A 462623-nucleotide genomic window follows, 5' to 3' on the forward strand; every position below is an offset into this window, starting at 1 on the left:
GCGTCCAGGCATGTCTGTTATAAATAAGAATAATTATTCCACATAAATATCAGTATGCAAGATAATACAGATAAATAATGATTTCACTAATTTACTTTGAACTAAAGGTGAGAATAAATAAATCCTTCACAGTGTTGGAAAACTGAAAGGTGTCTACAATCCTCACTTGAGCTCGCAATCACTTGGAAAGGATCTCTGTATACAAGTATATCTACTATAGGTAGGTACTATTGGTAGGTACCTGTAGATTCAAAGTTTCCAAACGAGGTCATCGTGAGATACTTGTTGCTTGCTCCCTTTTGCCTTTTCGTTACACAGTTTCAAGTCAGTAGCGCCCTCTACATACATCTGAAAAGGTTAGGCTAACTTTTTAGTTTCACGGTGGGGATTTTCAGCAATGTTCAGCGCACTCATTTGTCGAACGGTTTGTATTACATTTAACTAGATGGCACTGTTAAACAAAGCGTGAAAATAATAAAATTAGATGTTAGAATGATGGAATACAACATATTTTTATTCAAATGTCAAAATAATTTACCACTGGTTCGGAATGCCGTCTATTTACAAAATGATTAATAACTTTGTTTTACTTTTCCCATTTTTCCGATTGAGGAAATCACAAATTAATAACTTTTTCAGTTCTAAACTATTAATATTTATTACATGAAACGAAGTCATGACAAAATGAGAAGTATAATTACAGCAAAGTTTCAAAATCTTTGTTTCAGTTTTATGCTCGTCCTGTAAAATTTGATTTCATGCAATCGTGAAAATTAAATACAATCATAGTCCCATTTATCATCATCGTCATCAACCCATCACCGACCCACTACTGAGCACGGGTCTCCTTTGAGAATTAGAAGGGTTTTGGTCATAGCAAGTGGTGACTCACAGAACAAATGAATAATTCCTAGTTCCATGAGAGTTCACACACCTTTGAGAACATTATACAGAACTCTAAGACATGCAAGTTTCCTCACGATGCAATAAAATATAGACCATCACAATTCGCAATGCAACACACAGATCCTCCTAGTCACTTTCTACGCACGTTTTCACTTCAAAAACGGAGATTATTATTGACTCAATGCGATATGACTTTGCAAAATCTTGCTATTCTTTATTTTTATTCCTATTGCTTATATTTGCATGTCAACCCAGCTTTTGAATTTAAAATTTTGTGTTTTTATTTTAGGTACCTAAGTACCTACTGTAACCTACAATATTAACTTGTAATCAGGGCAGAACATCTCGCATTAACCTTACTATGTAAGGTCAATATTAAAAGTTTATTCGTGCCTTTTTTTGTCATGAAATTCATTAGAAAGTTCTAACGATTAAGAAATTTCGCGAGGTGACACGCGATTGTTAAAGGCCGCGGAACTAATTCATGATCTACGTCACGGGTATTTAGACCATTAGGAGTATGGCTTATGGACTAAGAGTCAGCGCGTACTAGACCTTCGTTATTTTATAAAAGCTGAAAGGTTATCTGCGTATTGTTCCCAACAAAGGGAGGAACGATCAGCGACTATTTTGGATCATGATGGCTTTGGGAAATAACAGGTAAGTAATAAAAGTGTAAAAAAGTTTACTCCATTCTCTAAGTATAATAATAATATTACGTTTGTGAGTAAAGCCAATATTGGCTGCCGATATAAATAGCTGAAATTGAAACCAAGCAAGAAATATCACACAAGCTAAAAGGTTAAGGTAGAAAGTACAGTCAGAACAATATATTATTTTTAAAACCTTTATAAGTTGATGTTATTGACGTCACAACCTGATGCACGATCTGTCGGTAGGCCAAAGCAGCGTTGGATAGATGGAGTTAACAAATGGAGCATACCCGGGCCCACAAAGGGCTGTAGTGCCAACGGTTATAAAGATGACTTTTTTATTTTACCTTTATAGAGAACTGGAAGCTCACGATTTTGTCCGCATGGATTGGGGTGCAGCACTTAACAAAAAGTTTTCCCATATTTATCGCCAAACTTGACTTCAAGAATAGCACAAGATGATGATGAATTGCCAAATTTTTGGAGCTTATTATAATGATATTTGGAATTGTCATAAAAATGAACTTTTTTACACGTTACTTACTCGTTTCTATAATAGAATCCTTCGCCCGCTCGGGATTAAAACTAGGCACTCGCAACAAAAATGAATTTTGCAATCTTGTTGAACAAATAACTATTTCCTTGTGAGTTTATTCTCGACGAGTGTACACCGCTTGGACCTTTTGGTATTACTTCGAACTGACAGAGCCCCTGTCTGCAATGTAAACGATCAGGCATCACTGACAGATTGAACTTTACAATTCTAGCTATAGCCTATAGGGTACCGCGCTACAACTGATATGAGATTGCATTATTAATTTGATTCCCTTTATAACACCAATCGACATTATATAGAACAATGGGCGTAGAGTTAGTTATTGTGAAATAAATAAACAAAGAAATTTTGGTGCATCCTGTTCTTCTTCTGTTTTGCTTTTAAGTGCCAAATGATCATATTTTAAGCTCTTCGCCAGTGCTACATCGGACGGGAGAGCTACAAAATGAGCTAAAGCGAGAGAGATTTAAAAGTTTATCTAAGTAATTAACAGCCTTGTTTTATTTTGTTATATTTTACATCTATAACTATAGGATAAACAACTAAAATATTTTGAATGGTTCCAACAATTTTTTTCTCGATATAACTACCTACCTATAATTTTCAGGATAGGTGGAACCGTAGATCCTATCCTAAATAAGTGTTTTAAAAAAAATATATCAATTGTCTTGAAATGAGTTACAAAAATTATAGAGTGAGCCGTCATAAATAAGAAAATATTTATCTACTCGCATGTTTTATATAACGACCATGATAAAATATATAATCGCCATCTATCACGAAACTAAACACCTAAAACAAACTATGTTTATGACCACCAATAAATAGGATTTTAGTGCCTTATTAACAGTTCCTGCTAACTTCACTTCCAACTTATTAAATATTATTGTTATATACCAACATTATTTTCGTGTGTTAAGTTAGCAGCAGTTACTTAGGAAGGTCGGCGGTTCAATCCCGGGCATTCAGATGTAACTTTACAGAGTTATCACTTGCTTTAGGTGACTACGGGGATAATTGCATGCCCGAGATGTAGAGTTCTTCATAGTGTCCTCAAAAGTGTGTGTAGTCTGTCAATCCACACTGGGCTAGTTCAGCGTCGTGAGCCAGTTCCTTAATCCTTCTCATCCGTGCTCAGTAGTGAGCCGGCGATCGGTGAACACTTGACGATTATAATGATACGTTCTTAAATGAATATTTTAAATCATTAACGTATGTTATAAATTAACTTATAAAATGAGCAAAGAGAATTGCATAGCAGTCATGTAGAGTCCAATCTTTTATCTGCCAATACAAGTTTAAAACGTCAATACAAATCCATCCAGTTATCATCCTACAGGCAAAGCCGTGCCGCAAAGCAATTAGCGTCCCGTTACAATGCCGTATAGAAACCAAGTTGGTATGAGTTTAATAAAAACTGCCATACCCCTTACATTCCAGGTTAGCCCGCTTCCATGCATTATCACTTACCACTTTCCAAGTTTCTTGCTGGTTCTTGGTAGGTACAGCATTCCAAACCAGTGCAGTGGTAAATTATTTTGCCGATTCAAAAGCACTTGCATAAATTTACTTGAAGACAAATATACTTATTCTATTCTATAATTCACTAGTGAGATTGCAGTCAAGGGCGAATTTGTGTCTGAATAACATAAAATATGAATCGAATCATACCTACCATGCGTGAGATGATTAGTTCGTGATGTAGAAGACGGTACGATACCGGCTGCGTGTCCCAAGGTCTTACCGTCACACTTAACTTAATGTCTGTTATTATTAATAGCGGCAAGCCAGTTTTTTTTTTGTTACAATCGAAACATGACTTGAGCACCCCTTTTATGAATTGTTTGTTTACTATAAGCACAGTATAAAGAGAGACAGACACACAGACAAAACTACGTAGGCCAGTTCGGATGGCTTCTTCGTCACACAATTAAGTACCGCACGATTACTCTGTTTAGATAGCTTTGTCAAACCTCTGATGTATTATAGTATGAAAGAGCCTTACCAGTCTTTTCTCTATACATTACAAAACACAAATTATTATGTTTTACTGAATTTTCGTACCTCTACAATTATTCTCTTCTTTTATTCATCCACACTATAGTATTATAAATGCGAATATGATAGAGAGATATCTCTGTAGATACCTAGTTTGCATCTCAGAGATCGGACAAAGACTTTTATCCCAGAATATCAAACAGTTTCCACGGGATTTCTAAAACCTACCACGCGAACGAAGTCATCGTAACATGTAGTTTCCTATAATTTTATTGTTGTTTTTTTGGTCACATTCGTGAGCTTTTGGAGCCAACTTATTTTTCCCTCCGACGCCAACACCACATCTACAAAAGCTTCCAATAGAAAAACCATTGGCGGTCCGGTTATCAATCCGTTTATTCCGTGGAATTGTGGTCAAATAAATAAATACACGTGGCAATAAAAAAAATGCGCAAATGCAAAAAATTAGCCGCCATTTCCTACAACACCAATTATACAATTTGCGTCATGCAATTACAAGAAAGTGCATTGTAAATTATATTTAGATTTACTTCACCTCCACACATGCACGCGAGGTGATACTTACACTGTTTTGCATAAACTATCAAGTATAATGCCGCAATACAGTAATTAGCAGTATGGCAAAGAAAATCATGAGGGATCGCAAGGTTACTGCACAATTATGAGGGCCTTACTAAAATTTTATGAGCCTCTTATACCTACTTAGTTTCCTTGTCATAATAAATAGATACTAGGAAATGCTCGTAACGTTGCTCCGCGCAGCTGTATCAAAATGAACTTGGCAACATTTTTTAAAGCTAATAAATTCAAAAATGTTATCAAGCTGAAACAAGAAAACCATTACCCAGTCCCAAATGAGCATCAAATTGCGGTGTTATTATTAAGACATAAATAAAAAACATATTTTAACAGGATTTCTAGGAATGCAATGACAGTTTGAAGGTGGTGGAAGAAGATGCACCTTCTAAAACTGTATGGTTCCATTTATCGAACCTAGCAAAGAACTTGGTCATAATTTTTGATATCAGTTCTTTTAATGGCCGAAACTTTTTGATATGTTTTTGTTTGAGATACAAGTTTTCAAAAAATTGTTAATTTTACGCATTTCAGAGCAATGATCATCAAATATTTCTGTATTATGAAATAACCTTTTAGACTTCTGAAAAAAATTGAAAGGAGGTATCGTAGAAAATTCAACCAGCAGAGTGAACTGGAAGTCTGAATTTTCACCGTGAAAATAAAACAACCATGAGTCGCATGAGAATGAAATAAATGAATAAATAAATAGAATCTGTAGTTTATATGAAAGTTGCCATGCCTATGCGCACGAAGTTGAGGCGACTGCATGCATACAGACTCGGCAACTTTCATACAAATCAAAGATTCTAACGGTCGCCGCCGACGGAGTTGCCGGGCAACTAGTCGACGGTGCGTAATGGGTCTTACTATAAATAATGTACGATCAACAATTTAATAATAATCAAATCTAGGCCTACTATTATAACCTTCATCAAATCTATATGTTTCCCTTTCATTATACCTTATTATTATTAACTCTTACCCACATAACTATGGATTTCTTAATACGTCCTACACACCAATATTAAAATAACTTCCTATCCTCCCTAACTCAAAATTGCCATGCGAGACCCCTATGTCACGGCATACTTACTTACCTACTCATTTATTGCCATGCCATATGGTATGAATCGATGTTTAAATTCCTAAGCGTAATAGTTGAAATCTGCTATATGTTATGCCTGCTACTTAATCTTTTTTATCTTATGTGGCCACTTTATCTTTTCTAAAAATCATTTCTACAGATTATGTCCACCATTACAGTCAAGAAACTCAGTGCCAACAATGTTGTTGTGGTTAGTGGGAGATTTTACGGTGGATGATGGATCTGACTAATTATGAGGTAGTTTTCCGTTTCCTTGCCGGTCGTGTCTTTCATAGCCTGCCAATGCCAATGCAAGTTTTTGTCGACTTTCGCTACCTTGCTATTTGGAACTCAAACGTAATGCATATAAGCTCCACGGTTAATGAACACGCTGAAATCCGAACGGTCTGTGGTTCAAACCTCACCTGTTGCACTGTTGTTTTACCTACTCCTGTAGTACGCGACAGCTCGAAATGCGATCGGGGTGGGGATGCTTGGGATTCAACATTTTGCAACTCCAAAATTCAATAGAAAGTTCAACATTTTGGATCTGAAGGTAGCATGCTTAATGTGACTGGATAAAATCATTCTTAATCCAATCTGATACGTAGCTTTATACAGGCACCTTGTAGGCTCAACCATAGGCTGCACCGCCATTTATCTGCTGCGATTGTAATCAAATATTTTTGAATAACATACTTACTACACAGTATTGTATAGATATCGGATGCAATCAGCGAGACGCTGGTGACGCGGCCGCGCCGGGATTCTGGCACAGACAGTTACACGCGGTTTATTTCGGCTCTTCGCACCCAACACACTAATAATTAAGTACATTTTTCAAATACCAGACGACACCAAGCAATTATTTCGATTGACCCGATTTTAAACTCCTGTGAATTATACGAAACTAGTGCTGGTAAGAAACGGATATTACACTGGAACTACTACTACATTTTACTCGAAGCAGTATCGAAATGAGGTGAAATAAAATTAATCTTATCACTATCTTTTCATAATAAACCTAACAATTTTCCAACATACACTAAACAATGCATATACCTAATATTGTTGCATCATAATATTGTCCGTAATAATGCCTAGCGGTTAGGACCTCTGGCTTCTAGTCTGGGGGTCCGAACTTCAACCCTGCGCACGCACCACTCATTTTCCGTAGTATATAAGCAATGTATACTTAAGTGCTTTAACGAAGGAAGGAAACATCGTGAGGAAACCTGTATGCCTGAGAATTCTCCTTAAGGTTAACAAAGGTGTGTAAAGTCTGCTAATCCGCACTTGGGCAGCGTGGTAGTCTATGTTCAAACCCTTCTCATTCTGAGAGGAGACCCGTACTCAGTAGAGAGCTGACGCTGGATTGATGATGAGATATTTTCTTATATGGAACATCTCTGATCGCGTCTTACCTGTGAGATACTTAAAAGTTGTACAATATCGGATCCTGAAACCTACAAGTAAGTATTTATACTTAATTGTAGGAAAATAGAAAGTAGGAATACTTTGTTATTTATCAATAACAAAAATCAAACCGAAAAAATATTTTTTGAACATAACATTTAACTACAAATCTTTTAGGATAACAACAAAAAAACTCTATTCAGTTTCATTTCTGAGACACTAGTTAGGAATTGAATTATAACAAGAGGTAAGCCGGTACATAATTTTCAACACCGATGAAAACTCGAAACTCAATTTTCTTTTAATTTCACTTTATGGTTTTTTTCGGCTACTTATTCAATTTATTGAGTCAATATAGGTCATCATAACCGTCACTAACGAAATTCGCCAAAAGGACAGTCGATAATTGGAGCCAGAAGAGCCACAATGCGGTGTATTAATAAATCCAACATTGACAAAGACCGCCAAAACAACTGGCCCACCGCCAAACTGAAAAAATCTCTACGCATGAACGTAGAACAATAATGATGACGTCTCCAAATGATTGGTCTGAGACCGCTCTAGACATAACAGAAATAGCTTACGGAAAGCGAAAGTGGGAGAATTCTGCGTTCAGAATGGGCAATTATTCTTGTTTTCTATGTTAACGATGCCTCGGGCTTGTGATCCTAAATTTAGTCGCTGTTCAGGCGACAAAATTTTCCAACAGCGGCCCGAATATAATTAGGTAGGGCGAGACATCTCTCTCACAGTTTTTCATCGACAAAGCGTTGCTAAAGCTGCAAGAGTTGGGTCCAACGCATTGCTCTTCGGCTACAGGCTAGGCTTAGATCAGCGATTTGAGTATCTCCTATTTTACATAATAGCTTATATAGGGCTCTATTATAAAAATGTTATGCTAAAAAATTTGGTGCTATAAAAATGGCTGAAACGGTCGCATGTCAATTTAGCAGGCTATTAATTACTCGTTAAAAACCAGGAACGTGTCAGTTCATGTAAGAAGTATTATAATATGGAAAAATTATGAAAACGAAGTGTGAATAGACAGCTCGACTGAAGCGCTCCACCTTATGCTGCATCATCAGCATTATTTGCAATCAAGCGTAAGCCTCTCTTTCTGCTTCGTGAGTAGTGACACCTTCCACCAAGGATACTTTTGTGAACGATGTCGTGTTATTTTCCTCGTTTCTTTGCGACATTTCCAATTTCCCACAATTTGCAAAAATTGCAATTGATATTAGTTTTTACAAAGGGAATTTAATTAAGAAGCCAGTCTGGAAGACAAGTTTTTATAATTTAAAATGTATTTGATCCCTAGAAACTTTTGATGTGTGTATTTTAAAAATATCTAAATCTACTATGGGAGACCCAAGTGACGTAGTAAACGTATCCCGAGCCAATCGACGGAACAACACTTCACGCACATGCAAAACAACGCTTGTACTTATTTATAGGACGCCTCTATCTGGCTCCCGAGCACCGACACAGTGGCATAATATTTACTTTTAAATAATCAAACTCACGCATAGCCCTTATTGTAAAACATTCAGGGGCTATTTTCGAACGCAACTGTTAGAACAGCGGCCTATAAAATGAGCAATTACGTACAGGTTTATAGTTACTTAATAGAAAATTTGTTTAGATCCACGATTGCTGGTTGTTTGATACGCAAACCAAACCATAAATCATTAATTGTAGTGTTATTTCATCAATAGTGATCGGGAGCATCTAAAGTTTACCCGAAGATAGCATCTACGATACAGAGAGGATAATGATACCGGCAAAAGTTCATTGAGGGTTGTTTCACTGTTCTAGATTAGCCTCAATAGCTCAACGGTTATAGGAGCGGACTGAAATTCGAAAGGTTGGCGGTTCAAACCCCACCCGTTGCACTATTATCATACCCACTCCTAGCACAAGCTTTACGCTTAGTTGGAGGGGAAAGTTAGTTGGAATGTTAGTCCTGATGAAAATGGCTAATATTCTTTAAAAAAAACTGTGCTCAATGGTCAGCCGGCGATGGGTTGAAGTGATGATGGATAACAATGATTCGCGTTTCTATAACGCGTCATTTAGTGACGCAAAATCGTCATAAGGCCGATTGAGAAAGCCAAGCAAACGGACTGCCGAGTCAGGCACAAACTATAGGGCATAGCTGCGTACCATTAGGAAAATGAACAAGATATCGTTGAAAACTAAAACCCGACTGCGATAGTCTTAATAAACGCTGAAATATTATAGTAAAAACTGTTTTTCCGTCGCTTGTTATATTTTAATGTTGTAGTACATTTTATATTCCTGAACTCAGAATTTTCTCCTCTTTCATTTGATATCCCACTCGATACAATAGCAAGGAAAATTTTTGGAGACCCCCACTTTTTTTGATGTAACATCCGGTAGGTCAATGTTTTTCGTATAAAATGTAGCCTATGTCACCCGGGCCTTTACAACGAATCAATGGACAGCTCATTCATCAAAATCAGTCCAATAGTTTATGCGCTATTGTGGAACACACAGAATCTGGATACAAACATACATACATTAAGATACATACCTACACAGACTGATATAATCGTAACCATTTCTTTTGGCTTTGCCTTGTCGGGTAAAAAAGAATGATAGGTAGGTTAAAAAATATTATTATTAGACGAAAAAAACAAAACCGACTAGATGTAGGTATAGCTAGTCAGTTTTTGACAAGATAGAGTATGTTTGATACAAACTAATACACTTGTGTACGTTACTGCGTATGCTACTCGTATTATTTACTCAGTATCGCAGCCCGCGGGTATAAAGTGAATCCCATGAAATGCTAGTTTAAATATACAACATGATATCCAGTTATTGTGTTGCGTAGGTTCTCACAGAGTTATTGACTACGTAGGCATGTAAGTAATTTAGAAGCCGATATCTCAAAATATACTACACTAATTTCAAACCAGTACTTTACCCCCTTAGGGATTGAATCAACAAAAATCCTTTCTTAGCGGAAGTCTGCGTCATAACAGCTATCTGCATGCCAAATTTCAGTTCGATCCGTCCAATATTTTAAGCTGTTCTTGGTAGATCAATCAGTCAGTCACCTTTTCTTTTTATACCTATATAAGTTAGCTGTATTTAAGCTGGCTAGCTGTAGCTAGGCGTAAGGTATTATCACACTATGCTATAGACAGATAGTATAATAATAAGAAGATCCTTATTACATACCAGGAATTTGATAAAACTTAAGTAGTTATTATAATTTATAAAACTTATGTATTTCAAATAACTTCAAGGTCGAAGTCTTTGAATTTGAGTGTGTTTTTGGTGCTATTGGTTAGGACATCCTCCTCATATTCGATAGGTCAGAGGTTAGATCCTCTACTTTTCAGAGTTATGTGCGTTTTAAGAAACCATCACTTGCTTTTGGTGAAAGAAAACATCGTGAGGAAATCTACACGCCTCAGAGTTCTCCATAGTGTTCTCAATGGTGTGTGACGTCTACCAACCCGTACTTGGTCAGCGTGGCGAACTATGGCCTAATAAGCCCTAAGCCCTTCTGAACATTATGAGAGGAGACCTGTGCCCAGTAGTAGGCCAGCGATGGGTTGTTGTTGATGGGTTTTTAATGTTTCCGAAAAGGGACCATCTCGTCTGACGTATGTTTAGAAGGTAAGTGGCTGTACTTAACTGTCAAGCAGTTTTGATATAAATATTATGAATAGCAGATATTATAAAAAATCTCTCATCGAGCTATTTTAAACATACCATAAATCCGAGATGATATTGCAGTTGTTCTATTTCAAAATAAATTATACATCGATGACTTATAGTTAATGCTCGTGACTACCTTAGATTTTCAAAAATCCCTTTTGAACTCTTTGATTTTACGGGATCGATTCCATTATCCATGTAAAAAAATCGGATAAATCTATTGCTCATTTGTGGCGTGATTGAAGGACAAACCAATGAACCAACGTACAAACACACTTTCGCATTTATAAAATGGGTGGTGATTGCTCGATGTTATTCGAAGTCAATTTGCAACTTCGATACAGTGGTTTTCCTAATACCTTCTCACTCCACTGTCGTGTTTGCTTTGTAGTTTGTACACGAGGTTTCGCGGGATTTTAGTAAAACTACGTCGCTCGCACGCAATACTAACCTCTGCGGATTTTTACCCCAATTTTAGTTCACCTGAAGAATTATTAGGCCTTTCCCTTTGTTACAATTCATTGTCCTTGAATTGGTTACCACAAATAAAAACAGAATGTAAGTTTCCATTTAAACCGGGTAGAGCTGTTCTCTACCGCTGAAGATGGAATGGAGCGTATATAGGTAGGTACTTGCTGTCTCGGTAAGTTTGTCACCTTAATCATAAATGATTGTATCTTTACTTGATAGTCTTTGTGTAACTATTTTATTCAGTAGAAATTCGCAAAGTTAAATTGGCTAACTACTGGGCACGGCAGCCGCGTCACGCGATCGCGACACGCTGTTCAGGTCTCCTGTCTGTCATTATAATGTTCCCACATTTTTCATAGTTACGAATTCTTCGGTTGAGCGTGTGTTACCAGTAATTACGATTCCGCCAAGGTTACGCACGTGCCGCTAACTTGATATAAATATAAGCAATTTTGATCGCATCACTTTCGAACGGTCACTCCCGCGGACGGCAGCTGCGTAGCGATTGCGTAGCATGTAGTTTTCTCGCGTCGCGTCGCATCACAGGGTGAGATCGCGCGGAAGCGAAGGTTGCGCCCGTGACCGCGCGCGCGCCCGCCCGCCGTCTGCCGCGCAAGTAGCGCAGTATCGCGCCGTGCTCGCCGCCCCTCGGACCTCGACCCGGGACCCGGTTCAGCTCGCGACTCGACCGATGTGATGTGCCTCGTGAGCTGATGATGTGCAGCCGAGTGTGTGTAGTGACGGAGTGCGCGAGCAGAGAGCGGCGGCGCCCCGCGCGCCCGTAGCGCGCCATGTGGACGCTCCTGCTGCCACTGCTGGTACTCCTCGCCCCTGACCCGCACGGAGTGGACGGTGGTGGATTTTCTTTAAGCCCGACCAAGGGTTTCTTTGAGTGTGCAAGGTTCGTTATCATAAAAATAAACTCCTCTAGAATCTCAAACTTTCAAAACGTTGAATTCGCGAGCTCAAACTATATTTAAAAACATTTTGCCGCCACTTTATTAAAAGCTCATTTTGGAGGTTAATACTTGACTAAGGCCGCGGGGACCTCGAATGAGCTACAAAAATAAAATTTGATGTGAAACAAGGTGAACGCTCGACACGAATGCGTTGGAGTTGGAGACATAGGTAATGAGTACAGACTACGGATGCCTAACAAGGAGTTATTTCGACCTAATATTTTGTATTTTTTATGAAAATGAACATAAAAAAATAACAAGTTAAGACTAATAGAACTTTTAAAAGCTTTTAAAGCAGATATTCATGGAGTCTGTTGCTAATGTAATATATCAATAAGATACAGAACACTAAAAAAAACACCTCTTTTAAAAACTTTAATGTGCATCGTAAAACGTGGACTTCAAATTCCATCGTACGTGACAGGCGGCGATGGGATCAGATGGTGCTACAAGTTCTACAACAGAGAAGTCTATTGACAAATGACCGAATACACGCTACAGTATTGGAAAGTTTTCATTATTAGGCACTAGCTTATACCCACAACCTAGTCCGTGTAGACTACACATGTTTTCAAACCCCTATTTTACATCTTGGGTTGAATTTTCAAAAATCCTTTCATAATCGATGTCTGCATCATAATAGCTATCGGCATGCCAAACAGCCTGATCCGTCCAGTAGTTGGAGCTGTGCGTTGATAGATCAGTCAGTCACTTTATATGTTAGATAGAAACTTACATCCGCATTTGTTATAAAAGTTATTTGAAGTAGCATATGAAAGGTCCGCCCCTTGAATAGTTGTAATCTAGTGGGAACACTGCCGATGGGAGTTGATTCCACTGTTTGCATGTGCGTGGAAAAAAAGTTCTAGCAAAATGCAACGGGCGGGCGGTCGAAGTGCAACGAGCCAGTTAGTAGACAGCTGTACTCGTATTAATATATTAAAAGACTTCATCTAAAGAGTAACAAGGTGAACATAAAACTAGTATTCTTGAGTAACAAAATTGTTTATCTGGCAAATGGCAAGTGAGGCAAAGATGTTGCCGGGGAATGAAGGGTGGGGCGTGTAGTTGGCAAGAGCAGTTGTTGACATAAACAGATTTTCGTCCCCACATAACGAACCTGACCGGCTGAGATTGGCCAGGTGCAACGATCCGACTGATTTAACAGACGTGTCCTACTTCGTCTGGCAAAATTAGATCCGCTCTGTCCTTCATTACTCAGGATCGAGATCACTCTTCTCAGTGGGTGGATTTTTCTTTTGCGCCTTTCTTTGTCAGACCAATTGGGTTGATGCATATCAAAAATAACTTATTTTTTATTGATTACTAGCTGATGCCCGCGACTTCGTTCGCGTGGATGTAGATATTTTTAAAATTCCCGTGGGAACTCTTTGATTTTCCGGGATAAAAAGTAGCCTATGTGCTAATCCAGGGTATAATCTACATCCATTCTAAATTTCAGCCCAATCCGTCCAGTAGTTTTTGCGTGAAGGAGTAACAAACATACACACACACACACACACACACACACACACACACACACACACATACAAACTTTCTCCTTTATAATATTAGTGTGATGTGATTATCAAATAGTGATGATAGCCTAGTGGTTAAGGTGTCGGAGTCGAGGGGTCCAAGGTTTGATCAACACCTCCAACTTTTCGGAGTTATCACTTACTTTAACCGTGATAAAACCTGCATATTTGAGAGTTCTCCATAATGTTCTCAACGGTGTGTGAAGTCTGTCCGCTATTGCCCATCGTGGTAGACTATGACCAAACCCATCTCATTCTGCGATGAAACCTGTGCTCAGTGGTCAGCTGGCCATGAGTTGAGATGATGATGGATAACAATGATTTCCAATTTCCATAACCACGTCATTCAGTGACGCAAAATCGTTGTAGTGAAGAGTGATGAGTGATGACAAACTAAAGCCGATCGAGAAAGCCAAACAAATGTACCTTCTTACTTATGTGTAATTTTAACTACAGCAAAAATTCACTATAGTTTTCATTCACTATAGGCACATGCTTGACCAAAATCACACTTAGATAATGGAAAGTGACAATATGGATGAAATGCAATTGGTTTGCCTAGAAGATGCCTACTAACACTTGTTTTAAAGATTCCCGGATTGTACCTAATTAATTCGTGGGGAAGACAGATAGTGAAAGTATTTTAAAAGCCTAGTTACTTAGCAATACTCTCTCATCTATATTAAAAACCGGTTAAAGTGCGAGTTGGACTCGCACACAAAGGATCCCGTACCATCATGACGTACCAAGATTATGTACTTTTAGTTTTTTTTAAATTTACATGGCGGCCATTTTAAAATTTTCATTATTTGTTCTTATAGGGCTTTAGAAATAAACAATCTGTGAAAATTTAAATTCTCCCACTTATTACACATGTTCATGAGATATACAGTACAGATGATTGTACAGGTTATGAGATAGGTACCTACATACGAGTACGTAGAACGCCAAGAGTAATTACTGAACGGGCGCCCTTCCGCGATTTGGCCCATAGATATAACCTCTCGGTTACATCTCGAGTTGGTTCCCCCAATGGGAGGTAGAGGATTGCCCTGGTTTATAAGATACAGCTCGCTTACATGACGGACGGACAGACGGACAACTTAGGAGGTATTTTAAAAAGTAAAGACAAATGCATATGCGTGTATAACATATACGCATAGCGACACAGACTACATAGATATTGGCGTAGTATTTACGTAGGCACCTTCTGGAACCTAAAAGGATGCTTCAAAGAATGGTAGCCCGTTACCAGGGTTGTAAATCACACAACCTATTATGAATGGCCTTGGAACTCAAAATATCATTTTACGAAGTTTTTAATGCCTCAGGTTATGAAAACAAATACGTTTCATCGTTTTTGTTAATGACTTTCAGGTGTGCCCATTGTACCTAGATCTTTTTTATATTTTCACATCTGAAAATAATAGCTAGTAAAATATTATAACTAGCAATGAAATAAGACTGTAATAAATAATTTGACTACTTCAATATGGGCGCAATAGTATAAATATTGGAAGAATAAAGACGAATGATTCACACTTCAATTCGATCGAAGTGCCTAACTACCACACAATATTTTGGTTTCGGTGAGCCAAAATAAATAGTAGGAAGTCTGAATTAAAAGTAGTAGGGTACTTAATTTCACAAAAAAAAAACTACAGGTTGTTGAAATGAGGTGCTACCGAAGAATGCTGCGAATATGTTGGGTTCAAAAACTAAGAAACTGAGTGGCTACCTACCTACCTCGTAGAGATATTATGGAGGTTCAGTTCCGATTCGGAAAATTCTCCAACATAATAAAGATTTGCCTTAGACAGGATGTCATATGACGAGAAGACAGCTAACGTCCAATAGGAAGAAGTATGAGAAGACGAAGTAAGTTCTTGTTATAATGTTTAAAAAAGGGAATAACCAGTTTTAACGACTTGGGTGAAATCGCTACCAACTAAACAAAATGAAGCAATTTGCCCTTATTATGAAAAGTCACCCGAAGAATCCAAAGATTGGCAACAATTTCTACTTGTTGCATGACATGATTTGGTTAAATAGATAATATTTCTTTTGTGATTTAAATAACTTTTCTCTAAGAATTAACGCTATCTTGAAGATAAATGGTACTGTCACGACACGAGTTCACTAATGTTATTTTAAGGTCCAGTTGTATAAAAGACGATTAAAGTTACGTTACGGTTACCGTTAAACTTTGGCCGTCAATAAAAGCAAGACTGGTTACAAAAGTCAGTGCTGTTACTTTTGAACTAAAATATGAGCTTAAAGGCCCCAAACATATATAAAAATTTAATCATAATTCAACCAATCACAGCAGTTCAAAACATAGACAATACCTACTAAGTAGGTACAAGTTGGTTCAATAAAAAAGGAAGCCATGTAAGCCACTGTTATGCCGCAGTTAAACACTAAAAACCGTTAAAACGCGAGTCGGACTAGCACACGAAGGGTTCCGTTACTTCCGTACTATTGTAGAACAAATAACACAATTTTTTTTGTGATGTGACCATAAACTCACGATTTTGGGATTTTTCCCTTCACTTGTGCTACCTGCCCTTTATGATTCTAGGTCAACTGGAAGTAGATATCCTATAGGTTTTGATTCTCTTAACGGGTCTTGAGTTTTGACAAACATGACAGATAGACAGACAGACAATGAAGTGAAGAGTTCCTTTTTTCTCTAGAAATACGAACCCTAAAAATCAAGATTATTAACAAAATGATAAAGTGCTATCAAACCACGACATAAATAACAACAGCCTTTCAATGGCGCCAAAATTATCTATCAAGATTAGAATGTGCGTCACTATCAGTACAAATATAACCAGTGGCGGGTCGGCTAACTGTGACAACAGAAATAAACCCTTGCTCTGAATACCTATCGTTGCAGCACGCGTCTGTCGTACGCGTAGATGCAATAACTAAAATGAAATCATGCGTGTTGCGAGCAAGCGCCATGAAGGGGTTTGTAAATGATAGAAGAACAAAATTGTCACAAACATAATAATGATAACAAATCCCATCCCAATCCAATCCATAAGCCTATATCCACAGCTGTGCAGAGTTATTGAAAGTGCGCCGTCAAACACAGTCTTCTCGTCTCTCGTCTTCTCTTCCTCATCTACTCGTTTCCCGTCACCTTCTGCCATTAGCTCAGAAGACTGGAGGTTGTCCCACACTGAGCTTACTAATACGCAATCTCCTTTCCAGCTGGAACTCGTCTACCCAACGGCCTGCCCACTGCCACTTTCAGCTTGCTTCCTTTGTAGAAGAACAACTCTACAAATTTTTTCTCTACAAATCTTAATAATTTTACAGATTACGATTTAACCAATAATACCTCATAGCTTTGGGCTAACAGGCTAAAATATAGTCAGTCAGTAATAATTTGCAAATAATAACGATTACCCCAAGAGAGATAGGTGAAGAGGAAAAAGTCATTCTCAAGTAATAGAAACCATAGATAGCAGGTACCTAGGTCACCGGCTTTCGTCAACGTTTACAAAGAACGAAAAATAAAATAATTTGCCATAGTTGCCATAAAATTAATCACTACCCATAACTCATAAGGGTCATAAGTATTATAAATGCGAAAGTATATTTGTTTGTTGGTTTGTTAGTTTGTCAAAGTGATTCTAGCAAGGATATAGGTAGTTAAATACCAGCTAGGTGATTCGGTAGCTCAGCGTCTAACACTGAATTTAATAGCCACCGAGGTTGGTTGGTTCTACATTGCCGCTTCACTGGGTGAATTACAATATTGTTTCGTAGAAAACCTTCAATGGATTAAAAAATGAGCTCGTTGGCTATCATTAATTGCTAGACACTGAACTGGCGAATCACATAGGCTACTTTTTATCCTGGAAAATCAATGTGTTCCCACGGGATTTACAATCCGCGAAGTCGCGGGCATCAGCTAGTAATTTATAATAACCACTAATAATAAAACCCGTCAAAACAATGTAGCTGTTTTACCTCTGGTTACACCGATCAGCATTAATCAGAGTAGACCGACTCCTCTGATGTGTCAAGATCTGCTCGAGCACGCGCAGACACATTGGCCCTTCGCCAGACGACCACATGCCGAAATGACATGCTATAGGACGCATTAATTCTATTACAATAAACGGCGAGTACAAAGACCGACATGGATACCTACAGATGTTTAAGAGTTAAAACCTTTGTATAGAAGCAGGCGTTAGTTTACGGAAGCCCATGATGTACCTACAAGGAACCAACAGCTTAATTTGCTATAATCCGCTAATCCAGACAAATATCTGTATGGTGCAACAGTATCACGCGATATGCACCGCCCGCCCTCCCATGCTAATAATTGTTACATATACCTAAGTTCAAAGTTCCGGTACATTTAGGTACAGCTCTCTATTGATTTAATGGTTGCAAGAAGCACGGAAATGAAATCATCCGATAAACCATCAGATACCTTTTGAACATCTGAAAAATTATGAAAAAAAAATTATAAAAAAATTATTAACGTGGATGAAGCGATACTCACTTCCTTCGCAGTCGCACCCACATCGTTAGGACATAATATGATAATATTATACTCTGTGGTATAGCGTTGTTCTTGTCAATGGTACATTGAATCTGTTCGCTTGTGTCGAGACTGTGACTAAACTTCTTTTTCTTTACATAACAAGTGTACTTAAATTAAAAATTTATAACAACCCCGACAAGTGAAGGTTACAGTAACTAGAAAAGAGCTGATAACTTTCAAACGGCTGAGCCGATTTTCTTGGATTATAGCTAAGAACACTCTCGATCAAGGTGGCTTGATCGAGAGTGTTTCAAACGAAAAAAAAACTAAATTTAAATCGGTTCATTATATTAGGAGCTACGATGCCACAGACAGATACACAGATACACATGTCAAACTTATAACACCCCTCTTTTTGGGTCGGGTGTTAAAAAGAACTCGTATCAAGACCGACCGTATCACCGATTGCGTTTTCTTTTTTAGGTACATACGTTATCATTATTCTACATATTCATCATTTACTTAAGTAAATACTTACAGCAGGTAAGTACCTACCTATAGCATTTTTAAAAGCAGATAAAGTACGACTCCAACAATTGGCCTCATCAATAACGTAAAACGTTCATACTTACCTACACATCGTAACGGAGTTTACGTCAATGAATTATATTTCTGTCTTGTAATGATCCCAAACAAATGAAAGCTTTTAATCTATTTCAGAGGGTTACTAAACTTGGAAAATAGAGGCATAAAATATCAGAGAAACATAAACGGACAGTTAAACGATCTAACAGCAAACATTGAAGTATATTCGGCAACCTAAAATTCTGTTTGGCCGTTCTTATGGGAAGGATGTAAATGACTGACTAAAAATAAACTACACACTAATAATGCTGTTAATTATTACAAGAACAGTTGCGTCTGCAGTCTGCACCTACTTAAAATTATTCGGTATAGACAATAGTAAAAGATAGATGACGAGTTGATTGGTAGGTACATTAAAAACAATGGTGTTTTCTTGCAATAGCTGTCTCCCAAAAATGATCATGTTTGGGTTATATTAGTGGATCGATTTGAACAGAGTTAAAGAAGGCTATGATTTTCTTATTATGCTTTCAAACTAAAGGTTTCATTTCAATCGATAGGTATCTAAATTGGAAATGCGTATGCGCGCGTATATAAAGAAACTATTACAATAATAGGTATTTAGATGATAAGAAGTAGAGATTTAAATAAAATATACTTACAATAAATTTTTTACCTAATAGCAGGGATGTAAAATATAAAAGTTAAATACTTCACCTAATAGCAGACAAGATTAATTAATGCGAATAATGAGACGTGAAAAATTATTGCGTCAACTATAACTTTGCGCAGTAATAACTTTTCCACCTAATGACACGAAATATAATGTGGTAGGTACTTATATATTATTATTGTGACAAAAATTCGCACACAGTTTAAATCACGGAACAGAAAAAACATCTGTTCCGTGGTTTAAATGTATACTTACATGGTTGCTAAGTGGTATATGAGCCTCATATTAAGTTGAATCAAATCAAAACAAGCTAGCTAGCATAAGTTTTATTGTAATAATTTCAATTAATCAAAGTCATTATAATCATAGGTATATTATACCTACCTACTGTACACTCTTTGATTGTCAATTGTTGAAAATTTGTAAGATAATTTGATGTGGTAATAATTAATTACGTAAACTTGAAAGTAAAACTAGTTAAATCCAAAGTTATTAAAATATTATAAATCACATTGCTCATGATAAGTCTTATCAACATGCTACTATAATAATGGCACCTTAAATAAAATACAGAAGGTTCGTCTTTCTCTGCATAATCGCAACCTTACATGACTCGAAGAGTTAACAAACTCAAATAGAAACAAAGCTTAATATTTTCTTTGTGAAAAGCTTAAACACTGGATGCCGTGTAATAATGCTTGTGAGCCAAATAACCCACGGTGAACATGAATATGTTTTTTAATTTAAATTAAACGCTGCACGTGCACGATGACCTAGTATGATTAAAGAAAATATTATCAAATTATGCTTCCAGTAAAAAAGAAAAATTAAGGGTCATTTACACCAAAACAACATAGTGCGACGTTGCGACAGACCACATGGTCCAATGTACTCGTAGCAAGAACCGTTACCGTTGGCATAGGTACTGTCGATATCATACTCCAAGTCCAGTCAAATAGACTGCTGCATGCTGCTCAAATTATTGTAGTATGCCTCACTGCCACATGCGTTGCTCCGGCGTAAAACAACCTTTATGAATAGAATTTCACCATCGCTGGCTCACTACTGAGAACGGGTCTCCTCTGAAAATGAGATCCTTCACTGTTAAAGGAAGTGATATTTAGATGGTTAAAAAATTTTCAAAAGAAAAATAAAACCGACTTCAAAAACCAAAAACACTAAAAAGTAGAAAATAATTTTTGTTTAGCTACACATGTAATGTACCTAGGTATGAAGTCGAGCGAGCATATTAAAACAAAATTAGAAATCCAAGAGTGAAGCTCGCCCGACTTCATACCTAGGTACATTACATGTGTAGCTAAACAAAAATTATTTTCTACTTTTAGTGTTTTTGGTTTTTGAAGTCGGTTTTATTTTTCTTTTGAAAATTTTTTATTTCACAATTTTTAGTGGCCCCACTGTACTATAATATGCTATGCCCAGTTAAAACCCTACTGTTTACTAAGCTATTACACTGATCGCGAGCAATTTGCTCTTATCCATTGAGGAGTTCTGGTCTCCATCTCCGAAGATATTCATCAGATCTTCACCAAATTTGTATGGGACCACCTGCACATTATACCCTTTCAAACAAAAAAAAAATTTCCAAATCGGTCCAGGGGTCTTTGAGTAATCGGGGAACATACATAAAAAATAAAAAAAATAAAAAAAGATCCCGACGAATTGAGAACCTCCTCCTTTTTTGGAACTCGGTTAAAAATGCACATAGCTCCGAAAAGTTAGGGGTGCATGCCCGAGATCGAATCCCTAACCCCACTGAATAGGAGGCCGACCTCTAAACCACTAGGCTATCACTGTTCGGTGCTACTTACTTACTTATCTACTACTAACTAAACAACCGTAATTTCTCGGATTTGGATACTGCCACATTTCATTTAATTTCATCTATTATACCTAATATGCCTACCTAGTAAAGTGCGGTGTTCTGCCAAAACGATAAACCAACGAACGCTATGATTGCATGCTGAAGTAACAGTTACCACACTGTCAGAGTATACTTATACATTGTTGTGCAAAAAACACAAAGCCCTTGAATGTTATTCCAATCTCTCGAGGCAGGTACATACAGTAGGTATATTTTTGCCTACACGTGTAAGAATTTTTCGAATAACTCTCCTCCACTACTACTAAGATAAAATTGTGTGTGATAACTGATAATACCCACAAAGTGAACGCATTGTCACGCGTAGACCGTTTGAGATGAAACTTGTAGTTCGATATCATCCAAGTCAATTATATCTGAAAATCACGCGAGCTTAAACGAGGAAAAAAATAGTTACAACCTACAATAATTATGACCCATATTATTAAACTGGTACAAAAGTGTGCTAATATTTTGTTAGTTTCTTAGTTTATTGGTTTCTTGGTTTGCCCTTCAATCACACCGCAGTCCGCAACTGAGCAACGGATTGGCATAATTTTTTGCAAATCGTCGATTTTGGAGCGCCACCCTTAAAGACCTGGAGAGTGACATAGGCTTCTTTTATCACAGAAAAGAGTTTAATAAAAACCTAAATCGAACGAAGTCACGGGCATCACCAAGTACATTGTAAACAATGTTAAGAGGGCTCCGTCCGTCCGTCACTTGTTTCATACAATCGTAGTTCCAATTTCATTTGAATATTAAGCAACCAAAGTTCATGAAATTTTGCAGACATATTCTAGAAACTAATATCTATGCCTGTGGTTTTCCAGATTTCTGTTAAAATACTCGGTTTCAAAGTTACGCGGTCTTAAAAATTTTCATACAAATCTTTGAGCCCCTGTAATTTTAAAACTACATATTTTTAGAAAAATCTAAAACACCACAGACACAGATATTAGTTTCTAGAATATGTCTGCAAAATTTCATGGACTTTGGTTGCTTAATATTCAAATGAAATTGGAACTACGATTGTATGAAACGAGTGACAGAGAGAGCCCTGTTAACCTTAACAAGAACTGGCATACTCCGATCGGCTTTAGTTACTTCAACGTAAGCGTACCTACGTCACAATTATAACAGGATTGTCGTTTCTTAATCCCAACTGCAATTGACTGGCTGAATGCAACACCTAACGTAGGTTAAGGTTGGCAGAAGGTAACCTATAGTTAACCTATGGGTTACCTACCCACCTTTAATGACTGAACGCATTGAGGGATAAGTTCAACAAAACTTTGAACGAAATAAAAGACATGGATTAACATTTATCTATGTGTCTACTTTCACATATAATATACAACAACTGAAAAGTGCACTAAATCAGATTCATCAATGCTAAAGAAAATCAAGTTTACCATATACAATAAACATGCAACGTAGACCGAATATGCTACGGGCTAAAACAGATTTTTGATAATTTATAGAAATTTTTTAAACTCCAAAAACTATTTGTTTTGAATCTGATAATAATCGAGTCGGGGATCAGAAAAGAGAATACCTATCTCAAAAGGTGAGGTTTTTAGGTTGAAATGTTGAAAAGTATTGCGATATCTCAGAAAACGGGTTTAGTGTCTGTTAGAACGAAGGCTTTCATATTGCAATAATGATCTTTACCAACGAATATTCTTCTTCTAAATAGCGAAATACGCCCACGCTTGCATGGTTCACTGAATACAATCATCCTGTCTAAGTACTAATAACCGGCTAAGCCCACGATTTATCATAAGCCGGAGATCGCAAACGCATCTCACTATTATATCAAACTAATATTGTCTTTGGAACATCCTTCGATAGATTATTTACTAAATGGATTACGTTGAAGGTCCTTCATCTATTTCGTCTTAAATTGTTCAATAAATAAAATTACGGTTTGGTTGGCAACTTTACATGACATGACTTGATACTTAAATATATTTTTTCTCCAACCCTATATCTTCCTATGCCCGCGATTACACCTGCAAGTTTTGCAAGTAGCTTACGTAATCAATTGACAACAAAATTAAGGTAGGTAACTACCTACTTAATAAGTGTGTTTACATTAGTTTTGTCGTAAGGCAATCATGTAAGCTACTTACGTAAGTAAAACTTACAGGTGTGTCCACGGCCTATTACCTACTGGCTATTAAAACATGCAAATCATCAGCGTTTTAAATGTCTTCCGTACCTACTCAGATTGTGCTCTTTTTCAACATAATATAATAAATAATAAATAATCGATCTATGAAAATGATTCCTTTTATGGAGGCCTTAGGGTATGAATGCATTTATAAATACGCCTTCGGTCTCTGTCGACCGAAGTAAACCATTTAAACTCTTTGGCGATAACTTATAAATAGAAAACAGAGCTTGTGAGAAAATAACTATGCTTAGTCGTTAGAAGCCATAACAAATGAACACAAAACAAACAACCGCCGCGTTTCATCTTGTAAAGTCGTAACAAGTGATCTTTACAGTGATGTTCAAAGTTACAAAACCATATCGCCCAATCGTCTGTAAATAAAAGGTAAATGATTAGTAAACAACTACAATGCAACTGCCTCCTGTCTATCGTGACATTTATTCTATGCTTTCTCAATAGGTTATTTTGATCACAGGCTATGGGATATAATTTATGAGATTTCAAGGTTTTGAACGAGCTTAGGTATGAAGGCCGTGTTTCTATATTATAAATGTTATATTTTTAAAGAGTACACAAATAAGAAAAATTACTGTAACATGTTATAATAAAAAATGAATTTGAATTGTTATTGACGTATAATATGACTATGACTAAGTAACGGTGCTATTCAGTTATTCAGATAGCTCTAAACTTAAGAGAAGTTTATTTGTATCACGTTTCAAACAAACATAAAGCTAAAAATGTAGTTTAGTTCTCATAATTTAGAGCATTAAACCAAACCTTCTTTGAAAAGAGCAACCGCCGAGTTTCTTGCTGGTTCTTCTCGGTAGTAAAGGCATTCCAAACCAGTGGTAGATGCTTTAGACGGTTCAAAAGAACTTGTAAAAGCCTAATTGAATAAAAATATTTTGAATTTGAATTTGAATCAAACTCAATTAAATTTTGAAGATACCTACGTTCCATAACAGGAAAAAATATACCGTAAAAAGTGTAGTTTCGAAGCAACACGAGCTTAAAAATTTACTAAATCTTTGAGCTCGTATGAATTTGAAAGTATACAAACACTCAAATGAGAACCAAACTACGTTTGTATGGAGAGTTAGCAGGGGAGCACGTAGGAAACTTCTCCTAACAACGGTTGAAAATAAGTTTCCTACAGAACAGGACGGCACAACGTTTAGATTAGACAGTCAGATATTATTTGTAAAACTGAATCTACAACGTTATTTGATATTTAAATTTTTTAACGTTTTTTTCAGCCAGATCCTGTACATGGACCAAGATGCATATCAACTGCCAACTAACTACAGTAGAAACATTCCACCCGGTACGTAGAACTTTTTTATTAAAATCTTAAAAGTCCTCATAAACTGAAAGAGAAAGATCACAATAAAATAACTACTATCTGAACTATAAGCTATAGAGGTCAACCTTGACCAACTCTTAAATCTTGAAAAAAAAAATTCCATACATACCAGAACCACCAAAATAATATACTTACCTAAGATCAATATCATTCGACAAAGAGTACCTTACTTGCCTACAAATGTTTTTGCTGTGAACTGATTTGATTTCATGATTTAAGGTTTGATTGTATAGTAAAAGTTGTTTATAACGAGGAGTAGAGTGACCTCCATTAGGGTTAGTAGTCTCTTTCTGTATAAACAAATATGAAGGAAAACCATTTAAAATAAAATTGCTTATATCGGTTTGAAAAATATCCTGTATCCATAGGATTTGCCTATAACACGCAAAAACCCTGTGTGCCTACAAGATGTTATAAAGGTCAGGGGTAGGGTAGGGTATGGCGTAGCAACACCCATTGTTTAAGCAAGCAAAGCCTCGCTATTTATATATCGTTTATATTTAGCTTTTCATTTTTCGCCGCAGGTGATGATACAGCTAAAGTAGACAGCTATCCACTTAAAGCCGGAGATGATTTAGCGAAAATGGCCGACGTTGGGCCAATCATTATTCAAGCGATAATTTTATGTTGACGTGACAGGTCGTGTAGGCGCTTGAAATTATAGTCCGTAACCCATTTATAATCATCCAAAATAAGCAATACATGTATCTCCATAAACACTTTACACCTACTCTGATGATGCCACTTGTGTTGTCCGATACTCCATCGAAGAAGATATGAGGAGGTATAGTCTGTACAAAATGTCTTCTCACGTGCCATTTTAACTCTATGGGTCAACTGGCATGTCAAAAGTACGGTTCACTTTAGGCCTCATTCGCACGAGAGCTTTTTTAATGTCCGTTAAAAAAGCGTTCATGGACATTATAAATAAAACGTAGGCACTAAGGTACTTAGTATTTGAAGTACCTACCTACATATCATTGGATTCACCGTTTGTGCCCAAAATGGTACAAGTGGATCGCGTTACAAAAGCGAAATAATAAACTTTCAATACAAGAATAAACTTATCGATTGTCCAATGGAAATATTGTCTGTTATCACGAAGAGGCATTTCGTTTTCCGGCTAGCTTTTTAACTGTTATAAACTGCTGTCTGCTGAGGACTAGAAAGTTTTCTTCCCAGTCAAAACGTTTTAAAACATCTTGCGCTTTTAATCTAAGCGACGAATAATGGATGAAGGTTTTCAAGGTGACGGTTATAATTTACTGTCTACTCTACCAAAATGTTTGAAAAAAGAACTCTTATGCCGCCCAATTAAGGTCTCTTATGATAAGGGTCTGCACCCGTACTTACGTACGAAATTCCATGGACAGCTACAAAGCAGAAAGTGATTTGCTTTCTAGTTTCTAATTCGAACTGCTACGATATAGAACGCCCTTTCGGCATCAGTTTTCCCGTCCACATGTAATCAACTCAAGAGAGAATAGGCATCTTCTAGGCAAGTGCACCTAATCCATCTTAAGCTGCATCATCACTTGCCAGCAGATCTGATTTCAGCCAAGAGTTATAATATAAAAAGTATCAACACATTGAAATCGGACATCATTTTTTTAAATTCCATTATTCATGAAGCAGGTAGCTCGTTATAATTTTATTACAGTGGAACGAGCTCGGGTAATGTAAAGCCGGGCATATCGGTGATATCGCCAAGGGGCGCCGCCAAACCACTGATAACTCCTACAACCTATGCAACAGTTTATAGCCCTTTAATGAAGCACAAATACAAGGTCTAATTGTAATTTCACTTTTGCAGATAAAAACACAACTGTTTACATTGGGATTAACGTGAACCGAGTGTCTGGAGTTGACGAAAATAGAGAGGTACCTATTTCCTTTTTTTTTAAGAAATCCTGATCCTTTTCTCTAGAAAAAACAGTCTGAATCCGTGATAATTTTTTTGGCTATTCTAAAGGGATCTAAAAAATTACTTGAATAATTCGCACCTACATAACCATCTTAGCAAAAAACTTTTAAGCCCATTGTCCCTGTTGACTGTATCCAAGTCCCGTGACGAGGATAAGGGTAAATCAGCAATAGGATAAAGTCTCGTTGTCCCCACCAGAGGGAACCGGCCTAAGGGGACAGCGGGTATATATAAATGTTGTAAACGTCGATGTCCCCTTTTATGTCTGTATTTGGTTGGATATGACCCAGATAAAAATCTGCCTGCAAGCCAGAAGTTTGCGAATGAATGGACGACGGAGAAATTTTGAAACTGTTCGGCCCTTCGTCAAGGAGATAATTTTTATTTAGATCTTTATTTCACTATATCCACTGGAACAGGACACAGAGGGATTTTTTTTAAATAATTTTATTCAATTGCTGCTGTCTTTGATAAACGAGGATACGACAACAGGGACAGGGAGCATACTTACAGGGCAAAAAAATATCAATTTTGTATTTGTTCACAAGCAAGTCGATATATAAGTATAGTTACAAATACCATGATTAACCTTATCAACGAATTAATACAATACAAATTCAATGTTTAGAAAGATTTAAGATAGCAGTTGGAATAATTTTAGCATTTTTTGTCCAAGGAGATCACGCTTGATGTTTTTCTCCAAGTATCATGGGAAGACATGAGACTGAATGTGCCTTTCAACAAATCATACATTGACCTGCCCTGGGAGTTCCGTCAACTCATCTGGATGCCCGACCTGTACATATGGCAGCTCCAAACAATGAAGATACTTTCCGTCCTACAAGAGATGGCGTCGCTCAGACTCTATGTCAACCACACCGTCTCAGTCAGTATTGGGTTCGTTTAATTTATATTCTTCCTTTGATTAAGATTTTTTACATAAGTAGCAAACAAACAAGCAGCCAGATACCCATTTAGTCAGTTTGTGCTATTTTCAATCAGCAAAGCATTCAATCTGTTAGAATGCACTGACCTGAAAAAGGCGGTACCTTTAGCAATTTCTTGTAATTGGCTTCTAAGTTCTGCACAAAAGGTACAATAATTGGAGCTGGCGAACAAGACGCTCACTTCACTTCATCAAAATACTTGGTTTTTTTAATCCGGTCGTTTAAGTCTCACTGAATGCAAATCAGAACTGTACTGAAATTGAGTCCAATGTGTCGATCACTGAATACAAAGAACTCATTTTTGAGTAAAACGGCCTAAAACTATGGCAAAATTGAGCCCAAAATTCATGATTTCAATCAAAACGTTACAATTACCTGTAGTAAAGTTTTAACAGCTTTAATTGAGTTTTTTGCTCTTCCTGCAAAACTTTATTACGTGCAATTATTGTACCTATAGATATCTACCGTTTTATTCACTGGCTCCTTAATTGTAACTTAAAGTGAATTGTTTCGTGATTTTATAACATAAAAAAGACAATGGGTCTAATAAATATTAAGACAGCGATAAACAATCTGATGCTCAATGCAAGAATTAATGATTACTTATCTACATTTATTTTACTAATTACTTTATTTTCTCACAACAAAAAGCTTAGCATAAATGTAGTACCGCGCAATATTAATCTTAGTGCAACAGACAAAAACCAAGAATCGAGTAAAGATTCATGAAATTATCTTTAACGTACTGCTGTGTTTAAATTTCAGTGCCACGATAACAATAAAATGTGAAATGGATTTCGTCTTGTATCCACTAGACGTACAAAACTGCGCTATTGATTTTAGCAGTTGTAAGTACACCGAGATTGATTAGAACTTAGCTTAAACTAATAACAATAAAGCAACATTCTCAGAGTTCATCCTACTAAGCACACGCATTCACTATTTGATCATATTATTAACTTTTTTTAATGTTTCTTGTATGTAGCGCAGTACCATTTTTAATTCATCCAGTAGGTAAACTCGTAATCATCCTAGTAGAGAATTACAAGTTATTCATTGGCATTCTTCGTTGTGCGTTTCAATGAATTTAAATTCCAATTAGCTCTAAAACATCCTTACATATTTACTTTTTGTGGAAAGAACCTTTTTAATCTTGACATTGGGTTGGATTTCAACATTTGTGTTATCTTGAAAATTTATTCAAATAAACTTGTTCCATTTTTTAATATTTACTTACATTAATTTTCAGCGTTAGGCACTACTTACAATTTGAGCAATGCGCATATTATAAGTATAATGTATACATACATCGTCGAGAAAAAGTCATATAATATTGAAAGAAACTACCAAAACTAAAAATCATATTTTAAGATCCACGAAATTCAATAGATAATAGGTATTATGCAACAACCTTCATCCATCTGATAACCACATGTTCATGAAACATAATACCTACATAAACCATCATGCCCTGTATAGGTCGCCTAATGAAATCAATTCAAAAAGGTAGAGTACGTAGCCGATTATTTTCGTTTTTTTCACCCCTAAAATGAACAAGAAAATGTGTTCCTAAAAAAAACTGTTCAAGAGGCCGGGTTGCCGCTTTTAAAGTTTGAATATTCCAGCATGTTATATAATATATTTATATATTCCACAAAATCTAATAGATAACGATATTAATTGCCCTGACCACACAACACACAACTTAGTGTGTGCGAGAGATACCTTACACCTAGTTATCGTCATTGCAATCTTCGACATATTAAGTGATTAATATACTTCATTATAGCGCTTGATAAATAGGTTGTTATTAAAAGTTAACATAGCCACTTTTGCACTATCATTGACTCATCCATCAGAAGTACGAGTAGGTGATTAAAAACATTATTGCTTTCAGGAATCAACTTTACTGAGACCTACTTCGTTTCAGTTCTATGTTCTTCATTTCTAGATTCTTCACATCCATCGATTTCATCCATCAGATGCTAGATTAATTCAATATATTTGTGTTTATTTTGTTATCATCCTTACCATTTTTTGGCTTCTCGTTTAACCTTTTAAGCTATTGACATAGTCACACTGATACGGCAATCATTGGATGTAATGTACCTATGTATTCTTGGCTCGTGCAAGGCCAGGCTTTGAGAGCGGGCATCATTTCCATTGAAGCACTTGAAAATACGTAGAGCAGAGTTCAAAGATATATAAGTATTAACAAAGTTCTGTTGTTCTCATAGACAAATACACAAGAGAGGACGTGCGCTTCGTGTGGCGAGAGGTGGCTCCGTGGTCCGGCATATCCGGTGAACAGCGCCGCGAGTTCCGGCTCCCAAAATACGTGGTCACATTTGTTACGGACAAAAGTAATCATATTCGAAATTTTGGTGAAGGTAAATGTACATTTATGGCTTTGCGCTTCAGTTTGCGCCTTCGTAGGTATTTATCCTGGGTCCTAAATCTTTGATGACATTGAAATCGTAACTGTGCCCGAAATTAATTCTGTGAGAATTTTGATGACCTGCCTGGCGCAGTGGTGAGCATTGTGGTTTTATAAGTTGGAGGTCCCGAGTTCGATTCCCGATTGGAGTAATTTGGGAATTTGTTGTTTCTAAATGATTTCTGATTAGGTCTGGTGGCAAGCTTCTACCGTGACTAGTCACTACGCTACCGGAAAAGTCGTACCACCAAGCGATTTAGCTCCCGGTAAGATGCTGCCATGTAGAAACCGATAAAGGGTTTAATAAAGCTGCCATACCCCTTCAAAGTTATTGCCCGCTTCCATCTTAAATTGCATCATCACTTAGGTACTACCACGGTAATAGATAATATTACCGTGGTACTACCTACCAGGCGAGATCGTAGTCAAGGGCTAACTTGTAATGAAATAAAAAAGTTTGTCATCAGATTCAAGTAAGATACGATTTGAACGTCATAGCGAATGGGACCCTGTAACTAATTTTATCTATTAATGCTATCGCAGTGCTGTATGCTTGCATGACGCTGATTGTGTGGGTCACGGATGAGAAACAATTCATAATCAAATGAATTCAAAAACACGACTGCCCTGCCAAAAAACGAACTTAAAAGTTATATCATTTGATAAGGCCGCATTAGATTTTTCAATAGAGCTAATGTCGCGCGGGATGATGTAAGGATTCTGACTATATCCTATATGTACCTACATCGTTTGTTTAGGCATTTAAAAGATATGGAATATAAGCACAATCACTCTATTGTCTCTATTTAAACCAACAACTCCTTCTACATTTTTTTTTACAATTTCAACTTGTAACGAATTTGTTCCTTTTTATCAGTATAATTAGGTACCAAAATTCTATTGAATTTTCTGTTCACTGATAAACGTTTTCGCATCAATTCTGTGGTTCCAAAAATTTTCAAAAGATCATCCTTGTCTCACACAAATTCCTTTCTATCTATTGTGTATGTTGCGTGTATTGTTTTGTGAGCATGTCCTTCTGCTTATGTTTATCTAAATGTTACATAAACTTCTACTGTTCTTAAAACATCATATCCAATAGAATTAATAAATTTATTGACTGGTAACCTCACAGAAACATAATATCCAAGGTAAGTGGTCAATATAAGTATTATTTTGTACTAAATCTAAATTTAAAATTGTATGATTAACTATAGCTATCTATGGGAACACTTAAGTGGATTTTTTCAAAGCAATCTATTTTACATTTTCGACGCTCCTTTGAAAACATGAAGAACTCTTGACGTGCGAGTTTCCTCGCGACACTTTCCTTCACCGCTCAATCAAATTACACATATTGATAAAGTGCGTGCCCGGGATTTAGACCTCAGACCCACCGAATAGGAGGTCAACGTCTTAACCAATAGGCCATCAGCGTTCTAAAAAAACATTATCAACTCAATATTAATAATTGACTGTAGACACGCCTGTATCGCGTGCAAATCATGCTGTTCTATTCCCAAGACTTCTGTTTTTTTTGTTGACACCAATAACATAAATTCAGCGAGCTGCGAACCGTAGGTAATACAATAGTTACTAGGTAGTTATAGGTAGGCAGCTAAAGCAAAAACCTATTATATCTATCAACAGATTTAACTGTTGATAATTATGACTATTTTACTATCTTAAATCACACTTCACACTAATATTATAAAGGCGAAAGTTTGTATGTGTGTGTGTGTGTGTGTGTGTGTGTGTATGTTTGTTACTCCTTCACGCAAAAACTACTGGACGGATTGGACTGAAATTTATAATGGAGATAGATTATACCCTGGATTAGCACATAGGCTACTTTTTATCCCGGAAAATCAAAGAGTTCCCACGGGATTTTTAAAAAACCTACATCCACGCGAACGAAGTCGCGGGCATCAGCTAGTGAGTTATAATTGTCTTGACCGCCGCTAGATACTTTAAGTTACCTAGATATTAATATAAAGTACCTATAGGTACGGTATGCTAGAATCTAGATGGAAGTAGGCACTTGCTTAGTGCCTTGCTTACCTACAGTACAGTAATAACTAGCTTACAGAGACACAGAAGCCAATAATAATATCTAATGACTTCAAAGTTAATTGAATTTGTTATTATGTAAGATAATCTAGATCGATGTGTAGGCACGTGTAAGTCCATAATTTTAACAGTGTTAACAAAATTGATCCAAATTCATATTCAAATATTTATTTTTACAAACTTTGTTGAATGATGATCAAATAACAAATGAATGAGGCAGAAAAAGGCCACATTTGAGAAAAAGTCCACAACAAACTTAATCACACTAATATTATAAAGTATGTGTGTAGGTATGTGTGTATGTTTGTTACTCTTTCACGCAAAAACTACTGGACGGATTTGGCTGAAAGGAATTGAAATAGATTATTATATTTTGGATTAACACATAGGCTACTTTTTATTCCGGAAAATCAATGAGTTTTCATGGGATTTTTAAAAAACCTATATCCACGCGAACGAAGTTACGGGCGTCAGTTAACCACAATATCGTTTAAAAGTAGATCAGAACCATGAGAGCTATCATAGCAACTCAATACCCCAATCTAAGCTTTCGTGACTTCTTGGACTAAGGGCCCATCAGTACCTACTTAGTTAATTGGTTTTGTCCCCAGGTGAACATTCAGCAGCAAGACTACAAATCAAGCTTTCCCGTGAACTACGAGGTTACCTCCTCGAAAGCTATTTGCCTTCATCTCTCTTCGTCATCATATCTTGGGGTAGCTTCTGCGTGATCCCTGAGATCGTGCCGGGTCGTATGGTCCTACTGGTGACTACTCTACTTTCACTCGTCACCATGTTCGATACTGTCAGGTTTGTATATTATATTTTCGACTTAAATTAGGGTTATAACTTGTGCTATGACGTAAATATAGTCCAATAGAGAAACTCCAAGCATTGCTCTTTCCATTGCCCGCTGAGTAACTCTGAGCTCACTTACACCCGTATTCACAAACGTTACTATGAGGTCTCATAGTGCGCTCGAACGCACAGTGTCCGTTCCACCAATCAGATGATTGTATCACGTCAATTTACAATGATCTGATTGGTGGAACCTACACTATGCGTTCGAGCTTACTGTGAGACCTCATAGTAACGTTTGTGAATGCGGCCGTTAATGTCTATGTTGGTTATTTTGTTTCAACTACGGATATTTTCATTAATGATCTGATCACGTAGAGAAATTCCAAGCATAGATCTCTCCATCGCCGACTGAGTCATTATGAGCTTTCTTATTTCTGTCGGTTACTCTGTTGATGTCGGATGTCCTCTTTGGATAAATTAATTCAACTGCGGATGTTCTCATTTCTGATTAGATCACATAGAGAAACAACTACCTAATACTACAACTTCTAAAATACTTTGTACAATATGTTATGTATTTATTTTCTGCTTAATTGGTTCCAGCTCGAACTCTCCAGACGCGTTGGAGCTTAAATGCATCGAGGTGTGGCTGATCTCATGCACGATATTCGTGTTCCTGGCTCTACTGGAGTACTTCGTGGTGCTATTCGGCATCCGATACGACAAGAGCTGGAGTCGCCGGCGGCAGGACCTGCGGCGAGCGGCCTCCGCGGCCCAGCTCGCTCCACCACTACATATCAATCATTCTCAGGTATAGTTGTTATACTCGTATCAAATACATTTTGCGCGCCAGTATCGATGTTTCTTTGCTGTTTGTTATTGTCATTATATTAATTAGCTGCATGCCTATATTATTAGCTATATAACTTTTTGATGACGTAAGATTTCTGAGTCGCTAAAATTTTTTGAATTCTATTTCCTAAAAATATAGACAGAAGATAAATTATTATAATTAACTAAGTATAGTTATTATGATTGTTTTACCAAATTGTTATTGTTGTTGTAGTAATTCTTACATTCTTCTTCTAGCATGTTCTAAGTATTAACTTGATCTAATTACAACTATATCAGCAAACTTGAATTTTATTCATCAACTAGGCTTAGCCAAAATTGAAACGGATGCCACAATAAAAATTATCTAAAAACCATACGTAGGTACCTACCTGAGTTAGGATAATATGGAGGCATTTACCTCATAATATTCATATTAATATAATTCAACTCTAATAACCTCAGTCATATCAAATTCGCAGAGGTTAAGTACACCGGCAACCGGGACGCCACAGGGTGGTGCTTTCTCGCCACAACTAAGCTTAGAAGATGAGGGGCTAAAACAACAATTCTCACATCAAACGATACAAAGGGTAAATATTTGAGTGTTTTCACAATTAAATTTCAAAGACACAATACACTAGTAGATTCAGACAGTAAGAATATTTAACGTTTGAATAATGGAAAAGGGAACTCCAGATTTAGGTATCTACCTACTCACATCGATTTACTTACTAAAATTAGCTGAAAACTATAGAAATATGTTGTGTTTGGGCATAATCAGTGTTTTTGTGTGCATTGTATGATTATTGCGCTGCATTATCACCACCACCACAAATAAATGTTGCTGTATCACGTAAGTAGATATAAAGAAGTGAAGTTTTAAAATAGGCAAAACATTTTTAGTTAACCTCTTCGGAGAGAAGGCTTCGAAGGGACAATAAAGTCGGATGTGAGACGAGAACAGTTAGTAAGGTAAAATTGCTGAGAGAACACAGCACTGTGTGTCACTACTCACGCTATTGTATAAGGAGTACCTGACACCTCGTAATTCAGTTGTCGAATAGTTTTCGAGAACAATTTGAACCCTCGTAGAACTCCAAAGTAAATATAGGCGGTACGATTATTGTTGTTGAACCCTATTGCTAGAAACACGTCCTTAGAAAAATCCCTAAAGTATTGTGCATCAGTTTGGTCTAATTGTTTAACAACACGAATTAGAGTATCGAGTAGAAGTATTATCGGAAAGAAGGCAAAGCGACTTTAAAGTTTATTAATCCTACAAAATGTGTGGTGGTTTTATGGCTGGTAAAAATTCCCTCAATTACCAATGGTGGCACTAAAGTTATCGATGTCCATAGCTATGGATATTATTATTTATAACTGCTTTCCGATTAGAAATTACTACACCAATGCTTTCATCGCATTGCACATGGTATGTTGTTCAAGCTAGTAGATGCTTGTGAATCTTTGATAGACTATCGGCATATAACTTCCAGAAAATTAATAGGTACAGAATGCCCAATGCTTGGTAATTTGAAGTGCGAAAATAATATTCTACGCATAATAGGAATTATGCTCAGTTTCTTAGGAATTATATGCCAATATCTCTTTGAAGTAGGACTTTAGGAGATGTACCTACCTAGTATGGTATTTTTTTGAAGTTTTTGTGAATAAATATTTGTTTTTAGGACTCGCCGATATTGGACATGCCAGGAGACGCGTCGGACAGTTTCTTGACAAGGTTCGCAGCAAAGGTTGACCATGGGGTCATGTTCTGTGGCGCCCAGCACGGGGCTCTGGACCGATATGCCCTAATGGTGTTCCCTTTATGTTTTCTTCTTTTCACAATAATCTACTGGACTACATATCTTAGTGAAGCGCATCGAGCAATGCACGATTGACTTTTGTGTTGTTTCACAGATAATTTTATTAGTTTCAATTGTATATAAGTAATATTATAGCTAAGTCGCTAGTTATATAAATAAAGTGTTAATTTTGTTTATTGATGCATAAATTTAATTATTAAGTTTAAATTATGATAATAATTAACTATAACGCGAAGTTGTTTTGTTAAGGAGTTTAAATGTTTATTAGTGTTAAAACTTTTTGAAAATACGACATATTATAAGTAGGATAGTTTATTTACAACGAATAAGGTATCTTAAGCTTTTTGTTATGTTTGAAGCCCTAAAGAAAAATTACTTAGGTAGGCACATGTCTTTTTCTTTTTTATGGCTCCAAAACATGGAATTTAAACAGTTATTTATAATATTATACTTAATGTAAATAATAATATGATAGTATGGCGTATCTAATTATTTTGTTAAAGTTCGGTTTACTAATTGCAAAGCGAAATATTTTGTAGAAAGATATCATTAATCATATCCTCATAGTGGCAATACCATAATAAATAATTAAGTACTTAAATATCTTTTTAACATTATATTTTATGGGTAGCCAAATTAAATTAAACTTTTTCCGTCCTCTTCTAATATCAAGTGTAGGCATAGATTAGATGACGAAACACGTAAGAATTATTTTGTAAAATAAACAAAAAATATGTATAGGTATAATTGAGATATTTATATCCGCAAACATAAGCAAGTCTATGAAAGTCATAAGGTCCTATCTACCTCTCCAGTATCTATCTAGGTAGATATTAATGGAGAACTCACAGGTATGTAGGTTTCCTCACGATGTTTTCCTTCACCATTAAAGCAAGTGATATTAATTGTGTAATTCTGTGGCCGGTTCCATGACAAATAAAACAAAATAACCGCTTAAAACGTACCTACTTTACTCGGAAAAGTTAGAGGTGCGTGGCCGGGATCGAACTCTCAACCTCCCGAACAAGAGGCGGACGTCTTAACCACTAAGCTATCAAGAGTGTTTGAAGTTGCTTTATGAAAAGAATTTTTACAAACTTGGTTCAATACGGTATTAGAACTTTTTTTTATTCAATGACAAATAATAATAGCCTTCGACTGCGATCTTGAATGATGAGATGGAAGCGGGCTAACCTGTGAGAGGTAGGATGATATTTTTGTTCAACTCGATACTACCTATTTTGTTTCTACGAGGCATCGTACCAGAACGCTAAACCGATAGGCGACACGGCACCTCTTTATAAGCAGTTCGTAAATTGCCTCAGCCGAGAGTAGAACCCGGGAACTCAGATTTATAAGACCAGTGTTCACCACTGTGCCAGGGTTCAAAAAGTGAAGGCCCAAAAATCGTAGGCGTTAGTAGTTAGGTATGTTATGCTTTTTGTAACCCTTGCTTGGCTTTGCGGCTGAAATTCACGGTCTAGTCTGCAAAACAACATTCTCTAAAGGTATGTCGTTTTGCTCGGGACTGTAATGGGATCAGACTTCAGTAGGTAACAAACACGCCTTTATTATTGTGCCTTATGCCACGTATTAATAGATAAAATTAAAAGGTTTTTGTGACTAGGCTAACTATAGTCTATCCACGGAAAGAAGTTAGCACAGGGCTCTCTGTTATGACGGATTTTCCTCGCGACAAAAAAAAAGGCTCTGTCTGTTAATCCCTTATAAAGGACAGTGACGAAAATTTCAGTGAATATAATATTATGTACAATTTTAACCTAACCTAAGATTTTCACCAAAGAGATCGTGCAATGACTATTTTATTAAAACAGATACAATGTAATAAAAAAGATAATTACAGAAGCTAAAATATATTATACTAAAAATATATATAGTTGAAGATTTAACTACATTTTTTCGAGGAACATTTATGTTGAAGCTTTCTTAAAATATAAAATGCAGGTGAGTTGCATAATCCGTTGCTGAGTTAGTAAAACTCAGTTGGACAAGTAATAATAATTGTGGTTCTCTACTTGACGCTTTTTGGAATATTTTGTTAGGGTCGTGAAAAAGACGAGTTAGCTTATTAAAAGCTTCATAAGTTTCCCGTTACATAGCTATAAATTTAGTTGGAACTACGACTGAAATTCAAAAACCGACTGGACTGTACAGTGGCCGGCAAGAAATATTGTACATTTAGAATGAGATTTCGGCTTTGTAGAGCGTTGTCTCTGTCACTCATACCCATGTGACGTTTTGTCGGTCTCAATGACAGAGACAACGCTCTACGCAACCGCTATCTCTTTCTAAAGGTCAGGTATTGTACAAGTATGTATTACATCGTTACAATAGTGCACTACTCCTACCATGGCTGCTACCTATAACGCCCAGACCTAACCTATAAGTGGAGCGGAGAGGGGATGTGTACAATGGACCAATCAGATTTTTGAAAGATGACGTAATAATTTTTCACGTCATCTACGTAGTAAGTACGTAACACATCCTCCGATCCGCTGAGGTCAAATCCGGACCTAATCTGTTAAATTAAGGTACTTAGCAACGTTGATATTTGTCAAAAATTATTTTCTTTGTGACCTCGATAAATAACAATGTTGCTAAGAAACTTATCGAGAGATAGATTGATTATTATATTAATTTCGGCTATAACTAAGTATAATGAAGATATGTTAAGTATTTAGACATGACTAGTTGTAAATTTTCTAGTCACTATTATAATTAGCAATAAATTAGAATAAGGTTCGATTTGTTATATTCATTGTTGCTTTATATTTGCTGTAGAACCAGTCATATTAAAGCACAAAAAGATATATGCACAAAATCAAAATTATTGAGATTTTTCTTGAAAGAATAAAATCATAAATTTTATATTGGCTCTGAATGTTATAGTCATGCCATTTTTTAATAAGTATTTTAAATATTTTTTTACGGCTTGAGATTCACGGGTACCACATGGCGTAAAAATATTATTTATTAACCACTTTATTGAAACATCTTGTGGTAAATCAAAAAAATGGATAGCTAAATAATCAATTTGTGCCTTTTTAATAAAACTATTGAATAAAACATGCCTTTTGATTGTACTTAAAATTATATTAAAATATTATAAGTATAACTTTTACAAAACTGTTATGGTCCAGTATTGAAATTTTGATTTTAATTTAATTAGTCAATACTTATAATAAATGTAAATATTTGAAATAAAAGACATTATTTTAAATAATTAAATACCTCTTTTATTGATACTATAATATTATACTTACTGCAATTAATATATAACTACATTTTAACAATACATACATATCTACATACTGTGACTATCTACAATAATATTTTCACACCTAATTCTAATAGCACTAACTTTGTCACATAGACCCAAAAACGTCTCATTTTTTTGATGGAGTCAACAATTACATCAAAATACTAAACTAAGACGCAATTTCGGACTCTCCTCGGATCAATCAAAATTACACTGGATGGAGCTATAACTTGTCCAAGCCAAACTGAATCTCAATGTTTGACTGAAGTCAATCAGAACGTTCTAGTTAGACACTGCATTGTTATTTAAGTTAAATATTAATAAATTTTATTAATCTGGTTAGATATTTGGGAATAACTGAAATATGTCATGTGTACAGAATGAACAGAGGCAGAAAATATCCAGAATCATCATTTCGTATGTTTTTAACAATTATCTTATCAATTTACAGACTTACATGTAACTAATATAGTTTTGTTATAATGTTATATTGATAAAAGTGATGTGTTGTATTTGCCATACTAAAAAATTGATTAACATTTTGAAGCTTTTACTCCATCCAGTATAATAATAGATCTGAGATTTATTTCACCCGTGGTTTGTTTTTTAAGTTTATACATATCCATAATATGAAGCTTCCCGGTATGCTCGGTCCATGTCTTCTGAATTTCTCCTTATTCGTCTCCCTATTGGTTCTAAGTCCTTGTAACACTTTGGAAAGACTTTCTCTATTATATCTACTGCTTCTATCTTGCCAATCTGACGCACAGCCAATACTGAGTACAAGGTTTTGGTTTTGACACAATCCTTAAACAAAAGGCATTAATTAGAGTGCGAGCAGGAAGGGAGCTATCAGAATAAATGTAAAATTACAAAAATACATTCTTGGTCTTTTTTTTAAAAAAAAAAAAAGAATATTAGCCGTGTTAAATGACTAATATTCCCCTTTCCTCTCCAATTAAGCATCAGGCTTGTGCTAGGAGTAGGTACGACAATAGTGCAACGGGCGGGGTTTGAACCGTCTACCTTTCGGTTTTCAGTCCACTCCTTTACGGGTTGAGCTTTTGTTTCATTAGTAATTTTTTTTATTGTAAATGTTACAATAACACTTAAAGAAGCCTTTTTTTATTCAGCTAAGAAAAGCTATGTTAAAAGTGGTGATAGGCTAGTGGTTAAAGTGGATAGTCTGGAGTCTGATCATTAAGTTTTCGGAGTTAGTATGTCAAGCTTTAATGAAGATGGAAATCATCTTGAGTTAAGCTCCATTGAGAGTTTTCTATAATGTTCTTGAAGATGTGTAAACCTTCTTGATCTGAGAAGAGATCCATCCTCAGTAGGGAGTAGCTCGATGATGGTATATACTTTGAAATGATGACGATTAGGGAAGAAAAGTAAATTATACTTGTGCAAAGCTAGGGTGCTTCAACTAGCCTAAATATTTAATATATAAAAGGAAAAGGCAACTGACTGACTGATCAATCACACCCAGCTCAAATTACTGGACGGATCAGGCTTTTTGCCATGCAGATAGCGATTATACAGTAGGCATCTGCTAAAAAAAGATTTTTGAATATACAACCCTTAAGGGGGTAAAATAGGGGGCTGAATTTTTTTTATGAACTAGCTTTTTTTTATAGACTAGCACTTAGCTGCAATCAGATCTGCTGGCAAGTGATAATGCAGCCTCTTGACTTAAAGTTACCCATATTAAAAGTGGAGGGGATAAAGAAATAAACATACTTGATGTGCTTGTTTAATCTTGGTCCAAGACGCATCCCCCTGTGACCAGGCGCTAGTGAATGAGCAATGAGTGAGGTTGGCAGCCCGAATCTCGGTACAAGCTAAATGCTCCATATTTTTGAAGTCTAGATTGTTGCGGCAGTAGTCGAACATGTGGATCATCTCGTGGGCTAGCACTCCTTGTACCATACCCTTTCTTGTTGATACATTTTGACAAACAACTATCTGAAATTTAAAATAAAATTTACTTCAACTGGGAAGACCTTCATACAATATTATAATATTATGAAGTAGCCAGTAACTTTGTCCAACATCATGGATTTAGGTTTATTAAAATCCTGCGGAAACTCTGAAATGCCAAGACAAAAAGAAGCCTATCTGTCCCTGAGGTACCAAATTCTGGACCAATCTATTAGAAATAAATAATAATAATAATTAGTATATTAGTATTTTTTTTTTAATTTCCATTTATAAATGTTTTCTAAGATCCTTTGTTCTTACATTCTAGGATTTCTAGCAGAAGTCAAGGAGATTACTAAGTTGTTTTTGTTCATATCCTTTCAATGTTTACAATTTATATTTTAGTTTTTAACTTGTTGGTGAAGGGATTCTCCCAATTGTGAAGTAAGTGGTAACGTAGATGATGTCTCACACTTGCTACTGGCATGTGTTCGGAATCACAATTTGAGAGAAACACTAATGTGTGAACTAAATTTAAATTTTAGGAATATTGTTATTTTCAACTGTATTTTAAACAAACCTTTGAGCGTTTCGGCAATGAAAGTTAATAAATTTGTTAGTGATTCTCTCAAATTGTTGTAGTTTTAGGTATATACCTAGTTTAATTTTAATTTAGATTGTACCAAGATTTTAGATTGTTGATGGAGCTGGCACACCATAGGACACCTATAAAAGGCCCTTTAAAATAAAAATAAAATTAATAATAAATAGAATAAAAAAAATAAAAATAAAAAGTTTTTGGTGCAAGTTTAATAATTAAATCTTTACCTGGTTCAACTGGGGATCATAACCTCCACTGACAGAATAATCACAGACCTCGCATGAGATATGTCTCCGAATATCAACAGGGCTGTAAAATAAATCTCATTAAACTTTTCATAAGCACCAGTACTAATATAAATAATAATTTCCATAAACTAACCAACCAGAGCTTCTGAGTGCAGCCATCATTACTTTAACTATTGAACCTGAAATGAAAAACAACCATGAAACATAATATAATAACCAAAGTATAATCTTATTCTACTGCCATCTGTCTGTTATCGTAATATTGTTTTAGACTTTCAGATAAAATATTGAACGGGAAGCTGGAAGAAATCTCTGTTTAGAGATAAGCATTTCTCAATCCAACTTAAATTTATTATTATTACCTTGTAAGTACAATTTTGGTACATGAGAAATAAAAATAAATAATAACTAAAAATTTGCCACAATAACATAAGAAAGGTATAAAACGTGTGTTTGTCTATCTATTTAAAACTATTTACATTTGTTACAATTAAATAGGTACTAACTACAAATTATTGTGATGAAATACACAGAGATTTTGTATACCTACTGGAAATAGGTAATTTATATGATGGAAAAACATTAGATTACACTAGCAAACCGGAATTCGAAAGGAAATGTCGCGGCTAACAGCTAGCTACCTAGTTAACAATAAAACAAGAGAAAAAATTCTGAATATATTTTTAATGCTAGATACTCACTATTTTTAACACAGTCATACACATGTTTCTCACATTTCGCTTTCTCTATACCTTCTTTGCCTTCCCTACCTAATAATATATTGGAAATTTTTGGTTTAAATATCCCTCTCCTTTCTGGATACAAATCATAACCCCAGGCTTCTGTATTTTCATTGGTACTTTGTTCATTTTTGGGTCCACTATTTTCTCCATTTTGCGGTTGAACATTAGGTTTATCGTCAGACATTAGGCCAGTTCCTAATTATTAACACAGTTATGTTAAAAAATATAAAATAAAACGTTTTATAATTTCGGTTTATTTCTAACCTCAGACCAGTACCTAAGTTTTGATTTCTAACCTAAGAATTTGTAATTGTGTCAATGTCAAATTAACTAACCATAGACAAAACTATTGCAATGGTAACAGATTAGTAAAAGATGTTAGGCCTGAAGCACATATAAGACATGACAGACCTCGAGCAATTCTATCATGAAAAGATAGTTATTAAAGGATAGAATAAAACAATATAGCCGCTAACCCACTTTAGAGAACAAATTATTTATCAAAATTACAATATTTTTTTCAAAACCAGAATAATATAATTAATGCATAAAAGAGTGAATGATCTGATTGACGCGAGTCGCGTAACACGACGCCCCATCCTAAATGGCTAGTAATAGTACCAAAGAGTATAAGTCATAGGTATAAGTTTAACCCATGTTTAACCTAGCTACGTCAACAATATTCAAATTTCAAATCTTCGAAAATCGAAAATGCATTTGTGATGCATTTCTCCCAAACTCCCGTAGTGATTACATACTCTTTGCAAACTCCTCTTTCCTCTCTTTTACAGCAGTGCCTAACCTAAAATCTCTAAAAATAATTTTAAACAATAATTTAACAAATAATAATAGTAAACTCATTTTTAAGTTTCATTTAAGTGTTTTATCACAAAATACGTCTATTACATTTTAAACATGATAGAAAATTACAATATTGATGATATGACATTTGAAACCCTAGTGAAATCATTTTTCAAAGGGTATCTGCCGGATCTTAAAGTAAGATAATTTCATCGATGTATAATTTATATAATAACTTAAATAATGTTTACTGTATAAATTGCTTTAAGATAATACTTTGGGAAATCAAAAAAAATAATATTTCATTTTACCTTCCTGCTTGGTAAGTCTACCTACCATATTTTTAAGTCTTTTTTTGTTTCAGGGAGAATATTGCAAAGCTATGACTTGGGAAATGCAAGAAAAGTTTCTGAAGCAGACAATTCATAGTTCTCTTTTTAAAAAATATCCTGGTAGTCCAAAATTTAGCAGATTATTTTTTAAAAAGTTAATAGAATATTTAGAGCCAGAACAAGAAGTGCATGATGATGTTTATGAATTTTTATGTTCCATAATGGAAAACAACGAAGATAGTTTCAGCTATCGTCATTACTTAATAGACAATAGTTTGGATAATATAGTGACAATAAGGGAAACAAAAAATATGGTCTTAAATGGTACTACTGGTTTGCGGACATGGGAGGTACTGGTATAGGTATCTTGCTTTTTAAATCTGATAGTTCTGATACACTTCACTACTTTTGCCATTGTTACTTTTACAAATTGAAGTAATAGGTATATAGCTCACACTGATTTTTTTTTCAGGCAGCATTTATGTTATCTGATTGGGCTCTGTGTAACAAAAAAATATTTTTAAATAAATCAGTACTTGAACTCGGTTCTGGTGTTGGCTTTACTGGTATAACCATAGCAAAGCACTGTGATGTGAAATCTCTGCTGATGTCAGACTTCCATGCTGATGTATTACAAACAATAAATAATAATATTCTAATAAATTTTCCTGAGTCAAGATCTGAGCACAACAATGAGCTAACCATTTATAAGAATAAACAAAAAGATATAGGTAGGTACTGCCATACTGCTAAAATTTATTAAAATCTGAATATACCTTGTAGTAACCATGGCAAAAAATAGACAATGATAGATGAACAATGCATAGAATACAATATTAAGTAGGTACACATATTTTATTTTATATTATAATATTTTCAGGTGTGATAAAACTAGATTGGAATGATACTGAAACTCTGCAGAACTTGAGACCAGACATTATCCTTGGGGCTGACATTGTGTATGATCCATCAATAATACAACCCTTGATATCAGTTTTTGATTATTTCCATAGCAGAAACAAATATGTTGATATATATATTGCGAGTGTGATACGAAATGCTGATACTTTTAATAGATTTTTGAAGATTTTAGGTAGGTACCTACATATTTTTTTAAAGTGAATTTGAACAAAGCAAATATTTAGCCAAAAGACCAAAATTAATCTAATGAAATAAATTATTATAATTTTATATTTTCTTTTCAGAAATCTCAAACTTCAAGCACACAGAGCTAACTTTCACAGGAAACGTAAACATAGAATGGGATGAAAATTTACTGTGGTGTTTGTTGAGGATTAATAAAGAATAATTATTTTACTATTATTATTGCATTTTTCTTAATCTTGAATAAAATTACTAATGTATCCATGTGTTGATACATTCAAAACCTATAAGCTACTTTTGACTTCTTATGCATGTAGGTAGATACTAACTTATACGGGTTTTCTGATAGGGTAAGGAATAAGGAACCCCACGGGAAGAAAACGAAATTCCACCTAGCAAAGCCAGAGTGGGTCGTCTAGTTTTATATTACAGTGTTTTTATGAGTTTCAAAAGGAAAAACGGAAACCCTTATATAAGAAAACATCGCGACAGCGCTTGTTTATAATTCAGAAATATGTACAGAAGGGCGAAGCCCGACTCGCCCTTAGCCGGTTTTTTAGGGACCGGTGACCAGTCATCGTTACTTGCACGAGGTCACGATGGTGGGCTAGGCTAGGTGTGGGACGTAGACAGAATAACAGTATTATGTATGTATGTCTCTGTCTACGGTGTGGGATTAAAAAATGATATTTCTTGTAAGGGTTCCGCCCTTCGTGTTTAAGTTAATCTATGTGTGCGAGTCTGACTCCACAGTCCACTTGTTGATGACCGGTTTTTTTTTTTTATGTAATCACTAGGACGCTATATTATGCTTCGAATGTATTCAATGTAAGTGTAAACCATGTAAACGCACCTTTAAAAAAATAACCACCTGATTTGACAGCATCAGCCATCAACGTTCAAACAAGTAGATACAACCTTGGACTTCGTCTGTGTTGGTGTTAGCTGGCGGGCGTGCTCTACTTTTTTGGAGAATTTTTTTTGTTAAAACTGACTGGAAAGCGCTCTAAAGGGGTGCCGTGCGTGTGTCGGCGAGCGCCGGCACAGACGGGGTCCGTTGTACTTGTATAGTTTCCCTAACTTGTTACAAATAACTACAAACTTGACATTGGCTAATCTTTGTAAAGCCAGACGAGAGAGAAAAAAAAACTGTCAAGTGTCAAATTATTTCAAAAATTCGACAACAAAACGAACTGTGTTGTTGCTTGTAGTGTATTTTAGATAATTTTTGCAGAAAATAAACATGGAAAAGCCAGAGAAAAAAACGAGGAAAAGAAAAATTGTAGAACTGAGTGATACCGACAAACCAGCGCCTAAACGAAGGCTTGCTATGAAATTAGTGGATTCAGGAGAGACATCTGGTACCCAGTCCAAACCTAAAAAGAATATAGTCAAAAAGAGCGAAACAAAAAAGAGAACAGTTAAAAAGGAACCAAAAACCGAATCCGAAAATGATTTGGAGAATTGTAATGCTGGGCAAGACACGCAAAATGATGAGTATAATAATTACTTGAATGAAGCAGACATGCTATCCTATTTTGAAAAAATACCGCCCTATCTAGCTCGAAAGTTTATTAGTCTACTGTCTGATGGCTGCACATTACCGTTTATAGCCAGATATAGGAAGGAAGCCGTGGATCATTTGATGCCTGATAGGTAAGTTTAAGTTATGCATCACAAAAGTCTTAAGTTATGCAGTTCAGTCTTTTAAAATATGTGATGAACATGGTATCAAAGTTATATTCAACTTGACAGGCATAGATAAGATTATTCTCTGAATTCTCCAAATAGCAATAGTACCTAAACTAATATAAAAGTGGCACCTTTATATTGGCATTCCAAAGCATTTGATGATTCAACAGCACTTGTAAAAATTTATTTGAATAAAAATATTTCTATTCTCTTTTAAAGAGGCAAGGAATAAGAGGTTGTAAAGAAATTGGAGAAAGGTCTACTCCAATGTGTACCCGATTTAGATTAAATTAAGACAAAAGACAAAACCAGGTCATGATGACATTGCCACAAGAGTAGATCAGACCACCGATTTTAAAAATAATGTTCATATAAATATATCTTGTTTCAGACTTCAAGAGCTATATGATAGCTACCAAAATGTCATCCAATTAAAAAAAAAAGTTAAATCTGTTCTGGAAACATTGAAGAAATCAAATAAGTTGACACCAGAAATTGAACAGAGTATTTTAAATGCAAAAAATTTATCAGAAGTGGATTTAGTGGTAAGTTGTCTTAGAATATTACTGTGTAAATTTTCATAGTTTGCTTGGCTCCCACATGGTTCCCATAAGTAGGTATTAATCTTTGAAAAAAAATCCCTGCTCCTGACTGACTGATCTTTCAACACACAGCTTAAACTGCCAAGGTTAAAAACCTAAAATTTTGAGAGTAGGCATCTTTTTGTAGGCATTCAATCTATTTAGTAGTATGTAGTGGACTTTTAGGAATTCCACCCCCAAGAGGGATAAATAGGTGTTGAAAGTTGGTATGGAAATCCCTCCTTTTTCAAATTATGTCTATAAAAATTGGAATTTGGGCCTCCAATTAAGAAAGATATGTCAAGAATAAAAATGAGAAATATGTCAGGATTTTTCGAAAATTCACAACCTTTCCAATTTTCAAAACTCTACTTGAGCTAAGCAGAGATGGATCAATTATTTAGTTGTTGATAACAAGCATTAAGCTGCTGCACATTGGCTTCCTCCTACTTTAGAAGTTGGTTAATGAAACTTAATAACTTCTATTTAAATATTTTTCCAGTACAGTCCATTAAAGTCTCACTCCTTATCATTGGCTGAGAGAGCCCGTAACTTAGGCTTAGAGCCTCATGCAATAAGTGCATTGAACGGAGGTTATGTGGACCTAAACAAACTATGTGATGGTACAGATGAGCTGTCCAGCTTTGATAAAGTTGAAACTCATGTGACACATATTGTAGCAGATATTATTTATAAGGACACAAGAGTCCTTCAACAAATGAGGACTTTGTAAGTAATTTATGTAACAGTGAAACATTTTGTGTTAGCGACTAATTTATGAGTATGTTATTATAATCAATGTTATTGTGAAAATATGGTTTATTTTCTTTCAGAAAAGAAGAAACCAGATTCATTCTACAAAGTAGCAGAACAAAAAGTTCTACAAAAGAAAAAAAAGAGAGTGATAATAAAAAACCTGATTCAAAAACAGATCCAGAAACTTACAAGTTGTATTTTGACTGGAAATGTCCAGTTAACTTTGTGAAATGTTATCAGACATTAGCTGTTAACAGGGGTGAAGATGAAAAGATACTTTCTGTGAAAGTTGTTATACCTGATTGGTTTTATAATAAACTTGAAAGGTAAAGTCCTATACTTAAAAAATCATATAATATTATTAATATTTCTAAAAAGGAAACTACTTAGTCATGTCACTTGTAAAAATTCCATCAATCGATTCAGCCAAGATAACTAGCTGAATTGCCCAGGCTTTATAAAAGTCCGGGCCTGAGTAAATTTTGATTGCAAAAATGGTAAAGCAATTATTATGGTTGACTTATATCCAAACTATGCTTAGTTACTATTAAATAGCAATGCCTCTTTTGGAGACAATTTACACTTTACGCTGGGGCACTTTTCTGTAAGCAATCATATTATTTTTATGATTCTGTACCTCAAAAAGAAAAAGAGAACCCTTTTAAGATCACTTCATTGTCTATCTGTCGTGTCTGTCAAGAAAAGGAACTCAAAACCTATATTATACTTCCCGTTGACCTAGAATCATGAAATTTGGCAGATAGGTAGGTCTTATAGCACATGTAAAGGAAAAATCCGTAAACCGAAAAATGTGCTCACGATAGTTAATTAGTTTACTAAATTACATGTAGATGGCGCTGTCCGTCACTAACCTGTAGTGTTGCATATAAAAGTGTTATATTATTTGGTACGAAACCTTTCATGTGCGATGAGTCTGACTCGCATTTGACCGATTTTTTATAGGTATTGCCTTACTCTTTGGAAAAGTGGTCACTGGGTACGTAAGGGTCTCGGTGACGCGTACAATCGCCTCATTAAACCCTGGCTGTCTAGAAAAGTCCGATCCGACCTAACTAATGCCGCTCAAAAGGAGGCAGTCAAAACATTTACTGCTAACTTGGAGAAATACTTGCTCACAGAACCAATAAAGAATAGAAAGATAGCCGGCTTGGATCCTGGATTCAAAGCTGGGTGTAAGGTATTATCTTTTATAAGCTTATCAATTATTTATTCATTTGAATAATTTCTTGGATGTGATTCCTCTTGAATTGAGAAAGCATTTTTTCATAAGTAAAACATGTAAAGACTTGTCCTGACTGTGTGACTGACTCGTAAACGCTAAGCTAAACTTAACCCTTGGATCTAGAAAGCAGAAATTTTCGACGGAGGTTCGCTTTACAATGTAGATACGAAATTAGGCTTAATTTATTGAACCACAGGAGCAAGCCGCAAGCATTTATTATTTTAATATTATTTTCTTTTAGATTGACATTTTATTGATTTTTTTAGAACAATTCTAATTATTTTCTCTTTGATTTTATTTATTATGAAGAAAAAACTTCATTTATAAGCAGAATTCATGTATTGAGATTGTTAAGAATAATCAGAATAATATGGTTTTTAGGTTGGTATTATAGACACTACTGGTGCAAAATTAGATGCCTGCAACATTTATCCAAACTTCCATAACAATAATGATCCTGCAGCTAGCCAATTGATTAATCTACTAATGAAACACAGGTATTTCTACTTGAAGTCTTGAACAAATATTATATCCTCATTGTGTTTGGTAAATCTACAAAAACTTCACAAGTTTTTTTTTTTTTCAATTTTGTCAGAGAAGTACCAATTTAATTAGCTTTTCTCTCAAAAGGAAAACTTACTTCCATAGAACTTATATAATTTTATATTTTTTGTTTCTTCAGAAGATAAGATATTTAAAGGTAAGATATTTTTATTAAAGTTTTAAAATGAATATATCAATTTTAGCATGAAGGCTGGGGGTGGCAAATCATTCCAAATACCTAACTATAAAAGAGCAAACTTAGTTTGTTTCAAAGCTTTTCCATTTTTCATATCTGTTCATCAATTTGTCATTTCTCTGGTCTGTCAGGTCTCTGTCGTTGAGACCGACGAAACGTCACATAGTTATGAATGACAGAGACGTCGACCTACGAAGCCGAAATCTCTTTCTAATGTTTGATGTATATTTCACCAAACGTTTTCTGTAAGAGATTGCTTTAAGGCCGATATTTGGATGTTATGATTATGTTTTCTTTAATGTGTGTGTACAATAAAGATTTCTAAATAAATTAATATTTCTTGCCTGGATACTGTACTTGTTTTGCGCGCACTATATTTAACTTAATAATTATTTATTAAAGAGGTACTTTACGAAGTATTCTATATGTCGTGTTTAGGGTGGAACTCATCGGCCTGGGCAACGGCACCGCGTGTCGACAAACTGAAACGTGGCTAAAGAAGCATCACATATCAGACAACATTCCAATCATTATCGTACCTGAACAGGGCGCGTCCATTTATTCTATTAGTAAAGAAGCTCAAAAGGTAAATACATACAAGAACACAGCCTCTCGATGAGATAGGGAGCTGACAGCAAAAAAAAAACAATTAATATGTACTTGTTTGAATCGTGATTCGATTTGGAGAGCCTAATATCTAAGAATCTATTGCAAAGTGTTTACATTTAATATGAGTTTACATCTCACTGACGTTGAAAGCAATTCTTTTATGAAACGCAAAACGTTAGCGTCACAGTAAAATGGTTATAAGACTACTTGATTTCAACTCAGTACCATTGATTTCAATTTCACAAGGTTTCCGCTTAGAGAGCTGGCTGTGTAGAGATGTATAATAGACGAACTTGAACTTCAAGACCATACATATAAGATCCATTTTACTTTAACGCTGAAGTGTTTTATTAAGTACACTGAGGGGTGTAACATCTTGGTTACCATGCTGTTGTCCAATACGTATCTCGTACATTTTCAAAGTTCATAATTATTATCAATATTATGACAAAAATGCCATTATCATAGGTTTTTATAATTAACTATATTTTTTACAGGAACATCCAAATATGGATCCTAATTTAATATCAGCTTTATCGATTGCCAGAAGAGTATTGGATCCTCTGGGAGAACTCATAAAGGTTAGTATTTTTAAATTACGTTTTCTTAAAACCAAATGTAAAAGAAAATGAATTAAAAATGGCAAATTGTGGACTGAATTTTTTTAATATACCTACTTACCTTGAACTTATACTACATTTTACTTTTCAACTTCAATTGCGTTTTAGGTAGATCCGAAAAATTTAGGCGTAGGCCTTTATCAACACGACATTCCGCCAAAAATGTTGGAAACCGCCCTTGATGGTACTGTGGAAAAAGTTGTCAGTCTAGTGGGAGTCGACCTTAACACAGCATCTCAGGCCATGTTAAGGTACATTTTGATACGATAATATATTATAGGCTCAGCTGCGATTTCGCCTTGTGATATTTGTATTATGAACAAGACTTTTGTATTATTTAGCGTAAATTATTCCAGAATAGTCGACCACTTCTGTCGTCTATTAAACTTTATTTAGTTAAGACGAACTTCAAATTGAGTTGTAAATGGTGTAGTATCTGATTTCTTTTTCAAACTTTTGGTGTGAATTAATGATGATTGATGACTTCTCGATTTCAATATGGTGGTACATAATATGGGTCTAAGTTTCTATAATTTGAGGTATTTTATAATGGGTACAAAATACTCTATATATTACATATTTTTTTATCAATTATGTTGATTTTTAGGCGGATATCAGGACTAAACGAAGGCAGAGCCAAGAAGATTATAGCGTATCGTCAAAACAATGGTGGGTTTAAGTCCAGAGCGGAGATATTGAAAGTGCCGGGCATAGGAAAGATCACGTATCAGCAATGCGCCGGCTTCCTCAAAGTGTTGGGCGGCTCCGAGCCTCTGGATACTACTATTATACATCCGGAGAGCTATGCTGTTGCTAAATCGTTAGTATTTATCATGGATACCTATGATTCTACCTTTTAAAGTCTATCAATGTTTATTGATCCAATTAGACGTATTTTCTGAATCCAATCCAATTACATATATACTTCTAGCTGATGCCCGCGACTTCGTTCCCGTGGATATAGGGATTAAAAAACCCGTGGGAACTCATTGATTTTCAGGAATAAAAAGTAACCTCTATGTGTTAATCCAGGGTATAATCTATCTCCATTCCAATTTTCACCCAAATCCGTCCAGTAGTTTTTGCGTGAAAGAGTAACAAACATCCATACATCCATCCATACATACAAATTTTCGCGTTTATAATATTAGTAGGATTCTTCATTTGCAGAATGGGTGTGGGAAATTGGAACATGAGATATTAATTAAGTTAATAAACATTAATTAATTAATTAAGTTAGTTAAACAGGAAGTTAATTTAAAATCGATTGCAAACTTTTTCGACAAACTGACTGACACGAAAAACTAACAAACAGGCAGACAAGAAAGCAGCAAGTTAATGTTGCATTGTCATCCAGTTCTAACCTGTTAGTGTATTTCAAGCTCTATCTCACCGAGACCTTAATTTAAAATCGATAACAAGATTTATTCCAGACAGATAAACAAACAAACAAACAACATAACATTGAGTTAATAAAAACGTGTTGAAATTGTAGCAGCCTTACAAAAAACCTTTTTCCTTTTAAGCTTCGCCAAAAAGATCGGCGTTAACATAAAAGAGTTGACGCAACCACATTTTCCTCAGCAAGTCGAAATGAAAACGTCAAATATCGACAATTTTTCTATGAGCAAGAATTTAGATACTGATGTCAGTACTGTAGAGCTAATAATAAACGCGTTCAAACAAAAAGCGTATGAAGATAACATGATTACCTTCTGTCGACCTGTCTACTCTATGACGGTGCAAGCTAGCGAGCAGTTGGAAAAGGGAATGTCATTGACAGGTAATTTTACCTTTTTTTTTGTATAAACTAGAAAATGCCCGCGATTTCGCCCGCGTTGAATGTGCACGTGCTAAAAACCGTGTTACTGAAAATCCACTTAAAATTTTGAGAGTTCTATGCAAATACACAGAAAAACGCGAATTGCGACGTAAATTTTCAGTTATTGGAAATTATACCGATTTTAATGAAATTTTAATTGGTACTACCTAGTTTTGAAGACAAATAGTCGTAATCCTAAAAAATGCACAAAAATTATACCAACTGCAATAAGTATTGGACGAGAAATGTAAAATGGGGGTGATCACAATAGATCGGCAACGGTCAAAGTGATACAGGGTCTGGAAAAGCCCTGCACTGCCTCGACAAACCAACATGAAGAAGTTGCATGGCAAATGTTCATTCAGTAACTTCTAAAAATTACGCTCTCTCACTGCAATTTTGATCATATCACAACAGAACTTTTCACATAAATTTTTTGAAGCTTAAATTTTCAAAACGTCTCCATTTTTAGGGTTCCGTATTTATGTGGGTTATCTCCACATAAAAAAGAAACACTTATAAGTTCACTTCATTGTCTGTCTGTCTATCTCGTCAAGGGGATCAAAACCTAAAGGGTATACCTACTTCACTTTGACCTAGAATCATGGGCAGATAGCAATGTCTTATAGCACAGGTAAAGGGATAAATCCGAAAACCGTGAATTTGTGGCACAAAAAAAAAAAGTGTTATTTTACCCCCTTCCGTACGGAACCCTAGTGTACGGAACCCGTTGTGTGCGAGTCCGACTCGCACTTAACCGGTTTTTTTATTTGAAGTCACTTCAAAATTGTAATTACTGTTTCAGGTGTTGTACGGAACGTAGTCCCATTCGGCTGTTTCGTCGATTGCGGCGTGGGCGACAACGGCCTCATACATACAAGCAATATGGGCAACGCTAATCTGAAGCTGGGCGATCGGGTCGCCGTTACTATCATTACCACACCTAGACCAAAGAAACTACAATTGAAACTGGACAAAATACTTAACTGATATTGTTATTGTGCTGTGATTTTGACTAGTAAGTGTAATTTTTTATGAAATTTTGTTGATTTTAGTGATATTAATTGATAAGTTATGGTTACCTTGACAATAAATGTGATTGGATAATTTTCTGTTTACTTAGAAACATGCAATATTCTAATCCTTGTATACTTCGGATTCATCAAGGATGAATGAAAAATACGTTTTAATATTCGCTAATAAAATAATTGTTCTTGCTCTATCTGTTGTAAGAACGTGTGCACAGATGTTGGATAGGATATGCTTGGATATATTTTAGAACCTTCGAGTTTTTGCTAGTTTTCTGAATTGAAAGGTCTTATTGAACCAGTGATCCATTTATCTGATTTTTAAAAAGCGCTTTTATAAGCATTATGTATACTACGTGACATCCATTTTGCCTCACAAAAGAAGAGTTATTATTTTCTATATATGAGCGTGGATAATTGAACAGGACTTATGAAATTCGAATTCACAAAAAAACTGCGAAAATGGTTTAATTTAACTTTATTTAAGTAATAACATTAATAATAATGAAAGAGTTATTAAAATAACAGTTATTCGGCCTCCAAAATGGTAAACTCGTGTCTGCAATTGAGGTTATAGACGCTGAACATAGCTTTATTGACAATGGCGTCACATATTCCGGACGTGACTCTAAATACAACCAAATAAATGATAAATTAGATGTAATAACTTTATTATTAAGAAGTTTAAAGACCCGCCACTACTCTAACTGCAATTTTTAAGTTTAACACATCCCAGAATTTCACGAGACATATCCCATAATATTATTATAAATGCGAAAGTGTGTCTGTCTGCTAGCTTTTCACGGTCCAACAATTTAACCGATTTTGATGAAAGATACAGAGTTAACTTACATCCCGGGGATGGACATAGGCAACTTTTTATCCAGGAAAATCGAAGAGCTCCCACGGGATTGTAAGACCCATCTGTTTAACTTATTCATATGAATTTTGGAACAGAAGTCGCTTGCGTTCCAGAAAGTGACATAGGCAACTTTTTATCCTGGATAGGAGAGTTCCCACGGAATTTTTTAAATACTCGCGGGTATCATCTAGTACAAAATATTTTTCATGATGCTGAGAGCATGAGTAAAGAACCGCGTGTTTTGAAAAGTATATTTTCACAATACTTTCATTTCCCGAAGAGCATAGGTACTTTACCAATTAAGATTATTCGGGATTGGAAGTTGGATTCTTCAATCCCATAGAGCGAGTCCCGTAAGGATAGCCTACTCACAAGTTCATAAGCTTACCGTTTGCTTAATTTCGACTTCATATCGCTCTCGATGGCTTTGACCAATTGATCATGTGTAGGGATATCTTCCTTCGCATAGTACTCTAAATGGAACTTGAACATCTTGCTATGCAACGCTTCCCTAAAATATACGACTGGTCACCTTTTCATATTTATCATTATTCATACAAAACTGTTATCATCCAAAAATTCTAGAGCAGTGTGATAGGTCCATACTATTACATATATTTTTATTTTTGCGATGAACAAGGACATTTATATAATATCTAAACCAATGCATTTAAATGCCCTAAAAAGTTCTGCCTAACATTCAAAGTTATTATCGTTAGCATTTCATAGATTTTAAAAAAAATGAGCCCTTCTTTAATTTGGTCAATTCCTCAACTTTTCTTGGCTACTTTCCAAAACAATAATACAATAAGATTTAATAGAGAAATTGTATCAAGTATACCACAGCAAAGCGTCTATAATCTGTGATACATCCATCGTCGTCATATTATTGCCCGAAGTGCCTTCTAGATTTCCGTAAACATCTGAAGATAAAAGGTCGTATGGGGGTGTCTGTAAATTAGAAAATCGACGATATAAATATATAGGAGATTTTTAAATAACTACATTCGTTTTTTTAAAGTATTATCGTACCGAAATATACATAGACTTTATTAGAGCCGTGGTAGGTAACTAGACTAGAAAATATTATTTCCCACCATAGCCAGAACCAAGCAATGGTGTAAATCCAAAGCTCTAGCAGAAGCCAGAGACCAAGCGCTTTGCGATACATTTGAGAAAAGTCATAGAAAAGGATTATAACCTGCTCCCACATTTGCTTCAACAGCATTCTGTTATATCCATCACGTTGACCCCTTGTTGATATTGCTACAGTCATTGCAAGATACGATGGTAGTGGTTTCTTTATATCCAAAACATATGGAGGACAGTCATTTATATCCTAAAAAAAATTATTAACAACAGTTCAAGCCCCGATTCTTTCACACAGATGGGAAATTTCGACCGTTAATGCTCTGGAGTCATTCCATGCTTTAACGAGATTCCAGTTTATAATTTTATAGCTTTGTTTTAAGATCTCATGCAACAGAAAAATGCTCTCTCATGCTCAGAAAAAAATTTACAGTTAGATAAATAATTTGGACCGAATTTCGCTCCCTGGATAGGCTTTTTCCTATCGTTTCTAAAACAATCTTTTTTTCTATGCGTTTTAAGTTGTCCAAAAGTATGGTCCACAAATGTTTTAGTACTTAAGTATTGTTACAAAGTACTCGTAGATACGTACAGGATGAAACAAGCCATCCTCCGTTATGATAAACTCTTGGTTGCATTTTTCAGTTTTAGCCCTCCTCAAAACTTCGTTTTTTTGATAACGCCTTCGTTCGGTCAAATCGAGAAGTTCACATGTCACAGTCGTCCTATAAAATATTTATAAGTGGACAAAAGTTGTAGGACTTGTTAGATACACAAAAAAGCTCCAGACATTTCACCGAAAAGTCGGTCAAATCAACACATACCATGGTGTCAAATCAAATCTTAGCAAGTATTTTCTATTGAGTAGAAACACGTGACCCGACATGCTGGTGTTGACCGTGTGGTTCTCGACTTGATTTAACTCAAAATACGTTTGAGTGGTATGTTGAAAGTGGCCTATAAAAATCGCGACAAATGCCTTCCGCGTAGCGTGATTATATAGATTTTTCAAACATAAGAAAGACTATTTTAAGATAGGCTAGCGCTTGACAACAATCATACTTAAAAAAGCAATAATGAGACCTAGGTTAGAGCTGCACGTTTGCCAAGAAGATGCCAATTCCTTTTGACTGCAGGTATTTAAGTAATACGTGGCAGGAAATATGGGCGTCGAAAGGGCGTCCCTCAGCTTAGCGATTCATCACACTAATCATCACACTAATATTATAAAGTGTGTGTATGTTTGTTACTCCTTCACGCAAAACTCTTGGACGGATTTGGCTGAAATTCGGAATGGAGATAGAAAATATCCTGGATTAGCACATAGGCTACTTTTTATCCCGGAAAACCAAAGAGTTCCCTCGGGATTTCGAAAAACCTAAATCCACGCGGATGAAGTCGCGGGCGTCAGCTAGTATCTAATACGTTAAGCAAAAACGTTTAAAACACGAACCGATAAACGTTCACGGTTTCGCGCTGTTTTGTGGTAGAATGGTGAAGAAGAAACAAGGTCGTGGAACTCCTGAGCACAATCCCACTTCCTGAGCATACCTTATTGGCAAAAAAAAACCAAACTTAAAAATATTGGTAGTCTCACGTAAAAGTAGCAGGTTCTTGTAAAGTATAAACGGTCATAGTGATCCATTCCGTACTTTTGGGCTGGATGACTCCCCACCATGGCGTCATCACTATGTTGATTAAGTTCGGGATTCTCTCACTAGAAAAGATAGGATTAAAGAAATTATCATGAAAACGATAGCTGAGCAAGAATAATCAAAGCAAAGCAAAATATTTTGATAGCCAAACTATTCTTATTGTATCGTTGAACAGAAATTCTGTCGATACCAACTATCGACAGAATTTCTGTTCGACGATACAATAAGAATTTTACTTTTAACGCACTAAGCAGACATCTTTTGGGCTAAGCAATAGATGATCAAGTCCGTCATCGTGTTATTGCCTGAGAAAGAAAGCCAACATCAAAGCACTATGCATCCGTCATAGTGTTGAAAGCTGAATAAGAAATGCAGAAAATTATTGAAAACTGTGCAAAATTAAATCTAATAAAAACAAGTCTTATTGATTTGCTGAGCAAGAAAAAGGTAGCAAATCTTGTTGATTTTATTGTGCAAAAATTGATAATTTTGATTGCAGCAATATTGTTATTAGCTAAGCAATAACAAATTAGAATTATTCGTTAAATCAAAAGTATTATTAATAGGCGTAAGCTGAGAAAAAATAATTTTCAAAGTATAGAATCATTTGGACCTAAATGTGTAAACACAATGTTACCATAGGGTGATTAAATAATCTAAAAATTAATAGAAAAATTGCACTTACGGTAGCCAAATAAATCTTATTACATGATCAGTGTCATTAGAAATAGCTATTATGTCTCTTGAAAGTGAATGCGTCAACATAATTGGTAAGGTCATGTGCTCCTTGGATAAAGAAACCTGATAGATAAATTGGAAAGTCAAAAATATTAAAAAGACAAAATAATAATGGCACTTTTTCAATTCAGTAGTCAAAATATTGAAATATCCATTCGTCGACTTCACCTTTTTTTTCTCCTTTCCATCAAAAAATCTTGAATCCTCTTTAATATTTGAAAAGGTGGAAGTGAAACTTACAACATTATGTCGATATGCAGCCCTGATGATTCTTTCTACATACAATGGTATGTCAAGCCTCGTTTCAATACAATTTGGGAGACCACCTTGCCCTTTTACGAGGATCTTGACTATGTCATATCCAAAAGAGCAATAGAAGACCACCTGAAATGTTCCGCATTTATTTCACTATTATTTTATTTTGAGAAATGCATTTTTTTGGCGCTGAAATCTGCGAAAATATTATTTTGGAAATTGCCAAATTTAATGGAAATCTCCCAAAAGGGGGAACAATATAAGTACCCAATCTATTCTCATGTTTGGTGGCTCCGTTAACTCCAAGAAACACATTTGATTCATCTCAATTCCCAAGTAATCAAACCCATGTTGGGGTAACGAAACCAAGAATTGCTTTTAAATTGTATCAGTAATCAAATGGAAGGACAATCTAGTGTGTATTTATTCACATGTTAATTAAACAATGGCTAACCTCGTAATCAATCATTTCCGTGGGCATAAAAGCGAATGGTATAGCCAATTTATCATTTGGTGGCACTTCCGCAAAGTATTGCAGGCATTTTATGACAGTGTCTGGTGTTATATTGTTGCCACGGAGAAGACGCCATGTTGTAAACACATCAGTAGGATTGTAGAGCCAGGTGATCTAGTAAATAATCTAATCTTAAAACATAGACATAGGCACTCATTATACGCACACAAGCACACATACAGCAACACGCACACACACACAAACACACACTCCTACCTAACATTTGTATTGGAAGGCACTGGCCCCTATGATAGGTACGGGTTGTCCTAGTTTAGGGGCCAGGACTCCATTAAACTCGCATGTAAAAGTTTTTTGATTCATAAATTTAAAAAAAAAAAATAGAAAATTTTACAACCCGTTCATCTTCTGACATAAGCATAAATTATCGCGTTATCACTTTAAGACCCTGCTTTATATGCTCGTTTTAACACAAGATTAAGGTCATAGCTCCATCATCCATTTTCTCGACAAACGTTTTTGGATGATATACATTCCTACATTCCTAGCATCCCTTATTTTTTTTTGTAGAACTTATCAACAATACCTACCATTTGTATCGTTGTCAGACTAACATGGTGAGGATGAAAAAGAATAATGTCAAACTTCTATTGGAAGGTGTATTAAAGACTGCACTTACCCGTATTACCGGATCGAGATTATTAATAGGCACTCTTCCACAATCCATCACTGTAAGATACTCATCTACACCCACTAGCCTGCGTAAGGGAACGAGGACGCCTTTCGAGTTTTCATGGGCGTAAATGTTAATGAAAACGTTCAGTGTCCGATGATTAGGCATTGTCATCACGAAGCAAAGAGTGGTTCGGCCCTCAAATGTGTACTTCAGTTTTAAGTGCAACAACACTGGATTTTCAGGCTAAAAAAACTCCAATGATTTCATTACCAAACTCTAAAATATCTTTTTGGTTACTTTTTCAGTCTTTTAAGCCCTAATTCGCACGAGCGTTAAAAAAGCGTTGCGTTAAAACCCGGCGTTGGCTGAAAATAAAACTGACGCCAAAAAAGCGCTCGTGCGAATGAGGCCTTACTTTTCCAAAGTTTATATTCTATCAACAAACAGTGAACCTATGGAATATAAATCTCGTCAATATATTGTCTAACAATGTCAGATGGCTTTATTCTTTTATCAGCTGCACCGTGTACTTACCTGTGTTATTGCCTTTACCTTACCTGAAATAATGGTCAGATCTATCAAAACTTACTGTAACTATTCCATTCATTGGAACCAATTCTACCAAAGGTCTGTGAATACAGTTGTGCCGCATCTCATAAGTTGAAATACCAGTTTGAACTTCAACCATTTCACAATCGCAGATCTTTTCTCTTCGAAAATTGAACGGAACTGGTAAAGCATAAATACACCCCAATATGAGTATCAGTTCTACGTCACTGTGTCGAACACAAAGGTCTGGGGTGTAGAGGTTGACATTCAAAGGCTTGTTGGGTCGACATTCTTCAAGGGCTTTATTGAACCTGGCAAAATCATATTGATAAAATTCCATTTCTTTAGAAAGTTCAAGAAATTGTTGAAAATTCTTACTTACTCTTCAACGTTAATCATATTCCAGACGCAATGATTACTTAAAATAATGGGGCAATTAACTGTTATCGTACGTTTCACCTGAAATACGAACAAAAATATTAACGCTTAAATCAAAACTTAACAAAGCTTATTATATAGTAGATCGGTAGTGATGGTAAGTATTATTAATGCGTTTTTAATGGGCACACGAATATTTTCACTACCTATTCTTTTCAGCGCTAAGAAAATTCAAAACAACATAATTTTGCACATGCAAACTGTCAAATCAACTCCCATCGGCGGTGTTTCCGCACTAGACTACAAAATGGGGTTATTCAAGGGGCGGACCAACAAATCAATCGGTAATCACTTAACATCAGGTGACCCGCCTGCTCGCCTGCTCGTATGTTCGCTATTGTATTAAAAAAAATTACGATCATCGTTTTCCTCATAACTCACTTTCGTTTATTACACCTTCAAATATCGACAGTACCTTAATCGTTGGGTATATCCCGTCATACCAGATGATGCATATAGTCTTCTTGATCGGCTGTATCTCTTCCACCACGTCGTATTCCGTACGAAAGAGTACCGTGTATTTGATGTCTATTTGACGTGAGCCCGCTCCTTCCGCCGTTACCGTCATATTCACTTCGCAGTGGTCAGATGGTTTCAAACTGTTCTGTTCAATTTTTTTTTTTAAACTAAACACCTAGGTATGCGCTTCACCACATCAAAGTAGGTGTACAGCCTAATGTAGCGCGCTTGCCTAGAAGGGGCCTATTCAGTCTTCTTTTGAAGGTCCCAATATTGTAATTGTGTTGAAAATGGAAGCTGGAAGAGAAAGCTAACCTCATCTCACCTCACCTCCTCTTGAGGAGGAACTCCCTCCCGAGGGAACCTCAGAAACAAGGAAGCGAATCGTTTAGTACGAGTCTGTGGAATTTCAACTTTTTAGGGTTTCGAATTTATTATATCGAATTTGTATGGTAATTTGCAGGAACTACACTGGTGTGTATTATTGCAGTAATTCTCATGAATGGGTCTTGAAATTTATAATCAAAGTGAAAACAAGAATTGGGTGCAATTTAACTGGGAACCTTAAACTTTCCTTTCTTTGTTTTTACTATAAGGTTTAGGAGTGCTTCATTGTTAGTTTACGAGTACTTACGACAGAGGAATCAATGTCAAATTTGTCACCACTAAAATCGTCTCCCATGCCATTAATAAGATGATACAATTTTGATGTGAAAAAACAGGATCCATAGTTGTAAAGTGTAACTGGAAATGTGACACTTTCACCCACTGCGGTGTCGTGAATGTTTAGTTTTATTGGCAATACCTGAAAATAATTAGGAAGAAAATGTAAATGTGTACCTGCCTATCTATCTGTACCTACAAAAATTACCTTCTAGAAGTAAAATGTGAATTTAAGTATAAATTGTACATTATTTACTAAAAAGCATTTTTTGAGAGATTTCTGCGAGTTTTATCCGACTTATAGATAGGTATCTACATAAGCTATATGAAAAATTACCTTCAAATTAGGCAGTTCGGAAAATCCAATTATATTAATAAATACTTCTGTAGGTTCTCCAACAGGTCTGAAAAATTCAGGTTACTTTAGACCAAAAGATTAAGTAGGTACCTAATATTTCATAGACGTAGGTATACGTACTAGGTACTATAGGCACATAGGAGCCGATATTGAAAAGAATTGGAATAGAAGATTTAATAAGGTAACTAAATAGATTCGCTTACTTTCCGTCAATCAAACAGATACATGAGCAAGTGACGGTGGTCTCATAAACTTTATCAGCTTCTCGAGGGAAGAACCACCAGTGAAATTTAACTATTTCCTTCGGCGGCAAAATTATGACCCCATTGTCATCAGCGCCAAGCCATGTCACATGACTTATGACTCTCATGCTGGAATTGTATGTTAAAAATTAAATCTAGCAATACATATTTATTCCTCAAACTTTATGATTTTTATAACTTAGGTTGAGATCTATAGCGCGCACTTTGACTTTGCTCAGACTTATAAGGCACTGTTAAAACGAGACAGCGTTAGACCGCCGACATAAGTCTATCTCGTTTTAACTGAAGCTTAAGTCTAAGCAAAGTACGGTTTATAGATCTAAGTCTAAGATATCCTAAAAAGTTATTTGCCAGAAAGAGCCTCGACTCCTCTAAGGTTTCCTGAGCTGACTTGTGGAGCAAGGGTTACGGACTACGGACTCAACAACGGTAATTGTCAATTTTTACAACTTTACCACTTTACTGCTTCTGGTGTTTGTGTTGGTGGTGAATAAGAATAAGAATAAGAAGTGTTTATTTGCTAAACACTTCAAGTATTCCCAGCGGGACCAATGCGAAGCTGTGACCATAATATTATTGGGACTCTTAAATCTGTTTCGGATTTGCTTACAAAAAGTTTAGAGTGACCTATAAATTATAATGCTTGAAGAAAAATACTAACTGTGTTTCCATCCTAGTGAGATTGTGCATATAAGCCGTGCAGTAGTTCGTGCAACCAGTGATGGTGGGCTGGAACTCGTACATGGCGTGTGCGCCCGGGTTGTACCCGTGCGACATCATCTCCACCTGGCTGATCTCCGCGTTGCCACAGAAGGTAATACGAACCTGAATGAATTGCCCGATTTGATTTTTATGTCATGTAGCATACTTATATTTTTAGAATATCAATTTTTTTATGTAATAACTAGAGGATGCTCGCGACTTCGTCCGCGTGGATTTAAGTTTTTAGAAATCCCGTGGGAACTCTTTGATTTTCCGGGATAAAAAGTAGCCTATGTCCGTCCCCGGGATATAAGCTAACTGTGTACCAAATTTCCTCAGAATCGGTTAAACTATTGGGCCGTGAAAAGGTAGCAGACAGACACACTTTTGCATTTATAATACATATTAGTATGTACAGTACAGTACTTTTTGCAAGTATTTCTCTAACTTACTTTTTGTGCTTTGTTAATAATAAGGTCCCAATTCTCGATATATTCTCCGAAAACTTTTGGCTCCAACGCTACAGTTATTATTTGCCATCCTCGCCCCGGAACTATGCCACACATGGGCATTACGACAAAATTCCTAAAACAGTAGAACATTACCTACAGTGAAAGTTGAAAAAAAAAAGAATGAAAGACAGAAAAGTCTCCAACGTAGCTTGCAAGTACGCATCCTTGTATTACAACTTATTTATTTATTTATTTATTTATTGTACTATTACTTATTTATTGTAACCTGTAAGCTTACTGTATGAAAAGGTTTCAGCTAAGTTGGTGTGAGGCTCTAGATGGGTCTAGATAGATATTACGCCATAAGCGATTTAAAATTTTTAGTTCTTACGTGTTGTATGGCGCTTGTAATTTGAAATGCATGGGTGTATCCAATTTATTGGATAACATGAAGTTTGTAAATGTTGTCCTAGCCGGTACAGTGGGTGGTAAAACAACCTGAAAATAATAATTCATTTTTGGACCTTCCCTGAAAAACCACCACGTCTTACAGAAGATAAAGTTTTTTAGGAAGATTGGGCCACACTTCAAAAACAACAAATCGAAAATTACTAGGTACAGAGTAGGAATATTTAAATATTTTGAGAACTTTTTAAAGGGAATCTCCTCTGTGCAAAATGCTGCTTTCTAGGCTGAGATTTTGTCAAGGGAAGGCAATGAGTCTAAGGGTTTAGACTGGACATTGATAAGTCAGAAAGTGACTTAGGATTCTATTTCTATACATATTTAGATATCATGCAAATATTTTGGTTTGGTTACCAAGTTACCAACTAAAAGTCATAGTTGTTCATTCTAAATCCGATTTAATATCATTAAAAAACATAAAAAGCATACTACGTATTCAAAATATTCTTGATCAAACCTCAGTTGGACAATCCCATTCCGTTTTCCATACAGAACAAGGTGGCCACGTGTTACCAACACAAGGAATCCTAAACCAAGTGTGCTTAATTTTTTGTACAAACTCATCATTTTCCTTGTCATATTTTTTGTACTGATAATCCCCGCATAGCAAGTAACCATAAACTTCGTTGTCAACTTTCGGCCTAGAATTCAGATATTACCTGTTTCTGCCTCCCTCTGCGTTTTACTCCTAATTACTAAAAAAAATCTATTAATTGATCATTGAAAAGAGAAATGGCACTATTCAAAAATTGGCAGTTCTGAGTTAGAAAGATACCCGTTACTGCCAGAAAAGATACGTCTGAGATCCTTGAAGTAATCTATGGATCCTTGTCTTGGAAACTTCTGCTGGTCGATTGCGGAAAAACACTTTTCGCAAGATTGCATTAGTGTCACTTTATATTTTGTTTTACATTTTAAACTCGATACAGACCGTTTTTTATAACTTGCCTCTTGCCGTCACGTTGGTACCATTGCAGTTCACACAATAATATGCCTTGACTTCAAAAGAATAAAGCAAACAAAGGAATGATGCCAACATGACGTTAAGGGCTAAGTTACAGTAAACGGTCTGTTATTTGAAAACGCAAATTTTTAAATCACCACTGAAAAAAATGAGATTTTTGGATAGGATATTCGCGAAATGATAACAACAGCTTCATTTACCTGAATCTGATAGTAAACAATCTGGATTCATTTGGAGGAATAACGCATGCAATAGGATCAATTATGAATACGTTATCAGCATCTGTTTAAATAAAAGTTTCTAAGTTTTATCCAAATCCATGCGATAGTTTTTATCTACCTATCTAAACTTTCTAACATTTTGGTCTCACGGCAAAATCAGTTTTTACTCCAACGTAAAAAATGCAGTTGGCACACTACGTTTGAAATATTTATCTTATAGGTAAGATAGACTTGGTGATGAAATATTGCCAGGTAAAAATATTATATTCTGAAAACTGTTAAGACGTATATTAGCACAGTATTAAGTAGTTGCATCGTCGAATGATAAAACTGGTATTTTAGCTTAGGTTATTTTCTATTTTACTGTGAAAAATCCGGTCAAGTGCGAGTCAAGATCGACAACGAGGGTCATATAAGATATACCTAACGCCTTTATATAGAACTGCAAGTTAATAATGGTGTGCGTCATCTCTATGTGATTTAGTGAATTGAATTTTTCGTGAACACATTTTAATTTTTTGTGTTATATAACCACAAATTCACGGTGTTCGGATTGTTTCCTTTACTCATGCTATAAGACCTACCTACCTGCCAAATTTCATGATTCTAGATCAACGGGAAGTACCCTACAGGTTTTTTTTGACAGACACGACAGACGGACAGACAGACAACAAAGTGATCCTATAACAATAAGGGTTTCGTTTTTTCTTTTTATGGTACGGAACCCTTAAAACTAACAAAACTAAAAGCAAAAAAAGCTAGCTATTAAGTTTCACCTGGTATCCATTGTATACACCCATCGTCCTTCTCGTGATTGGTGACGCACAAAGTCTGCGATATGTTCATCGTTACATCAGAAACGCTTCCCGTACCGAAGTCTAAATACCTTTCGAACACCGATGCAGAGGGTATGTTACTTAAACAGGTCAAACTGTTCTCCATCAGGTGAGCTGATCGGCTTTTAACTTTCCAATTCTTTTCGAACACATGATCCTGTATATTGTACATTGGATTTCCGGCCAGTACAACGGATGCGATTACGTTCAGATATAATGGTTCCTGTTATAAATGAGCTATTAAGTTACTGACACATATTTTGATCACTCAAAACTAATATCTAAAGATGCTTATTTAAAAGAAGAAATAAAAATACGAGCCAAAATAAAAGAATTGTATACTTTAGAAGAAAAAACTAGCAATCACCACTTTATTACTAGTATTATAAATATAAATGGGAGAGTGCAGTGTTTGCTTGCTGGTTGGTTCTTCGATCACGGCGCAACAGAGCCAAGGATTGATGTGATTTTTTGCACGGATATAAAGATCTGCTACTTTTTACCCTCGGAAATCAATTCTCACGGGATTTTTGAAAACCTAAATCCAAGCGGACAAATTCGCGGGCATCATTTAGTAAGGTTATAATACTAAAATTGTAAATGATTCGCACCTGATTCAGGACTAAACAAACTAGTTCTGCCGTATAAACCCCGAGCGCTATTCCGGAGAACGTGATTGTGGTGGTAATATTTTCAAATGCCCGAATCACACCACAGTTACCTTTGGATATCTATAAAACAGAACCAGGATGGCAAAATATACACTTCAGTGGCTAAATATGTACCTACTAAAAATACATAGACTGCTAAAATCATAACCTTCCTTTCGGTTTTGCCGTAGTCGGGTAAAAACAATTTGGCTTAGGTACGATAGCCTTGTGGTAAGGACGTTTGCTTCTTCTTCAAGGGGTCCAGGGTCAGATCTTGCGCATGCGGCTGTAGCTTTTCGGAGTTATGTGCCTTTTAACAACTAAATTAAATACTTTAACCGTGAAGAAAAATATCGTGAAAAAACATGCATGTCTCTGAGTTCTCCATAGGTAATATTTTCAAAGGTGTAAAATTCTGCCAATCCACACTTAGCCAGCGTAGCAGACTAGGTATAGCTTAATAAATCCTTATTCTGAGGGTAGATTCGTGCTCAATAGTGGTTCGACAATGGGTTGAGATGATGAGGATGATATAAACTAACTTGAAAAAATCCTTGTCCGCCAGTTGGAAGAAGCCACTGGTATGTAGCATCAACCCCTGATTTATTAATCATATTTATAACTTCCTTCCTTTTCTCGCTAACATTTTTGCAAATTCTGAATACGAGTTTCTTCTTATTCAAAGTTACATGGGGCCCTAAAATATTGTGCAAAAAATACCAAACTGAGTTAATTTTTCTACTGAGAAAGTAAATTCGAAAAAAACAGTGCCAGTCTTGGCTGAAGCGGCGTTATTAAAGTTGGACCTGAATAGCTATGTTGTGTAACATTATTTTCCTCCTTGGCGCTACATCCAATTGTTATCCTGATCAAGTAGGTATCTTCCTCCAACGCGACGTACGCGTTTGGTTTAAATCAATAATAATAATCGTTTTTGTGCCAATTAATAAATTCATCGTCCACGTCGTCGTCGTCAAACGATAGACGTCCACAGCTGTATATAAATCTCTTGTACTTTCACACGCCAGGGCCTTGCGTTGCCTCAATTCAGCAGCTCCCTGTGATACATGGATGCCTGTGACTCATTTAATGCCGTCCGTCAAGCTACAAAGACCCAGTGGGTCTGCCAAAACTGCGCTACCGGTGGGAGGGAGATTGTCATTCAAGCACTTTTTGGTACCCCTGCATCTATCGGTTCTTTGACTCTATGAGCCTCGCCCATTATTTGTTGCACGCACTATAACTACGGATACATTTACAGAGAGGAGCTCAATTCTCATTTCCAAGATAAGTTTTGGAAGGCAGAATTGAAGGAAAAAGGGCTCCACCAGGTCGCCAAAGACGCAAAAGATTGGATTATAATATAAGGAGGTGAGTGGGCTTAGTTAACCAAAGTTAAAAGAGGCGGCTTTAGATAGAGAAGCTTTTCGTATAGTGACCGTCAAACTTCGTTTCGAAGAGGACACGCGATGATGATGATGATGATCTATGGAAACCTAAAAATTAATAAAAGCACAAACAATACTACCGAAGCACTTTCCAGTAACGGTCAGCCTATAAACGTTACCAGCTGTATCATCAACCATGTAGTACTCCGTGTATGATTGACCGGCGACATTAGGTCGAAATATAATCTTCACTTCAGCCCAATCGAGAGATTTTACGGGAGTTGATGTGATTGACAGTTTGAACACATGGTCGATACTATTCAAAACGTATATTAGCGACACTCGATATGTAAGGTTACCCTGAGAAAAAAAATATAAGTCAGGTCTAAGTTTTAACGTAAACCGTGCGTAAATCTGACATTTACAAAGTATGGCCTGAAAAATGTTTTGGCTCTTTTCTACCCATACCTACTAAATGACAGATGAGGAACATTTACGGTTAATTTGAAAGTTATTAACTACACTAGGGCAGGCTCACTTGGTCACATGACCCGAGATATATATCTACCTGATGGCTTCACAATCACATCCCCTTTGATCAGCTATGAGAGCGAAATATGTAACTACATCTAGATTTTATGCGACATGAAATTGCGAGAGAGTTTGCGTGAGAGGCGTTTGCAGTAGTGCTGTGCGAGCTGATTTGCAGTATTGAGTCAGAACCAGAGTCGCCTGTGGAGTGAGCCTTCTGTGCCTGTAGTAAGGTAGGTATCTACTATAAATAAGTATTCTGTGCCTCTGTTATACTAATCATAATTATCAAAAAAATACTTCTTTTGCCGATCTCTGTGACTCAGTGTTGAGCGCTGTTGTATTATAAGTGGCAGGTCCCGGGTTTGATTCCCTTCTGAGTCAATTCTCACTCAGCTGACGATTGTCTGGATAAATTCCTTAATCATATTATATCAGGTGCTGGATAGTTTGCTTGATGCACAGCTAAGTAAAGTTATAAAGATACATGACGCGCAATTTGGTTTCAGACCTAATCTATCAACTGAGAGCGCTATACTGTGCCTCAAGCAAACTGTACGGTATTATACTGATAGAAAAACGCAGGTGTACGCCTGCTTTTTGGATCTGTCTAAAGCATTTGACTTGGTCTCATATGACGTTCTATGGCACAAACTCAAATACGAAACCGGGGCTAGGTCGGAACTGCTGTCCTTGTTAAAGTATTGGTACAGTAACCAATTAAATGTGGTTAAATGGGGTAACTCTTTTAGTGACCCATATGGGTTGAGTTGTGGAGTGAGGCAGGGGGGGCTGTCGTCACCGAGGCTGTTCAATCTCTATATGAACCAACTGATAGAGAGGCTCAGCAAGGCGGGTGTTGGCTGCTCAATAGATGGCGTAAGCATCAATAATATTAGTTATACAGATGACATGGTGTTGCTGAGCCCCTCAGTTAGTGGCCTCAGAAAGCTGTTACGTATTTGTGAGGAGTATGCAGAGGAGAACGGACTCAGCTACAACTCAAAAAAGAGTGAGTTTCTTGTCTTCAGAGGGAGGAACAAACCTATAACCTTTACTCCTAGCATATATCTGTGCGGTACCCCTCTGAAGCAAGTAGCTGAGTTCAAGTACCTCGGCCACGTGGTGACTGAGCGCCTCGATGACGACAAAGACATGGAACGGGAGCGCAGGGCGCTGTCGGTCCGCGGCAATATGTTGGCTCGCAGATTTGCACGCTGTACAACGCAGGTAAAACTGACCCTTTTCAGAGCCTACTGTCAATCTTTTTACACGTGCAGTCTGTGGACGAACTATACGCAGCGGTCCTACAGCGCCTTACGTGTTCAGTACAGCAATGTGCTGAGGGCGATGCTGGGAAAACCACGGCACTGCAGCGCGTCCGCAATGTTTGCGGATGTGCGCGTGGATGATTTCTACGCGATCATGCGCAAACGTGCGGCGTCTATGATAAGCAGAATCGTGACTAGTACCAACTCCCTCCTCAGCGCGTTGGCATGGAAGCTGGACGGCCCCCTCTGGAGGACCTGGAACGCTGCACATGTTGAAACAAGGGCGCCTAAAAGGTGGTTTTGAAATGTAGTTAATTTTATAGTTAGTAAGTACTAACATAGTTTTTAAGTTATTGTTACTAACACTTTGATTTAGGTTTAGCTACTAATATAGGATTAAGTAAATAATGTTACTAACACATAAATATGGACTATGTATATGTATGTCTGAAATAAACGTTATTATTATTATTATTATTATATTATATCGTACCATCAGTGCTAGACCTAAACTAAAATAAAATATAAGTAGGTATGGTGGCGCCATAACAAAAATACGTAGAGAGTTACTTACCTCCGACACATTTTGGATTGATATTCTTTTCTCAGCGACCGTATCAACAGGAATACAATCAAAAGAAACTATTTTATTTTCTGATATGCTTTCAACTGAAAAATTCTGCATTTTGATACTTCTTTGTCCTAGCAACCAGGCGAAGGTTAAAATCTCAAATTATTCACCAAGTGACAATTCAGTGTCAATATTTACTTAGTTACTATTAAAATACGCTACCTACTATGGCAACAATAACTTAACTCCTCCTTGGATATAAATATTTACTCAATAATTAAAGATTCGATTTGCAGTCTAGTTTTCAAGTAATTTTTAGATTTTACTTCAGCCGGAGCCGCAGCCAGATTTCAAATTTAACTGGCATTGTGGCATAGACAATAAAAGACGTTACAGATTAGATAGGTAGACGTTTAGGCCTGAAGCACATCTAGAACACAATAGTTGCGCTCGATGCGACCACGACTGTCGCAGACCATAAACATAGAAGAATAGCGACTGTCACAAAAACGAATGTTTGAGTGATGAATGAATGATTATTTAATTTTTCATATCTTTCATCTCTTTCAATCCCATTGATAAATGATTTGCTTTTGCACTTTGCAGATTTTATTTTTCATCTTCATTTTTGTGGCAACTGGCAGGCAGCAGTTTTGTGATAAAATGAATCTTGTGTTTGTTTTGTTGTGTGATGATATAAAAAATAAAATATCTCATTGGTTTTAAAATAGAAACATATGATTACGTTATATCATCGTTGAATGGTTGCGAATTACGAAATAATCCGAAGTTTTGTTGGTAACAACTTGCGCGCAGCTCTCATAATAGCAATTTCTACTTCCTGTATGAAATGTGGTTTCGGAGAAGATTTCTAGCTATTATATTCTTAAGCTGAGGATAATACGCATTATTTACAATGGATTCAAGCCCGGATTGGTTATATGAGATATTGCAAAATGTGCAACTTGAACAGTTTTATCTCCCTATCAGAGATCAACTTCAGGTAAATAAAACAATGCTTTTATACGCTTTTAATTAACAACAACTCAAAATCCTATGAGTATAAAATTGTTTGATTACCTAGACATAGCTACTAGAAAACAGATTAAAGGCATTAATGCCTGCAATTTATTATTAAATAAAATAATATGAGTACTTGCATACAAATAAAAATAAATTGGAAACCCCTCACAACAACCAGAAATAATATTCAGTAAGAACAATTTTAAATTATCTATATTTGATGTGATTTAACCTTGGCCTGATTGAAATTAAAATCAAACTGTTTCTCAGCTTTTAGTGAAACTAGGTATTTTGATCCAAGATGCAGCAGCATTTAAGTTTGACTATTAGGTACTTATGTGCCCTTGAACAAACATGCTATCTTTATTTTTTCTATTTATAATTTCACCATTAGGTAAATAATAATGCACTCTAGGTGGAAGTGGAATACTCTAACCCGTAATGGATATGGATGTTTTTATGAAACCTGTACCCCTCATTATTATTGGTTTTTATGCATCATCATACTTACTAGAATGTCAAATCAATTTGCTGCACAGCTTTATTGCTGGTTGTTAATTCCTAAAGTTCTAACTGAGGTTATAATCTAAAACGAAACTAATGTATTTATTGATGATTTCTCCAACTTCTCTCTAACCCAAAAATGTAGATTTTTACATTATTGTAATGAATTTTTATTATGCTTCAAAATCCTGAGACTATAGGAACGGGATCAAATTCTCTAATCACCATTAGATACCTGTTTCCCAAACACTTGGGATTACAGGGAATTGTTCTCATATATATATAGGACTAGGGTGCTCCTTTATAAGTATATACAATTATCTAGGTAAAGCTATAAGTTACAAATACAAAGAATTATGTAAGGAATTCTTTTTAGATAACAAGATTAGCACATTTCGACTATGTTCACACGGAAGACCTCGAAAAAATTGGCATTAGTAAGCCAGGCATTCGCAGATTACAAGATGCTGTGAGAAAAAAGAAGCTACAACTGTGGAATAGAAAGTTTTGGAACAAATTGTTTGGTACTTCAAGCTCAGTTGCACGAGAGAAGACTGAAGTAGTGAGGCCACAGGCACTGACAGACTCAAGAACAACTTGTATAATATTAGAAAAAGATGTTGTGTAAGTATTGATCCATCTCAGGACAGATGCAATAACTTTTAATATATGTACTAAAATGACTAACAAATGTGACTGGGCTAAATATGGTTCTCATGTTGCCAACTAAAAATCATCTTTTGTATAAAATGATATCTAATTAATAATTATTTTTCATAGGTTGCACAATGAGCTAGGCAATGGATCATTCGGAGTAGTTAAAAGGGGTGAATGGAGGGTGTCAGATCAAATGTTGGTACCGGTAGCTGTTAAGGTGTTAAAGGATGACGCATTCTCGCAACCAGGGGTCTACGAAGACTTCCAGAGAGAAGTAGAGGCTATGCATAGTTTGAAACATCCCAATTTAATCAAGTTACATGGAGTTGTATTCTATCCGTTGATGATGGTGTGTGAACTGGCACCTATGGGCGCATTATTGGATTATATTAGAGCACAAAATGGCAAAGTTTCCTTGAATTATATAACTAAATGGTCAGGACAAGTGGCAGCTGGGATGGCTCATTTGGAGAAGAATAGATTTTTACACAGGGACTTGGCGTGCAGGAATATTTTATTAACGAATCTGGAATTGGTAAGACATGCTTTTTTCATTATAATTTGGCAATGCCTTGTTTATAGGAAATAAGTAAATAAAGTCAATGCGAATTTATACTACGAAAATACACCAGCGAGCCATTTAACTCACTGTATAACAATAAATGAACTGACAAATCTACCATCCGATGTTTAAATGGTTCTTAACTACAAAAATAGTTTTTGAGTTACCTATCGCCAAAAAATGTGGGGGATTTTCAAAAACTAAGCCCTAATTCACACGAGCGTTAAAAAAGCGTTGCGTTAAAACCTGGTGTTGCGGTGGAAATAAAACAGTGCGCGATAAAAAAGTGTAGACCTGTGAACAGATACTTGGGAATGTATTTAATCTATTTGAACACTTTTTTAACGGACGTTAAAAAAGCTCTCGTACGAATGAGGCCTAATGTTTCTTAAAAAAGATGCTATGTAGTCTATGTACGGTTTTAAGTTCGGTCCTATCTATGTAGCAAACTTTTTAGAAACATCCGTTTTTCCTAATTCCCATATTTTTTGGCAATAACTCAAACAATTTTTTGCAGTAAACTGCTTTTAAGACGCAAGACAGTAAAATTATAATATAATGATTATACTCATTAGGTTAAGATTGGTGATTTCGGGCTGATGCGTGCTTTGCCTGACGCCGATGACTGCTACGTCATGAGCGAACGTCGCAAAGTGCCGTTTCCCTGGTGCGCGCCCGAGTCGCTGAGATCAAGGCAGTTCTCACACGCTTCCGATGTTTGGATGTTTGCTGTGGCCCTATGGGAGATGTATTCCTTTGGCGAAGACCCTTGGATGGGTATGTTATTTTTGATTAATTAGCAACAAACAATAAGCAATTTCAGGCACAAAGTATCATGAAAGGTCTGTCATTTCAATCTAGTCTAAGATAAAGGTGTGTGAAGTCTGCCAATCTGCACTGGGCCTGCCAGATTATGCTTTAAATCCTTCTCATTTTGAGAAGAGACCTGTGCCTAGTAGTGGACTGTTGATGAGTGGATCATGATGATGAATGTTATTTTTTTGCATTACTGGATATTGAGTTTTGAAATAATCTTTAGGTATGTGAAAAGTAATCAACTAAAATATCGTTAACTCTATTGGTTCATTTAAAACTTTGAGGTAATCATTAGGAAAATTGATGAGTAAGGTTTTTGCCATGCCATTGGATTAAAAAAAAAGGAGATCTAATTAAAAAAAAGGAAAAGTAAAATAATATTGCATTGTAGAGATAAACAGAAAGAGGCCTTTAACCTAGCTTTTCAAATAAACTGTAACACACTTTTGTAAATGTGTACAAATGTGTACAAAATGTATACCAAATGTATACCAAATGTATACAAGTGCTCGGAGTCAGGTACGTCCATTGTAACATTCCTTCACTTATGCCATTGAGCCATAAGTATCTATTGTGTAGTGACGCTTACTACTGATAACATGAGCTCTATCATCATAAAATGTTATACTTACTATTTAACCTTGACTTCACCTTAACTGCGTCAGTATGGGAGTGTTAAAATGGTGTTAAATATATTAGTATGAGTTGCACGTACAATTTGTTACGTTGTCCATGTTATACAAATACATAATAGTATGTTATCGCATGGGTGTGCCATGCGTTTCTCATGACTATACCAGCTATTCTGTTACAAATAATGTATGTATTTGCTCTTCAGTGTCAATAATTTTGTACATTACACAACATAGCTCAATTAATATTTCCTTATTTCAATTTTCAGGTATTAGGTATCAGTAATTTTTAGGTATTTGCTTTATTATGAATTGAGGCATGTTTCTGGTATGTACTATAGTACAATGATAATTTCACCGCAACCCAAAATGTTCAAAACGTAAAATGTATAATTTCACAAAAAGTTCAAACTGTAAAATGTTCAAAACTAAAAGGTATCCTTGCACAAATTAAAGTTAAAACTCTATTTTCGTCTTGCAAGAAGTTATTGGCTAGACACAAAAACCAAACCACGACCCACGCATCGGCTAGATTGGTTACACACATAGGTAGATACATACATGAACTCTGAAAACATTACCTACTCCTTTTTCGGCAGTTATGTAAATATGTAACAAATGAAATGTTAATAAAATGTTATATTTAAGTATATCTTCCTTTTTAGGGTTCAACGGGACCCTATTACTAAGTCTCCGCTTTCCGTCCGTCCGCTTTTTGCTTGCGAACGTACGACCCTTATTTTTCTACTATAATTTTAGGTTTAAACGGCTCAGAGATCCTGCGTCTCATAATGCGTGAAGGGCAACGCCTCTCCGCGCCCAACGCTTGTCCACCCGATGTGTATATGCTGATGATGCAGTGTTGGGACCTGAACCCAAAGGAACGACCTTCTTTTGAGGGCATACAGCGGTTTATGGAGACTAATAAGTTTGATACTGCTGTTGCTAATCTTAGGTAAGTTGAACCTATGATCGGACATTACATACAAAATAAATAGGGGCAATATTAGCTTCTAAAACTTTACTCTTGTCCACTTATTGCTGGAATTGCATTTTCTGAATCTGGAGCTAGATCACATTTGGCAAATAATATTATGGGATACATGACACACAGTTTATGTTTTTATTCATTGGACAGTAAAAATAATAAATGAATCTTTTAATTATTGAACAACTGATAACTTAAGATGCATTTATTTAAAAATTAGTAGATATATTTATATGAATTCACAGTGGAGCCATGCAGCTAATGTGGCTGCACCCTAAAACTGTACAAGTTTTTTTGCAGTATTTGTGTGTGATCAAAACTGAAAGTTTCGTCTCAATCGCACGCACAAATAAGTAAATTGGCACAAAATTACAATTTTATCAAAGTATAGTTCTGTTTAGGTAAGCAACACAGCCTGTCTGCCTTTGCTGAAAATCTCAATCCTTTCGTTGATTTCTTTGACTATTGTTAAAAATATCAAAATTACTTGTTTCAGCTATAGGAAACACGGACAGATGTCGATAGAAGCAGGTGATACGATTGTATGCATCGACAAGAGGCCAGAGCTACACTGGTGGAAGGGGCAGAACCAGCGAACGCTAGAAGTTGGCCTGTTCCCTAGGTAACTTCTTGATTTTATCGTTATAATATTTCAAGCGAGATATATAGAGCATTCATTGACGTTTTCAGATGTGACACAGAGTTAAAATGAGATAGATTTATGTAGAACTATAAATCCAACTCATTTTAATACTGTCTTAAGTCTAGGCTGAACCAGCGGACGCTTGAAGTTGGCCTGTTCCCTAAGTAACTCCTTGATTTTATTATTATAATATTTTAGGCGAGATGTATAGAGTGTTCTTTGACGTTGTCGGATATAAAACAAACTTAAAATGAGACTTTAGGTGGAAATATTAATCTGTCTCGTTTTATTACTCTTTTAAGTCTAGGCAGAACCAACAGACGCAAGAAGTTGGCCTGTTCCCTACATAACTCCTTGATTTTATCGTTGTAATATTTAACACGTTAAACGCCGATAGAAAAAAATAAAAATCGTAAAAATACTTTTGGTCGTAATTTGTTTATTATGTTACGATACGTATAGAAAATAAGTTTTATTCAATTCTGTACATGGGTTACATAGTTACAGTCAAATACATAGCTGAGGTCACCGGTGCACCCCATGGCGCACAAATACAGAAAATATATTTTCCGGTACCCGGCGCCGCGCCGGCCACCCCGCCGGCCACCCGTTACACTTTATTTTATTTTTCAGTAAAACTGATTTTTATGTTTGTATTTCATTAAAAAATAAAGACTGCTAATTTTCGTTTAAATAATAAAGACTAATTTGAATTATATATCCTGAATTTTTATTTTGGTTACTTTTTTCGCTATCTTTCATTTTTTCAATTCCTTACAAGGTATGTTTGTCCCACTGCGCAGTATAGTTCTACAGCGCCGTGCCGGTAACGGAGTACGAATAAAGTAACAGTCAGTATGGCCGGCGCGGCGGCGAGAAAAAGTAGTTTGAATATGACTATACGTTGAGGTCACCGGTGACCCCCATGGCGTTTAGCGTGTTAAAGCGAAATGTATAGAGCGTTCTTGTACTTTGTTGGATGCAAAATAGAGTTAAAATGAAACAGATTTATGTAAAAACAAGATGATACCCGTGACTTCGTCCGCATGGATAGTGATAGAGAGAATCGGCTTTAATAATCAGTTTTTGAACAAAAACAAAATTTGTTTAATTGTATAGTTACATTGCGACTTCCTGTCTTACAGTTCTATAAGTTTTTAAGTATGGGTTGCCCGGAAGAGATCACTTAGTGATAAAGTCGCCCTTTGTTTTTAAGTCTATCCTGGACTTTATTCTTTGTATGTTGTGTGTTGCATAGTATTAAGCAATAAAGTTGTTAAATATAATAGAATAAAATAAAGTAATTGTTCTTTCTTCTACAGTACGCTGGTGACAATAATGAAGAGTAAAAAGAGTTTAGACCTGGCAAAGAAATCTCAAACACTTTCGCCGGTCCGGAAAGGTATTTAATTCATCCTGACATCACCGTTATTATCCCAAGAAAACCACTAAGTGGTCACGATCCTCAGTAATGAGGAGTATGACCCCCAGGAAACTACCCTAAACTATTTTAGCTAGCTATTTTGGCTAGCGCTTGGCTCTAATCACACGAAATAGCTGGTGATGATGCAGCCTAAGATGGAACGCTTCTATCTGGAAGGTGCTTATTAAATCTTCTTTTGAAGGTTCCAATATTACAGCTATTTAATTGCTTAATTCGTCAAACTTATTCCTCATATAAAAGTTATTTAACGATTGAAAAATCGGCCATTAAATGCACATAACTCCGAAAAGTTAGATGTGCGTGTCTGGGATCGAAACCCCCGATCTTCCGAATAGGAGGCTGACGTCTTAACCACTCGGCTATTACGGCTCTTACTTCATTTAGTTTTAAAGTTTTGCTACCACAGTTTGAATTGGAGCCAATTACGAGTACGTTGTAGTACATTACGTTAGGTAAGAATTTTAAAAGGTATGTATTATGACGTATTATTTATTGACTCATGCATCCGTATTGGGTACTTCGTTCGATTGCCAACTAAGGTAAAGCCACGAGTATATAACATATCTACATACCTATCACTTTCATACAGACGAAACCGAAAGTCGCATTTATTACGCCCTATTTAAACATTTACTCATGTTTAGGTAGAAGCACTACCCATATTATAAATGGGAAAGTGTGTTTGTTTGTTGGTTTGTTCGTTTACGCCGCAACAGAACAACGAAGGTGGGTTTTTTGTATAGTTCAAAACTTGAAATAGGTCATTTTTAATTTTGCAAAATAGAGTTCCTACAAGATTATTAAAAACCAAAATCCACCCGAATAAAATCGCGGGCATCAGCTAGTAATAAAATATAGTTATGCCAAACTTGGTTAGTACACAATCTCTAAACTAAAATCTAGTGCTAAATGCTCTTCTCCAATGTTTACTGCGGAAAAGGACAGCACTAGATTTTGACCTGTCAATTTGATAAAGGTTGTGTAATAACTAATTGGCACAAGGTCGCTAAATTAAAAAAAAAAAAGTTAAATTAAAAAAAACACAAAATTTTTCAAACTTAATTAACTCATTTTTTTTTTCATCGAAAGCAATCAATGCTATTAAATAATACGTCGCAACTCACGATATTTCACATAGCATTGAAAATTGCTAATCTATGACTAAATGGGTATTATCGAGTGTGACCGCCCCGACATACATTATACCATGAATAGGTACTATGTGTATGCAGTGGGAAATTCACACCCATGCTACTATTATGCATTCATTTCAATAGATTACTATGAATTATTATAGGTTTGATGTTATTATCTGGTATCTTTATTTATCGTATTTGTCATTAGCTTTTGCCCGTATTTTCGTGCGTGTGGATACAATTTTCTTAAAATCCTCCTATCCTGTAATTTTTCAACAAAAAGTTGCCTATGCTCTAGCATGCAAGCCATTTCTTTACCAAATAAATGATGAATTCGTCCATTCCGTGAGAAAAAGTCTTATGTCTTACCCTTGTCCTTGTACTAAATTCTGTCGAAAATGGTTAAACAGATGGGCCATGAAAAGCTAGCAGACAGACTGCCAGACAGACAGACACACTTTCACTTTATAATATTAGTATGGATTTCTTGTATGGGTATTGTCATACATAAAGTATATCATCTACCTATTTTCTCACTGGTTGGAGCTATAATATTTTATGAAATGTTTATTAGTTTAGTTTATTATAAATAGTCTCTTGGAAGAGAATTTTTACCTGTTTGAAGCAGTTCATCTAGCTATGATATGTTTCCAGTTTCTCAACCAATAAATGGTATTCAAGAAGACCCAGAAGTGACACTGAGAAAGCGTCGAACGATCGAGTCGACGCAGCCGACCAGCACGCGAGCCGGGAACACGGCCAGCAAACATTTCAACTACAGCAAGCTTATCAACGACAGAACGCTCAACTTGCCCGACCGAATGACCCGGTCTGATAGGGATCAACACTCCAAAAGCTTGAATCAAGGTAAGGTTCATCAAACATCATAACTATCAACCGCATCATTATTGCGGCAAATCTGTATAACGTTAAATGTGTTAAAAAAAATATTTTCTTTAAATTTCAGTGAAGGAAGACTTGCTGATTGACATAGATTTGCCACCGAGTACCCTAAAAGCCACGCCCACCAAGAAACCAGCCAATCAGAACATCTCGCTTCTCGACGAGCCAATAGACGTGCCAGAAATAGGTAAAAAGTGTTAAGGCGGCTATACACGCGCCATTATAACTGATAGTCTATCTGCATGACACAGCCCAATCCGTCCTGTAGTTTGAGCTGTGCGTTGATAGATCAGTTAATCTTCTTTTCCTTTGATATACTTACATATTAAATCGTTTTTTATTTTGTTATTCACAGGCACAGAATCGGACTGGGGCCAGCAAAGCATAGAAAGCTTGCCAACCTACAGCACCGAACCGCAAAATCGAATCCACACGAATCTCTATGGTGCTAAGTCTTTGGATGGGTTGAATCATACCAACATGCTCACATACTCGACTCAACCTCTAGCATTTGACATTTCGCACTCTTTAGTTGTAGAAAACGAATCTCCAAAATTATTATTAGAATTAACCAATTCATACTTCGAAAGTCCACCTGCTTTAGCCACGAATAACGATTTACCAATCACTACTACAGAATCTAATCTGTACAATAATGTAACTCCAAGTATGAATAATTCATTTAACCGATCTCCATACGGAACCATGAATAACACATACTCAACTAGTGCTCTCTCATCAAACGAATCTAACGTAGTTAAGTCCATACAACAGATGTCTTTGGACGACAGAATTTCCGAATCCTTGAATCTCAGATCGAAGAATACTAATGAAAATATCTATGAAAATAGAACACAAGAGGTTGAACCGTCTACTTCGATATATAGTAACACACGGACTAACCAAAATGATATTCCAATATACAGCAATTTCGATACAAATCAACAGCAGTTTATATTGGAAACAAAGGATTATTATACAAAATTTTCAACACCATCAGGAAGTCAGACGAACTATGAAAAGAACATTTATGTACCAAAATATGAAGAAGAAGGTGAGAAGTTAAAGAACTTCAGTGAATCTCTAGAAAATTCTAAGAATTATTCGGCTCTAAAGTATCAAAATGTTGATTACACGTATGGTTATGGTGCATCGACGTCCCGCGCAGTCTACGATGAAGTGAATGATACAGCTAGTAATATTTATAGTGAGATTGGTGAAAATGACGTGTATTCTAGAGCTAACTATTCTCGGGGTGACGTGTATTCTAGTGCGAACTATTCTCAGAGTGATGTGTATTCTAGTGCGAATTATTCTACCACAAATCCGTGTTTGTATGACGAAGTGTATGAACCTGTGTCACGGCCGCATCGACCGGCGCCCCCTTGCCCGTACAAACCCAAGTAAAATAATAAAATTTTGCATATATATAATTTGTATTTTATAGTAAGGATTTGTTTGTATATTATTAGATTAATGTTTTAAGGTCGGACCCCATTACAGCGGCTCTGCGCCGCACAAAGCGTCAAAAAATTATTTAACTTGTCTCCTGCCGTCATGTTGGCACCAATGCTTTGCTTGCTTTATTCCTTAGATCTGAGGGTTTACTATTGTGTGATTTGCAATAGTGCCAACATAGCGTCAGGGGTCAAGTTATCTGTCATAGTGACAACCTGCTGAGAATATTTTGACGCGAAGCGACGCGCTGCGTAGTGTCGCTGTAATGCGGTTGGGCCTTTAGAATTCTCTTCTTGATGTATCCAATTTGGTAGTTCACTGTAAAGAAATGCTCAAATGGCGCAAACATAAACACAATAAAGGCGAATCGCAAAAGTCAAGAGGCTTGAAATATCTTTGTTATCAATAAAATAATGCTTAATTCTCAAGCTAGATCTCTTACCAAGTGTCTGTCTCAATATTTCCCGAGCTTTGCCGTTTTAAACCTAAATCCACGCAGATGAAGCCGCAGGCATCATCTAGTAAATCATAAAAATCAATGTGTGTGTCATTCTCAGGATTTCTCTAGATGCTGATTATGAAACCATTTTCAAATCTATGATTTTAATTTTTTTTAACATCAAAACTTTTAGCATAATATGGACCCACACATTTCAGTAACTCTTAATAATTATCTTAACTAAAAATACAGTTATCGGGATACGGCAAGTGATTCGAGTTTCGGCAAATCAACTGGCCACACTATTCGGGATACGGCGAAGGTTTTGTGTTTGGCGAATTTTTAGGCAATTTAAAGGCAATTCACCGTCCGGCAGACGCGATATTCTGTGACAGCGAATAGTCCGCCATATGGTGTATTAGATACATCCGAAAAAATAGTTCCCGTGGGATTTTAAAGAATGTATCCAATTATCCATGCTTTTATATTCAAGTTAGCGCAAATGTGCGGAACGATACGATTGACGCCAACCACACAATTCGCGATATCACGAATCCTTTGCAGAATTCCGAGAGTGGAGCTGTACCATAAGATAGAACTTTAACCTAAAATTAAGTTTTTTATACCTTTCTACTTAGTACTAATACTGTAACAGTCCAGTGTTGTAAATTATTTTGCGGTTACTACAATTTTTGTACAGTGACAATATTATCTACAAACGGAACGGAAAAACTAATAAATGTTGCCATATTGTATGCCTGTATAATCTGTGTTAGATATATTTGAGGATTCTGATAGCTTTAAATTATTATTACTCGCTTTATATGAATATTGATTGAGTCTGTTGTCCTGAGTTTTTCCTGAGACAATACTGTATGCGTGCAATCATCCTCATTTTATATTCGAAGAGATTGGACTGAAATTTATTTTGTCTAAAAGTATTAAGACTGTATTACATAATAATAACTAAATGCTTTAAAATTATAATTTGCAAACTTCAAACTATACTTTACCTACATTTTATAGTTGACCATAAAATTACTTTATCATACAACTTCCAAGAAATCAAAACATCACAAGCTCAAACTTTTATAAGCGTATGTATGTAGGTTTTGTAAGCAAAAATCTTGTAATGTTATGATGTGCAAACGACATTCAACCTTTAGCAATTGTCCGTCCGCCGACGATTAGCGAGAAACGAGTTGGCGAGCAACGAGTAGCAGATGTGTAGTTGGGGTAATTCTGACGCTGGGCCATAGAAAGTATGTGAGTGCGACGGACGAGTAATCGCTCGTCATACATGAATCAATTCCTGCTCAAACTGTGCTAGTGTTTTGGCGCCAAGAGAGCATCGCTGAGCGAGTTTTTCTTTGAGTGCTCTTATTGCAGCGACAAACTAGTGGAGAAAGAGTTCTCGCCAGCAGTGTGCATAAATCAAGTATTTACCTCTTATTGACTCTGAAATCATAGATGATTGTACATTTCTTGAGCCAGAAAATAGTCGATAGCTTGTCGCGTTCTCGTCGGCGGTGGGACGTTGATAAAACAATTTTATGGTCGATGTTACATTATATTAGAATAAATAAAAATAATATAATTTCATCTCAATGTCAACTAATAGGAATAAATTAAATATTTTATTGCCAAATAGGACCAATAAGTATTTTTATATAAAAGTGTCTGTATATTTTATTACGGTTTTGATCTAGCTGTTTCAAAAAGGTTTATTAGAAGACATGATTCAAAATATTTTAAATTAAGTGGTTTTATTTTATATAATAATAAGAAAATGTACCTGTTTGTAATTCTGTAATGTTTCGGACCTGAAATAGCATGTACCTACATATTGATATAATTCTCGAAACTCAAGATATGCTTACTTTGTGCGTATATTAAGTTTAACTTTTAGAGTGGAAGATTGATATATCTGTATAGTTTCATTTATATAAGTTTTATTGCCATTATGAAGCCAGTGGAAATTTTGTTTAATTTTATTCATTTTTGTCTTACTAATTTTATGTATGTCTGTTTCTTTCGACATTTAACTATTAATGATATATCAAAATGATTGATAGTATTTGCTTATAGAACCTACCTACAATAATAATGTTACTATATCTGTCCAATATTTTTGTATTCCAAAACAAAGGAAAATAATTGCTTTTAAAAATAAATAATAATATTGACTAATGCCCGGTGCTATCAATCCGATTTTTTGCGAAAGCATAATACATATGTCTATAAATGTATTGCACGAAAAACACTACAAAAATCCACTTCCAAACAATTTGAGCATAATTAAAAAAAACAATTATTAGCATAAATTATATGTGTATTCTTCAACAATCCTGTTATAACAAAAACTGCTTAGGCTCAACGCACACCGGCCGAGTGAAGTGGAGCTGAGGTCCTACCTTTACGCTGAGGACTTACCCTTATGTTTTAACTTTTTTTTAATTTTTGGCATAAAGACGACTGGTGGCGTGACTTCCACCAGACTTTCGTGGCCAGGCGTGGTGTATGTCCTTGGAGTCATATTTCAACTTGTATAAAGCTGAGCTTAGGTAAGGATTCCGTTTATCCACCCTAAGGTGTAGGTAGGTATACTTGGAAACGTGTGTCCGTTCTATCCTTCTCGGACGGTAATTTTATGTAATGGTATTAATTTTTAATTCGTGGTGGATAAACACAAGTTTCCGAGTATACACCCTAAGGTGGCTGTTTTTCGGTGGATAAACAGAATAAGCCGTAAAAACTCGTCTCTACTCCATCTGTGTGCGCTGACCTTAAGACATTGTAGTGTTTTTCTTATTGTCTACTCTGTCGATACTAAAATAATCGATAAGTAGCTATAGATTTTTTAGATTACTGATAAAATATTTTAATAAAGAAACTGTTAATACTCTATTAGCTAACTTTGTATTTGAATAGTTTTTACATTATAGACAAAACTATAGTTTACAAATTTCTTTGTACATGTGTTGTACAGCATAGATTTAAGTTATAGTTTAATGTATGATAACAGCTATTATCACAATAAAGACTTTGACCTGATTATTCCTGGGTTTTAATGTATGCCAAAATAAAACATCAACATTCAACATTCAACATACAGAAAATAACGCTTTCATGTATTAAGTAAAAATATGACTAGTTCATTAGCTTATTAAAAAACCGACCAAATGCGAGTCTAACTCGCGTACCAAGGGTTCCATACTCGGGTTTTTTCCCGACATTTTGCACGATAAATCAAAAACAAACAGATAAGGCCCTTTCATATGATATCCCACTTGGTATAGTTATCTTACTTTGAAAATTGAAAATACTGATTATTTGTTCATGAACACATTTTAACCTGTTTTGTGATGTAGGTAACCGCAGTCTACAAATTCACGGTTTTCGGATTTTTTCTTTTACTTGTGCTATAACTTATAAGCCTGCCAAATTTCATGATTCTAGGCCAAAAGTAAGTACCCTATAGGTTTGCTTGACAGACAGACAACAAAGTAATCCTATAAGAATTTCGTTTTTCCTTTTGAGGTACGGAACCCTTTGAAAACAAATCCACGCGAACAAAGTCGCGGGCATCAGCTAGTTATTAATATTAAAGTCGCCGTGAGTTCGGGTTTTATAAAATCCCGTGGGAACTGATTTTCTGGAATAAAAGTACCTATAGCCTATCTATAACCGTGCAGGATGAAAGCTATCTCTGTACCAAATACTCGTTAAGGCGATGCCCGCGAATTCGTCCACGTGGATTTAGGTTTTTGAAAAATTCCGTGGGGATTTCAGGGACCAAAAGTACCTCGTCCCCAAGATGCAAGCCATCTGTGTACCAAATTTCAAAATTGGTTAAGCAGATGGGATACCTATATGCATTCGCATTTATTGACCCAACCAGGAATCGAACCCAGGACCTCTCGGAAGATAGAAAAATTAGAGTAGGTAAGCAACGTTGCGCAAAAGATGTCGTCAGTAAAGTTAGCTAACCTATAGGAATTTTCCCGGTAGGTAACAAGCAGGATCTCTGTTCAAGGACTTCTGGTTACGAAGTTGACAAGTTAAAGCCCTTGGAATTTCCACAAACTATTATTATTATTATGACTACGGACAAGTAGGCGGACGTGGCTTAGGAACAGCTTTATTAAATCATTTTAAGCTTTCCACTTCGTTGAGTGTGGAAGTAAAAGGTGAAAATTCTTGAATCAAATAGGTACCTATCAAGATTCTTTGTGCATGCCTATTTCATGAGTTCTGTTGATATTTTAAGCCCCAATCGGAATTTTGATAATATAATGAGAATGTAGGTACGTAGGTAGCTATACTTACCAACAACTATCAATCTAGCAAAAATACTAGTTAGACATGGGATTTTTTGTTGTGAAAATAGGAAAACTGTAAATAGGAAGGTAGGTACCTTAATCTGGAGTTTTCCCAACCCCCGTGACTACGTAACGGTCCTGCTCTCTCCGGTTGTGTCGGATTTCCGTCTCATCGAGGTATGAGAGTGAGGGAATAGGGAGTGTATCTGTGTTTGCGCACACAAGTCTTGGGCACTATAATATCAACCCGCACAGATGACTACGAATGATGTCTACGGAGATAGTCTGCCGTGGCCTAAATTCGGGTACCAAAATAGTAGGTTACTTACCTTACGTACTGTAATTGGTGTTCCTGAAAAAAAATTTCAACATAAACCCTACTACAAAAAAGTTTGAAATAATATAAATGAAATTATACAGAGTGTAGTAGGTACAGGGAAGTATTGACTCCTGCTGTTATCGCCACAGCGTCATTAGTATGCAAAGCGATGTTCCATGATAACTTCCCACTGGGCGCCATTACAAACGTGTCTCCGATATACATTTCAGTACGTCTATTCTGTACCTATATTTCATTTGCCTGAAATATAGGTAGGTATACGAAGATATACGTATCGGTGCGGTTGTACGAGCTTTCCTCAAATGGACTTTCGTATTTACGGATCCAATTCGTGGGTCTCTTAACTCTGAGTGCTTTGAGTGTGGAAGCTTTGAGAACGGTTTCTAATATCACGTTATCTAATGATGATTGAAGTATAACATGTACTCGGACAGTGATGTTATGTAGGCGGCGAAGTGGTACCGTGTGAATGGACGGGCACAAGATCGATATAGCGGAGTGCGCAGGTCCGCCTCGCCACACAGCTGGTGGCTTTGCATCCTTCCGCGAGGACCGCTCTCAGCCGAGTATCAGTGCCTACCGGGGGACCCAAGTGATCTATTTTACCACGGAAATGTTCCGGACTTGTTGGCGGTTCTAAACGGTGCGTACTTACCTGCTTATAACTACACTTAGGCACCCATAACGCCAAAACTCTTATCACACCCATTACCCATATAACCTGAGATCGTCTAGTGTTAAGACTGTACCAAATGTCGCATCAATAAAATTTTATTACTTATTTGTTTGTAAACGCGTGCACCATGCACTCCTCAGTCCTAACAGCGAAAAGAAACGATGTCCTGTAAATTAAGACACGTTTTTGTTAAGTTATTTACTTAATTTTGCGGTGCCGATCCTGATAAAACAAACAGCATTGAATTGAAGTGATATGGAAAATCTTCTTAATCAAGTTAAGGGTAGGTGTGACATAATTAAACTTTTATTGAATTATCGTTACTGTTAAACAATAGATGTATTCCTATGTAGGTAGGTATATCCGGAACATAAACGGAGATAAAACAGATAAGTAGGATCGTTTGCGTGGGCCGCATGTACCTACCTAAAGGGCACGAACGCCTACGTCAGAAGCGAACATAGCAATTTATAGATTTACATGTGTCTACGTTGAGTTAACTTACATTTTGCCTTCTTGCCTAGCTTTTCATACGATCAAAGTAGGTTGTGCTTGACTCTACGTCTCTACTCGCCACTCATCTATTGGTAGGTAGGTACCTATCCCATGCATTCTAAAGAACCGAGATATAAGAGGCTGGTGAAGTTATTGATATTTTTGCGAACTTATCCCGGGACTGCAATGGTTATAAATAGATTTTACAGTTGGACTGAAATACTGCAAACTCTTAAAAGGCACGAGTCTGTAAGCCTTCAAAAGTAGCCGGGTAGGTTTCTAAGTCTGCAATTTCACCGTGGTTTCACTTTATGATTACCTATGATTTTACTTTTTCTGCTTATGTACCTACTATGTAGGTAATAGTATCTACTGCAAGGACAAGTACCTAGATTGATTTTTTTCTCTTTCAAAGATAACTATAATGATACCTACCCAGTACCCTAATGGCACCCTAATGGTTAGTAGTTAGGTCCTTATTTGTTTACAAAATCAAAATATATCTACGTATCACGGTTTTTTATATGATTCATTTCGGGTTTTATCTAGCCATTTGTACCTTCGTATTTCTAGAATTTTATCACATTTTGATAAATAACTACCTGTAATAGAAAGTCTTAGAACGAATAGACTTTTTCTAGGGCAAGCGCGCTCAGCCTTAGACTTTATCTTCATTCGTTAGGTACTGAATTACATTCAAGTGCACTTGTGAGATTATGTTGAAAAAAAAACCTTTAATTTTTCCGTGATGGAACCACAAAGTCAGGGTTTTCGGATTATAGTTTTTCTTGGCAGACAGATAGGTACAACGCAGTGATTCTATGAAAGAGTTCCTTTTTTAGGTATATTAGGGAACCCTTAAAAAGATGTGCATTGAAATTTGTATTCCGCCGTCCGAGTTTTATGAATGTACTGTGCTTCAACGATAATTTTATAATGATATGTTGAATAGTTTTTGAGACATGAGGGAACAGTGGGAACAGACAAACATAGATTTTTAAAGTGATTTCCTAATCGAATTTAAACTTAAGTATATTTTTTAAACTAGGTACTTTTGACCAACCAACTGTTGATCTTACGGATACAGCTTGCTTGAGGGTGGGAAAAGTGTTATAAACGTGGAAAGTGGCTGTAAATCCTTCTTCGTTTTATGGCTTAGTGGGTAACTTAGAACGTCAGGGAGTATTCAATTACTTAGGTACTTATTTAGATTTTATTTAGGTGAGTAGGTCAAAATACAAAGACAAATAATAGCAATACAAAGTATCATATTGCCATAATAGTATTATCATTGGGATTTAGGTAAGTAGGACTTACTCCACTTATTAGGTATGTGGCATAGAAAAATCTATAAATGAGTACCTAATAAAACCAAAAGCCATTCGTATTAATTCCTATAGCTAGTCGATAAGTATAAGTACGCGAGTGCGTCGCCTCACGCCAGCATATAGGTATCCAACGCGCTTCTCCATATAGGATACATACATGATAGGTACGTTCGTCTACTAGGTTAAACATAAGCCTTGTCTAGTGATACCTAGAGCCTACACAATAAAAAAAAATGGTTACTGATACCGTGGTCTCTACTCTAGTTTTTCGGTTCTGACTTCCGACGGTGATCCTCTCTACGACAAACATGGCTTCCCCACGGCCACTTCAGCTTGCCAATGGTTCGGGTTATCTCAATGACTTTAGTTCTCCTGTGAATTTCTTCGTTCCGGGCCTTATTCTTCAGGAAAACTTAGCCATATCCATAGCGACTTTGAATTTACTTATTAGGCAAGTTTATTACGAAAGCGTTACATTGCAAAGCGCGCGTAGGATAGCTGAGTCCTGCGACGGCTGCTCTCACGTGCCTTTAGCCTTTTGCTGTCACGCTATTCGGTGTGACGTGCTTTACAGTTTCTTATTTTTATTAGACATGTCTATGATTACACGGTACATCCCAAGTTTACCCAAATTAACTCATGATAGTAAGCTAAAATTAACGGCTTGCAATTCAATGGTAAAAAAAAATTCTTCTTTTAATTCAAAATTTGGTAATGCAAAGAGGCACTTTAGTTGTCATTTTTAATTTAGACTGTGACATACTCGTAAGTACTTATTTTTGACCGACTTTAAAAGGAGGAGGTTCTCAATTCGACTGTACCTATGGTTTTTTTTTTTGTAATTAGAAATTACTAACTAACCCGACCGAGGTAAAATGGCGTGATATGGAACGCTGAGAAATGGGTGTCGTCGTAGCGCTTACTTATTGGTACTACATAGGCAGCTATCTAACTGTGGACCGCAGGGGCATACGGGTTGAAATGACGGTGATGAAGTCAGAAGCCTAGTGCTTGTTTCAGATGTAATGGGCCGCATGTGCTGGCGGGAGGCACTGTGGGCGCTGGTGTTGTTCTGCACACTGGCGCCCTCGCATGCCGATGGGAACATAGGTAAGTAATATTTTGTAAGCATCATTCACCTTTCCGTAACTAATGGAGGTACTTACCTAGTTAAAATTTGTGCCATAATTAAGTAGGTTACCTAATACCTACTAAAGACCTACTATAAAATGTATAGATGGATTATTAATCTACGACCAAACTTTTCGAATATCAGTCCACACTCTAAGTACCTACCTCCCCGTCTCCACCTATGTACCTACCTTACTTACGTACCCACTAAATTAGGTAATAATAATTATAAAAAAGTCGGTTAAACAAAATATTAAGAAAACCAACATATTTCATTACATGTTTTATAACTTGTACTTACTTAAAAAAAATGAGTAGTAATTGAAAATAGTTTTTTTTAAGTTGTTGAAAACAGCAAAATATTTATGAAGTTTTAGTAAAGGTTGTAACCCACTTGTTAACACAGTGGCCCCCGGGCGCCATACATTTAGGTAGAAGTTTAAAAAGTATAGTGAGCAAAGGTTGTAACCCACTTGTTAGCACAGTGGCCCCCGGGCGCCATTTTAGGTATAATTTTGAAAAGTATAGTGAGCTTTTCGGGATTTTCATGTTGTTTTTTTTTCTGCAGGATGCTTGTTTAGCTCGTCTCTCTGCATAGAGGGAGTGGAGTGGTGCTATGATGGTAAGTGAAATAAAGCCTCAAAAAGAATAAACATAAAGTTATTTTGATGTAATCAAAGTAAGATTTCCATAACGACTACTTATTTTTTAGACTTTGCATTTGGAAAATGCATACCCGTCTACGACAGCGACCCTGAAGACGGGGCCCTTTACCAGTAAGTAGACAAATAGTTTACATATAATAATTCAAACCATTACTTCACTTCTTCATAACGATCACGTGGCCTAATGGCGAGATTTGGTTCCCTCTTTTATTTGTTGTCGAACTCACAGTCAGTCCAAGCATCAGATTAATGTTTCGAATTGAATGCCATTCAAAGACAATTAGGGTGAGCTTATTTAACTGTTGCGGTCAACTACTTTGTTGAGAAGAGGCACTCGTCTACCTAGTGTAGTTATAGATACAATAAAGTCGGAGCACAGAAACCTGAATTTAGTACTCTCAACCGTTAACGGTAGGATATAGATGTAGCTTTTAACAGCTAGCAGTTTCAGTGAATTCTCATCTTGTTTGAACAGATATGATATGAGCTCGTCCCAGCTGCAATGGTTTGAAAGGGAACTTCAGCAGCTGGCGACACGGGGCTACCGCTGGGAGCATGCGTATACGCAGTGCGTGCTCCAAAGCATGCTGTACGCACTCCGTCGAAACCTGTGAGTTATTTGTCACTTCTTTTCATTGCTGAAAATTGGCAATTATCCCTCATGAGTTCCAAGTTATGCCAGAAAATATAAAGATTCTACTAAGAATTATGATCGTGATCTGACCACTTAAATTCTCTATCTGTATATTCTATCCTATATGTGTTATTATGATATATCATAATGATGAGGTTTAGCAAAAAATTCCAAATTTAAGTCATCAAAATGTTTAATATGTTTATATGTAACATAATGCGTTACAATCATTGATTTTGGAGCGCCACTACAATGCACTCGCGTACCACCTATTGTTTAGAAACCCCACAAAACTGTACTTTTCATCGAAATCCAACTAACGGTATAGGAACACTTAAGGGACAAACAAACAAAGAAACTTTATTTTTTATATAAATACAATTTATTTGCCAGGAATCCAGCGAATGTGAACTCAAAATTGTGTGACCATTTCACTGATCCAAAGCTAAATACTGCACCTCCAGGTGACAGCGAAGAAAACCTTGAGGTAAGTATTAAGTAATATTTATTCATCATGTGATGTTCAGATTTCCTCACGATTTTTTTCCTTCACCAGATTTCCTCACGATTTTTTAGCACGTGATATTTAATTGCTTAAAACGCACTACCTCCGAAAAGTTGGAGGTGCGTGCCTGGCATTGAACCTCGACTTCCCAAATGGAAGGCGGACGTCTTAACTACTGGGCTATCGCAGCAATTCAAATATGTATTCAAATATTTATTCATATATTTTATATCTATTGCGAATAACAATTTCATATTAAATGAGTTATTTGCATTTAAGATTGAACCTGATGAGACAGCCTACGTACGATTCATGCCAAACTCACAGTTAGCAGACTCAGACTATGCAAATGAGGTATACAATCCTCCTTTTACACCAGATGAAGACCCATCAACATATTTAACGCAAGGTATTTTAAAAACTTTCAATTAAAAGGTAAGTTCATGTTATTCTATTAACAAACAATGTTTAAATCTTTATTTAACAGGACAAGTGCCAATCGTCACTGAAGATTTGGAATCGGAAGATACCCCAAGTGATAAACTACGAGATTTAATGTTAATGACGGGAATAGAAGAATCACCGGTCATCATGCCTTTTGAAGGCTTTAGAGAACGCATCCAAGCTGAAGAATTGGCAAGAGACCAAAATGCTAGAGGTTCAGTTCCTAATGAGTTTGTAGATAAAGAGAAAAAGTCTCTAGCAGAGACGAAGATAGAAAGACCTAGTAGTGATAATGATTTCAAAGACGAAGAACGCCTGGGAGCCCATTTTAGACAGTTTAAGACCAAGCTTCAACCAAACACGGCAGAATACCTTGTTAGTAATCAATTCTCACCTTTAGATGCTGAAGTACGATCAAATGCTTTGGAAAAATACAAACAAAGCTTCGCTGAAAAGAATTTTCCGTTCGAATATGAAAATCCAGGTGATATTCAAGAACCTAGAGTTTACTATGAGGAGGACGGTGCTGATGAGTTCCCTATTGATGCTGGCAGTGGCGAACTAGATTCTTATCATGGAAAAGGTTAAATAATGTATTTAATTTAACATTGTTATCGTATTTTATTTACTTATATTTGATGTGATATTACAGATTCTAATACTAAACTACGAAATCCTAAATATATGGAGTATTTGATGAACTATTGGCGTGAAATAACCGCAGCTAGATTAAATGCCAAGGAAAATATGTATGCTGAAGGTGGTCCTTTGAAACCCGATGAACTTCAAGGTACGCTAACCCAAATCCATCTAAAACAACCTTAATTTGTTTTTAATTTTTTTAATTTTATTTTCTTATAAGCACAATATTAGAACTGTATCGCTCTAAGAAAGCCCAAACTTGCTGACGAATACGAGTATAAACAGCTTTATAATATGTTAAATATGTTTTATTTTTATGATATTTTAGTTATTTCTTTTTCCTAATCACCTGAAAACTTAGACACTTGATCCGAGTAGCTCTGTCCGGGAAAGTAATTCCAATTATACTGAAACTGTTACAAATGCTGACAATGTTTCAGGTGAAAATACAAATTTTTATTTATCGGAAGATTTTCAAGATTTACTTAATAGAGAATGGGGCTTTAAACGTAGGGAAAGAGACGATGTTAAAAAGCCTGGGCCGCGCCTGGACGCAAAAACGTTAATGATATTATACAACAATAAATCAGTGACAGGTTAGTGTCACGGCGGCCTGAACTATCTGTTTTAGACTCTCGATGTGCCCTATAATAGATTCCAATTTGAGCTGGATTTGCGTCAAATGAACATTCCTTTTGATTTTCTAAATTGCACTGCCACGTCGTACCTAGAATGTCTGCACTAAGTGTTCCCTATGCCGCACACTTTTTATATAACACGATACGCATGAGACTCTATTGATCTCCTTTTCTTATTACGTGTTTTTTCTTTTATTATAATATTATTTCAAGTATCTGTCTTATGATTTACATATTCGTTAATATTGATATCCTAAATATTGAAACGCATAACACGTCTAAAATTTAAATATACCAAAAAATAATTTCAAATATTGGAAATGTCTACTTACACATTTTAATGCATAAATTAAGATAATTTGTTAAAATGTTACAAAAAATGTTACCATATTTTAGTATTGGTAACAATGTAACTTATTATATTTTCACGAACCCACTTCGCTATTTTAAAGAGGTCTTGTCCTGATATTCAACAGGAACAGCTAAACATGCATGACTTTTCTGTCGTTTGTATAAATGTGCTTAGCTAATTTTAATTATAATTCTAGTTATTTTTTACCTTTTCAGCACAAAAATCGACAAATCAACAGCATCTAAACAAGCCAAATCATAACCACAACGATTTTAATTATGACCCGTCGTTCGCTTTCGTCACTTTCCATAATAGGTATATTGTTTGTCACATAAAATTTTGTACCTAACTGTCGACTAAGCTTTTGATATCGCTTGCCTAAAATGCTGTTATTTTGCCCCAGGTTCCTTACTGACTGGGCAAAGGGCTTGTCTTTCATCGAAAGACTTGAACAGATGCTGGGCTTAGAGAAAGATACTTTTACCAACCCTCGGTAATTTTCTTCACTGTTGTTCGTTTTTGGCTGCATGTATTTGATATTTTAAGAATATTTTTACCACAAAATTTTGTTCCAGGGTCGATCCTTACGAAGTAACTTTTAAAGTGGAAAAAAATAGTAAGGGATACGATGCTGCGGAAGTTGGAAAAAGAATAGGTAATATTAAACTATGCCACATTGATTAAATCGGACTTAATTAAAATCTTAACATGAGTATGTGTGTATATTCCAGATGCTATTAAAGACCAAGTTCGAGTAGAAACAGGAGCACAAATTGACACTATTGGTATTGGAGACCGGGTGAGAACTCAAATTTTTGTTTAAGTTCGTATTATGAATTTATAATAACTCGTCGTTATTTTCAGAGTAAGCATCCCGTCATAAGTCACCCAATCGTACAAGAACCTAGATTCTTCGGGTTGTCAATGCCCGTTCTTTTTGCCCTTATTGGGAGCATGTCTGTACTGATCGTGGGCGCAGTGATCGTGGCAGTAATGCTGAGACATGACATTATGGGCTCCAAAAGGAAGATGCAAGGGCTTGCTTCAGCTGCTGAGATAGATGCTGAAGCCACCAGAGATTATCAGGTATTTATTTTTTGGAATTTATACGGCAACTGCCGAAGTTAAACTTTTTCCTTGAAACGATACTAATGATTGACGAAGGTCGTTATTTGGATAGTGATAAAAATATGGGTGCAAAAGTTCAAAGGTCTGAATTACAATCGGTTAAGTTTCAATTAAAAAATGTAAAATGACATGAATAATTAGGAACTTTGTCGTGCCCGAATGTCGGGCAAATGGACGGGTCAGCAGACCGCAGCAGTTGCTCCGCACCCAGCTGAGCCCTCGCAACGAATCACGTCGCTCTCCCGAGAACCTGATGGAAACTCTCCATCAACACGCTCCAGCACCTCATCATGGTGAGTTCTAATAAAAACTAGTAGGTATTTCGTTCTTTTGAGTAACGGGGGTAAAATTTTATTTGAGATTAATTTTCTCTTCAAGAAGCATTTCTCTTTCTTTTTCTTTTAGATAGCAGCATGCTGATAGGCTAACTCAGTGTTCGACGATGAATGATAGCTGCCGAGCTCATTTGACTTTACATTACTGCTTCACTCAACCTATTAAAATGATTTTTCATTAAAAAAACCTCCAATAAATTAAACATAAACATAATGATCGCCACCTAAGCTATCATTTATCGTTGGTCACTGAGTTAGCGAATCATCCCTCGCAGAACTAAACAATAATTATTTATTATAGATTCTCGTTAAAAATAGTTTGAGGGTTGATCCTAAGAAAGAAATGTCACTCCTATTCCTGCTACATAGTAACCTACGGACATTATCAAAAATAGCAAATCGCTACACAATATTTGTATCTATATCTACTTTAATATGTATCTAATTATTAAGTATGCTGTTTCGATTAAATGAATATTGATTGATAACAGGAGTGAAGAGCCAGCCCTTACCAACATGGACATATCAACTGGGCACATGGTTTTGGTATGTAAAATCGAATACGTTGACAACATTGCCTTTTCTTGTAAATTTCTATCGTTAACTTCATTTCATTGTTAGGCTTACATGGAAGACCATCTTCGCAACAAGGATCGCCTTGAGCAGGAATGGCGGGCTTTGTGCGCGTATGAAGCTGAACCTTGTGCTACGGCTGCTGCTTTGAAGCCAGAGAATAATGGGAAAAATCGCTATGCTGACTTATTGCCCTATGACCACTCCAGGGTCACACTTAATACGCTGTCCAATCATCTCGGATCTGATTATATAAATGCTTCTACGATCGTAAGTTATAATCACTTGTAAGTAGTTAGTATGAAGTTCTACGACATATAAATTGTAACCGTAGGTAACATGCAATTTGGAATGAGTAAAATGTCTTCTAAAATCTACAATTTACCATTGAATAGGAAAGTTGTCTTTTAAGAAGTGAGAAAAATCAAAAAGCCAGTTGGTAGGTATAGGTACCTAGTTGGTAGTTCAATCTTTTTGAAAACCTTTGAAATTTTGATATTAATTTAATCGCATATTATTCTGTAATATTTTTTCATTAGACCGACCACGATCCACGTAACCCTGCGTACATCGCCGCTGCTGGTCCCCTCGCTCACACCGCACCTGACTTCTGGCAAATGGTCTGGGAACAAGGCAGTGTCGTGATGGTCATGCTTACTCGTCTCACTGAGAACGGCCAACAACTTTGCCACAGATATTGGCCTGAAGAAGGATCTGAGCTGTACCATATCTATGAGGTATTTACTCTAAAAAATCCTAAAGATGATAGACAGATGGCTATACATATAAGGTAGAAATGGCTATACATATACCTGAAAACGATTGGTATGATGACGTATGAAATCGCTTTTGAAAAAAAAAACAACTGATATAGAATAGCATAGAAGAGCATTATCAGGTTTATAGGTTCAGAATGTTCAACCGAGAAGAACCCTCAAGAAACTCAGCGGTTGACAATGACTTGCGTGTTCAGCTTATAACTGATTGTGATTCATCTGTCACCCGTCGATTCTCTCCTCCACTTTCGAAAATTATTCTTCATAAGATATTTATTTCACTCAAAGGAGACCAACTAGACGACTCTTTCAAATGAAAAAGAACTACATCGTCAAAAATACTTGTCTAAAAATAGATGCATAAAGGTTATAATAGTTATCTAATTGGATATTTTATTATTTCAGGTGCATTTAGTCAGCGAGCACATCTGGTGTGACGACTACTTGGTACGCAGCTTCTACCTGAAGAACCAACGCACAGGCGAAACCCGAACTGTTACTCAATTCCACTTCTTATCCTGGCCAGAGAACGGAGTGCCATCTTCTACTAAGGCTTTGCTTGAATTTAGGAGGTACAAATGTACATTTTAAGCTAGCGAGCTGCAATTATTTATATGGCATGGGTGGGGTACATTGTTCAAAAACCAATAGACGTTGGGGGTTCAACGTGTTAGGATGCCAATTTTACACCAGAAAAAGTAACGTAGCAGACGCTCCAGTTCCACCAGTTGGGTAGACGACATCAATCATCGCAGATATATTCTGAATACAAACCACCCGAAACAGTAGCGTGTGGAAATTCCTACAAGGGAAATAAACTATATCCATCATTGCAAGTGTATCGGTTCCCGACGACGAAGCCGACGAAGTGATATTATGTGTGAAGTTAATACGTGTCAATACGTTCATGATATTACTATTTGGTACATTTGGTTACTACTACTTATATCAAATGAGAAAAAGATAAATTAAACTCAAGTAAAAAAACTTTATTTTTTCGTTGCAGAAAAGTGAATAAATCGTACCGTGGAAGATCTTGCCCAATAGTTGTCCATTGCAGGTAAGATTCTTCAGTTATGTTCAATGGTAGGGTTTTGTTAAATCTCTATAGTCTATATCAATTATTTTATATTAGCAAAAACAGTTGCTAGGTACTGATTTTACTAACAAACAAGCCCCACTTCTCACATAACAAACAAAAAAACATCGGCCTCGTCTGAATTCTCCCACCAACAATTTTTTTGTTCTAGCTACCTAGTTTATAACATCAATGTACATTTATAGTCAAGCTGCTACGGTCGAAATCCTCTTTAGATGGCAAGAATTTATAAATTATGAAATGAAAGCCATCGAAAAGTTCAAAACAAGATGTAGGTAATATTTATGGTCCCTGCGGGGACCAAAGTCCAAACCGAACAAGTGGGCGACGACCTTACACGAATAAAATTGATCATGTAATCTTTTTACTAAATACAATTTTATTTTATTTATGTAGGTTCCTATAGTACTTATTATTAGTTCAATGTAGTACTTATTGAATATTCGGTCGTAAGTCTACTTACTTAAGCTTAGGGCTTCAAAAAGTTTCCATTAGGTAGTAGATAGGTATACAGTCAGCAACAAAGCTAGGTTTGGACCCGTCCATAGGCGTTTGTACTGGCGGGTGCAAACTTGTTGCTGACTGTACTAGATATCTCAAAATGTTATTGTGCATTTCAGTGATGGCGCCGGCCGCACAGGCACGTACTGCCTAATCGACATGGTGTTGAACCGTATGGCCAAAGGTGCTAAAGAGATTGACATCGCGGCTACCCTGGAGCACATCCGCGACCAACGACCGCGCACCGTCGCTACCAAACAACAGTTCGAATTTGTCCTCATGGCTGTCGCTGAGGAGGTATTTATCTACTTCACCACTTTATATATCCATACAGTACCTACTATCATTGTACGGCCCTAAGTTGCCCCAACAAAGCCAAACCGCCTAGGGCCCATGAGTATCTGGTAAACGAATTTATGAAAATGGTAGTTGGTACCTAGGTACCTACTGTACTAATATTATAATGCGAAATGTCTGTTCTGTCTGCTACTCTTTCATGGCCCATCAGTTTAACTGATTCTGACAAAATTTGGTACAGAGTTATATATTATAGCTTATATCCCGGGGACGGCCATAAGCTACTTTTTATCCTGGAAAATCAAAGAATTACCACGGGATTCCTAAAGACCCATCCGCTCAACCGATTTCTATGAAATTTGGTACCGAGGTAGCTTGCGTCCGTGTTAAATTGACATGGACAACTTTTTATCGGACCTATTTAGCTCGGATAGCTTCTTGGAGATGGGTATAGACTAGTTTTTTTTAATCATAAATTCACGCGGACGAAGCGAGCAACGTCTATGGTATAATCATTTTTTTTTTAATTTAACAACGAAAAAATTTGACATCATTTCACGACTGTGACACACAGTCGTGTAAGTATAAAAGCATTTCTATTTTGTTACCTTTAATGTGCTTTTGTTATTCTCTTCTATAAGCTTTGTAAAATTGATTGTATAGGTATAGCTTTGTAAAAACTATTGAATTTACATAAAATTGTTACTGTTGTATAAACTCAATAAATGTGAAATTAAAATTGGTAAAATTTTTAAAAAGGTACACGCAATCCTGAAAGCTTTACCCGCGCATTTACAACAACTGCAAGAGAAAAAGGAAAAAGAAAAGGAGAAAGAAAAGGAAAAAGAAGGGACTGAAAAAGAGAAACCAAATTAAACGCACCGCTTTCGCAGACACGACCTAGTTACTTAGACAAAATTAGCGCCGGCTCTAGTAAAAACTACTTTCGCAAGTAAAAAAATATACGTATAAAAAAAATTACCCGTTGCTTCTCTTATTCATTTTTAATCATAAGAACTGCACACATTTATTTAAAATAAGTTATTCTAGGTATCATAATTTTGTACTCGTTATTGGAAAAGACTAACTAGGGCCGGACTCTAATTAAAAAGTACGTTAAATTAATCAAAATATTATTGTCGTTCTCATATTTTTACATGTTCCAGGTTGAGAATCATACCTACTTATAATTTTATTATACCTACTTACCTAATCAGTTAATTTCATTTACTGTAGATTTTTTTAATAGTTACAATAGCTCAGTGGTAAAAGCGTCGATTAAAATTTAAAATGTTCCAATAAAAACTATTGTTGGCATAAGATAAACTAGAACATGTACAAACTAACTTATTAAAGCTTTTATAGGTCTGAAGGTTCTCAACTTGGGCAAAATAATAATTTATCGAATTTTTGTACTTACTTATGTGTATTTCGCTTTAAGCTACAATTTTTTATTCACAAAACATTATATTCTATTGTTATACTTTGCTGATATACGCAAAAAAACAGCGAAACTAGGTACTTTAATGCTTATTACAATGTATTAATAATTAATTAATGCTGTTTTGTGAAATCTATTAGGTTATCCTAAAAGTAAATTATTTACATGATGTTTCTAAAGCCCTACAGAAATAAAATATTTTCATACGAAATTTCAGTCTACTATCTATATAGGTACTATTATCATACTGACCATGAAAATAACAAAATAATATTTAGGGATCATTCTAGTCAATTTATCAAAATATGTCAGAAAACGACTTATGTAGTTTTGATCTACAAGTTAAATTATCTTACTGGACTATTGTTACTTCAGTAGATTATTTTTAGCCATTGATATGATTGCAATTAAAGCAAAATTCAATGCTAAATTTAAAACAAAATGATGTATTCCTTAGGCCATACTAGATACCTAGAAATATATCAAGGAATACGTTTTTGTGTACAATGCGCTTCTACTGTAGATTCAAACTAGTCATTAAAGGAATACATTATTATAACTGTTACATGTATTATTATTGTTTACTTATCAATTTGTTATTATTAATGGAATAGATATACGATCTATACATAGGTCTGTTTGTAAAATGAACTCTAATTTTAAATCTATAAGATATCTTTTACCTACGTAGGTACGTATTTCTTAAGCATCTACATATTTGCTGTTATTTTTGTAAGAAATAAAAAATATATGGACTTAGCAGCTAATCAAAGAGGAAAAAACTAAAATAAACAAAGGCTATGCCGAATCATATCCCGAAAACGGTATACCTGATAAAAATTAATCAGATAAATGAGATAAAATAATATTTACAGACTAGCAGAAACAATAGAGATCGTAGTTAGCTGTGTACTATTTATATGAAGTTATTATATTTATTGCATACCTACTATGGGAAAAAATGTAAAAAAAAATATTACCACGAAAAATGATTGTAGTTTAGATATAAGAGAAAATATATTTAACCTGTATTTCTGTATGAAATTATATGTAGTTTTTATGTGAATGATGAATTGATGGATTTGATTGCCTATTAAAACATTTTAGGGAAAAACTGTCCTTGTTCCTCCCTTTTAATTTAATCCTATCTACGTGGAAACTATTTATGTAACAAGTTTTTTAACAGTTAATGGTTTGATTGCCATCACACCTCCAAAATAAAGTGAAGAAAAAAAATTAGCAACTGTTATTTCTTTTATTTGATGACAAGTGAGCTATTGACAGCGATCTTACCTGGTTGTGAGTGACGATGCAGTCTAAGATGATGAAAGCCCTCGTATATATCGTACCCCTTGGTGGCATACCTTTGTTGATAGAGTGGTGGTAGCCACGATCGTAGCCAGTGTCAAAATTTAGAAACTACAGATTACGAATTTGCCCCTGCAAGGAATAATTGAACTCACAACCTCCAACTTATAAAACCTAAACGTCCAAGAAGTGGTACCAAGAAGGTCACCACAATGCATAGAATAAAAATATTTACTAGTATTTTAAAATCACTTAATGATTATGAAAAAAAGGAAATGCAATTAAAATTATTTGAAATCAGCATCAAATAATACTGGCTATTGCTTTGCTATTGTTGCTACTATGTCATTGTTAATTGTTGGCGGTAGAGCCGAATAATAGAGGAGAGAATTGCGGCCAACTAGTGACTGAAGAGATAAATCATAATTAATCAGAAAAACATGCCAGCAATTTATTAAATCGAATGAAAAGACGCATCTAAGACGCATCAGCGAATTATATCCCAAATAATTAATACCTAATCAGAAACTAGACTTTAAACTCGGGCCAAGATCCATCATCCTGTCTTTGATCTTGAATTTCTGTCTGTGTCTGGCAACGTGATTCACAATTTTAGGTAAGTACCTATCTATTTAACGGTCTTATCATTTTTATCTGAATATCTATTAGTGCACGTGTAAGTGAAATCCATTTCACCACAGTCATATTACATTGCAGCATTACATCAAGCATTGAGATATTTTTCAATATTATGTTGACCAAAGTTTAGAACAGTGTGTCTCAAATCGCAATTCAAATTCAAAAACACCCCTGGGGGCCTATCGGCTAAAAATATATCAATCATTAAAGGACAGCATCAATGTCAAAACATCGTTTTTAGCCAATGGGATTGGCCAAAAACCAATGGGATTGGCCAAAAACCATGTTTTGACATTGATGCTGTCCTTTAATGATTGATATATTTTTAGCCGATAGGCCCCCTGAATTCCATTCGTTTTTGAACGCACAGACCTATTATATTGAACTTCTTTCGTGGTCTGTGTTGGCTAATCTTTGTAAAGCGAGACGAAAAAGAAAAAAATATCTATGGTTCTTTACGTTGACAACTCCAGTCAAGAATCTCGAACGAAATTATCATTGTCAAGTGATTGTCAACTTGACATTTGGAATGATTTGGAACAGTGATTTAGAAAGTGCCAGCAGTTCTAGTTTTAATTTGAAATTTAAATACCTAAGTTTAAAGAATCACTTTAAAGGTTGTTAAAAGTAATAGATATTAAAATTTAATTGGGTATCAAAAAGTTATAAAAACTTTAATCATGATAAATGGACGTGCATTGCATTTTGTTTTCAAAGTGGCTGATAGAACACTTACAGCCAAATTCTACCGAGAAGTACTGGGAATGAAGGTAAGATTAGAGATTTTAAGTTATTTTATACTTATACTTGTTATATTTCACAATATTTTTATAATTGTTTAGTCACGCGTAAAGTTCTTTCGTAAGCAATTGTCGGCGGTGTTCTTGTGGTGTATTGTAACGAGCAAGGTCATGCTAACATAATTACCGAGACGCCGGTTCACAAGAGCTCGTAATTTACTGGAAATAATGATACTTCGAGCATAAAACGTCATTCATTGTTTTGAATATTTTTCCTTTTTGTATAAAGTTTAGTATCCTTATTAATTAGTGGCTTCTCAAAAATTGGCAATTAATAGCCAAACCCTTCTCATTTTGAGAGGAGGGCCATGTTCAGTAGTGAGCTGGAGATGGGTTGATAATGATGATAATGATCCTTATCTGACTTTTTATTTCCATCTTATATTTTAATTTACTTCTCTGTTTAAGGTACTTCGTCATGAAGAATTCAGTGAAGGCTGTGAAGCCGCTTGCAATGGGTAGGTGTTCATAAATAAGCTATTGAATACTTTTAAATACCAAGCACTGTGATATTGTATTAGATTTTATTAAAATTGTATTCAATAAGTAAGTTGCAGAATCCTGTTCTCGTTTGAGAATGTTTCGAAGTTTATAATATTATGCTATGTTTAACTTGATTTTGTTACATATTTCATAAGTTGTATGTTGCTTAATTTAGTTATAACATTGACCATATTCTTATTCTGACTTTTCAAAACTTCTTTAATCTGTATCCATAAATTAATGAATGTGTATTAATTTAAAAAAAAGTAATTAACTAACACTCAATTCCATAAAATATAAATCGTCTAAGTGAAGACATTTGTTTTCAGTCCTTATGCAAACAGATGGAGCAAAACCATGATAGGCTACGGTCCAGAAGACACCCACTTTGTTGTTGAACTCACCTACAACTATGGGATCACACACTACGAGCAAGGAAATGATTTCCTTGGCTTGACTATACAGTCCAGTGAGAGTTTGAAGAGAGCAGCTGCGATGAACTGGCCTATCAAGGAACAGAACAGTTTAAAGTATGTTGAAGCACCAGGCGGTTACAAATTCTACATAATTGATAAACCACAACCCGTTGACAAGGGTGAGTAGCAAATATTAAATTATATTTTCTATTTTTGTGTTGGGATAAGACATTTATATCACATTTTTATTACTTAGCTATTAAGCTGTATATAGGTATTAGGCATAAAGATATTTGTGTGCATTAAAAATGTTTTGTATTCATTCATATATAATCATTAATTATGCATCTTCCTCTGCTTATTTTTCTACATCCTGCATGTAGCTACTAATATAAAATGAATTAAATATAATTACAGACTCTTACTTATATTTAATTAGATAAGACATAGTAAGTGTCTAACATTTATTGATATGATCTCTTGATTTTATCATGTGCTTATTGTCTTTTGTCATGTGACTGCCATTGTATTAGAATTGTTGTGAAATTTTTGCAAATTTGATTTATTATGTGTTTACTCAGACTAAAAGATAAAAATAGACTGTGTGAATTAAAAAAATATGAAGCTGGCCTTGACAAGCCAATGTTGTGTCCATTAAATTTAAGACAGCTAAAACATAAATTGCATTGTAGTAAGTGTAAAAGATACCATTTAGGTATGAGTTTAATTACATCAAATTAGTATTTTGATGAAGAGGCCTATTACTGTCCAATTAATGATAATGAGGTGTTGTTGGCTTAGTGTGTGATGTTTCATATTCATAAGCAATATGACATGACCAATTCAATATAGTGGGTATGATAAATAAAATCACCCCAAGAAAAAAATGGGGATGATTATTTATTATTGATATCAAATAATAGGTAGTTTTCAGATATATAAAATACTAGATGATACCTGTAACTTCGTTTGCATGGATTTTGGTTATTAAGCCCCTAGTGGAAACTCAGATTGTCTATTATAAAATAAAATATACGAGTATGCCAGTATCTGGGATTCAAGTTATCTCTGTATTCAATTTTATCAAAAGTAGTAAAATAAATGGGTGTGGAACTGTAATAGATCAAACAGAGAGTCATACTTTCGCATTTATAATATTAGTATAGAAGTATGGATGAATAAACTGTGTATATGTACGAATATTTTTAAATGCAGTAGTCAAGTTTTATCTTGTATATTTCAGATCCAGTAGTCAAAGTGTCATTGGCGAGTTCGAATCTAGCAAGATCCATTGCATACTGGAACGGTCTATTGACCCTTAAGATCTTTGAGAAGACAGACAAGTCTGTGCTTCTCGGATTCAGCGAAGATCAAGCCAAACTTGAATTAGTGGATATTGGTGAGTTACATTTCCTTAAAACTTATATTTTAGCATACTTGTCAAGAAAAATCAAGCTACCATACTAAACATTGGCATCCTCAATATTTATTCATTTCACGTAGGGCGATTAATTAATTATTATTGTCTCTTATTCTACATCTGTGACTCTGCTTTCAAAATACAGATTCGAAATTCAATCTACGTGTATGAAACCTTTTTCTCAACATTTCTGATACACAGGTTTTGTACGCTCTTATGGCGTCCGTATTTCCTGCCACGTTAAAATTCATTCCCCTAAACCCACGCGCACGGGCGGGCGCTAGTTAGTTTATAATATTAGTAAGACAGATGAGATGACAAATGAGATTGTTAACATTACAGGTGAACCAGTGAATCGGGCGAAGGCATACGGCCGAATCGCCTTCTCCTGCCCCTTCGACCAACAGCCAATCATCGACAAGAAAATTCAGGACGCGAAAGAAAAAATCCTTACACCCCTTATATCCCTGGACACCCCAGGCAAGGCCACAGTGCGCGTCATCATTCTGGCGGATCCCGACGATCATGAGATCTGCTTCGTTGACGACGAGAGCTTCCGTCAGCTGTCTCAAGTGGACCCCGCGAGTGACGCCGACTTAGATAAGTTTATCAAATCTGATAAGTCTCGCGCTTAAGCGCTTGTTCACGTTAGTTAGCGGGCGCGGTGGCGGGTGCGATCATGGCGATTTCAAACGTGTCAACTAAATAAAGATCTGTAGGCCTAGCATCAAGTTTAACAGTTACAGTGTGACAATCACCATCACTGTGGGTTAGTATGTAATATGTATACTGTATAGTTCCCCCAATTTCAGCCAGTTACAAGACACAGTCATGCTGAAGGTTCATATAATTAAATTGAAATTAAATCTTTTAGCGAAAATGTGAGAGGGATAGATTCATTCATTGTCGTGTGCCGATAAAGACATTACAAGATTAGGTTTTTAAAAACCCTGTGGGAAGTCTACAATTTTCCAGGAGAAAAAATGGGTGTCCCTGGGGTGTAAGCTATCTCTTTACGAAACGTGAAAATCGGTTAAACGGATGGGTTTTGAAAAGCTAACAGACAGACAGACAGACACACTTTCGCATTTATATTATAAAGCCGCCTTAAATGTTCCGTCGAGCTTTTAGTCTTTCCAAGCCTTAATTCACAATCATTCACGTACAAAGCCCGCGCATTTCAATACTAAAATGGTCGCACCCGCTACCGTGAGTTGTATGTGAACACGCAATACCATCAGATCTACATCTAGCTTATGATAGTATCGGAAAAATACCACAAAGTCGTTGCTGCGCATGCAAACTCCGCTATGTGGAAAATCACAAGTTTTCAGGAGAAACTATTATAGATACATACTTTAACAGGGCTCTCTCCGTCACTCGCTTTATACAATCGTAGTTCCAATTTCATTTGAATATTAAGCTACCAAAGTCCATGAAATTTTGCAGACATATTCTAGAAACTAATATCTGTGTCTGTGGTGTTTTAGGTTTTTCTAAAAATTTGTAGTTTTAAAATTACAGGGGCTCAAAGATTTGTATGTAAATTTTTAAGACCGCGTAACTTTGAAACCGAATATTTTAACAGAAATCTGGAAAACCACAGACATAGATATTAATTTCTAGAATATGTCTGCAAAATTTCATGGACTTTGGTTGCTTAATATTCAAATGAATTTGGACTACGTTTGTATGAAGTGAGTGACGGAGAGACCCCTCTTAATTTTTGGAAAAAATTTACTTCAGGTAAATCATCGAATCACAGAGCTTAAAATGTTATCTCTTGAATTAGCAGTTAGGAAACACAGTTAAGAATGGGTTTCTGCATGCACACATGCCTTTTAAAACTGAACAGAATGACATCAAAGATGAAAATTCTAAACAAAAGCGCATAGCGGATTTAGCATGCGCAGCGTCGCAATATTATTATATGGGAACACGTACAAAATCTTTGTTTACAGTAATGCCATTTTAATAGGCCACTTCTGCACATAAGTACCTACTAATTTGCTTTGAATGGGTGACCACTTGAATCACTAGTTATTATTGAAACATGACACGTCTTTAACAAAGAAACCCCACAGTATTTTATAGAAAGCTTCTTTCGATAAGTTAAAGATTTTAGAACTTTTGTTTCTTACATATCAGGTTAAATTTTTAAAAAACTGAATTGCACTACAATACTACTATTTTTGTTTAAAATCACTAGCTGACGATGCCTGCGACATCGTCTGCATGGATAGTTTTTACAAATCCCGCGGGAACTCTGATTTTCCGGGATAAAAATTAGTCTATATGTGTATAGTTTAGGATGTAAAATATCTCCGTTCAGAGCTAAATCGGTTCAGTCATTGGTGGCGTTAAGGACTAACAAACATTCAAAGTTTCACATTTATCATATTAGTAAGACTTAAAAGTGGTCTATTAAAATGGCTGTACAATAGTTTGTAATAACTTCATGTTTGTGATTAGTTGATTACAAAATAAAAACCGGCCAAGTGCGAGTCGGGTTTACTCTTTTAGGGTTCCGTACATAAACACATAAGTAAATCCGAAGAATATTGTATCAAAAAGTATTTTCTTGGTAAGTTTCTGATGAATAAAATTAGTGTCGACGAAAGTGATATAAGTATTGGGAGACGCTAAACAAGTCCTACCAATAAATATAGATAATATTTGAATAGTATTACTAGGGGGTTCTATGGTTAATAAAATTACGGTCAAAACGTACTTACGTTTAAATCTTTGTTTGATAAACACCTAACCATACTAAACTACTGGCAATTAATATGTATTTTATAAGAAAAATAACCATAAAATAATAACTAGTTTCCTTCGAAATATTTACTTAGTTATAATATAACATGATTGTGATATCCGCGGTGGAAGTTTAATTTAGCATTCCTGTAGTTAGGTACATTGTACAACGTTAGTTTTAGTATAAGCAAAAAAACACGTGTCGAATATTTTTACATATAGAATATAGAAACAAAATTTCAAAAACATTTAATGAAAATTTACGAAGTTATAAACTTCTGTATTTTTAGAAAAGTTCACAATATATTGCAAATAAAACATCTGACTGACGTTAGAGGTCAACGAACGTTCCGTAAATAGGTCACTCGAAGTCAATGCTATACAATGTGGGTGTGAAAAACTACTAAATCACTAAAATTACAAGATAAATCAAATGGTTATTGGCATTGGATTGTATTAAGGTAGTATAGTAATACTAAGTTTTTGCTAGAGTTCTGGTTACAGCCTCTATAATATAACACGCTGTTAAAATTATTGCAATCTATTCTGTTACTGATTCTGAATACTTTCAGGTTTTGCTTATACTAAAACTAACGTTGTACATAATATTAAGTAATTTTCTATCGTAATATGCATTATACGATAACATAGCATTATACGATAGCCTTATGGCCGATTTTTCAATCACCAATGTGTTTAACTGAGGAAAAGTTTCAAAAGTTTTTGTATTGGAAACACTGACCTCTACTAATAAAAGTACGCTGGACTTGCGATTGTCGATCTGTTTTGGAAGCAACTTGATTTTCGTGATTTTGGCTCTGATAGCAGCAGTGAGCCTCATGTGATGTCGAAATTAAATGTTAGTGATCAACCTAGTGTCTACAATTTTAATTCCTGCTACGCTCCGTGGGATGCGCGCTTCGAAAAACTGAACACATTGACACAAAACTCATTCTGTATGGCACTCCTCTTCCAGCGTATTCAAGTTTTATGTCCATTTCAGTGATTGCAAATCTGTTAAAACGATTTGCCGGTTAAATGTTATTTGGCGATTGAAAAATCAGCCCTAAACTTTAAGTTTTTTTTACTTTTGCTTTATCTACGCACCTTTTCACGTGTATTTTTGTGTATTCAAATTATAAATATAAACATTGTTTCCAATACTGATTGTGTTGTTCATTATGCGGAATTAAAAATAAATACTTATTTAAAAATTATTCAAAAAGGCGTTATAAAATAAAAATCGGTCAAGTGTGAGTCGTATGTGAGTACCATCGTATAAGAAATAACATTAAATACTTATTTTTTTAATTTCTATGGTGGCCATTTTGAAATTATTATTATTTATACCGACAATAGAAATACATATTCTGTGAAAATTTCAACTTTCAATCTATTATGGTTCACGAGATACATTCCGCTGACAGACAGACGGATGGGTGGACAGCGGAGGCTTGGTTAATTATTAGAGTCCCGTTGGCACCTTTCGGGTACGGACCAACAAATTCCTGAAAGGCCGGCAACGCATCGGCGTGGCGGTACCTCTGGTGCTGCAAATCTGGTTCATGGGCGGCGGTAATCACTTAACATCAGGTGACCCTCCTGCTCGTTTGCTCGCTATTCCTATCTGCGATATTAGTACACATGACGCTAAACTTCTTGATCACTCTGAAGTCGTAAATGTATGTCGAGATCCTCCCTGTACCTGTTCGATTTAGTGTAAATTTTACGTCCGAGACTAGATCCATTTTGAACGGGCCTTACCTATATCGTATACAGTAAGTAAGTAGGTAGGTACCTATCTATTCGCAACTTATTGAAAAGATTTCATATAAACCCATAATAAGTGATGAAGGTACCTAGATTTACTATAGCTTATTATGTAAAGCAAAAAGCTTTATAATAGGTAGAGAGATATAGATGCCACCACCCATAGATATCTATCATAGTAATATATCTTTATCGCAATGATTGGGCACAACTTGCGATGAATAAATAAAGTAACAAAGAAATCAATACTTTACCGTCGAACCAACGAACGGTAAAGCCTTTATTATGATAATACGAATTACGAACCTATTAAAAGTAGGTGTACCTATCTACTTATCTGTCGTGATTTTTATTAGTTCTTATCTTGTAGATTTAAAATAATAATAATATGAAAAAGGTTGTAGGTCATACTATATATATTTTTAATTTTTGTTCTAAAAAGTTTTATGTAAGTAGGTATAGAAAGAGTTAAGTAAAAAGGTTCCAATGAAATCGCAGCATCCGTGACTTGGTGAAATTGGTGGTCGCGGTATCTCGTCGATAATAATATATCGGCGAGCTATCATGTTCAGCATCGAGATTCCGGCTGATCAATTCCCGGCGGGCGGGCGGGCGCGTGCGCGGGCGGCGGGCCGGCGCGGCGCCGCGGCCGGGCCGGCAGTGCGCGAGTCGCCGCCGCCTGCCGCGCGCCATGGCCGCGCCGCGCCGCCGCTGACGAGCCGACCGCGCCCGAGCGCGACCAGCCCACCCTCGCCCCACGCCCGACCCTCGCTACGCCGCCGCTAGGTAACGTACCCTGGCCCTCCGACCCTCGTGCCCGCTCCCTCCCGCCCGACATATGTAGCTCACTAACAGTCGCCGCGGCCGTATCTGAACTATAAGTACTGGTGTTCGACGTCAGTGATCGTGCTCATCGTGTGTTCCACTCTCGACTGCTCTCATGCTCTATTGGTTAGTGCATTTAGTATACGCTCGCTAAAAGCCGCTACCGCTTCATTAATTCACTGAATTAAGCAGCTCTCTTTTGCCTTATACGCTTAGTTCTTGACGACGACGACGAGGTGTTACATAATGGGCGTTTTAGTCGAACACCTTTTCTCCTCTCGCTCAAAGCTCCACCGACCGTAGAGCGCAAGATTAAGTTGAAAGTATTATTGATATAATTTTTTCAGTAGTCATCCTTATACTTCAACTGGCACACGAAGGTAAATACGCAGAAGGCGATACGACTACAAGGTTCAATTTACTTTACCTAGGTACTTGTATCATTTTATCAATAACATTTTCATAGCTCTAAGTACACATCTTAAAGGATATTCTTCTAATCCTATGTTTGACCTTTCGATCGAGGTCATACGTAACAAAACACGTCGATATGAAACTGAGTATCCTACGCTACATCCTACCTCTATCTACCTACGTCGAAGGTAGATGATTTTGTATAGGCAGGTACTGATTTCATTATATGATGTATCGAATAATTTCATCACTTTAAAATTTATTTTACTTTCAATTTCTATTCTTCAAAAACTCACTTTATTCATATTATTATATAAACTCTATAGGTATGTACTTACTTATGTACCTAATATACCTACTTAAGGAGCTGGCGAACAAAACGGTGTAATTAGATTTCTGATCATAAAACTTTTTTCCGACTGGTTTTAATAATTGTGAACAAATTTCCAAGAAAAGCGGCCTTAAAAAAGCATGATTTCGATCACAGAATAAAAACTTGACTCATTTCCATGCAAAAGTGTGCTAAAATTGAGCGCAAAGTTCGAGATTGCGATCAAAACGGTATAATTGCAATACGGTTTCAGCTTTCATTCTGTTTCTTGCTCCTATTGTAAAATTTTATTTCGTGTAGTTACACCGTTTCGTTCGCCAGCTCCTTAATTTTGATTATTTATTCAAATGTAGACTTAGTTATGTGCTTGATGTGATGAGATCTACGTCATGGTCTCTACCTATGGTCTCTACATTCTCTGAATAAACTTTTACAAAGGGCAGTCAAAGCATATGTACGCATTAAACGAGCAACTGAAATTATTGAGAAGTTTAATATCATACCTAATTCCAAAAAAGCTATACCGATTTTGATGAAACTTAAATGCAGTTTTTGATAAAAGTCTCAGGTTCTCCAACCCCGTCTACCGAGGTTTATCCAAGTACTTAAACTCATTAAAAATAATGTAGAGAGCTAGAAAGAAAGAAATTAATTTAGCTATCGAAACGTAGCTTAGTTTAAGACGAAGCTAAAAATACCACATTTATTAAAATCTAATGAGTATTTTCTGTAATAACGAGGGTACCAATAACGAACATACATATACTCACAATCTTAACACTTAACTACTTAATCATGAAATTCATATTTAAAAAAAATACCCTTAGACAAAAACGGCAGATACCTAATGTACACGGACGAAGTCGTAGTTTATTTGTTAGTAACTAAGTACTGAAGTTAAGCAAGAATAAAATTGTCGTTCTTATGCATGATATACTTAAGAGGATGGGGTAGCCTCTTTTTGTCAGCGCTGAGAGGCACAATGGCTGAAAAGCCTAATGAGTTAAAGCACACTTGCAGTGGGAGCTGAAGTTCACAACAAAAGGACTCACTGAATACTAAGTCTCGAGTTTCATCTCCCAGACATGCCCCGTGTACGCCTGCCAAGTGCCAACGACTTCATTTCAGAATTCAGAGCTAGCTAGTGAAAATTTTGGGAACAAATCAACATAGAAAAATGTGGTTGTCTTTTAGTTCGTCTAAAACACTGGGCAAGGCAAGGCTTTTAACTAGAAGTAGCTTGTACTATGTAGGTAGGTAAAACGGGGTTTAACTATTATATCGACAAAGCGTAGGCGTGCTAAAAACCTATGTAAATGTCAAACTTAGGTAAGTATTGTAAATAAATGAATGCGAATCAAAGATGGAGTTGACGGCATTAACTTTTTTAGATGTTTCTTCCAGATGATCAAATAGAGGTCAATTGAAATTGATGCTAATTGACTTATTGACTTCAGTCCAACTGCAAGCTACACTAGGTAGGTAGGTATGTATCTACCTATGGTTTATCAGTATTGGTTAGGCAAGTATCAACTGTTAATGTTTTTGGATAGTGACCCAATGTAGAATAGGTACCTACTTACTTAGCATGATGATTGATGATTTCATTGCTGAGTTCGGTAACAGCGACTGAATCTCTGCTCATTTTCACTACCTATTGCCTAATAGGTAATTGCTTCGCTCATGTGACCTAATGAATGATGGAGTGAGGACATGATAGGGTAATTATAAGCTATAGGTATTGGAGGATGGTCTAGTTACTTTAAGTTGATCACGGTAAACATCAAAACAAATCTCCTTTTGTTTCCAAACTCTGTGATATTTTGCTGAACCAAGTGCCTCCATTTCCGTTTGTTCCTTGCTCCACAATCCTGAATCGTAGATCACGTATCGTCGATCCATAATGGATCGTCCGATGCATGTAGAGACAGTAGGCAATGCTTCAATGGGATCGTGCCGTTTTCCCGGTCACCCTGTAGAAATGATGATGCAATTCTACTGAACAATGATCCATCAACGCCGTAAAAGTGCATCGTACGTCATAATGTTTTCCTAACGTACCTAGACCTACAGTAAATGTAATCTAGACTATATTACGATCGTACCTATGTATCTTTATTAAACCCAGAACATACGCTTAAATCAAGTTGAAGACCTGGAGAGTGACATAGGCTACCTTTTATTCCGGGAAATCAAAGAGTTCCCACGGGATTTTTAAAAACCTAAGTCCACGCGGACGAATTCACGGTTAGTGAAATAAAGATTTTTGAATTTGAATACTCATACTTAAAGGTAACTAAACCTTTTCTTACTGTGAAAACCTATTATTAGCTCTAAGTTACTTAACTTTAAGATTATTTAGTTTGTTGATTGAGCTGTTGGTTTTGCAACAAAAATAAAAATAAAATAAAACTATACTATTATTTTGGGTAAGGTCTGACGAAATCACAAACACAATCTTTATGATAAATTATTATACTTTTATTTCCTATTTAAATTTATTAACTTTTACATTTGTGTCAAATAAATGTTGTTCCTCTTACGTTAGTATATTTTCGAATGTCGTCGTTTTAAAACCACTCTTACAGGTAACCTCTCCACGTTTATTAGCCACTCCCCTTTTTATCTTATCGTTATCGGCCAATCCAAATTGTACAATGAATAAACTTAGTGACTAATATACAAATCATCAAGCTCGTTTAACAAATCATCTAAGTAATAAAGATGTTTTCATCTTATATATTGATTACAAATATTATCCTTTATTATGCTACAATTTATCAACTAAAAACTATAAGAATTTTATATACAGTACGTTTATCGATCAGATGTTGAACAACTTCAGCCAATCAATGACGCCTTCTAATATGATGTTATGATTTGTTATGATTTGAGTGGCGCCAACTATTTAATCAGTAACTTCTACACGTTTTATAGATAATTAATATGGGCCAAGCTTACAGCTCGGCCATCCTGTTTTAAGCGAGTCTCATCGCTTTTAAAAAAAAATTAAAACTTAAGTAACATGTAAACTTCACAACCAAAATGACAAAGACTTAGTTCAACAAAACAAAAAAAAATTAAGATAGTAATTAATTAAATTAATATTCTTGCTAACCTTAACTAGAAGGAATATACAGTTTTATTGATACATTGGTATTGATTATGATTGCAACTTAATTTTAGAGCACTCGCAGCAACCCTTTCCATCCGATATAATTAGAAAATAGCAGATAAACTCAATTCAATTCCAAACTATTTACCCTCGCAACTTTACCTGCCAGTCTACAGTAGCACTCAAATTTAGCCTTTAATCTAAAATTCATTTTTCTGTTCTCTTCCGCTAATATTAAAATAAAAAGATGCAGACACTCTAAATTTATAAATAATTTTTCAAAAATCATAAAGATATCAAAAATTGCGAGACCAGTAGCAACTAAAGGAGGCCTCAATTTAATCAAAGAAGGTAGGTATATGCATAAAGTCCGAAGTATCAATTATAACTCACAAGCCAATATTTTACAGGAACACTCAATAGAGATTTGGGGATGAGCATGTAAAACTAATTACTAAAAACTACTTTAAAGGGTTTCAAGTATCTCAAAATAAATTGTTAAAAGTTCTGTTCCAACTAGACTCTCCTTCCCACTAAAGAATTATATAAGAAAACTGATGAACTAAATTATATAAGTCAATTATACAAATTCAAAATATGTCTATTTGTTAGGAAAATACTATTAAAGTCCGTACATACACGCATCACTTTAAAGCTAAATTTCATAAATATGGTACACAAAACGAACATACCTATTATGCTACAATTACATAAAGCTAGGACTAATTATGGTATGTAAACTACCTAGCTCTACTACATAATGTACTTGCCGAAACTCATACTGGAGGAGAAATCTTTTACAAAGTTTAAAGTTTAATCAAACAGTGTCAAACACCATAGATATCTTAGCTAGATGTAGGTATAGTTTGTTAACGAATATAACGTGTTTTGACTTTTTATATTATTGTATAGTCACCATACCTTTAAAGATTATGTTTTCTTCTATATTTATATTTAGAATCGGGAGCGATTCTTAATATGAATATGTGTAAGTGAACTTCTTGTCCTTTTGATAAAATAAACTCTCTAAACTTAAAGTTAATCGCCGCCAGTTCTCGATTTAAATCACAAAACATTTTCATACACTTTCAACGCAATAGTTTTACGCACATATTTTCTTCTTCCCTTCTTATTGGAAAATCGCGGATTCCGAGCCTTGGCGCGTCTCTCTTCTACCGGGATACATATATGATTGTCCTTATTTCCCTCCAGATGCAAATTTTTAATGACCCTTATCCTAGGGTCCTTTCCCTCCTGATCCAAATTTTTAATGACCCTTATCCTAGGGTCCACCTCCTTCCTCCTATAGGACTTTTTGTCCATAGCCCGTAACCTCGGGGCTTTTCCATCCTTTCCTTCCTTGGGACTTTGTGTCCCTGACCCATACCTAGTTTTGGGTCTTCCTTTCCCTCATTTGTTCATTTCCAACATCCTTGGATCCTGCAAACATAAAACACTTTGAGTAGACCGTTCATTTAATTTTGTTTCATAAGCATCCATCATAATACAATCCGACCTAAGAGAAATAATTTTACTTGGTAACCTAGAAAACCTATTATCATTATTATAATTTAGTTTTCTCCAGTTCCGTACCCCTCGAAGGGTGCCTACGAGACCCTATTTTCTAAACCTCTGCTCTCCGTCCGTCTGCACGTGCGTCACGGCCCGAACCGCGAACGGCGTATCGTGAACCGTGATAGATAGAGTTGAAAGGAACGTGATTACGGATGTATGAAAATCCTATGCCTGGTTGCTTCCAATTCAAACTTTTTCTTTTAATGCAGATTACGCTTCCCATATTTCTTACAATTACCTATTGTTTTTTTTTTCTAGCAAAATCCACATTCTGAAGTACTAATGGACAATGTTAAACAAACGCCAGGGTACAGTAGTTGCGTCACTTGTGCCTCTTAACCATATAATATCTACATGCAAAAAGAATCTTTGATTTATAATTTCACATGATACTTATATATTTTATTTTAGCCATAATATGCACCATATGGCGTACTTTGTCGTTTCGAGTAACATAAGCAGAACTACCAAATTCGACCCTGGGAACGACACAGTCGCGACTCGCCGCCGAATGATACCTATTAGTTTATCATTAATTCCTTTTCATAGAGAAAAGCGATATCAACATAATAGCAGGAAAAAAATGAAATAAATATTCCGTTCGATACATCTCTATTCTCTACGACATCAAGATCTCTATCACAAGCTGATCGATCATAAAGATTAGAAGAAAGTAGGTACCTTATACATTATTTTATATGTTAACCGTAATGACCCGCATCTGTTCGATTTTCCTTTATTCGTTTCGTAAAAGATTCATCCTCGTACGTCCATCATCATCATCATCGTCATCTACATCGTCATCATCATAAGGTCACTGTTGAACATAAACCTTCCCTAGTAAGCACCACACGTACTGTCCTCAGCCTTCCTCATTCAACCCCTGGTTCCTATTGATACAAACCACTAAACCCCCCCCCCCATCAAATGTCCTATACACATCCACTATCCACATCCCTCCCTATCTACATCCATCCATCATACCCAAATGCCGTGCTGGTTGATGTGATGAGCGACAAAGTGTTAACCTCTTCAATACGTCATGGAACTGTAGGAATAGCCATGGAAGACCTCCAAACCGAACGTTGATATTTTGTGTAAGTGGTCCCATGAGTCAAAAAAAATATTCTTGTCCATAAAGGAACAAGCCACGACATAGATTCTTCTATCGGAACTTAAATATTCCAATCACTGCATGTATTCCAACTAATCAGTTTGCTACTGTATATTTGAAGTTGATAATAAATAAAAATGTTAGCTTAATTAAATTCCTATGATAATTCGATTTTTGGTGCATCAACCAGCTTCACCTATTATGTAAAATTAAATATATATTTTTTTTTTTAAATTACCGGCTGTACATTTTAAACTAACCTAATCAAAATATACTTTCTTACTAATAACTTAATCTTAAAATTTTTCCAGAGGATCCTTCCGCCTCAAATTAACTCAATGATAAAAATGAACAGGAAACTTTAAATGTTGTAAAATCCAGCCAATGCTTCGTACCTTGCCTTATTAATCCAATAGGTACTTCTTTGGATTTTGTCAAAACAAAATACTTTTACTTGTTGAGTGTATAATAAATAAATAATGTAATAAATCAATTAACTGTTAAAGCTAATAACTTTTACAGAAAGCGAACCTCATGATATCTCTTATGAGTTTTAAGCGTAAAATTACCACGCCGAAAACAAAACATGAGCTGACAGTATTCTTATTTGATATACGTAATCCAGTAATACTATATCTATCTACATAATTCGTAAATATGTATGTATAGTTTGTAAGTTACTATTTCACTTTATGCTGTTTCAATGCTTTAAGTTATTATTTTTATCTTTGTCTCATTTTTTTAGTTTAGCCTCATTCTATTTTTAAACTTACTATTTCGCTATAATATTTACAAGTAACCTCATCGAAGACTACACGGTCTTCTGATAACCCAACAAGCATTTATCCAACAGCTATCGCTTTTACCCGAACGGAGGTTCCCTGAAATATACTGAGATAACAATACCTAGTTGACACATGGATGTACAAGAGCGGCAACAAGCTATGACCCCCTCTAGTCATAACTATATCTTTATGATTGTAACATTTCAAACAGTGAAAGTATGTATAAACGATTTCGTCCATAGGACATGCGCTCTAAAGAATGTTAATATAATTATCAGCAACTAAAAGCTTGAAGAAACTAATAGGTACAACTTGTCTTTGAAGTATGAAAATATGCACATTTATCAAGTATACCAGTTCATCAAACATTAAAGTACGCATTTATAAAATGATAACTCACTTATTAATCAAGATAACTACCTGTTTATCAAACCTACCCTACCAAATATAAATAACTACTCACCAAATGTAATACTTTATAATTTAAGTAAAAATATGAAACAAATGTGCATCAACCACATACATACACTCTTCAAATTCATCCATTTATCAAAATGTTATATAATATAACCATTCACCAAATCCATTATATACTTAGTTCATTAAATAGTTTAGTCAAACTTTACTCCACTTGCCACGATTGCAAATTTTCCAAAATAATCAGCCGCAAACATTGCAGCTCATCTCACTTGATAATGCATCCCTCCCTCAGAAAAACAGGCATTAGGAATGTCTTTCCAAGACGCGCGAGAGACAGCCACCGTGGCTTTTCGCGAGATTTAATCCAAATTGAACTAATGCCTAAATAAATGTTTTAATTAGAGGGCGATTGCTTTTGCAACCTCTAACCGTCCAATCAAACACCGAAAGTATTCAATAATCCGAGACGTAAATAAAAAACCCGTCAGAACACCGTATTTATAAAAACAGAGACAAGAAAAAGATTCCTCCTCGCAATGAGATCGCGTGACATCCAACAAGTGAATTATCGACTTTATTACACAACTTATCCTCAACATGTTTTACATCATTTCCTACAATTGAAATCTTTCTATTTTAAATACCCTAACTACAACTTCATAATCCAACCAAAAATCACACTAGATTTATCCCTCGGTCCCACATCTTTAATGCTTTTTTTTTTCTGTTTCGGTAACTAAAACAAAAAAATATATATATATACTCATGTTATAAAACGTTGTCAAAGCTTTCCTGAACGCTCTAAATAAGCAAAAACATAAAATCAGGCGAAATGCCAGACCAGCCGAAAAACCTTCAATGCTTAATCAGCCTAAAAAAAAAAAAATTATGATCACTATTCATATTATCATGAGATACTACCGGCGCTCCTAAGCGAAATTTATAAGGCACCGCATTTCGATTTTATCAAACAGACTGATCAATTTCGAGAGCACAACAAACGTGGTTTCCTGAGAGTTTCGTTAACTAAATGCATACCGAAACTGAACTATCGCGAAGCGAGTCAAGCGAGCGTGAAATTTTTTTTAAATATATTTCTGGGATAATGTCATGCCACAAACGCGAGCGTAGTGCAAAGATATTTGCCTTAAATTTCTTTCGTACAACAAAGAAAATAGTATTTTGGTAGTAGGTACTTATTATCGCGCCCTGCCCTAAGGGCAGTACTGTAGGTATATTACCATTAAAAAAAAAACTTACTCTAATTTTAATAGAACATCTGCCAGGAATTTAACCCGCCAAGCGATGTTAATCCAATAAAAACAAAATCATATTGCATTTAAATGCGGCAGTACACAGTTAATTGCGTGAATACAGGTAAACAAAAAAAAAAAAACCCCGCTGCCCATATACTATACCTACCTGCTACTCGTAGTACTCAAATTATTGTGCCAGTATTAAAAGTAAATTAGCTGTTATCTAGCGTGGTAGACTACGGCCTAAACCCTTCTCATTCTGTGAGGAGACACTTGTTGCTCAGTAGTGGGCCGGCCATGGGTTGTTCATGGTGAGCTGTTATCAGCAAAGTTATGTTTGAAACTCAAACATTACGCGTTTCAAGTGGTAAAAATAGATAAATGAAAACATTTCTCCTCACTTTTGTAAAAAAAAAAACACTTATTTATGCACCCCGTATTTAAAACTATCTGACTACCTACCTACCATAATTTTAAATTTAGTTAAAGAATAACCAGATAAGATAAACCTACTTTTACACCCATTTTAGGATTTATATTTCTCAAAATGCTCAATTTATTAACCCTGGTCACTATTACTTTATTACAACGGATCACCTTCATTTTTATCAATTAACATTTTATATCCCCAATCACTTAGTAACCATTACAAGTAGAGACGGATTATTTCACTGGCAGGCGTAAAACGAAAAGCTATTTCATGTAACTTTTTCTACCTTATCCCAAAGCGGTTTACAAAAAATAATAATTTCACAAAACAACATTCAAGATGCCCAACGAGTGCTGTGTGATAATATCGCGTCACTGTGTGCTAGAAAAAGGAAAACATCTATCTATACAATGAGTGCAGCAAACGATTGAACCTAAATCCAGAACCTACCTTCCGTAAAACAAAACCACTATGTGAAAATAAATCCCTATCGTAACTCTTAACCAAACTAATTCGGCACACGAATACAAGTGTGAAGATTGAAATACCACGTTCCGTGAGATATTCACCTGTGAAATCATTTAATGAGAAATAAAACCCCGGCAGGACATAGTAGATACATCCTGAAAACTATTTAAAAGTAACAATAACGCCCATCATTAAGTAAACCACACTTTTTATATTGTTTAACACTATGTTCACTATCTATTCCATTGTACCCACGATACAGGATAACCTAGTGCGGGTACCACCACACAGACACAGGAAAATTGTACAAGACTGTATTTTGTAAATAAACATTTTTCATTTTTCATTGTAAAATAAGCCTTCTAAATACCTCAATGTTATTTAAACCACAATTTGAAGGTCGATCGCATTTGTATAACCAATATACAAGATGAATTATAAACATGTGGGTAATTCTAGGTATCATAACGTTATATAATTTCCATTCCAACTCGGAGCAAAGCTTTTTAACAAAATGATAACTAAATGTAGAACAACCAAAACGAAAACCCACACAAATAAAAAAAAAAATTACCATTAATAGGTATCAATAAAAATAAAATCATGGAAAGATCCTACCCGTTTATCCAGAAATCCTTTGATGCCATGACTAGGTACTTTGATATATTGAGGCCCAAATATTGGCCTTGTGCTCCAAAATGTCTGTGGTCTACTAGACCTCCACTTCTTTCTCGTTCCTCTGTATATTTCCACTTGTTTCTCTGAGTCGTGAGCGTGACAAGAAAATATTATATTTTCTTGATGTCCCTCTTCTGACCTTTTGGGTAAGGTCTGACGAAATCACAAACACAATCTTTATGATAAATTATTATACTTTTATTTCCTATTTAAATTTATTAACTTTTACATTTGTGTCAAATAAATGTTGTTCCTCTTACGTTAGTATATTTTCGAATGTCGTCGTTTTAAAACCACTCTTACAGGTAACCTCTCCACGTTTATTAGCCACTCCCCTTTTTATCTTATCGTTATCGGCCAATCCAAATTGTACAATGAATAAACTTAGTGACTAATATACAAATCATCAAGCTCGTTTAACAAATCATCTAAGTAATAAAGATGTTTTCATCTTATATATTGATTACAAATATTATCCTTTATTATGCTACAATTTATCAACTAAAAACTATAAGAATTTTATATACAGTACGTTTATCGATCAGATGTTGAACAACTTCAGCCAATCAATGACGCCTTCTAATATGATGTTATGATTTGTTATGATTTGAGTGGCGCCAACTATTTAATCAGTAACTTCTACACGTTTTATAGATAATTAATATGGGCCAAGCTTACAATTAGTAAAAGTAAAAGTGGCAAGCACAACGCGTTTAAGAACTAGAATTACTCTTTCAAGTTTCTGGCAACCACTGAAAGAAGTTACCTAAATAAAAGGCCTAATAAAATAGATATCTTTCAACATCTCAGATTAATACTGCAACATAAATCTCTCACTAGTGCATTACTGTTATTTGTTAGATAGAATATGGCTTTTCTTGGGATCAATAACTGAGTAACGATGCATCCATTTTAATAATTTTTCTTTGCGCTTTTTAAGAATTTATGTTACAGTTAGTGGGTAAATATTATTTTACAAACAAGGTTATTAACTTATTAGACCTCCAAAACCACATTAGACATTATTTATAAGCAATGAGTAGGTACCTACATGTACATGACTTTAATTCTCGCATAGGTATTAGGTATATATGTACTATGTAGTTAGGTACCTATGCTTTAAAAGTTGAAACCTGCACTACTACAGCTATTGTACAAGTTACAAGTATGACTAACTGAATTCTTGGCAAATAAACAGAACACGTAAGATAGGTTTACGTAAATATTGTTGGTACCTACCTAGCTGCATACATTCCGGTCCTGGAGAATATCTAGTTATCAGACAGTTGAGCATTTGAATAAATACCTACCTACCATCAGTACGAGATTTCTGTCATATTAGTTGCTGGTTAAAGTAATGTGTGTTGTAAAAGTCGAAGGGCAACCCAGTGAGTACCTACCCAACTAGATATACTCGTATATAATCATTTATCACCTACACCTAAAGATTTTTAACCGACTTCAAAAAAAGGAGAAGGTTCTCAATTCGTCGGAATCTTTTTTTTATTTATTCCGCGATTACTCAAAGACCCCCGGACCGATTCGGATTTTTTTTTGTTTGAAAGGGTATACTGTGCAGGTGGTCCCATATAAATTTGGCGAAGGTCTGATGAATATCTTCGGAGATGGAGAACAGAACTCCTCAATGGATAAGAGGAAATTGCTGGCGATCAGTGTAAAAGCTTAGTAAACAGTAGGGTTTTAACTTGGCATAGCATATTATAGCACAGAGAGGCCACTAAAAATTGTGAAATAAAAAATTTTCAAAAGAAAAATACAACTGACTTAAAATTAACTTATTTTCTATGAATATTTTAAGACACTCGATTTAAATTTTTAAACTGTATAAACGTGCTACGTATTGAATTCTGATTAAACACATTTTAAAATTGTAACTAAAAATTATACCTACTATTGCTGAGGTGCGAGTAATGACGACATGTTCCATTTCTATTACCGTAATTGAATTCTGTGGTGCATAGACATCAAAATCAAGTCACTTTCATTCCACCAATGGATTAAACGCTTGCAAAGATTTTATCTACACATATTATTCAACACGATATCGTTTTATAGACGCGAATTGAATAGTCTCAGCTACACGGCAAGTTACGATAGTTAGTCATGAATATGCGATGCAGTAACAAGGTCGATCGACTTTATCCTCTTTGGGTGCCTCTAGAATCTAGATACTTTAGAGTCCACTTATCTCAATTATCTAAGGTGGTTAAGCTCCCAAATTCCCTCATAACTCTAAAATTTACGATACTAGAAGAGATTTTAAGCGTACTCTTATCTTTTATCAGATGAGATTGCGTGTTCGGGCGCGTTTGTCGTTCGTAACGAAAAATCGTTTCTCAAAAGAAATAAATAGGTAGGTACCTAATACCTTAATCCCCTTCACTAATAACAAATTGAATGCGTTTATGTGTAACTGCTCAAATAAGTATTTATAAATGTAAAGTTGGTTTGAAGTTTTAATGCTTTCGGTTTGATCAAAAATAATTACTTATGTTGAAGAAATTTTTACAAAAACCAAAAAGTCCAAAAACCCAGTGTGACCTTTTAGAAACACTGAGATGACAAATCATATTTAATTAGGAACATAGGTAGGTACTTATATTATGTAATGACTACTCTCTCATTACTTGAAAATGGCGCCTTTATAAAACTCGTATAACTATAATAGATAAACCTAAGAAGGCCTCAAGTTAAGATTTAATTTGTATTTATTCAAACATTTAACGTTTCTAAGCATATCCTCTAAGTACACAAAGACTTTTTAACACACTGGCTCTTAAAATACAGTGCTCCTAAAACGTTTATGAATGACGAACGTTTTTATACCACACGTAAATGTAACCAATTATAACATTAATTTTCTTCGGTAGGTATATAAAAACGTTACCACAATTTCCGATTTCGGTGTGTTCATAAAGTTTATAAAGTAAAAATTTATACAAAAAGGTGCAGTGAAATTGTGTGTGAAATTCGTACTTAATTAATAATCTCGTTATAACAATATTTCTCATTTCATGGCCAATAAGACGTTCTGGTATAATTGCCGATTATTATCCATACCTACTTACAATTATATTATAGGTAAATGCGAAAGTGTGTCTGTCTGTCTACGGGACTCTTAAGAATCTATCCGTTAAACCGATTTATATGAAATTTTAGACAGGGTTAGCTTACATCCCAGAGATTAAGTTCGGCAACTTTTAATCCTGGAAAAGCAAAGAGTTCCCACGGGATTTTTAAATATACCTAAATCCACGCGGACGGAGTCGCGGGCATCATCTAGTATTTTTATATTGGGTAGGACTTATTATAAGAATACACGACAAAAATGCACTAGCATGTAGCATAGCGTTATGTAGTTATAGTAGTGTGTGTGTAAGTGTTAGAAACACGTGTGACAGAAGGTGGAAAATACACTGTGCAGTGTCTGAGAAACTGAGAAACATTCGCGTGCGCGTGCCTCGAGCCATCTGCATCGGAATCAATGAGCTCTAACAAACTACGCTAATGCGCAATGGCATCTTAATCTGTTTAATTTTATACAAGAGGTTGGTAACATTTCTACCTATGAAACAGTATTCTATTTTTAGAGTTCCGTACCTCAAAAGGAAAAACGGAACCCTTATAGGATCACTTTGCTGTCTGTCTGTCCATCTGTCCTTTTATTCATTAATATGCCGTTTTTTTCATTTCACTTTACATTCCTCTATCTTCTCCGTTATAGGTATTCAGAGGAAATTTTTGTGTCCGGGACTTGAAAAGCCACCATTTACAGTTTGAATTAACTTTTCTAGTTCTACCAAAGCATACATACTATAGGGAAGGCCTATGTCCAACAGTGGATGTCCACAGGCTGATGATGATGATGATGGTGATGATGACACATATTATTTGATAAGTGCTGATAAATTTCACCTTCATGCTATACTTAGGTAGGTACTCAGGCTAGAAAAGCAAGTACATATTGTATTTTTTAGTTTTATATTTATTTCTTTCAGATAGTTACTTTCAAATGACCTCAGTAGATGAATTTGTGAATTCATCAGCATGGCTTGTAAAGGTAAAGAAAGGAGAATTTTTAATTTGTCTGTTTAGCGGGTGCTGGGGGTATTTTACTAACATATCTGTAAAGTGGTGATAGTAAAAAAAAAAGGAATACCCGGCTGAGTTTGTTGTGGGCTCTTCTCAGACTTGGACGCGTTTGGAACCCTCGTAGCTTTATCCTCCTCACGAGAACAAAAAAAAGGGTAGGTACCTATCTGTTTTCGATTTATTTCTATTGTGTACATAGTTAGGCTCTAAAAATAATAATCGGCGACATGTCGTGGTGTATGTCGGTATGAAATTGGTTCCAGTATATATAACATTTCAATAAACTCATTTAGAATTCTGTAGTTATTTAGGTGCCTAACTGAACCTCACGAATTTTATACTAAGTCCTAGACCCTGATTTTGTCCGCATTACCTACAAAATCTATAGCTGCATATCACTCGGGGATAATGTCAATCGACCAGTGAAAGAATTTTCAGAATCAGATCATTAGTTCCAGAGATTATCCCTTACATACATCGAAATAATTTTATCTCTCTTTGTAACGCCATCATCATTATCAACCCATTGCCGGCTCACTACAGAGCACGGGTGCCATTTCAGCTTGAGAAGGGTTTGCAAAAGTTCACCATTCTGGCCAAGTGCGGTTTGACAGACATACCTAAGATTTATTCCGCTATCAGTGTGTGACTGTTCTAGTAGTTTTATTCAGTTTCTACGATTGCCACATGTCGGATTGATAGTTTCCGTATAGCCGTCTGCATAGAGTAGGTACCTACCTACTTAGCTACCTATCTGTTTGGAAACATGTTTAGAGGCACTCATAAACATTGGCTTTACAACATAAATAAACTCGTAATAAAACGTGCTATTCGCTCAGTTTGCAAACATTGGCCACGCTAGTAGTAAAAGTGGATGTAATGCTTTGAAATTTTTCGTTTTATTTTTTAATTAGGGTATGGACTAGTCAGGTTGTAAAAAAGATGTAGAAATTTTCTAATTTTTTTTCCTTGAGATTAGTAGATACATATACCTATATTTTAATTACTTAGTCAGTACTATAAAAATAATTCCGTGCAAGTTACAGGTATTGCAGAATGGTGAAAAATAGATATACTTAGATAGACATATTAGGTAGATACCATTACTAGTGAATGCGCTCATGTAGAGCCAATACCCCTAGATACTCTTATCAATTTTAATAGATTCATCGGTCATTATATTTTGAGCCAATAAGCCTAACTATCGTGTTCGACGAGAAAACTGGTATTGTTTTGAATTATTTATCTCAGTACCGTTAGTGGCTATTCGATCAGTTCGTACGTTACTAATACGAAAACTGCTGCCTGCGTAAATCGATTGATGTCATTGACCTACCTTCGTCTACAATCGTCGATCTTTAAAGCGGTGGTTTCGCACTCATCCGATCCGAGTCCGTGAAAATACGGATAATATAAAGAAGTCGAACCGAACTCGGATATTGCTTACGCACTAATCCGATCTACAATAAATCCCAAGCTAATCAGTGGACATCTTTGATAATATATTACCTATATCTACGTCATAATGTCCGATTTGAATCCAAGGCACATCCGAAATATTCTCAAGAATGACGGAGAGAACTCGGATGATGGAAGTCGGAGCTAGAGCTACCATACAATAGTTCTATGACTACTTCGGAACGTATTTTCATGGATTCGGATCGGATGAGTGCGCAATCGCCCTTAGGCATTTAAGACCAAGGACACAAAGAAGGATGTAGATTGTAGGCACAGTTTTACTCTTGAAACTGTGATGTAGGTTCCTTTCTTCGATGAATAGTACAAGGCAACTGGTTATTGGTATTGGATTGTCTTTAGGTAACATAATAAAGAGTATGGATATGAAAATTTGTAGATACGATTGTTGGTATGTCGAAAAAAAAAAACAGATACATATTTCAAGGAACGACCGCAATGAAATTTCTTCTTAATAGTTTGTTTATGAGTCAAGAGGACATACCTACCCACTTAATACATAATCGTTATAAAATGAATCACGAAACGTTTAACCTGTGACACACGAGATGAATAGCATCAAATACTTTGTTTATATTAAACCTGTCCTTTTTCATCTAACCTTCGTGCTGTAAAGGCTTCTTACTTCTGTGATAATAGGCTGCTTCATTGACTAAACCTTATCGTATTTATCATGTCCATAGAATTGTTGTGCAGGAAAATTGGTACTATTTTCTTATCAGTAAGTCAAGTAACATTTTTTTTTAAATGAATATTACCCAAGGTCAAAAGAGCTCTTGCCAAAAAGTTATTTTTTAGGGTTCCGTACCCGAAGAACATACTAAGCCTCCTCTGTTTGTCCATCCTTCCGTTGGTCTGTCATTCTGTATTTCATGAACCATAATATGAAAAAACCGTAATTTTAATCAAACGATCGTTTGTCGGTGGCTATAGACACTTGCTTTGACGTATTTATGGTTGCCATCCTGGCAGCTCTGCCAGGAGCTGCTTTGATGGTGTTGAACACTGCTGAAGTGTGTGGTTGGTTCCAGGTGTCGGGGGCGCAGCGCGGGCGCGAGCGGCATGCGGCCCCTGCGGCAGACGCCCATGGAGGTCGGCTAGCGGCGCGCGTGCACCCCGCGCGCCCGCACCGCCCCGACGACAACATGGACCTCGCGTCAATGCCCCGCCACCGACCACTCGCCTTCGATAAGGTAACATATCAATTATATAATAAATCGAGGCATCATCATCAGCCTGTGGACATCCACTGTTGGACATAGGCCTTCCCTATAGAGCGCCACCGCACCCGGTCCTCAGCCTTCCTCATCCAGCCACTTCCCGCCAGCCGCTTTATATCGTTGGTCCATCGTGCTGGAGGGCGTCCCACGCTACGCTTGCTTAAACGCGGTCCCCACTCAAAGACTTTCCGGCTCCAATCGAGGCATAGTTCCTTTTAATTCTGATCGGCCCCTCATCCCCTTCTTCTCCTTCCTTCTTTCGCCTTTGCCTCGCGTCCCCAGAGCTCGAATCTTTCTGCCCCGGCCCCCGGCTCCAACCGATTTAAACGATTTATCCTATAGCGGTAATGGAACTACGCAAACAAGGGCATCGCGACAGTGCCCCGGCACCGACCACTCGCCCTCGATAAGGTAAGGATGTTGAATAATTATTGATTAAATAAAAATAATAATCAATAATTGCTTACCATATCTTTTGATTCTGATTGGCCCCTCAACGTCACCGCCTTCGCCTCACGTCCCCAGAGACCATTCTGCCCCGACCCCTAACCAATGTAAACAATTTAGTCTGCAGCGGTAGTGGTACGATGACGTAAACATGGACCTCGCGACAGTGCCCTAGCATCAACCAATCTCCTCCGTTAAGGCAATATCTCAATTATAGTATTCATTTCTTTAAACTAACTAGTTTAAAGAGGTCCCTCGACGCTCCTTTACCACTTCTAACCCCAATTCTGAATTCTGTGGTTCGAGCTATAGGTACTAGCACAAGCCTGCGGATTCGCTAACTCAGTGTCTAACACTGAATGATAGCCACCGTAATCATTTAACATTTAATAGAGAGCAAAAGATAACTAAGTACGCCAACCATATACCACAGATCGTCTCGTTCGAATTTCAACTCGTACTTTGCACGCTAGCGAGCAAAATTACCACTTTCTTACGCAGATTTCAAAGGGCAAAGGAATCGTTTCCGAGCGAGTGAGATGAAAAGAATATTTTCTTACTTTTCTTTACATTACTATATTACTAGATTAGGATACTGCATGTACGAGAGATCTTTGAACCTAGATTATACGCAAGCCCAACCGGAAAATGAGCTCGAATCTTCCCATTGAAGGTAACCCCAAAACCGCAGCGCCATGCCAGCTCGTGTTAGATAAGATCAAGATGTGGGTGACAATCGATATGCTACCTAGTTTTGATTATAGGTATAGTTCGATACATACACCTTGTATACCTAGCATTCTACAATTGGATGTAATACACCTCCCTACAAATCTACTAGGTAAACGAAACGTGTTACACTTACATGTGGAAACTACATTAATTACTTATTCATCTAGTTTTCACTAGTTTTTTGCACCTATATAGTAAGTACCTCCTTATAAATATAATTTGAATATTGCAATGATGTAAGGTCTAAGCAAGCATAAATTTTGCGGCATATCTTCGCAAAGCATGTAACTTTATTGGTAAATACAGTTCTGCTTTCCAACCGATATGTACGTATTTTCTTGAGAAAAATATTGAACAGACCGTATAGAGGGCAAATGACTGAGTGTACGTGAATATTTTTATTAGTGTCCCTATTCATGAAAAATACGTTACCTAACTTGGCAAGGAACATTCTATCACTGTCTATAGCCATGACTACAAAAGGCGCTAAAACAAGGAAACCCATTTTGTACAATTCAATCCTTACAAAGAGAAAATTTCAGCCGATCTCCGTAAGTGTGCAATTGTTTTACTTATCATTATAATCTTACGTAGTTACAAGTAGTCCTAGATCGCCTAGATCACAAAAAGGTTGTGTTCTAAATTAACCCGGTAGGGAAATATAAGAAAAAAAATATTGAACCAAAACAAATTTCTAGCTAAGACACCAAAACATGGCGGAAACTTAAAGCTTATTTTCATAATGTTTGTGATCAATTGATAAAAACTTTTTCTTTTCTTATAAGTCAGGAACAACAAGTAAAGTACCTCATTTTTTATTGCATTGGAAATACCGCAATGTTTTAGATACTAATCGTAACAGATAGGATCAGTTAATACGACCATAATAATCATTAACTTACCTACTCAATGCTTGATAAGCAACACTCACGTCATTTATATGCGTACAGTACTGTGTGCTTAGTATGAGATTTTACAGCACACCAACATTGGTAGAAGCGGAAAATTCGAGCGTCGAAAGTTGAAACACTTCAGCGTTAAAATAAAATGGACCTTGATGGTCTTGTTCTAAAGCTCAATTTCGTCCATATATCCACCGCCAGTGTTGAAAGTGGAAAAGTTGCAAAAAAACTGGTGGTAGACAGGTACTGAATTTATGACGTTTGGTCCCTTTTACTCTGATAATGTTTCGATCTCGAATTCTATCAACATTGGGTGAGATGTAAAAACTAAGCGCACTGAACCACTTAGTAATAAAGACCAAGGGTATGCGTCAACAATAGTATGAATGACCTTCTATCCTAATCCGTCTTGACGGTGATGGTATGAAGACATTGAGACGATGACGCTATGAACTTAATATGGCGGTACGCTCTACTGGTAATAATAATTATTTTATTTAATAGTGTTTTGTGATATTAGTGCTAAGTTAGTTGAACAATAAGCATAAGATGAAGCATAAATTGAAGGTGATCACGATTGATTTACCGGACCAGAAAGAATGGTTTGAAAAACCATGTTTTTTAGTTCTTTGAAAATATTTCTGATAATATTTTTTTCGTGAGGAAAATCCGTCATTGATACCATCGGCACGGGGGAGCACTGTGTATATGTCGGACTCCTAACGACTAAAAGCCTCACGAAGTTCTATCCCACCGCGGACGACGGAGCACAAGGGACCGACAACGCCTCGTTATTGAGTGTGGATTTCAAACTGTCATTGGTAGTATTGAACTACCCGCTTTCTTACTCTTTTCGCTGGAACTTCACAAGCTGAACCCTGATTAGGTATATTACGTTGTTAAACAACGAAATAAGCCTATATCTTATATATATCTTATAGTCTTTTATCTTTTTATTTTCTCTCCTTTTCATTTTTTTTTATTTACTTAAAAAACCAAGCTTTCTTTCAGCAAGAAATTAATCAACGCATACCTACTCCTTAATTGTTCCTTTCCCCTTTATTCCACGTTACGTATTGTACATGTTTTTTATTGGCATTGTACTCGGCACAACTCCTTTTGTTGTGTCGGCCGGGACATCGGCGATACAATGGGAACAATACATACACGCGTTGTGTATCCCGGGACCCCAGATTTATTGCTCGGGTTAGGTTGCTCAGCCTTGTATGTACATGTAGTATGTGTATTGATAATTCTAACTTTTGTTCACGGTTTCATTTTCCTGAAATTCGGGTCATGCAGTGTAGTTATATGCCCTACTAGCTGTGCCCGCGACTTCGTTCGCGTGGAATAGTGACTTTTCGCGCTTTATATAGCCACGGACGCTCAGGCGCGAGGCGCCGTGATTCTTTAAATTGACATAACTTTTTTATTTATGAACCGATTGACATGAAATAAACACTAAATGCTAAGTGAAGCTTACTACAATATATTAGTGAAAACCGTATCTAAATCGAATAAGCCGTTTCTGATATTAGCGTGCACAAACACACAGACAAACAGACAAACAGACAAACAGACAAAAAAAAAATTAATTACAGTTTCGGGTTCGGCATCGATATAATAACAACCCCTGGTACTTTTATTTTATATATTTCCATTGTACAGACACCACTTTTCTACAATTTTATTATATGTATAGATATACTGTATAGCCCGAACCTATCCTATACCACAGCTATACTATAGGGTTGGTAGTTGGTACCTACTACCTAGATACTTACTTCTCAACCGATTTCATTATAATTTTCACCGGGAAGAGAAGAAAATTATATGCCACTTCGCTTCCATTTTTCAGTAAAGCATCACACAGCTTCTGATTACAGAAGGTCATACCTAGTTCACATTCACTTATATTATTTTGTCCTTCTATAAAAAAAAAACATTAGGTACTTAAGATTCGCATTACCTAGTAACGCTTACTCCATAAAATTATTCTATTTGGCTATTACTTCACTACCCATATTATAAATGCAAAAGTGTGTTTGTTTATCGGTTTATTGATTTGTTGGTTTGTTCTTCGATCACGTCCCAACGGAGCAACAGATTGACGTAATCTTTCTTCTTTACCTCAAGCGATAAGTACTTTCAATTGTATACCTACTTTAGCTTTAACAGGCTTCCCGATCACATAATTGATGTAAACAATCTTCGGCAAGGATCTAATGAGACAACTGGCTCGGCTCGTAATCCGCTATTGATCAGCTTCGGACGTCACCGCCTTCGCCTCGTCTCCCCGGGGACCACTTTGCCCCGACCCATACAAATAATTTTACCCTGCAGCCTGCAGTGGAAAAGAAAGACTAAACTATAAACACAGGGAGTAACAAGAACGCTGGCAAAAAACCTTATGTTATTATTATACTACCAATGCCAGTAACTATTTACCTTATCTTGTAGTTTTAATGATTTAGTATTTTTCAAACCCGCATTGTATAGCGTTCAAAACTCGGGTCAATGCCACACCTACTACTTTGAGTGACCTATTTATGGAACGTTCGTTGACCTCTAGCGTCAGTCAGATTATTAATATGCAACATATTGTGAACTTTTAAAAATACAGGATTTTTTTTTAAATCGTAGTTTTTCTTATGGTAGGTATCTTATCAGTAATCATCTGTTCTGGTTACACCCTGTATATGCACCGATACGTTTTTTGATTTAAATACTTGAAGAGTTACCGGGAAGTCCGTATTCATCAATCACCATGGCTCTGGAATGCCACCGCATAAATAGGTTCAATCCATTCAATTTAAATTGCAAAAATGACAAGCTTTCGAATCACACCAATCAATGTAAACAAGCGTGTAAAGCAAAACAATCTTCGGTAAGGACCTAATGAGACAACTGGCTCGTAATCCGTTATTGATCGGCCCCTGACGTCACCGCCTTCGCCTCGTGTCCCCGGGGACCACTCTGCCCCGACCCATGCAAACTATTTACCCTGCAGCCTGCAGCGCTAATGGGACGTTGATTGAGTCAAAATATCGATAACTTTAACTAAACTATCAATCCAATAACTAATTAGTTGATATGTGAGAATGAACTAATTATGTCGCAGCGGAAATGAAAATATTATTAAAAATCGGTCAAGTGCGACTCGGATACGAAGGATTCCATACCGTACCATCGTACAAGATAATATTGCTAATGTATTTTTTTTAATTAAATTACATAACAGCCATTTTAAAATTTTAATCATTTGTTGTTATAGCGGCAACAGAAACGCACACTCTGTGAAAATTTCAACTCACTCTACCATACTACCATCAATCAAGTTTCATGAGATACAGATACAAGACGGATAAAAATTTTTTTTAGGACTACATAGTGCAAAAATAGAAATATACAAAGAAACAATAACACCAATTCAATGCATTTTTAACGAGGCATGCGCTTAACTACTACGACACAAGAGTAGATGATGCAGCCTAAGGAATCGCGCTTGACTAGAAGATGCCTATTCACTCTTGTTTTGAAGATCCTATTATGAGTGGCAGGGAAAACGGAAGCCAGAAAGGCATTCCATAATATTCTAGCAGTGCGTATTCAACCAAAAAAAACACTGACAAGATAGGAAGGTAATTCTAATTCTTAAGCTAATGATTGTAGATAGAGTCGTTCCCGTAATTGTTAAACTTGCCCTACCAGCGACAATATTATTATTGGTAGGGAATATAAGAGACAAGAATTACTGGAAACTGACGCACTTTAACTCTTACGATGCTGTAGATGCAATCAAAAAACAGGAGCCGAAGACCGTCGTTTACTGGAAAGAAAGAGTGGTGACTAATAATAATGAAAAGAAAAGAAAAATTCAAGTAGCACTCGATTCGTTCGGTCGTTGTTATATATTTTGGAGATGCCATGAAGGGACTGGCGGGTCTCAAAGACACCCCCTCGCGATACCAAGAGGCTCTCGAATATGAAGCATCTTTCACCGCAAGGAGGGGAGGACAATGATGCATTGCTCTTGGGCCTATTAATACTTGGAGAGCTGTCGTTTTTGTGCTTTTCAGCAATCAAGATCCTAAAAATATTTTCGGATGATACCTACAATTTCGCAATTTTTCGTATTGAACGAATCCAAAAATATAGGGATTATTACAGTATAGAATATTTCTTAACTTGCAATAAACGTACCTACCTATTTTATACTTATTACATCCAAAAAAGTTGGGGGTCTGTAAATTTTTTTTTTGCTATTATATCGAGTGGGATACCAACTGAAAGAGGAAAAAAATCCGAGTTCATAAATATAAATTCAGTATTTACAATTTTAAAATACACGAAGCGACAGAAAAACAATTTTAGTATATCTATTTATCGCTATCTATCGGAAGTTCGCGACTATTAGTCGGGTTTTCTAGTGCTGTTTAACTTCATCTTGTTTTAAAACTTTGATTCTAATAACGAAGGTATCCTCAGCTGGATGCTTGCCATAATTCTTTACAATAACCCTATGTGCAGGATTCCAGAAAACATAGGATTTTAAACTGGACGAAATACATCAATAATACAATTATTACAGAGGTGTTACTTATAAGAGATATATATATATATATATATATTAATTATTTTTCTTTCATTTCAGATGGAAGCTTTGATAAAAGAAATGCAAGATCCAGAGACCGGTGTACCAGTGCGGAGTCAAAAATTGTTTCTTAGCTTCATACCTTCTGCTTTTACGGGTAATTTTTTTACGATTTTTGGAATTGGGTATACTTAACTACCTACTTTTAATCATACGAGGATGTAGAGTGGATCCCGCGCTACAAGCATATTTTTTGAATCTTTTCCATTTTCACTCTCCATTCTTTCCAGTTCTAATTGTTTTTAATTGTCATAGATCTTCTTGGCCTTATTAAACAGTTTATTTTCGTTACCACGCATGTAGGAAATCCAATGTAAAAAGAAATTAATTAAATTAATTAGGTAGGTATTTATTCAAAATTTAGTACACTGCCCATCCATTTTTCTATACGAATGTATGTCTATTACCTTTTCACGGCCAACCACTGAGCTAATTTTGACGACATTTCGCACAGAAATTGCTTCCATCCTGGAGGGACAAGAATTTATTCCGAAATCAAAAAGTTTATAGGTAGTACATTTTTAAAAAACACGGATGAAATTGAATATCCAGGTTACGTAGGTAGTACTGAGATTTATGAGAATACCTTTCCGAGATAAAACTAGCCTACGCCACTCTCCAAGTCTGGAACTATACCTATCCATATCCATGCAAAAAATGACGTGCAAATCTGTTGCACCCCTGGCACCTACTTATCTGCCTTCTCCACTCCTGGCCCGCTGGAAAGTAGTAAATTTGGAAAAGAATAGGATTTTTGAAGCAGTGCGTAGGACTTTCGTGAATGGATAGATACTACGACCATGATACAGAGAATTGAAAAATTACAGTTTTGGGTTCAGTATCGACTATAGCGTGCCCTCCAAAAAATATCTAAATATCTTCAACTAGAGGATGCCCGCGACTTCGTCCGCGTGGATTTAGATTTTTAAAGATCCCGTGGGAACTGTTTGATTTTCCGGGCTATAAACATTTGCCTATGTCAATTACAGGGACGCAAGCTACCTCGATACCAACTTTCATACAAATCGATCAAGCGAATGAGTATTTAGGAATCCCGCGGGAACTGTTTGTTTTTCCGGGATAAAAAGTAGCCTATGTCCTTTCCCGGAATGTATCCTAAGTCTGTACAAATTTTCATTAAAATCGGTTCAGCGGTTGAGCCGTGAAAGCGTAGCAGACAGACAGACAGACAGACACACTTTCGCATTTATAATATTAAGTATGGATATGGATGTAAGAATTGTTACGGTTACAGTGGCAGTTTATTACAATATAGATCAGTTGTAGATATGCTAGGTATATCAAACCCTGTCTTTAGCCGCGGTTAGCTAGTAGCAAGCAGCGTCGCGTCTAATTGTAAAATCGATAGCGTACTGTACGACTACACCTTGTGATGGCAGTTCGCCGTTCTGTCGGGATTTCATACATTTTCGATTATAAATATAAATTACTAGCTGATGCCCGCAACTTCGTCCGCGTCGATTTACGTTTTTCAAAATCCCACGCGAACTCTTTGATTTTCCGGGATAAAAAGTTCCCTATGTGTTAATCCAAGGTATAACCTATCCAAAAATTTCGTTTCTATTATTATTTCAGAATATTAATTAGGTAGGTAGATATTTTACATGAAATTGGGTTCCGTGTGAATTATCGGGTGAAGGAAATCATCACCAGTAGGTACCTACCTACCTAACCAATGACCAATTTGTTTCAACTACTTTCTACATAAATCATATAGGTACCTAATCTGATGACAAATTATAACCTAAGTAGGTACAATAATTGTCTGAAGGTTCAAGTAGGAAAACGTGCATAGATGTAGGTAATAATGGAGAACCCCTTCTCGGTTTCGCATCTTTATCTTATCAACGCAATTCTTCTATAGATCCTTAATACATATCACCAATGTCTAATATGCTTAAATGCTATAGGTACATTTTTAATCTTTTGAACCCCGTCTTGATTGATTATCCGCGATTAAAAACGAATGCGTCTGCCTTCTAAATCGTAAAATCAATAGAGTAAACAACTATGTACTCGTAGGTACTTACATTCTGAAGGGGACTTTCACCGCTCTATTGTGATCCGTTATCGTTGATTGCTTTGATTGCGATGCGATAGGTATCTTCATGTCTACTTTCTTCGTCTTTGAGACCCTAATTATAATTTAAAATAGAAATTAATTCTAACAAAACTAATCAAAACATTTTATTGCAGTTTTGCACACTTTTACTAATTACCTATGTTAATCAACATTATTATTAGGTATACCCAGGCAACATAAAAATTATGAATATGAAATTAAATCTCAAGCTTTAAAGTCAAAGGCACTAAGTAGGTAGTAAATCATGCTCGCAAAAGATTTTTCAAATAAATAGATCGGCAAGTGAAAGTCATCGAGACGCACGGAGTGTGTCAGGGCAGTTCCATGGTTCCGGCCTAGCATGCATTGAATTTTCAGGATAATCCTAAACGTGAAAATATTTTTTAGATATTGACTGACATTGACTTATAATAGGTATATTGTCTTCATTTGTTTTAGTTAACAATCTATTAAACAATCATACAACATCACACACAAAAGGAAATTCCTAAAAATTAATTGATTGAAATAATAATACCTTGATAAACGGAAGAAAGCAAATTGTTAAAAATACAAGAACAAATAAATATCAAGCTATGTTTCTAATCTTAGAATAAGCCTTATATGCCAAAGCTATGTATTATGAACCTTGTTAATTTTTTTTCAGGCTACGATCTTGTCGAATGGCTAATGGAAAGGTTTAATTTAGATGAGACTACCAATGGTGAGTTACGTGGTGAGTACCACACTTTTTTACTGTTTAACTTTATTTTCACCTTTATGGCTTTACCTCTTCTCACTAATTTTTTTTTTAATTCTTTTAGCTAAATAATTATTTGAAATTGTCCTCTGAATAACTTTATTTTATTCCTTTTCAGTTGAAGCAATAAGTTTAGGCAATCAACTCTGCCAATATGGTTACTTCTTTCCTGTCAACGATTCGAAAAACCTTGTGTTAAAGGATGATTCTTCTCTTTATAGATTTCAAGTGAGTATATAAATGAGTTAAATCAAATGTACCTAAGGCTTGTAGAATAAATGCATGTTTATCCCAACAGTTCCCGACACTCGCACAATACAACCATTGTATACCTTTCTATCTAAGTACCTAGCATTTCATTTGATTTTGCATGCTGTTTAAATTTAAATAATATTTTATTGATCCTTTGCCTTTCTGACTGAATCTTTCATTGTGCTGATTTTCAGGATTTCAGGATATTTTTTGCGTTTTACCACAATCACGCTTAGTAAAAATCATAACCCTTCCTTTCGGCTTTGCCGTAGTCGGGTAAAAAGCAATGAGCAAGCAAATTTTGAACCTCGATAGCTCAAAGGTTGAGGAGCGGACTGAATTCCGTAAGGTCGGCGGTTCAAACCCCACTCCTGGCTCAAGCTTTACGCTTAATTAGGGGGGAAAGGGGAGTATTAGTCATGATTAGCAGCATGGCTAATATTCTTTAAAAAGCAAATATCTACGGGGACATCGCACGAGCTCCACTGGCCATCCTAAATCCGTGTTACACCGTGATAGGTGGTTGCCACAGTAGTCAAGTAGTGCAGTGCAGAGTTGTTGATCAAAGCTAATTAGAAACGGAATGGGTCTGTTGGTTTAATTGTCTCAATTGGTTACAATGTTTTGTCTTCCAGAGTCCTTACTACTGGCCATGGCAAGGGCCGCGCGTGGCCGGCGCAGGGTCCTGTGCGCCGACGGTGGGCCCCGACAACGTGGAATACGCCATCTACCTCGTGAAGCGCACGCTTCGCAACAAGCAACGTCACGGCCTAGAGGAGTACGAGCAGGAAGCCCTCGCCAATCTCAAAAAGAATCTCGCTGCGAAGTGGGACTTCATCACTATGCAAGCTGAAGAACAAGTGAGGGCTCGTTCCCACGGCAATATCTTGTTCTTTGCAGCAACGGTTTTTATACATTGGCATTTAGTGTAAACGTGTTTATTGAAACATTCGTATCACTAAATGCGATCCTCTATGAATGTAGCATTTTTCTATCTAATGACTTAGATTCATACGAGCATTTGAGATACAGCAAAAATTCCATACAGACGCATTTCGCTATTCGGTTTTGTCACGCGCTGAATCCCGCTGTCCCAAAAGCAAGGTTCATACGAGCACTCGCATACGGGTTTTAACACTCTACCGTTTCAAAATACGATCTAGAACATACCGCATGTGAACAACACTACTCAGTTATGTGTTAACTGGAAACCAGTAAAAAGCTGTTCCTGCAAATTGGACGGCCGTGAAAACGAGCCGTAAATTGAATAAGTATATAGAGCGATGTCATGATTTTTTCTAATCTTCGGCCATTTTATAGTTCGATGTGGTCATTGAATCAAACCTCTGCAATCTTATATTTACAATAAACTTTGTATCATTATAATATGGGTATCCTATAATTCTGCTTACCACGTTAAAAAAATATGCCATCAAAATTATATTGTGCTAACAACGATCGGCGGTTTTATTGATTCTAAATGATTTTGATTTTTATTAATGGTGATCGATTTAGTGTAGGTAAATATTTGTAAACTCAAAAAAATAATAGTAACTACAACAATCATCGTAGGAATGTTTTACAGCCTCATGGGATTTTTTCCTTTCCTAACTACTTAATGTCTTTTTAACAGGTACGGTTAGCGAAGGAGAGGAAAAAAGGTGACAAAATAGTGAGCGATAGTCAAGAACGGGCGTACTGGAGGGTTGCCCGACCACCTCCTGGCGTGCCGAGCGCGCTGGAACCGTGCCCTGTGCCCGTACGCACGAGACAACCTAAGCCTAAGAAACGTACGATAGAACAAGTTACTCGAGAGGTAAGTACCACAATTGAACCAAATCCTGCAACTCACAAAACCTTTCTATGATTAATGCAGAAATATATCGAACTACCTTACCTGGAATTTTGAGGAATTTAGTATACAATGACCAGAAATGGAAGCCTGAACCACTGAATACCTCTAAAGCTATTCGATCACCTAAAATTACCAACCAATACGAAGTTACATAATTAGATAAAGACTAGCTTATTCCCGCCACTTTGTCCGCGTGGATTGGCCATAGATAACGATATGGCAATTAGGTAGTAGGTACCAGTCTATAGAAGTTGTAATACTGGAAAAAAATCCCGACCATCTACGGCAAGCATAATGACCTTAAAATAACAGAGAAATTAAATGTAGGTACATTTTGTTGTTACAGATTGAACATCTAAAAGCGAGCCTGGACCGTACGAGAGTGAAGACTTCTATTGCCCTTGAGGCCCTTATGGCCTATTCGGAGACCTTCGCTCCGTACGATGCCTGGCTCACGCCGCCGCAACCTTCCAACCCTTGGATCACTGAAGACACTCTCTTCTGGCAGATTAATAGCCCAATGTAAACCCGTTTCAATTAATTGCCCGCCTAGCGCTCGAAATTAGTATTCAATCTATCTGTATCTGTTGATAAGCAACCATAGACCTATAACATGCCTATAACATTGTTTTTGTGGAAAAATTATACCATACAATTTTGATAAAGTAATATAATTGTTAGAATATGCCTTAAAATCACATGCTTATTCGATATTTAATCTACAAATAGAGTTTTCAACAGTATTAATCTATTATGGTTATATGTACAAAGTTACATCACAAATAGAACAAAGACAAAATGGAGTTTTTTGCCAACTAAATACATGAAAAGAGCTCATTTTCTCAGTTTGAATATTTAACAGCTTCCTTTCGATTTCTTATAGCGTGGAGGTACCAAGCGAAAAGCGTGTACAACGATGGGCTCTGTCAATAGAAGAACTGGTGTCTGACCCAACTGGCCTTCAAGAATTCACTAGTTTCCTTAGAAAAGAATATTCACACGAAAACATACGTTTCTGGCTTGCGGTTATGGATTTACGGCGAAGTAGTACTAAACAAATACCTAAGAAACTAGAGGATATTTACGAGTAAGTATATTAAGTAACCAAGATTATGAACTCGCTATAGGAATTGTCAATAATAATAAATTAATAATTAATTAATTCTTGAAACAAAAGACGATCAAACATCGTGAGGAAAGTGTACCTGAGAGTTGATTGATTGATTGAATGTTCTCAAATGTGTGTGATGTCTGCCAATCCGCACTCGGTCGGCATGGTAGAATATGGCCAAACTTTTCTCGTTTTGAGATAGGCCCGCGTTCAGTAGTGAACCTGAGAGCGATGCGTTGATGATAACGATGATGATGTTCCTCAGGGAGTTCCTAAAACCCGGTGCGCCGTGCGAGATAAACATCGACGGTGCGACCGCCGAGCGCGTGGCCGAGGGCATCCGGAGTGGCTCCCGGTACGCCCTGGACCACGCCGCGGACCACGTGTACGGCCTTCTGCTCAAGAAGGACTGCTACCCGCGGTTCATACGCTCCGACCACTTCCAGCGGCTACTCACTGAGGGACGGAACGTGTACCAGAAGAAAGCCAAGTGAGTAGTCAAAGTGTTGTAAGGATTTGTCGATTTAAGATTAAATACCTAAGTTTCTAGTCCAAATAAAATCGTTTATTAAGTCTATTATGAGGATTCTGCTGTCCTGCATCTAAATGAATGACTTCTATTGTTTATCAGCTTGCATCATTACCTAATCTCACGGTGACGATTTTATTGAGTTACAAGGGTTAGTAAACGAACATATACATAACATTACATCTGAATCTGAAGACTGTTGACCTCTGTGATCTTATATAATTCATTTTTATAGATTTTTCAATTTCGGCGGGCAAGTGAAGAAGAAGCCCGGTTCGACGAGCGGTAGTGGCGGCAGCGGCGGCGGCGTGGCGCTGTCGCGGCGCCGCGGTTCCGACCGCTCGCTGTCGGGCTCCGCGCACGAGCTGGCCGTGTGCGCCGCGCAGCCGCCGCGCGCGCCCGAGCCGCCGCCCCACAGCCACTCGCAGTCCAACCTTTGCGACATACCCTTTAGGTGAGCCGCTCGGACGATGACGAGCAGTACAAGTTCTTCACTCCACAAATCGAATGCCACGATTAATATTATTGAACGCTTTCAGGGATCCCCTCGATGATGACACGGCGGACGTACTTCCATGGGAGAGTTCGTCGAGGGAATGTCCGTATGGAGCTACGAGGAAGCGGCAAGATTCGACTGCCGATTCCGGAAGCTCGTCGTCGGACGTGAGCGCGGCGGTGGGCGCGAGCGAGCGCATCAAGCGCCTGCCGCAGCAGAGCACGCTCGACGGCGGGCTGCGCGGCGCGCCGCCGCCCCTGCGCCGCCTGTCGGCCGTGGAGCCGCGCCACCTGGCCCCGCTCGCCTCGCCGCCGCACTCGCCGCGCATGCCGCGCGTGGCGCCCGGCCCGCCCGCGCCTGCGCCGATACCGTCGTACCACCCCACACCCACCATCAGCGTTAGCTCTGCGCCGGACGAGGAGTCGGCGGGCTCGCCCTCGCGAACCGCTTCGCCGGAAGATCGTCGTTCCCTGGCGCACTCCGAAGAGCCCTCCTCGGTGTTCGCGTCGGCGGACGCCACGCCCACGGAACCGGCCCTCGCCTTCGGCGATCGGTGTACGATGGCCATCGACGCGGACGCTGCGACCGACATCGGTGGTTCGAAATCAGAAATTTCAGATGTAAAATTAAAAGCGATCTCGGATGACACGGCGACCCTGACCGCGTCTATCGGATCATGCGACGAATCGCGAACGGAATCGAAAGAAGAATCGCACGCGGACTCCAAGGAGGAGTCGGCAAGGTCTGGTGACGATGAACCTGCGTCCGTGCGTCTGCCGCCATCCCGGGAAGCGTCCGTATCTTTAGAGAGCAAGTCGACCCCGAGTAGGGAGGTCGGGGATGTTAAGAGAAAAGAAGACATAGCTAGTCGGATGGAAGGCGAACCCGCGAGTGTCGTGAGTAGTGCGGTTCCGGAGGCGACGGCCGCGCCGAGCGCTCCGCCGGCAGCGCTGCCGGTGGCGCCGCTCGCGGTCTGCGAAGACATCGGCGTCGACGACGACAACGCGGACAAAGTGCCTTCGCTGCCACCGCAGAGAGTCTCCGGAGATTCCAAGACGGCGTCCGAGTCTGACGCGTTGAAAAAAATTGCTCATAGAGACGAACTGTCGTCGGTTTCAGAATCTGATATAGTTAAGCGTGAAAGTAAAAGCGGAGTCAGTGAACGTAAGCAGCGAAACGACATTTGTCCCTGGGAGGACGAGTAAGTACTCCGAGATGGGCTTTCACAGATATACTTAGTAGTGTTGTAGTTTGTATTGAATGACTGGTTCCGTGTAGACGTCACGTAGTCGTTGTAGAGGTAGTTCAGTAGCCACTAGCTGTTCTTAATGTAAATGTTTTACTAATTCACATGACAATAAAACATTTTCCTCAAACGTACCTAGTACCTACACATTTTTGTTGGTAAATAAAATGAAGATTTCTATTTCGTCTATTAACTTTTAAGATTTTATTTTAAAAGTGTAGGTCCCCATCTACCTAAGTAAGGTAGGTAGGTACAAAATATTTTGAGTCAAAACAGAAATCAAACTTGTTCATTTGAAGATATTTTTCTTGCTATTTTATGTGGTTTTAGGTTTTAGTCAGTCTCACCCTCACATAGTTATTTGTATATTTTGTTTTGTAGTCACTTAACACTTTGTTTATTATTATTATTAGGACAATTTAAATTATTTTGTAATTATTTTAATTGATATCAGTCTACCTCTGATTTGGGCTACAACATAAAGTTAAAAACATCAATCAATATTATAATTTGATATGTTATATTGATGTTTTTAACTTTAAATAAATATTACATATAAAATATGAGCTGTATATAAAGTTTTTCTAATTCTTATTTTGTTTTTATTTTTTATGGCCTAAGTATAAGTATATAAACCCCGAAAAAGTGTAGGTATCACTTATTCGCCAGAAAAAAAACTTTTTTGGTTTAAGTATTTTGCATTGGTGTGCACTAACTTTGATTTACTTACACAAAAGCAGACTTATGATTTTCTTTGAGTTATCCTATAAATACGAGTATAATATCGATATCTACTTGGTGTCGCCCGTCTCAAATAAAATGGTTAAGTCAATATTTCATGTTAATTAGATATTACACTACTATGATAAAAGCGAAAGTTTGTGTGTATGTTTGTTACGCCTTCACGTAAAAACTACTGGATGGATTTGGCTGTGGAATGGAGATAGATTATACCCTGGATTAGCAAAAAGGCTACTTTTTATCCCGGAAAATCAAAGAGTTCCCACTGTTTTTTTTAAAAACCTACATCCACACGAACGAAGTCGCGGGCATCAGCTAGTATTAAATTAACCAATGGGTACCTAGGTACTTAGGTTGACATCTGTAGAGCGCACTTTGACTTTGCTTAGTCTGAGGTTTGCTGAAACTTAAGTCTGACCAAAGTCAAAGTTCACGCTATAGATTATAAAGAGCCGCATCCGTATTAGACCGTGAATGATCAATTTCCAGTGTCTTCCCCTTTAGTAAAATTCTTCGATTTTTCTCACTCATGACCACTTAAAAGTTTTAAAAAAAAATGAGGTACGATAACAACTGCGTTACTGACAAAACTGTGTTGCAGTTGTTAACGCCCACATTTCCTTCCTCACATTTCTGAGTATCTACCTACCCTGTAACTCTTGTGCCTACTTAATTGTGAAACGGTCGATCATTTAAATTTTGTATTAAATTACAGAGTTCCATGAATTTAATATATGTATAACTATTTTAAAAAGCCTAGTGAGAAACTGTAAGACTAACCGTAGAATTTGTTGTGCTGATCTCATTGATAAAAAGACGCTTTCTTTTCCAGGAGTTCCTGCGAGACCGACGCTCCCTTTGTTAAAACTTATGCAACGCTCGGTTATTTATAATATAATTTATGTAGGCGAATGTCGAGAATATTTTATGATGTCAGGGTTATAGACAAAAAATATTTAATTTTTTATCTTAGGCCCTATGTTTCGATTCTCACAGAGTTAGAGCATTATTGTGTAATTATATGAATATTTTGAAGTAAATGATCGTTAATTATTAGAATTATGTGTTTTATTGTATGCTAGTACTAAATAATAAAGCATCTTATTTGAAATCCATTTGACCTTGAAAACAGGAGGGCCCCGCTGGAAGTTCATACATATTTTCAAAAGGCGGCCTTAATCGCTTATTAGCAATTTCTGCTATCTTGACAATAAGGATGTACCTAAATAGGTACTTATTATTATACCCCTACTAGGTATGAAATATTTTAAAAAAACTAAAGTAATTACCTACTTGAAAATGATACCATTGTTTATTAAGAAACAATAAACACAACACACAATAATAATAATTAATTAAAAATAATTTAATCCAAACAAATAATACTGCTTAAATAGATTACACCGAATTTCAATCAGTGGGATGATTCGAATTTATGAGTTCCATACAAAATAATTGAGAAATTCTGATGAAAAGTAAACCTATAACTAAAGCCTTGAGGTCATACGTCTTTTAGAATACGTCGCGGCAAATTCCATCAGCGCCCATTTTCTGGCCTGGTGGGCAGTTCCCTGGTACTTGGATCATGTTCCTCAGTTGAATAGTGCTTGCTTCTATGGGAGGTTCTTCGATGGAGTTGGTCGTTGTTTCTTTGGTTTCTTCAGCAACTTTGGCCTTTGCGCCGTCAACTTCATCGGGGAAGACGATTCGGTCGTTTTCGGCCATTGCCCTGAAACTGATTTAAAAAAATATTTTTACGAAACAGCTTAGCGGCAAGCACAAGGTCACGAGTAGATATTATAGCCGTAGGCTGGCACTGGTAAGAAGTGGTAGACAACTATTTTTTCCAAATCGACAGAGGTTTATTCTACGAAACGTCGAATCAAAGAATAAGTAAAGTAGGTAGGTACCTATAGGTATGAACATTACTAGGGATTTCGTACTATATATCACATATCTTGTACCTACCATTTGTAAAAACAATTGAAAATATGCATAAGTAACAGAATTAGACAGCAATTCTTTGCTAAAAAAATGATTTTGAATCATTAGAACGTTAATTCTTTACATAGATTTACATCATTACCTACATACCTACTAGAAACTTAAATAACGAGAAACGAATCCAGTGTCCAAAAAGAAGGAAGTTCTAATTCGTTGACGATTAAAATGTTAGAGTAGGTAAGTATGTAAGTGTTTAAACTGTAAATGCAAGAGTTCTTTGAGTCTCTATTTTAACAACAGCGGAAGTTTTAAATTTACACAGAAACGCCCAAGGCTTGTTAAAACATTAGCATTGCTCTTGATTGAAAAAACAAGCAAAAACTATGCCAGATGTAAAAACCTCGTCAAACTGCGAATTTTTTCTCAGAACTAGATTCGTTTGGGCAAAAAGCCTTCGAAGTCACGAGTCTATTGAGAGCTAAGACGCAGATATGCGATCACACGGCAAACTTGTGCATGCCAGAGACTTTGTTCTCAAAGGTGGTGAAGTCTGGCAATCCGTATTTGGCCAGCGTGGCGGACTAAGCCCTTCTCATTCCAATAGGCAATCCGTGTTCAATAGTGGTTCAATAGTGGCGATGGGTCGATCATGATGATTATGATGATTCAGTAATTGGGGTAGGTACAAATTGCTGTTGAGATCATAAAGTCAATAAAAAACAACTTCTGCGGATACCTATAGATACTTATACGGGTAGAGTAATAAATTAAGTTGTAAGTGTACATAAATAATGTTATACACAATAACATTAGGTATCAATGTTATGTACTCCCACTCAAAGATAATAAACTTGCAATTTATTTTGTACTACCTAGGTACAATCAAAATGCAGTTCTATGTTATTTTAAACAGACACTAAAATTTTCCACATGAAACAAAGTAAGTAGGTATTATAAGTCTATATTATGATGAAACGATAGCAACTTATGTGTGGCATGTGCATCGTAAGATACAGTCTTGAGTCTTGTTTAACTGATATTTTGGTATTTATGGCAAATGATCCGGGTTCTTGGTCCTTGATCCTTCATAAAATGGCTAGGTAGGTAATGGTATGCCCTAACGATACTTACATAAACAAACTTTGAAAATATTAGTTCCCTTACTTTAATATATAAGGCAGGTTGATAAAAATTTATTAGGTAGGTAGGTACTTCGTAAATCCATGCAGATTAGTTCAATAGAATCAGTTGAACAAGTAAAAGATTAAAACAACAACCACTACTTGTAGCGCCCCTATTACAATTATTAAAGCATGTTATCTAAGAACTTTTTCTGCTGTGTAATGCAGGAAACCGCATCAAAATCGACCTAATAATTTTTCAGAAAAATGATAACAGTCAAAAAAATACGATTGCAGCTGCGTAGCCACGGGCCGGTGTTTGCAAGGGGAATTCGTATTTACACCTCCTGCGTTTGGATCGGCTCAGATATCAGTAGTTTTTCAGAGCAATATAACAAACAACGTAAAAAAAAAACAGAACATCTAACGCCAAACGCATAATATACCTACCTTTAGCTACCGGTTTCCATTTTGTCGTTTGTAATAAAAACGCACAAAACACAAAATGCAATAAAAAACATGCTTTGCACCAACCAACAAATTGTCGGTTAGCAAACAATACCGCTCATAATAATTATGCGTTCAAGTCGAAATTTGGCAGTTTCGACTTCCAACATTTAAAATTACTAAGTTTGCTAAATTAAAAACAATTTTTCAACTCTCCTGAAGAGTAGCAAAATATAACTTGTTATTGTTTGCTAACCGACGAAATCCGAATATAATCCCATTTAAGTTTTATCTCTGATCGATTTAATGATAACCAAAAAAAAATACCTTTACACAGTGTTATCATGAAAACAAATTACTAATGGTTGACGTCATATTTTTTTTTTTTTTGACAAAATGAGGATGATAACCAACAATAAAGTGCGACACTATTCACGAAAAATTACATACAATTGCCAAGATAATAATAAAAATATTGCACAGGCTGATAATTTTACACCCATCACTGCAACGTCTGTTTATAAAACAAAGGTAGAAAAGAAAGAGGGACTTACTTATTGTGAATTAATATAGATAAAGCGATACGATCGTCTTGAAACACTCCGTCGCCGTTCGCTCTCAAAGCTACGTATGGTGAATATTTCCTGTTGGCAGTCTGTTTATATCGAAAATCCAGACACCATATCTTAGAAAACTGTGCAAACGATTACAGCCAACGTCATACTTAGTCACTGAACACTCCTTCAATAAAATTACCTGGAGTTTTTATCACGCGTTATTTATTTTTCCTTTATGGATGACTATTTTTTATCAAGTTGTAAGACGCCCCAGTACACGTCTATTTATTCCTTACTGTCAATAATTGTATAACCACACCCGTTATTGGGATCGCCTTTATCCCTCAGTTCTGTTAGCTAATCACTTTAAGTGTACATAGTTAACTAACCTCGACTAAACAGATTTTGATGAAAATTTAATTTTACTTTTTATAAAGTCGAAATTCAATCAAATAATTCTCTAAAAAGCTCAGAAAAAACAAGAAGAATTATTAATAGGTATGTACCTACTCAGAAAATCTCTTGTACATTAACTAAGAAAACACTAGATATAATATTTTTTATATTTTGGTCTAGGTAGGAACCGAAATATTAATTAATGGTAATTTTACTAACGTATGTACAATGTACACTATCTATTTGTAACTCCGACCCAAAAAGAGGGGTGACGGTGTATCTGTGTATCTGTCTGTGGCATCGTAGCTCCTAAACTAATAAACCGATTTTAATTTAATTTTTTTGTTTTAAACTTGGCTTGATCGAGAGTGATCTTAGCTATAATCTAAGAAAATCGATTCAGCCGTTTGAAAGTTATCTCTTTTCTAGTTACTGTAACCTTCACTTATTGGGGGTGTTATAAATTTTTAATTCACACATTAGTAATATCAATTAGAATACAAAAATGACGCAACATATTCAATATTCAGGATAAATGTAATTCAGTGTTTATTTCATAGAAATGCCTGTAGCTTCAGCAGAAACTGGGTGTTTTCATATAATGTTATGCGTCACGTTAGCCACTTGAGACAATAATATAGGAAACTTACGAGTAGACACACCATGGCATACCTACTGCTGCAGTCAATGTCATGGCAACCTCTTGACCACAATCACACGTGATAGAAAGTGGTGATGTGGCCTAAGATGGCGCGCGTTTACCTAAAAGATGCCTATTTCCTCTTGGTTTAAAGATACCCGGATTGTAATTGGTAGAAAACACAGATTTAATGATAAACATGACTTACAAACAATATTTTATGTTTAGAATGTGTAGAGAATTAACCGAAGATAAGTACCTACCTCTGCCAATGTCTAAATAATGACCTATGTCCAACAGTGGATGTCCACACGCTGATGATGATGATGATGATGATGATGATGATGAAATACCTAGCTACTAAGAAAAGAAGTAAAATATGCAAGACCAGAAAAAAATGCTCGCAAAGGAAATAATAGTATTAATTAGTAATATAGCATAGGTAGTACCTAATCATAACATAAAAAACATTGATAAAAAAAGATATTGCATGTTAAAGATATTGCAAATATTTTAATGAGCCAATTAACACGTATATGAGAACTCATGTACTGCGTCAATAAAATGCAATTGCTAAAGAAATCGCCAAGATTATAGAAAATGCAAGCTACTGTGCATTACATTTTTTTTAACATAATATTGTAAAAAAAATTATGTAGTTAATGTAATAAAAGATTTTACGGGTGCGGGTATATTAAGTTAGTAATGCGATGTGCCTTTATATGAACCATAGACCTACGATTTTTCGCTATATGAACCTTTACCTTTTTATGAATTTAGCGATATTTTTGTAATAAAAACTTTCCAAATAATCCAAAATCCATTCCAAAATGTTGATCCAAAAAGTGGATTTATTAATTCAAGTAGATATTCAAAATGTTTTTAAAGTTGACAAAATTCCTGCGATATTCCAAAGGATTCTTATCATTCAACGATTTAACGATTAGTAAATAGATAAGCTTATAATACATATTATGTATATACAAAGTTATCCACACTGCGTTCTTGGGCCTCCTTTCTACGAATACATGACTGAACGGAAAATGAAACTTGTCCTGGTTATAGATATGAGAGAGTGCGTAAAATATTGTAACGTAGTCTGTACAAAATGACTTCTCACGAGCCATTTTAACTCTATTGGTCAACTGTCATGTAAAAAACGGTTCACATGCGGTTCACCTTTAAAATAAGGACTAAAATCGTACTTTTGACATGATATTTGACACATAAAATTAAAATGGTATGTAAAAATTCATTTTTTACGCATTATATCCTCTAGTACCATGGATATAATAGATAATAGATTCTGTGAGGTAGAGATTTTTAAAGATTTCCACAGGATTTTTTTTTTGTTGCATAGACATCAGTGCAACAGTGCAAACAAATCTTATTGCAGATTTGCAGAGCTTGTCACTGGTTGTCGTGGGTTTTGGAATATTTTTATGCTTGACAATCTACATCAAAAGACGTAAACAGCAACTATCAAAAATTTTGAAGGAGTTTTGGGCGTTTCTAAATACCGTAAAAACAATACTTTATGCAATATGCTCCATGTTTCTTTATTATTCGTTCAATGAATTTGAAATGTTAAAAAGTAACAGTCTGGAAAAAGTAAGTTAGGCTTAAGTTTGTTTCTTTAGAACTGAAAATTCATTCAATTCCATTTTAACTCTTACCTACTCTTCCATCTCTTACTTGGAACTCAAACTATTTCATGTAGCCCACTTGATGCATTAGGTACCTGAGCTTATGATAGGTCAAAGTTACCTACTCAAGACTATCGCCGGTTCGAAAAGCAGATCCTACTGAGGACAGCTGTCAAGGAACTCGGCAGTTCCTCTTTCCATTAACGCAACGTCTTACAGTAACTAACTCAACCAGCTGCATAGAGTATATTACTACGTAGTGACTATGTACGTACTTACATGGTACTTACGTAGTATAAGTACGTAGGTATCTATTGATATCAATCAATCAGCCTGTTTGCGTCCACAGCTGGGCATAGGCCTTCCCAAGACCGAGCCACCACACACGATCCTCCGTCTTCCTCGTCTGCCCACATCCCGTTATTCTCTTAAGGTCGTCAGTCCAGCGGGTCTGAGGTCGTCCCACATTGCGCTTGCTGATATGCGGTCTCCACTTCAGAATACGTCTGCTGCAGTGGCCATCAGTTCTGCGGCAGACGTGGCCTGCCCACTGCCACAGAACTGATGTCACTCAGCGTCTCCTACGGATTTCCTCGTTACGGATTTTGTCTCTCAAAGAGATTGATATTTCTATTGATTTTAGACTAATTACCTACTACATACCTAAATCACAAATATTTTTATTGAAAATAATTTAGCTTTCTTTTCAATAAGTATAGACTATGAATCATAATACTCATGAATATATTATAACGTATTCGTTATTGTACGTTCTATTGTCATTAAAATTTAATTTAAAATCCAGATAAATAGAAAACAAGAATCAGATGCATCAAACGAAACATTTATACATAACAACTCGGGGTAAGAAACTATAACTTCTTATTTATTTTAACTAGTTAGGTAAGTAGGTAGGTGTCTCGGAGAGTCGTTGGTCGAAGTTATTATCACTAACATTGGAAAGCAATACAAGAGTCAAATATCTCAATTGGCCTGAATGTGCAAGGATTTAGGAACCCATCGCTTTATCGGTCACGACGCAGAGAAAGAATATGACGTATGACGATATATTATATAGCTTTAATTTTTATCAGGCCCGACTACTCAAATTAGATTCGTGGATTTCTAAATTAATTCATATTCTGCGAAACCACGAAAATTTCCGACATCTTTTCTCTTTTCTTATGTCACCAGAGCTACAACTATGAGCCTTGCTGGTGACATGCGAAAGCTCTAAAGTATTCAACGGCTTAAAAATTAACTACTGGTAAGTATACCTACCTTATATCTAGATCACTAGTTAATTATTCATTAATTTCGTATTTGTATGTAACTTTTTGCAGTAGTAAGACAATAAAGAGAAGATCAAAAAGAACTTGCAAAAGTATTTTTGAACGGTATCATATTACTATTAAGCCTAAACTATATAAGAGCAATTCACTCTCCGATCTCTCTCCAAAATCAAGCGATATTTGTAAGTAATGATAATGTCCTCAAAACTTTTTGTACACTCAATATAGGTACATATTTCATCATATTCTAAAGATCCCTTATGTTTAATATATTTATAAGAAAAATTGCATGAGTATCAAAAAACAATTACAGCACTCGACTTTCTCAGGAGAACAGAAAATTATCTGTACGAAAGTAATTATAAAAATACGTTATATGACAAATCAGGAGACACATTAGAAAGATATTGGTCAAGACACTTAATAGAAGCACCATATATGTCGTGGAATTTGAAAGGAAAGTAAGTATCGTACGGATACTAATGTTTATCGAATTATTTTTTTGAAAGTATAAAATTGATTTAACTATCAACAGAAAATCGAAAAAAAAATGTCAATTGCCTGATACGTACGCATCCAAGTTTGCTTCTGAATATGTTAAAAATTATCAATATGTTACATCATCTGCAGATAATTCAAGGTAAATTTTTAATCGTAGGAAATATTTCAAAAACTACATACAGTAGGCATCATTCATTTTTACCGATTCTATTTTCAGTATGTATAGTGTTGATGAATTTAACACACAAAAAATGGCTTCATTTCCCTTTAAACCTACTCCCAGTGGTAATTTGAAAGTTCAATCGAACCAGGTGAGTAATTTATCACACAATTATTGTTCTTAGAAAACTTTATTAAAACTGTCTTCCTTTCTTTTCAAGGTAGTATTTCAATCATCCACAGTTGGCGTTCTTTTAGCAGACCCTACTCAAGCAAAGGTAAAAGTAAAATTTGAAGGAAAGGCAACAGGTGAACTCAAAAATGATGAGAATAACGTCAGTATTGAATTAGGAATTATTTTTGTAGTTATTAAAACAATCATCAATAATTGCTTCAAGTTGGTTTCTTATTCATAGGAGGATAACAATGATCCAGAACTGCGACTTCAATATGGGCCTAGAGAAACAAATGTCAATACACAAGTTAGGAAAACCTTTACAACTAATAAGAATACTAAGATTAAGCCACATAATTCAAAAGATGATAGCGGAGAATACTTGAGCAATCTTGGATACACATTGTCAGAACCTGTTGATTGGATGCGGGTTCAACTTCCTAAGAAAAAAGATTTATTTCAAGAGTTTTATCGAAGAATACATAACTTTATGTAGGGTACCTAGCTTTAAAAACTATGTAGTATAGTAAGTTATTATAAAAGCTTGTTTGTTTACGATATTGAATATATCTAAATATAACTTTAATAAAATACAATATAACTATTGTGAAGATATTTTAATAGGTCTATTCCTCAGAAATACAGATACGATTGTACATATTGGCCGAGAGGAATTTCATTGCCATCATGTGGTACTTGAAATTTATTCTTCGTTCTTTGAAATAAACACACAACGAGAAATAGAATTACCATGTGTAAGTAAATTTGGTTCTTCGAAGAAAGTTTGTATCTAAAGCAAACTAACAAAAATTATAAATTAAATATATTTCCAGACAAATGTAACTCCAGAATCATTCCACACAATTTATGAATGGATGATTTTTAGTGGTCCAGAAAGTAACAAAATACTGAAAAGGGATAATGTCCTGGATTTATTTTGTGCTGCTCAATATCTAGGCATAAAAGGTAAGTTAAAATCAACTATTTTATCTTGAGACAACGATTATTATTAACTGGCGTAATACAGACGAATTTTATGGTTAAATTAAATATAATATTAGCTTACGGTTTGAAAACAGATTTAGAAGATCAGTGCTGGTCATTTATAGCCAACGAAAATCTCTTTAACGAGGATTCTGCATTTGCTTTGTATAGAGAGGCTAGACTCAAAGGAATAACACCAGTGATGGATTTAATGGTAAATCTATTCGTCTTCATTGTAATCTAAGGTCGACATAAAAATATTGAAATGTTCTACTAATGCTTGTACAATTTAAGGTTCCCCGAGTAATGAGGTTCTTTTTACCACTTGTTGCTTCAAAAGATTTTTTGGACCTTGAACCTGAGGAAGTAATGACTTTCCTCAAGTCCAATTTTGTATGCGTTACAAGGTAAATCTATTTTATTTCTCAAAACTGTGAGTTATCTGAAACAAAAGAAAAGTAAATGGGTTCCTTAAAGACATTAGATAGATTTTGTCTGACCTAGTAAAGAAATTGTTGCTTTAGCAAGTTTTGCACAAAAGTGATAACATGAAAAAAATATTTTATTTATTTTAAAATTTAGTGAGATTGAAATTCTGATGGCTGGTGTAAGATGGCTGTATGGAGACTGGGCAAGCAGGAGTAGGCATGCAGTTGAGATGATGCAATGTGTCCGGTTCGGTCTGATCTCGCCATGGCAGTTGGTGGATATTAAGAGGAACCCAGAAAATGCTGAGATATTGGAGGTTGTCAACGAACCGGAAATACAACAAATGGTAGACGATGGACTGGCGTGAGTTCGATCATAACGATCGTAATTTTATAGATACCAGAAACAAAATATTTCTCATCATCATTATCATCATCAATCCATGAGCTGGCTCACTAGACACTAACCACTCTCACAATGAGAAGGTTTTGACAATAGTCCACCAAGTTGGCCAAGTGCGAATTTTCAGACTTCACACACCTTTGTGAAATCTTTTAGTTGAATGTCAGTCGTAGTAGCGTAAAAATTACAAATCATAATTTCATTGTGTTATGAGGGAAATTAGGAGATTAGAATAAACTAATAAGGAAAACGAAAAAGGATAACTACCGATGAAGGCGTAAATTACATGTAGGTAGGTACTGGCTGTTATAATAATATGACGAGCACTTATCCTCTTCAGATAGCATTTCCACTTATGCTTTATGTTCTTAGAAATACCTAATCGAATACCTAAGTAGTATCCCGATCTTCAATCAGGTCTGACTTGAAAAATGTCCAAACTTGTCCAGATTTTAATTAAAAAAAGAAAAGGGTCTATAAAAGACATGCTTTCTCATTAAGTAAGTATATGCTTGACCTGGAATTTAAATCCAGCAATTATAATATGCGCTGTAAATTATTCCTTTAAAAACAAACATGAATATGAATGATTTACTGAACAATAAACCTCAACATACCTTAGCAATACAATCCACAAACATCCACCAAGAACACCCAGACAAAAATAAAAGATTTAATCCTTAACTGACCCAACCTCAAACGATTCAAACCTGCTTGAATACCTGCCTGATACCTACTTGGAAATTATATTATGTTTATTTTTTAACAGATATGTAATAATCAAATATTGGTACGGCAACAACTCCAAGAACTATTATCACTGGATTGATGTTTTGGGTTTGACTGAACCAGCCGAAAGAAATTGGATAGGTGAAGAAAAGGTTATACTTTATAGCAGTTATATAAGCAGCTAGTTAATGCCTGCGAATTCCACGTGGATAAGTCTAGGTTTTTGGATTTTCGGGATAAAAAGTATCCTATGACCTACTCCAGAATGCAAGCTGTCTCTGTGCCTAATAGATGTCACCTGGAACTTCATCTACGCGTTTAAGTTTTTTAAGAATCCCGTGGGAATTCTTTAATTTTCTGTAATAAAAAATAGCCAAATATGTCCTTCCCAAGAAGCCAAGTATTACCTTGTATTACTTTTCGTCAAAATGGGTTAAACGTATGCGCTGTATAAACACTTTAAACTACATCTAGCAACGCACAGGCACGTCACAGCTCATCCTGTTGCAATGAACCAGAATTTGCTTAAATAACAATTCTCACAGTTCTCAGACAAATAGTTCCTCGAATAACATGTTCAAATAATATCTATCGCAGAACCACGTCACATACAAGGATTTTCTGAAATATCTTGAGGAATTCCAAGTACCAAAAGAGCAAATGTATCAACAAATGGCTATGATGCAACCGACGAGACGAACCGATGATAATCACGGTGAACAATTAAAAATTATTGTTATACTTACTATTTTGTGTACCTATACTTTGTGTATTTAATTATATTCCTTGTATTACAAAGAAGTTATATTTTAATTATTACATTCTAACACGCTTCCAATGCTTAGAAAAGACTTATGTCATTTACATAATTATAAATTTTCAAACTTGTCAAGTAGTACCTAAACTAGGCTACAACACGTATTTTGGGTATCGAATACATTAAATTAAATAGCAAAAATATAACACGATTGTATTATTTTACCTTCAGGCAATTTGCGAGGAATGGATGACAAAATGGAAACGCGAAGGCCTAAATTCGACTTTCCACTACCTGCAACCTTAAAGGGATTGACAGGAGATAAGTTTCCGACAGTGAGTGACGTTCTCGAAGGCAGAAAAAAGGTATGATAGAAACTTCTGCACATTACTCTATCAATCTTTTCCTGGATACAGGCCATGTTGTATTAAAAAAAATATACAAGTGATTTTCTATCAGGCAAACGAAGATGGTCCTTCACGTAGTATATCGCCGCCACCAAAGAATTCCTCCCCAGAATCCAAGAGAAGTCCAATGATGGAACAAAAACAGAAGGATTTAGAGGTGCCTGGTTTTTTACTAAAAGCAATTGTAGTATATACTGACAACTTATACAAATTCCTCATTAAAAGATACCAACTGTTATGCCAGGTTTTTATTTTATTCTCTTTTGCTTATTCTCTTTACCCTAAAACTGTTTGAGTACCTAGTCAAACAGTTTTAGGGTAAAGAGAATAAGTTACCTACCTAGGTAAGCAAAGTTTTTAAAAATTCATGAATGGATAGTATCTTTAATAAAGACATCTAGAGTTTAGACTCTATAAAAGTTTCAAGAATTTCATACTTGTTATTCTTTCTTTTTAGTTTATAATTCTCAGTTTATTTTTTCATCTACTTAATTTATATCTAGTTTCATGTTTGAACTAATTAATGTTTGTTTGCTTTTGTGTTGTTTAATTTTAAGCTAGCAGCTGTTATGTTTAGGTCTTGGAGATTGCTATTCCAATTTGCAGGAACCACACAATGTACGTCAGCCAGTAAAACACGAGTGCTGTAAACAAATACAGCAAATTCACGTGTGCAAATTGAAGCCGGAGAATGTAACTTCTGTTTTTATTATTTTTTTATTCTTATTTTGTAAGGAACGCGTGTCATCATTCATCATAGATATTTCATTTTCTTATTTCTCAAGATGACAGCGACAAAACGATTTTTAGAACTAAAAAACATTTGGAAAAATAACTGATTGGAATACGAGGCAGATTTTTTTTCGTATCTGAATAGTAAATCTACGCAGTGAAAACAAACTATAACTGTGCCTTTAGTATCTTGTTAAAATGCCAGTTAAATCCAGACGGACTGTAAGAAACAAGGGGTAATGATGGATTGTTGCCACTACGAAACCCTAAAAATATTTATAACTACCGTCATTCTAAAATATTCATAAATTTTATCTATTGACGCGATGAATTGGCAGGATTATTGAAATTTTAAATTAAAATTGAAGACAAAATAATAATAATTGAAAGAATTACATGTTTACCAAAAATAATTACTTCATTTTACAGATGCCTTATTCATCTCCCATTCACGGCCCACCAGTAAAAGACTCTGAAGATATGAACACAACTAGTGAAACTAGCAGCGAAGCTGTTGCCACGAGTACTACAGACAACGTACGGTTTTAAAATATCTAGATTCAATCAATTAACGCTTAATTTAAGATCAAAATAATTTAAATGAAGCACTTGTTGATTAGCTCTTTAATTATTTATGTTATGCAGTACGCCAGCCGGCACGGTGAGAGAAGACACAGCATTGCAGCTAGCTATCTGGCTGCTGCAACTGCTGCTTTATCGAGTAGCAAAAGGTACTGAACACAATAATCATTAACATACATCTCGTAGTAATTTTGTATAAAAAAATTTTCAAAAGAAAAATAAAACCGACTTCAAAAACGAAAAACACTAAAAAGTAAAAAATAACTTTTGTTTAGCTACACGTGTAATGCACCTAGGTATGAAGTCGAGCGAGCATATTAAAACAAAATTAGAAATCCAAGAGTGAAGCTCGCCCGACTTCATACCTAGGTGCATTACACGTGTAGCTAAACAAAAGTTATTTTTTACTTTTTAGTGTTTGTCGTTTTTGAAGTCGGTTTTATTTTTCTTTTGAAAATTTTTTATTTCACAATTTTTAGTGGCCCTACTGTACTATAATATGCTGTGCCCAGTTAAAACCCTACTGTTTACTAAGCTATTACACTGATCGCGAGCAATTTGCTCCTATCCATTGAGGAGTTCTGTTCTCCATCTCCGAAGATATTCATCAGATCTTCACCAAATTTATATGAGACCACCTGCACAGTATACCCTTTCAAACAAAAAAAAAATTTTCCAAATCGGTCCAGGGGTCTTTGAGTAATCGGGGAACATACATAAAAAATAAAAAAAAAAAATAAAAAAAAAAAAGATCCCGACGAATTGAGAACCTCCTCCTTTTTTGGAAGTCGGTTAAAAAAGTGCTTAGGTTCAGGGATCATGACTTAAGAGATTCCTTTAAACAATTCAAATTCAAATTCAAAATATTTTTATTCAATTAGACTTTTACAAGTTCTTTTGAATCGTCAAAAGCATCTACCATTGGTTCGGAATGCCCTTCCTACCGAGAAGAACCAGCAAGAAACTCGGCGGTTGCTCTGTTCAAAGATTTGATATACAATATTATGCCATGTTTAAAGGCAATAATGAGAAGATGTTTTTAGAGTTTTCTTATAAGTAATATATAAAAGTTTTCTTATAAGTAGTAAAGTAGTATAGTAATTTATTCAAAATTATTTAATATTCAGAGAATCTCAAATCACTGCACCGCGGGCCCAAACGACCACCGATGCTCGCATGGGGCAAAACCAAGCCAGCACATCTTCGCCCAACGAAGCTCGCAGCCCACAAACCTCAATGTTCAACCAGTCCAAGGAATCGCTTGCTAGAATAAACATGTAAATCTACTACTGTTTTTTTATAAACACAATATTTCTTGTTTTTGCACTTTAGACAAGTTTAACTATAAGTGTGTGCCTACTTGACGAATCTAGGATTCAATATTACCTAAATATATAAAAGGAAAAGCTGACTGACTGACTAATCTATCAACGCAAAGCTCAAATTACTAGACGGATCTAGCTGGAATTTGGCAAATAGCTACTAAGACGGAGATAGGTATATGCGCTAAGAAACGATTTTTGGAAATTCGACCCCTAAGGTGGTAAAATAGGGGTTTAAATTCGTGCAGTCCATGCGGACAAAGTCGCAGGCATAAGCTAGTCATTTCATAATATGTTCAATGTTGCGACATCACTGAATACCTTTAATATGATTGCATAATAACGCGATCTTACTATTTTTGTTGCAAGGACCACTAACTGTAATTCTATATTGTGCCATTGTATGTAACAATGTAGGTATGTACCTATTTCATTTACATAATATTTTCAGGAATAAGCTCTCCACTTCTATTCTCGGGCCCTCGAACAAAAACTATATCACTGATGGATCTTTATTCAACTGGGATAGAGAAACAGTTTTGGTATTCGGAGGTATTGATCCTCACACCTCTTATGGCGTTGCTGGAAACACTGGCAAAGATATTTTTAGGTATAAAATTTTATATAGCGTACATATTATTTTTTTATAAACGAATTTAATAAACATTCATGTCATATCTCGTGAAATCTTTAAAATTTTAGGTTTGATCCGGTCACCAATTCTTGGGATTTAGTTGGCGAACTCCCCGAACCTAGACATCATCATTCCGTTTCTTTTCTGCGTGGACGTGTGTTTCTTGTTGGTAAACTATCAAGATTAACTTATTTTTTTTGCTCCTTTTTTTTTGAGTAAGTTTAATAACTTAAAATGCTAATTCATAAGTTCAGGACACTTTCAAGAGGTAGAACTGGTTATGATTTTCTACCTTATTAGGCACAACATTTAGCTGATTTAATGTTTTTTGAACCCTCTATTATTTGTTGTTTTCTTTACAAAAGATCCACATTTTGAAATGTTTTACTGACCTTCATTCATTTATTTCTTGACGACATTCTGTGTACGGTAGGAGGTGCAGACCCTCGAGAGGACGACTTACGTGGCAAATCCGTAGTAGTTTCCACGGTGTGGAGCTTCGAGCCGGTCACGAGATCCTGGTACAGTGAATCTGGCCTCGCCGTACCGAGGAAGAATTTCGGCCTCGTGGTGCATCGCATGGCTCTGTATGCGATCGGGGGTCAGGATAAAAAGGGCAGGTAAACATTATGTTACCCAGAATGCTGAAAAGCTGTTACAACATACAACCATATTCATGCGTTGTACGAATTGTCCCAGAATGGAAATCGATCTTCGTGCGATCGATCGATCGATCTTAGAGGGTAACATGATAAGACGACATGATGATAAGATGGTGAATTCGTATTAGCCATGATCAAAATTTCATTGAGATATTATATAAACTAATCGCTAATAATGTAGGAAAATAGACAAAATTGGAACTCTACATGTTTAGCAGCAATTAGGAAAACTTAAAATTTTATACGACTTGCATTCATGACTCAACTCGTATAATAAAATCAATTCAATCAAATCAAATCAGTGGTCCAAGTGGTCCAATACTTCAGGAGAAATTCTAGATTGTACCTATAGTAGTCAATTTGGAAAGATAATCTTTTCCTTCTAACTACCTATTACCTAAATAAAAGGCTTTCTGATTGACAAACTGAGCGACAATGAAAACAGACTAAATCACTAGACATAAATACTATATTTACTTAAATTCTTAGGTACCCTAGAGTTGCACAAGGAGGCATTTTGAAATTCCAAGAGATCTTTTAAAATTAACATTTTCCACCTGGACCGAATCGTGGGAATAAGTTCTAATTTATTCCCACGTGAAATATTCTCATGTGAAAATAGTGACTTAGTAGGTATTATTACTGGAAAAATTAAATGTACCTACTAGCTTTTTCAGCTGCTAAAAAGACATCCTATCTCGATACTCACGAAATCCTAAATATGAAAGCACTTGTAAAAGTTTATTTGAATAAAAATATATTCTATTCTAATATATTCTATTCTATCATGCTTCACAGAGTGCTTCGTTCAGTAGAGAGGTTCGACCCAAGATCTGGGTCCTGGAGCGAAGTGCGCGCGATGTCAACGGCGCGCATGGCAGCAGCGGTGACCAAGTATCGCGACTACATCTGGGTAGCGGGTGGCATGACGGGCGAGAAGAGACGACCCGTTTGCAACATCGTCGAATGCTATAACTCTAAGACCAATGAGTTAGTAACACATGACATCCCTTTGACTACGCTATTGCCTATTCCACAGTCGTGATCGCCTAGTGGTGAAGATGTCTATTCGGAAGGGTCGGTGGTTCAAAGCCGGGGGCGCACCTCTAACTTTTCGGAGTTATGTGGGTTTTTGCTTTAATGGTAAAGGAAAACATCCTGAAGAAACACGCATGCCTGATAGTTCGCCATAACGTTCTCAAAGGTGTGTGAAGTCTGCCAATGCATCTAATGGTGAAGATTTCCGCCTCCTATTCGTGAGGTCGAGGGTTCGATCCCGGGCACGCACTTCTAACTTTACCGAGTTATGTGGCATTAAAATCACTTGCTTTAACGTTGAAGGAGAATATCATATGATAACCTGTATGCCTAAGAGTACTTCATAACGTTCTCAAAGGTTTGTTCACAAACCTTTGAGAACGTTATGAAGTACTACCAATCCGTACTTCGCCATCGTGGCGGATTAGTTCGCCCAAATCCTTCTCATTCTGAGAGTAGACCTACGCTCAGTAGTGGGTTTAAATCCTTACGAACAGTCAATGGAAAACACAAGTATAAAATAAAATTTTCTTTGAAGATGGACGGAGATACACAGTTTGCGGTTTCCAAGATGTTTTGCTACATTATTTTCGATGAACGATAAACTGTATATTATCGGAGGAGCAGGAAAAATGTCCGATAAGGTACTAAAGAAATGAAAGTTTTTATGTAGCTTGCTATGTTTATACCTACTTACCATATCGTTTTACAATCACGAGGAAGAAAAGAACGTGCGGTGCAAATGCCGTGTAAACGATTGCACCAAATAAAATTTTACAGGAGAAGCATAAAATTGAATAAAAGTTGGCGAAATTCTTTCGTTTTGATCGAAATCATGAATCTTTGAACTCAGTATAAACAAAACTAGTTTTAGATTGTTTTGGTAGGAAAAGAGTTCAGATTTTTATTAAATGGTTAAAAACGGATCGGATTAAGAAAAGTATTTTGATCAGCCGGGCGATTCAGAACACTCGATTCGGTAAATTATCGTTCGATAAGATGTATTTTTCAATTAAAAGTACACCTTATCGAATAACTCACCGAATCACTAATCACAGCTCCTTAATAATAATAAATTATTATTATCCTTTTGCAGGACAAAACGCCAAGCAGCGTGGGTGCTATAGACGTGTGGAACTGGAAAGAGCGCCAGTGGAAACTAGAGACAGAGATGTCCATACCAAGGCACGGGCACGCGCTGGCGTACCTCGGCACGCAACTCATTATTATTGGTAAGACATCTCTCTATAGTCGTATTCCTCATTTCATTACTGAGGGGCGTGACCCCTTTCCACTAATCCTATAATGGTAGGAGTTCTCTTTGGATAATAATGCGGTGGGTTCCCATAATATCCATATACCATAATAATCATCTACGACCAATGGAATATAGTCCTTGTAACTACTTACTTAATAAAGCCTAAGAATCGTTTGAACCGTGAAACGTTTTATATCTATTACCTATGTTTGCTGTGGGTTTCAAATGAGCCTATATTTTCATACACTTATTTAGAGGTACATTATTGACTTATTACGTTAAATACGAATAGAAATACATTAAATTAAATTTAAATCATATTTAAAGAGATTACAAAAGATAGATTTAGATTGTTGTAACACGCTTGATTGCTCAACAGCCAAAAAATGCAGATTTTCAATTCACTTGTTTATACTTTGCTACGGTTTCCTACCGATAAACGTGTTTTACTGCATATTGATATTTCTGAATAAGGTCGAAGCATGATATAAATAAAAACTTCCAATAAGTACAAGAAAATCAGCGAAAAATTTATATGAAAACAATTAGATTTCATGCAATCGATTAGTTATCTGCATATTAACCGACTTCAAAAAAAGGAGGAGGTTCTCAATTCGTCAGAATCATTTTTTTTTTAATGTATGTTCACCGATTACTCAAAGACCCCTGAACCGATTTGGTTTTTTTTTTGTTTGAAAGGGTGCTGTACTGTGCAGGTGCTCCCATATAAATTTGCTGAAGATCTGATGAATATCTTCGGAGATGGAGAACAGAACTCCTCAATGGATAGGAGCAAATTGCTCGCGATCAGTGTAATAGCTTAGCAAACAGTAAGGTTTTAACTGGGCATAGCATATTATAGTACAGTGGGGCCACAAAAAAATGTAAAAGAAAAATTTTTTAAAAGAAAAATAAAACCGACTTCAAAAACCACAAACACAAAAAAGTAAAAAATAATTTTTGTTTCTACTCGTGTATTTGTATGTATGAAGTCGGGCGAGCTTCACACTTGGATTTCTAGTTTCTTTAATTATGCTCGCTCGACTTCATACATACATTACCCATAACTCTAAAATTGTATTCGGGTGAAGTTCCTAGGGTAAAGTGATCTGTCAATTTACAGGAGGTGTCACCACAATCTACATGCGCGCTCTGAGCAATGTTGAATCCTTCTGCTGCGAGCGTGGTGCTTGGATCCGAGGAGTCGCTACCCTACCTACTCCATTGTCAGGCCATGGTGCGGTCACATTACCCCCAGCGTCCCTAATGTGAGGCGCCATCCTAACTGTGCGTCCACACACTGCTCTACTCGCGCAATCAATCCCGACGCGCCGAACTAGGTCGCTTGCCTTTGCAACGCGATGGTGCGCGCTATTACATACTTACCGACAAAATAGGGAGCGATGGTCATGAACGAGGAACACGCGAGTAACGCGGCCACACTACGTCTCTGCCTTCATTCCTCGCTTCTGCGCATGCCACACGGGCAGTGTGTGGACGGGGGGTAAGCTCTGTCTCCTAGGATAATATACTAGTGGCTACTATGTACAGCTCCTCTAAAAGGAGTGGGTTTCTGGCAATAACGTTTCTCTGAAACCACCGTTTCAATAGACAACGTTTCGTGATGTCATTCGTTCATATTGTGTAACAGCCACCTAGCCAAGACGGGGTATTGTGCTAGGCTTGTTGGTGATTGTGCCAGCTCGCTTGGCTTGTCAAGCATCTCTAAAAGCGGCATCGCCATAAAATGTAACGTATTATAGTATTAGTATCAATTTCGTCAATTTTTTTTATCGCTATGATAAATATAGTCAGTCTGTGGTTCTGTGTAAGTAAATGAGTTTATTTTTATAAGTTACTTATCTAATCTTGTAAAATGTGTAAAATAAATTATTGTTATTAAATTTTTGTGTGCAACGTCTATGCAGTTTTTTTTCTATGCCATTTGCAATTAGCTTTTCTAAGACTAAAACTAAGAAATAATTTTAACACATACTTAATTTTGACACATTTTTCTATTTACAAAAAATATCAAAACATCATTTTTCTTCAAACGATTGAAAAATTCCGCCCATATTCATGGACCTATTCGATTAAGCACTTGTTAAATAAAAATATTGGGTAAGTAGATAGGTAAGTATATTTTGCATTTAATTTGTCCAAAGAAATGGAATAATCCACTTCTAAGGAAATAAAAACAACTCTGGTAGACCATCGTTTTGTTCCACGGATAGAACTATTGCAAATCTAGGAAATTACTGGGATAAAAAATGGTAGTCAAATAAATAAATATTTATTTCATGAAATTTATAAAACTTTAATAAAACAAATTAATAGTGAATTGTAATGTAGATAGCTACCTTCCTATCACAAAGTAAACAAACAAAAATAAATCCGTAGATCTTGGTTGGGATTATACGTCGTCCTTACTCCTAACTAATTAATAAATATCACAATATTAGCTCATAACATAATAATCAAGACTTAAACTTAACTAAAAATGAACCACTTTACATTTCCTTACTTAATTTACTTATCATGTAAGAAATAACATAATACATATCACATACCTATTACAGTGCCTATAATATATTACAGAAATAACATATTGCAGTATTATAGTTTAGTATTTTTTTTTTGAAAAGCAGGTGGTTAAAATATATTGTCAAAACACATACCTATGGTCCAGCTACTTAAAATTGAGCTATTTATTCTTATTTGTAGGAGGTATGCTGAAGTACATCTCAGTTAGGTAGGTATATTTTTGATATTGATTATTATTTTTCTACTACAACCGATAACGAAGATCCTTTTTGTTCATATATTTTACCCCGAAGTAAGTAGCACTTAATCCCAAACTTCCCTGCATATTCCCAATATGTCCCTTTGGAATCCATCCTCACAAGGTTCAAGAGATTGAAAGAACTTTTCGACGTTCGGGGGGGCCAATCCAAACTGTTTCCGATTGTGGAAAATACCCTGAAAATAAGAAAGTTTCGTAATTAACAAGAATTTCATAATTTATTAGAAGAGTTGTTATTCCACACTAAGATTCATAAACATAAGTACATCAAGACCTCAGAATCTATACTAATAAATAAAATTGGAGTGTCTGTCTGTAATTTCGAAATAACTACCTCATATTAAGCTCATATGGTTATTTGAACGATACCAACACTGAATCACACGTTTTTAAAATTTTTGTCTGTCTGTCTGTCTGTCTGTCTGTCTGTCTGTCTGTCTGTCTGTCTGTCTGTCTGTCTGTCTGTCTGTCTGTCTGTCTGTTTGAAAAGGCTAATCTTCGGAACGGCTGAACCGGATCAGGGAGTAACATAGGCTACTTTTTTAACCGACTTTCAAAAAGGGAGTTGTGTTTTTCTTCCTATGTACACCGAAATCTCCGAGATTTCTGAACCGATTTGCGTAATTTTTTTTTAATCGATAGAGGAACTTTGTGACAACTTTTCCACGGGATTTCAGACCCTAAATCCACGCGGGCGAAGCTGCGGGCATCAGCTAGTATTGTAATAAAAATAACCGGCCACATGCAAGTAGGACTTGCGCATTGGCGTGCTTTAAGTTTGTAATCGCAAAAAATTCTTGTGTGCTAATATGTAAATTATTATAACTATAAATTATAAATTTTCGTTTTTTTTTTTCACTTGTGCTGTGAGACCTTGCTTCTTGCCAAACATGAGGTCCCGGAGTCGCATCCTAATCGTATGAAAATGAACTGTTCGTATGTTTTCAATTGGTGGAGAGATAATACTCATGTCTAACACGCCTAATGTACCAAAAACAAAATAATAAATATCTAGTGTTTCTATTGCTACATACTGTTGATTTTTACTACTTTAGTCTATCAACGATCCCTTTTCGATAACTTCTCGTAATAGATATTCTTACATTATTGGTCACTCATTACTCATTAAGTAGTTACAAGATATTATTTTCTACAGCTACCCTTACCTACTATAATAATTAAGGTTGCAAGGTTTACAATATCGAAACGAAATCACTGCCCAACTAAAGTCTCTTGTTGTAATTGGCTAAATTTACACTTTTATACTTTTCCGGCTGCAACTACTTGTTCGTATTTAAGCCTATTATAGGCTTTCAGCCATTACCAATAGTTACATAGATTCTGCCAAACAGATATTGCTATCATCTTGTCTCTCCTACACGTGTCTTGTAAAGTTGAGAGGTGCACAGTGCACTTGAGTTGTGGATATGAATGGTTTCAATTGAATTGTTTACTTATATCTTACACTAGGTAACATATTACATATTTTGATTCGTTTGCAAAATCAAATGAATATAATCGTAACTTAGAAAAACTTAACATGTATACTCAAACTATTTTAATTCAAATTAAAGTTCTGCTTTAAAGTGCAAAGTTACACTTACCATTGACATTTCTGGCTTCTCATTATTAATTTTTCCGAATAAAGTTTCATCCGGGTCAAAGTTACCGGGGTAAAGATGTCTCGCTTGGCAAACCACGCCAAATATCAGAAGGACGATCACTATAAGTTTCATGACTTATGTATTTGGCTAACTAGTATGAAGGTACTCGTATAAATGTATGGATAACGTCTTCCTATCGATAGTACAATTTCTTTACTGATAAGGACCGTTCGCGGTTTTTAAATATACGATGGTAGGTAGGTACTAGGTACGTACTTCGTACCTAGTTATCACCAGCTGCGTGGCCCACGTCATGTATAGTTTGTTTACTTGAGTCCTGGGGCCAAACAGTCTCTTTGTATCGCGCAGAGAGCTGTCATATTACTAGAGCAGCAATATCGCGCAAATAGATGGATACACCGGGCTATACTACAAATTCACTAGTAATATATGCTTTTTTGGGCTCCGTTACTAAAGGGTGCCAACGGGACCCTCATAACTAAGCGTCCGCTGTCCGTTAGTCTTTCCGTCTGTCCTTCTGTCGGTGGTGTCTGATGAACCGCAATTTGTAGAGACATGAAATTTTCACAGCGTGCGTGTGCCGCTATAACTGCAAATAATTAACATTTCCAATATGTGGCTGCATGCGAATCAATAAAAAAATTAAAACTATACATCTTGTATGATGGTAAGAAGTAAGAAATAAAGGTAATCATGTACGTCGCAGAACCGACGGCCAATGGGGCAAAGGTGTTCTGAAGTATAAGCCCCAGCCCGCTGGACCGATGACCTGAAGAAGGTGGTGGGAAACGGGTGGTTGAAGAAGGCGGAAGACCGTGTTTGGTGGAGCGCTCTTGCAATGTTATCCAGGAGCTATGTCGGCAGTAGACGCATACAGGCTGATGGATTAGATAATTATTGTGTTTGACGCGCTAAATTGCATCGCAACTTTCAGTATCTACGCCAACTACAGTACTTAGCTCATCAACTCAACGGTATCACATCCCGTTGCGTCATATTTTATGACGTAAGTAGTATGCACATGAACAGTTTGCACTGTACGACGAGGTAGGTACATAATAATATAAGGTTGTGTGTAAATATACATAGTTCCTGCCCAAGTATATTATAGCTTTCGCAAAAACTTTGTGGTATGAAGTTGACCACTGACGTGATTTCTAAGTCTCACGTCAAACAATGATTCCGGGAAATTCCGGAAAAGTAAACTTAAGTCTGAAAGTTTCCAGTCATAGGTCTCTATAAGGTTTATAATTTTATTATAAGGGGGTAGGCAATTAACAAATTTTAAAAAATCTTCATTATTTATTATATCTTTTGAAATGAAATTGCCTTTTGGAGTGAATTTACCATGATAAATTCTTTAGTCATCATAGTATTTCCATAATGTCTCATTGTATAAAGTAGTGCGACGTTGCATTATACACTGAAGATTTGTTCCCATAATTTGTCCAGGAGGGCATTCGTCTTTATCTGAAAGTTTGCAACACAGCACTTTATTTATATCAATGAAAGCGATTGCATATAGTGCGATCAAATTCTTCGAAGGAATTTCTCAAAAGGAAAGATTCTCCTTTCTTAAATCTTACATGCATCTTTCCTTGTTACATCTTAGCTGGAAAAATATATATTTTTCAGTCAATATATCTATAAAAATTAATGTTTGATAACTTGTCAATTTGTCTGTCTGTTCGACGTGTCATACCTACCAACACTTAGGTATTTACGAGACTGAAAGGAGTTGATGAAGGAATAAGAAGGAAGGATAATAAAAAATAATACACCAGCTGAAATATAGCATGCATAGTACATGCCACGATAATAATTTGCATGTTTATTATTTTATGAATAAAAGGTTCAGTTTCTTTATAAATAAAAATAAAAACCATTACAAAATATGTTTATATTATATTTATTGCCACGTGGTATCACTAAGAAATACAATAAATACATTTAATGTTTTTCGGCTACTTTGTCGTCACTAATATCGACGTGATCGTGAACTTTGCTATTTTCTAACTTTCTATACGCCTGGGCGTATGGAACAGGATTTTTCATATTCCCATACGTCATTTTCGGTGTGCAGCCTAGAAGAATTGGTAAAGCACAATCACTTGATCCGTGTGGAAAAGCAGCATATGAATATGGAACTTTTGCAGACTGTAGAATCGCATCGCGCGGCAAAGGAATAGACATCGTTGGCAAAATATTCTTCATAATAGAGTCGTATTCGAGCTGTTTCAATAAATCTTCGTCATTATTAGGCGTCCTTTGACGTCGAATCTGACTTGGGTACCATTCCTGTTCGATTGGCCACGATTTTCCATAAAGCCTTGCATACACTGGCGCTAGAGTCTTCACTGGATGAATATTGGAATATGGCACGGATGTATAAAAGCTTGGGTTCGTGTAAGGGTACCAAATATCATTGTAATTTAAACCTCTTCCTCTTCCCGAATCATTAACCGGGTCAACTTGATACATGTTCTTATAAGCATTATAAGCACTATAAGGATAGTAATGGCCTTTATGGAAGGTTGCACGGAGATAGGGGTCCGGATTAGGTGCTTGATAATTCAGTGAAGTAAATTCCGATGAAAGCTGATTTTCTGAAGTCGGGTTCTCCACAATGTTCTCACTTACTTGACATGTTTCTGAGGAATCTTCTGCTAAACCCTGGTCTCCTCTTTCGTCGCTGGTTACTGTATCATCGGTGGGAACTGCCTCTATGATTGCAGTTCCAGGCTGTTGAATGTGCTGGTTTTGACTGGCTAAGGAACTATGCAATGAGACTAATAATGTGAAAAGAAATAAAACGGAGTAGTGCGCCATGGCTAGTAGTTTGATAATAACTATTTGTTCATGAAAACTTCGTTATTTGTGTAATACGTTAGTCGTTTTACCTATGATCAAATTTCGCATTCATACAATATTTCGTTGTATCATATTACATGGTTAATACTTAGCACAAAAAATAATAAATGAAGTTCATTTAAACGTAAATTATAAAATTATCAGATAATGTAAAAAATTATCGATTCTTTGATCTATGTTTCTAGTTTCTTACTGCAATGCATGACGCTGCAGTTTTGCAGGTAAAGTAATATAAGGTAGGTAATTGACCAAGAATGAAACTCAATCCTATTACCTAACCATTTTTTTCAGGTAACAAATCCTATACCAGAGAAACCCTTCAACATAAGTACTTATATAGCTATTCGGCTTTTAAAAGTGCTATGTAAATTAATTAAAAGTTAACAGAAAATACCAACTTGAAGTATACACTTTGCTTTATTAAGACTTTTGTGATGTACAGTACATATCTTAATTACAATAAATAAATTAAAGAAATACTATTTCGGTAAACTATCGTTGTTCTGAACATAGATGTATTAATATCGTTATTGGGTTTTATCGAAAATCAATTCAGGTTTGTGAACAAAAGGTAACGTCGTCTTCTGGATCTTGAGCGCTGGTAATTCGTCAGTGTCCTTAGCATCTCGCTTCATATAATACATGAGGTCATCGCCGGATCTATAAGCTGGAGGTGTCAGTGTGCCAGGATGAGGCTGAGCTTTGGCCAAAGTGCCAGAAACAACGTTTGGAGAACAGCTCAACATCAACGGAATGCCACAGCTTCCTGTGTTTGCATTAGGAAATAGACCAATTGCTCCGGTACTGCCACTAGAAACGGGTAAGCCTGAACCGTACCGAGCCATGGCATGATGGTGGTGATTCCAGTGCATATCGTTATGTTCCATAGTTGGTTTCCCAATAGAGTCTCTCATACTCATCTGCATGCTCGGCTGCATTGAATTATCCATATCCGACACCATCGCATGTTTCATAATATGGAGATGCTCATGCATTCTTGGCCCAACTTGAGACATATCATGAACATTGGCTAAGTTATTAGCGAATCTATTTTGTGGTACAATTTCATGTAGATGTCCATTATGAAAATCGGATGTGGTTTTAAGATGGTCGTTTTGTTGCTTCTCTTGGGCCAATCGCATTAAGAGCTGGTCAAGATCAAATGAGTTATGATCATTAGATAATTGGTTTTGCATAGTCTGGTGTTGATCTGATTTCATGGTCTCATGAAATTCCGTGACAGTTTTAGCTACTTGTAGTGGAGTTTGCTGCTTTTCGTGAGCCCAATGGGTTGATACAGGATCTTGTTCGTGATTCTCACTCAAATGGTGCTCTGAGTTGTCATTTTGACTTAAACGCATGCTCGGGTGCATATCATGAGAATGTTGCCCATTATTAAACTCGCCCATTTTAGTAGGCATTGTGAGGTCTTCTGATAGCGATGTTGGTGATTCCTGAACTCTTTGTTGATTTTCATTTGCCCAACGCATTAAAAAGGCATGAAATTTTTGATCTTCAGTCATCCTCATATCAGTATTTGGATGTTCATTTAGTTTGTGCATTTCATTGGATTTGTGTTCCTGTGTATTTTGATCTTCAAATAACCTCATAGGATTGTCATTAAGATTTTGCTGCCCATTATTAAATCCTGTTTCTCTAATCGGTGTAGGTTCAGTGTGTTTTGTGTTAGCTGGTGTCGGTACTCCATTACTCATGCGCTCATGAACTTCGTGATTATGGTTTATAGATTTCACTTGTTCTTCTTTGTGATGTTCATCAACTTCGGGTACTGATTTCAATTTCAATGACTGATCTATTGGCTGCTCATCAGTTTGCGACATTTTTGTCACAACTGAGTCTCCTTTATGTGTAGATTTTTCCGATTCATTGTCGACACTATTTTTCATCTCCACTTGACTTTGGTGTGTACTAACATGACTGGCTTCCATTGGCATATCATGTTCATCGTGTTTTGTTGTTTGGTCAAAACTTTCCGTATGAGCAGATTTAGCCAAGTTTAGCATGTCATCAACAGATTCTTTCGTTAATGGAGTCATATCTTTCGTCTCCACGAAAGCATTTTTCTCTGTTTTCAATTTTGTGTCATGTGTATTGCTTTCTAAAGTTCCCACATTTTCATTTTTCAAGTTATTATTACTTGCATCCTTTGATTGATGGTTATGAACATGGTCAACAACTTCTTGAAGATTTTCGGATTTGACACCTTCTGTTTTTAAGGATCCATCTGACATTGGTTTAATTTCCGAATCTTTCATTGCTGGCACGTTTTCATTCGATTTTTCTATATTTAGTGTCTTAGTTTCATGATCACCCAAAGGTTCTTCAGTAATTTTTTCACTCCTTAAACTATCACTATGAAGTTTAACTTTCAATTCCTTTTGCTCTGTTGGAGCCGTAAACATGTCAACGTTAGAATTTTCTCTTTGCTTCATTAATGCAGCGGATTCATCTGATAGTAATTCTTTGTTGCTTAAACTGGCAGGAATCGATTTATGTTGTGAGTCAAGATTGGATTCCATATGCTCACTTTCTCTTGTTTTTGATGATTCGTCCATAAGTGTAGATTGTAAGTTTGTTTGCTCCGAATTAATTTTGAAGGCATCTTCTATATTTCTGGCGATTTCAAAATTTTTCTGAATATTATCGATCGCTTCTTTCCATTGCGCTAGTCTTTCTTCATCAGATGACTTTATTTGGAAATCTTCAGTTTTAGGAGAAGTTGCTTGTAAATTCAATGTATCAAGATGTCCAAAATTTCTATGAACATGTTCTAATGCCTTTCTCGCCGCTTCGATGTGTTCATGTACTGCCATATCGTCTTCCGTCTCTTTACCCTCTGTTTTTGTCAGTTTTGCTGAGTTATGTTCCATTTTATGAAAACCACGTTGCAAGTTTTCGACTGCTTCCTTTGCTGTTTTGATACTGTTTTCTATTTCTTTCCCCGAAATGTCTTCATTTAAACGTTCCGATACAACGCAATTTTCCTTGCTTTTTGGTGAACCAGGTTCGTCGTCACATAATTTCACCTTAACTTGCTCCCTGCAGTTTTCATGTGGATCAGCATGTGCCCTTTCTTCATCGGAGTCACGATAGAGGTGATAGCCGATCTTCTTTTTGACAATTATTGGTTTTTTAAAGCCAAGGCTTCTCCCTTCCACCGGAGATATCTTGGGCCCTGATTTTGAAGTAGACTGCGTGTGTAGGTCTTCGGTTCCAGCTTCGGTTGACAATCCAGCAGCATGGTGATCGTGCAGCGGTGATTTCCTTTCGCGTTGTATAGTGGCGGGAAGATGCTCAAGTGCAAGCTCTTGTTCCTGAAGAGTTTCGTGATGATTCGTCGGGACAGCCGTAGCTATAGTCGCCCAAGTGCAAAGAAGTATAATTGTCTTCATTGCGAAGCTGTGATGGATATGATGTCGTGACACAATCTTCGGAGCATTTATACAAAAATATATTGTACCCCTACGCAGCCGATGTTAAACGAAACGTGATATTGCTCACTAACTAAGGGAATGCTGAGGTGACGTTTTCCGCCTATCGGAAACAAATTCTTAAACTTTCTTGAGATCACGAAAATTATCAAGAATACATATTTTATAGCTAGATACCTTTATAATCAAAAATTAGCCTTTTTTCATGGTTTCCCTCACAATTTCTATTTATATATATTGATTAAGGTACCTATATAGTTAAGTAGGTGCTATAAACAAATAATATTAATGCACTGTTTTGTGCCAGTTACTTTATTTACTACTAGGATGCCCGCGACTTCGTACGCGTGAAAGGTTCTTAAAAATCTAATGAAAACTCCTTGATTTCCCGGGATAAAAATAGTCTATATACCTGTATCAAGGATGCAATGTACCAACGGTCGGTACCAACTAGATGATGCCCGAAATTTTATATTAGTTAGAAGTTCTGATGATAAGACCAATCAAAAATGGTAAGGTACAAAAGCACTAGTAAAAGTTTAATTGAATAAATACTTTGAATTTGAATTTGAATAGATAAACAGGCAGTTGGATGTACTAAGTGCTAATTCGCCCAAGTAGACATGGAATACCGCTTTGATCGGTGCTCAAAACTCAAAAAAGCCTTTCAAGGTATTAAACTCACGGTACATATCTATGCCCAACATTCCCGATAACTACTACCTCCGCCATGTCTTCACCTGGACGACACCACAGCAATAGGGGTGTACCTTCTTCTTCTCTCTAGGCTGGTTTCCGCACTTAAACGTTTCCGTCTGTTGTGCGTTAGGGGTGTACCTATGGCGTTACTAATAAATAGTATAAAACGACGAGTAGATTCTCTTTAGGTCATACCCCTCATTTCTAAAGGTTTAACCCCTACCTACCTACGTGTTTTCTTGGAATAGTAGGTACTTACCGCGCTGAGCTACCTGATCCTACGCATAGACACGACTAAAGCACTAAAGTGTAAAGATCAAAGGTTTATCCGGGACTGTTGGCCAAATTCGGACCTTTTCGGTCACCCATCCAGTTACTGGGTTAGGTCAACGTTTTTTAACCAGCACAATCAACTGATAGGTACCTAGATATGCGATCACGCAACAAGGCCCTCATAATATAATACCTAAGTACCTATTAATTTAATTTGAAATATAATAATCATTGCTTCATAATGCTCATAAAATTACCTAGCTTAGGTTAAAATTGTAATGCCTAGTTCATTCACCTGTTTTTGTGCGAGTACGCAAAAATGACTGGACTGATTGAAACTAAACTCACGCTTTTGGAAAGCCTAAATACCTATAGGTATTATTTCGAATTTCGAACAAAATCGCTCTACGTCTATCGAACCCGAGAAGTTTGCCCCATGTTTGTACCGGCCTTACTACCCTTTTTGAAGTGGACCAAAAAATCGTAGGCACTACCTACCTATCTACATACTACATATTACATATTATAATTTTGTTATAGAATGAAAACATTTTGTATAAATAACTGTGATAGCCTAGTGGTTAGAACGTCCGCCTCCTAATCGGAGGTCGGGAGCTTTAGGAATTATGTGCGTTTTAAGTAATTAAATATCACTTGCTTTAACGGTGAAGGAAAACATCGTGAGGAAACCTGCCTGTTGTCTGGAAGTCTGAAGACCTGGAAGTCTACCAATCCGCATTTGTCCAGCGTGGTAGACTATGGGCAAAACCCTTTTCACTTTGAGAGGAGACTCGTGCTCTGTAGTGAGCCAGCGATGGGTTGACCATGATGATGATATCAAATCAATACCTACCAACAATATTAATAAACAATTTGTAACAAGACGTGCAAATATTCAAATAATTCAGCTTTGCCTGCATGAAAAGTTAAACAAGCAGCAATATTAAGCAATACTAAATGATGCCTGTGACTTTGTCCGCATGAATTTAGGTTTTTGAAAAACCCCGTGGGGACCCTTTGTTTTTCCGGAATAAAAATAGACTAGTTATGCCGGATGATGTCCGCGATTTCGTCCAGGTGGATTCAGGTTTTTAAAAATTCAATGGAAATTCTTTGATTTTCCGGGACAAAAAATAACCTAGGTATGTCCCTTCCTGGGATGTAATCTACTTCTGTACAAAACAGGTGATACCCGCGAGTTTATCCAGATGAATTTAGGTTTATGATAAATCCTGTGGGAAGTCTTTCATTTTCCGGGATAAGAAATATCCTAAGTAGTGTAACCTAAGTCCCTAGGATGTAAGGTAACTCAGTACCGAATTCGATTTTGATGAAATTCGTTAGAATCAGTTTCAACCAACGAAACAATCATGGATGGGTTCATGGGTTGTGAAAAGCTAGCAAACAGACACTTTCGCATTTGTAATATTTATATTAGTACATTAAATTAGGAGTCAAAAAATTAGGGGGTCTTGTTCAAGTAGTTAGGTACCCACATCTATACACAGTTACTTTTATGGTCACTATGTGTAGTTGTATAGTGAACCGTTATAGCCTAGTAGTTAAGACATCCGCCTCATATTCGAGAGGTTCGTGGTTCGATCCCTGGCACGCACCTGTAACTTTTCGAAGTTATGTGCGTTTTAAGCAATTAAATATCACTTGCTTTGATGGTAAAAAAAAAAACATCGCGAGGAATCCTACAAGGTTGAGAGTTCTCCATAGTGTTCTCAAAGGTAGTCCGCCAATCCGCACTTGGCCAGCGTGGTGGACTATAACCTAAACCCTTCTCATTACGAGAAGAGACCTGTGCTCAGTAGTGGGCCGTCGATGGGTTGATCATGATGACGATAAAACGTCAATAATTCGTAAAATTCATCTGCATTTAGCTCCGAAATCGTTTACGTAAGTATTGCATTATTTCAGTCATTATTATAAACACATATTTGTGAGTTTCACTGAAAATGCTGATTTAACAAGATAGGTACCTACCTACCGCGCATGCATACCAACATCGGTATTTTGCTTCGTCGAAGCTACGTGCGACCTCATTATTAAATAAGTAGTCATTATTAAGTACTAGCTGATGCCCGCGACTTCGTCCGCGTGGATGTAATTTTTTTAACATCCCGTGGGAACTTTTTCATTTTCCGGGATAAAAAGTAGCCTATGTGTTAATCTGGGGTATAATCAAATTCAAAATTCAAATTCAAATTCAAATGTTTTATTCAAAGTAGGTACAAATGTACACTTTTTGAACGTCATAAATAAAATAATTCAATCATAAAACATAAAATATAAATTAATTGTACAATTTTAAGCTAGGTAAATAAATTTCAGTACGAATACAATGTCAATAGCTATAAAATTAACATATAACATAATTAACAATATTATTATCAATAATGATGAGATGTAACATTAGGTAAGTACTTCATTGTGTTAGAGGAGCTGTCCAAGCGTTCTTATCCGATATATAATCGTTTAAATTGTAATAACCTTTCTTGCACAGGTTTTTTTTAATGTACCGTTTAAACCTATCTATCTTTATTTAAACCTATCTCCATTCCCAGCAAAATCCGTCAGGAGTTTTTGCGTGATAGAGTAGCAAATATCCATCCATACATACATAAGTACAACTTTCGCTTAAATTGTCAAAGTAGCTGATCTGCCCCAACTTCGCTCGTGTCGTATTTCTGAAAACCTTTTCTTACGTTTATAATATGAGACAACCTACATGAAAAATCTCAAGTTTATAGAACAAGCAGGTGATCTGTACCTACCTACCGCCTGTACGTTCATCATCATCATGATTGTCAACTGATAGACGTCCACTGCTGTACATAGGTCTTTTGTAGGTCCTTTCACACGCCACGGTTTTACGCCGCGCCGCCAGAATTCAACGCCTGAGTTTAAATTGGGGATAAAATCCATACTTCACACTTAATATTATAAAGGCGAAAGTTTGTGTGTATGTGTGTGTATGTATGTTTGTTACTCTTTCACGCAATAACTACTGAACGGATTTGGCTGAAATTTGGAATGGAGATAGATAATATCCTGGATTAGATATAGGCTACTTTTTATCCCGGAAAATCAAAGAGTTCTTAAGGGATTTCGAAAACCTAAATCCACGCGGACGAAGCCGCAGGCGTCAGCTAGTAATATTATAAATGCGAAAGTGTGTCTGTCTGTCTCTCTGTCTGCTACCCTTTCACGGCCCAACAGTTTAACCGATTCTGACGAAAGCTACAGGATTAGCTTAAATCCCGGGGACGGACATAGGCTACTTTTAATCCCGGAAAATCAAAGAGTTCCCACGAGATTCCTAAAAACCCATACGCTAACCGATTTGTATGAAATTTGGTATCGAGGTAGCTTGCGTCCCTGTAATTGACATAGGCATTTTAATCCGGATAATCAAACAGTTCCCATGGGATCTTTAAAAACCTAAATCCACGCGGACGAAGTCGCGGGCATCAGTTTTTTTATAAAAGTCTATCATTTGTATATGGGTTTTCGACTAAAAAACCGGCCAAGTGCGAGTCAGACTCGCGCACCGAGGGTTCCGTCGGGTATCTTTGCAGACATTTTGCACGGTAAATCAAAAACTATTATGCATAAAAATAAATATTAAACTGTTTTAGAATGTAAGGTAAAGCCTTTTCATTGGTGTGCAGGTGTAAAGCCACACCACTTAGTATAGTTAGTAGTTACCTTACTTTAAAAATTAAAACCTTTTTTTTGTGATGGAACCAAAAATTCACGGTTTTATATTAGATTAGACCTACCTAGCTGCCTTTCATGATTCTAGGTCAACGAGAAGTACCCTATAGGTTTCTTGACAGACGCGACGGACAGACAGATAGACGACATAGTGATCCTATAAGGCTTCCGTTTTTCCTTTTGAGGTACGGAACCCTAAAAATGTATTACTTATTATTGATTGATTACTCTATCATTCATCATTTAATTCAATGACTTGTTCCTACTCTAACTCTAAACTCTATAGTGGCTACGGCGTTGTTTTAAACCAACCAGTCTACGGCTTAAGTTGTATGTTGATTATATCTCATTTGGTCAGTTTCTCCTTTTACATACTAGGTACATACATAAGTATGACACTTACATAGATCCTACTAAGTATATTATTATTTAGATTTCTGTTCTCGCATATTATTATAACCCACGTGACAAGGAACGCATTTTCCTGTAATTATACATTACTAGTAGGTATGTATCACCCATCCGGTTACCGACTTAGGCCTACTTTGCTTACCCAGCGTAATCGACCAAAATCCCTACAAATAGGTCACTCGCCCCTCAATTTTTAGTAGCGGAGCGTACAGTGCATAAAACTGCCAAAATTGCCTAATCACGACATCTGCAGTCGGCTCCTGCACTTTACAAAGATTGTAACAATTATTGTGAAAAAGATTTTAATCATTCAAAGCTTAATTTTGGGTTTTATTAGTTATTTTAAGTTTAAGGCATAATATTGTATATCAAATCTTTGAAAAGAGCAACCGTCGAGTTTCTTGCTGGTTCTTATCGGTAGGAAAGTCATTCCGATCCAGTGGTAGATGCTTTTGACGATTCAAAAGAACTTGTAAATGTCTAATTGATTAAAAATGTTTTGAATTTGAATTTGAGTTAGGGATAATAAAACCATTTTATAGGGAAATCTCATTAGTCAATACTTTATTAATAACCTAGCACACAAACTAAATAAAACAAAACATTTTAGGTAAATCATTCTTACATACAATACCAACATCACAATACCTACGATAACACATAGTAATTACAATGTTTTAAATAAAAATAGTACCTAAGTAATGTAGTATATGTAACTAAAATAAAACATTTATAAAATGTTGTTTTAGAATTAAAATTCGCAAGCCTTGACATCAAGCTCTAACTACGAATTTTATAGTACCACACAAAAAATCCAAACTACAATCTAAAAGTCTACAATCAATCATCTTTTCCGCAGAGAATTTCTAGTTTACACAATTTACGTGGCTTTTTCATTTGAATGAACAGCGGTAGCTTTAACTGGAGCTGAGTTTTCATACATAGCTTGTTCGTGATTGACATGGATTCGTTGAGCGTAATGTCCGTCCACGCCACTAGAATAACCATTAGAATGAGGGCCAGCGCTCGAGGAGTAAGTGGTTGGACTGCCATATATTTGTGTTTCTGGCTTTACCATCTGTCCTGTCACAACCGTGGGCGTACAACTAAAAAGAAGTGGCACGTTACAGTTCCCAACATTAGCATTAGGGAATACTCCATACGCTGCTGATGCCGATGATCCAGTATGCACATTGTATTGGCTATTTACGAGTCCAATGTTTGGTGTATTAAGAGGCGCGTAGGCAGATGGGGCCGACCTTAAAGTAAATCTTGCTGTCGGCATTTGTTCCAGAAAATTGGTGTCTGAGTATCTCAACATCTCCCTTGGGTCTTCTGCTCTGTACATGTTCCCTGCGTAGCCTGAATTAGCGTAATCGTATGCACTGGGAGCATAGTATCTTGCTTCTGGAGGTACAAAGTTTGCATATTCCATTTCTGGTGACCTCGCAACTGGCATGCTGGCGGCGGCGGCTGCTGCGCAAGGCGTTATAGTGTACACATTATTGTTTAATCTCTTCCCCCGCAGATAGTCTATGCCGCTGTCCGTATTCATGAACCCGGACTCCTGTTCCCCATCTTCGGCAACAGGGGCCGCAGATGATACAGTTAGTATAGAAACACAAATATACACCCAAATTCCAACCATTGTGATCTCAAGATGCTAATGAAGGCCGCGATCGTAATTTGGGCCATATTTATACATGTTTGTGCAACATTTTTTCGGTCAAACACATACAAACATCGATGAATGCAATTCAACAATAAATTATGAATCTTATTGGTAGCGACAATATTTGGTCGACATTACAACAAACTGCTGATACAAGGCATTTCAATATTCATGCAAGAAGTACACGATGTAAATTTTAAACTGTGTCAAGATAAAATGAGATTTTCTAGGCAAATTACAAAGAAAGTTCCATAGCGCAGAGGTACGAATGCCTGCCTTACAACAGAATGGTTTTGGGTTCTACCGGAAAAATGAAAAATGGAAAATGTTTTCTGGTGGATGGTTTCTTTTGGATTTCTGCAGCTGTCTTCTATCTCTATCTTATTGTAGGTACCTACCTAACTGTTTTAGAAGTTTATACCTAATAGATTAGAATGATATCCGCGATTTTGTCCGCGTGGATTTTTAAGCTTTTGAAAATTCCCGTGGGAACTCTTTGAGTTTTTAGATATCCTATCTCTGTAATAACTACCCGTCAAAATTGATAAGAATTTAGACGAACGGGCCTTAAAAAGCTAGCAGACATACAAATAGACACTTTCGTATTTATAATATTAGTATGGATATATAATATATTTTATAGATTGTTTTATGTTTAGTTGGCGTTTGACTAAGACGATTTTGATAAAACGCACTCCACACTCAAATTCAAATTATTATCGATTCCAATTTTCAAAATAGACGGATAACTGTTCTTTTTAGGGTTCCGTACATCAAAAGGAAAAATGGAACCTTTATAGGACCACTTTGTTGTCTGTCTGTCTGTCTGTCCGTCTGTCCGTCTCACCGTCGTTCGTGTCTGTCAAGAAAACCTATAGGTCCGTTGACCTAGAATTATTTTTGGCAGTCTTATAGCAGAAGTAAAGGAAAAAATCCGAAAACCGTGAATTTGTGGTTACATCACAAAAAAAAATTTTAAAATGTGTTCATGTATGTATAAATATTAATTATTTAGGTATTATTTAGATACATATACTAATTATACCAAGTGCGGTGTCAAATGAAAGGGGTTTTATCTGTCCATTCTAGAACAGATTTTTTGTTTTTTTTTTATGCATAACAGTTTTTGATTTATCGTGCGAAATGTTGGAAAAATACCCGAGTGTGGAGCCCTCGGTGCGCAAGTCTAACTTGCACTTGGGCTTTTTGCTTACCAGGGCAGTTGTGTATATAAACACAATCCTGACTGTACTCATCCCTGATGTACCCGGCGGAGCACCGGCACCCGACCCTGCACTCCCACCGGAGAGGGCAAAGGCGTTCACTCTTCGCCAGCAGCCTCAGATTAATACAAGTCGGAGGACATTTCCAACCGCAGAGAGAATATTCCTCGTTTTTACGCAAACAGGCTGAAGTTCGGAACACTAATACAACCCTTATCAAAATTGTTACGCAAAATATTATGTGAGCTAACATTGCAAATTGCACTTGCTAGATTTATGTGTTACTTTATCGATCAAGTGTAGGGTAGATTGTTGTAATAAAAAAAAATCAATTCACAATTTTTAGTGGCGCTACTGTACTATAATATGCTATGCCCAGTTAAAACCCTACTGTTTACTAAGCTTTACAATGATTGCTCTTATCCATTGAGGAGTTCTGTTCTCCATCTCCGAAGATATTCATCAGATCTTCACCTTTATATGGGACCACCTGAACAGTATACCCTTTCAAACAAAAAAAAAATATTTTCAAATCGGTTCAGGGGTCTTTGAGTAATCGGTGAACATACCTACATTAAAAAAAAAAGATTCCGACGAATAGAGAACCTCCTCCTTTTTTTGAAGTCGGTTAAAAATGCGATTTAACGGCGGCGGTGGCTTGAAATCCGTAGATTTGCAGATTCAAATCCATTTCAAATTCCATCCGCAGGACTTTTGTTGTAATGTCATGCACCCAGAAATGAGAACAATATTTAGTACCTATAATCTTATTTAGAGTTCCGTGGTCGCATATTACGTAGGTAATTTATTTCATACCTGCAACTTGCAAGTAGCACATCAAGAGTTTTTTAAATCAAATGAAACAAATACCTATAGGTACATTCACACAATATATTATAAGCTGTGATAGCCTAGTCGTTAGGACGTCTGCCTTCTAATCGGAGGTCTAGGGTTCGACCTCGGGCACGCACCTCTAACTTTCGGAGTATGTATGAAGGAAAACATCGTGACGAAACTGTAGGCCTAAGAGTTTTTCATAATGTTCGCAAAGGTGTGTGAAGTCTGTCAAGCCGCACTTGGCCAGCGTGGTAAACTGAGGCCTAAGCCTTTATTCTGAGAGGAGACCCGTGCTCTGTAGTGAGACAGCGATGGGTTGATCATAATGATGAAAATGAAAATGAAAAAATATTTAAATTTATGCAATTTGTCTTGTCCGATGATACCCACTACGAGTATGTAATCCTGTGTGGTGGGTACCTAATTCGCATTAACAATATACCGATAGCGTTTACAATAATGATGATGATGATGATAAAATCACACCGATAACATTATAGACATAGATAGATATAAGTACTATGCAGATACCTATTCAGTTATAATAAAGTATAATAATAATTATATTTATTTAAGTATCTAGGTTAGTAGGTAGATTTGAGTAAGAACAACTCAGGCATAGGGTATGCATCAGCAAATTGCATCCGTTACGAAAAAAACAGGTAGGTCATCCTTTATTGAAAGGTAGCTAAATATACCTACATAATATCATAAAATCATCTCGTAAATCTTATCTCATCATAACTCATTTGATAAACCTTATCAGATTATCTTTTATCTTATAACGTGATGATATTATCCAGTTCTGGAAAACGTGTGTTATACTTAATTTAAACAAAAATTAGTAAAAATTATCATCTCTAACCATGACTTATCCGTTTAAATGTTATCATAGATTTTACCTCTAGTTTTGTATATAAAGACTCGCTTAAAATCAACATTATCACTTGAGAAAAGTTTGTACCTACCTAATAAATAATGTATGAGACAGTTGAAGTCGTACTAATTTTCTCTCTGACACTTTCTTGTGTCCAGAGTCATGTAATGTGGGAAGCTCCCAATGAATTACATCCAGTTCATGGGCTATACGTGAAACCTTCAATGGACGGCACCACGGGAGATCTTTACGTGGCAGCCACTGAAGAAAACGGAAGGAAATCGGAATGGTTGACAGATCAGCCGGTCAACTTCCTCGCTCCAGCAGCGACCGTGCTCCAGCCGAAAACAGTTCCTTTGTCAGCAACCAAAACAACTCTACAAGAAGATAAAACCAACACCCAGAAAAGAGCTATAATCACGAGCCCTGCAATGAAATATGCTTACCCTCACGGAATAGATAAAACAGCTTACCCACAACCGATACCAGTTGCAGTCGAGGGAAATGTAGGTTTATACCCATATGCAGTCCCTACAATCGCACCATCCGAGGCGTCCATTCCACCTTGTTCTCCTAATATGCCTTCACAAATGGCTCAACCGTATCCGTTTCAATACTTTTACCCGCAAATGATGTCTGCTATCGCTAGCGCAATGAATGCCTGTAAAGGGAATGAAGATGGTGAGGAGAAAACTCCGATTGCTGCACCCACGCCATATTGGCCCCAAGCTTATGGATATCCCTATCAGTACGTATACGTAGACCCAAATACATGGGCCCAGACCCAAACTAGTGCAACGCCTTTAGAAGCACAAAGTTCTAGCAGTAGCGAAACTGCGTAAATAGAAGCACAGCTCAATTATTTTATAAAATTAAAATTATTATTCTATTAATTTATTAACACTAACTTATTAAAACCAAATCCAAATGTAAAAATAGTTTAAGACGAATTGGAAAAAATAAAGTTTTCTCAAAATATGATGTTTTACTTATTTTAATTTTTATTTACCTAGTCAAAATATAGTACTTTCGACAAATGACTTTACTCCAAACCAATCTCTCTCCACCACCAACCCTCTCTCTACCCCTACACCACTCTAAACCAATGAACAAAAATTAAAACTTACTTAAAAATGTTTGAAGTTGGCGCCAAACCATGGAGGGAAAAATGCCGATTTTACAGGCGCCGGCGCCGGCGCCGACTTCAAATCCTGTTAACAGTTTGAGTTTTAATTTTGTTCATCAGTTCAGAGTAAATTGATTTGAAAGTAAATTCTTTCTCTAAAAACTCTATTACTTATAATGATAGGAATTCAATATATAATAATTTTAAATTCATTGACAATATTGAACTCATTTTTAAAGTTTCCCACTTTTAGTGAAGATAGTTTACATAATTACCTGCTTTGACCAAAATAAATTTTGCCAATGGCAATACTAATGTTATGCCAATGTCAAAGTCACGTCATAATGCCGTTGTCAATGTCATTTCAAGATTGACATTTGACATTCTTTTATCTAAATTGCTACGCAGTATATGTAGTTAAAATTGGTTAGAATGTAAAATTTTAACTAAAATAATACATTTTAATCGCTTTAATAGGTACTTTGAGAATACTGAAATATCAGTGTTATTTATTAACAAAGACCCTTTCAATTTATAAAAATGGTGTCCAAGAAAAAAAAGAAGGTATGTTTTCTTAAAATAACCAAACTTTGATCACGTGTTTATCAACACTACTTTAAAATAAATGGTTTCATTGTCTTAGTATTCAACGGGCGAAGGAGCACAGTTCATAACAAGGAAAGCAGCGTTGAAAAAGCTTCAGTTATCTCTTAAAGACTTCAGGCGAATATGCATTCTCAAAGGCATATACCCGCGAGAACCACGAAACAGAAAGAGGGCCCAAAAAGGAGCCGGCGGCATCAAAACGCTTTATCACACGAAGGACATAAAGTTCCTGTTACATGAACCTATAATATGGAAACTGCGAGAGTTGAAAGTGAGTATTGCATTAATAACATCTACAACTGCAGACCTAGCATGATAATAGTGTTGTTATGGATATCCATATCCGTAACCGAAACTATCGGATATCCGAAATAAAAAAATATCGGTAACCGTAACTGAATCCATAATAAAAGTTTTGGATAGTTTCGGATAGGGCGGAGTCTAACTAAGTACTACACTCGTACGAATTAATTGTGCACTCCGCTGGAATGCGACACCTTCATCAGTTCACATTTTACAGTTCCTTAAAAAATTAATATCCGTAACCGAAACTATCGGATAATCCGAAATAATTTAATATCCATAACCGTAACCGAAACCGATATAATTTTTTACCAATATCCATATCCATATCCGGATCCGAAATTATATATCCATAACATCCCTACATGATAACATCTGCCAAGTTGCAGATTTTATTATTTTGATTCTAACATGTTTCCTATACAATTACTTAAGTGCCTGAAGATGCTCGATAGGCTATGTTGTTCACTTAATTTCACCAAATTTTTATTTTAGGTCTATCAACAAAAAATACGCAAAGCGCGCGCTCAACGAGAATATCGGAAGATGAGACAATACTTCCGTGACTATCCAGAGATAAATATAGACCACATCGTCAAAGAACGCTATCCTACATTCGTAGATGCTTTAAGAGATCTTGATGACTGTTTGACACTTTGTTTCCTATTCAGCACCTTCCCATCTTTGAAGAAAGTGCCCAGAGACCAGTCTCTACTCTGCAGACGCCTGACTGTTGAGTTTATGCATGCAGTGATTACTGCTAAAGCACTGCGCAAAGTCTTTGTTTCAGTTAAAGGTTACTACTATCAATGCGAACTAGAGGGGCAGACTATTACATGGATTGTGCCGCATCACTTTTCATTCCAAGTGAGTTTAGTTTTATTTCCCGTAAAATACCACATTAAATATGAATGCCTTAGAGAAGTTTGAGAGCTTATACAAGTAAGCTCTCAAACTTCTATAAGGCTGAGATCTATAGAGCCCACTTTCACTTTGTTCAGACTTTAGTTTGAGTTAAAATGAGACAAGTGATATAACAGTCTTATTTTAACAATGTCTAAGTCCCCTCTATAGATGTCAACCTAAGATATTCACATTTTAATAATAATTTAACTTTAAACCTATTCTTGCATACATTTCATAAGTTATTTTCTTTCAGCCTCAAAGCAAGGATGAAGTAGACTTCAAAATCATGTCTACATTTGTTGAGTTTTACATAATGATGCTGGGATTTGTTAACTTCAAACTATATCATTCTCTGAACCTTGTATATCCACCGAGACTGACAGCTGCATTCAATTCAGATACTGAAAAAGACCTTATTGATGAACATGCATATGTATCAGAGAGGATAGCTGCCATGAACTTATCTCTAGCCAAAGTAGCTGGGTCTAATGAGGCAGAAGAACTGCCCGAGATTGATATCTTTGACACAGAAGACAAAGATCCACAAAAGCTTGAAGAAGCTAAATTGGAAGCTGAAAAGGTTAAGAAACTGAAGACAATGTTCAAAGGCTTGAAATTCTTTATAAACAGAGAAGTGCCCAGAGAACCATTGGTCTTTATTATTCGGTGTTTTGGAGGTGAAGTCTCTTGGGACAGAGACCATTTTGTTGGTGCCACTTTTGATGAATCAGACGAGTCCATTGCCTACCAAATTGTTGACAGGCCAAGTATGGATAAACAGTACCTGTCCCGTTACTATGTCCAGCCTCAGTGGGTGTTTGATAGTGTGAACGCAAGGATGTTGCTACCAATTAACAAATACTTGATGGGAGCTACTCTGCCACCGCATCTGTCACCATTTGTTGATAAAATAAGAGATCAAGTTTACATGCCACCTGAGCAAAAGGCACTCAATGATCCCAACTTTAAGCCACTAAGTAAGCCATATTTTTTAAACCCAACATTTCATTTAATCATTAAATCAGCTTACAGATTAAGAGTCCTCTACAGGACAAAGCTACTTATTGCAAGAAAATGATTTTCTTCAATTTAACTTAGCACCAGTTTGGTGCTAATTTAGACTTGCAGAAACCCAATTTAGCACTATTTACTTATTTCTTTGTACTATAGTATCTTCATCATAGTATCTTATCTGAATATTTTTTCAAAATCTTGACTCACTGACTGACTCATCGGCGCCCAGCCCAAACCATTGAACATAGAAAGCTAAAATTTGCACAGAGGTTCACAGTATAATGTAGACAAGGAATAAAGTCTGATTTTTCAAAATTTCCAAGGATTTATATCAATGTTCGTCTTACCTGCAGTTTCTAGTTTAAGAATAATGATAGTATCAAAATAGTTTAATTTAATTTGACCTAATTTTGCAGATGATGATGATGATCCATCAGATGAAGACATTGAGGAAGCCAGTGATGAGGACAAGGAGGAACAGAGCGAACCAGAAGATGCTGAGCAGGCACTGACAAAGCAATACCAGCAAGAAGTAGAACAAGAAACATCTTCTGAGGATGATGACAATGATGATGACATAGATCCTGAAAAGAAGAAACTAGCAAAGGAAAAGGTAACATAATATTATACTGCAAGTTGGTTATTTCTACAAGCTGTTGTTCGATTCTATTAATTATGCTACTATACTACACTAATTAACACTAGGTAGCAAAACAAAACATGAATGTCTCAAAAACGTTTCAAATAAGTGAAGAATATAGAACAAAAGTAGTGGTATGCTATTCTTGACTTACTACTATTACTCTAGTTTCTTCAATTTCTCCTGAGGTCATTGGGTTTTCTTAGGTTTTCCTTCACTGAAACCAATCCCATAATCAATCTATCATAATTTAATATTTAATTCGCTGTTATATATGTGATGTTTTCTTACAAAACAAAATTTCTTTCAGAAAAAATCAATGGCAGTTAATCCAGGTGTGCCCCACAAGGAAAATCCTTACCAGAAGCAAATTGAAGATAAGCAAGCTTTCAGACTTCGAGAGAAACTCGTGCGAAAGAAGCACAGGAATTTATACAAGAGCATGAAAGCTGGTCAGGAACAAAGGAAAAAGGATATATGGCTGCTTAGGAAGAAAAGACGTCTTCATGACGAAAAAGTCAAGGAAGAGAAAAAGGCCGAGAAACGGAAACAGAAAACGCAAGCTTTGGAAGCGGCTTTAGCGTAAATGTGAAATAATAAACAAAATTTCTGTAAAATTATTGTTTTATTTCGCCTATTATAAAAATAAGCTTTCAATTTTTGGAATTTTTTTTTTATGGTAGGTACTCTCATTAATCCTATTATCAATAAATAATATTAATTACAAAATACAAGCATCTAACTGAAGAAATTGAAATAAAATATGAGCCAGCACTAAATTTGATTTAAAATACATTTTTATTAATTCCAGATAATTATTAACAAGTCAACATACACGTTTAAAAGCGTGAATTAGGAGAGAATCATTATAATACACTTATGAAACAACACCTACAGTACTAAGCAGGAAAGATTGCATATCAAACTTGATAAAGAAGTTTTGGCTTCTCAGAGCATTGCTCATGCCTATGTCGGTCTCAAAGATAGCGCTTCAGAAACCGTTATCTAAATATATGCATCTAAAGCTGATTGACTGACTGATCTATACACGCACATTGGGCTGTTTGGCATGCAGATAGCTATTATGACATAGACATCCGCTAAGAAAGTTTTTTTTTTAAATTCAACCCCTAAGGGGGTAAAATAGAGGTTTGTAATTTGGGTAGTCCACATAGACGAAGTCACGGGTATAAGCCAGTTTCTAAAGTTCATTGTGCAATCTTTCCTGCTGAGTACTTATTGTATATAGAAAATACTATAACAATCAAGTGTCTACAATAAAAAATTTAAAATTAATCAGAATCAGAGTCATTTTCTTCACCGTCACTGTCTTCAAGTTCTGGCATCGGGAAACGTAAAACGGCTGCTATGCCTGTTAGTTGGTCTAATTCTGTTACAATAGAAAAATTCAACATTAACAAAACTGATGCGCCCCCTGGTGGCCTATTTACTGTAAAACATGTATGTCACACCAATGAAACAAAATACCGCCATCATGATCGGTCCAATAGTTTGTGAGGCCTAAGCTGTCCTAGACTTGTGTAATAAGTAGGTACACCTTCTATCCCTATTGTACTTCTGTGCGCGCACTTTGCACTCACACTGGATGCGATTATCTGATGCCCGCGACTTCAACAACTCGTTTTTTAAAAATCCTGTAGGAACTTTGAATTTTCCGGGATAAAAAGGAGCCTGTTTGTTAATCCAGGGTATAATCTATCTCCATTCCAAATTTCAGCGAAATCCGTCCAGTAGTTTTTGCGTGAAAGAGTAACATACACACAAACTTTCGCCTTAATATTAGTGTGATAAAGTGTTATGTGATGTGATTGGCTCGTACCCTGGTTCTGTGTGAACACTTGAAGGATCGGGATAGTTCGTGAATGGATTGAAATAGCATACTGCCTTTGAGCTATCGTGAAAGTACATAAGTGCAAAACTGTGAGTGGAGCACTCAGAGTTGAACTCGGGCTTAATTTAATTCTTGCAGTAATAGATTTGGCATAAACTTATTACACTAAAGATATAATTTCAAAGAGACGCTGTTGGGTTAAATGAAATGATGAAATCATAATACTTACGTTCCCCAGAAACATGCATACTTGAGAAAATCCTTACATCACTTCCGTTTTCTCTTGCAGTGTCTACTATTCCTACATACTCCTTTCTCTGTGCTATATCTTGACACCTATGACAAATACATGTAATATTTCATATAATGAATAAATAAAAGTACAGGATAATTTAAATATTATGCAAGAAACGGAAAATAGGAATGTAGCAAAAAGTCTAAATTAAAATATAATTATGAATGTAATTAAAAAAGCAGGCATTTTCGTGTGATAATACTGCTATTTTTTATCTCTCTCTCGTCTGGCTTTTACAATGATTAACCCATGTAAGTTTGTAGTTATTTGTAACAAGTTAGCCAAACTAAAGTATGGACCCCGTCCGTGCCGGTCTCGCCGACATACGCACGGCACCCCCTTAGAGCGCTTTCCAGTCAGTTTTAACAAAAAAAAAACACTCCAAAAAGCCACCACGCGCGCCAGCAAACGCCACCACAGACGAAGTCAATACTGCTATTACTATAGCTTTCTTTGTCTCTATCACACACTCATTGTACACACTTGAATCGTTCCTCAAATAGAGTTCATATTGACGAAAATTAGTGTGTCAACACATATGTTACCAAACAAGACTCACAATGTATATTTTTAATGGTGTTAACGCTACTTACGATCAACTATAGCGGCAGTTTTGAACATTGCTCCAAAACCTTACCTGAACAATTTGTCAGAAATCATAAGGGTTTCAATAGCCATAGCTTCATTGGCTCTTTCAATATGTTTTTTCCCATAAAAAGCTTTGGCTGGCTCCAGTTGTAACATAGTATAGAAACTTTCCAACAATTTCACTTCACTTGCTGCTTTTGTGTCTGAGATTTTCGCTATTACTGCTGGCTCTTGCAAAACTTCTGTAAAAAGGAGATATAATGTATTATTAAGTATAGCATTATTTAATCATTAGGAATTTTTTACAATTTATGTTTTTGTTTCTTTTTAGTTTTCTGTATGGTCTTCTGCAAAAGCCTCCTCCATAGTTTTCCATTTTTGTCGGTTGATACCTAGCAACATTCATCCATCTGGTAAAGTTGTACCGCCAAGCAATTTAGCATTCCGGTATAATATAGTGTAGAAACAAAAGTGGTGTGGGTTTAATTAAAACTGCCATATGCTTTCGAGGTTAGCCTACTACCATCTTAGACTGCATCATCAGTTACCCCCATGTGAGATTGCAGTCAAGGGCTAACTCATATTTGAATGAAGATAAATTAAAATCCAATTTGAGTATATGTACCTTCACAGAACATAAAACATTTCAACTATGGGTATAATAAACAAGAAATATATCCCACATATCGTAGCAGATAAATTTTTAGATTTCTTTTAGAACTTTCTTTAATAATATTTTTTTTTCTATTCAATGGATTGTCAGACCTCACACACCTTTGAGAACATAATGGAGAACTCACGGGCATGCAGAATGTTTTCCTTCACTGCTAAAGCAAGTGATATTTAATTGCTTAAAATTAAAATGCACATAACTCCAAAAAAGAGTTGTGTATCTGGAATCGACCCCCCGATCTCCCGAAAAGGCCAACTTCTTAGCCACTGTATAATGTGAATATTAAATTACCTTTCAAAGAATGTTTAAACCCTGAAGAAGCTTTCACAAGCAAGAATTTGGACTTATTCTCAATGAGTAGCTTATTATCAGTCTTTATTGCCTGTTGCATCATGTAGTCAAAAAACTGATCTTTGACAAAACCCGGAGAAGCAAGGATCACACACTTCACAACATTAAAGTCAATATGCCTCAAAATTCCTTGCATGACTGCTTCATAAAATTTATTAAGGCCCTGAAAAGAATATAATTTCATTATGAATACACTTAAATTAGGTCTCAAAATGTAAATCGTGTTTTCGCGCAACTTCATCAACAGTACAAATTATGTATTTATAAACCCATGCTTCTGGATAAAGTAGCTTACTAACGGTGAAAGAATCATTCAGCCAATCAAATCAGTTCAGTCTTTTCAGAGTTAATTGATTACAGCCAAACAAAACTTTCCTGTTTATATTTTATGCAAGGCATAAGCACCCTGACGTCTGAATACTACCTAGTAGATTGAAACACCTATTGAATAGAATAGAATAGATTCATAAATTTGAATTAGATATAGTATATATAGTATTAGGTATAGTAGATACCTAAATCTTATGAGCTTGGCAAGTAAGTGAGTTTTAACATTAGTCACAAACATTTTGCTGGGATCGTGTTTGAAACTCACTAATAGGTTGCTATATATTTTCATAGCTTAGCTTTGGTGGTAAATCCAAGCTACAACTCAGTTACAGAATGATAATTGGTTTACACTCATCACTCACTGCAAATCCTAACATATTCTATTAATCTGTACCTGTATGCTCAGTGCAAGAAAACTCTAAAACAAACCTTTTCATGCTGCTGTACAAATCCTTTTCGCTTTCTTGGTATTGTCACATCTATCTTTGACCTCACCAGTGTCATGGATGGTGTAATGAGGCAGACATGAGCAAGGCCCTCCTGCATCACCACAGCTGCCACATCCGCAGAAGCTGCTGGGTCGCAGGCCATCTCCACTCGTTCCAATGCTACAGAGTCCCATAATATCTTTTGCAGGGTAAATTTCCTATTTAACTCTAAATCTAGAGTGTGATATGCTCCCATCTATAAAAATATACATTTTTCCTTAAGGGCATTTAATCAAATCAAAATATGTATTTACAAAAATGATGTTATAATAGTGGATTAGATCTGTTACATAGTGGCTTAGATCTGTTCAAATAATTGCTTAACTGTGACAATGTTCAAGATTTTATCAATCTATCTTTTCTTCATACTGTGAATTGCTATTTCAGTGTTGCTAATAGAGTAATACTTGATATACAAATTAGTTTTAAAGCAGTGATGCTCTAAATCTTAATCAGGTGGTTATGAGTTCAAACTCTGTCTAGGTATCTATAAGTTTTCATTGACTTGAATATATTTCTTCAAGTCTCCATAATATACCTACCTACTGGTACTGACTTAAACTGACATTTAAAAGTTAAACCTAAGCAGCCTGCTAAACCCCACTGGTGCTACATGGTAGGTAAGAGGATATCTGCTCTATGTACAATTCCTCTTCAAGTCAAATGATTGGTTGGTAATTGCACTATTACTTAAGCTAAGTACTTAATATAGACTAACTAGTCTAGCAAAAGCTAGTTTATCAAGTAACATAATAGTAGTACTAACCTTAACATACTGATTTTCAACGATATTGCGGCCTTTTAACCGCAACACACAAGCTTGAGTGTCAAAATCAATGGTCTCCACTCTTATGGTGAGCGTCGTACGCACTCTACTGCTGGAAGAAGACCCAGTTGAAGATTCCGTTTGCACTTTTCGTACCGTCGATGCCGTAACTGCATCCCCCTCGGCAATAAGGTTGTAAGCGTGCCACATGTCCTCCGGCTCCTCAGGCACCAGACCGATGCAGCTGTATATTCGAATAAGTTATGAAAAATACTATTAGTGTTTTAAAACTGCTTGTTCGGGACTTGTTTTTAAAGTAGAACATACCCGCTGCCATCCTTATCGATATTTTTAAATACAAGCTTCATTTTATAATGTATCAGGTCAAGCAACGAGTTATTTGATAACCATTTTCTTTTAATTCAAGAGGAAACTTTGTTTTAACAAAAATGAAATTGTGTTCGATTTTTCCATATTTTTCAAAGTACCATTTGACTTGACAGTTGACACCACAGGTTGACACCAGACACGATCAACATAGAGTAGGATTACGATCAAAGAGAATATAGGTAATCACTACGTTTGACACGATCACGATTGATCACGATTGCGGTTAGAATAACAGAAATGACAGCTCTACACTACAATGTCACGATGCAATCATCTCTGGGTCTGATGGTTGATGCTCGCTCACTATTGGCTACAAGGTATTGATGCAACAAGAATACCATCAATTTAACCAATCACAACGATTGCGATTGTAATAGTGATTGTAATGGTGGCTTTGACAGCACAATGCTACCAACGCCTTCTACGAAACGTTGTGAACTATGGAGTGTAATTTTATCAAATTGATCTATATATGTATACCTACGTAAAATCCCATTTATAGAATATTAGAAACTCCCAGAACTGCAAATAATTAAAAAAAAAATTTTAATAAAATTAAAGATATGATCCTGAGAAAGCAAGTTTCTGAACTGCCAACTGCCAAAGTACACATTAACGAGCAATGTAACGCAAATAGTAACATTTAATGACAGTCAATGACACAGTTATCAGAATTCTAAATATAGTTATAGAAATGGTATCTGTTAACTTTTGTTAATCTAGGGACCGCATCTCGCCAATTTTGAGCCACTTATTCAGACAAAGAAACAACGTAATTTAAACTGTAACAATATGCAAATGATTTTACTTTTGCATATGTAGTTATAGAAATAAAGGCGCAATATTATATGAGTCACTAGACTCACTGCCCAACACCCACAAGTGCGATGCGGCGAGTGACGACAATCTCACGCTTCTTTAACATCTCTATTGTTTATTCTGATTTCTGTGGCCAATGACTTTCGAACAACGAACGTTGCATGTGGCGTGATGTTAACCAGCAATGTACACAAAACTATCAAGCGTAATTTTTGTGCTGTGTGAGCACCTTTCGTGTTTTAGTTTTCTTGTTGATTGTAAATATTCCTCTTATTTCATGCTTCGCGTTTTACTGTAGTGCTATCGCGGTATATCGCGGTGATTCAATAGTACATAGATTTCGTTAACTGTGTTGATTTTGTGTTGTGTGAGTGTCTTGTGATAACTTTGTCAAGCTCAGCTGGTTTGCGGAGGCGAGCGGTAAAAATTTCGCGAGTTTTTCTTTAAGTCACGGATAGCACATTTTGTGCTCTATTTCCTCATCTAAGGTATGCAGTTATATTTTTCTCATCATTGATTTCCAAGAAGGCACAAGTCTGCGTTTTAATTGCTTTAAATACCAAAAGTACCTACGGGACCATCATCCAGGTACTTTACAAATATTAGCACGTGAATATTTTTATTGCCTTACTATAACAATTAGCGAAAATGTAAATATAATTTATTTACATTTACGCTTGCGTTATGGCCGTGATCCAGATTGCGTGTTCTGTTATTGCGCGGGAACTTGCGGTATTTTTAGTTTATTAGCCGTGAGAGTCTGAGACGCGTCGTTTTGTTTTCACTCTTGTTTTATTATTTTACTAGGCCCGTGAAACCGTAGCTCGATTTTAAGCAAAGTATGGGAACGTGACGTGACGTAATTTAAAAAAAAGTGTTAAAAGTTAAAAAAGTGCTAAAAGTGCTTGAAGATGAGTGAAAAATCGGAAGCCGCTGTTGAAGCTACAACGCATCCACCTGCACCGTCATCAACTTCATCAGACGCAGCTTCGGTCAGCACAACTGCATCCACAGTGCCCAGATCCGAAGCCACAAGACCTACAACCTTCCTGAAACCATCGGGACTCAAGCCACCCACCAAGATCGGAAGACTGTGTTCCAATGCTGCACCAAAACCTGCTGTGCCAATCTCTCCAAGAAGTGGTGAGTTCATTTATTTCATACTATCACACAAGTTGGTACATTCTGAAGTATCCTTTTGGGTTCTTACAACAGAATGCAGGACTTTTACATCCAAATAAAATTAATCATGTTAAGTAAGTAATACATAATTTAATTTAAAACAGTCCAAGTTTTAAGGGCCCAAAATAAAATATTTAACTAAGTATATTGTTTAACTATAAACAAAAAGTCATAAATAACATCTGTTACAGAAACTGAATATAAATTTTACAATGATGTGTGCAAACTGCAATTGACAGATTTCGTATCTAAAATTCATTGGTCATGCTGTTTGTTTTTTAGTATTTTTTAGATTGATTGTTAATTAGTTTCCAATGAATGGAGTTCAAATTGGCTAATCAATCCAACATCATTTGATGGATTCGACTTTACTCATTGTAGCTGTCAATCTCATTACATCCAATCAAACTCTGGTATTAGGTTAATATTAGAGTACAACTTCATTTAAGTCTAATTTAACAATTTATAAATCTCATCTTAGTACCTTACTTGAATTGAAATTCTAAATTAAACTTCTAGTAAGTCAAAGAAAGCACAAAAAGTCAAGATGTTTGAGTATTAACACAAAAAAATATTTTCTAGGTGAAACATAGCTAAGCAGTACTTAAATAACTTGGAATAATACATATATAGATCATTCCAGCTATACTCACATATTTACTTAATACTTATTATGGAAACTAAACTAGCGGCACGCTATGATGGCCGGTTTGACGTTTGTCCGCTCATGAAGTTCCGTATTAATTGATAACGACTTTGAAGGAAATAATTGTATTACTTTATTGACGATAGTGATGTGCAGAGATTCATAAATTTTATCGAATGTAGTTTTAGGTTTAGAACTCAAAATTTATTTATTAAATTGATTTCTTAAATGTATACAAGTGTAGAAAAATCAGTTTGCACCATTTAAGGGGTGAATGTACTTGTGAATATGAACAATTTTCACTATGTGGACAAACCTCTGAAATCGCAAAAAAATATCAATAAATTTTTAAAAATGGAATCTAATACGATCGTCACATAGGATCGCTGGCTAGCACAACTACTACCTCCGGCAAACTCGCGTCAATGCTCAATGCAAAACAAAGCAGTTTCGAATTGACGTTGCTTCGAAAAGTATAAACTGTCAGTGCAATGCGATTGTGATATAGTTTTGACCTGGCTTTGGATTTCAAATATTGATACTGCATTACTGTTGACCCTTGCTCGTTAATTTGGACTCTGTTCAAGCCCTTTGTTGTGGATTTCGTCGATATGACCGAACGTACGCAGAGAACTGTTCTAAATAGTTCGTAATACACCTTCGTAACTATTTCGATCGTGAAGCTCAAAATGGAGGGCCAATTTTACCTATAACGTCAGTGGTTGAACGCGTAGCTGATGCGCTTAATATTGGACAACGAACTGTTAGACGGATAACTAAAAAAAAATATGGCGAGACTGGCACAGAAGAAAATAAACTTCACACACCAAAAAAGAGAAAACGAGCAAAACCAGTCGTAGGCATCGATAGCTTTGATGCCGATGCTATCCGAAGACATGTTTACGGCTACTATTTACAGAAGGAGTATCCAACAAGAAAAAAGTTGGTGCATTCACTGAAGGAAGCTGGATTATTCTTCGGTGGGGAAAGTTCTTTAAGGAAGATTTTGAAGACCATTGGATTTCGATACAAAAAATGTAACAAACGCAAAATATTGATGGAAAGATTTGATATAGCGATGGCAAGGTATACTTTTTTACGGCAAGTGAAAGAAATCAAAAATTGGCAAAATGTTGTGTTCTTGGATGAAACATGGCTTAATGCTAACCATACTGTAGGCCGTTCTTGGAACGATGACACAGCAGCATCTACTTCCAAAGTTCCTGTAGGAAAAGGATCGCGACTTATAATTTGTCACGCCGGAACCATCAACGGGTTTGTCGAAGGTTCTCTCATGGCTTTTGCGTCAAAAACCACTGGAGACTATCATGAAGACATGAATGGAGAAAAGTTTACTGAATGGTTTACCTCAATGTTGTGTAGCCTCCCTGAACCATCTATTATAATTATGGACAACGCCCCATACCACTCGATGCAAATTGACAAGCCACCTGCCCAATCCCAAAAGAAAGCTGATATCGTCGCATGGCTTCGTAAAAATGGCGTAGATGCAAACATGAATATGTTAAAAGCGGAATTAGTACGTCTTTTAAAAGAAAACAAACCAACCAAGATCCGATACGTCATTGACGAAATAGCATTAGAACATGGGCACAGAGTTATACGGTTACCGCCTTACCATTGTGAGTATAATGCGATTGAGTTGGTGTGGGCTCAAATTAAGGGATATGCTGCAAGACACAATACAGAACCCCCATTTACCACAAAAAAAATGCTAAAATTATTAGAAGAAGCTTGTGAACATGTGACTAAAGGAGACTGGGAAAAGGTTGTGAATAGAACTGTTAAATTAATAAGGGAAGATTATGAAAGAGATGTGAAAATAGATAATATTATAGAAAACGAACATATAATTATTAATGTATGTGATGATAGCAGTGACGACAGTGAAAATAGTAGTATGGACGAATCTGATTAATTATGGCCTTTTGTGGCACCTTTTTTGGTATCTTTTGTATTCATATGTTTCTTGTGTGCATATAAAGTATGTATATTCATTTTCGTTCAAATATTCAGTTCGTTCAAATAAATTAAATAAACATATACATTTTTGTTTTATTAAACCTATTTAATCAGGTACAAAAACAAAACTTAATTGTTTTTTGTTCGAGAATAAATTGACATTCCACATCACTATTGTAATGTGTCAAACCGGCCATCATAGCGTGCCGCTAGTGTACAAACTATGTATCCTAATATTGGAAATCATAGGCATAGTTCAATGGAGCATACTTTTATTTTGCTTAGTGTATTAAGAATTAAAACAAGATAGATTTATGTCTGACACATAACTCTCTCTCTTTTAAAATGTGTCTTAAGTCTGAGCAAAGTCTAGTATGCTCTGTAGATCTTGTTTAGTCATTTTCCCTTTCCACAGAGAAAAACAGAGATTTGCCTAAAAGATTTTTATTTTATGGAGATTAATTTTTTGGACTTTACAGTCTTTTTGAAATATTTGTTCATTTAATAAGCTTGATACAAAATTCAATAATAAGTTCTTAACTACTTATGCGTATTAGAAAATATTATTTGTAAAACCACAATTGAAACATGCCCATTATTTATACCTTAACATTTAACATTCTATTACTATTACATGAATTAACTAATACTAGTTAATTAACTAATACTAGTTAATTAACTAATACTAGTTAATTCATGTTGCCATAAATACCTATAGGTACTAATGTATCAGATTGCATATTTGAGCCGTCATCCATAATATGTAATTATTGTGATCTGGGTAAAATGAAAAACGAAATGAAAGAAAATGCACCCAATTACATTTGTCACATTGCTTGTATCATATTATATGTCTAAGTGTGTAATACGTATACCTACTAGAAGAAGCCTGCGACTTTAGATTTTTATAATAGATTTTCTTTAATTCTGTGGGAATTCTTTGATATTCCAGAATAAAAATGTAGTCCATGTCTCCAGGCTTTCTCTGTACCATATACATGATAGGTATATGGTATTACCTATCTTGGGATATGGTGGTATCCACTGACCATGTGGATTTAGGTTTCCTAAAATTCTGTGGAAAATCTTTGATTTTCTGGGGCAAAAAGTAGAATACATCCATCCACAGAAAGTAAGCTAACTCTGTACCAGCCAAAAACGGTTAAATGCAGGCAGACACATACACTTTTGCATTAATATATTGATTTAGTAGTTGAATACAAAATATGAAGAGCTGAATAACGTTTTTAAACGCCACTTCTAATAATAATAATACCTTCTGTTTGCGTTAGGTCATCATCTTAGCTTATTTATAACTATGAGGTGCACGGCATGGGTGACCTCAGCTCATTAGACCTCGGATTTGTCGTTGGACGTAAATCTCATCAAAATACGACGGCAGGACTGTGATCTGACCGCCGATAAACCAGTTTTTGTTATAGCCAAAATTTATTGCATATTTAGTGCTAAAGTGGTTTAATTAACGTCTGATCGTTATGCGAAATATTAACGTTATATACCTATAGTTTAAATGGTAATTACCTACCTATTATTATATGGATACAAAGTAGGTAGTGCAATATCTTAGTTTTCCAAGAAGGATTTATTTGATAGATCTTAGTGCCTCGTTTGGGTGTTGATCTCTGTAAGGATTTTCCTGTTTTTCGTCTAGTAGGTATCATCATAATCAACTTGTCGCCGGCCCATTACTGAGCACGGGTCTCTCAGAATGAGGTTTTAGTTGTAGTGCTAACCCAGTGCATATTAGTAGTCTTCAAACACCTTTGAGAACCTATGAAGAATTCTCAGGTATGCAGGTTTCCTCACGATGTTTTTCTTCACCCTCAAAACGTAATATAATTCCGAAGAGGTGCGTGCCCGAGATCGAACCCCCCTGTCCTCCAGAATAGGAGGCCGACGCGACGTCTTAGTAACTAACTACTAGGCTATGAGCGCTTTGTATTTTAATTTTCTGTGAATTCGCAATACCTAAGCACTATGCCTGAGAAAGTATCAGGCTTTGATGTTGCCTTTAAACAACACCAGCGGCGATTGTTTTGACCAGGTCAGAGGTTTACGTGTTGTCGTAAGTCACATTTAATTGCCTTTTACACCGTGTACCATCGACATCGGACTTTCGCAACTAGTAGCAATAAAGGATAAACCATGCTGCAGTTTTCCACCTAAGTTTAACCACGTTTAACCATTGTGACTGCCTAACACATTCTTGGAGACAGAATGGGAAAGTTACGTTCTCAATCTCAAACAATATCTGTTTACCAACTTTGTGGTACTCGTAAATATTATCAGTAACATCATCCATCAAAATTATACATTGAGTACTCAAAGCAATTAGGCATTCTCTTCTCAAACCAAGAATGGGCACGTTTCTGAAGAGAAAGTGTTATAATGTCAATTTTTAACAATACAATAATCATGGTTCCCGTTGAGTTTCACCTGAAATTGACTTCAATTTGCTTCGGCGTGTAGGTACGCATCGATCGTCGACGTAGATTCGTGGCTAATCGACGATTTCTCTCCTACTTGCGTGATAGTGACAATAAAAACGCTTAGTGCAGTATGCGGGCGTCAACTCAAGGGTTTATAAGTTTGTTCACCTTTTGAAATTAGCATATTAAATTAGTCAGTCGTTTGGCTCCCCATTTGGCTCCTGATAATTCAACATCTACCTACAATGATACAAATGTTTAGACACCAGAATAACTTTAGAACGTTATTCTTAGAAGACATTCACTGCTCACACGGCATGAATGACTTCTAAATATAGGAACTCTGAAGGACAGGGACTGTTGTTAAACTTTCCAGCTGTTATATAAATAAATCTGCACTGTATGCACATTTATAAAAAGCGGGAGTTTGTCTTAAAACTCTGAGGTAAAGTAAAAATGGGCATGATTTTTTTGAGACCAGCACAGCGATGCACTTGACCGTTTTCTCGCCATGTTCGTACATGAAGATGTAATAAGTGGAACACAAGTCTTGTTATCTACAAGAATTGTTTCACCAATTTCATATTCTAGCCATTGCACAGACCGGTATCTTCGTTGCTATAAAAGTTCCAAAAAAGTTTCATAAAGAAAATTGGCCTTTCTTCCGTAAATGTTTTTTTTCGAGAATATAGTAGCTAGTTAAGTACCAGCACTTTGATAAATTCTTATCGCAATTGAGACTGCTTACAATTTTCTTTATTTTGTTCACTCTGTTTTGACATCACTTTTATTTTTATACGCCAAGATAGTGATCCAGTTTCAAATGAAAGTAACTAAATAGTTGCTGTTTACTGTTGTTTGCAGACCAGATTAACAGCAATGGCGCTGGTAAAAAATTACATCCTGTTATACCTAGTTACAGATATACCGGTTTTGCGAACCGACCTTCATCAGTAGATTTACATAATAATACCGTTACTTCATCTCAGCCCATAGGAAGCCAAAGATTGTTTAATTAAACAGCTATTATATTAATAAATTGAGCTATAATAATTGTAGATAATATTGTTATGTTTATTGATTTTAAATATTGATAGTTTCAGATTGTTGATTGTATATATTAACGCGATAATAAGTAAGAATATATTGTAATTATAATAAATTATATAATCTATACTAATATTATAAATGCGAAAGTGTCTTTGTATGTTTGTTTTACCTTCACGCCCTAACTAAGCAACCATCCGACTTTTTTTTTTGCATAGAGATAGTTGAAAGGACGGAGAGTAACATAGGCTACTTTTGATCCCGGAAAATCAATAAGTTTCCGCGGGATTTTTAAAAATCTAAATCCACGCGAATGAAATCACGGGCATCAGCTAGTAAATAATTATAATTTCAATGAGATGGAGTTTTAGTGTTCTATTAGATTGTTGGTTGGTACTGAGGTACATTATAATTCAGAAGTACAGGAACAAGTAAGTTGCCTAAAATAGCTCATAACATTACAAAAGTTTGAAAATCTTTAAAGATCTGCTTCGCAACGCTGAATTCCGTTTATCTCCTATTATTCGTACACTGGAGGCATAAATCACTTTCTACGCCATCTACCATGACGGTGACCATTTTGCAACTGACCAATAGTAAGAATGTGAAGATACTTTTACAATTGAGGAAATATTGCTGTGATGCCGGCAAAATCATCACCATCATCGTCGTCAACCGAGAGATGTCCACTGCTGGACATGGTCTTTGTAGGGACATCCACGCGATACGGCGTTGCGCTGTCTGAATCCAGTGACTCGTTTGTCCATCTAGAGAGGGTTTCCCATCGCTGCGCTTTCTAGTGCGAGGTCACCATTCCAGCACCTTGGGACCCCACCGTCTATCATTTTTCGACCTATGTGCTCTTTCGATTGCCACTTCAGCTCGCAATCCGTTGAGCTATGCCGGTTACTCAGATTCTCCTACGGATTTCTTCATTTCTGATTCGATCTCACTCGCCCGCTGAGTGATCTTAGCTTTCCTATGAATCGACCTTATCTCAAATCCATAACGCCATCATACACGATGCCGGGAACATGCTTTTTATTCGATAACAAGTTAGGACTTGGGGGTGATGATAAGTGACGATACAGTCTAAGATGGAAGCGGGCTATCCTGGAAGGAGTATGGCAGGAGTATTCTACCGGAACACTAAATCGCGTGATGCCTAGCGATTTAGGGTTCGCTGGTGGGGTGCAGCGTCACAGCAGAGTCCAGAATAGATTTGAGACAATTGGGAAATTATGTATAATTTTTCTAGCGATCGGCCCCGGCTTCGTACTGATGTTAATGTACATACTAATCATTAGTACCTAGTGTGGTTTCAGTCTGGTTATTTTGTTATTTTCAAAAGAATAAGACAATATTTTCTATGAACGGCTCTCATTCGGCTTGATTTCTTTCGACATCTTGAACAAATTATATTTCAACAAATTAACACAAAACCAATTAACCAATACATGAAACCTTCTCTTCAGTTACTTTCTATGATGAAACCCGCACTAAAATTCATTGCATAGTTTAATAGATCTAAGCGTACATATGGACAGACGGAAAGGGAAGCGGCTTTGTTTTATACTATGTAGAGAAGTAATAGGGAAGTAATATTTCAAAGAAAATACTACGATTTGATATGAATATGTAAATGTACGACGTGGTGTCGGACCTGCAGGGTAACAATTCGCTAACTCAGTGTCTAACACTGAATGATAGCCACCGAGCTCATTTGACATTGGTTGGTTCTACATTGTGTGATATCAAAATATTTTTTCGTAGAAAACCTTCAATGGATTAAAAATAAATGTCAAATGAGCTCGGTGGTTATCATTTAGTGTTAGACACTGAGTTAGCGAATCATCCCGCTGGTGGCGCAAGTGTACCGGGCCAAGCTGACATTCAAATGCAAGTTTTTATGCTCCATTGTTGTTAAGCAATCAGTAATGAGTTGTTTCTCATACAGGACGTCCTTATGCTTCCCGGATCCGCCCTCATCCGTGTTGTAATTTAGTTCTTCTATTTCAAGACAATTCAAGTTGCGTTGTTCACAATATGTTGGTGTGTATTGTCTTTACATTGAGGCCGGTCATTGATTCGGGAAATGTGTAGATAAGGAGAAAATTAAGTGCAAAATTAGTTGATCACTTTTTACCTCCACTATCCGTTCTTAAGCATTGATTCTAATCCACATACATTCTCTAGCTATTTCTAGAAATCTAAAGTGAGGATGGATCTTTTGGGATCAGTCGTCCCTTGGGAAGCTATGTTGTGGATGAAATGGAAAAAGCAAAGCGAATGCTTTGCACTGCACTCGGTACGCTTTTCCACAATATTCCAGTTGCTCTCCATAATGTCTCGAATGGATCAAACATACTTAATTATGGATGAAGCATATTTAGCTTTAAACATAGATGAGTAGGTGGTCCATGGCAAAGAACATGTCTCTTACGCATTAAAGATTATGATACATAGAGCGATGGGATAAAATACTTTAAAAATCATACGAATAAGGTAGGTAGATACGAATAGTTATTGAGAAATGTAGAAAGGACTGCTTTTCAAATTAAGTGAATTTAAGTGTTGAGGAAATGCTGTAGATAAAACACAAGCTCATTGTTGCGTTTTGTACAGGATGCGGTTATATTGATCCGGCTCGGCGCACACCTCGACGCTTTCCTCTGCGTCTTGTGTACCTACTTCGCAGCTCTGAATTAACGAGGTATATCGAGGTATGCTCAATAGAGGCAATTGTATCGTTAAAGAAATAGTGTCGCACTTTGCCAGTGTGCTAGACTTTGGCCAAAAATCGTTCTCACTCTGAGAGGAGACCCGTGCTCTGTAGTGAGCCGGCGATGAGTCGATCATGATGATCGAGAGATTACTGAATAATTGATTATTAATTTTGGCCGTTACATGACATCGGCATCTTTATAGTACGCGACAGGTCTAGAAGACAATAGGGATGATGACTACTAGTCAAATCAGCGACTATTTATCAAACGTCAAAACGCTCGCTTAGTAAGGGAGCTTGTATGAAATTCACAGATGTGACGTCATAACATTTCACGTAATTTAACGTACTTTTTAACCCCCGACCCAAAAAGAGGGGTGTTATAAGTTTGACGTGTGTATCTGTGTATCTGTGTATCTGTGTATCTGTCTGTGGCATCGTAGCGCCTAAACGAATGAACCGATTTTAATTTAGTTTTTTTTGTTTGAAAGGTGGCTTGATCGAGAGTGTTCTTAGCTATAATCTAAAAAAATTGGTTCAGCCGTTTAAGAGTTATCAGCTCTTTTCTAGTTTTCTTGTAGAAAAGAAGGTTAGATAACCGTTAGGTTCATAATATTCTGTCAATAGACAAATATCAAGCTGTCAAGATGGACGTTGCCTAAATACATAATTATTTATTTGAAAATGATGTTTTGGAAAACTCAAATACTTTGGATCGTCGGGGGTGTTATAAATTTTTAATTTACACTTGTTTAGTTAAATACTGGCTGCATTTCGGCGCTAGAGACGGGACAAAACGGCACTTTTTATTTTCTAGTTTAATTAAGACAAACAAAAGCGTAGATTGTACTTAATTGAGAATTTTGTCGTTTAGTAGAGATATTAGTGTTGCACTGCGCCTCGTGCAGGACGTCGTTATATTGATCCGGATCCGCCCAACCAGTGTTGTAATTCTAGTTCCTTTATTTCTCAAGTGGGCCGCGGCTTTGTGATATATATCCTGTTTCTTTCCTAGTTACAAAAGAAATAGGGATAAGTTTATATTCTTATAATAATTAAAGAGCAACCGTCGAGTTTCTTGCGTTGTTCTCGGGAGGAAAGGCATTCCGAACCCGTGCCGCTGGGTCTAAGAACCTGAGATTTTGCAGGTTTTCTATAATATGTAATATACTAACAACGTAGTATCGCACTGAGAAGATTTTCAAAAATTATGCTGTGTTGGGACAGCTATGATACCACAACTATCCTAAATAAATAGTTCTTTATCTGATTCTGGTCCCTTTATCTTTTCTGACACTCTACATCTATAAATGTCATAAACCAGTATCAATAGTGTGTCAAAGCTTGTTTACTTTCTTCAATATCAATTAACAACACGTAACAATATTATAATCAAACAAGCCAATGTAACGACAGACAGTGTGACTGACATTTAATAAAGTTATAAATTGTAATCAAATTGATAGACATGCAGTCATGCCAACAAAAGAACAGGCGACAGATTTAGAAAGCATGTTTGTGCAAATTACATGACAAAATGTCGCCAAAACGATATCTTTTAGGTTTGGCGGTTGCCCGGTTGTGCAACCCATTGTATTCAACCCTAAGTTCTAACTAGACCGTTCTCGTAATGAAATACTTGAAATACTTATATTATATGAATGAATAATTACCTAGTTGTATTTTTAATTTACATAAGTACCTATCTATGTTCTCTATCACAAATGATGCCCGCGAATTCGTGTGCGTAACTTTCGGTTTTCAAATATCGTTGGAATTCATTGGTTTGCCGGGTTAAAAGTAGCCTAATATTTGGTGTCACCTAGTCAAACAAAATATTCCAAAAATAGTTGTAGAATGTTGGGCTGAAATTCAGAGAGATTTCAAACACTGCGATTGAGTAAGTATAAATTAAACACTTACTTAGTTATTTCAGTCTTATGCTGAATTAGTTATACTTACGTAGTAATTACTTATATAATAATATTTAACTTTCAACAGCTAACTATTATTCTAATAAAAATAATACCCATAAATGCGAAAGTGTGTTTGTTTGTTGGTTTGTCCTTCAATCACGCCGCAACGGAGCAACGGATCGGCGTGATTACTTTTTATCCCGGAAAATCGAAGAGCCCCCACGGGATTTTTAAGTACTTAAATCCACGCGGACGAAGTCGCGCGCATCATTCAGTTATTAATTCATATGTATGACAAATTAAATTAATTAATCTTCTTAAAAGTTGAAGTAGACAGTTATTTATTAGCCAGACACTGTTTACTGAAAGCCCATAAGTAAACGACTGCTTATGTTTCATTCATTAAATGCTTAGGTTTCATTAATCAATGAGGTGGTACTGCGAATGTAATTGAATACAAATTGTACGCAATGAGGGCTATCAAAAATGGTTCAACCGACGCGACATCCGAGCGTACAAGTAAAGATTAGCATTAGGTTTCGTATTATATTTTCCAATGCCTATATTATAATTGCGAAGTGTTTATTTGTTGGTTTGTCCTTCAATCACGTCGCAACGGAGCAACGGATCGACGTGATTTTTGCTTGGATATATATAGTTGACGAACTCCAGAGACGAAAAGTGACATAGTTCCCACGGGATTTTTAAAAAGTTAAATCCACGCGGAAGAAATCGCGGACATCAGCTAGTCTATTTTAAGTAATAGCGACCCGCCCCGGTTTCGCCAGGGTGCAATTTACTAATGTATCGTATAGTATTTTCAAATACAAAAATTTTCAAAAGAAAAATAAAACCGACTTCAAAAACACTAAAAAGTAGAAAATAATTTGTGTTTAGGTAAACACATGTAATGTACCTAGGTATGAAGTCGAGCGAGCATATTAAAACAAAATTAGAAATCCAAGAGTGAAGCTCGCCCGACTTCATACCTAGGTACATTACATGTGTTTACCTAAACACAAATTATTTTCTACTTTTTAGTGTTTTTGGTTTTTGAAGTCGGTTTTATTTTTCTTTTGAAAATTTTTTATTTCACAATTTTTAGTGGCCCCACTGTACTATAATATGCTATGCCCAGTTAAAACCCTACTGTTTACTAAGCTATTACAGTGATCGCGAGCAATTTGCTCTTATCCATTGAGGAGTTCTGTTCTCCATCTCCGAAGATATTCATCAGATCTTCACCAAATTTATATGGGACCACCTGCACAGTATACCCTTATGGGACCACCTGCACAGTATACCCTTTCAAACAAAAAAAATATTTCCAAATCGGTCCAGGGGTCTTTGAGTAATCGGGGAAAGATCCCGACGAATTGAGAACCTCCTCCTTTTTTGGAAGTCGGTTAAAAATACCATCCTTCCAGCTTTTCTGTTGGATTTTCCATAATTTTTTTTCATACAAAACCTCGTCTAGTTATTAAGTATCTTCTTGAGAAAAAAAAACTGCCGAATCGGTTGCATTATGCTCGGAAAGATGATCTTGAAGCTTGAGATCTTGCATGTACATTTGTCTATATTCTATAACATGCGGTCTAGACTACAACTAAGAAAGGATTTTTAAAAACTCCACCCGAGACAGATCAGCTACTAATCAGCAAAATGAAGTACATAACGAAGTACCTACAGTCTTTTTTGTCATCAAAGATGAGTATAACTGAGACAGAGTAGTTAGCAAGTTGTTCTCACCTTGTTAACCCAAGTGATGTGCCTAATTTTTAGACACTTTAAGTATAAGAATAACAGAACGCGTTTCCATTAGCAATGGGCTGTACTTAACTACCCCAAATTGGGAAACACTGTTCTGTACAACCAGAATCCAGATAGACTTGTTAGAGTAACAACTTGTGTACAACACACTGCTTCCGGCTTTCTGCATGTCACTCATTCCTTCAATTTGTGACGTGGGTGGTGTTATCCAAACTGACAATAGCTACCTACTTTCTCGAGCATCCACATTTATGCAAATGACCAGCCTAAATTTTCAACGTACAGGCCTTCTATATAATCCCTGATAAAGCTTGTAAAGGCAAGTCTTTATAGAGATAACAGAAACAGTCTTCAACAACAAACAAGGAGTAAAATTTTAAAAAAATATATTAGTTCTGTCAAATGTAAAACAATCAGTGGCCTGGTAGAGTACTACCAACAGACAAACAGAGGTTTCAAAAGAGCTCGTAAAGTTAGTTGGTCTCCTTGAAAACAATTTTTCAAGTAGATACTTCGACTTTAAAAGTTACTTATTCCATTTATTTTACATCTGAATTTTATCTAAAGCTGTAAGAAGAATTGGGTAGTACTTATGTACATACTCGTATGTATATTTTATCCTAACCCGCGACTTAGGATCACATTATTTTCGCTAAAACCGAATGCAACGTACGCATATTAATTTTATATTGCAACAAGTTTACCTTGACGCCAAACTTTCTGCTAACCTTAAAGATTTTAGGTATGCCTGTGCTATAACTATAGGCGATCCCTCTTTGATATTTATAATGAGTTATAAAATATAGTTATGTCAAACATGATTACTTGTTGATACTCACCATGATGATTATTTGTAAACATTACGATTATATTAGCACAATGTATTCTCAACCCACAGCTAGCTAAATCTATGCATATATTGGCCTCGATAATACTAAAGGCATTATATAATTAATAATATGATTAATATTTATCTATTAAAACATGTGCAGAATTATCGAGAATTACCAACTAACTATCTGATGACCACGTTTTTTAACGGAAAAGCTCATATATTCTCTATATATATAAAAACTGTGTAGAAAGGAATATAAGGTTCATGGCCGTCATGTTGACTTTACGATTTGTTCTTCGTTTATGACTTTGTTTGTGAACAGATAAAACCATTTGCATACCTTGCTTTGCTTTTTTGTGGCGCTTTAGGTATTTGAACCATGTAAATATCATAATCCAGCGTCCATTTCATCTTTTACTACTTACATAAAATAAAGAGAAGGGGAATGTCCGCCTTTCAATAAGTATAAAGCAGCACACCTAAATAGCAGTACTATAGTAACGACAAAATATGATTGAGACTTACAAAAATTAGTCAAAGATTTCAAGACGTGAAAGCTCGCAAGCTGAAAAAAAATTATACCTTTCCTTTCAATTAATTTCTTGCTTTGTGGCTCTTAATAAAAGGATTTAAATATTCGTCATTCGATATACCAAGCTGCATGAAATCGTTAATTTGACAAGGAAAGCAATAAAAGTTAACGAGGCAGTTAGTGAATTTCTTAAGGTCGTTCGTACGACAAATTAATTGAAACGGTTCACTTGAGCGTCGTGACTGGATAGCATTGCCGTTCTTTTGTAATGGAATGCCTATTCCCAACGGTACTAGATTTGTTTAGATCGTGACATTCGATTTCAAAGTAACACCACAAACTAAAGCTAATCTCACAATCACAACGAATACGACCTTGTATTCACTTGTATGAAAACAAACATCGACATCAATATAATGCACACCTAATTTTGTATCTATTGAAATTGTGTTCTTGCTCATCTACGGCAATATGTTTCAATAAGCTATTACAGCTCAGTATCTAATTATTACAGTAATTACTTAACGACAACGTGAGGTATATTGTTCCATTCATGTTTCAGTGTTTAATTCATCCAAGACGGTGACCTATTTTGTTGTTAACGTTCTCTAAACTAAACTACTTTTTACAGGTCTACTCTACTAAATCTAGTGCTGTCCTTTTCCATAGGAATTATTAGTTGTTAGGTATACTTAGATTTGTTGTTTTTTTTAGTTAAGAGAATGTACAACAGAATTAGCCGCATTGTCACTATGTTACATTTAAAGGATAGCGATTTCTTCCTCACAGTTTCAAGATTGATCTGTGAGGTGTAATTGTACTCTTCCGGGTGAGGACGTCCTATCTAGCGACTGTCTTTTGTATCTGAATGCTATACAGGACTTTATGTTGTGGAATGCCTTAACTTAGTATCCATATATTTCTTTTTAATAAATCCGTGACATTCGTGACTACGACTCACGTGCGACTTAAAGGTGACGTCATTAAAATGCACAGCTATTGATTGGAAATCTAAAAAAAGATAATCTTTTATACTTATAATAGGTATACGAAATAATTGTTTCATAATAATTTATTCAATATGCGTGTTTCATACAGTTGCATCACGGATAGCCGGGGAAAGCCCAGTGGTTAATCACAAGGGACCGTTTCCATTTGCATTCGATATTATGACCTCGTTCTGTCATGCAATTATTTTATCTATCCAACATGAAACTCCACTGCTGACCAATACTGGTATTTTAAAATAAATTGTTGTCAAATCTTTCCACTTTGTGACTTATTTGTAAATAATTATCAAATTCACTACATTCCTTCACTACCGATCATTACCGACCTTAAAAACCAGTCTTAAAAGTAGGTCAAGTGCGAGCCGGACTCGCACACGAAGGGTTCCGTACCATCGTACGAGATATGGCACTTTTTGATTTTTTTAATTTTCGTGGCAGTCATTTTGAAATTCTTGTTATTTGTTGTTATAGCGGTAACAGAAATGCACATTCTGTGAAAATTTCAACTCTCTACCTTACGGTTCACAGACGACGAACGGACGAACGAACAGATGGACAGCGGAGTCTTAGTAATAGGGTGCCGCATGCCGTTGACACCCTTGGAGTACGAAACCCTAAAAGTGACATCTGAAAATTGAAATGTTTTGTTTGGATCTGGTGTTATACCGTCTATGCACGTAAGCCAATCTTGTCGGAATGTAGTAATTGAAAAAGTTACAAAACTCCTGATAAGTGTTATCTCTTTCCACTTATCACCAGGCATCAGTTAGAAGAAGTAAAACTAGAGAAGTTTTACAAATTACATCATATCCATTCTAAGATTTCGTTTAGGCGTTAAGTAATCTTTTTTATTTGTGAATACTTTAAATAAATATTTTTCTTAGCATGACCCAATTTTATGAATATAACTATCCTTTCAAAAAATTCGATAAGTACGTATTTTATTTTTCATTGTTTTCATCAGATGTACATAGATACAGTCACTAGTAAGTTTTGCATTACAATCAATGAAACAGGTATCTTTGCCAGTTTAGATATCATTTTGTAGCACCAAACATTATTGTGCAAGAAACTGCAAAAAAAACTTGAACTCTATAAATAATTTTTAACACCTTGTTTATTTAATTTTATATTACTTATTACTTACTAAGTATTACTGCTATTAGCTGATAACGGTTTTGCGTTTCAGTAGAATACTCGGAAAGGAGGTAAACCACAAAGAAAATTTTTGCGTCGCGAATACCAATTTCAAGGTTGGTATTGTTTTTCTTAATTCATTCATAGTGATATCATTTCAAGTACTTACCTAGTACCTACCGTAGTTATTATACTAGATATTATTCATAAAACATAATAATTATTTTGCCAAATCGCAAATTTTCTTCTTGTGTCATGTTATATTAAATGTTTTGGGTAATTACTTTATTTAACTGTAATTATTACGAATTGGGCCATTTAACTGTAATTATTACGAACGTAACTCAAAATAATGGTATGAAATATATTTTGTTGTTTGATGGGATTCATGGGAGACATTTCATTTATAAATGTTGGTTCTCACATTTTCCACATAGCTAACGTGGGAAAATTATATTAGTCAGTATGACTTGCAAATCGTATCTTAAATATTTTGTGACTTCCAAAATAACTTAGAAAAGAAGTGGTTTTCAAATTAGAAGTTTTAAAATGAAATTACAAGGTGACAAATTCACAGAACATAAAATAGTTATTATAGGTAGGTAATGCAACGAAAATAATATGTCTCTTTTTACGGCTGCATGATTCATTTAGCTAAAGCTTTTTGTGGTTACAGCGTTCGCAGTAAAGAATTTTCGCTGGCGGTGCAGCGCCAAACGTGGTATTTCAGTTATAAACACGAGGTCCCTACGTGCCTCCACACCCAGGCAGTATCGTTCCAGTCATACCCCAGTGCCCCGCAGTCAAAACAAAAGCCAACGTTGAATTTTGATCACACGGTCACATGATACCCTTAACTTTAGCGCTTACCATTTCAAACGACCAAATGACGCGATTGTTTTCGAACAATCGTGCGATGTCGTAACACGCGATGAAATAATAAAATGGTCATAATTCGCACATTTATAACCGAATGACTTACATTAAAGGTTGGAGAAATTTTGCGAAATTCCATTGTTCATTTAAGGAGAGAAAATTTAACGATTTAAACAAAATAAACCTACAACTAGGTACTTTCGTATTTTTTATCATTACATTGTAGGCTTCTGTTTGTCAGTTATTTTTATGAATTTTCGAATGGCCTAAACAGTTATTATGGAAATATATAAAAATGGAAGTTATGTGCAAAAACAGACATTCTTTCGGTGCATTGACACTTTAAAAACTGGTCTTCTATATTTGCAGCGGCAACGGCTAACCGTGTCGCCAAAACAGTATTAGTAGTTAGTTATCTTATAATCCAGATCTCAGCTATCTTTTTTATTTATAATATTTTAGTAATAAGTATGTGCGTCAAGCTTGTAATCACGGACCTAGTTAAGTTTGTGCAAAAATATACCTGTCATTCTATGCTACGTACTAACCTACTATAACCCTGTGTTATTTTAACCTACATTTAATATGCTTTTCAATTTTATTTGCCCAATGCAATGTCATCTAATTTCTACTATAAAGTATTACATGTACTCTTATAAAGCAAAACACCAAATAGAACCATTTATTACCTAAATAAAGATTACGATATAAGATATAGTAAACGGAAAGCCGTCATTTCCGTTTTCTTTGATTTACATAAGTCATAAGGAAGGTGATAAAATAAACTTTTGAGAGATAAACACGGCATAACGGATATCATGGAATAAATGAACAAATTTACTGTACACTAGCAGACAGACAGACACACTTTCGCATTCTTCTTGGGGCCTGTTTCACAACTGCCAGATTAACTTTATCTAACAAATATATTTGTAATTTTGACAGATTCCCAATACAAAAACTGTCATAACATCAAAATTCGTTAGATGAAGTTAATCTGGAAGTTGTGAATAGGCACTTATTCTTCTTATGTTTATTCTATAAAACTGAAAACATAAATAGAAAAGTGACACAACAGGGAATAAATTAACATAGAATGGAGCCAATAATGGACGGTTACATAAATAAAAGTAGGATCTCTTGTATATCACTACTTAGCATAACAGTTACGGGGATGTCATTACTAAAATATTTTTATGTATAATACGCATTGCGCTACTTGACCGCAATAAGTTTTATGAAATCGGCATTTCCTCCGAGACATAAATTAACCCTCACTCGAAGAGTTTAAAGCTTCAAACTGGTACACGTACGTGCCTTCCGCTGCAAACTCAAGGATTGTTTGAATTCCGATCCGTCGGTCACTGCTCCGGATTATGTCAATAATTATTCTAGAGATAATCTAATATTAGTTCTCTACTGCAATATATTTTTTGACCGCCTTCCAAAACAGGAGGTTCTCAATTCGGGCGTTTTTGCGTGCGGTTTTTATATACTTAGTAGGTATGCACACCGATTTTGGCGCCCGAAAGTTCTTAGAGGTATCTGAATTCGGGCCTGATTTGCATTATTTTTTAATAAATCTTTAGATTCCGTCAGTGATTTTATAGAGATGTCAAATTGCGATGTATAATGAATATACACCCTGCACATTCATACATATCGATAACAACATAATAAGAAACAAAATATTTTTTTCTAAAAAACTTATTAAAGACATCCTGAGTAAAAATGTAAAGCTTGTGAGCTTGTAAATGTAAATGAGCTTTAAAATAATGAGTCAGGATAAGTAAACAATATACCTAACTACGATGAATAAATTAGAGTGCTATTTACGAAACAACTAAAGAGAAAAGTGTCCTAACGTGTCGTAACGCAGGAGATGTTTCGTAATGTCCAAGAGAGTACTCGGAAAGTGTCTTTTAAGTCTCGACATATAAATCAGCTGATGACTCAGCTCCTTCAAGCATTTTCTTGAGAAACAATGTGAGAAAATCCGATTGCCAAAGCGATGTTGAAACTTTTAATCGACACTTTTTTGACTAAACGTTAGCTTAGAAATAAATAATTATGTTACATACACGAGAAAGCAAAGTCCTAATTCCAAACGGATAGCTGCAAATAAATAAATAATAAATTAGACTAGTTGGTGGCAATTGTAACATCGGACTTGATTCAAAATCCGTACTTTCAAATAAAATAATAACAAGTATAAATTGCATTATGTTCTTAGTAAGTTTATTCACTAGAATAGTCTGATGTATAAAACAAGGTTAACCGTTTTTTCTCAAATCAAACAAGTTGCAGTCTATTATCTCTGGCGTCTCTGCTAATAATGATCAGTTAATTATTTTTATAAAAAGGATACTGTAAATATTTTACTAGAGATATGGCTCAGTAAATTAAAAAATCTCGATTGTTATGACCACTCAATCTTACATGTAACAATATCAATAAAAATTTCGAAAGTAAAACTTCGTAACAAAAAGAACAGTATAAAAACAATACATCATTAATTTCCTAACCTCTCATCGAGCAACGTAGGCGCTCAAGTGAATGCAATTTTGATCTTATTGAAGTTTATTGCATAATAACAGCATAATAATGATTGTTCGCCATCTATCTCTCTTTTATGAACCTAATTAACTTTGTTAGACCAATAATAAAATTGTTAAGGCTAGTGAAAGCTTAAACAAGTGTAAATTAAAAATTTATAACACCCCCGACGATCCAAAGTATTTGAGTTTTCCAAAACATCATTTTCAAATAAATAATTATGTATTTAGGCAACGTCCATCTTGACAGCTTGACATTTGTCTATTGACATAATATTAAGAACCTAATGGTTATCTAACCTTCTTTTCTATAAGAAAACTAGAAAAGAGCTGATAACTCTTAAACGGCTGAACCAATTTTTTTAGATTATAGCTAAGAACACTCTCGATCAAGCCACCTTTCAAACAAAAAAAACTAAATTAAAATCGGTTCATTCGTTTAGGCGCTACGATGCCACAGACAGATACACAGATACACAGATACACAGACACACAGATACACAGATACACACGTCAAACTTATAACACCCCTCTTTTTGGGTCGGGGGTTAAAAATACTGATGAAAATGATTAATTTATCACCTTGATCAACAATAAGAATGGCACTAACATAAATGATGAGATCTAACGTTACGTTCAAAAATTTTCTAACCAACTACGTAGCTTTCTAACCTATTAGCCACGGTGTAAAGTTCAATAATTTCAAAATACTCCAGAACAAATTTTTATAATGCTTTATCACGCTATCATACTCGCACATTAAGCATAATGTATGTGTATTCGTGTTCTTCTTTTTGATGTTTAAAATGCGAAAGAATTTATAAAAATATTTTATGGTCATATTATTTTGTGACGGAGGTGGTGGTATAAAGAAATATTGGCAAACATGCAATCAAGAAATCTGATTAAAAAAAAAACCTATTTGTTATGCTGTGCATTTCCTTCAAAAAATTTCGGTTGTAGTCAAACCGAAAATTATAGTTTTATTCGTAGCCTGAATTACGTATATAAATAATAATATGCCATTGCTTTAAGTTTGCCTGGGATATAACTAATACCACATGCTTCAATAACTTGACACGAAACTTCTTAGATATAGATTGCTTTAGTTAGTATTAGATATTTGTATCCTTCCATCATTGCCCTTTGACCTACTTTATATACAAATGCCGTGTAAAATTTACAATAGTCAGTGAAAGGAATGTATTGTTCACTATATTATGGATCTGCGGAATGTTATCTGTGACCTATAATAATAATTCCTTATCACTAATATTTATGTTTAACGTTTTATCATTCATATAGAGTCGATTGAATTGTGTCTGTTTATTGATTTTTGATTACATTCTACTTGTAATACCCGTAAATAGATTTCTTAGAATGGTACGATTTCAAAGAAATTACGTAAGTACCTAATATTTAAACAAACTTAAAAAAAATATTTTTCGAATATATTATCATATACTTAATTAGTTACTTAAAAAACATAGATTTGAATAAAATTATAGATATTCTAAAAATATTTGAGTAAAGTATTAGTGAAAAATATTTTTGGAGTAATCCATATTAGCAGTAGTGTTAACTCAATCTCTACTTTTTTATTTGTGGTAGAAATATTGAATCAAATTTTGTATATTATATGGGTACGTTTCCTTTTTTAAATTCGGGGGAAAAGGTTAGCTCTGTTCCTATATTTCTCTGTTCCTGTAAATTCGGGGACTATATTTGCTGAAAATGTATAGTACACCCGTATCAGGGACGCAAAGCGGACGCGCGCACGTTGAACGGCTGACTGCCAGTGTACACTCGACAAGCGGGGGAAACACGCGTATCGACGACACTTACGCTTGACAGACTCCTGGGACCTTTACACAAACAAACCCTTATAATAACACCAGTCAAGAGTCAAGACAGACATTTTATGAAGGAGGACCTAAAAGCTTAACTTGCGGAATACAAATTCAAATATATAATACAAATAAATCTATTGGACCAAGATGCCGGTCGAAACGAAAATTAGCTTCTCCGGTAAGTTAATTTAGTGTTTCATTTTTACCTTATGTATTATATGCTTATGTATTATATGTTTTAAATGCTCTACGTTTACTCTAAAGTAGTGATATACATAATTAACTTTTAAATCCTCATGGTAATATTTCAAAAAAAGTCGTGATCTACGCAATCTGTGTGAGTAATCTCTTATCATTTCTAATCTTATTGGATTTTAATGCAGTTTTCATAATCATTTACAATAAAAATATAATTATAATCTCTGATACACTCACATTAAGTATTTGATCTAAAGAAAATTTAACTCCGCCCGTGGAAACCGGGGAGAGTCAGTTAAAATCTATAATTTCGATGAATTCGATTTGATCAAGACATGTTGGCTTTGTTGAAATAAACAAATGTATGTAATTTCATTTTATTAAAAAAATATTAAGTAAGTAGCTTAAGTACACGCTTTACCTCACAAGTCACAATAACATAGACTTATTTTAGTCTTGTGTTCGTTGCGTGTTAGCAAAATTAACAGTTCCAGTGTTAATTATTGTGAAATAGGAGCATAGTCAAGTAGTTTAGTATTATCATGTTAAAATGAAGGTGCTACAAGTGATTCATATAACGAGCATGTCTTTTATTGTATTAAATTCATACTGAATAAATAATTACTTGAGTAAATAGTAATTGAGGATACAGCTGTTATGATAGATGCAACATAAATTGAATTTTTATAGTAATTTTACCTATCATGTGGTTAATTTATAATTGTATAACATGGTTATTAATAAAAAATAGTCTCAATTCTTAAAATTTGCTTGTTTCAGACAAGCTTAATTGAAATTATTAAAATTGAAATTAAATTTAAAGTTTAATTGAATAAAAATATTTTGAAACAGCACACACTTACGCTGTAAGGGCAGCAGATTTAAAGAAACGAAACCTATTATTAGATTTATTTTAAAGTCAGTCTAAGTACTTATTGTCTTGCAATGAATCTTTGGCATTCACGACTAACATATTTACTAAATTTTTACCGACATCAGGACAAAAAGTTAAATAAAGGTATCAAAATACAAGAGCCTGGTTATTTTTTAAGCAATATTCCATAAGTGTTTTGAAATATTATGTTTTAAATTTTTGATTTCGTCAACTGCAAGTCGAATTACACCAGATAATAAATGGTAGATATTGAAATTGTACATTGAATTTTTTTTTTTCTTTTAAAATAACATTAATGGTGTATGTAATTTTTTTTTGTGGATCATATTAAATAAGTAAATACATAACACATAAATATAAAAGTAATAAGTAGGTATCATTTCAAAAGTTGTACGCTGACAAATTGGCTGGTGCTCATACTCTAGAACGAATTAACGACAATGTAGGAATCCCTTTTTTGTCACAGCTACAAAAAATTTAATCTCATTACATTTGGCTTACGGGTATACCGGTATACCATTACAACATTCGTATAAAAAGTCTGATTCGACAGCGTTCACGAAACGTTTTCAATTATAAAGCAATTTGACTCTTACTGCTTCGTCGTCCTTATACGTATAAACTTTATGATGAGTACCTATTCGGCAGGTATACGTTTACAACATTGAAAAAATATTTCATTATCTTTCTACCAGAACATTCTGTGACTGCTTCATGCATATTTTTTGTTTAAGCTTAAAGGCAAAACTCCATATCAACCTTTTCAACCCATAATCTGTTTTTTAAAGCCATTCAAAACGTTTTCATAAACGTAAATGCAAAGCCCGCATCGGAAAATCAATATAATGCTAATTTATAAATAATTCCTTGCTTTAGCTATGTTAATCAACGCGAGCGGCGTATAACATGCATATAATTATAGGCTGAAATGGTTCAGCTTGATTTAGGTGTGGCCGCGAGCTTCCACTGGGGTTCTCTCTCCTTGAACTTCGCCTTGGACCCCTTTTTCATTAAAACCTCTAGACGCCCTCTTGCTACTTGCTACTAACCTGTATATATTATTCGAGGGCGTCTATAAATAAAATATTTTATTTCGCTGTAGACAATTTGAGAAGAGGGTCTCTGTCCCTTATCTCTTAGGTTTAAAATTAAACGTTACTCTTTGCGACAAAGTGGACCCAATATTTTTTACTTTTTCTCGCAGCGTCTTTGTAATCTGTTAATAAAAGTCGATCTAAACACAATTTACTTATTCGGCGTACTAGTCTTACTTTACGGATAAATAGGAGTCCAACACAATGATTTTCTAGGAAGAAGAAAGATTTCTTTGTATGTTTAGTATTTACTAGTCAAATGTACTAAGCTCATGTAATTATGACATGGTTTGAGCTTTTTTGTTTTCCCATCGACCATCATTGTGAGACGATCGCCGTGACCGCTACGCTGGTATATTCATATTATAATACTTAATCGGCTTAGTTGTTTTTACTATTGCCGACATTAGTGATAGGTATTCGACTCACTTAACCTTGTTTGGATGATTGTCATGCAGCAGACCGTAAGTGTAACTGCATCTCAACCTTGTCGGACATAAAGAGAGGATAAACAATAAGGTGTGGCAAATTAGCGACTAGCAATTCACTTGTTCGCCAAAGCCAATGTTACTGTCAATCAATATTCTAGAATGTAGAGCATAGAGATATTATAAGTAGAGCTTATTATCGTTTTTCCTACCATATCAAATTAACGGATATTAATATATCATAAATATCTGGTTATAATGTATTATTTAATAGTATTAGTCAACATGTGTGTAATATAGTTAGAAAAGAGTTGTTATCTTCTACCGCATGAACAGAGCTTCTTACTTGTCTCTTTAAACAACGCCGAACCAAAATGTTTGTGCCATTTAATGGCACAAACATTTGACCAAAACATTAACAAACCGATCTTGACGTAATCAACAATGACCATAGAAATAGGTAGGATGTATTTGCTAACAATTACAATTTTGTTTTGCAAAAACATTGGCTCACGAAGCACAGCGAATTTAAGCGATAAAAATGTTTTATCATCAATATTGTGTTATGCCTATGACTTATGCACGATATCTATTATTTCAGTTAGTTTATCTGTGTCGCATGATAGCTTCGGAGCCAATTAGACAACACGCTATCGTATCCATTTTTAGTTTAGTTGGAAAAAGTTACCAAGCCATATTTTGTATAATTTTTTTCAGCTAGACGATTTAACGGTAGTTCTATACAGCGATAAGCTTCGTGGGTTAATACAATGAAAAGTTGGTTGAAATAAACTACATACCTACTGTGATAAAAATCAAACGACTCTTTTGAGGCCAAGTTTACAAAGGGGTAGGCTGTCCTTGACAATAATAGTCGAATTATTTTCAAGGACTTCTTGTATTCTAAATTGTTTTGGATTCTGTATCCCAGGGATCCGTCAATTGAAAAATTCTTGGGATTCATCTCTAAAACTAATTGAAACTAATTACAGCCATAGAGTTTTTGGACAAGCAAACATATTCATCATAATAATAGATTATAGGAATGTGAGCTTAGAAGATAGGTTACTCGGAAAAAGTAGAATTTGCTTGTTAGTTAGTTTTAATTAAAACAATTCACTATCAATAACGAATGTGATTGTGGGCAGCCATAACCAAGCCCTTTGTGTGGGAGTCCTCCCACTTGACTGGAGATCATTTCGTCAGCACATAAAAATTAATTAGTATATTTTTACGATTTAGCTTTATGCCCAAAATAACCTTCGTGGCTTCATAAAATGTTTAGGAAAATAAAAAACTGTCATCGTGATTTTCCGCTCTGAGGCTAGAATCCAAACATATGACTTCCTGTCTCTTAAACCTTTAGTACTGTATCCTTAAGACCTCAACGGAGATGCGCGGTTTGCGTCGAAATTGCTCGATTAAGCGAGCTAGAATCCGAAAAGATGACTTCCTGTGTCTTAAATCATTAGTCTGTATCCTTAAGACTTTAACGGAGATGCGAGTTTTGCGTCGAAATTGCCCGATTACGCGAGCATGGCATTGTTGTCGGTCAACCGTGGCGAAACTGCGGAGCAGGTGTAACCTGCGCGAACTACGTGACTTACTTGCTTGATGTAAACATTTATCATTAGTGCCATCAATCGTCTCATTATGTATGTGATACATAATAACGCGGTGGATCTTAGGGTTATAAGACCTCACCTCGAGCGGTGCTAGTTGGCGCTACAAGCTCATAAAATTATAGAGGATACTAAGGCACGTTTACAGATATAGTAATAGAATAATTTAGAAGATCATAAAAATCTAAAGTATATAAATAAACTGTTTACATTATATTGTTTTCATAATAATATAATTTGCAAAGAAGTAAGAACTGCCTTGGATTATGGTGTCAATTTCATTCAATCTAGCGATATCGATTCTCTTCAAGCGTATCGGACCAAACCAAATATGTCTCAGTGATCAAGCGCCAATCAACGTATCATTTTACATGTGAATTTAGTTACCAAACAAAAATATTTTCATATAATCCAACTAAGATATATGAGTATTTACCCAGGACCTGGAATTCTTGAATATGTAATCTTTAAATCAATCTATAATATTATAATATATTGTATCTATAATATTACTGGAGATAATATTATATTATTGTTAGATTAACGACAGCGTGAAACTGCTAAAGGTGTAGGTGTAGGCGATTCCAATTCAAGAGAAAAAAAATTATTCTAATTCGATTGCCAAATATAACACGGAAATTCACTTATATTATGTAATATGTAGATTATATTAGAAAGGGCACCAAATATTTTTAGTTTTAGAAAGCTACCTAATCTGTTTTACGACGATATAGAGGTGACAAAGCCAAGGATAAACACTCTCAGATTAACGATGGCAAAGAATTGGCTTTGCTAGTTTTCAGAGACTTCCAGGAGAAAGCGACCTTAATAGTTTAGTTCTATGGATTACAATAAGTACCTACACGCCCGCCATGCCATTACTTTTTCTCTCTGAAATTTTGTTCGTTTGTCCGAGCAAAGCAAACCATGCAAGATGGATAGTGAGATTAGCTTTCTTGTCCCGTCACTCGTTGGATAGACTATAGAAACCACGATGACAAAACATTTGATTGAGTGTGACTAATATTACAAGATAACAATCAATACTTTATGGATTTAATCTTAGTCATTGTATTATCGCTTATCACTTGTGAATATTCACTAATTGCAAGATACCATTTTATAAACGTTTTAAAATTTCTTTGTTATATTTAATCAACAACATCATAGCATAGCCCTATAGGCATATAACGAACACCTGTCTGTACGCTGGAATTGATCGAACTTGGTTCTGTCAATTTAAATTATTTACCTATTGAAGGCCATCGTGCAAGCAACATAATATAATCTTTTATACCTGTTTTCTTCGGAAAAAAATCCTGTGTGCTTCTCCACTTCAACCACATATCGGATTTATTGGTGCTTTCTAGAAATCTAAATCGCTTCAATTGGTGCTAACTGTGACGATCTTGCCTGAAAGGGTTTCATATTAGAAACGCAACTGCCTAATACAATGCTTCCTACCATAGCAGAGACAATACGTTCAATACAAAGAAAAATCACTAGATTTTAAAAATACAAACTTTCTTCAGTCTGCAAGAGATCGCGCAATAAATATAACTTATAGTGCAGTTAATGCCATAATGGTTCTTACTCATGTCCGTCCCATTACTCAACATTGCTATTGATTATATATACCACGTGCATAATTTTAGCATTTTTTGTACTCGGCGCCATGTGGAGTCGTTAAGAAACTTGTTTCTCTTGATTGGAAGTTGTCGTCTTAAATGGTAAAACAGCGGGCAGATTTTCCCATCCTATTCTCGTCATTTATGTGCATTACATGCAGCAATTACGTTTTTATTTGTCATTATCTAAAAAGGCACATTTATTTATTGAACGCTTAATTATACTTGATAATTATGATTTATTATGTGTAAGCGAAATTCGTTACTAAACTTTCTGTTTTAGATTTTTATCGCTTCTATTTAGAAGTACATGATAGCAATAATGATTCGTATCATAACATCAACAATTGCTTAACAATTTTTTTCTTGAATCATTACATGAATATCGCATTATGATGACAAGTAGTTTAGTATTTATGCCCGAAATAAGCTGGATTTCATGTTATGCAACGTCGTTGAAAAATGAATTCACCGCGGAGTTACATATACAATGCTTGACATTTAAATATCTCGGGAGTGGATTTTGTATTCACACACAATCCTTTGGGATGTTATTGTTACGTACTAGAAGTTTCTATATTAAGTTTTAAATCCATTATGCTATGCATCACAACTATTTCAATAATGATAGCTAGATTCTAGTAACTCCTGTAAGCTTATTTGTATATTATCTACATCCCTGCTATCATAATCTAAATCACGTTCTTTATTTTATTTGCCGTTTATTCACGTTTAACTTTAAACAGTTTTCAAGTAAACTAAGTGGCGATTAAATTTTGAGCTTGAAGTGAGCCTCTTTTGTTTATTTTCTGGAATAACGCCAAATATGTCGCTTAACGTCCTTTTGAGAGTGTATCCAACACTTGGTACAGTTTTATGCTATTTATATAACGGACTGCGTCGTCGCCGTTGTGTCTAGACTGGCATTATTGAATATTCCCTGTGACCCGCCCATCCACTGCATTTAGTTTCCGCGTTTATCGTGAGCCATACGTACTACAACTATGTAATTAGCTCACACTTCACCTTATCCATTACGTATTAATCTACTTTAATCTGCATGTCATTAAACTCTAATGCCTGTGTATCTGGGTTTATTTCTTTATTAGCACTTATTGCGTTATTATTAGTTTTATAGTCTACTGTAGATTTAAAATATATAAAACTTAAGGTGTGGTCATTGAACTTAGCTTAATCAAATTCATCATAAAATACATAATTCTGTGCAAACTATGACAAAAATATTGAACATCATTTAATCTAAAATAAATAAAATGTTACTCCAAAATAAACAATGCCAGTTTTTTAGGAAATTCTATATTTGTTTAGAACACTTAAGACAAAGTTAACATTTCAAAGAGCGGTAATAAATCACACATTGAAAGATGTATGTCAGGGTATTGCATAGTAGCTACTGGTCGCGGTGACTTTGTCTATGACTAATTTGATTGGTATACCTATAGTTCGCGACAGGTCGAGATGGCGATCGGGGTGAGGACGCCCCGCACACCCACACAGCCCCCGCGCTAACCCGGTGAGGAATAGCGTTGATGACTGGTGAGTGTGCAGGGTGACCCCCCGCCTCGTACCCCAATTGCCATCTCGACTTGTTATGTACTATAGGTACCATTTACACCTTTTTAGTTCACATACGACTTACAAGTACAATAACAAGACCTACTTATTTTAGAAGTACTCTACTTAACTACCAAAACCTTTTTTCTGTGAGGAAAATTCATCGTGGATACCACCGGCCACGGGGGAGCATATGGTTATGTCGGACTAACGTTGCTCTACCCCAGAACAACCAAGCCTGGTCCAATTCAAATAGACAGTTATTCATAGGTTTCTGATTTGAAACTAAAACTTAAAATCTCAACTATACCAGAGGTCATCAAAACCTTGCCCTTTTAGAAAGTCAGGACTTAGAAAATCGATACTATCTGATTTTCTGAACTGTTTACAACTACTTTATCGGATAAGCAATGTTCAATCGAGTTATCGAGATTGCCTATCAAATAACAGTTAGATTTGATTTATTACCTACTCTCTTTCAAGTTTCAGCCTTGCGATCCGATCTATCTAGGTCTAGACTCTGGGGGCTCAAACAGGAAATGGGCTTATTATGAGATGCTCACTATTGCGTCTGCGTGATAGTAGTTTTTGCTCTGACTGGGTTTGCACTGTTCACTGTTCATGTTCAGTAACAGGTGCAATACATATTCCAACTGAAACGTAAAATTTTCTGTTTGAAATTTTAATTTAAATATTGGTTAAGGTTGTCTGGAAGAGATCGCTATTTAGCGATAAGATCGCGTTTTATACCTACATTTTAAGTTTTCTTTTTTGTAACCTGTCATTTGTGTTTTGTGGTGCAATAAAGTATAAACTAAACATACATACATACATATTGGTCTCTCTGCACCAACTATTGCTATTTATTATTTGTTGTTACAAGCAATACAATCGATCCTTAAGTCGACTTGGTTGTAGTTGTACATAAAGTATGCATGTTAAAAACCGATTCGATGATAATAAATCCAGAAGAAGTGGTTAACTTCTTCGTTAAATTGAAAGTTCTTATTGAAGTCTTAAAGTTATGTTTTTAGTATCCTTTCCAACAATAACGAAGTTTGCTAGCATTCCGTAATTAATATGATAAATAACGATTGTACTTACTTAAACTCTAGACATTATGCTTAAAGGAAAAAAATTACGCTTAGGTACTTCGTGCTTTTAATTCGTGTAATCAATTATAGTATACCTATACTGTGGAAATTCGTTTATAACATGCTTGGCGTAGTTATTCATGGCATATAATGTATGCAACATTATTTCTAAATGTTATTATGTACTTGTACAACTCTCAATAGTAATATAGAAACCCTTCTATCAAAATTCTTCAGATTACCTATGTAGTAAGTCACGTACCTACATCAAAACGTTAGTTGCTTGATTTTCCTAGCAATTGTATTTTTAACCTAACCGCAGGCTGTTCTTTGCGGAGGTGTTAATAAAAAATATACACAGTACACACGTTCACCTTTATTATAAGAAACTGCTTCTAGAAGTAATATTCCGCCTTCGCATAGCATTATCTACTCGTATATCAACGATCAAAATATCTTTGACACGATTAGAAATTCCCTTTTTTAGCTACAGTTTCGTCATCTCAGTTCAACGTCCTATTTATTTTATCCAAAGTATTATTTATTCCATCACCTACACCATCCTCATAACCCGAGGACGTAATACGACAGAAACGGTAAAGGTGGCCCGAAATCCTCAAATTTGAATGTCTTAACAAATGAGATAGAATGTACATAATAGAAACCTCAGATGAATGCAAAACAAAAAAGGTATATCTATCTATCTATCAAATCTAGTTGCTCAATCTTGTTTATTTAAATATATCGTGGACTGCAAACCATAATGTAATGTAATTAAAATCTAAAGATATTAATTAGCTCTTCATCTTTTCACGTTTCATGACACACATCTTAAGATTCTCTTATTATCGTGAATAGTAGAGAATTGCTGCCTGTGGCCATGTAAGTAAGTAGTCTTTTATTACGAATCTAAAAAAATGTAATAGTTAGGTACTGTCGTCAGTGCCACAAAACTAAAGACGCTATTCATGAAACATAAATAGAAAATGATAGGATATTATCTTACGTTTAGCGAGTATATGCCGTGATATTGTTGTAGTTTATATTGTAAAAGGTCACGTACGTGACATTTAAATTTTTACACGTAGAAAATGACATGAAATCGGAAACATTCAAATCTCAAAATGTCAGGTACTTAAAATGTCCAAGAACCTAACTGTTAAATAAGCTAACTATTGCAACTAATGTTTTTGATTCTTTTTTGTTAATTTTTAGGAAATCAACAAAGAATAGACTGACTTGTTTAGCATAATTCAATGAAAATGAGCATACAAATCTCGATGAACCGGTTAAACGTCTGTCGATGTGATTTAAATTTCAATACGATAGAAGTCGGTATTTTATATTATTTAAACAACATTCTTAGAATTACAATAATAACTACAAAATGTCATGTAACGTACATGAACGGAGGCGTCTGTGTTCAGGTGTTGGTGTAAATTACTTTATTGACTAAACACTTACGTCATTGTCGCTTCGAGTCGTAGTTATCTACAAGTTCAAGGTGGCAGGCTGTTGGGGATTCTCCACATTTTTGTTATTCGGCAATTTTGATTTCAAATATTTTCACATCATTGATATGACTTTATTATTGCAAATCTAAAATCAACCATGGTATCTATGTAGATACCATGGTTGATTTACATACACAGCTACATATACATTTACACATACATAGTACAGCTCATTGTGCAATTTTGTACGTCTAGTATCCTATAAGTCACGAGTTGTGTAGCAGTGTTATGTCATCATGTCTTTATATGATCTATATGTACACATTCGTTCACACATACCCGCGTCTTTCCTATTTAAGCAATATATATCCCGTCGAGTATGAAGTAAGGGCTGAGTCACTGTGTCTATCTGCATAAGTAAACAAAAGAGACTTCGTGAACCGAGGTGATACCATGTAAACCTTAATAAAATAGTTAAACCATGACGCAAGGTAAATTTTAAGGTGTTGCTTAATATGACCTCAATATTTATCAGTCTTACTCAAATTGTCCAACGATCCTGAATTTCAGAAGACGGTACGGAAGGCCAATGAGCATAAGGTACAACACCGCAACAATCAGTATTTTTAACCCCCGACCCAAAAAGAGGGGTGTTATAAGTTTGACGTGTGTATCTGTGTATCTGTGTGTCTGTGTATCTGTGTATCTGTCTGTGGCATCGTAGCACCTGAACGAATGAACCGATTTTAATTTAGTTTTTTTTGTTTGAAAGGTGGCTTGATCGAGAGTGTTCTTAGCTATAATCTAAAAAAATTGGTTCAGCCGTTTAAGAGTTATCAGCTCTTTTCTAGTTTTCTTGTAGAAAAGAAGGTTAGATAACCGTTAGGTTCATAATATTATGTAATAGACAAACGTCAAGCTGTCAAGATGGACGTTGCCTAAATACATAATTATTTATTTCAAAATGATGTTTTGGAAAACTCAAATACTTTGGATCGTCGGGGGTGTTATAAATTTTTAATTTACACTTGTATAGTTTGACATTTGCTAATGCTGTTTGCCAATTGCTATGCTAAACAATGCTACATTTTATATGCCTGATCCAAATCAATTTTCGTATAATGTTTATATGCAGTAAGTCAAGGTTTAGCTCTAGTCTGACTGGAAGTTGGATGCATTTATCATTGCCTAAGATAACAATCTGAACTATAATTCGCAGGCGTGAGAATGAAACAAAGACAACTTGACGCTTATCTGCAAGTTCGTGACTGTAATAGTTCTAAGACTTTGTTATGTTCCATATATTGCTGTAGTTCAAGGAACACATTGATTAAATTCATCGAATGCTTACTATATGCATGATACATATGTAAAAGTAGAGTAACTGTAATCAGCTACCTTACATGTTAAGAGCAGATTTGTATCTCTTTCTCTCTCAACTCAACCTATCACCAGCCCACTACTGATAAAACAGGTCTCCTCTCCGAATGAGACGGTTTAGACTTTAGGCCATAGTCCACTTGCAGATTAGCTTTGGTGGATTTGGATTCCAATTTCTAACTGGAGTTTTCAAGACTCATTTTTTTTCATAACTAGTCTAGTACTGAATGGTTTCCTTTGGGAGATAAATAGATATTAAAATATAACGTAATTATCATATATGCCCTGGTTAAATAGGTTCCTCACCGAAAGGTTTTACTTTGTATCCGTTGGGACATGGGATAATATTATGAATCATGTATCAATGGTAATACTTTAAATGTGATTCGCCAATGCCCTCCAAAATTTGCTGTATATTTTTGAATATGTCACGTCCATTTGGCAAGCCTGAATTGAGGCCAGATCATTGTGAAATTTCGTGTTCAGATTCGGAATAGCATAAATTCCCGCATGAATCGGGTTCCTTGAGAATAACAAACAATTTCTAATATGCAATCCGATACCCTTAATCACTCGGGCGAAGAATTTCATTACGGCTGCTGATCTCTCCTTCACTTCCAGTTCCGTTTTCCTTGTTTTTCTACTTTCCCTATCGTTACGTTCTAATAAAACTTTTGTTTTTGATATTTCTGGATCCATTGTTAGTTCAGTGTTTTTTGATATTATTTCATTGTATGATTATTAGGATTTATTTGGAATGCTAGTATTTTATATTGTATATCAGCCTGCAAACGAAACGTTGGGGTACTTCGTAACTAAGGATGTTGAATATACCAAGCACCAACAACGTGAGCTGCGTTTGCGATTTGTACCTATTCAAACCAAATAATGCAGTTGTCGGCATTTCAATCAAACATGATGGTCTTGATTCACCGGAAATGGTTATCGGGATGGAACCGGAAATAGTCATGAACGGTCCAATCCTCGTCGAACCTGTAAAACTGAAGCGGATTTGCAACATCGAAACATTTTACTACCTACTACTAACAAAATAATCAATTATATTTATTTTTGACTCTCTTATAACATATTAATAAACTAATTGGCAGCACTTAACTTGAGTGGAAGTCCCCAATTAGTATGCCAGTCAGGCGTTATCGCGGCTCATTAGGTTCCATTATCGTAGCGGGAGCAATCGTGTTCTGATTGACAATCGCTATTCACTCCATGCTGTGGACCCTTAAGGGCGCAGTGGATTATGAATTGAATTATTCAAACGCTTCAATTATGTACTGTTAACCTCAATGATTTATGTCCCAGCAATTTGGCCTTAATCTTTGATACAGTTTATAAAATTAAATCAATCATTATAATTATTATGTTGATTGTTGACGCAATGTGAATAGCTTCGATACATAAAGTTTATTTATAGAAGTGGTATTGTATTTCTTTGCATTCTACTGATATTTATACTTACAATCTCTTTAGTAGGTATTTTTGTGTTATTTGCCGATTTCGTCAAGGGACTTGGATGTAAATTATAGCATCAGTCACTTTCCAGTTGTTTCTTATTCGCGAATATCCATTTTGACTTGTAAACATTGCATATATGGTTTTATGGGTGTTTATTATCGTCTGTAAGAGAATACGAATTATAGGATATTATTGTTTACCAGAAAAAGCTATAGTTGAGTGTTGTACTTATAACATTGTTTCCAAATTTATGATTCATTGCTATGAAAACCAATAAACATGCAGTAAGTACTTATATGTATACATCCAGTGAAATAAATATTTCATTGATGCTCAGTTATGGATGATCAATTTCTCACAAAAGTATGTATAATTTACGAATAGCCTCAATGTTATCAATTTCCGTAGGCAATTTATTCACGAATCGAGTTACCTTTGATAGGATCGCGGTAGTAACGTGGCCGCCAACTCGGTCAGATGTATTTTTGTTCACAGTTAGTAGGTCTGGAACTACTCGTAAATGATTAACTAGCAGTTACATAACACTGGATTCACCAATTCGTATTCTTTTTGCTTAGTAATAAGTTAAGCTAGCTGATGCCTAGTTTCATGGTTTTTAACAACTCGTTACATATATATATATATATATATATATATATATACTATGTAACTATAGCAATCTTTGGCACTTTGTAAGATTTTAGTCCAATGCTACATTATTGTCATTGAATAATTACTAGGAATTGTAATTACCATTGAGAATTGCATTTGCCGTAGGCAGCAGCTGCTAGGTAAACTGCATCAATTGCCGACAAGCCTACATTGATGACACGAGAACGAACCGCGTAATTGCCCTTAATTGACAAATTACCATCTGTACGCCGGGAAAGTGGCATATGATACATCAACAGCTTCAATTGATGTTAAAATTCGGCTGAACCTCGTAGAGCTAAATGCATGTTTCGTATTTTTCTCTTATCCTGTACACATAGACGCTGTGAATACAACCTTGAAAGTGGACTGAATACGACAATCTATCTCAAGTATTTACATTTTTTAAAGTTTGTATGTCTGTCTATATGACGTTAGCTTGGTGTTCTAGCAAATATTGGAACAACATTTGCATTTTCCACTGTCTAAGTTTCTATAGCAACTATATTTTCTTGTTTTAATAATTAAGCTTCTTTGTGCATATAATTGTCAAATCAGTAACGTGGTTCATCGCATTGGTTGTGAACTTGACCACAACATCAATGTCATTCAAATCGTGCTTAAATAATAATATAATGCCTGTTGTCAAGCACTCTTGTTAATGAAATGGACAAATAAAATACGCGCACCGGCATGGCAATTACATCATCTTCGTTCACCAGTATTTGGACAGTCAGATACAGAATATACTTAAAACACTATATTTACTGAACTCATATGAAGGCGCCCACCAGGTGTATTTACGAGTAGATAATAATCTAAGATGACTAATATCCTTCAAAACCTATTCCAATTTCCGATTCCCTGGCAGTAATTTCATGTAAAATATATTGAGCAAGCGTTGTCAGTAAATCAGCAATACGAATCAGTAAACGATACAACTTTTTCGTACGTTTTGTTCTTTGAAGATATATGCATATACGTAGGTTCTAAGTCTGACGTGTTACGTGATATTTATAATATTCAACTTTCAAGGACCTTCTCGATAGTCTCTGATTACTTATTCCGTAGGTATACTAACAACAGAATTTATTTTTATTCTTAAAAAAATTGCTACTAAGCACATAATATTCCGCTTATAGAATATACTGTTACAATATATTTGTTCACATCTGACTCATAAATTCTTTATGACGAACGTCCTATTTTCCATAACAATCCTACGTACATAATAATATATGAAAAATGCAGCATTGTGATGTAAATCCTGTTCTTTAAGAATTTGCAGTTATTATGGCAAAAAAGAATGGTCATTAAAATGCAGGTAACGCGTGTGTTCCCATAATAACTATATGAATTGAAGACGAACCGTTATACCTGTGAGAATACAATATGTAAGCGTTAGAACTGTTGATTGACTTATGTGTAACAGTTGAATGCAGTAATAATAATTCAAGACCATTTCAGGAATTAAAGTGTGGTGTGGTGTTCTTTAGAAGTAGGTAAAGTAACTAGATAAAAATCAAAAATTTTGAATTTAAAGAATAAAAGAAAATCAGATAGAATAAAATTGGCAATTGTAAAGACACATTTAATGAATTATGACAACAGTTACTTATTTAATGTCATATAAAAAGTAGCTTATATCCAAGATAACACATTATATGATTAGGTATATAATATTCATTCAACCTTGAACTTCAAGGAAAAACATCACATAGCTACGTTTGTAAAGGATTTACGTCATCATTATTTGCTTTAAGGTGCAATTTATCAACAACTTGTCTCTTAAATCGATAGGAATGGTCTAGAACATGTTAACGTACAGATATTAAATAATTGAATAAAATCATTTTTATTTATTAGAGACTAGCCCGGCGTGCGTTACTATGCAACCCATGCACCATATTGTATTGTGGTTTAGGATATTATTATATTCGAAATTTTCGCGATTGCCAACAACTTTTCAACTCAACCAGATGCGCGTACGCGTAGGAAACGAACAGACGTTAATGTTTACCTATTAAGAAAATAATATTTTTGTTTTAAATACAAATAGGTAAATCTAGACAGAAAGTGTGTTAAGGAAAAATGTTTTGATGTAATTATAATGATTGTAGAATGAAACATCCAATAAGAGATCGTTGGAGACATTGAATATAATATAAGTAGATGAAGATGCACACATTACGTATGAACAAAAGGTATGCTTAGTTTTCAGCAGACTACCTTCGTTACTGCAAATTAAAGTTTTCTAAGCTAAGTTCTTTACCTTTCTTCCGCATAACTGAAGTAAAGTGTAGGCGGAATAGGGTCTATGATGATTCTCAAAGCTTTACATAAGAATTATGATTATCGAACCCACGCGTTCTGACAAGGCCGGCCCGTTGCGCAGTTGTCGCAGATGATTAATCAGACTTCGGGCGATCAGTGCCGGACACACGTCTCAACTAGCCGGCTGGACCGTTACACCTCGTTTACTAATTTACACTTAAAACACACACTGTAAGTCTTATTATCTTTTCAATCTCATTTTCGTGTGGAGACCTCGGGGCCATGGAGCCTTAGTGCTAAAAAATTTTTACAAGACATTTCACTGCGGTTAATCGCCTCATCTGGTGACAGAAGCGCTGGCTCATTTTTTGCGCAAAGCATCAGCTTGGCTGTTCAGTGCGGAAAGGCATGATTTGTACAGTAATAAGATAAGGCTAGCGAGTATATTTCGATTGTAACATTTTCAATAAAAAAAAATCAATAACTTTATCTGCAACGTGTGACATAAACGGGAGTGAATCCTATAAATACCTTTAGCGTCATATTAAGTCTTATCAAGTTATCACTAACATCTAGAATATCGTATCATTTGAAAATATTCTAAAGTGTTTCTAAATTATTTCTTGAATCACCAAGTTAATCAAGCATCTTGACTTATTCTATACTGCTTTGTGTTTTTAATGAGTTTCTAGAGAGATTTTCAAAACTTCAGCAATTTTATCAAACTTAATTTTTTTTCATACAACATTCTACTTTTTACAAATAAAAATCTTTTAAGTGGTTTTAGGTAGTTTCCATTGTTATGTTTTGTAAAGTGTATTCATGTTGGATTAGACATAGTCCTTTGGAACATTTATTGTTTTATGTTTTGCATGAATTTTGTTTTCTTTGCTTTACGTGTATTTGTTTTTGTTGTCATAGACGGCAGTACACCGGACACAGTGCGAAAATTGAGTGAAGATTCATCTAGGAAATATTTATCGGGTGAGTTTCATTAAGTTTTGTAACCATTAGTTAAGAAATGAATGATTTTCTAGATATTATTAACATTGCATGAATACATGCCAAGCATGGATATGCTTTGTTTTTTATTTTGTTCGAGCGCATACAACATTGTTACGTCATTCCCTAGAGTCTTTTTATGTACATAGCATTTACGAGTTTCATTTTCATTATTATCATGCTTCTGCACGTCGATTGTGGGACAGATTTAATCGAAGCCGAAGAAGACGAAGTTAGCAGCAGTTTGCCGGACAGGCCGCGTTCACATCGCAAGGCATCTAGTAAGTTGTCCTATTAAATATACTAATTTGGTAGCAGTAGAACCATAGAAAGCCGGCGCAGTGTAAGGATAGTGAGCTATAGAATTCATACACCTGCATCACATCAGTAATAATACATATTTACTTAAAATCAAGGTGGAGGGATATTTCGTTGTAAGTAATAATAAAGGTTAAGGGAAAGAATAGCTTGTAACGTAATATAATTAACTACTACTATTAGCAGCACAGCACGAATAGTACACTCCAATATATAAAAGCATATAAACCTAATAGTGATAAAAAAAAATATACCTAATTGATATACCCAGGTGAATGAAGCATAAATTATAGATTATCTTGCATGAATAAATAATACGAATAATAACATAATTAAGTACAAGCCAGGCACGCGGTAAAAATCTGTAGTTAAGAAATTTAATATAATAAAAATAAATGCATATTCTAACTTCAAATTTAATTTTTACTCTAAACAATAACAGTAGACCGCCTACAGTACTTCGTCCCTACAAGATCTTTTGCTTCCAATTAACTCTATTGTGTTAAGAGTAGGTACAATAACACCGAATTTATCTTCCTCGTCTTTGTCTTTATTAAACGAAACGGTTGTAATCAATATTTACCGAGTCATTATCAGAATGAAACCTACTATTTGTGTAATTTTGAAGAAAATAAGCATATTTAGATCATGTATAGGCTTCTAGGCAAGCGTGTTCCCTTCTTCAACATAATATTGCTACTTTTCATCAAGCCCCTGATTCATTGCACGCGTAGTTTTCAATGTCTAACTAGAGTCTAGACATTGTGAGAACTTGACACCTCTTTAAACAAGAACTGTCAAGTTCGACGACGCAGAGTGAATTAACGAGTGTGTTACCATTTGAATAAATAAGAGTTCACGTGAGATTTTGGTCAAACGCATGCCTTTTTTGAATAAAAAAGTATGCAATGTGAAGCTTGGTAGTGTGCTGGTAGTAGTGGCTAATGCACGTGTGTGTCACTTGTGTGCGTCGCAGCCAGCAGCCGATCCAGTGTCACATCCATGGACGCCCTGTGGGAGAAACACCCGCGACGACTCAGTGAGGCCGGCTTGAGGCGTTCCTCAGGTAAGAGAACCACTACAAATTGTTGCATAACAAAACTATACAAACCTTGGAATAGAAAACATAATTTTAGCTGTAGAAATACTCAGATATCTCATGTACACATATTTTGTACTTAAGGAATAATTGGTCTATCTGGTACCTATACCTATCATAATTTTGAACACAAGTACATTTTTGTCCCTACATTCTGCATTATGGTTTCGCTGATTAATATTCAACAAAGCCTTATCAAAGTTACATTGCATGATGTAATGCCTAAATATTTTTGTTAATTGTTATGGAACAATTTGGTTATTCATTTAAATGTGTTCATTTTCACAATTATTTTTGCACTGTTTTCCATCGCAAATATTATGTACGCATTATGGGTGTTAAATGTAATGTTCAATGTACAGCTACTATGTAACGCATATTATGCAACAGGTATGTGCTTGGTGATTGCAATGCACTTATGTCATTTGAGCCCGCTGTCAGTAGATGGGTTCCTCAATGTCAAATGCAGTTTGTTACTTCAAATGATCACGACAGGCGAAAGTCCACAGGTGCACAAGTTGTGCTAAATCGTAGTCATATGCAAACAGGAATGCAAATAGTTCCGTAATGGCTGTTGCACTTACATTAGCAATATTCAAGTCATGTGTGCATCGTAAATGTGCGTGAAGAATGGAGAATGTGAGGGGTATCCATATTCAACTGACTATAAATTTCAGTCCTTGTAAAGAAAGCCACTTTCTTTTGAATATTTTCTCTTAATGGTGTATATCGTAAGATCTCGGGGATTTACATAATTGCTTGGAGTTACGTCTAATGTTTTGCAATACTGGAATTCCAGATCACAGTGTCGTGCTAACTGAGGACACGGACAGTTTTATAATCGGCGAACGAGTATGGGTGGGTGGCACCAAAGCCGGCCAGATCGCTTACATCGGTGAAACACAGTTCGCTCCGGGCGATTGGGCCGGCATCGTTCTCGATGATCCTATAGGTATGCGATTGCTTGAAACTGGTCAACCTAAAATACTAATTACAATAAATCAAAGTTTTGAATGTTTTTTTTAATGTTTCGGCTTTTTTCAGGTAAAAATGACGGTTCGGTAGCTGGGTTTCGTTATTTCCAATGCCCTGAAAAACGAGGTGTATTTTCTCGCCTCACTAGATTGACAAGAGAACCGATCATAAGTCACGCACCACACGATGCTTCCCCGATATCCGACGCCGGAAGCGTGTTCGAACGTCCACCTTCAGGCTCCGCGAGGCCCAGGCGGACGCTCTCACCGAACGGCAGTGTACGAAGCATCGTCAGCAGCAAGATGAGTATGTAGAGTTCTTACTCTCTAAATAAGTTAGCTGTTTTAACAGGATATTTCAAGTTTATACTTTTGTAGATGCTTCCATTTCGACCACCACTAACGCAGACCTTCGCCTTGGCGATCGAGTAATAGTATCGAGTAGCAGAGGCAGTAAGGCCGGTACTCTACGGTATGTGGGCGTCACCGAATTTGCGCCCGGCGTTTGGGGAGGTGTTGAATTGGATGACCCTCTAGGGAAAAACGATGGGTCCGTTGATGGCAAAAGGTAAAAATTGGCAAATATCTTAATTTCCAGATTTATTGTACCTATTTTTAAACTGTTATAAATAATATTCGTAAAATGTAAATCTGTTGCAGATACTTTGAGTGTGCTCCTCGTTTCGGTCTGTTCGCGCCGATTACGAAGGTGTCGCGGTCGCCGTCGAACCGCAAGCCCGGGGCCTGCGCTATCCACAGCAACGGTCGCGCGACTCCCCTGCGCCGTTCCAACTCGCGCGAATCGCTGACGTCGCTCGGAACTTCGATCGCGTCTTCCCGTGCGGGGGTGAGACTCGGGGTGACGTCGCTGGGTGCTCAGGTAGGCTAGCCCCGCGCGCGCTCCGCCGAGCCGCCCGCCCCGCGCTCGCCGCGACCGCCGCGCGCGCTCGCGCGACCCCACCGCAGCGCCCCCAGCCTGCTCGACAAGACGCTGCTCGTGAAGCACGTGGAGATGGACCGCTGCGCGCTCATCGCTCTGCCGCAGCCGCGCGTGTACTACGACGTGGTGTTCCGCGCCGCGGGCGGTGACGCGCTCGTCCCGCGCAGGCGGAACGAGTCGCTGCCCAAGTCGTGGCGCTGCTCGGAGAGCGTAGTGAGCGTGGAGCGCCAGGAGCGCTCGCGGCGCAGCGTGTCCAGCTCGAGCTCGGGGTCGGCGAGCTCGCGCGGCGGCGAGGTGGTGCGCTGGGGCGGGCGGCCGGGAGCCGTGACGAGGGCCAGCCGGGGCCCGGCTACGGACCTGTTCGTGGAGTTGCCGCCGTCGCGCACTCACTTCTCGGGCTTCGGAAAGAGCTACCATTTCTCTTGCGTGTCGCCCTTCCAGTTCACATATCCCTATGTCGTCTACATTTGAGCTTGCCGTTCCTATCAGTACCTAAGTATTTTATCGTTATTTATAATCGGCTGTGGTTATTCTCTATCATCCCTAGTATTTAACGCAAAGTACAAATATACACATTGTTACGATTTTCGTATTCCCTCACTTTTATTCATGGTGCGATCCAATGTTAAAATCAGTGTCCGTCCTACTCACAATTATTATTTTCCTACTACGCAAATGACAGCGACAGGTAAACATGCAAGAGTAATGGTAAGTAGAAGTAGCTTTCGTTTGCATGTTATAGTTTTAAATGTTTGGTCTGTAGCTGGCACTCCCTTGGTTTGGCCCTTGTGTTAATTTCTCTTAATTTATCATTTACGATTCCGTAATTCTTTGAAAATATAATTTTATTCATTGATTGAATCGCGAATGATGATTATTGTTATTATTTTAATTTCATGGTTTTTATTATTTCATAGTTCCTCATTTTATAGTTTTAAAGAAGCTTTTTAAAGGTGCTTGATAGCATTTAGTTTGATATCAACTTAATGAGACTGCAGTAGGACTCGTATGTTTATTATAATTTAACTGTGATATTACGAATAAGAGACTTCCCTATAAATGTGTTTTAAAAGTACTATTATGTTTTTCTATATATGTACTCGTATCGTATATAATTGCTAATTTATTAACATGTTTTATTTTGCTTAATAATAAAATTCGTATTTTATAATTTGGTATGACTTTTGACAATAACGTTAGCCAGAAAATTAAGTAGGTACGGTACATAATATATTCCGTACTTTGATCTACGATGACCATTGATACTTGATGACTATTTTTAAAAAAATACTACAGTTATTTCAAGAATCTTTAAAATTAGTATGTACATACTATTTATTGATAGACGCACTGAATAACTTTAATGGATTAATGGATATCCAGTCTTTCTTATTATACCATAATTATAATCATATCGAGTGAATATAAACCACTATAATTTTATTAAATTAATGATATCTTTCAGAAATTATATTTTGCATTATTTTTATATTAGAAAAAATATATATTTTTTCATTTTGTTTTCGAACCGCACAGTGTACTAAATTCATGTAGTGATTTTTGTTCTAACCCACGTTTTTATGTGTTCAATATTTATTAAACTTCTGATGGTCAAAAAAATTTGAAAACATTTTGATAGTCAAAAGTTTATTTTTACATGCAGTATTTTATAATAAGCGGTAAGAACTGAGTGCGCTAACGTGTGTTGTTTTTATGTTTTCCGCGCATGTGCACGATCACTAACGTCACGTCACGTCACGTTACGTCACGTCACGTCACGCGCGACAGCGGGCTGGTCCACGCGCGTCCTCTACCCCGGTGTCGGCGAAGAACGCGTTGCAGGTACAGTACGCTACTATTGTCGCGCGGTAAATCGGACGGTCGTGTGTCACTCTTCAAAAATATACGCCAATTATTCCTTAACAAAGTCAGCCAATTGATTAATAACAATGATTGGGATCCCTATACATATTCGGTGTAGTTCAGGAAATATTATTAATCAAACTCAAGACAACAATTTTGCTTTGTCAATCATTCTTTATTAATTTACTACAAAACAAGGTTTTGTTAAAGAGTTGGTGACAGGTTCATTATTGAAGAGGTACCTGGGATATTTCCATCATAATCGATCCTTATGTCTGACTTCACCAAATTATTTATTACAATGCGATATTTTCTAGTATTGTCATTAAACACGTTATTTTTAGAATCAAAATTTCTTCCTGACTATGTTTGGAGTAGATTTTATATGATTCCAACAAATTTGATAAAAGTCAAACTTATATATCTTATATAAAGACATATATAAAGTAGGCTGTTAAAATTACTTTTAGTCCTTCTTGTTTTGAAGAAGAATAATCAAAGGAATTACTTATTTGGCTGATTGTTGTTGAAGATTAATTTTGCTTTTAAGTTCTCTTTTTGAAGTTTAACACACGATTGGATACAAAGGCCACCGCACTTCAATAGTAGACTTCTATTAATTGATTGTACTGCATCTGCAGCACAATTTGAGAATCGAAGTTTTGTGATGATCAGTCAGCATGATGAAATGCATTTAGTTGGTAATCGACAGATTTTCTATGAAAACCCAACTTAAGCGATACACAATAAACTGTACGAAACTATCAAAAATATTGTCGATTATGACCGATGTGTTGATACACATAAAATAAAAATTACTCGAATATTCTCGATGAGAAGTTTTCGTACAAGATATAAAACGTAATAGAAAACCTGTATAACGCCAATATAATAAGATGTAAGCAATGGAAACGTACAACGATAAGATTTGTCTTTTGTTTTGAAGTGTTTTACTTACAAACTAAATATTAACATAATCATAATCCAGACTTTTTTACAGATGCCTTATTAGTTTTTAAATATAATATAACTTGACATTGTCAATTACTGCACAGTATAGTACAAAATATGTAAGCTTTTCCAATCATGTTCCAATCACCATTTTAACTTAGCGACAAAATGTATCGAAATGTGATCAATTTTTTCAAAGTAGGACGAAAATGCTTAGCTTTGCAATGCAACACTGTGATATTGTTTGGTTTTTGTAATAATTTTTTTTTTCTCAATATTATGTTGATCGCACATTTCGGACAAATTGCACGGCCTGTGCGACTTGTCCGGAGTGTGCAAAAACTGAACGCACCGCATTTTTAATACTGAAATTGTGTTTGATGTCAGTAACACGAGTCGCACCGCATCGTACACGCCAATTTCTGATGGCGTAATTAACATTCCCCGCATTAAGGATGCGATTCCACTGAATAGTAGAAGAGCGGCGTCAGTAGCAGATACCTCAGATAAACAAAATAAATTTGATTTCTTGGAGATGATTTGTCATTTGTCAGTAAAATCTGATTGGTTTATCCTTCACGTATATCCTAATTTGGTGTGCCGTTAAAGATAGTTGAAATCATTTGAATTTTGTTACTTACTGAAAAATGCGATGCGTTCTGAGCGTATGCGATAATGTGCGATCAACATTAACGGAAAATTTCGTACCATTTATTTTGGACTTTATTTATTTATTTATTTATTGTTATTTGTAATATTATATTTTAACAATTCTTACCAGTGCCTGTAAGTTTTGATAATATTCATAATCATTTATGGACTACTCACATTCTAAGAGCATTCCTTTATGTTAGAATAGTTTTTCTATTTAGTTTTATTTTATTTTATAAGATGACTACTTAATAATAATTATTGTGGTATGTTTAATAATATATTTTAGTGTAACATAGTCCTTAGTGATAGTTTGTAGCTCGTAACTTAATGGGAATGATGTTTAACTGAATGGATACACGTTTTAATAAAGTGTAACGGACATACTGTGTCTTATTAAATTCCTTCTTTCTTTTCTCCCTCTATTAGAGTGTAAATAATAAATATTTCCTAAACTAAACTGTGTCGTTTTATTATACTAATAGCTGTAAACTTGCTTGGTCGCATGTCTATGACGTATGTTTGTAAGTATTGAAAAGGGGCTTTGGTTTATATGATTGTATATAGCAAAGAAAATTCTAGATTTTCCTTTAAACACAACTCTGTCCAGCTGAAAACAAAAACCTATGTTAGTACAAACAAGTACTTCTATATTACGTAGGTACAGTAGCCTTTTTTGATGTTTTACACATCAAAAATATGGGTAAAATTCCAAAATTTAATCTCTTTTTAACCCCCGACCCAAAAAGAGGGGTGTTATAAGTTTGACGTGTGTATCTGTGTATCTGTGTGTCTGTGTATCTGTGTATCTGTGTATCTGTCTGTGGCATCGTAGCGCCTAAACGAATGAACCGATTTTAATTTAGTTTTTTTTGTTTGAAAGGTGGCTTGATCGAGAGTGTTCTTAGCTATAATCTAAAAAAATTGGTTCAGCCGTTTAAGAGTTATCAGCTCTTTTCTAGTTTTCTTGTAGAAAAGAAGGTTAGATAACCGTTAGGTTCATAATATTATGTCAATAGACAAATGTCAAGCTGTCAAGATGGACGTTGCCTAAATACATAATTATTTATTTGAAAATGATGTTTTGGAAAACTCAAATACTTTGGATCGTCGGGGGTGTTATAAATTTTTAATTTACACTTGTTATTTGAGAAATTTCAACTTACTGACGTTTGAAGACTTCGCTGTGTGTAGATCAGATTTTGAAATGGATACAGTACATTATAATCCGAAAGTACAGGGAGAATGTGCAGATTTATTTTTGACACGTTTTTCAATTGCCTTTGAAAAATCCGTTATAATGAAGTAGGTAATAAAACATTATTCAAGATAATTATTTTCCTAGAACTCGCAATAATAAGAGATTAAAATGTCGAGTCGAGGCTTAGTGACTTCTTTTTACATTTAATGACGTCCTTACTTGCAAGATAAATAGATAAAGAAAATAATTGTCTGTTCGTACTTGAAGAATTTATTCCTGCTTAGACACTTTGTTGTACAGGAAAAACTTATTCCCTTATTATAAATGCGAAAATGTGTTTGTTGGTTTGTCCTTCAATCACGCTGCACGGATAGACGTTATTTTTTGCATGGGTAATGGGTATAGTTGAGGACCTGGAAAGTGACATCGGTCTCTATTTATCCCGAAAAATGAAAGAATTTCCGCTTGATTTTTAAAACTATTTCCACGTGGACGAAGTCGCGTGTATCAACTAGTAATACAATAAATCAACCTTATCGTTTAACTATGTATAGGTAAATATTAGGTTTCTTAGCCTGTATGATGTATTAATACTTAGGTGATAACTGACAGAAAGTGTGGATTAGACTCTCAGGGTTGATTCACACTGACCCAGAGTCGATTCGAATCGAAGCGATAATCTAAAAATTTTGTGGGGAAAAAAAACGACGAAAAGATGTTTTCGTCGTATTTCCTCGGGTAAAAAATTAATAATAATAATTAGTGCTTCCTTGTGAATATAGAGGTCAAAAGGTATCATGTATAAAATTTGACTCATTCCGATTCGCTTTGACTCTGCGTCAGTGCGAATCGACCCTATCGCCAGAATGCATAAGGGCAAGAGGTACCGGGTTCAATTCCCGGTGGGTAATAAATAGGTACGATTTAATGAAAAATCTATGAGTTGATTATTTCGAAACCATTATAAGAATGAATGACAAAAATTACTTTAGTAAAATTGTACATCACAGTTAGGTATGTACATAAATATCAATTTCGTCTTAAGTGAGTAATTTAATTAATTTTATATCATTGATGCAGCATCAGTTGCATAATTTATCATCTGAATAGAGCCTTTTTAATTTGATAATAACTTAATAAGTTATCTGTTGACTAGGATCTCATCTGCTAATAAGTAACGATGTAGTCTTAGATGGAAGCGGACTAACTTCGAAGAGATATGCCAGTAATTAAAGTCCATATCCCTTCGGTTTCTAGGAATAGGGATGAGCGGCGATATCCTAGTACTGGGCCAGCGTCCCATCCTCCTCGTACTGCCTTACACGCCTACAGCCTTAAACACTTCTCATTCTGAGAGTAGACTCATGATCAGTAGTGGGCTGGCGACGGATTGATCATGATGATGAATCGGTTTCTACGCGGCATAGTACTGGAAAATGCTAAATGGCTCGGCTGAACAGCTGTGTAGGGTGGTAAAAATTAGCCACGGCCTTAGCTCCCCACCAGACCAGACTGAATTAAAAAGACGAAAGCCTATTCAAAATTCTTTTTAAAGGGGATTTCAACCCCTAACATCGATCGAATATAGCTCAAAGGTTATTATATAGATTCCAGACGGCGGCGGTTCGCTCCCTCTGTTGAATTTGGCAATCGCCCAACTGAGCCCGAAATTCAGTATTGCGTTCGTTCTAAGTTCATTGAAATGAAAATGCCGCTGCACCACACTGCATGCGCGCTGGATTTGTACCGCAAATCCCGTGATTAAAATGTTGGTACGTCATTTTTAAAAACTTATATAAAATAACTAGCTCTATCCGCGATTTGTTTCTTGAATCATTTCTTTTTCCGGGGATTAAAAGTAGATAGATATCCTACGTCCTTCTCCAAATATCAGTTTCATAACAACAAATCGATTGACGCCTTATTCATCAAACTCGGCTTAGAAGTTAAGCCGCTACGATGGAACACACCTAAATACAAACCTACATAATACATACATACCTATATAGACTGCAAAAATCATAACCCTTCCTTTTGGCTTTGCCGTAGTCGGGTAAAAACTACAAACTTAATAGGTATCCGGCCGTGCATTTCTTTTAGCTCGGGATTTCTTAAGAGCTGTAGATAAGATATCTAGGACATAATATCCTTTTTCATTCCCTCTAAAGATTTTCTTTTGCGCTCCTTATGGAGATCTGCGGCGCTTTCGCTTATGAATAGGTAGGGTACAGCTTTTGAGTACGTTTTTTTTTTTGATTCTTTTTCAATTTTCCAGCCTAGTATTTTTTACTCTTTTATAACACTCTTCCTGACTTACCTAATATTCTAATTGTTTCAAGAAGTCATTTGCCAATTCCTTTATTAGGTATCTTGCATTCTTTTTATTACCTAGGTCCTGTTAATGTTTATTATATTATCATAATGTCTAACAATCTATATATCTTTATTGAAACACTAAGAATAGGGTGTAGTCGTTAAGTACCTATACCTATCCAATACCTAAAGTATCGAAGTCCGATCTGGTTTATGGTGAACCAGTAGTTCATAATGTTTAATTAGTATATTAGATCTCTTTTCTGAAGTGATAGACCAAATCCGCAGTCCCAACTCACAAACCAGGCACTTTATTATCAGTACCTATCTAAGTTGTATAGCACAGAATATATAATAGTATAGGTAATCTTAGCCGTATATGTTTATATATACCTACCTTTACTACGGATTAATGATATAAAGTTAAACCCGACTGCCATCGTCTTAATAAACGTCATTCATCACAATCGGCCCAGTAGTTTAGGCGCTACGGTGGAACACACAGAATCTGGATACAAACATACATACATAGACTCAACATAGACTGCTAAAATTCCTCCCTTTTGGCTTTGCCGCAGTCGGGTAGAAACTATGTTATTGAAGTTTTTTACGTCCAAAAGATCTAATATTAGAGCTAAGTATGGCATGCTTACGTAATTCCGATCATTGGAATGAGCATAAAGATAGACATTACGTTGAAAATTACCTAGTGGCTAATACAAATATGACACGTAAACGTAGGCGGGTGGTAATGTGCGATCACAACTCCTGTAATAGATACGAGCGATCACGTTTCCATTCCATATTAGTGTTTAGGTAATATCTAACTGCCTACACGTAGTTTTTCACCTGTCTAATTGGTAATCACCATATTCATGACTACTTCATACTGTAGGTTCGTAACATCCACTCCTCACAAAATTAATGTCTTAAACTTTATAATTCGTAATGATTGCCTCTTTGTTTAGCAGAATCCGAACACCTAAGATTTATTTTAAGATTAAGAAAAAGTACCTACTAACAACGAAACCATAGGGGCGTATCCGCATTATATCATTACTCTTCAGGCTTTTCAGGCGATAGAAACTACTAAATAACTGACTAACAAACAGAAGTCAAAAAGTATTTCATTATTTTTTTAAAACCTACATAGTTCATTCAGGCTAGCTCTCGCTAGTATTGAAATTGAAAAGCCACAAGTGAAAAGCCAATTCGTCACTTTCAGTTATCCGAGTCCTTAGTCCGCCCTTATGGTTTGGAGCCCAGGATATGGTTTGCATACATACTACCGACCGCTCAATTTAACCTGATAGTAGAAATTATAATACGATATACAATATACATATTTAAAAAACTACGCTCTTGTTTAAAGAAGGTCCATGGTGTGTTTAATACCTTCACTCGAACCAGAAATCACTAACAGGGTATCAAAATATCAATAGCTTGAGGACATCGCAAAAGATTTCTCGCTGTTTGGTAGTACCATTTTCATTCGGCTTGTGGAGATCCCTACATGGAACATATGTCGAGCAATGTATAACAATAATGATACTTATAACCATAGTATGTAGTTATACCGTAACGCAGAATTAGCTAATTCTTAGACATTTTACGTAGTTTTTAATTAAATTATGATGTCCGCTGAAATACGCAAAAGGTCTGTTCGTACAGTCATAACTCATAACCATACCCATGTGGGTTAACTGATTTCAACTCTTACTCTACCATAGAAATAAATATGAATCCACCTGCTTACAGTTATTTTTGTACCGATTGCGAAACTTATTTTTAAAGTAGATAAGTATTAGGTACCTATCTATCCACCCTAATAACTTGCGAGGCATTTGTTACAGTGAGTTCGATTGGTTGTAAGTGGATTTCTTATGTAACAAGATCAAACGAGCACTAGATTGACTAATTGGCTATCTTGTTATTAGCTGCGCCACTGCAGTATAACAATGTACTGTGTAATTATTAAGCCTGAACATTATACCTAGCTACGTACCTACGTATGTTATGTCTAGATACTACAATGTAGAGAATAATGGACATAATCTTTATAGAAAAAAAAATTAAATTATTGTTATAATATATCACCTTAAGAGAAAAATACAAAAATGCTTTTAGGTGCTGATGAGTGGCAGAAATTAAAAAAATCTACTTATTGAGTTTTAATTCGTTTATCTTTAAGTCGTGGAGGTGTGGTAATACTAATGAAGCAACTTCGGAAGCAGCAACTGGATTGCCGAGATGGGAATTATACTTTGCTATGTGGAGCTCTAATGTTCATCTCGATACTGAATGTTGATTACCAAAATTTACCAAAGAAGTCATGGTTCAAGAATGCCCAGGAAGACCCCGAAGCCGACGTTTCTATGCTTTTGGATATAAATAATTGTAAGCTCTACAGTTTGCAGTGATGTAAAACTTCTATTATTCACACTCGTCTAAAACTATAATCTGTTGTGCCTAATCGTAATCATTATTCTTATCATAAGATGTATTTTCACAAAAACAAAGTGACTAATAGCTTGTGTTACTCATTTAAAGAAAGATTTTATGTACCTTGGCAGAATATTGAAAATAACGTTTTTGACATGTAAAAACCATAAAATACTCTAGGTAAAAATGTATTTATTATGGCGTAAGTAAGTATACTCGTACTTAATATCTGAAGACAATAATTTTATCACATTCATATAGGAAAATAACGAGCCGAATGATTAATAATGATGATTGGAATATGATTAATATTTATAGAATAAACCTAGTTAACGCTGTGTTATTTAATTGGTGCATTTACCATAATATTGCCATAAATAAAACAGGAGATTCTACGAGAGAAACAGCAGCATCTGGAGCGGTTGATGCGTGAGAGGGAACTGGATCGAACGGAGCTCACGAAAGCATCGCTACAAGTTGATCGCACAGAAACCGCGCTTGCTCAGATAAAGAAAGAAGCAACACAGGTATGTTGATATTTATAATTAGTACTTTAATAAAACAGGAGACTACGGGAGAAACAGCAGCATCTGGAACGGTTGATGCGTGAGAGGGAACTGGGTCGAACGGAGCTCACGAAAGCATCGCTACAAGTTGATCGCACAGAAACCGCGTTTACTCAGATAAAGAAAGAAGTAATACAGGTATGTTGATATTTACTATTAGTACTTTAATAAAACAGGAGATTCTACGAGAGAAACAGCAGCATCTGGAGCGGTTGATGCGTGAGAGGGAACTGGATCGAACGGAACTCGCATAAATACAGCTATATATAATTTTATGTATGTATAAAAACCCAGGTACAAACTTTTTATCGGAAAACGTAGGCAACTGTCGTCCGACTATTCGCCGAGGAGTAAATTAATTTGTATCTACAAACATAGGCACGCAATAACTACTCTAACCATTAGAACCTGCGTTGTCCCTGCCCAATAGGTACATCTAATTGCTGGGTTTCACATTTATTTAATTTTATCTAAACAAATGCGTTTATTGTACTACTAGTTACTATACAACAATTCAATATTATAGGTAGGTACTTATATTAACAAATAAAATATCGATAGTTAGCAATTAATTTTTATTACAAAATTATTGTACAGGCAAACAACGAAAATGCGAAACTCAAGGCCGAACTGGACAAGCTCAATAAGATGCTGGAAGACGAACGACAGAAAGTCGAGGATCTCATGTTCAGGAACGAAGAAGAAAATATTAATAAGGAAGACTACAATGTAAGTAGCTTGATTTAACTATTTTAAATCGATTATGAACGATTGACTGCTATCCGACTTGATGAAAATTGGTAAAATAAAAAGTAAAATGAATTAGATTTTTATATAATCCTGTGGAGATGATACTGCCATTGGCGCCATTAGAATGCCATAAGCCTACTTTGTCGTATTAGTTTACAAATTGCGAAGTATCAAATTAAATTTGAATTTCGCGGGCAGACCCGTGCCCTGCACCTTAAACCAGCGGTTGAAGTGGAAAAGTTGTGAAATTAATATCGGTACCTAGTACCTACTCAACTTCTGACTTTAATTAAGGATCTTCAGGTCCATTTTACACTGACGCTATTGTGTTTAAATTATCGAATTCTATCAACGTTGGTAAAATGTAAAATCTCATACTAAGCAAACAGAATATCCTATACCTTGGCGATACGTGTGTGCTATACTTTCCGCGAATCACGCACACTACTGCTCCAAGGAGGCACCAATCTAATCGATTGCTTTTCTTTTTCAGAAATATAAGGAAGCCATGGAGGTACGTATCAATACTTTAAAAATCTATATGTAAGGGTTGGACCCCGTCTAAGCGGATATAAATTTACCGACCCCTCTGAATCTTTTGTACTCGCCCCATTCTTGTTTTCTCTAAGATCACTTCAAATTGCCACTCATCTCTCTAATAGCTTGATTGTAGCCTTTGTTGAGTGTAGCATTTATGTGATATTGTAGCACAGAATTATGTACTTTGGTCTTGGAAATGCCACTTCAAGTAGGTAGATCGATTTGCGTTTTTATCAATAATTATTGTTGAGCTTATGTCAATTTTTTTCACTTTTTCAGTTTAATTTATTCATTTGCAAAAAGATCGCAAGTTGTAGTTTGTAGTTCTGTATCACTGTCCCTATCCATCATACTTAAATAAACTATTTATAAAACATTGTAGCAAGAGAAAGAAGCGCGAGAAAAACTAATACGAGATTTAGAAGCGGAAGTAGCGCTTCAAGCCGCCCGTGCAGAGACCACCGCTGCAGCGCTGCGAGCGCTTGAAGACCAGCGGAATTCGGAGATGAGTGCCTTAGCTGAACAACACAAGGAAGAACTGGTAGCTGCACAAAGTAAGTAAAACATTTTATGGTCATCCTTGTACATGATTAAAATGTTTATCGGTAATATAAACTTCTTGGTTTCAGCTTTGTCATCGGAACTACAAAAGCTGCTCGACGAAGCTTACGCTCTTCTTAAAGAGAAGGAAAGCGAAAAAGATTCTCTCGGTAAGAGCATGTCGGAAGAACTGAGCAAAGTAAAAGCAGAATCCGAAAAGGCTCTAAATGAAGCTAAATCCAAAATAGCGATCGCTCAAACTGAATTTGAAACGCAGCTTTCAGTGCTCACGGCTAAGTTGCAACTGGCCGAATCTAAATTAGAGACTGAGAAACAAAATGTAGAAAGGTTAAATAAGGAAAATAGTCAAATAATTGTAGATCTTAAAAGTAAATTAATTTCACTCCAGGCAGCTGTTGATGATAAGACTCTAGAATTAAATAAAGGTAAAAATAATGTTATGTTTGTCTTGTATTGCTTGATTTTGTTTGCTGTTTGACATAATAATTTCTCGATATATTTCATTTTCAGTAACGGGCACGAGTAAGGAGCACGAAGTTATTCTTAACAAGGAAATAACAAAATTAAAAATGGAACTTAGTGCTAAAGTATTGGACATAGAGCAGCTACAAGATGCCAAGAGAAAACAAGAGTCAACGTGCAACTCATTGCAGGAGGAAATTATTCGTGTCAAAGAAGAATTATCTAATAAGGTTAACGAATATGAAAGCTTTTTAAATGAAGCTTCTCAACAAGACGAAAAAAATAAACTAGAAATACTAAAATTGCAACAGAACCTTAGTGCCAAAACAAATGATTATGAAAAATTGCTTAGTGAAACGAATAATTCTTGCACCACAAACGAAAAACTTATCCATGAATATAAACAAACCATACACGAAAGAGATAAAGAGATAATAAAGCTGAAAGATGAGTTCGAACAAACGACTGCTAATTTCAATATCAAACACAGTAAAATAGCGGAAGAACATAAAAAAGAAATAGAGGATCGTAACTCTAAAATAGAGCAGCTAATAAAAGAAATTGAAACTCACAAGCAAGCTTTAGATCAAAGTAAAATAGAACTCGATACGTTGAATACACAATTTACATTAAATGCAGATGAACTGAACTTGTTGAGAGAAGAAAATAAAAAATTAAAACAATCTCTTTCAGAAGTTACAGAAGTAAATACCGAACTTAAGAAAAAGTTGTCTGAAATGGAATTAGAAATTGGTGAACTGAAACGTCAACTAAATAGTGCTTTAGAAAAGTGTGACGAAATACAAAAGTCGAAAGAAAAAGTAGAACAAGAATATCTAAATGTTACTGGACAAGCTACTGATTCTAATGACCAATTCAACCAACTTTCAAAACATCTAAAAGATACAGAAAAAGAGTTGCAAGAATTAAAGGATAAATATAGGGAAGCCACTAACAATTGTGGGCGAATCGAACAAGAATTTAAGCAAAAAATACTTAAGCTACAAGAAGACTTTTCCATAGAAAGAAGTCAGCTTATAGAATCGATAGATTTAAACATTGAAAAACTTAATATAGCTGAAAATAAGATTAGAGAGTTTGAAATTATTATTTCTGAAAATGAAAACCGTTTAAAAGAATTTGAAAGTCAGAATGATAAATTGCTAGATGAAAATACTATATTGAAAAATGAAATCGAGGCTCTAAAAGTTAAAGAGAATGAACTTAATAATGAATTTGATGCCATTCGAAAAAAACTTGAAGTAGATATTGACCGCTACAAAGAAGAAATATCGTTATTGAAAGCCGATGGAGCTACGTCTGAAGTAAAACTGATGGAAAAAGTTGACCAATTGACGGAAGCTCAAAATGACTTGAATAACAAACTCGAAGAAGCTCGAAAACATGAAGACTCCCTACAAAAAGTCTTGGATGATATGACTGCGCAATTAAACAACCAAAAAATGCATTACGAAAAAGAATTAAATCAGCTTCAAGTTCAACTGAATGCTGTAAATGAGGGTGTAAAAACTCAAAAGGACGAGGAGTGTAGATTAAAACAATTAATTGACGAGAAACAAAATTGTATAAAAGATTTAACACTGAAATTAGAAATGATAGAAATAGATATTAAATCTAGTGCAGAAATCGTATCTGAAAAAGATCGCCAGTTGTCTCAAGTGACTGACGAGCTTAACAAAGCAACTGAAATGAAAAATAAATTAGAAGAACAGTTAAATCAGTCAGTTCTGGAAACAACGTCCCTTAAGCAACAATATGAAGCTCTTTTAAATAATTCTTCTACAGAAGAATCTATTTTGAAAGAACAGTTGAGACAATTTGAAGCGATAAAAACAGAAAAGGCAACTTTGATTAATGATAAAACATTATTGGAAGCCAAATGTAATGACTCGATCAATGAAATTATAGCCCTTAAGAATCAACTTGAAGAGGGAAATTTAAGATTAAAAGAATGCCTTGAAAATATATCTTCTTTGAACAATGTAATCAATGAAAAAGATACCATCATCAGATCTCAGAATGAAAAAAATAATGCTGACTCAAATAAAAGCTTGTTATTAGGAGAAGAATTAACAAAACTTCAAGAAGAATTAAAAAATAAAAACAATTTATTGGAAGAAAAACAACTAGCGTTAAATAAATTAAATGAAGATGCAATTTTGAAAACGAGGCAAATGATGGATTCTATGGAGCTCTTAGAAAACGAAAACTCCGTATTAAAAGCAAAATATTCCAGCGAAATCGAATCTCTAAATGCCACAATTAAAACATTACAACTTAATTTAAAGAATCAAGAAAAAGATCTTCAGGAGCTAGAACTTTCTAAGGAAAGAGTTTTAGAGTTACAAAATTTAGTATCTAAATCTGACAACGATATAAAACAATTAAATAATATAAATGAGGCACAGAAATTGAACTACGAAGATCTAAATAAACAGTTACAAACCCAGTTCGATGAATATAGAAAGGAAAGCAAAACTATGCGACACGAACTAAGGAATAAAATTAACGATTATGAAAAACAGTTGCAGGATTCTAAAGATAAAATTGCGTCAGAAACAGAAAATCAAAACAAACTTCAAAATAAACTTACTGAAGCTGAAAAAGATGTATTAGAATTATCTCAAAAATTAGAATTATTAGCAGTACAACAAAACAGTGAAAGCAGTAAAGACGATAGATTAGAAAAACTGACTTTAGAATTACAAGCCACGAGGAAAACTTGCTCCGAGGCATTATCCAATGGTGAAAAAGTCATAAGTAAATTAAAAGCTGACGTAGAAAATAACATAAAAGAAATGAAATTCAAAGATGATTTAATTATGAAACTGCAAGAAGATCTCAAGGTACTTTTTATGAACTTGTAATTAAAGTTTTATGTATGTTTTTAAAGTATTAAGTGGCAAGCAAAATGTTTACAAATTTTGTTTTTTCACAGAGTCATAAAGCCAAAGTAGAAATAGCAGAAAGAGAAAAACTTATCCTACAGAAAGAAATTGGAAAGAAAGGCCAAGAAATACGCGACAAAAATGACAATAATGCCACGGGCCTTTTGGGAGAAGGTGATAATGCATCGCAAAAGTAAGCGATTAAAATTAATTTGGTCAAACTTTTTTAGGCGGCTTTTATACATTTAATCTGGTATTGACAATATAAATCTGCGATTGTGAAATGGTCAGTCGTGTTTAATGCATACATTTTGATTCCGCCATATTTGCTCATTGTCATGACAAAAGTAAGATTTACCATCATTACCATGATCATATTTTTGACATGACCGTTGACACAGTTCTCAATATGCATGCAGTAAGCACTATAAAATGGTGCATTCAGTCTGATTGATTGACTATCTAAAGTCATCTCACATTACGCTCGTATCGAATCGCTCGTAATGCGTGACAGCAGCACAAATCTGACGTAGCGACGCAGACGTGTTAAAGAAATTCGGATAGCGTTTTATCTGATCAGCTTAAATCATTGATTTCATTTGCATTTTCGGTACTGAAAAGAACATTTGGTACGATGTGTGCGACAGGATGAAAAATCAATTTTATGTTGGTTTAAAATACTGCTTTTCTTTTATAATACAACTTGTACAATTGATTTACTTACCAATCAATTTTCCTTTTTTACAGTTTAGAAGAAAAGGAGATGATAGACGGTCAAGTGAGCTTTTTGAACTCTGTGATAGTGGACATGCAGCGTAAGAACGAGCAGCTGATGGCGCGCGTGCAAGCTCTGGAGGGGTCGACCGTCCCTGCCGAGCCGCCGCTATTGTAAGTGCATTTACTTTCTTTATGGTAAACGCTCGGTGTACATGTAGAACTGGGATGGGGTGACTATATCAAAAATAAATTACATATTTCTTAGTAGTTATTGATTTATTAAATAATAACTCGGTATGCTTGCAGCAACGCCAAATCGCATACCGAGTCAGAGGTTAGAACATGTATTTGTTGAATTCTTCTAAGTCTTGGTGCTACTGCAAGCAATCAGGTTAGGTATTAAATAAAGGATCTTCTAAAATTCGTTAAAACCGCGTCCACCATTAAACCATTAATGGTTTTAAACCATTTTGAACTGTCCATTTAACGCCTCTGCGACTATTTATGAAATATTTCTCAAGGCTGTGGTGTTGTTTTATTCCAGCAATGGTCGCAAAGCCCGCGCCGCGGCGCCGCGGCTGTTCTGCGACATCTGCGACGTGTTCGACGCGCACGACACGGACGACTGTCCGCGACAGTCCGTCGAGCCCGACGCACCTCCTTCCGCGAAGAAAGTGCCGCCGCCGGCCAGACCTTACTGCGAAATCTGTGAAGGTACACTGATCGCAAAACACCATCATCAACCCATTGCCGCCCCACTACTGAGCACGGGTCTCTTCTCAGAGTGAGATAGGTTTAGGCCAAGGGATATTTAATTGCTTAAAAACGCACATAAGTGAAATTAGAGGTGCGTGCCCGGGATCGAACCCCCGACTTCCGATTAGGAGCCGCACGTTCTAACCACTAGGCTACCACAGCTTCTTACATAACAAGTAGTCCATCCAATCTAAAGTTGCAACTTGGCGGTTGGCGCAGGTCTTAAGCCTGAGATCAGCTATAAAGCGCACTTTGACTTTGCTCAGACTTAAAATGCTATTAAAAGGAGACACCGTTATTCCCTGATAAATCTGTCTCGTTTGAAATGAAACTTAAGTCTAAGGTCAAGACACAGTTATAGATCTCAGCCTTAAGCTCCGGCTACACGCTTTGTCTTACCTGAAAGCTTACCTGCACAAGCCAGTTTGCGAGCAAGCAAGCAAGTCACCTAGAATTATTACTTAGGTACTTAATTAGATTTTTTTTTAATTAAGTATTACTCTGATTTCACAATGATCACCAGAATATCCCAATGTTTTTCAGTTAAAATTATTTCTTTTGTTTTCAGTGTTTGGACACGCTACAGAGAACTGTGATGAAGAAGAAACTTTTTAAAACTATTTATTAACTTTAGTTCTAATGTTACCGTTGTTGATGTTACTCGTTTTCTGTATTTAGGTATTATTTATTGTTTACCATACAAATATGGTACATTGTTTTAATAACGAATAAAAATAGGAAAATATTTGTAAATAAGGAAAACGACTCCATAACTTATTATGTTTGCATGTTTTAAAGGTAATGGTGTTATATTTTTTCATATTCATTATCTGGATATAATGTTTATTGAGAAAACGTTTTTAGACACAAATTGATTTTCTTCTCAATCATGGTTTTAACATTTATCACACTGTATTATGTAAAGTAACAAACACCAAACGTATTACGATTTTGTAAAACAATAAATTGATTTTAAAATTATATTATAGTTTCATTAATTATGCAATGCATACCTACTGTTGAAAAATGTTCAAAGTTTTTGTTTCAACTTGTAAGTGTAGTGTTGCAACCTTTGGGAGAAACAGAAATAGTTAATATTTGGTTAAATATTGATCAATCTATCGCAACAAAAACAACCTTTTGTTTGGGACCATATAATATATTTATTTGTAAAAGCTAATTGATATCTTCTATAAAATTGTGCTATTTGGAGATTCTATTTTATTTTTCGTGTAATTACGAGTTTACAAGCTTCAGGGACTTAAAAATAAATGAAGATCTATTTTTGAATGTACAAGGGAAGGTCCTTTCATGAATTGATACCTCACTTAACAGGGCTCTCTCCGTCACTCGTTTCCACTCGTTTCATACAATCGTAGTTCCAATTTCATTTGAATATTAAGCAACCAAAGTCCATGAAATTTTGCAGACAAATTCTAGAAACTAATATCTGTGTCTGTGGTGTTTTAGATTTTTTTTAAAATATGTAGTTTTAAAATTTCAGGGGCTCCAAGATTTGTATGAAAATTTTTAAGACCGCGTAACTTTGAAACCGAATATTTTAACAGAAATCTGGCAAACCACAGACATAGATATTAGTTTCTAGAATATGTCTGCAAAATTTCATGGCCTTAGGTTGCTTAATATTCAAATGAAATTGGAACTACGATTGTATGAAACGAGTGGAAACGAGTGACGGAGAGAGCCCTCTTAATAATCTCACTTTGCTCCTATTTAATCCCTTTTACAATAATTATTGAAATAAAAAATAATTCTTTCATTTCCAGTAAAACTTAGGAAAGCATTATTCAAATTTTAAGCCTTAGCCATTAGGACTTACTACAATAGACAGCTGTGACAGACGAACAGATAGATGAAGTTATACGATGAGGTTTAAATAAGGGTTCCTTTTTAAGACTTTGGTAGAACCAAAATAAAATAAAGGTAGCCTTTATTCTTCTTCTTAAAAATAAAGGCTATTTTTAAGAACCAAAATTATGGCAGTTAAAATAAAACATTATTCTTATATGTTCTTACTTTAATTAATTATAGTATTAATCTAAATTACAATATTAGTCCAACATTAAAATATGATCTAGTCAAGTTATGTCCTATAAGTAGTAAATAGTAATTCTTTAATCTAAGCCATCTTTCTTCTCTTTGATTGCTTCCTGAAAAAAAAATTTTTAGGTATCAAATATCAATATGCCTTAAAGGTCATAAGCTCATTAGAGCTGCTTGGTGTTAGAGTCAGTGAGAGTAATCATGTAAACTTACAATGTTACTTTATTTTTTATTCTGATACAAGTTAGCCCTTTATTGTGATCTCACCTGATGGTAAGTGATGATGCAGTCTAAGATGGAAGTGGGCTAACTTGGAAGGGGTATGGCAGTTTCATTAAATCTTATACCCCTAATCGGTTTCTGCACAGCATCGTACCCGAAAGCTAAATCTCTTGGCGGCACGGTTTGCCAGTAGAGTAGTAACTAGCCACGGCAAAAGCCTTCCACCAGACAAGATCAGAGACAATCTAGAAAATAATACAGTAGCTGTTGCTGATGATACTCTTATTAGGGTGTTGCAGAATTTAACAAATCGTCAACCAATATAATGTAATAGCAAAAGAATTAATGTTTTACCCAAAACATACTTTGAATCTTTCCTCGAAAAGTGAAAGTTCTGATGTAAGGTCCGTGATAGCATTCATGAAGGCTTCCTGAGGAGTGTAGTCTGATGTGGTCTGAATGCGCAGCACAAACTTGTGCTCCAAAGGGTGGGGCACTTTGTACCCGGCAAACAACACCTTTGGGTCCTTGAGAAGTTGGCTGAAACATAAGATGTAATAATGATTTTCTGTACAGATACAGCTTTTCTCTAATCAACAAGCAGGTGACTAGCTGGCAGGTTGGTTACCCGATTAGTACCAGACTACATATATTTGTACTGATGAATTTACTTATAAAAAAAAACAGAATCTAATTTATCTAATCTAAATTCCAACGTCAATAATTATTATTGCAAGGAACATTGTTCAAATAATTGCACTTACTGTCGGATCATATTTCCCAGTGTATGGTCTTCTTTGTTTACTGTAAATATAGCGGCATTTGTAACTTTTGTGTCTTCTTCTTTTTGAACCCTGAAAGAAAAAACTGTTTGATACTTGTTGATCTACGAAAAACAAATTGACGCGCAATGTTTTGTAAACTTACTTCTTTTCTCCATCATATAAAAGAAATGATTCGAATGTTGGTGGTGCATTCATTGTGATATAGAATATCTAATTTATAAATGAAGCATATAATTACAAAGCAATAAAATCTTACGAGTTACGAAATGGAAACTAAGAAATATTTTTTCTGGTCCGTGAGTGAGAAATCAAAAATCACAATTCACAACACAAATTACACACAATACATTTTATTTATGTCAAGTGACAGTCAACAAGTGATGTCAAGCACATGTCATCGTCATGCTTGCCACAGACCACAAATATGCTTGCAAGCACCACAGACTAAGAATCCGGCATTTGTCAATAATGGTGTCAAAGTGTCAACGTCCAACGTCATCCTCGTTCTTTTTATGGCACCTCCACATGCTTGCGACAAAACAACATTACGCATGCATCGGCAAACACCACAGCTCCACAGCTATACACAGTGTTTGGCTTGCAGGCTGCAGACAACAGCAAGCGCTCCCAAGCGTACCTTTATCACTCTTCTGGACACACTTGCCAGTGCTTGTTGTTTGATACAAGCATGTGGCGCCGCCATTTATCTGTGTGATCTGGTTCTTTTCTTTTGTTATTTATCTGTCTATGGTATCATTGTCAGAGACTAGAAACAGAAACCGAATATTGGCGACTACACACGTTCCGGTTTCTACTACTTACAGTGGAAACGAGTAACATTGGTATAATCGTGGGAGTTTTTCAGAGGCTATTGTTTTTGCATATTATAAATTTTGTGAAATTAGATGTTATTTGCAATACCAAAGAAGACAATTAAAAAAAATTTCAAGCCACCTTAGTTGTGCGTCTTAAGCAATAATTAAATATCACTTTAACGGTGAAGGAAGACGTCTTGAGGTATCCTGTATGCCCTGAGAGTTCTCCGTAATATTCAAGTATCTGCCAATAATACGCACTAGGCCAGCGTGCCGGACTATGACTTAAACCTTTCCCATTGTGCCGATATGTTGTTCATGATGATGATCAAGCGTTCATTTATAACAGGTATTCAGCCGTGCCGCCTATTTTTTTCTATATGTAGCTACGTAATATCCTGTTAAATGTCAATTTACACTTTGTATAGGTACTTTACAGACTAGAGTCCGTTTGTGAATATTAGGTATGTACCTATAGGTCCTAGGATGATTGTAGTATACTTAGGTATATAAATTATTATTATTACAAACTCGGGTATCTACCCGAGTTTGTAATAATTCTTCATTCTCAAATTTCATTCTCAAATCAATATAAGTTAAAAAAAAAAAAAAACAATATAAGTTAGGTACCTAAATAGCTACCTTACATTGATACCAGAAAAGGTACCTATTAGTTAAATAAGGTAGAGAACATTATAGACCTCAGAAAAATGATAGTGTTGATGATACTTAATAAAAAGCCTTTCACAGCAGAAAACACCGTTTATTTTATAATTATGAGAAAATTTCAGATTGATAACCTACATACAGAATGACTATAAAACCAATCTAACTTGAATTTTACAATGTGTGTTCAGAACCTCACTTGTTAATAATTATTAATACTTTTTAACTGTAATTTATATTCCTTTACAAGATTACAAGAAATTTGTCATAAAGAGGAATATTGTATTTTATTTTTTATACACAATTATATAAATATATAAACACAAGAACTAAAACATTACTAAACTACATGTAAGTATTAACAATTTAGACTAAACTAAACATATATAATATAAAACAACATTATTTTGGTCAAACGCATATTTTCTACTATTGGATCCGATCGCGTAGCGGAAAAATTATTCAAAAGCCATCCCGAAAATATAATTTATGTACCTTTCGATCAGGAAAACCAACTTACGACCAAAATTAATAATAATAAATAATGAATCTATCTATCGAAAAGTGCTTACGGACAATTAATACCCAATCAATCCTCTCTTATAAGTTAGCAACGTGGTTACCTACCTAAAATTACCTGTTATATAAATAATACCTGTCTTTTTTGACAATAATTATGTGGCTATTGATAAATTACAAATAGATTGATTATAATTTTTGATTGAAATTGTTAATATTGTTAATGAAGACCATACGATTTTTGACAAATCATCTGTTAGCGACTACAACGTGTTATTTCTCAAATATAAAGTTCGTGCAATAACAGGTTGTAGTCGCAAACAGGCGAAATAATACATTGCTTTGTGACCTATCGATATATTACAGATAGGATTGATTAGTACTCGTACCTAAATAGTTCAGCCGATAAACTAACACGAATAGAAATCAAAATTTCTGTTTCAGCCACGCTATGCTAGATCCGCCATGTCGTTACCTATGCCTACTCACTAAAAATAAATTAAAAATAATTCTTATTAACATATTTTTTCGGTCTCGGCTTGGTGGTAAGTTGAAGCTGGGTAGATAGATATGTCTAAATATTGCGATGTTCAGATTGTCAGCTAGGGTCAGATCCAATGGTTCAAAATTTGCACCTAACCATAATTAGGTAGGTAGGTACCTATATAAAGTTTTAATTCTTTGAATGTTCGACGTAATATCATTTAATGCCTGTTTAATACCAAGCAACATCAATAGTTAAAAAAAAAGAAGCATATCATAACATGTTTGAATATTTGTAAAGATTTAACTACGAATTGAAGTCTAGCGACTCTACTTTTAGTAAATAAGGTTTCAAAACCGCGAGGTTCCACCTAACTCAAGTAGAGGAAATTCTAAATTCGCTTTTCGGAAAATATCAATTTTTCGAAAGTCTTGCTATGAGTAAGTATAGTAAGTAGGTAAGGTAGGTACATAATGACAATAAGCATCACCCACACCTGCGCAACTCAAAAGCACGGGACCAAAAGCGCGAAATAAATAGGTACTAGAGCACTGCCGCGCATATAGTGGTTATCTATCTATCTATCCTAATCTTTGTCGGCGGATATATGCAATATAAGGGTAAAACCGCCGCTAGCATTATCACGTAGGTGTGAGTAAAGCGTGACTTTTAAAATACGAGCATGAATAAAATCTTCCAAATCTGAATGGCAGAGTCGAAAGTCACACAAACTTAACGAACACTTTCCTCAAGAACAAGTCCAAAGTTTAGTTTCAAGTGAAATTGTTATTATCAATATGCTTATAAATATTTGGTTGTGTTCGTTGTCCCATAAATTCACAAAGCAAGAGTAATTAATTTTAGGAGAGATACGATTTCGGGGTTTTCGATACGGCTAACAATTTGAATTAGGTAAATACGATATCCATGAATATTATATTTCATCGTTACACAATTACAATGATAGCTTACTTTAAGGTGATCCAAAATTAAGCGTACTTTATCAAAATATATAGGTACATATTATATGATTTTATTATAAAATTAAATTAAACATAATCTATAAAGAAAGCTCGGATAAACAACATTGTTATTCGAATTACTTTTTAACACTTACTAGCTATTTTCAGTTTAATGTATAATGTAAGGTAATAAAACGCTATAAGAATTGACACATAAGTATATAAACTATACTAATTGTGTACTTAGGTATACAAAATTAGCAATCCAATAACAATATGCATACTATTGATTACGAAAATATCTATGCAATACGATATCAAGATTGATTAGAATGTACGAATCGAATCGCAGGCGCGCGGGAGCCGCGGAGACGGTCGCAGCGCGGAGCGACCGGCGACCGGCGACCGGCGACCGGGCGACTCCCGCCGCCGCCGCGTTGAACACGAGAACCTCACTTACGTTACGATATACACTAGGTAACAGAAGATATAACTGCAATTACGAGTAAGATTATCGGAATAGAGATCGATGAAAGCTGACTAGAATTTGTGTTACGCCTACTCTTAAATTATTTTACATCATCGTCGCCGGGCCCCGGGAGACTCGCTCCCTGGAACGACTTGTGCGAAAGTGCGCACCGCGCCACGCGAACCACTACTATCATTAATGTAAGATTGGTGTCAGGTACACAGCCTCGCTCCGAGGCCGTTGTTGTCTTAGCCTAGATACGATGAGTCGATGCACCTAGCTAGGCGAGGCGCCGGGAACGCCGCGGCAAGCGGACAATTGACTGGCGAAGAGACGTGCGACTGCCCACTGACCTCCCCGCTCTATGATAAAGCTACTGAGAAAAAGGTATCACCTAATTTCTCTACTATTACGAAGGCAACTAGATGAAATCCTACTCTTAAGGATAAAAATCTAATTACGCTATTAATGTTAAAATTAACATTGCTTAGTTTCCTTATAGTTAAACGCAACCGCATATAAGTCATGAGTCGATGCGAGGCGGAGACGGGAACAGGTCGCTTAGTGCCGTTGCAGTCCCCCGTCAGCCTCCGCGTAAACTTCAAGTATTAACAACATGACCCACAAATCTCACTATCAATATTTATAATATAATTATTTTATCCACGCAAAACATTATTATATTAGGAAAATGCTAATAAGTTTAATAATTTGGTGCTTAAAATGTCGAGCGTTTCTCTCTACCTCCCGGGTGTTCCGTCTCACAAAGGAAACCGCTCGATGTCTATCCACGTACTCTGGAGACTCGGTCACTTTAATTTATTAAAAAATTTACCCTAGCTAAAACGGCTACATTATGTTTTACTGTACAACGAAGACGATCTTAAATGTAAAAACTAAAAAGTTATGTACCATCCATTCACCTAAAAATTTGATCGTTTAAGCGCCGAAACTGACCGTCTTTCACTATACTTGAAAATCTTACTGTATTATAATATAAATGTTACACTCACAATAACAATTAATTTATAATTATTATTATAATATGTTAAAATTAACTAAACAACATCTGCATCTACTATCACACATTCGAAAGTTAAAAACAATTTTACAAATTGTATTCGATCATATTAATATTATTGCTAGGGCGACGGCACACGGCGCCAACTCTCGGCGGCGATTGACGCAGCACCACTTCGTCTACCGGCTACCATTGCTTCGACCGGCAGCACCGGCAGGCCATTCCATATCTCAATAGCTGAGTCATCTATAACTCGGTTGCGCTAAGTTTGCACCTCGCTGGAATGCGGCGCCTCTCCCACTTCCCCACTTTTCTCCCCGCGGTCGTCTTGTTGCGTCAGTACGGTTCGCATACCGTACCTAAGTGACAGTGTGACGTAAACAACGCGAGGTGCAAACTTAGCTTGACCGAGTAGTATATAGGTACACTTCAAGAAGTGTCCTACAAAATACGAATAACTGTCAAACTTCTAATTTGTTATTGACTTACTTCAGTAATGGGGAATTTACACGGGTCAAGTTGGGTGCCATCCGACTTTTGCCGTGCGGCGGCGAGCTGCATGCGGCGGGTGACTAAAATCGACCGTGTAAATGGTCAATTACAGGCGATCGCTCGCCGCATGAAGTACTTATGTTTTACGATTTGTTATTCCGCTAAAATACCATGGATGAAAACAATACTATACAGTTCTTGGAGTGCTATGAAAAGCATTCATGTTTATGGAACCCAAGAGGACCCGCTCTGTTCAGCATTTTCTTTGAAAATGAACAAGTCGCATGTTGCTTTTGTCGACCGGTGTAAATGGGGTGGCGATTCGATTTTTATAAGCGATGCGACGACGGGTGACTTGCCGCACGGCTAAAATCGACCCGTGTAAACCCCCTATAACCAAGATGGCACCGAGATGATCGCGACAAGGATGATATGGACACCGTAGCGGTATATTTCAGTTCCTTTAGTACACTACTAAATTACATAGCTACTGAGATTTAGCCTGCTGTATCACAACATCTGCGGTGCTGACTACACGCCCGACGCTCCACGCCAGGGCCACCGTACTACAATATTCTAAACGTTCTGCCACAACGCATTGGACCATTATATTGCAATGCATTCATGTTTTATTCTGGAGCCGACCCTCGCGGCCAACGATCTACATCAAATTACGCTGATAACGAATTCGTTGGACAATTACTCCTCAGTGACAAAATATCTAACTCAGTTCAGTTACCCGTCACATCATTCAAGACTTGCAGCACCATGTGATCTTAATTCTCAGACTTCCCATTCTACTTATGGTTTTATGGCATTGCAAGGCACTATTTTGGGGTTCTCATTCAGTCAGGTCGTTGATGGACAGCAGTCATAGGCTCGAAATTTCCCACCCTGCTAGGTGTTCTGCTTCCCCTATTGCCAAACTTTGATGGGATCAATGCGATCATCGACATTGAGACTAGCTGACTCTCTTCCACTATTGGCTAAAGATGCACAGTTTTAGCAAGAGTTAGTTTATTGCGATGGTCGCATTGTACCTATTAAACTCAACTTATGTAATACGGCAGTTGATATCAACTTGAACGACGGAACATTTGCCCGACAGTCCTTCCTCGTGCTAACGTAATCTCCCGTCGCCTATTCCGTCCATCACTCCACCCGCGTGCTCCCTGCCACCTCAGGTCTCACTACAGTAATTGTTTACACCTCCCCAGTACTTCCTCACGAGAGTCGCAATACTGCGAGCTTTTGAACATTGTCGGTTTGCGAACATGTTTCCAGCGAGACGATTTGTTGTGTTTGTATTTAGCAACGAGATCGCTACGTCTCTCTGCTGACTGCTCGTATGCACGAATACTTTTTTCACGGATATTACGGAATTCACGGATACACAGGAATTTTGTACGCGAGTACATAGTGTGTGATATTGCGACAAAGCAATGTCGTGGCTAACTGATTGCACGTTCGCAATAACTCGTTTCGATAGTATCATGATAGAACCATGGTAGCACGCTCGTAAACTGCAAGTGTATTAAGACCTTACGACCCTGGCGCCTACATGCGCTACGACACAATTCCCAAAATACTGATTTGTAAATTTTACTTTAATGATATTATTTTAATTAAGTAACTATAATGAAATATTATAATGTGTATTTTAAAAGATGTATCACAGGTATGGGCCGACATACCATGGCTGAACTTGATGTGAACCGAAGCTTTCATCATTTATAGCCAACATTGTACTTAATATAATATAATGTAATAAATATTACGTCTAATTCCACAGGCAATATGTAATGTTTCTTTCAAGGCAAGTAAACTAGGAGCCTGCAGTGTAAAATGATTTTTGGAATATTTATACCGTTATATGCAAGAACTACGTAAATATATTCTGTACGTACCTACTATGTAATATATTTATGGATATTTATGTATAATCGTTTTAGTAAAAAGTGCTCAGTTTTTGCAAACCTTTGAACTAAATAATTTAATAATTAGGTATATAGAAAATATAAATGGTACAACACATGGTTTTTTGTTAATTTTGTGGGGGCAACCTTTTATAACATTTAAAAACAAATTGGTTATTTATCGCTACTTTAAAGTTACAATAAGTATGAGAGTAACGAATAACCCGTTAAGTGTTGCAAAAATTGAGCGTTTCAAAATTAACGATTCAATTGGTAACTAACTAAGTACATTTCGTTAGAACGATCATTTACGGAATAAATAACGGTCAATGGTTATTTCGAGAGTGACCAAATTCAACAATTATAACAGCTAAACAATACCCCAAAGGGATGATAATATACTCAGACAATAATAATAAATATAACTTGAATATTACCGATAAAATCTAACGACAAATAATAAAAGCTTAGTTTACTGTTAATGATGAACTCGGCAGATAGATGTAGTTTGCCAGACGGGTTGCAGGCACCAATAATGCGCAAAAACAGATTCTTTGCTTCTCTGACCTGCGAAAATTTAAAAACAATTAAAGCTTACTATAGTACTAACTTTAATTAGTAATCAGTAGCGTGCATAGAGTTCGAAGCTAGAGTAGGCATTAGTTTCTTAGGTGATATTAGGATGAAAAATTACCATTGAGTTATTCCAACTTAAATAGGCACAATTTTTATACCTGCACGCCACTGTTAGTAATATTATAAATAATTAATCTAACGAAACTTAATATGCAAAACGTTCTAGTTTGTAAAGTACTATATCTATTCACTACTAAAAATATAGTTATTTCAATTTATCATTCAACGCATAAAATGCCGTTAAAGAACCTAGAAAATCTGATTGAACTTGTTTATGAATCTATTGTGCATCCTGTTTACAAACAGTAAATGTGAAATGTGTGAAATAAGTATATGTAGTAAGGATGCACTATAAGTACAATGAATAACATAATAAATACTTAAAGTTTCTTGTAAATAATGATCTAGTAAATGAATGTAGATTACTACTACAAGTTTCTAGTAAATAAATAATCGTTTAAACTATACATTTATCGTTAAGACATAGGACGTTTTGCATATTACGACTTAACTAAATAACTAAGATCTTAAGATTTAATAGAATTTCGTGTATACTGATTATTTTTCTTTATGTACCTATATGTCATGTTATTCTTGTTTAGAAGATTTCAAATAATTAAAACGATAATTTTGTAAAAAAATAATTAAGTTAGTAGGTAGGTATCAAACTAATCAATACGTTTTAATTAATTAAATTGATTACATACTGGTTACATTCAAATTACAAATTCTAGAAGTTAAATTATAAACTATTGTTCAAATAACTATATGAATTACTTTAACTATGTACCTACTTATATACTCATACCTTTTCTACTAATCCATTTACACATACAATTACTCATATATTTCCTAAACACTTTACTTAGTGCCTACTGTCTAGCTTATCTACTTTTTCCTCTAATGTTAAGTTGAGTTTGTCTAAGTTTAATGTAAAATGTTTGCTACCTACTCCATGTTTCGATAACTATTTGTTAGGTCCTATATTACCTTTGATCAATATTTATAAGTACTATATAATGTAGGTACCTACAGTCTTACATAATATATTACATTTTTCATTATAATATATTTTTCATAAATACTATCATTAGAAATATAATATGATTCATGCATATTGTCATGCCTAGATAATATATTTTTTTTACTATAATTAGCCGGTGCAGTGTAGAGTTGTAAAATATTTGCGTGGTTTGTTATGTGGATATACCTACAATATGTGAGAAAAGTTATAAAATATAATAAATATAATTAAGTATAAAAATACTATAGCAAATATATGTAAGTAATATGTATAATAACAAAATACGGCCACGCCAACGCTAACGTTTGGACACGATTCAATTTAGAACCAACACTGAACTAATCAAGTGACAAGCTTGAAGTACCGGACGGTTCGGTAAAAATGTGACGATAAAAACTTTCAACATTCAATATCTTCATAGCGACAATTCGACCACGAGAAGTAAACGTTTGTGTTCCAAATCGACAATACAAAGATCACAAAGGTCATAAAATCAGGTATAAAGCATAGGTAGCTTGAATATTAATGGTTTGGGGGTTGGTGATTCTGCCCAGCAATCTGCTTCAAAAAAATCGGTTTTAGAAATAATGATTTTTTGAAAAGTCTCCAATCATGACTAAACTTCCAGAGTTAAAGAAGTAGGTAAAGCTACTTTAAATAAATAGGAAAATCTATACTCCTTGACGAAGAGACGACAATGAGACACCGTAACTAGATTTCGGTAGACCTACTAAATATTAAAAGTTACGATGGCTCATAAATTGAAAGTCTTCCGAATAAATATAATTATATACAACCCACAAAATATATTTTATGATCATATAGGACATTGTCCTAGAACAAAAGGGCCCATTCTCTTCTATCGACTTATCGAGACGTTTTTGTGAATAGCATAAAAGCTCCTCCAAATGAATTCACATGCAAAGGTACCTACTGCAATTTTGATTAAATTATCGAACTATAGTTTTTCTCCGATGATTAAATTATGAAAACAAGATGCTTATACGCATGATATTAACATGCAAATTTGGTACCAATGATTGAGGTTGTCATCGAAATTTACTTTTTGCACCCAATAATGTGACTGCGAATGCGAAATATCGATTCATAAGAAGAAAGCGATAATGTCGTTACGCTATGATAGCGAATTAAGTAATCTATTCGATGACGATACAAAATTGCTAACTATGGATGCTGTCTATGTAATCGCAGAGATATAGCGCGTCAAACCTGCCCCTTGGAACCGTTTAGAAGAATGTGTTATACACGTAGCCGGTCGCAATGAGGCCCAGCACGAGCAGGCACAGCATAATCATAATCTTCTTCTGCACAATGGACAAACACAACAAATATTAGTGACTAGAATAGGTCGGCGAGCGGGCGATCTCGAGCCTTCCGGGCGGAGGGCGGAGCGCGCCGCTCGCTGCGAGGCGGTTTACCTTGGAGCGTTCGGCGGCCGGCGCGCGAAGCCCTTACACGAAGTAGCTGGACACGTAGCCGACGACCATGAGGCCGAGTATGAGCAGGCACAGTAGGATCATGATCTTCTTCTGTCGTGCCGAGTGGCGAGTGGCGGTGGCGAGCATGCAACAGTACTCTTTATACGCGTCCACGAGATCGGCGCCGCGTGGACGGATCGCTTCGTACACAGTTTATGAATAAAAGAAAAAAATAATAATGACGGACTTCAGGGATTTGGCTATTGGGTGCGTCATTTGCCTTTTCCTTAACATTAGTGGTTATGGTGGTGGTTATAAAAATAAAAAATGACGTTCGAAATAAAATAAATAAATGTAATTCTTTCAGTTTCGAAAACATATTAACATCATGTGTAAGTAATAATAACCTATTCTGAGAAATGAAACCAAAATATAAACAACTTTGTAATGGCCCTTTGTAAAAGGTATGTTTCAATGAACGTTAGTGAAAACGAATAATACGAAACGTATTTTATTTAGGAAAACTAATTAAGTAAATATTAATAATTATAATGATATTAAATAACGTTTTCCAGTCTTTTGATTATATAAATAAGTGCTGAAGCTAAGATTAGGTACATTGCACACACAGCACTATTGCATAGTACAATCGAAACGTTAACCAACTTGCACGATAGTTACACAATTTCAATCACAGTTAATTAATAATAATAAGTAATTAAATAAATTACAAATAGTAAGATTAATATTACAATATGAAGTGTGCGCTTTCTTTCTATTAAATCAGGTATATTACTAGTATGCAAAAGAAATGCTAATATTAAATGCACTTATCTTTATAATATGTGTATAAAGGTAAAAGGTAATTTTTCAAAACATTTTATAATTTTTTTTAAATGCAAAGTATAATACAGCTACAGTGCATAAAATATAACATGATCCCCAGTACAGCTGTCTTCTACATCTGATAGGCGTGATATTTCTGCCCTGTATTTGGTGAGGGTGTCATGTATGCAGTTGCAATGCAAGAAAATATATTTTATTGGCGGAAGAGCACAAATCGATAATTATGATCGATTCTCAACATCGCCTCAGTCCTAGGCTTTGACAGCTGTGTAGCGCAATCGAGCCCCTGGGAACCAAGCTTTATTTTATAAAAAAGTAAGCCATTTCACTGAACTGAAAACAAACGTAGGAGCGTACAAATTGTACGTAAATTGTAAGTAAGTACACAAATAACAGATCTGTAACATTACAGTGGCAGCCACGAAAATATTAAACTATGGAGCTGATTTATAATATGACAGTAAGAACTAATATTTTGTAAACGACAATAATCCAAAATAAGGGTGAGGCCTAACAAGCGTAATAACCTGTTGTGAGATTTGACAACTAATTTTGTGATCCAATAATGACCTGTCGAGTTATGTGCGACAGGTTATGAAATATTATGTTGCGTCGTATTGACTTCTTCTGTATAATTAATAAATATACATGCACCAACGTAAAGTCATTAGTTGTAGTAGGAACATGATAAAAGAAAAAGCTCTTTAAAGGTCTTCTGCACTACGATAACGTATTGCCGATGTTCCAAAGGCTTTCGTGTGTGTGGCTTTATCGATATCGATCATCTCCCGTATAGTCCGGATAGGACCCGGTCTGATTTTTCCCCCATTTGAAGCGTAATCTGAAGGACAATTTTAAGAATTGTAATTGTAATTTTAAAAAGAGTTTATCATCGTGTGTATTGTTGTCAAGACTCAATATGGTACATATAACTTTAATATTATGAAGTCGAGTCCAACTCGACTTACAGCTTACAAAATTACGCGTGTGTGGCCTCACTTAACATGTAAACTTCAGGAAAAGTATGCAACTGCTTTTTAAAGGCTGACGCCGACTTGAGGCACGCCGAATCATTCCGAAACGCATTGATTGTAATTGGTATTACAAACAATCTGATTTGGCGTGTCGACCCAGTTCTATAGTAAACGTATAGGTGGCGAATTATTGCAATTCGACTCGGCGCGATGAACCTAGTGGACGCCAGCCTTAAAACTGCACACTAAATTCCACGGTGCACGGCAGTTGATCACCATGTTCTAAACAAAAACGAATTATGTGAACCCTGATTCGGACCGTATTATTTGGGAACTAATAAATTTAATTAACAGAAACAATCACTTACATCTATGTGGAATACTGATTTTACAATGTGTAACAAGAAAATGCGCCGTTTTGGCTGTGTGAAAAAGGCAAAATTGTCTTAAATTCAAATAAGTATCAACTATCAATATTGACAAAAGAGGTTAGGATCACGAAAGCTCCACGGACTGAATCTTAAATGAAGGCAGGTCTAGTTCAGGACAGTGACAGGCGGTGGCGTAGCAGTTTGAAAGTGATTCTTAGGGTTCCGTTCCCGAAGGGTCGTCACGGGACCCTATTACTGAGCCTCCGCTGTCCATCAGTCCGTAGATCTGTCTATCTGTCAGCGTATCTCATGAACCATAATAGGTAGACATTGAGAAAGTTAAAATTTCACAATGAATATATCTATTGCCACTATAACTAATAACAAAAAATTCTAAATGGCCGTCATGAAAAGTGGGTACATTGTGATATATACTGTGGATGGTACGGAACCCTTCGTGTGCGAGTCCGACTCGCACTTGAATAGTTTTTATGCCAACGCATCCGCCGAAATTAATAGTCAATCTATTTTTTTAGTCTCTCGAAAACCGAAATTAATAGTCAATCTATTTTTTTAGTCTGTCGATAACCGAAATTAATAGTCAATCTATTTTCGTAATCTGTCGATAATCGAAATTGATAGGCAATCTATTTTTTTTAGTCTGTCGATAAATTCGTCGACAGTCTAGTAATTCTGTCGACGGACGGACGGACGGACGGACGGACAGACAGACGGACGGACAGACAGACAGACAGACAACAAAGTGATCCTATAAGGGTTCCGTTTTTCCTTTTGAGGTACAGAACCTTAAAAAGAAAAAAAAAAACAACATTTAATAAGTTCGATAACTTACGACACATTACTTATCTTATCGACGTTACAAATTAATCAAGTATATAATATTAATTTCTCCCGGTAATGTGACTAATTTTGTTGTACTCAACCTCTAAATAAAACTAAAATGGCAAGTCTAAATTTATGGCTATCGTTTTCAAAATGCTCCCCGCGCGCTAAAGGACAGCAGTAGATTTATACCTGTCAGTTTAGTTTAGATTGAGTTTTGTTTAGGGATTGTGTACAACTTAATAAACCCATCAGGCTCAAAATGTTGAATTCTCATAATGTTGAATTTGTAAAATGTTGAGTTGGTTCTAAAATGTTAATTTTACAAAATGTTGGATTTTGGAAATGCAAAATGTTGAATCAGTAATGAAATACGGTAGAAAATCACTTGCTAACGAAGGGACGCTAGTCACTGCGCCGATCTAAACCTGCCTTTTGAGTAATAAGTAATAAACATTAAAAATTAACATGTTTAATCCAGGTCATTTCAACTTAGACTTTTATTTTAATATATTATTGATAAATAAATAATTATAATTAAACAATTGTTCTCATGAGGAGGGATATTAAATTATATGATTATCTTATGGCAAAGCTCAAACATTATTATATCTCTTATAAACATTAATGTGATAATAATTCAGGAATTATATAATCCGATTACGACAAAAACTTAATCATTAACTAAGCAAAATATTATATTTTCAAAATTCCATAATATATTCTCTTTTTGTGATGTACGCTTGACTATGCGTTTATACATCTTGTGTAAAAATACGTACTATCTACCGAATGATAGACATAGTGCTAATTCAGATGTACACAATCTATAAAACAAATTGACAGATCTGAAGTAGTGCTTGCCGTCTGTTCCTTTCATAATGTTCACCATGGAAAGAGAAAGCACTTCTTTTAAACTGTCCATTTAGTTAAGAGAATAGTTTACATCTGAATAAGGATCTATTTGTTATATTTATCTCCCGACTATTATCAGAAAATCACTTTATTTTTAATGCAATTTTTGCAACAGAGATATATTTTTAGCCATTAACAGTATGTACAAAAAATTATAAAGACCAGTTACAACTTTACTGGTAATACCAGGTACACAATATTTACACAAAAGTACATGACCTATCCTAAAGCACAATCTTTTTATTGCACTTTTCACATATTGTCTTCTATCTACTATACCTAGTAGAATTTATATGTATTTATATAAATACTATATTGAATAAACGGCTGTGCTGCAAATCTTTTAAATAATGTAATTTTTATATATTTTACATTATTATACTTTGATGGATTAAATTAAATCGCCGGCTTAGAAGGAAAACATAGTAACTGCAATTTCAAAAGAAAATATAAGACGCATTTATATTTTTTGATACACACAACGCGAATATACAAAAAAAAACGTACACAATATGTATTTATGACTTCAAAATCTATAATGTGTATTGTCTTTTTAAATTCAAATAACTATTTCTGAGTTACCAGTTTCAAATCCTTAGCCCACGAAATGTACATAACTAACAAAATTGAGGGCAGTATTTTATTAGAATAATAATAATTAATACACATCTGGCCTCTATAGATATACAGAGAGATATCTAATCTAAATGGAAATAAATAATAATTAATTAATATTATAGAGTCATGAAAATTACAATCGCTAACAGCACAGCCAAATCTAAGAAAAGTTTTGTGACTCCATGCGCTCGTGACGGCATGCTTCCTTGTGCGATACAAAAGCCGGCAGGCATTACAAATCACTGTGTCATATACTCGCGTTCACTTATAACTAGTGATAAGTATATCACTTTTTGCACCATACATCGTATATGAGGCCCGATGACTTCACTGGCCTCGCCCGCGCCTTTTACTTCAGGACGACCGCGAGCACTATTATTAATATAACCAGTGTAACTGACAGGCATATTATGAGGAAGATTTTTTTCTGTAATGATAAAGAAAAACAAAAACAAAATAAAATCACTGCAATGACTAATATAAGTAATATGAATAAGTGAAGAAACACTACAAAAGTTTTATCGCCTACATGATATTTCTAATGATCTAACTAATTCGTCTGTCTAAAATCAGAACCTCATAAGTGCCAAAGTACTCCATAACTTTAATAAATGATTTTTCTTACCAAGCAAATTTTAGTTATATATTAATTTGCTACAGGGCAGTGGTGGTGTTATAAGTGCTTTAATTATCTTTTTTTTTGGTATCAGACAAATATATTTTTTTATAACAGACAAAGAATCACGAATGTAAACTATTTAATCGTCTCAACAAAATACGATTAAGCATGATTGAAATCATAATTAGTTATTATTTACTGGCTTTTTATCAGCAATATGTTTCTCCATACATATGTAAATATTTTAAAAGCAGTTACAAGGTTTTGACTTTGAACAGTCGTGATAAGATAGATGCTTGACAATCTACAAATACTTAATAATACTTCAAATAACATACGTAATTGCAATATCAAGGAGAGAATTTCAATATTATCACACTAATATTATAAAGGCGAAAGTTTGTATGTGTGTGTGTGTGTGTGTGAGTGTGTGTGTGTGTGTGTATGTTTGTTACTCCTTCACGCAAAAACTACTGGACGGATTTGGCTGAAATTTGGAATGGAGATAGATAATATCCTGGATTAGCACATAGGCTACTTTTTATCCCGGAAAATCAAAGAGTTCCCACGGGATTTCGAAAAACCTGAATCCACGCGGGCGAAGTCGCGGGCATCGGCTAGTGTCTCATAAAAGTTTAATAGTCAATATGACTGAATTGATTTATTGATTGATATGATATTTGGCTAGAAACAACGTATTTTTGTCTTTATGGTACGAATCGGTTTTTTAAACATACCTTATTACTTTAAGAAGTAGGCAATAGACAGTCTAAATCATTACTTTTTTATACCAAATTGTTTAAAACATTAATAAAAATTTTGGAGGATATTTTGTGATAAATTAATAACACATGCGATATGAATTTTCGATATAAGTAATAATTAGAAATAACTAATCGATATAAACATTCAATGAATAAATACAAACAGCTACCATATACCAAAAACACCGAAAGCTCAAAAGCAAGCACAGAACATTTATTTGTTGCTTATATCCCATTTACATTATGTTGCTATTATTACTCGCGCTATCAATAAAGGCCATTTTGCGCCAGGGAAACACAATGCGACATTAACGCATGCCACATGGCTGTAAGCTACAATAAAACTTAAATTTAATATTCTAATTCTCAAGAACTATGTGGTCACGGCATCAAAAAGAGTACTTGAAGAATGCTGCTAGCATGCGGCACTCTTTTTGATGTAGGATGTTGTATTGTCGCATTTTGTTGCTCCGGCGTAAGACAGTCTTAAGTGGTCTTAATTTCCTAAATACTTCTGCTGCAGTATTGTGGGAAGTGAGTGTTTATAATATAGGTACTCGTATTTCAGTTATATTAGATGGAATTTCCAGCAGCGAGGCAATATAAGTGGTATAATGTATACGATAAGTTCTGATCACTGAATTCCGTCAATCTTGAATGTCTTGAATTGAATGTAGAACCGCACTAGACGGTTCAACCACCGTAAAAGTTAATTTGAATAAAAAAAATTGGTTTTCTATTTTTCGTCCTAAATTCGGCTGAATGTAAATGTGGTATAATACTGCATAGTATGTATCATGCAATAATATTATTTATATCGTATACTAGAATACCGCAACATGCGGTACGGGGCATTAAACGAAAAAAAATAATAGTAGTAGCAGTTTTAAAAACAAATAAATATCAATAGTTTAAAAAAAATCTGTATTTAGAATAGTTGGTTCTAATCATTAATCATGCAAAAAGTGCAGACAGACATTTAGTCAAAAAAACTGTAAGAAGATCAAAGTTAGATATAATCAATAGAAAATTAATAGCATTCGATGAGGGTAATTAAATTATTCATCTTGTTAAATCCCGGTGCCAGAAACCTTGGTGACTTGGACCAATGTTTTGTGTTGGAACAAAGCTCCGTAAGAGTAGAGGAGGGATGAAAGGCATCTGTTTCGTTACCTTTCTCGCTTTGGTAGCCCATTTGTAAGCCGAGACGAGCTCGCTCTCGCCGCTCTCTACGTAGTCTTTAGCCGAGGTCACTTGGTGCTCGATGCGATCTATCAGTTCGCCCTGCTCGCGCTAAGGTCAGTGGCGCTGGGAGGAAATGGGACGCACGACCAAACTTTGCATACGGTCGATTGGTTCATACGGTTTATACGACCCAGTGAGTATGTTACAGGAACCGACCGAAGTACTAATCGGAAAGGTTAAAGAGTTAGAAATGAAAAGAGTAAAAAAGGCCCAAAAGATAAACAAATTACACACGTGATTCACAATATTACATTTAAATAACTTAATTAAATACAGATTTTGTTAGTCCACAGCGATCGTTACACTTGTTACATAATAACATGTTAAAATAAATACATAATAATATAGATATAACTATTGAGTGGAAGTTAGTTATTATATAACAAATAGCACCCATATACAGAAGGCAAATAACGCACACATCAAACGAAAGTCAAATTAGTGATACACAAAGTCAAATAATGAGATTAGATTAAGAAGCCCACTTCCATCGAGTTAGTCCGACTCACATGAACAGTTAGAAACACAACAGTGAAAGCCAATTTGTAAATGCATAATGTGTGTACAGGTTAAAATGAAAAACATAAGGTGTGAACCAATCACCGAATCGCCGACGCAAAACAAATGCATGGTTGGAAGTTGAACGTTCACAATGGCAGGAGGGACGGGGATGTGAGGACGGGCAGTGGGGGGCAGGAAAAGGACAAACAAAACAAAAAACGCATTAGAAACGAATGAACCGACACATGTGTAGGAAAAACTCACCCGTCGAGCTTTGCTCTGATATTTTAGGGCCTTCTTTGTGTCTTGTGTGGCAGTTTGGACATAGTCCACAGCGTGTTCTACATGATACTCAATGCGGTCGATCATCTCACCCTGTATCCATAGGGAGCTTGTTTAGATAACAGACTAGTAGAAAAAGTTGCACAAATCACGTAAAGTTAGGCTCCCAGACATCCTATATCGTTGGATGAACGCGCTACAAATAATCTTAAGATTATTATCTAGGTGAATATCTTGCTTGAAGAGTTTACATTATTATTAGTCTTCGAGACTTTTTTTTATTGCAAGATAGGCCTGCGCTTGACGACCAACCAAGCTTCAAAAAGCAGTGATGAGCTCTAGGTTGAAGCGCGCTTGCCTACAAGTTGCCTATTCACGTTTGCCTTGTAGGTACTTGAGAGTAACTATACTCAATGTAGAGTTTACCACAAAAAGAGGTCTGGTAGGTGGCTAAGACCGTAGCTAATTACCACCCTACTGGCAAAGCCGTGCAGCCAAGCGGTTCTGGACTTGGGTACGATACCGCGAAGAAACCGACTAGATGGGTTACCTGGGGAAACTATCATCACAATTTCCAGGTTAACCCACTTCCATCTTAGACTGTATCGTCCCTTACCAACCAATATTAAAGGAACTTGATAGCAAAAGCTTGGACGCGTAGAACGAACGCCTGGTAAGACAAAATGTATGGCGCTCTATGGAACGAAATATAACAAGTGCATGACGCGCGCCCGGTTCGATTCATAGAGCGACATCAATTTTGTCTTCACAGCGTCCCATCCGCATGTGATACACTTGCTATATCATGTCCCTTAGCCCTTGACTGTGATCTTATGTGGTAACCGACGATGCAGTGTGCGCCCGGCGCGCTTGCGATATCAAGTCTAGTAACTCGTCATGAAATGCAATAGTTTTAAAAATCTCAACAAAATAGAGTAAATAAGCAATGTATTTGACCTGACTTTCGACGAGCATCGCCATGTCCATGAACATGTCGTGCAGCTCGCGGATGGAGGTCTCCAGCTTGATGATGTCGGCGTGCCGCGCCTCGATGTCCGCCAGCGTTTGCTTCGCCTGCTGCGTCTCCATGATGATCTGGAAACATTTTGATATAACATAAAAACGACTGTAACGTTAATTTTTAGAATAACGCCAATCAAAGATAAACTCTTAGGCGCCATTTCCACATAGGGTTTGAACCGCCTTTCTAAACCTTTCGAAACTCAGTCCGCTCCTTAACCGTTAAACTATTGAGGATCATCATCCGATAGACGTCCACTGCAGGACATAGATCTCTTGTAGGGACTTCCACAAGCCACTCGCCTTAATACAGAAGCTCCTTGCGACTCCTTTGATGTCGTCTGTTCACCTAATGTGGGATCTGTCAACGTTGAGTTTTCCATTTATGGTCACATTGGAAACTCTGAGACATTGGCTCAATCCAGAATTTGTATACCTACCTTTCTAAATATTTACTGACTGCGAAGAGATCTAATTTTACACAAAATATTAGTATCTAGTAATTTTAGATGTCAAGTGTTAATTTTTAATTTGTCTATAGATACTCTTACTGAAAAATTAAGTTCCATTTTATTGATTTTGTTTTTCTTCTTTTGTTTCTTTCATATTTTAAAATTTGTAGGAAATTAATGTATTTCTTATGTATTAAGTATATCGAGATTAATTTGGATGTACATCAATTAAGTGATCTTGGAGTTTAGCTCAGTAACAGTTCGAGTTAAACTTCACAAAAGCAATCCACTCGCTTCGTGGTTGATCTTACTAGAAAATTGATGGGAGTTGTATTAGTTAACGAATAATGAAAAAGGCCTCTTACCCCCTGAGTGAATACAGCAGGATTATCTTGCTCCAACATAGCTTCCAGCTCATCATCGGTGGTCGCACGGCCCGTGATTTCAAGCTGTCGTAGTATTCTATTTTTGCACCGGTCTCGGTAGTCCGTCTGGGTGCGGTTGTACTCGGTCATCACTTCCACGAACTTGCGAGAAAGGGTCGAGTGCTGGGTTTTTCTTATCCTGAGATCCGCTGACGATTTGTTCGAGTGCTCCTCCTGTTCGATGTTTTGCTCTATGTCTGTGAAATTATTTTCATAAAACTGTTAAAAGAGAATTGATTGCTTTAGCGTTTAAACTAAAGTGAGTGATTCCCATTATAAATGTAGATGATCCCGGCTGTACTCACGTGGAAAAGTCGACGTAAGTCCGAGAAGTTACGAGCCCATCTGGTGTCCTTTTTCACAGGGACTCAGGCTGAGGTCCATTGAGCGCACTTTGACTTTGCTCAGACTTAAGACACTGTTAAAACGAGACAGCGTTAAACCGCTGGCATAAATCTGTCTCGTTTTAACTGAACTTAAGTTTAAGCAAAGTCAAAGGGCACTCAATAGATTTCAACCTTAGTGTCTCAACCGCGTTGCATCGCGAGCCGAGTCCCTGTGAAAAAGAACCCCGGATGGTTCGAAAATAGTCGGGCTTACGTCGACTAACCACGTAACTAGCCAGGAATTGATTGTTTTACTTCAATTATTTTTATCGTACAACCAATGGGTAAAAGTTATAAGATCTGTAAGATTCATATTATTATTTCGATCCATTTAAACTTATATAGGTACTCATATGTTCAGAATCAACAATTGGACAATTTATTTAGCAATAAATAACATTACATAAGTAATCGTGCGTTTTAAACTTACGTTTTAACTTTCCTCTTACTTTGTTGGCGGTTTTCTTAATGTCAGCCATGAGATCTTCTAATTCGTGCTTTGTTTCTGAAAATAATGAAATAATGTTGTAAAAAAGTTGGAAGTATTATGCATATCACGTTTTTTTTAACAATCATATTATATGTAGTTGTTTTAGAGACAGCAAATAGTCATCGTCGCTCTATCTTGTCACAATATACTATGCACACTTTCTATAACGTATTTGTATATTAGTATCGTATCGTAAAGTAATGATTTAAATTTGAACAATTAATTCCCGCTACAGTTTATACATATATTTTGATGTGTACGCTAATTGGGTTGATACACAAGATTTGAAATGTTAATTAAAACAGGACCCACGTAGGTAGCGTAATCACAGCGAGGTCTATGGGGTCGTTAGCGATATTAAAAAGCTAAGCCCTATTCAAAAACACGGTCAGTTCATTCGATTACATCTGAATGCGCCTTTTTGCGTACATTCGTTTCTTTCTAGAATTAAATTTGAGTTTATTTTATGAATAACATTTTATATTTGGCTTTTATTTCTCAGTTTTTCTCTAGATTTATCTGCATGGGTTACTAGGGAAATCATAATTTTATGGGCTTTTAGTGCTCATAAAAATATAATTTCGTTATGTATGTTTCGTAAGCCCTCTCCCTTATCTCTATCGCATTAAACCGTGAAAGAAAAACCCAAAAAATGTTTGTTTTGGTGACAGCTTACAAACTATTTTATAAATCGCAGTTTTCAGTATTTGTTGCTTAAATACAGCATATAGCACATAATATACCGAAATTTCATATTCCTCATTAGTTTAATTTGTAAGATAGCCCCCGTCACAAAAATGGTCTACAACTGATAACTTTGATGGCCCCCATTTCCTTATTTTTAAGATTTAAAAAAATAAAAAATATTCGTACTTTAAACTGTGGCTTTAAACAATGATGAAAAAAAAAGCTTTTTTCGGCTCCTTTTTCATGTAGGTATGGGAAGCCCCCTGAAAAAGAATTTATTTGATTTCTAATTCAATATTTCGTTTTCGGTCAACGTTTTACATCAAATACCAAAATTTCAGGTTTGTCACTAATTTAGTCTACGAGCTAGAGACCTGTGAGACGCGGACAGACAGACAGACAGCAGAGAAACATTAATAGGGCTCCGTTTTTACCTTTTGGGTACGGAACCCTAAAAAATGAGTTTGATTTGTGAAGATCAATACATCTAACTGGTAGCTTGCCAAATGTGGCTTGGAACAATAATCACGCTCTAGTAAAAGCACGAAAATGCAAGAAAGTTGAGAACTAATGTGACGTAAATGGTTTAACGTGATTTTTGGATACCACTTGATGGGCACCAACACGCCAAAGTGTATTTATCATTATCATGATCAACCCATCACCGGCTCAATACTGAGCAAGCGTCTCCTCTCACAATGAGATGGCTATAGTCGGCCGCGCTGGCCCATTGCAGAATGGCAAACTTCACACAGCTTTGAAAACATTTTGGAAATCTCTCAAGCATGCATATTTCCTCACCATCTTTTCCTTCAGCGATATTTAAATACTCCGAAAAGTTAGAGTAGCGTGCCCGGAATACAATCCGAATAGAAGGCCAACGATTTAACCACTAGGCTTGCACCGCTTCAAAGTGCATTAAAATAAACCAAATATTCAAGCGATTCTGTGAACTCTTCTGTGACGCACGTGCTTGATGCAGGTGTCACATTGTCATCCATAATATAAAGTATGAATACACATCTATGATATGATAAGTCTGATGAATTTTATGCAGACAAAAGTTAAATTATTTTATACCTACTAGCGACCCGCCCCGGTTCCACGGGTAGCTTATTATAATTTTCGTAGGGATCATTAGGTAATTTTTTGAAAATAAAATATAGCTTATGTCACTCAGGAATGATGTGGCTTTCTACTGGTGAAAAAGTTTTCAAAATCGGTTCAGTAGTTCCAGAGATTACTTCCTACAAACAAACTTACAAACTTTTACCTCTTTAAAATCTTAGTAAAGCTGATAGCGATGATACAGCGGAAATTCGGAAAAATATTACATATTTATTGTGTTTTTCTAAATAGGAGGAATAATAACTCCACTAAAGTACTCAATAACATTGTGTAAACACTCGAAGTAGCGTATCGTCGCCGTAACTACACCAAATATATCAAAGCTATTTGTCTAAATATTTCGTACCGTACGTGTCTAACATCCGAACGAGCAAACAGGGATTATCTGTTTAATATTTCATCATTCTATAGTAAGTTATGAAGTTATGTTATTTTCTCATAATAAAAACTGGCACACATCATAAAGAAAAGTCGTTCGGATTCCTGATAATTCTCATACTGTACTGGTATGCTTTACAATAAAACGGGTCTCCTCTCAGAATGAGAGGCTTTGGCCTGATAGATAGTCTATACCATGCTGGCCTAGTGTACCTCAACCCTCAAGTATGCAGGTTTCCTGGCGATGTTTTCCTTCACCGTTAAAGCAAAGATATTTAATTACTTAAAACGGGCATAACTTCGAAAAGTTAGAGGCCAAGATCAAACACCCGAACCTCCGAATAGGTTAAAAAAAACATACGAAGACGGAATTAGTATTTCATTGTAGTGACCACAAAACAAACGATTCTCGTTTAGAGCTCCATACCTAAAATGGGTAACTTGCCAAATCTGGATTTGTTGAATGATCTGACTCTAGTAAATACAGCAGCAAATATAAAGAAATCTTCAGGAACAAACGTTACGTAAAAGGAATGTTAAAACTATAAAGGTTTCATCTGGTCATACACGATCAAGTTTATTGTCAAGTTTTCAGTGGACTTGAAGCGGCGTCCAGTCGACTGATAGCTATACGCCGTCAAGTGTGCATGCCATCATGTACACTGTTAGCAATATACCGTCAAGTTGCTTGCCGATGCCGCTTCAAATCAGTCTTCAAACTTGACAAGTAAACTTGGTCGTGTATCGCCAGCAGCGTACAAGAATCATCGATCCAATTCATCGAATTATTCTGCACCGTACCTACGTGGCCAATACAACTAGACAGAAAGGACCATTGGTTCAATATTTCAGCACGCTACGGTTATTAAGGTGTTACTGCATAATAAAACACCCACATAAAGCAACGTTACCGGTATTCCAAATTGCTTGTCTGTTGCAATATTCTCGATTGCGATCAGTGTTTGCAAGTCTTTGGAATTTTGTTGTCGTGTTGCCGTAGAAATTGCTCGAAAACTACTGTTGAAATGTAATCCAATGTCGTTAGACCCATTAAATAAACTGAACTCTCCGGAGAGAATTCATCATCGATTTATGCATCGAGCTCGAATATTACTCTGCACGCATTTTGACAGATGAAACGCTGCAACCGAGCGTGATTAATGCTGCGAATAAATTGTGAACCACGACATAGCAGCAATATATTGAGGATATGCCAGCCATGTTGTCATTGGCACAACCCAAAATCCAGATCATTCTTTATAAAGGTCAATTCTGAAATTTACTTGAGTCAAGTATTTTACATCGACCATACATTGTACATATTAGGTAAGTAAATATTTAATTAGTTTTGGAAGCGCTGCAGCCGTAATATCGTAAATGCAAATGTGCGTCATACTCGATAGTTGACCTATGATGATATAAGTTGAGTCATTTGAACATAAGATGAAACCTGCTAATCTAGAGAAAAGCTGTTGAAACAAGTACCGACTGAAGAACGCTTAAATGACGTAAATAATATTATATCGGAATGATAATAATTATATCGTTTGGTCATCTTTATGACAATAAATAAAAGGTTTTGTCCTGAGTCACTGATAAACAACGTAAGCACAGTCAAAACCGCTGGAAGTAGAGACTTGATATTTGGAGTGTTTATAGAGAAGATTTGAGGCCAAAGGGTTCAAAAATGTGGTAAATTACTATTGGTAACAAACTACTATAACTTGCCCTTTGGCATGTATTTAAAATAACTTCAGACAAGAGTCAATAGGCATCTTCTAGGCAAGCACGCTCCAACCTACATCTCATCATTACTTTTTATTAAGCATGTTTGTCGCCAGGCGCAAGCCTATCTTGCAATAAAAAAAGTCTCTTTAATAATGACATTTGCTGATAAAAACAAAACCGGTAAAAATTCTCTAAACCTCACACCAAATCTACCACGCCAAGGGGATTGAATCGGCTAGTGTCAGTCGCAGAAGATCATTAGTGCCATATATCATTAAGCTAACCCAAATTCGTGACAAAAGTTTTGTTTGATGAGAGTGAAATGTTCACAGTGTTCAACGTATTGCTTAGCATAATATATCTACTTTGCAGCTGCAATTTTACACATACAGCGCTGTAATTAATTAATAGTGGAACTTAAATGTGACAGGAATTATATTATGTAAAATAATTAATGTATGTCACACATTGTTCTGCAATTTATATGCAAATAAGATCTAAAAATATTGTACGTATTATCTCAAGTAAATTAAAACCAACTTTTACCCGTACGTCCTTTAACTCTCTCGCAATCTTCAAATCAAATGATAAGAAGCACAATTTTTATTTCGACCGTCCGAATGTTGGGTGAAGAGCACAAGAAAATCTTAAGATAAAACTTTGCCGGGTCCGATCTCACATGATAGACCTCGTCCGAAGGAAAACTTGTCGAGGAAATCGCTGCGATAACAACGCTCATTCCTCCTTACGTAATGGCTGCTTGTAAAAGTTAGTAAGTACAAACTTACATGAACCTGACTATTTTTTTTTTTCAATCCTCTTAGTAAATTTTAATTGATACTCGTAAGCTACAGTATATAAATAACAACAAATTATTGGCATTGCAAGTTAGCGCTTCGATCGTATTTTTAGGAAATCGACTTTTCTTCGTTTCTGATCTTCTGATGGTGGGTTGATTTAATGTTTCACAAGAAAATACAGTTTTGATTCGCTGTAACCGCCAAAATAGACATTGTAACTTATCGCGACTGCAATCGTGCATTGTGAAATGTACATCTCCTCGATGTCGGAGTGAAACGGACGTTGACTTAAATTTTATGGTATTGTTTAGTAGTAGTGTAGCTTGCTTTTCATATTGCTTGCCTTTTCTGTATGTTTAGTAGCGGAGGGCAGATGGTGCGCACTGCACATCGCACGCTGCACGTTGTACTGTACAGATTTTTCTGTTTTGGCGGATTATAGCTTGTTGTTCCATTTGTATCATCGACATCCGCAAAGTAACGCCTACTTCTAACAAACATTACTCTTTCTAACCTTATAAAGTGTTTAATTCATCCAAGAAAAAAAAGTTATTATTGATAATCACATCGTCGTAAACAGAAATCGTTCATGTCAAAGGCTCACGCAATTCAGTTTAAGCATACATACAAATACGGAAAACAAATGACTTTCTCTCTTACGATGGAATATGAGTGGAATCGTTAAACTGATTGATATTTATTTATTAGAGGAATGTACAAGATAATGAATTCATAAATTATGGTTTAAAATGGTTTAGTTGAGTTAATTCAAAAAGGATTTAACGCTAAACACACTCCATGTTAAAAATAAAAACTGGAAATCAGCATTTTAGAAGCCAAGCTAAGAATTATTAGTCTACTTATTATATGGGATGTTTTGTCTAAAAATATTTTATTTATTACAACAGCTTTTTGTGACTCAATTGAAATAACACCGTAAATAATTTTCAATTGAAATATTTTTTCTGATAGGTATTATCTGAAAATGGCGATGATAATAATTCATCAAACAACCCCAATATTTTGCGAACAAAAATTTTATTGGCTTATTTTATTGGCTATATCCGCCAACACTGTTGCAGTATTGGCGGATAAATAAATTATTAAACCATTGGCTACGTTTAAAATTAATTTCAAAACGAGCTGCTATAAATCCACCATATTTAATTTAGATTTCAATGAAACCATCGTAGACGGCAAAAAAGAGGATCTCTAAGGCTGAGATCTATAGAGCGCACTTTGACTTTGCTCCGACTTAAGTAATTGTTAAAAAGAGACAGTGTTATACCATCGGCGTAAATCTGTCTCGTTTTAACTTAAACTTAAGTCTAAGCAAAGCCAAAGTGCACTCTATAGATTTCAACCTAAGACCCACTAGTCGCCCGGCAACTCGGTCGACGGCGACCGTTTAGAATCTATAATTTATATGGAAGTATTATTATTTATATGCACAAAGTTACGGCGACTGCATGCGTATACACACGGCGACTTCCATTTAATTTACAGATTCGTCGATCGTGCGTAATGGGTCTAATTCAGCAACGAATTCGATTTACAAGCTGAATACCGATTTAGTTTAAACAGTAAGCAGCATTGTTTACTAGTTATTACCCCAACCCCAAATCAGATATCTCTTGATTGCAGAGTTTGCCTTTGAGATACGCTCGTACACATGTATGTGTTCAAGTTGATTGCTTGTATCATAGATTTGTCGTCTGTTTAGAAACTTCGTGTTGAACTCCAAGTTAATTTATTTGATACCCGCATCATTTTCACACTAATTGATAGCCTTTTGATTTAATTTATGAACATTTTTAATTTTAAACCCCCGATTCAATGCAAAAAATTCGACGGGCCCCCTGCCGTCGTAAGCGCTGTAGTCTTATTAGTGGGAAGTCCCGGGTTCGATTCCCGACAGGGGGTTGGAATTGTATAATTTCTAAATTTCTGGTCTGGTCTTGTGGGAGGCTTCAGCCGTGGCTAGTTACCGCCCTAACGGCACAACCGTGCCACCAAGCGATTTAGCGTTCCGGTACGATGCCGTGTAGAAAGCAAAAGAGTATGGGTTTAATGAAAACTGCCATACCCCTTCCAGGTTAGCCCGCTTCCAACTTAGATTGCATCAGCACTTACCACCAGGTGAGATTGCAGTCAAAGGCTAACCTATATGTGAATAATAAAAAATACATAAAAAAACTATATTCTTTTAATATTTCATTATTTTCAACACGCTATGAGTTATTCATTATTCATATTCTTATTCACTACATAATAGAACATTCAAAACCAAGCTGCAGTATTCTCGGTCTGTTCTCGAGTTTTGCACAGAAATTGCTGTCTTTACGTTTTATTTATTGAAAGTTTATTTCATAGTGCTACTGGAATCCATTCCCCTTTATTTTACTTGAATTTTAAATACCACGTTAGACACAAAGAGTACAAATTACTCGTTTATACTCTTGAGATACATTTTCACGTAATTCAATGCGGCCTTAATTTTCGTTCCCAGGGGAATTCATGGAGTAGCTCCTGAATAATTAACTATTGCAAATTATCTGCGAACCGCAAGTGTTGTCTGGCTTATTAGATTAGTCGGTTGTGTATTATTAAGCGTTTTAGTATTCGCACAAGCTCATTTGTCCATTATGTACACACGAGAGAAGTTAATCCTGTTATAAACTAAGTCCATTTACTGATACTTTATAGTCGATGAAACATTCATGTCGGTATTATTTTCAACTAAAACTTTAAAATATAAAACCTCTGTGGGGGCATTAATTATGTACTGAGGCTGAACCCAGCTCACCGAAGCTGGGTCACTCATAACTCATAAATGGATTAATATTAAATAATTCAAACATCAAACAATGTCACTGTTCTACAACATGTACAAACATCGTTTTTAGTGAGTGTTACCTCAAGTAAGAAAGGTACAAAACTTGGATACTACAATTTTAACTTATTTTTAAGTATATTTTATTTATTTTTAGTTTTAAATTCTAACTTATTGTTACAACAGAGCTTTCTCATCTAAATATATAAAAGGAAAATTTGAATGACTGACTGATCTATCAACGCACAGCTCAAACTAATGGATGGATCGGGCTGAAAGGCGTGCAGATAGCTATAATGACGTAGATGCCCGCTAAAAATATTAAGACCCCTAATAGAGTAAAACAGGGGTTTGAAATATTATGTAGTCCACGCGGAAGAAGTCACAAGCATATGCTAGTTATTGATGAGAAGTAAAGACCAGTGAAGCGTAAAAGATTTGGTACCAAATAGAAGACAACGCAGAGATAACTTTACTCTTAATAAATTCTTATATTGTCCGTTTGGGAAAAGTGCGTCAATCTGAGAGAATTTCTCAAGATGAAACTTTAGTCTGTTCCATTACGATCTCGCATCACGGGATTCATCCGTCGGAAAACTTGTTAGGAGAAAATAATCGCTGTGATGACAACGCCCATTCCCCTGTGCTGAGCGCTCGAGAAAGTGATACAATTAGTACAAGTTACCTAATACACATACTTTGCCCCTACACGTATACTGCAATTATGTACACTTGTAGGTTCTTTCAACTTTATTTAAAAAAACAGTAATTATACATTGATTCTTTTATTCTGTTCCACTTAATTATTATTATCTTTGTTTGGTAACAGTGAACGGCATAGCGAGGGTATAAATACATTTTTAGAGGCAAAATGTAGTATACAAGTTAATTAAAAACTTTTGTTAAAAATATAATGAAGCTATTTTTAAGAAGTATAATTTGTTGAACCTACTTTATAAACCTATTTTATAAAATTTTGAGCGGAAGTGCATGAGGAAGACGGTCTGACGGCCTGCCTGGCGAAGTGGTAAGCGCTGTGGTCTTAGTAGTGGGAGGTTCCGGGTTCGATCCCCAGCAGGGATTGGAATTTAATAATTTCTAAATCACTGGTCTGGTCTGGTGGGAGGCTTCTACCTTCGGTAGTTACCGGCATAGCCGTGCTGCCAAGCGATTTAGCTAGGATTCCGGTAGGATACCGCACAGAAACTAAAGGGGTACGTATGGGTTTAATAAAAACTGCCATTGGCCATACCCTTTCCAGATTAGCCCGCTTCTATCTTAGACTGCATCATCAGTTACCAAGGACAACTTAACTTAAGGTTAGTCAAGGGCTAACTTGTATCTGAATAAATAAAATAAATAAAGACCGTGTATTGTGGTGCGCTCTCGAGAAGGCCTATGTCCAGCAGTGGATGTAACATAAAATGGATCCTGTAAAAAGACTACACAGACAGTCCTACAGCACAGAATAATATGTAATAGTATTACGTACCTAGAGATAACAGTGTTACTTCTTTTTACCCGACTACGGCAAAGCCGAAAGGAAGGGTTATGATTTTAGCAGTCTATTTATGTATGTATGTTTGTATCCAGATTCTGTGTGTTTCACCGTAGCGCCTAAACTACTGGGCCGATTTTGATGAATAAGGTGTCAATCTATTCGTTCAAAAGGCCCGGGTGACATAGGCTATATTTTATACGAAAAAAATCGGCCAGATGGATGTTGCATCAAATAAAGTGAGGGTTTAAAAAAAAAAAATTGCTATTGTGTCGAGTAAGATGTCCAATGAAAGAGGAGAAAATTTTGAGTTCATAAATATAAATATAGTTATTATTAAAACATACCAAGCGATAGAAAACCATTTTTTATTATAATTATTATTTCTTATACTTTTATCTTACTCAAGACGATGAAGACGATGATAGCACTAAGTACCTATCTTGTTTCTTTCTTTTTAGTTTATTTTACTTGTACCAAGTCGGGTTCAAGTTGTCTCATTTTTCCGTAGTCGGGTTATAGTTTTTTCAACTTTTTTTTTTTAATATACATGAACGTAACTATATAGAATTTTTCTTTAAAAGTTAATCGCTTTCAGACTCTCTCGTACAGGAAAGTAATCTAATTGGCCACGGTTTGCTCGCTATAATAATTAATTAGACAAACTAAATAAAACTTTTCAAAGTGGTTATAAATATGCTCTTGGATTTTGTATAAAGAATTTTATTTGTATTTAATTGCTTAAAACGCTCAAACTTCTAAAAGCTAGAGGTGCGTGAGCTCGGGATCGAACCCACGAGCCCCGGAATAGAAGGCCGATAACCTAACCACTAGGCTATAAGCTATTTAATTTGAATTTTTTTGTAATATTTTATTTACTACTTTATTGTTGTTTATTAGGGTTCCGTACCTCAAAAGAAGAAAGGAACCCTTATAGGATGACTTCGTTGACTCTCTGTCTTTCTTTCAAGAAAACTATAGAGTACTCCCCTTTGACCTAGAATCATGAAATTTGGCAGGTAGGTAGGGCTTATAGCACACAATATAAGGGGGGAAAAATCCGAAAACCTTGAATTTAATCTGAAAAGTTACATCTGAAAAAAATTAAAATGTGGTCATGAAAAATAATTAGTATTTTCAACTGTTAGTACGGAACCCTCGGTGAGAGAGTCTGACTCGCACTTGTTTTAAAATAGCTGTGGCAGAGCAAGGCAGACGGACAGATTCTTGGTACACTCCGAAACAAAACAGGCACTTAGCTACACGTATTCGCCATCAGTGTCATAAGCAATGCAGGTGTAGAGGTCACTGACTCAATTGAGCGGCAGTATTAAGTAACGTAGGTAATCTTGCGACATAATGCATTATCTCAGTAAGTATAAAATTATTTGTATGTATTCACTGTCCCTAAGAGCAAAAGCAGACGAGATATTTTACCTGCAAAATATTCATCAAATCTCTGTTTTTATATTAACACTCTGCACTGGACGAGATAATATTGATATAAAATTTTTAGGATCATTTTGTCTGTCTGTCTGTCCGTCCGTAAGAAACGCTATAGAAACTGTTGATCTAGAATCATAAAAGGCAGGTAGGTAGGTCTTCTAGCACAAGTAAAGCAAAGAAACTGAAAACCGAGAAATTGCATCACAAAAAAAATTAAAATGAATAAATAAAAATCGCATAGGTATAGATTGCGCAGTCCGTCATTAACTTGCAGTGTTCTACATAAGAGTTAGGGTAAGTACATATATCTTGTACGATGGGATTTCGTTTGACCGCTCTTGATCGGTTTTTATTTATTACAAGATGGGCTTGCGATTGAGGACAATGATTTAAGGAAAGCAATGATGAGGTCTAAGTCGTAGAAAGGACCTAGAAGATGTCTATTCACTTTTAGAAGAAGTTCGAAGCTAAACGATAAATAAAGCCTTACTATCGAATCTGTCCTTGAACTTTTGCACTGCATTGCACTGCTACAAAACATATAGCTCGGATCAATTAAGCTATGCCAATATTTGGAAAGCGAGCTACGAACTCATTTAATATTATGTGCGAGTAAAAGCAGAAGTGAATGAGTCAAATGTTTTAATTACATAACGAAGTGTGTTTAAAATTGTATTAATTGATCATCAATGGAAAATCAAAGAAAAAGGGCTTCTGCTACAAGTACCCTTGGCCAAATTTTCATCTAAAATTAAGGATGCCGTCAGCCTTGCTGCTGCTATCTAATAGTTATGTATTATTAGTTAGCAGCAGCAGTTAGATAAACTTTTCGATTCATAAAAATCATTTTATATGCTTTACAAAATAGTTACGCCCCAATTTGATCATTGCTAATGGAACTTATTATAGGTACAATATTACGTAATAAGATTGACGTAATCTTGATTGCACCTTATATTAACTCAACTTTGTATACATTTAATTTCCTTTATACCTTCTTATCTGATCTGTGACACGTTTTTTCAAGAGAAATCGTTATTTCTTTGACTTTATGTTTGATAGAATGATGTTCTATTTTACGATTTACTAAAATATTTTACCTGCACCTGAAGGAAATTTATCCTCGGCAGTGAAGGAAGGAGGGTCTAAAGTCTAAATGGACTAAGGACACTCCACGGCTGCAATAGTTAAAGGTTAAAGGTATAGGTTCAATCCCGGCCGGTTCTATATATTATAGGCTATATTATTAGATAGAATCAAATGAACAAAAAAGTCAAGAAGTATGTATAAGCTTTAATTAAAACAGAAAAATTATTTTAATTTTTAAGTTGAGTTCAAGTTTATACAGTTACAGTATAGTAACATAGATTAAAATATATGAGTGTTTTCTTTTCAAAATTTAGGTCGTACACGTCATGCGAGCAAGCCCTCTCTTCGTAATTATGCCACGCGAGTGGAACTACGGAATGAAATTTAATATAATGTAAAATTATATTTCATTTTGACACCAACTCTTCCAATATCATTAATTAATCCTCTCAAATCCTTCAACAGCATTAAAAACCTCTTTAGTATTTAGGTAGAAAATCACTGCATTTTATGATGTCATAATATCCATTCAACACCTACTTTTTACCCGACTGCGGCAAAGACAAAAGGTAAGGTTAAGGATTTTAACAGTCTATGTATGTATGTAGGTTTGTATTTATGTGTGTTCCACCGTAGCGCCTAAACTATTGAGCCGATTTTGATGAATGAGGTCGATACGTTATGGTCCAGGTGAATAAGCTACATTTCATACAAAAAAAAACTGACATAACGTATGTTACATCCAAAGAAGTGGGGGTCTCCAAAATTTTTTTTGCTATTGTATCGAGTGGGATATCAAATGAAAGGGGAAAAAAATCTGAATTCATGAATATAAATTAGTACAACGTTAAAATACACTAAGCGACAGAAAAACTATTTTACCATATCTATCGATATCTATCGGCAGTTCGCGGATAGTAGTCGAGTTTTAGTGCTGTTTAACTTTTACGTCTTATGTACTTTTAAACACGTTTGTAAAATAGCTTTATATACACATAATAGGAATCAGCACAAACAGCGAAATCGGAAATACCATTTACCAAACGACGAAAGAGGACACCGAAATAGTTAATTTTCTACTAGCGAAACGGGACACCAGGGGATAAATGTATTTTTGATTCAAGATGGATTCAATTTCTTGAATCCTCGACTCACTTGTTGATACCTTTATGCCTTTAGAGTCGAGTCGGTTCCTATTGAATTTATTGATCTCATAAATATCCATCCATTTATCGTAGGTACTCGACTACTCGCTGACACAAAAGCTTTCCTTTTGAGTTTTCCTAGATTCGTCCTAGTTTTGAATCCGTTGAAGCTCTTTTCTTTAGAAAAGCTTCAATCGAGTTAGAAATTAATTCAACTTTGAAAGGCTATCGAGATTTTTAATATATTGATCTTGAGTTTTGCAATAAATTAGTAATGAAAAAATACACATATGGAGGTATAAGAGTGAGAGGCGAGAGCATCAATAAATACGAAAGAAATAATAAATCAAATTAAACGAAGTGGTCTAAAGAAGCAACATAAGTTTCATCTAAAAAAGAAAGATGATAAGAAAACTATGAGATTGCGAGTGATAGCCTCAGCAGACTTTGTAAAACGATATCCAGATCACTTTCGTTTGTAGGCACATATTATTTAGAAGTAAATAAATGCCAATACACAAATATATTCAATTTCAAAGTAAACCAAGACCCGATGATCCGTATAAAAGCATTAACGTATAATCTGAAGTAATTTGTGGAATAAATAGCGATCTAAATTAACGATAAGCGTCAATCGATGTCTATATTGGAGGCGTGAAGAGCAGTAACGTCGTCAAATTGATATATTTATAACAAATGAGGGGTAATTAGGGTCGGGTCAAATTGGTATCAAGGTAAGACGGAGCGTGCAGCCGGAGCATAACCCTTGAGATCAATGACTAATAGATTCGCCGTGTTTTGTTCTCATTTGGACGTAAAAGTTCAGTTATGATCATTAATAACAATAAAAATTGGATAGATAGTTTATTTTTAACCCCCGACCCAAAAAGAGGGGTGTTATAAGTTTGACGTGTGTACTTGTGTATCTGTGTATTAATCATAAGTATAATAAAAATTGGATAAATAGTTTCTTTTTATACTTATGATTAAAAGAGCATAATACATAACCAAAAACGTTACAGTATTAACATATAATCTGTAGTAATTTGTGGAATAAATAGCGATCTAAATTCACGATAAGCGTTGATCGATGTCTTGATGAAGCGTTGATTGGAGGCGTGAAGAGAGTAGCGTCGCGAAAATTGATATATTTATAACAAATGAGGGGTAATTAGGGTCGGGTCAATTGTAATCTAACACTTGAGATCAATGACTAATAAATTCACCGTGTTTGGTCCTTAAAGTAAAAGTTCGAGCATGATTACAAACAATTAGAATTGGATAGACAGAGTCTTTTTATTATACTTATTACTTATATTTAAAAGAGCATAATAAATAAGCACAAAAGGTTTGCCTACGATATTGATTCAGCACGTGAGTGAACTCATTTGAATAATTACTTTAGGAATGATAAATTCGAGTTGTAAGAATTGAGCAAAAATAACCTTTATTTAACACCATACAATACATAACTCGATAAATTGACCTAATTTAAAGAGGGAACGGAATAACCTGATAATAATTAATTTATTAATATACCAATGAAAGTAATAAAGATAATTAGTATATCAATACGAATAACGCGACAAGTAAATCCTAAAATCCGGATACCGAACATAAAACACTAGTTAAATATATTTATTGCAGGCCAGGCCTACGGATACTGAGCCGGATGTGGGTATAAGCTAATATCCTCCAAGGCCCTGGCTCTACTTTCCAGCATGTAATCAATTTCATCGACATCAATATTAGATAGCTACCTACCATCTAGTTGCGATGTAAACTAATTTCTCAATTTAGACGTGGGTAGATTTTTAAACATATCTTTGAATAATAATTTCTTCTCCACAAATACTTTAACTTGAAAACGCTATTAATACTATTATTCATGTAATTTATCGGATAGATAATACTTTTTGTGCTGATATTTAGTACAAAGTAACAATATTTAGCAACAGCTTTTTGCAATATCATGATGATACACAAACTCTATTCGCTCTTAATTCTGTCCCTCGCTAAGTAACCCAAGGAGCCTGACTACGTAATACATTATAACAACACGTTTTGTCATAATATAAACGCCATTGGTAACTTCTTTATGTATCCTTCGACGACGTGGCTTATTTGGTACTAGCTGATGCCCGCAGCTTCGCCCGCGTGGATTGGTCAGATCCCCTGCAGCATCAGGATTGAGGAGTTAGACTCCAAATTTTTTATGAAACAATGTCGCAAAGTTCCTCTATCGATTAAAAAAGAAATGACGCAAATCGGTTCAGAAATCTCGGAGATTTCGGTGTACATAGGTAGAAAAACACAACTCCCTTTTTGAAAGTCGGTTAAGAATTAGCCTATGTTACTCCCTGGTCAATTCTCTACTTGTCTGTGAAAATCCCGTCAAAATCGGTTCAGCCGTTCCCAAGATTAGCCTTTTCAAACAGACAGAATGACAGACAGACAGACAGACAAAAATTTTAAAAACGTGTGATTCAGTTATAGCATCGTTCAAATAACCATATGACCTTAATATGCAGTAGTTATTTCGAAATTACAGACAGACACTCCAATTTTATTTATTAGTATAGATAATCTATGTCTATGTATGTAGGTATATATGAAAGGAGAAGCTGACTGTGTGACTGATCTAATAACGCAGAGTTCAAACTACTGGACTGATCGGGCTGAGATTTGGCATGCACATTACGACGTAGATCGATGGATCGGTACGATGGATTTCATTACAGATATGCCTACTTGGAATACCTCGATGTATATTTCAATTAAGGAATAAGTTTACGAACAAAGTTCTAACATCCCACGCTGCATACAACCTAATCCTATGACGTTCGCAGACGGGTATCAAACCATTATTATTTTTACAGCCACTTCAGCATTCGCCCACACAACAGCCTTCCATTGATACGACATAATAGAGATCTTTACAGGGCACGCGGCTCTGGATAAATTCCCCTTTTAACTTATCAAAGTTTAAATAGGAGGGTATTTTCTTTATTTGCTGTTTTGTATTCGTTAAATGAAGTCATTAAAGCTATCTTGTATTCATTAGTTTTTGATTTACTAATTTGTTTGGGTTAATTGTGTTACTTACTTTCATCTGATTGCGGCGCTGATAAAATGGCACTGTGCTTCTTTTTTACTTCTTCGACGTTAGCTTGAATCTTATCTATCATTTCTCGTATCTCTTCCACCTGCAAAAACAAATAAAAAATTCATTATTTTTTATGAATATATTTCAATTTTCTGTTAAACTAAGTATTTAGGCTCTATCTTTATACTTGTGTTCTTTTGACATAAGTATCTTGCAAAAAAAACTAAAAGAAAAAGGGACACAAAAGTTACATCACAGTAATTGTTTCCGGCGCTTAAGCCTTTGTAAGAAAAGGCATCGCCACCCAACTTGACCTCCCGACTCTTTTGTTAACTAGACACTAAAATATCTGTTCAACAATTTTACGGTCTTTACTGGTATACGAAAAAAGAACCCTACTAAATTATAATAATTTACCACTCGATGAAACTGTACGTTTTACTACTAAAGAATGAAACAAAATGGCTGATTGTAATTTAAAAGTTACGTGTTAATTTTGCTTGTTTTTCAGAGTTGTAAAGTCCGAAAAATCCCAATTCTTTTTATTAAATCATAATACAAGCTAAACATTGTTTATACAATATAACACTCGTATACCATCCCATAACATACTCAAATAAACTAGAAATGTTTAGTCCGGAAAATGTTCACATTCGGTATGCAGAACGTAACATGTCATTATTAGAGCCCCTAGATTCTTAACAAGACAATGCAGCAACATTATCATTGTGTACTCTTCGTCCGAACATGTGAAGACTGTTTGGTTTTCCGGCTCAGCTAGATTGTTTATCTTCCGATGTAGACGAACGTAGGTACTTTAGAAATGTTGACATTTGGTATAGAACCAGTTATAAGATGCAACCCGTCTCGTATCGCAAGATATCACACTAATATTATAAAGGAGTAAGTTTGTATGTGTGTGTGTGTGTGTGTGTGCGTGTGTGTGTGTGTGTGTGTGCGTGCGTGTGCGTGTGCGTGCGTGCGTGCGTGCGTGCGTGCGTGCGTGCGTGCGTGCGTGCGTGCGTGCGTGCGTGCGTGCGTGCGTGCGTGCGTGTGTGTGTGTGTGTGTATGTTTGTTACTCCTTCACGCAAAAACTACTGGACGGATTGGGCTGAAATTTAGAATGGAGATAGATTATACCCTGGATTAGCACATAGGCTACTTTTTATCCCGGAAAATCAAAGAGTTTCCACGGGAATTTTAAAAAACCTACATGCACGCGAACGAAGTCGCGGGTATCAGCTAGTATTTAATAAGTTGGAAGATGGAGAGTAAGTGATAAGACTACAGGTAAACAAAATTAGATGGGATTGAAAAATCGATTCTGTTCTGCTCGAAGTTAGAGAAGCTTTTTATCAACTTCATACGGATAGCGAAATAGGTATTATAGACTACAGGCCCATGTTCAAAAATGGATGGGTCATATGAACCACCAGGTGACGTATACAGGACGATATAAGAGCATAAAATAATAAGATTCAGCACTATGCCGTCACTTGTAAGCTGTCCAACTGAGTGCTGGTGAGAATTCAAAAGTGCAGGTAGAGTGAGTACATTTTGGTCATATATTTTTGTACGGCATTTTTACCATCGATAGATCCATGAAAAATAATAAGAAAGCGCGCAGTGCCGTAAAAAAATGGTGCGCCACAAAGTCAGTAAATGTTTTGATTTTCTGACAATTTCCGGGGTAAATTTGGTCATTTAATTCTGTACGGCACTAGTTTCATACTGTTTCAATACAGCCTCTAATCCATTATTCCGCAACGCCGTACAAAAATCATGCGACAAGGGGAAAAAATTGAGGGTAGCAACCCCCTCTCTTTCCGTGGTCCGGGGGGTGATTTGAAACAACATAAAATTAATTTATTTTGAAAGTGTTTTATGCATAGATAATATTTTTTTACATGCCGTACATTTTCGTTGGTCCAAAGGTTTGTAGGGGATGTGGATATTATATACACACCCGTTCACTTCAGTTAGACGGCATAGTGATTTTATCATATTATCAATTGTTCTCTTCAAAAATATGTTAATGCCGTACAGTATCAGATGGCCATAAAGTACTACACCCTTAAAATGGTAGCGTCATTTTCATCAGCCTAAAAGATATGGTCTGCATTAAAATGTACGGCATATTTTTTTCCTAATTTATTTATCTTAATACTATTTAAAACAAGGGAAAAGCGTAGAAAATTGCTATATTTTATTAATCTATGAATATTTAAACTTTTGCAATAATTTGAAAAATTTCAGTTTTTGTATTTATCTATAATTTTTTTTAGAACAGTTTCTTTTGAACGGCAATACTATATAACAATAGTATTTTACACTATCATGTTAAAAAAAAAGTTGCCGTACAGAGTCAAATGATTTTACAGCTTTAAAAATTAAGTATACCATGAAATTAAGATAATTATTGATACACATTCAAATGAACACTAATTTTTTTACGGCATTATTTTTAATAGTACTTTTGAGTGCTAGATAATGTTTTGGAACCAAAGCCGTACTTTCTCAAATCACCCCCTGGACCACGGAAAGAGAGGGGGTTGCTACCCTCAATTTTTTCCCCTTGTCGCATGATTTTTGTACGGCGTTGCGGAATAATGGATTAGAGGCTGTATTGAAACAGTATGAAACTAGTGCCGTACAGAATTAAATGACCAAATTTACCCCGGAAATTGTCAGAAAATCAAAACATTTACTGACTTTGTGGCGCACCATTTTTTTACGGCACTGCGCGCTTTCTTATTATTTTTCATGGATCTATCGATGGTAAAAATGCCGTACAAAAATATATGACCAAAATGTACTCACTCTACCTGCACTTTTCAATTCTCACCAGCACTCTGTTGGACAGCTTACAAGTGACGGCATAGTGCTGAAACTTATTATTTTATGCTCTTATATCGTCCTGTATACGTCACCTGGTGGTTCATATGACCCACCCATTTTTAAACATGGGCCTGTAGTCTATTATCTATTAAATTGCCGTGTAGAAACTAGAAACCTAAGGGTATAGGTTTAACAAAAACTGCCATACGCCTTCCAAGTTAGCCTGCTTCCACCTTAGACTGCATTATCATTATATTGTAACTAGCATTAACGCCATATTATATACAGAAAATTATAAAATCAACGGATGTCAAGACTGAGCTGAGACTGTGGTTTCTCGTCCCATAGAACTGCTTAGGAGTTAAAACGACAAATTGGTTAAGGCAAAAGCTGGCAAGTTTCCAACTTCAAATCGAATGCCCACTACACTGAGGGTATTAGACACTGTAAACTTCAAGGAAGATCGTATTTTGTAAGATTTGGTATACTTAATTGAATTGTATGATTTGACATAACATACATTTCCTATTGGACTTCTACTTAGCATCCATGTCTCGTCATATGTAAATGTGTATATATAAAAGGAAAAGGTGACTGACTGACTTTGTGTAGTCTAAACAAACGATGTCGTGGGCATAGCCAGTTAAACATATTTTATTTCTTTCTACAGCTGCCTTACAATCTACAGATCTCTGACTCTGCTAAAATTTGACTAAGCAGAGTCAGAGGAATATTGTATTTGGTTTTGGTTCTTCTTACCAATTTATAACATTATTGGAATATTATTCTACGCTGACTAACCACTACAAAATATAATCTTGTCATTTTAATTTCAAAATGAATTTGTTGGAATGCATGATAAGCCAGCCCCACACACATACTTCTGACATCTAAAAATAAACACACGGAATATCGTTCTGTACGTCCACAGGAAGGAACAGAGTTGAGTTGCGGTTGAAGGCAACAACCGATAGCAAAACTGTTTAGGTTTGCATATCAATGTTAATTCGGCTAAAGGATCGCTGGCAACATTCCAACCACAAAACTAGCATACGCTCAGGGGCGGTTTTGGATCTTAAGAAATTCTCAAGGATTACTTATGTTAGGCGAGACAATAGAGAGACGAAAGGGAGCTTAATGGCTTAATTTTATATGAAAGATTTGATAATGCTGTTTCTTTATACGACCTACTAATACCTCACTATCTACTGGAAAACCTATTTGCCAACCTAACTACCTATACGGTAGATTCCTCCCAGAAGACTTCAATTTTATAATCAGTCACATCACTGACAATGTGAAAGTTTGTAAAGTCTCTAAAATTGAAACCCAAAAGATTTAGAGCTGAAATTTAGTTCAAAAGAAATATTTTATGCCCAAAAATTATTTTCAGTGGTAAATCTTTTGTGCAGGCAGAGTTGCTAAATACTTTTATTTTATGAACAAGTTTTCTTCTTTAAAAGACTATTGTATTTGATTGTACAAAATATATAAAAAAGCTACAAAACTAAACCAGGAAAACTGCAAAAACTTAGTAGAGAAATAAAACGATCGACATTTAAAGTATCCTACTTTCCATCGTTAAGCTACGAAGCTTTGAAGTTAGTTGTGTAACTGTGTATAGTTTACAATAGTTACAGGGTTACAAGAATCTCAACTCATTAATTAAAAGCGACAATGCGCGTATTTGCTTTTGAAAGGAATCTTCTATAATTAAAAGCTTGATCATCATTATGAACCTATCTACCAGGCTGCCCAAGTACAAATGTGCAGATTTCACACACCTTTGAGAACATTATGGAGAACTCTCCGGCATGCAGTATCCTCACGATGTTTTCCACCACCGTTAAAGCAAAGTGATATTTCTTAACACACACATTGATCGGGGATTTTCGGGAGCACAAAGCTCCCGATCAAAAGCTTGTATAAAACCAATGGGGTTTTCATTTCCAGTATACGAACAGACCTTATTTCAGGCAGTATCTTCTAATTCCTATGTATGTTTAATGGAGCAAGTTTTATTGAAGTTCATGGCCGTGATCGGGCGATACGAGGGTCGAAACCAATGGAACCGCACTGGTAACTGGTGACTCATCAATTAATCAGATTACCGAGATAACTTATCGCTGCCGGCACTCAATAACTCGCTCCGGACCAGTAGGTATAGTGCTGATTTTATCCAAACTATTTTAACATTTTTATTTTCAAATAGCTCCTTCCCGCGGCTTTTAGACCACTGGTTTTGTTGATACATCAGTTATAAGATAATGCTTTTATAGCCATGCAATTATAATTAAAAGATTTATCTATACCGATACTCCTACATTGTTTAAGAGTTTTTTTTATTTAAATATTTTTTTTTGGAAAATCTGCAAAATTCCACAGATCAATAAAAACCAAGCACAAACAGCAGATGTAAAGCTAATTTTAATCAGACAACCTTTACATAGGTATTTGGAAGTTGGCAAGAGAAGGTCCTATAACTATTGGACAAAGTAATGGGACAAGGGGAAAAATGAGCGATGAGGATATTACGTGAGAAATTAACTTGAGCGTAAGTAATATAAAATAACTTGCTCAGTCATGGATGTATAAATGTAAATAAATACAAATAAACAATCTCGTCTTATAACAATAAGCTGTAGCTGTACCTACGCAGATACATACTTGAGTTTTGGATTAAATCAATAAAGGTATGTTTGCAATCACTACTCATATTATAAAAAGGAAAGTGTGTTTGTTTGTTGGTTTGTCTTTTAATCATGTCGCAACACAGCAACGGATTGACGTGATTTTTTGCATGGCTATAGTTAAAGACCTGAAGAAGAGTTCCTACGGGATTTTGAAAAATCTAAATCCACGCGGACGAAGTCACGTCAGCTAGTAATATTATATGCAGGTCTTACTTCGTCTAATCTAAGTTAATCCCGATTACAATTTAATATGAAGGGATAATAGATGCTGGCAAGCGCGCTCGTAAGTCATAAGCATAGAAACCAGAGTACCGCCCACTCTTAGTATGAGCAGAATGCCTAAGTAGGACTAACTAATAATAGCCCAGTCTGGAGGCATAGCAAACATTTCAACGTTCAATATCGCATGTAGTAACGTCATAGCTGAGTTACGTAGCCCGGGCGTCTCGGCGGCGTCTCTCGACATAGGCCCGGCGCGGCGGCCCATTGTCGTGTCGTTGTCGTCGTGCCATCTCATTCAGGAATTTAGAGCCTTAAGTTCCTTTGCACATAACGACTTTTTTACGTCACGATATAGCGCATTAAACTCAAGACGGGCTGTACAGTATACACACGCTAATATAATAATAATTGCAGCCTGTACATTCGTAAATAAAACCGACCATGAGTCAGACTCGCCCAAGACGGGTTCCGTACAAGATATACACTTATTTAATGCATAACGGCTACTTTGAGATTCGCCATCTTGTTTTTTATTATTAAGTACATAGTTGTTATAGCGGCAGTAGCATTACACACTGTGAAAATTTCCACTCTCTACCTATTACCTATTACGGTTCATGAGAGTGCCCGCTGACAGATAGACGGACGTACAACGGAGGTTTAGTAATAGGGTACCGTTGGCGCCTTTACGGTACGGAACCCTAAAAAGACCTTTGCAGTGTACATACGATATAGTTGCAGCCTTTTCATTCGTAAATAATGCGAGAAACAATTAGGTACCTACTCGGCGCAAAAAGTCGTCAAGTGCAAAGGAACTTAATGCGGTCGCAATGCTTTACTGTTGGCAGGGCACTCACGTCCATATACCTACTCGTATAACATGCAAATGAAATGCGCGAATATGATGAATGTCGAATGCTAGTAACTGTGTCACAGGATTGTCAAGTTAATTTTAATTGAAACGCACGTGTTGGCGTTATTGCACACAAATTGATTTTATCAATTTGCACAATGAAATCAGAACGTTGGTTCAGTCGGGTCCTGAATTTGATTTAATAACGGTAGATTGTTAAGATATTGAGCCGGTAATTAGTGTACCCTACAGCCTATACCAAGATCCCAATTTGCGAAAAGCGCAAACTAACTAAATAATATAGGTAATTAGCATCAAAACAGGATAAGTAAAAGCTCAGATTGCACAATTAGTCTAACTTTATCGACCCGCAATGCCGCAAGCGAAAGCCAATTACGTCATTCTAAAAACTTAACGACTGAAATCCAAGTGGACAAAGTCGAAGGTATATAATATTATAAAGTGATCCAAATAGTTAACATTCTGCCATATCTATCACTATACCTATAGGTATTATAAATGTCAAAGAAACAGTCCGTTTGTTTGTTGGTTTGTCCTACTATCATGTCGCAACGAGCAACGGATCGACGTGATATTTTGCGTGGGTATAGTTAAAGACCTGGAGAGTAACATAGGCTTCCTGGTATCCAGGAAAATCTAAGAGTTCCCAGGGGATTTCAAAAACCTAAATCCACGCAGACGAAGGCGCGGGCATCAGTTAGTCGCTTATAATAATAATCCACACGACTACCAACGCTTTAATTGAGCTGACCGCTTATTGTCGGTAAAGATTCTATTCCTCCCACCCTGCCGACAATTTCGTCGGTTATCCAATTACCACCCAACCCCTGAACCAGCATCCGTGATTTATTATGGGAACTTATAGCAGGGCTGCCGTCTGGGCACGCCATTTTTCATAGTAAGTAGATATTTTTGTACATAGTACATACGCATGATAGCTACAATATTATGAGTCCATCGCGTCTGGTATATTTATGCTATTTTAGCTTTACAAAGCAGACTACAGAGCTATACGTAAACAATGGCAATGGCGTCGATTCTGTTGTTTTTCTCTAAACAAAATTTCGAGTAAGTATCTGCATCTCTTTCTTTTGAATATTGCTAAGGAAGGACGGAAAATGAATTTTAAATTTAAAGACTCTTTTAGTGCACCCTACAAATTTAAACAATAGACTCACGACTGGCACCTAAAGTAACGGAGGTTTGACAGTTCTAAACTAAATTAGGTTTGTCTGTCCATTTCTTATTAAATTGGTAAGAAAAAGATGCGAATATTTTAAAATTTATTTGCGCTCAAAATCAGTACCATTGAATGTGCTTATTGCTTCAAATTTACGCAACTACTCAAAAAATGACCAGTCGACTAAATATTCCTAACAAAATCAGCAGTTCTTCAGATTTTAAATCATTTTTGTTATTTGAGTGTGGTGAAAGCCTTTAAAGTTACAATACAGACCAAGGGTGAAGAAAACTCGGGAATCGATAATAATGCCAGGCTGATTTGAAAAACTTTGGGACTTTTTCGTAGTGAAACCAAAATTAGACAGTTTTAGTTGCACTACGAAAACTTAAATAAGGTTTAAACTAACGTAAAATCGCGGGTTTGTTTACACTTACAAGGCCTTAACGTTCTTTAAAATATCTAAAGTTTTTGTGCCAAGCCAGTTTGAGTCTAAATATTAATTCCAAAGTAAGTTGAAAATGAACAAGCAACCCTAGCCTACGAGGTTTTTAGCAGGAAAGCAAAAAATATAAAACCGATATCAACTCATCGCCTGCAATTGACACAGATGACCTCATTATTTCACTCAAGGATCGACGTAGCCGTGTTGAATCTGTAGAGCCCCACTCAAATATTATTAAGAAAGATTATCCATACTATCCATAGGTCCTAATAATTATAAATGAGAAGGTGTGTCTGTCTGCCTTTCTGCTAGCTTTTTACGGCCCATCTGTTTAACCGATTTTGACGAAACTTGGTACAGGGATAGCTTGTATCCCGAGGATGGTCATAGGATACATTTTATTCTGGAAAATCAAAGAGTTTCCACGGGGTTTCTGAAAACCTAAGACGCCCAGCATCATTTAGTAACATATGATTTTATTTGCATGACATGAATTTTTAAGATTCACTACGAAAACACAATACAGTCAAATCAGTACAATCAAGGTTTAACAATACGAAAGAAGCCAGTATAAAAACCTGTAAAGTTACTTGATTGAAGAAAATGTGTATGGTAACTGAGTACTTTTTTATAAAATCCAGAACCATACATTTTGCACAAAAGATAAAGAGAAAAGTTTCCATTTTCGTTTTAAGTAGGAAATCTATATGCTAATGTAATGTGAGTAAATATCCTACTCTAGTTGTTTGTGAAACTCAAATGCTACGAGTTACTAGCACAAAAAGCTATTCATCAACCGGGTTGAAATAGGTTCTCTTTCACGATACTTTAGAACCGCAGCAAAATTACCCAGAATAACGAAGCCTTATAATCTGCGTAATTGCATACACACACAGATCGTTGGTTTATAGTGACTCTCCCACCCGGTTCGGAAAGCAAATCCTTCCACGAAGAAGTCGGCGTAAAACGAGATCGATCTCAACAATCTACCTCGTTGAAGTTTGGCTGTTGTGTTGGTATATTTGGTGGGTAGGTACACGGCTTTCAAGTTTTAATTGAATTGAAATAATAAAATCATCACCATCAATCCATCGCCGGCTCACTACTGCACGGGTTTTATATTAATTTACCCGACTACGGCAAACCCAAAAGGAAGGGTTATGATATTAGTGGTCTATGTATGTTGTTTGTATCAGATTCTCTATGTTCCACCGTAGTGCCTAAATTACTGGGCCGATTTTGATAAATGAGGTGTCAATCAATTTGTTATTATGGTCCGGGAGACATAGGCTACGCTTTGTACGAAAAAAATCGACCTGACTGATGTTATATTCAAAAAAGGTGGGGGGGGTCTCCAATTTTTTTTTTTGCTATTTGTATCGAGTGGGACATCAAATGAAAGAGGAAAAAATTTTGAGTTCATAAAAATAAAGAATGTTAAAATACACCGAACGACAGAAAAACAATTTTACTATATCTATCGCTATCCAGCGGCAGTTCGCGGGTAGGGTTTTAGTACTGTTTAACTTTATGCAGTATTTATTCAATTTGCAACGGCGTAAACAAATTGTGAAACAAACATAACGCATGCCGGAGTGAGTTTCGAACAATAGTTTGCACAGTTATTGTTCTGATAACGCAGTGGGTACGAGTACGTGCGAGGTATGCACAAGCTGTGAAAATCCAGTTCAGCGGTGCTTCAGTCGCTCTAGTTTGCCCACTTTGAACACAAAATAGATTTTGTGCTTTGAATCAGCGAACAAGCTCATAATAATGCACCAAATAAGATAACAGTATAACGATTACGAGCTCGTAAGTCAGATATCAGATCGTTGAATAATTGATAATTTTGTGTGTACATATGATGAATTTCTTAAAGCTAGCGCGCACTACGGTAAATTTCCGAAGGTTTTTTCCGAAAAATCTGTGAACTATAGAACTATATAGAAGCGCGCACACTCCGGAATTAATTCCACACGGGATTTTGATAGATATAAATTCAAATTTACAATCCGTTTTGAATTTATGTATATCAATAAAACGCACCGCAACTCGCCCCACCGCAGTGCGCGCTCTCTTAATTACCACAAGTATGAAGAGAAATGTTGACAATAATTGGACATTTACTGTTACATAATGAAGAGATTGACATCGCAGATAGAAACCGTAAACCTCGCCGAAGACCTTTACAACTGTTTTGCTAATTCCACTGACCATTAACATCAAGGTCAACGACTATTGCTTGGCATCAAGACTAGCCTTCCCGGAAATAGCATAGCTTCAACAATTAAATTGGCTATAGACTTATAGAGGATAACTTTCTATTACTTAGTCAGAGTTACCAAAAAAGACCAGCCAAGTGCAAGTCAGACTCGCCCACTGTATTATATATTCTGTCAGATCCTACGTGAACGTAAAAAGCTAAAAAGTAAATTGAAGTTGTTCTCATAAAAATACTTATCACCGAATAAAAAATCATGTACGAGGTCTATTTGGCACAGATAGACTTCATAAAGGGAACAAAGTGATTGCGTAACGCAATATTTGGACGTCGCTATATGCTGAAGGTCAAACACGACTGGCTGGGATTCAGGGTATAGTTGTATAATTTCATGAAGCTTTCACGCGACCCGGTTAGGCTTTAGCCATTAAATTAGTCAGTAGTCTACAGAGATACTCGACACTAGTTTTCGTAGACCGACGAGGCGCTACGTAAATTGTACGTAGCGCCTCGTCTGGTCATCAATAGGATAGTCAAACTTTAACAACCGATTGATCCATGTTCTAGAACTAATATCTGTGTTTGTGGTTTGCTAGATTTCCGTAAAAATATAACGTAGTTTTAAAGTTACACGGGTTTAAAGATTTGTAAGTAGATCCATGACCTAGTGTAACTTTGAAACTAATTAATGGAAATCTGGCAAACCACAGACATAGATCTAAACAGACATAGTTCCTAGAAAGTATCTACAAAGTTTTATGTGGGATTGCTTAGTATTCAAATGAGGGCGAAAACTACGTTTGTTTGGAGCACACTACGAATGAACTCCTCTTAACAGTTGTACTAACTAACCCATGATTGTAAAACTGACGAATAAATAGCGACGAAAGTAGGCAGGTAGGAATGTCGTAGCGACATGCCTCCCTGCCCATTTTTCAGTCAGTTACGCATAATATGGGCAGCGTAGCGGAAGGATTTTCAGTATGCAGAACTTATTCTACGTATAATTATATAGTACGCGACTTGTCGAGATGGCAATCGGGGTGGGGACGCCCCGCACACCCTCCACGGTAACCCGGTGCGGGATAGCGCGGATGTGCGGGATACCCCCACCTCTTAGCCCGATTGCCATCTCGACCTGTCGCGTACTATAGATACATAATATTATAGCACATATACAATAGCAGTCAGACCGGGACAAAAACTTACTTAGAAGGAAATAAGGTAACGTTGGAGTTTTTATTTTATAAGAAGGCTAAGATAAAAAAGTATTTTAAGCTTTAACGGACTTTATTTGTCTACAGACAGGCGGGCGCTTTTAGATAATACCTTTAAGTTTTCAGGCTCTTATTCAACTGAAATGTTGGATGGAAACATATTCCGAAAAATAATACATATGAAGAAATAAGATAAGAGAAAACACAAGATTGACCTAATTCTTACAGGAATGTCCTCTTCTAAGCATAACTTTTAAAATGCACAGGTATAAATGGAATTCTTACGTATAAAAGCTTTGTCAGCATCGCTGTCTGTTTATCTCTTTCAAAGACCCTTTAGTCATTTGAGTTGAAATGTATGCAGGCGTAAAAGTCAAGTTCTGCAACTAGCTTATGCCTGCGACTTCGTTCAAATTCGGACAGATTTCAAACCCCTATTTAGGGATTGAATTTTCAAAAATTCTTTCTTAGCGGACGTCTACGTCCTACCTACCTAACTATCTGCATGCCAAACAGACCGATCCGTCAAGTAGTTTGACCTGTGTTGATAGATCAGTCAGTCGCCTTTTCCTTTTTAACCCCCGACCCAAAAAGAGGGGAGTTATAAGTTTGACGTGTGTATCTGTGTGTCTGTGTATCTGTGTATCTGTCTGTGGCATCTTAGCGCCTAAACGAATGAACCGATTTTAATTTACTTTTTTTTGTTTGAAAGGTGGCTTGATCGAGAGTGTTCTTAGCTATAATCCAAAAAAATTGGTTCAGCCGTTTAAGAGTTATCAGCTCTTTTCTAGTTTTCTTGTAGAAAAGAAGTTTAGATAACCGTTAGGTTCATAATATTATGTCAATTGACAAATGTCAAGCTGTCAAGATGGACGTTGCCTAAATACATAATTATTTATTTGAAAATGATGTTTTGGAAAACTCAAATACTTTGGATCGTCGGGGGTGTTATAAATTTTTAATTTAGACTTGTAGATATTTAGATAAACCGGCCGATTTCAACGTCGTTATTAATTATGGTCTCTACTCTATACTAATATTATAAAAAAGACAATGTGCGAATTTTGTGAATTCGTGTGTATATGAATTAAGAAGGGATCTCCGAAACCATTGCACCTGTTTGAACAATTCTTTTACCATTTGAAAGATACATTATTCTAAATGGACACAGGCATATATACATAAATGGGAATAATTATGTATGAATAACTCGGGCAAAACTAGGGCGGGCCGCTAGTATCACCGATACATCCAAAAAAAATCAACAAGCATTTCGCGACTACAAAGTCTATCAGGTTTGTAAGTTGTAACTATTCAAATAAGGTTGCATAAATAATTACTTAATTAACTATACAGAAGACAGTTTGATAAAATTGTTTGTTTTGTTTGGAAAATTATTCTTCTTAGCGTAAACCAGACTGTGGGGTATCGCTACCGGAAATACCACTTAAAATGGAAATTGGATTTTCTTCCCCTTTGCGAAATATACAATATGTATATTTACGACGAAAATTACTTAACATGGTTACTTTGCTTTATTTTTATCACAGAAACGCTTGTTAAAATACCCCAATTATCTTGCAACTTGCAAGTTACCTATTGCAAATTAAGACTACAACGATAAAGCGCGATAATGTATTTGATATTAAACACATTTTATATCAGTGATATTTTTCTGTGACAGCGCGGCGGTCCTGGCAGACCCTGGACTGCACAATATTAATATGCTTTGAGTTTGTCGACACAAAAAAAAAACCTTTTACCTTTCAAACTAAAATAGCTTTAATATTATGTTGATACGGTTGAATCAACAATTTTGCGAAGAAAAGCTCGCAAGATTTTCAGAGGAGTGCTCAGTTCAGTGGATAGGAATTTCACATTCATAAAATTAAACAGTTCACCGATATTAAACCGTTAAAACTGTTTATTTTACTTATTTCCAAAGCATGAATTTATTATGGTTTGTTTTTGTGGGGAAAGGCGGCCAACAGAAACAATATTTATCTAGTGAAACAGGGCGGAATGGGACCTTTATTTTGAGGCTATATCTATCGTCGAAAAGTTAAAGACGTCATGTATTTTTTTTTACGGTCCTATCGCATAGTTAAAAAATTACAAAAACAACAATAAAAACCGACTGATTTCGCAGGTACCACCGTTCAAGATTAAGTACTTTTTAATTTTACATGGCACCTATTTTGAAATTTTTATTATTAACTGTTATAGCGACAGTAGACACATTCCGCGAAAATTTCAACTCTACAGTTCATGAGATACAATTCGCTGATAGACGGACAGCGGAGAGTATCGGGTATGGAAGGCTAGAAATTAGAAAGCAAACTAGGAAATCAATAGGTAGATGTGAAAATCGACATAGCAAAGTATGAATTGCTGAGCTTTAAAGTTTTATTAATTTTATAAAACGGAAGCTATTGCTCAAGCAATCATGAATCATGATAGAGATTGCGGGAGCGAGTTTATAGGTAATTAGATTAAAGTAAAGACCGATTTAAAACTAGACTTATGCATTTAAAGCACTTTTTCTTTTCGGATAAAGAAAAAGCTAGATTAAATTATGTCTAGGGACAGTTACCAATTTTAATATAAACAAGATAAGATAAGCGTTGCTCAAACATTAGGATGTGATAACAAGGGAAATCTATCTAACTAACCAATCGGCCTTCAGTATACTTGAAATTGAAATTGCTACTTCGAACTTAATTGATAACTGACGTGTTGATTGAAAAAATAGTGTGTATAGTACGCGACAGGTTGAGACGGTAATCGGGGTATGGGGCGGGGAGACGCCCCGCACACCCGCACGTCACCCGCGCTAACCCGCAGCGTAAGCGCGGGGGCTGAGCGGGTGTGCGGTTGCCATCTCAGCCTGTCGCGCACTATACCTACCTACATGTCAAATCCGTACTATATTTATGCCCGTTTTTAACCAGCTTCCAAAAAGGAGGTAGGCGTCAATTCAGCCCGTTTTTAAAAAAAAATTATGTAAATCGATTTTTTTCAGGTTTCAGGACCGATTTGCAAATTTTATTTTGATTTTTTTTAATCAACAATACAAGTTTCCGTGGTGGCCTCATAAAAATTTCTGGATCCAACTCCTAAATCCTGAGGCAGCAGGGTTAGGGTCGCCATAGCCTAATATTTGACATATTATCGTCGATTCAGGATCGAACCGAAAGTTCACTCTGATCGATCGTTTACACATCTCCTGTTTATATTGTTCTGTTTCTGTCTGTTACATATTGAGTCCGCAATAACGCCAGTGACTTGTTGATATTCAAATGTCGCTATCGACTTAATATGCAAATGTAGAGAAAACTCCCACGGTTTCAGGATGCTAAATTGTTTTGATAAACAGACGCATATAAATTCAATATTTCCATAACGTTGAGAGCAAGTTCCTAATATTCCTTAATTAACAGTGTTGAGAACACCGAAATAGACTGACAAACTCATTAAGGTGCTACAAGAAGGCTACGGCGATATTAATCATGATTAACAGCCGACTATCTTCAATTTTAATTATATTAATCTGGCTATTATTATACCAACATAATAATTATCACGCTATGAAATACCATTTTCGTTACAATTCATGGTATTATCCAATATCACAGCACGTGTACGTTTTTTATTATATGTTATATTATGTACATGAAAAAAACTAACCTACAACTTAGAATAAGAGCTCGAAGAATATTTAAGTTTATTTTAAGTATTATTTAACGCTGACCATTGAAAGCAGTTTATTCTACTTTTCCAGGTTCTCAGAATTTGCAATTTTTATGCTGTGTTGCTGTTCAAAGTGAAGAAACGACAGAGAATTTTCTTAATTGAACCTATCCTGGACAACGATTTTTTTTGGATTTTTTTCCTACAACACTTACCTCACTGAAGAATTCGTCCATGAAGCCGCCTTCAACGGGGACGTTGACATCGTCAGGCCCGACATCGTCATCGTCGCTTTGCGCCTGAAACAAGTTAAAATTCACGAATCAAAAATTGTTATAATTAACTTTACAATAGCTGCGGAGTTAAATATCTTTTGATTTAAACTTTTTTTCAAATATCATTCAACGCGTATCACTAGCATATTATAAAATATGAGGAAGTATGTTGGTTTGTCCTTCAATCATGTCGCAACGGAGCAACGAATCGAAGTGATTTTTGGATAGGTATAGACCTGGGGAGTGGCATAGGCTACTTTTATCCCGGAAAATCAAAGAGTTGATAGGTAAGTCTGACTTTGCAATATCCGATAATAAACCAGCCTAATGGATTTTATCAAATAACAATGAAATCAAATAAACCACATCAATTTCAAGATAGCCTCCCTTTAGCGTTAGAAAATACTCAAGTTCCTGCATACGTTAATAACGAAAAGATTTTACATGAGTGAAACGTTGAACTTTCTAAAGAAAATACACAAAAAAACAGGCAGGTAAAAAGCCAGGGGAATTTTCATAGCTCATTATAAGCGTGAGTTGACATTGGACGGCGCACGTAAAGCAAAATTGAATCCACTTAGTTGGGCTAGCCATTATTCAATTTATACTGGCGTAGTCACAAAGGCCCTACCATAGCACGGATATGCCGGGATGAATTGAGAGGGAAGCCAAATGATTCCTTGCAAATTATAATACTGACATACAAAATCCTAGTTTGATGTTATTTTTTGTCTGTGACAATTTATACTGGCGTAGCCACAAAGACCGGATGTGCCGGGATGAAATGTGAAAAATATTTGCACTGAAAATAACAGCCTTCCTAAACCGTAACAACAACGACGGATATAAAGATAACTCAAAATTTAAAAAACCCCCGACACAAAAACCTGAGTTTTCTTTGATTATAGCTAAGAACACTCTTGATCAAGCCACCTTTCAAACAAAAAAAACTAAATTAAAATTGGTTCATTCGTTTAGAAGCTACGATGCCACAGACATACACAGATACACACGTCAAACTTATAACACCCCTCTTTTTGGGTCGGGGGTTAAAAAAACAAAGAGCGTTTTCGTAGCTCACAAGTAAGCAGGTGTCTACGTCGGATGGCATTCCTAAAGCCTAAATTGTTCCTAAATTATATCCATTTAGTTGAGCTAGCCATTATGCCATTTATTCTGGCGTAGCGCGTAGCTACAAATACCCTACCCTACCACAGGCCGGATATGCCGGGACGAATTGAGAGGGAAGCCAAATGATTCCTTAAATTATAATACTGACATATTAAAAAACAAAATCCTTGTTAAACATTCTTTTTCTCCTGATGGAAACACTCAGGTTTAAATTCCAACAAAATAAACCACACCTCTTTAAAATTACATAATGAAAGAGATTGGTACAGAACATAACAGCCTTCCTAAACCGTAACAACGAGGGAGACAAAGAAAAACAAAGAGCGTTTTCGTAGCTCAGAAGTGAGCAGGTGTCTACGTCGGATGGAATTCCTAAAGCCTAAATTGTATCCACTTAGTTGAGCTAGCCATTATTCAATTTATACGAGCAACCATACTGACGTCGCCTCTAGCCACAAAGCCCGGCCCGGATTTACCGGGATCAAATGAAAGGGAAAGCCAAATGATTCCTTGCTAATTACATATTAAAATCCTCGTTTAATATTCTTTTTGTCTCAAGCCGAATAACGAAAGGACCAGACAAAGACACTTAGGATTAACTGCATAATTTCTGTCTGAAATGCCTTCTTTAATCTTTATTATTATAATTGAAGCAAATTAGCTCGTCAAATAGTTCGTAATCAAACATGGCTCTTGAAAATTCACATATTATGCTTAGTAAGGGATCTGTGCTTTCACGAGAGTCAGTTCATATTGTTAACTTAGTAAAATAAAGTAGTTTTCTATTCGATAACACAATAAACTTCATTGTGTTTGACTAAAAATCTTAAAAACTCATATTACGAGGTCATTTGGTACTTAGAAATCATTGCTTACAGATTAGGAGCCCACACAAGCACTCAGCGCTGGCAGACTGAGATATTTAGCATCAGAGAGTTGCCCTTTATTCTGTGAATCTATCAACAGCCATAGTTATTACATCGTCTACATCATTTAGTACATCTATGGTTAGATATTATTGGATTATATTGAACTATTTGATTTGGATCTAACATATAAGAATAACATTTCAGAACAAAAATAAAGACTATTTATGAAGTAGGTAGAAATATTTTAGGCAGCGTTTCTTCTGTTGCTAAAATCCAAACACATTACGGGATTTATATTATCATGAAAAATTAATACAAGATGTTTCAGCCACTTTGCATAATATGTCCAACGTATGTCAAGCAGTCTTTGTTCAGCGATTAAATGTGGGTCAAGGCGAGTCTGGTACAGCGATATTACTCCGAACCATTATTTCAACCCCAGGGGACCGCCCGACACACTGACTTAATTTACTCAACTTATTTATATTTACACTTCCAAGAAACTACGATGACGTAATACCGTAAGCTTCTCGTCGCTTTGTTTTATTGAATTTTATTAATATTTGATCAGTGTCTCTAGAAATACATATATTATTCTCTCTTGTTTTATCTTTTTTTCAACCTACACCTTTTTCTATTTAAGAGCGCAACTAAGTACATAATACGGGTCATTTGTAATTCATTTATTCATAGGCAACTTCCTACACCATTTTAATTAGACGAGGAAAGGCTGCAAACAGCTGTCGAGAGAGTGCAAAAAGCCGTTGAAAGAATTTAATGAACCAGTTAACACAGGAATGTACAGGATGGAACAATCCGCAAAGAACACATGGTACACACTAATGAGAATTATAATTTGAACTAATACAATAAGTACGATAGTGTAAGAATGCGAAAATTCATAAGTTATGTCAACACAAGTTTGAAGGCATGGCAAAAAACAGACAAATAATCCTAAAGTTCCAACCCTGCAGCTAACGAACTCGAAAACAAATAGACCTCTCGACCTTTATATATCGAACTTTGTAAGCCAATTGTACATCAGGAATAAACGCGCTTCAGTAGTTGAATACAAAATCATGAAACAGGGTAGTGGGTAGGCGTTGACAGCACGTGTTGCGTGGTGATATCGCCACATGTGTTCAATTACGTACCAAGTATAAATTACCTTATATCATTGTCTGACAAGAAACTATAAGCTTAAAAAGGTAACGATTCAATTTGTTTATCAATACAAAAATTAAGGTGGGCTTTTTCGATTAAAATAAAAAAATTGCACAGGCCAAAAAATGCACTCTTTGACAAAAAAAAACTATTGAACCAAATGCAGACTTCTAAAGTAGATTACAGAATAGTTTTAAGAGTAAAATTTCAAACATTCGAAGTCAGTTTTTAACTATCTGACTCCAATTTAATTTTGTTTTAATAAAACAAAAAAAGATATTAATTTCAGAAGATCAGTTCTTGCTAGAACTCATGAAATGAAAACGATCAAAACCATCATAAAGTAATTAATTCAATGCTATGGAAAATTATGATATGTACCTAAAATCTTTACAAATAAACGATTTAGAAAGGTTGGAAACTGAATTTCAGGGCTTTGAAAGCGAACTTTATATATATCATAGAAGGGATGGATATTGGATAATGATTAACAAAAAAGCGGCTTTCCTTCAATGGGTTCAACTTGAGGAGCCCGGTACATTCATTTTTCTGAATAAAAGTGCTTGCTTTGAGCTTTCGATTCCAATAAATGGTTCTGACTTTCAATAAAACGAGAGTTGGAATTTATGATCGGAGATGAGTTGCGAAGTAACAAATATGTTGACTCTTGTCGGCATATTTTATTACGAGATGAAATTCGACTCCTATTTATTTGTGTTCAAGTAAAAGTTTGCCAATGTTTGTAACTTTGTCAAGTCAGATAATTTTAAGGAAGTTAGGCAGTAGCTAAAATAAAAGTATTTCCCAATTGGGAAGAAAAACTGTTTAAGAATTCAATTAATACTTTCAGAAAGCCGCATTTGAAATTCTCGTAGTTAACTGACGAAAATAACCATCACTATAAAGATTCCTCAGTGATTATTGAACAGTGTATGTAAGAAATATACAGAAAGTCATTGGATAAACCCGACACCTTAATTAAAAATCTATATGGGGAAAACCGGCGACAAAATACGCTTGAACGGCGCGGCCAGGGAGTATACACTATACATACGAGTACCTATTTCACGTTACTTAACGCTTGGTGAAAATAGTCTTTTGCTGAAACATCTCACCATTGTAACTGAAAATTAAGCAAAACAGAAGACCTTATGTTTTATATAGCCTGGGTATGACCTATAAGATATTTTTACTTTAAAAATTATTTTAGAGCTTGTTGAATCAGCCATTCATTCATTCAGTGAGTTATTAAAAGCTTTTAAACAATGTATAGGCGACGTGATGAAATGGCAATCGGGGAGGGAACGCCCCGCACACCCGCACAAGCCCTACGCTAATCTGATGCGGGATAGCGCAGGTGACGTGCGGGTGTGCGGGGCGTCCCCCCGCCTCATACCCTGATTGCCACCTCAACCTGTCGTGGACTATACGTATAAAACTTTTCTAATCTATATGTTATCGTAGTAGAGTCAGACATTTTAATCCCATTGTCTACTGTACAGTTTTTGATTGTCAATTATTGTATTTAACAACTTAATTGTCGTAATGGTGGTAAGTAATTTCGTAAAGTTGCGGGTTTCCAAATCCGCTCTGGTCTGAAAAGGATACACGCTATATTCTCACATTTTGCACTGTTTGCAGAAAATAAATAAAAGGTCTTTGTGGTCTGTGTGGACTGGTTTCCCCCTACAACCATAGTAACGAATGTCAGTATGAAAACACAAAACATAGTCTAAAGTAAAGAATGTCCGCATGAAACACTTTATCAACAACCGCAAACACGCACGCAACGAAATTACTTAGGAATCGGGCAATAGTTAATTAAGCTTACTTATTTTGGTTCTATTTCGGAGCGGAGGGTGTGGCGGCTATGGCAACGCTCAATGGAATTGGGAGTCTCGACACGTATTACAATCTACAAACTGACCAGCACGTTGGGTCGAACGATTGAGCTTAGGTACACTGAAATATACTAGTAGTAGTAACTATTGCTGGAAATCACTTGCTAACTTGAGACGTTTCGAAACACGTCGGACGCATTAGTTGTTTGTAAGAGTCTGTGACTGTTTCTGTTGACAGGAATAACTGTTGCCGTGGAATTACACTTCGGGAATGAAAGTAGCATAGAACATAGCATTTACCTTACTTTAGCACGTGTAAAACGGGTTAGCCGTTTCTGAAATAAGCCCATAAAAACAGACAGAAAATAAATATTTCGATTTTTGATAACATACAAACAGCTATAATATTATGAGGTTAAGGACAAAGCACTGATTCAAAATCATAGCAAAATACTAGGTTTGAGTTATTTGAGTAGGATAGATTTTTCAAATAACAATAAATGGTCACATGTACACTGTACAGTACTCAGAAAGCCATCGCGTACTAACGTTGTAGTTTATAGTCGTAATAATCGTAGTCGTATCTTCTGAATGGTTTTACGATACATTTCATAGAAAGTCTTGCGAATACGTGCGAGCTGACTATTATACTTTCGCAAAAGCTTAACTTAGTAAATATTCCATTACTGCATCACAATTCACAAGAGCAATTTCTTTAGCAACACAAAAATTACTTTTGAGCGACTTCCAAAAAGGAGGTGGTTCTCAGTTCGCTCTGTTTTTTACCCGACTACGGCAAAGCCGAAAGGAAGGGTTATGATTTTTATGAACTGTATGTATCTACACAGAGATTTTTAAAGCAATTTACAAAAAAAAAATCATCAATAGAGGAAGTTTTCGAGGTGGTCCATCTTAATCCTTACTTTTTACATTTTATTTTTGCTGTTTCAGACTTCATCAACCAAGAATGCTAACGATTATCTATTACTTCAAAACCAATATCTTACAGGTGCATGCACACGGCAATTTACTTCGCCAATCACGCACCTAATGGAAGAAAAACGGATCAGATTGGTTAAGCTAACATTGCTGAAACGCAATCGTATAGCGAACTACCACCATAATTTTCTATTTGAAACTGTGCTTAATACATAGGTAGTTACTGTAGAAAGATCTGTTACCCAACCCATTTATCGGCGCCGGTTTCCATAGCGAAGCGGAGATATGTGTTGAGTCAACCAATCACATTCTTAATAGAATTTAGTATTACTTAGAAAAAATTGTCACATCATCTTTTAAGAATCTGACTGAACACATCTCTCTGCTCATAATGTAATTAATAGAAAAAGGTCACGACACTCAGCAATGAGGAATACGACGGACGCGACGCAGCGAAAGAAAATACTGCTATATTTCAATTGTGCGCCAAAGCTCTGCCAGGAAAACGAAGCGGGATTTACAGTATTCGTTTATTAAAATTGAGCGGTACACAAAATTGTGGCTTCATGCAATCCGCGTAGGTACCTACGCCATGAATTGAGTGCTCTAATTGATGATGATCTGGCTAATAAGTGTTCAGATTAAGCATGCGTTGCTTTATTAACCAGTGCTTTTAATGAAACTGGTTATTAACCGACTTCTTTTTTTCTAGGTTTAGTCCATCATGATCTTGCGCAATTACTCACTAACCCATCAATAAAAACCCACCACTGTTGATAAAAAGGCTTATTATAATGGTTTCACCTTTTTTCCTTAAACTTAAATAAGATCATTCAGATTCTTTTTGTTCGCTATTTGCGATGAATAATAAAAAATATAACATAGATAAGTTAAGTCAAGTAGAGCTATTTCCTCAATTTCATTTTAGTGACCTGTTCGGCTTTTGTTGCGCTTGAAGAAAAAAGAAAACGCTATGTCGTCACTCGTAATGCCGTAACTAGTAGACCATAACTTCGCCGTCCCATTCGCATTGACCCTTTAACAGGGACTCTAACGAAAACATTGTGCACAGCGATTTGCGAACTTAATTCAACAAGCCTTGAAACTTAGAGTTACACTGATGGAGATTGGGCTGAAAAGCAAGTAATCCAACCTTAGAAACTCTACTAGCAAAATGATCCTACTCCATTGAACTCCACCATAACGATTAATGCGATACATACGCTGCTATTGTTTGGTTAACAAACGAGTATCGAATTCGTTATAACAGGTCCTAAGGGCAACTTCGGCCGAAGCTTGTAGCTGAATAACCTTCCCGGCAAAGTCAGTAACGCCAAGACACTTATCGTTCCTTTAGGAATATTATGATGATTTTTGAGAGTGTCACTCATAATCTTATGATAAGTTCCGCCAAAGGAAATGCACTCGACTCTTTTTAATCTTTTGTGCCCACGTCCTCATTGCGACATTTCCCATAGATTGTCTCAAGGGCCCACTTGAATGGACTGATAATAATTATATCTTTAGGTCAAAGGTGCTAATCTTTTGATTTTTTCATCACTTCTCAGGAAATTTATGGCCTTTGGAGGATCTTCATAGAAAAACTTTTGTTTTTTGATAAATAATTACAGAATGAGCTAACGGACGTCAAAGTGTCCCATGCAAATATCGACTAACATGAATAATCGCTCGATGTGAATATTCGCATCAAGCAATTGTTCGTTGTGAAATGTTGATGAGATGTCGATCACGACACCTGAATGTATGTCTCGAATACATCCTCGGCGTGGCTCCATCCATCCAATTTTAGTCAAAATGGTGGACGTAGAGGTGTTGTATGCTGCGTGCCCTTTTTACAGAAGAGATAAAAGCGTATTTGGATACTTGTTCAGAATAACCTTAAAAAAGTATCTCGTAAAAAATAGGAAGGAATCTTTTAAGCAAGTTCACCGCATTCCGGGCGTTTTGTGGAAAAGAAAATTTTCGGTTTCCCAGGTGTTTAATAATCGTAATAAAGTTTCAAAATCTGAAATGTGTCACCTACAAAAATAGAAAAGTCTTATTATTACTTTTTATACTTCACAATCTAAAATTTTCGAGTCGACTTCGCGGAAAAAGGAAACAAATGGTAAAAATAGTAATGGATAGAACAAACTATAGGCGTTAATGGGATTACGTGGATCTAGGTCACTTGCAAAGCTTGTCTTTAAATTAGACACACAATTATATGGCAACGAGAAGACGAAACTTTCGGGTCTAACAGCTTTTCTTTTTACTCTTGCCTACTCCTATGTTTTTAGACCTGCCATTAATGATGACTGTTGATCATAAACATATTGCAGGAGCACATCCGTTTTTTTATTTAGAAAAACCATAACTATCAAAAGCTTTAAGTGGTGTTTCTATAAATTTTAAGATTTTTTTTAAACATACTTACTTAATATAATACGTTATTATTCTTTTTTTTTCCGCTGGGGAAAATGCGCTTACGCATCCCGCTACAAAAGCTGGTATGTGGGGAACTGACTGGCACTGCCACATGATGCCCACAAATAAAACCACGCTACAGTCGCGCCAGGAATAAGGCGTCTCAGGATCCCGGGTATCGGATGCGACTGAGACGTCCCCTACGTTGAACACCCTCGCCTGCGGCTCGGGTTGAATACATATATAAGCATCTCAACAGTAATTTTTTTCATACCGCACTTATATTATAAATAACTACTATCGGATTCCTAGCTGGAATATTTCTAAGATGTAGAGAAAAATTATTATCCATTTTTATATGTGGGCATTTGAGACATTTTAATCGAACTAAGATATTTTTCCTTAACTCGGTGAGAAAAATGATTGCGAAAATTCATCCAAGGCGGAAACCTTTTATTTAAACCCACAAGCTTTGCTTTCTCGATAAAGTTCAAAGTGCTTAGTTATTTTTCAATGAAATTTCTAAAAGTGTGTGGGGAATACTGTTATGATCATCCTTGTTCTAAAAATAGAAGTAAACGCTACGAGTAAGTTAGGACAAAGTTTATAACTTTCCAATAACCACCCACGAAAATTAATATAAATTTTAGATTAAGAAGTGGAGAGAGAAATAGGTTAGCATAAGATGTCGCATGAAACCTCTCGAAAATTTTTTTATACGCCGTACTCCCAGGTTATGCAATGAAAATGCTAAGTAGTTTCCAGTAAGAGTCATAATTTCACGTAAAGGGCCTAGGATAAATGAATGGCATGGGACTCGGCCTGCTTAAACTTGAGTATAGTAAAGTTTTACCTACTAAATACGGGCTTACCTAATGTCAAAAAGTTTAAGTATCTATACAAAAGGGCTGAATGCTGAATATACAGAACTTTGCTAAAAACAACCAGCCAAGTTCGAGTCAGACTCGCGCACCGAGGGTTCCGTACTCGGGTATTTTTTTCCAACATTTTGCATTATACGTCAAAAACTATTATGCATAAAAATAAATAAAAACCTGTTTTAGAATGTACAGGTAAAGCCCGTTCAGATGATACCCCACTTGGTATAGTTAAGATAACAACTACGATAACTTTGAAAATAGAAACATATTTTAATTTATTTTATGTGATATGTAACCACAAATCACGGTTTTCAGATTTTTTCCTTTACTTGTGTTATAAGACCTACCTACTAGAGGTGTCAAATATGGTTAGATTCCTATATCATAATATTAATGTTTGTTACAGAAAAATATTGAATATTTTTTACGTTAAAATATATTAACTATCAAAAAAAAAGCCGCAAGCAGAAACTTGCATGCAAACGATTTTCAACCTTATTGACATATTTCAGAAAACCACATATTAGCAATCTATGAATGATACTGAGCAAGAATATGACAAAATAACAACTTTCTCGTTACCGTCAATAAGGTCGAGAATCGCTTGCACCTGTTTTTCTGTTGCTTTCACCCCTAGCGAACCATTATACAGATTACCACCTTAAAAGCGACGTCTGGGAGGTGTCGGAGGAGGTTCTGTAGAAATATATTATATCACTTTAAAAAAACAAATAATTTTTATTTTGTATTTTTATACTTAAATTATTTCTTTTCATTATTTTTTTTTATAAGAATCATTAAAAAGAAGTGAGAACTTATCGCCGGCGCACTACTGAGCACGGGTCTCCATTTCAATAACACTCAAGTAATAAAAATAGTACCTAACACGATATACTAGTACCAACAAATTTCAAAGGCACTTGTAAACCTTTACTTCAATAAGTACCTACAAGCTTCACAAGAATAAATAATAGATTCTGTATTCCTTGTTAGCACCCTTCAGGTTCAGATACGGAACCCTAAAAAGCATGACAATAAAGAAATCCCGAAAGACGTATAGTATATGGTAATAATTTTACTCTAAATACCTAGGTACCTATACCTACCTACCTACGTATACGTAGGTAGGTAGGTATAGGTACCTACGTACGCTACGTACCTACGTACGTAGCGTAGGTAGGTACCTAGCGTAGGTACCTACCTACGCTAGGTACCTACCTACGTATTTATGCAAAATTAAAAACAATTGGAATGATAAAGAAATGTCAAGAAGGTACAAAAAGTAGATAAGTTTACCCAGTTACCTATTTAAAAATCGTTTTAATAACGAGTTTTTATTTTAGCCTTCATCACGGCTAAAACTAATACAAAAATCGAACAACCCAAGCTCCAAGCACGTCGGAGCTATAACAGACACTCGGTTCCTATGGCTACCTCCCAGTTCCATCATGAGACCCTGGATATAATCCACTATGCCCACCCGGTTCCATCATGAGACCACACAAACACACACATTTCCAAAAAGACCAATACAATTTACGTACCTAACCTATAATAACAAATATGCGCGTCACAAATCTACAAAATCAAGTAACTAACCTAATCTGTGATAATATCAACTCCGAATATCGAAATATGATATTATTTACATTCAGTATTCACCCACAACCAAGTTCACAAATAAATAAAACTACTGTCCTGATTGAATAGCAAAATCGAAAGAATCTATTTGATAAATGAAACTACCGAGGGGCGATATTCCAAACGAATTAAAAACCAACGCGTAGCGATAGAATATAATATTTTATCGCGTATGATATTCGCTACTGATATCGTGTGACGTAGATCGTAGGTCTATCTTTGGCAAACGCCTCGTCAAATTTAAAAGCAATTACTAATAGAAAATGTATTGCTTTAAAAATTTTATATTAAATATGGGGTTTAAGGAATATCTAATATCCTGAATATTTTTTTATATTGAATATGTATTATAGATAAATTATTTTTTGACACCACTACTACCTACCCGCCAAATTTTATGATTCTAGGTCAACGGGAAGTAGGTACCCTATAGGCTTTCTCGACGGACAGACAGACAACAAAGTGATCCTATAAGGGTTCCGTTTTTCCTTTTGAGGTACGGAACTCTAAAAACAGCCACCATTCCAAAATTTCTGACAAGATGAGCAGAATAATGAAGTTCATCTCATCTAGGAGAAATAGGTACAAATTACATGCGTATTAGCCGCTTCTCACAGTAGTCCTAGAATTGGTAATTCTAAACTAGTTTAAAATAATACTTTATTTAAATTGATGATTTTACCCTTTAGATTATTATTAGAATATACAAGGAACGTCACAGCGAATCAACGTAATTCATATTAATAATATATCGACAATAGTTTCATTTACGTAGTATTGAAATATATCAAGATCAATAAAAATGTTCAGCTTCATTTCCAACTCACTATGTCTAGGATTATTTTAATTTTACTGTAGGTATCTACAAAAAGTAATATCGCCCGCTAGAATTCTGATTTCTGCATTCTCAAAATGCATTGTTTAAAAAACGTTGTTTTGCTAATGATTACAACTATACCATTGAATTGAATTGTTTAAATTAATCAATTGATATGGGTTAACAACTCATAAAGTAGGTAAAGCTCACATTTTTATTAATAAACCGTGATAAAATTTCGTTTGTAGCATTTGAGAAAGTACCTAATTAAATTCAGAATAGGTGAAACTATGGGTATTATAAGTCGTAAAACTGTGTTATAAGGTAACACGAACCTCAGGATATAATTAATGACTTATCAGAACGTGCCACATCAATGTGTCTCAGGAAAAAATAAGTTATAATGAACAACCAAAATGGAGCAAAACTCATATTTTGATACTAATGTAATTAATTCTGTTGTACATAATCTTTAAACTAAACAGGTCTAAAACTAAAACGATCCTTTTCTGCAGAAAATATTTAGAAAGGGATAGCAATATACTTAGATCTGTCATCATTTTAGTTTAGAGATTGTGTACAACAGAATTACTAGGTCACATTGTTTGACCAAATGTGGACGGGAATTTCTGGGGATATGATTTATGACGCTACTTATCAGAACATGCCAAATCAATATTATATGACTCTGAGAAAAATGAAAGTCATAACTTGCAACAGCAGCTTGAGTTGAGTAGATAATAATTCACGTTCAGAGAAATCTCCACATGTTCTCCACTGCTGAGTTCTTCTGGAGTTCTCTGACTCAGCAGTTTCCAGTAAAGCTCACTAGAACATTTTTCTCAGTCAAAAATAAATACTTTTAATGTTAGACATTAATTGAATAAATAACTAAATTAATAATAAATCCATTAGTTAAGATTTGTCATCTCTTTTAAATATTGATGATCTCTCTGAGAGAGATCAATCAATATTTTAAATCTAATCTTAAAACATAGTACCTACCTAAAGTATAGGTACCTACTTATTGTAGTTACTCAAGTTGTTATCAACATTTTGTGAGATAAAATGTTTTCCTTATCGTACCTAGGCGTAGAGCGTTTGTTGAATAAAGTTAAAAACGCAAAACAGGAAAAGCTTTTGAAAGAAACAATAGATTGCAATTTCTGAACAATTGGAGAAGTTTTTTGTACGCCAATAGCAGAAATTTAGAAGTTTTTAAGAACTTACTAGAAATGAAAAGGCCTGGCATTTTCATTTCTAATAAGTACTTATTATAAGTAATTTTACAATTATTTAAAAGCTGAAAAAATTTCAGTTGCGTGGTACAGTTAAATATTTACATAATACCAGTATTGAAACTTATTGGAGTATGTAACACTCCGTACAAAAAAGAATGAAGTGAATGACAATTAACAACTACCAAGTAAGTGAAATTTAACATGTTGAACTTAAAAAAACACCCAAGGAAACAGTAATTTTATATTCTATATAAACGCATTAGTTCCAAAGAGATAAACTTACGAGAAGTCTTGGCTTGGATATGGCACCTAGTCCGTACCGATTATTATATCGGTAGGGTCGTCAAAAACTAGTAACAAGATACAGAAAATTATATTACAATTATTACCTAATAATAACTGATACCCACGACTTCGTCCGCATTTAGGTTTTTAAAAATCCTGTGGGAACTCTTTTATTTTCCGGGATAAAAAGTAGCACGTCATTAATTATACCCATGCAAAAAATCACGTCCATCTCTATTGCGACGTGATTGAAGGACAAACCAACAAACAATCATACTTTCGCATTTATAATATAAGCAGTGAATACGGTGTTCAACTAGTGCCGAACAAGGAAGAAGGTTCGGAAATAAACCCAAAAACAAAGACCCTGAAGACTTGTCACAAACTGGGACGAAATCGTAAAGCTGTCGAGTGACAACTTGGCCGCTAACACGCGCTTTTACAGCCTCTAAACCGCATCTCTGTGAGTATACTTCAAGGTAACTTGACAACGGTATTGTGTAAAATACAATACATCTCAAAGATTGTAAGTAACACCCGGACCCGATTTTTACCTTGTTTTATCTGCAGTTTATATATTATATATGTATAGATAGAAGGAAATACCATGAGGCAAAACAAATTCCAACAAAAGGACTGTGGCATTTAATATTTTTTTGGCATTTAAGTACTAATTTTCTACAATTCTTCTGGACATTATTTTTAAGTATTTGTACGCTTCAGGCAGTTTATCACACTAATTATAAAGGCGAAAGTTTGTATGTGTGTGTGTGTGTGTGTGTGTGTGTGTGTATGTTTGCTACTGTTTCACGCGAAAACCACTGGACGGATTAGGCTGAAATTCAGAATGGAGATAGATAATATCCTGGATTAACACATAGGCTACTTTTTATCCCGGAAAATCAAAGAGTCCCCACGGGATTTCGAAAAACCTACATCCACGCGGACGAACTCGCGGGCATCAGCTAGTATTTAAATAAGTCTTTCGCTTATTTGAGTCAGGAAAATGCTCAGTGGTTTACCAATTTGTAACACAATTTCAGTTTACTCTTGGGACAGTTATTGGTCATAATAGTCATAATATATGTACATCTTGACCGGTTGTTCGATTTTGGTAGACTTTTTTATATAGATGAATACCTATATGAATGAATACCTAGTACCTAAACCTACAGAAGTTCACAGCTGTTTAGTTGGAAATTGTTCTAGTTCATGGAACTTTTTAAACTAAATTAACCACTCTAAAAATATTTTTTGTTATGATGATGTTTATTCGGTTTTTTCTACTCGTGCCCATAATAATTGTAACTGTACTAGTTCAGAATGCAAGTGCCCTTATTTTTGGGAAATATTTGTTAAAAATTGTATTTCCCAGGCGTATACTTACCAGATTTTCATGTCAACATCACGCATCGGTGTGAGAATTTTAAATCAGACATGAACAACAAATATAGGATTGAACATTAGATAAATCTTGAGGTCAATCGGGAAGGTCTAAGGCAACATGCTACGATCCCTGCCCGAGGCGAGCTATAAACCAGCCAAAAATGTGAGCAATTTGTATCGAAGTCAACGGAATCCGAGTGAGCGTTGCGGCAACCCTTACGTAATCACCCCCACCCTACTTGGCACTCTTGAAACGATCCGCTTATTCTAGTGTTAAATAATAAAAAATCGCACAATTGTAAATCTCATATTCAATAAAATACACTTATATGATCAATTTAGGGTAAATACGATTTTATCATGTAAATAGTCCACATCACTTAGTAACTGCATTTTCTAGCTGCTCATCTTCTTGTTACAAAAACACAATATACAATGTTATCTTACAACCAACACTAACAAGTAACACAAAATTAAGGAATTTCACATTATTATTATTTATCTATTGCATATTAAGGGACAAAATATTTATAAGATTGTCTAATGGGGTTTGAGTATTTTAGTATGGAGCCTGGCCTACCTACATGTCCGCCATTTTTCATATAGGTTTTGTGTGGCCGCTATTTTGGGAAAAAAGTAAAATGGCGGACTACTAGATAGACCAAAATCTTCAAAGCCCTTTGATTTACTTATATGCCGTAAAAACGTAACTGGACAATTTATAGCGTCACACAAAGTTGACAAAGGTGAGGATGTTCTACATAGGCCCACGCTCTATTTATCACCTGCGATAAATGACACGGGTCATGCCGACTCAATCCGGCACATATTTTACAACCCACTACAGATGGGCCACTTCGCAGGTAGCATGTGAAAAACCATCTGAAAACCTTTTCATAATGTAAGTTACCTTAGTTAAAGTAGCCTGTGAATAATCACGAAGCAAAATCTCATAAAGTTCGTTTATTATTATTACACATTTTGATCCTGCTTTTGATCCACGGATCGATGACCATTACCAACCTGAGCTAAGACGCTAAAGAGTGTGCAGGCTAGAACACTCGCATCACCTCGCTTGGTATTAGAATTTGGAAGAGAAAAATGAAAAGAAATGAAAATGAAATGAAATCTCCAATTGAAAAATGTTAAAAGTAGCAATAATATGCCCCTCTCTACAACCCACCAACCAGTACAATAAAGTACAGATGCTATTGAGTTGCCCACTGAAACATGCATGTAAATTGTCCAGCACGTTGTACTTAAATGAAATTGAAATTCTTGTTTATTTGATTCAACCTAAGCAAACCTTTGGGTTTTAATTTCGTGAAAGGTTTTCAAGAAGTAGAATGGTTTAAAATAACCACTATCAATGTTTCAAATTTTATTATAGTTGAATTGTTTGCCTTTCACATTGAAATCTCATACTACAGATTACGTTATCCACAATAGCTTCTTAGTAACGAACTCCTTACAATGATGTACTGGATTCTGGATGCTGGAGCCACAGGAAATGTTTCAGGTGGTTTACTTTAGATTAGACTGTGAAATCTCATCCGAATGTTTTTCTTTGCTCGGACCAAATTGGCGACTTATTTTCACTGAGGCGGATGATCCTACATTTAGAAGCATTCTTATTGGGTTCCAATACCAATGTTTACCAAACTATACTAACGTATTTGTTTTGTGTTTAAGTACTTATAAAACGGATAACTACGTTTTGCAGTAAAATCCACAACTTGGAAAGAGATTATAGAAATCGACGGTATCGGCAAGGGTAATACACGTACCTACAGTTAAAGATATTGTAAGCGTAGGCCGAAAAGTTCCCACGTGTTCTCATAACAACGTTAACTGATGAGATAATTTTCGAGATAAGCGCGAACAACTTGGCATTGTTATGCTCGTAAGTATTAATATTACGCACGCTTTACAAGAACATAGGTGTAAATGTTTGCCGACATAATATAATGATGGCATCTGCTTTCATTACGAATACTTCTTATTAGGGAGAAAATCTGGAGGCGTATATAGCGTACATATTGTAAATGTAAGAGGTTACATGTCAGAATTTCCAACTCACTATTCAAAAGCCAAACCTCACATGATATAACTAGTATCTTGGGAAGCCAGCAGATTGTGATTTGATGTAGATAAATCTATTGAGGATCGTGCTTTGCTTCATCTAGATGCTCGCGATTCTAATTAGGATTTTGTTTTGCTTTGTGAATCTAAATAGAATAGTGCCGTGTAACATAATATATCCCTCAACGCAGGTACACGTAAAAGTTATGGATCTGTCGATGTGAAGTATATTAATAGAGCAAGATTGGCCGGTTTGTTTAATTTACGTAAATAAAGAAGCGGCAGTGGTATGTTATAAATTGGTGTTAGACATTTGTATCATCAAGGATTCACTAATATCAACTTCTGACACGAGATTTATTTTTTCTGCCTTCAACACCCTATCTAATACAAACTTCAAAAGATATGATTATGTAGATTCCTATGTGATATGGAAACACTAACAGATAAGGGACTGGAGCAATCGATGACATTATTTAGTACAAATAAAACCGATCTTCTGAAGATGTTGTGGTTTACAATAAAGTTATATCGATCCAAACACTAGGATCGAAATCCTTCAACTTCTGCGTCATAGTGGATATTTTGTCACTCCTTTTCATTATTAATTGCATGACGCTTGATTCTGGTATTTAGGTTTCTCAATATGCAAATACATAAGTACATGGGATACTTTAAAAAGTAAAAATTAAATACAGTAGTAAGTTACTTACGGCCGAATTCAAGCGAAACTTATTTACATTACCAACGCTTTTTGTCACCGAGGATGAGATAAGCGAAAAATTATATTCCATAGTAGACTCCCATTTTTCCATCCTGTTTTATTCGCATTAATTTTTAACCTCCGACCCAAAAAGAGGGGTGTTCTAAGTATGACGTGTGTATCTGTCTGTGGCATCGTAGCTCCTAAGCTAATGAACCGATTTTAATTTAGTTTTTTTTTTTGTTTGAAAGGTGGCGTGATCGAGAGTGTTCTTAGCTATAATCCAAGAAAATCGGTTCAGCCGTTTGAGAGTTATTAGCTCTTTTCTAGTTAGGGGACGATGGGGGAATTGCGGACACGGGGTAAATACGGACTAGCAGATATCTACTCAATCCCTTTCCCCCGTGCCCGTCCGCCACGATCACTAGTTACTTTCCGCCATCTTCAGTGCCAGGGAAACATTCGCGACGGAAGGCTGTGCACCATTTTTAAGGTAAATAAACTCAAGCGTTTTTGTGAGTTTTGATCTAATTTTTAGTGTTTACTATTTTGAGTGTTATGTCTGTAAAATAAGTGACAGTAAAAAGCTATATTTTCTATCGATTGCCTCGTTCATATAGAATAGATTACACAAATAACTTTCGATAAGAAATTTTGTTACCTACAAATTATTGCCAACTTTTTTTTTGGATCTGGTTGGGTTAATTGCGGACAAGCTCGTTGGGGTGAATACGAACGTCCGTAATTACCCCTGACTAGATAATTTGTTAAAAACTAAACCAATTTACTGTTCATTTTCAGATGCCTCGAAAGTAGGTATATCAGAAAAAAGAACGAACGTACACCATCGCAACCTTGCAAAAAGCCGTACAAGAAATAAAGGATGAACATATAACTTTTCGTCAGGCGGAAGAGAATACAGAATTCCGAAGTCTACACTTCTTGACAAAGTGAAAAAGGGCTGTTCCAAAAAGAGGCACAAAGTCAACTTTAGTAAAATTCAAGAATTCAAGAATAAAAAATTCAAGAAACACACGTCCGTATTAGCCCCAAGGGCTACGGGTAATTACGGACAGACAAGGTTTTGTTTTTCAATAAAAATTTGTAGTCGTTGATTGATCTCGTAGAATAATTAATGTTAATTTTGTACTTGAATAACTAAAGTTTTATAATTAATAAAGACTGATTGATTATTTCTAATAGTATGGGTTTTATACGTAATTTCCCTTCGGCGTCCGCAATTCCCCTATCGTCCCCTACTGTAACCTTCACTTGTCGGGGGTGTTATAAATTTTTAATTTACACTTGTTAATTTCAAATTTTATTCGGAGTGTAACTTCAACGTCGTTAATTTGTTTTTTGTTGTACTTTATGAACTTAATGTCACTTTATGATAGCTTGTCACAGATGGGCTTACTGACACTTTTGGCTAAATCTAAAACAGATTAAGTTCGTCGCAAAATGTTCTAAATAATGACATAAGCGAATATGTAAAGACAAAAGTGGATTGCGAATTGTTTTAATAATATTAAAGCTTCATTTATCGTTACACCAGAGCAACATTGCTTTGCAACATGCCACAGGACCACATGTAGTTCTTGACATCAAGATCGGGTGGATCTAGAATAATAATTTATGTTGCAATTAGTTCCACCATACGGCGTTTACCAATTGTATCTACTGTACAATTTCTTTACTATACTTTACATTAGATTGGACCAGTATTCGACGTTATGCAGAGATATGAGTGTTTACAGAATTTGTAATAAGTTCTTCAAAAGCGGCCCGAAAAATAAAAGCAAAAAATTTGACCTTAAGTATTTCAAATTAGTGTTCACAATCGTTAATAAACTTTATATTAAAGTGTTAAGGTTAATAATAAACTGAAGCAATGCACAATGTGTGCAAACCTGGCCACTTCAGCGATGACAGTTCGCTGGTGATTTGTCATCTACCTATTAATAATAATTATTCTATATCAATGATGTTATGTCTACTATACTTTACATTAGATTGGACCAGTGTTCTACGTTAGGTGACTAGTGACTGAAAATAGAATTAGAGCAAACTATTCCAGAGGTTAAATTTATCGAAACAGCGTGCGACTCGGAAATTGGAACTCGACGGCAACACCAAGTTGTGTCGAAAAGCAAATATTTAAGTTAAATAAAATGATTTTTGTAATGCCTCCTATATAATATATTATGTTTTGCCACAGCTATCGATACACGATGTCTAGGAGCTATTCATACTTAATACTATAAACGCGAAAGTGTGTCTGCCTGTGTGTTTGCAAGCTTTTCCCGGCCCAACAGTTTAACGGATTTTGATGTTTGGTACTGAGTTAACTTACATCCCGGGGACGGACATAGGCTATTTTTAATCTCAGAAAATCAAAGAATTCACACGGGATTCTTAAAGGTCCATCCGTTTTAACCGATTTATATGAAATATGGACAATGGTAGCTAGCGTCCCGGAAATTGACATAGGCAACTTTTTATCCCGGAAAAGCTCCGAAGAGTTCCGAAGGGATTTTTTATAAAAACCTAAATCCAAGCAGACGAAGTCGCGGGCACCATCTAGTTCTTAATATGCCGCCTTATCAATCATGTAAGCCTGGTAAGCCTGTCTTTCAAAAACATGAGATATTCCCGGGTATTCTATGTATGTACATTTTACAAGTTACAAAGTTTGTTAAACCGAACTTACACCTTTTCAAAACTCTGCATGATAATGTTCGAAAAAGTGGACTGAGAAATCAATATAAATTAGTGTTTGATAAGATCTACAAAACAGCACTAGGTTATACCAGAAAAATTGTTACGCTGTGTACATAAAGTATTGTTTTTAGTAGAACTATTGAGGTTGTTAAAGCCACTAATTCCTAAGCTTTCTTATAATTTCAATAATTAATCCTTTACATTGTATGTAATAAGATTTCTTTTTCATTATGTCTAAAACACTTGACTTATTGAAATCAGTCAAGTCTAGTGAGTTGCTGTTGTCGATTTTCAGGTTGAGATCTATAGCACAGTCTATAGAGCGCACTTAGACTTTGCTCAGATTTAAGACTGTTAAAACGAGACAGCATTATATTGCCGACATAAATCTATCCCGTTTTAACCGAAACTTAAGTCTAAGCAAACTCAAAGTACCTACGCTCTATAGATTTCGGCGTCAGAGTCCACCAACTTGCTAACGCGAAAGTTGGCCTGTCTCCCATTACCAGACAAACAAAGACAAATGGCGCCCTAATTAGGATTAAATAAATGAAAATAGCATACATACTTAATATTATGAGTTTGGGATAGGTACTTGGACTAGATAAAAGTAATTAGTAATTACATTGAGTGCAAAAGTTTATCGTCTGTAATTAGTTACTAAGCGAAAGTTCAGAACAAACACGATATCCACATATAGCATTCAGAGGAAGTATAGATTCACAGAAAGCTGATTTCCGTTGTGACGAATAACAGATACCGTTGCGATGACACTTCCGAGCCATGTGTCTTTGTTCTGGTAAATCCAAGAATAATTGTGTTAACATTGGCGGTATATGTAAAATGCAAATATTTTACAGGGGTGTTTATTAAACAACGTTAATTTCAGAAGGACCTTATCGTCGCTGCGTATGAAAATTCTGTTGTGTGGAAAATCACAAGTTTTCAGGAGACTTAAATTTGAGTTTTTTGAAAAAATTGCATTACTTTTAGATTAAAATTACATAGCTAGAAATGTTGTCTCTTGTTGTACACATGCTAAAGAATGGGTTTCTGCATGCACACGCGCCTTCTAAAATTGTATAAAACGACATCAAAAATGAAATTATAAAAAAACTCACAGCAACCTTTTCATGTGATGTTATGTAAATTTTGATGTGTCAAAATCAAATCCGTAAGTAAAAAAAGGTGGATAGGAATAATTTTGAATATGAAATTGTACCTTTCAGAGATACATATTTTAGAACGGCGTGTGTTCAAATTTATAGCTGGGTACAATGATGACGACTGTATAACCAACGTGCGAAAGGAATATTTTATGAAGACCTTTCACACATTGTTCATAATGGATAAGGTAGCTGAAGGGACAACAAACTTTAGGAGTAAAAGGGAATTTACATTCCACAAGAGGGAAAAGGCTATGGTTTATTGAACTAATAAATAAATAATACTTACATCTTAAAAAAGTGTAGTCCATAAACATTTTTGATATTTTACTTTAAACTTACATAGGTAAGTAACAAAATATGGTGATAACAATAGTCATGCCCAATTTAAATAACCACGTTTCCGCGAACATACGAGTGTATATGAATTTTATCAACGAATACTGCCTAACTATAGTTAGTAGTTACTGATAAAATAACGATAAATCTATGAATTAATTTGGCCACTAGCAACTAAACCGATGACCTCGGGGAAACCCGTCGAGTGGAGGCTTGAATTGGACCGCTGCCAGGAGCATTAACACAAATATTGTGGTAAGTTGGACATTGTACAAGAGTGTGCTACTAATGTCTGTTTGAACCCACCAGACGACGCTAGTCTAGTATGAAATGCACTACTTTTAAGCCATTGTCTACATTTGGCCGTCGAATATGGCCCGAACCAAGGCTAAGAAGTATTCCGCAGACGATAAAACTTTATAGGGCACATTTAAGACATATATAGGTTAGAATACAGAATATACAGACACAGGCTGTTAACAAGAGAAACTAAGTAACTAGCCAAACACGGCAGTAAAGACAGTCAATACAACTGCCGACTGTTGATGTATAAACGGAGTAACAATCCCCCAAACCCTAGGGAGTAAATGCACAATATCTAAAGGAGGGAAAAGTAAGACAACCTTTTCTGACAAAAGTGAATTTCAGGCAATGGCGATCACAATAACTAGAGCAAATGGATCAGTGCGTGGGGTGTATTAGCATAACATAATGTGCAATAACATGCGGCAAATAGCAGTAATAAATTTTAGGAATTCACAGCGATATCGATTTGTAAAGGCTTTACAATTCACATTCAGAATCGTGATTGCGTCAACCGGTGCTAAATCGCGTTAACGCTGCGATTCTATAGATGTTTAATGATCAATCGCGCAAGCTTTACTCAGCAATATCACTGGCAATATCATAGCATTCTATAAGTATCTGGCAATATAGTAGGGAGAAGTTGTCTATTTTCATTTTCAGCTAGACGTACCTAAATCTCTCTGACAATGCAGTAATTCCGACGTTTGTGCACTCCAGCAAACATAAACAGACGGTGATTACATCGCTCTTTCTCCAAGACAAGAAAAGTCAAGTCACTGCAAAAATTATATTTTAGCGTAGGTACGAAGTTACTCTTACTAAAAGGCTCAAACAACGAAAAGAATGGGATACAAAAGAGAAAGTGTATGTTTAATTCAACGCATTATTTTAAATATAACTGCTCCTACTATACCTACTTATAAAGTAATAAAGGTTAACAATCAATTCAATAATATAGGTGCTAAGTAATCTTCATTCCAATTAGTTCGAAAAGCTTCGACACGATTTAATATCATGAAGCTATATTTATTATGTAATTTAATCAATCGTCAAAAGAACATCGTCCGATATGGAAATAAAAAACAACAGAAATTAAATTAATCACGAAAAGCCATTCAGTCAATCGGCAAAAGCCCAACCTCGATTTAATGAATTTTAATTCCCTGCAGATTACAGGTATTGATGGATTCAGCCAAAAACACGACCTGTTTTTCCCCCTCTTGATTTCCAAGTGTAACGTTGTTAAACAATTGTAAAACAGTACATTCAGCGGATTCGTTCCCAGACATGAATAAGTAATAACCGAAACGTCCTCGTCTTACTGAATAACAATACAAGGATTTTTTATAATTACTTTAATTCGAAGTTTGACCAGCAGTTAATAGAAATGTAGCTCTATTTGTGCTTTGGGTATATAAAATGTTTGCCTATGTAGTATAGTAGGTACCTACTTAATATAGTAATTACATTTTTCTTTTTCACCATTTGAAAGGTTCATTATTCTAGATGAAGGCCACTACCCATATTATAAATGCGTTAGTTTGTTTGTTGGTTTGTTCTTCAATCACGTCGCAAGGGAGCAACGGACCGACGTGATTTTTTGCATGGGTATAGTTAAAGACCTGGAGAGTGTCAGGCTGCTTTTTATCGCGGCAAATCAAAGAGTTCCTACGGGACTTTTTAAAACCTAAATCCATGCGGACGAAGTCGCGGGGGGCATCAGCTAGTTGGCTATATACCTTAACCTATCCCATGTTCTTCAACCCGGGCGAAGTCGGGGCAGGCCGCCACTAAGTAATATTAATAAGATAAATTACAACTGGCTACTAATCAGATTCAGAAGGCCAAAATATTTAAAACCTCTGCTGAACTATCATCATCATCATGATAAACCCATTGCCGGCTCACTTGAGCACAGATCTCCTCTCAAAATGAGAAGGGTTTGGTCATAATCTACCACACTGGCCTAGCTGGTAGATCGACAGATTTCACACACCTTTGAGAACTCTCAGATTCATATATTTGCAGGGTTCCTCCCAATGTTTCCATTCACCTGTTAAACTATAACATACGTTTATCTATAAAAAATTACTGAAAGAGCATCACGCAAACATTAATCCACTCGAGACAAGACATCTAAATATAGACTCGACGCAAGACGTGAATCAGCTGATCTCAAGAGCATGACGTTGAGGCTTCACAATGGGGCCTTACTAAAGCCCCTCCCCACATCTCTACGGCCCGTATGAGCGCCATAGAGGATGTTAGATAAATAGGGAAAACCTATTTTAATGCTAGATGAGGCCCGCGACTTCTTCCGCGTATACCTAAATGAAATGAAATGAAATGAAAATTTATTTCACAAATTTAGATATACGCATTTCATGGAGTCCACTTATCAATTTGAAATACACTTATCAATTTGAAAATTCCGTGGAAACTCTTTGATTTTCCAGATAAACAGTTACCTATGTCTATTTTCGGGACGCAAGTTACCCCTGTGCCAAATTACATATAAATCGGTTGATTTTCCGGGACAAAAAGTAGCCTATGTCCCTCCCCGGGATAAGATAACTCTGTACTTTTCATCAAAATCGGTTAAACTATTAGGCAGACACGCTTTCGCAATTAGGCATAATATTAGAATGGATAAGTAAGCCTAGTATATCGCCTGGGTGTTTCTTTTTAGAATTCCGTACCCAAAGGGTAAAAACGGAGCCTTATCAATGTCACTCTGCTCTCAGGTCGGCGCTCATGACGTGACGTCCAGCGAACGCTTTCTTGTCTCGGGAACTAGCTCCTAGGACGGCAATGAAACGAAGTAACTTTATACTTCAAATATTCACTTAATCATTGCAAAACTTAAATTAGTTTCTAGTTTCTACTATCGCTTTGAAAATTTATGACGGTTTAAAATAGCTTGTACCGGAACAGCCTTAGAACGGTTTCAATTGTCAAGAACAAAGCTAAATATCAACAGCGGAAGAAATGTAGGCATACAAAAACGTCCTTGTCCTTATATTATAACAAGTCAGCCGTAATACAAAGTTGGGTAAGTGCTTCATAGTACTTAGCTGAAAATGTCTCTTAGGTATTCGTTTCCTCAACTTTGATTCAGAATGTCTTGCGCATGTTTTTGGAAATTGTCATCAGTGGGACAAAATTGCACCAAAGCACATTATGCGGTGCGCCGTGCAGCCCACTAGTAGAGCATACAAAGCGATTTGTATCGTATGAGCTCTTAGCATAAGTAAATAAAGAAATGATTTTAGATGAGATTCCCGTTTGGATTAGGAATTCAAAGACCACAAAGCCGAAAGGGAATTACTTAATTCTTTGAAAGTAGCTTAGGGTGTCGCATTTACGTCTGCGGTAGTGTGTGGGCGGATTTATAATCGTGAATTTCTCGGAAACTCTATCGAATTATAGAACACCTGTGTATAAAATGTACAGAATAAGTAAAAAACTAGAGGTCTAGTAAGGTAGTTTTGATGATGAAAACTAAAACTAGTGTTAAAACTTAGCCATGTTTTTAGGCGATAACTCAAAAAGTTAGTTTGGGGGTTAGCGGCTTTTTTGCAAAAGGATGAAAACGCCAAGTGGTCTAACAGGTCGAATCCGAAAAAGCTGCATCAATCATTATACCATCTCAAATGCCGTGATTGGCTGAATTTATGGTCTTTTTGGTGCAACAATGTATTTTAGCAAACAGCAACAATCGTAACTGGTCACACTTGTATCTGTCAAACTACCGCGGTACTTTGATTGTACAAGGCCCTTTTAAAACTCACGTTTTGTTATGTATGACGTTACGTTTCACCCCACGCACCGCACTAAATAGCGGCGAGTTTAAAAATCAATTACTACGTTGAAAACAGTTTGCGATTTGTATCGTTAAACGAACGGTGATTAAAAGCGAGATCGATGATGCAAGTATGACGGATGTTTATGAGTCAAGTTGCGCGAAGGCCGCGCGCCGGATACCGATACCGTCAGCTGATAAAGCGTAACCAGCGTAGCACCGACAAGTAGTATCGTAAATCTCGAGTTAAATAATATGATTTCAGGTACAATGAGCTATAACCGAAAGCAGCAGCGTCAGACTGGGGCGGCATCAGTGAATGAAGCTTGTGGTGCTGTTATGGTTTATTCTAATATTTCTTTTTTGTTGTTTTAAGGTTCCACACCTCAAATGGAAAAAAGGAACCCTTATAGGATCACTTTGTTGTCTGTCTGTCTGTCTGTCGTGTATGTCAAGAAAACCTATAGTGTACTACCTGTTAACCTAGACACATGAAAGAAAAATTTCGGAAACTGTGAATTTGTGGTTACATCACAAAAAAAAATCTATTCATGAACATGTTATATAATAAAAAAAGTAAGTTGTTTTATCTGGTACAGAACCCTTCGTGTGTGAGCCAGACTCGTACTTAACCGGTTTTTTTAGGGGCGTCGAATAGGCGCGATTTGTGAAAGTGAATAGGACCTTTAAGGTACTCTAATGCAATTCAGATAAAAAGTAAAAAAAACCTGAACTATGCTTACTGATATTATATAAAAAAAAATCATTGACTTTGCAGATAGGATCCACAAACCACACCACAAACAGGCTTTTAGTAACTGAAATGACTTCAGCTTGATTTGTGTATGTAGGTAAGATAGCTTGGATGCTTTTTATTTTAAAACTATAAAAGTACAAAAACTTTAATGTTTCAACAAAAACATGCTTTTTGGGCTTTTAATCAAAATTACTCTTGAAATGGCGACACAATTGGATACAATTTCCTTGGAAGAAAAAATTCCAAGCATGGCTTTGAAAATATCTACGAACATTGCTTTTCCCAGTACACTATGGTGGATAAGTCTGTTCTTCTCATATTTTTTGCTTGTTCCTGACCTTTTAATTCTGTGACAGCAGGGGCCGTACTACCACTGCTAAAAGTAATAATGTTTCAATATTGTTTTGACAATTTCATACAAGTTTTATATGAAAATGTCAAAACAATATTAAAACATTACTACTTCAAGCAATGGTAGTAAGGCCCCAGGTCGCCGATTTTTAACAACTCAAATAAAAATAATTCAAGAAAACACTTCTACCTTCCTTAGTTTTTCAGCAGCTAATGTGCAGTGATTTTTCACTAGACCTCTACGCTGACAAGCGCACTCTAGTTTACCACTTCTATACCTATTTTCAGTTCTGTAGTGATTTCTATATTTTATAGAACATTTTCATTAAAAATTAAACTTTATTAGTCCGCATAAAGGAGCATTTCAAAAAATTCACCTTGTGGTCAATGAGTTTTTTAAATTAAATCTTCATATAATTTTATTTCATTCCATTTTTTCCTTATATGGAATAACGATACAACAACTACGACTATGGGAGCCAAATTAGTTACATGACAAGCACAGAAAAAATAGTCACTTTTTTCATATGCAAGGTATATTTTCTGTATTATGTTCCTATGTAAACTAAATTCTTGGGAAGTTTTAACAAAAAGTGTGCACAATCTGATTCTAAGCATTCAATAAGAATGTCAAAATGGAAAAACCCTCTGGGGTATAGTCATACTGTCCACCTACACATTTGATGACTAATGCTAACTTCCATTAGGATAAACTTCTAATGTGTAAGAAAAAAGGTTTAAATTTAGCACTGGAGCAGTCTTATGAGTGATATTCCACTTCTGAGAAAAAATACAGGTTAGATAATGTTAGGCCAAGATGAAGCTTAAGGCTCTGTTTGGTACTGATTTGATACTGGGTAATACAACAGACATAAGTTTCTTGAATGCAGATTGTTGGAGATTTGTGTCAAGACTCTGGAACGCAACAAATTGTCGCGCTTCAATGACAGACCGACCACTATCATTCAGCAGAAGTCGCGGGTGGGGCGACTAGAAAAAGAAATCTTGTGAGCTACCTCACTTCTTAACGCCTCTGGGCTTCTGAATACATAAATGCAGAGGTACATAGGCACATAGACGCAAGATATACCTAAACACAGCCACCTCTTTGTCAATTCGAGGTCATCGGAAAACCATTGGTTATATTAGGAGATGAAGAGTAAAGGAGAGGCTTACCGCTTGGAGCGCCGCTAACCTGTCCTTCGTCATCCTTTATAGAAAATCACACACCAAATAAACGTTTTATCTCGTTACACAATCCCATTCACAGATATTTTTTTAACAAACGTCACTATAATAAAGGACACGAACACTAGTTCACTTCACTCCAAAAATCGATACAACGAACGAACCATACGAACGAAACTTCCATCCGTCAGTCTAGTAGAGATAAAATGTCACAGACTAGTTCTCAAAATGTAAACAGTAAGTTGCAGATGGCGCGGCCGACGCATATGACGTCAGAACTTAGAACAGAAGCAGAATACTACCATGGATGTGGGTGGGTAAATACATCCATGGGGTAATTACATTCCACGGTTTTAGAAAATGCGTGTAACATTAGCATTAAAAAAAAGATTCCGATTTGAGATTGCGATTGAAAGATTGAGAACCTCCTCCTTTTTTGAAATCAATTATTAAGATTTGACGAGTCGCTTGAGTTGTAACTATTATATTATTAGTCTAGTCTAATATTATAAACAGTTAAAGTTTGAAAGTTTCTTTGAATGAAGTAATCTCTGGAATTACTGAACTGATACTGAATTTTATTCTTCTTATTTTCTCAGAAGAACAATGTTCACTTATATGAGAATAATTCTAAATATAAATATAGAAAAAACATAATCGGTGTAATAATAAATTAATAATATAATAATAAAATGTATCGTTGGTAGCGGTGGTAGTTAGTTATACAAATTTTAATTATTTTTCTTTAACCAAACAGTAACCAAAGGGTAAATGTTAAAAAGAGCGGTAGATTTAAAATAGAGAAATAAATTAAGTAACCATACGTAATAACTACGTAAATTATTCTGTGGTTTAGGTACTCATATCCGTAAAACCGTGGTACTCTCTCTAGGTACGCATTATAACATATTGGTCTGTAATTGTCAGTTTCTATCATTTTGTATTTTATTTATTTGAAAACTTTTAATAATTAAAAATTTAGTTTAAATTAAGATTGATAAATTAAATTTAATTAATTAAAAAGTTAGTGATTTTAAAAATATAGTAAATTCATCGTATAAGTTGTTTTGTAATTTAAAATATAGTTGTTGATATGACTACTTCAGTAAATGCGCCTGTCGTTGTCAAAGATTTCTTCCGTTTAGTCAAGTGACGCCATTGTGAGCCGTAACGACTTTTAAGAGCATAGAGTTTAATCTCTAATTACTTAAATAATCTTGGTAAATTGTGATTTTATATACAATGAACTTGTTCTATTCGTTATGCGCTTTCTAAATCGCTTTATATTTTCAACAAAGATTGTGTAGATCGTGAGTAATAACTGTTTAACTTCGGTACCACTGAGCTAAATTCCTGTGAGGATAGTTGAGCGCCATTCGGGCTAAACTTAAAACAAATATTCGAGCAGCCAGTGGAAGATTACGATGGAAAACGTTTAATTATTTACAATATACGTTTCGGATATATCTAAAACAGCGGAATTGTTAATTAGCAGTACAGCGAAATTTATTGTGAACCTGCATAAGTGGTGCGTCATGAGTGCATGACAATAGAAACATTATTTTACATGTTGCAACGTTTGTTTTCAGATAAAGAATAATAAAAACAATATTAAAATGGCAGATGACATGCCCACATTTAAATGCGTGCTGGTCGGCGACGGCGGTACTGGCAAAACCACATTCGTGAAACGACATTTGACTGGAGAGTTCGAGAAAAGATACGTCGCAACTCTCGGGGTGGAAGTCCATCCTCTAGTCTTCCACACGAATCGTGGCCCTATCAGATTCAATGTTTGGGACACGGCAGGGCAAGAGAAGTTTGGAGGTTTGAGAGACGGTTACTATATTCAGGGTCAGTGTGCGATCATAATGTTCGACGTAACCTCTCGTGTCACTTACAAGAATGTACCCAACTGGCACAGGGATTTGGTGCGAGTGTGTGAAGGTATTCCCATCGTACTTTGTGGAAACAAAGTTGACATCAAGGATAGGAAAGTCAAAGCGAAAACTATCGTTTTTCACAGGAAAAAGAACCTCCAGGTAATTATGTGTACTTTAAGCTTTATTATATTTTTGAAGTGAAGTGTCTGACTGAGTCTGAACTCTGAATTGAAGTTATGAGAATTTCTTCATGTTTATTGTTCGTTTTTTTTTTTTAATTTCTATATGATAATAGTATCTTGAGCTAGCCACTAATGCTAAAATTAGCACTATAAACTAGCATAGAATTGAGTAGCATTTTTGTTTATAAGCCACTGTGGTTTGCAGCTAGCAATATACAAGGATTTGAAAATCATTCATTTTCTTACATTACTGTTGCCATATTTTATATTTTGTTTAGTGAATTCCACAATATTTTGACAAAGCTTTGTTATCTAATTCATCACAAAGCTAATTATCAAAATATTACAAACATGAAGTCTTCATTTGGGGACTTTGTCTGTGTTGGTGTTAGCTGGCGGGCGTGCTCTGCCATTTTGGAGTATTTTTTTTTATAAAACTGACTGGAAAGCGCTCTAAGGGGGTGCCGTGCATATGTCGGCAAGTGCCGGCACAGAAGGGGTCCATACTTGTATAGTTTAACTAACTTGTTACAAATAACTACAAACTTGACATTGGCTAATCTTTGTAAAGCCAGATGAGAGAAAAAAAAGTCTTCATTTGTGACTATTTTTTGTAAATTTTGTTGATGTGACTTAGTTGTACTATATATTTATTTACTGGATAGCTACAATCATATTTGTCTGATTTGCATTGCCATCAATCCTGAAAGCTCCCATATACTTCTATCTATTATACATAATAGCTAAAAGTAAACTAATATATTTTAGTTCAGATTAGTGAATCTGAACTAAAATATATTGGTATCCCTTTCATAAGCCTCTGGCTCTCTGTGGAAAAGCGTCTGTTATTTAAACCAAAATATACAACAATGCTAATTTAGTTTTGCTAATAACAGAATTTCAGATATTGTTCAACTAAACAATCTTCAAACAATAAAATTTATCTTTTCAGTATTATGACATCTCAGCCAAGTCAAATTACAACTTTGAAAAACCTTTCCTGTGGCTGGCAAGAAAGCTGATTGGTGATGGTAATCTAGAGTTTGTTGCTATGCCTGCTCTCGTACCACCCGAAGTCACCATGGACCCACAATGGCAGAACCAAATTGAAAAGGATCTCAAAGAAGCTCAGGACACTGCTCTCCCGGAGGAAGATGAAGACTTGTAAATAACTATTATGTATAGCATTATGTTACGTCTCTAGAGGAACATTTGGAATCTTATATAACACAAAAATAAAAATAAAATTCCTTGTGTGCTCTTTGGAAAAGTGATGGAAGTATTTAGAATGTAATGTTAAGCTAAAAATTCTCATTAAAATTTTGTTCAATAAATTCGAATTGAATTTCATTTTTTTGATAAATTTCCATTCTATTAGGTTGCAATTGGTTTGTACATTGATGTAATGTGGTAAATTAAATAATTACTTTTATCAGTTCATGTAACTTTGATCAATAGCTTCAACACTAATAATTTAAATGTTCTTAGTTCAATGTCATATAGTACCATATTATATGCACCCTCATCTTGTGAGAGCTTTGTAATGTCATGTCTGTATAATGTATACAACTGATATACATATTTCGTAAATTGGTTTAATTAAGATCTACTGTAGAGTATTATTTTTGTAAAAAATTGTTTTAAGCCGATCGATTGCAGTTTGCACATCTAGTAATGTGCACATTTCTTCAGCTTGTCTCTTTGCGTAGGTTCCTACTGAATAATTAATTAAAGATGCAATGAAGATCTGCTTAAAACAAGCTTTTGTCTGGTCAAATTATGACTACATGCTTTATCATGAAACATGTTTTACATACTTTTATTTAAAAACAATCACAATATTGTCCAGTGATTAATACTGAATATTGTAATTTACTGTCTGAAGTTAAGGTGACATCAGATGGTTTATTTCTTGTTCATTTCTGTTTTTCATTTTGCATCCTAAAGGGAGGGGGAAGACAGTAAACTGTCTGAGCACAAAATGAATCAAAAAGACTAACATTTCACTCGCGATGCGAATGAACGAAAAATGAAACGTCTGAATACATCGGGAGAACTTTCACACAAGCTCGACCAATTTATCTTGTGACCTATAGTGGACGCGCGTAGGAAAATATTATTTTGTCAGTATAAGCGATAAAATTATATTCAAATAGAAAATACGCTTCTGTTTTTATAGTTCATTTCCTTCTTTTTGTCAATTCTTAGATCATAATTTGTACTACCAATGATCTTGGTGCACACAACTTCGTTTGAAGACGTATTCAAGAACAGTAGCCAGGTCAAGTTAGCTCAAGAAGTAGGAGGTTACAATAATTTGCATAGAGCTGAAAAACAACGCAATAAGCTATGAATGTTGGGAACACCGTTATAAATGAATTGTGATAAGTCCTCACTCCGGATCAACCCATTTGCAAAAAAACTATTCAAAGTCAAAGTTAACAAAAATGGGGTTTTTGCATTTTTCAGCTAATCTGTATTTTTTATCTTAAAATACTATGTAATACTACAACTATTTTTAAATCAAATTTAATAAAAGTTGACATATTTATATTCGCAACAATAAATTTTGAAACATTTTTATACATAATTGCATGATCCACAATTTTTGTCTGACCTATTATATTATAGAACTTGCTGTTCAGCTGGAAAATGCAATAACCCTATTTTTGTAAACTTTGACCTTTAATAAAAAAAATGCAAATTCGGGCTCAATGGGGACTTTCACAATTAATTTATAATGGTGTTATCCCAACATTTGTACTTACTAACTTTTAACTCTATGCGAATTCTTGTAACCCCGAATGTCTATTTTGACTGGACTTTAAAAAGAGCCGATGAAGGGGTCATTTTGTCTGCCTGACCTGTGAACAACGTAGAATGAAACAAATAATTACTCGCAAAATGAACCATCTGATATCTCCTTTAGTAAGATGTAGAGGATTCACAATCTGGCGATACTTTTTGAAATAAAGTTAATTTCATGTAAATGATTTTGTTTCATTTTATATATTTACCTGTTGTTTAGTCGTGACTTGTGTTATGTGTACTATCTTTGCAAATGAGGAGTTTTGGGTTCGATTCCCATGTTTATGTAATACGTAATACCTAATAGAGCCAGCGCGTGCCAGTTTCATTATTTTATTTTATAAAAGCTGCAGGTTTTCTTGCCAGTTATACGACAGACCACAAAGTGATCCTATAAGGGTTCCTTTTGAGATACGGAACCCTAAAAATACAAATTTCACCCGATGACGGACGTTATGTTGCATAGAACAAACTACTACCCACCTTGAAAGGTATTAATATTTTTAATGATGTGGTGATCAAGGTCCGATCTGCGCTTCATAAAAAAACCGGCCAAGTGCGAGTCGGACTCGCTCACCGAGGGTTCCGTACTCGGGTATTTTTCGACATTTTGCACAATAAATCAAAAACTATTATACATAAAAATAAATAAAAATCTGTTTTAGGATGTACAGGTAAATCCCTTTCATATGATACCCCACTTGGTATAGTTATCTTACTTTGAAAATTGAAACACATTTTAATTTTATTTTAATGATGTAACTAACCATAAATTCGCGGTTTTCAGATTTATTCCTATACTTGTGCTATAGGTCAACGGGAAGTACCTAGGTTTCTTGACAGACAGACAACAAAGTGATCCTATAAGGGTTCCGTTTTTCCTTTTGACGTACGGAACCCTAGACAGGACGTGGCCCGAGCGGTTTTTTTATCGAGATATACAAAGATAGGTAATCGTGTTTGGAGCGCTGCCATCTGTCGTTACTCGTTAGAGTAGTACAATAATCCGTAAAAAATGACTTCTCACGCACCATTTTAACTTTATGGATAAACTGTTATGTCAAATGTAGGGTTCACCTCTCGGAAGAATGAATAATAAAATCATATGGCAAACCACAAGTGAAAAGTTTCATACCAACTCGTTTATTGCTTTTTAACAGAAAGATGCGCTATCTAAGGGTGAGATCTGTAGAGCGTACATACTTTGACTTTGCTCAGACAAGCTTCAGTTAAAACCAGACGGTTTTATGACAGTAGTATTATAGCGCTGTCTTCCACCCTAAAGCATTGCAAGGTAATTAAAAGAATGAAGGCATGTATTTTAGCGTTTATTTTTCTTTTAATTAAATGCGTACATACAAGTTATCTACAATTCTAATCTTAACTAATAATAATAATAATTTACTTCTTGGCTGAAGCCTTCTCCCTTGCCTTCTTTCCCTCCAATAGTTTCAACCTTTCTTCCTCGGTGAGGTTTTTGTTGAGTTTGGTGATGACACCAGTTCCCAAAGTAATATCTCCAAGTCGAAGAGTGAAGCGTTGACCAGTTTCACAGACCATGGGTTTCAGGAGCCTCAACTGCAAACTAATAAACAAGATATAATTAGATTGTTGTCAATAGATGTTTTATTAGGCTAGATCGTAGCTCATTGGGACTTGGTAATAAGAAAATAACTCAGTCAAGTTGGAGTCTGACTCCTACACGAAGGTGTCCACATCATCAGAAGTACCTATAGGTTTTCTTGACAAACACGACAGACAGACAGACAACAAAGTGATCCTATAATGGTTCCTTTTTCCATTTGAGGTACGGAGGCCTAAATAGTTGTTACAATAAGTATACTCACGTAGAATCTTCCCCAGGCATAACCATTTCTTTATCAGGGATAGTGACTTGAGTGGCGCAGTCCCACGTCATAGAGAACATTTGCAGCTGAATGAACGATGTGAAAGGCTTAGCACGACCGCCCTCTTCCTTGCTCAAGATATAGACAGCTGCATCAAAACTATCATGAGCTTTCACAGTACCAGGTTTAGCCATAACCATGCCTCGTTTGATCTGCTCCCTTTTGATAGAACGCACTAAAGCTCCTAGTTGGTCACCTGCCTGAGCTTCTTCTAGAGTCTTGTGGAACATTTCAACACCAGTCACAGTTGTTTTCATTGTCTTTCCGTGACCAACTATTTCACATTCTGTTCCCTTTTTCAAAACACCTGAAAAATTTAAACTTCTTAATAACTTCTTTAATAAACTTCTTCTTACTTAAAAAGTTCTTCCTTTCTTTCTTTTGTGGATATTCCTACAAATTTTTGTGGACAGTTTTAGTTAGTTTGTACAAGTAAAAAATGTTCTTCAAATACGTAAGTGATAGTTTGACACCCATACACATCATATCACACCTCATTCTAAATACTAAATACATACATACATAAATACTGTAGAAACTGTACAACTGTAGACTACTGTACATCAATTAATCACCCACTGCACAGGTTCAATGTCAGAGAGGTTCAAGGTCTTTTTACCATGGGTTTAATGAAACTACCATACCCCTATCATCCAAGTTAGCCTGCTTCCATCTAAGATTGCATCATCACTTACCACCAGGGGAGATCATAGTCAAGGACCAACTAGTATCAGAATTTAAAAAAAACCCCCTGAGGCTAACTGTACAGTGCAAATGAAGTATTGAACTACTGTTGCAACTTCAGAACTTTGACATGTTGATAATGATAAGTATACCTCTGTATAAACGGCCAGTAACCACAGTTCCACGGCCGGGGATTGAATGCACTGACTCTACAGGCAACAGGAACGGCTTGTCCAGCTCTCGTACCGGGGTTGGAATGAAACTGTCCACCTCTTCAAGTAGTTTGGTGATAGCTTCCGCCCCGATTTCCGGACTCTTTCCCTCCAATGCACATAATGCTGAACCTGGAAACACATTTTTATTTTTTAATAGGTTAGAACTTGATTAGCACCAAAGGGCATACCAGGCTCTATGCATTGCCAGGCCGCCCCGCAGGATGCACCCGCTCCCTGGGATGCAGGCTTAATAAGATAAGTACCTTTGACAACAGGTATTTTATCACCGTCGTAACCCATTTCCGACATCAGCTCTCGGATCTCCATCTCCACCAGTTCCACCATCTCCTGGTCAGCTGCGTCAACTTTATTGATGAACACTACTACGTGCTCTATACCAATTTGCTTGGCGAGTAGCAAATGTTCTCTAGTTTGAGGCATAACTCCATCGGTGGCTGCAACTACGAGGATTGCTCCATCCATCTGGGCTGTGCCTGTGATCATGTTCTGAAAAGACAGCCACAAGATATCAAGAAACTATCTAACTATTAAAAGTTTTCTTAGGCTGAAGCACATTAGGCACACCTTTAAACTTTAAGAGCCTCTGGCAGGAGGTTGCCACAACTTTTAAGTATCTAGTGATACATGACATGATTTTTAATACTATTCCAAAGAAAATTTTAAAAAATATATTTGGGCGAGCTTCAACACTTAGATTTCTAGCTTCTTTTATCATGCTCGCTCGACTTCATACATAAATTACATGTGTAGAAACAAAAATTGTTTTTTACTTTTTAGTATTTGTGGTTATTGTATTAACCACTATTAATACTTACTTATTACTACTTACTTACTTATATTAATTAAATATAAGTGTGTTTTATTTTTCTTTTGATTCTTTTTATATAAAATAATCAAGGTCTTGCCCTCGCTAACTCTCTTACTCTATTAATCCATATATAACACACATCACAGAACATATAATACATTTTTAATACCTTAATATAGTCAGCGTGTCCAGGGCAGTCTGTGTGGCCATAATGCCTTTTGTCAGTCTGATATTCAACATGAGCCACATTGATGGTAATACCACGAGCCTTCTCTTCTGGGGCATTGTCAATATCTGCATAGCCTTTCTTCTGGGCCAAATTGAGATCAGATAATACTGTAAAAATGTTTTAAAATACATTTTTTAAACTATTGCAATGACAGATGACTGTTAGTAATACCAGATCTAAATTAGCACCTTTATAGAAAGAACAGCTTATCCTAATTTCGAATTTCATAATCCATAACTCTTAAGGATCAAATATAGAATTGCAATAATCACAAGTTTTGTTCAGGGCCTAGACAGATAATGAAGCTTAATTTATAGTCTTCAAACATGTAGAATGCATAACTGTTATCATATAACAGCCATATCAATAAAGAGAAGACAGAGGCTGTATGGTGATATGTCAGTCAGTCAGTTATGCTTTAATATGTATGTATAAATAATACCTTTGGTGATGGCAGCGGTTAAAGTTGTTTTGCCGTGGTCAACATGCCCGATTGTACCCACATTGCAATGTGGTTTATTCCTCTCAAACACCTGTTTCTCAGCATAGTTCCTTCTTAGTATGATACTTAGTGGCGTCAAGGCGGGCAAGCTGGTGCATCGTATGTGTGAACACTGGCTCTGTTTTAAAACTAACTTGAGAGCTGTAACATATAAAAAATATATCTACCTATCGTAAATCCCCGGAACCCCAGAAAGCTGAATTTGATAGTTGAAAATGAAAAAATGAAAAATCTTTATTTATAACTCTTTACAATTCCTTAACAGTAAAGTACGATAGCAACTGCATTAGTTTCAAAACTAACCAACAACAGATAAAGGACGCATACCGCTTTTACATAATAGTAGAAGGTTAACCTTATGAAATATATTAACACAAAGTCTTACAAATTTAACAAGATGAAAACTGGTGAGATATTAGGACACATTTTCAGTTATGAATAATGATAATACCTTTTTAGAATAAAAAAATATAAATAAGCATACCTGGGTTAACCAAACTTTTAGCAAATGATATAGTCGCCATTGTACCGGGCGCCGCACAAACCACAGCAGGTGCACTACAAATAAAATTAGATGTTGATGTATTATTTGTTTTTACACAATTTTAAAATACTTTTGCAGCAAATTTTTTTTTATTATTGATTAAATTCACCACACCAAAATTACAAAATTATCAATATTCATAGACAATCTGGAGTTGAATTTTTTTTTATTATTATTAACAACCATAAATAATAGACTGTTAAAACTATTTTACATGTCCCGGTTCAAGTTCAATGGAAGCTAGCTTATTGTCATATGGTGTGATCTAAGCCTAATGTTTTTTTTTTTTTTCAACAGGATTTATGGTTTTGGATTCTAGCTATTTTGATCCTTGATCACAGACGAAAGATTCAATGAAAACACCGGAAGCAGTGTGATCAAGGGTTTTTTTTTTTTTTCTTTAAATCTGGCTTTACTCTGATGAGCCAATGTCAAGTTTGTGATATTTTCAAGTTATTGAATTTATACAAGTATGGACTCCGTCTGCGCCGGCGCCCGCCGACATACGCGCGGCGCCCCTTTAGAGCGCTTCCCAGTCAGTTCCACCACCAAAAAACACCAACTAACACAAAAACCAGCCACTCTTAACAAAAAAAACACTCCAAACAAGCACAGCACGCGCGCCAGCAAACGCCATCACAGACGAAGTCCAAATCAAGGGTTATACCTTTTTTTTTTTTTTTTTTTTTTCTCTCGTCTGGCTTTACAAAGATTAGCCAATGTCAAGTTTGTAGTTATTTGTAACAAGTTAGTTAAACTATACAAGTGTGGACCCCGTCTGTGCCGGCGCTCGCCGACATATACGCACGGCACCCCCTTAGAGCGCTTTCCAGTCAGATTTAACAAAAAAAAACACTCCAAAAAGGCAGAGCACGACCGCCAGCTAACACCAACACAGACGAAGTCCACAGGGTTATACCTTGAAGTTTGAAAACTGTTTAAGGGGCATGAGACGGGTCTGCCCCCGAAATTCAAATTTAATTTGGTTTTTCGCAATTTGTAAACTAACACGACAACGTACGCTTATGGCATTTTAATTGCGACAATAGCAGTATCATCCTCACAGGTTTATATAAAAATCTTTACTGGAAAGGGTCCAGTTTAAGAAATTAGCTCTAGTATCGACTAGACCCGTCGCATCCACCTTAAGATTTTAATTTACTTAGTGATAATAAAATGTCTAAAAAGCACTTTTACACCAGTAAATGCAGCAGTTTTGAGTAATGAAAACTATGCGACAAATTTTTAACTATTATATTTAATTAATTTTTTACTGTATAAAACGAATTATTCATATTACAGAACAAAGGTAGAACATATCATTTAAGAAATCTATGATTTGGTTTTATAGGTACTCGAATAGGTAATCGAAGTCTTGTGTAGTTGTACTTCTTCTGTCTTTACTTGTGTTGTTGAAGTTTTGTGTACCGTATTTGGAACCGTGGTGTTAGGCACATAGGTTGAAGGAGTAGGTATCTATAAAATATCAAATAAAAAATTTTGGAACCGGAGGCATGTTTCGAGACTGAAAATAACAATGTGAATGGCAAATTATTAACATACATATTAAACTTTTTGTGAACAACTGCCAGAAAAAAAATTTCATCTAGACAATGTAAATTACATTGTTCTTATTTCATAAAGTAATATATAAATAAAGTAATGACCAACGGTTGATAAGCTTCTTCTTCAGGCACATGAGCAGTATCGGTGGGTACATTTGCTTTATTCATATTTTAATTGCGTTTTAAACGGATCAATTTTTCGCAAGTGTACTTTTCCAGTTTTCCTTTCCTACGCTTACCCGCCAAAACATATTTTTTTTTAGGTGGTTTGTCATGTAAAGATCTAAACAAATGTTCAGATCATATTTTTTTAATAATATAGGTATGTGTGTAAATAAAAGTTTTTTTTATTTCCTGAATATCCTTATTATATTTTTATTTCCTTGAATCTCCTTCTTTTTTTGGAATCAGTTAAATTTTATCAAAGCACGTATAGAGGATATTATTATAGTTTAACTTTAAGTTCGAACTAGCTGATGCCCGCAGCTTCGCCAGCGTGGATTGGTCAGATCCCCTGCAGCATCAGGATTGAGGAGTTGGACTCCAAATTTTTTATGAAACAATGTCGCAAAGTTCCTCTATCGATTAAAAAAGAAATGACGCAAATCGGTTCAGAAATCTCGGAGATTTCGGTGTACATAGGTAGAAAAACACAACTCCCTTTTTAAAAGTCGGTTAAAAAAGTAGCCTATTTTACGCCCTGGTCAATCCTCTACTTGCCTGTGAAAGTCCCGTCAAAATCGGTTCAGCCGTTCCAAAGATTAGCCTTTTCAAACAGACAGACAGACAGACAGACAGACAGACAGACAAAAATTTTAAAAACGTGTGATTCAGTTATGGTATCGTTCAAATAACCATATGAGCTTAATATGAGGTAGTTATTTCGAAATTACAGACAGACACTCCAATTTTATTTATTAGTATAGATATCTCTTTCACATCAAAGTCAAGAATAGTACTTTTAATTTACAAAAAAAAATGATTGTCACAACATTTCAAGCACAGAAATTGTTATTTTTATAAACAAATTATTTTTCAATGTTCTTCTCTTAATATTCAACCTATTTTTTCCTATTCACGAAAATAAAATCATACAGTGGAAGGCGGAAGTGCGCATCTTGGTTTTTAGCTGGCTGCCGGCTAAGCTGGTCGCCATATTGGTGGCGATAATTTGTTTTCGTTTGTGAAATTCGTCGTTAGCGACGAAAGGGAGTATAAAATACTCCCTTTTTGTGTTCAAAGCTATTGTCAGTGTACCTATCGTTAGGCTAGTTGTATTAAATATTGGGAAGTTTGAATTTCTCTTTGTTTTGGATTATAAACATGGCTTTTTAAAATGTCGGCTCTGAACGTAAAATTTTCGTCTCCTTGCGGAGTACCCCGCTTGTTGGTTTTTGTGGATGTTGGAAGAATCCAGAATGGACAAGAAATCTCTAAATCGTTCTTTACAACAGTCGAGGCCCCCGGCCGTGGACTCTAAAAAAGGCACAGGTGAGTTGTAGAAAGGTCATCACGTCATGCCCATTAGTCTAGTCATTCTCCATTCAAATTGACGAAACAGGTAGGTAAGTAAATAAAATATTATGTTGTGTAACAAAGGTCTATTTCACATAAATCTCAAAGCAGTACAAAGTAAGGTAAGGTAAAATGTACCAATTTTGTAGGAATTTGACAGCGCTTATCAGTGCACTAACCTTATTATTATTATGAAATGTGTTGTAAGTGATAAGGTTGCTAATATAGTTTCTTTCTCATAGAATCAACCTATAAACCTTGGCCACGAAATAATAAGAAACGTGAAGGATCAGGCAATGTACCAAAAAATGACCCTATTCGGAAGAATGTCCCATCACAGAGGGGTAGAGGTCAAATGGATAAGCGCCCGCGGACCCGTGGTACCACCAATTTCGCTGTGGGTGGAGCGCAGAACACCGGGTAAGCTTAATTAGGTCATACTTGAATTTACAGGTGCAGGTTAAAAGTTTAATTAAATATTAAATTAATAATAAATTTACACAAGTTAAAAAATCTATTAAAAGTATGCTCCTGAAAAAAGCTTATTATACAATCAAAGATTATGTAAATGACAAAAAAGCTTGGATTTGACTCCAGCAATACACGGCGCTGCAATTGCTTGTATACAATATGGCATATTACTGTAAATTATACATTTGAAAAGAGCAACTGCCGAGTTTCTTGCTGGTTCTTCTCGGTAGGAACAGCATTCCGAACCAGTGGTAGATTATTTTGACGATTCAAAAGTACTTGTAAAATTTTAATTGAATAAAAATAATTTGAATTTTTTTTAGAATTTTAATATTTAGTAAGTCTACATATTTATTCTAGGTAAGAATCTAACTAGAAGAAATTAACTTAAAATATGAGCTTTACCTTCTTTTCTTTCAATGCTTATTCTGGCCTTGTTTCTGCACTAAGAAAATGTGCCTAATTCTGTTGTACACAGTCTCTACTAACTAATATGATAGGTCTATAATGTAATTAATATGTAAATAATGTAAATAATATAATGTATTGCTAGCATTTTTAATGTTCCCAATGATAACTAAATTTAAAACTGTCCATTTAGTTCAGAGATTGTGTACAACACAATTGATCATGTTATACATATGTGTCTATTGTATGCAAGCACCTAACTGTACTCAAAATAAACTCAAAAATGATACTAAACCTATTTGAATAGATGATAACTCCTCTGTCTCTTACAGTTTAGCAATTAGTTATGCAATAGTCGTTCAGCTATAAACATAATTATGTAAATTCTTAGACCGAAATGAATAATTGACAGAAAAATGAGACTACTGCCGTAAGCCTCCCTAGCACCAAACTTGCTGTATTTCAGTACTGCATATGAAGTATTAAAAGGTGCATGTGCATAAAAACATAAACCTGTTCTTTAGCATGTGTGAAGAGATAATATTTTAGCTATGTGATTTTGAACTTGTCAAAAATTTTATTTTTGAAAACTTGTGATTTTCCACATAGTGGAATTTGCATGTGACAATCACACTAATATTATAAAGGAGAAAGTTTGTATGTGTGTGTGTGTGTGTGTGTGTGTGTGTATGTTTGTTACTCCTTCACGCAGAAACTACTGGACGGATTGGGCTGAAATTTAGAATGAAGATAGATTATACCCTGGATTAGCACATAGGCTACTTTTTATCCCGGAAAATCAAAGAGTTCCCACGGGAATTTTAAAAACCTACATCCACGCGAACGAAGTCGCGGGTATCAGCTAGTTTAAGATAATTTCACTGAAAACTTCCTTCGACCAAACTAGCATCATGTTAGTGCGGAAAAGAAAAAATGCTTATTATTGTAATCCACCTGCAGGATAGAAGAGGATGAAGAGCCTGAAATAGGCTCAGTGTTTACGCCTGGCAGCAAAAAACAAAACTTGAACCATTTGCTGAACTTCATGTATCCCTCCCGAGGAGGTATGGACAGGAGAGGTCCTGTGCCACGTCGGCAAGACCAGCGGGTCTCTTACAGACACGAACATGATCTTTACCTCCGCGCCTAGTAAGATATTTCAGTACTATATACTTGCTATTTTCTGTTTGATATTTGCATATCTTATTCTTGATATATCAGTGTAACAGTAATAAATAATATCATAATTCATTGTTATTCCTTGTTTTATCTTCATCAGTTTCTTGCTGGTTCTTTTCAGTAGGAAAGGCATTGCAAACCAGTGGTAGATGCTCTTGATGATTCAAAAGTACTTGTAAAAGTTTAATTGAATAAAAATATTTTGAATTTTGAATCAACACCATCATTATCATCTTGACAAGTTTTCTCTCAGAGTAAGAATGACTTAGGCTGTTTAGGATCTGTCATGTTTTAAGCTTTTAATTTTGTTCTAATAAAACATTTTCCTCCAGCTGTCAATTTGTGGTCAAGGAAGATGGGGATTACAAGGTGAACTTGATGGACCCTGATTTGCCACTCAAATGGGAGCAAATTGAGGAAATTGTGAGTACTTATAAACCTTTGTTTATAATTTCCTAATCATATACATAATGTTATTTACAACTATACCAATAGACTATGATTGCACAGTATAAATTCATCAGGTGTACAAATACAAGTATTGAACAAAGGTTTACTTCAACTTAATGTTATGTATATTGTATTTATATTTGGATCACCTTGCAAGTTTTTATAACCTAATAGATATAGGTGGTCATTACATTTTACTTCCTGCATTGTAACTTGTGAGAGAATGACATCATCATTCCATTCCAATAGTATGATGATTAATGAAATAAACTACTTACCTACTAAAGATAAAATGTATTAAAAAATTATCATAATATTGTAATCCTTCTATTAATGCCCTGAAATATATTATATTTTTATCAAACTGATTATAAGGTTTTGCTTTAAAAGTTTATACAAGTGAACAGATCAAAGTAATTAATTCTGACCATAGTTTTATGTTTTAAACTCTGTTAATTTTGTCTTAATTGGAGCTTTTTTTCTTTGTATTCTATGAGTCATGGGTAAAAAATTTAAGGGATTTGAAATATTATTATTAAAACTCGAAGTTGAATGATCAACTCTTTATGTGTCTATCTAACATTGAACAGGGTAATAACTTGTTATAGTCACTGCACATAGTGTAAATACCTCATAGTGTAAGTGTGATATAATCACTGATTAGGCCGCACATAGAAGGGACTTTTTTTTTTTGAAAGAATATTAGCCATTTTTATCGTAACTAATATTCCACTTTACCCTCCAACTAAAAGTAAAGCTTGTGCTAGGAGTAGGTCGGACAATAGTACAACAGGTGGGGTTTGAACCACTGACGTTTTGGATTTCAGACACTTTTACCTTGAGCTATTGAGGCTTAAATTATTGTCCATGGAGGACTAAATTTCGTCGTCTTTTAGTATGGGTATTCTCAGTATTAATAGTCCACCATATTGTATGTAATGCAATGCAAATTTTAAGTGGGCAATTTTTGTGGATAACAGTTTGTGTGTGCGCGGGCCTTTAAGCTCACCCGATTCTATATTATACTCTTAATATTGTAGGTGGTGAGAAGCACAGGCAAGTCAGAATGCCCAATCTGCCTGGGTGCGCCGGTAGCGGGCCGCGTGGGGCTTTGTGGCCACGTGTACTGCTGGGCTTGTATTCTACACTACTCTGCGGCTCACGAGAAACAACCGCCGCCGTGCCCCGTGTGTGCTACATCCTTGAATGTCGCTGATATGAAGCCCACTCGCATGGTGCAGTGGGAGTCGCCACCTGATGAGGTGATTATCATCAGATCAGACATTAATAATGTCAGTCAGTCAGTGTATTTTTGGCTCATGAGAAGCACCCGCCGCCGGGTCTTGCGTGTGCTACATCTTTGAATGTTGCTGATATGAAGCCCCACATGGTGCAAGTGGGAGTCGCCGCCTGATGAGATAATTATTATCACCAGGACAAATATTTATTAATCCTCAGTCAATGTGGACTGTGGGTTAAGACTGGGTACATATTATAAAAAATTGTCAAAGCCTCCTTCATTTCTTTCCACTTTCTTATTTTGGGACCACACATCCGATCTTTTTCTTGCAATGTCTTGAGATCACTGTTTTTTGACCTGCCCACAACTGAAAGACATTAACGGCAAACAGAGTTAAAACTATCAGGTTAAATAAAAAAATTATTCATTAATGCCAATAAGTATATGCAAGTAACAACATACAATGGTGCAGGTAACAATGCGTCTAGTGCGCCGTCTACGCGGCTCCACCATAGTGGAGGTGGCGCCGCCTCGCGGCACACTGAAGGACACCGAGCAGAGCCACATCCTGCCCCTCGAAGACCTGCAAGGGGCACCTTTCGCTAAACTGTTCTTAGCTACTAAGCAACAAGTAAGCCATTATAAACTATTAATATTCATATTATATTTTGAAAATTCCATAAGGCCCAATATCCTTGGCCTTGGATTGCCAAACACATTTTACACTTAAGTTATATGTATTTTAAAACTACATAAATCTATTCTAGTCTAAAAATTATTATGTCAACTATCAATAATTTTATTGGTTCACACATATCTCTGCCCACCTCTGCTTTGGTGGATACCAGACTTTAATCTTCATTGATTTGCGTAATATAAAGTGATGGGTCACAACACAAAACATTTTTGAAAACAATTTTTATTTTCACAGGTAATGGATATCTTAGAGAGAGACAGGAAACAAATTGAAACACAAATATTAGCTGAAATTGACACCACAGAGATTGTCTACATGGAGCAAGCATTACAAATGCTTAAATTGAAGGAAAACAATATCAATATCCAGTACGAAGAACCCACCAACATCCAAGCTAACATCATAGATGAAGCTCCCACGGTTTTTGAAAAACAAGAGGTGACAAATAATGCAAAACTTGACTGGTTTGATGTGACAGATGAAGGCGCTACTTGTCTAGAAGTAGTAGAAGATAAAATGACTGCATTGGATTTACAATCGGACTTGAATCCAAATGCAAAAGAGTTCAAATTAGATGTTAACATTGATTTGAATCCATCTGAGGAGTTCCCACTCATTGATTGTGTACCCGACGATGAAGAAGCAGTTGAAGAATCTGTTTATGTGGATATTGATAAGCAAAATCAAGCAAAATACTTTTATTTCTATCAAGGTTTGTAACCACAGAATTCTAAATAAATGGCATTAGAAATGGTATCTGCTATTCATTAAAAGTGACAGAATTACAAAGTTACTGATAAAGAATTGCAAATATCCATCATTTGTTTTGCAAATTAATGTAAACTAGCATCCTTGTAGATTTAGGTTTGCAAAAATCCTGTGGGAACTCTGTGAATTTTAGGGGTAAATAAAGAGTAACTTAAATGAAACTCTCCTGGTCTTCAACTGTACCTAATCAAAAAATCACATTGATCCATTTCTCAATGACATAGGTCTTTTATAGGGATTTCCTTGCGAGGTCGTCGTTCCAGCACCTTGATACCCCAACATCTATTTGTTTTTCATATCATGTTGCCACTTCACCTTCCCAACCTGTTGAGCTATGTTGGTTACTCTGGTTCTCCTATAGATCTCATTTCTGATTTGATCATGTAGACTCCAAGTTAGCTTCTTCCACCACCTGCTGAGTCACTTTGATACTATGAGAGCAGGGCAGTAGCTGATAATAAATGCATCTGAGTCTTGGCAGACCCCTGGCATAGTCTTAGGATATCTGTGCTACGGGGCTTAAGATTTGAGCTTTGCTTACTATTTCCAGCTGAAGATGGCCAGCAGGTTTTCCTGAACAGCCTGAATGTACGCGTCTTGAACGCATCGTGGGGCGCTCTGGCTTCAGCACCTAACACCATTCGCGGCCGAGTCCTGCATCGTGAGACGTTTTCTCTCACTGAACAGGTAACAATCTTGAATGAGAAGCTCGGAGAAATCTCTATTTAGAGATAAGCATTTCCAATGTAACTTGATTTATTATTACTTTGTAACTACAATTTTGGTACATGAAAAATAAAAATAAATAAAATAAAATTACAAGCAGTTGTTCGTTTCGTTTGTTCTTGTTTTAGTAACAAATATTCAAAAGTTTCATAAACTACTAATGTAATTTTCGTTTCAGACAAGAAAGCACATGCCATTCACTGCTCACTTGCCGCTCCACTGTTCCTTTGACATTGTGGAACTTGATTTGAATCCACCATTTGTTACTGATGCAGCACTTGGAAATTTTGCAGGTTAGTTCTAATCTAACTTACATATTATTGAACTTAAAGTTATTTCTGTCATTAGTAAACAATACAGATGTTTCATAACAGTGCTTCAAATGGAAACCTTATTAAATTGAAATCGGTGGTACTGAATTTTTGACTTCAATCAAAGGTATTTATTCTTTAGGTACATTTTACTGACTTAGTGGCTCAAATATCAATGCACACTACACCAAAGTGTGCAAATTGGCGGATGTAAGTCGCGGACGTAACAATGAGCGCCAAATAATTAATTATGCACACTTATTAGTGCGGCATACGGATGCGTCTCTTAGTTTGTTGACGCTTTAGTTTCATTTTCAAGGCGCTAATTGCACATGGGTTGGGTGATCAAAATCTTATTGTAAATATGTTACTTTTTACAGCGGAATTAGAACGCCGAGCTCGCATTCGCGCAAAGCACGATAGAGACGAGAGACGTCGCGAGCGAGCCTATCGCCGGGCCATGGAGGGTCCACCCAGACCTGACTTCTCCAACCAACTATTGTTCCCGCCCGCTCCGCACACTTACGGCAGCCCACCACTCACTGAAGAATCTATCACGAGCTTTGAATCCATCACTCCATCAACTAGCTCAACTTCATCCTTGCAACAAGCCAGCCCTACAGCGAGTGTGACTTCCCCTTCCGGATTGTCCTTTGCTAAGGTACTTATTAAATATTGAGGACATGGCTTTGATTGATTTACATATATTTTCCACATAACCTCCTCCATAATTATGGCCACAAACGAGGTAGCGGGAGGTGATGAAATAGAGCCTGTTAGCCCTTGAATAGTGTTATAAACATTTTCTATGCAAGTGTGTTATTTAATGATGAAGAAATCTATTGAATATTTTTTTTTAAACTCAAATGTTATCTTAAACAAAATAAAATGGCAGGTGCAAGCTATTTAATGACAAAGAAATGCATTGAACAATTTTTTTTTAACTCAAATGTTATCATAAACAAAATAAAATTACAGATGGCAGGTGCAAGCGGCACTTGGCGTGTACGTAAATCGGCACCGCCTCCGCCGCCGCCTCCGCCCGACGAGGAGGAAGGCTCGGCCCCGAGGGCTGCACTACTCAGCGACGCCATAGAGGCCGCACTACTAGCCAGCAGCCCCACCACAGCGCCACACTCCGGCAAGAAAAATAAGAAGTCCAAGCAGAAAGTTCTCTTTGCCACTGGGATGCACCGTGCAGCATAGATTTTATTCATTCATTTGCAGTTAGATCTCTTACACACTACACACATACATTCACGGAGATAGTTAATATAGGGCTCTCGAATGATTTTAAGGTTATTTCGTGATTTAACGACATTTTATAAATAACGGGTCCATACCACAATTGCTGTTGTTTAACTGCCGATATTTCGACTCATCGGCAGTTAAACACAAATTAATCGTGGTATGTACCCGTTAATTATAATGTAAAATAGGGCTCTCTGTTACGTAATTCCATATAAATGACAAAGATAAAAAATTAAGTATGGAAAACAGCTCTCGTGTTAGGATAGTCACGCAAAATTGTTATGCCCAATGACTTTCTTGTCTTTGTATTTCTTGTCATTTGTATGGAATTACGTAAAAGACCTATATCAACTTCTCTCAGTGGATAAAGTTTAGACAAGTGTAAATTAAAAATTTATAACACCCCAGACAAGTGAAGGTTACAGTAACTAGAAAAGAGCTACTTTCAAACGGCTGAACCGATTTTCTTGGATTTCAGCTAAGAACACTCTCGATCAAGCCACCTTTCAAACAAAAAAAAAACTAAATTAAAATTGGTTCATTAGTTTAGGCGCTACGGTGCCACAGACATTGGGTCGGGGGTTAAAAAATGATATACATACAGTAAAATTCACTATCAATAATGCGTTACATTGAGCGTACAAACATAGAAAACCATAGACTGGGCAAATGGTACACTTGCAAAGATTTGTACACGCGCTGTTTGTGCTTAACGTATCGCATCTTAATTTCTCTTGTGTTCGTCTTCTAAATGTAGGTGCAATCAAATTACTGTGTCGTAGTGTCGCACTAGCGTATTACAATAATACTATTGAAAACCTCGCCTGCGGCTCGACTTTTAAACTCACACTCGTGTTTTATTAACCCCTATTATACAACCGTTTCTTAAACTACTATAACGCCACAACTGGCAGTTCTATAGAAATATGTATGTTCAGAGAAAGAATTATGCTGTACAGACCTAGCAAAATAAATTACACATTAGAATTTATCCCTTGAGTGCTTATTGGTAGATCAGTGTTGACAAAAAAGAACACATTTTTTTGTGAGTATATTAATGATTATTGTGAATTTTGTAAAGTTATATAATATCCAATAAACGGTACATGGTTATGTTATGACTTTTCCCTAAAAATAAATGAATGTCTTGAAAAAAGAGAAATTTATTTGTAAGAAAATATTTTAAATATTTTGCTTGTTGAAAGGTTATATTATATTATAGTACATAGCTATTTTTCCCCCTCCTAATAATTATTATTTAATATGGGTTATTGAATAAACTTTTATGTGAATATATTTTTGTTTTTATTTTGATTCATCAATGAGAATTATTTATCAAACTAATCTCAGTATAGAAATTAATTCAACTAGGGTCAATTTATATTAGCGCAGAGTCGAAGTGCATCGAAGCCTCAGTCTGAAACTTAACATAGCAAATTCACCCTATACTATCTCTATGCTCGTCTGAGATAAAAGGAATACGCGCGAATTTCCATACATTCTACAGAATTCGTGCGTCAGCAAGACCAACGCTGATGCGCACGTGTTCGCGCGCACCCAATCGCCCAACGGGAACTAACGCGAACTCGGTCGTCAGTCGGAATCGGAAATTGACCCGTGTAAAAGTAAAAGCGTACGAACTACGAACATACGCGAATTTGCGCGTTTGACGCTTTGATTTGCGTCGACTCTGCGCTAGCATGAATTGACCTCTTAGTTCAACCGGTTGGTGGTTGATGCTTGAGAATATACCTTAGTTACAACCTAATATAATCCTGCTCTATGGTTAGGTACAACACTAAACTTCGAAAAGTAGAGGTGCCTGCCCGGGATCGATTTCCTACTTTCCGTATAGATCTATTACATAATAAATATGCTACGGCTATCACCGCATTTTCACCGGAAAAAAATTAATTAAAGTATTGACTATTCTCACAAATTAGTCGATACTTTAATTAATTTCTTAAACTAGACCTTTTCAAGTAAAGATTTTTATATAAACCTGTGAGGATGATACTGCCACTGTTGGAAAATGCCTTATGCCTACGTTGTCGTTTACAAATTGCGAAAAACCAAATTAAATTTGAATTTCGCGGGCAAGCCGGTCAAAAATTACATACATACAGGTACCTAGATAAGTTGATACGGATATAATATATTAAACTAGAGGATGCCCGCGAATTCGTCCGCGTGGATTTAGGTTTTTAAAGATTCCGTGGGAACTGTTTGATTTTCCGGGATAAAAAGTTGCCTATGTCAATTACAGGTACGCAACCTACCTCGGTACCAAATTTCATACAAATCGGTTAAGCGGATGGGTTTTTGGAAATCCCGTGGGAACTGTTTGTTTTTCCGGGATAAAAAGTAGCCTATGTCCTTCCCCGGAATGTATCCTAAGTCTGTACAAATTTTCATTAAAATCGGTTCAGCGGTTGAGCCGTGAAAGCGTAGCAGACAGACAGACACACTTTCGCATTTATAATATTAGTATGGATGAAGAGGAATTCTATATTATCTACGGCCAAAATTTATTTAAAAAAAAAAAACTTTTAAATGCTCTCTACACTCCCCGGTTTAACTAGCTGTCGTCCAAATCAGTCCAAATACTATGCGCGCAGCGCTCACGGCTCACCTAACACGCCTCACTGTGTCTTCAGTGGATGGTCTTCAGAGCCTAAGAGACTCTGGGCTCCCATGCTCTGGCTATTTTGTCTGTGATTTTTGCATCAGCTGTGGAAATCATAGCATAGTTGTATTAGTCTGTGGCTAGAACACAGACCAATAACACAGAGCTAGAACCCAGAGAAAAACGTGCTAAGAAACCATAGAACATAAAAAAGGTTAAAAACTGGCCAAGTGCGAGTTTGGCCTCGCTCTTTGATGGTTGCGTACATAATTTATAAACATCATAATTTCGGAACAATAATATGAAATACCTATTTCTTTCTCAGCTAGAACATCACAATAAACTAGTTATAAAAGAAAATTCCTAAAAATTGTTCGTTTGTTTTGATCACAGCTTAAAAACTATTTTATAAATTGTAGTTTTCAGTATTTGTTGTTTAAATCACTACTAATGTTATTATTAAATATGTGAATGGGTTTTTGTTAGTTCTTCAATCATGTCGCAACGGAGCAACAGAATCACGTGATTATTTGCATGGGTACAATTAAAGACGTGAAGAGTGACATAGACTACTTTCATCTCGGAAAGTCAAAAAGTTTCCATGAGAGTTTAAACCTAAATCCATGTGGATGTAGTCGCGGGCATCAGCTAGTAGAGTACCTATAATGGTACATAATTAATATACTGAAATATTCCTAACTAGGTTATTTTTTGAGATACCCCTGTCACAAAAATGGTTTAAAACTGTCAACTTTGAGGGTCCCCTATTTCCTTATATTCGTTCTTTAACTTAACTATTCAATGAGCTCTTTAAACAATAATACCTACCTCCATTTAAAAAAAAAATAACCCCTTTGAAAAATAATTTAATTAAATTTCTAATTCAATATCTGGTTTTGAGCCAATGTGCTACACTAAACGCCAACGTTTTAGGTCTGTCACTCATTTTATCTACGAGCTAGAGACCTGTGACACGCGGTCTTATCAGACAGAGTGACATTATATAGGGCTTTGTTTTTACTTTTACCCTCCGTACGGACCCCTAAAAATGTGCAAATTGTCAAAAGGTGACAGATGACATGACATTTCACAATTCCGATTAATTCCATTTTCCAATCTAAATTCCAAATAACATTTTTAAAATTTCATCTCTTAAAAACAAAGTTCTAGTGATATTCTGGTGATTTTTTGATGTATTGAAGTCGTTCACGTGATGACTTCATCGAGCAAAGATTATAAGTTTGAGCCGTTTAAAATCACTGAGGTAAAATACCGGGGTTTCGCAAGCCCCCGGCCGAGAAGCGGACACAGGATCGCATGTGATGATGTAAGGATCTATTGTTTTGGAGGGTACAACCCCTATTTACCGCTCAATACTATAGAAAGGAATAACCCTACGTGGACACCTGCAATGCCTCTTTTCAAGGAGCTTTGGAGCTTTTCTATAGCGAATAAGAAATGGACACAGCATCAAGTTGTCGAGAATATGCCGGAAGAGCTGGCATCGAATGCTATGTGTATGAGTGGCAGGTATTTAATGGTATGTATTTAATTTAAATTTACAAAGTTCATTTAATGATCTACAATAGAAATATTACACTATTGAAGGTTATTGTGGAGGGTTCAGTGCCAAAATGGGCTAATTCTGCTGAGTTATATATTTATGCTCACAGAATCTAATTCAAAATCCTGTACATTGTCATTTGTCAATGTATATATTATCTGTAATTGAAATGAGTGTGAAACATGTTTATTCATGAAGCTTAAATTTAAATACGAGTATGAATTTCAGATATATGGCGGAACTGGTGCTCCATTTGGCAATAAATGCGGCAATGATGTTATAACATGGCGGACATGCGATGGTGATGCCAAGTTTGAGGTGCTAGATGTCACAGGTCCTAGACCACCTGGACAGTACGGCCAGTCTATATTGTGCCATAATGGTGCTTTTTATACCATTGGTGGTACTAATGGATTTGCATACAACTGTGATATTTATAGGTTAGTATTATTAATTTATTTAGCATGACAATATTTAGCAAGCAATATTTTGACATTTGAAAAATTGGCCCTAAACTTAAAATTGAATAATATTTTTGCAGGTTAGATTTACGAACAATGGTTTGGGAGCCAGTTTACGTTGGGACGGGTCAAGAGGGTGAGCCAATCGGCAGGTATCGACATGAAGTAGTAAGAGTAGGAGAAAAGTTATACATTATTGGGGGTGGCACTGGAGAATGGGCTTTTGAGCTCATGACAATACCTATGTATGACCTTGAAACCAAAACCTGGACTATATTGAAACCAAAAGCCGATGATTCAATGATGGATACTGTACAACCCTTAGCTAGGAAGTGTCATAGTGCAGTGCAAATAGATACTCCGAGTGGCGTTCAAGTATTTGTAGCGGGTGGGACGGATGGACAAAGTGTATTTGATGATATATGGAGGCTAAATATCTCAGATATGCGGTGGCATTTAATGCAAAAGACAGTGCTACCTCAGCCTTTGTATTTCCATTCATCTACAGTGACTTCTTCTGGTTGTATGTACATGTTCGGTGGAATTGAACCTAAAGATATTGAGACTAGACGGACTAATATATTGTACAAAGTATGGTTATGTATACCAAAGCTGAGCGAGATTTGTTGGGAGGCTATGCTTTATTATCATCCTAGTATGGATAAAGTTGAACGGTCTTCACTATTAAAACTTGGTATACCAAGGCATTTTGTAGATAGATTACACACATAGTGAAAAAATATGTGTAAAGTACCTAATGATTATTTTGTAAGGAATTAAGTACATTAGTCCAGTATTCAGAACGAAATTAATTTTCATATGGAGAAGTTTCCATTTTTTAAATTAGTTATAAAAAATGTTTTCAAAGCCCTTTGTTTGTAAATCTCCTGTATTTTTTTCTTGGTCATTTTGACGTGACAACGTCTTATAATTCGATAGAGCCGGCTGCACGCACGAAAAAACATGACTCATGCGGCGTTACCTCGCTCTGAGGCGTTCCATGTAAGGCTTGAAGTGCAAGCGAGAGCGCGGAACGAGCGACAAAGAAGCACAATCGGCCTTTGTTGTCACGTTCAACTATACTGAAACCGACTTTACAGACAACCAATTTTTTTTTTTGCACTTTGTTTGTAAATCTTTCCTGTATTTTATTCTTTGTCATAGTTAATTTAATATAAATTATGCTTGTGTTCACAAACATTACTATGATGTCTTACAACTTAATATGCATGTCAATGCACAGGACAGTTAAATCCTGTATACAAAATTGATCCTACCTACCTATTATGCCCTTAATAATCATACTAATATTTGTTATTATGGTTGTTATAAGACTGATTGAGGATTTACCTACTTTAAGACCAACCGATAAATGATTAATTTCAGATAAGTTCACTGGATAATAATAAAATCCTAATATCCTAAGTGTGGATGTTTGTTACTCAATCACATAAAAATTACTGGACGGATTTGGCTGGGAATGGAGATAGATTATACCCTGGATTAATACAAAGGCTACTTTTTATTCCGGTAAATAAAAGAGTTCTCGCGGGATTTTGTAAAACGTAAATCCACGCGGACGAAGTCGCGGGCATCAGCTAGTAATATAATATTGCTTACTTTTAAAGAACCTTATGACATATTTCTAAGATAACAGTGAACTTGGAAGGCCAAACTCAACACTCTTATCTTACCTTTGTGTAGGCGCAAGCTTCAAGCTAGTAAAGTTTATTTTCGTTATCTTAAGATATGTATGAAAATAGAAAAAAAATTAATCTTTAAAATTTAATACGATTTGTTCAGTCTTTTTTTAGGGTTCTGTAGTGAAACAAGGAACCCTTATAGTTTTTTTTTTGTTGTAAAATTGTACATAATATTTAAAGATACAATCATAATAAACTAACATAATATTGTGATCGTGATACGAAATATATTACATTTTTCAAAATATGTATAACTTCTTTTACTGAGAGTAAAAGCGCCCTGAATTTTTACTACGCCAATTTTTCGCTTTTTCAAATACATGATTGACGTAGTTATACAGTCGATTCCAATTTAGGGCCAGCGCAGACGAGGGACTTTTTTCCGCGGGGGACAAATATGCTCGGCAAGAACTTGCCACGGCCTCAACGCACACGGTGTGCAAACTGCGAACGCTGAAGCGAACTTTCGAGCGCTCAACGCGGACTAAAATCCGCTGTGTGCGTTAAACGCGCTTTGGCACGGCTATTATGCGGCTGTTTTAAGTTTGCGTTTTTGACGTCTGTCAGCTACAAATAAAATAATATTGTGTGCTCTCTCGCAATCATTAATGTTTGTATGTAACTGGTAGATATCAAAAACGCAAACTTAAAACAGTTGTAAGCGACCTATTTTGACGAACAAAAAAGTATCCCGAGGATTGTCCCTCGTCTGTATAGGCCTTTATGAGAATTCCATTTTTTTTCCAGGTAGTTTATTCGTGCGAACATTTATATTTTTTTACGTCTGTCATATCTTGTAGCAATGAAACCGTTAATTAATTCGTCAACGTAATAGGTATAGTAAAAAGGTTAAGGAGGAACTGGGTTAAAAAGTGTATTGGGCACACTCTCCGAAATATATCCTGTAGAATACAGATAGGCAACTTTGCTCCGATGCTCGTGGATTAGACCACTTGCATCATTGCATTTGTACCTTTTGCATCATACAGGTACATCAGTGAGATGATGTCTCTATTAGTTTTCAAGGGTAACAGTGGTTCGCGATCGCAACAAGTGTGCGTCGGCGTAGGGCGCGCGTCCCAGCCGCCGATGACGCGGGTTCGCGCCAAATCGCCTGCAGTGGTGGGAAAAACTTCGCGCGAGCGGGACACGGCTCGACTCGGACCTGCATACACAAAAAAACCACGATCTTAAACACGATAAAACGTAACACTTAGTAAGAAAAACGCGATTAGTTCTGCATTTAAACTCTTGGAAAAACCCTGAAATTTCAACCATGTATCAAATCTCGGTGAAAATGTTATTCGTATCAGGAAAACTCAATTATAAATACTTGACAATATTTGATAATGTTATTGTAAACTAAACCCGAATTATGGATGTGCGATTGGTTCAACTGTTGCGTTACTTTAAAACGTGTATGAAGTTTAAACAATTGGTAAAGTGGTAAGGATATTGGGCAATCCACGACCGGTATGAGCGAGAAAAACGTGTCGACGACGGGTTCGGCAGACCCAGGGCCCCACCGCTCGCCCACTCCTGAGATACACGCAACGTACACATCCCTTGAACTGCTGGTGGCATTGGTGGCCATCGTTGGCAATGCTATGGTGATCCATGTGTTCCGCCGCGATAGAAGACTGCGCCGTCGAACGAACTACTACATAGTTTCTTTAGCTATTGCGGACTTGTTGGTGGGTCTGCTTGGTATACCCTTCGCGATATTGGCTTCAGTGGGTCTGCCGAGGAACCTCTACGCCTGCCTCTTCACGACGTCTATCCTGGTGATGCTGTGCACGATCAGCATCTTCTGCCTGGTGGCGGTGTCCGTAGACCGCTACTGGGCCATTCTGCATCCGATGTGCTACTCGAGAAACGTTCGCACGAAGACAGCAATTCGTAAGTACCTTTCGATTAAGAAGTCAAGATCAATGCGAATGTAGTGATTTTCATTATTAACATAATTTGGATAACGTAATGGGTCATAACGGGTCCTAACTCCTAATCAATGTAAGAGAACTCGTACTCGTAGGATAGGTCATATAGGTGGGAATATTCTTACTGCCACAATCAGTTAGAATAGAGGAAGAAGTCTTTGGTCTGTACCAAGATTTTAGATTTCATTTTAAACCTTCGAAACTCTTATTTACATGAATCATAACCATTAAAAAATTGCATAGGTAACTAGAAGAATTCGAACCCACGACCTTTCCGGTTATTATAAGATAAGGGAAATATTTTATCTTCCGAGTTACATAATATTATATACAATATTAATATCAACATTCCAGTGATACTACGTATCAGGAGGTCACACAGTAGGTGGGTACCACTTACCGTTTATTGCTATCATTATTCGAGCACAATAGACACCAACTCCGTATATGATGGATGATCGTTATAATAACAGTTCCAGAATGATTTGTAGCTTCCCATCAACACATCTCGAATTTGTATATTCAGTTGCTTGTTGGTTTATTTTAAAATAAAAATATCTTTATTGAAATCGTTAATGGCTTGGACACACGCGTTGCGACGGCCGACGGAATGAAGTAAGTAGTATTTTCAATAACTCGCTAAATTCGGCTTTATGAACTTTAAACATACCGTTGAAATTGGTATACTGAAAGTACAACACGGAGGACGCGCGCCGAGCTTGGTGCTCCTGGACTTTCATAGGTTAGATTTGAAGAGACGCCACGACTCAGTGGTGTCGGTGTGCGTTGCGCCTTATACAAGAAACTATTTGAAGGTGTTCACACTGGAAGTAGGTATGGGTAGAAGGCCGCGCTTCTAAAGTTGCACGTCTCTATCACGAACTGCAGTGTGACTTGTTTCATTCCTTATCTATGATTCTAGGAACAAATCAAATCGTACACGCATACACGCGCGTTCAGTGTGACGTCCTACAATGCAGTTGCCGTGTCGCCGCACTTTGTGTGTACAAACTTCAAGCCTAATGTTTGCAACCCACGTAAATCACAACAGATTTTACGAATCATGTTTTTCATAAAATGTTTTGACTTTGCGTGTTGCCGCGAGCATTTTAAATTGCGTGCTGAAGATTAGACATTTTATTACTGAAATAATTGCTGGAGCTTTTTATAATTTATTTTAGTGAAATTCCACCATTTAATGCTTAAGGTAATTGCTATTTGACAAATCGCAAAAATGCTGTACTTTGAAGTAAATTGTTTATTTTTCTAAAGCATTAACATCTATTAAATACATGCAATTAAAAACTTCAGTTTGTGAAGATTATAAGGGCCTTTTTTAATTTAGTATACATTATCCCAATAATAAAAAAAAACAAGTTGAAAACATTGCTGTTCGCAACTTGTTCTGTAAAAGTTTTCTTTAACATCTTGATACTTTGAAGCCAACCTCCAGAAAATGATATGTTTAGGTTTAGCAATCAATTTGAACTGTTAGTTTTATACTAAATGTTTTTCATTTCTTAAATAATCTAAAACTAACCAAAAAACTTCCTGTGCTATTTATTTTCTTGCAGGCGCTCTATGGAATTCAGTGTCCACTGGACTGTCATGGCGGAAGGACTGTGCGCGTCATTTCGTCGCAAAATATTATTTAAAATGAATTTAAGCTTATTATTTTTGAATGAAAGTTGTGTTTATAATCGTTGAAAAATAAAATAGGGATTTTTTCATTTCTAAATGAAGCCTGCTTATATACTAAAATTTATTCGAAAGTTACGGTTTTACCAGGTAAATACTCGGAGGTTGTCATAGATTATGATGACAGATAGTAAGTGTTCTAAATAGGTATTATACCTATGTTTTTTAGGAGATAGCGCGCCTCGTTTCGGGCGCCGTGTTCCGAAATGGATTTCGTAGTAGTGCAAGTTTGGTGCAAGCCCCACATGACGGAGGGGTATGCGTCAGGCATTTCCTGTGTACAAAAAAAGACCTATATTTCGGATCCATTTTTCATCACTGACATCATGCACTATTCAAAGACTGGTCTTCAAGCATTGAGGAATTTTGGACGAGAGACATCTCGAAGGTTCCCGAAGGCTGCCTAACTGAGTTAGATTTGTCGGCTAGCTAGCTTTTTTTGAAATTGGACCTACTTAGCTGGATTGTGTGTTAGAGATTTCTTATGAGATATTATATGTACATAATATAACCATCATAAGGAAGCTCAGATTCATGCTGCGGGCAATGGGGAGAGCCTAAAGGTTGGAACGCCATTTCGGCGGCCGTGTTTCCTGCCATATATACCATAGATACCTGCAAGCCAAGAGTGAATAGGCATCTTCCAGGTAAGCGTGCTCCAACTTGGACCTCATCATTGCTTTCTTTAAAGCATGATTGTCGTCAAGCGCAAGCGCAAAGATTCAGGCGGCGCAAACCCGTAGCATGTGGAAGACCCTATTAAAGACCTATGTTCACTGTGGACGTCTGTCGGTTGATGTTGATGATTATGTCTTTAGTGCAAGTAGTTCAGTAGTTTCAGAGTTTATCGATAACAAACAAACAAACCTTTCCTCTTCATAATATATGTACTTAGTAGCGCAAACTTGGAAAAAATCTCGTGGAAACTCTTTGATTTTCCGAGATAAATGTAATTTTACCTGGCAGCCCTAATCAATTTTATCACTGATAATAATAACTAATTCATAACCGTTAAAACTAAGAGTCAAAATCTCGTTTTTCTAGTCGAGTTCCGTAGGCTCTTTGAACCCACCGCATTATTATCCCAAGAAAACCTACCATTAGATGTAGGAATAATGGAAAGAGGTCACAACCCTCAGCAATAAAGAATACGATGCGGAGAGAGATGTCACTCTCAAGGTCTTTAAATGTATCCATGCAAAAAACCACGTCGAATGGTTGCTCCGTTGCAGCGTGATTGAATATTAAACCAACAAACACACTTTCGCATTTGAAATATGGCCAGTGATTATAAGAAACAGTTTAAATCTCTCTCTGAGAGACGTTAGGCAAAGTGAACACGAATTATGACACTTCTGTGTTCTTATACAAGCTTAGGTCTCTCAATTTTGTCAATTAATGTCAAATTTCTTTCTCAGATCAAAACCTAGTAAGTGGTTTAAATTCAAGAGAAGTTTAGGCCGTAGTCTTCAACAAGAAACTCGGCGGTTGCTCTTTTCAAAGATTTGATGTACAATATTAAATTGCTTAAAACGCACATAACTGAAAAGTTAGTAGTGCGTGATTCCAGGATCGAACCCCCGACTTTCGATTAGGAGGCGGACGTTCTAACCACTAGGCTATGACAGTTTTTAAATTAAAGGGGTTTAAATATTTTAGTGTGAAGACTGGCCTACACATTTATTCATTAGATGTGCATCACTTTCTTTTTTAGGGTTCCGTACCTCAAAATGAAAAACGGAGCTCTTAAAGGATCACTTTGTTGTCTGTCCATTTGTCCGTCCGTCCGTCAAGAAAACCTATACAGTACTTCCCGTTGATCTAGAATCACGAAATTTGTTCTCGGATTTATTCCTTTACTTGGGCTATGAGAGTTGAGACCTATCTACCTGCCCATAATTCTAGGTTAACGGGAAATACCCTATCGGTTTTCTTGACAGACACGACAGACGGACAGACGGACAGAAAGACAGACAACAAAGTGATCCTATAAGGGTCCCGTGTTTCCTTTTGAGATATGGAACCCTAAAAACATTATGTAAGTATGCAAAGTATTTCCCTTGCAAGCCATATTTAACAGTTGACATGTAGAGGTCATTGACTTTTCCTATCTTACTTTTAAGTTTTAATGCATCATTAAGTATTTACTGTTTTGACATGGTATTTAGATAATGGGTGATATTTATTTTATTTAATCTAATTCCTTTGAAAAACTTAGTAAGGCGCATTAATCTATAAAAAACCTAGCCAGTTCATAGACTTACTATGTTTTAAAATGGTCAAAGCGACTTACTAGCTTTTAATTTTACTTTAATGTGGGTGTCCTTACAATACAACGGGACATACTATGAAAGTTAGGCTTATGACATAAAACGATTTTCGGAAAAATGACATTTACTTTGTTTTGATATGGGGCGGTCGATATAATTAGGTACTAGGGTAAAGGCTCAAGTAAATGAACAGATTGGACGTTTTTACATGTATTAAGAGCTGGAATAAAAAACCGGCTGATATACCTTTTTTAAATATTTTCTTACAAATTCTTACACTTTTTTCAATTTCAATTTCAAAACCGTGTTCCGTTCAAACCGTTCAAAAGTGTGTGTGCGTGCGTCCATGTGTGTGTGTGAGTGTGTGTGAGTATATACTTGTCTGTATGTTTGTACGAGTGTTTGTTAGTGTGGTATTGCGTTGTATAACCACATGAGTAGCGAACAGAGTCAAAGCTTCATACAAGCGCGCTACGATAGGTACACTACTACAAGCTTGAGGCGCGTGTGTGCGTGAGCACAGGCGCTACGTCGCGTACGGAGAGAAATCGGTTTATACCGGCTCGGCCTGTGCTCAAGCTCAGGGGCTGCAGTACACGTCGCGCGTCGTGTTTTCATTTAATTTAATGTTAATGATAATAATTTAAATAGTGTTTAAAATCTATTTTCTTGAACTGTCATAGATTTTGTTCAAAATCAATATTTGAGGATCCCTAGGATCACAAAACAGGATATTGTTACCAAATTTAAAAAAATCGACGCCATTTTGAAATTCTTTGTTAATTGACCGATTTCGTTCAAAATCGATATTTAGAGCTCCCTGGGATCACGAAATAAGAAACTGTTACCAAAATTTAAAAAAGTCGACGCCATTTTGAAATTCTTTGTAAATTGACCGATTTCGTTCAAAATCGATATTTAGAGCTCCCTGGGATCACGAAATAAGAAACTGTTACCAAAATTTAAAAAAGTCAACGCCATTTTGAAATTCTTTGTTAATGGACCGATTTCGTTCAAAATCGATATTTAGAGCTCCCTGGGATCACAAAATAAGAAACTGTTACCAAAATTTAAAAAAGTCGACGCCATTTTGAAATTCTTTGTTAATTGACCGATTTCGTTCAAAATCGATATTTAGAGCTCCCTGCGATCACAAAATAAGAAACTGTTACCAAAATTTAAAAAAGTCGACACCATTTTGAAATTCTTTGTTAATTGACCGATTTCGTTCAAAATCGATATTTAGAGCTCCCTGCGATCACAAAATAAGAAACTGTTACCAAAATTTTAAAAAGTCGACGCCATTTTGAAATTCTTTGTTAATTGACCGATTTCGTTCAAAATCGATATTTAGAGCTCCCTGCGATCACAAAATAAGAAACTGTTACCAAAATTTTAAAAAGTCGACGCCATTTTGAAATTCTTTGTTAATTGACCGATTTCGTTCAAAATCGATATTTAGAGCTCCCTGCGATCACAAAATAAGAAACTGTTACCAAAATTTTAAAAAGTCGACGCCATTTTGAAATTCTTTGTTAATTGACCGATTTCGTTCAAAATCGATATTTAGAGCTCCCTGGGATCACAAAATAAGAAACTGTTACCAAAATTTAAAAAAGTTGACGCCATTTTGAAATTCTTTGTTAATTGACCGATTTTGTTCAAAATCGATATTTAGAGCTCCCTGGGATCACAAAATAGGAACCTGTAACCAAAATTTAAAAAAGTCAACGCCATTTTGAAATTCTTTGTTAATTGACCGATTTCGTTCAAAATCGATATTTAGAGCTCCATGGGATCACAAAATAAGAAACTGTTACCAAAATTTAAAAAAGTTGACGCCATTTTGAAATTCTTTGTTAATTGACCGATTTTGTTCAAAATCGATATTTAGAGCTCCCTGGGATCACAAAATAGGAACCTGTAACCAAAATTTAAAAAAGTTGGCACCATTTATAATTCTTTCTAAATTGACTGATTTCGTTCAAAATCGATATTTAGATCTATCGATCGATATTTAAAGATCGATATTTAAACTAGGCAATCACAACAAAAACAAACTTTACCATCTTGTTGAACAAATAACTATTGTTAATTAAATTGTATCCTCCAGTGCCAGCCCTACCAAAATAGTTATAAATTTTGCTCGCTTCTTAGAAGCTTTGCCTCTGTTTGCTACTCTATGGTATAACACCATGTTAGTAAATCTTAGTATATTTTTAACCGACTTTAAAAAAAGGAAGAGGTTCTGAATTCGTTGGTATCTTTTTTTTTATGTATGTTCCCCGATTACTCAAAGACGCCTGGACCGATTTGGATTTTTTTTTTGTTTGATAGGGTATACTTTGCAAGTGGTCCCATATAAATTTGGTAAAGATCTGATGAATATCTTTGAAGATGGAGAACAGAACTCCTCAATGGATAAGAGCAAATTCAATTTTTTTTTAATGTATGTTCACCGATTGCTCAAAGACGCCTGGACCGATTTGGAATTTTTTTTTTTTTTTGAAAAGCTAGGTATACTTTGCAGGTGGTCCCATATAAATTTGATGAAGTTCTGATGAATATCTTCTGAGATGGAGAACAGAACTCCTCAATGGATAAGAGCAAATTGCTCGCGATCAGTGTAATTGCTTAGTAAACAGTAGGGTTTTAGCTGGGCATGGCATATTATTATAGTACAGTGGGGCCACTAAAAATTTTGAAATAAAAAATTTTCAAAATAAAAATAAAACCGACTTCAAAAACCACAATAACTTAAATTATTTTTTACTTTTTAGTGTTTGTGATTTTGAAGTCGGTTTTATTTTTCTTTTGAAATTTTTTTATATTTATTCTGGTATTCTTCTTTCTTGTATATGGATCCCTCTTGGGTATCCCCATTTCTCTCTGTCTTTGGTACTATCAAGCTAATTTTCTCTCGCGATTTGCACAATAGCATTAGACCAACGCGTCTTCGGTCTACCTACCTGTCCTTCTTTCATCTGTAAAAATCGATACAATATGACCATTTGCATTTCAGTTTTAGGGCATGTCTCAAGGTGTCTGTAGGCTTTGTCTTTTTTCTTATGTCTTCAATTCTCACTTTGAATATTTTTTGCTTAATTTATGCACCTTGCCATCGCCCTTTAGCAAGTCACTATTTCTTTTTATATTCTTTGTCTGGACCCATGTTTGGCTGGCATAGGTAAGGCATGGCAGGATGCATGTATCTATAACGGATCTTTTAAGATGTACTGGGTAAGCTCCTTTCATTCTTTCCTTTTGTGCCCAGTAAAACAAGCATACTCGGGCTACTTTGAGAACCCATTAGCAGCTAACAGCAAGGCCTGGACTCCAATTTTTATATGTGGAAGCTGTATTTCCTCGTTGCGTTTATGAGCAAATAAGAATAGTTAACTACTAAAAAAAATTTATAATTTGGCGCAAACCATCTAAACACCATGATGATTATTATTTCTGCGCTGTGAATATTACCAGAAGAAACAGCAAAAAAAATTGTTCCAAGCGGCTCTATTGTAACTTGCAGTCTGCAATTTGAACGATTCTGACTTCTGGTGATAAATCTGTACCTCAGCCCCAACCCAGTACCTCTAATCTACCATTCTACTCTTAACACATTCAGTAGCTGATGTTGCACTTCCAGCGACTTGGATGCAACAAGGGCGTTAAGTTTCATTTTCTCTGTAGTCATTTGGACTGTTTTCCAGAAAATTTAGGTGACTTTCAAACTAAGATAACTATACCAAAGGGGATAATATCATATGAAAGGGCTGTATTATACATTCTAAAACAGGTTTTATTTATTATTATTATGTAAAATAGTTTTTGATTTATCGCGCAAAATGTAGAAAAAAATATACAATAAGTCAAAAACTGAAAATCTGACATTTTTTTTAAAATTCCAAGCCGAAAATATACTTAAGAATTTATTAATAGGAATCGAGAGTTTATGCACTAGATAGAGTTCGTTCATTCACTGAAATTCCCAGTTCATTTACTGGCAATTTATCCTTTTGTTAAATAAAATAATTTATAATAATTAATACCACGCATTTTTTTGCGTTTTTGATATTTAAATAATTTAAGAGTGTATACCTACTGTGTATAGACACAGATAAAAAAAAATATAAAAATTATATATATGTTATTTCTAGGCTTTTTGGGAGGCGTTGAATAGAAACACAGTTATACCGTTACAAGCTGTATTCCCACTGACTCACGCATCGCGCGGGTGCAACCGCGTCAACAAGTTTTTTCTATCTACCTACATATAACATCCCTCCAACACTATTTTAACAATTAAAAACTTATCAACTAAAAGACATGCTTAATTAAAAATATTTCTTATAATCTATGTGTTTACGAGGCCTTAGAGTTCGGACTGTTCGACTGTCCGTATTCGGTATAGCCTGGGCTGAAGGAGCCGGAGGACATGATGGCCTAGGAACGGGCTCCGTAGCCTGGTCAGATCGATTCGCCGATGCTACGCCGCCGGGGCAATCTGTGCGGACCTCAATGTCTACCGAGCCCGTACTGGCGACCTTATCGTGTCGTACGGCTTCTTCGTGTCCACCCATCACACTTTCCCCCTCAAATTTGCAAATTTGATTCTTGTGTCTTTTAATTTTAACGTTATTTTCCTTGAGACTTATTAAATATAACGATCGCCCAATTTTTTTCAAAATAGTTCCTTTAGTCCAAGCATTTTGTTGTTTATTGTATGTTTTCACTAGAACCAGTTCACCTTCTTTAAAGTCAATGTTTCTTTTTCCGTGATAGTTTTTAATCTGTGAACACTGATTTCTTTTTACAGTTTTTGATAACTCCCGGTCGGATGACGATGACGGCCGCGCAGGAGGGTTTAGCAAATCCAATCTACAACGTAAATTTTTACCAAATAACATCTCAGCAGGTGATCGATTCGTGGTGGAATGTGTAGAATTGCGATAGTGGAATAAAAACTCATTTAACTTATTATTTATATCTTTTTTTGACGTTCCTGATAAAACTATGCTTTTTAAAGCTTTTTTAACGATCTTAACAAAACTTTCAGCTTGGCCATTGCTTGCAGGGTGATAGGTCGGCGAAGTTAAATGAGAAATACCATTATAACTACAGAAATTTTTGAATTCTGACGAGGTAAATGAACTGCCGTTATCGCTGCAAATTGTATTAAAAAGTCCAAATCTTGACATAATTTCACTTAATTTTTCAATTACTACTCTAGAATTGTACCCGTTACTCACATCGAAAACTTCCACCCATTTAGAATAAGCATCTACCACTATTAAATATACTTTATCATTAAAAGGGCCTAAAAAATCCACATGCACCCGGAACCAGGGTTCAGGCGGATAGGGCCACGGAGTGAGCGCGGCGCGCGGCGGGGCGGCGCGGAGCTGCGCGCACACTTCGCATGCACCTACTGCTGTCTCTAAACTCGCGGACATCTTAGGCCACCAAAATCGCATTCTTGCCGAGGCCTTCATTTTAGCTACACCCAAGTGGCCCGTATGCAACTCTTTAACCACTGCGCCCTGAATCGCTTCGGGTATTACGAGTTTCGCCCCTCTCATTACGCACCCGTTTTCAAACGACAATTCATAACGACAATTAAAATAAGGCTTGAGTTTATTATCCATCACCTTATTCGGCCAACCGTTCAATAGGTATTTAATAACTTGCATTAAAATTTTATCCGACTTCGTACTCTGTTGAACATCTTTAAAGATCGCCGGCATTGAATGTGCGTCCCAAATGTAACACGAATAAGAGCTATTATCGATTGTGTTACTTCCACTTCTAATCAGTTTACCTCGATTATTATATTTTGTAGGTACTAAATCTGACTCATCGTTGATCGTGGTGCGGCTAAGGTAATCGGCCGAGTTATTTGCACTACTAACGTACTCAATAGTGTAGTTATACGCTGATAAAAATAACGCATACCTTTGCAACCGATTTGCTGTAATTTCAGGTATACCACGGCCTGGTCGAAAAATAGATAGTAGCGGCCTATGATCGGTTCTCAATATAAAAGGCTCTGCTCTGCCGTATAGGTATTGGTGGAACCGCCGCACCCCGAATATGATTGCCGTCGCTTCTTTTTGTATTTGACTATACTGTTTTTCGGCTGCACTTAATGACCTAGAGACATACGAAACGGGTCGTTCCTCGCCACTGCCTTCTATCTGCGATAACACTGCACCGAGACCGTAAGGTGACGCATCAACTGTCAAAATTATTTTTGCGTCAGGATTAAAATGTGCTAAAGTGTTTTCGGAAGCTAACTGTTTCTTGATTAATTCAAAAGCCTCCGAATGTTCCTGTTCCCATTTCCAATTAGCATTTTTTTTTAATAAAGAATGTAAAGGACATAAAATACTAGAAGCATTTTTGATGAAACCTCTATAGTAGTTTACTAAACCCAAAAATGACTTAAGTTCGGTAACATTTGTAGGAACATTAGCCTTAAGAATAGCCTTCACCTTGTCTGGTGACTTATGTAACCCGTTTTTATCAATAGTGTACCCTAAATAAGATACCGAGTCTTGAAAAAAATTACATTTATCTTTTTGCAATACAAGTCCAGCGTTTTCTAGCCTCTTAAAAACCTGGTTTAACCTCTCTAAATGTTCTTGCTCATTTTTTCCTGTAATCAAAATATCATCTAAGAACTGAAGTACTCCATCTATCCCTGTTAAAATTAACTCTAACGTTCTTTGAAATATAGCCGGCGCACTGGATAACCCAAATACTAATCTCGTGTATTTAAATAAGCCCTTATGTGTATTTATGCACGTCAATAATTGCGAATCTTCTTTTAACCTTAGTTGATTATATGCATTAGATAGGTCTAGTTTTGTAAATTTTACACCGCCATGAAGTTTAGAAAATAATTCCTCAATACGAGGCAGTGGATACTTTTCAACTAAAAGTTGTTTGTTAAGCGTCGCTGAGTAATCTGCACACACCCTTATGCTGCCATTACGTTTTAATACCGGAACAATAGGGCTGGCATACTCGGAAAACTGTACCGGCTCAATAACCCCTAAACACGTTAATCTGTTCAATTCTGCTTCTAGTTTATTACGCAGGGCGAAAGGCACCGACCGGGCTTTAAAAAAAATAGGTTTAGAATCCGGTTTTAAATTCAATGTCACTTCAATGTCTTTGCAACACCCTAATGAATTGGAAAAAAGCTTTGGAAATTTATTAATTAGCGTTTGAACAAAGTTTTCTTTCGCTGTGCAAACATTTACTGAGCATATTTCTAGATTGAATTTATTTATAAAATCACGGCCTAGCAGAGGTGGCCCGCCTCCTTTTACTACATAAACATCTATTATATCCATTTTATTTCTGTATTCAAACCTTAAAGGTAACATCCCTATTGTCCGAATATTGCTGCCATTGTAACTTTGTAATATTCTGTTGGTTTCTAATAGCTTATGCTTAGAAAAATACTTATAATATGTAGAATCTGAAATAGCCGTCACAGCTGATCCTGTATCTAATTCGAAACACAAGGACACACTATCCACCACAATCGTCTCACGCATCGGCTCTCCATGATAGCTACGAATATTAAATATGAGTCGCTTACCATCATCGTCATCACCCTGGGCATCCGAATGAAACTGTAGGAAATGCTGGCTGTCCCGTCCTTTCACGGCGCCACAGGCGCGCTGAATGTGACCTTTGACACCGCATACCCTACACGTAAATGACCTATATCTACAGATTTGGCTTCCGTGACCGAACGAGTTACAGACGACACACTTTTTTTTATTAACTGGCACTGAACGAGACGCACTTTCTTTCTCCGCACTATACGCTTGTCTTCCTTGCGACGACCTTGGTTGCCTGGACGTTACTTTGTGTACCTCGACGAAAGGTGATAAGGACAGATCTTGAGATGGCTGCACCGTCATGGCTGCTTGTCGTGCTCCCTCGTTAGCACAATGTACACTTTCCGCCCATTGCAGCGCTTTCTCCATCGTTAGCCCCTCGAGGGACTTCTCGAAAAGTCGCTCACGAACTTTGCCACTCCCCATGCCCAGGACGAATCTGTCGCGCAGCATTTCGTTTAGTACAGCGGCCGGAAAACTGCAGTCCTTCGCTAAACCCCGCACTCGGGCGGCCCACGCACTCAAGGACTCACTGTTGCCTTGGCAAGCACTGTGAAATTTATACCTCTCAGCAAACCCACATTTCTTTGCTTTAAAGTGGCCGTCCAGCAAGGATACCACTTGCGCGTACGACAGGGACGAAACGTCATTAGGGAGTGCTAAATCCCTAATGAGTTTGTATGTGGTTTCGGCACAACTGCTCAACAAAATTGCCCTCCGCTTTGCGCCCGTCTTGTCCGCGTCATCGTCGATTTCATTCGCAAGAAACCATTGTTCTATGCGTCCTTTGTACAACTCCCATTCTTGTGTTTCGTGGTTGAACACTGTTAATAAGCCCACTGATATTTTATCCATGATCACACGCGTTAAGGTTACTCGTCGCCACTGTTATTTCTAGGCTTTTTGGGAGGCGTTGAATAGAAACACAGTTATACCGTTACAAGCTGTATTCCCACTGACTCACGCATCGCGCGGGTGCAACCGCGTCAACAAGTTTTTTCTATCTACCTACATATAACAATATAGAACGATTCTCATAAATCTTAATTTTAGGTCAAAGTCAGGGTAGTCCTTATTCGTTCATTTACTGGATCTTTTACCCTCCTACGTCAAAATACTAAAAGTCCGCGTAAATTTCGCAGATTGAAATGTCTGCTTGATTAATTGTCAATAGAGGGTCATGACATGTCAAAATTGCTAGTTTGAAGGGGAAATCGTCAATGTCATTCGCATAGGTTTTCCTCTTAAAGAGTCCATTTTTAGATCAAAAATTTAGAATGGATTTAACTTTTTTATATTGCAGTTGTGCACTAGTTAGATCATATTTTGAGAAAATATGGTTCAATATTAGATGTATGAAATATTTGTACCTTCCAAATGGAAAAAGACTTTTTCAAATTGATGCAGTGGTTCCGGACACTACCCCTATACATCAAATTCCAAACATCAAATTTTTTATAATATTCACTAATTATAATAGTGTAGATTTTTTGGAAATAAATTTCAGCTTGAAATAAAATCAATGAAAATGGCTGTTTATTTATTTTTCCCTCGATGTCAGGAATTTCTGATAAATAACCCTATTATGGAACATCAATTAATCATGTTCATCGTTGAAAGCTCGCACGAAATGCCCATTAAAATCGAGTCGGTAAAGATAGACAAGTAGGGAAAGTTTAATAAAGGGATGACGACGACGCGAATCTTTTGGCGTAGCACATGTAGAAAACATAGTCTTATTACTCGATACAGCTGTATCAAGTAGGCTACCTTGGTTCAAATATGCCTAGTCTAAAGTTGGGCTTAAAATTGTTCAGTTTCGGCATTTTCCTTCTCCAGTCCTTTATAGAATGGATCAAAAATTCGTAAGGCAGAGGCTAAATGTTGATTAAGGCCTCTAGGCATAGGTGTACAATAAAAGTATATTAATTTATTAATTCATTCCTGATGATTACGTTCCTACTATGCCTAATGCAAGTCTACACATGGAATTGTTTCGGATTTGGACTTAATACAGAATTAAAGACCTGTCTGTGATTCGAATTTCCGACCACTTGGTAAGGATTCGCGAGTTTTAATTATTTTACCATTACGTATTGATATAGGTACTTACATAATATATTATACGGTATATAAATAGTCACTACAATATCACGCTTTTGGCGTGATAAAAATGTGATAAAACCTAATGTGTTTGCCAATAGATATATAATAACCTAGATAGATATGTTTTGCAGTGATTGTGGTTAATAATCCAAGTTATTTTAAAACTCTTGGTTGATACTGTATATTTTTCCATTCGCTTGACAGATTTTGATGGACATAGAGATAGCTTGCATCCCCGAAACTGTTATAGGCTACTTTTATCCCGAAAAATCAGAGTTTCAACGGGATTTTAAAGAACCTAAATGCACGCGGATGATGTCGCGGGCATCATCTAGTCTTTATACATCCTCATTCCTCATTTATTTAAAAGTAAAAGTTGAACGTTACCTTATAAAAAAAGATAAAAGTTGCTAAATTACTTCTCAATCCAATCCAATGCAACAACCTGTATGTATTCGTCCACTGCAGAACATAGACCTTTTCAAGGGCGCGCCACCAAACGCAGTCCTCTGCCTTCCTCATCCACCCACTTCCCGGTCATCGGTCCAGCAGGATGTAGGAGGTCTTACACTGCTCTTACCGGTACGTGGTCTCCACTCCAGAATACGTCTTAGTTCCCAGATTGTAAAAAATATCCTTAATAATAATAGTAGCCTGTTTATTGGAAGGTTGTTTTTTAGATTTTTGGCTACATCGTAGTCACTAATTAATAATAATTAAGGCTACATTTTAACGCGTGCCGTTAAATGTAATGTTTATGTTCAAGATTCTTTACACAAATTGCTCTGATAACCAAATATTGTTATTTAGTTCTTTGAGTGTTTTCCTCCTTGTTTTGTGTGCAATAAAGACATTCTACCTCAACTCTATCTTTATTCCGTAGGCAACTCATGTTAAGAGGGATCTCTCCGTCACTCGCTCCATACAAATGTAGTTCCAATTTCATTTGAATACTAAGCAACCAAAGTCTATGAAATTTTGCAGACATATTCTAGAAACTAATATCTATGCCTGTGGTTTTCCAGATTTCTGTTAAAATATTCGGTTTAAAAGTTACGCGGTCTTAAAAATTCACATACAAATCTTTGAGCCCCTGTAATTTTAAAACTTCATATTTTTAGAAAAATCTAAAACACCACAGGCACAGATATTAGTTTTTAGAATATGTCTGCAAAACTTCATGGACTTTGGTTGCTTAATATTTAAATGAAATTGGAACTACGATTGTATGGAGTAAACTGTGACGGAGAGAGCCATGGTAAACGCTACGAGTAGCGGTCATAAAGTCTCCCTTCTACGAGTGTATTGCCCTTCTACATAGGTCTACATCGTAGACTTCTACGTGGGTCGTATCATTAAAACTAACGTAGCTGTTTACGTGCTCCTCGGCGTCATTAGCAATTTTTTTCTATCCCTTGGGGATTTAATTAAACTAATCGGTTCGGCTAATCGCTCTTAAAACCCTGAACTGTCCTTCAGGCTGGAAGGTAATTAATTCACTTTTTAAGAGTAACTATTAATTAGTAGTAGAAGTATAGAACGTTAGTACCATGCATACGCATTTTATCGATTATTTATATCTATTTACTTATGTGACTCAATTTAGTCACAAATCTCATTTCATTATTATCATCTCAATTCTCAACCCATTGCTGGCCTCCTACTGAGCACTGATCTCTTCTCAGGATATAAAGGATTTAGACTGTAGTTAGTTTACTCTGCTGCCACGGTGGTGACGGTGCGGTTTGGTAGACCTTACTCCCCCCTCCATCGTTAAAACCCTCATAACTCCGAAAAGTAAGAAGTGCATACCCGGGATTGAACTCTGTACCTCCAGGATAGGAGGCCGATGTCTTACCTACTAGGCTATCACCACTTATCTCATCGCTAGTCAAAGCTAATGTTATCTTTACTTACCTTATGTTTATTAAGTACCTGCTATAATTTAATCTCCGCCCGGGGATATTTGCAATAAGTAATGATGGTTACCTGATTGCGAGTTTAGACACCACTCGCCTCAAGCACTCTGAGCTTGACTTACCCAGAGCATTTTAAAGAGAGAAACTTTGAAAACGTGTTAGCTTCGAAGTACCTGATACCGATTATTATTAAATTAAGGACTACCTAGTTTTTCAGGCAACTTCATCCGCGTGGGTCTAGGTTTTCCAGACCCTGTTACAATTTCTTAAAATCCTTTCTTAGTGGAGGTCTACGCTTGTACTAACTATTGGTACCTACTTCCATGGATCTACGTTATAGAGAAAACTTACGTGCAAAAATGCATGTTCCTACGTAGTATACGCTGTACCTGTGTTGATATTATGCCATGTATATGATATTAATTAAACAATTACAGTTAAGATAGATGATAGGAAACTTTATTGCATACAAAACATGAAATAACCAAGACAAAACGAAGAAACTAAAAATTAAAAACAATTGTGTAATGGGGCTGACATGCACTTAAATGATATAATAGTCCCTCAATAAATAAAGAAAAAAAATACAATTGTATGCAAAGGCGGCCTTATTGCTCAGAGCAATCTTTGGTGAAAGTAAAAACTAGGTGCGTTGGATAGTACTAAGATAGATTAAGATATATTTACAGAAAAGAGCTAAGGCCTGGGGGTGTTGGGTGTTATTTACGCGAAAATATTCCACACAATGAGCAAGGTATCGTGTATCATATCATCTCAAATCGGTCCAATGCCCGCCTCCGCAAGCGCAAACTTCCTGCGACTCGCGAGATATCCAGATGGACCATTTCCTGAGCATTGTGTGGCTGACTGTGTGCACGATCCTTGAGCTATCTCGAGGCCTAATCAATGCTCGCTCACGTTAACTCGCGGGCGCGGTCGCGACAATATCAAACGTACTGTAAACCCATTATAGCCTAGCGGTGCCATATGGCACCCAATTTCGTATGTTTAAATTGTCGGGCCCTGTCCTTGTAATAAGAGGTGAAGTCAAGTGGTTTGTTGTCAATAAGTATAATTACTGGTATGAATCGCGCGCGAAAACTTATCAGTTCATAATCGCGAATGCGAGACCATGACCAGAGAAAAATATGACCACGTGGGTAACGTACTGGCTTTTAGCCCATTGAAGTGCAATTTTTACAGGCGTAAACGTAATGTTGGGGCTTTTGTGCACTCATTCGTATTCGTTTTTTACCCGACTGCGGCAAAGCCAAAAGGAAGGGTTATGATTTTAGCAGTCTATGTATGTGTGTATGTATGTATGTATGTATGTGTGTGTGTATGTATGTATGTATGTATGTGTGTGTGTAGGTATGTTTGTATACAGATTCTGTGTGTTCCACCGTAGCGCCTAAACTTCTGAGCCGATTTTGATGAATGAGGTGTCAATCGATTCGTTGTAAAGGTCCAGGTGACAGTCGGGTTTTAGTTTTCAACTTTATCTTGTTTGTAAAAATACGATTCAAAGTGCCCGCCATACAAAACGTACGGTGTATATCCGTCAAAATACGAATCGTAAAAATACGAATGAGTGCACACGTGTACGTACGTTTTGTATGACGGCCACTTCGAATCGTATTTTCACGAATCACGAAAATGAATTGAATACGAATGAGCATAAACGCCCTTACCCTGTTGCATGTCCGATTTTTCCGTACATTCGCGCGTAATACAAAAAATGTCTCGCCTGCGCCCGCGCAACTGTTGAGTTTCTTACCGGCACATTTCAATAGAATCTGCATTCCGAACTGGTGTTAGAGTCACAGACGTAGTATGAGAGCCGGTGGTTTCCCTACATGAAATGAAATAAATGTTGATTTGATTTGATCACAATAAATCAACAACAGGGTACAGGATACAGGGTCTTCAAGCGCCCTGCACACCCGCCGATTCCGAGAAGAAGGACGATATAATACGACTATTATTTTAAGATAAAATTATAATGGTCATCAAAAAGTCGTAGGTATATTATAACAATTCTCGACAAATACACAAGTAATTAATTCCCTTTGTTGCATGAATCTGGGTTAAATCTAGTTCGGTCGCAATTTGTCACGTTCCGTTATTGCCGTATAGTAAATGTTATGTTTGTTTGCTTGGGGCCCTTTATACGAAAACGATAATTGGAAGTGGCGATTGTTCCCTATTTATGATGCCTTCTTATTAATACAACTCTGACTATATACAGCTATGTCTTTATACATATACGGATGCCGTGGTAGCCTAATGGTTAAGACTTCTGCCCCCAATTCTGGTGGTCGGGCGAAACTTATGTTTTCGGAGTTATATGTTTTAAGCAATTGATATAGGTAGGTACTACTACGTATGGTGTTCTAATCTCTTAAGCCGGCTCTACACTCGCACGTGAAGTCGCGCCGTTATTTCACGCCGTGAATGTATGCCGCGATCCACACGTGAACTGTGTCCCTCCACACTCGCAAATCTGCACGGTCTTGTTCATGACTATGGACGAAACCCTTTGCCTTTGTCGCGGACCAAAAACCGACACTAATCGGGGAAAAGCGTAAAGCGCGAACGCGAAGGCTCGAACAACATCTACATTCGTGATTCGCAGTTTTCGCGGGCGTTCGCACCGCCGCGAAAGCCTGCGACTCCGCGCCGCCGAGTGTAGAAGCCCACTTTATAATTAAGGCAAAGTTGGTTAGGTTGGTAATTTGTATATCACTATAAAAAAATTGTCAAGTACAAATTGGATTCGCACACGAAGGGTTCCGTACCATGCTACAAGAAATAACACTTTTATTTTTTAATTTTCATTGCACCCATTTCAACATTTTTATTACCTATCTGTTAGTGTGATAACTTTCCTCTCTCTGACCTATAATATGACCTATTACGGTTCACGAGATACAGCCCGCTGCCAGACGGACGGATGGACGTACGGATAGCGGAGGCTTAGTAGTGGAGTCCCGTTGGCATCCTTCGGGCACGGAACCCTAAAAAATAATAAGTTCAGTGATTAAAGAAATAAAGCTGTCGTTCGTTAAAATGTAGTGATGAATGGGTTGCGTGATGCTTTTATTTGGATTCTGTCATGTTCACACATTTATTTTGTAAATAAAGAGGCACTAGATAGAGGTGTATTTTGTTGTTGAAATATTGACTGTACGTGTGTTATTTTTGGCTAGTTCTACACTGTAGAATACGCCAGTGAAATTTTTAGTTAGTTTAAATAATTTAATAGAAGTAAGTTTTGCTCGTAAAGAAATTCAATACAAGTGTAAATTAAAAATTTATAACACTCCCGACGATCCAAAGTATCTGAGTTTTCCAAAACATCATTTTCAAATAAATAATTATGTATTTAGGCAACGTCCATCTTGACAGCTTGACATTTGTCTATTGACATAATATTATGAACCTAACGGTTATCTAACCTTCTTTTCTACAAGAAAACTAGAAAAGAGCTGATAGCTCTTAAACGGCTGAACCAATTTTTTTAGATTATAGCTAAGAACACTCTCGATCAAGCCACGTTTCAAACAAAAAAAACTAAATTAAAATCGGTTCATTCGTTTAGGCGCTACGATGCCACAGACAGATACACAGATACACAGATACACACGTCAAACTTATAACACCCCTCTTTTTGGGTCGGGGGTTAAAAATCAAATCAAAGCTACTTAAGGAAATAAGCATAGGAATTTTTAAGACCGTGTAACTTTGAAACCGAATATTTTAACAGAAATCTGGAAAACCAAAGGCATAGATATTAGTTTCTAGAATATGTCTACAAAATTTCATGGACTTTAGTTGCTCAATATTCAAATGAAATTGGAACTACGTTTGTATGGAGCGAGTGACGGAGAGACCCCTCTTAAAGAGTTCAATAAAAAATTTAGAATAGATTTTACTTATTTATATTGCAGTTGTGCACTAGTTAGGTCCTTTGAGAAAATATGGTTCAATATTAGATGTAGGTATGAAATAATTGTACCTTCCAAATGGAAAAAGAACTTTTCAAATTGATGCAGTGGTTCCGGACACTACCCCTATACATCCAAATTCAAAACCTACAAATTTTAACTTTTTTAATATTCACTGATTATAATAGTGTAGATTTTTTTGGAAATTTTCAGCTTGAAATAAAATCAATGAAAATGGCTGTTTATTTCAATAAAATCAAATCAAAGCTACTCAAGGAAATGAGCATAGGATACTGCATAATATGACTCCACCCATGTGCGGGGCTGCAATTATGAGTGAAGTTTAGAAGAGCAACCGCCGAGTTTCTTGCTGGTCCTTCTCGGTAGGAAGAGCATTCCGAAACAGTGGTTCCAGATTCACTTGATGATTCAAAAATAAAATACTTTAAACTAATAAAAAATAAAATACTAAAATTGAAGTAATTTATTTTACTTCAATATTAATAAAATTATACTACACCAAAGGTCAGTACTTATTTTACCACACCCATTCGTCGATGGGAGTGGTTGTATTATTTTGAGTATTGGCGGAATTTCGTCGTTGGAGCCATTTGCTTAATTTTCACTTCATTGGACAACAGTAAAGTTCCAAGCGATCCCATTACAACTCATTTAATTTGTTTATTACAACTCGCCTAAAACAGCCTCAAACATGCCCGAAAGTTGAAACAGATTCGATATATAAAGAAGGTTTTTGACGACCGCGCTTGGATTGTTTTTATTGCGGTAAAATTCTTAGATATTATGTATTAATTTTTTTTTACTTAAAAAAAAATTTATTAGCCATTTTAAATCATGACTAACATTCCCCTTTCCCCTCCAACTAAGCGTTAAGCTTGTGCTAGGAGTGGGTACGACAATAGTGCAACGGGTGGGGTTTGAACCGCCGACCTTTCGGATTTCAGTCCGCTCCTATAACCGTTGAGCTATTGAGGCTATTTATTAAACTAGTATTATCTAAGGCTATTTATTAAACTAATTGACATTTAATTTAACCATCCTAGTACCCACCTACTACTATAATAATAGGTATGTGTATTTAATGTTACCTAGGAATGTGATATCACCTAGGTATTTATGTGTAGGGTTCATTGAATTGGGAAGCATAAAGTGTTCGTTTATGTTTAAAATTAGCATATTTTTGTCCCGTATAACTCATTCGTACCTTTACTTCCTCGTAGGTAAATATACCTGCCCAGGTTTGGAATGCAGGGTCCCCTTCTAAACGCCGGGAACGGAATTAACCATTTACGAACGTAATCTAGAGAATGACTCAGACTGCTACAACGTTACCCACCACAATTAAATAGATGCGCCTGCTGCCTTGTTTTGTTTTTCTTTGCTATTTCCCGTTGCTTAGAAAACGCTGCAATATAAATTAATATATTTAGTAGAGGTATAAAGTGTAGTACCTACCTATTTTTAACCCCCGACCCAAAAAGAGGGGTGTTATAAGTTTGACCTGTGTATCTGTGTATCTGTCTGTGGCACCGTAGCGCCTAAACTAATGAACCGATTTTAATTTAGTTTTTTTTTGTTTGAAAGGTGGCTTGATCGAGAGTTTCTTAGCTATAATCCAAGAAAATTGGTTCAGCCGTTTGAAAGTTATCAGCTCTTTTCTAGTTACTGTAACCTTCACTTGTCGGGGGTGTTATAAATTTTTAATTTACACTTGTTATAAATAGGAAGCCATCCATACTCCATACTTACTAATAAATAAATTAGTAATATCGTAAAGGCGAAAGTGTGTCTGTCTGTTTGCTAGCTTTTTACGGCCCATATGTTTAACCGATTTTGGCGAAATTTTCATCCCAAGGCATTCCAGGGATGGAATTAGACATTTTATCTCGTAAAATCTAAGAGCTCCCACAGGATTCTTAAAATTTCTAAATATCCACGCGCTCAAAGTATTGGTGATCATCTAGTTTTTACATGGACTATTACCAGCTCTATGTCGTGATTTTCAGTAGGTGCATAAAGTTTAAACCTTTCTACATAATATGTATATTATACCTTACAATGCTGAAGTAGGTACCTATTGCACTTCGAAATATAGTGTAAATTAAAAATTTATAACACCCCCGACGATCCAAAGTATTTGAGTTTTCCAAAACATCCTTTTCAAATAAATAATTATGTATTTAGGCAACGTCCATCTTGACAGCTTGACATTTGTCTAATATTAAGAACCTAACGGTTATCTAACCTTCTTTTCTACAAGAAAACTAGAAAAGAGCTCATAACTCTTAAACGGCTGAACCAATTTTTTTAGATTATAGCTAAGAACACTCTCGATCAAGCCACCTTTCAAACAAAAAAAACTAAATTAAAATCGGTTCATTCGTTTAGGCGCTACGATGCCACAGACAGATACACAGATACACAGATACACAGATACACAGATACACAGATACACATATACACAAATACACAGATACACAGACACAGAGATACACAGATACACACGTCAAACTTATAACACCCCTCTTTTTGGGTCGGGGTTTAAAAAGGAATAATATGAACGCTAACACTTTCACAAATCTTTAGCTCTCTGATGCATATGCGGTGTTGCAATTCATGAGCATGATTTAGTTGAGTGGTTCCAACTTCCAGTAAAGTATGATGCAGTTATGATTCTACTTTCATAGCTATTATTTTCTTTACTTAAGTAATTTTGTAAGTAGGTGTTTCGTTAAATATGTAAAGAAATTAAAATAACCTATTAGAGTAAATAATTGCATCGTGTTGTATTTTCAATGGCGTAGACATCTCGTGTAGAATGTCAAGTAGTTTTACCAAAATATTATTGAGTTCATTCGGTGTTCCGTCCATTCATTTCTCCCGTGCTGGCGCGCCAGGCTGGCGCCATGAACCCCCGGCGCCAAGCCGCCTTGTCCTGAAAGCCCGCAGTTGCGTGCCGGGACCCGCCCTAGCAGGCTTGCAGTACAATGAAAATTCCCTATATCGCTTCCATTTTGATAATAGTTGCATTCGCCGATGCAAAAATCAGTGGCGGGCCAAGGGGAAGATTCGATAAACACCTGAACTCCACTAATCATCATGTCAGCGCTCGTCATGCCCACTATTCCTACCATCCACCATTGCGAATATATTTCTTGTGTCGGCGTTGCTCCAACTTCGTCGCTTACCCTGTGTTTCACGGATTGCCACCGACATACGTGTACAAATATCGGGAGTTCGGAGGAAGATTCAGTGAGCTGCTGACGGGACTCGCTTTGTACAATCTGGGACGAGCGTCAGCGGACCACTGGGAGTACTCGCGCTACTACCCGATGCGACCAGACGAGAAGTGCTCCATGCAAGTAATCGATCGTAGACATTCCGAGGAAGTCAAAGTGCCTTGCTTCATACTGTCCAGCTTCGTGGAACGATCTCCGGAGAGTTACCTCCCGGACCCTAACGCTTTGGACATATCGTCGCCCCAAATCGATATACGACCGTTTCTTCCTCACGACTCGTCAACTCTGAAAGTGACTAGAGACCAGGATTGTATATTGTGGCATAACGATACCTTGAACAAACATAGATACACCGTACCTTGCTCCCTCTTAATGCAGTACTCTGACACTATGAAGCCTTCCGGGATACCCGTGTACGTGTGGCTCCCTTCGACGTTGGCATTAGTTATTACGATTTACTTGCTTTGTCATTGTTGTTGCAAGAGACGGGTGAAGAAGGAAGCAGTGCCTATCAACAGCGGGCTTATCCAACCACGTGACTATTGTACCACAACCTGCAGCTACTAATGATTTTGAATGAAAAATCGTGCTGTGGTTGGTCGAAATAAGCTTTTGTGGTCGTCCATTTTCTTGTGTGTCTTGTGAAGTGATCCATCGGGCGGTGTGTTCGTGACTAATTTCTGAATTCAGGGATGTTCTAACTAAAAACTATCGATATTATAAGCTTCGTGATAGTGATGTATACCTAGTATGTTGCTCTACATTGAGCAAATTTTTAGAAAAAAATCCTACTGCTTTCGCCATAATAGCATAGCTTTTATACTCTTGTTATAGTAGTTGTAAGCTGGGAAAACGCACGTGTCTGCAATAAAGTTTTATATCTAGATGAGTAGATGTGTAGTAAGTGTGTGTGTAATAATATGTAATGCTATAAGGGAGGGTCTACTCTGTGATTGACCGAAACTATCTCGTATAGGCATTGTTGCATCAATAATTACTATTGCAGCCAATCATAACGATTGAGATTGTAGCAATGATCGATGCAGCTGTTTTGCAATCGACGAACTGATTTTTTCGGTGATCACCATCCCGATCGCTCATCTTTGTCGCTATCATTAGATATAGGTGGTACCTAGTTTGGAGTTTGGACACTGAAATGTAACACGCTACACGCTGTTCGCTGATGTGATCAACATTCTTATTCAGAATCTTAAAAGCTTATTGTGATCAATATTCGGTAAGAACGGTTCAATCTTTTGATCATGTATCAAGACATCCATACTAATATTATAAATGCGAAAGTGTGTCTGTCTGTCTGTCTGTCTGCTACGTTTTCACGGCCTAACCGCTGAACCGATTTTGATGAAATTTGGTACAGACATAGGTCACATCACGGGGAAGGACAAGGCTACTTTCTATCTCGGAAAATCAAAGAGAGATTTTAAAAAAAAACCGAAATCCACGCGGGCGCAGCCGCGGGCATCCTCTAGTTGAACATAAATTGAATTTAACATTGATACATTGACTTTATTGGATAAAAGATTTGGGCGATAAGTTATGGTTAAATCAAATTAAAACGAACTTCATGAAGCGTAATTTATACAGTGGTAGTTATACGTAGGTACATGTTCGTGATCGCCGTAAGCATCAGATGTGGACCCACCCTAAGTGAAAAACTAGTATATAATAATGATAGTGTAATCTGTAGTATAATGATAGTATCTACCTTTAATAAAAAATGTTTAGAAATACGCTGATATTATGGTGCGAATGTGACTTATTTGTAGTCAGTATTGATTTTGCTTTTGTGAAAAATTTTGTACGAATAAAAGTGTTATATTCACTATTAAAAATGCCTTTATTTTTTTATCCATATCGCTAATATTATTAAGTATTAATCTAAAGCAAGGAAAGTAATTACTGAGAGTAAGATGATAAATCTAAATAAACTAATATTATAAAGTGGTAAAAATTACTTTGTGTTTTTGTACGTTGTATTCTGATTTTTTTTCGCTGATAGGTTGCTAGATGCATTAAATTAAATATCTTGAAATGAAATGCACAGTTCGTAAAAGCCACGCTGACGAAATCGCGGGCAAAAGCTAATAGAGAAATAAAAGTAAATAATAATTAGGTTTACAATGTTAAAGATACTTAGGTAGCTGTGATGATTGATATGGACCCACAGGTTATCTCTATGGACCCCTATTTTTCCTATTTTTTACAGATCCTTACTTTGAATGGTCTCATACGTAGATACATAGGTAAGTACATAGTAATTACTTACGTACATAGGTAAGTCCTTAGTAGGTTAGTTAGTGTAAGTTACTTTTATATTTTAATCAGTGTAATGGATAACAGGCTTGTATAGTCTTGTACGTCTTAACACAGAAACCGTTGGTACCTACTTTCAAGCCATATGTTGGCTTCAGTAATTTATCGCCATCAATCATCTTGTAGGGCTTTCTCTTCATTTAATTCTACTCTTCTGTTAAAGCCAAGAAACTATTAGAACCTAATTATTTTAAGAGTTAAGACCCTATGTTAGAGTAGGATCCATCTGGCCAAAAAAAAATTTTTTTTTTTGCCACGACGTACCCCTACTCACCAATCGGGGTAATAGTAAAACTGGATGTAAGTACGAGTATATTATTATGGTCTGTAAAGATTTCCTCAAAAACTATTAGACCGAATTTTATGTGTTGTTATTTTTCGAATTTTACAGATATGATACTTATTAAAACTTAGTACTTTATCAGCACTTGCCTAAAGATGCATCTTAGACATACCTATCTAAGTATAATAAAACATCTAAAATTACCAAGCAGGTTTTAGACAAACTTTTATTTTTCTTTTAATTTTTAAAAACCTAGTTAGGTACCTCCCTAAAATATTAAAATGATATTATTTATAATTTGGGTTTTAACCGTTGTTTACTTTCTGTGAAAGGGTAGGAAAATTTAACCTATGTAGTTTTTGATAAAATCTTTTTAATTATTTTGAAGACAGTTGCCCTATTGTTTTTATTATGCCTACTGTGGTTATGATACTAGCTATAAATTGTCACCTTGTTGCAGGAGACACCGTCTGGCTTTCTAGCAAAGTTATGCTAATTACAGAGTTAATTAAGAAATACGAAGGGCATTGTGACACTGGGTAACTCTACTATTTCATAATACCTGGTCGTTGTATCTCTTTTTCTAGACTTTATTTTTTAACATAATATAGCTCCTTAATATTACGAGGACTTTACCAAGTAAACGTGTATTCGTTCTTGCTAGCAGCATTTTTTTAAAAGTTTTCAAAGAAACATTTTTACTTTAAAAAAGAAATAATAATTATGCCCTGGACTATAAATTTTAGTACATACTTCCACTGTCTAAAGAGACCGATACAGTTGACCAACAAAGACTTAAAAAGAACGTATTGGTTTTTCATATACAATGGTAGGTAGTTGAAATTTCTGTCTATTATATTTAAAGTGTTTTTTACTGAATAGCCGGCTATTTAGGGGACGTTCTTAAATACCTAAGATCGCAGGTTCAAATCCCTCTTCTTTCAAACCCAAGATTTATCTTAAGGATTGACGGTAAAGGATAGTATATAGAAGGTAATCTATCCTTTAAAAATAATCTCCCTCGTGGCCGGTGGTATCCATGACAGGATTTTCCTTACGAAAAAAAGTCTGATAAATGATAAGTTTTAAAGATGATGTAGATAGACAGATGCACATTCATAATATTTCTCACAGTGTATATTTTCTTTAATTAACTCTCAATTATTATCATAAGTCTGAAAGGAACGCCAGACTTAATTAGAATTTACTTTGATGTTGTTTATTAAATGAGAAACTTTAAAGAAAAATAATATAAGTAGGTAAGTATTTTCATTTGAAACTTTTTGATAGCTTGAAGTCTTACCCAACTAGTAACGTACCAGCTATTTCAGATTTCCCGTGGGATTAATTTCTCGGTCAAAGATATTTTTCTGGCGTTAAAGGTGGCTTACCTCTGTCCGAATCACGTAATTAATCAAAATTCAAGTTATTATTGTTTTAAAGTTCCTCGAGATCTGTTCAGCGGAATTGTGAAAAGTTAACAAACAGGCTGACACAGTCAAGTTAAAAAATCCCTACTTACAATTTTATTTCACAAAATAGTATATATTAAATCAATATGCTGATTCCCCAAAAAATAGGTCAACTTTTGTTGGTGCGGCACTTATCTACGCCGCGTTCGTTGACCTCTAGCGTAAGCCAGATTTTTTATTTGCAATTCATTGTCAACTTTTAAAAATTACAAGATTTTTAAATTAACCTGTCTACCTGTCTTCGTTTCTGCTAGCGCTCTAATAGCTAAGTTCTAATAGTTCTTCTGCTTCTTCATATACTAAAATTTCTTTAAAGTCTTTCTTTCTCGCACATTCTAATATTTTCAATGATTGTGAAAAAAATTAGTACAATTTTTAACCCCTGACCCAAAAAGAGGGGTGTTATAAGTTTGTCGTGTGTATCTGTCTGTAGCATCATAGCTCCTAAACATAATTAAAATAATTTAGTTTTTTTGTTTGAAAGGTGGCTTGATCGAGAGTGTTCTTAGCTATAATCCAAGAAAATCGGTTCAGCCGTTTGAAAATTATCGGCTCTTTTCTAGTTACTGTAACCTTCACTTGTCGGGGGTGTTATACATTTTTAATTTACACTTGTTAACAAATGTGGCTCGGCTAATTCTTTAACAATAAAACGTTCATTTTAACATATTTCCATTGAAAATGTTAGAATGTGCAAGAGAGAAGGAAACTTAGAGCCATGGATTAATATTTAGGATGTTTTTAATCTCCAAAATAAACAGGCTACCTGCCGGGGTAGAGCTTACTAGCTATATTTTATACATAGATTAACGAGACCTCAGAGTGGGATTAAACTTTACGAAATACGAACTTTATTGCTTTCAGACTCAGACGGACTTTTAGAGAGCTTCATGGCATTTAATTTTGTGACACTTCTTGTATACAGAAATGCTAATTTAACAAAAATAGGTAATAATTTTACTGCTTTCTAAACATAGGATACCAGAAAAAAAGGATTAGGTTGAAGGCAAGGATTTTAATTTGATTATCTTGCTTTGTAAACTTGGCACCATCCCAATAATTTGTAAATATTTTAGTGATGAAAATATAAAATTTTTAATTAAACAGGTGTTTGACTATGTTTGTATGGCCCATAGGTATATCTACATGGTAATATGAAAATTCTTGTAAAATAGCTTATTTTTGACCAAATATCTGAATTTTTGACACGGCGTGATACGGAAATTTCACGAAAAACATTCGTGAAATTTTTTATTCCATTTTTGGGGGGGTATCTATAGATATGTAAAACCATGGCTGACAACCACGTGAAACTTTCAAGAGGTACTTTAAGGCTAACATTTTATATATTTGCCTATATGGGAAGATAGATGGAAGTTTTTAAAAGGCATCTTTGTGAGTGTAAAAAATTCGTGTAACTTTCCGGAAAAAACAAAACGAAGTCTCTAACTAGCAACTTAGCAAAGTTCATCAGAAATCCTAAACTTTTACAAACTGGTATTGCTACTTCATATACATATTTCTTTTTGTGACAGTAGATTACTTCAACTAAATAACTATTTACATGTGGTTTATTTTCCATTTCTCGATAATTCCCGAAGTACTGGGGCCAACATTCTGGGCTTGTATAGAAAAACTCTATCGTCTGGTAGCCCTACAGTCTAGAGTCTAGACCACTGGTAATTCAGCCGTGTATTAACCACCAAGTAGGAAGAAATATTTGCGAGATAATGAAAATTAATGGCAGTAGTGTTTTTGCCTATCAAGAGAGATAGGGCTATTCCAGACCGCCCGCTCCGCCGCGCAAAAACAATATTGGTTTTGACATGAACTATTAATCTTTCGCATCACTGCATGGAGCAGTAAATAGAAACGCAATTCTCAAAAACTGGAATAACTTTCCACTAGAGTGAGTATGTATTAAACAGTGATAGTCTAGTGGTTAAAACATCTGCCACCTATACAAGGGATCCGGGGTTCTATCTCGGGCACGCACCTTTAACTTTTCGAAGTTAGTAAAGGAAAACATCGTAAAGAAACCTGTAAGCCTGAGAGTTAGGTATCCGGGTGTGTGCAGTCTAATATGCTCCTGACCTGCGTGGTGGACTTTGGCCTTAAACCTTCTCATGCTGATATGAGTCACGTGCTCAGTAGTGGGCAGTGATGATGAGCACTGTGTCTAAAGTGGATTACGATTGATAGGAGTTCGGACACCGATGTTGGCTGGAACATGATGCGCCATATCTAGTGGAAAAGGAGATTGGCGAATTCCATAGAGTTTCAGACCCAAACTAACAGAACCGTGAGCCTCAAGCCCACGAATCAAACTTCTCATGCTTGTTCTAGTAAACCAGTCTAACAAAAAACTACATCAAAGCCTATCAAATAAAGTTGGGAGAAAAAAGATATTCACTTGTATTGCCATGTAACGGTTATTTATAATGTGTGCTTGTGAATAATTATATTTTTGATCCCCATCTTCTAAAAGTATCAGCCTTACACAGAAAAATACTCTTAAAAATATTATTCAAATTGAATGATTTCTGAATCTGAACGGTTTTAAAAATGCTGGTCCAAATTCGCCGACCTCCTTTATATTGCTGCCTGCTACATTTCTTTCTTTTCATAATACGTATATGTACCTAACTTTAAACATTTGAGGAGTCCTTTGTTTTATGATCCATGAATGTCTAAACGTGCACAATACAAACCGCAATCAGCAATTAAATTTTACAACTATTTATTTAGTTGAGACAACAAACTTGGCGCCGGATAGAGCAATAAAATTTATAGCCTATTGAAATCTCTTCCAGAGTATATCATAGTAATATGATTATAATATATTTACCTCCCACGATATCTATGGCGTCCATCCGTGAGCCTATTACTCTAATTTATACACCCGGACTGAAAGAATATAAATTAATTCTACTATTTCCTATAAATTTTATTATCAGCTCTTGCAATATAATCATGTTAGACATTATTTATGACATGTTTTAAGATATTTGTAGGATACGACTACCAACAGCTTTATATTTTATTTTGACTTTATAATAAAATGGAAAGAATGAAATAAATCTTCGGGCCATGTGGCACTTTCATAGCCGAAATTCCAGCTTACAGTCAACGCAAAGTCGACTTACTGAAATTGCATGTCAGTGAGAAATTTTTAATTCTCTGCGTCGCGTCGTAATCGTCATTGTTTGAAGGTCGTGCCCCTTTCCATTAATCACATACCCATTACCCACCCAATGTTAGGATTTACTTAGGTATATTGTTATTATGCTATACCTACCTATGATGCCTGGGGATAGTAACTTGGGGTAGCAGAATTTTTACAACTTCCAAAACTTATTCGGAGGTTATCAATTCGGTAGGTAGGTATACCTGCCTCTAGATATTTTTAGTGTATCGTTTATCCGACTAAGCTGAAACTTTGTACAGTTGTTGTCGGCACATGCATGAAGGTTTCTCACATAGTGCTGAATAATCCTTGCAGCGAAAACAGCAGCGTTGGCAGATACCGCCACTAAGTGGACAGAGAAAGTCAAACGAGTTGCAAGGAGCCGCTGGATTCAGTCAGCGACAGACCAGGCGTGTGGGGCTCTAGACCTAACTGTCCAGCAGTAACGTCTACCTATAGGTTGACGACGACGACGACCATATATTATTTTATTTATTCAACGTATAGTAGATAAGTGGCGAGACTCGCATCTCATTTTGCATTTCCATTCGCGATAAGCGTTATTAAAAACTTTAAATACATACACTCACACGCGCACCACACACGCACTAACACACACACACACGTGACACTTTGCATGCTAATTTTTTATGCTTATTTATAGTTTGTTTGTTAATAATATAATCTGTGTTTGAGACTGAGGAGGAAGAGCGAGGACCCTGAACAGGTTTATCTATCAAACTTACTTCAGGGTCCCCGACACAATTATTGTAAAACCACTTAGTTTTTAAAAATAAATTTTCATTTCATTAAATTTTATTTTTCATGTTTTTCTCGCTGTACAAAATACCGCTGGATAAAAATTTTACGCAACAATAAAAACATTTCTAAGTGTAGCCAGACTTTTAACAATTAGGCCGGAAGCCATGGAAATCGCGGCCTGAATGTTTATTGCGTACAGCTACCTACTGATCTACCTATTATAATGTTGGTATATTGAAGTGTTTTCTTAACCGGCTATATTATGAAACCGCACAAGTTAGTACTAGGTATACTATGGTCACAGAATAATCTATGGCTATAATGCTCTAATAAAAATATAAGTACCTACCTGTGCCAGGGTCCCTTTTTGAGATTCTTCTGTAGTAAAAAAGTGTTTCTGAATCCGATCCCGTCTGTCCGCCTTTCTGTGTCCTCATTTTAAAAATAAATGGCTAAGAGTTGAAAATTTTAAACTTAGCTCAGTTATCGAAAATTGTAACTGTGTCAAAGTTATCGTTGTTTTTAGCAAGTGGCATGGCTACGGAACCCGAACGCGTGGTCTGACACGCGCTTGACCAGTTCTTTAACGTTTTGATACGGACTTTAAAAAAATTAGTGTTATTAGTTGTTCTTGTATTAGATAGTTGTTATTTAGCATCTTGGTCTTTTGATTAGGTAAAAGCACAGGGCCCTGAATGCAAGCTTCTGCGTTTAGGTAAATCTATCACCTTCAACTTTTTGTAAAATATCTCAGCCATTATTAAATGACACTATACATCCGGCGTAAAATAAATTGCGTTCCAGATTTAAGAAAATAATGCTCTTGACCTATCGTTGGTATAAAAAGCGGTGAGGGATTTAAATAAATCCTGAATCCGTCCAGACGTTAGTTGACAGGCGTAAATACCAGCGAGGTATTTCAGGGTTTGTTCACGTGTTGGCCCGAAAGCCCCTAGGCTGTGCAAGCTGTAGGAAATTTAAAAAAATTATGACAAAAAAATTAAAAAAAATTATAAAGTCATAAGTCAAAGTTTCATTGTTGGTTCATGGTAAGAACGTTCTATGAGGCTGAGTTCCTGTGAAAATCTTTCAGCTAAGGAAAAATTTATTGGATTTTGGGGTACCTGTAGCAAATGGTAATACTTAGTAGCACAGACATTTGAGTACTAACCTAGACCAGCCAACTGGACCGCGGTAAATACCGTAATAGTAGTACGTAGTAGACTAAAATACACGGCAGTTCTGTCTCAAAAATGAACTCTCCGCGGATCAGCTGGCAGATCCCGTTTGCCATAATCAGGCAATAGGAAGCGCAAAACTGCTTTAACACTTTCAGCTTTTTTAAACACATCTTTTCCTACGGGCTCTGGAGGTAGGCGTGGTGGTCATAATATTATTAAGTAACTGAATTAACTTGTAAATCACATTTATGCAATACCTTCAAATCACAGGTGCAATGCCACTTTCAGGCCCTGTCGCGTCCGCGCTTCTGACAAATCCGCCCCAGCGCGTTTTCCGTGAACACGCTCTTATTTTAGTGAATAGGTAAAACGTGGACGAAAATATAATTAATGTCAGACGAATAATAAATATATTTTATCCAATAGCAAAAACAGTTTTTATTACCGTACTTTGCTGGACAAATGCATATGAGTAAAAAGTTTTGAATCTAACTAGTTTTTTAGGGTTCCGTGGAAGGAAAAACGGAACCCTTATGGGATCACTTTGTTGTCTGTCTGTCTGTCTGTCCGTCCGTCCGTCCGTCGTGTCTGTCAAGAAAACCTATAGGATGTCTATCCCGTTGATCTAGAATCATGAAATGCAGGTAGGTAGGTCTTATAGCACAAGTAAAGGAATAAATCTGAAGACCGTGAATTTATGGTTACATGTATTTAAGTGTATTCAAAAGTTGAAAGACACAATATTTTTTAATATTTTATGTTAATTATTATCACTATTTAACACAATAATAGTGTTTAATTAATCTCTTTAGTTAAAATGCTAATAGGAAAGTAGGCCTATTGCTAAGTTCACAACGCTGGCAACGCAGATAATTTATAGCGAGTTTGAAGTATCAAACCATGCCGATTAAGTATTTGTTAGTAATGTAAATCATCCAATTTCTATTGTACCTAGTACTCGTACATACTCGTAGCTTGCCGCCCTACGAATTTTTAAGTGCGTCGCCCGCCCATCGCTATGAAGTTTCGCTTTACATTTTAATGACTTTTATTTTTAACCCCCGACCCAAAAAGAGGGGTGTTATAAGTTTAACGTGTGTATCTGTGTATCTGTGTATCTGTCTGTGGCATCGTAGCTCCTAAAGTAATGAACCGATTTTAATTTAGTTTTTTTTATTTGAAAGGCGGCTTGATCGAGAGTGTTCTTAGCTATAATTCAAGAAAATCGGTTCAGCCGTTTGAAAGTTATCAGCTCTTTTCTAGTTACTGTAACCTTCACTTGTCGGGGGTGTTACAAAATTTTTAATTTAGATTTATTAATGTTAACAACCATTATATTAATATTAAATCGCTCTATACTATACGATAGGTATTCTTAGATTTTATATGTGGTAGACGACTAAATGGATCTCAAATAGCAATGAAATATTATAATATTAGGTGTAATGGGAACATGGCATTGCTCTTTGTTTTATTTTCGGTTTACGACATTGTTGCCATGGATTTGAGTCGGTGTAAGCATTTTAAAAGGTACTCAATGTAAGCAAGGCGTGGTAATTGTGAAATGTAACTAACTGTAGTGTTGATGTAAACTTCCTGTCTGAACTAGTCTGGAATTTAGTCATAAAGTCTTGCGCATATTTGCTAAAGCGTATCAGGGCGTGAAAAATGGCTTTTGTACTTAAGGTTTTACCTAGAACTACCTAAGTTCACCTAGAATGTGTCTAGGTATACTTGGGTAATTTTTTTTGCTAACCAAAAACAGCACAACAGGTCTTCCTCGTGATGAGTGCAGTCGTGAACGCTGTCATCTTATGATAAGGAGGTCCAGGATTCGCTTTCCGGCAAGGGCAATTTGGGTATTTCTAATTTCTAATTTGTCTCTGGTCTGGTCTGGTGGAAGACTTAAGTCGTGGCTAGTTAAGTTGGTGCCGGCAAGCGGTTAAGCGGTCCGGTACGATGCCGCGTATAAACTATAAATCAATCAGAGGTAGGTTCATATTATATAGGTTTAATGAAACTATGTATCCCTTTTAAGAAAGCTCGATACCATCTTCTACTGTACCATCACTTACCACCAGGTGAGTTCGCAGCCGTAAGGGTTATCTATCGGTATAAAAAACGAACCTTTATGGCGGCCTAACAAACAGGCAGCGTGACGCATTTTTGCGGCTTTTGCAACGCTTTGTCTATAAGAAAGTCACGAGATAGCATTGTCGCGTTGATTGTGCTAGGCTGGGTTAGTCCATGCTATTGTAGAGCATCCACAATACACGCAGAATACTACTAATAAATTATGAAATACAGGAAGAATTTTTCGCTTGGATATCAAAAAACTTATTGCATCAACACTCGCAACTTTGATCTTTCAAACTACCGCCGCCTGTTCGGTTATTAGTTTTCCGAAAGATCTGAATAGTGTTGATATGAAAACGCATATTTTGTAACTCTTACTGGAACAAGCGTTTTTTTTTTGCCTACACTGTACTAAGTACTATCTACGTATCTACTGCTTTAAACTTTTCACTTTATGTAGCTAATATTAAATTTCATATCTGATAAGATACCACAAAAAACGCCTGTACCCCGTATTTTTTAAAGTTCGCAATGTATTGTAAATAAAACATCTGACTGACGCTAGAGGTCAACGAAAGTTGCGTAGGAAGTTAGTCAGTCAGTCGACCAATTTATTTAGTTAGATAAATACTGATTAATTGGTATTTTATTTGGCAAAGATATATGTGCATTATTCTAATATCTGTGATTCAATATGGTAGTTTATATCTACTATACAGGGTGTTTGGTAATTAGTATATAAAGACGACACGTACCCATGCTACTTTGATCTGATAAATACAATGCTGAAGTATAATGACGAAATAAAACTATAAAAATTTCCATACAAAATTAAAAAAAAAAATTATGTCAAAGTTTTCATGATCCTAACGTGCCCTAACTCACTGAAATCGTTGGCCATCTTTAGATAGGCCAAGGCCAATGATCTCAGTGAGTTAGGGCACGTTAGGGCCATGAAAACTTGGACATAAAAAAAAATTAAAATTTTGTATGGAAATTTTTATAATTTTATTTCGTCATTTTACTTCAGCATTGTATTTATGAGATCAAAGTAGTATGGGTACGTGTCGTCATTATATACTAATTACCAAACACCCTGTATAAAACTGTAAACTAGTTTTAACTGAAAACTAGTGGTAACTGTTATACCTATATAGTAGGTACCTACTATTACAAGTAACGATAATAATAATAGCAATATCTGTTCATCTGTATACAATATATGAATCTGTTCATATACCTACTATACCATCCCAGATTTATAATGAAATCGTTTCGTGATCGCGATGTTTGTTTTTTTTTTCATGTCAGCTGTCTGTTTCACTGGAAATGAAATGATTGCTTTTCAGTAATAATATGCAATGCAGAACGATAAAACGAGTCCCTGTAAAAAATTTACTAATCTAGTTTATATGGGTGTACCAGGCTCCCACTGAAATCTCATAATAATTAGTGCTGGTGTAACAAATGTCTATACTTACCGAAATAAAGAGCCGTGATAGCCTAGTGGTTAAAACATCCACCTCTTGGGAGGTCGGGGGTTCGATCCCGGGCACACACCTCTAACTTTTCAGAGCTATGTGCGTTTCAAACAGTTAAATATCACTTGCATTTAAGGTAAAGGAAAAACATAATGTTTTCTAAGGTGTGGGAAGTCTGCCAATTTACACTGGATCAGCGTGGCAGGCTATTGGCTTTAAACGCTTCTCATTCCGAGAGAAAACTCGTACTCAGTAATGATATTGAAATATGCACACGCCTTTACCATACAATTAGTTGAAAGAAGTAGGCGTTAAGTAAGTACCTATATTGCGGATAAAATAATCTGTTACAGTATTCTCGTGCAATAATTTCAAAGTAGAAATAAATTGCGGAATACACACAATGTTACACCATGTTCTTCAATTAGATGTGAACAATGATAAAATGATTTGTACATTATAATGGATTCTCAATAATATTAAACATTCTATCATGAATTCAATTTTGTTTTTTGAAAGCATTAGATTTATTTCGGTATTGTATTAAAAAATAAAACTAAAATACGAAGTATTTATATCTAATACCTACTGTTTACATGATACGCCGCCCATGTGCAAATTATTTATTTATCCATGCGAATATATTAATGCGAAAGTGTCTGTCTGTCTCTTCTTTATCTGTCTGTGATCTGATGTCTGTGAAATGAACGTAATTCGCGCATATTTCATTCAATTGAGTTGAAACGTTGTACAGTTGTTGTTGGGACTTGATGGAAGTTTTCTGGCATAGAATCTTCAATGTAATAGGTAGGTAGTGCATAAGTCGCATTTAGTTCATAATAATTCGTTAAAGTCTTAAATTCATGTGGTTCATACCGAATAGCGACTAAAATAAAATGATTTTATAAAGATGTCGCATGCCTCATTCAATTGTAATTTAGCAAAAACTGATTGCTAGGTTAATAGTTGTCACTAAAGGCATCGGGCATGTTGTTTAATTAACAGTGTCAGCAAAATTTTCTCTAATAGAAAGTCCTGCCTACTTTATTGACCTAATTTAAACTTTCAAATTGGATTTCTCCACAGCATTTAAAGTAATTTAAATTGTCTTAAACTCTTTGGAAATAAAAGTGTGCGGGACAGCCCGGAACAATAATAGTGCATAATAAGGTGCCGGACAGTTCGAGAAAATTGGGGAATAGAACTGCGTAAACACCAATTTAAAAATAATAGATTATTGTCTTACCAAGAACGAAACAATAGGTCAAGGATCGAGAAAGCGTAAACACCTATTGTCTTCGACCCTTTTTTTGTCTCCGACCCTTTTTTATGACGCTGCCACAAAGCGCGACTTTTCCAGAATGTACGAAAAAGGAGATGGGCGCATAGAAAAGTAAGGGACGGAGATAGCCCAAAACAGTATATAAGCGGACGATTTCGACGCCGCGACAGACTTGTCTTGTCTTGTTATACAGTCTTAGTCTTGTCTTGTCTTGTTCAACAGTCTTGTCTAACAGTTAACAGTGAAACAGTGATCAGTATAGTACAGTGAACAGTGTAGTACAGTGAACAGTATAGTACAGTGAACAGTGAACCTTACAGTGAACAGTGAACCTTACAGTGAACAGTGAACCTTGCAGTGTAATTAGTGAAGTACAGTCTCACAAGGTTTATTACTGTAAGTAAACAGCTTAGAATTAACACTGTAAATAAATTTAGTAACTGGCAGAAAATAGTTGAATTTCATTTCGCCTTCCAACCAATCCAGTGATAGCAAATGTACACAAGCGTACATTTAATGGTCCTTCGAGCCGGATATTGTTGGAAGAATTAAAAATCTGAAATTCGTGATATTTGAAGACAGTAAAAATGCCAGTTACACGTCAACAAGTTAAAAGCCACAAGGCCCCTACAGAACAAATTCCTTCGACGTCAGAGGTAACCGCCGCTTTGGCTACCGAAACTAGGACGGAAACCGACACGGCCTATACAGCCACGGGAACTGTCACAACGGAAGCAACAGAACAGACAGCGATTTACACTACTTCCGCGACGTCAGCACCCTTTGCTGTGTCACCCTCCGCGACAGTTAAATCGAAGATTTCGGCCGCCACTCACTCGATTACGCCCTCCTTCGCACCGACTCTGCCTGTCGACGCGAAACAGATGAACCCTCCGGCTACAGGGGGGGTTCATACAGTCCAGCGTACTCGAGATGCAGAGACCTCTACGGTAAAGAAGGGAACAGTTGACAAACCACAGGTACCTCGGGCCCCCAGTAAGAAGGGGGGAGAGGGACGATCAAACTACAGCAAGACGAAGGCTCACAAAATAGCAAAAGCAAAGGAAGAACTGCTGCGCCTTCAGGTGGAACTAGCTGCTGCGCGCCTCGCCGCCTTGGAGACAGAAGAAACAGATACAGAAATAGAGGATTTAGAAGACGACGGTGTCTCCGTCCACTCCAATACAGAAGTCAACAAACGAGTGGACAACTGGCTAGACAGTCAACCAGCACGTCCCGTGCTAGCGATCACTGATGCACCTCACTACCATACAGAAGAGTCAGTGGTCAAAGACGCGGAACAACAGAAGCTTCCAGAGGAACACCAAAAGTCTGCACATCAATCACCGGCGGGAGTGCAATCAGGTATAGCAGAGCTAGCTGAAGCTATCACAAACGCCGTGAAAGCGGCGCAGCGCCCCAAGTACATCGAACTGCCTTTCTTTGGTGGATCACATCAAGAGTGGCTACCGTTCCGCGCCGCTTACTATGAAACTGAAAACATGTTCAGTACAGTGGAAAATATAAATCGTCTGCGACGAAACTTAAAGGGGAAGGCAAAAGAAGCAGTGGAAGGGTTTCTTATCACCAGCGCGCACCCTACGGAAATTATGAAGACCCTCGAATCGAGATTCGGAAGACCGGAGTCAATCGCTATGACAGAGATGGAGACGCTCCGTGGACTGCCACGTCTCACCGAGTCACCACAAGACATTTGTATATTCGCGATGAAGGTCTCTAACGTAGTGGCAACATTGAAGACACTAAGCTGCGTGAACTATATGTACAACCCTGAAGTTTCGAAGACGCTCGTGGACAAACTGACACCTACGCTGCGCTACAGATTCTATGACTTCGCAGCAACACAGCCCAAGGAAGACCCAGATTTGTTGAAGCTGGATAAATTCCTCAAGAGAGAAGCGGAGCTGTGCCGACCATATGCGCTACCTGAACAGGTGGCCTCACAGACATCAGCCACTCAACAGAAGAAACCACAGAAGGTCCACAACGTCGCAGAGAGGATGTACACAGCAAAGTGTCCCGTATGCGGAAAAGAGGGACACAATTCAACAGAATGTGAACAGTTCAAGAATTTGGACGATAATGGAAGATGGGATACAGCCAAGTCCAAACGCTTATGCTTTCGATGTCTTCGGTACAGAACTAAAACACACAGATGTAAAGCTAAAGTGTGCGGCATCAACAGCTGCAGGAATTACCACCACAAGATGTTGCACTACAACAAAACAGAAAAGAAAGAAGACAAGGAAGCTACAGAAGTAATCAATTCGGCGTGGACGATTAAAAAGAAGCAATCATTTTTGAAAATTATCCCAGTGCAAGTTGAAGGACCCAAAGGTACCATCAACACCTTCGCCCTGTTGGACGACGGGTCAACAGTGACCTTAATCGACAACAGCGTGGCCGAATGCATCGGAGCGCCAGGACCCGTCGATCCACTGAAGATAGAAACCCTAAATGATATGAAGACATCGGAGTCAGCTTCGAGAAGGGTAACCATTAAATTGAGAGGTCTCAACGATTGTGAAGAGCAAATACAAGCGCGCACAGTAAAGAACCTACAAGTCGCGTCACAGCAGGTTTCAAGAGAAATGGTGGATAAATGCAAACACCTAGCAGATATCCGCGATTATCTCATATATGCAGATGTGAAGCCAAGATTGCTAATTGGTCAAGACAATTGGCATCTTCTGCTGACAACAGAAGTGAGAAGAGGAGACAAGAACCAACTGGTGGCCTCTCTCACGCCCCTAGGGTGGGTACTACATGGCAGTCAGACTCGCACCTTAGGACGCCGTATTGACTTTGTGTCACACGTCGCAGAAGAAATAGAAGATGACCTGGATAGCCTCGTCAAGCAATACTTTGAGATGGACGCACTCTGCATACAGCCAAAGAAACCAAAAACGGACCCCGAAGAACGCGCGCTACAGATCCTGGAGAAGACAACCAAAAGGACAGCAGAAGGAAGATACGAAACTGGTCTTCTCTGGCGCACAGAAGACGTTACGCTTCCCGAGAACTATGAAAACTCATTGAAGCGGCTCTTTAACATCGAAAAGAAGATCGATCGAGACCCCAAGCTAAAACAGAAATACACAGATCAGATGGAAGCTCTCATCTCGAAAGGATATGCTGAACCGGCTCCAAAACAGAAGACAGCAGGCAAGACTTGGTACTTGCCACATTTCGCAGTGATCAACCCAATGAAGCCTGAGAAGCTAAGAGTTGTACACGACGCAGCAGCGAAGACGAAGGGAGTAGCTCTCAACGATATGCTACTCAAAGGACCTGATCTTCTACAGTCTCTACCAGGCGTCGTTATGCGATTCCGACAGCACATGATTGCAGTTACAGCAGATATAAAGGAAATGTTCATGCAAGTGAAATTACGAACTGAGGACAGAGATGCACTTCGCTACCTGTGGCGCGGGAATCGACGAGATGACCAACCTCCTGAAGAATATAGGATGACGTCATTAATCTTTGGTGCGTCAAGTTCTCCATCTACAGCGATTTATGTAAAGAACTTGAACGCCAAACAGTATGAAGAAACTCACCCCGAAGCCACAGCTGCCATTATACAGAAGCACTACGTTGATGATTACTTGGACAGTTTTAGAACTCTTGAAGACGCAGTGCGCATCGCGAAGAGCGTGCGTGAAGTGCACTCTAAAGCCAGTTTCGAATTGAAGCAGTGGAAGTCGAACTCTTCATACCTACTAGAAGCACTCGGTGAAAAGGAACAAACAGAAGACAAGGAACTCTACAAATCTGAAGAGAAAACAGAACGAGTACTGGGCGTCATCTGGAAGCTCAACACAGACGAACTCACCTTCAACCTCAACTTAGCTCGTATCGCACCAACGCTCATTAACGGGAAGACACCTACGAAGAGAGAGGCGCTGAGAATTGTTATGTCGCTATTCGATCCACTCGGCTTCGCATCGCCTGTCACCGTAAGGGCAAAACAGCTGTTGCAGGAAGTATGGCGAAGAGGTACGGCATGGGATGACGAGCTCGATGAAGACCTGGTCGCACAGTGGCAAGACTGGATGAGTCATCTAAAGAATCTCAGCAACATAACGATCCCGAGACGATATCTCCACTATAGCGACGCCACTTCAATACAACTACATGTCTTCACCGACGCCAGCGAAGCAGCTTATTCAGCGATTCTATTCTTGAGAACAGTGGCACCTAATGGTGAAATTGGTCTATCTCTCATTGTGGCCAAAGCGAAGGTAGCACCGTTGAAGTTGACATCCATTCCGAGATTGGAGCTCCAGGCTGCCGTCATGGGAACCAGACTCGCTGAAGCAGTGATCGCAGAACATGAAAGAAAACCAGACTGCAGGGTATTCTGGACTGACAGCAAAACAGTACTCACTTGGATACGGACTGGGTCGCGCTCATACAAACCTTACGATGCGCATCGCCTTGCAGCTATTGAAGAGTCTTCTAAAGTCACCGAGTGACGCTGGGTTCCAACAAAATTGAATGTGGCAGATGATGCTACGCGAGACGTTCCCACAACATTCAATAGGAACCACACTACACACACTACGGACAGCGCTTGCAGCTACGCTACACGAACGCCATCCCACCGAAGAAGTGCTTTCCACTCTACTGGCCGAGGTGGAATATACAGTTAACAGTCGTCCGCTGACACATGTTTCAGTCAGCGCAGAGGATCCAGAAGCACTGACACCCAATCATTTTCTGTTGGGTGGTTCAGGACGTGTACCTCAGCCAGGGACCTTTGACGAACGAGACGCTGTCTCTAGGTCCACTTGGCGAGCTGCGCAAAGGTTGGCTGACATATTCTGGGCACGCTGGGTGAAGGAGTACCTTCCTGAACTTCAACACCGGCGGGAGCCAAACGGACGAGGACCTGCGATACAAGTCAACGACCTCGTACAAATAGTTGACCCAAACCTGCCACGCAATGTATGGATACGAGGCAGAGTTACAGCTACATACCCGGGACCAGACAACGTCGTGCGTACAGTGGATATTCTGACCAAAGGTGGCGTACTACGGAGGCCAGTCAGGAAGCTGGTATTACTGCCCCTGTCAACAAACGACGACGTGCCCGCACCGACAGATGATGCGACGCAGTCGCACGGCATGTGGTTCATACCGAATAGCGACTAAAATAAAATGATTTTATAAAGATGTCGCATGCCTCATTCAATTGTAATTTAGCAAAAACTGATTGCTAGGTTAATAGTTGTCACTAAAGGCATCGGGCATGTTGTTTAATTAACAGTGTCAGCAAAATTTTCTCTAATAGAAAGTCCTGCCTACTTTATTGACCTAATTTAAACTTTCAAATTGGATTTCTCCACAGCATTTAAAGTAATTTAAATTGTCTTAAACTCTTTGGAAATAAAAGTGTGCGGGACAGCCCGGAACAATAATAGTGCATAATAAGGTGCCGGACAGTTCGAGAAAATTGGGGAATAGAACTGCGTAAACACCAATTTAAAAATAATAGATTATTGTCTTACCAAGAACGAAACAATAGGTCAAGGATCGAGAAAGCGTAAACACCTATTGTCTTCGACCCTTTTTTTGTCTCCGACCCTTTTTTATGACGCTGCCACAAAGCGCGACTTTTCCAGAATGTACGAAAAAGGAGATGGGCGCATAGAAAAGTAAGGGACGGAGATAGCCCAAAACAGTATATAAGCGGACGATTTCGACGCCGCGACAGACTTGTCTTGTCTTGTTATACAGTCTTAGTCTTGTCTTGTCTTGTTCAACAGTCTTGTCTAACAGTTAACAGTGAAACAGTGATCAGTATAGTACAGTGAACAGTGTAGTACAGTGAACAGTATAGTACAGTGAACAGTGAACCTTACAGTGAACAGTGAACCTTACAGTGAACAGTGAACCTTGCAGTGTAATTAGTGAAGTACAGTCTCACAAGGTTTATTACTGTAAGTAAACAGCTTAGAATTAACACTGTAAATAAATTTAGTAACTGGCAGAAAATAGTTGAATTTCATTTCGCCTTCCAACCAATCCAGTGATAGCAAATGTACACAAGCGTACAAAAAGCTTCATAGATTTTATATAGGTATGGAAAATAGAGGCGAGATAATGTCACCTACTAACTCACTATGATATTTTGTGGCATACCTTACTATACATTAGGTATTATTGATTTTCCCAATGTGAAAGTAATTACTATACAAATCATGCCCACGTGGAATGGTGCCAAGAATACTGGCTGCATTTCCACGCTGGACAGCCAGGCTGATCCGTTGTCAACCGTTATGTTGGTTACCTACTCTTCTTCACGCTAAAATTGCTGAACCGATTTGGCTAAAAGGAACTGAGATAGCTTATGTGTACCTACTCTAAACTAACACATAAGCTACCTTTTATTACGAAAATCAAACCACAAGATTTTTAAAACCCTAAATCGACGCGGACAAAATCACGCGGGCGTTATCCAGTGATAATGAAATAAAAATATTAAAATATTGAACGAAATAATGCACCGAATCGATTCTTATCGATAATGAAAGACAGATCTTGTAAGAGATAAATGTTCAAGTTTGGTAATTCGAGAAAATTGCCTTCCTTTAATTTAAAAAATTGCGTTACAAATTATTATATTTTTGGTGTCAGAGTCCTAACGAAATGTGGTGCGTATAAAATTTTATGGAGTTATCTTATGGTCCTAAAAGGTATGTAAGTTGAAGCCTTTCGTCGCACCCTCATTACTGAATCGCGGCTCTTATTTGATTTATCACCTACTTATGGACATTTTTTTTCTCTTGCCGTCTCATGTGCTCGAATTATATTTATGGCTCTCAAATCGTTACGTAAGACGAGGGAAATGCATTTTGTGGCGTCAGACACTTTTGCAGTACAAGAACTACCATTCGTCATCATCATGATTAATCCATCACCGACCCACTCCTGAGCTCGGGTCGCCTCTCAGAATGAGAAGCATTTAGGCCATAGTCTGCCATGCTGGCCCAGTGTGGTTTGGCAGACATACACTCTTGAGAACATAGGGAGAACTCTCCAGCATGCACGTTTTCTCATGATCCTTAGGGTCCTCGTCGATATTTTGCTTCACTATTAAAGCAAGTGATATTATCACTTATTAAAAGCGCACATAACTTCGAAAAATTAGAGGCGCGTGCCTGGGATTGAACCCTCGACCTCCGGAAAAGAAGGTCGACGCCTTAACTATTATTGCAATAAGAAAGCAGTAAACGTAATAAAATAGAGTACACGGCGAAAAGCTGTCACGATAAAGCTCTAAATTACAGTTTTATTTTTTTATTTTGTTAAAATAAGGGTTTGAAGTTGGTGTAGTCCGCGTACAAGCTTGTTCCCGTTTAATTTGAAAGCCGGTCCGATCATAGCATCTGTTTCTGGGGGTAATAAAGAGTAGAATCAAGAGTTTCTTTTACTTCAAATCCTAGATTTTAAAGGTCAATTCAAAGTTGTTATCCGTAATATGAACTTGGTCGTGAAATTCCCTTCCGCCTGCGTCTCCCTTCCTCTACGCAATTGTACCTTAGTATGTCACTCACGATCCTGTTACGCCATTATGTTCAGCTTTTCGTTTTATGTCACAGCTTTTACTACCTTTGTGGCATCTTTGTGTTACTGCAGGCCACACTACACGCTCAATATTTATCGTGATAATAGGATCGTGATCCAGGATCATGATATTTATTGAGTTTCTAGTCTACAATACACAGGAATTGCGATACGTGAACGGCTAGGATTGTCCATGATCCATCAATATGGATCGTGCTACGAATTAAGTTAATATAGAACGTGTAATGTTCGCCCTTTACTTTAATTTCTAGGCTGTTGAACTTTAAAATAGGACATGCAGCAGTTTTTTATTTATTTTTGTCTTTGAGAGTCTCTTTGAAACAATGCGCGACTAATTTGTCTAAATTGCACGATGTTCAATAATAAAATCATTTACGTTTTCTGAATTCATAAAATAATGCATATAATATTATCTTTTTGGTGGCTGTTTTTTTACTTCATAAAAAACTTTTAGTATGAAAGCTAAACCGATTAAATATGATTAACTAGATGATACCCGTGACTTCATCCGCGTGGATTAAGGTTTTTTAAAAATCCCGCGGGAACTTTTTGATTTTCCGGTATAAAAATTTGCCTATGTCAATGTCCAGGACAAAAACTACCTCTGAACCAAATTTCATATAAATCGGTTAAACGGATGGACCGTTAAGAATCCCGTGGGAACTCTTTGATTTGCCGGGATAAAAAGTAGCCTATGTCCGTCCCCGGAATGTAAGCTAACTCTGTACCAAACATCAAAATCGGTTAAACTGTTGGGCGGTGAAAAGCTAGCAGACAGACAGACAGACATTTTCGCATTTATAATATTAAGTATGGATATTGCCTTTTTTGTAAAGAAGCTTAAAGCTCTGCTTGGCGTGGGTTCGAAAATTAAATAAGTATTGCCACAGTTTTATAAAACTGTGGTATTACAACGGGTGGGGTTCGAACCTATCGAATTTTCGTGTTTCATTTTGCTTGACGGTTTAGATATTAAAGGCCTCTGTATATTATGGTTATGACGTGTTGTTGTGCGTTGTCAGATAGGCAGATAATATATCAGACACTATTCATAAATCCAAACATAATATATTATAGATCTGTTCTGAAGTTAGTGATATTTTATGATGTTACAATAGTGGACTAAATAGATAAGTAGTTCTGAACTCGTGGATTCTCTGTATGTTTATCAATGATTGAGTAGGTATGCCTAAAGATCACATTAATTGTGACCTACTTGTTTCAACATATTTTGTGGCAGTCCTCTCACGTTAACATTTCACTGATTGGTTCCACATTAGGGTACATAATAGGTCTAAAGAGAAAGTATTTTGTATAAAGTAATAAAAAGAGATATAATATTTTTTCAAAGTTGCTAGCACTACGCTAGACAGAACTCATATTGTAACTACACAAAAACATTAGGTCTGTCAAAGCACCGCAGCTTGCTCTTTTATTACTTTCCCGAAGGACAGTAGTAAGTTCTGTTATGAAAAGCCGTTCGTTAGCGACAATTAACTGGGTTTTTATTCGTTTGGGTATTTTTGTAATAATATAGAGATTCGTGTGGTCGGAATATTTGATTTTCATCATCATCATCATCATCGTCATCTCAACTCATCGCTACGCTGGCTCACTAGTGTCGGATTGCTACTCTCTCGGGAGGAACCCACTATGGATCTCCTCTCAGAATAAGAAGGGTTAGACATAGTCAAGTGCGGACTGGCAGACTTCACACTTCTACGAGAATATTATCAAGAACTGTCAGACATGCAGGTTATCACATGATGTTTTTATTTATTTACTTTAATTAAACCGCACATACTTAATTTCGTAAAGTTGAGGTGTGTGCCTGGGATCAAACTCTGGACCGTTTAAATAAAAAGGTAGAGGCTCAACCACTAGGCTATTTCACTACTTTTTAAAAAAAATATTTAACTATAGATGATGCTCGCGACTGCATCCGCGTGGATTTACTTTTTTTTAATCCCGTGGATTCTTTGATTTTCCGGGATTAAAAGTCGCCTATAACAATTTCCGGAATGCAAGTTACGTATGTACCAAATTTCATAAAAATGGGTTGGACCTTTAAGAATCCCATGGGAACTCTTCGATTTTCTCGGATAAAATCCTTTCCCGAGATGTAAGCTAACTCTGTACTTAATTTAATCAAAATCGGTTCAACTGTTGGGCCGTGAAAAGCTAGCAGACAGACCGACAGACAGACATATATATATATGTACTTACTACTGTAAATGTATTTATTATAAATGCGAAAAATTTATAATATTATAAGTATGGATTTTGCGGCGAGTAATTTTATTTTATTTTACTATCGCACCAGTGCACAGTGCAGCCACGGTAATATTAATAATATTACCGTGGTGCAGCGATGCGGTAAAGCCCTTATCGATAAGAAATCGACCGAAGCGTGATGTTAGTGCATGGGTATCGACTTTTTCAGTTCACATTATTCCAATTCAGTTATCCAGAATAGTCGTTACAATGCCGGACAGGAAGGAAATCATTCTCTATATTATTTCAGACCGTTAATACCGTCACTGTGCTGGATTGTTAACGGGACTCAATATTATTATCTTTTTATCTAAATATATAAAAGGAAAAGGATTGACTGACTGATCTATCAACGCACGGCTCAAACTACTGGACGGATCGGGCTGAAATTTGGCAACCTGATAGCTATTAAGACGTATCTGCTAAGATTTCTGCAAACTCAACACCTAAGGGGGTAAAATAGGAATTTTCGACGCGGACGAATACGAAGTATAATAGAAACTCATGAACCAAAATAATGTTTTCACATTATTCCAGCAAAGGAATGCCATTGGAAATATGTGAACTCATTATTACAACAGGTAGGTACATTTATCGATAAAAGTAACAAATAAATCTATTTTCACACAAAATGTCCAGTTGAACACATAGGGCGGAAGTGTGAACAAATTAATTGCAGCTTTTATATCTCTGAAAATAATTTGTGGCTGACAAAACGAACACGTGAAGATCAAACGTTGCTGATGTATAAATGGTTTCGCGACATTATTTGTCGTCGTAACGCACCTCAAACTGGGATGAATACATTATGTACTTTAACCGGGATATGTCTAAAATAAACCGGTCAAGTGCGAGTCGGACTTGCACGCGGACGGTTCCGTACCATCTTACAAGATTGTGTACTCTTTTTAAACGTACACGGCGGCCATTTCGAAATTTATGTTATAATTTTTTGTTGTAGTGGTAATAGAAATACACATTCGGTGAAAATTTTAATTCTTTACCAAGTACGGTTCAAGAGATTCAGCCCGCTGACAAACGGACGGACGGATTGACGAACAGCGGAGGTTTAGTTATATTAGGGTCCTGTTGGTATCCTTCAGGTAAAGAACGCTAAAGAGCGGCGATGGCCTAGTAGTTAAGACGTCGGACGGGATTTTATCTCAGGCATCCCGAGGGATCCGTACTCAACAATTTTTTCCGACATTTTTCAGAATTATTCAAAAACAGTTGCGCATAAAAATAAATAAAAATTTGTTTTAAAATGTGCAAGTAAATCCCTTTCATATGATACCCCACTTGTCATAGTTATCGTACTTTGAAAATTAAAACACATTTTAATTATTTTTTTCAGATTTATTCCTTTACTTGTGCTATAAGAAGACCTACCTACCTGCCTTTCTTGATTCTAGGTCAACGGGAAGTACCCAATAGGTTTTCTTGACAGACGCGACAGACGGACTGACAGACAGACGACGAAGTGATCCTATAGGGTTCCTTTATTCCCTTTGAGGTACGGAACCCTAAAAATGAAAATGTGGAAAACCTACTTTACAATTCTGTCGCCAAGATGAAACATGTCGGTCATTTAATAGAATCTATCTCACTTATATTCCCTCGAGGACAGTCCCTTGTCACGAGTCAAATTGAGGAATTTCTGATCGTAACATGCCTAACAAGATTTTGGTTATTTTGCTACGTACCAGTTTTTATATTTTTGATTTAATTATGAATATTTAAGATTTTTCAATGGTCATAATCGTAACTCAGACAGCTATTTAGCTATCTATACTAATAAATAAAATTGGAGTGTCTGTCTGTAATTTCGAAATAACTACCTCATATTAAGCTCATATGGTTATTTGAACGATACCATAACTGAATCATACGTTTTTAAAATTTTTGTCTGTCTGTCTGTCTGTCTGTCTGTCTGTCTGTCTGTCTGTCTGTCTGTCTGTCTGTTTGAAAAGGCTAATCTATGGAACGGCTGAACCGATTTTGACGGGACTTTCACAGGCAAGTAGAGGATTGACCAGGGCGTAAAATAGGCTACTTTTTTAACCGACTTTTAAAAAGGGAGTTGTGTTTTTCTACCTATGTACACCGAAATCTCCGAGATTTCTGAACCAATTTGCGTCATTTCTTTTTTAATCGATAGAGGAACTTTGCGACATTGTTTCATAAAAAATTTGGAGTCCAACTCCTCAATCCTGATGCTGCAGGGGATCTGACCAATCCACGCGGGCGAAGCTGCGGGCATCAGCTAGTATATAATATTATGAGTCATATAAGACAAAAAGTTTAAACAAAAAGCAGAATAAATGTAATCAGCGTGTTACCAATTTACCTAATATGTACAGCAGTCATTAAATTAGTTATTTTCTCCGCCGCCTTGCATAGGTAGGCTTACCTATGGCTGCCAAATGCCAATAAAGCCGTTATTAAAAGGAAAGATAAGATAACACCATGACGTGTCACCGTCGCGGATTAATGGCCTTAATCATGTCTTACCTTTTTGACCTTCCTCGAACATGATATGGGCAAAATATCGGTTTCATAGCTAAGAACATGTTTCCCATAGGCTTGTCTTTAAAAATTACGTAGATACTGCTTTTTTAAACTAGTTATATACCTAGAATAGTATTAAATAATTATTTAATAAGATATGTACCTACTACCTATCTATATTTAAAGTAGAATTTTTTTTTAAACTTTGTATGATATAGGTAGAAAATTAAAGTGTTCCCACGGGATTTTTAAAAAACCTACATCCACGCTAACGAAGTCGCGGGCATCAGCTAGTTCAATAATAAAATAAACTTGTCGGATTACAGGGGGTGCCGGATTACCGGGGGTCCACTGTATTAGAAAGCTATACCTGATACCTTTCTAATTATATTATTTGCAGTTTATACTGTCTAGCATAAAGATCACACTCTACCTAAATATAAATTGATGAAATCTAATAATAATCTATCTAAAGATAAATGGATGAAAATAGTCGAAATATAGCATAGATTTCAAGTGGTTTCAAAGGTTGTATATTATGTCTCGGAAAAGCTATTCGGTATTCTTTATCTTAGATAGTAAAAAGTTGACGACATTGTGAAGTAGGTATGCACTTAAATGAACGTTTTATAGCATTAGGTGGTGTATTATAATGAGTCATATTTTATTCTTTTATTTTCAGCAGTCACGCCAGAACATTTTACTTTTACCGAAATCGTCAAATGTCACCTGGAGAAAACCATAAACATTAAGAGGGGTCTCTCCGTCACTCGCCCCATACAATCGTAGTTCCAATTTCATTTGAATATTAAGCAACCAAAGTCCATGAAATTTTACAGACATATTCTAAAAACTTATATCTGTGTCTGTGGTTTTCCAGATTTCTGTTAAAATATTCGGTTTCAAAGTTACGCGGTCTTAAAAATTCACATACAAAATACAAATCTTTGAGCCCCTGTAATTTTAAAACTACATATTTTTAGAAAAATCTAAAACACCACAGACAGATATTAGTATCTAGAATATGTCTGCAAAATTACATGGACTTTGGTTGCTTAATATTCAAATGAAATTGGAACTGCGATTGTATGAAACGAGTGACAGAGAGAGAGCCCTGTTAAGCACCTACCCATTCGTTTATCGAGATAACACAGAAACAGTAATTTATGTATGAAAGAATGAACGATAAATAAGTTTAGTTACAATATAATTTAGATTTATTCATTAAGTTTCTTTATTTGTATTATCTTCTTATCAAACGTGCCAACCTATAAACCTACTTACATAATAAACAAGTACTTGAATACTAATAGGTAAGTATATAACATTATCTAAAATTCTGTGTCATTATGTTACGAACTTATCTCCTACTTAAATAAAACTGTAACTGGGCAATTTCTATAGGAAAAAATGGATCGGGAAAAATAATATTTTTGATACACAGTCCAAGACAGTATTTTTTTTTAATTTTTTAAATTTGGCACATTTATAGCTAATAGGTACTCTTTGTTAACATATAGGATAGTTTTTATCCCAAAAAACAATTCTCCATAAGTAACCCAGTCAAATGTTCAATTTATTTTATAAAGCTTTTTAACCCCCGACCCAAAAAGAGGGGTGTTATAAGTTTGACGTGTGTATCTGTGTATCTGTCTGTGGCATCGTAGCGCCTAAACGAATGAACCGATTTTAATTTAGTTTTTTTTGTTTGAAAGGTGGCTTGATCGAGAGTGTTCTTAGCTATAATCCAAAAAAATTGGTTCAGCCGTTTAAGAGTTATCAGCTCTTTTCTAGTTTTCTTGTAGAAAAGAAGGTTAGATAACCGTTAGGTTCATAATATTATGTCAATTGACAAATGTCAAGCTGTCAAGATGGACGTTGCCTAGATACATAATTATTTATTTGAAAATGATGTTTTGGAAAACTCAGATACTTTGGATCGTAGGCGCGGAGTAGTCCAAGAAAATCGGTTCAGCCGTTTGAAAGTTATCAGCTCTTTTCGGTCTTTTCTAGTTACTGTAACCTTCACTTGTCGGGGGTGTTATAAATTTTTAATTTATACTTGTATTCCTTTATTAAACTAGTGAACATCTCAACAAGTTTCAAAGATACAATTGGCATCTCTCAGTAAAACTCAATACAAGTAACTTGATAGGATAGTTTTAAGTTGTTCCAGGTAGATTTATAATGTCCCCGCCACATTAACCGCCATATTATAGTCACCTTCTTACAACTTTTTACTGCTATGTAATAGGTAATGTCCCAAGTGGCACATAGGCACTAACAGTGTTAGTAAAATTACCAGAAAGCAATTAATTAACTTCATTTATTTAATGCTTCCCTCTGCAAAGCAAGCTGATACATAAAATTATGGAGATTGGATGTAGACAATTTCCTAGTTTAAATATCTAGCCGACCGTCCAGTAGTAGGTAGGTACGTGTGCAACGTCCAACGACAGGCAATTACTTGATGATACCCTTGTTAGATTAGCAGGTATAGTAGTGACAAGTTTATGTAATTGCTATTAACTCTAGACTGTAGTGGATTGCAACTAGGGCTGTCAACGATCCACAACTTTCTGGGATGTTACCCCGGAAGTCGTAACTCGTGACTCTTGAGCTGCACCTTGACTGCGACAGACGCGTCAGTCAGTTAGATTTTATTGCGATTCACATTGCAGTTTTAAACATCGGTGCTGAGTGCACCGAATTGTAGATTACACCTATTTTTTTTTTAAAAGAATATTAGTTATGTTAAATGACTAATATTCCCCTTTCCTCTCCAACTAAGCGTCAGGCTTGTGCTAGGAATAGGTACCTACGACAATAGTGCAACGGGCGGGGTTTGAACCGTCGACCTTTCGGTTTTCAGTCCACTCCTTTACCGGTTGAGCTATTGAGGCTTTATTAGGTACCTATAGTAGTTACTTACGCGACAGATCGAGAATCGAGATGCCAATCGGAGCACACCCGCACGTCACCCGCGTTTTCTCGCACGGGGTTGGCGCGGGGGCTGTGCGGGTGTGCGGGGCGTCACCACCCTAATTGCCATCTCGACCTGTCGTGCACTATAGGTATGCGGTATACTTACTTCTGAAATATTATTTGGTAAGCCGTCTTAATCTTGGGTCTTGAAAGGGAATTAATTGATCCAGTCCATTTTGACCTGCTTTTTACACCGAAATTAATAGTAGAGACAAAGCATTTTCAGCAAGCACCTACATTGATATCTACTAGATAGGTACGTCTTATGTACTTATTAATATTATTTATAATTCACAATAGGTACATATTGAACATCATTTCAAGGATAATACAAAAATGCAAATAGGAATATCCTTGATAACTCTTTCTGTTGGGAAATCCTATGTTGTGTAATGTATCACAAACTGGTAGGTAATATTACATTTCTACTATAATAATTTATGAGTCACGACTCACGAAGACGGCTAGAAGGAATACTTATTTTTGCTATAGAAAAGAAATTTCAAGAAAATCGACCAAGTGCGAGTCGGACTCGCTCACTAAAGGTTAAGAAATAACACTCTTTCGTTTTTTTAAATTTTCATGGTGGCCATTTTAATTTTTTTTGTATTTGTAGTTGTAGCGGTAATAGAAATACCTTCACATTGTGTGCAAAATTCAGGTCTCTACCTATTATATTTAACGAGATACAGCCCGCTGACAGACAGACGGAAGGACGGACGGAGTCTTACTAACAGGGTTGGCACTCTTCGGGTTCGGAACCCTAAAAAGTGAGAATGTGAAACAATGTGAAATTATTGATGTCAAGTTTATCGTAATTTATATCACTTCAATAATAACATGACTACTGTCTTAAGGGCTTTAGGTATACATTCTAAAACAGATTTTTATTTATTTTTATGTATAATTTGGTTTATCGTGCAAAATGTTGGAAAAAATACCCGAGTACGGAATCCTCAGTGCGCGAGTCTGACTCGCACTTGGCCGGTTTTTGATCACATAATCATGGCTATATTATGTAATAACTACCTTTGTTTGTCTATTATACAAATTCCGTCGAGAGGAAAATAGCGATTACAATATTTTAATAATACTTATAACTTTTTGTTCGAGAAACACATTCCTTAATTTTTTTTTAGTTACTATAATAGATACAATTATTTCAGTTAGGTACATACAATTCTCTTCAACAATTCAGTTTCTAAGTTTACTAGGTATAATTATTTTATTTGCCGCTAACAGAATGTAAAGACCGAATGAATGGGAACTAATTCTATTGTTAAGTTACGACCTTCGTGTAACATGTAATGTAATCTGTAACTGTAGTAAATAATTGATGATATCGAATGCATTTTAAACGTTTTCCCATGCCTTTATATCGTAGAGAGGGGTGACAAGTTGGAGTCCTGAAAAGAGTAGGTAATCTTATTGGAGGTCTGGGGTCTGAGAAATATCCCACGACAACCTCAGCCGGTTTGTTGTGAGCTATTTTTGAGACCAGGGCGCTTAGAACCCTTGTAGCTTTACCTACTTCTGTCGTGAATTAACTAAAAAACTGTTAAGTGCAAAAATATTTTTTGAGTTATTGGCTAAAAATGTGGACTAATGTTTCTGAAAAAACGTACGACCAACGTAGGCCCAAAGTTCTTAGTTTTGTCCTACGTATACCATTATTTTTGAGAAATATTAGTTTTTGAAAATTCCCACGTTTTTTGGCGATAACTCAAAATATTTTTTTTTGCATTTAATGGTTAGTTATCCACTTATCACCGTTCCCTTACTTCGTTGAAAAATATCGATGATTAATTTAAAAACTGTTATAGATGAATATTAACAATAAGTAATTAAAAATACGTATACCTACATATAAAATCAATTCGTTCCAAATTGATGGGTGCTAAAATCAATAAGCGTGAATTTTCACGAATTTTCCTAACAGATTCACGCTAAGAATAGGTACCTACCTACCTATTTGGACGAAACCGAAAATAACGAAATAAAGTTAAAAAGTAATAGAGGAAAAAATTAAAAGCTTATACCTAAGCTAATTCTGAATGAACAAAGATACCTGACCTAACTTACTTTCATGACCCGTGTGTTTCCCGTTCTAAGTTAAATTATTATACTTTAGGGTTCTTTTTTTTCGTCTTTGCTTTTCGTCTTCTTCTTTCTTGTGTAACTATAGATAGCAGGGAGAAATGGCGAATGCCCGTTAGGCGCATAACATTAAGAAAATCTCAATCGGTCAAAAATGATTGCCTACTTACCTTGTACTTCCACCAAAGTGTGAATAAAATCGAGGAAAAATATATTATTGGACAGCGGATGATCTAAGCTATAAAACCTCAATGTAAGTGCATTGAAGGTGCATCGGTACCTATACTTTCCAGTATTGTGGTTATATCTAATGTATGATATGCATATTAAGTCATTAATATTCCCGAGCTATTAACCAGAATTGATACACAATATAATATCAGATTTTATAGGACCGTAGGTCTATCAAAGTTGGAAAGCTGGCAGACGAAGGACCGCGATTAGAAAACTGCGGTGGAGGCCACAAAAGGTTGTAGAATGACGATGATTTTAATTTTTGACTAACTTCATAATCGCTGAACAGTAGGTACACATAGTCCCAATAAACATATGAACAGAAAAATCCTATGTATTATTTTTAATTTAAACGCTTTGTGAACTTGCTGTTGGTGTACCGATGATGATCGATATAGCATAAATAAATAAAAATAAGCCCTGTAGTTTCGCAAGGCTGCGCAAAATTGCGAGGTGAAAACGTGGTGATTTGCTTGGTTGGTTAGTTGGTTGGTTGATTGGTTGGTGGTTGATTAGTTGGTTGGTGGGTTTGCTCAGCAACACGGCTGTTATAAAGATAGGTAGGTACCTACATCAATTGAGGCAAAAGCGTATCCCCGGTTGAAGTTCTATATAAAGTAACTCTGATTCGGGTGTAACGTCATGGCAGCCTACTGCCAGTGTTTAAAACATATGCAGGTATCCGAATTTAAATGAACAAGCTTCAATTCGCCACCAATTATTATTTTATCGTCAGTAGTTATAGTTAGTCATTGAAACGGAGACAGCTTAACGTCCTACCCGGGACACTGGATGAATGGAAATGGTAGAATTAAATCTGCTAGTAGAGGCACAAACATGAGAATACATCCTTATATTCTTTGGTAGAGATCCGTATGCGTTATGCGAAAGGATCTGGGAATCCACTAAATTATTATCCCAAGGAAACTCTCACTCATTATGTGATTAATGGAAAGGGATCGCGACCCTTGGCAATGTGCAATACTACGCAAAGAGAGTCAGAGAGAGAGCGAGGAGAGAGAGAGAGAGCGAGAAAAGAGAGAGAGAGAGAGATACGTACCTATAATACGAATAACATTATATACCCACCTAGATCGGCTAGACCAATGTCTGCTCATCTCTCATTAACTAGATTTTTAGTCCAACTCGCACTTTTTAAATTAAGCGAAATCGTTTTATTCGAATTTTTATTCATACAAATAACAATCTTGTAAATAAATATAATTTGTTGTGAAAATAAGTAACCATTTAATAACACACATTATATTAAAACTAAACCTATTTAACCAAACAAAACAATAAGCAATAAATAATATATTATCACCAGCGAATGTCGCTGAACTAAAAGAATATGGCTTCAAGCTATAGGCTATTAAATAAGAGAACAAACAACGCTACCATGAACATTTTCACGCTACATTTGTACACTGCACAGCTGTTCATACGAACGTTAATAAAGTACAAAATTTTACCACAATCCACCTCGTAATTAGTCATTCCATCGCGGCTGTACATGATGAGCCTGCAATCAGCTTTTTTGGTGACGTATAGTCGCCTACGTGTCGTTGGGTCTTTTATGGTCGTCTGCTTCCAGTCTACAAAGGCATTCTGGTTGTCCTTCTCCCTTAAATCAGTGTCTTCCCTTGGAAATGGAATGTCCTCCATCGGTCTCGGCTCCTCGTTCCAAAGACTTACGTCCACTTTGTCTTCCAGCATCTTTCGAGTGTTGTATTCGTGGATGAAGTAGTGAAGAAATGCATGGGCGATATGGCAATATATTGCGAGGGTTTCCGTCAACTCTACGTCCTCTATCCTCAGCCAGCATTGCTCAGCGCGATCGTTGCGATTCGGGAAGTCTAAAGGCACAGGTAGGATAGCGTATGGCTTCCGAACGTTCGTCTCCTCATTTTCAACAGCAATAGTACACGGAAAACTGAATAGAAGTATGAATAACATTTTAAATGTGCAGCTGGTACGACGTCATGATTGGAACTGATTGCCATGCCTTTGTGTTACTACAAAAAGTGATGCGGAATGAATTGCCTTCACAGACAGTGATTATCGGATGAAGAGATTACTGGTTTGCAATTTACGATTATTTGTCACACTGTTCGGTGCCGGTTAACAATTTAGTGTTGCTTAATAGGTAAGTAAGTGCGTCGTTAAATCCTTTTAGGATTTGGTGTAAACGTACCTAACAGGTTTCAATTGTTTTAGAGCCTAGAGGTCGCGTATTGATAACAATTACGGTGTCTGCAGTCTACGAAGAATGAAGTCTAGGTACTATAGGTTCTTAGTTTTTGCAATGTCATTAGTCATTATTTACTTATCAACTGTACAAATACCTACCCATACAACAAGGACAATCATTTATTATACAGCTGTCCCATGTTATTATTTTTCAACCAACTTCCAATAAGCAGGAGGTAGGTAATTTTAGTATGGAAACCATAGTCCATGTCCACGGCGGCGAACACAAGCGAAATTAACAGCACATGAGTGTTAACACTAGGTATGCGTTCAAACACGGCTCTGATCTACACTGACATAAGTCGTTGTTCTGGGTCTTGGGAATCAAGAAAAAATCGAAATAATTTTTGTACAAGGAAAGACAAACCTATTGACTTACCTATACTCTTTTAATAACCTTTTCTCTCATTGATTTTGAATCAAATATTCATATACACAGAAAGGTTATAGTATTATCTTTGATTTAAAACTATGTATTTTGGTTCATGTTCGCAACTTTTCGCAAAGCCTAAATTTCGGTCCGAAATGGCGTGTTATTTTAAAAAATTTAAACAAGAAAAAATATTTTAGCACTAGTAGTATTATGTGAATACTTTGACGTCAGTAAATTTTCAAATATTCATTATTTTTCACTGTAGATTTTATTATTGAACATGTTTTTTTGAAAAATTTAATTTTGACTAAATTTTGGATTTTTTTCTTTATAATTTAAATTAATTTGGATGTAGTTGCATTATATTTTTACACACTGTCTGCGGCAGTAGATTGTGTTTCTTGTCTCAATAATGTAATATGTATCTGTTATTTAGACACAATTTTGCAAAAGAAACGATGTGTTTTGAAAAGTAACGTAAGCGCCTATTTGAATTATAATAGCAAATAGCATGGTGGTGATTTAAGACGTTTTAATATAACAGGTGTGAAACGCCGTAACACTAAAATCTGCTGTATTCTGGACAGTGACGGATTAAGACTACTTGATGCCCTAAGCAATCCATGCCTGTGGGCCCCCCTACCCGTATGTCAACTAGAATCGGTCTTTAAACCTTAACCGCCTAAAAACCTTAGATTTTTGTAAATTAAGATGATGAGATGTAACGTACTTTAGAAGTGGAGTAGGTGCGACAACAATCAAAAACCGGTCAAGTGCAAGTCAGACTCGCGCACTGAGGGTTCCGTACTCGAGTATTTTTTCCAACATTTTGCACGATAAATCAAAAAATATTATACATAAAAATAAATAAAAATCTTTTACAGACAGACGGACGGACGGACGGACGGACGGACAGACAGACAGAGGTACGGAACCCTAACAAAGCATAATTTATTTATTTACTGAAATGTGCCTTGCGGCAGTGTTACCAACTTTCAAAAATATTTATCCCTAAAGTTTGTGTCAAAAACCCCTAAAATCGCCTTAATTATTGAGTTGTCCCCCTAAAAAATATATGAATATAAATTCATTATGATTTAGAGATAATCTGCTGTAATATTATGTTTCAAAAGTTTTTTTATTATAAGTTATTTAATTTCGTCGTCGTCTGAAGATTCAGATTTTTGAAATCATACATGTTGACATTGAATAACTTTAACATTTTATTGGATGGATTAAATGTTTTACAAGATCCACCATTTTTTTTTCTTTTCTAGTCTGGCTTTACTCAGATTAGCCAATGTCAAGTTTGTAGTTAGTTATTTTAAAATTAGTGAAACTAACTATATAAGTATGGATTTCGTCTGCGCCGGCGCCCACCGACATACGCGCGGCGCCCCTTTAGAGCGCTTCCCAGGCAGTTCCACCACCAATAAACACCAACTAACACAAAAACCAGCCCCTCTTAACAAAAACAAAAACACTCCAAAAAGGCACAGCACGCGCGCCAGCAAACGCCAACACAGATGAAGTCCAGATCCACCATTTCGATTTAATGTAAATCGGACAGTCATGATACTTTGCAACATTTTAATAGATAGTCTATTCCGTAACTCACTCGCGTTTGAAATTGAAACAGTGTTAAAAAATCCCTGAAAAAACCCCTAAAAATTTCAGACCCCTAAAAAACTCCCATCTCACTTATTTACCCCCTAAATCTGGGGGAAAACCCCTAAGTTGGGAACACTGACAAGCGGGCAGCGAGTGGGCAAGCGGGAGTGGGGTTATGACTCTAGGTCGGTTTCTATGACAACTTAAAACGCGCGAATTTTCAAATTAGTCCTAGAAACTTTTTTTGGTGACGTGAGAGTGAGACGTGATGCCCTAAGGACGAATTTTTTTTGTGCTTCTTCTGATGCCCTAGGCAATTGCTTAATTTGATTAAGGGTTAATCCGTCACTGATTCTGGACGACGCATTTTGTGAATATTTGTACGGTGTAGGTACCTACTTCATAAAAATTGATTATTTAATAATCTACTAACTTAATTAAGTATCTATTTAAGTAAGTATTTATTTAAGTTTATTTGTAAGTATTTGTATCATATTCTTTGTATGTTGCTGTTTTATTTTGTGTACCGTACCTACTGTGTTTTCGCTGTGGTCCCAAATAAAAGAACATTTATTTTATTTATTTACATTACGATAAGGTCAAAAACTAAGACTAAGATAACTAATGAGTTGAATGACGAATTAGGTAGTAATAAAATTGCATCACATGTGCAGATACAAATTATTTCTTTGATTGGCTTCTAATGTTAATTTAATTATATTACTGACGGACTTTGATGAGTAGTCTATTATTAGTATTATCGAGTTTGTGGCCAATGATTTCCAGTAATTTATCCGGAAAACACCATTTAATAATTCAATAATATTGTTCAAAACAAAGCTAAATTCTTATTAGTCTTATCCTTAATTATATTTATTGGTTGTTGCTGATTGGTAGTCAACTTTGGCCCTGTTATCAATTATCACTCAATAACATTCAATGTATAACGGGTAATTCTGTTGCGATATTCCTAGAATACTTCGTTGACGTCATACGTTGAGGCTGTTTTACTCTCAATCTTGTGAGATTCGATTCAATAAAACTCGGACCGGTTCGAGAGCGGACGTGTCTCGAAACCGCATCATTATGGCGGGCAGGTTTCTGCTGTGCCTCGTGTTGTTGTGCGTTGTATCAAACTATTCAGAATGTAAAAGATACGGTTCCTCTTCCTCGGGACGATCCTCTGGGTCCAGCTGGGGCCGAAGTTGGGGATCGAGCTCAGCAAGTAAACCGTCCTCTAGTTGGTCCAGTTCCGGCAGTAGCAAGCCTTCTTCTAGTTGGTTTAGTTCTGGAAGCAGTGCACCTAAGTATCCCTCATCGTCTTCTGGTTTATCGGGATTTGGCAGTAGTGCCCCGAAGTATCCTTCGTCATCCTCTGGACTATCGGGATTTGGCAGTAGTGCTCCAAAATACCCATCATCATCGTCTGGACTATCTGGTTTTGGTTTTGGCAGTAGTGCTCCAAAGTATCCTTCTTCCTCGTCTGGGTTATCTGGATTTGGAAGCAGTGCACCTAAATACCCGTCGTCGTCATCTGGACTATCTGGATTTGGAAGTAGTGCACCTAAATACCCATCATCGTCATCTGGACTATCTGGTTTTGGCAGTAGTGCTCCAAAGTATCCTTCTTCATCATCTGGGTTATCTGGATTTGGAAGCAGTGCACCTAAATACCCATCATCTACTGGTCTCTCTGGATTTGGAAGCGGAGCTCCAAAGTATCCATCATCATCCACTGGATTATCGGGAGGAGGATCAAACTCTGGATTGGATCTTCCTGCTGGCGTCTATTACATGAATAATAAATATCCAAGTTCAACAGGAAGCAAATACCCGTCATCAACAGGCCTATCGGGCTCAGGATCAGGCAGCAGATATCCTTCTAATACTCATCATTCAAGCAATACCTATAATACGAACACTGGATATGGAACAGGACACAATAATTATGGTACCCATAACTATGGATCATATGGACAACCACATGGTTATTTTAATACGCCATCATACTATACGGCACCTCAACATGTTTATATTACCGAATACCGCAATTCAGGCAGCCGATACGGAGACCTTTTAACAGGTTTGGCATTGTATAATATGGGTCGTTCGCATAGCCACCACAACCATTATTACTATAACGACGATTATTATAGAAGGAGATATCATACTTCTGGATCCTCTGCTTATGACACGCCGAAAGACGAGGCTACGTGTTCTTTAAGGATCAAGGAGGAAAATAAAGTTGAAGTACTTAAAATACCATGCGAAATAGTATCGACTTTCACCGAAGGGAGCAAAAAAGTCGCAACAGATACCTTTACTCAAACAGTATGCGTATCAAATTATACGGTGATAAATAATACGCTCCCCGCCACCACAACCGTTTCACCTGTAAATGTAACTATGTTGAGTAATGGTTCAATCGTTAACACTGAAAACTCACTTATTTTGAATAGTACAACAACAGCTTCTCCAGTCAATATAACTCTGTTGTTAAATAACACATCTTCATTAAACGCCACAGTTTCACCCGCAGAAAGTAATTCTACAACAATTAATTCTACATTATCGAGCGTTAACGCTTCAACTACGTTATCTACTCCGCTAGAAAGTGAAGCCTCTAATATTACAACTAATATTAATTCTACTACTGCTAAGCCTATGTATGTGTCTACCAATTCGACGCCGTACACAATTTCAACATCGAATGTAACGGTAATGAACGCTACAAACTGTACTGTAACAACTGATCCCTTGGCCGTTAAAGGACCGCCTGTGAATCCATCGAAAATGGAATGTGAAGTGGATATTGTCACCAAAGACTCGCATGTTTTGAGAAGTAAAGTCGACTGCAGCATCTTGTTAAATTACGCAAAAATGCCGGAGCCTAAGAAAGAGCAAAGCGCTATTTTACCCTCGAGAAGTAAATTAAAATCTTGGCTTGACAACCCACCTTGGTGGCTTTCTTTGTTCATAGCGGTATAATTTATAGATAATCTTTAGTTTTACGAATAAAAATAATTACTTATTATGTAGGAATAACCTATGTATAACTTATTTATAACTAAAAAAGTTATAAATAGGTATAGTTACCTACCTACCTAGTTTTATGTGTGATTCTGATTAGTGATAAAGTTTACCGAATAAGTTTAAATATTTTTTTATCTGTGACAGCACTGACATTAATTTTAGGGTTGCTCTATGTCATATAAAACATTTAGATAGTAGTAAAATATTTAATTTAAACTTTATACTACCTAGATGAGTTTCGTGTCGTTCACGGGGCACTATTGGCACCCGTGTGACGAGCGGACATTATTGTAAATTAGAAATGTCCCTAAACTTTAGGTAGGTACCTAGTTATCTCATTATTCATTATATACAATACAGGTACCTATAGTGCACAACAGGTTGAGATGGCAATCGGGGTATGAGGCGGGGGAACACCCTGCACATCCGCACGTCACCCGCACTCGCCCGCATCGGGTAGCGCGGAAGCTGTGCGGGTGTGCAGGGGCAGCAGGGCGTTCCCTCTCCAATTGCCATTTCAACCTGTCGCGTATTATACTTAGAAAGAAAAGTGGCAATGAACTTGAAAGTTTATTATTAAAACGGGGATTAGGTTAGGAATAGGTATTTTATCGAGGTACCTCGTATATACATATATGGTGCAGGTCTGCTACCTGAAATTAATTGTTGTTTTATATTTAGTACTAATTTTGCTGGATTTTTACGTTGTTGTTTACGACCTACTTAATTTGTAAAAAAATAAACTTAAAAATCAATTGCTCAAAACGGTATTTTTTTTTCCAGAGTAAGACTCTCACGCGACAGGTTCCGTACCATCGTAACTACAAAAATAATAATATTTAACATTTTGTAATTTTTATTACTATGTATTATATTTGTTGTTATAGCGTCAATGAAAGTACACAGTCTGAGACAACTCTCTACCCACCTATAATTCACGAGATACAACCCGCTGACAGATAGTTGGACGGACGGACGCATGGATGGGCGAGCGGACAGCGGAGGCTTTAGTACTGATTTTATTTATTTATTTATTTTTATTTTTCATGTACCAAAATTGTAGTTATAAACTCATAATAAATTACGATTTATCCATTGATTGATAGATTTTATACTTTGGGTTTATTGGTATGAAAAGCAGGATTTCCAGTTGAAGTCCGATTTTCACCCCCATTTTCTGTCAAAATAAAAACCCGTCAAGGCCTAATCCCTAATAAAAAAATACTGACAATAAAAAAAACCGACAGGAGCACTTTCAAGCATTCGAAAGTGCTCGAGCAACATGTGATAAGAATAGCTTACGCTTTTATAAAATCAATTCGTAGAATCCATAGTCTGTATTTTATTTATTTTAAATTATTTTTATCTTTTTTGTGGGAACTGTTTTACTTCTGGTAACATTATGATTAAAATCATAATAAAGATGGAGTGGTAGAGTTAAGGTGGGACTTCGTTTGTGTTGGTGTTAGCTGGCGGGCGTGCTCTGCCTTTTTGGAGTGTTTTTTTTTTTTTGTTAAAACTGACTGGAATGCGCTCTAAGGGGGTGCCGTGCGTATGCCGGCGCACAGACAAGGTCCATACTTGTATAGTATAACTAAATTGTTACAAATAACTACAAACTTGACATTGGCTTATCTTTGTAAAGCCAGACGAGAGAGGAAAAAAAAAGAGTTAAGGTGCACCACAGACCAGTAATCCAGAGGTATATAAACAGTAGGTAACTAATAGTTCAAAAACCCTCTAAAATGGCGCTAGTGGTATGAGTGTAGCGGTTGGTAGTGGAGTGAAGTAAGCCAAGTTAGAAAAGTATGCCGAGTGTGATAATCCAGCATAACATACCTACTTAAACAATTTACGTAGTAAATAATTACGACGTAGTTTATTTCAGTTAAAACTTTATTTTATTTATATTTTATATTTCTTTATTTATATAACTATATTTCTTTGTTTTAAAACCACTCTTTTTAAAATTTACTCTTGGCTACTGTAGTGCCCACCCTTATCTAACACATTTTAGCGGACACTTTTTATACACGGAAATCGTGCTCCTTACTCCTTACAACTACACTCCATATTATATTAAGTATCTATTTCCTACTCGTTATTAATGTACAGTTTGGTAGATATAGCCAGTCCAATGGTTTATTTTAGAGTCAGCGAAGGCACACCGACACAGACACCCTTAATCTGTGCCCTTAATAGTTTAAAAGTTTAAGGGTGTCTGGCAGGGGTACGAATTGATGTCCGGGCCCTGGCAACATTGGAAGTGTCAATGTCAGTTGTCAAACGAAAAAGTTAAAAATAAATCTCACGTGCACGAACTTCACTATACTGGTCTGTGAGCACGAGCAACTGTGAGCTTCACCAGTTTGGATTTCACTAGACATAATTTTTTACTCTTGTCTTTTAGTTTAGTGCGCAAGAGCTGTTGTCGTGAATCACGTGTTGTTCGTTTTAGTGGTGAAAGTCGATGATTTAATATTAAAATGCATCGCTATTTAAAAGCGTTGTTTTGTGCTTTACTAGTACTTTCTATCGTCGATCCAATAACGTCAAAACGATCGTACAGTAGTGGTAGGCATTCATATCCGAAGCCAAGTGGTGGTGGCCTTTCGGGCGGCGGGCACGGGTATCCTTCATCAGGCGGCACTCACGGCTACCCGTCATCGAGCGTTCACTCGGGCACAGGAGGCGGGCACGGGTATCCGTCGTCGGTTAACAGTCACGGCTACCCCTCATCGGACGGCCTCTCGGGTACAGGAGGCGGACACGCGTATCCTTCATCTGGAGGCAGCCACAGTTATCCCTCATCAGGGTCGTCGGGACAAAGTCACGGGTACCCGTCAGGCAAAGGCTTGTCTGGCAACACACCAAGTCGGCCCGGCACTGGAGTGAGTCACACCACAAATGTCCACCACCATTACCACTACAATCCGCCGCAACAGATCAGATACACCCCAACACATGGTGGACCACCTGTAAACTATCCAGTGTATCACGGTAGCCCACCAAATTATGTGTACCAATACAAGGACTCTGGAAGTAAATACGGCACTCTGTTAGCCGGTCTAGCCCTACTGAACCTCGGAACACTCGGTGTCGCCACTTACGCAGCTGCTAAAGCCCATTCAGGATCAGGGCAACAAACCTACGTGTCTAAGCCGGGTGAAGTGTGCAAGTTTGGCCTGAAAAAAGACAATGGAGACTATGAGGAAACTAAAATAGATTGCAATTTGATATCTAGTTTCATTTATGAGGAGGAGGCCAGAAGACCAAGCACTGTAATCAACTCCACTGGATCTGTAGTAACTACAACAGTGACCAATGTTACTACACTGAATGCAGATGGATCTCTTATTACTCAGACACAGGCACCGAGTACCTTGTTTGATATGTTACCAAATGGCACATTGGTGCCAGTGAATGTGACCAATGTAAATACCACAGCGCCCAACACCCCAGCCGCTCCGGGCACTGTGACCTCTTCAGTAACTATCACTACGACAAATACAACAACCACAAATGCTCTGGATGTCAAAGGCAAGCCTGTTGAAGTAACACCGGGTATGCAGTGCTATGTAATAAGACATAGCCCAACCAGTAACATGAAGAGATCTGTGCCTTGTGGTCTTTTACAGACATACGCGACACAATCCTTGAAAAAGAATTCAGCTTCGAGAAATCTTCCAGTACTATCTATATTGAGTGTTATGGTTGCTATATTTGTTGGATATTAAAATTAATGACTAAATAGTGTTTATATTAAATGTTTGGAATTTATTGAGTTAAATATCACAATGAAAACAGTATAATTTGCTTTAACTGCCTCCTTGTGCCAGATAATAAATATTGTATTATTCAGATAGCCTGTATATTTTTGGAATATTGTATTATAATATAAAATATGTTTGTTGTTAAGGGTTGAAAAAAATTATGTGTAGCATTCCTTCCATGAACAGCTAGTTTTGAAATATGTGGCAACTGGCAAGCTATAGTAAACAGGCCAAAATAATGACTGATCTGTTTTTGTACTTATATTTAAATACATAGTTTTACATGTTTTTTTTGTAATTATATTATAGTTTAACTGGGACTTAACACAGCTGAATGTTTATAATATTTGTCTCGAGTTATATTGAATTAAATGTGATATTTTGTAATACAGTTTTTGGCTATATTAATAAATTTTGTTAGTAATAAAAGTTGTTTTATTAACCCCCAACCCAAAAAGAGGGGTGTTATAAGTTTGACGTGTGTATCTGTGTGTGGCATCGTGGCTCCTAAACTAATGTACCGATTTTAATTTAGTTTTTTTGTTTGAAAGGTGGCTTGATCGAGAGTGTTCTTAGCTATAATCCAAGAAAATCGGTTCAGCCGTTTGAAAGTTATCAGCTCTTTTCTAGTTACTGTAACCTTCACTTGTCGGGGTGTTATAAATTTTTAATTTACACTTGTTTTCTTTTATTCTTATAAAACTGTTATAATAATTGTTGTGGCTGTTTCTCAGTTAAGTGATTTGTTTGTGTGTGCATAAGTATACAAAAATCGCTGGACTAATTTTTGCAGTTCTGATTTTAATTTTGATTTAAAAGTTAATTGTAAGTACTTACTGCCTCACCAATAACAGGATATTATTTTAAAACATGTTTTGCTAGTTTTTACTATCAAATAGTTTAATAGTTATCTTTAATTATACAGTAAGTACCTATATAACATCTTCAATTGGCATTAAATCTGTGGACAAGATCTATAGGTACCTAGTCAATATTTTATCATATTATAATAAGATTATAATCTGGGTAGACTTGTTTTTAGGGTTCCATACCCAAAGGATGCCAACGGAACCCTATTAATAAGCTTCCGCTGCCCGTCCGTCTGTCTGTCAGCGAGCTGTACCGTAATATGTAGAGTCAAAATGTTCACAGAATGTGTATTTCTATTGCAACGGTAGACGCTTTATGAGCAATTAAATAAAACTTTGAAAATGGCTGCAATGAAAATTAAAAAAAAATCAAAAATTGTTATTACTTGCACGTTGGTAGTCGGTACGGAACACTTCGTGTGCGAGTCCAGCTCGGTTTTGACCGATTTTATTATTATCATCTGTTTCCATGTGATTATGAGATACCTATTTTTCGACCTGCCCCTTACCGTATCACTTTATTTCCTAGGCATGCAATAGGCAAGAACTGATACAAGTAGGTAACTACATAACATCTGTGTGTTTTCCCAATACATAGGTAACTACCTACGTATAGAAAGCTTGATCACACTGATGTGGCTTGATGCGGGATTTTCCCTGAAACATTTCAATACGTGAACCTCGAAAATGGTCAGACAATAAAGTATAACGTGCAAACTGCAGAGTAGGTAGGTATACAGACAGATAATAGGTACCTGTGGCTGTAGTTGACGACTTACACCAAAAAGTCAATATTTTAAGAATTTACGCCAGTCTATAGGTTTTTTCTAGATCTCGGTTTAATATAATAAATAGGTCCATAATTGGCTAACTGCTGGCCCACCTAAGGAACAGTCCAATTTTTGGGGATTTGTCTAACAATTATTGTAGAAATACTAAATTACTTTTGTTGCAATGATTTTTATTGCTTGTTTTTCCTTTAAACAAAGTTTAAAAATAACGCACAATTAAAGTTTTCCATCATAATTTGTAATATCATTAATATTGTAACACCGATTTTAGTACTCGACCCGAAGACTAGATGGCGCTAGTTACCCGGTAGTTCGCATTACCGTGAATCATGGGTCAGTTGTATATATCGGCTAGCATATGTTTGTAAATTCATTCCAATCAATGCAAAAGCAATTCCAATCGATTCCAATCGATTCCAATCAATTCCTAATGAATTCCGAGTCAGTTCCGGATTCCTTCGCTCGGTACTCAAACGAGTTACGAACTCTGCATCCACATCTGTTGGGACAGAGTTAAACGCTAGTTTCAGTAGTACCAACGACATAGGTGGCACGAACCCCTGCATCCACATCTGCTGGAACGGGGCGTTCCGGAAACCTACCAACCTTCATAGGTGGCACGAACTCCTGCATCCATATCTGCTGGAACAGGGCGTTCTGGAAGCCTACGAAGTGTCAAACTATAAGATTGTACCTAAACTAAGTGGTGAAGCAATATATATAGTTTCCGTCTAGTTCGACCTCGTGTTTTCTTCATCGCCTGCCTAACCTCCTCTACAAATTGGCGATCCAACGTGCGGCTGGTCCAACGCCTCAATAAATTGGCGATCCAACGTGCGGCTGGTTCAACACTTCTACAAATTGGCGCTCCAACTGGTGGCCGATCCGACGCAACGGCCGACGTGACTACAGGTGACTTATGAAGAACAATGAGGATCTTGCCAGACAACATCTTTGAACTCTGTGAAGAGAGTTTCTGAACTACTTTGATGACACTGTTGTCACTATGCGTTCTGTTAGAATGGAACCAGTATCTTCGCCTTCGCTTCATGAAGACAGTCAGACAAATAAATACGCTGTCAGACTAACCTTATAGTCCGCTCATCTCTTTGACACTCAGCCCACTGAAGAGGAAACACTTTGAACTTTTGATGATTATTATCCTGTACTAGATGCTCTATATGAAGATGCTATGGAAAGCTGGAAAATTATGGCGACGCACCCAAATATTTTCTTACTAAGAACGAAAATGTGTTCAATCCTAATGGGAAGCAAGCTACTTTGTCCTTGGAGCAGTTTCAGTGCAGGGGGAGGGTGGATAAGTACTTTGTTAACACAAAGCCTGAACGAAGATTTAAGAGATTGGATGGACGCGAATAATTTCTTACCAAGGCTAACAACGACAATTCCTCGATGCCATCGAGAAAGATCTCCAAAGAACGACTACAACTAACTTCCTGTCTCTCTCGTCGGGACGACTTCGCAGACAGAGGGGGAGACTGTAACACCGATTTTAGTACTCGACCCGAAGACTAGATGGCGCTAGTTACCCGGTAGTTCGCATTACCGTGAATCATGGGTCAGTTGTATATATCGGCTAGCATATGTTTGTAAATTCATTCCAATCAATGCAAAAGCAATTCCAATCGATTCCAATCGATTCCAATCAATTCCTAATGAATTCCGAGTCAGTTCCGGATTCCTTCGCTCGGTACTCAAACGAGTTACGAACTCTGCATCCACATCTGTTGGGACAGAGTTAAACGCTAGTTTCAGTAGTACCAACGACATAGGTGGCACGAACCCCTGCATCCACATCTGCTGGAACGGGGCGTTCCGGAAACCTACCAACCTTCATAGGTGGCACGAACTCCTGCATCCATATCTGCTGGAACAGGGCGTTCTGGAAGCCTACGAAGTGTCAAACTATAAGATTGTACCTAAACTAAGTGGTGAAGCAATATATATAGTTTCCGTCTAGTTCGACCTCGTGTTTTCTTCATCGCCTGCCTAACCTCCTCTACAAATTGGCGATCCAACGTGCGGCTGGTCCAACGCCTCAATAAATTGGCGATCCAACGTGCGGCTGGTTCAACACTTCTACAATATGTAATAACTGAAAATATCTTCTCAACTGGTTTGGGACTGGTTCGTTCACCCTACCTACATTATTATTCAAGCATGACCATGTATCCACACAAGTGCCTACATGGTGTACGTTAATGAAAGAGGAAAGAAATACTGTAGGTTTAACTTCTTCCTCATGGTCAAAATGATTAAATACATATTTCTAATCTTAACAAGGTAGGTAAGTCTAAGTAGGTACCTATAGGCAATAATATATATACCTAGTTTTATATATTAATATATAGTTTTTAAGTTTGTAAGTATGTAGTATATTATTATGACGATTCCCATTATTCATTGATTTGGGTCCCTGAAATAAGCTAAGTAGCTGAACTGATTTTGATGAAACTTTAGTGTTGCGGATTAGAATATTTTATGCAATCAAAGTGATGTATTCCGTAATGCAAAGAACGAAGCAAGCACGTAGCGACGTAGGTAGGCTTTATTTTTAGAGAGAGTACTAAAATTGAATTCCTATTTGGCTTAAATTGATGAAACGAATTAATAACTTTCGCCTTTCTGCAATATGTTTGATCTATTACCTAAGTATCTTGAATTATCCACGTTTAAAATTAAAATTAAATAGAGTTAGGATTGGAACGGCTCCAACTGCTTAGACGAAATAAAAGTCTTGATCTTGAGCATAATAATATCTAGGTATCTTGCCCGCAGAAACTGTGCTGTAACTGTACAATTTTTAAAATAATTTTCCTCTTGTATCTAGTTACCTAGCATATAAATGAGAATGAGCATATAAATGGCCTAGTTGTGAGAGGTATCTATGTGTGGCGTAGTTGTGACAAAGCATATCAATCGATTGTGATTGTTAATCAACTTGACTCAAGTTGGTTACTGGATGGGTGACCGACTTCAGAGGTCCAAATTTGGCCTTATTGATTCCTCTGTGTCTCGGAGAGCACGTTAAGCCGTCGGTCCCGGTTATTATTATCACTAACATCTGATAATAACTGTCAATTAACCTAAGAGTCGAGATCTCGCTCTCTTAGTGTTAGTTGTATGCTGAAGGATCTGGGAACCCACCGTATTATTATCCCAAGAAAACTCCTTCCATTATAGTACCTATTACTGGAAAGGGGTTACGAGTCACGACTCCCAAGCGTAAAATTGATTCAGAAAAAGCTATTTTTGAGTGTTTGGTGGACCAGTACTGACATCATACACTACAGCTTCCTAAGATCTAGCCAGACGATTACGACAGATATCTATTGTCAACAATTGCAAACCTTGATAGAAAAGCTAGCCGTTAAACTGAGACTGGTCAATAATTGCTCTAGTCCATTGCTGCTTCAGGATAACGCTAGACCTCATATATCACGACAGACGATCGCTAAATTAAGGAGCTGTGATTGGAAACACCTTCCATACTCCCCGAACCTTGCTGTAACAAACACTTTTCGGAACTTAGACAATTTCTGGCAAGGAAAAAAAATCAATTTCAATTCAGTTCAAAGGTTCTATTGCCTCCAAAGATTTTATTAATTCTCGCTTTCACAATTTATTCAGCAATGGAATCAATTAATTACATTTAAAATGGCGATAGTGTACCTATAGATAATGAATGGTACATACTTCGATTGATTAAATACATACCTAATTTCATTAAAAAAAGTTTTTTTGCCAATTAAAACGCTTTTTTCATAGATAAGAACCTGATATTATATCTACAAACAAATATAGGTAGTTAGTTATTCAAGTTTATACAGTTAAAATAAAAAAAAATGTTGCATTTCTTTGAAAAATCAATAAGTGCTGGATCCGCGCTGGATCCAGCTGGATTTGCTTCAATCCAGCAAAAATCCAGCTGGATTGAAAATGCCGCTGGATTGCAATCCCTACCTACAACAGTAATTGAAGTTCCGCGCATTGCTGGAGCGAGCTGCAGGCCAAATCCACGTTATTTTATCATTTACATAATCTTCGATTGTATAATATGCTTTTTTAGTAGCATAATATTTAACGTAGGCCGTATTATTTACGCAAGTATATAAGACCGTAAATAGTAGAAAGAGGAGGCAGCCGTAGAATTAGATAGTATATTAGTACCTAATTGAATACATAACCGAATTACAGATAAATATAGGTACAATTTTAAAACCAACGTTACGTGAACTGAATGGAAGGACTCTACTTACCAATCTATTGTTATAAAATCTCCATTTTGTTCCGCATGGCGCTTTTTCACAGAATATACCATTAATATAACGCTTTTTACAAGCCAAAAACACCAAATATCACTAAATATGTGGTATGAAGTTAATCTGTATATTTTTTTTTGAGTTAGGTACCTAGATAAACTGATTTCTAGTTCCATGGATTTTAGAGAGGGCAGTTAATAGCTATTTGCCTACCTGCTCTATCAAATCGTTATGTTTGTACGTTCGTAGAAAAAAAGCTGGAAGGGTACCTAAGGTCTACCTAATTTTTTAGGGTTCCGTACCAAAATGGTAAAAATATTACCCCAAAATTATAGGTCTATGAAGAACCCTTTTTTTTTTTTTCGAGGTCTATGAGGAATCCTGCTGGTGCGACCGTGGGTTAGAGCGGGGGCTGTGCGGGTGTGCGGGGCGTCTCCGGTTGCCATTTCAAACCTGTCCCGCATTATACCTACCTAACTAATATGTGTAACCATGTAAATACATTGTTTCACCTACAGCTGAACAAATGATATGTAAAATAGGTTTCGGCAATGTAAAAGTACCTACCTACATCTACCTAGTTGTAACTGAAAACATTGTTGTTTCGTACAAATTAAGTATTTTATGGCTAACAGATGTTACAAATAACATTGAATTATAAGTTATGACTCATAGGTAGGTATGACTGAAACTGAAAGTGAATAGTTAGTACTAGTACTAGTTAGTACCTACCTACCTAACTCTAGATGGAATATCGATACCTCGTCATTGCCACCATATTGCCACCCTAGTATAGTTCAATGATAGAGCCTCGATAGCTCAACGGTTAAAAGAGTGGACTGAAATTCAAAAAGTAGCCGGTTCAAACTCCACCCGTTGCACTATGGTCGTACCTGCTCCTGGCACAAGCTTTACCCTTAGTTGTAGTTGGGGAAAAGGGGAATATTAGTCATGGCTAATATTCTTTAAGAAAAATGGTTGTGCGGTCCTTACTGGCGTCCAAGGTGGGTATTCCTCTTTGCTAATGGGCGTGTGACGTGTCCCCTTTCTATTAATTACATAATGGTTCAATGGGGCTTCAAAGTTCAATGGTGTAGTAATAAGACTTGCACTTGTCTCCAATCACACCTAATGGTTAGTTATGCTTATGATGCAGCGCGTGGTGGAGCTCGCTTGAATAAGAGGCCACTCTTCTTTTGAAGGTACCAATGTTGGACGGGAAAAACGAAAGCCGAGAAGTCATTCGATATCGTAGCGGTGCGTATTAGAAACCAGGAAGCGAATTCCTTCATAGGTATGTTTCCTTTGGGAATACCGACTGATTGCGTAGAGGACTACCGTGTGCCTTTACGGTGCCTCGCGGTCGGATGGTAACAAAGTCAAGAAGGAACTACTTCAAATATTTCTTGAGCATGCTCTTTAAAATATATCCTGTAGATGCGATGTATACAGTGACGGATTAACCCTTAAACAAATTAAGCAATTGCCTAGGGCATCACGTCTGAGGGGGCACCAGAAGAAGCACAAAAAAAAAACCATCCTTAGGGCATCACGTCTCACTCTCGCGTCACCAAAAACCACACCAAAAAAAGTTTCTAGGACTAATTTGAAGATTCGCTCGTTTTAAGTTGACATAGAGTCCGATCTAGAGTCATAACCCCACTCCCGCTTGCCCACTCGCTGCCCGCTTGTGCATTCGACAATTCGAACCTAACTACTCCACTTCTAAAGTACATTACATCTCATCATCTTATTTTACAAAAAACTAATGTTTTTAGGCGGTAAAGGTTTAAAGACCGATTCTAGTGGACATACGGATAGTAGTCCAGTAATTCTGTAATATGAGATGGAAAGTTTTCAGAATGTTATGCAAATTGGTGGTTTTATAGATTTCGATGTGCTCTTTCCGAATTTTTATTTTGCCACCTCGTACTTTTGCCGCTCGCGCCGCCATCTTGGAAAAATGGCGCCCAAAAACAGTTTTTTCACGATAACTTCTTTCCCACTCATTTTACGATAAAAATGGCTATGTAACAATTAAACTAGAGACAATTTCCTACAATTTGTGTAGTCACCTTTTTTTGTAGACTCAATAGTTTCAGCGTACGAGTGCCACAAAGCCCACTCCAACACTCGTTTTGGCTAAATAACTCATTTCCACCCCACCATGTGGTAGAGTGAGTGGCGTGATTTTTTTTATGGTATCTCCAGGAACCGGTAGTCACCTTCAATTTAAGCCATCAGTTCGACCAGAGAATACTAACACTCTTCAGAATTCTGCTCGAGATAAGAGTAAATATACTGCATCGCAGTTTCGATCTCACGTACATATGAGCCTATTTTTTTGGGTATTAAACCCAAAAGATGCCCATGGGACCTTATTACTAAGCCTCCGCTGTCATCCGTTTGCTTGTCCGTCTGTCCGTCTGTCTGTCAGCGTGCTGTATCTCATGAACCGTAATAGGTAAAAAGTTGAAATTTTCACATAATGTGTATATTTATTGCCGTTATAATAACAAATAATAAAAATTTCAAAATGGCCGCCATGAAAAAATATAAAAAAGAGCATTATTTCTTGTATTATGGTACGGAACCCTTCCTATGTGAGTTGGACTCGCACTTGACCGATTTTTCGGCGTCTCGAGCATGTTTATAATGTGGTCGCAGTCAATACACAATATCGCAATTCGTGCATGAAAAGTTTTACCTCGCACTACAAACTAAAAAAATAAAAAAATGGGTCAAGTGCAAGCCCAACTCGCACACGAAGGGTTCCGTACCATCAAACAAGAAATAACATTACTTTTTTGTTTTTTTTTCATGTCAGCCATTTTGAAATTTTTATTATTTTTTGTTATAACGGCAATAAAAATACACATTATGTGAAAAAAACACATTATGTGAATGTGTGTGTAAAAATACACATTTGGTGAAAAATTCAACTCTCTATCTATTACGGTTCACGAGATACAGCCCGCCGACAGACAAACAGACGGACGGCCGGACGAACGGAAGACAGCGGAGACTTAGTAATAAGGTCCCGTTGGCATCCTTTGGGTTCGAAACCCAAAAAAAAGGTCCATATTCATATGAGATCGAAACTGCGATGCAGTATATTTACTCTTATCTCGAGCAGAATTCTGAAGAGTGTTAGTATTCTCTGAATGAAGTGATGGCTTAAATTGAAGGTGACTACCGTCTCCTGGAGATACCATAAAAAAAAATCCCGCCACTCACTCTACCACATGGTGGTGTGGAAATGAGTTATTTAGCCAAAACGTGTGTTGGAGTGGGCTTTGTGGCGCTCGTACGCTGAAACTATTGAGTCTACAAAAAAAGGTGACTACACAAATTGTAGGAAATTGTCTTTAGTTTAATTGTTACATAGCCATCTTTATCGTAAAATGAGTGGGAAAGAAGTTATCGTGAAAAAACTGTTTTTGGGCGCCATTTTTCCAAGATGGCGGCGCGAGCGGCAAAGGTACGAGGTGGCAAAATAAAAATTCGGAAAGAGCACATCGAAATCTATAAAACCACCAATTTGCATAACATTCTGAAAACTTTCCAGATAAGCCCCTTTTTGACGACCAAATTACTGGGCTATAGGGGGGCCCACGGGCATGGATTGCTTAGGGCACCAAGTAGTCTTAATCCGTCACTGGATGTATAATCATGTTAAATATGTATAGGCACCCATGTAGTATCGCGAGGGTGTAGAGATCACGAGAGTGATGTTGATGTACCTATCTTCTAGCGCGACGCTCCACCCAATCTACGAGTAGTGCGCCCAGCGCCGAACTACAGAGTAAAGATTTTTCTTTATACCTACTGTGGGCTGTGGCTGAATTGCTACTTGGCAGAGCTATCCCATAAATGGCTGCAGCAGGTACATACTTCAAGCACGACCAAACTTGAGCTTGGTCCATACGAAGCTGAAGGCCAAACTTGAGCTTGGCTCATACCAAACTGAAGGTAAGAAACTGTTCGGGCGAAAAGTACATTAGGAACCCACAGTTTTTGCCGACAGTTACTGTACCTACTTTCTTCTTTGTTAGCCCTTATTAATTAATTATCCATTGTTGGACATAGACCTTCGCCATTATACCCGGTGTTGGCAGAGCTTCCTCCAAGTTTTTCTCACAAGCTTGGTGATGTCGTCGAACCGGCAATGTGATGCTTGTCTACTAACGTTTCACCTTCCGATACGTGGCCTCTACTCTTTCTTTAGTACTATTTTACATACTAGTTACTGCACCGACATAAGTTTAATATTCCTGGTTGTTTTGATTTAACGTTAAATCGACCCAATTAGGTGCATGGTTTGTGGTCACTTAGTACTTAATTATGTTTAATTAATTTTATGACGTTAAACCAGAAATTAATTTCCTCAAATCAGTATTTGTCGCCTCTTATCGGGCGACTCGTGAGTACAACGTTAAAATAAACATTGAAATAACTTTTGAATACTTGTGGAGCGCTCAGTAAACGATAACAAAATATGAGTGACTTAGTTTCGTAAATCACAAGTCATTTATTCAGAATAGTAGGCTGTAAAATTGTTCACTCAAGTTTTCAAAAACATAATTTATATAATATAGTTATGTAGTTATCATCCTGGAGTAATAATAGATAGAGAGATAGATAGATGGAAGTCTTTATTGCACACAAAAACATGTAAAGGAACAACACAGAAGGAAGAAAACAGAAAAAACAATTGTGTGCAAAGGCGGCCTTATTGCTTAGAGCAATCTCTACCAGGTAACCGTTGCTGAAAGGAGAAGCTAGTAATAATTACTTACTTGAATAGGGAGAGATATAAAAAGTTTGTTATTTTAGAATTAAAATTGTTTGATAAGTAGGTAGTAGTTGTGTAAAATTTCAGGGGGAAACTTGCACGAATTATATTTTAGCTCTAGTTAGGTATTCTAGGTAGGTACCTACCTACTTTAAAATCTTAAAATTGATTGCCTCCATAATAATAAGAAAACGGCACAAATCTCGTTCAAATCTGTGTCTCCTCTAAAGATTCTGAAGCAGTTCGATTCAGGAGAACCCCGAACGAAGTTGAAACTATTCGGGCTCTTATACTGATTCATTCAAACGTGACTTTGAACCATTTTTATCCATACAATTTTGTTATTTGGACGTTTTTGGTTCGCGAAAAATCCGGCTTAGATTCCCCAAACACTGCAGAATCTTGTTACTAGTTACCTAATTCGATTTTAACTGATTCTGCAGTTAAACTTTATGGCATATCCTTCGGCGTATCTACCTACTGGTATCGATATTCTATTACATTATTATTTATTATAGTGATTATATTCTGTTGTTTACCATATGACGTACCTATACTGTACCTATACTGTGATGACGTATGGAGCTGAAACGTGGACACTGACAGTTGGCCTCGTCCACAAACTAAAAGTCGCTCAGCGCGCTATGGAGCGAGCTATGTTGGGTATTACTCTCAGGGATAAAATCCGGAACGAGGAAATTCGCAGGAGAACAAAAGCGACCGACATAGCTCAAAGGATTAGCAAGCTGAAGTGGCAATGGGCAGGCCATGTCTGTCGCAGAACCGACGGCCGTTGGGGCAGACGTGTTCTGGAGTGGAGACCGCGTACCAGTAAGCGCAGTGTAGGACGACCTCCAGCCCGCTGGACCGATGACCTGAAGAAGGTGGCGGGGAGCGGGTGGATGAGGAAGGCGGAGGACCGTGTTTGGTGGCGCGCTCTTGGAAAGGCCTATGTCCAGCAGTGGACGCTTACAGGCTGATGGATGGATGGATGGATACTGTACCTACATAAGTACCAACCTAATGTTTTATGCTGCTATGACGTATTGCCATTATCAGTGACCATGATCAAGAATACAAATCGATGCAAATCAGGTCATAAGGTCATAAAATAATAATAGGTCAGACCCCACAAGCTCAAAATGAGAAGGGTGGAACAAGTAAGAAATAGGAGTTTTTGTCGTTATCGAATTACTTTGATGTTATATCATGAAACCGGTTTTCAAACATGATAAATATTATACAAACTGCATATTCTACCCAGACCAATTACCTTTATTGAAGGCCGGCCTTGTCTTATTTACTATACCAAAATAGGAGCTGTATTGATACTTTGACGAATTTTAATAATTTTGAAAATTGTATTTTATTCAAACTGTGGAATCAACTCCCATCGGCGGTGTTCCTACTAGAATACAACATGGTGTTATTCAACGCAGCACAGTCTAACATTATCACACTCATATTATAAAGGCGAAAGTTTGTGTGTATGTATGTGTGTATGTTTGTTATTACTTCACAAAACTACTGGAGATAGATAATATCCTGGATTGTCACATAGGCTACTTTTTATCCTGGAAAATTAAAGTATTCCCACGGGATTTCGAATAACCGAAATCCATGCGGACGAAGTCGCGGGCATCAGCCAGTAATACTATAATGTCGATCAACACACACGTCAGTGTGTTCGCCAAGTTCTAATAAGACAAAAATTCTAATAAGAACGTCGATTTACTTAATTTACTAGAATTCTTCGGCATGCCCACAGTCCAAGATAAAAATAACGGTCCTTATGCTATTCGGCGTTTGTGGGCCACAACAGGTTAGTCGTCAACTTTTAAAAATCATTATTATAATTAATCCTTCTTTTGAGTGTAGCCTAAATATACCTAGATCAGGTATCTATAGCATTTTATCACTCGCTAGTCACTGTGGTATACAGGAAATGTCATATTATTTACTGGAGCTCCCAATGCTTCAATTCATAGGTTGATTCACTCGTGTGAAGGACACGAAGTGCTTTTGTCAATAACTAAATTGGCAATGGAGCAAACCCAGTCAGGGTTTTTAATTTTTTTTTAAATTAGTTCTTTTTAATCATTAGATAAGTACGCATTTTTGTCGCCTGATATACCTTCCTGCGAAGTGTGCTCCTCCCAATGATTTATATGATAACTCTATTCACATAAGTATCTTTTGACATTCCGCACCAGTTTGCAGTAGTATATGCATATACTAATATTATAAATACGAAAGTGTGTCTGTCTGTCTGTCTGCTACCTTTTCACGGCCCAACAGTTTAACCGATTCTGACGAAAGTTACAGGGTCAGCTCATATCCCGGGAATTGACACAGACTACTTTTTATCCCGGAAAATCAAAGCATCCGCTTAGCCGATTTATATGAAATTTAGTACCGAGGTAGCTTGCGCCCCTGTTATTGACATAGGCAACATAACAGTTCCTACGGGAACTTTGAAAACCTAAATCCACGCGGACGAAGTCGCGGGTATGGTTTCTTATATGTTTATGATTTTTTTTTCTTTTCAGTAATGATCTCAGCATGCTGGGTAGCAGGCGCTGGAGTGGGCCTGCTGCCGCTGTTCGGCTGGCACGCTGGCGACAAGGACCCGCCGCCTCCAGGGTGCTACTTCGTCGAGGTCATGGACTACAACTACCTGCTGTTCCTCTACTTCGCCACCATTGTGACCCCTAGTGTGCTGCTTGCGGCGTTCTACGCACACATTTATAGAGTAGTTGTTAAACAGGTACAGTACATACATTTATAGAGTAGTTGTTAAACAGGTACAGTACATGTACAGTACCCACCCGGCAGGAAATATTGTACATAGAATTTTAGAAAGAGATAACGGTTTAGTAGAGCGCTGCCTCTGTCGTTGAGACAGACGAAACGTCACATAGGCATGAGTGACAGAGACAACGCTCTACGAAGCCGAAATCTCTTTCTAAAGTTCGATGTACAATATTTCCTGCACTGTAACTCAGCTTTTTATTGAAGCTAATGCATAATAGATATTATAACACCAGCGTTTAATAGGTTGTACAATATCTTATTTTATAAAAAACTCCTCTAAATCCACTCAGCCTGAAAGGGAGATCTCTGTTTATTAGTGGACTGGCGCTTTAAGATTTGATAGGTAATATGATGATGAGAGTTCTTTGACTTTAATATTTATACATATTATGCGACATATTAAGATAAAAAATCAAATCAAATGAAAGATTTAAGAAGGTATCTATTTCACCTTATTCCACCGATTCAGAATGAAAATCCAAACAAGAAACTCAGAAGTTGCTTTTTTCTAATCATAAAGAGTCACAATTATGTAACAATACACCAACCAACAAGGTACACCATCTTGTGGGCAATTGAAAGCTCAGCCAGTTGCTTGAACTGGGTAAAAGATTTTTTTTTTCAAACTGAACAATACATAGAAAAAATTATCTCTTCTACCCATATGATCTAATCAACTATGTATACATATAGCAATCATAATAATTAGATTAAATGAAAAGACAACAACAACAATAAACAGTAAAGAAACAATACGATTTCATTGTAATTTGCAAGTAGTTTCATTTTCCTGTTGTGTAAGGGATTTACGATCGAAGTGAATCAGCTGCAGCTATGAGTAAATACCGAGTAGCATATACAACAATCAATGTAGATATACCGGGCTGCACTGGGGTAATCTCATGACGTGGGCCATTTATGACGTAGGTATAAAATGTGATTGACCGTCTGGTCCCAATGCGTCAACGGAAAACGTAGAACTGCATTCTGAGAAGGGTCCTTAGTATATCATAATATATGAAACTGGAATGCTTGTTAATGTTTGAGAAAGTATCTAGTTTATTGAGCAAAGTAGCTTAGTATCGAAGATGAATGACATTTTATAACTAGATTTTCGCAGCAATTTGGCTAAAAATTCCATTTGTCCTCAAATTCTTTTGATGATTGATTATAAAATAGATAGATTGGAACAAGGAGCTGTGGCTTAGTGGCAACGCATATCAATTTATTGGGATTGTTAAGCAACGTTGACCCAAGTCGGTAACTGGTTGGTGGAATTGTACCTATGCGGCTAGGAACGTACTGCATCATTATCCTAAGAGAACTCCGATAGTTATGTGATTAGTGTAAAAGGGTCACAACCCTCAGCAATGACGAATACGCTTATATAATAAGGATGGAACAAGAACATTGGAAATATTACGTAAGTAGGGTGGAAACTTATAATTAGGGAAAATCCTCCTATCACTTAAATGGCAAATCTGAGAAAAAAAAACATTTATTATGTATAATGTACTAACAAAATGCTCACGACTTACCTTAATTAATGAACTAATGAGTTCCAACGAATAAAATTATATTATGTTTCAAAAAAAACAGCTCTATCAACCACTATTCGACCCAAATAAAACTTCTACAAATAATTTTTCATTCCATGAGACTGTGGTCAAGGACGAATCTATAAAACCCAGACTCAAATACAACGAAAAAGGCGTTTGTTGATTGGACTATTGTTTTGACTATTCGTTACGCTGGGCTGGGATATATTATGTACTAGCTGATGCCCGCAGCTTCGCCCGCGTGGATTGGTCAGATCCCCTGCAGCATCAGGATTGAGGAGTTGGACTCCAAATTCTTTATGAAACAATGGTGCAAAGTTCCTCTATCGATTAAAAAAGAAATGACGCAAATCGGTTCAGAAATCTCGGAGATTTCGGTTTACATAGGTAGAATAACACAACTCCCTTTTTTAAAGTCGGTTAAAAAAGTAGCCTATTTTACGCCCTGGTCAATCCTCTACTTGTCTGTGAAAATCCCGTCAAAATCGGTTCAGCCGTTCCAAAGATTAGCCTTTTCAAACAGACAGACAGACAGACAGACAGACAGACAAAAATTTTAAAAACGTGTGATTCAGTGTTGGTATCGTTCAAATAACCATATGAGCTTAATATGAGGTAGTTATTTCGAAATTACAGACAGACACTCCAATTTTATTTATTAGTATAGATACTAGCTCCATATTCATATTAAAATTATAAATGCGAAAGTGTGTCTGTCTGTCTGCTACCTTTTTACGTCCCAACAGTTTAACTTATTCTGACGAAATTTGGTACAGGGTTAGCAAATATCCTGGGGACGGACATAGGCTACTTTTTATCCCAGAAAATCAAAGAGTTCCCACGGGATTCCTAAAGACCCATCCGCTTAACCGATTTTTATGTTTGGTACCGAGGTAGCTTGCATCCCCTGTAATTCACATAATTATGCAACTTTTTATCCCGGAAAATTGTAAACCTAAATCCACGCGGACGAAGTCGCGGGCATCCTCTAGTAGGACATAATATTAAAGCTATCCATCAAAGCAGCGAGCCCTCCACAAAAGTGGCCGGCAAAGTAATCAAGCCAGAGGTGAAAGTTTGAGTCACGTTTCGTATATTTGTACCAGTAGTTCTTATTTACCGACAAATGTCGCACCAGTAGGAGATTACTGATAAGGAAAGTACAAACAGTTTGTTTCAATTTCTTTTTGGGTCCCATTATAGGAAATACTTTCCGTTGATTTATTGTTATCAGTTATGACCCTAAGATTAGAACAGTACGTAGGCACCTATACCTACTAAGATTAAGAGTCTCTCATTTCGATGTCTGTGATATTAACTAGTGTAAATTAAAAATGTATAACACCCCCGACAAGTGAAAGGTAACTAGAAAATAGCTGATAACTTTCAAACGGCTGAACCGATTATCTTGGATTATAGCTAAGAAGACTCTCGATCAAGCATCCTTTCATAAAAACTAAATTAAAATCGGTTCATTAGTTTAGGAGCTACGATGCCACAGACGGATACACACATACACACGTCAAATTTATAACACCCCTCTTTTTGGGTCGGGGGTTGATACACAGATACACCCGTTAAACTTATAACACCCCTCTTTTTGGGTAGGGGGTTAAAAGGATACCTCCAGAAAAAAGTATGATTTCCGTATTGTCAGTTTACTTTTGTGTTGTGTATAGCTGAAATAGCGCCGCGCCGCGCCGCCGCCGGTTGCCGTAATAAATTGAGTTTAATTACCTGACCAATATACACCAATACAAGAACCAATTTGGCCAATTTACCAAGAATTTAAAATGTGCACAGATCTCAACAATTTACTTAATTTTTTGACTGCTTAGACGATTTCTATAATAATTAAGTAATTACCTACTTATTACATCGCTTACCTATAACGCTAAGCGGCGGTCTTATTGGTGTTTATTGTATGAAAATATTTTCATAAAGAGATTCGTGTGATTCCGAATGCCATTTCATATTCTCAATGTTCGCAAAACAGGTTTCAATCTTCTCTTTAATATTTTCACACGTCGAAAATAACGATCGTCCTTTACTTCCAATTCAAAAATTTGGGGCCGGTTTAGAAAGTCACTTGCAGACTCATCTTCTCAAGATAGGTAACTTGGAAAATGATTATGCTTTTTGCAATATCTTCGGTTGGATTTTTCACTTGCGCAACGTTATTTCCATAGATATTAAAACATTGAAACTTGATGTCACTAAGCTAGATATTCTTAAAAGATTTCTGGTGAAATTGAATTGGTTAAATTAATTTTTCGTGGATTTGGTGAAAATCCTGACAAATAGAAGCCTATAATGTGTGATATTATAATGAAAGATAAAGGATAAGCGAGAAAGTAAACATTATTGAAAGAAATGAAAGAATCACTTGGAATCAAGAGAAAATTAACTAAAATTTTAACAGACTACCTTAAATTGTAAAAATTAAAAATTTTGTAATCTAAAATATTTATAAGCTTTTTTAAAAACAAGCTATTTTTAGTTTATCTCATTCATCAGGGTTATGTACCTACTTATTAATGCTTCCGTAGAATAAAATTGTATTTTGGGGTTATCATTCCCACATATTCACAATTCACATGGCAACTATGCTACAGTTTAGAGAACTAATTGACGTCAATTTAACGAATTCTATACCCACGGCTAATTTTGTTTGATTGTGAACGTTGTGCTGAAAAAATATGACTCTGTTTCGCTATCTCAATGCGAACTCATAAATGAAACACATGTGTCTGTTGAAAATTATTACTGCACAAAATTTTGAATAGCAGTCAAAGTTAAATATAGTTTATTTCATTAATAGCCAAGGTCAAATGAATAGTATGAACATCCATAATAATAGGGGTTAAAGTATGAAATTGCCGTTTTATTGTAATAGGTACTTCGAATTGACATAGAACCTTCATGGTTTGAGATTTTTGAGTGAAACTTTTTTCATACGGTACCTATGTAGTTCTTCTTTTTAAAAAATGTGCAACATTCCATTATCAACTTTCAGTTGTTTTTTTTATTCAGCTTAGACAATAAAGATGGATACTTCAAAAATTCGTGTGATTTTTGAATACGAGTTCCGACGCGGAACTACGCGGCAGAAACAGCTCGCAATATTAAGAGGGCTCTCTCCGTCACTCGTTTCATACAATCGTAGTTCCAATTTCATTTGAATATTAAGCAACCAAAATCCATGAAATTTTGCAGACATATTCTAGAAACTAATATCTATGTCTGTGGTGTTCCAGATTTCTATTAAAATATTTGGTTTCAAAGTTACGCGGTCTTAAAAATTTACATACAAATCTTTGAGCCCCTGTAGTTTTAAAACTACATATTTTTAGAAAAATCTAAAAAACCACAGACACATATATTAGTTTCTAGAATATGTCTGCAAAATTTCATGGACTTTGGTTGCTTAATATTCAAATGAAATTGGAACTACGATTGTATGAAGCGAGTGACGGAGAGAGCCCTGTTAAATAGTTTATTTCATTAATAGCCAAGGTCCAATGAATAATATAAACATCCATAATATCTACGTCTTAATAAAGTTATCTGCTACATTTGAGCATTTGCAGCTGAAGTGTCTGATATATAAACATCAATCTTATTGGTTTATCGAATATCTTTAGGTATACCTAATATTATATTAATATATTACAAACACAAAATGCTAAGTATGTTTTATTCTTATTTATTTGCTTCTTAGAAACTTGTTTCTTTGCCGATTATTATTTATCAATTAAAACACTCGATACCTACTTAAACAGGTACATATTTATTATTAAGGTAAATAAAGTCTGAGTTTGCTGGAAGGTCATTTTAGCCCACAGAATGTGAATAAAACGAAAACAAACAAAGAGAAAATTTAAACAAAAAAAGCCTTTGAATAGTATTTTATTTACTCAACATGGACACTTGTTTGCTGAAACGTGACGTCGTATTTAAAATATGAGTTATCATTGCCATACATACCTGAATTTATTGTGCTATTGTATTAGTCATTAAAATTATAAGACGTAATTACCTACCGCTCTACATTTTCAATTACTTATGCATAGATAATATTCAAAAACAAACCTGCAAAAAATAACAACATAACATAACAATAACGAAATACCATAATTTTATTCTGCGAGGAACAAGATTGAAGCACCTGCACTTTACGAAAAACGTAGAGGTCGAAAGAGACGATTGAACTTTGAAGGCAAACATGTCGATTTTTAAATCCCAAACAAGTAGACACAACACCAAAACAACTGCATCCACATGTAGTTATTTACGTCAAAATTACGATAAGGGCAAAACACTCTTAGTAAACTTGATCTTCGCTAACCGAAATTAATAGTTAGTTTTTATACAAGAATTGAACAAACTTTTTTTTTTTACAGATGAGCGCGGTAGTAACCGTCGAAGGAAGCCACGGACGAGGCACCATGTTACGGGTCCTAGGAGCAGCCCAGAAGCGAGAAGTCAAAGCTACTCAAAATCTGGCTATCATAGTTTTCTTCTTTATAGTCTGTTGGATACCACTGTACACAATCAACGCAATCAAGGCCTTTATGCCCGAATTAGATATTCCTAATCCACTCACTTACTTTTGTATCGTTTTTTCCCATCTAAATTCAGCAGTGAATCCATTGCTGTACGCCTACCATTTAAAAGATTTTCGAGCAGCCTTGAAAGGTCTTATTTGTACTGTATTAGGTAGAGGTGTACCTCTACCTGCAGCATATAGGCCACCAGTACCTCTAAGAAGACCGGCGTTAGAAAGATGCAATGCATACAGGGAGAGACCCAGGGTGTACGTCAACTCGCCAGTTTGGCTAAGACAGAAGGAAGCCGAACTAGTGGCTACACAAGATAGAAGCAAGGTTGTATCTGTTTCGAGAGTTAATCCAGATTTAGAACCGTTTTTGAATAGAAATACCAATGAGAATTCTAGTGGAAGACACACTCCAGAAGGACGTGAGGGCAATAACGGACCATATCTCATAGAAGCTAGTCAAGGATGTCAAAGTCCGTATAAGAAAGTAGAGGAATTTATTCGAAGAGTGCGTAGCGTCAGCTCTGAGCACAGCTGACATGAGGCAAGCCGGGTGCCCTCGGCTTATAGTGTGACGTAAAAAAGCTTTAATTTATTTTAAGTATAGAGGACTTTGTATATTCTATTAAACTAATTTAATAATTTAAAACAACTATTTTATAGTAGACTTAATATTATGTAAGTATACTTATGTGACATTCTTGGACATAATATTTTTAGATAAGCTGTTTATAAAAGAGAATAGCATATGTATTGAAAAACTGAAATTTAATGTATCGAGATTATTCATGTTAATGTGTTTATGTCATGTGATTATGTTAAGAGGAAAACCATCTCGAATGACTTAGACGATTTCACCTTCAAACTAGCAATTTTGACATGTCATGACCCTCTATTGACAATTAATCAAGCAGACATTTCAATCTGCGAAATTTACGCGGACTTTTAGTATTTTGACGTAGGAGGGTAAAAGATCCAGTACATGAACGAATAAGGATTACCCTGACTTTCACCTAAAATTAAGATATATGAGAATTGTTCTATATATAATTTTTATTTTTTTGTGTATCTGTACACAGTATATCAAAAAATCAAATAAAATGCGTGGTATTAATTATTATAAATTATTTTATTTAACAAAAGGATAAATTGCCAGTAAATGAACCGGAAATTTCAGTGAATGAACGAACTCTATCTAGTGCATAAACTCTCGATTCCTATTAATAAATTCTTAAGTATATTTTCGGCTTGGAATTTAAAAAAAAATGTCAGATTTTCAGTTTTTGACTTATTGTATATTTTTTTCTACATTTTGCGCGATAAATCAAAAACTCTTTTACATAATAATAATAAATAAAACCTGTTTTAGAATGTATAATAGAGCCCTTTCATATGATATTATCCCCTTTGATATAGTTATCTTAGTTTGAAAGTCACCTAAATTTTCTGGAAAACAGTCCAAATGACTACAGAGAAAATGAAACTTAACGCCCTTGTTGCATCCAAGTCGCTGGAAGTGCAACATCAGCTACTGAATGTGTTAAGAGTAGTGAGAATAATATACCGTAACACAAGTGTCTGATGTTATCAGATTTGTTCCTTTGAGCCGAGAAGCCACATGTTCTGATGCTTTTTAGACAATCTAAGATCTCTCATTAAGTGATCCAAATAATTTTGATTGAATGGTCTAAGTTGAGATGTAAAAAAGTCACTACATCGTCACTACCTTCTGAAAGTTCTTGAAATGGTAGATTAGAGGTACTGGGTTGGGGCTGAGGTACAGATTTATCACCAGAAGTCAGAATCGTTCAAATTGCAGACTGCAAGTTACAATAGAGCCGCTTGGAACAATTTTTTTGCTGTTTCTTCTGGTAATATTCACAACGCAGAAATAATAATCATCATGGTGTTTAGATGGTTCGCGCCAAATAATAAAATTTTTTTTTAGTAAAAGTAGTTAACTATTCTTATTTGCTCATAAACGCAACGAGGAAATACAGCTTCCACATATAAAAATTGGAGTCCAGGCCTTGCTGTTAGCTGCTAATGGGTTCTCAAAGTAGCCCGAGTATGCTAGTTTTACTGGGCACAAAAGGAAAGAATGAAAGGAGCTTACCCAGTACATCTTAAAAGATCCGTTATAGATACATGCATCCTGCCATGCCTTACCTATGCCAGCCAAACATGGGTCCAGACAAAGAATATAAAAAGAAATAGTAACTTGCTAAAGGGCGATGGCAAGTTGCATAAATTAAGCAAAAAATATTCAAAGTGAGAATTGAAGACATAAGAAAAAAGACAAAGCCTACAGACACCTTGAGACATGCCCTAAAACTGCAATGCAAATGGTCATATTGTATCGATTTTTACAGATGAAAGAAGGACAGGTAGGTAGACCGAAGACGCGTTGGTCTAATGCTATTGTGCAAATCGCGAGAGAAAATTAGCTTGATAGTACCAAAGACAGAGAGAAATGGGGATACCCAAGAGGGATCCATATCCAAGAAAGAAGAATACCAGAATAAATATAAAAAAAATTCAAAAGAAAAATAAAACCGATTTCAAAATCACAAACACTAAAAAGTAAAAAATAATTTAAGTTATTGTGGTTTTTGAAGTCGGTTTTATTTTTCTTTTGAAAATTTTTTATTTCAAAATTTTTAGTGGCCCCACTGTACTATAATAATATGCCATGCCCAGCTAAAACCCTACTGTTTACTAAGCAATTACACTGATCGCGAGCAATTTGCTCTTATCCATTGAGGAGTTCTGTTCTCCATCTCAGAAGATATTCATCAGAACTTCATCAAATTTATATGGGACCACCTGCAAAGTATACCTAGCTTTTCAAAAAAAATAATTTCCAAATCGGTCCAGGCGTCTTTGAGCAATCGGTGAACATACATTAAAAAAAAATTGAATTTGCTCTTATCCATTGAGGAGTTCTGTTCTCCATCTTCAAAGATATTCATCAGATCTTTACCAAATTTATATGGGACCACTTGCAAAGTATACCCTATCAAACAAAAAAAAAATCCAAATCAGTCCAGGCGTCTTTGAGTAATCGGGGAACATACATAAAAAAAAAGATACCGACGAATTCAGAACCTCTTCCTTTTTTTAAAGTCGGTTAAAAATATACTAAGATTTACTAACATGGTGTTATACCACAGAGTAGCAAACAGAGGCAAAGCTTCTAAGAAGCGAGCAAATTTTATAACTATTTTGGTAGGGTTGGCACTGGAGGATACAATTTAATTAACAATAGTTATTTGTTCAACAAGATGGTAAAGTTTGTTTTTGTTGTGATTGCCTAGTTTAAATATCGATCAATAGATCTAAATATCGATTTTGAACGAAATCAGTCAATTTAGAAAGAATTATAAATGGTGCCAACTTTTTTAAATTTTGGTTACAGTTTCCTATTTTGTGATCCCAGGGAGCTCTAAATATCGATTTTGAACGAAATCGGTCAATTAACAAAGAATTTCAAAATGGCGTCGACTTTTTTAAATTTTGGTAACAGTTTCTTATTTTGTGATCCCAGGGAGCTCTAAATATTGATTTTGAACGAAATCGGTCAATTAACAAAGCATTTCAAAATGGCGTCGACTTTTTTAAATTTTGGTAACAGTTTCTTATTTCGTGATCCCAGGGAGCTCTAAATATCGATTTTGAACGAAATCGGTCAATTAACAAAGAATTTCAAAATGGCGTCGACTTTTTTAAATTTTGGTAACAGTTTCTTATTTTGTGATCCCAGGGAGCTCTAAATATCGATTTTGAACGAAATCGGTCAATTAACAAAGAATTTCAAAATGGCGTCGACTTTTTAAATTTTGGTAACAGTTTCTTATTTTGTGATCCCAGGGAGCTCTAAATATCGATTTTGAACGAAATCGGTCAATTAACAAAGAATTTCAAAATGGCGTCGACTTTTTTAAATTTTGGTAACAGTTTCTTATTTTGTGATTGCAGGGAGCTCTAAATATCGATTTTGAACGAAATCGGTCAATTAACAAAGAATTTCAAAATGGCGTCGACTTTTTTAAATTTTGGTAACAGTTTCTTATTTCGTGATCCCAGGGAGCTCTAAATATCGATTTTGAACGAAATCGGTCAATTAACAAAGAATTTCAAAATGGCGTCGACTTTTTTAAATTTTGGTAACAGTTTCTTATTTCGTGATCCCAGGGAGCTCTAAATATCGATTTTGAACGAAATCGGTCAATTAACAAAGAATTTCAAAATGGCGTCGACTTTTTTAAATTTTGGTAACAGTTTCTTATTTTGTGATCCCAGGAGCTCTAAATATCGATTTTGAACGAAATCGGTCAATTAACAAAGAATTTCAAAATGGCGTCGACTTTTTTAAATTTTGGTAACAGTTTCTTATTTTGTGATCCCCAGGGAGCTCTAAATATCGATTTTGAACGAAATCGGTCAATTAACAAAGAATTTCAAAATGGCGTCGACTTTTTAAATTTTGGTAACAGTTTCTTATTTCGTGATCCCAGGGAGCTCTAAATATCGATTTTGAACGAAATCGGTCAATTAACAAAGAATTTCAAAATGGCGTCGACTTTTTTAAATTTTGGTAACAGTTTCTTATTTTGTGATCCCAGGGAGCTCTAAATATCGATTTTGAACGAAATCGGTCAATTAACAAAGAATTTCAAAATGGCGTCGATTTTTTTAAATTTTGGTAACAATTTCCTGTTTTGTGATCCTAGGGATCCTCAGATATTGATTTTGAACAAAATCTATGACAGTTCAAGAAAATAGATTTTAAACACTATTTAAATTATTATCATTAACATTAAATTAAATGAAAACACGACGCGCGACGTGTACTGCAGCCCCTGAACTTGAGCACAGGCCGAGCCGGTATAAACCGATTTCTCTCCGTACGCGACGTAGCGCCTGTGCTCACGCACACACGCGCCTCAAGCTTGTAGTAGTGTACCTATCGTAGCGCGCTTGTATGAAGCTTTGACTCTGTTCGCTACTCATGTGGTTATACAACGCAATACCACACTCACAAACACTCGTACAAACATACAACACACTCACACACACACATGGACGCACGCACACGCACTTTTGAACGGTTTGAACGGAACACGGTTTTGAAATTGAAATTGAAAAAAGTGTAAGAATTTGTAAGAAAATATTTAAAAAAGGTATATCAGCCGGTTTTTTATTCCAGCTCTTAATACATGTAAAAACGTCCAATCTGTTCATTTACTCGAGCCTTTACCCTAGTACCTAATTATATCGACCGCCCCATATCAAAACAAAGTAAATGTCATTTTTCCGAAAATCGTTTTATGTCATAAGCCTAACTTTCATAGTATGTCCCGTTGTATTGTAAGGACACCCACATTAAAGTAAAATTAAAAGCTAGTAAGTCGCTTTGACCATTTTAAAACATAGTAAGTCTTTGAACTGGCTAGGTTTTTATAGATTAATGCGCCTTACTAAGTTTTTAAAAGGAATTAGATTAAATAAAATAAATATCACCCATTATCTAAATACCATGTCAAAACAGTAAATACTTAATAATGCATTAAAACTTAAAAGTAAGATAGGAAAAGTCAATGACCTCTACATGTCAACTGTTAAAATATGGTTTGCAAGGGAAATACTTTGCATACTTACATAATGTTTTTAGGGTTCCATATCTCAAAAGGAAACACGGGACCCTTATAGGATCACTTTGTTGTCTGTCTTTCTGTCCGTCTGTCCGTCTGTCGTGTCTGTCAAGAAAACCGATAGGGTATTTCCCGTTAACCTAGAATTATGGGCAGGTAGATAGAATAAATCCGAGAACAAATTTCGTGATTCTAGATCAACGGGAAGTACTGTATAGGTTTTCTTGACGGACGGACGGACAAATGGACAGACAGCAAAGTGGTCCTTTAAGAGCTCCGTTTTTCATTTTGAGGTACAGAACCCTAAAAAAGAAAATGATGCACATGTAATGAATAAATGTGTTGGCCAGTCTTCACACTAAAATATTTAAACCCCTTTAATTTAAAAACTGTCATAGCCTAGTGGTTAGAACGTCCGCCTCCTAATCGAAGGTCGGGGGTTCGATCCCGGAATCACGCACTACTAACTTTTCAGTTATGTGCGTTTTAAGCAATTTAATATCACTTGCTTTAACGGCGAAGGAAAACATCGTGAGGAAACCTGCATACCTGCAAGTTTTCCATGTTCTCAAAGGTGTGTGAAGTATGCCATTCCGCATTGGACCAGAAAGAACTACGGCCTAAACTTCTTTTGAATTTAAACCACTTACTAGGTTTTGATCTGAGAAAGAAATTTGACATTAATTGACAAAATTGAGAGACCTAAGCTTGTATAAGAACACAGAAGTGTCATAATTCGTGTTCACTTTGCCTAACGTCTCTCAGAGAGCAGAGAGAGATTTAAACTGTTTCTTATAATCACTGGCCATATTTCAAATGCGAAAGTGTGTTTGTTGGTTTAATATTCAATCACGCTGCAACGGAGCAACCAGTCGACGTGGTTTTTTGCATGGATACATTTAAAGACCTTGAGAGTGACATCTCTCTCCGCATCGTATTCTTTATTGCTGAGGGTTGTGACCTCTTTCCATTATTCCTACATCTAATGGTAGGTTTTCTTGGGATAATAATGCAGTGGGTTCAAAGAGCCTACGGAACTCGACTAGAAAAACGAGATTTTGACACTTAGGTTTAACGGTTATGAATTAGTTATTAATATCAGTGATAAAATTGATTAGGGCTGTCAGGTAAAATGACATTTATCTCGGAAAATCAAAGAGTGTCCACGAGATTTTTTTCCAAGTTTGCGCTACTAACTACATATATTATGAAGAGGAAAGGTTTGTTTGTTTGTTATCGATAAACTCTGAAACTACTGAACTACTTGCACTAAAGACATAATCATCAACATCAACCGACAGACGTCCACAGTGAACATAGGTCTTTAATAGGGTCTTCCACATGCTACGGGTTTGCGCCGCCTGAATCTTTGCGCTTGCGCTTGACGACAATCATGCTTTAAAGAAAGCAATGATGAGGTCCAAGTTGGAGCACGCTTACCTAGAAGATGCCTATTCACTCTTGGCTTGCAGGTATCTAAGGTATATATGGCAGGAAACACGGCCGCCGAAATGGCGTTCCAACCTTTAGGCTCTCCCCATTGCCCGCAGCATGAATCTGAGCTTTCTTATGAGACCCATGGTTATATTATGTACATATAATATCTCATAAGAAAGCTCTAACACACAATCCAGCTAAGTAAGTCCAATTTCGAAAAAAGCTAGCTAGCCGACAAATCTAACTCAGGCAGCCTTCGGGAACCTTCGAGATGTCTCTGTCCAAAATTCCTCAATGCTTGAAGAACAGTCTTTGAATAGTGCATATTGTCAGTGATGAAATATGGATCCGAAATATAGGTATTTTTTTTGTACACAGGAAATGCCTGACGCATACCCCTCCGTCATGTGGGGCTTGCACCAAACTTGCACTACTACGAAATCCATTTCGGAACACGGCGCCCGGAACGAGGCGCGCTATCTCCTAACATAGGTATAATACCTATTTAGAACACTTACTATCTGTCATCATAATCTATGACAACCTCCGAGTATTTACCTGGTAAAACCGTAACTTTAGAATAAAATTTAGTATATAAGCAGGCTTCATTTAGAAATGAAAAAATCCCTATTTTATTTTTCAACGATTATAAACACAACTTTCATTCAAAAATAATAAGCTTAAATTCATTTTAAATAATATTTTGCGACGAAATGACGCGCACAGTCCTTCCGCCATGACAGTCCAGTGGACACTGAATTCCATAGAGCGCCTGCAAGAAAATAAATAGCACAGGAAGTTTTTTGGTTAGTTTTAGATTATTTAAGAAACGAAAAACATTTAGTATAAAACTAACAGTTAAAATTGATTGCTAAACCTAAACATATCATTTTCTGGAGGTTGGCTTCAAAGTATCAAGATGTTAAAGAAAACTTTTACAGAACAAGTTGCGAACAGCAATGTTTTCAACTTGGTTTTTTTTTTTATTGGGATAATGTATACTAAATAAAAAGAGGCCCTTATAATCTTCACAAACTGAAGTTTTTAATTGCATGTATTTAATAGCTGTTAATGCTTTAGAAAAATAAACAATTTACTTCAAAGTACAGCATTTTTGCGATTTGTCAAATAGCAATTACCTTAACGTGATTAAGCGCTTCGTAAATAAAAATACATGTTCACATTTTGGTGTATCTTCATTTGGATTTTCACTCGATCATCGATAGTAATTAATATACCTAGGACATAGTACAATCTAGAAAATTCTTCATAGAAGATAGCGACATAAGAATGATAAAATATTTTGAATAGTCCCGATCTATGCTATTTTTGCGGAGTTCTTTTTTTGCCAATGCCATTGCGCAGGAATTTGACCTTCATAATGTTTCTGTACTAAAATAAGTGTAATAGAATGAAGCAATATCACAAAAATCAACACAATTGGTGTAATACCAGGTAACTGACGCGTCTAATTGGAGATAAATTAAAGAATTCTACCAAAAGCGAACTATAAGCACTGGTTGAATAGGAGATTCACTGAATTTAAAAAACAATCAAAACACCAATCGTGAGTGAGTTTAAAAACTAGGTTTTCCTTGTGTACCAGACAGCAACATAGTACTGTGGTAATGTTAGTGACCTTAAACAATCATGTGACGTGAACCAAAGCGAACAGGTATTGTGACTATTGTAAATACTCGTATGAGTATCTAAAAGCCTATTAATAATTTGCATCTTATAAGTAAAAGCCTAGATTGAGCCAACCAGACAAAATCTACTACACAATATTACTTATTTTCATAAAAATAGGTTTATTTTCTTGTAAAAATAATAATATTATACGCCCTCTAGTGAGCCTAGGCACACCATATAAAGCAAAAGCGCCATCTGTGACGACGAATAATATTATTTACTTTGTTATTAGGTACTTTGTACGCTCAGCTACAGAGTAAGTACAGTCTGCAAAGCGATTTTAGCACAATGTACTAGATGGGGCTTCAGTGAAATACGGAACTCAGATTATGGTATCAATAATGACTTTTTAGGGCAGAGGGCAGAGACTTTCTTCAGCAACAGGGCTCTCTCCGTCACTCGCTTCATACAATCGTAGTTCAAATTTCATTTGAATATTAAGCAACCAAAGTCCATGAAATTTTGCAGACATATTCTAGAAACTAATATCTGTGTCTGTGGTGTTTTAGATTTTTCTAAAAATATGTAATTTAAAATTACAGGGGCTCAAAGATTTGTATGTAAATTTTTAAGATCGCGTAACTTTGAAACAGAATATTTTAACAGAAATCTGGAAAACCACAGACATATAGATATTAGTTTCTAGAATATGTCTGCAAAATTTCATGGACTTTGGTTGCTTAATATTCAAATGAAATTGGAACTACGATTGTATGAAACGAGTGACGGAGAGACCCCTCTTAACAATCGTCGTGCGCTTCAACTTTCCCCAAGTGAGGCCGCATTTTTTAAGCCTCTAGGCTCTATAATATAATATTCTTATATTATAAGTACGAGTATCCGGCTTTAGTCACGTGTATGCTCCCTATAAAAAGGAGCCCCGTGGGTTTGAAACAATGTAGGTAGTCGAGCTTGCGCCAACTAAATATGAGTAAAGCCGGATTCTTACACATATTTATGATTTATGATAGAAATCCCTCACGATAGTTTGAACACCTCTAGGCTCTATCTTTTTCTGTAAACGGTGAGGTTCGAATTAAAACAGAGAAGCACCTGCTACGGAATTCATTATCAGTCAAACATTGGGCTTGTTGAATGGATGATCTGAAACCGGTAGGGTGTGTCTTGGAATAGTTTTGATTTATTACCTTAGAAAATAGTTACCCAAAAACAGACTTGGAAAGGAGAGGGAAAGATAGATTCTTCGATATTATGATGATCATATATAGATAGAAAAGACTATAGACATTGAAATAAGCAGGGGTAACTACCGACTAGGAATATAACTAAAACTTTTTTAATATCTCGGCTTTTCTAATGAGTTGTACTCAACGATAGCAATATCTTTAGTAAGTAGGTATGAATACAGCAAGGAGCTATTAAAGATTCTAAAACTATCCTACCTTTAATTTTAATCAGCTAGACGATAGCCTACGATAAGAATTTTCTGAGTTTACTTTCGCAATAATATTTTGGAAACCGAATAGGTAAATTCATATTAGCTTTGAGAAATAAGAAAGATTTTTTTCAAATTATGAAATATCGATAATTATGGGATGTAAAAAAGGCAGACACCCTGCTCCTCCCTTGTAATGACAGACGAAGAAAAGTTAATAACATCGTGTGTCCTGATCTACAATTATATCTAATGATAGGTATATGAAAGCGTGTGTTTTTCTTTCGCTACTGTTTTGCAGGTACGAGTAACATGTCACAAAATTTCTCATAGTCTGTCTGTCTGTCAGTACTTTTTATCCCCCGACCCAAAAAGAGGGGTGTTATAAGTTTGACGTGTGTATCTGTCTGTGGCATCGTAGCTCCTAAACTAATTAACCGATTTTAATTTAGTTTTTTTTTGTTTGAAAGGAGGCTTGATCAAGAGTGTCCTTAGCTATAATCCAAGAAAATCGGTTCAACCGTTTGAAAGTTATCAGCTATTTTCTAGTTACTGTAACCTTCACTTGTCAGGGGTGTTATAAATTTTTAATTTACACTTGTTTAATTTATAGACTAGCGCTTGGCTGCAATCATACTTGCTGACAAGTGATGACGCAGCCTACGATGAAGCGCGCTTGCCTAAAAGATGCATATAAATATTATGCCCTCTTGATGTAATATTAAAAGTAGAGAGGAAACCTGAAGCAAGAAAGGCGTTCCATATCCTAGCGTTTTGAAATTAGAAACCTGTAGCAAAGTAAACTAGTGCCTCTAGTCATCCTGTAGTTAGCAATGATATTATTAGAAATAGTAAGAGACTTATGAATAAAATAATAGGTAATTGATAACCCTTTGTTTAAGCAACTTAATCGATTTTTGGGCCCTATAACCAAAATAGCCGTTCCAGTTGTTAGTCCTGACTTTGAAATCTTCACTTCATTCAGGTTCTTCTTTCCTTAGTTCTCCCAACAGGATTCAGGATGGACGTCAAACTTCCTTTCGTCGTATGTTTTCTTTGCTCGACGAAGTTCAAGGTTTGTGTTCAATTGTATAATTAAGTTTACTACTCTGACTTTAATATTTTTTTATTAGATGCGTACAGGACCAGTATTCTGCGAGCGTATACGTAACAATAGAAACATCTTGCTCCGAGCGGATGTCAAGCTCGTGGTGCAGGTTGATTTAGTCCAATACGAATAGCGCTAACCTAA

The 462623-nt window shown here is 36.2% G+C and overlaps 28 protein-coding genes and 3 long non-coding RNA genes across 82 annotated transcripts; 18 read left to right on the top strand and 13 right to left on the bottom strand.

The window, feature by feature from the left end:
- Positions 1-11708: 11708 nt before the first annotated feature.
- Positions 11709-53694, top strand: LOC123881211 (gamma-aminobutyric acid receptor subunit delta-like). Of its 9 annotated transcripts, XM_045929897.1 has the most exons (13): positions 11734-12278; positions 24963-25030; positions 26883-26950; positions 27655-27890; positions 28706-28788; positions 30178-30330; positions 33059-33257; positions 33852-34059; positions 34562-34672; positions 34986-35054; positions 35771-35988; positions 36070-36079; positions 38029-38039. In XM_045929897.1, the coding sequence occupies exons 1-11, from the start codon at positions 12169-12171 to the stop codon at positions 35981-35983; spliced, it is 1518 nt and encodes a 505-aa protein (XP_045785853.1). In that variant the 5' UTR covers positions 11734-12168; the 3' UTR covers positions 35984-35988; positions 36070-36079; positions 38029-38039. The 9 variants fall into 9 exon arrangements, with proteins under 9 accessions (XP_045785857.1, XP_045785853.1, XP_045785854.1 ...); XM_045929898.1 differs by lacking the exons at positions 36070-36079; positions 38029-38039 and adding an exon at positions 53684-53694; XM_045929901.1 differs by having other exon boundaries at positions 11709-12278; positions 30178-30303; positions 35771-38038.
- On the bottom strand, positions 39146-43001 carry LOC123881220 (mitochondrial inner membrane protease ATP23 homolog). The gene is made up of 5 exons (XM_045929917.1): positions 42659-43001; positions 42091-42136; positions 41937-42018; positions 40929-41153; positions 39146-39995 (listed from the first exon to the last, which is right to left on the bottom strand). Exons 1-5 carry the CDS (start codon positions 42882-42884, stop codon positions 39801-39803), a joined length of 774 nt encoding a protein of 257 aa, XP_045785873.1. The 5' UTR covers positions 42885-43001; the 3' UTR covers positions 39146-39800.
- LOC123881216 (protein-lysine N-methyltransferase EEF2KMT) lies at positions 43342-45156 on the top strand. The gene is made up of 5 exons (XM_045929911.1): positions 43342-43699; positions 43866-44183; positions 44306-44564; positions 44714-44926; positions 45039-45156. Exons 1-5 carry the CDS (start codon positions 43616-43618, stop codon positions 45140-45142), a joined length of 978 nt encoding a protein of 325 aa, XP_045785867.1. The 5' UTR covers positions 43342-43615; the 3' UTR covers positions 45143-45156.
- Positions 46107-57697, top strand: LOC123881209 (S1 RNA-binding domain-containing protein 1). 2 transcript variants are annotated; one of them, XM_045929894.1, is made up of 13 exons: positions 46107-46593; positions 47021-47174; positions 47713-47939; positions 48044-48292; positions 48930-49164; positions 49591-49706; positions 50387-50534; positions 51055-51138; positions 51286-51428; positions 51785-51997; positions 52704-52960; positions 53805-54017; positions 57637-57697. In XM_045929894.1, exons 1-12 carry the CDS (start codon positions 46181-46183, stop codon positions 53987-53989), a joined length of 2424 nt encoding a protein of 807 aa, XP_045785850.1. In that variant the 5' UTR covers positions 46107-46180; the 3' UTR covers positions 53990-54017; positions 57637-57697. The 2 variants fall into 2 exon arrangements, with proteins under 2 accessions (XP_045785850.1, XP_045785849.1); XM_045929893.1 differs by lacking the exon at positions 57637-57697 and having other exon boundaries at positions 53805-54106.
- Positions 54490-70902, bottom strand: LOC123881200 (cilia- and flagella-associated protein 65-like). 4 transcript variants are annotated; one of them, XM_045929872.1, is made up of 27 exons: positions 70802-70902; positions 70559-70686; positions 68323-68542; positions 67337-67491; positions 66756-66875; positions 66085-66367; positions 65288-65369; positions 64581-64764; positions 64050-64156; positions 63659-63791; positions 63166-63329; positions 62445-62612; positions 62221-62287; positions 61855-62025; positions 61177-61365; positions 60706-60782; positions 60364-60634; positions 59778-60017; positions 59081-59254; positions 58612-58755; positions 58319-58434; positions 57576-57695; positions 56571-56703; positions 56091-56228; positions 55731-55840; positions 55278-55400; positions 54490-54655 (listed from the first exon to the last, which is right to left on the bottom strand). In XM_045929872.1, exons 2-27 carry the CDS (start codon positions 70667-70669, stop codon positions 54556-54558), a joined length of 3900 nt encoding a protein of 1299 aa, XP_045785828.1. In that variant the 5' UTR covers positions 70670-70686; positions 70802-70902; the 3' UTR covers positions 54490-54555. The 4 variants fall into 4 exon arrangements, with proteins under 4 accessions (XP_045785828.1, XP_045785827.1, XP_045785825.1 ...); XM_045929871.1 differs by having other exon boundaries at positions 70778-70902; XM_045929869.1 differs by having other exon boundaries at positions 70559-70902.
- A 249-nt stretch (positions 70903-71151) lies between these two features.
- On the top strand, positions 71152-84817 carry LOC123881207 (activated Cdc42 kinase Ack). Of its 2 annotated transcripts, XR_006799432.1 has the most exons (11): positions 71152-71558; positions 72459-72706; positions 72863-73274; positions 73877-74078; positions 75509-75704; positions 76234-76359; positions 77703-77782; positions 79615-79827; positions 79928-80050; positions 80219-83091; positions 83124-84817. XR_006799432.1 is itself a non-coding variant. In XM_045929892.1 (10 exons), exons 1-10 carry the CDS (start codon positions 71472-71474, stop codon positions 81268-81270), a joined length of 2739 nt encoding a protein of 912 aa, XP_045785848.1. In that variant the 5' UTR covers positions 71152-71471; the 3' UTR covers positions 81271-84817. The 2 variants fall into 2 exon arrangements, 1 of the variants encoding a protein (XP_045785848.1); XM_045929892.1 differs by having other exon boundaries at positions 80219-84817.
- Positions 84818-86583: 1766 nt separating this feature from the next.
- On the top strand, positions 86584-101321 carry LOC123881203 (receptor-type tyrosine-protein phosphatase N2). Of its 7 annotated transcripts, none has more exons than XM_045929876.1 (23): positions 86584-87065; positions 89942-90031; positions 90621-90674; positions 90765-90828; positions 91193-91327; positions 91745-91838; positions 92136-92265; positions 92341-92883; positions 92953-93090; positions 93383-93538; positions 94148-94247; positions 94336-94425; positions 94508-94587; positions 94664-94731; positions 94797-95018; positions 95202-95353; positions 95887-95941; positions 96017-96238; positions 96508-96705; positions 97150-97316; positions 97751-97804; positions 98464-98641; positions 99401-101321. In XM_045929876.1, exons 2-23 carry the CDS (start codon positions 89947-89949, stop codon positions 99515-99517), a joined length of 3102 nt encoding a protein of 1033 aa, XP_045785832.1. In that variant the 5' UTR covers positions 86584-87065; positions 89942-89946; the 3' UTR covers positions 99518-101321. The 7 variants fall into 7 exon arrangements, with proteins under 7 accessions (XP_045785832.1, XP_045785834.1, XP_045785835.1 ...); XM_045929878.1 differs by having other exon boundaries at positions 95244-95353; XM_045929879.1 differs by having other exon boundaries at positions 95247-95353.
- Positions 101322-102545: 1224 nt separating this feature from the next.
- Positions 102546-116624, top strand: LOC123881219 (glyoxalase domain-containing protein 4). Of its 3 annotated transcripts, XR_006799434.1 has the most exons (6): positions 102546-102799; positions 103238-103287; positions 103642-103907; positions 104972-105127; positions 105491-105842; positions 116613-116624. XR_006799434.1 is itself a non-coding variant. In XM_045929915.1 (5 exons), the coding sequence occupies exons 1-5, from the start codon at positions 102710-102712 to the stop codon at positions 105781-105783; spliced, it is 855 nt and encodes a 284-aa protein (XP_045785871.1). In that variant the 5' UTR covers positions 102546-102709; the 3' UTR covers positions 105784-106603. The 3 variants fall into 3 exon arrangements, 2 of the variants coding, with proteins under 2 accessions (XP_045785871.1, XP_045785872.1); XM_045929915.1 differs by lacking the exon at positions 116613-116624 and having other exon boundaries at positions 105491-106603; XM_045929916.1 differs by lacking the exons at positions 102546-102799; positions 116613-116624 and adding an exon at positions 102914-103057 and having other exon boundaries at positions 105491-106603.
- On the top strand, positions 110324-144762 carry LOC123881205. 7 transcript variants are annotated; one of them, XM_045929886.1, is made up of 14 exons: positions 110342-110626; positions 125106-125167; positions 127707-127868; positions 134631-134727; positions 137381-137449; positions 137592-137701; positions 138361-138585; positions 139359-139541; positions 139927-140102; positions 140464-140667; positions 140957-141181; positions 141456-141674; positions 141760-142917; positions 144536-144762. In XM_045929886.1, exons 2-14 carry the CDS (start codon positions 125120-125122, stop codon positions 144594-144596), a joined length of 2937 nt encoding a protein of 978 aa, XP_045785842.1. In that variant the 5' UTR covers positions 110342-110626; positions 125106-125119; the 3' UTR covers positions 144597-144762. The 7 variants fall into 7 exon arrangements, with proteins under 7 accessions (XP_045785846.1, XP_045785842.1, XP_045785845.1 ...); XM_045929888.1 differs by having other exon boundaries at positions 110350-110461; XM_045929884.1 differs by lacking the exon at positions 110342-110626 and adding an exon at positions 122429-122474.
- Positions 144763-144993: 231 nt separating this feature from the next.
- LOC123881224 lies at positions 144994-147770 on the bottom strand. Its single transcript, XM_045929921.1, has 2 exons — positions 147666-147770; positions 144994-145438 (listed from the first exon to the last, which is right to left on the bottom strand). Exons 1-2 carry the CDS (start codon positions 147716-147718, stop codon positions 145216-145218), a joined length of 276 nt encoding a protein of 91 aa, XP_045785877.1. The 5' UTR covers positions 147719-147770; the 3' UTR covers positions 144994-145215.
- A 2450-nt stretch (positions 147771-150220) lies between these two features.
- LOC123881201 lies at positions 150221-164438 on the top strand. Of its 2 annotated transcripts, XM_045929874.1 has the most exons (29): positions 150221-150419; positions 151260-151318; positions 151798-151928; positions 152060-152207; positions 152282-152386; positions 152465-152558; positions 152628-152741; positions 152823-153073; positions 153219-153336; positions 153415-153547; positions 153661-153779; positions 153860-153972; positions 154148-154357; positions 155166-155277; positions 155723-155840; positions 156114-156247; positions 156342-156446; positions 156896-156982; positions 157451-157558; positions 157667-157752; positions 158731-158880; positions 159377-159535; positions 159628-159728; positions 159993-160179; positions 161020-161211; positions 161798-161903; positions 162356-162491; positions 163641-163803; positions 164027-164438. In XM_045929874.1, the coding sequence occupies exons 1-28, from the start codon at positions 150360-150362 to the stop codon at positions 163787-163789; spliced, it is 3585 nt and encodes a 1194-aa protein (XP_045785830.1). In that variant the 5' UTR covers positions 150221-150359; the 3' UTR covers positions 163790-163803; positions 164027-164438. The 2 variants fall into 2 exon arrangements, 1 of the variants encoding a protein (XP_045785830.1); XR_006799431.1 differs by lacking the exons at positions 163641-163803; positions 164027-164438 and having other exon boundaries at positions 150222-150419; positions 161798-162238; positions 162356-162476.
- Positions 164439-164794: 356 nt separating this feature from the next.
- Positions 164795-167244, bottom strand: LOC123881226. The gene is made up of 2 exons (XR_006799435.1): positions 166925-167244; positions 164795-165496 (listed from the first exon to the last, which is right to left on the bottom strand). It is a non-coding gene; the product is annotated as an uncharacterized LOC123881226 (long non-coding RNA).
- A 1594-nt stretch (positions 167245-168838) lies between these two features.
- On the bottom strand, positions 168839-169847 carry LOC123881217. The gene has a single exon (XM_045929912.1). The coding sequence runs from the start codon at positions 169772-169774 to the stop codon at positions 168896-168898; it is 879 nt and encodes a 292-aa protein (XP_045785868.1). The 5' UTR covers positions 169775-169847; the 3' UTR covers positions 168839-168895.
- A 367-nt stretch (positions 169848-170214) lies between these two features.
- On the bottom strand, positions 170215-173271 carry LOC123881206. Its single transcript, XM_045929891.1, has one exon. It carries the CDS (start codon positions 173227-173229, stop codon positions 170344-170346), a length of 2886 nt encoding a protein of 961 aa, XP_045785847.1. The 5' UTR covers positions 173230-173271; the 3' UTR covers positions 170215-170343.
- A 5652-nt stretch (positions 173272-178923) lies between these two features.
- LOC123879155 lies at positions 178924-181305 on the bottom strand. Its single transcript, XM_045926731.1, has 2 exons — positions 181264-181305; positions 178924-180040 (listed from the first exon to the last, which is right to left on the bottom strand). Exons 1-2 carry the CDS (start codon positions 181303-181305, stop codon positions 179258-179260), a joined length of 825 nt encoding a protein of 274 aa, XP_045782687.1. The 3' UTR covers positions 178924-179257.
- Positions 181306-183034: 1729 nt separating this feature from the next.
- LOC123881222 lies at positions 183035-183971 on the top strand. Its single transcript, XM_045929919.1, has one exon. It carries the CDS (start codon positions 183088-183090, stop codon positions 183826-183828), a length of 741 nt encoding a protein of 246 aa, XP_045785875.1. The 5' UTR covers positions 183035-183087; the 3' UTR covers positions 183829-183971.
- A 523-nt stretch (positions 183972-184494) lies between these two features.
- On the top strand, positions 184495-188198 carry LOC123881210 (pescadillo homolog). Its single transcript, XM_045929895.1, has 6 exons — positions 184495-184676; positions 184756-184989; positions 185517-185888; positions 186181-186904; positions 187358-187554; positions 187892-188198. The coding sequence occupies exons 1-6, from the start codon at positions 184653-184655 to the stop codon at positions 188165-188167; spliced, it is 1827 nt and encodes a 608-aa protein (XP_045785851.1). The 5' UTR covers positions 184495-184652; the 3' UTR covers positions 188168-188198.
- A 352-nt stretch (positions 188199-188550) lies between these two features.
- LOC123881215 (protein pelota) lies at positions 188551-193474 on the bottom strand. The gene is made up of 7 exons (XM_045929910.1): positions 193252-193474; positions 192925-193168; positions 192100-192354; positions 191281-191503; positions 190366-190558; positions 189663-189769; positions 188551-188971 (listed from the first exon to the last, which is right to left on the bottom strand). Exons 1-7 carry the CDS (start codon positions 193290-193292, stop codon positions 188874-188876), a joined length of 1161 nt encoding a protein of 386 aa, XP_045785866.1. The 5' UTR covers positions 193293-193474; the 3' UTR covers positions 188551-188873.
- An 809-nt stretch (positions 193475-194283) lies between these two features.
- On the top strand, positions 194284-254409 carry LOC123881198 (CAP-Gly domain-containing linker protein 1-like). 14 transcript variants are annotated; one of them, XM_045929854.1, is made up of 20 exons: positions 194285-194621; positions 194942-195276; positions 233335-233397; positions 233622-233696; positions 234710-234799; positions 235632-235784; positions 235877-236113; positions 236185-236374; positions 236467-236686; positions 238535-238588; positions 246554-246694; positions 247331-247462; positions 247977-247997; positions 248406-248577; positions 248653-249009; positions 249095-251913; positions 252006-252148; positions 252703-252843; positions 253217-253386; positions 253997-254409. In XM_045929854.1, exons 2-20 carry the CDS (start codon positions 195045-195047, stop codon positions 254041-254043), a joined length of 5457 nt encoding a protein of 1818 aa, XP_045785810.1. In that variant the 5' UTR covers positions 194285-194621; positions 194942-195044; the 3' UTR covers positions 254044-254409. The 14 variants fall into 14 exon arrangements, with proteins under 14 accessions (XP_045785821.1, XP_045785810.1, XP_045785811.1 ...); XM_045929855.1 differs by having other exon boundaries at positions 194285-194553; positions 194941-195276; XM_045929856.1 differs by lacking the exon at positions 238535-238588 and having other exon boundaries at positions 194941-195276.
- Positions 254410-255445: 1036 nt separating this feature from the next.
- On the bottom strand, positions 255446-256862 carry LOC123878472 (DNA-directed RNA polymerase II subunit RPB11). Its single transcript, XM_045925649.1, has 4 exons — positions 256642-256862; positions 256479-256568; positions 256080-256254; positions 255446-255599 (listed from the first exon to the last, which is right to left on the bottom strand). The coding sequence occupies exons 1-4, from the start codon at positions 256692-256694 to the stop codon at positions 255564-255566; spliced, it is 354 nt and encodes a 117-aa protein (XP_045781605.1). The 5' UTR covers positions 256695-256862; the 3' UTR covers positions 255446-255563.
- A 1198-nt stretch (positions 256863-258060) lies between these two features.
- On the bottom strand, positions 258061-337451 carry LOC123880795 (syntaxin-1A). 9 transcript variants are annotated; one of them, XM_045929096.1, is made up of 9 exons: positions 337213-337449; positions 309128-309211; positions 293532-293631; positions 277634-277708; positions 276758-277014; positions 275878-276015; positions 274903-275013; positions 266734-266828; positions 264279-264410 (listed from the first exon to the last, which is right to left on the bottom strand). In XM_045929096.1, the coding sequence occupies exons 1-8, from the start codon at positions 337243-337245 to the stop codon at positions 266751-266753; spliced, it is 876 nt and encodes a 291-aa protein (XP_045785052.1). In that variant the 5' UTR covers positions 337246-337449; the 3' UTR covers positions 264279-264410; positions 266734-266750. The 9 variants fall into 9 exon arrangements, with proteins under 9 accessions (XP_045785050.1, XP_045785052.1, XP_045785055.1 ...); XM_045929099.1 differs by lacking the exon at positions 266734-266828 and adding an exon at positions 266943-267053 and having other exon boundaries at positions 264302-264410; positions 337213-337450; XM_045929098.1 differs by having other exon boundaries at positions 264363-264410; positions 266748-266828.
- Positions 313851-324491, top strand: LOC123880798. Its single transcript, XR_006799349.1, has 3 exons — positions 313851-313862; positions 323746-323752; positions 324416-324491. It is a non-coding gene; the product is annotated as an uncharacterized LOC123880798 (long non-coding RNA).
- An 838-nt stretch (positions 337452-338289) lies between the features above and the next one.
- Positions 338290-342279, top strand: LOC123880796 (GTP-binding nuclear protein Ran). 2 transcript variants are annotated; one of them, XM_045929104.1, is made up of 3 exons: positions 338290-338444; positions 338814-339266; positions 340242-342279. In XM_045929104.1, exons 2-3 carry the CDS (start codon positions 338841-338843, stop codon positions 340455-340457), a joined length of 642 nt encoding a protein of 213 aa, XP_045785060.1. In that variant the 5' UTR covers positions 338290-338444; positions 338814-338840; the 3' UTR covers positions 340458-342279. The 2 variants fall into 2 exon arrangements, with proteins under 2 accessions (XP_045785060.1, XP_045785061.1); XM_045929105.1 differs by having other exon boundaries at positions 338354-338534.
- A 1135-nt stretch (positions 342280-343414) lies between these two features.
- On the bottom strand, positions 343415-347145 carry LOC123880790 (elongation factor Tu). The gene is made up of 7 exons (XM_045929086.1): positions 346948-347145; positions 346404-346604; positions 345902-346068; positions 345167-345410; positions 344841-345032; positions 343945-344311; positions 343415-343682 (listed from the first exon to the last, which is right to left on the bottom strand). Exons 1-7 carry the CDS (start codon positions 346985-346987, stop codon positions 343499-343501), a joined length of 1395 nt encoding a protein of 464 aa, XP_045785042.1. The 5' UTR covers positions 346988-347145; the 3' UTR covers positions 343415-343498.
- A 2405-nt stretch (positions 347146-349550) lies between these two features.
- Positions 349551-358841, top strand: LOC123880788 (RING finger protein 10). The gene is made up of 12 exons (XM_045929084.1): positions 349551-350063; positions 350330-350507; positions 351927-352115; positions 352478-352568; positions 353636-353857; positions 354308-354466; positions 354767-355244; positions 355851-355987; positions 356205-356319; positions 356718-356998; positions 357316-357592; positions 358171-358841. The coding sequence occupies exons 1-11, from the start codon at positions 349973-349975 to the stop codon at positions 357541-357543; spliced, it is 2169 nt and encodes a 722-aa protein (XP_045785040.1). The 5' UTR covers positions 349551-349972; the 3' UTR covers positions 357544-357592; positions 358171-358841.
- A 2387-nt stretch (positions 358842-361228) lies between these two features.
- LOC123880793 (kelch domain-containing protein 10 homolog) lies at positions 361229-363001 on the top strand. Its single transcript, XM_045929090.1, has 3 exons — positions 361229-361754; positions 362007-362218; positions 362320-363001. Exons 1-3 carry the CDS (start codon positions 361428-361430, stop codon positions 362969-362971), a joined length of 1191 nt encoding a protein of 396 aa, XP_045785046.1. The 5' UTR covers positions 361229-361427; the 3' UTR covers positions 362972-363001.
- A 1958-nt stretch (positions 363002-364959) lies between these two features.
- LOC123880791 (adenosine receptor A3) lies at positions 364960-452008 on the top strand. The gene is made up of 3 exons (XM_045929087.1): positions 364960-365841; positions 444811-445028; positions 451038-452008. Exons 1-3 carry the CDS (start codon positions 365418-365420, stop codon positions 451728-451730), a joined length of 1335 nt encoding a protein of 444 aa, XP_045785043.1. The 5' UTR covers positions 364960-365417; the 3' UTR covers positions 451731-452008.
- Positions 412983-420109, bottom strand: LOC123880799. Its single transcript, XR_006799350.1, has 3 exons — positions 420098-420109; positions 419270-419275; positions 412983-413078 (listed from the first exon to the last, which is right to left on the bottom strand). It is a non-coding gene; the product is annotated as an uncharacterized LOC123880799 (long non-coding RNA).
- LOC123880797 lies at positions 421654-422523 on the bottom strand. The gene has a single exon (XM_045929106.1). The coding sequence runs from the start codon at positions 422437-422439 to the stop codon at positions 421846-421848; it is 594 nt and encodes a 197-aa protein (XP_045785062.1). The 5' UTR covers positions 422440-422523; the 3' UTR covers positions 421654-421845.
- LOC123880789 (nuclear pore complex protein NUP62-like) lies at positions 425733-428849 on the top strand. The gene is made up of 2 exons (XM_045929085.1): positions 425733-426549; positions 426613-428849. Exons 1-2 carry the CDS (start codon positions 425804-425806, stop codon positions 427703-427705), a joined length of 1839 nt encoding a protein of 612 aa, XP_045785041.1. The 5' UTR covers positions 425733-425803; the 3' UTR covers positions 427706-428849.
- LOC123880792 (sialidase-like) lies at positions 430001-431952 on the top strand. Of its 2 annotated transcripts, XM_045929089.1 has the most exons (2): positions 430001-430373; positions 430470-431952. In XM_045929089.1, the coding sequence occupies exons 1-2, from the start codon at positions 430237-430239 to the stop codon at positions 431485-431487; spliced, it is 1155 nt and encodes a 384-aa protein (XP_045785045.1). In that variant the 5' UTR covers positions 430001-430236; the 3' UTR covers positions 431488-431952. The 2 variants fall into 2 exon arrangements, with proteins under 2 accessions (XP_045785045.1, XP_045785044.1); XM_045929088.1 differs by having other exon boundaries at positions 430009-431952.
- Positions 452009-462623: the final 10615 nt, after the last annotated feature.

The sequence above is a fragment of the Maniola jurtina genome, chromosome 3 (genome assembly GCF_905333055.1).
Source record: "Maniola jurtina chromosome 3, ilManJurt1.1, whole genome shotgun sequence".
NCBI lineage: Eukaryota > Metazoa > Arthropoda > Insecta > Lepidoptera > Nymphalidae > Maniola > Maniola jurtina.

Bases quoted from the DNA above. Each gene is read 5' to 3' on its own strand.
- LOC123881211 (XM_045929898.1), top strand. From the start codon at position 12,169: ATGTGGACGCTCCTGCTGCCACTGCTGGTACTCCTCGCCCCTGACCCG. The intron at 27,891-28,705 runs GTTCGTTTAATT...TTTAAATTTCAG, and splicing joins ACCGTCTCAGTCAGTATTGG to TGCCACGATAACAATAAAAT. The intron at 28,789-30,177 runs GTAAGTACACCG...TTGTTCTCATAG, and splicing joins CGCTATTGATTTTAGCAGTT to ACAAATACACAAGAGAGGAC.
- LOC123881220 (XM_045929917.1), bottom strand. From the start codon at position 42,884: ATGTCTGACGATAAACCTAATGTTCAACCGCAAAATGGAGAAAATAGT. The intron at 42,137-42,658 runs GTGAGTATCTAG...TTTTCATTTCAG, and splicing joins GTATGACTGTGTTAAAAATA to GTTCAATAGTTAAAGTAATG. The intron at 42,019-42,090 runs GTTAGTTTATGG...TTTATTTTACAG, and splicing joins GCACTCAGAAGCTCTGGTTG to CCCTGTTGATATTCGGAGAC.
- LOC123881216 (XM_045929911.1), top strand. From the start codon at position 43,616: ATGATAGAAAATTACAATATTGATGATATGACATTTGAAACCCTAGTG. The intron at 44,565-44,713 runs GTAGGTACTGCC...TAATATTTTCAG, and splicing joins GAATAAACAAAAAGATATAG to GTGTGATAAAACTAGATTGG. The intron at 44,927-45,038 runs GTAGGTACCTAC...TTTTCTTTTCAG, and splicing joins TAGATTTTTGAAGATTTTAG to AAATCTCAAACTTCAAGCAC.
- LOC123881209 (XM_045929894.1), top strand. From the start codon at position 46,181: ATGGAAAAGCCAGAGAAAAAAACGAGGAAAAGAAAAATTGTAGAACTG. The intron at 51,139-51,285 runs GTTAGTATTTTT...ATTGCGTTTTAG, and splicing joins CTCTGGGAGAACTCATAAAG to GTAGATCCGAAAAATTTAGG. The intron at 52,961-53,804 runs GTAATTTTACCT...TTACTGTTTCAG, and splicing joins AAAGGGAATGTCATTGACAG to GTGTTGTACGGAACGTAGTC.
- LOC123881200 (XM_045929872.1), bottom strand. From the start codon at position 70,669: ATGCAGAATTTTTCAGTTGAAAGCATATCAGAAAATAAAATAGTTTCT. The intron at 66,876-67,336 runs GTTAGTTTATAT...TCTGTTTTATAG, and splicing joins GCGGACAAGGATTTTTTCAA to ATATCCAAAGGTAACTGTGG. The intron at 62,613-63,165 runs GTTAGTATTTTT...ATACAATTCCAG, and splicing joins CTCACTAGGATGGAAACACA to CATGAGAGTCATAAGTCATG.
- LOC123881207 (XM_045929892.1), top strand. From the start codon at position 71,472: ATGGATTCAAGCCCGGATTGGTTATATGAGATATTGCAAAATGTGCAA. The intron at 72,707-72,862 runs GTAAGTATTGAT...TATTTTTCATAG, and splicing joins ATATTAGAAAAAGATGTTGT to GTTGCACAATGAGCTAGGCA. The intron at 74,079-75,508 runs GTATGTTATTTT...CTATAATTTTAG, and splicing joins TGGCGAAGACCCTTGGATGG to GTTTAAACGGCTCAGAGATC.
- LOC123881203 (XM_045929876.1), top strand. From the start codon at position 89,947: ATGGGCCGCATGTGCTGGCGGGAGGCACTGTGGGCGCTGGTGTTGTTC. The intron at 97,317-97,750 runs GTACAAATGTAC...TTTTCGTTGCAG, and splicing joins GCTTTGCTTGAATTTAGGAG to AAAAGTGAATAAATCGTACC. The intron at 97,805-98,463 runs GTAAGATTCTTC...TGTGCATTTCAG, and splicing joins CCAATAGTTGTCCATTGCAG to TGATGGCGCCGGCCGCACAG.
- LOC123881219 (XM_045929915.1), top strand. From the start codon at position 102,710: ATGATAAATGGACGTGCATTGCATTTTGTTTTCAAAGTGGCTGATAGA. The intron at 103,288-103,641 runs GTAGGTGTTCAT...ATTTGTTTTCAG, and splicing joins TGTGAAGCCGCTTGCAATGG to TCCTTATGCAAACAGATGGA. The intron at 105,128-105,490 runs GTGAGTTACATT...TTAACATTACAG, and splicing joins ACTTGAATTAGTGGATATTG to GTGAACCAGTGAATCGGGCG.
- LOC123881205 (XM_045929884.1), top strand. From the start codon at position 122,444: ATGTGTGTTGTAAAAGTCGAAGGGCAACCCA. The intron at 137,450-137,591 runs GTGAGTACCACA...ATTCCTTTTCAG, and splicing joins TACCAATGGTGAGTTACGTG to TTGAAGCAATAAGTTTAGGC. The intron at 139,542-139,926 runs GTAAGTACCACA...TTGTTGTTACAG, and splicing joins TAGAACAAGTTACTCGAGAG to ATTGAACATCTAAAAGCGAG.
- LOC123881224 (XM_045929921.1), bottom strand. From the start codon at position 147,718: ATGGGTGTAAAATTATCAGCCTGTGCAATATTTTTATTATTATCTTGG. The intron at 145,439-147,665 runs GTATGTAATTTT...TTTTTAAATCAG, and splicing joins TTATTATTATCTTGGCAATT to TTTCAGGGCAATGGCCGAAA.
- LOC123881201 (XM_045929874.1), top strand. From the start codon at position 150,360: ATGTTTCTTTATTATTCGTTCAATGAATTTGAAATGTTAAAAAGTAAC. The intron at 155,841-156,113 runs GTGAACAATTAA...TTTTACCTTCAG, and splicing joins ACGAACCGATGATAATCACG to GCAATTTGCGAGGAATGGAT. The intron at 156,248-156,341 runs GTATGATAGAAA...ATTTTCTATCAG, and splicing joins TTCTCGAAGGCAGAAAAAAG to GCAAACGAAGATGGTCCTTC.
- LOC123881217 (XM_045929912.1), bottom strand. From the start codon at position 169,774: ATGGCGCACTACTCCGTTTTATTTCTTTTCACATTATTAGTCTCATTG.
- LOC123881206 (XM_045929891.1), bottom strand. From the start codon at position 173,229: ATGAAGACAATTATACTTCTTTGCACTTGGGCGACTATAGCTACGGCT.
- LOC123879155 (XM_045926731.1), bottom strand. From the start codon at position 181,305: ATGAGTACAGTCAGGATTGTGTTTATATACACAACTGCCCTG. The intron at 180,041-181,263 runs GTAAGCAAAAAG...GGCCTTCATTAG, and splicing joins TTATATACACAACTGCCCTG to CATCTTGAGATCACAATGGT.
- LOC123881222 (XM_045929919.1), top strand. From the start codon at position 183,088: ATGTATGAGACAGTTGAAGTCGTACTAATTTTCTCTCTGACACTTTCT.
- LOC123881210 (XM_045929895.1), top strand. From the start codon at position 184,653: ATGGTGTCCAAGAAAAAAAAGAAG. The intron at 185,889-186,180 runs GTGAGTTTAGTT...ATTTTCTTTCAG, and splicing joins CGCATCACTTTTCATTCCAA to CCTCAAAGCAAGGATGAAGT. The intron at 187,555-187,891 runs GTAACATAATAT...AATTTCTTTCAG, and splicing joins AGAAACTAGCAAAGGAAAAG to AAAAAATCAATGGCAGTTAA.
- LOC123881215 (XM_045929910.1), bottom strand. From the start codon at position 193,292: ATGAAGCTTGTATTTAAAAATATCGATAAGGATGGCAGCGG. The intron at 192,355-192,924 runs GTTAGTACTACT...ATATTTTTATAG, and splicing joins TTGAAAATCAGTATGTTAAG to ATGGGAGCATATCACACTCT. The intron at 189,770-190,365 runs GTAAGGTTTTGG...TATTTGTCATAG, and splicing joins ATTTCTGACAAATTGTTCAG to GTGTCAAGATATAGCACAGA.
- LOC123881198 (XM_045929854.1), top strand. From the start codon at position 195,045: ATGAGTGAAAAATCGGAAGCCGCTGTTGAAGCTACAACGCATCCACCT. The intron at 236,114-236,184 runs GTATGTAGAGTT...ATACTTTTGTAG, and splicing joins CATCGTCAGCAGCAAGATGA to ATGCTTCCATTTCGACCACC. The intron at 253,387-253,996 runs GTACACTGATCG...TTTTGTTTTCAG, and splicing joins TTACTGCGAAATCTGTGAAG to TGTTTGGACACGCTACAGAG.
- LOC123878472 (XM_045925649.1), bottom strand. From the start codon at position 256,694: ATGAATGCACCACCAACATTCGAATCATTTCTTTTATATGATGGAGAA. The intron at 256,569-256,641 runs GTAAGTTTACAA...TTTTTCTTTCAG, and splicing joins TTATATGATGGAGAAAAGAA to GGTTCAAAAAGAAGAAGACA. The intron at 256,255-256,478 runs GTAAGTGCAATT...CTTATGTTTCAG, and splicing joins CTGGGAAATATGATCCGACA to CCAACTTCTCAAGGACCCAA.
- LOC123880795 (XM_045929093.1), bottom strand. From the start codon at position 337,245: ATGACGAAGGACAGGTTAGCGGCGCTCCAAGCG. The intron at 309,212-337,212 runs GTAAGCCTCTCC...AACTTGTTTCAG, and splicing joins GGTTAGCGGCGCTCCAAGCG to GCGCAAAGCGACGATGACGA. The intron at 276,016-276,757 runs GTAAGAGGCCTT...AAATGTTTCCAG, and splicing joins CTGCTGTATTCACTCAGGGG to ATCATCATGGAGACGCAGCA.
- LOC123880796 (XM_045929104.1), top strand. From the start codon at position 338,841: ATGGCAGATGACATGCCCACATTTAAATGCGTGCTGGTCGGCGACGGC. The intron at 339,267-340,241 runs GTAATTATGTGT...TTATCTTTTCAG, and splicing joins ACAGGAAAAAGAACCTCCAG to TATTATGACATCTCAGCCAA.
- LOC123880790 (XM_045929086.1), bottom strand. From the start codon at position 346,987: ATGGCGACTATATCATTTGCTAAAAGTTTGGTTAACCCAG. The intron at 346,605-346,947 runs GTATGCTTATTT...TATATGTTACAG, and splicing joins TAAAAGTTTGGTTAACCCAG to CTCTCAAGTTAGTTTTAAAA. The intron at 346,069-346,403 runs GTATTATTTATA...ACATTTTTACAG, and splicing joins AACCGCTGCCATCACCAAAG to TATTATCTGATCTCAATTTG.
- LOC123880788 (XM_045929084.1), top strand. From the start codon at position 349,973: ATGTTGGAAGAATCCAGAATGGACAAGAAATCTCTAAATCGTTCTTTA. The intron at 355,988-356,204 runs GTAACAATCTTG...TTTTCGTTTCAG, and splicing joins CGTTTTCTCTCACTGAACAG to ACAAGAAAGCACATGCCATT. The intron at 356,320-356,717 runs GTTAGTTCTAAT...TACTTTTTACAG, and splicing joins AGCACTTGGAAATTTTGCAG to CGGAATTAGAACGCCGAGCT.
- LOC123880793 (XM_045929090.1), top strand. From the start codon at position 361,428: ATGACTTCATCGAGCAAAGATTATAAGTTTGAGCCGTTTAAAATCACT. The intron at 361,755-362,006 runs GTATGTATTTAA...TATGAATTTCAG, and splicing joins TGAGTGGCAGGTATTTAATG to ATATATGGCGGAACTGGTGC. The intron at 362,219-362,319 runs GTTAGTATTATT...ATATTTTTGCAG, and splicing joins TACAACTGTGATATTTATAG to GTTAGATTTACGAACAATGG.
- LOC123880791 (XM_045929087.1), top strand. From the start codon at position 365,418: ATGAGCGAGAAAAACGTGTCGACGACGGGTTCGGCAGACCCAGGGCCC. The intron at 365,842-444,810 runs GTAAGTACCTTT...TTTTCTTTTCAG, and splicing joins TCGCACGAAGACAGCAATTC to TAATGATCTCAGCATGCTGG. The intron at 445,029-451,037 runs GTACAGTACATA...TTTTTTTTACAG, and splicing joins ATAGAGTAGTTGTTAAACAG to ATGAGCGCGGTAGTAACCGT.
- LOC123880797 (XM_045929106.1), bottom strand. From the start codon at position 422,439: ATGTTATTCATACTTCTATTCAGTTTTCCGTGTACTATTGCTGTTGAA.
- LOC123880789 (XM_045929085.1), top strand. From the start codon at position 425,804: ATGGCGGGCAGGTTTCTGCTGTGCCTCGTGTTGTTGTGCGTTGTATCA. The intron at 426,550-426,612 runs CCCGTCATCAAC...TAATACTCATCA, and splicing joins AGTTCAACAGGAAGCAAATA to TTCAAGCAATACCTATAATA.
- LOC123880792 (XM_045929088.1), top strand. From the start codon at position 430,237: ATGCATCGCTATTTAAAAGCGTTGTTTTGTGCTTTACTAGTACTTTCT.